Below are 576716 nucleotides of genomic sequence, written 5' to 3'. Positions count from 1 at the left end.
AGGAGGCTTATGTTTCATTTGCATTTATTTTCATTTTTTTGTTTTCAGTCTTTGTTTGTAATGCAATATTCTTTTAAAAGTCTTTATCATTTAAGCCAGATAGTGACAGATATAGTGCTATACTGCCAAATTTGTAATTTCTAAATGAATCAGAGATTTTGATACCATTTAGTAAGCTATTCTTTCCTTAAAAAACAATTTAAATTTCATCAGCTACACATTAATATATTTTCCTTCAAAAACTATCAGCCATTATAAATAAAGCTAAAAATTTCCTCCTTTCTTCCCTACCCCTAACTCCCAATCCTGGTGTTTTATCCCACCTTCTCCCAGGTAAACTCTGGTATCAGTTTTGGTACATGTCTTTCCCAACACAAGCACACACACACACACACACACACACACACACACACACATAAAAACTTTAGAGGCCAGCCTGAGCAAGAGCAAGACCCCATCTCTACTAAAAAATAGAAAAAATTAGCCGGGCATGGTGGCACACACCTGTAGTCCCAGCTACTTGGGAGGCTGAGGCAGTAGGATCACCTGAGCCCAGGAGTTTGAGGTTGCTGTGAGCTAGGCTGATGCCATGGCACTCACTCTAGCCTGGGCAACAAAATGAGACTCTGTCTCAAAAAAACCAAACCAAAACAAAACAACAACTTTAGAATGTTATTCCATGTATATTTACATAAATAATATTATACTAAACAAATCTATCTACCACTTGCTTTTAAAAATTCAACAGTATGTCTTGTAGAGACTCTACTTATATTGTAACAGGGTGAAGGTCTGAAAAAGAACAATAAAATGTTTTACAAGTTGTCTCTTTAAAACCCTCACCCTTTTTTGGAATTAAAACCTGCATTCCCTCTAGAGGCCAGTGATTAAAGGGCCAGAACAATGTTCTTTGCTCTTTGTTTTCTTGCATCTTAAACCACAGGAGATGGCTCAACACAATTGTCTGGACAAGGATCATGAAGAGCATCACTGGAAATAAGGTGCAAGGAAACCACCAATTATAGCTAAACGACGACAGCCCAAAGCCACCACATGTGACACTAGTCATAGTAGACCTGAGCCCAACCTCCAAAAGTCCCCCTTTGAAAAAGCCCTACATTGTTGCTTAAAGACAGGATGACAGTCTTTTGAGACACTAGTCTGCTGCCTTCCTCATTTGCCAGAAAATTAATAAACTTCTCTTTCCTTTTCCTCAAATTACTTGTCCTTGATCTTCATTCTAACTGATTCAGACTTGGGGACAAGTACCAAACTTTTGGTAACAGTATTTTTACCTATGTCCAATTTATGGACATATAGGTTGCTTCTAATTTTTTACATTATAAACAAAGTTGTTACACATACCATTCTCTGGTTTGTTGCCATAGTATTCCTTTGCAATGTTTATGATCGTTTTTATTTCTGTAAGGTTGGTGGTAATGTCCTCTTTGATTCCTGATCTTAATAATTTGAGTCTTCTCTTTTTTTTCTTGGTTAGTCTAGCTGAAGATTTCTCAATTTTGTTGATCTTTTCAAAGAACTAACTTCTGGTTTTGTTGGTTTTCTCTACTGTTCTCTATTCCCTATTTCACTATTCCCCAATCTTCGCTATTTCCTTCCTTCTGCTTGCTCTGGATTTAGTTTGCTCTCCTTTTTCTGGTTTCTTAAAGTGGAAATTTAGGTGATTGATTTGTGATCTTTCTTTTTTGTTAATACAGGCATTTATAGCTATAAATTGGAGGACTGCTTTAGCTACATCTCATAAGTTTTGTTCTTGTTTTCATTCATCTCAAAGTGTTTCCAAATTTCCCTGTAGCCTCTAAGGGTTCAATAACTGAGTCTGTGAAATAAACTTGCCACAGGCAGATTAACAGGACAAAATGTACATATTCGAGAAATGTTGGCAACTCACCTCTCTCAGCGTGAGACCATAGCCCAGAATGGGAGCTGGGGGGCCAGGGAGCCCCTATTGCTCTGTACCCATCCTGGGTGGTGCTCCCAGGCAGGGGCTTCTGGAACCGGGAGCTGCAGAGGGGTAACTGGATGGGCCACAACTGAAATGTCACAGACTCTCCCTGCTGTTACTGAGATTTAATTATTTAACAGACTTTTTTGAATGAGTTTTCTCCATTTGCAGGGTTGTCGAAGCCTCAAGGAGGTTTCTGTCCAGGTCACAAAAAGATCCAGTTATTGAGACAATGACAAATGCCAAGGGAGAAAGCAAATTTTAATGCAACAGATGTCTTGTCAGGAGAATGGGAGAAGCTGCTTCAAAGCCATCTCTCCAACCAACAGAGATCATGTGCTTTTTAAGGAAGGGCCACCGTGCATTGGGACAGGTTGTGGGGGATGATGATTCTTGGCATCAGAAATCTTGCTTAGGGGACTGTGGAATCTCAATTCCTTTGTCCTGTAAAAATTTCACCATTTCTGGGAAACAACTCAAAAAGTTCAAATGGTTAGTTAAAGGAGGAGATTATTAAAAAAAAAACACATAGGGGTCATCAAAATTTGTTTATAGAGCCAGTTACAGTGGCATAATCTTAAGACAATTTTCAGAGATTCTAAATGATTGGTTTTTTTTTTAATAATTTTTACCAGTTACATTGTTTTGCTGGAGACAGACTCCTTATTCTACCATATGGAGACTCAGACTTAAAAATGCTTTGGATTTTGCATTTATTTAAGTTAAAATAAACGAAGCCAGCCATTAAGACTTGCATAAAAAGTAAAAGCAAAAAAAAAAAAATGAAAGAAAGAAATTAAAGGTAAGTATTTAAATAATAGCAAGTCACAGGTGTCAATATATTTCTGATTTTTTATTAATTTTCAAAATGGCTTAAGGTTAAGGTTGAAAAAGAAAAGAGGGAAGCAAAAGAGTAAGACAACTGGCTAAGGGTACTATATAGAGCAGCAATTGTTCTTACATTCTATAAAAGTTTATTGAGAATGAATAACATATCAATGTCATATTTAATAACAGAATGAGAATAGTTTGGCCTCCACTAATTTCCTTTTTTCCTTAGATTTCAGGAAGCTTGTAACTAAACATAATGTCCAATCAAAGTAATCACACTTGCCTAATTAGGGCTAATATAATAACTATCATTTACCACCCCCCTCCCAACACATGCACGTCTCTCGAATTTAATTTTTAATTCTCCACATCAGTTTTACTCTTGTAGATGTATGTTTATTACTACAGTGATAATAGTTCCCATTTACTGAGAGGCATTGTCTTAAGTACTTTGCATCTAGTATCCTATTTAATCTTCATAATAACCCTGTAAAAGCTTAATTTTATAGATGAGGAAACTGAGGCCTAGAATCATTATTTACCTATGATTATAATAAGTGACAGAGCTTGGATTTAGACTCAGTCTAAATCTTAATCACTCTTAAGCATCTTCCATGTTGTCTTTTCTGTTTCTCTTATCTTTTTGTTAATTGGTAGGATTAAACTACAACTAAATATTAGTGGCAGAGCACTTGCTTATCTAGGGAGATGTAGTGTCAGGTTTTAGTCTGCAACTATTGGTTCTTAGCAGCTCATGGCTGAAGAATGACCAGACATGCCAAAGTAAGGTGAGCATGAAAATGAGGTTTTACTGAGGAGAGAAAGATAGGATTATAGGGCAAGAGCAAGATGTAGGTTTACAGAGCATGATACATACACCACAGATGGCAACCGGACACACTGTCACAGCAAAGGGAGAGCAAAAAGAAGGGCACAAAATTGAAAAGCCTTGATTATGGCTTGGGTCTTGTTTTATAGTGCCCAGATTGGGACCTCCCTAGTGGCTCAGATGTCACGGTGGAACCACTTTGATTGAACAATTGGCAGATGCAAGACCTAAGTTTTACTGCACATGCAGATCTCCCATGAGCCTCTCCATTTGAGGAGGGGTGAATTGCAGCAGCACCCACTTTCGTCCCTAGGAGACTTGGAATCCCCTGTTATCTACCTAACAATAGTACTCGCCTGTTTACAATTGATTGACTCACTTAGTCACAGGGTGTCTTTGAGGACTACTCCATGTTCTGGTTATGAATCAGAACAACATTCTCTGTGCACACCTGATTAGAACACCACGGCTTTGCTCTACAGGCCCTTGAAGATACTGATAGCTCACCTACCTTCCATCACCATCTCATTGGTAGTTACAGCCTCGCATAAGACATGCCACCCTGGACCATACTGGAGCTGCCTCCAATGAGTCAAGGCCCTGTCTGAAACTCTCTTTAATACCCCTTGCCAGAGCTAATGAGTCTCACTTGATACTCCGCTCTGTGAAGGACTGCCTCCCACTGCTCTCAAAAGACACTCTTGGAGGCCGGGCGCGGTGGCTCACGCCTGTAATCCTAGCACTCTGGGAGGCCGAGGCGGGCGGATCGCTGGAGGTCAGGAGTTCGAAACCAGCCTGAGCAAGCGTGAGACCCCGTCTCTACTATAAATAGAAAGAAATTAATTGGCCAACTAATACATATAGAAAAAATTAGCCGGGCATGGTGGCGCATGCCTGTAGTCCCAGCTACTTGGGAGGCTGAGGCAGCAGGATTGCTTGAGCCCAGGAGATTGAGGTTGCTGTGAGCTAGGCAGATGCCACGGCACTCACTCTAGCCTGGGCGACAAAGTGAGACTCTGTCTCAAAAAAAAAAAAAAAAAAAAAAAGACACTCTTGGTCTCGTAATAACTGCTGCTTTGTTTTGCATTAACCTTAATTTGCTGATTCTCGGTGTTCTTAATAATTCTGCTATCATTTTCCAAACGATAGGATTTCCAACATTGTCCATACGTTTCTATTCCATCCAGGGACACGAAGTATTCATAACTTGCCAGAACTGTTCTCATTCCTGAGTTAAAAGAGTAAATGAGGCAATGTCTGGAAAGTGATGCATTTTTGAAGGTGGGCAATTTTTTACTTGCACTGTGGTCTTCATGTGATTTTTCAATGATCTCTGTTTTGATAAGTTTAAAGTTGATATTAACTTGTTAAATAAATCCACTTGTGTTTGTTTAGATGTTGGCTATAATTCTTTTTTTTTTTTTTTTTGAGACAGAGTCTCACTTTGTTGCCTAGGCTAGAATGAGTGCCGTGGCATCAGCCTAGCTCACAGCAACCTCAAACTCCTGAGCTCAAGCGATCCTTCTGCCTCAGCCTCCCAAGTGGCTGGGACTACAGGCATGCGCCACCATGCCTGGCTAATTTTTTTTTTCTATATATATTAGTTGGCCAATTAATTTCTTTCTATTTATAGTAGAGACAGGGTCTCGCTCTTGCTCAGGCTGGTTTCGAACTCCTGACCTCGAGCAATCCGCCCGCCTCGGCCTCCCAGAGAGCTAGGATTACAGGCGTGAGCCACCGCGCCCAGCTAGATGTTGGCTATAATTCTTAATTCCTTGTAAGGCTATTAGAGGAAATTTCAAAGTTTGTCAAAGGAGGCATGGAATGACTAAGGGAGCAATGCCAGTTCTCCCTTGAGCAGGTCTCTGAACCTCCCAGGTGACTCCACTGAACAGATCTGCCACCTGCTTCCTGTTGTAGTATTCTGCCATTGACAAACACGTTAGATATGAGAGTTATCTTTGCCAGGTTGGCTGAGGTATTCATGCTCTAGCCACAAGGTCATGGCCATGGCATCTCTGTGGTAGCCCTAGAGGCATGCTTTAAAAGCTCGTGGTTTTTGCACAACAGCACAGACTCTTGGGGCTCATTTCCTTTGATCCCCCTGGAGCAGACACAGTGGCATTACAAGTTTGGGAATCATCAGTTTTCATCTTTTCAAATTGGGAAATAGGCTGAGCCCAAAGGCTTACACTTGTAATTTCAACACTTTGCGAGGATAAGGCGGGAGGATAACTTGAAGCCAGGAGTTTGAGACCAGCCTGTAGTTCCAGCTACTCAGGAGGCTGAGGCAAGAGGACCGCTTGAGCCCAGAAGTCTGAGGTTCCAGTGAGCTATGATTGCACCATTGCACTCCACCCTGGGCAATAGTTTAACCCTGTCTGTAAAGAAATAAAAAATATTATGGCAGCACAATTCACTATTGCAAGATCATGGAAACAACCCAAGTGTTCGTCAATTCATGAGTGGATAATTAAAATTTGGTATATGCTCACAATGGAATACTACTCAATTCTAAGAAATGGCAGTGAGCTAGCACCATTTATGCTATCCTGCATTAAGCTTAAGCCCGTTGTCCAAAGTGAGGTGACACAAAATCAAGAAAAAAGGCTCCACATCTACTCTCCATCAAATTGGTACTGACTGATTAAAACTATGGTTCTCAAATGGTGCTAGTGCCCACCAGGGTTTGGGGGAGGGAGAGATACACCTCTTAGGGTTGTGGTGAGCATTGTGGGGGGGGGGGAATACCTCTAACCCTTCCTAAGGAAAGGCAAAGATATACAATGTAACCCAAAGGTCAAAAAAAGAAAAAAAACAAACTTTTATTGGGTGGTGGGCAGATGGGAGGGGGAGGAGGGGAAGAATTTATACTTACAAAATAGGTGCGATGCGCACCACCTGGGGGTATGACAAGCTTGATGTTTTGATAAGGCGGGGGTTGGGGAGAGGAATGGCAGGGGCAATATATGTAACCCTAACAATAATTGCACCCCCGTAATATGATAAAATAAAAAAATTATCATATAAAAAAAATAAAAAATAAAAACAAACAAACAAAATTGGGAAGTAGAGAAAGACCTACCCTCATAGAATGCAATTGTGATGGAAAACAGAAAAACTTGGGTAGACAAGATCTCAGTGGGGTAGGAAGTGAGGTGAGACAGTAGCATGGGAGAGCAGGTGAGAATGGGAAGAAATGTTTCTTATCAGATGAATACCTCATGATTAGCCATAAAAAAAATCCTATGTTTCTATTCTTTCTATTTAGAAACTTCAGATACTTTTTCAAGTTTTGCACAAACATTCAGATACAAGAGCTGGGTTTGGGGGCCTGTGATGCTAATTTCAGTAGTAGTCTTTTTCTCCCCTCTTCTACCTTTTTCTCTCCTCCTTCTCCTCTTTCTTTATTACTCAATTTCTAAGTAGTAAAGAATGCCACTTGATGGAGTTTCCTGCACTCAACTTTGAATGATGTAATTACCCTTCTATAGAAACTACCCATACTGTTTGGGAAGTTTTCTGCTAGTTCACCCAAATAATAAAATCTAAGTGTTTGAAACATCAATTTCCCACCACTGAAAACATTCCCGATTGTTAAGTTAAACTAATTTGGCCTGAGGATGCCTCTGTGTTTGAGTGCTTCCTTGCCAACTGCAACCTAACTAGTATGTAAACTAACTGAAAGCTTAATTAAGGAGTATACTTTTGTAACAAATACCTGAGTCTCAGCCAATCACAGCAGCCGAGCTTCACCAATCGCAGGAAACCAACAGATCAGACCATGTTCAAATAAGGTAAATACCACTGTAGCCAGTGGAGCTGTCTCTGTATCTCACTTCCGTTTCCTGTCTATAAATGCCGCCTGCCCATGTTGAAGACCAGAGTTCTCTGATCCTAGTTCTGGTTTTGAGGGCTGCCCAATTTGCAAATGATCTTTGCTCAATTAAGCTCTGCAAATTTGTCTAAATGTTTTTTTTTTTTAATGCTATTGGGGAAAGGAAAACATATCTATATACAAGTCAGAGGAAGTCAAAGGACATCCACACACAGGGAAAGTTCAGTTGGAGAAATGATGTCACACAGTTCAGTTCTTCTGAAGAGTCTCTCTTTAAACTTTGGCATAAGATTGATTTTAAAGCAGATCTTGTCAATCCCCATCCATGTGCCCCTGAGGTTCAGTGTGCCCTAGTGATTTCCAACAGCATCTCTGTGCCTAGCTCCCTTCCCAAAACCACACTGAATCTGCTTTCTGAAGTGCGAAGAAATTAACATTCCCCAAGATCAACCCTCCATTGCTAACTGTTGGAGTTGGTGCATAAATACCCCAGCTCCTTTACTGTTCTTGTGGGATGACTCTGAGCTGTGTTTCATACTGATTCCTAAAGTTTCCCTGCAGGACTAAGTTCCAGTTGCCACTATGGTAGCTGACTCAGTAAATGTACTCTCTGTTGGCCGCCTTTCCTTCCCTGTCTCACTTCCCCAATCCTCTGCTGGTGTTCCCTGAATCTCCTAAATAAACTACTCACATTGGAACCTTTGTTTCTGGATCTGCTTCCAGGTAAAGCCAAATAAGATAACTCTGAAACATTTACTGAACCAATATTTATTGAATGCTTATTGCATGCCAGGCACGGTGATGAACCAGATGACACGGGTCTTGTCTTGTTTTAAACTATATGTGATCTTTTCTCCACTTCCTGTTCTTCCTGACATTGAAATCTTTAGCCTATTTCTCCTCCATTATATCCTACACATGAATTCCAGAATCACCACCGTAATACAATTTATATTATAACCCTTTCTAACTTAAAAAACTGCGATGGTTTCTCATGACCAAAATAAAAAATCTGGTGGCAAGCACCCGTAGTCCCAGCTACTTGGGAGGCTGAGTCAGGAATATGGCCTGAGCCCAGGAGTTTGAGGTTGCTGTGAGGTAGGCTGACTCCATGGCACTCTAGCATGGGTGACAGAGAGAGACTCTGTCTCAAAAAAAACACAAAAATTCAAAGTATAAAAGCATGGTATTTGAGGACATCATAATCTCCCCCAACCATTGTTTCCCAGCAGCCTGCAGTCTTGTTTCTCTTCTTTTCCCACATGTCCATCCTATGATCTGGCCTTTCCAGAGCAATGGGATGAGCATAAGGCCAACATATAGCATGTGAGCTTTGGAGCCAGAAGCCTGGAATCTGCCACCCAACATCAAACACCAATGTAACCTTGGACAAGTTATTATACTTCTCTGTGTCTCTGTCAAATGGTATGGCAATACTCTACAGAGTCATTGTGAGCATTAAGTGAGATAATACATGCAAAGCACATAGAATCATAGCTGGGAACTCTGTAAGTGCTATTATTAATATTATTGGTGGTTTCAGATACATCACATATAGAGCATAGCACATGTGTTTGTGTGGTGCCCTGCCTGGACTATATCCTCTTTTTGTTCATTTAACAAATTCCTTCAAAACCCCACTCAGGGATTAACCATTCCATGTAGCTTTCTCAACTCCTCACGCTCAACCCCTTCAGTTTTTCAAGTCTATAGTATTTTGTATGCACATATATTAATGTGCTTGTAAGAATACATTATGGTTAACTGACTGTGTATGTATCTCTCATGTGAACTGTGAGCCCCCTGGGTGGGGATGGTACATCTCCAATACCCAGTACAATGCCCAGAGTAAGGTTGGTACTCAACAAAATTAGTTTAATGTAAAAGTGAACAAGTGGATGAATGTGGGAATGACTGGATTTGCTGCAGGACCTACATCTAGAGCCTACCTGTCTTCCACCTCCTTCTCGAGAACTCCAATACAGTGGGGAACATCTTACCTGATCCTCCAACCGTCTATCTGCTTCGTGCACCCTCATCAGTACTGACCCTCTCCCCCTCAATCTACCATCTTTCTAATACTTCCCTTCCGGGCCAGGAGAACACAAGGGATGTGACTGCTGAAAGATGCTCAGCATTTGAGCAGAGGCAGGTCCCCATGGCAACCGTCCACAAAGAGTGGCAGCATGTGCTACTGTTTCTCTTCAGGCCTTGGCTCCCTGCCTGGCCGTGGCTGGTGGGAGGCGGCAGAGACACTCAGTAGTGTTTATTTCCGCATCAAAGTTTGTGCGGGGATTGCCTTCTCATTGCATGCTGCTGCTGTGCGTTTTACAGCTTGCTTTTCTGTAGGGATTTTGTTTCCTTCAGGACTGTGGTGGTGGAAGGGGGGAGACCTGAGCAGAGTGAACGCATCTTTTCAAACGTTTCTTACATTAGCAGGAGTGTCCTCATGGTCTCCTGTTCTCATTCCATAGGAATGATTTGGGGATTAGTGGGAGTAAACCCTGCTTGGTGCTTAAGAGCTTCTTTGTGAGGAACATGTCAGTATTGTTGAGCCAGAAACAAGCCACAGGTGTGTCACATTGAGACCCTGAATAAAGGATTGGGCTGGACGTGTTCCCGTAGCATTGCGCTTTCAGGACTGCCGTTGTTTACTGGGTCCTTCACCAACATTATGCTTTAAATGCCTTTGCATTTCCTGTAAAAAACAGCTGTGGGGAACCTTCATTAAGAAAGCAAGATTCTGGGGATAAATTCTGAGAACTCATGGCCCAGGAAAAGTTTATTTCTCTTCACGAACCATGACTTATCTTTTTTTCTACTAATAGACAGTGGATGACATATGACTACTAGAAGTCCTGAGCTATTCATTATGTGCTAAATGCTATTTTCCTCAGTCAGCAGGTCTTATTACAATATATTTTTATATATTCCTCTTTTGGCTATTTTGAAGCTTTGATTTATTGATTTATTTTTCTGAGACCTGGTCTTACTCTGTCACCCAGGCTGGAATGCAGGAGCACAATCATAGCTCCCTGCAACCTTGAACTACTGGGCTCAAGCGGTTCTTCCACCTCAGCGTCCCAAGTAGCTGGAACTATAGGTGCCTGCCACCACACCCGGGTAATTTTTTAATTTTTTTTGTAGAGATAGGGGTCTCACTATATTGCTCAGGTTGATCTTGAACTCCTGGGCTCAAGCAATCCTCCTGACTCAGCCTCTCAAAGTGCTGGGATTACAGGCATGGGCCACCATGCCCGGCTGAAGCTGTAATTTTGTTAGAAATTACCATCTATCTTTTTGGTAACGGGAGATGGGACAAGGATGACATATGTGCACCTGGTGTATTGAAGAATCCCGATAATGACATATTTTTTCCATAATTTCCACTGACTTTGCTGGGTTGAGTCCCCCCCTTAACAATATAGCCTTTCCTTTCATTTATAAAATGACTCATTTGGCCTTAAAACTCAGTCTTGTTCATTTGAAACTTCAGTATTATTTCAGATTCAAATGATTCCTTCTTCTCAACCATCCTAACCCCTCCCCACCTCCAATCAAGCAGACTTAGGGGTCTACTGGCCAGGAATGTATGGGGGGAGGGGACAGGAGACATGGTGACTGCCCTGGGCAGAGTTGTACTTCTCTGACCTGGCTCTTATCTCTGAGCTCCAATAGGCCCAGCTGAGTAGGGCTCACCCCAAGCATTTCTCCATGAGTGGTCCCTTTGGAAATTTAGCCACTTTGTCTGGCAGACCTCTAGCTTGAGGCAGAACCCTTTGCCTGTGCTGTGGGGGTCTCAGGCAAGGCCACAGCACAGACTCATCTGCCATCCCTGGCTATCTCTGGGACACTTGAGCATGCACCTGCCCCTCTTCCTTGCCTCCTGGGGGCCAGGAGCAGGGGGTGTGGTGAAGAATGGTGGGTATGAGTATTACCCCCAGCCATGGCAGCGCACAGGCAGGCCTGAGTGTCTGGTGGCCCTGAGGAGAAAACAATGAAAGCCAGCCCCAAACATCGCAGGTAGTTCCCTGAAGCTCTCTCATACTTGGATTTGGAAGTGTGAAAACATGGGGAGGAAGGGGGCCATAAAATAACTTCACATTGCAAATGCTTCACACCTGGCTACCCCCAAAGGTGCCTGTCTTCACATACCTCTTATAGGGACTGGGGTGCCTGGGAGACAGGAGACCATTTTGCTAACCCACCCCTTCTCAGCAGGTCCTGCGGTGGGGAAGTTGGGCCAGGCCACTGCAGGTTCTCTGAAGCATGACTCTGGGCTCCCGTTGCTTTTGTTCTCAGAGATGACCCTTGAGTCACAATTCTGGGAAAACGGAGGGAAAATAGCATATGCTCCATAATCCCATCCTGTGACATTAGCAAATTATTGAAAATTGTTTCCAGTGTCCATATAGGTTTCATGGTACCAGAAAAAAAACTCCAGAAATCTTTTTTTTTTTTTTTGTGGTTGGCCCCTTTTTTTAATAGATGTCAGACTTTGTTTTAAGGAAAGGATCTAAAAAAGCCATGCCATTTCCAGTCTTTCCTCTGCCTTTAGCAGACAGTGGGTTCAGCTCAGGACTTTGCAACATCTATTTCATAGGCTGCAGAGAGAGGCACTCGGGGGCTCCCTTTGTTCTTAGTTGTACTCAGGTGTACAGTTGCTAGACAGCTCTAGGTAGATAAGGTTGAATGAGAAAGCTTCCATGTTCTTTTCAGCCTAAGAGATGGGAGATGTGCTGTGTAGTGAAGTTCAGGAGGAACCTGTTTTCCTGTAATAGATGAAGGGCACCGATTAGGAGCGGTCGGGCAAATCCATATTAAAAAAAAGGACAAGTGGCATAGAAATCTATGGGTGAATAGTTGTCTAATATTCTCTAAATCTAGTTTGGATGTTATAGTTGCTGTGTGGCTGCAGTATTGGTATTAGAGTTGTACTAGGGAGAAGGACGGATAGATGGGGTGGAGTGGGCATGGGAGGGGGAATTTTACATACAAAGTAAGATCATCTGTATTATCAATCACCTGAGGAACACATACATCCTTTAGACCCTGAATCAAGATCAATGTCCCCAGCTAAAAATAATAGCTACCATCTATCAAATATTAATACTCACTATGCACCAGGCGTCATCCTAAATTGTTGTCAAGTATTATCTCACATATCCCTTATGACAACACTTGAGGTGGATCCTATTAATAGTCCTTTTACAGACAGTAAAGCTGAGGCCCAGAGAGGTTAAGTAACTTGTCCAGGGCCACACAGTGAGTAAGCAGTAAAGTATGGATTTGAATGTGAGTGTTTTCCCTTCAGAGCCCGAGTTCTTCACCCCCTGCTATACTATTGCTACCCAAGTGTAGGGAGGATTCTTTGCAAGTGGGGTGCAGTACCCTAAGCTGGGGGGTGAAGTCCACCAGCAGGAAGAGGAGTAGAAACTGTACAGTTCTTACTTTTTTTACTGCCTATTTTTCTCGTCTGGTTTTCTGTAGCATTACTCATACCCTTTTTAGGTGAATTAGAGAGTCCATGAGAATGGGATTTTTGCAGCTGGGTCAGACTGACACAGAGGGATCAGAGTGCCTTGAGGCCACTGTGATGATGGAAAGGTGGGGTTCAAGGTGAGACAACACCAAAGGTGGCCTGGCAAAGGAGGGCGTGGGCAAGGTTGCTTTGCCAACTACAGTTGTTCCCATCTGGACATTCTCTTTCTGTGCCCAAAGCTTGGAGTTTCTGGCTTGATTTTTTTTGGAGAACATAGTATTTTTTTTAAAGAAATTAATAACATCTTCAGAAGAAAGTTAGAAATGAAACAGACCACACACACACACACACACACACACACACACACACACACACACACCTGGGAAAGGCTAAGTCACAAGGAAGAGGCTGGGTTTTGACCAAATAGAAAGAAAATCTAGAAGATAGTCTGCACGATGGGTCCAGAATGCACCTGTAATTTGTCCCGTGTCCTCGTGTGATAGCAGCACCTCCTCACTGGGCATCATTTGGGGGAAATGAATTATCCTACGGTAATGAATGCCACAGCTAGTGAAAATTACCTCTTTCAGTATTGCTTTAAAATATGCACACTTTTCCACAAGAGATTTCTTGGGAATGATAGATCTTAGGAGTGATTATGGTGGCAGTTATACACACTTATACCAGTGTTAAAATTCTCTGAACTATACATCCCCTCCAGTCAATTTTACTGTATAATATTAAAAATGCAATTGTTAAAAAGGGGGGGGTCTGTATTTTTCAAACAGAAATGTTAAAATAAATACTTCCCAGCCTTTCTCAGTGAGATATGCTGCGTATGATTTTGCCTCTTTCGTAGGGTTTGAGACATCCATTTGAGAAGCAGGACAACTGATGTTCCCTTGGGTGGTTTTATAAGGAAACTAATGAACCTTATAGGGAAACTTATAGGTTTTATAGGGAAACCACCTAGAGGTGGTTTTATAGGGAAACTAATGAAGCTTAAGTGCCAGGACCCCTCATTTGTACAGGCCCGTGAATGCTGGCTATAGGCAGAGTTGTAGCATATCCTAGGTGACAAGGGGAAACAAGGCTGAAATGAGCAATTTTTTCCAAGTATGAATCTCTGGAAAACTGCAAAGAGATCTCAGAAGAAAGGAACCTAATGCTCCAGAATTTCAGTAATTTGGTGTGTGTGTGTGTGTTTTCCCATTACAAATTAATATTCGCTTTTGTACCTAATTTTGTATTCATATATTTATATTCTTTTTCTTAAAGAGGATCACTTAAATTGTATAAGCTTCAGCTCCCACAAAACCTGCTCAAGAGTTACAGCAGTACCCTGGACATTTTGTAACCCAACATTTAGTTATTACATTGATTGCATTGAACATCTAGTTATTGCATTGATTTTTTTAAAGATCATTTTCGCCAATATTCCCCCTTTTCCTGTGACAATATGCCTAACTCTAATAGTGCAAATATTTTATTTGTTAATTTCTTTCTTCTGACCTGTTGGGGACTAGAAAATCAGATAGTGAAGGTTTTTCATGCTTAAACTCCGAGTAAGAGTTTAACAAAGTTTCTTGTATTTGAACATAATGCCTAAAATTTTTCTACTCACTTCCCAGCTCCCACCTATAGTCAGGTGGTTGATGTTCCTGCACAAGTTATTACCACGAGTTGAATTTTTATTAAGTAACAAAAGGAAGTAAGGTGTTAGGATTTGATTACTTTTAAAGATACATTCTAAACCTTTAAGCTATGTATTATAACCATCTTGATCTCAAAGAAAGCCCCCAACATTGTACATGCAGGTACATGCAGTAGCCTTCAATCAATATTTGCGGGTTTGGTTTCAGAGGGCTCTGAGAGTGTCTGGCTGTGTCTATTTCAGGCTCTGGCTATAATAAGTGGTGTGAGCTTTAATAAGTCACTTTCTTTCCCCATCACATGGTCTCTAAGCCTCTTCCCAGCTTTGAGACTCTTAGGAGTCCACCTCTGGAATTATAGAGCAGGCCTTTCTTCCAGGGAAGTTCTGAGATGTCACTGCAGCTTGTGGCCAGCAGGGGGCTGTGGCATTTAGTAGCCTTGCAGGATTAAGCCTCCAGGACACAGAATTGACAAGAACAAGCAGAGGGTTGTCCATCCATCCTCAGAGCTCAGTAGTGAGCACTATTCTCCCCAAACCTTGTTCTTCCTCTCTACCTATGCCTGATATAGATTCTAGCAATAAATAATACTTGCCATTGGTATTAACTACTGTATCATTAACATGTTGTAATTAATACTCCTTATTAACAACAATAATTTGTGCTCATAACACTTTAGTCTTTTCCGGTTGCCTGACAGAGTTAACCTCTGCTTACCGACAGAGAGGTAGAGGACTAAAGTGACAAACAACTTCTCCCAATCCAAGCCAGGGAGGGAAGTCATTCCTCCTTTCCATCCATCACCTGATGTAGCTCTAATGGGTACAGCATGACTCACAGGTCTCATGTCCAAGCAGCCTTTGGGCCCATTTCTTCTTCTAGAGCTGATGATTCCAGTGATAAGTACCTAAGAAGTCTTTGCTGTTTGGTTGTACTTTAACTCTGGCCAGCTGAGATCATAGGACATTGGGCACAGGATCAGGGAAAGCCACATACTTCTTAGTCCCTTCCTAAGGGACAGAGGATGAAAGACTGCTGATTAAACCTTTCCTGTCTAAGTGATAATGAGGCAGCAGATTTAGTGGCAAGAGCATGGGTTCCTGGACCTAAGTGGAGATAAGAATAATGCTCACCACTGAGCTCTGAGGATAGGTGGGCACCCTCTGCTTGTTCCTGTCAATTCTGCATCCTGAAGACCTAAGCCTGGGAGGCCACTAAATACCTTGAAATCCAGGGTTTGCCACTAAGTTGTTACATAACCTAGGTTCACCCTGTGGCTTTGCACTTCCCTGTCCTTGCATCGGGAGAAAGGGCTTTTGCAACACCAGGATCCTGCTGGACACACTTGTGTGGGGGTTTTTTGCTTTTTAAATAATTTATTGTCATTGTCATCTATGTAGAACATAAGATTCCAGGCAGCCCACAAAGTAGAGCTTATCCTCATCGCATACCTGAAGGTATGTACGACACTGATGAGAATGTTGTTCATATTGTCATTTACCAAAAAGGAATGATCAACAACATGTCAGACATTGTGTCAGGCATTGTTTTGGTATAAATTCAAGGAGGCCATAGTCTCTGTTCTCCCAGAATTTATAGGGTAGTCGGGAAAGAGGGGTTCCAGGGTGATGTGTGGATACTATAAATATAGGGAGCACAGGGTCCCCTGTCTCATACTAGGGGCCAGAGAAGACTTAAAAAGGTGACGCTCGAGCTAGATCTTGAAGGTTGAGTAAGAGGCAGCCAGATGAAGAAAAGCAAGGGAGCATGTCAGAGGGGTAAGAACACCATAGCCAGACAGAGATACCCTGTTCATTATTGCCAATATGGATGCTTTAAAAGAAACCCAAAAAGCAGTAGGGCCCCCTGCACCAGAGGTCAGGAAATCTGGGTTTATGTCCTGGCACTGCCCACAGCTTTGGTAAATGGGTTCTCCCGCTCACTTCATTGTTCTGAGCCTGTTTTCCCATCAGTCCAACAGGAGGCCAGAGCGGATGTCCTTGACAATGGCCCCAGACCTCATTTTCTATGGGTTTTTGTATTTGGGATTGACCCTGAGAAGCCAAGTGAGAGTTGGGCATTCAGGGACTTTGCAGCTTGGTTGGTCCCCCTGAGGTTACCAGCTAAGTCTTACTGAACACGGCGGGTGAGCTGCATCTAGCACAGCACAGCTGCTCGGTCCATGTTGATGTGAGCGACCTGAACTCAGCACTGCTCCTCCTCTCAAGGAGAGGATGGAAATCACAAGAATCTTTTAGAACCGGAGAAATGTGATGTGTGACGTTGTTGGCCGGGCAGCAAGGTGCTAAGTCATGAAGCAGAGAATGCTGGGTTTTGTGCTTCAAAACTGTTTTGTGGGAAAAGTTGGAAAGCTAACCTGCCTCCTGTATGACCCCTAATATTTTTGATGGATTGGGGTTTCCTGCGTACACCCGGCTTCTGGAGGAGTAAGCCTTAAACCTTGAACTTGGCTTCTGGAATGCCTTGGAATCCGGCTTCTTCTGAGTCATTCAGGTATGATACAGTTTGTATTGGCCTGCTGTGTGAGAGGAAAAAGAAATTTCTGGGCTGGAGTGTGTCAGGGATCAGGGGCAGTGAAGGTGGTTAGGCAGGATTAGTCCTCATCCTTTTTTTTATCCTCAGCAGCCCAGGATTTCCGTAACTGATCGAAGCAAAGAGGGCCTGTAAGATCTTGTACCCTTACTTCCTGGTCTCCCCCTTGCCTCACTTTCTGTAAATAGCTCCTGTCCTTTGTGACTTGGATCCTTTTACTCTTCGTAGATCTGGTTGCTAGCAGCCAGCCTTGGTGTTCTCCCCCAAAAGAAGCCCTTTCTTCATTCCTGCCAGAAATAAGCAGAGAAATCAAAGAAATGGAAATTGGGCCAGAAATGAAGACTCTCGTTCCTTCACCAAATAATAACGTATGGCTAAGGACCTCATCATCTGAAGCTGTTTAACAGAAGGTGGCAAGAGGGGTTTTAAAAACATGAGGAAGTTATAGGCATTGGGGAAATTTGCCTGAGGCTTTATGTTATTTGTTGTTCTTCAAAATTGATTCCCCTCTGGCCTTGTGGGAGCAAATGGAGTTTGTCCAGGAATGTTGAGGAAAAGTTCTACCTAAAATCAGGGACCTTCAGAGAAATACTTATTGGCAAGGTCAATCATGCCTAAGAGGATATTCTCAGAGTAAAATTCAAGAACTTCATATATTCACTGATTCCTAATGTCTCATCGAGGGAAACCAAGGGAAGAGAAGGTAAAGGAGACAAAGGACTGTAATCAGAATGAGAGATGTGTTCTAGGGTTTCTCCTTGGAGTCAAAACCATATTAAATATCACCTTGTTTCCAGTGTAACCTCCTGAGTCCAAAGAAGACATGTTTGAAGTTTGTTTTTCTCTTCTTCAGAATCTGTGAGTTACCTTTAAGCCCACATGAAGACTCTGTGTTTATGATGGCATATGATCCCAGGCTACCAGTTTGGGAAAACCTTTCTACTTATTGCTGATTTAGGCAACAATGAGGATTAATGACATGTTGGGCGGGGTGTTTGCAATGAGATTAAGCTATAGCGAAGCTAATTGTTGCATTGGCTTGAATTGATGAGGGATGGGCCAGCTGTGGGGGAGAAAGTCAAAGCCTGGCCTTCCTGTCCCTCAGGAAACTGCTTTGGGAAAAAAGGGACAAAATGGGTCCCTGCCTTAGGATGATGACTGCATTTGGAAATGTGTATATGGGATTTTGACATTGGGGCAAATACAGCTTTATATAAAGTGGTATCTGCTAATGAGAACCTACAGATACTGTCTTCAGGATCCTTTGGTTGCCTGGAAGGCTCAGCTGAAGAGTAGTATGGGGGGACCCTTGACTAATGGGGTGAAAGCAAGGTCTCCCTTTACTACATTGTCATGCTTCTGTTTCCTACCCCAGCATCTAGAGGCTAAATACAGCTCCACTGCAGTAAGAATCATCAGTTGTGAGAAATAAAAGATTATGTTTATAAAAGTGCATGAGACATAGAGAACATATCTCAGCAGGCATTCAGATTATTTTTGTATCATAATTGGAGCCAACTACCATTTTGTACAAGCCATCAATGAGCTTCACAGCACGCTGGAGCATTTTTGCCTTGGACATTCTGAATGTGATACCAACATCATATTCTTTGTCAGGTGTATCACTGGGATTACCTGGTGGAAGGGGAGAGGCAACCTAGCTGCTGCTCTTCTGTCACGTGTATGACCTGTGCTCTGTTGGTCTCTCTGCCTCTGTGCTATAAATGATATGGTTATGAGAAGCTGCCCCTTAATTTCTATAGTCTCTCTGAATAGGGATTTTCATACATTTCTATGGTTGGATCAGAGGCACCTCTGAGAAGCGAATGTGTCCTCCACATACAATCTGGTCCCACAATATGGCTCTAAATGGTGATTTTCAAACTTCGCTGCATATTATAGTCACCTGGGGAGTTTTTAAAACTCCAGATGCCTGGGGTACACCCCAGACCCATTTAATCCAATTCTCTTGAAGGGGAACACATGCCTTAATATTTTAAAAAAGGTCCTGGGAGGGGTGACTACAACATCAGCCCTCAATAATCTCCAGAAATTTGGTGTTGGGACTGAGGATAAAGCTCTGCACCCCACATGACAGGGCTGGAGAGGAATATATTTGCCTGGAACAAGCAAGAGGAAAGGAAAAGCAGCCTTGCAATTGTGAATGTTGACACTTCCCAGACAACTCGAGGGGCAGCATTGTCCGTGAGAGCCCCTCTCTGTGCTTCACGAATAGCACAAACACGTCTCAGGATGTGGGTCTGAGATACCAGGCTGACATGTCAATCTCAGCTAGATAACTAAGTAGGCATTTTGTGTATAGGACTGCACAAATGAGTATTTCTGCCCACTTGCTTACTAGCTATTCTTGAAAATACTTTTTCAGCGTAAAGTATTGGCCTAGCTTTTTGAACAAAATCTCCCCTTCGTAATTGGAAAAGTGGTTGAGTTGGGTAGCACTAAACACACACGCACACACACACACACACACATACACACCGAGGAACGAATGAGTGTTTAACAAGAGAACTAAAAAAATTATTACAAACTGCTCTGAGCCCAATCCCATACCCCACTGCCCCTCAATTACCACAGATGTATCAGAGGCCATTTTCTTTTTTTTTTTTTTTTTTTTTTTTTTTTTTTTTTGAGACAGAGTCTCACTTTGTTGCCCAGGCTAGAGTGAGTGCCGTGGGTCAGCCTAGCTCACAGCAACCTCAAACTCCTGGGCTCCAGTGATCCTTCTGCCTCAGCCTCCCGAGTAGCTGGGACTACAGGCATGCGCCACCATGCCCGGCTAATTTTATATATATATATCAGTTGGCCAATTAATTTCTTTCTATTTATAGTAGAGACGGGGTCTCGCTCTTGCTCAGGCTGGTTTTGAACTCCTGACCTTGAGCAATCCGCCCGCCTCGGCCTCCCAGAGAGCTAGGATTACAGGCGTGAGCCACAGCGCCCGGCCATTTTCTTTTTTTTTTTTGAGACAGAGTCTCGCTTTGTTGCCCAGGCTAGAGTGAGTGCCGTGGCATCAGCCTAGCTCACAGCAACCTCAAACTCCTGGGCTCAAGCAATCCTCCTGCCTCAGCCTCCCAAGTAGCTGGGACTACAGGCATGTGCCACCATGCCTGACTAATTTTTTTTCTATATATATATATATTAGTTGGCCAATTAATTTCTTTCTATTTATAGTAGAGACAGGGTCTCGCTCTTGTTCAGGCTAGTTTCGAACTCCTGACCTTGAACAATCCGCCTGCCTCGGCCTCCCAGAGAGCTAGGATTACAGGCGTAAGCCACCGCACCCGGCCTCAGAGACCATTTTCAACTGGTGCCGAAAAGCAAAGTAAGACATCGACCCTCCTTCAACATAGCTATTTGCCTTTGAGGCTTAGATTTATTGACTGGGGTACTGGGAAACATAATCTCCCTGGTATCCATTTCCAGTAATAAAAAACACTGGGAACTGAGCTGCCCCCTTGGTAGGGGGTGGAGGGAGGGGTGCAGGAATTGGCAGTGAGTGATGCCTGGTGTTTCTACCTAGAATAGTAGCACTTGAAGAGACTGAGGTCAGCCTTGATAGAGGTTGTAAAAAGTGAGTGAGTACAGGATGGGTAAGAAGTGATGTTTGTACAAGGTTCCTGGACATGTGCAGGAGTTCTTGTTCTATTATATAAGGCAACAGACCAGCATAATAAGGACTCCCTGAAGGATAAATGTATGACCCTCCTGGGGAACCTGGAAATATCTGGGGAAGGGAAACCCTTGGAAAAGAGCAACTGGTAAATTGTGTGAATCTTTGAAAGCACGGCCACTGCAGATTTGCAATAGTACACGGGACTATTTTGTATTCTCATGCACAGTATTTAAAAAGAAAAAAATTGGAAAATCACAGAATGATAAAATTAAAAAGTACAAATTCTCTGAAGTGCCAAGAGAACTACCAAGAGAAAGTCCTTATTAACATCTTTCAAATAGTTCTGTATGTATGTGTGTATATATATATATATATACACACACACACACACATACATACACATACAATTTAGCTAAACATTTTCACAGACTTGAATCCTAAGGTACATGTTGTTTTTCAGCTGACTTGTCCCAACCCGCGCGATCTTCTGTTACACGCAGGGGCGAGGGGGACCGTGCCTGAAAGAGATGGGCGAGAGAAAGGAACAAGACCAAGCAAATGGTTGTCAAGGTCTACTTTACTTGGATTCTTAGTAGGTTTTATATACAGAAACAAGGAAGTAGAAACAGAAAAATAGAGTGGGGGGATGATGAGGCTTGGGTGTGGGCTAATCAGCCCCAATCAGCATCCCAATGGCACCGGAAGCTGTTTGTGATGGATCACTCAACCCCAACCTGGCAGGGGGTCGGAAACAATTGCAGGTAGCATGCCCTGGAGCAAGCACGTCATGGAATGCATTCTTCTCGGAACTATAGCTGGAGGGCTGGGTGCTATTTTCGTCTTAGGCCATTTTCGGGGCGAGGCCCATGCATACGTAGGACAAGTTGTTGGAATGTGGAGGGTCTTAGTCTCCAACACTGACTATCTTTCAGTCAATAATACCCTCTTCAGTAAATGGTGCTGGGGAAACTTGATATGCAGAAGAATAAAACTAGATTCCTATCTCTCGCCATATAAAAAGATCAACTCAAAATGGATTAAAGACTTGAAGGTAAGATCCAAAACTACAAAACTACTAGAAGAAAACATAAGGGAAAACTTGAGGACATTTGTCTAGGCAAAGATTTTATGGCAAAGACTTCCAGTACACAGACAACAAAAACAAAAATAGGCAAATGGGACTACATTAAACTAGAAAGCTCTGCAGAGCAAAGGCAACCACGAAGCAAGTGAAGAGACATCCTGTAGAATGGGAAAAAATATTTGAAAACTATGTATCTGACAAGGGACTAATATCTAAGATATATAAAGAACTTAACGGCCAAAAAAAGAAAAAAAAACCCAAATGACTCCATTAAAGGGTGGGCAAAGTATCTGAACAGACATTTCTCAAAAGACATGCAAATGGCCAACAAGTATATGAAAAAATTCTCAACATCACTAATGATCAGGGAAATGCAAATCGAAACTACAAGGAGATATCATCTCACCCTACTTAGAATGGCTACTATCGAAAAGACAAAAAAGTAACAAATGCTAGTGAGGATGTGAAGAAAAGGAAACTCACACACTGCTGGTGGGAATGTAAGTTAGTACAGCCTGGAGGTTGTGGAAAACAGCATGGAGGTTGGTCAAAAAACTAAAAATAGAATTACCATATGATCCAGCAATCCCACTGCTGAGTATCCAAAGGAAAAGAAATCAATATAGCAAAGGGATATCCTTAACTCCATGTTCATCGCAGCACTATTTACAATAGCCAAGATATGGAACCAACCTAAGTATCCATCAATGGATGAATGGATAAAGAAAATGTGGTACATATACACAATGCAATGCTATTTAGCCATGAAAAAGAATGAAATCCTGTCATTTGCAACAAAGTGGATGGAACTGGAGATCATTATATTAAGTAAAATAAGCCAAGCACAGAAAGACAAATATCACATGTTCTCACTCATATGTGGTAGCTAAAAACATTGATCTCCTGGGGGTAGAGAGTAGAATGATAGTTATCAGAGACTAGGAAGTGTGGGAGGGGAGTATGAAGAAAGGTTGATTAATGGATACAAACAGTTAGATAGAAGGAATAAGTTCTAGTATTCAACAGCACAGTAGAGTCACTGTACTTAACAATAGTTTATTCTATAATTTAAAATAACCAGAAGAGGAGACTTGGAATGTTCCCAACACAAAGAAATGATAAATGCTTGAGGTGATGGATATCCTAATTATCCTGATTTGATCATTACACATTGTATGCATGTATCAATATATTACATGTACCCCATAAATATGTACAATTATGTATTAATAAAAATAAATAATTTTAAAAACACAATTAGTCCTGGGTTTGTTCTGTGTCAGTAAATATGCATCCACAGCATTTTCAGCATCTGCAAAGTGTTCCCTTGTATGTATTACACATGACGTAATTTGACTAGCCACATTTTAGGTGTCTTTTTTTTTTTTTAGACATATACCTTCATTTCTTTTGAGATGCACCAACATGGGGGATTGCTGGGGCTACAAGCTATTAGTTTTTTCTAGATTGACAACAAAGTTGTTTCTAATTTTACTGTTTTCACAAATAATTCTGCAGTAATCCTTGCACTGCTAGAATATAAGCTCTGCAAGAGCCAGCACTTTTCTGTTTGCCTCATAGATGAATTCTAAATGCCTGTGTCTGCTCGGGTTATCATAACAAAATCCATGGACTAGATAGTTTAAACAACAGAGTTTATTTTTGCACAGTTCTGGAGGCTAGCAGTCTGAGATCAGGGTGCCAGCATGGTCAGGTTCTGGTGAGGGCCCTCTTCTTAGCTTGTAGATGGCTGCCTTCTTGCTGTGTCCACGCAAGGCAGAGAGAGAGAGAGAGAGAGAGAGAGAGAGAGAGAGAGAGAGAGAGAGAGAGAGAGAGAGAGAGAGAGAGGGCTCTCTGGTATCTCTTCTTACAAAGGTACTAATCCCCTCGTGAAGACTCCACTCACATGACTTCATCTAACCCTAATTACTTTTCAAAGGCCCCATTTCCAGACACCATCACATTCAGGGTTAGGGATTCAACATATGAATTGTGAGGAAGGGGAAGAAGACACAAACATTCAGTCCCTGTGTGCTTCTGATTAAAGACATGTAATTTTTAGTGTTGATTCATTAACATTGAATTCAGGGCTAGCACCACTATAACTTATGCCTGAATGAAATTTATCTAACAGTATTTTCTCTGTAAGGTGCATCATGACTTGCTAGAGCTTGGGAACACTTGAGCACTACACGTTAGTGCCATTTTAAACAGTAAAATTAGCAACAAAAAGCACAGAAATGCAAAAAATATGGCACTAAATAGACCACGAAAAGATACTTGTTTACAGCATAAGAACTAAAGCAAGAAGGCAGGACATCTCCTTGTCCAGCTTCAACTGGGAATATGTGTGTTTAGTGACTCAAAGTTTTTGCTGCTCTGCTCATGTTCATGAATGACTGTGAAAATGCCACAAGTATTGATCTTGGAATTACAGGTAAATTTTAGTAAGCAGGAGAATTCACAAATAATGAGAATCAACTGTATTTTCATAGGATATATTCAAATTCTAGGACTTTCTGGACAATAGAGTATACACACTTCAAGTACTAATAGATACTGTGAAATTTAGAGCCCACTTCATGAAAAGGTATATTAATTTACTTTACCAACAAATATATGTTACAGTGTTCACTTTCCCAGGTTCTTGTTAACCCCAAACCTAACCTTTAACTTCTATATTTACAGTGCCTAGCATGGTGCCAGGCATGTTGTTGGTGCTTAATAAAGGATTATTGATTAATTAATGTATGGCAAAGAGAATGAGTGGATGAATACTTCACTACTCACTCTTTATTCCCACCTATTTACTTATAGATTTTCTAGCTTTCTCTGAGTTTGACCTTGACAATAGTCTCTGGATCACTTCTTCTTCTTTTTTTTTTTTTTCTTTTTAATCATTAAACCCAAAGCCTTGGAAAAATCTAGATCACTTCTCTGGGTATTTTCTACCCTAAACGTTAATGAGTCCAAACCAATGTGGAAAAGCAAAAGTTCTGAAAAGCAATGATGACTCAAGGGCCCATCTTTTTCTCCAGAAAGGCCAAGAGCTACAAGCAGAAAGTGCAAGTACCTTTACAAAGCTGATAGGCAATTGATTTTTCATTTCAGTAAATTATAAAACATTTTTTAAACCAAAGACAACTCTAATTAACACCAACGAAGATTAAGCATGCATGCAAGTTTTTCACTAACTTTAATGAATTAGTTGGGTCACTGGAACATTACTCAGCACTGGAAGAATAAAGGACAGATATGTGTTTCCCAGCCTGCTGAGCATGACAATGAGGTCTCCACCTCATTTGCAGGGAAAATGTTCGTTAGCTAGTGCCCATAACTGACTGAGATAATGAATCTATGCCCAATTTTCTCCAATTTTATTAATAGATTATTTTACAGACTAATGTAATTATAAATTAGCTATTCAACAGTACACAATGGAATTCATAAACAAATTTGGTTAAAATGCTTTCCTTGATTGCACTGTGTGTATATCATCTTTAAAATAGGGATTTGATTCTTAATTTACACCATCAATTAATGTTTGCACACATTATATCAATCAGTTCCCTTTGCCAGGAAAAGTCCCAATTGTTTATTGGTATGGCTGCATTAGTATTTGCTGAGCATCTCTGATTACTAATCTAAAATCCCTAAGAAAAGAGGGAGAAAAGTTTTTTTAATTTGTGTCTTTATATCAAAACACTAACTTATATTTATGATATAATCAAGGAAAAAGGCAGGTCCAAAATAATATGAATTATACAATGCCATTTTTGTTTATCTAAAAGAGTGTAGAAAAAAATATCCTAAAATCTTTTTTTTTTATTTATTTCTTTTTTTTTTATTTCGGCATATTATGGGGGTACAGATTTTAAGGTTTCAATAAATGCCCATTTCCCCCTCTCCCCCCACAAGTCTGAGTCTCCATCATGACCATCCCCCAGATGGTGCACATCTCACTCATTATGTATGTATATATCCGCCCCCCTCCCCTCTCCCACCTGCCCAATACCCTATTACTGTAGTACCTATGTGACCACTTAGGTGGTGTTCAGTTAATACCAATTTGCTGGTGAGTATATGTGGTGCTTGTTTTTCCATTCTTGGGAAACTTCACTTAATAGTATGGGTTCCAGCTCTAACCAGGAAAATATAAGATGTGCTATATCACCATTGTTTCTTAGAGCTGACTAGTACTCCATGGTATACATATACCACATTTTATTAATCCATTCTTAGATTGATGGGCACTTGGGCTGTTTCCACAGCCTTGCAATTATGAATTGTGCTGCTATAAACATTCGAGTGCAGGTGTCTTTTTTGTAGAGTGTCATTGGATCATTTGGGTAGATGCCCAGCAATGGGATTGCTGGATCAAATGGTAGGTTCACTTGTATCACTTTAAGGTATCTCCATATTGCTTTCCACAGAGGTTGAACTAATTTGCAGTCCCACCAGCAGTGTAGGACTATAGAATTTTTTTATTTCCATCTTGATTTCTTCATTTATGAAGTAATCATTTAGTAGGAGGTTGTTTAATTTCCACGTTTTTGTGTAGAAATGTGAGTTTCTGTTAGGGTTGATTTCTACTTTTATTCCACTGTGATCTGAGAAGGTACATGGTATGATTTCTATTTTTTTAAATTTTTTGAGATTTACTTTGTGTCCTAGGATATGGTCAATCTTAGAGAATGTCCTGTGAGCTGATGAGAAGAACGTATATTCAGTGGATTTTGGGTAGAATGTTCTGTAAATGTCAGTCAGACCCAGTTGTTCCAGGGTTTTGTTTAAGTCTATTATTTCTTGATTAATTTTCTGTTTGGAGGATCTGTCTCGTGCCGTCAGTGGGGTGTTGAAATCCCCGGCGATTATGGAGTTGCTATTAATCCATTTGCTTAGCTCCAGTAAGGTTTGCTTTATGAATCTGGGTGCACCTAAGTTGGGTGCATATATATTTAAAATTGTTATCTCTTCTTATTGAAGTGTGCCCTTCACCATTATATAATGACCCTCTTTGTCTTTCACTACTTTTGTTAGTTTAAAAACTAAATCGTCTGAAATTAGAACTGCCACGCCAGCCTTCTTTTGGCTTCCACTTGCCTGGAATACTGATCTCCACCCTTTTACTTTTAGTCTATATGCATCCTTGCAGGTTAGATGTGTTTCCTGAAGACAGCATATACTTGGCCTGTATTTTCTTATCCATTCAGCCAGCCTATGTCTCTTGAGTGGAGAGTTTAAGCCATTCACATTTATTGAGAGAACTGATAGGTAAGGTAGATTACTGTTCATTCTGTTGGGTTGGATGTTGTTGCTTTGATTTCTGTCTTGAGCCATTGTATTATCTGGCCTTTAATCTTTGGGTTTTGGTTGTTTTTATATTCGTGTGTTTTTATTATGGTGTTCTGTGTGTAGCACTGTTTTGAGTACTTCTTGTAGGGCTGGTCTTGTCTTGGTGAATTCTCTGAGACTTTGCTTGTCTGAGAATGTTTTTATTTCTCCTTCATATATGAAGTTTAGTTTTGCAGGGAATAAGATTCTAGGCTGGGCAGTGTTTTGTTTCAGAAGAGTGAGAATGGGGCCCCAGTCTCTCCTTGCTTGTAAAGTCTCATTAGAGAAGTCTGGTGTTATTCAAATTGGCTTTCCCTTGTATGTCACTTGCTTCTTTCGTCTTACAGCTCTTAGAAGGGTCTCTTTAGTTGATATTTTGGTCAGTCTGATGACTGCATGTCGTGACATCTTCCTGTTTGCATTGAATCTCCCAGGGGTCCTCTGAGCTTCTTGAACTTGTATATCGAGATTTTGAGCAAGGCCTGGGAAATTTTCCTCTATTATATCTTCAGATAGCTCATCCAACCCTTCGGTGTTGTCCTCTTCCCCTTCTGGTAACCCTATGACCTTCACATTAGGTTTATTCACATAATCCCACATCTCCTGTAGGCTTTGCTCTTTTCTCTTGTTTCTCTGCTCTATCTCTGCGATGGTTTTATTTAGTTGGAGGGTGTTATCTTCAATCTCTGAGATTCTTTCTTCTGTTTGATCTACCCTGTTCTTGAGACTTTCCACTGTATTTTGTAGTTCCCTGAATTGATTCTTCATTTCCAGGAGTTCGGTTAAACTTTTCTTCATTGTGTCTATTTCTTTAGTGAACTTTTCTTCTAGGTCCTGGAGGCTTTTTGTGGTTTCTTTGTGCTGGTTATTGAGTTGTTGTTGCAGGTCGGTGAGTGTTCTTATGATCCACATATGAAATTCCTCTTCTGTCATTTTGGTTGCCTGATTTGGGTTGGTGTCCGTTTCTAGGGGGCTGGTGCTCCTCTTTGAGGGCGTGTTTACCATTTGGTTCTTCATATTTCCTGAGTTCCTTCGCTGATTTCTTCCCATGTCAATCAGTTGTTGTTTCTTTCCTTTAGGTTTTTGTTTGGGTATTCACACGCCTTGTTTAGTTTCTGAGCCGTTAGGTGGTGTCTGTGGGTGAGATTCGACCACTCCCTGTATAATGAGTCAGTGGGTGCCATTAAAAGGCTGTGCAGGATGCCATCCCTGTCAGTAGGTGGCACTTGCTTGGAGGAACAGGCTATGCTGTTGTTTTTGTGTCCTGTTGTCAGCTCTTGTTCTGGGCAGAGCTGGGTTGGGTAAGCCTGCCCTCAGGCACCACCAATGTCCTTAGCAGGAGTCAAAGTTCTGTTCTCTGCTTCCAGGGAACGCTGTCAGGGTGGGGCTGGAATGGTCCCGCTCAGCCAGAAAGTCTGTGTGTGGGGGTGGGGCTGTCTGAGACCCGCAGTCTGGAGCGGGCCTCGCTTCTTTCCACCCTCCCCAACTCCGCAGCTACTCCTGGGCCTCTGCCAGCAGGCCAGACCACACGCCATCAGGCCTCCCCAGATTGTGATGCCTGCGGGGAGGTTCCCTGAGCAGGAATGCCACCTGGGCTGGGCGCACGGCCTCCCTTTGGTGGGAGGGTTGCCCTCTAGGATGTTGATCTGCCCCTGAAGGCACACACACCTCAGCAGGCTGTTCACAAATATCCCTTCTGTGCCCCGGGCAATGCTAGACCTCGGTGCATGTCCCACCTCTGGGTCCCAGAGTTCAAACTGTATCCCCACCAGGGAGAGGAGTTCTGGTCCCAATTCACCCACAGGGAGCCCAAGCTGTGTCTGTGGCTCTCAGCCTCTCAGTCAGCACCGTTCTCCTGGGAACACCATGCCAGCAGCACCTGGGAGGGCTGGTGGGTAGGGAGCTCCCAGTCTGAGTTCCCCTTAGTCAGCTGTAGGGTCCCAAAAGGGAAGGTCCTGTTCCCTGGAGGTGCCTCCGACTGGTGGCTGTATTGTCTCTCTGGGCAGCCACAGGTAGGGTTGGCGGAGGGGAGGAGGAGGCAATATGGCACCTGCCACGCGGCTCGGGTCTGTGCACACGGAGGTGCCCCGAGGGATTTGGGAGTCTGGTGCCGTGTCCGCTACAGGCTCACCACTAGCTGGCGGCGGCAGTCTCTGGGCTGGTGTCCGCAGGTCTCTCCACCCGCTGGGGAGCCCACCAGCACTCTGAGATGCAGGGGAGGGGAAAGGTGATTTATCCACCTACCCTTACCGCTGGTCTCCGGGCTGCTCCGGCAGTCTCAGCTTCCAGTTCTCCTCCGCAGCCTCCTCCTGTGGAGTCTCCTGGGGTCTCAGGTACCCCTCCTTCCAGCCCTTGTCTGCAGTATGCTCGCCTTCTTGCTTCTTTTTTCTAATTTCTGCTAGAATCTGTCTTTTGTGCAGAGACACTCTGTCTGGTGGTGTTTCTCGTCTGCCATCTTGATCCCTCCCCCCTAAAATCTTGATCATAGTTATTTCTAGGCAATAGGCTTCCTGGTGACTTGTTTTCTTTCTTTTTGCCTTCCTGTATTTTTGGATATTTTTCTCCAGTTAATATGTATTATTTGAATAACAGTATATAGAGGCTTACCTATATACACACTAAAATATGCTGAAAACACATAAAGCATTATATGGTTGCTAGGAGTCCTGATATTCAATAAACCCTGGAGCAAATGGACTATAAACATCTATCCCATCCCAGACTGGAACTCTGACTGTGACAGATAAATTTAATTATATTTCAAATATAGGCTATAACCTCACAGAAGTGGGTGGGACAGCTGACCTAAGCAACATTTGAGAATGCTCTTTTGATTGGATACTGTAAAACTAAAGACAAAAAGAATTCTGCATAAACACCTTACCCTGGATGGTAAATTTGTTTCTTCAGGGCTTAGGGTTAGCAGTATATCCCGGGGTTGAACAAATACATGTCAGAAAAAGAAAATGCAAGAAGAGAAGGCTGAAATGTCTGTACAGTGCTGGATTAGAGTAGGAGATATCAGTATGAAGTTATGTTTATTTTGACATCCATATATTTTTTATATTTTAGTAAATACACACACAGATAGCTAGATATGGAAATAAATGTACCTATGTGTGCATACATGGCTTAGAGCACACATATATTCCCTTGCTCTGTTAGCTGACAGGGACTAGAAGCAGTAACACCCAACATCAGTAAAAACAGCATCCAGATCTTGGTTTTTCCATGTGACTCTTCAATAAAAAGAACCAGGGCTGTTTGGAAAGAGGGCTGGGACAGACAAAATGAGGTTGGGGCATGCCAAAAAGACATAAGGGCTAACCCTAAACAGCTCCCAATGGTCAAAGCTAGAACAATTTGAACAAGAAAATAAATAACCATTACATTGGATTATAAACTAAAAGCTAAGTATTTCCAAATGCATATGAATAAAAATAAATGAATGGGGGTAGGAGATGGGGGATATCTTCTATGCAGAAAAATTCCAATTAATAAAAGTAGGTACTCTCCTTTCCAAAAATTAAAACATAACTCCCTTCCCCGTGAGTGCTGGCTGGACATAGCAGTGACTCATGTCCAATGTATATAGCACAGAAAAGGGGAAATAGTTACATTGCAGAGGGGAAACCTGACACATAACACCTCAACCAAGTGCCCATGATCAGCATCCCCAGTGATAAGCCGTGTTGATAGCATGTGTACACGGATACAGTGTGATAAGGAGGTGTGTAACCTCTGCAGTTTTCTTCTCCAGAACCCAGTTCCACAGGCTCACCAGGAGAAAACTTGTCAGGCAAACTCAAATCAAGGGGCATTCTACAAAACATCTGTCTCAAAAAAAAAATTACTCCAAATTTTAAAAATATTTTAAATCAATTCTAATATTTCATAGAACAGATATTCTAATTCTTTCTGCTATTCAAAGACATGGTTTGTTAATTACCACTATCTTGTGGTTCACTATTTGGCATCAGTGTGGTTGGTGAGAAGTCAGACTGCTCAGATTTGAGCCCCAGCTTGGCTCCTCATTATACTCAGGTAAAGCATTTAAGTTCTCAGTGTCTCAGTTTCTTCATCTGTTTAATGGGAATATTAATATAGCATAGGGATGTTGTATGTATTAAATGAGATAATATACAAAAAGCATTTTTGTATTTGATAAATGTTAAATAACAGTAGTAGTAGAGATCTTCTAAAACGTCCCAGGAATAATTTAACAAGACAGTTTTCCCTCAAAATTCTTCTACTTATAAGTCAGAAAATGGGCCAAAATGTCAGATAGATAAAAGAAAAGAAAAGAAGCCTGATTATGATTCTTGTGTCCTAGTGAGTACCAGGAAAAAACTAAATTAAATAAAGCAAAAATTCGTTTGACTCTTTTCCTCTTCACAGTTTAAGATAATTTTTCTCTTTAATGTTAAAAAAAGTTTCCTAACTTGTTTCATTTCTTCCATCTTGTTGTTTTATGTTCTTTTGGGGTTAGAAAGACTCAAATACCAGAAAGTCACTTGTGAGATGCCTTGCCCAGGTGGATGCAAGAAATATTTAGGAATAATTATGAAAAAAAATTATTAGTATTACTCAATATTCTTAGTATTGCAAAATGCCAGGTTGTTCCCGTAAGGCTAAATACCTAACCTTTGGATGCTTTACCTTTGGGCCCCATTAGTCATAATCATTACTAACCAGAGTTGTGATTTCGTGGCATCAGCATAGCTCACAGCAACCTCAAAGTCCTGGGCTCAAGCGATCCTCCTGTCTCAACCTCACAAGTAGCTGGGACTACAGGCATGTGCCACCATGCTCGGCTAATTTTTTTCTTTCTATTTTTAGTAGAGACAGGGTCTCGCTCTTGCTCAGGCTGGTCTCCAACTCCTGAGCTCAAGCAATCCTCCCACCTCGGCCTCCCAGAGTGCTAGGATTACAGGTGTGAGCCACCACGTCCTAGGATTTCATTGTTTCTAAAAACCACATATGCCAGTAACTGATTGAAAGAAATACTTCGGGAAAAATTCTGGCTTTTGAATCCCATTGGTAAAAAAAGGAGGAAGATTTTAGAGAATTCCCTTAATTTAGGATGATGTTTCTAAATTTTAGGCTGCATCAGAATCACCTGGAAGGCTTGTTAAAACCCAGATTGCCAGATCCTAACCCCAGAGTTTAAAATTCAGTGGGACTGGGGAGGGACCTGAGAACTATATCTTACTACACTTCTCCAACCACTGATTTAAAAGCACTAATGTATTTTAGGATTTGTTTTACCTAATATGTGAAAAGGCTAAACTCAGAGGTTAAATTCAGCAACCCAAGGGTAGAATCACCTGGTATTATTTTCTCTTTTGCTCTGAGCAGTGACACAGCTTTTTATTTTATCTCAAAGACTTCCTTCCGGTGCAAAAGGTGTTTGGCTGCTTATTTGCTGGGATAGAATAGGCTTCCTCAAATGTTTTCTTTGTGAATAGGAATGCCAAGGGGAGTGTCTCTAGTTCAGTGGTTCTCAAATTTTATTGTGCATGAGAATCACTTAGAGAGCTTATTTAAAAAGCATATTTCTGGGCCCCACCCCAAAGGCTTTGATTTATTAGACAATAATAATAGTAAGCATCTCTCATATACATTTGCAATGAGGCAGGCACTGTTATAAGCACTTTACATGTATGAACTCATTCAATCCTCACAAGAGCCCTATGAGGTAGCTACTATTATTATTCCCATTTCACAGATGAGAAAACCAAAGCTCAGAATGGTTAATAACTAGTTAGCTAGTTATCAACTAATTAGTGGTGGAGCCTGGCTGTACACCCAGGCAGTTGGCTCCAAAGCTTCTCATCCACCACAACTCTACTGCCTCTTGTCTGAGGTGAGGCTCCTTAATCTGAGTTCTCTAAAAGGAGACCCTAAAATGAAGACATAGATGTAAGCAGTTTATTGGAGTGATTGCCCTAGAAGCTCAAACAAAAAAGCAAGAGTGTAAGGCAGGAAAAGTGTGCATTAATGGGCAGGTTGTGGCCTTGAGCAACTGGGGCTCAATCTTGCAAAGGACCCTCTGAGGAACCATGAAAAACATGCCTTAGAGAGGCTGGGTATTTACTCACAAACTCCTTTCCCTTCTCTGTCAAGGGTTGTCTTGCTAGGCATGAGTTTGCTGGCACTTACAAGTTTCTTTGAAGCCAGAGAAAGCCCTCAGGCAGAATAATGGAGAGATTTGTGGACTGTAACCATCTGTCTGCAGGCAAACTATGAAGTGGGTCATAGGGATTTAGGGCAGAGCATCAACGTGAATCTGCATTTTAAAATGCCATCACAGTGGTCCATGGAACATACTTTGAGAAACATTGTTTTAATTTGAGGATGCCTTTGGGCTGCCTTGATGTGGTGGCTCAGGCTGTAACAACAGAGTGCTGAATGATATGAAATTGGATGGTTTCCCCCTTCCCTTTTCATCCCTGGCCCCAAAAACTATACCTCTAAGAACTAGACCAGTAATTCCTTAAGGTCCTGCAGTTAAGTCCTGCCTCCTGTCCTAGAGCAAGACATCACACAACCATCTGGAGATAGCTGGGTCTAAATGATCACAAGAAGTTTCAAGTTCTCTAGAAAAACAAGGAGAGAGGAAAACTTTGTGTTCATATTTTCCTTGCTATCTAAATTTCTCATTTCAAATCTGTATAAACATTCTTCTCTGATTCCCCTACTCTCTCCTGATAAAAATGAACAAAGCCCAGAACCCAAATCATGGAGAGAACAGAGAATGAAACTTAGGAGACATCTAAAAATAATACACTCTATTTAAGGTTTTTGTCTCCCATGGCACTTACTGAATCCTGACAAAACAGCACAACGCTAAGAGAGTAGCAAGAAAGAACCAGAACCAGAAATGTCAGAGCTGAAAGGAAGACCTAGGAAAGCTTCCAATTCAGAGACTGAAAACTCAGATACCTTCATGGGCCAGACATCCATATATATCATGACTGGTTATATAAATGTATGCAAAGCAAATGTGGAAATAGAGTGTGTGCAATAGACAGGAGTGAGGCCTGTGGCTAACTGGAGAATGTGTACTCCAGCTAATCATACTGGGCTGGCCAAAAGCAAAGCAAAATGAAATGAAATAAAAAACTTCAAGGCTCATCTTTGTACTAATTTGCTGAATATTCAATATAGTCTCCCTTTAGCTCAAAGGAGACAGATGTCAGGAGTCACTCAGAGCCTTATACTTTATTGGTATATGCCCATGAAGCCATACTTGTTCTGCATAGTCAGGGTCTGGTCATACCTATTCTTAAATATTTGACTGTTACCACTGAGCTCACATGATTACCAGACCCAAGAACTGAAAACACACTTTCTCTCTTTTCTGTCTTCTGCCCTTAAAACTTACATTTTACAGTCATAATAAGTAAAACTAAATGCACATGAAGTTTTAAAAACAATAAGTTCATAGATAAATGTATTTGTGTAAAATAAGATAATTTTCTGATAAAAGGGACCTTAACTTGGATTAAAAATTCACCAGGAGGGCAAATCTGTCTGCTGGATACCATTAATGGTCTAAACATTTGTTGATCTTTCTTTTGTTGACATTTGCATTCTCAATAGAATACTTGTACCTGCGTTCTCATTAGGAATAGATAAAAATATAACAAAATATATATATATATATACATATATATACAAAAAATATATACAAATAAAAACTCTCTGTCTTAAATTTTTTTAAAAAAAATATACACTTATAAATACAAAGTCTTGCTGTGTTACTCTCAAGGAACTTCTGTAAAAAAAAGCCCCAAAGTTTGGCAACAATCAATAGTTGAACAAACCAATAGATTGTGAATATAAATACCACAGGCATTTACCTCCTGGAGCTGAAAGCAGATGTCAGCTTGAGGAGGTGAGGATATTCCCTGTTTTGCTCACCTCTGTATCACCAGGCACCTAGAGCCATGCCTGTCACAAAGACAGCCGTCTGGAAGATTCACACCCTGAAATATTTTAAAACCAGCTTCTGTGCTGCAGAGGTCCTTCACCTCCGAGTGCTAAGTAATCGGGGAGAAAGAGCTAGGTTTTAGGAAATAGCAGAGTTTGAGGGGACGGGAGTTAGGGTGTTTAGATAAGGGAGAAACAGAAGAGGCGGGCACCCTGAACACGTGTTCAGTGTTCACAGTGAAGAGGCAAGAGAGTAGGGGACAAAAAAGAAGGGTTTGCTCAGATGAGCAGGCAGCACGTGGCAAAGGGGAAAGGAAAAATAAACTAGGGGTTGAAGGAGAGAGAGATGTTTGGCAGGGTCTTGAAAGACACTTTTGCCAGGAGTTCCTAGTATGTCTCTAAGCTTTGCTAGTCCACAGAGCGGTCTATACGAGGAATGCAAAGCATTGAATAGATAACGCATCATTAAGCTTAAGAATACCCTAATAAGGGAGATAGTGTATCACACCCAGAAAACATATTGGAACAGCCAGAGAGAAAGAAAACTGAACAGAGGGTGGCCTTGTGGATTTAGGTTTAAAGGGAGCCCACCCTAGAAGAAGTGCCATATGAGTGATAGCTCTTCTAATCTCCCTACAAAGATGGCCTGGGAATTATCTGTTCCCAGGAACACAGGATCCTCAATGACTGTGTGCATTGTCAGTCTTTTCATTTTCTTTTCTTTTCTTAAAGTAAAGATGCCCATGGAAGTTAGATTAGGCATTAACCTTTTTCTTTCCTTTTCTTTTTTACCTGTATCATAAAAATATTCTGTGATGCTTTGTATCCGTGTAAATTCAGTGAAGGAAAAGCAGGATCTTATGGAAGGCTGAAGAAACTTTTGATCCCATTAGGGCTACTGGGAGATTTGCTGAGCAAAGTCAGAGGTTAATGTCTAACCAGGGCTTAATTTATGATCTGAGTGTACAAACCACTTTCAAGACTATAAGGCTGACTAATGAATTTATTAGGGAGATTAATGCTTATTATCTGCCATTTCAAGCTGTGCTGGTATGTGCTAACTTGATTGTTACACCTGAGAACATGCTGAAACCTCCCGAAGTTCATCTGAACAGTGGGTGTGTTCCCCAAGCTTGGTCCCACAGAGTTTGAAGGGGAGGGTTGAGAGGAGTCAGTCCCCACTCCTTTGATGGCTTCTGCACCTCGCAGCCTGTCACCAGGGCTACCATAGCCCGGGAGGCTAGCACACTCCACTCCATCCATCCTGCTTGGGGCTTGCTTGCGTAGGTGCAGGCAACATACCTGATGTGTGTACATTGTCCCTGGAGGAGAAATTGCCCCCAAACTCTGGCAGCCAAGTGGCCACCTCCCTTATGGAAGATGAGCATATTTTTTCCCCACTGCCACTCACTTTCAGCCCTCTCACCAGCCCTACCTCGTGCACATGAGCAAGTGAACTATGCTGCATATCCAGATAAAAATAAACCTTATGAAGGCAGTATTTAGGAAGGCAGGGGTAGTCATCTAATTCATCCACACCAAGCCCCAGAGTCTTAGCTGAAACAGTCCGGTAGTGTCCTCCTTATCCAAGTACCTCTTTTTCTTTAACTTAAAGTCACAAGAAAACAGCTAAGGGTTTTGTAAAGAAAAACTTAATCTATGTGATGGGGTGATAACCATGTGCATTTATTCTTTACATTTAACCTAGACCAGGTAACTCTTATGGCCCTTTTGATCAACTCAAATGGAATCAGGCCTACTGTTATTATCAAAAAGCACAGTATCTCTCCAGGACCAACTCATGAATTGTGTAAGGACATAAGGGACTTATTCAACCCAAGGGGAGAGAGAGCTGAAAATAGCACATGGGTCTCATACTGCTGTTGCTTTGACTGTGGGTGTGACAATAGAAGACTAATCCCACACGGGCTGAGGGGACACTTGTCCACTATTGCAATGAGACTCTTACTGTTCCAATGGTGCCTTGGCCAACAGCACCCCAACTTGGGATTGATCTAAGGTTAAAATCCTTCTCATTAACCTTCATGTGCTTCATATAGTCCCCAGGGTGAAGCACTACCCCACGGTATTTGGCCTCAGGGGTAGGCTCTGCCAATGCCACCTCTCACACACCCCTTCCGACTTCTCTTTACATTGAACTTCCCTTATGGTGAGTTTTCTTTGAGAGTTTTCTATTGATAGCTGCTATTTGTGGGCCCACCTCAATCCAAGAGAGATTCTCAAAGTGTTGAACCTCAAAAGAATAAGAGCCAGCGGTTCTCAATCCCTCTCATTCAAGATGGCTCCTTTACCCCCACAAACCTTTCCTACCTCTCCCTCAGAGGGCAGCTCTCTAAGAGACGAGAGTCCAGAGAAACAGACATCTTTCCCCTTTCTTTGACCCAAAGAAGGGCTGAAGAGAGACTCTTCTCTGACCATAAAAATTGCTGGCTATTTCCTCTGCCCTCCTGTACTCTCTCCCAGAATAACAGAAAACAGGAATACAGTTTCTGTTCACCAGGCACCCCATCAAGACCAAGTATAGCAATTTCTGATCGCTTTTGCTAAAGAAATATTGTTGAGGGTTAGTGAACAAAGAGTCTTGGCCAAGGGAGTCATTTCTGTTCTGCTGTGGTCTGGATTTTTCTTCTTCCGTGTTCTACTAATTGTCCTCTGTCTGTCTACTCTGTGAGATCCCAATTCTCAGGTCTGCTTCCACACTTACTCAAAGGTCAAATTTTACTCTTTGGCTCTTGTCTTCTTCACAGGGCGGACATGCGTATGTGCTCCACAGATGTGGGCTGCTGTGATGCTCATCATCCCCGGTGGATTTGTCTTCTGTCTGTTTGCAAGATACTGCCTCTCTGCGGTCTAACCTGGGTAGAGGCCCGCAGTCTCTCTCCGTGTGCTGTGTTATGGGTTCCAGGGAGGATGGAATGACCTTTTATTCTGCTGCCTTTGACATGGCGTTATTTCCTGGTTGAGATCTGAGCTAGAGCAGGTTTTCCCTCAGAAAGGCAGAAGCAGGAATACCATAGGGCACTTCCTGTATGACACCACTGCACAGCAACTCCGGATCTTCCAGTTCCAGGTGCATTTGTATTCAAACACCTCATGCACCGTGTCATGTGGTTTTACAAACTTATCTTCATTTTATCACTGGAAATTTAGGCTTTCTTTTCCGATTCTGGGAGGTGAAGAAAGGTCACTCACTCAATTAGCCTCAGGGTCTGGGCAATAAGTTATCTTTCAACACACACAATCTTTCCACATACACATGTGGTTTGCATATTGAACATGCAAGAATGTTTCTCAAGCCCACAAAGAAATGTGCACACTTCCATTTTCCTTGAAATATAATGTTCAGTTTATCTTTTGCTGTCTCACACTTGATAAAGACATAGGCCCAGGCCCGGCGTGGTGGCTCACGCCTGTAATCCTAGCACTCTGGGAGGCTGAGGCAGGTGGGTCGCTCAAGATCAGGAGTTCAAAATCAGCCTGAACAAGACAGAGACCCCGTCTCTACTTAAAATAGAAAGAAATTAATTGGCCAACTAAAAATATATATAGAAAAAATTAGCCGGGCATGGTGGCACATGCCTGTAGTCCCAGCTACTCGGGAGACTGAGGCAGAAGGATCGCTTGAGCCCAGGAGTTTGAGGTTGCAGTGAGCTAGGCTGATGCCACGGCACTCTAGTCTGGGTAACAGAATAAGACTCTGTCTCAAAAAAAAAAAAAAAAAGACATAGGCCCAGATAAATATTTCTCTACTTCAAGATAGCAAGTACAAAAATCAATAGATGAAAACTGGCACTCAGCCCTAAAGTCAAGGAAATAGTAGGATGGGCTGGGAGGAGACTTTAGCACCCTAGGGTAGTCACCAGCCAAATCCAGCTGATCACCATCATATGAAGAATGATCAACATCATTCAAGAGGCCAGTCTGGTCACATATTCTCATGTTTCGTGAAGGTCAGGTAACCCTCATTTTTTGTATGAAATCACCCTTTTTAAAAAAAATTTGGCCCAAATTTTGTAAAAAAAAAACAACTGTGTAATACAAACAAAACATGTCTGCAGGCCAGATCTAGGCTTCAGACTACCAGTTTGGAACCTGCAATGGGAAATAGTAACATCTGGGAAGTACAGAGGTACCCTAGTGTTTTCAAGTAAGCAGTAGGGTGCTGAATTCACTTTGCTATCGTTGTATGAGAGAATAGCTGAAACCTTTCAGCTTCTTCATCTGAGGTACTTCTTTTCCTTGTGGAATAAATCATGCATATTATGCAAACAATGTGTATAGCTTCCATCACCCCATAGCAATAACAGACAGAAAAGAACTGTATTCTCTCATTTTGTCCAGGGAGAAAAAGATTCAGAGAACGTCACTTTCTTGGTTCAATTTAGAAATTCTAATGTGGAAGTATAATATCTGGATTGTGTGCTCACTGGTGCTCTTTTATCCCCTGTGGCTGGGGGGAGTGGGGACAAGAAGTAGAACAGTGCCTACATGATGAAAGAAAATGATGAGGTGAAAATGGAAAGAGGTATTCAATTATACTGATGTTTGCAAATATCCCTGAGGCTGGTATTATGTAGTCAAAACATCTGGATGAGTCACTGAAACTGTCAGCCCTTAGACAATCCCTGGTGTATAAACACCACAAGGGTGCTGCTTCCACTTATAGATGCAACGCCTTTCTCCTCCTTTCTTGATTCTTTTAACCAACAAAGGAATCCAGAATCACTTGATTTAATATTCCTGAACTATAAATAAGGCACCTATGGAGACTTCTCTATCCCTTTCATAACCCCAGAGGGTCAGACCAGTCTTACTGGTCCCCCAAATTAAGTAAAAGCTGTTTGTACTTAGAGCACGTGTGTAATCCTCATGCTATCTAATTATAACTGAATAGATTACACACTGAGAAAGCTGGCTTCTTGTTTGCAATGGCACAGATAATTAGCAATGTTCAAGGTTACATAAAAAATATATGGGAAAAAAATCCTGGGCTGGGCATGGTGGCTCAAGCCTGTAATGCTAGCACTCTGGGAGGCCAAAGCAGGAGGATTGCTTGAGGCCAGGAGTTCAAGACCAGCATAAGCAAGATCAAGACCTTGTCTCCATAAAGAATAGAGAAATTAGCTGGATGTGGTAGTGCGCACCCATAGTCCCAGCTACTCAGGAGGCTGAGGCAGGAGAATTGCTTGACCCCAGGACTTTGAGGTTGCAGTGAGCTATGATGACACCATTGTACTTAGCCTGGGCGACAGAGTGAGACCCTGTCTCAAAAAAAAATCTTCATTAAATAATGAAGAGGGAAATGAATATGGAGTAAGTACAGCCTGAGCTTTAACTTCTGAGGCATAAAAAGGCATAAAAATAATGCTAGTAGGTACAGCAAACTTGGCAAAAAAAAAAAAAAAAAAGCATGTAGTCTGACCATAGGTCTATTCATTTAATTAATAGACATGATTTTTAATTGGACTATCAATTATCTATAGGTAAATGAATATTGGAAAATTACTTGTTCTCTTTAAGTCTCCTAAATTTATATCCTCATAGTCATCTTTGAGTCATCCATAAATATCAAGATATTAGTACCAAGCCCTGCTAATTGTTATCTAGAACTGCCTTGCCAATCTACCCTTTCCTCCTCTGCCACTCAACTAACTTTCTAGCCCACTACTTCTGAAATATTAATTAGAATAAATTTAAATATTCTAAATATTAATTAGAATCCCCAAGCTCCTGGGGATTTTGCTAAAATATGTTTTCTGATGGCAGTCCTGTTGGTCCAGGGACCACATTTTGAGAAGCAAGGCTGTAGTCTGTGCTTTCCAAGCACAATCTCCTCTGCACTCCACTCTCAAGTCTAACCTTGTTGACCCTTTTCTTCCAGTCCTTCTTTTTTTTTTTTTTTTTTTTTTTTTTTTGAGACAGAGTCTCGCTTTGTTGCCTAGGCTAGAGTGAGTGCCATGGCGTCAGCCTAGCTCACAGCAACCTCAAACTCCTGGGCTCAAGCGATCCTTCTGTCTCAGCCTCCCAAGTAGCTGGGACTACAGGCATGAGCCACCATGCCCGGCTAATTTTTTTTTTTTTATATATATATTAGTTGGCCAATTAGTTTCTTTCTATTTATAGTAGAGACGGGGTCTCGCTCTTGCTCAGGCTGGTTTCGAACTCCCGACCTCGAGCAATCCACCCGCCTCAGCCTCCCAGAGAGCTAGGATTACAGGCGTGAGCCACCGCGCCCGGCTCCAGTCCTTCTTGAATACCACTGGCTATAAGATAAATGTTTCCTAAGTACTATCCTAGTACTTTCAATAAGGGATCAGCCTCCCTTGGAAGGGAGAGACTCAAGGACCTCCAAACGTTTAGGAGGGAAGCACTGACTAGTTGACTCTCCTGGAAAAGTCCTGCTAAAAGAGTAAACCCAGCCGACTTCTCCCAAATCTCCCATTCTTTGTGCATTTTTTCTAATCATGCTCTTTGCTGCCAATATCATAGCAGTCCCAACGATTCTCTCTGCTGCCACTTTAAAACTCTCATCTGGGGCTCACGCCTGTAATCCTAGCACTCTGGGAGGCCAAGGCGGGCGGATTGCTCAAGGTTAGGAGTTCGAAACCAGCCTGAGTAAGAGCGAGACCCTGTCTCTACTAAAAATAGAAAGAAATTAATTGGCCAACTAATAATATATAGAAAAAATTAGCCAGGCATGGTGGTGCATGCCTGTAGTCCCAGCTACTCAGGAGCCTGAGGCAGAAGGATTGCTTGAGCCCAGAAGTTCAAGATTGCTGTGAGCTAGGCTGACGCCATGACACTCTAGCCTGGGCAATAGAGTGAGACTCTGTCTCAAAAAAAAAAACCCAAAAAACCTCTCATCTAGGAATGGCCAAAAGCTCTTTTTCTTGGCTACACTTAGCATAAAAAGAACAAAAACGAAGTAGTGATAGAAACTCTTAAGTACATTACGGGCATTAGATTCAAGTATCTGATCTTAAGGCAACACACTCCAGCCCCAAAGCCTGTCATAATTTTCTCAGAACATGATCTGAACCTTTCCAACTCCAATTTCCATTATGATGGACATTATCTTTTTTTTTTTTTTTTTTTTTTTTTGAGACAGAGTCTCACTTTGTTGCCCAGGCTAGAGTGAGTGCCGTGGCGTCAGCCTAGCTCACAGCAACCTCAATCTCCGGGGCTCAGCGATCCTCCTGCCTCAGCCTCCCGAGTAGCTGGGACTACAGGCATGCGCCACCATGCCCGGCTAATTTTTTCTATATATTATTAGTTGGCCAATTAATTTCTTTCTATTTTTAGTAGAGACGGGGTCTCGCTCAGGCTGGTTTCGAACTCCTGACCTTGAGCAATCCGCCCGCCTCGGCCTCCCAAAGTGCTAGGATTACAGGCGTGAGCCACCGCGCCCGTCCTCATTATCTTATTTATAATGTCCTGGAAGCTGTTTCCCCAACAACTAGACCCGGATATAAACTTTCTATGCACCCTATATTCTCCCACAAAGTTCTACTTTGCAGTTGGAGAGTATTATTCCATGGCCAAGGCCAAACAGCAGACAAATAAATAATCTCATTCTTCCTGGCCCAGCTTTGCCTACATGAAAGTATTTTGTGGTCCAGGTGAGATCCGTCTCTCCATATATGGAAAAATGATTTTTGTCCACATATATTAAATAGCCATAACAACTCTTTAAACATAAGACAGCTGTAACCTATATAAAATACAAATTATCAAACACTAATCAGGGCTGACTTATCCACTAGATATAGCAGGCATAGTACCCAAGGCCCATGATACTTTTAGGGGCCCATGAAAATGTTTAAATTTCTTTTAAAATTAGAAGAAAAAATAAATATAAGAAGAAAAATATAATAGTGAATGCAGCCTGGATTTATCGTTATATTTTATATTTATCTCATTTTATTTATCTTTATATCTTCATATTTATCATCTTTATATTTATATAGTCATGAAATGCAATTTTTAATATTTTTTGTGAAAGACAGGGCTCATGAAGGTAAAAGCACCTAGGTAGGGCATGTGAAAGTCATAATGCCATCCTGACTATGATCAGAAGGTCATTCTCCCTCAGAATTGTCCTCAGAACTTATTCAAAGCCCTCTGGATGACTGTCAACGTCTTCCACAACTTGACCTCACCCTACATGTATAGCCTATTCCTCATTTTCCTCTGCTTGGGCCCTCTTGCTAATCAAGCTGGTTCTCCTTCAACTATTATTTGGGGGAGAGACCCAAGTCAAGCTTTCTTTTGTTAATGTGATTTTGTTAATTTCTTTTTCTACATCTGGAAAGGTTTCTACCCTACTAATACAAAACCTACCCATTTTAATCCCACCTTCTTTCATGAGACTTTCCCTAACTACAACCGCCCGCCCTCTAGTTTCTCACCTCCTATAGCACTTTTAATTTACCATACATGCCAGAATACAGGCAAACCTGGATGGGATGCCATCGCCCATTTTCCAATGAGAAACCACCCCACCAAAAGTAAAAGAGATTTGGCCGATTTTAATTTACAAACTTTTAGTGATGTAGATAGAATAGGCAAATGTCTACTTAAATTTAAATTAATTTAAATTTATTAATTTAAATACACAAATGTTCTTAAAATAGCAATTTATACAAAATCATGTCTTGCTTTAGAAATACTGCCTTTTGGTTTTATCTCACATTTCATGAGATAGTTTTATTTAAACTCCTCATTGCAACTTAAGCTCTTAGTCATCACTAGGGCCAAATTTTGAGTCATCAAATGCAGTGTTCGGCTGATATCATCTTCACTTCCAGCAAAGTTCTTTACTTCCAAATAATTTCTTTTTGAAATCCTGTATAGGGTTATTGCTAAAAAATTTATTCAAGCTAGAAGTAGTTATTCACATAATACTGGGACTATTTGCTTATATTTGTGATTTCTTCATGTAATCAATGAATTGCTTTTAAAAAAAAATGATCTTGGATTAAACTATCTTCTTTATAATTGCAGCTGACATTTTCAACTAAGACACCATAGCCTTAAGAATAATTACTACAACCTTGGTAAACCTCTATATTCTTTTTGGAACAATTTCATCGTTTCATGTTTATAAATATCTCAAGCTAGTAGTGACGGAAGGGGTTTCAGTTTGTTCCTCATTATTAGTTTGTTGTTTAAAATAAAATCACTGAGGCAGAGCCTATAATGAGAAAGACTTATAAGGACTAGGATTTCAGGCTACTCATTCTTTTTCTGAAAGACAACTTAGAGGATATGATTTTGCTCTGTATTTGAGCCTATATGTGTGTCCTACCATCTAACTGTTCCTCAGAGTTTGCTATTATTTCAGATGTGTCCATTTTTTCTCTTCCACCTACAAATAGATTGTTTTTATTTTCTAATTTTTATGATGGAAATTTTTAAACATATGCAAAAATAGACACTGGCTTAATGAACCAAATGTACCCATAACCCAGCTTCAACAATAATCAATATATGGCCAATCTTATTTCACCTATACTTTCAGTCAGTTTCCACAACTTGATTATTTCAAAGCAAATTCTAGACATCATTACATTTCTTCTATTACTATCTCAAGAAAATCCCACCATTTTCAAACCTAAAAAAATTAACAATAATTCTTTAATATAATCAAACACCCAGTGTTCACATTTTTGTTTTACATTATTTTTACATTTTCTTTATTTCATTCCATATCAAAATAATGTCCATTCTTTGTGATTGTTTGGTCAGTCTCATTTCTTTTAACCTATAGATGCCTCATCTCTCTCTTTTTTTCTCCTCTTTGCAATTTTTTTTTTTTGGAAGTCACTTGAGTCATCTGATTTGAAGCATTTCCTACATTCTGGATTTTGCTGGCTGCATCCCTGTGGTGTCCTTTAACATATTTTTCTGTGTCTTGTATTTCCTATAAATGTGTAGTCAGATCAGGAGGCTTGATCAGATTTAGCCTCATCTATTATTATTTTTGGCAAGACTATACCATAGGTGGGGCCGTGTATTTTTCCTGGAAGGTAGGTAATGTCTGGCTGTCTCCATCTTTGTGATGTTATCAACTCTTAATGATCATTGCCTAGATTCAGTAATTCAAATGGTGATATTCTAATTCTATTACTCATCCTTATCTAGTGGCTGGAATTTTTCTATAAAGATAAGTTTCCCATATCAACTATCTGGTTGTTTGGCATAGTAAAGGCAGTTTAAAAATTAATACAGTTGTTCCCTAACATTCTTCAAAAGGGTTCAATATTGGTTTAATGGGTTTTTTTTTATAGTGACGTTGTGGATTTAAATATATCTAAGGGTCTTAATTCATAATTGGTGTTCAATTTGCTCCCTCTTTGACCAGTAGGAGCCTATTCAGTATGGCACCCGAGTCTTTCTAACATGACCCTAATAGTCTCTAAGAGCTACCTTGTTTTATGGCATGACAAAATGTGGTAGGCTTATTTTGTATATGGAAATGTACAATGTTCCAGATTGAAATCAGTCCTTTTTCCAAGGAATCACAGTCTTGGGTAATTGGGCTACCCATCATCAATGAGTTAGTCACTATTGCTAGACCTTTTTGGTGGACAGACCTAAGAAATATAAATATCTTTCTTTCTTTCTTTTTTTTTTTGTTTTTGAGACAGGGTCTCACTCTGTCACCTAGGCTAGAGTGTAGTGTGCAGTGGTCCAATCATAGCTCACAGCAACTTCAAACTCCTGGGCTCAAGCAATCTTCCTGCCTCAGCCTCCTGAGTAGCTAGGACTACAGGCATGTGCCATCATAGCTGGCTAATCTTTAAAATAAAATTTTGTATAGATATGGTCTTACTATGTTACCCAGGCTGGTCTCAAACTCCTGACCTTAAGCAATCCATCTGCCTTGGCCTCTTTAAGAGCTAGGATTACAGGCTCGAGTCACTGCACTTGACCAGAAATACAAATTTCTTTTAAATCAACTTTATTGAGGTGTAATTTATATACAATAAAATTCATACATTTTTAGTAGGTAAAGACTTTTGAAAAAATGTAAACCCATGCAAACAGCACTCCAATGAAGATATAGAAAATTTCCATCATTTCAGAAAATGTCCTTGTGCCCCTTGGTAAATCCCTTCCATCAGGTAGTTATGATCTAATTTATATCACTATATGTTGGGTTTGGCTATAGAAGTTCATATAAATGCAGTCATATATTATCTATTCTTTTGTGTCTGACTTTTTTTGTTCAGCATGTTTTTGAGTTTCATCCATGGCATTATGTATATCAATAATTCATTCATTTTCATTGCTGAGTAGTGCCCCCTTATGCAAGTATACTATAATTTGCTTATCCATTCACCTGTTGATGGATATATTTGATTCGTTTCCAGTTCAGGACCATTATAAATAAATAAAACTATGAATATATTCATACAAACCTATTATTGAGCATATCTTTTCATTTCTCTTGGATTAATGCCTAGAATAGAATTGCTAGGTCATATGGTTAGGATACTGTATGTTTAACTTTATAAGAAACTGTCAAATTTTAACTTTATAAGAAACTATCAAATTTCCAAAGTAGTTGTGCTATTTATACACCCAATTAAAATGTATGCATGTTCCAGTTGCTCCACATTCCTGCCAACATTTAGTTTTTCTAGAATTTTTTATTTTAGCTATTATAGTCAGCATGAAGTGAAATCTCATTGTGGTTTTAATTTACATTTTCCTTATAAACACTTTATCATGCTATTTGGTTATATGTATGTTTGTGTCTATGTGTATGAAGTATTTGTTTAAGACTTTTTTTTTTTTTTTTTGAGACAGAGTCTCGCTTTCTTGCCTAGGCTACAGTGAGTGCCATGGCGTCAGCCTAGCTCACAGCAACCTCAAACTCCTGGGCTCAAGCGATCCTCCTGCCTCAGCCTCCCGAGTAGCTGGGACTACAGGCACAAGCCACCATGCCCGGCTGATTTTTATATATATATATATTAGTTGGCCAATTAATTTCTTTCTATTTTTATGGTAGAGACGGGGTCTCGCTCAGGCTGGTTTTGAACTCCTGACCTCGAGCAATCCGCCCGCCTCGGCCTCCCAGAGTGCTAGGATTACAGGCGTGAGCCACCGCGCCCGGCCTTGTTTAAGACTTTTGACCATTGCTTTTAGCAAATTGATGAACTAATTTGTTAATTTATTCGGTAATGTGCCAACATTGTGCTGGGAGTAACAGGGCCTAGAAAAAAGTTAATTTGCATAAATCATCAATTCTATCATTTCCCTCTTTAAAAACTGACCAACTTCTTACCATACTAGAATAAAAACCAGATAATAAATACCTGGAAAAAAAAGAATTTTTTTAAAAATTACAATTATTTTGATTTGACTTGACTATTTTTTAATTGGGTTTTGTCTCTTACAGTTTAGCTGCAAAAGTTCTATATATATTCAAGATACAAATCCTTTGTCAGATATATGCATCGTTAATATTTTCTCCCAGTCTATGGCTTGCTTTTTCCTGTTTTATTTACTCAGTGATCCTTTTGAAGAGTAGAAAGTTTTAATTTCAGTGAAATCAAATTTATTATTTTTTAATGCATAATGCTTTTTGTGTCCTGTTCTGTCTAAAAAATTTTTCCCAATTCCAAGTTCACAAAGACTTTATCCTATGTTTTCTTCTAGAAGTTGTGATTTTACTTTTATGCATTGATATATGATCCATTTTGAATACATTTGTGTGTATGGTATGATGTAAGAGTGGAGGGTCACTTTTTTCCTTCTAGATATTCAGTTCTTCCAGCATCATTTGTTAAAAAAGACTCTGTTTCTTCATTGACTTACATTAGTCTCTTTGTCAAAAATCAATTGACCATAGATTTTTGGGTCTATATTTGGGCTCTCTATTTTGTTTCATTGATCTATTTGTCTTTGCACTATCTTGATAAGGTTCAACAGTAAATCTTGAAATTATGCGGTAGAAGTTCGTTGTATCAGACTCAACCACAGAAGCTGAAACACTTCAAGGTTATATATAATAAATAAGAGATTTGATATGGGAATTTAATTGTATACAATTTTAGTAACTGGTTAAACAATTTCTGTAAGACTATTGTCTTAATGTCAGATACAGGAGCTTGAAGCCCACGGGACAGAGATGATCAGGAAGAGCAGATGGATATAAAGTAGTGGAAAGCCAGAACAAGCTGGAACCCACGAATATGAGCTAGAACCCTGTGTCAGTTCCCACTGCCTCCAACTTTGATGAAGTGTTTGTCCTACAAGAGACACTGGTTTCCTTCATCATGGAGCTGAACACACACCTGGGCAGGGAGTCAGAAAAGCTAAAGGAGGATCCAGGAGAAGATGCAGGTCTGGCTGCTGCCCAAACATATACATCTGCAGATAAATGATAAAGTGCATGAGCTACAAAAATACCTATCCTGGCCTTCTGATATGCCTGCCACTTCTCTTCTATCCTCCAAATCTTACATACAAAAAAGTATCTCCTGAGACCCTGGAAACATACAAGGAAGGGAACTCTGGGAAATTCTAGTTCAGCCCAGCCAAATTGACACATTAGAAAACCACCACATTCAACTTTGTTATCATCCAAAATTATTTTGGCTATTTAGGACCTTTGCATTTTCATATAAATTTTATAATAAACTCATTATTATGTTAAAAAACAAAACTACTATTTTTTCAGTTAAGATTACATTGAGTCCATAGAGTCATTTATGAAACTGGGCTTTCTAACAACATTAAGCCTTCTGATCTATAAACAGTGTGCCTTTTAATTTATTTAGATGTTGCTTAATTTTTCTCAGCAATGTTTAATAGTTTTCAATGTAGGTGACTTTGCACATCTTTCAATAAATTTATTTCTAAGTAATTTATGATTTGATGCTATTGTAAATAGGGTTATATTTTAAAATTCATTTTTCAATTGCTTATTGCTAGCATATAGAAATTCAATTGCCCTTATATACTAAAACCTTGATAAATTCGCTTACTAATTCTAATTTTTTAATAGATTCCTCAGGATTTTCTATGTAGACAATCACATTATCTGTGAATAAAGAGTTTTATTTCTTTTTCAAGCCTATGCCTTTAATTTTTATTTCTTGCTTTATTGATTTAACTAAAACCTCCCGTTCCTGGAAATGGTAAGAATGTTCAACATTTCCTTGTTTCCAATCTTGGAGGGAAAGCATTTACTCTTTCATTATTAGGTGTATTGTTTTATTAAGTATATTGTTAGCTTTTTGTATTTTTTTAATCAATTAGTCTTTTAAAATATGCCATTTATGGGATTTAGGAAGTTGTCTTCAATTTCTAGTTTGCTGAGAGATTTTTATTATGAATAAGTATTGAGGTTTTACTTTCAATAATTTTTCTCCATCTACTAAAATGCTTATATGTTTTTACTCCTTTATTCAATTAATTTCAAAAAAATTATATTGATTGATACTTAGATGTCAACTCAACCTTGCATTCTTGGAACAAACTCCACTTAGTAATGATATGTTATCCTTTTTACATATTGCCTGGATAATTATAGAGCTTGCCCCACGAGCTTCTCTCACTTTCGGGACTCTCATTCTTATACTCCTTGTCTAATGCCTGAAAATAGTGGCCCCATATATTTTGTCCGGTTTTATGAATGTTTATGGTGGGAGAGTTAGCATAATGCAACTTCCTCCATCATACCTAGAAACGAATTCTTTCTTATTTTTACTTACTTTATTTTTGTCTCCTTTTCATCTTCTCGTTCTCTTCAGGTGTTATCCATTGTGCCTATTTATCCTTGTGTTAACTTTAGTCTTCATTTATGAAATAACCTTTTTCTTGTATTTCTAAATCTTTCCCAAGTTACATCACCTTTCTTTCCAAACAGTCCTTTTCTCCAATCACCTCATGTCTGGGTTTTTTCCATTCTCATTTATGCTCTTCTTTTATAGTTTCTATTATGTTTTTACTTTATTTCAGCTCATTTTGAAATATGTTTTCATCTCTTTTGTGTACTTGTCTTTTTGAAACGATTTCATTGTCCATAAGGACATTATTCTGCTCCCTATTCTCTTTTTTCTTTTAATACATTTGTATAAGTTTCCACCATGACTTTTTTCTGTTTGTAATTTTTTAAGGGGTGTTAGAGTGGAGGGGCGGCCAGGATAGCTGTTCTAGCTGCGGGGCTCTAGAACTCTTCTACTATTTTTACAGAGTGCTGAGAAATACTCTTTCTATCTCTCTCTCTGTTTGTATTTGTGTATGACTTCAAACATTCCAGGGCCTGTTCATCTCTGGATTGCTTTCTTCTCTACTCGTATTTGGACCTTTTTCTCCCCATTCCCCCTCTGTCCTGGGCCTGCTCACTTTGCATTATGTTCAGCAGTTTCCCCTCCTCACTGCAAAGCCTTGTCTTGAAAGGCAGCTTCTATTAATATTTGTCAGTTTTGCAAGTTTTCAGGGCCCAGGTGGCTCCAGCACTGTCAGACTCCATTGCTTTGTCATCTCCTCGCAGGCACACTCCAACTGGAGCTTGCAGAACCTCATTCCAGTTTAGTGGCTATTTTCGGATTGATCTGCCACGCTTTCTTGTGAAGTCCTGTTGGTGATTTAGGGGTTTCCTCTTCTCATAGCTGTCAGAAACCCAATCACCTTCCCTCTGTTTCATCCCATGCAGTTTCTTATCACACATGGTTCTTGACACTTTGGGTAGTTTGTCCTCACTCACTAGTGTTTGGGATTTGTGAGGATACCTTGCTATGCAATTTTATTATAGATATTGCCTAGGAGTGTTTGATTTTCATAGCCTAACTGCTTTGTCTGTTCATATGGGAAATTCAGGGAAATTCAAAAGCACTATAGCATTTTGCCATGGGGCCAGGCACAGAGAAGAAAATCTAATACTTGCTGACTGCTGAAAGTTTATGGATTAGTTTTCTACCATTGTGTAACAAATTGCCATAAACTTAGTGGCTTAAAACAACACATATTTATGATATCACAATTCCTGTTGGTGAGAAGTTGGGCCACAGCTGAGCTGGGTTCTCTTTTTCAGAGTCTTCACCACACTATAATCCAAGTGTCAGCCAGGGTTGCAGTCTCAACAGAGGCTCAATTGAGAAAAGATCCACTTCCAGGCTCCCACTTCCTGCTCCCTTGTTGGCAGAATTCATTTGTAGGACACATTCCTTGTCATTGTGTGTAGGACACACAGTTCCTTGCCACCTGGCCCTCTCCATAGGCCCTCTACCATCATGGCAGGTTATTAAAGCTAGCAACAGGGAGGCAGTCTCTGATGCATGCTAGCAAGATTAGCCATATGTATATTGTAACGTAATCACAGGAGTGACATGCCATCAGCATTGTTATGTTCTATTGATCACAAGCAAGTAATAGGTTTCTCTCACACTCAAAAGGAAAGGATTGGAGCTGGGTGCAGTGGCTCATGCCTGTAATTCCAGCTTCTTGAGGCAGAAGAATCCCTGGAGGCCAGGTGAGCTATGATCACGCCACTGCACTCTAGCCTGGATGACAGAGCAAGACCTCATTTCTGAAAAAAAAAAAAAAAAAAAAAAAGGAGAATATTATATAGAGCATGAATATAGGGCATAGGGCCACCCTAGGGTCTGTCCACCACAATTTACATCTGCCTTGAGATCTAATTTACCTTCTTTATTTGTTAAGAGAAAGCTTTCTATTAATAGACCATCAATGGCTCAATTTCATGGCAAATAATCATAAATTTCAATATAATGGTGAAACATACAATTCAAATAGAAAAATCTAACATCAAGAACTTGAAAATCCTATTACAACAAAGTCACCTTTAATGCTCTGATTCCTTGCCCTTCTCTGTGAAATGGGTATGAATGGGTGTCTTATCACTCCCAACCTCACAGGGAAAGAATAAAATGATGCTTTTTAGTGTCTGTAGGAAAAATAAGATTTCATATATATCTTATGCATTTTTAGCCTATTTCGTGTCACCTGTGCTTTTGGAGTACCTCAGAGAACTTGTGTTCAAGAGTGAAATAGTACCAAAAGCAATTTTTTCAATGCTCCAACAAATCATACAGCCCAGACAACCATTTGGGGGAGAATCAAAAGACACATGTGTTTTGGAAACAACTTTTTTTTTTTTTTTGGTGCAAATGATGAAAGAAAAAATCGTATCCCCTATGTAATTGTAAGTCATATCCCCTATGACTATTGTAAGGCTTAATGCTCACAAACACATTGCTTGAATGCAAGGTGGTGTTGTTCATTATTTCTGCTTTTGTTCTAACAATTGAGGGTATTCGTCAGGTTCATCTCTGCTTCCTCAGTTGCTTGTTCTGTCTTCTATCTTCTTGATCTCATCATGTTTCTGTTGTGCAAGAAGGGGGTAGGAAGAAAGTATCTCTTGACGAAAGCAATCATTTTTTGCAATGATATTCTGTACGCTTGGAAGCACACAGCTGTAGGAGTGTGGCTTCTCCTCATCTGCTTCACTGCAGGTGAAACACTAAACAGCTCCTCATTTTATGGATGACATATGGGCATTGTATGCTGGGGTGAAGCTATTTCCTCCTGACCACAGGGAGGGGCTGGGGATAAGGGGACTCAGGAATTCAACATACAATATATGGGCACAAATTGTGTAGAACACCCTGTCCCCTGAGTTCCTGATCCCCTTCCTTGTGAAAACAGCCATAAAAATAACCAGAGTTAACATTTATTGAATTATTATACCAGCAATGATATTCAAAATAGTTAACTGAAATGACACAGGTTATCAACCAATCAGAATGAATACTAGCCATAACAGCACCCGATTCTGATTAGCCCCATGCTCTCACCACCTCAGTTGTTCAATATTTTGACATCTGGCAACTTGGATATTTGAGGACTGCCAGTGTCAACCCTACTTTACTACATGCCAGGCACTGTGCCAGACACTTTAAGCACATCTGCTCTTTGAGTCTTCCCAGTTACTCTGCAAGATGGCTACTCTTATTAGCCCAACTTGAAAGATGGGGAAACTGAGTCTTAACGAGGTTGAACGACTTGTCCAATGTCACACAGCTGAGAGGCAGTAGGGCTAGATTCATAGCCTGAACTGCTGACCCTAGAGTCCAAGCCATTAAGTTCTACATTCTAATAACTCTTGAGGAAGCCACACCCTGCAGCTCTTTCTGCCCTTACTAGAAATGTACACCTTAGGAATATGAAGGCTGAACTTTATCACCCTTGTCTTAGAGACAAGGAAAGTAGCCCTTGGCCAATCCATAAAGGAAAGCAACGCAAACAATTTATTTAAAATGACAGAATGAGGAATAGGCCTCAGGGACCAGGCCTACTCCTGGAGAAATTGTTCTGGAACTGATCCAAGGTCCTTGGAGTACCAGAAAGCCCAAAGTCCAGACCAGCTTTCAAGCCTGAGGGGGCCTTTTTCAGATAATTGTCACAAATCCTAACTCCACCTTCCTCTCTCCCTTAAGAGAATTCCGCCTTGGTCGTGGCTTTTGAAGTGTGTTTATTCAGAGCAAAACAAACAACTGGATTTCAGAGATGAGCCACACTGATCTTATGTGATTGTCTTTCCCGACTATATGACTGGCTATTTGGGTGAATGTTTTTGTTTCTCAGCCAGTAGTGACTTCACGTCATTGCCTGGGAGCCGTTCTTGATAGTGACACATCACCATTACCAGAAATCTTGCTTTTTGGCTGTGGCACACAGGCCTGATGAAATGCACACGCCCAGCGCTCTTCCAATGAGCTGTCCCAGATTGCATGCCATTCCCAGGCATCCCCCTCTTCCTTTTCTTTCCCATTCAGGAACGCGCATAGGAAAGCAAAGAATGAGGGGGCTGTTAGAGGGAAATCCTCTTGGATACCTTTCTTTACCTGTTTGAAACTCAAATTTCCACAGCTATAAAATATAATCGAAATATTTGCATTTGGAGGTAGTGCAGGGTGAGGGAATGAATGAAGGCATTAGAGGTTGGAGCAAATCTTTATCCTAACTCCTCCCCAACACTCATATTCAGAATAGATTCCTGAGTTGCAAAGGATGAGTTGCTAACAATAAAGTGCCAATATTAACATAATAGTAGTAGTATCATTACTACTACCACCATTACTTCTACCAACATCAACAATAATTGTAACAGTGGCTATGCATTGAGTGTTTACTGTGTGCTAGGCACTGTGATAAGTGAGATAAATCTCAGATTTCCTTCATTCCTCAAAACAACCCTGTGAAATTGGACTTTGTGTGGGTATGTTTTACCACTATTCGGATGTGGAGGGAAATTACCAATGGGTCCTGGGAGGAGGAACCAAATCTAGGTGATCCATGTTGAGACCCAGAGTCCACCAGCAGCCCCCCACCCCCAGCCTACAGCCAGCATGAACATTGTCTGCTATTGGCACCAGGAAGCTGCCGGCTCCTAGTCAGTGTCTCCCAGCTGTTGGCTTCCATTCCAGGCAGAAGTGTCACCTGTGCTGAGCAACTGCACCACCCGTCCTGCCCGTTAGTGTCCGGGGAAGACAGCCCATCCTCAGCAGCCAGCTTGAATGCAGTTGCCTGCTGACCAGCCAGCAGAAGTTATGGCCTAAAGAGATATGCAGTGTGCATTTGACATGTTCCATTTGAAGCATAACACTCACGAGCTTACTTTCTTGCCATGGCGGGAGGAGCCGTAGACACTAGGAGGGTTCAGAGAGGTGTGGAGAACTGTGGATGGGCCTGCACATTTTACCTGGAGCCAGGGCAGTGGCAAAATACACCCACATCCACTGATGGGGTTGTCTTGAGACATGAATGAGCCCTGAGATACATGCTATTGAGTACAGTCTCTCTGGGATACCATAAACACTCAATAAATAGCAATCTACTATTAATAAAAATCAACAACATAACAGTAAGGTCAATAGAATGCAAGCATTGGTACTTTATTGGCAGTAAGTAACTTACAGCCAACACTCCTCGTAAACAACCATGACGAAGACCATTTTCACCACACTCTGTTTTAAGAACTCATGCTCCAAAATAGCAAAGGCAACCTGTGACCGTAGAGACTTGGAGTTGATTTTCTGACTGGGGCTACACCTGCTCTTAGACAGCCTTACTGGGTGCTGCCTCAGAAGAGAAAAGTTCCTGTCTCTAGCAACAGCCAGCAAGGGCTACACTGATAAACTGGCCAAACTGGTTACATACGGTCGGCCAGTGATGACCCAATGCAGACATGAAACATCCTATGTCATCGGCACCCAATGTTTACAGTGCCACGTTATGTCTAAATGCTTTTTGCTTTCAAGGTCATTCCAGACTTAATAAAACTATTCAAATCACTAGTGTCTCATGGTTTTTTGGTTTTGTTTTCCTATGTCTAGACCTCTTAATAACACATGGCCATTTTCACTCTGTAGTTATGCTAAATCATGCAGAGACTGAATTCATTTGCTGTGTGATGATCCTGTTTTCTTGCCCTAGGTGTAAACTCTTTGAGTCTCAGAGCTGGAAAAGGCCTGTGAGTTCATTAGTCTGATGCCATCTAATATAACTATGTGCAGTGACGGGAATGTTCTGTGTCTGCACTGGCCGGCACAGCAACCGCTAGATGTAGGTAGCTAGTGAGCCCTTCAAATGTGGCTAATGTGACCAAGAAACTGAATTTTTAATTTTTTAAAATTTTTAATTCATTTAAATTTAAATAGCCATATGTTGCCATTACCATCTATTGGATAGCAAAGATCTAGTTCAATCTCTTCATTTCACAGTTGGGTTCCGGAGAGACCAGTGCCCTGCACAAGATCACTCAGCTAGTTAGAAGCAGCGCAAAGCCTAGAAAACACTGACTGCCAACTCAATGTTTTTGCTAACACATAGTATTTGCACTTATTTTTCTCCAGGTAGAAAAGACTTTCCACATATCCACTTAGGCTGGTGGGGAGGGAGGCTGGGGAGATGGGGAGATGCAAGCTACTTTGCTGTCTTGCAAACATTGTGAGTAGACAGGAAGAATAAGAAACACCCTGTTTGAAACGCCCTGACAGGCAGAGAAGAGTTAAGGAAATGGGAGCTGGGGAGCAGGGTGGTGAAACGTGAGTTTGCTTTATTCCATTCTAATTAAACGCTGACAACATACTCTGGCTTTTATTTTTTTTTTCTGTTATTTTTTAATAGGATGAACCCCTATAGTGAAAAATAAATTAGTTAAATATCGTTGAAGACCCACCATGTAGAAAGCCCAGTGTCAAGCACTATAGGTGGTTTCAAAGAAGCATAAAATAGAGTCCCTCCCTTCAAAGAACGAGTCATCTGGTCGTGAAGAAATGGCATGGAAGCAGAAAAAGGTAAAAAGAATATCAGGCCCTAAATAATCGCCAACTGTCATTGTGGAGAGTGGCCTCCCAGCAGACCCGGGAGACAGAGACGGACGGCTCCCTGCTTCTGAGAACGTACTCTGCCCTTCTGCTTCTTGTGAAAAGTACCTTTCACTTACATTTAGGGACATTGGCAGTGTTTGGTCTTTACCTACAATATGCTCAGGGAAGCAAAGAGCCCACAGCCAGGAAGGGGACATGGGGCAGAAGAATGTGGCCTGGGAAGTCAGAACCCTTACAGGCTGGGCGGCCCTCCTCACACAACTTTGCCTCCTGGGACTTCCTTTTCTCATCTCTGGGTACAGTAACTTCAACTGGACAGGCTTTTATCAGCATTTACCAGCCCACCTATTGAATCACCTGTACCCTATTCCACGTCTAAATGCAGGCTGCGAATCCAACCCTTATTTGAGACTTGACACTCCTTCCTCATCTGGCCATCTGCTCTGTGCTGCTTGTTTGGATATAGAATTTTTACTCTGGTGTTGAGCCTTTGGCTATCTCCTGCCAGGTCAAGCTTGGCTTATTTCTCTGGCTTTTCCTTCCCTCATGAAAGGAAGGTAGATTTGGAGAAGATTAAATGACAAAATGAGTGTGACACAGTACTTGGCACAAAGCAAACATTTAATAGTAATAAGTAGATTAGCTGTTAACATTTTTTAAACTCTCATTACATGCCGGGCATTGTCCTAAGCACTTTATGTGCATTAACTCATCTAAGTGCCCCGAGGAAAGATTCAAGTGCAAGCCATTTATTTTAAGGCACTGCTCCTGGGAAAATGCTGTAAGGGAGCAGGGGGAACAAAAAGCAAACTGGGTGCCATTTCAGGCAAAATCCCACAGAGGGTGGCTTCAGCCTGATCTCGTGGAGGAGCTCTGGGGTGCAGATCTCGCCTCAGGGCTTGCTTGCCAAGCCACACGTTCAGGACCTTGCCAGTTACCGGCTAAAGACTGGGACACGGTAAACACCCAGGCACTCCCAGCTTTCTGACCTTGTGGGATGATAGGATGATGGAAGCAAAAATACAGCGAAGCTGGAGAAGGGGTGCAGAGAAAATGTTAAAGGATGCTGAGATACACGGCCGGAATACTAACAAAGCCTCCCAGTAACCACCACCACAAAATTCATTTCACTAGTAAGTGGAAAATAAAGATTCAAACCTAGGCAGCCCAGCTCCCAAGCCTGCCTGTGCCCTTCAGCTCAGCGCAGTACCAGCCAGCTGTCCTGACCACACCAGGCTCTCTTTTCAGACATGCTGCCTCCATGTCAGTGTGTGTTGCAGACATCTGGAAACACACTAAACTGAACCAAATTGCTCCTTCATGTAGGAGGCCCTTTGTCATCCTGACTCTTCTTGGCCTCCATCACCATAATGCAATCAGGGTGCTTTTCATCCCTAGCAGTCCCTAATTCCTGCAATTTTCCCTTAATGGCTCTCCGGATCTTGTCACTGATTACGGTGCCATTCATGACTCTTCAGTGGGCGCTGGGCTCAGGCAGCAGGTGCAGGCTTCCAAGACCTCAGCTTTCCATTCGAAACAGATTTCATTTTATTTCAACGTTGCAAAAAAAAAAATGCTACTCTCCCTTCGACGTGTTAAATCACCCTGTTTTGGAAAGGCTTTGACTACAATTATTTTTCTCTATAAAAATAATGTCAAGGTATTTCCTGCTGGATGGAACAATTAGAGAAAGGAAAGGTACAGACTTCACATTCTCTCCCAAGTGACTGCGTAAGGTGTGCATCGGCGTTAGGCTGCAGTTGAGGTTCATTTGACTTCTGATTTCACAAATTTTGACCCTGGGGAGGAAAATAGACTATGAACTTCTATGGCATAATGGATGGGATGATGATAAAACTTTATTTACTATATTGATAAAATGTTCCAGGTTAAACGTGTATTACTTTTTACATGTTACTGATTACTTAAAAAAAACAATAAATATGATAAAGCAGTGATGTTGGTAAGGACGTACTCTCTAGAGCCGGGTTTCTCAATCTTGACATCCTTGACATCTTAGGCCAGCTAAGTCTTTGTTGTCTGTGCTGGGAATTCTGGGATGTTTTGGCAACATTCCTGCCTCTACTCACTAGATACCAGTACCAGTACCCCTCAACCCTCCCCAAAATATGTGGTAACCCAAAGTATCCCCAGACATTGCCAAATGTCCTCTGGAAAGCAAAATTACCCCTGGATGAGAACCTCTGCTCAGAGAGGACAATAACAAAGAAGGGACATCCGATGATGGTGTGCCTTCTGGGCTCACACCCACCTTCTCCTTCTCTCTGACAATCTCCCTTCTTGCTTTCTGTTTTGTGGGTATTTTTGAGCTTGACCAGTTTTGTCTCCTTGTAATTTTCAAATGTTTCTGGCGATCTTCCACCTACCATTGTCTCCCAGATGTTCACCCCTATTTCTAGTTCTCAAGTTTTTGTCCAGCGACTGCATTTCTGAGCCCGGGTTGTTCCCATGCCCTCGTATCTGTAGCTTGAGCCTAACTTTTTACAAATATTAGGCGTGAGGAGGAGATACTGAAAGTAGGCCAAAAAAAGAATGTATGTGAACATCTGCACATTTTTAGCACTTCCCTTTAGAAAGTTGGTTTCAACTTCATGATGCTGAAAATATGGGGAAAATGAAGTAAGAGGAATTTAGAGTGACTCATTTTGACATGTCAGAGAGAATTGATGATGGAAAAAGAATCCAGGTTTTCTCAGATCTACTGATGCGACTTTTCATTTAAAAAGAAATATGTTCTGGGCCGAGCGCAGTGGCTCACACCTGTAATCCTAGCACTCTGGGAGGCCGGGGCGGGTGGATCATTTGAGCTCAGGAGTTCAAGACCAGCCTGAGTAAAAGCGAGACCCTGTCTCTTCCAAAAATAGAAAGAAGTTAATTTGGACAGCTAAAAATATACAGAAAAAATTAGCCAGGCATGGTGGCACATGCATATAGTCCCAGCTACTCGGGAGGCTGAGGCAGAAGGATTGCTATAGCCCAGGAGTTTGAGGTTGCTGTGAGCTAGGCTGATGCCATGACACTCTAGCGCTGGCAACAAAGTGAGACTCTGTCTCAAAAAAAAAAAAAGTTCTTTCTAGTCAAAAAAGTTTTAATAAGTCTGATCAAAATATTTATGCCCCCAGTCACACAAGCCTGTTCTTGTATTTTTTCAAAGTTCAGGCCAAGAACAGCAAACTAATTAGACCCATCATTCCACCATGATGGGTTGTCTCCTTACACGTCATTTCCTATCAGGTTTCTAGGGTTGGACTTTACAAAATAGGCTAAGCAAATTCTTGTGCTGCCAAGAACCCAAGCAAAGTTTCTAAGGGGGTCTGAAGAATTTCTAGGTTCCCCTTAAAACCTTCCCTCAAAAGTTGCAAATTCTTCCTTGTGCAATATGAAGAAAATTAACCTCTTGGGTTTGAAGTTAGTGCCCAATACTTGCTACCACCCATGAACAATCCAACTCAATGACTATTCAAAGGGGTCCTAGTGGATCCATCCAGAACTCTGGAATCCACCTCTGTTGGCCTAAAGCCCATCCATCCTTCAAGGTCTAATCCCTTACGTGAAGATCTCCCCTCTTTGAATGCCCATACCATTATGGTCACATTTTTATTGCCCTCCTTTGTACTGTAATCATTTATAATCTGTCTACTTGTTTTTGTCCTTCTTAAACTTCAAGCTTCTTAAGGGAAAATATCTATTTAGCTCATCCTTTTGTGTGTACATGACCTACCTCTCTACAGAATAGGAAGCCAATAAATACTGGTGCAATTGAGTTTAATCTTGGTACAATCTCCCTAGGTCTTGTGTTACCCACTGATTTCAGCTGTCGATGCAAAGAGAAAGGAGAGAAGGAAAAAAGAAAGGACAGAAGGAAGAAAAGAAAGAAAGAAGGAACATGAGGAAGGAGAAATGCTGTTTTTACCCCAACATGTTTAAATATCAGAACTTTTCAGTAGGTGTGAAATGCTCTGTTGAAATCATGATAAGATTGCAATGACCTAGAGCCATGTTTGCCTCCTCTGAAGACAAAGGTCATTAGTAATGAGAACTGAATAAACACCATCCCCACCCCCTATGGCTGTAAAATGTGTAGAGAAAGGAAACTTACTGCAATTTAAGATATAGATAAACCTGTTTCCTTGCTACTGCTTCTCTTTTCCTTGTGAGTCAGAACCCTAATATTGCCTGAGTTTTTCTATGGCTTTAAGATTGCAAAGGGTGGGAAATAATGAAGTGTGGCTTTATCCTTTTGGAAGCACCATGATTTCTCCAGTACGTGAACATCTGTATGTTCTCTCCTCGGGGCAGGAACTTTGATCACGTGACGGCATTTCCTCCAAATATAATATCCATCTGTCCGGATCTGGATTTTCCCTTATCAAATAGATGCTGCAGCATCCTGCAGCTGCTTCTGCTGCTTTCACTGCAGGGCTGTGATAAACCATGGTCCCCACTGGTTCACACTGTGCAAATATAAGGGTTTAGCGGAGGATAGTCAAAATGAAAATCAGTCTTGAAGTGTAGCAAGAGCCATTTCAATAGACTGTAAAAAAGGGTTCCTGGCTGGGCAAGGTGGCTCATGCCTGTAATCCTAGCACTCTGGGAGGCCGAGGTGGGCAGATCACTCCAGGTCATTAGTTCGAAACCAGCCTGAGCAAGAGAGAGACTCCATCTCTACTATAAATAGAAAGAAATTAATTGGCCAACTAAAAAAAAAAAATATATATATATATATATTAGCTGGGCATGGTGGCACATGCATATAGTCCCAGCTACTCGGGAGGCTGAGGCAGGATGATCGCTTGAGCCCAGGAGTTTGAGGTTGCTGTGAGCTAGGCTGATGCCACGGCACTCTAGCCTGGGCAACAGAGTGAGACTCTGTCTCAAAATATAAAGGGTTCCTGACTGAGAAGGTAGCCTGACAACATAGGTTCAAAGACATGTGATCTCATTCCTATGGCCACAAAGCACCTTTTCTAAGACAGTCATATGTTAGATGCCAATGAAGATATGATGGAATCTGATGTCTTTTGGGTACATAGTTGATGTGGTCAAAGCAGGAGGCCCAGCCTAGAGAAATGGATATGACCAGGTCCTAAATTCCTCAAGATATGAGGTCTTCACTGGAGGTTCATACTTCTTAGAGAATAAGTAGGCTTTGGGAATTTAAATTATGTATCAAAGTTTGTACATTTTTCTGAGATAAGAGGCCATCCCCAGAAAGTAAAAATTTAACTGTGGTTGACCAAGGAATTAGACTCTCTAAGCAAAGAGAGAAGGAAAGTGGGGGCTGGTCCAGTGGAGGTAAAAATGTGACAATCAAGGACATTTTGGAAGGTCAGGAAGTTAAAATTCTCAGCCCATTTCAGTCTAATGTATCAGGGCCTTCCAGGAGAGATGGGCCAGGTCACACGTGAAGAGTTAGGAGCAAGTTGTCTGTGTTTATCTCATCCAGGCTCTGATCTTGCAGACTTCTGAAGGGCAGAGATTTTATGATATGGCACAATCAGATATTTTCTGACTCCTGAATATTTAATGATGGGATGCCTTCCAGTTGCTCACTTCCTGTGTTATTTATAGTTCTCATGAACTCAATAGGATGGAAATGCTATATAACCTTTTTCCAGAAACTGCCCTAGAGCAAGCCTAAAATAAAAACTAGGGGAGGTAGAGTGGTAAACACATGAACAGTGGAGATGTAAATAGTAGCTACTTTCACAATTGGTTATGAGAGGCTTCAAGAACATCACTGTCCCTTGATTTGCTGTAGACAATATCAGAAACTCTACCATTATGACATCACTGAACAGTGTTATAGCTTTGCTCCATCCATGGGTCACCAATACTTTAGTGTGAATCAGGATTCCCTTTTTTCCTCAATTGAGGGTATGATGAGAAGGCATGCTTTGTGCTTTCTTTTGAATAAGAGTGAGGAGAGGGATAAATGGATTTAGAAGATGAAAGCAGAATTGGAGGAGTGATTGTGTGGGAAAACAAGAGGTTTCAATAGAGAGCTGGCAGTAGGGCATGCGATGCTTTGGATGATCCTAGAAGCAAACTTCACTAGATTCATAGGTTGGTCCAGGACCAGCTCTATGGACAAAATATAACATTGGTTTCCATATTGGTTCCAGCATTTGATGACACATTATTATGTTTGAGAATAAAGTGTCTGAAACAGTGCAGGTGATATTAAGACTCACTTAAGCAGAGTCCAGAGGTAATTCAGGTTTCAGGGCTGATTAGCCTCTCACTTATTAGCAGCATTAAAATCTCATCCATTAAGCCATTTGTCTGTTCCATTTTATGGTTATATAGGATCTCAGAGAACATTACCTCAAAATGAAGGCCTCAGAAGCAGCTCTCTCTGACCTTCTCCCACCCTTCTGTCCCTGACCTTTCATTCTCCCCTGAGGCAAGTCATAGAAACAAGAACCGCTTTCCCCCAAAGCCAACCATAAAACCTAAAAATATTACTCCCACCTCCCATCTTTCTATGTAAAAAATTGACCATAAACAAATTATCTGACCTTCCTTGTTTGATTGTGGGTCATGAGACCCACATTCCAGAGAGGGTCCTGCCCCATGCCCAGAAGAAAAGAATGCATGCTCAGAGAGGCCAACAAGAATCTAGACAGACAAGCCTTCCTGGATTTCCTCAGTCTATTAGCATTAGATTGTATTCTTTTTGTCCAGTCATATTTCTAAATGGCTGTCCACAATCTGTTCACCCTAAGCATAAAAATGGAGAGTTTCTCCTGTATCTTTGGGTCTTCATTCTGAAAGTTCCCATGTTGCATAAAACTATGATCACATAAACTCATATGCCTTTTCTCATGTTAATCTGCCCCTTGTCAGTGATTTTCAGCACCTTCAGAGGATGAAGAGGAAGATTGCCACCAATCTTTCACGCTTTCTGACTTCCAAATTCAGGAAGAGAGAAGCAGCTGGCTTCGGGGAGCTATTCCACAGGGGCATAGAACGTTCTTTCCCAAAAGCTCCCAGAAAATTATCTTCTCTTGTATCGCTGTCCATAATTTGATCACATGCCAGTTCTTGAACCATTTTCTGCAGCAGAGAAATGCCAAGTGTTGATTGGCATAAACCCAAACCAAGAATCAATCTCTATACCAAAGGGGATGAGATTGGATTAAACTAAATGACCCACCCATGGAACTGAGGGTGGAGTCAATTGCCTTCCATGTCAAAGGACATAGCTGCTACCCAGTGGGAGACAAACAACGAAAGTATCCATTTTACTACTCTTTCACTAGTTTTAGTTTTTGACAAATATAGAAAGTAAAGAAAGAAGAAACCATCATTATTGAGTGTCCTTTATGTCTTACATATGCTAACTCATTCAAGCCTTACAACACATTTTGTGGTAAAAATTATGATTTCTATTTTACCATTAAGAAAACTGAGACATTAGTTAACATACCTTACACTACACACTTACACTTATCTAGTAAGTGATAGAGCTGAAGCAAAAACCTAGGTCTGTCCATATTCAACTATTCTTACCCACTGTTGTCAAATACTGCATTACTAATCTATTGTTTGAGAAATTAATTGATGTTTATGAGATGCAGAACTCAATTCTTTTCAAAAAAACATTTTTTGAATACTCACATTTCACATATGCACTACTCTACTACCGTGTTTCTCCGAGAATAAGACCTACACATAAAATAAGCCCTAGCAGTATTTCTAAGCAGTTGCGCAATACAAGCCCTACCCTGAAAATAAGACCTAGTGATGGGTGTGGCTACGCAGCATATCTGCACAACCCATGCATTTCATTGAGGAGCAGTGAAGAAGACGAGCAGCCCTTCTCATCTGCCCCATGAGAGCTCTGTTGCTCCACATGAGAGATTGGGGCCAATGGTTCTAAAGGAAATAGTGTCGCAAGAAATTCAGGATGCAATTCGGGGTTTGGAGAGTTATGATGATGTTCCAGAAGAAGACAACTTAACTATATTTGAATAAATGTAGATTGTTGTACCGTACTTAAAAAAAATAACACATCCCCTGAAAATAAGCCCTAGGGTGTCTTCTTGAGGAAAAATAAATATAAGACCCTGTCTTGTTTTGGGGGAAATATGGTAAGTCTTCCTTTTCCCTAGGTAAGGTGCACCTAGAAACTAACACTAATTTCCAATCCATAGAAAGGGATAATGATTACGTAGGGAATGGCAAAGCAGAAGAGAAATGTTTATTCATTTATTTAATTATTAAGTTCATTTGGGAAATTTTTATTTTTTGTTTTTTTGGGTTTTTTTGAGATAGTCTCACTCTGTTGTCCCAGCTAGAGTGCTGTGGCACCAGACTAGCTCACAACAACCTCAAACTCCTGGACTCAAGCAATCCTTCTGTTTCAGCCTCCCGAGTAGCTGGGACTACAGGCATGTGCCACCGTGCCCAGCTAATTTTTTTCTGCATATATTTTTAGTTGGGCAATTAATTTCTTTCTATCTTTAGTAGAGATGAGGTCTCGCTCTTGCTCAGGCTGGTTTTGAACTCCTGGCCTTGAGCGATCCGCCCGCCTTGGCCTCCCAGAGTGCTACGATTACAGGCATGAGCCACCACGGCTGGCCAGAAATGCTTATATTAATGCAACAAAAAGTATGAATGAGGACGGTAGTGAATGTAAGACCTAAGGTGTGCATGCTCCATCTAAAGGCATCCAAAACTCCTACAACCCATTCCAAGACTTGGGTCACAGGCTCCAGTGTACAAACTTTAACTTAACAGGAGGTTGAGCATGGTTCCACATCAACTATGCGCTTTCATGGAAAACAAATACAGTTCTCAGTGCTTCCATCAGAGTAACCAATACCTGACATGCATATTGCTATTCAACCATTCCCATCCCACACCCCTGCACCACATTCCCTATCCACCCATGTCACACATCACTAATCAATTGCTGCACTTTTTATCTCTAAATCTGAATATGCACCCATAATCCTTGTGCTTTATTCACCCCTATGTCTTGGCATTTAAAATTGTGCCAAGTACATCAAAGGCATTTGGCAAATACTTAGCAAATAAATAATAATAGTGTGTTTATGTAGCTATTGATATAGAATGTGCCTGGCATAGATCTATACATTTTACTATATATTAACTTTTTTAATCCTCATTATGTTGAAGATATAGATAATATTATTATCCCTCTTTCATATATGAGTAAGCTAAGGAAGAAAGAGGTTTAACAAGTTACCCAGGGTCACCCAATGGTAAGGGTGGAACCAAAATGTAAACTTGAGTTGTCTAGGTTCATGCATGCAATCTTAATATCCTGTTATAATGTATTGCTTCTCACGATACTGCAATCAACAGATGAATCCTTCACAACAGGACACTCCTAGTGACTCTCCTAATCAATCATACCAATCAGTCAATCATACCAATCCACCTGTTTAGCTGAAGAAGAGTTAAAATTTGAGGATTTATTTTGAATCTACTTCTGTTTAATGCATCCCATTTTATATGGCTCAATGCAACCCATTTTGTGTGGCTTAAATGAAAATTGTGATTGCTTAAGGACTATCTCAATGAGAATGGGTTCTTGAAAGCACTTTCCCTCTCATCATATTTCTTGAACAACTAATAGGGATGGAAACTTATGATCTATGTGTCTATGTCACTTGAAAATTAACTACTTCCACTAAAGCATTTTCTTGTTTTGAGGCAAGGTGCTAATATGAGAATCTGTGTTTAATAAAACAATCTGACACTATTTCTAGTTCAGTGCTAATGAAGGAAGGAAGGGAGAGGTAGAAATGATATAAAACAACAGGAATGTTAAAAAACAAAACAAAACATTTATTTCATCTGTTTTGGAACAGGGCATTTCATGGCCCCTGTGGCCCAGGGATCAAATAATTAGTGTAAATGAGATGATGTCAGAATAAATTACAAAGAAATAAGAATAAATTGCCAACATTTGGAATGAACAGTAATTGAGATATGAATTTATTTTGTCATTTCAAAATATTTCTGTCTATAGTGACCCAACCTATAGCTAAAATTAGAAAGACTGACAGTACCAGCTGTTGGCAAGGATGTGGAGCAATTGGAACCTTCCTATGTTTCTGGTAGAAGTAGAAACGGTACAACCACTTGGGAAAACTGAAAGTTTCTTATAAATATAAGGCTACACCTATCCTATGACTGAAATTCTACTTCTAAATGTTATCCAGGAGAAATGAAAACATGTCCACAAAAACCTGTGCGAGCATGTTCACAGCAGTCTTATTCATAATAACCGAGAACTAGAAACAATCCAGCCATCCATTAACAAGTGAAAAGATTAAAAAATTGTAACACACTGATACAACTGAATACCACCACTGAGCAATAAAAAACGAACAGATTAATGATATACACAACAATGTGGATGCATCGCAACAACATTATGCTGAGCAAAAGAAGGTAGACACAAAAGAGTACAGATGGTTGATACCATTATCTGAAGACGGAGAATAAGTGACAGAAATCAAGAATAGTTGACTCTGGGAGGGAAGGAGTTGACTGGGAAACAACATGAGGAAACTTGCTGGGGCACAGAAAGTGTTCTCACCATAATCTTGGTCATGGTTACATAAATGCATATGTTTGTTGAAATTCATCAAACTACAAACTTAAGATTTATGCACTTCACTGTATGTAATTTATATTCCAGTAAAAGATAAAAAATATGAAAATAAAGTGACCTATTACAGCCATATAAAGTAAACTTTTGACCTTACTCAACTTGCTCTTATCTTCTTAATGCAGTCCACTTTAAAATTAATTTATCTTATGGACTAATCACAAATTGCCATCGTTTGGGCTAAAAGTACACTTGATAAAACCGTGCATTTAGGTCCATAGTTCATCTCCCGTTTGCTGAATAATTCCACTCATCTTCTTTTGTTTTAAATCCTAAATATGCTTTCTGTTTTAGTGATGAGAACAGCAATGATTATGGGAAGTCAGTTGATACCTAGTCAATTAGCATTTTAAGTTCCTAAAGGTGTTATTGTTCACTTAGAGGTTAAAATTTTCTGGAAGTTTTGTTTGTTTGTTTGTTTTTTACTTTTTATTTTTGTCAAAGAAGCAGAATATTTTTTTTCCTAGTCACTTAGGAATAAACCTATTAGGCCCATCAATATTCATGTTGCACATATGATTTCCTTTCTCTCTTGCCCTATTGGCTCTCAAATTCTTTAATTAAAAATGAAATGAAAAAGAAAAAAAAAGTTTCAGTCTGTGCCTCAAGCCGTGTCTTCCCAGGGCCTCAGAGACTGATCCTTGGGTTGCTTGATGTAACCAAGTTGGCTCCGTGATGACTGACCTGGTATTTTCCAGCTAAAATTATCCACTGTGCAGCCAGCAGGGTCAGTCACTAAGACACATGAATCACCAGGTCGTCTGAGCCACGGTCTGGTTTTCTTGTTGTTATGAAGATGGAGCCTCAGTTCACTGGAGACTAGTTCCTTAAGAAGAAAGATTGCAAACTGCTCCTTAATTCAGCCATGCATCAAGTCACCCACCTGGAATGGGAAAATTCATGGGTAAATAAAAAGAGCTCTGCATTTTCTACGTTTCCCCATGGAAGGAAGAGGGCCGGGGCCAGGCTTTGGAACTCTTGCCAGCTCAGCTGTATTAATAATTGTGTTCTCCCTTATTTTTTGGCCCTCCCTGCTAATTACAAACAATATTATCAATAGATATTTGGTATTAGATATCAATAGATACCTATCAATAGATATTCAAGTATTGCAAACGCCTTGGTGTTTAGCAGGATATCAAAATTTATTCCATACTTTTGTGAGAAATATGGTTTCACTCTATCAACAGTCAGGTCAGAGTGGGCAGCCCCAAGAATTATGGTTTATATTTTTGGCTTTCGGCAATCCCCTTCTCATTTTCTTTTTGATTCACTGTCTGCTTAACTTCTTTTGCTTTCATATTTTACTAGCCTTGGGTGAGCAATTTTTATTCACATTCCTGAGAAAAGGAGTGTTAGGTAGAGTTCGCCAGAAGCAGATCCAGAGAACAAGATTCATGGTAAAGTACTTTATTAGGATGAACTCCTGGTAAGAAACAATAGGAAAGTGGGGAAGTTGAATGGGGAACAGAAGGAATCCGGTCAAGAGGACAGTATCAGGCACAGTCCCAACAAGGGACTGCTTCACACCTGCAGGCCGGCTCTGGAGAAGGAAGCTGTCTCAAACAGAGATGAGGAAGTAGAAGTATTTATACTCTTGTGCCCATCAATCAAGGGTTAAAGGCTATCTCAGAAATGTATAAATTCCTAGAATCTTCTGGTAGCCTCTTTGACAAAGAGACCCAGATTTGAATTGTTTGTTTGTTTGTCTGTTTTGGGGACAGAGTCTTCCTCTGTTGCCCCCAGTAGAGCCGGGGTATCAGCCTAGCTCACTGCAACCTCAAACTCATGGGCTCAAGCGATCATGGCCTCAGCCTCCGGAGTAGCTGGGACTATAGGTGCATGCCATCATGCCCAGCTAATTTTTCTATTTTTAGTAGAGACAGGGTCTTGTTCTTGCTCAGGCTGGTCTCCAACTCCTGAGCTCAGGCAATCCTCCCGGCTCAGCCTTCCAAAGGGCTAAGATTATAGGATTTTGATTGTTGTGAGTGAAAGCACTCAAAGAGTCTGTGTGCATGAAAAATATGGTGGGTACCCAAAGGAATCCAAGAGGATATGGATAAAACACCAACATCTACCTAGTAACAGGTATCTCTTCTAGGGTCTGTGATGGGACAGACATGGTCCCTTACGAGTTTCTTCTCTTCCTCTGTCCCTTCTTGCTTTCTTTTCCCTTTTTCTTTCCTATTCTCCTCTAAGCAACTTTATGAACAGTGGGCCGATTTTGTTGAATCTTTACAGCAGGCTGATTTTTTGTGTTTCCCTTTTAAACTACCTGGCTAATTTCTCAGATTGTGCCATTGGCAAGGTGCAGTATTTTGAAAACTCTTTTTTCCAATCTTATTTTACTCTTAAAAGAATATCAAATAAAAGTGCTGGGAGGCTCCCTCAGCCTCTTTTTGGTTCCTGTCTTACCATTCAAGTTACACAATGTTTGACCACCTTTCTTTTCCTCTTAATCTATCCCCTTCTATCTTGCCATCATTCACCTTGCTTTTGTTGTGCAAGTAACACAGCAACAAAAATACAACAATAATGGAGACGACAGCAGCTTAAATATATAAGGTTTATGTATCTTTCAGGGAAATATAAAAGGAAACATTTAGTGAAATGGCTGGGTAATACTGGGACGCTGGATCTTTCTTCCCTCTTTTCTTTATGTCATCTCAGTGTGCTGCCTTCCTTCCTCATGTTTATCACTCTGTGGGGACAAGATGGCTGCTGTATTTCAAGGCATCACACCCACGTTCAAAGAAGGAAGGAGAAGAGAAGGAACGGTGCTAATACCATCTACTTCTTATGTTGGAAAAGCAAAAACCTTCCTAGGATTACCCTAGAAGACTTTTCCATATATTCCTTTGACCAGAATTTGACAACTTGGCCTCTCCAACAGCAAGGGAATCTGGGAAAGCAAGTATCTAGTGACAACAGGGTGATAGGGAAAAGTGGAGGGAATGAGTGTTGAGTTAGCCTAGGAGCAGTACCTGTCAGAGGTACCATGGAAATACCTGAATTGGTAGAAACATTTATACTTCCCCCAGTATCTTTGTGGCTCAAGAGAAGTAGGTATTCTAGGTTTTTCATTGGGTTGTGCAAAATTTTATATATATACACACTTTATTCATTTTATATGAATATATAAGATGTATAGTATAGTATGTATTATACATTAATATAAATATACTTATAAATATACATTTATATCTTTGCAGAAGAAATTTAGACTATTGACTGGACATATTAGCTTTTGTTTATTACATTTAATCTAAGCACATGATCAGAATATACTTGAAATCTGGGTAAATAATAAATAAAGCTGCTGAGAAAATGAGAAACCACTTTTTTTCAGCATTGTTTTACTTATTAGTAAGAACATCACATAATATTCAGTGGCTGCTTCCAAAAGTAAGGCAGCTTTTCAATGAAGAAATTTGTTTTCACTTTGGAGCAAGCTTGTGTTTTAGTATTTTCAAACTGTTGAATAAACTACATTTAAATGATAATTCTATCAAAATAATCTCACACTAGTGTCCATTCAAGTCTAATATTCATTTTTCAGTACTGCCATCTTTTTGTCCTTTGAAATTCCTACTTCTGCCAGGATTCCTTACATTTCTTATCCGTGGAGGGCGTCTTGGGGAAGAAAAATAAATATTTCAGCCAGCTAGTTAGGAGGGAGGATGAGGAAGGGTATGGATTTTTAAAAATTCCAAAACATATAAGAGTCCAGTATTGGTCGGGTACAGTGGCTCACACCTGTGATCCTAGCACTCTGGGAGGCTGAGGCAGAAGGATCGCTTGAGCTCAGGAGTTCAAGACCAGCCTGACCAACAGCGAGACCCCATCTCTACTAAAAATAGAAAAAATTAGCTGGGCCTGGTAAAGGGCACCTGTAGTCCTGGCTACTAGAGAAGCTGAGGTAGGAGGACCGCTTGAGCCCAGTTTAAGGTTGCTGAGTTAGGTTGATGCCACAGTCTGGGTGACAGAGTGAGACTCAAAAAAAAAAAAAAAAAAAGAGTCCAGTATTACTCATTATCTGAATTAATGTAATTAAATGCAACTTAATTTGTAGTGTAATTAAAGAGGGTACAAATGACTCTGTTTTTCCAATGCTGACATTTTACTCAGTGCCCTTTCTTCTGGCATCATTGGTCAATGATTTATGGGTTTCCCATGGCTTCCATACCTTGCTTGGCTATCACCAACTGGTTTCTGAGATATGAGTGGTTTACATAGGAAGTGGTGATTCAAAGTCTGAGGCTGCTGGGTTTTGTTCTTATATCTAATGTACTCAGCTAGATTCTGCTCCAGGAGAAGATAACAGTAAGTTACCGGAACAGTGAATTTGTTAGAGGCAGCCAGCTGCATATTGATCTTCAACTTCTAAGGGTGCCCCTGCCAAAACAACATGGTTGCTTAGTTTCCAGAGTCAAGTTATTGACAAAGCCCAAAGGCTTTCTCCCACTAGACAATGAGTATGTAGGGGTATGTGTGAGAGAGAGTGAGACAAAGAGAAGAGACTTTCACTCAAAAGACGAGGGATATGTGCATGAGTGCATGTGTGTGTTAGAGAGAGACAGAGTTAAAGAGAGCAAGAGAGAGGACACCTTGGTTAGAATGGTGGAGGGAGTCCCATTGTCTATTTATTCTCAGGAATTGACAGAGGATATTGGTCTTTCTTCAAAAACCCAGTCCACAGCCTAGGTAAAAGCTTTTCCTAGTAGACCATGGGCTGTTAACGTCCTATCTTTTGGGGAGGTAAAGATAAGAAAATTTAAGGCAAAATTTCACGCTGGAAAAAACCTATTGGTCTTTGGTCTTTTAAGCTTTGGTGGAAGGAGAAAGCAGGCCTGGGACCATGTGTGTTGTAGTGATTATCTTTTGTGGCTCAACCTCAAAATGCCTCTGTTACTTGTTACTTTAGGGCTACTTTGGGGATTGATGGGACAGAAAAAGAGAAGTGTATGGGGAGAATAAGGAACAAAGAGGGACAGATTGCAGAAAACTTTTTGAGAGTAATTGAAGCTTGATAATGTTGGATTTGCTTTGCCTTTTTGTTTTGTTTTGTTTTCATCTCTTGAAGCATTTCATAAATAGATCACATGTTCACAGTGGAGAAGTGGATCCATTATGCAAAATGTCCCAGTTGGAACTTTGCAAGTTCTGAAGGAAAAATATTCTTTTTCAGCTTAATTCCTTCTGGCAAAATTTCATACAAACAGACTGCTGTGTGACTCTTTGGAACTGTTGACTAAACCAAGCTCTAAGGGAAATGAAAGTATCTTTGGTCTCTGCACAACCACTTCTTTATTTTTTTCCTTTTGCCATTTACCAACTTAATGCATCTGTGTTGACAGCTAAAGACTGAAGATTAAATTAGAGGAAGGTTCTCATTGCATTTTAAGATTATATTAAACACTTGAACACGTTGCAATTCTCAAAGGCGGAAATGACTCCTGTAATCTTTCATCAAGATTTATAACCAACATTTCCGTCACTGACAGTATCAAAAAGCCACAGTGGCCAGGGAATGTTCTCAGCCACATTGGCAAGGGGATATGATTATATTCTCCAGTGGAAGTTGTGACTTCCGGTTGCTTTTTTTTACCCCTCATGAAAACAATGATTTCTGGTTACCCCCAGGGGTACTGTGACTTCATGAAACATCACTTCGGAAGCACAGCTCTGTGATTGTTGAAAAGGATGCAGGAGAGATGATGAATTTCTCTTCCTTTGAAAATCAGATTTTTCTCTTCTGGGATCTGGGAGGGGAAATAATATCCTAGGCCAGCACCCATTACTATGCTGGGAGATTTGGGCTTTTCAGAAGTAATGATTAACTGAATTTAAATTTCTGAGCATGTACCTCTGTCTGGCACTGGTTTTTCTTTTTCTTTACAGAACATTTATTTCTCCTCCTTCAACCTGGCATTGTGCATATGGCCATTGAAAACAAAACAATCAATGGTATTTTCCTCGAGGGCTTTTTCCCAAAGAGAAAAATCAACCTCTCTTTTCACTTTTATGTTATCAGCAGAGAAGGAAAGAGATGAGAATACCAGAAGGACTGATAGCATTTCTATCTTTCTCATCCTTGCTTTTTCTCTTCTTGGTGTTAATTTCTGCCTCTTCTGTTTTTATTTTTCTGCTTCATTTATATCTTCTTTTTTTTCTCTTAGTCATGCCTAATCCTGTTTTCTGTCTCTTTACTTTGCTTCCTTCCTTACCTCCTTTTCTCAAGAGGAAATTCTCTCTCCTGGGAGGAGGAAAGTGATAGGCTAGAGAAAGAGCATGTAGTAAAAGCAATGGTATTCTCACATTCCCACTCCTATGTGAGGGATGAAATGTTGAGCTCATAAAAGGAGAGAGTAGAATTGTGCTTATTAGAGATTGGGAGAATAGGGGAAGGGGGCCAGGAGAGGTTGGTTAATGCATACAAAGCGATAGCTTTAAGTAGGAGAAGTTCTAGTGTTCTATAGCACTGAAGTGACTATAGTTAACAAGAATTTATTGCATTCTCAAATGGCTAGAAGAGACGATTTAGAATGTTCCTGACACAAAGAAATGGTAAATGTTTGGAGTGACGTATGTGCTAAAATCACCCTGATTTGATCATTACACATTATATACAGGTATAGAAATGTCACTCTGTACCTCATACCCTCATATATATGTACAATTATTATGTGTCAATCAAAAATAAAATAAAACACTTTGTTCATTAAAAAAAATTGGATTGTTTCAATCCAATTTTCATATTCTGAATATAAATATGTGCTCTAGATATTAATATATCTGAATATAAATATATATTCTGATTATAAATCTTTTATCAGATTACCCTCCTTCTAGTCTGTAGCTCATATTTTCTTTATCTTAACAGTGTCTTTCAAAGAGGAGAAGTTTATAATTATGATGAAGTCCAATTAATCAATTTATTCTTTTATGGATTATGCTTTTGGCATTGTATATAAGAAATTTTTGCCTAAACCAAGGTCATAGAGTTTTCTCTCATATTTTCTTTTAGAATATTAATAGTTTTAGATGATACATTTACATCTCTAACACATTTTTAGCTCACTTTTTATATGGTGCAAAGATGGATTGAAGTTCTTTTTGTTGCACATGAATAGCTAATTGTTCTAACACCATTTGTTGAAAAGACCACTGAATTGCATTTGTGCTTTTGTGAAAAAACAGTTGTCCCATTTGACCCAGCAATCCCACTGCTGGGTATCTACCCAGAGGAAAAGAATTCACTTTATCAAAAAGACACCTGCACTCAGATGTTCATTGCAGCACAATTCATAATCGAAAAGATGTGGAATCAACCTAAATGCCCATCAATTCATGAGTAGACTAAGAAAATATGGTGTATAGATACCATGGAGCTTTAAAAAGGAATGAAATAATGTCTTTAGCAGCAACTTGGATGGAATTAGAGACCATTATCCTAAGTGAAGTATCTCAGGAAAAACAAATACCACATGCACTCTCTAATAGTTGGGAGCTAGTTGATGGTGACACATGGACACAAAGAGATGTAAGGTCATAGGAAGTGAAGAAAGGGTGAGAGAAAAAGAGGAGGGGTAAAAGCCTACCTATCAGGTACAGTGAACACTATTTGGGTGATGGGCACAATAAAAGCCCTGACTTAAACATTATAAAAGGTATCCGTGTAACGAAAACATTTGTACCCCCTTAATATTTTGAAATTTTAAAAAATAGGAAAGAGAACAGTTGTTACTATAAGTATGCATGTCTATTTCTGGATTTGCTTCCATTTCATTGATTTGTCTGTGTCACACCGTTAACACACTATCTTGTTTCCCAGAATATTGTAATAAATATAGAAATCAGGTCAAGAAAACAAAAAAACTAACCAAAAACCAATGGTATTAGCAATGTTGTGATCCTCCAGTTGAACTGGTTGGCTCTATCTCCAACATCTATACAGAACCTGACCACTTACTATCTCCACTGCTGCTGCTGTAGTTGCAACCACCACTATCTCTTGCTTTAATTATTATGTTAGCTTCCGAACTGGTCACCCTCCTTTTACCATTGCCCCATACAATTAACACATCAGCCAGGATAATCCTTTTAAAAGTTAAATCACTACTCCGCTCACAATCCTTCAATGGTTTCCCGTCCTACTCAGAATAAATTCCAAATTCTGTACAATGACCTATACATCTAAAAAATGTAGTCCCCTGCTAATTTCCAAGTCTCAGTTCCTGTCATCCCTGGCTCACTGTGCTTCCCCTACTTCCTTCATATCTCTGGTTGAATATCAACCTCTCCTTGAAACCTTCCTGGGAGAACCTCTCTCAAATCGCACCCCCTTTCATTTTTTGTCCGGTTTATTTAACAGCTATCACCACCTGACTTGTACAATGATTTGCTAATTGATTTATGTCTGTCTCCTCAGACTGGAATGTAAAATAGAGGGATTTGCCTCTGCCCCCGTCATCTAAAACAGTGTCCAGGACATTTATCATAATAAATGTTTGTGGGCTGAGTAAATGAAAGTCATGATATTAGCAAAATATGTGGCTTTGGCCAAGCTCCCTTTCTGTGACATTTGTGTGTTGTGAGGGCCACACTTCGTATGGTAGAAGGCCACACTGGAATGCTCAGGCCTTTACCAGTAGCCAGCTGCTTTGTCCTTAGTGGCAGGTCTGTGAGCCTGCTGGCTGGCGGCTGTCTTATCTTTAGCTCACTGGTCAGAAAGGGCCTGCTCAGTCATGTCCCTGACTTAAGCATTTTCCAGCTGGAACAGCGTGCACTTGCCCTTTCCTTATGTCCCAGTGCCAGGGACTGTACCTGCTGGTTGCAGTTTTAGTTCTTATTCATAGTCATGATTCCGTCCCACCTGAGTACTTTTATGTCTGGTCAACCTTGGGAATTGTCCTCTTGCAAATTGGTCAGGTGGGGGAGGAAAGACAAAGCCTTTCCCAAGACGCCTTGGTGGTCTAACCCATCATTGCTCAGACCTTCACAGCATCTCAGAGTATTGGAGTAGGGAAGAATTTTAAATCTTGGAGTATACTGATATTTAATTTTTTTTTTTTTTAAGAGCAGCAATACCTTTGCTTCAAATAAACTCTCTTCTGGAAACCCAATATGTCAAACAAACCAAAGGGGAGCTTCTCTGTTTGGAATGGAGGCAGGGACCAGAGTCAGCCCCTACCCAGTGGCTTTCCTGAGGAATTTTATAGAGCCAAGGGTTCCCACAGGAAACAGTGTGGAAATCGGAGGTGTTACCCAACACCATTGGCTTATAGATAAGAAAAGCAAGGTTCAGAGAGGCGAAGGAATTTTCCCAAAGTTATAGAGAAAGAAGCAGTCCTAGAATGAAAAGTCCAGTCTCCTAATTCCCAGTTTATACTCCTCTTCCCACCACATACATCACGTTCTGCCAGCAGTCTACTACCCATTAAGCACCTACTGTGTGCTGAGCACCATTTCAGGTATTTTACATTCATTATTTTGTTTATTTATTTGGAAACAGAGTCTTACTCTGTGGCCCAGGTACAGTGCAGGGGCGTCATCATAGCTCACTGCAACCTCAAACTCCTGGGCTCAAGCGACCCTCCTGCCTCAGCCTCCCAAATAGCTGGGACTACAGGTGTGTGCCACGATGCATGGCTAATTTTTATATTTCTAGTAGAGTTGGGGTCTTGCTTTTCCTCTAGCTGGTCTTGGACTCCTGAGCCGAAGCGATCCTCCCACCTCAGTCTCCCAGAGTGTTAGGATTACAGGCATGAGCCACCACACCTGGCCCATTATTTCATTTAATCCTTACATCCACCCTTTGTGGCAGATACTATTTAGTTTCATTTTCCAAAAGAGAGGCTAAGTAAGGGCACACAGGAAATAAGTAGTGGAGCATGGATTTGAAACCCACGCCTGTCTCATTGTAAAGTTTGTATCCATCCTACTATGCCTTACTCAAAACAAAACAAAATACAAAGCCAAAAAAAAACCAAGCTAAGTGTATTAGTAACAAATGGACCTAACAATGTCCATGGCCAAATGGAAATTTTTCTTGCTCAGGTAAGGTCACTGCATAGGTGAATAGGTTGGCAAAGGACATTTTTTCCTTATAGTCATTTAGAGCAGTGGTCTCCAACCTTTTTGGCAACAGGGACCAGTTTCACAGAAGACAATATTTTTCCATGGATGGCTGTTGTGGGCAAGGAGGCAGATCTCAAGCGGTGATGCGAGTGATGGGGAGTGGCGGTAAATACAGTTGAAGTTTCGGTGACTCGGCCACTGCTCACCGCCTTCTGTACGCCTGGTTCCTAAGTTTCATGGAAGATAATTTTTCTACAGAAGGGAGGGGTGGGGGTAGGGGGTGGAATTCAAGTGATGATGTGCAGCACAGGTACTGGCCATGGACCAGGGGTAGGGGACCACGGATTTAGAGGACAAGTTGTCACCAGTCTCTGCCATCATTAACACAACCGCTTCTAATGTCACCTGGGACGTTATTTCTAGACCACCAGGGAAGAAAACAGCATGGAGGAACGCTGCATGGAAAATTTTTATAAGCTAAGCCTGGAAGTGGGAATGTATTACTTGTGTTTTCCATTTGCTATATATAACACAGTTGCTTGGCTGCACCTCACTGTAAAGAGTGCTGGGAAATGTAGTCTCTCGCTTGGAAACCGCTTCTCTTTGAAAACTTTATGCTCTGAAAGGAAGAGCACGAATTTTTGGTGGACATCTAGCAATCTCTGCCTCACCAACCAGGGGCTGGTGCACATATAAAATTCTAGATTTGGTATTATCATTATTATTATTATTTATTTATTTATTTTTGAGACAGAGTCTCACTCTGTTACTCGGGCTAGAGTGCTATGGCATCAGCCTAGCTTACAGCAACCTCAAACTCCTGGGCTCAAGCAATCCTTCTGCCTCAGCCTCCCGAGTAGCTGGGACTACAGGCATGTGCCACCACGCCCGGCTAATTTTTTCTATATATTTTTAGTTGTCCAGCTAATTTCTTTCTATTTTTAGTAGAGACAGGGTCTTGCTCTTGCTCAGAGCTGGTCTCGAACTCCTAGCTCAAATGATCCACCTTCTTTGGCCTTCCAGAGTGTTAGGATTACAGCCACCATGCTGGCTTTAGATTTGGTATTATTAATAGATCTCCTGACATAGCTTTCAAATTCTATAGCTACAATCGTAGCTGTGGTAAATCTTTATTACTTGTTTTTGCATGTCCAACATTCAACCTCCTTTCTTACTTTGGAGAAATCCACCAACGTGCCTATTATTGTAAGACACAGTTTCTCCCACCTTCCTAGATTAAGCGGAAGGGAAGGGGAGACATCCTCTTGCCCCAAGCAGTGAGGATTCAAGAAAGGGAACTAGATGAACTAGATTTTACCAATCGATCAGACGATACCTCCTGGCAATTTGAATTGGCAGAGTGTAATACAAAGACACAGGGACCACTGGTGTTTGTTTGCACAGTTCCAGCAGTGTCAACTGGTGGCCATGTTCTGCGGTTGTGCCCAGCAGTGGGTTGACATTGAGTCAGATAATAAGAATCCTAGATAGATTGTTTCTGTGATGATTTCTGAAGCCCCCTCATCACCAGCCTGTTTCCAAGGTTTTCCTACCTCCTTATCCCAGCCCTGGGCAATCCTGTGAACCACCTCCTGGTACCCTTCCAGGAAATCCTCTTTTTGCTTAAGTTATTCACACTTGGCTTTTCTTACCTACAACCACCAACTTTGACTGATCCAAAGCCTTTCAGAGCACTTTGTCTAAATCTGCCTCCCACAGTCCTACAGCTTGGTTAATTCTAGTATAGCTGGAAACACCATGGTTATCGATAATAACCTGACTCCTTAAGAAGAGCTGGAGCCAGATTTCCAAGCGTGGCCCGTGCTCTGTCTTTCTCTTTTTTAAAAAATGAGTAATAAAGCTTTCATACTTCCTATAAGAAGGAGGGGGCATGGAGAGGAGGAGAGAACCAACCTCCTCTTCAAGCAGAGAACAGAAGGCGTAAAAGGAGTTCTCCAGAGCTCTGCATGGTCATTAGTGCAGAGAGATTTGGCTGGCTGCAACAGTGGGTGTTGAGAGTGTAAAGACTAAAGGGGTGTGTGTGTGTGTGTGTGTGTGTGTGTGTGTGTTGAAGAAGGGAGAAAGGCAGCCTGTACAAGACTCTCCTGAGCAGAGTATAGGAGAAAGAAGTGAATGGCCAATTTGTTGGTCCAGTGGACTTTAAAACCTGAGCATCATGTACTTTCTTTCAGAGACTCAAATCTGTTGACTCTATCTTTCCCTGCAATATTTGAATGAACCTGTGTTGTCAACGAGAGGACCCAGCCTCTGCATTGTCAGGGCATTAACTAATTAATTAATGCAAGTAAACATAATTGATGTGCTTTTGAAAGGGGACATTGGCTTTTGGTATTGATAGAATCCTGATTCGGTATGGATTTATTGATAATCTTTTTTTTTTTTTTTTGAGACAGAGTCTCGCTTTGTTGTCCAGGCTAGAGTGAGTGCCGTGGCATCAGCCTAGCTCACAGCAACCTCAGACTCCTGGGCTTGAGTGATCCTTCTGCCTCAGCCTCCCGAGTAGCTGGGACTACAGGCATGCGCCACCATGCCTGGCTAATTTTTTATATATATATATCAGTTGGCCAATTAATTTCTTTCTATTTATAGTAGAGACGGGGTCTCGCTCTTGCTCAGGCTGGTTTTTGAACTCCTGACCTTGAGCAATCCGCCCGCCTCGGCCTCCCAAGAGCTAGGATTACAGGCGTGAGCCACAGCGCCCGGCCTATTGATAATCTTTTACATAAACAAGTATCTCTGTACTCTAAATCTGTCAAGGCCCCCAAAGCTTGTAGATATAAATAAGGTCATATTTTACTAGCTCATAGTCCTCACCTGTGTCTCCTGCCCTCTACCAAATCCATGCCCTTATTCTCAGGTGATCCATGAGGTGTCCCCCTAAAAGTCATACGTTGAAACCTTGGCCCCCAGTGCTTCAGAAGGTGACTGTATTTGAAGACAGGACATTTAAAGAGGTGAAGTTAAAATGAGACTGTTAGAGTGGGCCCCAACCCAATCTGTCTAGTGTCCTTATAAGAAGAGGAAATTTGGACACACAATGAGACACGAGGGATGTGTGTACACAGAGAAAAAGATAGTGTGAGAACACAAACAGAGGGCAGACATCTACAAGTCAAGGAGAGAGGCCTCAGAATGAAATCAGCCCTGCCAGCACCTTGATCTTGGGCTCCTAGCCTCCAGAACTGTGAGAAGTAAGTTTCTCACAGTTGTTTAGGCCACCCAGTCTGTGGCATTTTGCTATAGCAGCTCTAGCACACCAACACCACCCCTGGCTGTGACTATGATTATGGAAGCCTGTATTACCCATGGGTTTCTAGTACTTTGACATCTGGGCCCTTTTCAGACCCTGCAGAGCAGGGCCAATTCCTAGAGATAGTAAAGGACTCACCCACAAGTACATCTTTGCAAACCAACTACTCCAGAGCCCATACCCCAAACTCCTCCTTTACTGGGCTCTCACTGGGCTCTCACACTCAGGGCCCCAACACCTCAGGGCCAAGTACCAAATTAGAGACAGCACTTATACCCCTTAACCCACTGAAATTTTTCAAACTAGCCAGTCCTAAGCTTGCTTGTCATGCCTCATCCATTCCTTCCTGTGGAACTCACAATAATTGCCCTTGCCCACGTTTCTGCCTTGCTCCCTCTGCCTCCTGCCTGAGTCTGTACTTCCCCGTGAAGCCCTGGATGGAAAGGCATGCCCCCTCTTCTTGGAAACTAAGAGGAACACATTCTCTTTCCAATGGCAATTGTCTCTGGATCTGCTGTCCTCACTGTACTGGAATAATAATAAAATATACATTTGAACACAAAGCTTTTGGTGCAAACCTGCCCCCCAGGCTAGGATGCTGTCTACCAGCTCCCCGAAGCTGAAAACCCTGAAAGGTTGCAAAACAATTCCATATTCCCCTTAGTCTTCCTCTGTAAGAACCATATGGCATTCTTACAGAAATGGGGGGAAGGACTCCAGCTCTATGACACACTATCACCCAGCCCCAAACAGTGGTTAATGTGCTGTGAGCTATAAAACTCCTCGGGAATCTGCTCCTTCTGCTTCTGCAAGAGCTCCTTCTCTCCTCAGAGCCCAAGTGAGGTCTCTGGGCCCCGCCTTGGTAGCAAACTTCTTGCTACTCTCTCCAGCTTCATGCACTAAACTTCCTCTTAGAATGATCCTTCCCCTCATGCAAAGCAGCAACACACAAACTGATTCATGTATGTACTATTTTTAACACGCCCAGATCAGTCTAAATTCCTGTTATGGCCAGCCAAGGCCTATCCACCGCCACCACGGCATCGACTAAGAAGGGAATTAAAGAGGTTTGTGAAGCAGGGTGGAAGGCAGCAATAGACAGCACTGCAAGACACAGTGCCTTGTCCCCAGGCTTTGACTACTTGACTGGGGAAACTCACAATCTCAAGAATGAAGTCATCTCCATGTCTTGCAGGAAGCATAGACAAAGACCATTGACAGAGTTCAGAGAAGGGAGAGATGCCTTCTGGCTAGGGTATCAGGAAAGACATTGTGAGTGATCCAGAGCTTGAGCTGGTACTTGAAAAGTCAGCACAATTTTGATAATGGGATTAATGAGGAATTAAGTCCTCTCCCGCTTGGCAAACACCTGGAGGCAGGATAGAGAGACAGGCACTAAAGCAAAAAGGCAGAAGGACTGATTGACTTCCCTAGACTAGAGAAGTAGGAAAGGGAGGGAGTTAAGGCTGCAGGAGCAATTGGTACCTGACTGGGGAGGCCCTGAGTGTCATGTTAGGAAACATCTGAGGGAGACACAGAAGAAATGGATGACTGGTCTTTGCCCTCAATATGATACTTCTTCCAACAGAGATAAAATTTACAATAGAGAAACACAAGCACGTAAATTTATGAATGGATATTTTTGAGGCCCTAATGTGTATGACATAGAGCAGGGGTCAGCAAACATTTTCTGTAAAGGGCCAGACAGTACATATTTTAGGTTTTGTAGGCCATATGGTCTCTGCCTCAAGCACTCAATTGTTCCATTATACTGAGAAAGCAGCCACAGCCAAAGCACAAATGAATGGGCATGGCTGAGTTCTAGTAAAAGTCTATTTACAAAAACAATAAATGAGCCAGGTTAGACTTGTAGGCCTTAGTTTGCGACCACTGGTATAGAAAATAACCTGTATGTAGTAGTTTGAGTCTCGCAGTCAGGAGCTCTGCTCAAACCTCAGGGAAAATCTGGATTTTAAAGAACGGTTTCTCTAAAGGTGAAATGTCCCAGGGTTCAGAAGCAAATAACATCCAGAAAATATGCCCATGACCAATATGTCCCTAAATTCACACAGAAGACAGGATGTCTTAGCCAAACCTAAGGGACCACCTTCCCCTTAGGAAACCTGAATTTCCACAACAGGCTTAAACTCTGGAGATCTGCAAAGTAAGTATAAGCAGTGCCCTTTGCCCCAGCCTGTTCTTGTCATCTGGAAGGACTGATGATTCATTTGTTGATTTTCAATCCTCTATTGCTTTTCTTTTGTAAGCTTACATTTATGGAGTGTTTTCTGTGTGCCAGGTGGTATGCTGCTGCACAGATCCCCAGGGTTCTCAATTTTTTCCTAACACACACACACACACACACACACACACACACACACACACACACACACACACACTCCTACACCATCCTGGGACCAAGTATAAAAAAAAGCTCATACTAATGTAAAAGAATTTTGTTAATATTTCAAAATTCTACTCCTCTGCTTGTTAATCCTCATTAATCCTATGGAGTAGGCACTATTATTATTATTTCCACTTAACTGAGAAGAAAACTGAGGTTCAAAAAGGCTCACTACTTGCCCAAGTTCATATAGTGAGTAAATGAAGCCAGTGGAAAGCTGGAATTAGAATCAGGTCCATCTGACTCCAAAACCTATGAGGCTAGGCCTTGCCTACTCTATGATTTGTGGCCCTGTCTCAGGAGAGTTATGTCTACCTGGGTAAGGCACTTGGTCAGAGGGAAAAAGAGATTGCTTGCTGTATTGGTCCAGTTTCCTTTAGAAAGGACCAGAAACTAGCTGGCCCAGGGGTCAGCACTGGGGTAGCTTCCAGGAATAAAATGAGTCAGGAGAAGTACCCAGATCTTCCATTAGCAGACAAAATCCACAAAGCAAGTACCAATATTAGAGCCAAAGAAGGGAGCTCTGGGCCAGGTGTGGTGGCTCATGCCTGTAACCCTAGCACTTTCAGAGGCTAAGGTGGGACGATTGCTTAGGCCAGGAGTTTGACACCAGCCTGAGCAAGAGTGAGACCCTGTCTCTACAAAAAAAAAAAAAAAGAAAAAGAAAAATTAGGTGGACATGGTTCACACCTATATTCCCAGCTACTTGGGAGGCTGAGGCAGGAGGATCAATTGAGCCCAGGAGTTTGAGGTCGTAGTGAGTTATGCATTCTAGCCTGGGCCACAGAGCAAAGTCCTGTCTCAAAAAAAAAAAAAAAAAAAAAAGAAAGAGAGAAGAAACAAAGAGAAGGAATCTCTGGTTATTTCCAGAGAAGCCATGCCGGTATCAGATATGAGGGAAATGTGAGGCTAGACGCAGGAAACAAAACACAAGGTCTGAAGCCCCAGAGATCAGAAAGAAGTTAAAGAAGTTAGGGGGTAAAAAAATGAAGAGACAGAAAGAGGCAAAAAATCTTCAAAATATAGACCAAGAACAAGGCTGGGGTGTAGGGAGTTTGAACTGGATTCTGGCTGAAGAGGAGGAAGTAAGACAGCTTAAAACTACAGGCTGTGGCTAGACAGAGGTAATTGGGGACATCTTTATGGAAGAGGGGATGATGGGGTTTGAGCAGGCCCTGCAGGGATTGGCAGGGTTGGATTAGACCAGAAAGCTATTTCAGGAGACTTGAGGAACACATTTGGGTCTATGCCTGATCAGGGAACAGCAAGCTGGTATTGTGGTTACCTACAATTTGACAGGAGGCACTGCTCTGAGACCAACTGTTCCTTCAGTTGGATCTTCTCAGTGGTTTAAGAATTAAACTCTATATCTAATGTTCATATTAAGGGATTGTCTGCATCTCACCGGATGATCCAGAGCTTAAAGTTTTGTTATATTCGAGATTTACAAGGCCGCAGGACAGAGAGACAGAGTCACCAAGGCTGTAATTATTAAAAGGAGTTTTATTGTCTAGCTCAAGCTAGGGTCCGAGCCCCCAGAGTGCCAGCGCAGTGGCCTCTTCTCCGGGCAGGGACCCTCCTTTGTGTGTTAGTCCCCTTTTTATAACTCAGTTGTTTACACACTGGTCACGCATCTGCCCCCACAGTGATTTTTACTTCATCCTGCCCCTGATAGGCTCTAACCTGTTCTAGATCTTAGCTGAGAGACTCGAGTTTCCACATTCTTTGTCTTTTTTCCTCTGCATCCCATAAATGCCTTGAGGTTAGCAAACAAGCAGTAAACAGAAGCTGGAAGGTGTCTATTGTCCTTGTAGCCCAGTATCTTACAGTTTAGGGCAGGTCTTCTACAGATGGATGTCATGACAAAAGTGTTCTCATAGAAACAGCACCCCAATGTGTTACAGCTACAGCTCGTGAACTCTGAGAGATTTTTGTCGGTTTGCACGACTGAAACTCTCTCTGGAAGGTTTATTGCTCTATGTTCTAGATGTATTAAGTGTGTGTATTGCTCAAGCTACGGAGCTGTCATCAAGGAGGTTCTCTCTGAAGGAGCTTGGATATCAACAATAGGCCAATCTAGAAACCCCTGACTTTTAAGAAAGCCAGAGTAACACCAAGTACCTTTCCTCCTTCACACAAAGGATCATGTCACACCTTACTATAAATTGAACAATGAGTTGAGGCTTTGCAGCTGTTTTGCTGAGTTTTGGAATGTACCTCTACACTCCTCTGTACTCACCCACCCTCCCACCCCGGCAAAAGGTTTAATGTCTTAGTAGCTAAAACAAATTCTGAGTTCAGAAAGAAACATCTGGGATACGAGAAGGTGATCATGTGTCTGTGTAATATTAATCTTCCAAAGAGCAGACAAAGTATAGGACAGGAGCTGACTCATCAGGACATAAGGTTTGCCTTAGAATGAAGCCGTTGAAACAATGGCCTGGAGCGAGATCTGCATGAGGGCAGTGGGGGGGGGGGGTGGGACGCTTGAAAACTATTCTCTGCTTGATAATGATCCTGACTCTCCCACAAGCCACTTGGTTGCAGGTCATTCATTGGGAAGGATTGTACTGGTGTGATATTGCGAAATATATACATGGTTTTCCACCCCATTTCCTGGCATACCACACCTAAAATCTTTGGAACCTTCAAAGTGATAAGTGTCTTTTTGTGTGCTAATGAGTTGACAGGGGGCTGGCAGCCCCTGCAGGATGAGGGCTGGTGGACACGGAAAGACCAAGCCCTGATTAGAGGATTGGGACTTTCAGCCCCACCCCTCAACCTCCCAAGTAAACAAGAACTCAACAGCAGGAGGAGAGCGGATGAGTGCACACCCCAGCACCACGGGGACAAAAGCTCCTGCACTTGGGACCCTTCCAGACTTTACCCTGTGTATCTCTTCATCTGGCTGTTTACTTGTCTCCTTTAAGATATCCTCTGTAATAAACAGGTAAATGCGTTTCCCAGAGTTCCGTGAGCTGCTCTAACAAATTAATCAAACCCACACAGGGGGTTGTGAAAACTCCAACGCAAAGCTAGTTGTGACTGGTGGGAGGAGCAGGCAGTCTCGTGTGACACTGAGCCCCTGAGCCCCACAGCCTGTGGTTTCTGAGACTATCTCCCAGCAGATAGCTTCAGGGTTGAATTGAATTAGAGGACACCCAGCTGGTGTCAGCTGCAAAATTGATTGCTTCCTTGGGGTGTGGGGAGAAACCTCCAAACATCTGGTCAGAGAAGTCCCCTGTGTCGACTGTTGTGGTGTGAGAGCAGAGGAAAACCAGTTTTGAGTTTTTCCGGACACAATTGGGGTTCGGCGAAATATAGCAAGGCAAATATCCTTCGTGCTCCCAGTCCTTTCAGAAACCTTTTGAAGTAGGTTCCTGGAGAAGAAAAGTACAAGAATGATTCAGAGAATCTGCAAAGTAAATGCAGATTCTGCACATGCAGAAAGCTATGGAGGTGCCCGCAACAAGTAGGTAGTCTCAGAGGGTTTTAAATCCTCATTAACACATCAGCATATGGACACACTGCTTCCTTGTTCGAGATCTTGAGAGGCCATAGGCCCCAGCTGGGAGAGCACATGGCTGGCCTTAGGGCTGTGTCCGGACCTCCAACCTCATATCCACACCTAGGAGCTGGCCATGGAAGACTTTTCAGCTTCCCACCCTCCCACTCCCCAACACAGAGCCATATAAATGACTCAGGGCTGGTGCAAAGCACATTCTCTTATTGGCAGGGGAAATGTAGCAACACAAAGAGTGCTTTATTTCATTTTGTTTGAGGACAAAAAAACAAAAAGATTATAGCACCCGGCCTTTTTTTTTTTTTTTTTCTAAACAGGAATAGAGCAGATGGGGGACAGGGCACCTACACAATTATTTCATTACTCTTGGATTGTTACCAATGTTTGCTCCTTCTCAGAACAGAAACACCGGAAATTTTAGTGACATCAGACATGTGTATGTGTGAGTGCATGTGCTGAGCAGAGGCTCTGACTGATGGAACATTCTCTCAGCAGCGTCTTTGACTCAGATTCAACTGGCTAGTCCTAGGCACAGTTATAAAGCAAAATAATCAACTACCAGAATGCACGTTTTGGGAGGGCCCTTAGAAATCATAGTTGCTGGCTAGGCACAGTGGCTCACACCTGTAATCCCAGCACTTTGGGAGGCTGAGGTGGGAATATTGCTTGAAGCCAGGAATTTCAGACCAGCCTGGGCAACATAGCAAGACCCCTGGTCTCTACAAAAAAATAAACGCATCAGCCAGGCATGGTGGTGTAGGCCTGTAGTCTCAGCTACTCAGGAGGCTGAGGCAGGAGGATTGCTTGAGGCCAGGAGTTGGAGGTTGCAGTGAGCTATGATGACATCACTACACTCTAGCCTGGATGACAGAGTGAGACTCTGTCAAGAAAGAAAGAAAGAAAGAAAGAAAGAAAGAAAGAAAGAAAGAAAGAAAAGAAAGAAAGAAAGAAAGAAAGAAAGAAAGAAAGAAAGAAAGAAAGAAAGAAAGAAAGAAAGAAAGAAAGAAAGAAAGAAAGAAAGAAAGAAAAGAGAGAGAGAGAGAGGAAGGAAGGAAGGAAGGAAGGAAGGAAGGAAGGAAGGAAGGAAGGAAGGAAGGAAGGAAGGAAGGAAGGAAATCATTATTGCCAATCCCCTTATTTTATAGATAGAAATTAAAGACCAGAGAGAACTTATTTGGATGATCACTTGGCTTGTTGATCAAGATGGGTCATGAACCCAGGAATCCAACAAGATACAGTGGAAAGAACACTGGCCTAGGACCCAGGAGAACTGGGTCCTTATACCGGGTCTGCCACCCACTGGCTAGCTTGTGTAGAAAAGCCATTTAGCTTCTCCGAGTCTCAGTTTCCTCATTTGTAAAAACAGCTACAGCAATTTAATGTATATCTGATTTCTCTCAAAGGGTTATGAGAACAAATGAGTCTGAAAATGCTTTACAAAGCACTCTACAAAAATAAATGGTTGTGTGGATGTGTCTCTGTGTGTCTACACCCAAATGTAGGCTGTGTAGTGCCATGGGAAGAGTGTGGGGAGAAGAGCACTAATTTATTAGGATGTATTTGGTGGTTCTATTGCAAATAATAAATCCCAACTCAAACTTACTTAGGAGAGAGGAAGGGAGGGAGAGAGAGAGACTGATTTTGGCTTATTGATCTTGTACCTGAGAAGTCCAGCAATATATAGATTTCAGACTCAGCTGGATCTAGGGACTCAAATGATGTCATTGGGCCCCCCCTCTCTCCTTATCTCAGTTGTCCTCCTTGATGGCTTCATCCTTAGGCTCTACATAGTGGCTCCTGGTGATTCAGGCCACATCATCCTTCCAATCTCTGGTCCTAGTGGAAAGAGTCATTTCTTGCTTTTTTTCATCCAATTGAAATATAGGCCTGGCTTTGGTCATGTGTTCACCTTGGAACCAATAACTGTCCAAGCAGAGAACATATAGTGATTGACTTATGCCTGGATCAATCAAGTGATCTCTGAAATGAGGAGTGGAGACATCTTCACCCAAACAACAAAGATTGAGGCAGGTGGAGGGAGCGGTTTCCAAACTATAAATGTGGGCACTATTATCAGAAGAAAGAATGGATCTGAACAGGGAAATAGTAACAGAGGAGGCCTAGAGTCAGGCAGGGCTAGGTTCTAGTCTAGTCTCAGGGAGGATTGGGCAAACATCTGAACTTCTATGAGCCTTGGAACCTTCCTCTATAATGTAACAAGAATGATCCTTTCCGCCAAGGGGTGCAATGAAGAATATGTATTTATAGAATAGTATAAACATTGTCGGGAAAACTGAGCACCTGCTGGGAAAGGAAGTAATCTGTAAAAGGAGTGGGGGCTCAATAAGACCATGCTACAAATGTAACAAGATGGAGAAAACCACACTTCCTCCAGTCCACCCAGGAAAAGGGCTATGTGTGGTTGGAAGGGATAGTTTCAAAAACAATTTGGGTTCAGAGTAGGGAATGAGAACTCAAATCTCTAATCTGCCTTTTGGAGAAGGTAGAAGGGTTAATTTACAGGCCTTTTTCTTTGTTGTAGGTATTTGCAAGCTCCCAACAGCAGCTGCACTGTGCTGGACCATAATGGGGAGACGGAGCTTTGTTAACAACCTTCATCCTCCATCTCCCCAAGGAGGCCCCAGCCTCTTCTTGTCACTGTATAGTCACCATATATTTAAAGAATATGGGTTAAAGGGGTGCCAGTGTTTAAAAGTAATTTAATACATGGTCCTTAGCAGATAACTTCATTTTCCTTTTTTTTTTTAAATTTTGCTTAGCCAGGTGTGTGAGGCATGGCTACGAACTCTAAACCACATCGTGTGAGGACTATGTTGAAAGAATTGGAGATGTTTAAAAGCGCGGGAACCACGGGTATACAGAGAGGCTACTGGGACTATTTCAGACGTGTGAAGGCAGACATGTGGAATAGGCATTACATGTTTTGAGCAGCTCCAGAGGCTTGAACTAGCAGCCACTGGGGAATTTAGAGACAAGAATATTTTAGGATAAATGGGAAAGCACTTCTAACATTTGAAGTTGCTAACGATGAAACCATTTGCCCTGATATATGCTAAGTTTCCTCTACTTCAGGTGTGAAATGGGAGTGAAAACAACCGCTTGTCACAAATGCTACCAAGGGGACTCAGGTCTCCTGTGGACATTTTCCCCTGGAAGGTGGTGTAGTGATTCTGTGTATGCCTCATTCATACCCCTCAGACTTTCCATGTCGGTGTGCTCTGGCCAACTTCCACCTTCCAGCGTCTACATCTTGGAGCCTGAGGAATTTTCTGAAACTGTGGAAGGCCACCCTGTCCTCTTGCGTGTGGCAGGTTTGAAAGACTGGGAAATGATTATATCCCCAGGAGCAGTCCTCAAGCAGGGACTTTCAGGATTTGGCATATAAATATCTCAGCCACTTCATGTGGGGTGGGATAATTCTGAAGACATGTTTTGCAACATTTCCCAGAGTTTCCCGGGGGGATTATGCTTAGCTGCCCAGAGAAAACTTGCTCAATAACACACTCGTTTATTGGCTGCCTTCCCTCCCCTTCCCCATCTCACTTTCACTCTCCCTTACTTGTGTCCCTGGGAGCACTTCCCAAATAAGCTACTTGTGCTGGAATCCTTATTTCAGAGTATGCTTTCAGGGGAGTACAAATTAGGAGAAGTATCTTCTAACGCTAGTCATTCATTTAGTCATTGTCTTAGTCTCATGCTGCTATAACAGAATACCACAGATGGGGTAATTTATAAACAATAGAAGTCGGATGGGAGTGGTGGCTCATACCTATAATCCTAGCACTCTGGGAAACCAAAGTGGGAGGATCCTTTGAGGTCAGGAGTTCAGGATCACCCTCAGCCTAAGCAAGAATGAGACCCCGTCTCTACTGAAAATATAGAAAAAAAATTAGCCAGGTGTGGTGGCACATACCTGTAGTCAGTCCTAGCTACTCAGGAGGCTGAAGCAAGAGGATCCCTTGAGCCCAGGAGTTTCAGGTTGCAGTGAGCTATGATCATGCCATTGCACTCTAGCCTGGGTGACAGATTGAGACTCTGGCGTGCGCACACACACACACACACACACACACACACACACACAGAATTAATTAAAAATAAAACAAACAATAAAAGTTTATTTGGCTCATGGTTGCTGAGGTCAGAAAGTCCAAGATAACGAGGATGCATTTGGTGAGGGCCTTCTTGCTATTTCATGGTAGAAGGCATCGCATGGCCAGATTGAGAGCAAGAGACAGCTGAACTTGCATTCGCAACAAACTCACTCCCACTCCTGCAATAATGACATTAATCCATTCAGATGGGTGAGAGCAGAGCCCTCATGATCTAATCACCTCTTCACCTCTTAAAGGTCTCACCTCTCAACCCTATTGCATTGGGATTAAGTTTCCAACATGTGAACTTTGGGGGACATTCAAACCATAGCTGTCATTCAGCAACCAACACCAAGGGTTACTCTGGATGGCAGGTCCTACAGGAGAAGTCAAGGCAGCTAAGACGATGTTCTTGAGTATGAGAACAATCAACATAGAAGGGGAAGATGGAATGCACCATGATGCTTTCTATACCAGACAGGGTAAGAAATGTTGTGAGATGCAGCCGCAGGAGCAGTTAGGAAATTGCCCCAGGAGTCCTTTGACATTTACTTGATTTTCACAAGCAGAGAATATTTTTGGAACAGGAGCTCCTGCAGGCCAGGCCTCCTTGCCTTTTTTGGCCAAGGCCTGCCTGGGAGTCGCATATGCACACCCATCCATGTTCTCAGGAGGCCCTGGTTGATAGTCAGTCTGTCTTTCCTTCACAGCTCTCCGGGCTGATGCAGGGCACATGGGGAAGGCTTTAGCAGTCAGGGTGGGCATATTTCCAAGCCCTCAGCCTGCTGAGCCACCATGGATGTTGACGTCGGCATCAGCAGGCCGAGGTGGCTTCTTTAATTTTGGAGATGAGAAAGATCAAAATCAACCAGTCCTCCCAGTCCCTACACTTTCAAGGCTCAATTTAAAAGCTCACCCCCTCTGTCAACTCCTCCTTGATCATTTGTCCCCAGCCTGTCTCTCCCTCCCTCCTCCAAACTCCTCTGCCATCACTTACGGGTCACTTCCCTCTTCTGGCTCGGAGTTACCACCAACCTTTTCTTGTGTAAATAGGTCTTCTTTGTGGACAGAAACAATAATAACTTTTTATTGAATATGTCTTAAGGCCAAGGAGTACAAAGTTTAGTAGGAGATAAAGATAAGTAAACAGACAGAAAACTTGAGAAAACCTACGTGTCTATCAGGCAGGTTCAAGAAGTTCATACAATGATAGTATAAAATGCTTATGCGACCATTAAAGAGAAAAAGGCAGATCTCTATGGAAGTACATAGAAAGATGTTGATATCAATTAAAAAAAATAGACTCTATTCATGAAAAGACATGGAGGAACTTTAAATGCATATTGCTAAGTGAGAGAAACCTGTCTGAAAGGGATACATACTGTATGATTCCAACTATGTGACATTTTGGAAAAGGCTGAAGTACAGAGACGGTAGAAAGATCAGTGGTTGCCAGGGTCAGAGGGAGGAATGAATAGGGAGGGCACAAAGGATTTCTAGGTCAGGGAAACTGATGCGAAACTGGGCGCTGTGGCCGCTTGCCGCCTCCCTGATGCTCCGCATCCCCTAGGGCCCACGCTGAGTGGGGCCAGGTTGGAGGGCACGCTGCTGGGCCTGCTCCGGCGTCCCGGAGCCGCATGCTGGAAGAATGCTGCAGGGCTCCCCAAGCTAACGCCTGCTATCCGGGCCTGCTCAGGCCGCTGGCTGGGCCATCATGATTGGATACTTTTTGAATCACGCTGTTGCTGATTGGCTGTTAAAGCTTGTTGCTGATTGGCTGTTAAAGCTTGTTGCTGATTGGCTGTTAAAGCTTATTGCTGATTGGCTGTTAAAGCTGGTTGCTCGTTGGCTGTTAAAGCTTGTTGCTCATTGGCTGTTAAAGTTTGTTGCTGATTGGATGCTTTTTGGAGTCCTACCAAGGGTATAAAAGCAGGAGGAGACCAAGGAAGGTGGGAGGTCAGAAGAGAGCCATAATGCTTGCTGTGCTGAGCCTATTGGCTGAATGAAAGCTGTTCTCCAACTCTTCTTGTGCCACTCAGTTCTTTCCCCAGTCAAGAGCTGTAGTACTAGCTGTACACTTGCTGTAACAAGACTACACTGTGTGACACTGTAATGGTGGATACTTGAATGTATTTGGCAAAACCCATGGAATGTACAACACGAAAAAGTGAACCCTGATGTGAACTGTGGACTTTAGTTAATAATGATGTATCAATATTGGTTCATCAATTGTAACGAATATACCACACCAATGCAAGATGTTAGTAATAGGGGAAACCGGGAGTGGGGAGGGGAGTAAGTGGGGCCTCTGCATCATCTTCTCAATTTTCTCTAAACCTAACACTGCTCTAAGAAATAAAGTATATTAATTTCTTTAAATTATAGAACAGTAAGTATAGCATGGTTCCATTTGTATAAAAAATAATTACATATCTGTGTATGTACAGATTTATAGGCTTGGAAACGTGGCAAATAAACTAGAAAAATGGGTACACAATAAACTATTAGCCATTTTTCTAGCAAGGAGGATGGGTAGTGAAGAAAAGACTAATTTTTAATGAACTAGTTCAGATGTAAAAAGGTATACAGAATAATATACTGAGCACTTGTAGACCTCTTCCACCCCCACCAACTGGCTTCTGACCAAAACATGGGCGAAGGGATTCATACTTGCCACTCTATATATTTTCGTTTAATTTTTTTAGATTTCTTTTTTACATAAGCATTTATTAATATTGCAATCTTTTTAAAAATTAGGCAGGGCGTAGTGGCTCACACCTGTAATTCTAGCACTCTAGAAGGCCAAGGCAGGAGGATCACTTGAGGTCAGGAGTTTGAGACCAGCCTAAGCAAGAGCAAGACCCCATCTCTACTAAAAACAGAAAAAATTAGCCAAGTGTAGTGGCATGCACCTGTAGTCCCAGCTACTCAGGAGGCTGAGGCAGGAGATCACCTGAGCCCAGGAATTTGAGTTTACTGTGAGCTAGGCTGACACCACAGCACTCTGGCCCAGGCAACAGAGTGAGGCTGTCTCAGAAAAAAAAAAAAAAATAATGAACAGAAAGGCTAGGAAAGTGATAAACACAAGGTGTTGCATGAGAACAAAAGTGGAAGCAACGAATTAAACTGGAGGTGGGGGGAGTCTGAAGGCTGGCAGAGAGGTGACATCAAAGCAGGGGCAGAATTAGAGGAAGAAAGAAAGGGGAATTAATAAATGCAAACACAAGAGCTGGGAAGGGTCCAGCTTCTTTAGAGAACAGGAAGTGGTTTCAGAAGTTCGTGACAGGAAAGAGGGAAAATGTTCCAAGCCTTAGAATGGAACCTGGAGTGTCTGGTTGTGGTTTGACTGTGAAAGGCATTCTGTATCCCAGTGAGGAGTTTGGTTTTTATGTTATCAGCACAGAGGTTCTAGAAGCAGCATCTAAGATATTCCAAGACCTGCTCGGATTTAGTTTGCAGGGAGCAGCAGCGGGGAGCAAGGACTGGACCGGGAACACGGGACATATCTTCAGTGGGTGGACTCCTGTGAACTTAGATTCAATGGCGTTAAGAAGGCATGTATTTTATTTTATAGTCTTCACGTTTTCTGCCAATTCATATTGGAAAAGTAAAACTAAGTATTAATATTTTCTTCCAAAATGTTGAAACAACACAGAAGTATGCATAAAAACCTGTAACTGCCCCATTTCACCCTTCCTTGCCCCAGCATTCTCCAAAGTTAGGCTCCACTAACCCTGATTATTTCTGGATGCCAAGGTGCAGAGAAGACCACAGCCTTCCCAGCATTCTTATAAAAGGGCATAAACTATCTTCAGGAGGCCACAGTTAAAAGCATATATGTTACCTGGGCATGGCACTAAAATTCCCAAAGTCCCAGTGACTACAACCCTTTCTTTAGAACTGCTTGGATGTGTTTTCTATTTCCTCATTAATGACATGCCATCGATTTTGTGAGTTCCCAGGTGAATGACCTCCTGGCTCTTAGGAAGCCAATTGTCTTTTCTAGGAGACAGTCTGTTTTTGCCTCTTACGATAAAGGGTTACTATTTGCAAGTCTCAGTATCAGCAACAGAGATGCATCTTGATTTTGGGGGTTGTCACAGGTTGGGTTCCCAAGGAAGCAGACTCGGAGACGGAGTTAGTGTGCAGGAGGTTTAGTGGGCAGCACGTTGCAATCCACACCTGTGTAAGGGAAGGAACTGAGGCACAGTTGGGCACAGGGAGAGGTGGAGCTGCCATGCAGGCCACTTGAGGGCCTCAGCCAACCCCATGGGGAGTTCTGAAGATGGAAGGATCCTTCAGAATTGTCCTAAACTGAGACAAAAGGTCAGGGTCTCTCTAATCCCCATCAATCAGTCACTGCGTTTGGGCTGCTCCAGGACAGGGGGTAACATTGGATGAGGCAGCTCTCTGTAGCTTTGGCAATCCTCCAAAGGGGCTGTCAGCTGAGAACATAAGGCCTTCATTCTTGAAGGGTAATCTGACTGATGTATCACAATATCCACCCAAAAGTAACATATCTAAGCTCTTTGTGGTCATCCAGGAAGACAGGGGTCTGGGCTTCCAAGACCCTCCTCTCTTTTCCATCCTGAGCTAATGCAGTGGCAAAGTGCCTTGCAGAAGAATCCCTCAAAAAAAAAACTTAATTAATTTAACAACCGCGTACTGTATTGAGTTTCTACCATGTGGCAGATATTCTTTTGCATTGTTTGTTTGTTTTTTGAGACACAGTCTCACTCTGTTGCCCGGGCTAGAGTGCCATGAGGTCAGCCTAGCTCACAGCAACCTCAAACTCCAGGGCTCAAGCAATCCTCCTGCCTCAGCCTCCTGAGTAGCTGGGACTACAGGCATGTGCCACCATACCCTGCTAATGTTATATATGTATATGTGTGTATATATATATATGTATATATATATATATATATATTTAGGTGTCCAGCTAATTTCTTTCTATTTTTAGTAGAGATGGTTTCATTCTTGCTCAGGCTGGTCTTGAACTCCTGAGCTCAAAGGATCCACCCACGTCAGCCTCCCAGAGTGCTAAGATTACAGGCAGATATTCTTTTGAATGCTAAAGCGTCACAGCAGTGAATACAATAGAACTTTATTTTCCAGTGGTGATGGCCAACAGATCATAAACAAAAGAACTGATTATAAAATACAGTATGTTAGATGGTGATTATTAAGGTCTGAATGTTTGTGTTCCACATGCCCTCCCCCCAACCATTCATATGGTGAAATTCTAACCCCAAAGGTGATGGTAATAAGAGGTGGGGCTTTGGGGAGGTGATTAGGACTGGAGGGTAGAGCTGTCACAAATGAGATCTGTGCCCTTACAAAAGGGACCCCAGAGAGCTCCCTTCCCCCATCCACATGTGAGGGCACAACGAGAAGATGGTTATCTATAAACCAGAAAGCAGCCCCCCCCAAAAAAAGTCCATAATCTGCTGGAGATTTGATCTTGGATTTTCCAGCCATCAGAACTGTAAAAAATAACTTTCTGTTGTTTATAAGCTACCTAGTCTATGGTATTTGTTATAGCCACCCAAATGGACTAAGACAGTGAGGATTATTGTGGAACAGGAAAATAGGCTCGAAGTACTAGTTAGGGAGAAGGTGGAGTGGGGATTTCCAAAAACAGCAAGTGCAAAGGCCCTGAGATGAGAGCGAGCCTGAGGTGTTTAAGGAACGGCAAGTAGGCCAGGGTGGCTGGAGTAGAACAAAAGAGGGAGAGAATACTTGCAGAAGAGCCCCTAGAGGTGAGCAGAGAGGTAGGGAAAGATCATGGTTTCCACAGGGCCTTGGGGGCCATTGCAGGCCTTTAGTTGTTCCTCTGAATAAAATGAGGAGCTTTGGGAGAGTTCTGAGGAGAAACGAGACAAGACTTGACTTACGTTTTAACAGGATCACCGTTGAGACAGACTGTAGGAGAACAATAGTGGAAGCAAGGAGAGAAGAAGGCTGTTGCAAGAGTCCCACTGAGAGATGATGGTGGCTTGGCCCATGGTGGTGGCAGTGTTGCAACGGGACACTAGATGTATTTTGATGATAAAGCCAGCAGCAATTGCATATGAATTCCATCTGAATAATACAAGAAAGAGAGGACTCAAAGATAACTACAATGTTTTGCCTGAGACAACTGGGAAAACCGTATTTTCACTGAGATGAGGAGAACTGCTAGAGGAGAAGATTTGGGGAGCTTAGTTATGGTTTTGCTAAGTTTCAAAAGATATTAAATCATGCTGTATTTCCATTGGTTGGCTGTTCTTCATTAGGTACCTAAACTGTCAGTGCAGGTATTATTTTCTGAAGTGGTATCCATGTCTGCCAAATTAGATCATTTCCCCAGGAATATGCCCTCTTTACACTCTGTACTTGATATATTTGGGATTCTTTGATTAATGTCTGTCTCCCCCACTAATCTGCAAGTTCCATGAGGATAGAATAGTTCATTTCATTCACTATCAAAACCCCAGCTTTTTTTTTTTTTTTTGAAAACGAGTCTCACTCTGTTGCCCAGGCTAGAGTGAGTGCCGTGGCATTGGCCTAGCTCACAGCAATCTCAAACTCCTGGGCTCAAGCAATCTTTTTGCCTCAGCTTCCCAAGTAGCTGGGACTACAGGTGCATGCCACCACGCCTGGCTAATTTTTTCTGTTTTTAGTAGAGATGGCGTCTTGCTCTTGCTCAGGCTGGTCTCAAACTCCTGACCTCAAGCGATCCTCCCGCCTTGGCCTCCCAGAGAGCTAGGATTACAGGCGAGAGCCACCGCGCCTCGCCCAGCCTCTAACAACTATTTGAATGAATAAGTTGAAATCAATGTATGTGGATGAGGAAAGTTGTGTTTCACACTTCTCTCTTATCATTTTTGCAAAAGCTGACAAAATCTGCCTCTGTGAGCAGCCGCACTTCTAATGTCTTTAGCCTTCACACTTTTCCACAAATTATGCTCCTAACCCTATTCTCTGGTGGCAAAGAGCATGGAATTGTTGGATTCAAAATCTGTGTGACCTTGAACAAGTTTATTAGCCTTTCTAAGCCTTAGGGAATAACAATAGCCATTTCATAGGATTATTGTTCAGATTAAATAAGATAATTTATGAAAAATGCTTAGTGCAAAGATTAGGAAATCATAAGTGCTTAATAAACACTAGTTTTCATTACTAATACTGTCATCATTTTCATTATTATTGTTATCCTACCTTAAAAAGCCTCCATGGCTTACTAATGCCTACAGAATGATATCTCAACTCTACAGCAGGCATTTAAGTCAATCTTCTTCTTCTTTTTTATTTTTTTTTTTTTGAGACAGAGTCTCGCTTTGTTGCCCGGGCTAGAGTGCCATGGCATCAGCCTAGCTCACAGCAACCTCAAACTCCTGGGCTCAAGTGTTCCTTCTTCCTAGCCTCCAGAGTAGCTGGGACTACAGGCATGCGCCACCATTTTTCTATATATTTTTTCTATATATTTTTAGTTGGCCAATTAATTTCTTTTTCTTTTTAGTAGAGACAAGGTCTAGCTCTTGCTCAGGCCGGTCTCAAACTCCTGACCTCGAGCTAACATCCCGCCTCGGCCTCCCAGAGTGCTAGGATTACAGGCGTGATCCGCCATGCCCGGCTTAAGCTAATCTTCTTTTGTTTTGTTTTTTGAGACAGGGTCTCTCTCTCTTTCACCCGGGCCAGTGAAGAGGCATGATCATAGCTCACTGCAGCCGCCTGCCTCAGCCTCCTGAGTAGCTGGGACTATAGACTGCACCACCATGACCCTGGCTAAATTTTTAATTTTTATTTTTTTAGAGATGGGGGTCTCACTATGTTGCCCAGGCTTGGCCGCCCAACTTGTTGGGATTACAGGCGTGAGCCACAGTGCCCAGCCTCAAGCATCTTTTATTGAATCTTAATTTCATTGCCTGCATTTCCATTACTGCCCATCTGCCCCACACTACAGCGTCACCAAACTGCTTACTGTTCCCAGTCATGCTTTATCTAAAGCCACTCCTACTTGTAGTGCCTTTCTCTCAAGTTTCTGGCTGTCAGAATAACTACCTATCTTTATGACCCAGCTCAAACTGGAGGCAGTAGAGCACAGTGGTTTTTTTGTTTTCTTTCCCCAGCCCTAGTACTCTAGAAAACAGGGCCCGAGGCAAGGATTAAAGTGTTGGTGCTTCATTTGGGAGGTGCAAACTCAAAGCTGCTGGGACGGGGAAAGGGGAAGTGAGGCAGGAGAGAGAGACATGGAGCAACACAAAGTAATGACTTACTGCATGAAAACAAGTTGTCTTGCAGGTGCCTGTTCAGCACACAGAACTTATCTCACATGGAAGTAGACCACCGGAGAGAGGGAGGTGGGGAAAAGTCTGCTTCCTGTTTCCAGTTTGGTGGAAGTTTGCCCTGCAGGCAGAAACTGCCCTGCACTCCTGGTCGCATCATTTTTTTCCCTTCTCCTATCTGATCCCATGCCAAGCAGCTCAGTGTTCCATCAGAAGCAGTGGGAGAAGCCAGAGTTCTGGAAGGGTGTCTGCTTGGCCCAGCCTCAGGGTACCAGCCAAGGGGGAGGGCCTAGTTGGTCCTCCTGGAATTGAGGAGATGGACAGTGCCAGAGGTTATGAGGAGTCACTCAGCATCTGTGTCCATACAGCAGCTAAGAGTGGGTTCTGGAAAAAGATAGAGAAAAGACCATTTCCTACCACTCTCTGGGTGTGTGACCTTGGGTGATTCACTTTACCCCTCTGTGCCAATTTTCTTTCTTTCTTTCTTTCTTTCTTTCTTTTTTTTTTTTTTTTTGCCTTCTTATTTTGAAATAATTCCAAACTGACAGAAAGTTGCAAAAATATTAATAGTATAAAACCTCCATTATACCTGTAACTCGCTGCTATGGACTGAATTATGTCCCCCTGAGATTCATACATTAAAGCCCTAACCCCCAATTTGATGGTATTTAGGGTGGTGCGTTTGGGAGATAATTCAGTTTAGAAGAGGTCTTGAAGGTTGGGCCCTCATAATGGGATCTGTGCCTTTATAAGAAGAGGCACCCTCCACCCCGGCCACCACGTGAGAATAAGGTGAGAAGTCCGCCGTGGGCAAGCCAGGGAGTTCTTACCAGTTCCTGAGTTCTTACCAGAACCTGACCACACTGACACCTGGATCTCCGACTTCCATCCTCCAGGACTATGAGAAAATAAATTTCTGTTGTTTAAGCCACCTAGTCAGTAGTATTTTGTTACAGCACCCCAAGCTGCTATATATCACCAACTTTTAATATTTTGCTCCATTTGTTTTATCATTCTCTTTCTCTTTATCCGTACACACACACACACACATACAAACATAATTATTACTGTTTTCTGAAATATTTGAGAGTAAGTTTATGATATCATGTCCTTTTATTCCTAAATACCTCAGGGTAAATTTCCTATAAACAAGGACATTCTATTATGTAACTTCGAAATCAAGAACTTTATCATTCATACAATACTATTACCTATCTAATCGATAGTCCATATTGACATTTCACCAACTGTCACAGAAATGTCCTTTGTAGCAAATTCTCTTTGTGTCTGTTCTAATCTGGCTAATGGGAGCAATGCAGTGCCTGGCACATGGTAAAAACTCAGTACTGCTAGCTACTTTTATTATGATTATAATTATTTGATTATGATTATATGATTATGATTATTTCTTTAGCAAAGCCTTTTCCAGTCCCCTTCCCCTCAATTCGGAATCAATCTCTTTTTATTATCTTTTCTTTTTTTTTTTTTTTTTTTGAGACAGAGTCTCGCTTTGTTGCCCAGACTAGAATGAATGACGTGACATCAGCCTAGCTCACAGCAACCTCAAACTCCTGGGCTCAAGCGATCCTCCTGCCTCAGACTCCCAAGTAGCTGGGACTACAGGCATGTGCCACCATGCCCGGCTAATTTTTTATATATATATTAGTTGGCCAATTAATTTCTTTCTATTTATAGTAGAGACGGGGTCTTGCTCTTGCTCAGGCTGGTTTCGAACTTCTGACCTCGAGCAATCAGCCCGCCTCGGCCTCCCAGAGAGCTAGGATTACAGGCGTGAGCCACTGCGCCGGGCCTCTTTTTATTACCTTTTCTTAGCATTGTATTTCTACATTCTTGATTACACTTTTACATAATGGCCTTATTTTACAATCTTCCCCAGACATATAATTGATTTCTCTTTGTTTCCCTCAACAGTACCAAGCATAGCACCTTTTACATAATAAGGCAACATCAATGGAGATAGAACAGAGTTTATGTGGATAAAAGTGGAGGCTCGGCCAGGCATGGTAGCTCACGCCTGTAATCCTAGCACTCTGGGAGGCCAAGGCAGGAGGATCGCTCACGGTCAGGAGTTCGGGACCAGCCAAAGCAAGACCCAGACCCCGCCTCTACCAAAAATAGAAAGAAATTAATTGGCTAACTAAAAATATGTAGAAAAAATTAGCTGGGCATGGTGGCTTATGCCTGTAGTCCTAGCTACGTGGGAGCCTGAGGCAGGAGGATTGCTTGAGCCCAGGAGTTTGAGGTTGCTGTGAGCTAGGCTGACTCCATGGCGCTCTAGCCTGGGCAACAGAGTGAGACTCTGTCCCCCCCCCCCCAAAAAAAAGAGTGTAGTCTCAATGAAGGCTAGTAGAAGGAAGAGGGAATGTATCACAGTATTGCAATAATAGATATATTTCTGCTTTTAAAGAGCATATGCTTCATGACAGGGAAGAGAAATACTCAGGTGAAAAGTTAAAGAAAATAAGAAGAGAACATTATATTAATAGATCTCAAAGCAGCCTCTGAGAAAGAGTGAAAGTAGAAGGAATGAACAGGAGTTCTGAAAGTTCCTAGGAGCAAAAGGATGCTGTGGGAAGGAAAGCAAAGAACTTTCAGAGACTGTCCAAATATGGCCTCTCCAGCAGAAGGGCCTTCACGGAGGCCTGACAAACCAAAGTGCTAGGGGACAAAGCTCTCAAATCGACTTTCCCAAGGCTTGTGAAGCTGAGCAAACAGCTGAAATTCATCATCTAGGCCTCCCTTGCTGAGACTGGGATCTGGCCAAAGGACATGGGCAGAAGTGATGTGAGCCACTCCCAGGCCTGGCCCATAAAAATCTCTCATGTGTCCTGTAGTCACAGTTACTCGTGAGGCTCATGCAAGAGGATTGCTTGAGCCCAGGAATTTGAGTCTAGACTGGGCAACATGGTGAGTCCCCATGCCTTACAAAAAAAAAAAAAAAAAAAAAAAGAACACCTCCCATGTGTGATCTCCCACGATCTCCCATTCTCTCATGACTTTGGAGGCCAAATGCGTACACTATTGCTACACAGGTGGAAGAAACAAGAACTCCTGCATGACTGCGTGGAACATACTCCCCTGCCCCACCCACCAAATGACTGTGACAAGAATGAAAGATAAACTTGTACTGTGTTACACCACTGAAATGTGGAGTTTATTAGTTACAGCAGCTACCATTCCTTATCCTGTCCAGTGCACAGTTAAAACTGAAGGCTGGATTCAGAAGACCTGTGATTATATCCTAGTTCTGCCACTTTTCTATGGGTGAGCCATGGCGAGTCACTTCATGTGGGAATTGCCGTGAGGATTAAATGGAAAAAAGCTTTGTAAACTGTGAACGTGCTATAAATGTTAGATATTATTAGTATTAGTCCATTCTTCCTAAGTTGGCCAAAATAACAGTTTCCAAGAATAGGATACAGGGATTAGTCATTCTTTCCAAACTAACAAAAAGAAGAACATGGTCTGGGATCTCGTAATGCTGATTATTAACTCAAGTGTTGGAAAAGGAGTTCGGGTGGGTCTATGGAAGGCCAATGATTCACTTTAGAACTCCTGGAGTTATTTTTCTGCTTTGCTCTCATGGGGAAACATTTTTATGAATATTTCTTCTTCTTTTTTTTCCTTTTTAGAGATAGGGTTTCACTCTGTTGCCCAGGCTGGATGCAGTGGCCAGATCATAGATTACTGTAACCTCAAACTCCTGGGCACAAAGGATCCTCACACTTTAGCCTTCTGAGTAGCTGGAACTGCAGGTATATGCCACCATGCCCCCACCTAATTTTTTTCATTTTGAGAGGCGGCAAGGTTATAGCAGCTACCGTTATTTTCCCTGCTCACTGTGTTGCCCAGGCTGGTCTCGAACTGTTGGCCTTAAATGATCCTCCCACGTTGGTCTCCCAGAACGCTGGGATTACAGGTGCGAGCCACTGCACTTGGCTAATGTTTCATTATTATTGGCTAATGTTTCATTAGTAGGTACCCCCAACACTGGGATCTCTTAAGAATTCAACTTTCGCTGGGAAAAGGCAACAAGAAGAAAAGAGAGGAGAATTATTTCAAGATGAATTTTACTGCTCATCTTCCTTAGAGTCAAATGTATTCAAAGTATTCTTTTTTTTTTTTTTTTTTGGAGACAGAATCTCACTCTGTTGCCCAGGCTAGAGTGCTGTGGCATCAGCCTAGCTCACAGCAACCTCAAACTCCTGGACTCAAGTGATCCTCCTACCTCAGCCTTCCGAGTACCTTGGACTACAGGTATGCACCACCATGCCCGGCTAATTTTTTCTATATATATTTTAGTTGGCCAATTTATTTCTTTCTATTTTCAGTAGAGATGGGGTCTCGATGTTGCTCAGGGTGGTTTTGAACTCCTGACCTTGAGCGATCCTTCTGTCTCGGCCTCCCAGAGTGCTAGGATTACAGGCGTGAGCCACCTGGCCCAGCCCAAAGTATTCTTTTTGACCACCCACTGGTATGTATTTTTGTATTTCTCACAAATGTTAACAATTCTTTGCTTTATCAAGGAGGTTGAGATAATCCAAATATCATATTCCAACATGAATTACATTTTTTAAAGTAAATGATGGACACAGACAAAAGAGACTTCCAAGACTGAATAATATTTACCTTGTAAGTTCCAACATAGTCCTGAATACTGGAACAGTCCTGGGAGTGGGACAGGCTTTGTGTTGTGTGGTGTGGGGAGTAGGAAGGTATCCCAGCCTCAGTGAGAAACTTCCAAGCACCTAGTGGGAGCCTGTGAGGCAGACCACTGGCAGGATGTGGCCCTTGTTGACAGTTCCTGCTGCAGTCAGATCAAAGGAATGAGGCAGAGTTTGGTCATAAAACCCTGTGGGCCCTTTGTTCCTAGCCTTGGACCCATCCCTCTCCAGAGGAGATTTCTTAAGCTCCCTGTTTCTCCTTTTCTTCTTTTATTATGTCTTCACTTCCCCTTTGTAGTTTCTAGTCCCTCTTGTCCCCAGCCTTCACAAGCTTTTCTTATTCTACACTTTGGGGTAAAGTATAGTTTAGGGAAATGAAGGTTGAAGGTGCATCCTCCTTTCCTCCTCGGTCTTTTCTCTTTTTTTTTTTTTTTTTTTGAGACAGAGTCTCACTTTGTTGCCCAGGCTAGAGTGAGTGCCATGGCATCAGCCTAGCTCACAGCAACCTCAGACTCCTGAGCTCAAGCAATCCTCCTGCCTCAGCCTCACAAGTAGCTGGGACTACAGGCATGCGCCACCATGCCTGGCTAATTTTTTCTATATATATTAGTTGGCCAATTAATTTCTTTCTATTTGTAGTAGAGACGGGGGTCTCGCTCTTGCTCTAGCTGGTTTCGAACTCCTGACCTCGAGCAATCTTCCCGCCTCAGCCTCCCAGAGTGCTAGATTACAGGTGTGAGCCACCACGCCCAGACGATCTTTTCTCTTTGTGTCTATGTTCCCTTTCTCCTTCTTGACCCTTCTGTTTGTGAGATCTGTTATCACTCCTCACTAGTTTTGACCACTGGAATGGGAATTGGAAGAGTTAGGCTCTTGCCCACCATTACATAGATAAGTAAATTGACTCTGCTGGGAGTCAATATCTCTTCTGTAAAAATAAGGAAGGGGTGGACTAGAGTGTCTCTCTATTTCTTAGAGTCTGTGTAAGATCAGATCCTCATCAACAGCTGAAGGAGGAGGCCTTTAAAATTAATACCTTGATAATTTCTAAAGTCCTACACTTAATCAGATGTTCCTTGTATATGCTGGGTGAGATCTGAGTGAATGTCCAGAATTAAGTTGAAATCATGAAATAGGAATAACTTAGTAGTCAGTGCAGATGATTCCGGAGAAATGGCATCAAGCTTTGTTAGGAAGGACTTTGCATTACATATTAGGTTTGGAAGTTTATTCTTTGGGTAATGATGAGTCTTGGAAGTATCTTAGATATGACCAGGTTTGTGTCTTAGGAAGCTCGTTCTGATGGTATTAGGAAGGGTGGTGAGAGCAGAAGGTGGCCACAGGTAAAACCACCAATTGTTCAGGCAAGATATGGGGAGGATCTGAAGAAGGAAGTAGAATGTAGTCGGTAAAAACCCAAAGGAGGGCTGGGCGCGGTGGCTCACGCTTGTAATCCTAGCACTCTGGGAGGCCGAGGCAGGCGGATTGCTCAAGGTCAGGAGTTCAAAACCAGCCTGAGCGAGACCCCGTCTCTACTATAAAAAATAGAAAGAAATTAATTGGCCAACTAATATATATATATATAAATTAGCTGGGCATGGTGGCATGTGCCTGTAGTCCCAGCTACTCGGGAGGCTGAGGCAGTAGGATTGCTTGAGCCCAGGAGTTTGAGGTTGCTGTGAGCTAGGCTGACGCTACGGCACTCACTCTAGCCTGAGCAACAAAGCAAGACTGTCTCAAAAAAAAACAAAAAAAAAAAACCCAAAGGAATCACGTTGATACCTTTGGGAATTTGTTAGCTGATTGGCTGAGGGAGTTCAATAGGGAGAGAAATCTAGGATGACTCTTGCTCATTTGGATGGATAGATTTGTCATGATCATGGCACTATGGCTTTGTCTACCTAGCACATCCCTGAATTTTTTACTAAAAAATATTAAAAATAAAAAAATCGGCTGGGCGTGGTGGCTCATGCCTGTAATCCTAGCACTCTGGGAGGCCGAGGCGGGTGGATTGCTCGAGGTCAGGAGTTGGAAACCAGCCTGAGCAAGAGTGAGACCCTGTCTCTACTGCAAATAGAAAGAAATTAATTGGCCAACTAATATATATAGAAAAAATTAGCCGGGCATAGTGGTTCATCCCTGTAGTCCCAGCTACTTGGGAGGCTGAGGCAGTAGGATTGCTTGAGCCCAGGAGTTTGAGGTTGCTGTGAGCTAGGCTGATGCCACGGCACTCACTCTAGCCTGGGCAACAAAGTGAGACTCTGTCTCAAAATAAATAAATAAATAAATAAATAAATAAAAATAAAAAAAATCACCCCTTTTCTTCTGAAAACTGCTTTGCAATTTACTTCAAGGGAGCTGTCATTGGTTTTCCCATAACTTTGCCCCAACAGCCCTGATGGGTGCAGGAAGATGCCTCACCCATGACCATCACAGAACCCAAACCCACTATCAGCAGGTGATGGATACGGAGAAGGGCAACTTTATGCAAACCAAGCTGATCGGAGCCTTTCTCCAGAATTTCTAACTTGGAACCAAAGTGAGCTTTGGTCAGTCCCTTTTTGGGTATAGAAGTAGCAAGATATAAAATGATGGAGCTGTCAGCCATGTTTTCCATCACATAGAAGGAGTCAGTCTGAAGCAAGAGGAAATGAAGCCAACAGGCAAGGAGAGATGGGGAGGAGAGTCCTGGTAATGTTGGAGGTTCTGGCTCCAGTATTCCTGGACCCATTCACATCCCTGCCCCTCCTACAATTTGGTTGTACAACATTTCCTTGGATTTCATAAGACAATACATTTCCTTTGTTGCTTAAGCTAGTTCAAGTAGAGTTCAGGCACTTGCAGCTATGAGTCTTAACTAATTTGGCAGTCCATTAATTGAGCTGGGGAGAAGTACACAGAAGCAAGTCTGATAGAGAGGGTAATGACCTCAGTTTTGGACATGTTGGCATGAGTTGCTTTGGACATTCACACGAATATTTCCAGGAATCATTTCCTTATGAACCTGAAGCTCAGAAGATAGATCACATTATACAGATCATCAAAAATATATTGAAGCACTCTGGGAGGCCGAAGCGGGAGGATCGATCAAGGTCAGGAGTTCGAAACCAGCCTTAGCAAGAGCAAGACCCTGTCTCTACCATAAATAGAAAGAAATTAATTGGCCAACTAAAAATATATATAGAAAAAATTAGCCGGGCATGGTGGCACATGCCTGTAGTCCCAGCTACTCAGGAGGCTGAGGCAGAAGGATTGCTTGAGCCCAGGAGTTTGAGGTTGCTGTGAGCTAGGCTGCCGCCATGGCACTCTAGCCCAGGCAATACAGTGAGACTCTGTCTCAAAAAAAAAAAAATATATTGAAAATGACAAGTCTAATACAACCTTATAGAATATCACTAGAGGCCTGCAAAATCAACACTGATCCTCTCAGAATGTGATTGTTTAAACCACTACAGCTCTATTCAAAAGAACTAGTATTCAGCTGCTTATCATCCTCATTTAACAATGATGTTATGAAGCATTTTCCTAAGAATGTTGGTGTAATCAACGTGGAGTATTTCTACGGCATTCCCTTGATTTTCTAGTTCAGCAGAATAGCATAGACATAGATGAAAATGAGATTATTCAAACATGACTTGTTCTTGGTGAATGTAGCTCCTAGTGTTGACTCCAAATGAATATTACTATTTTCTAAATAGCCATAAAACAATCAACAATAACTTATTTTTTTGGCTAAATTTTCTATTCTTATCTATATAAATAGACTAAGAAGTAATAGGAATAGGCTGGGCATGGCGGCTCACACCTGTAATCCTAGCGCTTTGCAAGGCTAAGACAGGAGGACTGCTGAAGCTCTGGAATTTGAGGTTGCAGTGAGCTATGATGACGCCACTGCACTATACCTGGGGTGACAGAGCAAGACTCTGTCTCAGGGAAAAACACAAAAGAAGTAATAGGAGTAGAAGTAAGCGAATCTTGAATAACTTCTCCACAAATTATAAAGCATGTGTCTATTAGCCTTGTCAGAGCTATGCATGGGTGCTTTTGTACCTCCCGGCAGAAAGGTCCGGCATTCCATGAACTTAATAGTGCCTATGAATTGGCCCTTTTGTTCTGTTCAGCATGAAAAGTTGCTGCTTCAGAAATGGCAGGTTGATCCTCCATGAGAAAAGTATCTTTTCTGAGCAGCACAACTACTCTTTAGAAGCACAGAAACCTGGGATTCAAATATTGCCTCTAGCACCTACAAGACGTGTGATCTCAGGAGACTTATTTAAACATGCTGAGACACAATTTTCCTCATCTGTACAACAGAAACAATGATTAATTCCTTAGCACATTTGTGAGAATTAAATGAGATAATATATATATTTTCTTGAAATAGGGCATGGCACATAGTTAATTTTCAATAGAATAACTATGGCTTTTTTTTTCTGATATAGATATTTATTTATTTATTTATTTCGGCATATTATGGGGGAACAGATTTTAAGGTTTCAATAAATGCCCCCCCACAAGTCTGAGTCTCCACAATCCCCCAGATTGTGCACATCTCACTCCTTATGTATATATATATACCCGCCCCCCTCCCCCCTCCCACCTGCCCAATATCCTATTACTGTAGTACATATGTGTCCACTTAGGTGCTACTCAGTTAATACCCGTTTGCTGGAGAATATATCTGGTGCTTGTTTTTCCATTCTTGGGATACTTCACTTAGTAGTATGGGTTCCAGCTCTAACCAGGAAAATATAAGATGTGCTATATCACCATTGTTTCTTAGAGCTGAATAGTACTCCATGGTATACATATACCACATTCTATTAATCCATTCTTGGATTGATGGGCACTTGGGCTGTTTCTACAGCCTTGCGATTATGAATTGTGCTGCTATAAACATTCGAGTGCAGGTGTCTTTTTTGTAGAGTGTCATTGAATCATTTGGGTAGATGCCCAGCAATGGGATTGGTGGATCAAGGCTGTTTGTTTTTTTAAAAAAATTTTTTCTGAAACAGAGTCTTGCTCCATGGCCCAGGCTACTTTTTGTATTTTTTGTAGAGACAGGCTCTTGCTATGTTGCTCAGTCTGGTCTTGAGCTCCTGAGCTCAAGGGATCCTCCCACGTTGGCCTCCGAAAGTGCTCAGGTAACAGGCATGAGACAACGCACCTGGCTGCTTATTTATTTTATTATTTATTTTTTTGAGACAGAGTATCACTCTCTTGCCCTGGCCAGAGTGCCATGGTGTCAGCCTAGCTCATAGCAACCTCAAACTCCTGGGCTCAAGTGATCCTTCTGCCTCAGCCTCCCGAGTAGCTGGAACTACAGTCATGCACCACCATGCCCGGCTAATTTTTCTGTATATATTTTTAGTTGGCAATTAATTTCTTTCTATTTATGGTAGAGATGGAGTCTTGCTCTTGCTCAGACTGGTCTCGAACTCCTGACCTTGATCGATACTCCCACCTCGGCCTCCCAGAGTGCTAGGATTACAGGCATGAGCCATCACGCTCAGCCTGCTTATTTGTTTTAATTGATGACATTAATTGTGTCTTTCCCTTTCCCATTTACCCATGCTTATCACTCGCTTCAATTCCTTTGTATATCATTGACTTCTCCTTCTGGCTTCATTTTCAAATTATTTCTCTCATCATGGCTGGGCACAGTTTATCTTCATGAAAAGCTAATACTTATTTCTCTACTAATAAGGGCTATCTGCATGGGTAGTTTGTATAATTTGTGACCACCTTAGGCAACCAGTCAAGCAAGGCCCATGGTCATTTCTGTCTACAGCCCTGGCAAAGTTTATGGACTGGTTCTCCAGTAACTCCAGGGTCAACCAAAACCGCACTATGGATAAATTATGCACGCTTTGTTAAATAAGTGAAAAGAAGTAATTACACACATCTGCTTTACCAATCTCTTACTAGACATCCATTTCTTTCTAGTTAAGATGGCATGATGGCAGTGGGTGGGGCAAAACTGCCCAGTAAATGTAAGGCAAGCGGGGCCTTGTTATTATGCAACATCAGAGCAAAGGCAGAGAAAGGCTTAAAGATCTTGCATTCATCCAAATAATAAGTTTTGGAGCAACCTTCTAAATAGCTCTTGCATTTATCTATACTCTCCAGACCCATTCCCAAGCCCACAACAACGCGGTCCTCACTTCTAGTCCATTCTTTCCTCTGCTGCCAGCATGAGTTTTCTCATTTGCAAATGTGACTATGTCACTTGGCCCCATGGACCATTCAACAGGGCTTCCATCAGACTTGCACAAGGTCTCTCGGGGTCTGGCCATGGCATATCTCTCCACTGGTGTTTCCTGGTCCTCACAGCTTTATGGCCTCTGGGTCAAGCAGACTTTACTGGGGTTTGCAGTTTCTCAAATATTCCATGATATCCTTTGTCCACCAAGCTTTCCCATGGTGGTAGGTATTCACTAATTAGAATCTCCCTCCACTTCTTCAACTTCTTTGCCTTTGTCCTAATCTAAATATCACTTTCTCTGGGAGTCTTTTTCTGACCCAAGCCTGGGATAATTGCCTCTCTAATAAGTAAACTGTGAATCATGGCACGTATTACATTATATGGTAATTGACTTTTTACTTGTCTAGATCAGCCTGCTAAACCAAAGGGTATATGGGGAAAAGATCATGACTGTTTTGCTCGTCACTATGTACTCAATACTACGCATAGTACTTAACACAAGAGTTAGGCCCTCTATAGATCAATGTTGAAACGGTAAGCGAATGAATGAATGTGGCAAAGAATCAGAACTGAGATACCAAGTCATGAAATATTTGGGACATACTTAAAATTTATTTTTGTTTATCTGAAATTCAAATTTAATTGAGAGTCCTGTATTTTATCTGGCAACTTTACTTCTTAATTAAATACCTCCTTCTGTATGTCTGAGAAATCAATGTACTAATTGCAACCCAAATCTTAGATTATTTATTGCCTGAGCATTTCAATACAGTGAATGATCATGTTACTGGAGATGAATAAATTGCTTCTCTCTCTTTTTCCCTCTCTCTTTTAACAATGGGGATAGTGTAAGTTCCTTGCTTGAATTTCAGTGTTTCAATCCTGGGCTTTATGTGACCTAATCTAATGCGCATTCCTTTACATACTCTACTGTTCTGAACACTGGTTCAGTTAAGTTCCTAGGGACAGCTGTGACCCTTAAAATTGCTAAGTCTTCATCTTTTACACATTCCATTCATAGTCTAATTTGCTGACTCTTTTTGGAGTCTCCCTCTTTTAAATTTTACTTTCATTATTGCACAATGAGTAGTGACTGATGTTGAGTAATTAATGAGTAATCTAATTTCCTTTTTAAAAATACAATACATCTCTCTAAATCAGTTTCACCAACAACTTATTAGAGAAACTTTTTAAGAGCAACTTCATTTTCTCAGTGAACTAATAAGGAAACGAATACTGAAAAAGTTAAGTGTTCAAGCATTCATATCAACAAGCAATATCATAACAAGATATTGCTAACAAAGAAGGGAAGCATTTTTAATACACAACTGGTTACACAGTTTAATATCTTTGTTGAGCATCTGCTAGACAATAGAAAAGTTACTAGATCACTAAGAATTTTCTACCTAAATTTCCAGAAAGAAAATTGTTTCAAGCCCCAAATTTTTCATTTATTAAGAACATCTACGTCCACTTAAAGTTTTAGCCTGGGAGCAAATGCAAAAATGAGTGCTTTCCAGAAAGAACAGTCTTATTTGGGGATATTTTATAATTTGGCAAAATAAAAAGTAATTGACAATGCACAATAGTTACAGAAAAAGTTCTGTGAGAACTCAGAAGATATGAGAGAGTTCCCTTGCAGCTGGAGGAACCAGGTAGGACTTTGTTCCTGGTTTTTGTAAAGGAGGTGGTATTGGTCCTGGGCCTTTAGTAGGGATAATTCCAAGAGGGATGAGAATGCACTGCCCTGCAGAAGGATCCCTCCTTTACCTTCAATAGGAGCAACAGTCTATTACTTGAAGTGTACATCCCCTAAAGAAGACCTCAAACAGTGTTTATACAATGGCCATACATCTGAGAATTTCTAAGATGGTGTTGCAAAATGCTGACAAGGCCTCTAGGCATATTTTAAGAGCATAACTAAAGACACGCTGAGAAAACATGGGGTGGAGAGTTATCTGTGTATGCGATAATTATATATAACCATATTTAATATGTTAAAATATGTATTTAAGATGATTCCAAATAATTACCTCTGTGGCTGAATACTGTAGACAGTTTTCTGAAGAACTTTCCCTAAGGTTAATTACAATCAGTCCTTCAGTTGACAGACATGGACACTCCTTAAAGAGCTAGGGGACTTTTCCCAGTTCAGAGCTCAAAGTAGTAGAAACCACTTTGACATAGGATGACTTAGGGGGAAGTCATCCCCATGGGTGTGCGACAGTGCATGAAGGAACAACTCCAGGAGAGGTCTGTGGGGATTTTTGTCTCCTACACCTTGGTTCTGATTCATTTTCTAGGCTCCCGGAGATCTCAGTTATCTGAGCCAAAGGGTGTGGAAGGAAATTGCAAGGTTAAACCCCAAGCCTTCCTCTTAGACTTTTCCAGTGTATGGGATGCTCTCCTAGCAAGTTTGCCTCCCTCATTTTGTTCTCCTGAGTTCAGTGCAATTGGAATATGAATGTGAATGGCAGGGAAGGCCAATAGATGGAAACAGGAAGTAAGTCCACTAACCCTAATCTGTATTCCAAAACCAGAAAGCTCTACAAACTGAATTTTTGTAACTTATTTGGCAGCAAAATCTGACCTCACCTGAACTCATTTGAAAGCACAATCTTACCTGGACTGACATGAGGCTATTTATAATCTTTGGCCAGCTAGCATAAATATTCATATGTTTTACTGCAGAAATCTTAATGTATTTTAGCACGGAGTGCTGTCCCAGAGTCTGCTGGGAATGTAAATAATATACAGTACATACACTGTATTACTTTTCTAAAAATCCAAGATAATTCTGAGTTCTGACATCTGGCCCCAGGGCTTTGGATAAGGCCTTGTGGTCCTACAGTGCAAAGTGTCCCATTGATGGTACATAGGGTGAAGAGCCGAGCTGACTGCACAGAAGAAGGAACTTGGTTAATAGTGTTTCTGGGCCAGGTGCGGTGGCTCGCGCCTGTAATCCTAGCACTCTGGGAGGCCGAGGCGGGTGGATCACTCAGGGTCAGGAGTTTGAAACCTGAACCCTGTCTCTACTAAAAATAGAAAGAAATTAATTGGCCAACTAAAAATATACAGAAAAAATTATCCGCGCATGGTGGTGCATACCTGTAGGCTCAGCTACTCAGGAGGCTGAGGCAGGAGGATTGCTTGAGCCCAGGAGTTTGAGGTTGCTGTGAGCTAGGCTGACACCACTGCACTCTAGCCCGGGCAATGCAGTGAGACTCTGTCTAAAAAAAAAAAAAAAAAAATAGTATTTCTGAATTTTCACTCTTTAGCATACGAAATTAGTATTTTTCTAAATCAGCTGTTTTTTTTTTTAATAGACATTTTGCCAAAGAATTTTTTTTTTTTATTTTTTTAATCAGCTGGTTTTAATATGTGATCTCAGGACACTGGAAATTTGTAAGCTATCTTATGTGGTCTATACTTTTATTGCCGTATATAAAAAATTTATGTATGCTTTATAGTGACAGCAAGAGATTATTGATAACTTATAAAACCCTAGCCAGTTTGTTCTTCTTTCTTACCCACCTCCTCTCTTTATGTGGGATGTGTTGGCAAGTGGGGAAAATAGTAGTTCTGGTATGAAGACTAGAAGGCTCAAGACTCAGGAAGAGAATGGTATCCCAGTTTGAATCTGAAGTTCGGAAAACCTCTCTTACTTGGAGTACGGTCAGCCCTTTTCTTCCATTTAGGCCTCCCAACTGATTCAGTGAGGCCCACCTTAAAAAGGGCAATCTGCTTTACTCAATCTATCAATTTAAATGTTAATCTCATCCCGAAACACTCTCACAGAAACACTTATAATAATGCTCAACAAAATATCTGGATACCCCATGGCCTGAGCAAGCTGATACATGAAATTAACCATCACAGAAGAGGACCACAGGCTTGGGGTTTAATAAACTTGTGGTCACCATATAGGAATTTTTAGTACTATTATCTCTGAATTCATATTTCCTAATAGCAATCCAATGGGACAGTGGAACATGTGCCAGGGTCTTGGAGTCTTGGTTCACCCACGACCCTGCCTCCCACCAACTCCCTGCCTCCTGAGACCAGTTCGTGGCTGCCTGTTCCTCTACCCCAGCCCATGCACACTGCTGTCTTCTTCCCCTGGCATTGATCCTGGGCACAAATGTGGAAGAATCAGGATTGGGCACGTGCACCCTACAGGCCAAGTTACAGCGCAGGGTCCCAGACACCTGGAAGGTCTGTGCCTACACATGAGCATCCTATGCCTGAAGTAATGTGACATTAAATAGCAAATAATAATAACAATATTAAATGTACCCTTACAGATCAAGAAATAGACAATGGAAGAAGGGAAAAAATGGTTTTCCTGATTTTTTGAACTAGGGGCCCTGAATTTCTACTTTTCATGGAGTCCCACAAGTTATGTAGCTGGCACTGGAGAGGCAAAATACTCAATGAAATCTTTAGCTGCTTCTTCCTCACACACACAGAGTGATTTTCTGTTGCTGCTCCTATTTTTGGCAGCATGGATTAAAGTGATGAAGAAGTTCAAGAATCAGTCAATTCAACAGATATTTTAACCTGGAGTCATAACTGACTTTCTCCTCTGCCTCACTTTCCATTTCCAGACTACATACAGTCCTGCCGATGTTTGCCAATAGCTGTCGCAACCACCCTTTCTTATTCCTTTCCACTACTACCAACCTAGTCCAGAAATAGTTTTCCCACTCTTTCCCTTCCCCTTTGCTTTCTCCTTCCTCTCTACTGCCCTCTCCCTCTTCCTTCCTCCTCCTTTTCCTTTGCCATCATCACTACCACCATCATTATAATTATGCCTATTTTGTGTCAGACATTGTTAGGTGTTTCATGTATTATTTAATTTATCCCTCACAACCACCCAGCAAGTACATGAAATTACTCCCCCTTTGCAGATGAAAAACAGTGGCTCAGGATTTGCACATGGCTGTATTGCCAGGAAGTGATAAGGCTGAAAGATGTCCTGTGTATGCTCTGGGTATAGCATACTATTCCACCATAACAGCCTCCTTATTTAAATGGCTCATCTGTTGCCTTCAAAAACAAGTGCAGGCTGGGCGTGGTGGCTCTTACCTGTAATCCTAGTACTCTGGGAGGCCAAAGCGGGCAGATTGCTCGAGGTCAGGAGTTCGAAACCAGCCTGAGCAAGAGCAAGACCCCATCTCTACTATAAATAGAAAGAAATTAATTGGCCAACTAATATATATATATATATACAAAAAATTAGCTGGGCATGATGGCACATGCCTGTAGTCCCAGCTACTTGGGAGGGTGAGGCAGTAGGATCGCTTGAGCCCAGGAGTTTGAGGTTGCTGTAAGCTAGGCTGATGCCACAGCACTCACTCTAGCCTGGGCAATAAAGTGAGACTACGTGTCAAAAAAAAAAAAAAAAAAGTGCAAAATTCTTTGCCCAGCATTCTGGGACCACCACAACACAACTATATGTACATTCTAATCTTATCTTTGATTATACTCACATTAGTCAGGTCTTTTTCAGTTGCAAGTGTCAGACATTGAACATAGCTTAAACACAAAAGGAAATTATTGGCTCCTGTAACTGGAAAGTCTAAGGTGGGAGGAGAGTTTCACTTCAGATGCAGTTGGCTCTAAGAGTTCAAACTCTGGCCTCAGAACTCCCTTTCTTCCCCTCTTAGCTCTTTGTTTTTCTGAGTTGGCTTGGGCAGACTTTTTCTCTGCAGGGATGCCCATTGCAGAGCTAAATTTCCACTGTCTTCATAGCCAGCAATCATGGAAAAGTGAACATAATGTCTTCTCCTCTGACATGCATATTAATGCCCCCAAAGGACTCTGATTGTCAGGTCATGTGCTTACTCCAGAGAAGTTGCATGTTCTGGGCCAGGGGCATAGTGTTCTGATTGACCAGACCGAGTCCCAAGTCCATTCTTGTGAGGTGGAAAGCAGGGGCGTGTTGTTGAGGGAACAATCAGAATCACAAAGAACAGTGGAGGAGCCATTCCTGAAAGCAAGGATGTACATCAGACAAGCAAACCAAAATGTGCCCCTTAAACTTCCCACGTGAAGTCTGTGGGAACACAAAGTCAACTCGGAATGAGGAAGGTATGATTTTCCTGACTCTAGGCTACTGTCAGTCTCTCAACAGAGTCTTGCTAGAGTGCAGTGGTGTGATCATAGCTCACAGCAAACTCAAACTCCAGGGTTCAAGTGATCCTCCTGCCTCAGCCTCCTCAGCAGCTGGGACTACAGGCAAGCACCACCACGTCTGGCTAATTTTTCTATTTTTAGTAGAGATGGGAATCTCACTTTTGCTCAGGCTGGTCCCAAACTCCTAAGCTCAAGTGATCTTCCCTCCTCAGCCTGCCAGGGTTAGAGGTGTGAGCCACCACGCCTGGCTTCGGCTACTGTTAAATCTGCCCACCCTCCCTCCCCCAACTTCGAGCACCGGAATACTTTCTCTTTCCTAATGTTTGTCCCGATTTCAGGACCTCGATTAAGTTTCTCCTCTTCCATGAAGCTATACCCACCTATTCTTACAAAGGGATCTTATCTTTCTCATTATCTGGTCTATATCTACTTATAAGTACTCCCCATGGCTCAAAGATGTGGGCATGAACAAAGAAAAAGCAAATCAGCAGCCTCAGCCCCACGTTTGGATGAGGTTTATCTTCTATAGGCAGTTCAAGCCACCATCTGTTGTGCCGGAAACAAGTTTTCCTGCTGCTTGGAGACTAAGTCCTGATGCTCTATCCTTCAATACAGTCTTGCATCCCCTTGGTGGCACCAGCCTAGGGAGTTGGGGCAGTGACTTTAATACACAAAGTCCTAGCCCATTCCTCTTTGCTTCCAGTGACGGTTTGCTAGCTGGCATCAAGACATCTGCAAGAGGGACCATCTCCTGCAAAGCCAACCCCCTCCCTCTTGGAGATTCCCATAGTGCCTTCTCCTCTGTCACTCATTTGGCACTCAGCACAGACTGTCTTGTCTTGTTGAGTGTCTTTGCATTATTAATATTGGCCAAATTAATACCACCAAAATAATAACTAGTAATTTGTGGCAGCATGTAAGTCCCAGATAAATTATGCAGATAATAATAATTATAGAGGCCAAGAGCATTTATGGAGCACTTAGTAATTGCTCAGCCCTGTGCTAAGCACTGCCTGGGTGGGACACCCCAAAATGTAGAAGATAAGGATTCTTTCCTCAAAGCAAGTGTTATCTTGCTGTAGAGACCAAATTCTCCAGAAATAGAGAGCAAGTTTATGCTGTGTTGCAGGCTATTGACTCTGAGAATGACTGAGCAACAGGATTCAGGCTTATAGCACTCAAGGAACCAGTTCTGATATGATTTGAATGTGCCCGCAAAGTTCATGTTTTGGAAACTTAATCTCCAATGCAACAGTGTTGGGAGGTGGAGCCTAACAAGAGATGATTAGATCATGAGTGGTTTGCTCTTACGAATGAATTAACATTGCTATTACAAGAGTGGGTTAGTTATCAGGAGAGTGGGCTTGTTATAAAAGCTCTCTTGCTCTCTCTTGCTCTCTTGCCCTTCTGCCTTCTGCCATGGGATGACACAGTGAGAAGGCCCTCACCAGAAGCTGGTGCCATGCCCTTAGACTTCCCAACTTCCAGAACCTCAAGCCAAATACATTTCTGTTATTTATAAATTACCCAGTCTGTAGGTAATTACCCCGTGTTTTGTTAGAGCAACACAAAACAGACCAAGACAAACTCCAATCACTCCAACTTCATTTTAAGGCCTGATGCGGACTGGGAATCTACAATGGGAATGAGGACTAAGAATTCATAATAATATAGGCTGTACAGATGCATGGTAATAGTAATAGAGTAGATAAAATAAAGCTTTCGGAAGTCTGAAGGACATGATGTGAACCAACTGAAGATAGGAAATACTCCAGACCAGATTACTTTTTGATTTGTCAATCTGCACTGATAGAATAATCATTGTGTATTTAGCTATAACACAAATACACAGGTATAGCTGTCATAACAAAGGCCTCTTAAATAAGATAGAAGGTTATTTTACCATCACCATCTTAACTGTCCAAAAGTGAGCTATCCAGCATTAATACAGCAGCTCTACCTTACCTTCTTCTGTCTCATTTTGCCATCCTTGACATGCAACTTCCATTTCAAAGTCGAAGACAGTTAGTCCAGGTTCTGCTGTCACTTTCGAATCACAGTCAATGGAAAGAAGAAAAGAAGTGAGTAAGCATGCTCATGCCTTTGAAGGCACAATTCAGAAGTGAAACACATTGCCTCTGCTAATAGCCTATTGGCCCACGCTGGGAGGCCGAGGCAGGAGGATTGTTTGAGCTCAGGAGTTCAAGACCAGCCTGAGCAAGAGCGAAATCCCATCTGTACTAAAACAATAGAAAAAAATTAGCTGGACAACTAAAAAAAAAAAAAATATATATATATATATATATATATATATATATATATATATATATATTAGCAGGGCATGGTGGTGCATGCCTGTAGTCCTAGCTACTTGGGAGGCTGAGGCAGGAGGATCGTTTGAGCTCAGGAGTTTGAGGTTGCTGTGAGCTAGGTTGATGCCATGGCACTCTAGCCCAGGCAACTGAGTGAGATTCTGTCTCAAAAAAAAAAAAAAAAAAAATAGCCTATTGGCCAACAGTTAGTCACATGGCCTTACCTACCTGCAAGTAAGGCTGGAAAATACGGTTCTTGGTTGGGCTGCTGTTTGCTTAGCTAAAACTAAAGGAGTGTTATTACTAAGGAATGGAAAGAATATAGGAGGGAGTATAACTAGCAATAAGTAAGATAGAAATTAAATAAAGATGGGATGGAGAGAAATACTTTATCTACGATCAGTTACTGATACAGAAATGTTAGCAAAATTTTTCAAATTGTTGAATGTAAAAACAGTTCTCTCTTGATCTTTAAGCTCGCTTTCTGTCCCAAGTACCTTAAAGTCCATCTTCCTTTCTTTTAATTCCGTTGTTTCTTCTATCATTCACAAAAGAGTTAATAGACCTAACAGGAATAAGACACTGACAAACATTAGTTCATACACTTGGCAGATTTTCTTGAGGGCCTATTATATGTGAAGCACTGTCCTAGCTGCTTGGATACATCAATGAATAAACCTGATATTCTTGCCTTGTGTGGCTCACATTCTAGTAAGGGGTGGGCAATACACAGTACACAAGACACGTTAGTTCCCATGGCAACAAGGCTAATGATATCCTCAACAAGATGTTGAGGTCCTAGAAGGGCAGGAATGATATTCTCTGGTCTTACAGCCCTATAGTAGCACTCAGGTAGTGAGTGCACCAGACATTTGGTAAAAGAGTCTTACCAATGCAAATAAATGTCTTTCTATAGTCCCTTGGATCAAATTTTCATTGAGAATATAATTTTGGTAACCTTGATACATTTGTTTCACTATCAACTGATCAGTGTATTCAGCTATGATTTTCTTGTGTTAGAAACGCAACATGAAGTAGCTTAGACCAAAAAAAAAAGACAATGCTTTAAGTGGAGAATTGAATGATCTTAGAGACAAATGGAATAAAAACTCAAATGCAGCCAGCACTTTCTCTGTCTTATTTCCCTAGGTGTATGTTTGTTTTTTCCTCTGAAGATTGGCTTCCTTTATAGGGTAAAGGAACACCATACCTCCAAATTTCACACCCTATGTTCTCATATAAGAAACTGTGGGATTGTCTGCAAAGCTTTAATTTGAAAAATTCCAACGCAGCACTTCAATTGGCCAGGCTTGGGTCAAATGTCTGACTCTATACTGATAATCTATGACTAAAGAATTAGGGTAATATCACAGACATGACCCCTGAGTACCTACTTCTTGGGATATCTTGAGCTTAGCATGGGAGCAATTTGATGAGTTGCCATAAGATATGAGAACATTTCATCCATTGCTTCTCTAAGAAGAGGTACCGAAGATAAGTGAGATATGACCAGAATTTTTCTGAAAATTTCTTTGTAGAATTATTTTGAAAAAATGTTAACAACTCTGTCTGCCAGAGTCTGATCCCAGGTGTTCAATTTTTTTGAAAGCATTTTTAGAAGCTGTGTTAGGAATATCAGGCTAGTGAAACATGAAGTCACAATTGAATGTGTGTATTAATTGTTTTGTTTTGCTTTGAAATAGGCCTCAGGTGTCTTTCAAATGTATATGCCCACAAGCAAATGGGTGGTTCAAGAAGGTCTTTCATAATATCCACAGATAATTATCTTTAAAAACAAGAAACTGAAACATTAATGTAAAAAATATTCTGCAAACAATGAAGCCTTTTATTTTAAAATGTCAAGGTCCCAGAAAAACAGCTTCAAGTTTATAATCTTTGTTTTCCATTTGGTGGTGATGTGAGTTATAATTTTTTCTCCCCCAGATGAGGATGTTTTGAATCAAATAATACGTCTTCCTTCCTTTGTGACTATGCCAAGAGTGACAGCAGAGTTCATTTTCATTATCTTAACATTTTTTTCCAAGGATTTGTATAGGTCGACTAACATTTCAAACACCAGGGCAGGGGATCTGTTTTTCTGGGCTTTGTAAGATACTTAATATGGTGATAATACATGGGCATACAAATATCTTGCCATTATACTAAAAATAACAGCCTCCTACTGGGTACAAAAGGCCAAGCTTTGTCTTCTATATTCAAACTAGCTGAAAAATCAGAACTCTTTTCATTTACAATCTCTCTGCTTTCTGAAAGGAAACTGAAATGTCTGTGGTCAAATACTTTCCCTGGGTCAAATCCAAATCCAGGTTGAGTTCTCCATGAGCTCTCCAAACCTCTTGCTGCTGCTGCTGCTTCTCCTTCTTCTTCTTCTCCTTCTCCTTCTCCTTCTCCTTCTCCTCCTTCTCCTTCTCCTTCTCCTTCTCCTTCTCCTTCTCCTCCTTCTCCTTCTCCTTCTCCTTCTCCTTCTCCTTCTCCTTCTTCTTCTTCTTCTTCTTCTTCTTCTTTTAGGGGGGTGGTTACCTTGATTTTTTTTTCAGCCATCTTAAATGGCTTGATTTAGCGTCCATGTTACTAAAACAAAAACTAGCCTTTGAGGTAGCCCAAATTGCCTAATCACTGATTTTCAAACTGGTGTTTTTCGGCACCTGATCCTGGTCTGGCACTGGGACCTCACAGAATGTTCTACATTGGAGAATTCTGGGTGGTCTTGAGGTCCTTTCCCAGGAATAAGTGGTGCCAGGCATAGCAACGATGGGAGGAGCATGAGAAGATGCCCTTTCAAAGCCAAGATGCTTTTTCAGATGCTAGAGCTATTCAGTGATATTGGCAGCCCTACCTGCCTGCCCCATCCTCTCCCCAACCACACTCCCAGGCCAATGAGGAAAAGGGCTAGAGAGCAGCATCAGATGGGTGTTCAAGCCTAGAGCTCTGTCTACACCAGCAGCCCCCTCCATCCTCCAGCTCACAAACAGGCAGTTGTCTATTTTTACTTTGACTAGACTCTACTTCCGTTTACCTCAGTCATATCCTTTATAGATTTATTTCTCTCCCTTCCCCCTCCTTCCTCTTTCCCACTGTTATTTATAAATGTTTACTTGTTTACAGAGAAAGGAACGAACTTTAAAACTAGACTGCTGAGACAATCGCCAACTGAACACTGTCCAGGGGCCCCACTTTTAAACATCACAGTCATTTCTGTCAATCTCTTTTTGGTCGTCAGCCCCTGGATTGAGAAGACCAACAGCAGGAAGGGTGGGTGGTGACTCAAACCCAGAACCCAAAAAAACAAACACCCACTAATGACTCACATGCTGGAACAGGGAGATTTTTGAGACTTTCCTTTGCTAAAAAAAAATGCATATGCAAACAGCATTCCCATCAACAGGAGGCCCAGCTGGCTCCTCCTGCGCTCGGGCTCTGCTGAGGTGGCTGCGAGTCAGGCATGTGTCACTGATCCAGAGATGGAGTTTACTGGGTTAGTAGATGGAAGCGGCTGGGGCTTGAATTTCTTCTTTTCTTTTTGCTAAATGCCGGCTAGAGAAAATCCGATGTTTCCTGTGTGAGTCAGTTTTGAGTGTATCTACTTCTGGGACACTAAGGACATTTTAGTCACCACTCTGCATCCCTCTGCTTGTTTTAATTGTGATTCTAATTAGCAAGCAGGTCACCTGAGCAGAGGTGTGGCCTTTTATTTGAATGTGGATTTTCTGGCTGTGTGGTCCTCGGTTGGCCACTTGGATCTTATTTATAATAATAAAGGAATTTTTTGTAGTGCCTTTTCTTTTGAAAGTTTAAAGGGCTTTACTGAACTTTAAATATAAACTTAGGGCCCTCGGTTTATTTAGATGTAAAAAAATGGGTGATCAAGATGGGGGATCCTTTGTGGCAAAGTGCTTTGAAACCAGGAGATGAAAGAGAACCCGTAAAAAGAAATTAACCTCATTTATTTTTTAAGCAGCATTTTGCATGCGTGTGTGGACAAATGTAATTTGAGGCGGCTTGAATTAAGAGACTCCTCTTCACTCTACTCATAACCCTCCCCGTCTCCAGCTGAATCGAAGGACCTCTTTTTTCTTTTCACTTCTCTATTTCCCAAGCCAGAGCTTGTCTGGTAGGGAAAGAAGATCAGATTCAGACTTGTTAACCCCCTTTCTCTGGGCTCTGACCCTAGGCACCGTACTGCTCCCCCGGCTGGGCTTCCCCCAGGGGGACCCAGTCTCCTTCGTGGAGGAAAGCAAAGTTCAGTACGGAAAGAGAAAAGTGAAGTATGTCGAGGGAGAGACCCATGCTTGGCTTTGCTTCCAGAATTTCTGAGAACTCTCATTACATTCCTGAGTCCATTATTGCATACATGGCAAGGCACTTATGTAAGTGCATTGGGACAGGGCTTATATTTAGCTGGAACACACGGGTACTACCAGGCATACGGCTAAAATATTGAAATACTCCTATAGTGATTTGTAAATAGCCATTGCTCCTGCCTTCACTACTGCTAAATATTTTTATTTTTGTCTCTGGTTTGTGAGCTAGGAGGTCTTTTATTTCTTAGTTTCTTTTTTCTTTTTTTTGAGACAGTCTCACTCTGTAGCCTGGGCTAGAGTGCTGTGGCATCAGCCTAGCTCACAGCAACCTCAAACTCCTGGGCTCAAGCAATCCTACTGCCTCAGCCTCCCAAGTAGCTGGGACTACAGGCATGCGCCACCATGTCTGGCTAATTTTTTCTATATATTTTTAGTTGGCCAATTAATTTCTTTCTATTTTTATTAGAGATGGGGGGTCTCACTCTTGCTCAGGCTGGTTTCTAACTCCTGACCTTGAGCCATCCCCCCACCCTCGGCCTCCCAGAGTGCTAGGATTACAGGCATGAGCCACTGTGCCTGGCTGTTTTTTCTTAGTTTCATACAGTGTTTAGTATGTCCTGTATATACTAATATGCATAGTATTTGAAATGCACATATTAATTGATTGGGGGAGGAAAATGGAAAATTCCTGCTGCTTTTTTAGGCTGTCAGAGTAGTGAGAGACCTGCTTGGAGTTTCCCTACAAACCTATTTGAGTGCTTCTAGGAGAGAATTTAGAACTCGAATTCTCCCATTCACTCTCTCACGGGTTCTGAAACAAGGGAGGCACACACAAAGATCAATGACTGAATGGGGAACCATACCCTTCCATTTAAGAAGAGCCAGCCAGAGGCCTAATAACCTCTGGTAGGCTGTGCTGGAGGCCAGGCCTGGGGCTCAAGTGCTCTCCGCTCCATGCTCTCTTAGAGACCCGGTTGCAGATGCAGAGATGCTGAATTGGGGAGGCCAGTGTTGCTCAGCCCACCCCTTCAAGGCAAGTGGTCTGGAAACAGAAAGCTGGACCATGTCCCCTAGATGCTAGGGGAAGAATGGAGGGGAAAGAGGAAAGAACGGAACCTGGTCTCTGCCTTCAAGGTACACCCCCCAAAATGTGGCCCCCTCAATGTCTCAGATTTTTTGCCAATCAGAACTTCTCTTCTGATGAGGGAAAACGGAGGAAAGGAAGATGAGTCCTGTTGACACAGCCCCTAACATTACCCAGAGGACTCATTCATCTAACTGTACCAGTTGAGCATGGTGTTGAGTTGAAAATACAGGTTGGACCTGGTATGGGGAGGGATACCCAACTTCTCTCCTTTTGAGGTGTGCTTCTTTCTACCTCTCCCTAGGCTCTAAAGAGATTTCAGAAGTGGCAGATAGCCCAGTCCCATAAACTCACACCTTAAGGTTGTGTCTCTCTCCCTTCATTACACATTGGAATCATCTGAGGTTCTTTGAAAAATAGATTCTCATGTGTCAAGGATGTGGCCTGGGCATCAGTATTTTTTAAAGCTTTCCAAATGATGTAGTGGGCAGTCCGGGTTGAGATCCACCCCAGATGGGCTCTGAGAGCGAGAAGCTGACCCATTTCATAGTGAATCTTGCTAGCATCTTTTTCAAGGGGAGCTATTTCATTATCTTCTCTTTGGCCCAAATGAATGTATTTACAACACACACATGGCACATGAGGTCTTTACTCAAATTGTTTCATCAATCTATCTTTCAACAGACTTGCTGGGCCAATAAGGAAAAATATATAATTTGCCCCTGCTGTCCCTATAAAGTCCACATAATTTCAAATGATGTGATATCATCATGCTTTCTTGGACAATATGTTCCTAGATTCTGTGTTCTGCATCATTTTCTTCCTCTTGTGCAAAAAGACTAAAACAAACACCTAATTTTCCGATTCTTCTGTTAAAAACAATAGAAAAAAAATCATGTATTAGCTGTTTATTACAACCAGGTACTCCAATAGGTTATTTTGAGGCATAGTATATCATGTAATCTTTTTTTACAACTTTTACTTTTTATCAAAGTTGTATATGTATATGCATTTAAATGTTAAATGAAGCAATCCTCTACTTTTTTCTTTCTTCATCTCCAATTTCCACTCCCCAAAGACAATCACATTTACCCTTTGAACTGTTGCTTTCACATTTTCACTATATGTTAATTATTTAATATTATTCAAATCATATAGAATGCTGATTACATTTTGTTTCTTGAATAACTCATTTTCTCTAGATTTAATAATTATCTCATTTTTTATTTGCTCAATTTTCTATGTACCGTATATTAACTTATCTTCAAACTCTCTTCCAGAAGAATACATCCTCTATGAATATGTTCAAGTATATCAAATACTCAATCAAGTTCCACTTTTTTTTAAAGGACGATTGGTACTGTTGCCCACTTTGTGTGTGCTCCAATCTGGACTGGTGCTCTAGACTTGACAGAGCTGATATCGTAGGATACTTCTTCATCATCATCTCAGGGATAATCTTTACTTCTGCTATGTTAGATCTCTGGTTTCTTGAATACCATGTATTCCTCTTTCCTGGTTTACTCCCTTGTATTGGTGGAACATATCCTCCGGTAGCGTCCTGAGCAAAGTTGTATGGGAGGAAACTCATTTGAGGCTTTGCATATTCAGAAATGTCTTTATTCTAGCTTCATGCTTGGTGAATAGTTTGGCTGGGTATATAATTCTGAATTGGGACTCATTTTCTTTCAGAATTTGGAAGTATTTGTTTATTATCTTCTAATAATAGAAAAAAATAGAATAGGTTCTAGGGTTTTATTTGGAAATTCACTGCCATTCTGATAACCAACCCCTTGTATTTTTATATTCTAAAAGATTTTAGGATCTTCTCTTGGATCCCACTATTATGAAATTTCATGATTATATGCCTTGGCATAATTTGTTTTCATTTATTGTCCTGGCTCTTGGCTCTCTCAGTCTAGAAAACTAGTGTCCTCTACTTCTGGAAATATTCTCTGTCATCCAGGCTGAAGTGCAGTGTGCAATCATAGTTCACAGCAGCTTCAAACTCCTGGGCTCAAGGGGTCCTCTCACCTCCCACAGGGCTGGGATTACAAGTATGAGTCACCATGCCCAGCCTGGAAATATTCTTGTATTATTTCTTTGATAATTTCCTCCCCTCTATTTTCCATATTCTTTCTTTCTGGAACTTTTATTAATTAGTTATTGGATGTCCATGACTGGTTCTCCCTTTTTATTATGTTTTATTTTCTACTTTTCATCTGTTTATAGTTTATTTCCACTTTCTGGAAGTTTTCCTTAATTTTATCTTTTAATTCTTCTATTGAGTTTTTTCATTTCTACTATAATGTTTTTATTTTCTAAAAACCTGTTTTAATTCTGTTTGCTTTCTCTCTTAAATAGCATCTTATTCCTGTTTTGGGGCTGTAATATATTTTTTTAACCTTTCTAAGAATAATAATATTAATTGGAAATTTTCTTCTTCACGCATAGCCGTTTCCTCCAATTGGCTTTTTATGTCTCCCATGTTATTGTTGTTTTATTTAGTTTTTACATTACAGATTTTCCTTGGATCCTAGTAGCCATTGATTTTTTCATTTATGTTTAATAATGGTAGACTGTAAAGCTGATTCAAAACTCGGAATGTGGGGGCTGAGCTGCTTGGGCTCTGGGTTAGAGAACCCCTGAAGTCAGTGTATTTGGGCCTTTTTTTATTAGGTTGGTCAGATTTCCCCAGAAAATACTCCTTCCATCTTCTGCCCAAAAGAAGATACAGGTCTGACTGCCAGTGCTTCTGGGAGAGAGGACTGGACAGGTGGGTAGGTAATGTCTTACAATACTCTGAATTCCTTCACTTAATCATTTTGTTGTTGTCATGGACCCTGTCTGCTCAACTGTGCCTAGCATTACCCAGATCCAGAAATTCTGTTTTTCCCCTCTCAGGAAATAAACTTTCAGACTTCTGCCAGAGTGAGAGATGGGCAGCTTGCCCAATAACATGGAGTGGGAGAGGGGATATAGGGATATTATTTCTCTAATGTCCTTTAACACTCTCTTTATCTTTCACTCCCAAAGGGTTTCATCAATTCCCAAACCTTTTGATGACTTTTAAGCTAGCTTCCTCCACTGTAGTTTTAAGATATAGCTTTCTTAGGTTTTCAAATTTGATTACCCCTTGTTCATTTCTCTTCTTGTCTCCAAAATTCTGTTACTACAGTTTCCTTCTGTGCTCCATCCATTATAGTGGGGTTATGCCTTATAAATTTACTTTAGGAGGAATGTGGTTTTAGGAGGAATGTGGTCTATTCACCATCTTTACATAGAAGCCATCATATTTAATCTTTGCCATGTATTGAGAGATAAGTAGAATTATTATTACCATTTTAAATATCACAAAATGAATCATTAAGTCACACAGTTAGTATAATAGTCAAACTTAGATCTTCTGAGTCCAAATCCATTGCTCTTTCCATTATCCTATTCCCCTTAGACTTAAAATTTGGAAAAAATAAATAAACAAAATATTGATCATGGTAATTCAGTTACTTAGAACAAAGGAAATCACATGGTGAGAAGAGTATAAGACAAAGAAGAATTAACAAAGTAATTAAAGAGGTAAAAGTTTTATTTTACTCTGAAAACAGAGAATTACAGATCTCTAAAGAATTTCCCTGGGCCAGGCATGGTGGTTCATGCCTATAATCCTAGAACTTTGGGAGGCCAAGGTAGGAGGATCTCTTGAGGCTACAAGTTCAAGATCAACCTAAGAAAGATACAGAGGCCTCATATCCATAAAAAATCAATTAACTGTGTGGTGGTATGAGCCTGTAGTCCCAGTTACGTGGGCTGCTAAGGCAGGAGGTTCACATGAGTCCAGGAGTTTAAGGTTGTAGTGAGCTATGATGATGTCACTGCACTTTAGCCTAGGCAACAAAGCAAGACCCCATCTCAAAAAAACAAACCAAAAAAAAAGAGAGAGAGCGAGAAAGAGAGAATTTCTCTGAATAAAATTTAATCTAGGGTAACCATCTAAAAGAATATATCACCCTATGTTGTGCATCATGTCCTTCAACCCTAGAATTATTAAAATTAGATAGTCATTTCATTCTAAGAAACAAATCTATTCAAGCTAGCTCTCACAAAGGTGAAAAGAAGCCATCTCATGAACATTAAAGAATGGGAAACCTGCACATCTTAGGTTAAAAAATTATTAAATCAGAAAAAAGGCTAAGTTAGAAAATTGGTTTGCTATGTAATTATGCATAATAATTTTTATTATTTATTTATTTAGAGGCAGAGTCTTGCTGTGTTGCCCAGGCTGGAGTGCCATGGCATCAGCCTAGCTCACAGCAACCTCAAACTCCTGGGCTCAAGCAATCCTCCTGCCTCAGCCTCCCAAGTAGCTGGGACTACAGGCATGTGCCACCATGCCCAGCAATTTTTATATATATATATGTAGATTTTTAGTTGTCTAGCTAATTTGTGTTTTTTTTAGTAGAGACGGGGTCTCGCTCTTGCTCAGTCTGGTCTCAAACTCCTGAGCTCAAACGATCCTCTGGCCTCGGTCTCCCTGAGTGCTAGGATTACAGGCATGAGCCTCCACACCTGGCTGGATTTTTAATTTAACAGTTATGAAATATGAACCAAATGTTAGGGCTATATGGGTCTGGTTTCCTGTCTAGAAAACCAACATGAAAATATTTTTCAAAATGTCTTCTTTCTGTGTATGAATAACTTCCTGGAAACTTCTGTGTAGAATTTAGCATAGTTCACTGGCTTGAACCATGTTAGGTTACTAATTTACATTATGTATATTTTGTTTTTATTTTTATATATTTATTTTAATCTGAAAATTATCTGACTTTCTCCAAAAGAAATGTCTTATACATATTTTCTGGATCTGAAAAGTGTTTTTGTAACCATAGCACAAATATTTATTTACTTGCTGATTTTTTTTCATTTCACAACCATGTATATTTTATTTCATTTTTTTCCGAAGGTGGCATAACACTTTATTTCTTCTGAACAAAGAATTACACATCACTGCATGATAAATGGTATAATATTAGCTGCCTAAAAATTATGCCAATGTTAGGGGGTGGAGAAAGGTTATAATTGTTTTTAAATACAAATACCATTTGGCTTTTGAAGAATTCCATGTTGGTTCTATTTGAGCCTTTCCCAATTCACAGTCAACATGTTCTCTTGGTCTGAGAGCTTTTTGTGGCCATTTTACTTTTACTTTTTCACAACCACATCAACAGCAGCCAGAAGGATGAAGAATGAGGGATACATTCTTCAGACAGAATAAAAGACACAATCTTTTATTCCTTTCAAGCTAAGACACTAAAAACAAAACAAAACAAAAACCTAGAGGTCAAACTTTAACTTGCTTTGAAAACAATGTGCAACTTGTTCAGATGCTGGATATAGAAGATAATCAAATTTGTTTATTTGGGGTCTACTTATTGATCATATAGGTTCCTAGACTCTCACCTAGTTTAATTGTTAAGGCACAACTCCAGGCTGGGAGAGGTGGCTCACACCTGTAATCTTAGCACTCTGGGAGGCCAAGGTGGGAGGATTGCTTGAAGCCAGGAGTTTGAGACCAGCCTGACCAAGAGGGAGACCCCGGCTACCAAAAATAGAAAAATTAGCTAGGCACGGTGGTGCATCTGTAGTCTTAGCTACTGGGGAGGGTGAGACAGGAGGATTACTTAAGCCCAGGAGTTTGATGTTGCAGTGAGCTATGATCATATCACTGCATCTAGCTGGGGCAATGGAATGAGACTCTGTCTTTAAAAAGAAGAAACAAAAAAAACAGATAACCCTTCAAAGGAGTCATCGTAGTCCTCAAATGTGTAAGTCTTGTCTGCAACGTCTTCAAAAAACTCTGCTAAAGAGTCCAGAGTTTCCTCTGCTAGTCTTTCATAGGTGGTCTCATCTAGAGAGCCTTGGTCACCCAAAGTTTCCCATTTCCTCAGTATCATCATATCAATACTTTGCTTTTTGACATTCAGAATCTGGTTGAAACAGTGGAGGTTCAAACTCATGGTGGAGTGTGCAGGCCACTCCGGTTCCACTGTGGGCCCAGGCAGCCACAGAGTGAGGCTGGGTGAGGACCTAGGCTGGTCCCAGGGACACCAACCAGAGCAAGAGGCCAGCAGCTGCATGGCACCCATGCTGGAACATCCACCTAAATGGCATTCTTGGTGGCTCTGTTTGACTCCCTTACCAGAGTCACTGATAGAGCTAAGAGGAGCTTGGTGAATATACTGTAATAAATGTGTTTTCTAAAAGTAGATTCTAATTCTTATCCATTTTCAGCAATGATAGTTCCTTGAATGTTTATAAGGTACTAGACCAAATTTTGAGACTTGCCATTTGGTTAGTGTTCCTTGGATGGGTGGAACTCCTACTGGTAAAGTCATATCACTCATTATCAATTGATATTCCATTCTTGTTTGAGAACTAAGTTCATATTAACATATTGAACAACGTATATTTGCACTGCTTTTTTTTTTTTTTTTTTTGAGACAGAGTCTCACTCTGTTGCCCAAACTAGAGTGCCGTGGCATCAGCCTAGCTCACAGCAACCTCAAACTCCTGGGCTCAAGCAATCCTGCTGCCTCAGCCTCCCGAGTAGCTGGGACTACAGGCATGTGCCACCATGCTCGGCTAATTTTTTCTATATATTTTTAGTTGGCCAATTAATTTGTTTCTAGTTTTAGTAGAGACAGGGTCTCGCTCAGGCTGGTTTAGAACTCCTGACCTTGAGCGATCCGCCCGCCTCAGCCTTCCAGCGTGCTAGGAGTACAGGCATGAGCCACCGCGCCCAGCCTTGCTCTGCTTTTTGATTTTTGTCCATGGAAAACCATTTCAGTTGTTTTTAGGCCTGGCTTTCTTCTGGGCTTGGTATTTCAGATTTGATTCCAATCTGTGAATAACTAACCAAAGTTAATGGACTGCTTTGAGCATCGTTTTTAACTACAGAGAAAGAAATTCCATCATGCTTCAGATCGGAAGTCTTGTTGCCAAAAAGTTTCTCAGTGACAGCAATTATGTCTTTGTGATTTATTGGAGAGTTTGGGTGTCCCAGAAAGATATGAGTGGAAAAATGAACACTTTAAGGCAAATGATAAACTGCTTCAGAGACTCATTCAGTCTTTTGAGGTCACTTGTCCTTATAGGAGGGGTGTGTGTGTGTGTGTGTGTGTGTGTGTGTGTGTGTGTTGTCTTATAGAATTAGGAAAACTATAGTTAGTGGTCTATTAGGTTCAATACTGAATAGAAGTTCCTCCCTCTGGTTACAAAATTAAATGGCCAACATTGCAGTGCTCGGGACAGCTTAAACTCACAAACAATTTTCAAGGTCTTTCATGTGAGACATTTTTATTAGTAGGCACTGGGCTTCTGAATGCATCATACAATTGGACTGAGGCCTGGAAAGTCACTCCGATGTGTTTGAACAAACTGTAGCCCATGAATACCATATTTTTTATATTGGAACATTCCTTTCCCTTTTTAAAGGGACCCGGCATCTGTCTTATCCCTTTCTCATATTCTGTAGTAGTTGAAATATAATCCCAACAGCCTTTTCAAAAACTTTACTTTTAGCCTTTTACAAGGCTAGAAAGCAATAAATAAAGGAAATAAATGCTGGATCTACAACTCAAACTGGATTTTAAAAAATTTAGCTTATAGAATCCTCTCTGTCTGATTCTCTCTCTCTCTCAATCTCTCTCTCTCTCTCTCTCACACACACACACCTATACATATACACAGTGTGTATATTGTAAGTGATATTATTTATGGAGCTAATGCTATCAAATGAGCATATTGCAGTCTACTTATTACACAGGTAATATATGAATACACATCTTGTATGCTTTAGTTGATCATATAGTGAGATGAACTATGTTGATATGGGAGGACAGATTCAGGTATAATACAGTTTATCTGATGACTTCAAATTTTTTTCAAAATGACTGCAATTATTCATTCAGCGAACATTTGAATATTTCCTAGATATCCCAGACTGCGTTCTAGGCTCTGGGAATATAAAGATGAAAAATATGAGCTAGTGGCCATGTGGAGGAGACAGAGCATTTAAATTATAGTTCATGAGACAAATGCAGTAAGAAATTTTTGAACAACATGGTAGGAAGCAAGGAGTTAAACAGCCACCCTTCTTGGGAGAGGCTTCAGAAAAGAGAAACATTTCATTTGAAACTTGCAGTGTAAGTAGAACTAGCCTGGCTTAGAAAAGGGTCAAGCACATTCCTCAAACAGGTGCTACAGCATATCCGCAGGGTTCAACCAGATCCGATGTTTAAGATGAGCAAAATATAAATCAGTTGAATTTTTGGAGCTAGATATTTGTATATATGGAGCCATTTTTGGATTTATCTTGGACTCTTCTCTTTCTTGCACACACCATTCCCAAGCTTTTGGCAAAAGCTATTAGTAAACTCTATTACCTCTGTGTTCAAAACATATCCCAAATCAGGCCCCATCTCCATGGCTACTTGGACCAGGCTAGTAGTCCAAGTCACCATCAACTCTTGCATGGACGGCTACAAAAACATCCTAATTGGTTGTATTGGTTTTCTGTTGCTGTGCAATAAATTATAAAAAACTTAATGGCATAAAACCACACATATTTACTATCTGACAGCTTCCAAGGGTCAGGAGCCTGGAAACGGCTTCACCAGATGCCTGGTTCAGAGTCTCACAGTCTGTAATCAAGACATTGGCAGGCTGTATTCTTATCTGGAGGTTTGACTAAGGAAGACTCAAAGTGTCGGTAAAACTCAATTCCTTGTGGTTGTATAACCAGGGGCCCAGCTTCTTACTGCCTCTCGGCTGGGAGCTCCATAGGTCCTAGAGGTCTCCCATAGTTCCTTGACAAGTGGCCCTCCCCATAGGCAGTTCACGATATGGAGGTTTGCTTCTTCAACATAACCAGCAGAACCTCTCACACTTCAGTCTGCTAAGCTGAGGTCTTGTGTAATATAACATAATCATGAGAATGCCATCCCATCATCTGTGCCATATTCTGTTTATATGACAGGCAAGTCACAGGTTCTACCTGTACTCAGAGGAGAGTGCTATACAAGGACATAACTCATAGGTGGTCAGCTTAGGGTGTGCCCACTAGATTGGTCTTCTAACTTCCAGTCATGCTCTCCTACAGGTTGTTGTCCATACAAACCCCAGAGTGGTCCTTTTAAAATGTAAAACTAACAATGTTATTCCCTTGCTCACAACGTTCTAATGGCTTGAAATGAAACCTAAAAGCCTATAAAATCATGGCTATATGATCACTGGCTACTTCGCTTGCAGTCTTTGCTTATTCCTACCCAGTCACGTGGGAATCCTTGCTGTTCTGCAAACATGCCAAGTATACCTCTGTCTGAGGGTCTTTGCAGTTACTATTTTCTCTACTTCAAACACTGTACATAAGTAGCAGATATGTACGACTTGAACTTTCTCTTCATTTAGGTGTCTGCTCAAATGTCACTTCCTCAGAGAGCACTTCTCTTAGCCCTCCAATCTAAGATAGCCCTTCCAGTATGCTCTACACTTTTTCCCTTGCCTTATTATCTTTCTAGCTCTTGTCTTTCTACATATTTTAGAATACGCTTGTTCACATATTTATTAGTTGTCTCTTCCACTAGAACTCAAGCTTCATAAGGGTGGGGACCTGGTCTATCTTATTTACTGTTGTTGTCCTGTGCCTATATAATTGCCTGGCATATAAAAGATACTTAGTAACTTGTGTTAATAAATAATGAAAGGATTTAACACAAAAAACTTTAAAAAATATTTTATTGTCACTGATGATATGTTGAATTTTCCAAGTAAGCAGTGACTAAACCCTAAACCATATCCTCCTGAAATCTTTCTCGGGGTTTGTCTTTTTTGGAATAGTAAAGAATAATCAATATCTCAATAAGATTTAAAGTCATCTGGATATGAGACCAGTCTAGGCAACACAGTGAGACCCTGCTTCTACAAAAAATTAAAAAAAAAAAAATAGCCAGGGGTAGTGGCACATGTCTGTGGTCCCAGCTACTTGGGAGGCTGAGTCAGGAGGACGCCTTGAGCCCAGGAGTTGGAGGTTGTGGTGAGATATGATCATGACACTGCACTCCAGTCTGAGAGAGAGAGCAAGACTATGTTTCGTTAAAAAAAAAAAAGTCACCCAAATAGCCTCAGAGTAGCTGATATTTCTTGGTTGTCAAATGACCAAAATTAGCATTACTCATAGTTGGAAAACCTGATATTAACACAAAAGAAGGCAGGTATGGAGGAAGAGAAGGAAAAATGATACAAAACATATAGAAAACAAATGGCAAAATGGCATATGTAAATCCTACCTTATTATTAATAGTAATCATATTAAATGTATATTATTAATCACTTATTTCATTTAATAAGCAGAGATTGATAGAATGGATTTAAAAATTATTTAATGACATGCTGCTTATATGTAAAACATTTTATATACAAGATACAAATAACTTGAAAGCCAGAGGATAAAAATAAATATACCAAGCAAATAGCAGTCAAAGGCGAGCTAGAGTGGCTATGATAATATCAGACAAAATTGTCCTCAAGACAAGAATTGTGGCCGGGCGCTGTGGCTCACGCCTGTAATCCTAGCTCTTGGGAGGCCGAGGCGGGCGGATTGCTCAAGGCCAGGAGTTCAAAACCAGCCTGAGCAAGAGCGAGACCCTGTCTCTACTATAAATAGAAAGAAATTAATTGGCCAACTGATATATATATATAAAAAATTAGCCGGGCATGGTGGCGCATGCCTGTAGTCCCAGCTACTCGGGAGGCTGAGGCAGGAGGATCGCTTGAGCCCAGGAGTTTGAGGTTGCTGTGAGCTAGGCTGACGCCACGGCACTCACTCTAGCCTGGACAACAAAGTGAGACTCTGTCTCAAAAAAAAAAAAAAAAAAAAAAAAAAAAAAGACAAGAATTGTTACTAGAGATAAAAAAGAAGATTGCTCTTGCTCAGGCTGGTTTTGAACTCCTGACCTCTAGCAATCCGCCCGCCTCGGCCTCCCAGAGAGCTAAAAAAGAAGATTTTTATATCGATTTTATAGTCTAAAACTTAGTATAAAATTGTCAAAGCATCAAGAAGATATAACAATATACTTGTATGCATCTGACATGAAAGTCCTAAAATTCATGAAACAAAAAAAAGTCAGAATTTAAAGTAAAAATGGAAAGTTAATAATTGGAGATGTCAATACTGCACTTTTATTTTATTTTATTTTATTTTATTTTGAGACAGAGTCTCACTCTGTTGCCTGGGCTAGAGTGCCGTGGAGTCAGCCTAGCTCTTTCTGCCTCAGCCTCCCAAGTATCTGGGCCTACAGGTATGTGCCACCATGCTGGCTAATTTTTTCTATATATATATTTTTTAGTTGGCCAATTAATTTCTTTCTATGTTTTTAGTAGAGATGGGGTCTCGCTTTTGCTCAGGCTGGTATCAAACTCCTAACTTTGAGCGATCCTCTCGCCTCGGGCTCCCAAAGTGCTAGGATTACAGGCGTGAGCCACCGCACCTGACCAATACTGCATTTTTTATAATGGATAGAACAACTAGTCAAAAGGTGACCAAGGAAATAGAAGATATGAACAACAGTATAAACCAACTTAACATAAAAGCCATTTATAGAACAACCAACAAAGACAGAATATATATTCTCAAGTGAAAATGGAATATTCTCCAGGACAGTCCATATGTCGGGCCATAAAAGAAGTCTAAAAAAATTTTTAAAGGAGTCAAACCATACAAAGTACATTCTCTGACTACAATAAAATAAAATTATAAATCAATAATAGAAAAAATTTTGGGGAATTCATGCATATTGAAAATTAAACAGCACATTCCTAAATAACTAATGGGTCAAAGAAGAAATCACATGAAAAATTAGAAATACATTGAGGTAAGTGAAAGTGAAAACACAACGTACCATAACTTGGGATACAGCTAAAGTGGTGCTTAGAGGGAAATTATAACTCTAAATGTCTACATTCAAAAAGAGTAAAGATCTCAAATCAAAACCCTACCCTTGTACCTTAAGATAATAGAAAAAGAAGAGCAAACTAAACCTAAAGCAAGCAAACAAAAGGAAGAAAATAATAACAATCACAGCAGAATTAAATAAAATAGAAAATACAAGAAAAATGGAGAAAATCAACAAAACCAGAAGTTGGTTCTTCGAAAAGAATGACAAAATTGACAACATTTAGCTAGACATACAGAGAGAGAGAGAGAGAGAGAGAGAGAAAAGACTTACAAGTACTAAAACCAGGAATAGGTGATAGTACTATGAACCTTACAGAAATAAAAAGGACCACGAAAGAATACTATAAATATTATAGTATACTATAATATTATAAATACTATAAATATAAATAGTTGGCATACTATTGTATGCCAACAAATGAAATGAAACAGACACATTCCTAGAATATGATTCAAACTGATTAAAAAATGAATAGCATCTGAAAAGAACTACAGCAAGTATTTATTTATTTATTTTGAGACAGAGTCTCGCTTTGTTGCCCAGGCTAGAGTGAGAACGGTGGTGTCAGCCTTGCTCACGGCAACCTCAAACTCCTGGGCTCAAGCGATCCTCCTGCCTCAGCCTCCCAAGTAGCTGAACTACAGGCATGCGCCACCATGCCCGGCTAATTTTTTATATACATATTAGTTGGCCAATTAATTTCTTTCTATTTATAGTAGAGACAGGTCTTGCTCTTGCTCAGGCTGGTTTCGAACTCCTGAACTTGAGCAATCCGCCTGCATCAGCCTCCCAGAGTGCTAGGATTACAGGCGTGAGCCACCACACCCAGCCTACAGCAAGTATTAATAGAAAGATTGATTAATAATCAAAAACTCCCATCCAACTAGTATACCATGGAGTACTATTCAGCTCTAAGAAACAATGGTGATATAGCACATCTTATATTTTCCTGGTTAGAGCTGGAACCCATTCTACTAAGTGAAGTATCCCAAGAATGGAAAAACAAGCACCAGATATATTCTCCAGCAAACTGGTATTAACTGAGTAGCACCTAAGTGGACACATAGGTGCTACAGTAATAGGGTATTGGGGAGGTGGGAGGGGGGAGGGGGGCGGGTATATACATACATAAGGAGTGAGATGTGCACCATCTGGGGGATGGTCATGATGGAGACTCAGACTTTTGGGGGGAGGGGGGGAAATGGGCATTTATTGAAACCTTAAAATCTGTACCCCCATAATATGCCAAAATAAAAAAAAAATAATAATCAAAAACTTTTCTACAAATAATAGCGTAGACAAGATGACTTCACTAAAGAATTATATCAAATATTAAAGAGCAATTAACACCAATCCTTCACAAAAATCTTTCAAAAAATATAAGTGAATACTTTCCTATGGATTTTATGAGGTCAGTATTACTCCAATACCACATATTAGCAATACTAGCAAACTCTACATAAAAAGGATTATGGACCATAATTAAGTGAGGTTTATCACAGGAATATAAGGTTGGTTCAACATACAAAATAAATGAATATAATATACCATAGGAATATTAATAGAATAAAAAACAAAACCATATGATAATATCAATAGATGCAAAAAAATTTTGACAAAATCCATACCCTTTCTTAATAAAAAGACTCAACAAAATACACAAGAAAAGTATCTTCCTCGACCTGATAAAGGTCATCAACAAACAATCCACAGCTACCACCATACTTAATGAAAAAGGACTGAATGCTTTCCCCTTAAGATCAAGAACAAGAGAAGGATATCCATTCTTGTCATTTCTATGTAACATTGTCCTAGAGATTCTAACCAAGGTGATTAGGCAAGAAAAAGAGCTAAAAGGCATCCAGATTGGAAAGGAAGGACTAAAATTATCCCTATTTGCATACATACATGAAATATGGAGAGTTCTAGAGAATCCACAAAAAACTGTTAGAGCAAATAAATGAGTTCAGCAAGTTTTGAGGACAAAAAGATCAATATATAAAAATCAACTGTATTTCTATAAGTCATCTGAACATGAAACTAAGAAAGCAATTCTACTTACAGTAGCATAAAAAGAATAAGACACTTAGGAATAAACTAAGTCGTGCAAAACATATACTCTCAAAATTATAAAACATGTTGAAATAAATTTAAGAAGATTTAAATAAATAGAAAGATATTTCATGTTCATGAATCAGAAGATTTAATATTGTTAAAATGGCAATACTTCCTACATTGATCTAAAGATTCAATGTGATCCCTATCAAATTCCCAGCTGGCTTCTTTGCAAATATTGACAAGTTCATCTAAAAATTCACATAGAAATTCAAAAGGGAACCAGAATAGCCAAAACAATCTTGAAAAAGAACAAACTTGGAGGATTCATGTCTTGATTTCAAATGTCACTACAATGTTACAGTAATCAAGACAGTTTGGTACTAACGTAAGAATAGACATATAGGCTAGGTGCAGTGGTTACACATATAATCCTTTTGGGAGGCCGAGGCAGTAGGATTGCTTATGGCCAGGAATTCAAGAGTAGCCTGAACAAGAGCAAAACCCTATCTCTACAAAAAACAGAAAAATTAGCCAGGTGTGGTGGCATGCACCTGTAGGCCTACCTACTGGGTAGGCTGATGCAGGAGTATCGCATAAGCCCAAAAGTTTGAGGTTGCAGTGAGCTATGATAACACCACTGTACTCTGGCCTGGGTGACAGAGTGAGATTCTCTTTCAAAAAAAAAAAAAAAAAAGGAAGAAAGAAAAAAAAAGAATACTAAAAGAATAGACATGTAAATCAATAGAATAGAATTGAGAGTCCAAAAATAAACTCTCACATCAGTGGTCAAATGATCTTTGACAAGGGTGCCAAGAAAATTCAATGGCGAAAGGATAGTCTAGTTCAAATGGTGTTGGGACAACTGGTATCCACAGGCAAAGGAATAAAATTGGACACCTATCTCAGACCATATGAAAAATTAATTTAAAATGGATTACATACCAAAATGTAAGAAATAAATCTATGAAACTCTTAGAGGATGCATAGGTATAAATCTTCATGACACCGGATTAAGCAATGGTTTCTTAGGTAAAACACCTAAAGCATAATCCACCAAAGAAAAAATAGATAAATTGGACTTCATAAAAATTTAAAACTTTTGTACATTATGAAAGTGAAAATACAACCCACAAGATGGGAGAAAATATTTGCAAATTATATGTCTGATAAGGGCTGGAGAGGATCAGAATAAGTTACTCCGGAGTATGCCACTTTGGCATAAGCATTATTCTCAGCTGAAGGCAATTAAGAAACAGCAAACATAGGAGGAGCTCTCTGCCCTCCCTTTTCTGCCTAAAAATAGGGAATAAATGTCCCTTTGTCAAAGTGTCTCTCACATATCAGGAAAAAGAAACTACTCTTATCACTGGAGATGGCACCTACTTAAATCTGCATAATAAACCTTACTATTAATAAAATAAACCTTGTTTTCTATTAGTTTCCCTTTTCTTTTAATTTATCACCCCTAGAAGCCCAAGCCTCTTTTCCTTCATCTTGTCACTTCTCCACAATTTATTTACCTTTGTTAAATGGAAATATAAATGATATATATAGTATTAAGTTTGCAATTCATTTCTGAAAAGTTCCCAGTGCACGTGAAATAAACCTTTTCTCTTATTAATCATCTTTCATCAGTATAATTTGCTACTAAGAAAGTAGAGAAAAAGTGTTTTTCTTCCCTTACAATCTAGTATCCTGAATATACAAAGAACACTTGCAAGTCAACAATACAAAGGCAAATAACCCAATTAAAAAAATAGGTCAAGGTTTTAAGATATATGCTGCCAAAGTGAGCACTGGGTCAAGGTTTTGATTAGATATCTTTCTAAGAAGATATACAAATGGTCAATAAGCATATGAAAAGATGCTCAATATCATTAGTCATTAGAGAAATGCAAATCAAAACCACAGTGACTGAACCACTTCATACCCAGCAGGATGGCTGTAACCAAAGAATTGGACAATAATGAGTGTTGGTGAGGTTGTGCAGGATTTGGAATACTCATAGATTGCTGGTATGGATGTCAAATGGGGCAGCTGCTTTGGAAAACAGTCTGGCAGTTCCTTAAAAGGTTAAACATAGAGTTACCATATGACCCCACAATTCCACTCCTGGGCACATACCCCCCAAACTTGAAAACACACATTCACTCAAAAACGTGTACAGGAATGTTCAGCAACATTATAATAGCCAAAAAGTGGAAACAACTCAAATGTCCATGAAGTGATAAAAAACAAAATTCTGCATGTTTATACAATGGAATATTATTCAGTTATAAAAAGGAACAAAATACTGATACATGCTATAACATGGATTAACCTTAAAAATATTATGATAAATGAAAGAAGGCACACACAAAAGGCCGCATATTATATGATTTTACTTCTATGAAATTTTCAGAATATACAAATCTATAGGGACAAAAAGGAGATTCTTGGTTTGCAGGTGTTCGAGGGAGGAGGGGATGGGTTGTTACTGCAAATGCATATGTGATTTCCTAGAGGTGATGAAAATATTTTTGAATTAATTAGTGCTGATGATTGCATAACCTTGCACATTTGTCAAAACACCTGAACTGTACACTTTAAAAGGGTGAATTTTATGGTATGTAAACTATATCTCTAAAAATCTACAAAATTCATTAAAAAATGAATTGTAAGAAGTCACTCCAGCAAGATTGTCTTTCTGGCTGGAGAAACATGGCTCTTCATAAAGTCTACAGCAAAGGCAGGAAACCTAAACCACAGATAAACGGTCTTATACGCATTCCTCCTTAGCCTTGCTCTGATCATAATGGCTACAGTGCCGCAGAAAATCTTTCCCCCAATTCTCTTTCTTAGTAGGTAGGTTTGCTCTTCATTTTATCCAAATGTCTCTTACTTTTTCTCCAGGAAAAAAGTCTACGGTTCTTTCTTTTCCTCTATTTTCTTTCTCATTCTCTCCTCTGCTTCCTCACCCCCATCTCATTCCTTGGCCATTCGTGTTTTTCTTTCCCTTCTTATGTCTACTCACCCTTCTATCCCTGTCTCCATTTCTCACCCTTGCCTCCCACCTCTTCCTTCTTCCCTTCCTATTTGCTCCTCTCTCTCCTAACTGGCCATAAAGTGGAAATAAAGTATATGTTTGTAAAATTTTGTATTTTTTTGTTTGTTTGTTTTCTTTGCTTAGGTGAAAAAGGAAGTATTTTGATGCTTAAAGTACCTTAAAGGAAAAACAACTCCAAATTAATTACATAGTTGGTACCCATGTTATATGCCTAGTTAGAAATAAATAATTGAGGCAAGATACTCTCAGGAACATTATAAAGTGATTTGTAAATATGAGCAGACACTGGCAAACACTGATAATATCTAGTGTGGTGGTGTTCACTGACAGCTCTTAACTATTATTTGGCTGTTCTATGTGTAGACATGCCTGAGTTAACCGTTTAGGCTACAAAGCGAAAGCCTCCTACACAGACAGTTTCGTTTGACTCACATAATAAACCTGATCATATTATAATCTCCCTTAGGAATGTCCTTTTTGAACTAAAAAAAATACAGTATGGGTCGCAAGTTCTTCTCTTGTGAAGCCATCTTCAGAATGGCCAATTATTCTCTGCTGTTGATCTGGAAGAGTGAGTAAGTACAAAAAGAATACCATTAACCACAAACTTATCTTCTTCGAATGATCTCTGGCTTGAATGTTGAAAGATTCACTGTTTGCTTGTGTGTCGATCAAGAGAAATGATTTTTTTCCCCTTAACTGTCATTTAATAAGAAAAATTTATTTCATGTGTTAACAAAACATTAAGAAAACGAACTGGTTAAGTTTAACTGATCTTTGTGATTGAAATTCTAGTGCCCAAAGTAGTAGTGTCAGAGCAATGAGGTGTCCAGATAATGATCTCAGAAGGCTTCCCAAACAATGTGGCTGTTTCATTAGAGAAGGAAGGGGATAAAAAAAACCGACTCAGTCATTCCTAAGAGGCTGTTTGCCCTGTCTTGTAGCAGACAAATGCTTTACTCTGGGGCCTAATTTGGTATATTGGTACTGTTAGTAAATATTAGAATTATATTTAGATACTAAGTTTTAGACACTCTGAATACAGCTAACTGAATTCTAACCAGTGAAACATGTGCAGAGTGACATTTCTGGGCCAAGGCTTTTAAGAAATAAGCATTTCTCCTTTTTGTTCTATTTCTTCTTTTACTGGCTAGATGCTGATGGCAGTGAGGCTTTGGGGAAGGGAAGCTACATGATAAATTTAACATAACATAAAGAGGCCTGGTATGGAGGACAGCCACCACCACCTGGAAACAACCACCTCTTGTGTGAGCAAGAAATAAACTTTTATTATGTTTCAGTACCATATATTTTGAGGTCTATTTATGACAGTGATTAGTAATACCCTGTGTCCTAATCTGTTAGAGCTGCTATAACAAATTACCACACACTGGGTGGCTTATAAACAACAGAAATTTATTTCTCATAGTTCTGGAGGCTGGGAGTCCAAAATTAAGGTGCCAACCAATTTGGTATCTAGTAAGGGCCTGCTTTTTGGTTCAGAGAATTCAGTAATTTCACTGTAAGCTCACATGGTGCAAGGGTAGGGGGATTATCTCAGGCCTCTTCTACAAAGATGCTCATTTCATTCTTGAGGGCTCTGTCCTCATGACCTTAACATCCCCCCAAAAGGCCCCAACTCCCAATATCATCACCTTGAGGGGGAGGATTTCAACATATATATTTTGGGGGGTACACAAACATTCAGACCATAGCACTGTAACTACTAAGTGGTTGGAGTAGGTAACAATTAAAAAACGGCAATTAAAGGAAGCAGTGCCAACAGTTTTCACAAAAGGCATGGTGAACACCCCTCAGAAACATAACTCTTTTACCTTTTCTCCTTTTTGTTTCTCATTTTTACTTTATCATTGGCTCATTTTCTATTTTTATGTTTTAATTATTTATTTATTGGTAGCATTGTTTTCTTCTTCAAAACTTGTCCCAGACAGTCCCCCACCCCGTACACCAAATTTGACTGAGTTGGAAAAAGTTACCAGGAGAGCTTTGGATAAATTCTCCAAGGATAACAATGAGAATGATACGCAGGTCAATGAGAAGAGGTGTGGTGATTAACAAGGGGGCCTAAAAAATGTCCAGGGTATTTGAACTGTTTCCCTCACTGTGATGGTGAGAAAGAAACAGCTGCCCTTTAGGGACAATGGTGGATTATTTTGAGGTATGGTAAGTTTTGAAACTCTCATTTTACAAAAATAAGTATTGTTTACATTCCATCTACTTTTTCAATTGTCAAAAAGTAGTTGTAGGTGTAGCATGAACAGCTAATTAGATAGCAGGGACCATCATATTTGTAAAGTCTTTTTTCTTGATTCTTGGGGAGTTTGATTTTATGAAATGTTGTAAAGAGTAGCAATTTAAGGACAGTTTAGATAAGGAAGCTGACTCAGAGTGCCTACTTGAAGAAGTTAATCTGATAATTTTTGCAGTTAAAGAAGTAATTTATTTTGAATTGTTTTATTTACTGGGTTATATATAAAAATATATACATTTTTATGAAAAACTCACAATTATTTACCATTACAAAGAGACAATCTTTAAAATACTGAATTATGAGACAAGTTTAAACCCTATTTTATTGTAAGAAGGCTGAGTCAAAAATTCAGGAAACATTTGCTGAGTTCCTTCCACATATCAGGTGCTGTTACACTTGCTTTCTAGGGTATTATTTTTTCATAAAAAGAACAAAGACAGGATAGAAATAATCAAAGAGAGAAATTGGAGTAAAAAGGATAGAGAAAAAAAATAAATCAGCATTTGGGGAAAAGGGAAAACACAGACAAAATCGTAAAAAATAATTAAATAAAACTAAGATATAAAACTAAGATATGAAATTTATATTTATCAGTCATGGACCATAGTGCATTCTGGTTGAAAATAGGCATTAAAATGGCCAAGGTCACTTGGCCCATCAGAATTAGAGTTACGGAGAACACCTGTGAATCATGATTCACAGGCTTGTGCTGTAACCTTCAAAGCACATTAAAATGATTAGAAATGCATTCTATTAAACTATTTACCAGCAGAGGTCATTCAGTCAGAAGAACACTTTCAGAGCACGAAAAAGCAATATGATGCATGTTGATGTTGTGAGTGAAGGAATTTAGGTTTAACACATGTGAGTCCAGGCGTATCTATGAACTGCCAACTTTTATTCATCCTCTGATCAAGACATTATGTATATTTGGCTTTGGAATCCACTATAAGAATTTTTTGGCAGCCTGTTGACCATCTTGGTTTGGGTTCCCCAGGAAGCTGATCCTGAGACGAAGATTCAAGGACTAGTAGTTTATTTGAAAGTTGCAGGAAACATTGGTATGGTAACAGGGTGAATGGTACAAGGATAGGAAATGCAGCCAATCATATGTTTGTTAGGTGGGTAACCCCACTGTGAAACATAGAACACACACTTCAGAATTAACTTAGGGGTGAGGAAACTGGGTTAGCAGTCATCAGTGCTTATTGGTCATTGGTAATGGCTGTTCCTAGGCATATTCATTCTCCTAAACCTCAGGTCTGCTTTGTGCACAGGTAGAGCAGTCTTCTTGGGCTTAGGGAAATGGCCTTGGGGATAGAGACGCAGATACTGTCAGTTGGAAGCTTGCAGGTGAGACCTGAAGGATATGAACAGGAACCTGTCACTGTGGCCTCTGCTATACAGAAAGTCCTAAATATATTTTGCTTGTTATGATATTACAGTCAGTTTTCATCCCCTGAGAACAAACCAACTTGTAGCCAGGGGCAAGAACTCAGATATATGTGCTGTGAAATAAGAGGAAACCATTCTGAGATTAAACATTTGGGCACAGAATAGGTACAGGGGCAAAATTGAGAATTGACAGTAGCTTAACAAGGCACTCAATGCTACAGGAAAAGTCCTGTGTGAGAAAACCCAGAGTCAGTTTCTTCCATTCATTCATTTGGACCACAAGACTTCTGAACTGGAAGATAATAGCAGAGTGGAAAGTTTTCAGGTGGCAGTTACCTTGGTTCCCTGCCAGGTGTATTACTCACTGCTCACAAAGCTCCAGCTGGTATTTACCACCCAACAAAAAGGGGAAAGAAAAGAGAAAAGTTCTTCTGCTAATTTTCACATCACATTGTTCAGACAGTGTGAAAGATGAGACCACATGATGGGGAAGAATGAGAAAATTTTCCCATGGTCCTCGTTTATTTTTATTATAGGACATCAATTATTTCTACCACTTTAGGGAATGTAAGAATCTAGCATGTTTTGATTCTTTAGCTAAATTTTGTTTATTAGCCTCATATCTGAGGAAATAACATTTTAATCAGCTCACTTCCTGAAGGGCTTGTTTCATATCCTTGACTCAGATTACTGTTAAGCAGTCAGGGGACAGCTTTACTCTCCCTCCCACAGAGAGCTGGCTGAAGAGCAATCTTGCAGCTCCCAATAAGTGAAACAAAGACTAGAGCAAGAAATGTCCTGATTGTAAACCTTTTTTTTTTTTTTTTTGAGACAGAGTCTCTGTTGCTCGGGCTAGAGTGCTATGGTGTCAGCCTAGCTCACAGCGAGCTCAAACTCCTGGGCTCAAGCAATCCTACTGCCTCAGCCTCCCAAGTAGCTGGGACTACAATCATGTGCCACCATGCCTGGCTAATTTTTTTCCTATTTTTAGTAGAGACGGGTCTCACTCTTGCTCAGGCTGGTCTTGAACTCCTGACCTCAAGTGATCCTCCCACCTCAGCCTCCCAGAGTGTTGGGATTACAGGAGTGAGCCACCATGCCTGGCCTGACCCTAAACCTTTTATGTTTTTACTAAGAAAATCCCATTAAAAAATTTAACCTGTAAAAAAAACCAGCCAGGATCATATTACAAAAGGAAATGTTTCATTAATTCACTTATTTAACAAATCTTAATGTACTCTATGTACTATGTACAGGGTGCTGTGAGGGGTGCAAACACGAGTAGGCCATGCTCCTTATCCTGATGGACTTTATTGGTGTTCAACATAGAAGGAATGAAAGCAATTAATTATAACCCAACACAAAATAGAATTAGTGTTCTGGTATCCTATGAAAACTAATGGTGCTGATAGCCCTTCTCACATTAAATCTTATAGCTCTTATATTTTATACCATGCTATTTAGTAGTTCTCTGAATTCTGACCTCAATGGTTTCCTAAGGCTTTTCCAACTCAAGTGATCACCTATTTAAGGGCAGGAAGGAGATCTTCAGAGCAGTGTTTCCCAAACTTTAAGTGTACACAAATACCCATGTCTATGATTCTGCATGTCCAACAGACTTCCAGATACTAAGACTGCTGATCCTCTGACTGTCTCATCTGTCCCCCACAGCCTTTGCCATACTGCTTAGCAAATGCCTGAAGGTTCGTGATTGCAAAATTAATTTAATGTATTCACTTTTATTGTACCTGGAAAACTGGGTAGGAAATTCTTAAAATACAGTAAATATTTGGCATGCTCAAAAAGATATAGGGCAAATTGAATGTGTTAGGATACTATTTCCCCAATATTTACCACCTCTTGATGCTACTCTGTGTGCACCAGGACTAAAGATTAAACACTGGCATATACTCTGTGCTTTTCAAAGGGGATGAAATGTGTATTTTCATATTTTGCCTCTGGTCTATCCACAGAATTGCTCAGTTAACATTTCCTCAGGGTTATTGTATTTGCTTTGCAGAGTAAGTTCTTTTGTAAAAAAGGGTGTGGAACTAAGTGTTGGTCATGACTCCAGAACAATTATCAAGCTTCAGAGCTGTGTAACAATTCTAGAACAATAAGTGGTGAGAGCCTGCTGCTAATCTGGCCTTGTCCTTCCAAAGAAGCTCGATCAATGCCGGCTTCAGCCTGCTCTGTTTGATACATCTGGTCCCCATCTAGCAGTCAAGTACTGAAATGAATTCTACACGGCTCAATCTTTGATATCTTGGATCTTTCTTATCCCAGTGTGAGCCCCTCTAGCTCTCTAGTGCCTCCTGTACTTCCCCAGACAAATTTCTGCTTCCTCTCCTTTGACCCTGAAGGCTTTCCTTACTAAACTTTCCCTTCGGTGCTTTTCTTCTTCCCATTGCTACTTGAGTGATCTTACAGCAACAGAAATCTGATCAATCTGTCTTCAGTCCCTTTAAATGGCTCTCCATTGCCCTCAGACAACACTGGAATTCATTAACGTAATAGAGAAATCCCCCACCCCCCACCTGCCAACCCTGAAATGTGTGTTTCCACTTTAGCCCGCCTCTGTTAGTTCCTGGAATGCCCTATGCTCTGTACCCCTGGTTCTTAGAATGCTGTTTTCTCTATCTGCATGTTCCCTCTGGTTTTATTCCTCCTTATGCAGCAGGTGTCCCTTAGCAATTTCTGTGCCTGGGACTCCTTCCTTGATCCCAGGACTGAAGCTACCAGGCTTTGCCTGTACTTCTATCTATGTCCTTATATACTGCAGAGTAATTTTCTATCTTCTTCTCTGCTCTCCTTGTTAGGCAGAAAGGTTCACCAGAGAGGCACTGTCTTTGTCTTGTTCACAGAGTACCCTCAAGTCCTAGCACACAGTAGGTTCTCAATAGAGCTGGCTTCATGAGCACTCAGATGGGGGCTGTGCACTTGGAGTTTAATGCTCGGCAATTGCCTTGTACTTCTTAATGGTTTATTTTCTAATGTGTGTATTGTAAATGAAGTCCAGTGTAACAGTGCAGCGTGCAAGGGGGGTGGGGATGCCAGGATGCTCTCCCTGCAAGTATCCACGTGCCCAAGGGAGCACCACATTGAATAGCAAATAAAAAACATAATGACAGGTTGAGAAGGAGATTGCAGAAGAAAGAAAGACACTTTTTTCCAGACTTCTGAACAAGAGACCGTGCATTTTCATTTTGCACTGGGACCCACAAATTACATAGCCAGCCCTAGCTCTCAATGAGTATTTGTTGAAGACAGAAATCAAAATTCTTTGATGAACCCAATGCACGTTGTTTTTTCGAAGCAGTCACCTAGAGAGATTTCCTAACAGTGTTGCCATTTCCTAAAACATTTTTAGAACTTCTTTTGAGAAAGTGGTGACTTTTAATTTGTTTAACAATTATTTTTTGAACATCTGTCACGTGCCAGGTGTACAACTGTGAACTCTTCAGACAAGACTATAGAAAGTCTATTATTGAAATTACTTTGGGGTGGATTTACCTTTTGAAAGAAGGCAAGTCCTCTGTAGGTCACATGTGGTGGATAAAGTGAACCATAAAGCTAAGTAATATAAAAAATATGACTTGACACTAAAGTCAACTTTATAATAATGGAACCATAAATTGAAAATATTGGGTTTCTTATGTAGGTGAAGATAATTTCCAAATATAAGTTTTAAACCATTTTGAATTTTTTTTTTTTTTATAAAGGAAGAGTATCCCAAGGTGACTACCTTGAAGCAAAAATTACCATTTAAATGTAGAAGTTCTGGAGTAAATACACCTTTTTTAAGGAAAGTTTTTTTGGTCATTTCTATTTTTCTATTTTGTCATTATGATTTTCTTTTTTTTTATTATCTTAAACATTACCTTTTCATCTAATTCCATGCGCAAAAGGAATCGGCAGCTGATCAGAATGTGGTTATAATAGTAATAACCTCTTTCCACAATCAAATTATACTCACAATTTCCAAGATGATTTGTTTGCTGCTCTATTAGAGCTTCCAAATTATGATTCTGTTTGTCATTTTTGTAATCCTTGTGATAATCTATCTATTTTCCAAAGCCTTTTCTATCTAGGCTAGCCATTTATTAAGCTGTGTTACCTTACCTTCTTTGTGCCATAGCGTCCTCTTAGGATTGCAGTGAGGACTAAAAAATTAACATATGCAAAGACCTAGAATACTGCCTGGAATATGGTAAATGCCACATAAGAATTTTATTACAATAATTATTATTATCTGGCTCTATGCATGTAGGTCAGGGACAGGCAAACTTTTTCTCTAAAGGGCCAGATAGTAGCAGGGGTCCTCACACTTTTAAACAGGGGGACCAGTTCACTGTCCCTCAGACCGTTGGAAGGCTAGACTATAGTTTAAAAAAAAACTATGAACAAATTCCTATGCACACTGCACAGGAATTTTTGAAGTAAAAAACAAACGGACAAAAACACCCGCATGTGGCCTGTGGGCCATAGTTTGAGGATGCCTATTAGATATTTTAGGCTTTGTAGGTGTCAGATGATCGCTGTAACAACTACTCAACTCTGCCATTGTAACTCAACTCAACTCAACATAACTCAACTCAACATTGTAACAACAATGTCAGCCTTCAACAATACAAAAGTGAATGGGCATGGCTGTGTTCCAATAAAACTTTATTTTTAAAAATAGGCAGGTGATTGGATCTGGCCCCTGGGCTGTCATTTACTAACCCTGACAAGGCCTTTTTGACTTGGGTTTGAGTGTGGATAACTGGTGAAGGCTTAGTCAGGAGTCAAGAATGTGGAGCAGCAAGGACCTCAGTTATCTGAAGCCCAATATTAACAGCTCACAGTAGTAACACGTGTCTGTAGATAGTATGATCAAGAGTGAGGGCAGAGTTGGCATCCCCACGGACAGTGCAGCTCGGGCTGGTGGAGATAGTGGAGTAGACACTACAACTGGGGAACAGGAAGATCACTCCATGCATGAGAAATTGATTCAGAGAGCATTTTATTAGGCCATTAAACATGAAATGTCCGATTTCGAACCAAAAGTGTAGTTTATTATATTTCAAACAAGAAGCAGTACAATTAATCAACGTTTGCTCCTAAACTATTGACACAGTTTTGCCATCTTAATGATAGCTTTTTTTATGCCAGCAGTGAAGAAGCCTGGAGAGCAAGTGGCTATGAAATCACAAAAGGCATTTTCCACAGCTTGTTAAGAATTGAATATTTTCCCTTGCAAAAAGTGATCCAAAACCTGGAAGAAGTGGTAGTCAGTTGGTGCAAGGTCTGGTGAATATGGTGGATGACAGAGAGTTTCCAAGTCTAGCCTCTGTAATTTGAATAGCATTGTGGGACATGTGGTCGAGTATTGTTTTGCAAGAGGATTGGCCTAGGTCACAAGCCAATCTTTACGTTTGAAAGAATGGAGGATGTGCCTTCATAATAAAAATCAGACAAGAAGTGTCAAAGTGAAATATCAGAGATATCAACTGTCAAACTTAAGTACTTAAGGGGATCGGACATTTCATACTTAATAACCTAATATTGAACACCTCTTCGGTGCCTATGTATGCAGAGGTTTACCATGACTCCTCAGTAGGCTTATGTACCTACACAAATGCCATATTTCAACCAGCTAATATTCTGTAGCTATCTCTAACTTAATCATTTAAAACACCAGAGACAGGTTTTTTGAAGGTTTTGCAGGCCCTAGATTTCTAATACATTATTTGTCCTTATAGTTTTTGGTGAGCCTAAATATTAGGAGAAACTGGAACCCTATCCAGTTATACTGGCCCCTAACCTGCTTGGCAATTCCTTCCTTCAGCACTGGCCTCAAAGGAGCCAGGAAGTTAAGCCCTTTATTTACTTATTTTTTTCATATCAGATCAGCATGCATTATTCTTGCCTAAGTAACAGATAGATAAGTAGATATAGACAGGATATGTTTTCTCTGAAGTTGACGTCTTAAAGCACCTGGCAGTTAGCATGTCCTCTTTTGTAATTCTCATCCAGTTTTGCATGGCCCTTCTCCTTAAGATAACAAAAGTTCCCTGCCTGAGAACAAGGTGTTCTACATTCACATTGTGTTTTCCAGGGGCCAGTTTTTTCTTACAATCCTGAGGATGATCCACACTTAAACTGGGCTTTTATAACAATACAATAAAAGAAATTTTGATTCACTGATTGATTGAGTCTAGAAATGTGTTAATTATTAGTATTTTAGTCTATTTCCTTTCATTTTATTGTTAACTTTTTTTCATGTATTACCTTCAGTTGATCATTTCTAGATAGTTATAATCGACACTATAAAGGAATCTTCTATCCTCTTACATTCAACACAATACTTCACTGTGGATACCCAGATATGTGTGGGGTTTTTCCCATACACCAAGCAGTTCTCCAGTGGACGCTAGCTGGGTGTCCTACAAGTCAATTAAATTCTTTTTTTTTTTTTTTTTTGTTTTTTTGAGACAGAGTCTCGCTTTGTTGCCCAGGCTAGAGTGAGTGCCGAAGCATCAGCCTAGCTCACAGCAACCTCAAACTCCTGGGCTCAAGCGATCCTGCTGTCAGCCTCCCAAGTAGCTGGGACTACAGGCATGCGCCACCATGCCTGGCTAATTTTTTTTTCTATATATATATTAGTTGGCCAATTAATTTCTTTCTATTTTTATAGTAGAGACAGGGTCTCGCTCTTGCTCAGGCTGATTTTGAACTCCTGACCTCGAGCAATCGCAATCCGCCTGCCTTGGCCTCCCAGAGTGCTAGGATTACAGATGTGAGCCACCGTGCCTGGCCTAAAATTCTAACACTAACCAGGGTCAGTACCAATTCCCACAATTCCTCAAGATTGTCCCACATTCAATGCACCAATTGCAAACAGTAGGTTCTCAGGTTACTCTCAACTTCTGTCTCACTTGCTTACAAGCTGGAGGTTCCCACAATCCTCTTCTCAGATCGATTAATTTGCTACAGTGGCTCACAGAACTCAGGGAAACACTTATATTTACTCGTTTATTATGTTAATAAAAGATATGGTAAAGAATATAGACAAGCAGCCAGATCAAGAGAAACATAGGGTGAGGTCTGGAAGGTCCCCTAGCACAGAGCTTCTGTCCCTGTGGAGCTGGAGTGTGCCACCCTTTCGCCATGATTGATTATTAAGTCCATTTCCAGCCCCTCTCCCCTCTCTGGGGAATGAGAGAGGAGGACGGAAGTTTCACGCTTCGAATCATGGCTTGGTCCTACCTATGACCAGTCCCCATCCAGGAGCACAACCAGAGTCACCTCATTAGAACAAAAGTTATTCCTATAACCCAGGAAATTCCAAGGGGTTAGTAGCTCTGTGTCGGGAATTGGGATCAAAGACTAAATATTAGAATAAAATCTAACACCCCTATCACTCAGGGTTTTAGGAGCTCTGTGCCAAGAATTAGGGGCAGGGTCCAAATACATATTTCTTCTTATATCACAATATTACATACTCTATATCAAATTTATATGCAGATATGTGCTAGATACCATATTGATTCTTTGGGGTACAGCAATGAATAGACATCATCTCTGCTTTCATGGAACTTACCGTTTGATGGTGGGGCAGACACTAAATAAGCCATAGAACAGGTAAGGACAGCATGGAATTACAACTAGCAAGAAGAGCTAGAAAGAAAATGTAAGTTTAAAATAATGTCTCTCAAAAAACTAGCTAGTCATAAGACTCATCCAGGGCTTTTGTTAAAATTATGGATTCTCTGGGCCCATCCTAGACCTACTGAATCATAATGTTCAGAGAAATTCATATATTTCACAAGTACCCCGGATGCTACTTATAAGCAAGCACAGTTGGGAAACCTGATCTAATTTAAAACAAAGACAAAAACTTTTAGCTTCCAGCCAGGCAGTAATCTTAGAAGCTTTCATTCTAAAGAAGGATTATTTGGAAGGTCTCTGAAGATTTATTATAATAATTGGCAGAACGCTTCCAATTCAAATTTGTGTTTGCTGATGGCTGATGACCTATGGACTTAAATGCCACCTTTATGAAATCCTCTGTTAGGTTGCTAGGTGATGGACTACTCTACCAACTGGGTTTTGTTGCCTAACATAAGACTTTCTGAAACTCCTGCAGTTTCCTTTCTCCTCATTGAAATATTCCTTTTGTTTTCCTTGCCCAGCAGAGATGCCATTGAGAGTATTTACTCTAACAACTAAACCTTCTTCGTTTGGACCCCCACGGCATACTCAACAGACCTCCTAAAAGGCTCTAGTTTAACCAATTTGCTTTTTGACTTGGCCTCAAATGGAGAAGTGGTCCCTACTAACAGGTTATGATCATCCTCACACTGCAATTAACTGTTTAGTTTTATTTACTATGAATGTGTTTGGCTTTTAAAAAGTGGCATTTAACTTTGAAATATTCCTATTATAATGTGTTATAAAATTTTCCAGTAGTATTTTAGGCTATTTTGTCTTAAAATAATTAAAATAATGTTTATGTTTTTTTCCCGGTATAAAAAGTAATTTATGCATTGTAGAAATTTTCGAAACTCAGAAACCTATGGAAAATAAAATTTAAAAATCACCTGTAATCTTACTACCCAGGAATAACAACTGTTAACACTTTAGTCTATTTTCTTTCAATCATTTTATTGTTAACTTTTTTATATATTACGTTCAGTTGATCATTCATAGATAGTTATAATTGAGATTATATTATACCAAGCTTGAATCTAGATCTTTTAATAAAACTTGATGAAATTTAGAGTGTCTTTTTAATGAATGCATTATATTCCATCATATGGATAAGCAGGCATTTACTTTATCATTTTTTCATTGCTATGATTTTAGCTGGTTTTTAATTTTTTCCTTCACACTTAACATTAGCATAAACTTCTTTTGTATATAATTCTGTATCTATATCTGTGACTCATCTTACAAGACAGACTTAGTATGAAATTACTGTGTTGAAGAAGACCTTTTTTTTTTTTTTCTGAGACAGAGTCTCACTTTGTTGCTCAGGCTAGAGTGAGAACGGTTGTGTCAGCCTAGCTCACAGCAACCTCAAACTCCTGGGTTCAAGCGATCCTCCTGCCTCAGCCTCATGACTAGCTGGCACTATAGACTCTCACCACCAGGCCTGGCTAATTTTTTGTTTCTGTTTTAGTTGCCCAGCTAATTTTTTCTATTGCTCTTGCTCAGGTTGGTCTCGAATTCCTGACCTCAATCAATTCTCTCACTTCGGCCTCCCAGAGTGCTAGGATTACAGATGTGAGCCACCACACCCGGACCAACAGCTCTTTTTTTGAGACTGTTAATACATGTTGCCAAATTTCAGGAAGATTATACCAATTTAGGCCCAGGAAGTGTCTTTAGAGGAAGAAGTTAGAAATTATACATGACTAGATGGATCCATTGGGACCAATAAGCCCTGGGAAATGGATGTGATTTATGGATGTGCCAATAATCTTCATTGTATTCCATGATGTCATATTCTCTGACAACATATATTCATAACTGAATATCATAGGTGGACATGAAAAGAGCCACATCAATCCATCTCTGCTATTGCACTGAAGCCTTGAAGAATAAGTGTTACTGATAGTGAGCACTCATGCCATCTTTGTATATAGGGGACAGTTTATGGGTGAAACCATGGTCTGTAACTCCAATCATACTATAGGCACTATTGTTAATTGGTATTTAAAGGGAAGATACAGCTAGTGAGTCTTTGGCAAATGATAATACGAGAACACATTCCCATTTGCAGGGAATACACTCCCATTGCTCAAATGAAAACATTTTCAAATTCTCAGTGCTTTTTCTGGTTAATTTTCTTTAAGAAAAGACAAAATGTTATGTTTTCATAACATGTGTGGTGCACACCACCGGGGGATTGGACACATCGGGGGGAAGGAGGGGGGGCAGGGGAAATATTTGTAACCCTAACAATATTTGTACCTCCATAATATGATGAAATAAAAGGAAAACAAAAAAGAAAAGACAAAATGCTTTAAACCTTGTAAAATATCTATTTCATCTTTCCCTCCTCACTCTCAACTTTCAATTATGTCTCAAGAAAAATAAATAAAAGAAAAACTGACCACTTCTCAGTTCTAGTTAATCCCAAGCTATAAGGATTCACTTATTATATTTAATGGGGTTATCATGTGGGTTGCCCACTGACATGTGATGAACTTGCTGTTATCACCAAATGAATCAGTTGTTATAAGACAGGAACCATAATTTATTTGAATAGACCAGGGCTTGTGTTGCTTGTGTGTGTGTGTGTGTGTGTGTGTGTGTGTGTATGAGAGAGAGAGAGAGAGAGAAAGTACATGTACTATTTCACATGCAGACACAAAGTACAGATTGTGCCTGTACACTTGGCTTCAAGCAGTAAAGATTACAAAAGGCTCCAGGATGCCTAGAGAGCATTTGGAAGAACCCCCAGGGCTTCAGTTCCCACTTGATTCGATTTCTCTTTTCTCTGTTGGCAATTCACTACCAGCCTGAGTGTAGCAAAGCTACAGAACAGCAAGGATACTCAGACTGGCCCTGGGTGGAAAGGAACTTCCCATCATAGGGAGCTGTCTCTAAAAGAAAACTTTAAGGAGATGGACGGCATGGGTGTGGGATAGGAGAAGGAGCTGTGGGACAAGCAGAAGTTGGACACTGCTTCTAGTGCAGGCAAGAGAGCCTCTCCACTGGATAAGAGAAACTAGAAACTTGGATCCCCAGGGCTTCCTATGGTTAAAGTAGGCAAAGCATCCTTTAGTCTGCCAAATATTTTCTTATCTGTTATCTTATTTGTCCTTTGCAACATTGTTGAAATAAACAGAACAAGTATTATAGCTTTATGATCCTTTATTTGAAACTTTTAGGGTCAGATATTTTTAGATTCCAGAACTTTTCAGATTTTAGATAGGTGATATAATGCCAGTTACGGATGTTACGAAACACTCTCAACAGGGTTGGGGACAGTATCCTGTTATCAGACAGATTAATATTTCTGTAAGGAGATCTACGAATATTCACAATAAGGGAATAAAGATTAGAAACAGCCTCATGTCTGTTTGGTTAGATTTTTACAGTCAAATGAGTTACAAAAAAACATTAGTCTTTCAGAGCTTTAGAATTCTACAACTGAGGAGAAGAGATTGTGGCCTGAATTATTCCCATTTTATAGATGAGGAAATGAAATCCAGAGGTTTTAACTGATTTGCCCAATCTCACGTAGAACCCAAGTCTCCTTTATCTTGCCAATTTTAGGTTATCTTAAAATAGGATAATTATGAATTATTCCAAGATGATCCAAATCAATTCAAGTAATGAATACATGATAGCCCTTTGTTTTGAGCAGTTTGATTCCATGGCAAGAAATCTTTTCCTCTATCTTTTTTCCCTTAGAAGTCTTTTGTATCTTTTTCTGTGCTTCTCAAAATGGGACCTTGGGATTTTAGATTTCGTCTTCAGTTCTTCTCCAAAACTCATTGCAATCCTAGTCATGGATGTGGTCGAAGGGTCAATTTTCATAAAAGGGGTATTTATTGAACTTTAGCTATATACAAAGAATGGTTCTATTTATATAAAATGAACAACAGGGATTTGTCTAATGTTCCCCTGGCTCAAGTACTAAGAGGAACAGACTTCAAAAAGCAACTGAAACATAAGCCACACCCAGGTGTACCTGGGTGTGACGGATATGGACTGTGGCTTTTAGAGAACACTGCCTAAATCAAACCATGTAACAATCTTTAAAAGAAATTTGCTGGCCCATCTTGGAGTGCCAATGTACACCATTTAGTACTCACCACCTGTTACTCAATGGTAGATTACAGCATTTGAGCCTGATGCCTGAGCAAGCTAGATGGTGATCAATGACTTTGAACTGACTTGGAAAAAGTCAGCATTGCAAAAGAAACAATGAACTAAGTGCTAGCCTGTGTAGGGGTCAGTTCCAGAACCCTTCCTAACTCACAGTGTTAGTTGACCATGATAAGTGCTTCCATTCTTCAGTTTTGATAAATGTAGCTACTTCTGAATACATATATGCATAACAGAATTCAGAAACAGACAAATAGTTTTGTATGTATTAGTAAAAAAAACAAAATAATTGAAATGGGCAAATTAAAACCCTAAAAGTATTATTTTACTAAGGATGCTATGACCTAATCTTTCAAATCACAGTGACATAGAACCACTGTATAATCATGAATATATAAAAGTAGGTGAATGGAAAAATGATCCACAAATCCCACATTGTAAAATGTGTATATATATATATATATATATATATATAATACATACATTTTATATATGTTGCTTTTTGTTTTGAATCAGATTTATTGAGGTATTATTTATATACAGTAAAATTCACCAATTTTTGTGTATAGTATTATACTATGGGTTTTGACATGTGCATATATACAGTTGTGTAACTAACATCATGATCAAGAAATAAAACAGTTCCATCACCCCTAAAAGTTCCTTCACTCCCTTTTGTATTTAATACCCAATCCTAGGTCGGGCATGGTGGCTCATACCTCTAATCCTAGCACTTTGCAAGGCTGAGGCAGGAGGATTCTTTGAGGCTAGGAGTTCAAGACCAGCCTGAGCAAGAGTAAGACCCCTGTCTCTATAAAAAACAGAAAAATTAGCCAGGTATGGTGGTGCATACCTGTAGTCCCAGCTACTTAGGAGGTCGAGGTAGGATGACTGCTCCAGGCCAGGAATTTGACATTGCAGTGAGCTATGATGACACCACTGTACTCTAGTCCAGGGACTGAATGTGATCCTGTCTCAAAAGAAAAAGAAAAAAATACCCAATCCCCACTCCTAACCCCTTGGCAACCTGTGATTTGTTTTCTGTCTCTATGGTTTTGCATTTCTTTTTTCTTTTCTTTTTGTTTTTTTCTTTGTTTGGTCCTTTCCTCTCACGGTACATATGGTTTTGCATATCTCAAGAATGTCATACAAATGACATCAGGCAAAATGATTCTTTGGAGTCTGCCTTTTTTCACTTTAGCATAATTAATTTTGGATTCATTTATATTGTCATATCAGTAGTTTTTCTTTTTGTTGGAAAGTAGCATTCCATTGTATGGATATGCCAGACTTTGTTTATGCATTCACTTTCTTCTATCCATAACTTTTATTTATTCATAATTCTCCTTGAAGGACATCTGTGTTATTTTCAGATGGGCCATTATTAATAGTTACTATAAATATTTATATGTAGGGTTTTTTATGTAAATATAAGTTTTATTTTCCTGGGTAAATATCCAGGAATGGGACTATGTTTTTTTCCCTTAACATCTTCCATTCATTTACTGAATTTAATGAGGTTGTATCTATACATGTAAAGTAATGGGGAAGAACTAGTTCAATTGTTTGTGAAAATTAAACCTAAGAAAATACCTTTCTTAAATTATATTGGTAGTTCACGTTAAGGTGACATTTTACATTATTGGGATAATAAAAAGTTTCTATTCTACTTAAGTGACAACTTTGTTGATTAGACAGTATACTGGGAAATATGCTAAAAAGGAAATTTTTGGAATACCAATTTAGGACTCTTACAAATAGGTTATTTCTAAAAATGTGTGGGTAAGGACAAGTCAAATCCCATTGTATAACTCACCAACATTATGCTGAAAAATATGTAACATTTAAATTCAATGTTTGTAAATATGGAAAAATGAAAAAAAACAAAATATGACCTTTGTTTTTACTGTCCATATAATTCTCACTTATTCTCATAATTAAAATATAATATTATGAGGAACAATACAATAAAATAGGTACCGTCATTTTCTCCAATGGTATCCTCTCTTAGAAGTTTCTTAACTTACTTCCAGAGTAAATAGATATCTAGATAGCTAATCTTTTTTTTTTTTTTTTTTTGAGACAAGGTCTGGCTGGGCCTTCTGTCGCCCTGGGTTAGAGTGTAGTGGTGTCATTATAGTTACTGCAACTTCACACTCCTCCTGGGTTCAAACCATCCTCCTGCCTCAGCCTCCCAAGTAGCTAGGACTACAGGCATGCACCACCATTCCTGGCTAATTTTTCTGTTGACCGCTTCTTGCTGAGGCTGGTCTTGAACTCCAGGCCTCAAGCAATCCTCCTTCCTCAGCCTCCCAAAGTGCTAGAGTTACAGGAGTGAGCCACCACACCTGGCCTAATCTTTTGTTAAATTTACAAAAAGAATCATAGTACACCCACTGTGACTCACTTTGCTCTTTTTTTGTAACTTAATAAATTAATAATATATTTTGAAACCCTTCCTTTGTCAGCACATGTATCTAATTCATTCTTTTTAATGGTGAATTGCATCTCATCATTTGGAGTACTGAAACAGATTTAACCAAGCCCTCTTATTGATGAACATATTGAGGATTGCCAGTTTTTTTCCTATCACAAATGTTCCCGTGAACATACTTGAACATACACTTTACTCACAGTTTTTTAGAAGTGAAAACAGACAAAAATGCTTGTAAGCCTGGAAGGGAAAGTGTGCCTATTAAGGAGGAGGTGCCTTGAGTAATGGTGGTGATGATGCACAGACTCTGTGTCATACGTAGCTTGATCTTAGTGGTCTACATTCTTCTCTCTCTCTTTGGATGACTCTTTGAGTAATGATAGCTTCTCGAAGTATCTGGGAGTATACCAGCCTGGATTTTGTTGCTTTAGTGGAGACAAATTTCTTGGATTTATACCTTAGTGCAGAGCTCTGTTTTCAGTTCTAGACCTGTTTATCCATCTCCAGGTAGATGGACCTGAAGACTTCAAATTTAACATGTCCATGAGCATGAGGTCATCTTTGGTTTTTCCTTCTGCAGCTTCTATATCTAATAAATCACTACATTTTATAAATTTTACTCCCAAATTATTTCTTATATCTGACTTACATTTTCCATTCCTTTTGCTATTGCCTTAATCCATGCTTTGTTACCCAGTGCTATAATAGAAATATAATTCAAGCCACATAAGTAATTCTAAATTTTCTAGTAGTTACATTAAAATATGTCAAAAGAAATAGGTGAAATTAATTTTAATGTTTATTTAACCCAATATATCCAAAGTATTATCATTTCAACATATAATCAATAGATGATTATTAATGAGATTACTTTCTTTGTGTGTGTGTGCTAAATCTTTTAAACTTTAGCATATCTCAGTTAAGAGTAACCGGTGGGCACAGTGGCCCACGTCTGTAATCCTAGCACTCTGGGAAACCAAGGCCGAAGATCGCTTGAGGTCAGGTATTCAAGACCAGCCTGAGCGAGGGTAGTGGCATGCGCCTGTAGTCCCAGCTACTTGAGAGGCCGAGGTAGGAAGATGCTTGAGCTCAGGAGTTTGAGGTTGCTGTGAGCTAGGCTGATGCCACAGCACACTAGCCTGGACAACAGAGTGAGATTCTGTCTCAAAAACAACAACAACAACAACAACAACAACAACAACAACAACAACAACAGAAAATACAACAAAACTAACCAGATTTCATGGCATTTCTCTCCTTAATAAACTCTGATGGTGAGTCTGCAATTTTGTCTAAAAAAAAAATCCAATTTCTTTAGCATTCACTCATTCATTCAATATTTTTTGATGCCCATTCTGTGCCAAGCACTCTGGGATGTACTCAGTGACAAGGTAGAAATATGGTCCCTGTGCTTGAAGAGTTTTCATGTTAATGGGAATGAAAGCTCAGGAGTCTGGTATATAAGGCCTTTTCCCTTATATGAACCTGTGCCGACCCTTCTCCCACCTCTTTGTTTCCCAATCAGATTATAATAAGAAACAGTTATTGAGTGTTTCTTATATGTAGGTGGGCTTGATGCTCTCATTTAATATTTATTGCAATCCTATGAGGAGGGGAACACCTACCATTCCCAAAACTGCTTTACAAAGGAGGCTGGCAAGGTGAGGTAACTTGCCTAAAGACACAACTAGCACAGAATGAGCCCTGAGTAGTCTGCCTCCTGCAAGGCCAGGGCTTCACCTGGGGCTATCTCCCCTCCTCTTCAGATCCACGTTGTTGATCTTGCTGTTATCTCTGCCTGTAATGCCCTCCCTTCTCCCCTTCCTATTTATTTGATGAAGAGTTTTTTTCTCTCTACTTTCACACTCAAGACAGAACAGTTCTGTGACCAGATATGTGGGTTTTTCTTCCCCCACACACCAAGCAATCTCTGTTGGACACCAACTGAGCATCCTGTAATTGAATTAGTTTCTGACATTACCTGGAGACAGTGTCAGATCCTACAGGTTGAGGGCTCAGTCCCACAAGACTGCTCCCACTTCCGACATCAATGACAAGTAGTGGTTGTCACATGACACTTCGTACTGCCAAGCTACAAACCGAGGTTCTCACAACCCCCTCCTTAGGTCAGATAATTTGTCAGGACGGCTCACATAACTCAGGGAAACACATTTACCAGTTTATTAGAAAGGATATTACAAAAGGTGAAGATGTACAGTTAGACAAAGAGATGAAAAGGGCAAGGTTTGGGGGTGTGTTGAGCTTTCATGCCTTCTCCAGCCACCTCTACATGTTTAACAATCAAGAAGCTCATCAAATCTTGTCCAAGAATTTTTATGGAGCTTAATCCCAGCCTACTGCTCCCTTCCCATAGGTCGGTAGGTGGAGCCCCCTGTAATCCATTTGGGTCTTTTTGGTGAATGGGTTTTCTAGGGGTCCCACCATAAGTAACTTTATTAGCATAAACTCAGGAGTTTTGAAAGAGGTTATTTTTTAATAACAAAAGACATTGCTATCACTCAGGAAATTCTAAAGGTTTTAGGAGGTCTCTGATAGGAACCTGGGACAAAGACCTAATGTATTTCATATCTTATCACATATACCATCATCATTCATGTATTAGTTTAAATCTTTTGCATTTCTCTGTAGCTTTTACGAATTCCTTCAAATATATCCTCCTCTGACAGTGGGCAGTCCAATCCTCTCCCACCCCCAGCAGAATTCATCCCATTCTCCTTCACTGAGGTTCCCAGGACTGTATTAGAGCTGCATACATTGCATCATTGACATTTGTTTATGTATCAGTGTCTTATATTCTGAAATCCACAATATTGGGGACTAGGTCTGTCTTTGTTTTAATTTTTCTTTATTTTTTGAAAATCTATCTGTATGCATAGGATACAGAAATAAAAAACAATGATTGTTTAACTCATTTTCCTTTTGTCTTTCCTTCAGTGAGGCTGCCCTGGTGCTCTCAAAAACACCATTCCAAGGATTTTAGTTTTCCTTATAGGATCAGATAATTAGAAACATTTAAATTTCAGCAGTGACCAAGAAAAAGCCATAAAGATACACATAATTGTCCAAGAATCCTCTGCTAAAGGCTAAGAATGGTTTCAGGCTTCTCAAAATGATAAAATATTACTAAATTTACAAAATATGCCCTGTCTCATAGAGAATTGTTCTCAGGAAAACTGTTCACTCCTTGGGATGGAGATCTTGCCAGGGTATATCCAAGTCCCTGCTAGGATTACCTACTGTTCCAGAAACCCACGCATGTCTTGAATTTAGGATACAACTAAAACTCATTAATTTTAGGAGCTACCATTTTATTGTTAGTGATGAATTTAGGTTCATATTCACCTTTGTTTAACCAATGTCTCCCTGTGCCACATTTCAAATGAATATTTAAAATACTTAAGGAAACAATTTGCCTCTCAGCACCTTGGAACACTTGATAGTCATGTCCATTTGCATGGAAGCAATTTTGATGCATTATCTTCCTTATTCATTTCATCATCATCTCAGAATGAACTTTGGCTGCAACCGAAGGTGATAAATTTTATAATTCAGACCTTCACTACATTATTCTTCTATCAAGATGAAGTGAGGAGTGGAAAAAGTGCATGGCAACATAGAAGTCACTCAAAAAATATTTGTGGATTGAATAAGCCAGTAGTTCATTTTTTTTCTTTTCACAAGATGGATGAAGAGAAACTCATTGTTTAGCAAAGTCTGCCAAGCATGTATTTTTAAGCCCTTCTTGAAGTTGACTGGTTAGCACATTCATCTCTGATACCAAGGGTCTTGGCTCCTACTTTGGCCTTGTTACTACTTTGGCTACATCCTCAGCTGTCACCCATGATGCTCTTAGGTCTTAAGAATAACAGATATTTTGCCCCACTCATTCATTTATTCATTCATTCATTCAATTAACACATATACTGAGCATTTATAGGGGCCAAGCACTCTTGTAGGTACAGGGAGATAACAGCAAACAAAACATACAAAAAAACAATCACTGCCACATGAAGCTTATATGGAACACACATTAGTCTTTGTGTGTGTAGACAGACAATGAACATAAAAAAATATACAGACTGTTATAAGGGGATGAGTGTTATGTAGGAAAATAAAGTAATGAAAAGGGAATGAAAGGTGTTCTGTATACACTTATTACAGTTTCATGGGAGGGGACTGTATTATAAGAGAGCCCAGAACAAATTCTTCAATATAACATCAAATTAGAGAATGATGGTATGGGCACAAGTGATTGATGCCTTCAACCAGGAGGCTTTATACCCCATTTCCCCTCTTCCTCCATATTCCTCCTTTTCATTTTTATTTCATTTTTTTTTCTCTTTTCTTTACTTTAATGAGGCATTAGGATGGTGGGACAGAAAGAGCAGTTCCACTCACTAGAACCTAAAGTCAGTTATCTCAGTGACCCTCAGCTTCCTCATCTGTAAAATGGGGACACAACACATTTTATAGTATTGTGAGGATTAGAGAACGTTTGCAGAATGTCAGTGTCTAATCGTAGGCCTCTTTATATGGTCAGCTGTTATGAATAGAGACACATCTGCTTTTGTACAAGTGCAGGAACAGCCTAGAGGTGACTCTAGGAAATTTAGGACAAAAGGGGATGAGGGCCCAAGAAAGGAATGAGTCATAGAGAATAGTTAACAAAGAACTATTTACTAATACCCTGTTGGAAATGGACAGAATGTGAGCTTCAGACCTCTGAAATATACAGATGTGTTTCTTTCCATGGCACAGATTTAGCTCTTCTCAGCTAAACCTTTTGTGATCTTTCTTAAACACTCAAGAGAACCCTGTTAACAAAAATGACAGTAAGTGTGGCACGTGCCAGGCACTTTTATGGATAGAAATCCACTTAATGCTTCAGTGACCCTGAGTGGCAGGCATGAACATCATCCCCAATTACAGGTACAGATATTTGAGAGACGCCCTATAGGGCGGACTCAGAAGCGTGGGAACTGTTGTGGTGCCCGGCCAGCGGGGCAATTGCACGACGACACCTGGGCAGCTGTACTCCCTCTTTCAGAGTCCCTGAGTTTGGATTCACGGCTACTGGGCTGAGGGAAAAGAAACTTGCAGGAGTAGTGAAGACCTGTTAATTCCTTTGGAGGTTCTCGTGAGGTGACCTCAGTTCTCTTTAGGGGCTGGAGGAAAGGGGTGGCGTCCCTAGGGGCCAAGGGATGTGGTGACGCCCAACCCCACTTCCGAACGTCAAGGGAGCTTCTGACGCGAAAAACGAATTTGTCTCATCCGGGGTCAATTAAGCTTTTACAAAGAGGGGCGGGGCCTCCTGAGGAGGTGGAGGGTGCGAAACCCTTCGAGCCGCCAATTGGCTGGGAGAAGTGTCCGTCCCGCCTCCCTCCCGCCCCATCTCCGGGTGGCCTCCCGGCGGGGCCGCGGGCGCGGAGGAGCCTGGTGGTGCCAAACTGGCAGGGGGCGTGACCCGAGGGGGCGGTGCGAGGGGCGTGTCGGGGCGGGACCCCGGCGGTGCGCGCGTCACGGCTTGCGGCGCCGCCCCCCGAGCCCCTCCTCCTACGCGGCTGCCTTCTCCCGGCTCGGTCCTCGCGCTCGCTCAGTTCTCGCTCCATGTTCCACGCCGCGGCCTCGCTCCCCCGCGAGAGCCAGGCAGCGGCCGCAGCGCGCACACGCGCGCCCCGCCGTCTCCCGCGCCCGGCGCCCGGCTCTCGCCGCGAGCGCGCATCCCGCGCACCGTCTCACGTTCGATCCCCCTCGCGCGCCGGGGTCTCGGCGGCAGCGGCAGCGGCGGGCAGACCGCGCGGGGAAGCACAGTAGCGGTGGCCACAGGCTGGCCGGCCGGCCATGGAGGCGGATGGGGCCGGCGAGCAGATGAGACCGCTACTCACGCGGGTAACGAGCAGGGTGAGGGCGCCGCGGCGGTGGGGCTCCTTGGCGGGGGAGGGCGCGGAGCGAGGCAGACAAAGGCAGGGGCACGGCGGGCGGGCGTCGCGTCTCTGCCACCTCGTCCCAGGCCCCGCTTCCCTCCGGCTCCCGGCCGCCGGCGCGCCTCGCCATCCCCTTTGTGTGGCTGCCGGGGGCGCGGGGGCGAGGGGGCGGGCGGCGGCGCCGGGGAGGCCCGCGTCGGGGCGGCCGGCTGCGCTGCCCGTCATCCTCGGCTTGGCGCGGCGAGACCCCGGCATCCCGGCAGGGGCCGCCTTGGACCCCGACCGTCATGCCTTCCTTTCTCTCCGCAGCGCTGGCCTGCCCTCTTTCCCGGCGTTCCCCCCAGCCGGGGTCCCGCTTCCACTTGCCTTGGCGCCGGAGTTCAGATTAGCCCCTCGAAAACACGTCTTCTCCTTCTAGGGAGGACCGCGGCTCCACCTGTCTCTAGCCCAGGCAGTGGTGAAGAGCTGGTGTGACTCTTTCCCCTCTTTCCGAGCCTCCCCACCCGGCCCGCGGTGTGCTTTGTTCGGTGAGTTCTCCGGCCGCGTGGGCTAGCCGCCTGCCTTTGCGGCCGGGGCCGCTTTTCGCTGTTGCCTGCCAGGTCTGCTTTCTCTTCTGCCTTGAACCCGAGGAGTGTCCGCAGGCCAGGTGGAAAGGGAAGGGTGTCCTGAGCCTTCGGCTACTCCTTCTCTTCGTCATCCTGACACAGTCGCGTTTCCTGGCTTTGCCTTCAGGCTTGGAGGGCAGTGGGGATGGCCACTTGTAAAGGCCAGTGTTCCCATTTGTGCTGATGGATGAGTGGCCACGCTCAAGAAGCAGACTTCCTGCTTTCATGTAGAGCACATGTGTCCCCACAGTTGTAATTCTCTTCTCCCTTCCTACTTCGTGACTCAAAAGGAGATTGGAGGTGTTACACATTTTCCTACTTCCAGTTTTTACTCTGTGACCAGCAAAGGAGGGAAAGTTGCAGGGAAAATTTTCCAGTCTTTCATAGCTAACAGGGAAAAATGCTTTTCATATGTTTTTATTCAGGAGTTTTCCTTAAAACACCTGCCCCTTCCCCTTTTAAATTTTAAAATTATTGTTAAAGCCATGGGGAGTAGTCATTCATTACTTCAGTGTATTCATTAATACGTTCTCTAAACATAGAAGAAATAAAGTCTCCAGACAGTGAAGTCATTTAGCAGTGGTCACTGGAAAGATCATTCACAGTGATGGTAATGGAATACTGGAAACCCGTTGTAAGGAACCTTCTGTAATTCTTTGTGTGGCCTGTGAATGAGCAGTGTTTTATAGCACCTTCTCTAAGAGTGTGTATCCCGTACACTGTTGTCTGTTCTTAAATTTATTATTTGCAAATTTTCAGTTGAGCAGTAAAGACAATTTGAGTTTTCACAAAGCTGAATAGAACCTGTGATGAGTTCTCAGATATTGCCTACTTAGCTAGCAGAAGAAACAAATAAGGCCAATTGCCCTCCAATTCATTCATTGATTGTAATAACACTGATTTAAAACCTATTCTGTAGTATCCAACAAGACAGATCTAAGTCTACCCTAATAGAAGTTATATTCAAGTGGGGAAGACGATGACAAAGGAATTATTTAACAGTGCTGTTAATGGCATGGTAGGGAGCATCTTGGAAGGGTATACTTCCTAAAGCTTTGGAAAGATAAGTCTTGGCTACAGTAACCATTTACTAATCAATAATGGAATTCAAATACCATAAGGTAGCATACAGTCTAAAAATAGCATGAAAGAATGGAACACTCTATGTTGAAGTAGAGAACATTATGATTTGAAAACTGCAAAGAGGAACTGTTGGCATTGACAAAGTTAAATCTTTGCTCGCCCATTTTTCTCTGATAAATGAGAGCCATAAAAATGAGAGATTATATTTTATCAATCATAACTTTTTTCTAACTCACAGCAGATTGCTTAGCATAACCAAAAAACTAGAATAAAATTAATATTCATAAAATACCATCTTAGGTCTGTAATTATGCAAAAAAATTTGAATAGATTTATGGCAGTTTATATTATTCAGAAACTGGAGTCCATCTGTTTCATAATTGAGGCTCTAAAGTTTCTTCTCCTAAAATTCTGTCATTTCACTTATCATACTATTGGGATAGAGAGAGGAAAGTCATTATCTTACAAAAATGCAAGTTATGTTTTGCTTTGGTATAAAAACTCATTATTGTAGATCTCACTGGGAAGTTATTTTTTGGTCTTACGTTGGTATGGGTTAAATCCTGTTACAAATAGCACCATTTAGAAGGTTCCCAAGTGTTAGCAAGTGATCTTAAAGCATTACAGTGGTAGCAATTCTGTTACCACTGGAATTTTGGGACTGTTTCATGAATTTTGTATATGATTTCATTCATTTATGGATATTTGTTAAGTATCTCCTAGGTACCAGGAACTGGGGATATAGGCAAATAATGTAGATAGAGTCCTGCCTTCACTGAGTTTATTTTGGCATGTGGAGTGAACACAGTGATAGCATTTACATTCTTGCTAATTCCATTTGCCAGTGCCAGTTAAAACATTTCATGAGTCTGTTACAAATATTTTTAAAAAGATCATTAGAATAAATGAAAGATACTAACAACCCAGTATGAATTTAGTGATGATTGACAAGTGAAGTTTTTTTTGTGTGTCTGTAAGTAATCATTCTCTTGGGGAATTGTAATTGATAGCTCTACAGATATGGCACCCCAGATATACTATCAGGATTTCAGTTACCTTTTTGCCTTTTTTTTTTTTTTTTCAGATAGGGTCTTGCTCTGTCATCGGGGCTAGAGTGCAGTGGTGTCATCATAGCTCATTGCAACCTCAAACTTAGCGATCCTCCTTGCCTCCGCCTCCTAAGTAACTATGACTATATTTGCGCATCACCATGCCCTGCTAATTTTTCTATTTTTTGTAGAGATGGATTCTTGCTCTTGCTCAGGCTGGTCTCAAACTGCTGACCTCAAGTGATGCTCCTGCCTTGGCCTCCCAAAGTGCTAGGGTTTCAGGTGTGAGCCACCATCTCCAGCTTTTGCCTTATTGTTGGTAAATTTGGGCAATAATCCATGGAATTACAGTACATAGATAGCAAATCTGTCATCTGTCCAAAGGAAACAGTAAGACAATAAAATTGTATTGAATAATTGTTTTGTCTGGTCATTGAGACTGGTAAGTGCACAGATTTTCTAAGAGAGATTAGGGTATGAAAATTAGAGTATTCTAGACTCTTGTGTAGGTTAAAATCGAAAGCCAAAGTAACCCGATGGTGGAGGAACCTGGCATATTATTTTAGTGGTATGTGGTGTGTTAACCAATCTAGTCTAAAACATAGGTAGTTATAATTGTCAACATCCTGTAATGGGTTGTTTTTCTTCCTCTTTCCCTCCCCCTTTTTACTGTATCTTACCACAAATATGATCTTAAACTGGATAGCATCTGCAACTGACAAAATGGGCCATTTGTATAAAGGTGCATATGGGTGTTTCATAATGTTAATGTTACATGTTAGTCATAGATCCCTGTAGCTTTTCATATATATTATAGTTTCTTCTTGGTGGTTATGGTTTCTTCTGTAGTTATCACTTTTTATGCATACAGTGTTTTCAGTTTTGCAATAAGCATGCATCAGTAATAAAGCTCTCCTAGCTTACAATGAAATTTGTCTCTGTGTTTTTTCATGATCTGTGATTTTGTTTTTAATTATCTTAAGTTATGATCACACATAATTTTTAAATTTGTGTCTGTCTCCTCTACTTTAATCCTTCTAATGAGTTGATAAAAGCACCATTACCAATCACACATACACAGAAGTTCTACAGTTTTATGTCTTTCTGAAGAGCTGTTTAAAGACAATCCTAAATTATAACTTAGTCTGACTTAGGAAGTAAAGAATATAAAAGTTTAATTTGCTCTTCCTTGTCACATTGACTTTTAAAGACATTTAACCTTATGGATTGTCTATAAAATGTGAGAAGTGTTAAATATTCTTTATTTGATATTACATGTAAACACATACTAAAATGCCTTTCAATAAATAAAAGGCAACATTTTAGTAGACACAGGGAAATTAGATTGGCATAGTGAAGTCCAAAAATATCAAGTAAACATTGCTACATTATATCTCCAGCCCTTGCCTTTAATAGGCTAATAAACACAAATTAAAACACCAGTGAGTCTTGCTTGATTCCAAGACAGTGAAGGGATTTCCCTAGTATTTAAATATATTCACATAATCAGTTATATAAATCCAAATATAAAAACAATCTTCAGTAGGTTTTGAGATGGCAATTTTCTGACTTTATGAAAAGTTGAACATTACTAATTAAATCCAGTCATATCTTTAGAAAGGGAAAAACAGTGATAACATTTACTGAATGGGAATTGCCATCAAAATTCAAAAAACTGAATTAACCACATGTCAGTCTTAGTTAAATCAGGACTGTCCAACAAAAATATTCTGTCACTCTTTCATGATCTGAATTCTAGTGTGTGAGACCAATTGTGGTACACATAAAAAAAGTCATGAGATATTTATGTTTTATAATTAAGCCAGTGGCCAATTATTACCAATTAGTAGCTATATTTGAGATAAGCTGTGAAGTCTGCCCTTTCTCCCTTCTTGATCCTGGTGAAAATCATTTTTGTTCCAGGGATGTACTTGGGATTCTCCAAATATTCCATTAGTGTATCCTGTCCCCTGGTGATATCTTTGTTCTTCTTGGCATCTGCATAAGAGAATTCAGCAGCCTGACCTGTCTTCCTCCCAAAGAGACCGTGGAGTTTTGGCCTAGTCTTGTGCTTGTCTCCCTTTTCCACAGTGTGGCACTGGGCACACTTCTGAACAGAAATCTTGCCTTTCTCAACATCACCCATATTTAATTCTCTCTTTAGTTGCTGATTGTACAGAGGTTCCCAGTCAGAAGCCAGATGTTCTACTCTCTCTCTTTTTTTTTTTTTTTTTTTGAAACAGAGTTTCGGTATGTTGTCTAGGCTAGAGTGCCATGGCATCAGCCTAGCTCATAGCAACCTCAATCTCCTGGGCTCAAGTGATCCTCCTGCCTCAGCCTCCCGGGTAGCTGGGCCTACAGGTATGCACCACCATGCCGAGCTAATTTTTTCTATATGTTTTTAGTTGGCCAAATACTTTCTTTCTATTTTTTTAGTAGAGATGGGGTCTCGCTCTTGCTCAGGCTGGTTTCGAACTCCTGACCTTGAGTGATCCGCTGGCCTCAGCCTCTCACAGTGCTAGGATTTAGGCATGAGCCACCACGTCTGGCCTAATTTTCTATTTTTAGTACAGATATTTTTTTTCTCACTCTTGCTCAGCCTGGTCTCGAACTTCTGACTTTAAGTGATCCTCCCGCCTCAGCCTCCCAGAGTGCTAGAATTATGGGCATGAGCCACCCCACCCAGCCTTGCCTCTGTTTTTGGTTAGCAGACAATTTTGCACATTTTTTTTGCATTTTTACAATTTGGGGAAATTCAGGATTATTTGTACTTACAATGATAAACCACCAAGGGGTCTATGGTTGGCATAATGTTACGATAGTGTTTGGCAGTGCTGCAGTTAACAGTCTTCCTGAGGGCAGAGAGCTAACCTATTAGAGTAGGTTAGGTTTCCTAAATTAATGACTCTTTTCTTTCATGGGCTAGACATTTTCATTTTTTTTTTCTACCTCTCCCTCCTTCCCCTACATTTTCAAATTACTACTGTAAGAAGAGAATGGCCTAATCCTTCTTTTCAGTACTTGGTTTACGAAGATAATGTGGTTGTGATATAGATTTGCATTTTATCTGGAGCTGATATAATAGTACAGACAGATCTAGTTTGGGCTGTTTTAAGCAGATTTTCAGATTTCTTCCAGGAAGAATATATTTTTAAATATTTATTTTTTATTAAGCCATAGTTTGGATTTTAATAGGTTTACTTAAGCAGTTTTTAAAAATAATATGAAAGGGTAAAGCACAATCTGTCTTTCATAATAGAAAAGATGCTGTAATGTTTTAAATGTCCTTTTATTCCCTTTTGAGAATGTTATGTGGACTAGTGTCATTTGGTTCTCATTCTGTTCACATCTCAAGCAGTATAGAAATCATCTCCCTCTGTGAGTTCCAGGATCGTATGGTTGCTTTTCTGTGAGATTGCCCAGTTTGGAGAAGTTGAGTTGTTCTCTGATTAGGAACTTTAGAATTGGTTATACCTTTGAAAATAGATTCACACTTGGAAGATACCTATGTTCTATTTCATTATAGAAAGGAGTGTGGAATTGTTTCTCAAAAGAGCATGAAAGAAGGGTCAAGGCAATGCTTAATCTTTTTCTCTCATAATTTGCCATAGCACATCTATAATTAATACTTTGTGGTTTTGTTCTTGGTGCGTGTTCTTTGATATACAGAATGTTTTTAGTTCAATACTATTCTTTACTCTGGAAAAATACTGAATACACAGAAATCCTCTTACCTTAGGAATTTATGTGTTAAACAAAAATAGCATTAAAGCAAATTTATGTATAGTAGCCTCTCTACCCATTGAGTTCCATGGTAGTACTAGAGATGTCTCTGTTAAAAAAAGTCTTCTAAGAAACAAATTTTTGGTAAGGAATAATTTAAATTAGAATATTATTAGACTTTGGTCACTGAGATATGATCTTGACCTAGAAAACATCTTTTTCAAAATTTTAACACTTTTTAAGATTTGCCCTGGGTGGGTCAGGGAGGAAGTTGTGTTAGGGAAGTGCGGGAAGAGGATGTCACAGGGCTGCTATTCTGTGAATTACAGCTGACTCCTTGTTTAGGCAGATGCAAACTTTACCACAAAGCTTGATGAGAGGAGCCTGCTGAGCTCCACTCCTCCCCTGTACACCCTTCCCAAAGGTACTACCCCCAGAACCAGATGTGATAGCCCTGGATGGATCACCTTTCTAATTTATTCCTTTTCTCTCCTAATTGTTTCCCCTACTAAACTATAATTGTGCCTGGGTGTTGTTTTTTTTGATCTACATTTAAAACTCCCAGAATATGTTCTTTCTTTTCTCCTGCATAGTCACATTGCCACATTCCGATTTGCAGCAAAATTATATTTCTAGTAGCTGCTGCTGTCAAATGTGAAATGTATTACATTCTAAAAAATACTTGATGTTAAAATTTCATGTTGTATAATGTGAATTTAAGGAGAATTCTTGCTCCTGTAAGAATCTCATTCATTCATTCATTCATTCATTCATTCATTCATTCATTTATTTATAGTAAGAGACACTTGTGTAAAAATCAGACTACAACCCCTTGTAACAGTTCCCACAGTTATTTAACAGAATTTACTTTGCTTGATATTACTAGTTGTTAAACATGATTCCTTTAAGTATGCTTTGTTTGCTTTGCACCAAGGTATTCCTTTTGATGAATTCTCTGATTTTTTTCATTAGTGTTGCATGAGAAGTGTCCTAGGTTCTATCCTAGCATTTGGAGTATTAATGGTTCCATAGATAATATGGCACTGTCTAGTTACAATTGCTTTTAAAATAGTGATGACCATGTGATCAGTGTATGGGTCCATGAATCTTCAGAAACTATGAAAAATTTTATGCTTGTTATGCATTCTTTCCAGGAGAGGGTCAAATAGCTTTACATTCAGATCTCAAAGGGGTTTATAATTCAAAAACAGCTAAAGAATGTGTTCTGAAAATTAGCCTAGCTTGGTTTGGTGTTTTCCTTAAAAGTTCATAATCTTCTATTTAGTTTAAATAGCTGACAATAATTATTACATCCACTGTATTTAACATTCCATTATGGTTTGTTTTGTGGAATACTAGATCTGTAGGCGATTCTGCCAAACAAGCGTTCTGTAGCCAGATAAGTTTGGGAAATGTCCTAGGACTCTGAAAGGCTAAGGCAGGTGGATGACTCAATGTTAGGAGTTCAAAACCAGCCTGAGCAAGAGCGAGATCCTGTCTCTACTAAAACATAGAAAGAAATTAATTGGCCAACTAAAAATATATACAAAAAATTAGCCAGTGTGGTGGCTCAGGCCTGTAGTCCCAGCTACTTGGAAGGCTGATGCAGGAGGATGGGAAGATAGCTTGAGCCCAGGAGTTTGAGGTTGCTGTAAGCTAGGCTGACACCGAGGCACTCTAGCCCAGACAACAGAGTGAGACTCTGTCTCAAAAAAAAAAATGAAAAAAAAAAAATGTTTGAGAAATGTCACACATGTATTTTGGAGAGTCACAATGCATAACAATATACAAATGATCTGAGAAATGCTGTAATAAATACATAGGAAGAGAATACAGCTATGTGAGTTGGCAGTTCCTGATGGTTCTTATAAAATATGAATAGTATGTCACTAATATGTTGTTATGGGTCTAAGCAAAACCTGTGATATTGATATATAAGCCCTTGTAAGATATAATTTTTCCTCTGTAAATTAGAACTCATTTTGTTACTGTAACAGGAGAGATTTGAAAAATGTATCACTTAAAATTCCTGGGAAGCAACCTAATAGGGCCACTTGTTGTATTAAATTATCATATAGCCACATAGTAGGATATCAGAGCTATAAAAAAATGTACTGATATGGAGAGATCTCTAGGATAAATTGATTTAAAAGTAGCAAGGTGTGGGTTAGAGTATACTGTATGGTACCTTTTCTGTAATGGAGAAATAAGAATATGTGTTTGTATTTACTAGTATTTGTACATATACTGGGAAGATAAACAGGAAATAATAAAAATGGATAGGAGTAGGAGCAAAAGTTCAGTGTATACTTTTCTGTACAGTTTTCATTTTTGAGCCATGTAAATGTATTACCTAGTCAGTAAAATAGAGGATGATTTCTTATATTACTTTATGCCATAGACTGAAATAGCAAGCTATTTCATGAGATGCGTGTGATTGTTAATGTAGTCTAATATATACAAAGTACCTAATTTTTCATGATATAAAGGTACCACGTAAATACCAAAGTTGTTAATACATACCTGTCAGTAAAATAACATATTAAATGGGTAATTATATATTGAGTGTATGAATCCCTGGGAAATTTTCAGTTTGCAAGTTACTAATGTCCTGACGGCCCTCCTCTCGCTTTCAACTTCTTTTTTGTCCGTTGAGGTGTAAAGGAAAGGAAGGCAGTGAGAAGAGACTGGAGACTGGAGTGCTGTTGCTACAAATGAAGGGGCTTAGGTATAGGAAAATCACTGCTTGTGCTTGGTTATATACTTTTTTTTTTTTTTTTTTCGGAGGCAGGGCCTCCCTCTGTTGCCTGTCTAGAAAGCAGTGGCATCATCAACAGTTTACTGCTGCCTCAAACTCCTGGCCTCAAGCCATCCTTCTGTCTCAGCCTCCCCTCAGCTGGGACTACAGGCCTGCACCACCACTCTTAGTTAATTTTTTTCCTATTTTTTCTAGAGATGGGATTTTGCTATGTTACTCAGGCTAGTCTCCAACTCCTGGCATCAAGTGATCCTCCTGCCTTGGCCTCCCAAAGTGCTGTATTACAGGCCTCAGCCACCATGCCTGCCTGGCCTGTTATATACATTTTTTAAACCTAGAGTGTTTCTTTGTGATCTTTGTATTTATGTTCACTTGTGGATCTTTAAGAAAAATTATCCAGATGAATTACATTTGTGAAGATTACTGTAGCACAGTAGTGGGGGCACCATTCATATTGTTTTCTTGTTTTTGCTTCAGAGGCATTTGCCATTTAGCTTGAGTTCCCTATGTATGGTTTCTCTTGGAGTTGTGCAACACAGCACAGCACTACTGTGGGAAGATAGCACTGTAACTGTAGATTCCTAATGCTGTTGGACATAGCCCATGTGCAATGTCTGTCACTTCATTAAAAAAATAGAAATAAGACTAAAGACATGATTTAGACACTTTTTAGAAGCCAATAATTGGGAATAGATAGATGATAGATTTTTTTCCTCTCTTGAAAGTATTTTTATATTTATAATCGAGTATGTTCCTCAGTGTCATTCTGAGACTTTACAGCCCTTCAGATAAAATAATGAAATACCACTGAAGGTTCTACCACAGTCTTCCTCCAATCCTACCACTGGGCTGGGAGGGAGGAGGAATGTCATGTTTCTCACATTGATGCAAATCCTAGTTTAGGATTTATGGTTTTGTCCTTTGCTGTGTTGAAAGCTGGTGACGAACAAGTAATTAACTTTTTAGAGAAAGTCTGCTCTGAGCCATACATTTTATTAGGTATCTGATTTAATCACTTATCATCCCTATATTGTAGATGTGAACTCATGGGCAAAGAGAGTTATTTTCTAAAAAATTCCAGGCCATACAGTTAGTAAGAGGCTAAGCTGAGGTTTGAACTCATGATTAATGCCATGCCACTGCTTGTCCCCTGATCTTCCACTTCTCATTAGTCTGGAGTAATGAAAGATCCCTGTTTGTCAATACCATTTGATATTATACATATTAGATAATTTTACTTATATGATACTTGAAATTTCTGTTTGCCTCAGATAATTCCAAGTTAACTGTAGTTGTTTCCTTCTGTATTTAAAAGCTTTTATTACTATAACTTCTGTGAATTAAGTTGCTAATGTTATAGAAATTAAATATCTGAATTGGCCTCTCTTCCTTTAGATTCCCTGAGGGTTGGGATAGAATTTTTCTGGGTCATCATTAAATTCTTAATTAGGTCTAGTCTAGGGTTGAACAAGTAGAAAGCATTCAGTAAATATTTTTTAAATGAATGAATGTTAGGATAATATTATGAACTCATAAAATTTGAAGTCAGATATACTTCTGTTGTTTAATCAGTCAAGTAATAAATTATATACCTTTTATTTGTGGTGTTAACCATTAAGAAAAAGAATCCTACCTTACTTGAGATAACTGCCAATAGAAGAGAATGTTTTTTGCCTTGGTCCCATTGAGTGGAAATATTGAGAAAATGCAATAAATGCAACGTGGATTGATACCAAAGTAAGAATATTTAACATTTTTTTAAAGCCTGAGATAAAATTTTAGGCAGGTGAGTATTAAGCACAATTAAAATGAACATTTTATGAACATTTGTCTTATTTTCACTCAGTTTTAAATACATTTAAATTGATTGTTGAAAAACTGGGTATTTTATATATTAATTCTCACGTAATTTTTGCTTTATGAAAAGTGGGACTTTTAATGTACATGATTATAAAGGTAATGGTGACAAGAAAAGGGATTTCGGATCCCACACGTCAGCTGTTATATATATCGGTTTGAGATTGTGCTATTTTATTAATTCTTTAGAATTATTACTTACATGATATAAATTTTTTCTCTTCATCTGGTTTTAATTTCATGATTTTAAAGTTTGTGGACCTTTTTCATTCCTAGACTCTGCCTCCCTAACTTGCCAACTCGTGTATAAGTGTTTGTACAGGTGCTGTGACTAGCCAATGCTTTGACTCAGTAGAGTCCTTTCAGTGATATTCTGTACTTATTTTTGTTTTGCTCATAATTATTCTCAAGTAACCTTATTTATAACATGTCCAGGAGGAACTTCCTTCTCCATTTTTGCACATGCCATTAGCAATATCCTCAGATTCAGGTTCTGTTATGAGCCTGTTTGTATCTGGGCAAGTTGGTCTTTTTGTTAGGCATAAGGGATTCATTTGGTCTAAATGTGGCCTTCATTTGGCCTTTCATTTTATTTTATTGAGCTGTTTTACACAGTAAAAGGAAATTTGGTAATAACCACAAGCCGAAACCCTCATTTTCAAAACAAGATAAAATTTGGAGGTGGCTTAACCTGGCTATAACAAGTATGTGTTTGGTTTTCAGACACACCTGGGTTCCTTACCCCTAATGTGCCACCAGGTACCCTTGGGCAGCTAACGCCTTTGAATCTCACTTTTCTTATCTATGAAATTGGAATTCCTGTATTAAACTTATCTCATTGGTCTTTTTCACGATCAGGGAAAAGAATATACTGTGTATACAATGCTATACTGTGTATACAATGTGCCCCTTGGAGATTTGCTACTATTAAATAATAACCTGTGTTCTTATGGAATATCCTACATATCAAAATTCTAAGAGTTAGTGTACAGATTGATTGAGAAATATAATAGAAAATAGAAACTCTTGATTATCCTTAAATCCTAGTATTGAGATATTCTGGAGAGCTCTATGGGCAGGGGTTAGATATTAGTTTGTTGCCTTAACCATAACATTTTTGCTTGCTTGTTTGTTTTTTGAGGCAGGGTCTCTGTCTCCCTGGCTAGAGTGAAGTGGCATCATCATAGGTCACTGCAACTGTAAACTCATGGTCTCAAGCGATCCTCCTGCTTCAGCCTCCAGAGTAGCTGGGACTACAGGCCCGTGGTACCACATCTGGCTAATTTTTCTATTTTTTGTGCAGACAGGGTCTTGCTCTTGCTCAGGCTGGTCTCAAACGCACGAGCCACTGCGCTGGCCTAAGCATCACAGTTTGAACAATATAATTATATTTTGACAAAATGTTTAAAAGCTTAAAGCATAATTTAATTATCTTTCTTTAAATAGTTTAACCATTTTGGCAAAATATTTAAAATATGGTATGTCTCTCTTTTTGAAAATAGAGTACTGATCACTAACTAGACTGTTTTTTAAATCTTGTTTTAACTATTTTATCACTGACTTTCTTTTTTTTTTGAGACAGAGTCTCGCTTTGTTGCCCAGGCTAGAGTGAGTGCCGTGGTGTCAGCCTAGCTCACAGCAACCTCAAACTCCTGGGCTCAAGCAATCCTCCTGCCTCAGCCTCCCAAGTAGCTGGGACTACAGGCATGTGTCACCATGCCCAGCTAATTTTTTTTTCTAGATATATATATATATATATATGTATATGTATTAGTTGGCCAATTAATTTCTTTCTAATTTTATAGTAGATATGGGGTCTTGCTCTTGCTCAGGCTGGTTTCGAACTCCTGACTTCGAGCAATCCGCCTGCCTCGGCCTCCCAGAGTACTAGGATTACAGGCGTGAGCCACCGCGCCCAGCCTATCACTGACTTTCTTATCTGGTATAGATTTGTTATAGATAACAAATGAAATCATATAGTTATTTAATGGGGATGGCAGAGGGGTCCTCAGTTATCTCACCTATATAGCCTCTAAGACACAAATTTTACCCCCTAAGACTGCCTTCTGATTCTTGGCTTGTTGTAGATAGCTGAGATTGTTAGATAGCTTAATTCTATTTTGATGAGATCTGCTGTTAGGCTTTCAAAATTTAATGTGCAGGGTATTTTGAGGCAAAAGTACTTAGCATAGTGCTTGGCAGAGTAGGCATGAGATAGTTCCTCGTTATTCTACTGAGACATGATGACAATAAATTATCCTTATTAAAAGGTTCATAGTTTCATCTTAAATTTGCTATTTATATATTTATTTCTGTTCTGAAATAAGAATTACCATGTATTTTGTTGGTTAAAGTGATAGTTTTCTGAATTTTGTTTTGAGAGTGTGTGTGTATATATGTGCACACACTTTCTTTATATGATTATATATTTAAATCATTCAGGTCATTAGACAACTTAAGGATATTTAGGAGTTTTCAGATTAACTATATAGCACTGAATTTTATTAGATTAAAATACTCAAGCCACCTTTCTATTTTACCACAGTGATTTCTCAAAGAAGTAATTAAAATAGGAATTTTCAGGTAGTTCACCTTGTTTTAAAGAGGTCACATACATACTGTCTTTATTAAGTTAACTACATTTTTGGAAATAGATGTTTTCTTACCTCCGTTTTTAAGCTGCTTCAAATCTCATTTTTTAAAAAACAATTTTGATGGAGATAAGATATAAATAAATAATTATTTTACTGATTAAAAATCAAAACAGTATTTTAATATAATGATCCCATAGCAAAGTGTAGGCCCAGCAGAATTTGAATTCATACTGGAGGTGTGGTGGTGAGAGGTGGGAGATAGGTTGTAAAGGGAGTGGAGGACAGGATTTTTAGATTAAATTTCATCATTTCAAATCACAGCTGAAAAATGGGAATTACATGTTTTATATTATTGCACTCAATTTTTATATGTTAACTTATTTTGCTGTCATCTGCTAATTGCATTGACTTAGCAATACATGCCTTTAATAGGTTAGGAAATGAACATGGACTGGATTAGCCATAGGGATTGTTTTATACTTACAGCCAGTGCTGCTTCTGTTATGGTTGTGAACTTCAAATAGTAGGGGCAGTTTGAGACTGTAATTTGACAGCAGTGAATTTCAGATGATGTGCGGATTGCTGCTTCTCCCCACATCTACAATAAGTACGATTATCTAATTGGAGGAATAAATCCTGTTCACTGAGAAAATTTTTGTAGAAAGGCAAAATTTTTCTACAAAAAGGCGAAATGATAACATTTTCAGCTTTATTTTTCAAGCTGCATCAAGAGGATGGCATATAAATTGTAATAAATGAGTATTGGTAGATAAATTTTGGCTGGGCCTATTGGGTAGGTGGTCACTTGCTGTTTAATGCCTTGAATAACTCCTGTCACAGTTTTTGTTTTAGTTTGTCATCTGAAATAAATTAACTTGACCCACCATTTATAGAATGCAGACTTAGTATGTTTAATCAGAATTTTTTACTTATGTTGTTGATGGTGAATTCAAGCTTTAAATTTGCCCTTTTTCACCTTGTTCTTCACTGTTCAAAGTAGCTAGGGAGCTTAAACCCTGACTATCCTCTGCCTGCGGCCTGTCCAGCTTTTTAAAAGTAGTTATTGTTGAATAAAATTTATGAAGGATGTACCCCAAATATTTATTTCCTGAATCTCTTCCTTACTACAGGTTGAATCTTTTCCAAACTGCACATTGGGACTTATTAGTGATTTGCAAAAACAATTTAGTGGATTATGACAAGTATTAAAAGTATTAAAAGAATTCAACAGAATAGAAAATAAAAAAATACATTACAAATAGTAAGGACTCATATTGTTTTGTAAAACTTTTGTTTTATACATATATGACATGTAAACATATGTGTATACTGGGTTGTGATACAAATGTATTTTTTTCTAGGGGTTTGCTGTTTAAAAATAAGTTGGAAAACTATTGGTATAGATTAACATTGATTACATTCTTTTGGGAATAATACTTTTTATAAATTACAGTTTTAACAAATCTAAGTATTAAGTATTTAGATTACAGTACTTATTTGATTATTTATAAGTTAATGCTACATTAACTTATAAATGTAGCATTATAAGTTAATGCTACATCAAAAGGTTTTTATATTGGAGAATTTAATTCATATTTCATTAACTGTAATAAATTGAGATCTAATAAGAAGGAAGAACTGCCAACAGGTTATCCTCTGTTCAGTTTCAAATCCATCAACTGCTTAAGCTTTTAGGCTCATTGAGCCAAAAAATTGTAATATCTACAGTTAACAAGATTTTGTTTAGTCAGTTTGACTCAGAAATACCTAAAATGTTACAATATTTTTCATGAGATGATCATTTAGAAAGGACTTAAATGGCAAATTCTGTAGAGAAAAATCTTAACCTTTAATGCTGTGGCAATTGAACTAATAATAGTCTGTTAGTATATCTTAGCTGCTTTGAGATTTTATAAGAAGCAGTATGAGACACATGGAATGCTTAATTAGACTGAACTGTACTTCTTATGTTTTATGTTTAGGTTTTATATTCATTAAAGCAGGCTTGAAAGAGGACAAGTATTTTTTTTTTTATAGGATAATCCTTAAAGACTTAGATTTTTCTGGAGAGAGATCTGAAGGAGATTCTATTTGGTTCAATAGTTTATTGATGGAGGAAAGAATGAATCTGATTTTATTTGATAAACTATAATTTATTAATAAAACTCATACTTTCAGATTATGTATCTGAAAGCAAAAAGGCAGAGTATGTTCCTATATTATTCCATTTTTTGTTTTTGTGTATCTTAATGGAAGAAAATTTAATACTAATATTAAATATTCCTTTGGATATTGAAAGAGATTAGAGGTTGATATTGAGTATCTCTTAGAGATGGGACTTAAGACTAAATAGATTATTATAATTTAGTTTTCGAACTTTTTACAAAGAACACACATTATTTTTGTAATACAAATATTTTTAAGTATCTGAAGTTATTGTCTTATAGCCACTGCTCAAAGATTAGTAGAATGATGTTTTCTAAAAGAGTTAAATTATTTTGCAGGGTTAGGACAATATGGTCAGTTTTTCTAAGACTGTCAACTGGATTGTCACTTTACTACCTCAGCAATGGCTTTAATATTGACCTATGTGTTTATTTAACTGTAAAGAGGTTTAATGAAAATTATATAATTGAAGTTTAGGCTCTCGAAGAGTAAATGTTTTTAAGTATTGCTGTCATCTTACCAGAAGTCCTCTAAATTATGGCATTCTGGAACTGTGTCCTTTTAAGAGGTTTTCAATCAAGTCTAATGAGTGTGTTAGGACTTTATGCATCTTTCCGTTTTACATTGTATCTTTCTTCCTTGTCACCTACTAATGTTCACTCCAGATCATGTATTAGAAATGTTGACACCTGGCCAGGCTTGGTGGCTGATGCCTGTAGTCCTAGCAGTTGGGGAGGCTGAGACGGGAGGATCACCTGAGGCCAGGAATTTGAGACCAGCGTAAGCAACATAGCAAGACCCAGACACTGCAAATAATAGAAAGAATTAGCCAGGCATGGTGACACGTGCCATGTGCCTGTAGTCCCAGCTACTTGGGAGGCTGAGGCTTTATGCCAGTGCATTCTAGCCTGAGTAAGAGAGTGAGACGCTGTCTCAAAAAAAAAAAAAAAAAAGTTGACACCTGACTTTCAGGCTGGTTTTCTTAACTACTGAGCTCAAATGATCCTCCTGCTTCAGCTTCCCAGAGTGCTAGGATTACAGGCCTGAGCCATTGCACCTGGCTTTTTTAATTTTTTTATTTTTTTTGTCCACTGCCTCCACTTTCTTTCTTATCCAGGCCTGTATCTTCAACCTCTCTCTTGTTGTATGAGGACATTAATCATAGTGTCTTTCTATATTAAATATTTTAGTAAATCCCTAATCCTTGATAATTCTGTTTGTAGTGGGGCTGTTTAAAACCACTGGAGAAATTAAGTCAGATGGCCTCATAGATTGGTGCATAAATTCATGTTTCCATCTGGTTCCTCAACAAAAACATGGAAATGCTGCTGTGACTTTCTAGTTATCTCCTGTTGTTTTCAGTGGGCCTATTAAATGGTCTCTGCTTTCTTCAGGTTGTATCCTTTCATTCCTCAGTTGCAGTAAATATTTTACTTATTTCAGAGTCATTAGAAGCTATCAGAAGGGAGCTCCATCATTGTTCTGCTATTTACGTGGATAACTCAACTCAGACTTCACACGTCTTAAACAGAACTTATCAATCCTTTTCTTCTTTCTGCATTTCTTATTTCAGTGAATAGAACTGCTATCCATTTGGTTGCTCAGTAGTTAAATGTGAGCATTATTCTTGACTTTTCTTTCTCTTTGTCCAAACACCAAATCCAGTGCATTCAGCGTCTATCTTTTGAATTGGTCTACTTCTCTTTTTACTTCCTTTGACCATCATAGTTCAGGCCTGTATCTTCATTTGCCTGGCATAATGCAGTAGCTTTCTAGCTGGCTTCCAACATGTAATTTTCTGCAGTGTATCCTTGTAGAGGGATCTTTGTACAGCATTGATTATCACTCTTCTGTTTAAAGCCTGTTAACTCTCAGGATGAGCCTGTACTCCTAAGCCCTGAAAGGTCTCAATTTCCCCCTCTCCATCTTTTTCTGTTGCTACTGCTCTTCCCACCTGTTACACATTTCAGCTATACTCAACTTCTTTTATTGGAACATACTAGACTTTTTTCTCATCTCTGAGTCTTGGCACGTTATAGTCCCACTCCTGTCACAGTGCCTGGCTCATGAAAGGCGTTTGATAAATATCTGTTGGATCATTGAATGAATAAGGGAACAAATGAGAGTGCTTTGTAGTAGAAGGATAGGTAAAAAAATTTCTGAAATATATATAAGCATCCAAACGATTCAGGTAGTGATAAAGTATACTTAAAATCTTTTATTCAAATACTTAGTTGATAATGTAAGGGCAACATGGATATTTAGAATAATGCATATATTTTTAGTAAGATGCAAATTTATATGAAAGGAATAGAAATCCATTTATATAGAAGAAGCCTGTGATATAAAAGTTGGTGCTAAATTTTCTTAAATTCAGGTAATGATGATACTTTACAGCATCATTCTTGATTGCTTGCTCTGTCTTCTCCCAGAATTCCTGAGGAGGTGACTTGAATGAGTATGAAACCATTATTATAAATGGAAAGGCAAAAGACAGTGAGTGTATGTCCTATCTGTGATAAAACTAATGTGTTTTTTCCCAGATATTAAAGTTTTTCAAAATAAGGCAAATAAAAGCTGTGTGTGACTTGCTCCAGACATTTCTAGTATGGAATCTTTATTGTATTTTGTTTTTATCATCACATACAGATATCATTAAGCATTTGTTGTTGTATACACACAGAGTTAATAAAATCCTGTGTAAAGAAAATTATATATTCATGGAGCTTGAAGCAAGTTGGGAAATGAAGGTGAATATGTATAGAATAAATTCAGTTTCACTTAAATATAAAATGTGAAAGTAACACAGTATGACCAGGAAAAATGATCGTGTAGTAGGATGGTCCTAATACCTGGTATTTATTGAATGCTTATTTTGTGCTAGGAACTTTTCTAAACTAAACTTGTTACATGCAAATGTTTAAATTTTTTTAGCCTATCAGTTGTAAATACTGTTAACCCCATTCTACAGATGAGGAAACTGAGATCTGTTAAGATTAAATGATCTACCCAGCTAGTGAGTGGAAGAACCAGGATTTAAATTTAGGCTATCTGGCTCTAGAACCTCCTTCCTTCCTTCCTTCCTTCCTTCCTTCCTTCCTTCCTTCCTTCCTTCCTTCCTTCCTTCCTTCCTTCCTTCCTTCCTTCCTCCCTCCCTCCCTCCCTCCCTCCCTCCCTCCCTCCCTCCCTCCCTCCCTCCCTCCCTCGATAATGGTTCTAAGATGCAGTCACTATGTTGCCTAGGCTGGAGTTCTGTGGCTGTAAACACATATGATTATAGGCAGACCGTAGCCCTGAACTCCTGGCCTCTAGCCATCCTCCCATCTCAGCCTCCCGAGTAGCTGGGACTACAGGTGAGTGCCACTGCACCTGGTTTAGAACCTATGTTATTTTATCTTCAGCCAAAAGAAACATTGACAAATTGTATTATGTATGTCTAGGTAGAGTTTTTCAGCATCTAGTCTTAATTTTATGCTAATATAATTTGTGGAGATCATTTCTTGGATTAGGTCAATAATTACAAGCTGTTTCTCAAATATATCTGTTATCTTAATCACTTAATAATTTACACAATGTTGCATTATTTAATCATGGTTTTGCTTTTCAAATTCTACTTTATTTTTTAGTAGAAATAGCTACCTATTTTAAGGTTGCTCTTTATTTTCCAAATGAGATAACCATTCCTTTATTCACTTTACATCTTCCAAAGACTTTGTGAAACCTCTCATGTATTGTAGTTTTCTCTCCTATACTTTGTCAGTTTATCCTTTTAAAAATTATGTTACTATCATGTTAGTGAATAGAGGGTTGGAGAAGAGATAAACACAAATCCATATCTTTGATCTGTTATGATTAACTTGATGACCTCCAAAGTAGTTTTTCTTTACTCCCTTGTCTTCGGTAAGCATAAAGTGAGTTATTGTTGTAAGGAGGTTTCTCTGTTTTTATTCATAGAACAATGTATCTCTTCTTAGAGGACAAATATACAAAATATTGGGAAGATGTTTGGGATTCTCCCAACTTGAGAGAAAGCTAAATAAAATAGGATGATCGTGTATGTTTAAATTGAATTAGTTTAATAAACGTATTAAATAGTTAAAGTTTTAGATTTTATTCTATTGAGCGTGAGGATAATTGCCATGTCGAATAATTTTGATTCAAATATGGGTAGTCTGAAAAACAAATATGATCTTGAATCCTTAAAAAAAACTAGTAAGTATCAAAGAGTAAATGGCAACAGCCATTTGTTGTAATTTGTAAAGACCTACTGGTTTACCTGCATAACAATTAAATTTGGCAATATTTTAGTCTAAATTTTAGAATTCTTACTATTTCAGAATTTACAGTTTTTATCTCAGTAAGTAAAAACAAATTAGGGAATTATGTGAGTGTTCTAGGCAGGGTTCTTTTGGTTGCCTGGAGTCAGAAATTTATTTAAACTCACTATATTTAGAGATACTTGTGTAAATTTATAGAGTTCTCTCTGGAATCCAGGAAAAGCTGAAAACTTTAGAAAGAAGAAAAATGAGTATAGCCTCAGAACAGCCATTTCTAATCTTCGTCTTTCTTATCTCTGGTACATGCTTCTTTCTCAGATCAGCTTGAAGGCACTCTTGTATCTGCATCTGCTTCAGTTTCCTCTAGTTTCTTGCTATCAGGCTGATGCAGACTCTGTAGTCTGGATCCTTCTAAGTAAGGTTAGGACTATGATTTTAATTAAGCAGTTAAGTTAACCAGTTAACTGTGGTGGACCACATACAGGGACATTTCTGGTGTATTCAGTTGGTCCGGATGAGTTAATGTAAAAGTGTTCTGATTTTGACAGCTGCTTTGAAATGTAAACCTTTACAGAAGTAAGGCCTGAGGATTGTTTTGTAATATTTTAAAAGTGTGCATATGTAAAAAGATTTCCAACCCACCTTTATTTATCTAAAAGTGTTTTATTTAAACTAATAGGAACATTTTATAGAGTAAAATTATCCATATGACATGATTGAGATACCTATGCACTTGACAAGTAGCCTTCAGTAAAACTCTCAAATGCAAGTTTAAGATGCGTTTTTGCCTGTAGAGTTCAGTTTTTATAAAGGGATGAAGGCTTTAGTTTATGTTTGCCTTTATGCATGTTCATACTGACTTTTGAGGAAGAACCTGGGAGATTTTTTTTCCTCTGATAAGACCTTAAAAGTACTAGAAAGCAGTAGTTATTTCTAAAGCAGCAGTTCTCAATGGGTGTGAGTGTGGGTGGGGGGGGGGGGGGATTGTTTTTGCCCTGCAAGGGATATTTGGCAATGTCTGGAGATGTTTTTATTTATCACAGCTGGGGGCAGGGGATAGGTATGCTACTGGTATCTATGAGTGGAGTAAAGATTTGTTGCAAAACATTCTCCAGTGCATAGGACAGCCCCCACAACAAAGTGTCCAGTCCACAGTGTCCAGTCTGAGGTTGTGAAAGCTCTTTCTGAAGGATTAGAATCAAGGATCACAGAGTAAAAATTTCAAAAGATTCAAAATAGAGAAGACTTAAGTTTTTGGAGTTAGAGAAGTGACTCCTCACTGGTTTTGAATGACCTAGAGGAAGTGAGAGAAAGCATATTTCTGCTGAAAGCCTGAGTTTAAATATATTTGAATTTACTGTATTAAACCATATTTTGACTTTAGATCAGTTTCAACTATATTTTAATTTTTACCAATCAGATTTTTAAAAATTTCATAGATAAGTTTTTTTTTTTTGTTTGTTTGTTTTTGAGACAGAGTCTCATTTTCTTGCCCCAGCTAGAGTGTAGTGGCGTTGTCATAGCTCACTGCATCCTCAAACTCTTGGGCTCCAGGGATCTCAGCCTCCTGAGTAGTTGGGACTATAGGCACATGCCATCATGCCCAGCTAATTTTTCTGTTTTTTGTAGCTACTGGGTCTCACTCAGGCTGGTCTCTAAATCCTGACCTCAAGTGATTCTTATGCCTCAGCCTCCCAAAGTGCTAGGATTACAGGCGTGAGCCACCACACTTGGCCATGGAGTATTATTTTTAAGAAAAATAGAGGTTGGGCACAGTAGCTCATGCCTGTAATTCCTGCATTTTGGGAAGCTGAGGTGGGTGGATCCTTTGAGGTCAGGAGTTGGAGACCAGCCTGGGTAACATAGCGAGAGATCATGTTTTTAAAATAAAAAAAAAATAAAAAAATAGAGATATATTGCATTTTACCATGATACTTATTTCTGGAAAGTTTTTGATAACACAAAAATTTTTACCCTACCTGTATATTATATTTTATTTGTGAACTATGAACTCAATCATTGTGAGTTTAGTGATTTAATTCTCAACAAATTATAGATATACCTCAAAATTTGATTAAAAACCAAATTCTTGAGATGCTATGGACATTTGAAACAACTTTTAAAAAAATGTTTATACATCTGCTTCATTGTAACAGATTGATTATTTAGTATTACATATAAAATGCCCATATGAAATATATAGCTTCCTTATATTCTAAATTTGGCTAATATATAAATGAAATATTTATTTAATAGTACTTTGTGTTCTTAATATTTAAATTTCTCTGAATGAAGCTAAATGTACAGTTTTGTTAAAGCAACTACTAGATGAGTTTTTTTCAAACTCTTAATTTTTTTCACCTGGAGCAGGCATTCAGCATCATTCTCTTCACTATTAAGCACAGCATGAGAGAAAAATTCCGTGTTTCTAATCATAACCACTAGATGGTGATCTTATACATTGGTGAAGCCCAGTTTTAGTGGTGGCAACTGAAGTGCTTGCCCAAATTAAGCAATGTTAACTCAGCAGTGATATTTACCAGCGTGAAAGGTGTGGACTGGCTCCGTTCCTCACTGTAGCATATGTTTTAAAATGAGACAGATTTCCATTTGTTTTACATGGGTTTTTCCTGTCTCTTTTCTTGGCCATTTACTTCAAATTTATCTGTGGAAATCAAATTAAAATAAAATCTCCATGTTTGTTACAATATTGGTGCTGATTTATTGTATTGTTTTTGCTTCTTATGGTAATAATTTCAATTTTATTAGCTATTACTAATTTGCTAGTAGATTTAAAGTATTTAAAAATAATTAAGTGAACATTTTTGTGATTGACTCATTTATGTTTTACTTACAATTCCCTAAGTAGGGAATATGAGCAAATAAAATTATATGCAGAGCAAATAACATTATATGTAGTTTCATCTACTGGAAGGTATGTGACTTAGTGGAATAAGCATGGGCTTTGAAAAATGATTAGCTATGTTACCTTAAGGAGTTCTTATGAGAATTACACATAATGTTTGTAAGTGGCCCAGTGAAAAGTGCAGTGTCCCTGGAGGGAGGACATGATTTTAAATTCTGTCTTCTCCAAGTTCAAGTTGTGGGGCCCTGGGAAAATTATTTAACTTTTCTGAATCTCATATATTTGGGAGGGTCATGCCTGCTTGTAGAATTGTTTAGGGTAAGACTATATAAAACGTACATGAGAAGTTTTAATAAATGGAATCTGTTATTCTTATTCTCTGATACCATAAAAGCTAGTAATAACCACAGTGTATGTCTATGTGCGGTAGGAAATAAAACTTCTTTTACCCTTCCTTTATTAATGAACATCATTCTTCTCAAAGTTCTATTTCTATAGAGTTTAGAAGAATGTAAAGTAAAAATTTTAAATTAAAGAATTTAAAACATATTTTCTCATAATTAAAATCGTATGCCTAAATGTACCCCGTTTTTTGTCAAAGAGAAACGTGGGTTCTCTGCTTTATGTCAGCAGTATCTACATCTTTAGCAGTTATATTCCTATATCGTATCCTATGCTTAAAAAGTGACTTCCCATCTGTTAAGGAAACTCCATCGGATACTACATAGACTTTCTTAATCACTTGAATTCTTGTACAGTTCTCAATCTAGCTTAAAATTTCTAGATTCCCCCCCCCCCTTTAGCTGATTGAAATTCACAATTAGAGAGTTCTAAGCTGTTTTAGTTCTTTTTCCTAAATTTGATTTTAAACAGTTAATGTGATTATATAATTTCGTGACTGTAAACTGAAAAATGTTAGAACCTTTTCATTGTGCCTACCAATTCAATTTTAGAAAATGGGAATGTGTTGAGGAAAATTTTGAACCATCTTCTGTAGGTAGTTGACCTTGTGAAATGCCTATTAAAAATGTTAATTACTTTGTTATCCAAGTTGTATCTAGTTAAAACAAGAATTGATTGTAATTTTAAAGAATTGACTAAATGTCACTAATATTTCACCTTTAATGACCTATTTTTGATATTAAATATTATATTGAATTATTGGATCTTTAATATCTAGAGAAACATGATTTTTGTTGAAACATAGACCAATCCACGTATCCTTCTATATTTTGTCTATATTCATATAAACATTCTCACAAATAAGTTTTATCTGTTATAAAACGTGAAAATGTGATCATATTAGATATGTAACAACTTGCTTTTTTTCTAAATACTGACATCTATTGAATGGAACTTTGTAGCTCTATCTCATTACTCACGATATCTTTTTAATATTCCATGGTAATCAGCCATTCCCCTGTCTATTTGCTTTCAGGTGTTTTTTTTTTTTTTTTTTGATGGTTTGAACAGTTAAATATTCTTGACTTTGTATTTTGTTGCTTTTTATGTCTGCAGAGTAGATACCCAGAAGTGATATTGCCACACCAAAGGGTATGCTGAAAAAAATTTTAAATGAATTGTCGCTAGCTGATTCTCCAAAAAGTTTTAAGCAATTTACATTCCTAGTAGAAAGTATGAGAATGTTTAGGTCTCCCCACCTTTACTAGCTTTAGATGTGAATTACATTTTTTTTTTTTTTTCTGATCTAACAGGTCTTAAATTCTCTGGGCTAAAGCAGTAGTGAGAGTGTCCATTGGTTATTGGTCATTTGTATTTTCTCTTAAGGGAATTACTTGGTTCATAGTCTTTTTCCATTTTTCTATTCTCTTTTTTCCGTTTAATAAATCAAGCAGTTCCTTCTATATTATAAATATTTAATACCTTGTTTATTATACTGCATCCATTTCCTTGTATTCTACCTTATCTCTTTGTTTATGGTGCTCTTTGCTTTAGAGAAATGTTTAATTTTTTATATAGTAAAAACATCTTTGTCTTTTTCTTTATGGCTTCTAGATTTCTCATCTATAAATTTAAAAAATGTATAATATTTTATAATATTGGAGTGGGTTAATATGAAATATTATAAATTTATAAAGTTACCATTCCAATTATTTTTAATGTACTTAGAATTTATTTATAACCTGTGGTTTGAGTTAATATACATTTCATCAATTTAAACAGCCAAATGAGGCTTTTCATTTAATAAATAAATTACCTTCCTAGACTATATATTTAATCTGTTTCTTGACTCTGTGTTAACTATTTCTGTGTTGGTGCCATAATGTTTTGCATACCATAGTTTTGTAATATATTTGAGCATTTGTTAGGCTAAGTGGCCTCTTACCTTTTCTTTTCTTTTTTTCCTCTCCATGATTTTACTGGAATTTTCAAGGAAACTTCAAAGTCATTTACTCCAGTTAAAAAAAAAAAAACTCTGTAACCCTTTGGGATTCTGATTTATTTTATAATTTTTATATTAACGTTTTAAGCTTTATTATTAGTAGTATTTTGTATTTATAGTCTGGCTACCCAGGAGCATAGTCTGTTTTTCTATGTATTTAGTGTCCTTCAATAAAATTTTACAGGTTTTTAGATTAAATTTATTTCTGCATAGGTTATTATTTTGCCCCCATCATATAGGGTCCCCCCTTACTGCCATCTCTAGTTCATTATTGATAATTTTTAATAAAGCCACTGTGTTTTATTTATCTTGTAACTGGTTGCCTTCAAATGAATGTTTTTATTTGTACTAATCGGTTGGCTCTCATATTGTAGGTACATAGTCATATCATCTGCAAATAAAGATAATTTGATTTTTGTTCTATTTTCTTTATTACATTAGCTCTAGCATACAAATTGATGGATTCTACAGATAGTGGACTCTTACAGCTCCTGTGAGAAGTGAAATCTTTAGTATTTTACACTTTTATATGTTTGCTGTTGTTATCTGATTAATGATTTTATCATTTTTAGATAGGTTCTTTTTATTAATATTCCTCCTATGTCATGTTGGAAAAATCTACTGAAGGTAATGCAGGAATAATAAAAGATCAACAGCACTAGGTTCTTAAAACCCATAGTGCAGCACCTGAGAGAAGATATCCATCCAAAATATACATTAAGTAAAATAAAATGATTTTTGTACATGAAAAGATTTCCTTAATTATCTGCATATTCATTGTAAAGCACATTTCTCAAGGCCTTCCTATATGAAAATGAAGAATGAAATTACTAGTTGAGCATCACACATACAAATTTGGGGAAAATACCCTTGGTAATAAATTAATAGAGGATCTACTTTGATGTTTAAAGGAATCTCTTTTGAGCAATAGGGACTTGGTGACATAGTTTTTGATAGTTTAATCATAATTCTTGGTTCTGAACTTGATAGTATAGGATTTAAGTAATCCTAGTACTTTAGGTGCTTTTAAACATGGGTTTTGAATTTTTAGAATTAGCAAGAGGGCACAGCTTAGAAGGCTTCATTATAAATACTCAGTAGAATGTAAATATAATCAATCTTGATATGAAGATATAAATATAACCCAAACTGAGATGTGGAAGAGATATAAGTAAAAGGGTATGTGTATGTAAGAGAGAAATTTCTATTTTTTCTCTCTCTGGAATACACAGATACTTTCTAAAATTGGTTAACCAAGACATAAAATACATGACTTAAAGTTATAATGGCAACTCTAGCCACTAAAACTGATTATAAGCTAGAAAGAGAATGTGGTTATATCTGGCTCAGTGGAAGTGGAAATGGTAGGAATGCTTATGTGGGAGCACTTCTCTGTAAGACTTAAATTTTTTTAGTATTTAAAGGTTAATTTAAAAATTACTTTAAAATGTACTTTAACTGAAAAAAGCAAGTTATATATAAAACAGTAAGTATATAATATATGCTACCTTTTTTGTAAGAATGTATATACTTACATTTGCATAAAAACTTTTAGAGAAAAGGTTGAAAATGGGGTGAAGAAACCAAAGAAATAAATGAGATTTGGTGTATACCTGCTATTAAGTAAAATTAACCTAAAAATTCTTTAAAGAACCAAATGAAAGCCTGTTGATTAAAATTTCTGAGTTTATTTGAATTAATATCTTTTAATTTTATCAAAGAAAATTGTAAACTAAAACTTACTTTTACCTTTATATTTAATCTGTAAAACTTGTTTTTAAACTTTTATTATCAATATTGGTTTGGTAGTATAGTGGCCATGATAGTGTTATGATAGGAAATGTTGGAGAAATGGATCTTTTGCATTTTGATGAATAACATTTTGTTTTGCAATTTGGGAAATCACAAAGTTTGTAATACACTTAAGTTCTTCTTTTTTTCCCTCTGAGGTCCCTTAACCTTTTCCTCCTCCCTTCCTCCCACCCAAATCTTTATGCTCATGGCTTTTATAATCCAGTGAGGGGTGGGGGAATCTGGAAGATGCGTGCCTGACCAGAGGTCAAGCTCTCAAGTCCTAGTGGGGAATGCCAAGATTTTCTACATCAAGTAAATTTCAAGAGGTCATTGTAGAAATTGGTATTGAGCTTGATTGTTTGCAGATGCTCTTCATTCTGGCTTGATGTATTGAGAATTTTTTAAATTGCTGAATGACATTCTTCTTACTCTTCTATTTGTTTTTTCAGATTTATGTTCATTCACCAAGCATATATCATAGGGTGAAAATTTCAAAAATATTAATTATATGTGTTATTGTAAACGGCTATTAGGGTTTATAATTTTTGGAGAAGTTTAATAAACTTTAGAAACTTTAGTTGTATTTGAAAGATATGGCATGTCTGTCACCTGGTAGCTACAGTCTCTCTCTATAAGGTTGTAAGATAAAGTATTTTTTTTCTGTTTGACATATTCAGTTTCTTATTTTGTTATTTATTTAATGCGTATCATCAGTGAGTTCTGTAGGTTTAGCTGGAAGTAAGACTTTGGTTGAGGGATATAGGTATTTCTATAGAAAATATAATTTAATTGCTCTGTAAAAATATAGAACTTAATGGTACCAGGAAGCAGATCTGTATATTCGAAGAGCATATTTTTAGTTTAATTTAGATTGTGTTTTATATTAATTTAATAAACAATTGATTTTATTTATTCATTTTCAGTTAGACTTTTGTTTTAAACAACTATATTTGGATTTTTAATTTTCTTAAATATTATTAAACAGCTAAAGGAAAAGTATGGACTGAGAAAGACTGGATTTGAATTCTAAACCCACTACTTACTAGCTCTGGGACTTTGATAAGTTAACCTCTCTGAGCTTTAGTCAGAGTTGAGAAGATTAAGTGACATATTTGAAGGTTAAATGTGCTATACATTATAATATAGACGATGGTATTTAGCATAGTTTTGGCACATAATAGATGCTTAAGCAATGTTTGTATTATTTTCTATAAACCCTGAATAACAAATAAAAGTTTTATAATATTGATTCTCTTTCTGTTAAACACATTAAAATATTTATTGATGAAACAACATAAAAATAGAATATAACTCACCCAGAACTCCTCACTCTTATATTTTTTTATAGTACAATAGTTGTGGAAATGCCATCTCTAAACGACTGTGGAAGTCCCTGAGATCCTTTCTGGAGGTCTGCAAGGTCAAAACTATTTCCATAATAATACAAAGACATTATTTGCCTTTTCCACTGTATTGAAATTTATCCTGATTATGCCAAAGCCATAGTGGGTAAAACTGTTGGTGCCTTAGCGTAAAACAGGCATCAAGCAGCACTGGTAGGCAAGTCTCCCGTTTAAAAACCAAAATGAAACAAAACTTTCACTTAAGAATGTCCTTAATGAAACAGTAAAAATTATTTTTTTAAAAATTAAATCTCAGCCTTTGAGTGCGTATTGCTTTGATATTCTGAATGACAAATGGGAAGCATTTATAAAAACACTCTGCTGCATACCCAAATACAGTGGTGGTTTGGAGGAAAAGTACTCACTGATTGATTGCTTGAATTGTGAACTCTACTAGCTGTTTTTTTCATGTAACACCATTTTTACTTGAAAGAACAACTGACAGACTATGATTATTCAGGCTCTGGTGTTTGGCAGGTATTTCCTCAAAAATAAATGAAATGAAGTTGTCACTTTAAGAAAAACAGCTGATAGCTTTTGTTACCAATGATAATAATTCAAGCTCTTAGGCAAAAAATAGAATTTTGGAAAACTTGTGTCTGCCAGCCTGACCTGACACTTTCTCAATACTTGGACTTAACTGATGAGAATGTTGGTGGTATTAACAAATGTGATTTTTAAATTTTTGATATTCTATAATGAAATGTGACATTTGGAAAAGCTGTAACGAGCTTTTCCAGTGAGCAGGTATTTTCCAAAAATGTGAGAGATTCATTCAGACTGCTTGGTTTTCAATGTAAGAATGTACAAAATGCTCATTTGAAATGGTTTCAGATTCCACATCACAAGGAACCGTTAAGGAATTACTACTAGTTGTTGAGTTTGGTGAAGTATCAAAGAGAGGAGTATTTGCAGTTACCTGGAAAGAATATTGAAACTCTCCTCCCTTTCCTAATAGAGTATATGTGTGAACATGGATTTTTAAGTGTACTTCAACCAAAAAGCAAATCACTTCAAATTGACTACTGAAGTAGATGTGAGACTCCAGTTACCTGTTAAATCAGATATTAAAGAAATTTGCAAAAATATAAAACAGAGCCATTCTTTTAACTAAATTTTGTTTTGATTTTGAAAATTGTTATTTTTCATTAACTGTTATGTATGTTAACATGTAATGGCTTTATTATTTTTAAATGATTCTAAATAAATATTTTAAAGTTTTCTCAGTTTTAATCCCAATGTGGTAAATACAGATATAACTCACATAAACAAAGGCCCTTTGAGGTCTTCAGGAATTTTTAAGAATGTAAAGGAATCCTGAGTCCGAAAGTTAGAGGAGTGCTGCTCATTTCCTTTTTCCCTTATAGCTGTTGTCCATATGAATAATTAATTTTTTGTTAAAATGATTGTAAACCACAATGTTATTAATCCTGTTATTAATACAGTTACATGCAATTTGGTATAAATTCAATAATATTAAAAAGGCAAAGCTCTCTTTAGATGGAAACATCTTTGGGTCTTCCTGAAATTAAATGAAAGGGCTAGGTTTAACTGAGCATATTGTTGAAAATTTCTTCTCTGAGATATACATACACTCACATACCCACCCACCTATATTCTTGGAGTATGCTGTCTTTTATACTAACCTTGTAGGAAGGTTTCAGTTAAAAACTAGTTGCTGCATTCTTCTTTTGGTGTCTTCACTTACAACTAAATGTGTGTAATTCTTTCCAAATCTGTTACGCTGTGACCCTGTGTAAATTGTAGTTATTAGCTTGGAAGATTAGGTAACTTAAAAGGCAGTGATTGGCTGTACCATAAAAGTAACTTAGAAGAGTTCATCCCTGCAAAGCACAGTGACCTAAATCAGATGTGTACTCACTGTCCCTGGAATCTTCAAGGGACTTACTGCATTACATTATCAAAAACAAGACATTTCTATATTACTATGGAAAGATTTCGTCCGGAGAAGAAATTACCTGTATGTACCTAGTTAAGATCTTGTATTTTAGTTATAGACAGATTTGAATCTTTCAAAGTTTAATAGTAAGTGAAGCTTGAAGAAATGTCAGGCTTATTAGCACTGGCTTAGAATAGTATCATCCTCTGTGTCCTTGGATATGGAAGTCATCTGTTGAAGAGTAAATCCTCATGTAAAGTTAGAAATGTTTGTATCATCTTTATTCTTCTATAAAATTAGTTGTTTGGTTAGTTAATATTACCTGAAGGAGGCTTTAAAAATTATTTGGTTAAGATATTAGGAAAGAAATCGCTTTATCTTAATGGTTAGGTATGTTTTGAAGCGAAACCAAAATGTTAGATAACTGTGAAATTACTCTACATGGTTAATAGTCATAATTTATGGGAGATGTTACTTTTTGGGCTATAGCCATATATCTGTCTTAAATAATGGAAAAATTAATTGTGATAGGGATCCCTGATGGCTATTTTAGTAGAGTTTGTAAACCTTGGGGTGTCAAAATGCATATTAGACTAGGTTTATGGTATATTTTAAAATATTCTTTTAATAATTCCCAACTCCCCCAATACTAAGCCTTTGCTATGTTAGGTATCTTCTTTGATAATTTGACCAAGAAAAATATGAATTGTGGATTTTGCTTTTTTAGGCAAGATAAATGACTATGAGAGGAGTTAGTAAAATGTGTTGTGATGTTATGAAATCTTTTTCTAACAAAACTAGATTTGATTGATTTTGCTGGGATTCCCATTTGTGAATTGAATTTTGATATTGTCATGTGTTGTGGGCTTTTTTGTTTATAAAGTGGTTTACTAAATTTCAAAATATTGAGTACCTCTCTGTGTTAGAGCTTTAATTGTATTCATAAGGAGTCTTTACATGGATCCAGTATAAATTTTTAGCAGTGTCTTGTCCTTTGCAATATACTGAACATTCACCAAGTATGTATTAGAGAATTTACCAAGGTGCCAGGTACTGCTTGATGCTGGAAAATACAATGGTGAGCAAAACAGACCTGATTCCTCCCTTTTTTGAATTTATTTTTCAGCCTAGGGGACAACTAAGCAATTAGTTACAGAAATAAGTAATTACAAGTTAATACTGTAAAGAAAAAGTACTGTATGTTCTTAGCATGTATTATAGTGACCTTGTTCTGTACTCTAGAGGCTAAAGAACCCATGTAACCAGTACTCTAGATACCTGGCTTTTAAGAAAGAACTAACTTTAGCAGTGTGATCTTAAGCTAGTCACTTAAGTTTTTTGTATATCTTTTTTTCTTAGTCTAAGAAATGAGAAAATTGAACTGGAAAAGTATAGCTGATTCCATAGCTATTAGTCTGTGAGGTCTTACTTATTCATTAAGAATGGAAAAGGTTTTTTCCATTTACCTCTGAATTTCTTATCGTGGGGAATCACAGCTGTAAATTAACTGATAAACTGCACATTTGACTATATTATAGTTTTTATTCACTGACATATCCCCATTATGTGGAATAATGCTCACTATGTAGTATGCACTTAGCAAATATTTGTTGAATGATTGGATGAGTTCCTTAGTTCCTAGTACTTAAGGAAATGAGACTTCTTTCATGATCCTAAGGATTTCTGGGGGAACAGGGGTATTATTCAGGGTAAGAATGGACAGACTGTGTTCTTGAGGAGGTTCTCACTCTCTCCTGTTGGGTTACATTGGAAAATGTAGTAGAACTTTAAAAATACCCAGCAAATGATAATCTCATGCTGACTGATGATAGAGAATCTTCTTTTTTGCTGAAAAACATTGCGTCTTTGTCTTTTCCACCCCTTGTGAGTTGTTCATGCTTTTCTATACACTTTAATTATTAATAGGTAGTTATAAAAACAACTACTTTTTGTGTATATGTGGGTGTGAGTGCTGACTTAGAACATGGAATGAGTGCATCTCTTCATAGAAATAGTGCTGTAAGTATTTATGATTTATAATTTAAAGTAGAACCTTGATGAATCTTGCCATTTGTTCTGTGACTCTTGTACCTTGTAATCAAACGTTTGACAGAGCTAACCCAAATCCACTTAGCTACTAGAGGCTATTACCTGCCAGTTTTAATGCTCACATCTCCTCAAGTTCCTTTGTTCTTTCTTCAGTTTTTTTCATACTCCCCACACTTTGAAATGTTTTCTTCAAATTCAAATTGTCTTTGTTTCCAATCATGGTATTTGAAATAAAAGTTTCTGAAGTTCTTGTTCCAGTGTCTGAATCTATCCAGTTCTTCCTCTTTGTCTGGGGACAAAGCATTTTTCCTAAGGCTGTTTTTTTTTCCTGTGGGAATCACAATTGCCAGAGTTTAATATTTGTTATGTAACTTTCCTATTTACCTTTACTATGTGTTCTCTGCTCGTTTTAGAATAATGAATAGATCAAAAAATGCCAAATGAGTTCTTTAGAAAGTGTATATTGTTGTTTGGCTTTTCATTTCATGAAACAGGCACTGATGATTGCTTCTTTAACTGCATTAGAAATATTTTTAAGATTAGATTAAGTTTTTAAGACTTTTGTCCATAAATTTTGAAGTTTTCTAATATTTAAGTTCAGCTCTTGTTAATGGGTGAGGATAAAGTTGTGGTTTGGGGTTGTTTTGAGGAAAATTATGGTTTCTTTGGGACAACATTATTATTTAAATATACTTTAATATATTTAATATACTTTGATGATTACCCTAGACATTTTAGAGAAAAGATTCTGACATAGAAATAACTGTTAGGACACTCTTTATAGATTTAAGGCTGTTTGTGTTACATACAGTAAAGTTTATAATAACTTACAGTGCTTTCTTGTGATCTGGAATGAACATTTTATTAAGGATTAAAACAATGTAAATGAAGTGGGAATGGTCCCAGGAAAGGCTACTAAAATGATTAAGGGCATAAAAATTTCTTTTGAAGACCTCTTTAAAGAAGTGACTCATCTGACATAATCCAAGAACATGGAGTTCAAATTTGGGTGTGCACCAGAATCATATAGAAAAGTTATTACAAATACAGATGCTTAGATTCTATCTCTGGCATAGGGCAAAGGAAGCCGAATTTTAACAAGTTCTCTTAGTGTGTCTGAATTTATAATATATTGAAAATCTAAAAATCTTGTAACCTAATACATTGTAAGTCCATATGAAAGTTAGTTATAGCATCTTGACATTTTAACCCTGGATATTTATGTATGCATTTCCTAAGAATAATTCTCCTATACACCTCTAATACTATTTTAGGATACATTTTAAATATTCTTTATATCAGTTTTAATTAGGAAATTAATAGTTACTTGTTTCAGTTACTGTTAAGACTTCTCTAATTAACCTAGTTTTAAATCTGAATGGTAGATGAGAAAATATTCTGATAGGAAAATTGAATAGTGTATTCTTATTCAGATTGAATGAAAATGTGGGCATCTTCTATGAGTTTTGCACTTGTACTTGGAACTTTTCACTTGGTATCTTGTCCCACAACTCTTTAAGTTATATACATTGCTGTTTGTAGATGAGAACCAAGATTGATAGGTGAAGTGGCTTTCGAAACCTTTCATACTTAAATCTATCTCTGTATTCACATAGTTAAAATAAAGCAATATAACAAATAATAAATCAAGGAGTGTACCTCTATTGTTATACATAACTTTGTTTTATATAACAGTTTTTTATTATATACTCTTCTAGTATTTCATACAAATTCAAATACTCCTGTTCTGGGGACTTTCTTACACAAAAGGTAGCATACTGTATATGTGGTTCTATCTTGTATGTATTTTATTTAATAATAGGTCTTAGACATTTTTATGCCAATATGTAGAGAGTGTCCTCATTTTTTTCCCCAGTAGCTTATATTCCATTGGGTCACATGCCTTAGTTTACTTAGCTATTTCTCTATTAAGGAACCCTAGGGTTGTTCCCAGTCTTTTCCTATTACAAGTAATGCTGTAGTAAATATTAACCTTATACATGTGTCATTTCATATATAAAGAATTCAATTTTTCTTTATGGTTTTGTAGGGATATTTTAAAATTCTGTTTTCTATGTTATAGTACATTAGTAGCGTGAATAATTAACTTATTTTATAAATAAAAGTGTGAAACCAAGGTTAAGTAATTCCCTTAAGATTAGAGTGGGTCGATCCTGTATTGATAACTTGAATGTTTTTGTGTGTTTGAGTTTTCCTAGTGCCATGGCTTTACTTCTTTTTGGGTAGGCTTTATAAGTAGTGGCGTATATGACTCACGCATCTGAGGTTAAGAACAAAAACATTTTGATGTCAGAGGTTACCCTTTGCTGTTGATATTTTTAGTTTTCCACTATATTCCTAGAGGTAAAAGATGAGAAAGAAAAATCTTTTCTAGATGTAAATTTAAAAATAATTGACATATTAGCAGATTGAAGTTTGAATTTTTTTAAATTACTAAAAGTAAAACATGTTTGTTGTAACAAAAAATTCAATACTATAGGATTGTCTGTCTCTGTGGTCTTCCCCTCTGATGTTCTTCAGAGTGAGACAATGTGAGCAGTTTGATGTTTTGCCTTGTAGATATGTTCATCCATTTTATTTGTATATACTTTAAAAAAAGAACACAAAATTGTACTCTAGGTTAACAAAGTTAACACAAAGTTGTACTCTACTTTAACTTATGCTGTATTAAGAAATATGTCTTAAAGTATTATCCTACAACAATAGAATTTGTATATTTGTTTCGGAAATGCATTGTCCCCATGAAATGCCAACTTTGTTCTCAGGGATTTTCAGGATATAGCTATATGTATACATGTTGGATTACTTATCGTGTGTTAAGATGGCTAGTTTGTATGGCCCACTTAATATTTGCATTTATAGCAGATTCTGCCTTCTTATTGTTTTCCATGCTCTTCCTTATTCATGTTTCACAGTTGTTGAAAAGCTAGGTAATGTTTTTAAGGGAAGGGAGAAATGAAGGTTTACCCCCCCTCCTTTTATTAAAGTGCTAGTGTTATACATTTTTTTAGACTTTGAAAATTTTAACTTTTGTTTGTTATGCAAGTTACACATGAAAGCTTTCTCATTGAAAACCAAAATAATAACAATAAAATAGTATTCTAACTTGACTTTCATTCAAACCCAATTCCCTTTTTAGAAGTGAGAAGCTAACAATTTGGTGCAGATCCTATCAGGCTTTTTCTTGCTTTTTACTTAATATAAATAAATACATATGGAAACATGTAAATATGGAAATAAAATTTTGGTTTAGTCGTGTAAGTATTTTTAACATAAATGTAATCTTATTTTACTTCCTACAATCTGCTTTCTCACTCAACAGTATATCCTTGAGATCCTTTCTTATCAGTACATTTAGATCTACTTCCATGTTTTGAGTCTCTTTTCAAACTGTTTCATAGTACTCTTTACTATGAGATTGCTATCTTACTACTGACCCACATTTTTGTTTGATGTTGTTTTCATTATTAGAAACAATGCCTCAATGAAAATGAAGCTTCAAAGAAGTTGAATGACTTGCTCAAAGCTTCACAGATAGTCCAGGGGGAGCAGGCTGGGTAGACCATGAGAATGTGCCAACGGACATCCTTTTTTTTACATGTCACTTTTTGCACGTGTGGGAGTATTTTTCTATGACAGATATTTAGATGTTAATGAGTATGTGTATTTTAAATAAATATAATAAATAATATAGTAATAAAATAAATATAAAATGAATATAATAAATAATACTGTGAGGTTGCATAAGAAGCTGTTTTTGAGTGTTAGCTGCTTAGTGCTAGTATATCTAAACATGTAAGCATAGCTGAATAGACATAAATTTTTTGTTTGTTTGTTTCAAGGTGAGAGTTAAGTGGATTGTTTTGCTTCATATTCTGGCAATTGTGCAGGCTAAATGAAAGTTTGGAATGTGAGCAGTTAATCCTGTTTTAGAATAGACAGGATGCTACCTCTCAGGATACAACAACCTCTGTGTTTTCTACTTAGGAGAGAGGTTGTCTTCTGTACCTGTGCATGCTCAGGGACTAAATGACATGAAATCATTTGAGGATAGCTAAAGATTTTAGAATATGTCTTGGTCAGTGGATGGTAATTATTATTTATTCTTCTACATTTTTGGTGTTTGGTTTGCTTTCCTACTTAGGTCTTTCCTTATTACTAAGGAAATGAGAATGTTATATGGCAATTTGATTAACTATACATATCATTCATTGCCTGTCTTCTTAGTTCATTATATGAAATTGTCTCTTGCTCTTACTCCTTTAAATATGGAGCCTTAGAAATTCTTTTAACTTCTTTGAGTTTCCTATATTAAGTTGGACACCAGTCATTCAGAGTCATATACAAATATCTCTTGATATCCAAATCTGTTTGATTTTACAGTTTAGATATCTAGTGTTTAGAAAGTAAGTTTGGATATCATAAGATTTGCATTTTCTTAATGTGCTGTGTCTGGTTCTGAGTTTTGGGTAGTAGTTAGTGATAGTTTGGGTAGCAAGAACTTTATCTGAAAATTTAATCAAATTGATTGAGTTCTTGAGTTTAGATAGAAAAAATTTAGACACTGAGAATTTAGATAGTGAGGAAAAATAGTATATGAATTTGCTTTGTATACCTGAAGGAAAAGCTTAGAGTTGCATGGCTAGCACTGGTGAAGGTTGGTGAGGTTGATGGTTTCCTTCATGTGCCAGGAGCAGGTGCAGAGTGAGCTGCAGCTATCTCTGGCTAGAACCTAGGACTAGATTGAAGAGTTTTTGAGGGAAGGGGATTTGTGCATCCGTCTCTATCAGTGGTACAGAATCATGTACCCAATACATTCATAGTAAGTAGGTTATGATTATAATATTCCTTTGAAAGTTATTGGAAATTGAGAAGGAAAGTTAAAGCTAAAATTTTATTTTTTTCAAAATAGTCTATGCAATATTTTATAATAAATATGTTTAGTCTTTTTGTTGAGTTGAAGGGAACAAAATGACAAAGGTGGGATTTTGACAACTGAAAGCTTGAATTTCTCTACAGGTTAAATTTTGGTGTGGATTTTACTTTATGGGGATATAAAAAGTTTTTATAACTTTTGTTGTGATAATTAACTTGTCAGTGTAAGTGGTACTGCATATTGAGTCTACCTATTTTTTTTTTTTTTTTTTTTTTTTGAGACAGAGTCTCACTTTGTTGCCCAGGCTAGAGTGAGTGCCGTGGCATTAGCCTGGCTCACAGCAACCTCAATCTCCAGGGCTCAGTGATCCTACTGCCTCAGCCTCCCGAGTAGCTGGGACTACAGGCATGCGCCACCATGCCCGGCTAATTTTTTTGTATATATATTTTCAGTTGGTCAATTTATTTATTTCTATTTTTGGTAGAGACGAGGTCTCGCTCAGGCTGGTTTCGAACTCCTGACCTTGAGCAATCCGCCCGCCTCGGCCTCCCAAAGTGCTAGGATTACAGGCGTGAGCCACCACGCCCGGCCTAGTCTACCCATTTTTAACAATTTTATGTTTAACCATAATCCAATCCAGTATAGCTGAGTTAAATATTTCTCTTTAATTAGAGGATCTAAGAGCAAAAGTCAAGAAAGAAAACATTCTATATTGACATCTAAGGGTTCCCCTCACATCAGATTTTCTTTAATTTTTGATCCTGGAAGGTCTTTCTGTTAAGTGTATTATTAGTAATTTGCACAGAATACCATTTAAAAAACTTTGTCATCTCTTTTGTCATTTTACTGTGGTTTTTTGAATGGTCTTCTGTGGATTAAAAACAAAAGCCTATAAATATATTCTAAAAATAATGCATTTAGCTATAATAAGAATTCAGTTCTTTAGAGAAGGCAGTCAGTTAATATATTTTTTTGGCCATTATAAATAATATACATAGTAGGTCTTCAGTATGTTTTGATCTCATGAATAAGTGAGAATAATTTGTTTTTAGGGTCCTGATGAAGAAGCTATTGTGGATCTTGGCAAAACCAGCTCAACTGTGAATACCAAGTTTGAAAAAGAAGAACTAGAAAGTAAGTTTGTAACTTATGAAGCTTAGTAGGGTAAATAATGTTAGTTTTCTTCAAGTTTTACCTACTATTTGTTGTGAAATAACATTGTGAAGCGTGCTCAACACTTTTCTGAATACAGTTTAAAAAATAATAGTGTAGTGAACATTTTTGTAACCACCACCTGTATCTAGAAATGGAACGTTTCCCTCTTTTTTGAAGGTATTGGCATGAAATAGAGTTAAGAATGCTTTTCAAACTTCAGTTATGGTTACCATTACTTACCTTGGAAAACTGAAAGCCATAGTTACAAAATTAGTAAATTCTTTTTATTTTTTTTATTTCTAGCAGGCTGAATAATTTGTAAGATAAGCATACTAGAGTGCCAGACTAATAAGCTACAGTTATCATTAGTTGTCATCTAAATGTTCATTTTATAGGTCTGTTACATCATCCTTTTAAAATGCCACAGTAAACTCAGCATAGAATTATGGAGCAAATGAATTATTTGTCTATCTTTCCTCCATAAGTGGGAAGAAGTTCTAACAAATGGTTTATTTTTTTCTTTTTATTTTGAAATAATTTTAGATTTACAGAATATTGTAAAGATAGTACAAAGTGTTCCTGTATATACTTTACCCAGGTTCTTCTAATGTTAACATTTTACATAGCTGTCATACATTTGTAAAAATGAAGAAATTAACATTGGTTAATTACTAATGTAGTTAGAATTTGGTTAATTACTAGTTTACTATTAACTAAACCATAGATTTTATTCATAACTTCCCAATTTTTTCTACTATTGGCCTTTTTGTGTCCCAGGATTCAGATGATCCAATTCAGGATCTGAAAATACATTTAGTGTCCTATTCCTTAGCCTCTTCTAATCTACACCAATTTCTCATTCTTTGTCTTTCATGACTTTGACACTTTTGGATAGTTAGGTAGTTAGATATTTTGTACAATGTTTCTCAGTTTGGGTTTGTCTGGTGTTATCACTTGCATGGACTGAGATTATATATGTTTGGGAAGGATACCACAGAAGTAACGTGACTTTCTCAGAGCATCCGATCTGTGTTCATATAATATCAACATGACTTACATTGATGATGTTAACCTTGAACACTCTGTTAGGGTGGTATTCGTGGCAAATGTTTTGATAGGCTTTTTTTTTTTTTTTTTTTTTTGAGACAGAGTCTCGCTTTGTTGTCCGTGCTAGAGTGAGTGCTGTGGCGTCAGCCTAGCTCACAGCAACCTCAAACTCCTGGGCTCAAGCAATCCTACTGCCTCAGCCTCCCGAGTAGCTGGGACTACAGGCATGTGCCACTATGCCCGGCTAATTTTTTATATATATCAGTTGGCCAATTAGTTTCTTTCTATTTATAGTAGAGACGGGGTCTCGCTCTTGCTCAGGCTGGTTTTGAACTCCTGACCTTGAGCAATCCGCCCGCTGCTAGGATTATAGGCGTGAGCCACTGCGCCGGGCCCTGATAGGCTTTTTGATAGACTAAACGCTTAAGTTAAAATATTCTGTGAGAGCTAGTACCATATTGGACTATTAATCTGTTGCTTTCAAGATGGAGGTTGAAAAAGACACAAATAAAAGTTCTCCTCACATTCTAAGATTTTTTTTTTTTAAACTGACTTTAAAAATTGACTTTAAAAGTCTAGGCTTCACTAGGGCTTCTACAAATAACCTAAGTTATCTAGAAGCTTATGGTTAGATCCTATGATTTACAGGAGCTAGGGAGGTTAAAATTTTTAGCAGTAATTTTACTAGTTCAAGAGTCTAGTAATACATTTATTCCATTACTTACCATTTAAAGTCAGCCCTCAAATACATGTGACCCTGGGATATGAAGGGAAAAGTACTTGACTATACTGTGTTCCTTGACTTCCTTTGTTTACTCCAGAGCTTTTAGATCTGCATACTTCATACATATCTAAGTTTTAGTATCAAGTTTGAGGGAGAGATTAAATTTGTCTCAGAGAGTTTGAGTGATAGGCCTTTGATGGATTAAAGTAAACAAAAGAAAGAGGAGAGAAAAAATTATAACAGAGGACACTGAAGGCAACAATAAAAGCAGAAAAAACAATAAGGCCCAATCTCCTAATCTTTGGATTCTAGTGTGTTCTTATTTATCTAGTCTTTCTAAACTGCAAACTCATAGAATTTATTTTTATCTTATTGTACTGGGGCTTGTTGTTCCAAGGCTCATTAGTACTAATTGGAGTAACAACTTTGTAATTCCCAGTGCACAGTGGTGGGAATTTGACTCTTTAATTTCCACTTTTCTTGGTGTTTAGAAGGAAATAGTTTTACTGGAAGAAAACTGTAAAATCATTGAGTTTTGTTATAGTTTTTAAAAAAATCTAATTGAGATAATTTACATAACATATAATTCACCATTTTAAAGTGTATGATACAATTTTTTTTAAGTATATTCACTATGTTGGGCAGCCATCACCCCTCTGTAATTCTCAAAACATTTCTGTCATCCTCCAAAGAAACCCTGTTTAATTAGTTTTTAAATTTGAAATTTTTTCCTAATAATTGAAATTTAATTTTTAAAGATACTCATTGAGTACTTACCATGTTCTAGGTAGAGTGCTGGGTAATGGGAAATATTTAAACAGATAATTTTAGTTCAGTGTTTTCATAAGTCTAGCCCTCTTTTAATTTAAAAAAGGTGATTATTTACTTTATTGACATGAATATATTGCCAGCTGAAGCAAGATGTTAGAGTGTTTCCTTTTTCAGGCTTAGCTGAGAACATGAGTATCAGACAACTCTAATTTTTTTGCTGTTCTGTTCATGTCTACAAATGACTGTAAAATAGTCATGAGTATTGATTTTGGGTTTAAAACAGGTAAATTTTACTAAGTCAGCAACTTTACAAATATGGACTCCATGAAAACGAGGCTCAACTATACTTTCAAATCTCATCTAAGAGGGAAGATCCTCAGTTTCTTGAAATATTTATTTTCTGGGCATCTTATGGAGTTTGTTAGGAAAAGAATGTGATTAACTATTCATATTTCAGCATATTATTTTTTTGTACATAAGGACAAAAAGCAACTTTATGCCAGATGATTTTTGCGTAGATGCAGATTAGTTGACTTTATTATGGTCCATGTCCTTCTTAACTCAGCTTAGATAGGAACCTCGTTTAAACTATTTAAGAAATCAAGTTTATGCATCTCAATATATGCCGTAATGCTGCTAACTATCTAGTTCCCTGATTCAGTTTCATTTAGTGGGCAAAAGCGGAGACTGCCTTTCATAACTGTTTTGTTGTTAGAATACAAAGTCAGGATAATGCAATATCAGCAGTAGCTTTTTCTAGTCTAAAAGCATACAATAACTTCACTGCTTTTTTAAATCCAATCTGACAGTTTCTACACTTTATTTGTATGATTTATATTTAATGTAGCCTTCACTAATTTGTAACTTGCTATTATGAGGTTTTCAAAACTCTAACAGATTAGTAAATAAGTATTTGCAAATGATTTCAGGTAGACCAAATTCTTCTTCCTCAAAATATCTTTTTAGATATGCAAATTAATGCTTACATAAGTAACCTGTATATCTAGTGTAATTTTGGTGTTTTTTTCTTGAGATAAGAGTCTCACTCTGTTGCCTGCGCTAGAGTGCCTGCCATGGCACCAGCCTAGCTCATTGCAACCTCAAACTCCTGGGCTCCAGCCATCCTCCTGCCTCAGCCTCCCTAGTAGCAGGGACTATGGGTGAGCATCACCACACCCAGCTAATTTTTTTTTTTTTCCTAATTTTAGTAGAGATGGAGTCTCGCTCTTAACTCAGGCTGGTCTTGAACTCCTGAACTCAAGTGATCCTCTTGCCTTGGCCTCCCAGAGTGCTAGGATTACAGGCCCACCATATCTAGTGTAATTATCAGTCAATGGTATTAGACCTTGGCATAACAATCTGTAGTGCTTTTTAAAATAGGAGGAGTTACTCCCACTGTTAATTATGTGAAATTATATATAATTCTTTGTTGTCCAAGTAAACTTTGGTGTACTTTTGTGTATTGTCACTTTTTTCTCCTTTTGGAAAACCAGTAATATGTTTCCAAACCTTTCAATAGGTCATCGAGCTGTATACATTGGTGTTCATGTCCCATTCAGTAAAGAGAGTCGTAGGCGTCATAGGCATCGTGGGCACAAACATCACCACCGGAGAAGAAAAGATAAAGAATCAGATAAAGAAGATGGACGAGAATCTCCTTCCTATGGTAAGGGAAAATAGTAGTTCTCCCATTAGCAGTTTAAACTTCTTTCCTGGAAAGTATCTTGTTTTTTCATCAAATCTTTCCTTTTAAAAATTGTATGTGTGCGGCAATTCAGATACATTGTGTATATTGGGGACTATCAGGTGAAGTAAGAATCTTTTTTGTAAGAAAAATATTTAGTGTATAGGTTAAGTTCTTCTTGGTATAAGTGAAAAAAATAAGGGGTTTTGTTTTCTTCATTTTATTCCAGCCTTGGAATTGTAGTAGTTGAGCCTTGTCACTTAAGCTCAAATTTAGTAGGGTTTTATTTTCTTTTCTGTACCATATATTTTATTACTAATGTATGCAATGAATAGATGTTGGGAATCTTAAGGCTTTTGGAAGGGATTGGAGATATTTTTTTCCCCCTTTTTACACTATAGTTTTTGGCCAGAAGATTTTTAACTACGAGGCTGAATTACTTGGTTTTCTGTGCAAAAGAAAGTGCTCTGATTCAATAGTACTATCTGCATAGACGTACAGGGTTTTTTTGTTTGTTTGTTATTGAAAGCGAAGAAGTATTGAAGTGCCAGTACAAATCAGAAATAGTAGAGGAGAGAGAATGTTATATGATAATAAGCATTGATAGCAGTGATTTAAGTGGCCCCAAGAGTGGGAAAGGAGAGAGCCAAACAAAAGAAACAAACAAACAAACAAACAAACAAAACACTGTGCAGCCTGAGGAGGAGTCTTAGACATTATACTTACTTAGCATATAGAACATCATTAGTTTAAAGCCACCTGTACACCATGGGTCTTGGTGTAGTGTTTTCTAGCAAAGAAAGCTATGTGAGCTGCACCCCTATAGGCACTTGTGTACTATGCTAGAGAAAAGTTTTGTGAAAAGGCAAGGAAAGAAAAAATTACTCTGTATAATACATTTACAACATGAACATAAGAAGAAAATACTGATAGCCTAGTAAAATAAAAAGTGGCAATTCTGTCCTAAACATTACCTTGTCAAGCCCTTGAACATTACCTTGTCAAGCCCTTGACACAGGCTCTTTTATTTAATCATCTCAGGTTTTTGTCTTTTTTAAAGACATGGTCTCGCTCTATTTCCTGTGCTAGATTGCAGTGACATCATCATAGCTCACTGCAACCTCAAACTCCCAGGCTGAAGTGATCCTCACGTGTCAGCCTCTTAAATAGCTAGAACTATAGGCACATGCCTATACTTTTCAAAGTATAGGTATTATTATATTCATTTTATTTTATTTTATTTTATTTTATTTTATTTTATTTTATTTTATTTTATTTTATTTTATTTTGAGACAGAGTCTCACTTTGTTGTCTTGGCTAGAGTGCTGTGGCATCAGCCTAGCTCACAGCAACCTCAAACTCCTGGGCTCAAGTGATCCTTCTGCCTCAGCCTCCCGAGTAGCTGGGACTACCGGCATGCACCACTATGCCTGGCTAGTTTTTTCTATATATTTTTAGTTGTCCAATTAATTTGTTTCTATTTTTAGTAGAGACAGGGTCTCATTCTTGCTCAGGCTGGTCTTGAACTCCTGACCTTGAGCCATCCTCCCGCCTCGGCCTCCTGGAATGCTAGGATTACAGGCGTGAGCCACCACGCCGGCCTATTATATTCATTTTATAAATTAGGAAATTTGAGCTCTGAGAGGCTAAATGATGGGAATTTCTTAAGAACCTCCACTAAGAGGTACTGATGGCCTATTAAATTATTAAGTGGTCATGTAGCCAACAAAAGTCATGTAGGTAGCAAAGGGAAAATGAACAATGGATTTAGAAAGGATCACTAGTGAACTTTTTGGGATGTTATTAAGTAACTTCGATGTATTTTGCTATTTTATATGTTGTTCTCATCCAATTTAGGATATCCTAGGCTCTTCTGTGATTGGATCAGTATGCTTCTGTAATTCATGTTGTATAAAGAGGCACACAATATTTTTGTGGATGGAAATATTGTTTATTAAACTATATATAATCACCTAGGTAGGTGATGGTTGTTTTAAGCTAGCATGTGTGATTAGATGTCTAAGTATAGTGGTTTGAAAAATAAATTATGATGAAAATATTTGACTTATTAATAGAATAACTATCCCTATAAAAATTTATGTCCTTGAGTGGATTTATTTTGGTTTTAATTACCAATTTGTATCATAGAAAGTGCTATGTATGAAGTCCCTTTCCTCCCCTTGTACTAAAAAGAGATTACACAGGATGTTTGCTTCTAGACATTATGGTTTAAGGATTAAATTTTCTCTCTATTATATGTTTAATTGATTTTTATTTTTTGGTTATTTTTTCACTGGTTCTTTTCCCCTCCCTCCAAGCTTTATTGAGTTATAATTAACAAGTAAAAATTGTTTTTACTAATATTTAAGGTGTACAGCATGATAATATGGTGAATGTATACACTGTGAAATGATTACCACAATCAAGTTAATTAACACATCCATCACCTTACATAATTGCTCTTTTTTATGTGTAGTGAGAACACTTAAGTTCTGCTTTTTAACAAATTTCAAGTGTACTATACAGTATTATTAACTATAGTTATCATGTTATACATTAGATCCCTAGAATTTATTCATCTTATAACTGAAATTTTATAACTACCCTGCCATTTCAGATAGCTAGAAAACTGGATAAAATATATAAAACAATAGGCATTGGATAAAAGGCAGCACAGGACTTTGATTTCTGAGAGAGGAGAAGCAAGTAAGATAAATCCCTTGATTGCCTGAGCTTTCTAGAGACTGTTTCTAGGCCACAGCACAGGGGTGGATCCCAAAGAGAACCTCACAGACTCAGAGTTGAGGAGGTACAGATTGGAATTTGGGAAGGCCAGAGCGGCTAGAATTTGAGGTGTAGGGTGCTAGAGGGTAGAGAGCTACACAGAGTTCCAGAGTTCTGAAGAAGGATCCTCTTGAGTCTTTGGCTGAGTCCTGGGATGGGCACGTGAAAGGAAGCTACCTGGGCTTGTGAAATAACTACCAGAAAGTATAATACTTCACGTAACAAATTAACAAAAGATAATAAGGATATAGAAGAACTGAATAACATTACCAACCAGATTTATATTTATGTTTATAGAACACTCCACTCAAGGGACTGCAGAATATACATTCTTTATAAGTGCAAATGAACGTTTACCAAGATAAATCATAGTCTTGGCCATAAAATAAGTCTCAGTAAGTTTAAAAGGAGTAAAACTATGCTCTCTGGTCATAAAGAGAATTAAATTAGAAATGTATCAGGAAAAATCCCTAGGTATTTGGAAATTAAAGAAGATACTTCTCAATAATTATGGGTTAAAGAAGCAGTCACAACAGAAATTAGAAAATTTGAACTCATTGAAAATGAGAACAGTATAGGCAAGTAACTGAGATAGACTTTTACAAAGCGAGGACACAGTTCTGATATGCACAGGTTTTATTTAGCATAGTACTATGTAAAATGAGGACTTTGCCGATGTGATTAGGTTAATGATTTTGAAATGGGGATATTATCCTCCTGGATTACGTAGGTGGAACTGATACAGTCACAGGGGTCTTTAGTAAACGTAGGGAAGATCATACTGGAAAGAGATGTGACAAAAGAGACAAGTGGCTATAGTGGAGTGAGGACAGGGTTATGATCCCAGGAAAGTAGACAGCCTTCAGAAGCTAGAAAGGGAGTGAGTTTTCTCCTAGAGCTAGCAGAAGGAACCAGCCCTGCCAATAAACACCATGATGTTAGCCCTGTAAGACTAACTTTGGACTTCTGGTATCTAGAACTATAAGAGAATAAATTTGTGTTGTTTAAGCCACCAAGTTTATGGTAATTTGTTACAATAAAAATAGGAAACTGATAACCAAGCGGAGATGTAAGGTTGTTTTAAAATTTAAACATTTATCAATGTAAATGAATGTAACCACATTAACAGCATGAAGGAGAAAAGCAATACAATTATCTAAATAGGTAAAAAAAAAAAAAGCTTTTAACAGAATTCAACCCTTATTCATGATAAAACTCTTGACAAACTAGGAACAGAAGGAAACTTCCTCAACCTTATGATAAAGGGCCTCTACAAAACCCCTACAGTCAACATTGCATTTAATGATGAAAGACTGAATGCTTTCTCTCTATGATTTGGAAAAAGGCAGATGTCTTCTCTTATCGGTTTCATACAACATGTATTGGAGCACATGTACTAGCCAGTGTAATAAGGCACAAAAGAAATTAAAGGCATACAGATTGCAATGAAAAAGGAAAATTGTCTTTATTTACAGATGGAGGATCGTATAGGTAGCAAATCCTACGCAGTCTTCAAAACTACAGAGAACAAAGTGTAACAAGGATATAAAATCAATTATATTTCTGGATAGTGGCAGTGAATAATGAGAAATTGGAATTCAAAACATCATTTATGGTAGCACCAAAAATATTATTTAGGGATCAATCTGACTAAAGGTGTATAAGACCTAAATGGTGGAAAGTTCAATTATAATGTTTTTGTTTGTTCTACATATGTCTCAGGGTATTCCTGCAGTATGAAGGGTCGTGTAATATACATACTGGGAAAATTTCAGATTATATTTTTCTTGTGCTTCTTCCTCGATGCTTTATTATTTTTCTCTTTCTGGAGTTCTTTCTGATTGACATTCTCCATATCTCTTATCCTTTTATGTTTTTTACCAGTTGTTTCTACATTATCTGTAATTTCCTAAGATCTCACTATTCTTTGCTAATACCCTCTAATCTGCTTTTTAACCTGTTCTAATATTCCTGTTTGTTGTATCCATAAGTGCCTGGAGGATTATTTACTTAGGTATAAATTTTGAGTGTGAAATCATTTCTCATATTCATGAGAGTTTGATTTTGTTTTTAATTGTTGCTTGTGGTTGTTTATTTGTTTATACAAGGGCCCTAGGGCTTTTGACTGTCCTGGACTGGTATTTATGCTAATTTTCCTATTTGGAGATCCCGTACCACACAAGTAGTTTAATTTCAGATGCCATGAGTGGGTTATTTGTTTCTTGAAGTGACTTGTTTTACCTTCCAAATCCCAGCTGGCAGTCTTATTTCTTCATGAAGTAGGAAAAGTCAGTTTCTATATACTTACAGCTTTGAGTTTTTTCATCATTTTTTAGAATTTGGAGATTCTCTTTTTTTCACAACTTGGAGATTTTCTTTTTTACACTCCTGAACTTAGCTTATATTTTAAATAATCTGTTTTGTCTAATATTTCCATATTTTTTCATGAGGAAAAATTGTTGCCTTTCAGCGTAATGTTCTGTGTTTTGGGATATTGCATATTTTTATTTGTTGTAGATCAGTTAGTTATAAACTTAGTTTGACTTATTTTTAGTATAATTTTTCTTTTTTTCTCTGTAGAGGTAATCTTTCTGTGACTTTTTCCCCCTGGATTGATGGTTCTTGTTTCCTTTCAGAAGTATAGTATTTTTATAATAATTAAAAGAGTTTTGATGAAATATATTTGTTTTATATAGGTAACAAAAAGCATTCCACTTTCAAAACTGTAATTTATCTTTGAATGAATTGAGAAAGATTCTGAGTATATTTAAATTTTTATTTTGTAAAGATACACCATCCCAGAGGGTTCAGTTTATCCTTGGTACTGAAGATGATGATGAAGAACATATTCCCCATGATCTCTTCACGGAAATGGATGAACTATGTTATAGAGATGGAGAAGAATATGAATGGAAAGAAACTGCCAGGTAATATTGCTGAGTCTCATTTTTTAATTGGCTTTATTTGATTTCTTTTTGTAATGAGAATATTACATTGAAATTATGAGATATATCTGGTACTTTAAGCCAGTGAGGAGAGAATTTCCTTGTTGATATGTGGAAGTTCTATCTTTAATAATTCTCTTTATTCTCCAAATTTTTTAAGTAATCCTATACTTTAATATGATATAAAAGGAATTATGTTATTGTAGATTTTAATAAGTCTTTAATTAAACAAATTTAAAAATCAAAATCTTATGTATTGTATGTTTAAAAGGGGAGTAGAGGTAGAAACTACATGAAATTCCTTAGTTTTCTTTAAGGTTTATTATTACAATGGCTACAATAGAAAGAGGAACTATAAAGGAAACTTGTGACTGTAGATACTGCAGACAGTTTTCCCAGTTTGTGAGAATGTTTATAACCAAATTGTGTTTTGGTGGTAGTTTTGTTTCTTTTTAAAAGAACAAGTTTATGTTTATCACATTAAGATAAACAAATGCAATCTTCATTATTTATAAAATGTCTTTATATATCATACATACAGATGGCTGAAATTTGAAGAGGATGTGGAAGATGGTGGTGACCGATGGAGTAAACCTTATGTGGCAACTCTTTCTTTGCACAGTCTTTTTGAGCTAAGGAGTTGCATCCTAAACGGAACAGTCATGTTGGATATGAGAGCAAGCACTCTCGATGAAATAGCAGGTTATAGTAAACTGACTTTTTAAAAAGTATTTAAGATGTTCTAAAATTAGAGATAATTAAATAAAGGAAGTGGAATTTAGACATTCATTTAACAACTCTATGTTGGGCTTCTCTTCTATACAGGCCAATATAAGGAATGGATATATAAGTAAAATAGACTTTTGGTCTTTGATAAGTTTGGAGACTAGAAGGTTAGAGGAAACAGACATAATTGGAGTATCAAGAAGAGAATGAGTGGTGCCATAAGCAAAGATGGAGTCTGTTCTCTGAAAATTCAGAGAAAAGAGTTTTTGTTTCTTTGTTTTTTGGACCAGGTATCTGGGGAAGATCCACAGAGGAAATTAACTGTACAACTTATTGATAGAACAGGGGTGGAAAACCTTTTCATGTTGGGAAGCTGCATTAATTTATCTGTAATCAAATAAGGCCACATTTAAGAAACTTCAATTAGATATACTTAAAAATGTACATTATTTTATAAAATCTAATTACTAAGTACTTAATAATTTGAAAAAAATGAAAACTATTTGTTAAAGTTAACTAACCTTTTAATGACTTTGTTGTGTCTGCTTTTTGTTGGAAAGCGTTTGAATATTTGGTTGCAACATGGAGGTCTACAGTTTCAGTCGATCCTCCAGATGGGTATCAGTCATTGTGATCTTAAGGGTGTCTTGATTTGGGTTAGGTAGAAGAATGTAGATTCACAGTGATGAGTGGTTGAAAAGCAAGAAAGTATTTTTCTGGCACATTTCTGAAGACATGGGTATTCTGCACTTTTCCATATTTCAGTTGGATCTTTCTTAGCATCAGTGACTTTAAAATGTCATCTACTAAGAGCTCGACCCCCATAAACGCTCGCCAACTAGCCTTGTGTGGTAGTGGCAGTGGGAGAAGTTAGCACTAAATCATGAGTGTAGCAGCCGTCAAGTTAGCCCTTATGGCTTACTAATGTTCTAATTGTGCTGGTGAATCTGGGAGGATTATTTCTTTGAAATTTATTTTATTCTTTGGTATTTTAAATGCATTCATTTTAAAATAAAAAATATAAAAGATAAATAAAATATATTCATAAAAATAAAAGGATTTGTTCTGTAGAATTTGGATTCAGTCAAAAGGCCACACTTACGGGCCTAAAAAGCCACATGTAGCTTAGGCTTCAGGTTCTCCACCCCTGATAGAATTTGAACAGATGGGAACAACGAACAGGAGGTACAAAAGAAAAGAAAGTATTTTAAGGAGCATAAAGAGCAGGAAGAAAAGTCTAGAGAAGTATAGGCAGGTATGCATCACAGGAAAGTCAGTTTCATGTGAATATTCAGTTTTCCTCAATAGTAGTAGAAGATGTGTTGGGAAAACAGGTTAGAGATTGGTTGTGACTTACCTTGAATTACTGGGTTAAGAAATTGGATCTTATTTAGTAGGCATTTTGGCAATCTTGATGGTTCTTAAGTTGGGGGGAAAGTATAATCTGAGCTCATTTTCAGGAAGATCGTTCTGGCAACAGAATGTAGGATGGCTTTGGAGTAGGAAGAGGCTAAAAGCAAATAGACCAGCTTTACTCTTTGAATAGTCTAAGCAAGAAGTGATGATAGATATAATAATGAATGATAGATATAATAACGAAAATGAAGGAGAGATTTGAAGGATAATGTGGAAGTAGAAAATGGAAAAGGGCATCTATGACATAGGTTTTTGGCCAATAACTAAATTTGCTCAAAACTGAAATCAAGTTCGGTGGTAATGAATTTGATATTGTGACTATCATTGTACATTGCTCCCATGGAAAAACAAAAAATGTGTAGTATTTGATCTTCAAGAGAACCATGAACTTATTAGAAAATCTCAGGCTAGAAATCCTTCAATTTTACCTGATAGTTAGATTTGACTATATGCTGCAAATATTTAAATTGTCAGAGTCCTTACTTTCTTGTCCTATATGAATAACTAAAAAATTGAGTTAGGGTTGGGAATAGTGAATTTGTGGGTCTTACTTTGGCTTTGCAATTACCGTGTAATGCAGTATAGTAACTTAGTAAATGTATAATCCAGTGTTTTGCTTATTTGGTAAACTGTAGTGTTGTATTAATGTTATAGTTTACTGGTTAGGTTGATCATTCAATTTTTTTTTTTTATAGAGTAATCTTATTATAGTTTTTGAAAATTTGACACTCTTCTCTCATGTTGGGACCACTGTTTTTAAAATATACATATTTTATAAATTAAAAATAGTCCAGCCACTGCAATAATGTATAAAATGGCATTGCCATCAATCTCCCTATTCCCCACACCTCCCTCAAAACCTGATTTATTCCTCCTCCTAGAACTTACTACTCATGATATTTTATCTGTTTATTTGCTCATTGGTTTGTCTACCTCTGGAAGAAAGCAGAAACTTGCTGTGTTTCTTAACTGCTGTATTCCCAACACATAACAGGCACTCAGTAAATAGTTAATGACTAAATGCCTGGGTCCAGATATTCATTTACTGGAACAATTTTGGGGGAAAGTATGAGGTGAAGCACTAAAATACTTTCACATCTTAGAAAGCCAATATTACTGAATATTCAGTTTAATAGAATTTATTGCATCCATATAGGAAAGCACTTTGAACTATAGGATGATTATTACTGTAAATATATATATTTATTAAAATAAGGGTCTCTTTAATTTTTTCATTTTTGTTAGATGGATAATGTTCATATATACATTGGTGCATTGATTCTGTACTATTAAAAGAGAATAACAATATTTTCTAGAGCTGTTTAAGATTGTAATTTTTGTTAAGAGGTTTCACTTACAGTTTATCTCTACATTATAGTAATCTAAGTATTTAATAACAATAACTTATTTTTTTCTTTTGAATAGATATGGTATTGGACAACATGATAGCCTCTGGCCAATTAGATGAGTCCATACGAGAGAATGTCAGAGAAGCTCTTCTGAAGAGACATCATCATCAGAATGAAAAAAGATTCACCAGTCGGATTCCCCTTGTTCGATCTTTTGCAGACATAGGCAAGAAACATTCTGACCCTCACTTGCTTGAAAGGAATGGTGAGATAAGTTGTGGCATCCAATTTTTGCTAACACTTCTTCTGTAACATCATTCCAGTATGTTACGATTAACATTTGGGAATATTTAAACACTGTCACTATGCCTGACCCTCTATTACTTCTCCTTCCTCCTTTTTTGTTTCTATTCAAGGTTTCTTGTTCTGTAACTGATTAATGAAGCATAAATTATGATTTATAATTTCAGTTTAATCATTTTAATTATAAATCTTGGATGTGAACTTTTACATTAGATTTTTCCAGATGATTTTCTTGTCTCCTGAATATACTTTAAGTGTTTTTGGGTTAGTTTGCTGATTTCACTGTTCTTTATGCTATTTGTGAAAGGTTCTTATGACTGTTCCTATCTTACACTAAGGGTGATCTAGTTGGTATCTTCCAAGCCATTAAGAATGGCTCAGACCCAGGTCCATGTATTCCAGCTTTCCACTCTTATGCACAGGCCAGGAGCAGGTTGTGTGGGACATGGGAAGACAATGTTTGTTTTTTGTTTTAGCTCTTTAGCTCTGTCAGTGTCTTACGGCTGGCACACCTGGAGGTTTTGCCTCTCCCTATTTTCTTCTGCCTAAGGTAGAGGAATACATCACTAGGGTTGAGAACTCTGATAAAAACCCCAGGTGCAAAGGACTGGAGTAGTTTATGAGAGCCACTGCCTCCAGCAGTTGCCCCTAGCTGCTACCATTACTCAAAGCTTATGAGGATTATAGCAATGAGGAGGGGGGTATGGGACACAGTGTCTGTTCATCTTTTTTATCCCTGAAATGATAGTATGGCTTTTAAGTGTTCTACCAGCAAATACACATAGGTGACAGGGTTTAATACATCTATAATTGATAGTAATTATCTTTTGTAGCTCAATGTGAGATATTTAATTTGATAATTTGACCATTAAAACTCTTTTTAGTCTATTTAAAATTATACTTGGCATATTTAAGAACTCTTAAGAATAAATGAACATTTCTTATGGATTGAAGTTCAATTTATTTACTTTTTTATTTATTATTTTATTTTTATTATTTTTTTGAGACAGAGTCTCGCTTTGTTGCCTAGGCTAGAGTGAGTGCCGTGGCGTCAGCCTAGCTCACAGTAACCTCAAACTCCTGGGCTCAAGCAATCCTGCTGCCTCACCTCCCGAGTAGCTGGGACTACAGGCATGCATCACCATGCCTGGCTAATTTTTTTCTACATGTATTAGTTGGCCAATTAATTTCTTTCTATTTATAGTAGAGATGGGGTCTTGCTCTTGCTCAGGCTAGTTTCGAACTCCTGACCTCGAGCAATCCGCCTGCCTCGGCCTCCCAGAGTGCTAGGATTACAGGCATGAGCCACTGTGCCTGGCCAGAAGTTCAATTTAAAAGCAAGCCATATGTGGCATATTTTACCTCTCTTTTTCATTTTTTATTTATTGTATGTTCTCTGTTTTGGTGAAATGAGTTCATTTGTGCAAAGGGACTCTATTAAATTTTTATTCTTCATATGCAGTGGTTCCCGATTATTTTCTAGTTGTAATTTGTTTCCTCTTAATCATAGATAATGGCTATTTTAAATGCCATTTTATTATGTTATTTTGTTGAAATATAGTAATTTAACAGGTTTTCTGCATGTGGCTAAATTTTTACTAAATATTTTTTTAATGATTAATTTTTATTTTTAATATTTCTGAAATCTCAAATGTGTAGTTTTGATTACTTAGGCCATATGTAATTAATTGTTGTATTTCTTATGTTTTTCATAAAGAAATGTTATTGTAAGCTACACTTAATAGAAATATCAGGTGCTTAAAAGTGTAAGTATGCATGACCTTTGGAAATATTCTAGACTCACTACGTTATTGCTATTGTTGGTGAAAAATGCTTTATTCTAGTTAAATCAAAGATTATATGTATTTGATTAAATTTATCTTCTATGTTAGAGATAAGCATACTTTAGGGCATTTATTTATATCTTTAGAGAGCTCAAGAATATGTATTCTTTAAAATTGACATTTTTTTCTCCTTTTAAAAACATTTCTATAATTTGTCTTACGTTTTTAAACTTTACTAAGAACACTACCAGTAGATAGTGTCTTATTGACTTACTGTTATAAATATTTAATATCAATCTTAAGTTAGAAATTATTAGGTAATGTTAATATGTACTTGTGAGAGATCGGTAGCTATTTGGTAAAATACAGGACAAATATGTTAAATATATCAGTGTTAAGCTATCAGTGCTGTTAATTTTGGTTTGGGTTCTATTTCTTAGATTTTTTTTTACATTATATATTCTCTTTTGCTATTTAAGCAGCAACTTTGTGTTGATATTGTGCTTTTTAAAAAATGCTACACTAACTATTGGTCATTCTAATTTCTAACAGGGATATTTTGCTCTTTTTCACCCTCATCATTTGTCCACCTGTCTTTAACATTGATTTTTGTTGTTGTTATTGTTGGTTGGTTTTGGTTATACCTTCAGGGAACTAATTACAGTTTAAGCAACTTTTCAGTGACTTTCTAACATTTAAAAACTTGATTGATATGCTAACCCTTACAGCATGAATTTGAAATTTTGGGCCTTTAAAGCTTGCAATTAATGTACAGTATAAATTGATTTTTTTTGTCTCTATCTGCCTTCTTCAGTGAACTTCATCATTTTTCATTTATTTGTTTTATCTCAGGGGAAGGCCTTTCAGCCTCCCGCCACTCTTTGCGAACAGGTCTGTCTGCCTCAAACCTTTCATTGAGAGGAGAATCGCCTTTATCTCTTCTTCTCAGTCATCTTCTTCCTTCTTCAAGAGCTGGAACCCCTGCAGGCTCGAGGTGTACAACCCCAGTACCCACCCCTCAAAACAGTCCTCCTTCCAGCCCTAGTACCAGTCGCCTGGCCTCCAGAAGTTCCCAACAGAGTCAGCTTCAGGCCCCAGAACTACTGGTTTCACCTGCCAGTGATGATATTCCCACAGTAGTAATTCATCCGCCTGAGGAAGACTTAGAAGCACTGAAAGGCCAGGACCAGAAGAATGAGGAAAATGTTGACTTAATTCCAGGCAACTATCCAAAATCCTCCATGTGTGGTGCTTTCTGCCTCTGGTTCACTTGCACTTGGAATGCCTTTCAGCACATAGCTTGAGCAGCATATGTAGATAATGCTTACAATTTATTTTGACTTCTGCATGTTTTTTTTTCTTTATAGTAATATGGTAGAGAACAATAGAATTATTAAAAATTTAAGTTATAAAAAGACTATAAAGAAGACTACACATAATTTAAGCCCTTTCAAAAATTTTCACTAAGATTTTAGAGGTTAAAGCATTCAGATAGTTCAGAAAAGCATAGAAATTTTTTATAATTCCATTTGCCATGAATTTTTTTTTTTAGACTGGTGGCTTTACTTCTTGTGTAGTTAACTCATAAGGTGAATGAGCACATGTACATAAATGAAGTGATGTGCCTTTTTATCTATTTAGTGCTTTTCTCCAAAGAATGTAGTACATTTTAGCCTTTTTTAAAAAGATAGTCATTAGAAAACTTCAATCTTCCCAGAGGCAAAATGAGAAAAAGAACATTCAATCCTGACTGCCTGGAATCATCATTATTTCAAGACTAATATTTATATTTTGGGTTGGAATTTAATTGCTCTTTATTTAATGCTGTATCTGTCTTTAATCCAAATGTACTTTGAGATTTTTAGGACCAGAGTTCCTATAGTTATGGCTAGGATATATTTTTATATATGAATCTGAAAAATTATTTTATAGTGGATAAAAGGTTTATAACTTAATTAAGGGCTATAAATTATGATAATTTGGTTCTTCCTTATATATTGATTAAATGTACATTTATACCCATATCTTTGTACCTAATTCTTATAAAATAAGTATGTTTTAGTGAACTTTTTATTCATATTTTAGCTAACCCTCATTGTGACATATATTAACATTAACTGGTGGTTTTAATCACTGAAGTATCACTCACATTTTCCCAAAGTACTGATAATATCTAACGCTTTAGTAGTAATTATTGACCTATTTAATTTGCATACACATTTTTGTAGATTAGGTGGATATACTCATTTTCATAAAGTTAGAAAAGTTAACTTCCCGTGAGTTATACAACTAGAAAGTGACAGTCTAAATTCTCTGACGACAAATTCTTGTGTTTCCATCATTATATAAAAAAATTATCTCTCTGTTGCCTTTATCCAAACACACCAATTACATTTAATCAAAAATTATTGTAGTTACAAAAAGGGTAAACTGTTAGAAGTACAAATGCAAGTTTTGTGGCTAAATCCTCACAACACTAGTTATAATCATAGTTATATCTACCCTTGTTTTATAGTTGGTTCCAGACACAGTGATAGATGCTTTTCAAACATATTTCTAATTTCTGTGACAATTTGATAACATTGATGTTATCTCTATTTTACAAATGAAGAAAAGTTTAGAGATGTTAGGATCATACTGTAAATGACTAGAGAAGGGATTTGAACTCAGGTCTACTTACAATAAAATCTTCATTTGAGTATTTGTGAATTTTACTAGTTCATGAAAACAATACAGCTTAATAATGAGGTAACTGAACATAAAGTAAGAAAAAAAAGCCCTAGAAATAATTATTCAGAAAAATCAGCACTGTTTTAATTAAAAAGAACTATCAAGACTTACTACTTTTCCTGAAACAAAAATGATTTTAAAGTTGCTTATTTTAGGCCATGTTAAAGTGATAACAGGAGCAGTTAACTATGAATTGAGGAACACAAGTTTTTATTTTTTTTTCCCATGAGTTTTTTTTGCCGTGAGATTTGTCAGCCTTTCTGAAGAGAAGAAATGGAGGGAATTTCTAAAGATAGGAAAAAGCTCATAATTACTGTTTAAGAAGACATCTGTAGAAGATTATGTAATCATTGAGGAAAAATAATAGGGACAGCTCTATATTATTCCCTGTTTAAATTCCTTGGTGCTTACAGCACCTGGTAATTCTAATGGAGTTTCCTTGAAGTATGATACTATCTTAGAGAAGGAAGGTAGCCTCAGCATCACTTTGGAGAGACTACTGCTATAGTTTTTTGTGTTGTCATGGAGCCATTATTTATGCATACCCATGATAAAAAAGAAAGTGGTGTTTCCCCCTAGTCGTTTGTTGGAGGATAATTATATGTAAACGAGGTGAACTTTATTTAGTATTTGTAAATATCTTTTTTCTAAATCAGTGTTTCTCAACCTCAGCACTGTTGACATTTTGGGCTTGATTAATTCTTTGCTGGGTGGTTGGGTAGGAGGAAACAGTCCTGTGCTTTTTAGGATGTTTAGCAGCATACTTGGCCCCTACCCCACTAGCTGCCAGTAGCACCCCTTCCCCCACTTGAGACAACCAAGTAAGTCTCCAGACATTGCCAGATGTCCTGTGGGAGGCATAATCTTCCCTGGTGTGAACCACTGCTCTACTTAGCTCTACTTTCCAACTTTTATTGATAGAAAACTCTGATATCTTTGATTTATCTGTCTCTAGTTTGATTTGTTATTTAAGAAAAAAATGTAAGTACAAAATAATAGATTTAACAGAGTATTATTTTTAAAATCCCATTGTTGATTTTATTTATACACATACTCATATCGATTTTTCTTTTTCTTTTCCTTTTTTTTTTTTTTAAATTGAGACAGGGTCTCAACTTGTTACCCAAGCTAGAATTCAGTGGCATCATCATAGCTCACTTCAAATTCAAACTCCTAGGCTCAAGCTATCCTCCTGCCTCAGCCTCCAGAGTGGCTGGGACTACAGGCATGTGCCACTATGCCCAGCTAATGTTTTTTCTTTTTCTTAGAGCAAAATAATATAGTCCTTCTGAGCTATCTGTGCTAATGACAGAGAGCTTTATTTTTTGGTGATTTACTCATTTAATTCTCATTGCTAGTAATTTATTGTAGGAATTTACTGATTGAGAAAACAGCTTTAATTTAGCTGAGGTTTGAAAGGACTTCACAGAGACCTTAGTGTTATAGAACTCTAACCTTCACTTGGCATGCCAGTTTTGAAACGGGACAGGTTCAAGATGACCAAGTTAGTCAGGTGACTTCAGGTTATGCCCTTCCAGCTTTGTCAGCATTGAGTTCCACATCATTTCTTCTCATTGCTACTGTATCCTTACTTTTCCCTAAAGCCTTCTCTTCATTTCACTCTTCTCCCTCAAATCTGGCAGCTTGGCCTAGTCTGGAAAACTGCATTATGTATTCTTTTGATTATCCCCCCACAGGTTGAATGCATTTAGCTGTTGGAAAGATGTAATGCTCAGTTGTAGTTGCTACCATGGCCTTAATGATACTTTTAATTTTCTTGCATGGAGTTAGTTGGAAGCCACTGAAAAATACTGGTTAACTTTTTTTTCCCCCTTGGGCGAGGAAAGGACTCTCTTCTGTAAGTTTAGGAACAAAGGCCAAAGAAGAGGAATCTCAATAACTTTTCAGTCCTTGGCTAACTGTGAAAAATGAGTTAAGGCTTGGGAAATTGTTTTTATTTCAGAATTGGTTACCTTTTCTAAAGGCTGATCACATGGCTATTTAGATTGCAAATTAAGATTTTTTGGGTTGCATTGACATCCTAGTTTAGGCAATTTAACAGATAAGTGGCTATCACAGCAGTCTTCTGTCATTGTGTTTAAGGAGTCAATCCATTGACTTAGTTTAAATATTCATTAGTTATAGTATGTTCTATTCTACTGAAATGAAAACACTGTTTGATGCATCAAGTATATCCGATGTGCTTAAAATTCTGGAAGTAGATTACCAAATTAACTTCAAACTTTATAGGCTCCAATCACAAAACAGATTTTAACTGAATTTCTTCGGGTCACTAGATTGTTGTTGTGAGTGGCACAGTTAAAAGTAAAATTTATTGTATTTCAGTTCCTTTTCCCTCTATAATATTCAGTGTTCTAGGTATTGTTGGTCTATATTCTTGGACTTGAAAATCTTTGACATTTTAAAAATATGAGATTCATTTAATAGTAGATACCTATGTAATACACTTACATTTTTGAGTTTTGGGCTTTTTGCAGAATCATGGTATTAATGATTGATCATATACTAAATGATGGTTTTATTTAGGTTATTGTCGTGAATTATTGGTGTTGAATGTCACTTGAAGTGAATATACTAACATTTGAACATATATCTATAATTTGTAATCTAAACAACTATTATTTCTAATCCAAATAAGCTAATTTTATGGCTTTGTCTGAATTTTAGTTTGAGTGAGTCACATAGATACAAAGTGGCAGAGAGTGCATATTTTAATAGAGATTCCTTTAATTATAAAACTCTTTATTCTTTGCACTTACATTGTAAAAAAACTTGCTTATTGTATTTTAGAGTTACGTTTCTTAGTAATAATGATACTAGACATTATAGATGTAAATACTACCAAAGAGAAATGAAAATTCATGAGGAACTGTTTTGATTATGGAAGATTATATTAATTCAACCTACATTTAGCTGGTATAGCTCTTAAATTTTTTGAGTTACATTTAGCGTTTACAGAGAATTTGGCTGATGTTAGCATTTAATTGGTATGGTTAGGCATCATTAAGCTTTATGCAATTTACATGTATATAATATATTGAAAGTATATTCCCTAAGTATATTCCCCAGTATATTCATACTGATAATTAGATTAAGGTATTTCTTCCATCCTTTGTGGTTCCACACTGACCCACTTTTTTTCTTTTTGCAAAAGGCCACCATTTCTGTAAATTCCAATTGTATTATTTTAAATATTAAAATGTGATAGCTTCATTATCGCTGCTTCAGATGTCATTCTGGTTTTGCTGGTATGTTACTAACACCTGGCACTTTTTGTTTTTGTTTTTTTTTTTTTCCAATTCCACACATTTGCTTTTATAATCATCACTTTCAGGATATGAGCAGAGTTAGGTTGCAAAGAGAATTTTCTCCTTACTAATTTGGAATTTGTTCTTAAATACAGGTATTTTGGCCTCTCCACAGTCTGCTCCTGGAAACTTAGACAACAGTAAAAGTGGAGAAATTAAAGGTAATGGAGGTGGAGGAAGCAGAGAAAATAGTACTGTTGACTTCAGCAAGGTAATTCTATCATTAGCTATAAATTTCCATAATCATTCTTATTGAGAAAATAAGTAGTAATTTGTGGCTCTCATTGTAGTAATGTTTTAGTAGACTGGTGCTTTCAAATCTGATGCCTGTGAGATGTTAATTTAAGGTCAAAAATTGTGAGAAGGGTTATAGTTAACTTCTGAGTAGTTATTAACTTTATATGCTTGCCAGTTTTAGAAATTATGAAAAAGAATATGTGAATAATATGGTATTTCCATCTATACCTACCCATAGATATGATGAAACTTTAGTACCTTTGGAAGTACAGTCATTTGTTCTGGAGCTACCACCACTAGAAAGATTAATTCTGGGAGTGATGTTACAGCACTAGCGATTCAGTCTTTCCTGGGCTGTAATGTGATCCCAGAATTACTGTCTTATGGTGTTAGTACTTTCTGGAATGCTACTGGGAAACATATCAGTGCTTCCCCATGGGTAGGTAAAGGCACGGATTAAAAACAAAAACCTATATCAACTACGATTCCTTTTATTTTGGTAGATGAGTATTTTGTTGAAATGGGAAAAAACTTTACTAGAGGTTAAATTACAACTGAATTTAAAGTGTACTTTATGAGTACTTCTTAAGAGCAATTGATTCTATGTAGCCATTGTAATATTTTAATATTAATTTGCCATAGGATGATATTCATGATATTTTAATATTTTTGCATCCTCCATAAGACTTATTATTAAATGTGGTTATGTCAAGAAAGATTCAGTTTCCTTAAGTCTTTTACTCTATGATGTAAAGTCTACAAGTCACATTGTACAGTAAAATAGCTTAAATGATTTGCGTTACAGCTTTGCTGAGCTTAATACTCTAAAATTATAGAAAGCTTGCATTAGAGTCATTGGCTATACAGAAAGACTGTTGTACTTTTAATTCTTCTATTCTAACTTGATCATATTTTTACTGGTACTCCTATTTTAGATTAGTGAAAAGTGTTCAGTAACTACATTGCAATTTATCTCTTGTTAATAAATAAATTAATATAATTTATGTTAAAGATCTCCTCTAGACATGGCAGTTGCCGTTTATTTTTGTTCCTCTGTCACAGTTTTACTTTTTTTTACTTGGCCTATCTTTGTGTACACCTGCTTGTCTCCTGTTGGGCAGGAGTCTGCCTCCTGGCACTGTAGTTGTGGCACACTGGGTGTGGGACTCAAGAGGCCCGCTGTAAGTGCTGGTTTTATTTTTAATAGATAGCCCTGTAAGTGGTTGTTTAGTGACTTGTGTGAAACTGCATATAAATGAAGAAGTTCATATACCTTGATATCATGTCTGTAACCTTTCCTTGTAATTATACACAGAAAACCAAATTTCATTATCATATATCTATACCAATAAGGGCTATTAATTTTAGTTTTAAATAAAAATAATGATTTTTGTCCCACTTAATGAAAATACTTGGGGAATGTCCAGAGTTTTCTTTTTTTTTAGGGGACCTATTTTATATTAAGGGACTAATTCATTTCTAAGATTAAATAATAGAAAATCACAAAATGAATTTTTTTAGCACTGTGTATAATTTCATGAACAATTGTTAGTTTGTGAACTATATATTTGTCCTTAATAGTTTTTAATGAATACTGCTATATTCATTGAAAATTGTCTCAAGTTTATGTTTGATAATTTAGATCTCTGAAATAGTAAAGATTCTGACAGTTAAAATAGTAGCATTGATAAAAATGTGTTTTGCTTGCTTTTTTGTATTTGTCCTCTCCATTCTTTATATTTGTGAAAATTTTGGCATTTATACATTCATTAGATCACAAGTTTTGATTAGCAAATGGTAGTCTTAAAAAGCATTTTTTTTCTTTCCTATTTCCCTCAAAATAGTCTTATAAATACCATGCAAACTTTATTTTTAAGTATTATTTGTTTGTTAATAGGTTGACATGAATTTCATGAGAAAAATTCCTACGGGAGCTGAGGCATCCAATGTCTTGGTAGGAGAAGTAGACTTTTTGGAAAGACCTATAATTGCATTTGTGAGATTGGCTCCTGCTGTCCTCCTTACGGGGTTGACTGAGGTCCCTGTTCCTACCAGGTAAAGAGTTAGTTACAGTTAACATTCTCTAATTTCATCTTCATTTTGCAAGGTCTGAGGAAGAAAACCAAAAGAACATTCTCCTAGCATATTCAAAACCTAAAAAACTTTAAGCCACTGTAACAACAAGCGTGTTGTTTTTTGTAATAAAAGCTCATTTTAATTGTTAATATTTAGCCATAGTACCAAATGCTTTGAATCTTAGTGCATGGAAGAGTTTTCTTCTTGGAATTAAAAAATGAAATGAAATAAACATCATCTTTTTAAGAGATACTTTGCTTGTGTACCTTCATAAAATATTTGTTTTTTCTTTAGTATAGCGGTGAGTTAAAAAAAGAAGTTTGGTATCTTAGGAACTTTGATTTAAAGAAACAGTGTATCATTTTAGATGTATTATCTAATATTCTGTGCCGGCAGTGCAATCAGAGAGTATGGAGTCGAATCCTTTCTCTGCCACTTTCCTTTTATGGGGGTGGGGTAAAGTAAAGCTTGACTTAAATTTTCTAAGTTTCATTTGTAAAATGAGGATAATCCTTCGGTGGGTTGATTAAATGTAATAATGCCTTTGAATTAGGCAAAATGCTTTGTTCTGGTCTGCCCCAAATTTTCTGTTTGGTATACATTATAAGTAAAAAATTAAACTGGAGGTAATATCCATAACAATAATTAGTAGTTGTGTTATAAATCAGCAGTCCCTGACCATTTTGGCACTGGGGACCTGTTTCATGGAAGACAGTTTTTCCATGGACTAGGGGTTGGGGGATGGTTTGGGGATGATTCAAGTGCATTACATTTACTATGTACTATTAATTAATAATTAACTAATAATATGTTTATTATTATATTGTAATATATAATGAAATAATTATACAAACCTCTCTGCTAATGATAATCTGTATTTGCAGCACTAGCATCACCGCCCCAGCTCCACCTCAGATCATTGGGCCTTAGATTCTCATAAGGAGTGTGTAACCTGGATCCCTCACGTGTGCAGCTTATAGTATGGTTCACGCTTCTATGAAAATTTGAGAATCTAATGCCACCACTGATCTGACAGGAGGCAGGGCTCAGGCAGTGATGTGAGCGATGGGGAGCGGCTGTAAATACAGATGAAGCTTCGCTCACCTGCCTGCTGCTCACCTCCTGCTGTGTGGTCAGGTTCCTAACAGGCCACGACTGGTATAGGTCCATAGCCCAGGGGTTGGGAATTGCAGTTATAAAGGATAACCAGTTTGTTAGCTGTGGAACTTAATTGTAATTAGACTATAGAAACTTAATTGTAAGTGAGACTAATTTTTTTAAATGTTTTCTTCTTATCATTTTTATAATATAAGTAAATATGAAAGATTAATAAAAGCTTGATGGAAATATTCTTACTTATTTTTAATTTATTTTACTCAGTTGCATTAATGATCCAATGTTCAGATAAGTGAGAAAAGTAATTCCATTGTTCATATGTAAATTCTCATAAAGTAGAAGGATAAATGTGAATATTAATATATTATTGTAGTGTTAACCTAGGATATAGCCAAATAGGAAGCTAAATATTTTTTATTTAGTCACTAGGATAATATGAGGTCTGATGTTAAATTTGGAGTTGTAAATAAAAATCTTTTTTTTCAAAGAGGATTAGTTGACTAAAATCCCGTATTTATAACACTAGAGTTTTTATCCAGAACTATAATTTGAGGGGTTATGGATTTTTTGTGTATACTCTTTACTCTTTTATTTGGCAAATCTTACTTTCAAGCACTTGATGAATTGTTATTCACTTTATTTACTAATTTATGTTTTTTTAACACAGACCAGATTTGTTTAATCCAAAAGGATATAGAAGATGGAAACTTTTAATGTACAACATTTAATATATTAATTACTGTTTACCCTAAGGAAGATGTACAGTGATCTCCTGGTAGAAAGTTAATTATGAATGTCTTTTTTAGTCTTATGATCTGCTTTTGTCTGAGTGGAGTTGTCATCTTTTTTCAGCCATTGGTGTAAAGGAATGGATGAGAAGTCTGAGTGTTATTTCTGTGTTACATCTGAATGATATTTTTTTATGATTGCTTAGATTTGTATATGTTTTTTGTTCATTTTTAAATCTATATGTTTTAATGTTTCCTTAGGTTTTTGTTTCTGTTATTGGGTCCAGCAGGCAAGGCACCACAATACCATGAAATTGGAAGATCAATAGCCACTCTGATGACAGACGAGGTAATTAAAATATGCTAAAATCCCTTTGAAGTAGACACTGATTATGAAGCATATATTATATATTAAATTACAGTTCTCCTTTTAAAGTGAAATTTAAAAAAATTGTCATTTCTGTCCATACTGTTTTTTCTCATATTCAGGCTTTTACTATTTGCCTTTCATAAAGTGGTCAAGACTTTTTGTCAGGATCAGTGGGTTCTAATCTTTTTTTGTTTTAAGCATTTGGAATTATGACTACCTTTCTTAATATTTTGAAATATTTTTCATCTTTCCCATCCATATCAGCATATCACCTCTTTTGAATTTTCTCAGAAAGCTTTTTGCTTATACATTTCTCTCTCCCATTTGGGGACCTTATCTTTGACCTTGGCGTCAGTGACTTCCTATGATATATTTAGATTTAAATGTAAACGTTTTACCATTGTCTTAACAGGTCCTACCTGAGCTAGTCTTTGCATACTTCTCAAAGCTTACATCCTAATACTACTCACCCTTCCTCCCTAGTTTTCCTCCTGCCAAAGTAGTTTCCTTTTTGTTCCTCAGATGTGTTATGCTCATTTCTCTCTCTCTTTTTTTTTTTTTGAGACGGAGTCTCACTCTGTTGCCCAGGCTAGAGTGTCATGGCATCAGCCTACCTTACAGCAAACCTCAAACTCCCGAGCTCAAGTAATCTTCCTGCCTTAGCTTCCCGTGTAGCTGGGACTACAGGCATGCACCACCATGCCCGACTAATTTTTTCTCTATATATTTTTAGTTGTCCAGCTAATTTCTTTCTATCTTTTTAGTAGAGACAGGGACTCGCTCTTGTTCAGGCTGGTCTCGAACTCCTGAGCTCAGTCTGTCAGCCTCAGCCTCCCCGAGTGCTAGGATTACAGAAGTGAGCCACCGTGCCTGGCCTGTTATGCTCATTTCTGCCTGTGGACATTTAGAATTGCTAATGCTTCTGCCTGAGCACTTTTCTCAGCTACCCCAGCCCACCCTACCTTTGTATGGTTTTGTCCTTCATTTTGTTCAGATTTCTCCCACAGTTATTACCTCCTCTCAGAGTACCTTTCCTGACCACTTTGTTCTTCCCCTTTAGCTTCCTTTCTGTACCTTGCTTTATTTTTATCAAAACATATATCATTGCCTACAATTATATATTTATTTAATTACTTGCTTTATTATCTTTCCCTGGAACAAAAGGTTCTTGAGTATAGGGACTTTGCCTTAACTGTCTCCATTGTGTTCTATCCACAGTGCTTAGCATTGTGTCTAACAAGTAGTAGGTGACCAGTATATATTTGTCGTTAAATACATTGTTTGCATATCCATGATTATTTCCTTAGAATAAATGACATTTAAATGTCACAGAAGTAGAATGACATGCCACAGTCTTTTATTCCTTTATGAATTACTGAGTATTTCCCATGCATAATTTCTTTTTTTTAATTGTTTTGTCTTAACACATCATTATTTTCTTTTGTTGATTGTTATTGTTAATTTATCTGATAATACAAATAGTGTGTTACCTTTTATAGTTGTTACCCAGGGTAGGATGAATACCTGCCTGGACTGAGTTTATGTAATTTTCTTTATCATAAATAAGATTTATGGTATCCAAAGTAAATTTATTATGTGTAGAATTTTCTTTCAACTTTAAAATATTTTTGCTCAATATGTTTTTTTTCTTTAGATATTTCATGATGTAGCTTATAAAGCAAAAGACAGAAATGACCTCTTATCTGGAATTGATGAATTTTTAGATCAAGTAACTGTCCTACCTCCAGGAGAGTGGGATCCTTCTATACGTATAGAACCACCAAAAAGTGTTCCTTCTCAGGTAAGAATCCAGAGCTGCTATTCTGTGACTTTTTTTTAATTCAAAAATTTTTGAATAGGTTATCAATTTTTATGATTCAGAAATTAAAACTATATAAAGAGGTATACTCAGAGAAGTTGTATCCCCACCTTGTCCCCTTTACCATCTTGGCCATATATCCATTTCCTGTTGGTAACCATTTGTGATTAGTTTTTTATTTATCCTTCTAGTTTTCATTCAGTACATGGAAATATGAACATGTATTGTAGTCTTATTTTTTCCTCTTACCAAAAGTTAACATACTATATACTGATCTACACCTTGCTTTTTTCATATAACAATATATACTGGAGATTTGTTCATAAGAAATCATGGAAATATTCCTTGCTCTTTTTTTCATAGTTATATTCCATTCATGGTTGTAGCATAGTTTATCCTATTCCTGGGCTCTGGTTGTACTCAGTCTTTTGCTGTTATGAATCATTTCGTGATACTCATATGCCATTTTAGTCTTGTGTAGATATCTGTTGGATAGATTCACAGAAATAGTATTGCTGGCTCAAAGGGGAATTTACCAGAGTTCCTTCTATTGACTTGAACTGTTTGGACTCTCATAATGATATATGAGAGTATCTATTTCCCTACATCCTCATTTAACACAGTATGTTGCCAAACTTTTGGATTTCTGTCAGTCTAAAAGGTAGCTTTATGTTGCTATTTCAAGCAATTTAGTGGGGTTTTAATTTGTATTTCTATAATTAATGAGGTTGAATATTCCTGATTATCTTTTGTTCATTGCCCTCTACCACCTTTTTTTTTAATATTCAAATTGTTCCTTGATCCTTTGGAGTTTATCATGGCATATGTGAGTAGGCAGCCAACTTTTATCTTTTTTCTAAATTGCTGCCTGATTGTCCCAGTTCATTAAAATGTTAAACTTTGCTCCCCTTGATTGGTGATACTGCCTTTGTCATTAACTAAATTTTCATCTGCATAGAGGTCTGTTTCTGGAATTTCTTTTATTTTGCATTGGTCTATCTATTCATAGACCAATTGCATATTCCTTAATTGTTGAGGCTTTGGTATATTTTAATATATGGTAGGTCTAGATTTGTTCTTGCTTTCTTTTTACTCTCATTTTTTTGAGTTTCCTTGACTATCTTCACAGGCTTATTTTTCTATGTAAACCTTAAAATTAACTTTATACTTCCAGAAATAAAATCTGATGGTTTTTAAAAGATTGTGATGACAAATAAATTTCTCAGTGAACTGAGAGAGAATTGATGTCTTTATGACATTTAATCTTTCTAGTCAAGAATGTGGTATGTCTCTCCCCCATTGATTTTTCTGTTTCAAGTCAGTTTTTGTATCCTTAAGGAATGTCAATCAAGTTTTCTTTATCTATAATTTATATGCTTCTTGATATATCTTTGTTTGTTGCTTTTACATGTATATGAAGACTATTTTTTATGTATATGTGTGAACCTTGAACAACACAGGTTTTAACTGTAGGTCCAATTATATGCAGATTTTTTTCAATGAATATATTGGAAAAATATTTGGTGATTCACAAAAACTTGAAAAAACTTTCAGATGAATTGCGTAGCCTAGAAATGATTGTAAAAATTAAGAAAAAGGTATGTAATGAATGCATAAAATATATGTAGATTCTGGTCTATTTTATCATTTATTCTCATAAAAGATACACAAATCTATTATAAAAATATAACTTATCAAAATTTATGCACACAGACACAAGTGATATTACACATGGCACCATTCTCAGAAATGTAAATAAATGTAAACATGTAGTATTAAGTCATAAATGCATAAAATTAACTATAGTGCTTAGTATATTCCTATAATAATTTTGTAGCCACCTCTTGCTGCTGTTGTGGTGAGCTTAGGTGTTTCGAGGATCTGCTTAAAACACCAATCATCTGCTTAAAACACTCTTTTAATCATCTCCACGTGAGCAGTTGGTCACTCCAGTAAATTGCACATCAAAGTAAAAAGTGATCTCTCATGGTTCTTGTGTATTTTTCATTGTGTTTAGTGCAATATCATAAACCTTGAATAACGCTATTGGATCCATATGAAGTGCTGCTATTGATGTTGGAAGTGCTCCCAAGAAGCAGAGAAAAGTCATGAGATTATAGGAAAAAGTTAATTTGCTTAGTAGACTTCATAGATTGAGGTCTGCAGCTGGAGTTGCCTGCCTTGTAAAGATAAATGAATCCAGCCTAAGGACTATTGTGAAAAAGAAAGGGAGACCTTGGTTCGGTGGCTCAGGCCTGTAATCCCAACACTTTGGGAGGCTAAGGTGGAGGATTGCTTGAACCTAGGAGTTTGAGACTAGCATAGGCAACGTAGGGAGACCCTGTGTCAAAAAGAAAAACAAAGAAAAAGGAAATTCATGAATCCATTGTTGTAGCTGTGCCAGCAGGTGTGAAACCTTGTACTTTTTGCAAAGTATTTTTACCTTGTATTGAAAATACAGCTTTTATGGGGGTGCAGGATTGCTGTAAGAGAGGCATACCTATATACTAATATGATTCAAGAAAAAGAAAAGTCATCATATGACAACTTAAAGCAAAAGGAAGATGAAGGATCTGAAACTAGAGAATTTTAATGCTAGCAAAGGATGGTTTGGTAATTTTAGAAAGGAATTTGGCTTAAAATGTGTCAAGATAACAAGAGAAGCAGCTTCTGCTGACCAAAAGGCACCAGATGGGTTCCCAGACCCAGACGCTATTAAGAAAATCATTGAGGAGAAAGGATATCTGCCTGAACAGGCTTTTAATGTAGATGAAAGTGCCCTATTTTGGAAAAAAAAATGCTACAAAGGACATTTATTAGTAAGGAAGAGAAACGAGCACCAGAATTTAAGGCAGGAAGGGATGGGATAACTCCTCTGTTTTGTGCAAATATATCCAGGTTTATGATCAGGATTGCCCTTACCTATAAAGTGCTTGCCCCTTATCCTTGAATGGAATAGGCAAATACAACCTGCCAGTCTTTTGATTGTACAATAAGAAGGCCTAGACAATGAGAACCCTTTATCTGGATTGGTTCCATCTTTGCTTTGTTCCTCAAGTCAGGCAGTACCTTGCCAGTAAGGGACTGCCTCCTAAAGTTCTTTTGATATTGGACAATGCCCTGGCCACTCAAAACCCCATGAGTTTAACACCTAAGGGTATCAAGGTAGTCTGCTTGCCGTGAAATACAACGTCTCTAATTCAGCCTCTGGATCGTGAGGTCATAAGGACTTTTAAGGTTCATTGCATATGATATTCCATGGAAAGGATTGTCAATGCTGTGGAAGAGAACCTCAATATAGAGAACATCATGAAACTCTAGAAAGATTGCACCATTGAAGATGCTGTCATTGTTATAGAAAAAGCCATGAATGCCATCAAGCCTGAAACAATAAATTCCTGCTGGAGAAAACTGCATGACTTCACAGGATTTATGATGGAGCCACTCAAGGAAGTCATGAAAGAGATAGTAGATATGGCTAAAAAAATAGGGGGTGAAGAGTTCAAGATATGGATTTTGGAGAAAATTAAGAGCTAATAGATATACCACACCAGAAGAATTGACAGAGGATGAATTGATGGAGATGGATGCTTCTGAACCAGTGCCACACAGTGAGGAAGAAAACAGAAGCAGTGCCAGAAACAAATTGACTTTAGACAATCTGGCAGAAGGGTTCTGATTGTTAAAGACTGCTTTTGACTTCTTTTAAAACATGGACCCTTCTATGACATGAGCAGTACAACTAAAGCAAATGGTATAAAAAGGATTGGTACCATATAGAAACATTTTTAGAAAAATGAAAAAGCAAAACAGTCAGACACAATGTATTTCTATTAAGTTACACTTAGAGTGTGCCTGCTTCTCCTGCTTCCCCTTCCACCTCCTTCACCTCTTCCACCTCTGTTACCTCTGAGACAGCAAGACCAACCCCTCCTCTTCTTCATCCTCAGCCTACTCAGTGTGAAGATGAGCAGGACGATCTTTAAGATGATCTACTTTCTCTAATGAATAGTAAATATATTTTCTAGGTTGGGCGCTGTGATTCATGCCTGTAATCCCAGCACACTGGGAGGCTGAGGTGGGAGGATCACTTGAGCTCAGGAGTTTGAGACCAGCCTGAGCAAGAATGAGACCCCGTCTCTACTAAACATAGGAAAATTAGCTGGGCATCCTGGTTTGCACTTTTTAGTCCCAACTACTTGGGAGGCTGAGGAAAGGAGATCACTTGAGCCCAAGAGTTTTAGGTTGCTGTGAGCTATGATGCCTCTGCTGCACTCTACCCAGGGCGACAGAGCAAGACTGTCTCAAAAAAAAAAAAAAAAAAAAGTATATTTTATCTCCCATATGATTTTTTTAATAACGTTTTTTCTCTATCATAAGAATTACTGTAAGAATATCATATGTAACATATCAAATATGTGTTAATTGACTTATAGGTAAGGCATTCCAGTCAACAGTAGGCTATTAGTAGTTAAGTTTTGGGGGAGTCAGAAAGTTACATGCAGATTCTCAACTGCATAGGGGTTAGTGCCCCAACCCCCACATTGTTCAAGGGTCAACTATATATTTTTTATCTTGTTACCTTTCTTCTTTTATTATACATAGTAGTTTTTCAGTCATATCGTCCACAATGAGAGATAGCTTTAACCTTCCTTTTCCAAATCTCATACCAAACTTTTCTATAAAATTTTCAAATTTTATACTAAAATCTTAATTACACTAGCACTGGGCTTTAAATGGGCATTTTTTTTTTTTTTATCTCTTACTATAGCCAATGTCTAGTGTTTTTCCCTTTTAAGGAAGATAGTGACATTGGGGCCAAAATATACATTTTATCTTTTTAAGAAAGTACCATAATTTCTGTTTCACCAAAATTTTTAACATAACTGGATGTTGTACTTCATCATATGCCTTTTCAGCATTTCCGGTGATGCTTATATGAGTTTTATTTATCATTTATTATTTGGTAAATCATATTAACAGATTTCTTAATATGGAGCATTCTTCCACTCTTGTGTCAACCCAGCTTGCACTTTAAAGTGCCTGCTGCTCTATTTGTTTTGTTTGCATTACTATTTGTAAGTAGATTGGTCCATAGATTTTTGTGCCATCTTCACATTTGGTGCTGTTAGTTTGCTTGTTTCGTTAAAAAATATGTAGTTTTTCCTTTTTCTGTGTTCTTAACAGTTTAAATGGTATGGAATAATTTCATTTTAAAAGTTTGGAAGAATTCCTTTGTAAAATGTTTTGAGCTTGAATCTTCTGTCATTTTGTTTATTTCTTCTGTGGACATTAGTTTTGTGTAAGCTTTCTATTTTTTCTGTGTTCTCTTTTGATAAATTATATTTTCTTAGACAATAACTCTTTTTCATCTTTCTGGGGTAAGTTTTGGTAAATTATATTTTCCTACAATACCCATTTCATCTAGCTTTTTAATTTATTCATAAAGTTATATAGGAGAGAGTGTGTTGTATATGTATAAAATTCCCTTTGTGAAATTACGGCCTCCTTGTCACATTTATTTTATGTATTAACTAATGGTCTGCTATATTTTTCAAATAGCTTTTATAATTTATTTCAGTTCTTTTTAAAAAATGTGTTTTGTTTTCTATCTTAATGTCTATATTTAGCTGTTTATTTTGTTCCTTTCACTTTCCTTTAGGAAAGATTTTTGTTTTCACATCTTCTGAAATAGATGTTTAATTCATTTTTTTCTTCTTTGATTTTTTATAACATAAGTGCTTAATTTTCTTGAATCATGCTTTAGTTATTTCCCATACATTATAATAACGTAGTACTTTACATTATTTCTGTTTTCTAGGAATTCTATAATTTTGTTTTCTCTTTTCCGTCTTAGATGTAAATTAGTTTTAATTTTGACATTTTCAAATGGTAATCTTTTTTTTATTTTTTTTTTTATTTTTTTATTTTTTTTCTTTATTAAGGCTTTTGAGACTGATTTTTTTTTTATTTTTTTTTATTTTTTATTTTTCAAATGGTAATCTTATATTTATAGACGAATCTTGCTACTCTATAAATATTGAACTTGTGAACCAGGTAGCATAAGTCTATATTTCAACCGGATCCTTTGACACAGGGGCCCTCCTGGGATGACACGATCTGTCTCTCTCCCTCTCCATTTCTGACTCCTTCCTTATCCTTTACTTCTCTCTTTCCCCTATGTGTGTGCTCACACATATTTTTGTAGCCCCTGCAACCTTGTATGATAACAAAAGCTTATTCCTTTGTCTTCAAGTGAAAAGGAGAAGATCTGTATCATCGGAACAACACTCTTGAATTTGTAATAAAATGTAATAGAAAATTGATTTTAATGAGAACTTGTTTAACAACTATTATGCTACTTCTATTGTAAGGGAAATATTTTAGTAAAAGAAAAATAGCATTTACTCTTTTCTTAATTTAAAGTATATTTTTCAATAGTTAACATGAGCAATATTTTAAAAATTTTGGTAGGAGAGATACTTTGTGGACAAGGTAACTTACATTCATAGCTATTGCTGAATAGTAATTTGAAATGGTATATAGGAATATGTTCTATAATATATTGATATTAGAATATGAGATACAAAAAGCTAATCATAAATTTAAAATATTAATAAAAACATTCTAAAAGTGCAGTTTGTTCAAAAAGGAAGTTTGCATCAAGAAGCATTTCTTTCTAGGAGCACTGATAGATAAATATTCAATACAAAATCTGATGTTCCCTCTAATTGAAGATGCCATCATAGTTTTCTTAAAATAGAAATCTGAAAATGTGTTTTTGTGAAATTCAGGAAAAGAGAAAGATTCCTGTGTTTCACAATGGATCCACCCCTGTGCCAGGCGAGGCTCCTAAAGAGGCCGCTCATCATGCTGGGCCTGAGCTACAGAGGACCGGACGGTGGGTACAAATGCTCATATCTTTTGGGGGTAGGGGTTGATTTGATGACAAAGGCATAATTATATTCTTTTTCTTTCCAAGTATTTGGAACCTAATCTTATACAATGTTGTTTTCACATTTAAAAAAAAATGTGTATTATTGTTAAGGAAATTTTATATGCTTTTAAAAATAATTTTAATAGTATGTACCAAGCTATGGGCCATATGTTCAGAATATTGTAGTTATATAGTATGTAGATTCATTTTCATTGGTTATACAGAAGGTTCTTGAAGAAGGTATAGAGTCCTATTAAAATTCTCCCTATCAAGTTAGAGAATTATGGGAACAGAAAGTAATTGTAACTAATGGGTTTTTTTTTATGTGTGTGCATAGATTTAAAACTCTTAAATAAGCATACTATCATGAGACAATGTACAATTGAGATGGAGGAACATGATTAAACCATTGTAGTGATCACTGGAAACCTAGTTAGAAAAATTAACAAGTTAATTTTTGGAATAAAGAATGGAAATATTACCAGGTGTAAATATTGCCTTAAATTATTTTGTAGAAGTAGATAAATGTTATAGTATTTTCATACTATAGCAAAGCATGTGGCTATTGATACTATATTGTCCACTGGTGGTCAATGTAGAACTAAATAATCTTGAATTTTAAATCTTTGTTTAAAAGATTTAAAACAGAGATTTAAGATTCACATCAGGGATTTTGATGACATGCCTGAAGGGTACCATATATATGAAAACTAAATAACTAATATACTGAATGTAGACTTTAGAGAAGCTTAAGTTCACAATTAAGTTCATTGACTAATGAAATGTATTAGTCTCTGTAAATATAATAAAGAAAAAACTCTGACCCTGTGTGAACAGTGCTGTCATTAGCTATTATTGCTTCAGACTTCAAACTGGGATAGGCTTAGTTGCTGAGAAGCACCATGTCAGGCCCCCACTGATCGCACAGTTACCAGAGAGCGTCTTTAAGCCATCTGTTAAGTAATCAATTATTGATTAAATGATGTAGATTCGTTTTTTAGATTATCAGTGGTACCTTTTTTATTGCAAGCTGATTCCTTTTGCTGTCATTATTTATAGAATAACTTCTTCCACTTTTCAACTTTTCAATGTGTGTTTAGGATTTATTTCAGTATTAAAAAAATTAGAATGGTAAAGCTTAAAACATCCAAAGCATTTGAAAGCTTAAGGTTATTTTTGTGTGTGTATTTTCTTGCAGTTGGTATTTGAATGATTATTTATTTTATGAGTCATAAAGCTTTATTGAATTACTGATTCAGTCACCAGTGTTTGTTGAGTACCTGCTATGTGCCCGGCTATGTTCTAGACACTAGAGATATGGCAGTGAACAGGAAAAATCCCTGTCCCTTCTGGAGCTTATATTTTATTGGAATGTTTTGAAGTTAGATGTATCCAAAAGTCTGATTTAAAAAAAAAAGTTGAAATGATATGGCTCTGATGTGCAAATACAGATTGTAATCTACTAATTAAAACCTCTTAGTTTTATTTATAAATATACTTGTTTGACTACATATATAGTAAACTAAATATACTGAGTTTTTAGAGTTGATTTTTTTCCTAGATGGAAATATTTATATGATTGAAGTACTAATTTTAAGTTATTGAAATTATTTAATTTACTACTTATGTATGTAAGCACAGCATACTACATTCATATTAATTTTATATTCATTTTGATTTTAATCGCCTTCCTGGTATTTGTGAGAGCTGCCTTTAAGGTTTATAATGTAGATGATAGTATAATTGCTTATGCACATTTTCATGAATGGGTTGTTAGATTTTATTTATTTTTATTGTACATTTCCTTACACATTCGTGTCCCAAATTACATTTACTCATATAAAATCATTTGCCTGCAGTTTTTTTCAGTAAATAGCCCATAAATATAGATGTTTGTCTCTTTTAACTTAATGAAATATACCTTCCCTCTGTCATCAGTAGATTAGATTAAATGAGTATATCTTCCATAATTTATATCATGATTTAAATTGGATTTTAATTTTTGTTGACAAAACACTAGGCACCAGCAGTTTTGTGTACCCCCATAGTTTTAGTTTGAACTAGCTAGAATCCTCTAGTGTACAGTTTGACGAGTTTCATCTCACCTATTTAGGCTTTTTGGTGGTTTGATACTTGACATCAAAAGGAAAGCACCTTTTTTCTTGAGTGACTTCAAGGATGCATTAAGCCTGCAGTGCCTGGCCTCGATTCTTTTCCTATACTGTGCCTGTATGTCTCCTGTAATCACTTTTGGAGGGCTGCTTGGAGAAGCTACAGAAGGCAGAATAGTGAGTACAAAGATTGGTAGTGGCCAGGCTCTTAGCTCTTCAGAGGCAAGTGTCTGTATGCATTTGTCTCACTATTCATACTGTTATTTGAAGAGTCTACCCACAGCATGATTAACCTGTCCCAAAGCAGACTTCCCCCCAAGGTAATTGCTATGGAAAACATGGGGAAGCCATTTGAACAGAAGATGCACAGTTGAGGTAAAAAAAATTATCTTGGCTTGCTGGATGAATGGTTTTATAATTTGAGTAAAAGGCTTGCATTGTCTTTTGGGCTGGGTGGATTGGGGGGAGACACTAACTGAACTGATTCTGGGTGGGCCATGGGTGGGAGGATTTATCAGTGGTGTTACTTCATCCTGTAAGGTATCAAAGGATTAGTTAGAGCCATATGTTTAATATTAAGTCATCAGTCCTGGCTTGTAGGCCTAGACTAGACTACTTGGAAGAATAGATAATAATGTGCAAATAATGGCTTTTTGAAGTGGCATTTACTTTAAGTTTGCTGTTATTAAATCTGTGAAAATAGCCAAAGCTTTTATTTGGAAAAAATAAAATATAATGAAACCTGCATCCATCCTTTGATATGACTAAAATGGAAGTTTTTGTGTTTTTCTGTTTGTGGTAATACTGTAAAGCTGTGGTGCTTTGTGAAATCTTAAGAGGCAATTTTTTTTGTTTATATGTGTTTTAATGGAATTTAAATTAGATGATTTGTAATTTTTAAGATCTTAAGTGTATTTTACTTAATTATATTTATTCTCAGTAGAAAATTCAATTTTTATAGATAAATGATTAAAAAATGACCAAAGCAGGGGTGGGGGAGGAGTTTAAAAAAATAGCCAAAGCTAAGTAATGACAATTATTCAATTAAAATGGTTCATGAGCTGAACAGGAGATAAATCTGATAACTGAAGTTTTCTTGTGACTCTGAATTTATTTTTGATTGTTTAGATTCTTTTTATCTTATTCTTCAATTATTATATCAGAGGTACATATTTTTAGTAAGTTGCTTTATGTGCTATCACAAATTGTGCATGTAACTCTGCTGGTCCCCATGGAAATGTGTTTTATCTGTCACCATCATGGAAATGCTGCCTCTCTGCTCATGGACTGTCACTGCCTGCTCATCTCATCCTGCTAACGTCTTAGTTCCTTAGGCACTGGAGGAATGTAGACAAATATAAGAAAAGCATGTGTCTCTTGTCTTCAAAGAACCCAACCTAAGTGAAAAAGATATATGTATATATTAGCATGTATATAGTGACTGTGTCATTGTGTGCTTTGCCACATATGAGTCAGATAAAGGAAGGGCTATAGGAGTTGAAGTAATAGTAACAGAGATAGCACAGGGATAATTATGGAGAAAAAGGATATGGAGATGTGTTTGTTTTCAGGTGCTTTATAAAACCTCAAGGAGAAATGGAGATATTAGGAGGTAGAGTTTCAGTATTTATAGAGTCCTAGAGGAAAATGTAAAGATTTTGAAAATTGTTCATATGTAAATGAGGGTTGAAACTGAGACTAGACGAGGTTCACAAAGGAGATAATTTACAGGGAGGGAAGGAGAGAGAAAAAATGGGCAATTAACTAGATTTATGGAATGGAGAAAGGATGAGATGTAGGGATGAGATGGAAGATGAAAATGACCCAGCACATTAGACACAGAGACTTAGAAGAGCAATCAGGATGGTGTAGTTTTGTGAAAACCAAACTAGAAGTTTTGAGAAGGAGGAAAGGTTAGCAAAGAGTGTTTGACAACTTAGTAGAGTAAGAGAGTAGTAGTGTGGTCTAGAGAGGTTTATATAGGTTTGTGAGGGAAAGCTAAGGATAGGGCTTCTGATGAGTAAAATGGAAACTTCTGAATGTACAGATGAGGTAGGCAGGCAGTGTAATGGGGCTGAGATTTCTTTAGGGAAAGATAGGTTTCAGTTTGGCAGTAAACATAAAAACAGTTCAAAAATTTAAAAAAAATAGATCTGGGCAAGAAACATTTTTGCTTCTGGTAAATGTGATAATAGGGGCAGGGGTGAAAGGAAGGTCTTCCTCTGACAGTATCTGCTATTTTAACGCAAGGTTGGGGAAGGGGAACCTTCATTTTGTGCCCGTTCGCTCCTTATGAATATTTTCTTAATTTTGCTATCTCCTTGCTTTTCTTCTCAATTTTTTGCTATCTCTAGATATCAGACGTGTTTTTCCTTTGACTGAAGCTCTGCCTGAATTCATTCCTAAGTGTGCATATTCTAATTGAACTAAGGGTTTTATGATGGCTTAGCAGTATCTTCTAGGACAAACTTGTTTTCCTCATGGGCAAGAAAATAAATTTATCCCATACGGTTAACAAATATATCATTAATATGGGCACTTCTCCTTCATGTTGCCAAAAGACAAATTTGTATTTGAATTTGATTCTGTTTTTATTCTAGTAGTTGAATTATACTTTTACTGAATACTGTCACATTTTGTTGTTTTGATTTTGAAAGATGCTGTTACAGCTGGTGAGAATTGCTACCATTCATCATTAGGTGCATCTATCTGCTAGACACTGTGCTTACTAGGTGTTTTTGCAAACTTGACTTACATTTTTCTAGTTGTCATCACCCCCATTTAAAAACAAGAAAGCTTAGGTTTGAAAAGGCTAAGATACGTCCATGACTCAACACCTAGTAGTAACCAGTCTTCTACTACAAATCTAGTTTTGAAGCCCCGCTCTTTGCCTGCTGCTGCTGTGCTGCCTCTTATTTCAGGAGGGTTGTTTCTTACAAGCTTCTTTTTCTTGCCTTTACTGATTACAGGCTTTTCCTTTCTGAATACTGCATTCCAGTTGACTTGATATTGTGAATGACAAACTATTCTTTCCTTACTTTCTTATCCCTCTCCCTTTTCTAGTGGCATAGCATATCATCACCCTTGCTGTCTAATAACTTAATCAGTTAGAATGTTATGTTGGTGGTGGTACAAAACTAGTGTACTAGCTTTGACTTAAAATTTCTCTTAGTCTTTCAAAGAGATTTTTCTCATCTATTTTGTTAAGTATTTCAGTTTTGATATCAGTTGATTAAGACAATCATTAATTTCTTCAAGTGGAAAATTGCCATTTAGAAATCAGTTTGAGAAAGACTTATTTGAAAGAATCTTTTTTGTAGCACCATATTGAGTATTTATTATTTTGTATTTTTAAAATGAACTATTTTAGACTTGTTTGAGTATTCAAAATAATACATACCTTTTTATAATCACAGACTTAAGAAATAAAACATTTATAGATAAAAGTTGAAGCCCTTTTGTGTGTCTTTTTCATTTATTCTTTCCTTGTTGCATCCAACAGTAAAGGTTGAGTATCTCTTATCTGAAATGCTTGGGACCAGAAAAAGTGTTTTTGGATTTTGGATTTTTAAAAGAATTTTGGAATATTTGCATTGTACAAAGTGACTGAGCATCCCTAATCCAAATCCAAAATGCTCCAGTGAGCATTTCCTTTGAGTGGCATGTCGACACTTAAAAAGTTTCAGAGCTTGAGTTTTCTGATTAGGGACACTCAACCTGTATTGAATTTTGAATTAAGGACAATCACAAAAAATTCACTTTTAATATGTAAAAAGAAAGCAGTTTTTCCTGTGTATTTAAAATGTATTAATAATTTTCCATATTTAAAATTTAAATTTAAGACTCAGTTGTATTGCTTTTTAACTACTTGATTAGTATTTTTGTTTTCCAGATGTCCTACATGTATTATAGTAGGTTAGAGATGTGTTTATGATGTATTGCTTTTATTCATTTCTTTTTCCTTAAACAGAGTGCAATAGAGTCTCTTTTTGGAGCATCATTAACTGGGATTGCCTATTCATTGTTTGCTGGGCAACCTCTAACAATATTGGGGAGCACAGGTCCAGTTCTAGTGTTTGAAAAAATTTTATTTAAATTCTGCAGGTAAGTAATAGTTCTCTCCTCATCACATGTTTGCACGTATGTACAATTATATGCTAAATTGTTTATTAACTTAGAAGCACACTGTATATTTAATAGCTGAAAAAGAGGATCTGATCAATATATGTAGTTTCAGTATTTTTGGGCTATTGTGTGGCTGACCCTACTATCTGGCCCCTAAAACCATTCTTAACCTAGTAACATGGAAATGAGGAAAGTAAGGTTGCCCTTGAGTATAAAAATCAGTAGATTTTGAGTACTGGTAAACAAATCACTTGAAGGACAATAAAAATCCTTTATGCTAGTGAATTTAAACCATAAAAAGGTGTTAATCTGAATTGTTTGTTAGGTGATATGTTGGTTTTATACAAGAGATTTAGAAAGAGGTGGATCTTAAAGGCCCATGCTGACCTTACCAGTCATTCCTATTTAACAGAGGGGCTTGAAGCAATCAAAGTGAAGTGTCAGTTTCCACTGGCAAGATTGTTCTCAGTGTGGAAGTGAATATAGGGTACTGTAGCAATTGGACTTTGAATTCAACATGGCCACTACTATTCTCTTTGTGACATAAATGCAGTTCAAAATTTTAGCGTGAAACAACTTGACGCTATTAAGTGTTTGATTGATTTAACTGTCTTGTTCTGCTTCTTTACTTACCATACCAGCTGATTCCGATTCTAATCTGGCATGGTACATAGACTAATAGTCAATGACCTATAGTATAGACTCTGGTAGTAATTTCTGATTTGAAATTTAAGATAAGAATTTATCATGGGAGAGGAGGTTGTGGTGGGATGGTAATGATGGAGCCATGTTGACACATATGACTTCTGGATCTTCAGAGGGAGTTAGATAAAACTGTTCTTTCTTGTAGACTGTATATCTGTCATTTACTCATAACTGATTTCTAAAGTGAGGTCTAATTTTGAAATATTTATTGTATAATAAATTTTCACTATAAATCTTTTATATAACTATATTAACTAACACATCTATTAATAAGCTAGTCTTCAGTTGAAGCAGAGTTTTCTCTAGTCATTTTGTCATTCTGTAGTTTACTCTCTGTTTTAGAAATTATGTTTTTATGCTATTCTTATTGCTTGTTATGAAAATTTTTATGTACAAATACTATCCAACATACATATGTTGATAATGTTCACATTTTTCTTTTTAAACAGAGATTATCACCTTTCCTATCTGTCTTTAAGAACCAGTATTGGTCTATGGACTTCTTTTTTGTGCATTGTTTTGGTTGCAACCGATGCAAGCAGCCTTGTATGTTACATTACTCGATTTACAGAGGAGGCCTTTGCAGCTCTCATTTGTATTATATTCATCTACGAGGCTTTGGAGAAGCTCTTTCATTTAGGAGAAATATATGCATTTAATATGCACAACAACTTAGATGAATTGACCAGCTATTCGTAAGTGTTTCTGTTTTCCCCTAATTTTAAAATGTGTTTTTGCAGAGATGTTAGAGCCTAAGAAGATGGATTTTTTTTGCAACGTGATAACTCACTGTGTCTAGCTGCAACTACCCAACTAGCCATGTGGTAGTTGGACATGTTTGTTTCAGATGAGATTTTGGCAAGGCAGTCAATGGACATAAATATAGTTGATCAAATTCAGTCATTTTTATTCACTGAAATAACAATCAAGTGTGTATATTTTTAGTCTTTTGTTTGAATTGGATAGGCCAATTTAAATTTGATTATTTGGCAACTAACCTACCATGTATTTGAATCAGGCAGTTATATTGTATCTTAAATTCTTTAAATTCTGGATGTATAGTAAGATATAGGACATATTTTTAAAATTTATAAATTCACATTTTGCATTTTCATTAATATTTTTGAGGCTTGATAACTTTTACTAAAAGTTCTTTTTTTCAGTAGAATTTCAGTATATTAGTCTGCTGTTTAGTGGAATGTTTCCTTGTGAATAGAACAGCATGAAATAGAAATATTTTAAAACTCTAGAATAAAATGGGATTTGAAAAGTAATGCATAGTAGTTACAAAAAGGTAGGCAAATATGTTCAACTGAAATAAAATAGACTATTGAAATTAGATGCATCAAAGTAGATTCCTATATTTGTTGTCTTTAGCAGTCATGCTTGGTTTGGTGTAAATGTGCTACTACATTTGATTAACTTACATGGAGAAATGTGGTTACCAAAAGACTAAAAAGCATACAGGTTTTCTTTTTCTATAGGCCCCAAATACCTGTACTCTCCCCTTTCCTTCCATTTCTCTTCTCCTTCCTTCTTTCCCTGCTACCTTCCCTTCTATCTCCTCAACTTTGATGGACAGCATAGGGAGGGATATGAAAATTCCTATAAGACATTGACCTATTTGAAAATATTAGTGACACTTTGATGCTAAATATATTATGTGCTATCTTCTTTGCCCTTAAATGCTTTCATTAAAAAATTTTTTTTTGTCTTCTCGTTTCCCTGCCCTTTGGTTCTTTGACTTTTATGAAGCATGACTTTTATAGTTAGTGTCAGCCAGTTAGAGCAATGTTTTCTTCTGGGTGATTAAGTAATTACATGTGAACAGCATTCATTCAGCTAACATTCTATGAGCACTTACAGTCACTGTGTTAGGGCTGTTGCCCAATTTATATTATAAATGTATAGTTTATATTTGTAGTGTTACTTTATTATTCACATCATAGCCCCTTTCATGTATGAAGAAATTGAGGCTCTTAGAGGTTTAAAACTTGCCTTAGGGTAAAACAGCTAGTAAATGATAGTGCCTGGATAGACTCCAAAGTCCATCTTCTTGCCTTTTCTCAAACCATTTATATAATCTAATTGGGAATATTTAGGCATTTTTCTCCCTTTTTTAAAGTACACATTTAAAAGTTTCTTTGCTTATGTGTATTTCTAGCTTTTTTAGGCTATCAAAATAGTTCCGGATACGAACTGAACTCTCTGACCTTTTGATGCTCCTAGTACTGTCCTGATGAAAAGCCATGTTTTATTTATTTCTTTAAGAATAAGTCTTAAGATCAATAAAGAGTGAGCATGAGTAGATAGCACTTGTCACAGTACAAAGAATTAACAGTAGTATTACTTATCGGGAGACTGTACATGTGGTGGGGGTGGAGATAGCAGTTACTGCTATGGAGGTTTAATAGATAAGATTTGGTGGAGAGTAATGTTGCTAAACATGGTGGTATCTTCTCAGATTTTTAACACATTGACTGCTATGTGAGTTGTGTTTAATTCAGGCTAGTTTTGAGCCTGGGGCCTCTGGAAGCAGTTGATTTGTGAAAATCTTACTTCTTGTTATTATTATTATTATAATTAATATTAATAATTTTATTCTAAAAATGTGGATTGCATTGCATTTAACTCATGCATAGAAAATAATAAAAAATAATAAATTAGGAAGTATTATTTTGTTTTAATAAAATACCGTGACTCCAAGGAAAACTTTTTTTTCTAATGTGGCAGTCAATGTATGAAAGAAAATAGTGCCCCCCAAAGTGTATATTTTACTAGTTTCATTAAGTAAACATTAATTGGTATTTGTATTAGTTTTATTTTATTTCTGTAACCCAAACCTTATTCCATTCTGTTGTTGTTTCTGATTGATGTATTTTCACTTTCTAGTCTTTATGCTTTGCAACATGGTAAAAAGGGTGAGAATTTAAAAGCTACCACATTTTGTAATTGATTTGGTAAAACGTAAACATGAAATCCAGGATCTTTAAACATTTATCCTACTCTTAATTTCTCAGATGTGTGTGTAGTGAACCTCCTAACCCTAGCAATGAAACTCTAGAGCTCTGGAATAAAGAGAATATAACAGCACACAATATTTCCTGGGGAAATCTCACTGTTTCTGTGAGTATATTATGAAATAAAAGGTTTTTAAAATATGTATTATTCTGATTCTTTTAGCTTTTTCTGATTAGACACACGTTTTTTCCTTGATCAATGAATATATATTATGTTTTCAGAATATAGTGGTGTTACTACCAAATAGTAGTTACCAATTTTTTACGTATCATGCATTAGAAAGTACAGGCTGAAAAGAAGGAAGCTGGTAAAAGAGATAAAGGTGGATATATTTGACTTCCAAGGTATAATTATTAAAAAGATGTGAATATACTTTGGTTTCAAATCCTACTTTGATAAATTCAAAGGCAATGTTTACTGGAACTGTGGTTTTATATTCTGGACATTATACAACATTTTATGTCCGCTTGTCCTGCTTGCTTTTTATCAGTTCATCTCCTCCATGGGCAGCTAATTTAGAGTATCATGAGTAGCTGTGGTTATGTCCTGAATGTCTAAGTGAACCTTGTCTAACTTGTAGAGACTAGTCTGACTCAAGCACTAAAGGAAGATAAAGGGAAAAGGACAAAAACATGTAATGAGCACCTACTGTGTACTGAATACTATTACAGATGCTTTGTATTCTGTTGGGAAATACTGTTCTAGCCCTAGAATTTGGAACACTTCCAAGGTTAGGAAGTAAAGTGATGCTAGCAGTCCAGGTTAAACTCGGTTGCCCTGAGCTTCTCTGGTGCTTTGTAGTATATGTGCTATTGAACTGAGCACTCTGGTGCTTTTTATAATGTATAAACAACTATAGGCCATTCCTTTCTCACTAAAGGTGATAGTTAGCCACTAACTATATAATTTGAAGATATGTGATTTTTTTATCCCATTGGTAATTTAAGTCTGTGTTGTCTAATACAGTATCCATTAGCTACATGTGCCTATTTAAATTTAAATTAAATATGATTAATTAAAAGTTTAGTTTCTCAGTTAAGAAGCTACATGTCAGCACTCAATCAACTCATGTGACTGCTGGCTTCCGTATTAGATGATAAAGATATATGACATTGCTATCACATAGTTTTATTGGACAGTGCTAATTTAAAGCAGTAAAAATCAGTAATCAACTCAGATCCATGCTTTACTAGTTTATAATTTGAAAAGTCATTTTTTGTTATGTAAGAAGTATAGTTAATACATGTGTTCAAATAAAAGTGTTTTGTTAAAAAGAATTTTTTTCATGATGCATAAGATGTTTTGATATTATAGATATAGGTATTTTCAGAGTGTTTTCTTGATATCCAAAAGGGCCATGTGAGGGTTGGTTTTTGTGTGTGTGTTTTTTTTTTATAGGTATAGCTTTTATTTCCATGACCCATCAGTATATGGAAACTGAAAATAATGGAACATCTAACTATTTTTCTTTTGGTACACACCTGACTTAGTTTTGTTAAAATGAGCCTCATTAGAATATAAATAAAAAAAGGACTTTAATGGCATGTGCCTTTCTTAATTTCTAATTGCCTTTCAGTTATTTTTCCTCCATAAAAGAAAACCAAGGCAGTAGATTTCTATAAATGTATTATATTATGCTATATTATTATAACTTGGCAAAATATTTCAGTGATTTGAGATACACATATTTTCAGATTATAACATCCCTGAACTCACGGTGTATTAATGCTATACTATAATTTGGCAATGTCTTTTCTTTCTAAGTGAAACAAAATAATCATGTGTCTTACAATCAGTTGCATGTTAGAGTCAATGAATTTTATTAATAATTTATTGGATATTTAAGAATCCTCTCATCTCTCTCTTTTTTCTTAGGAATGTAAAACATTTCATGGTGTATTTGTAGGATCAGCTTGTGGTCATCATGGCCCTTATATTCCAGATGTGCTCTTTTGGTGTGTCATCTTATTTTTCACAACATTTTTTCTGTCTTCATTCCTCAAGCAATTTAAGACCAAGCGTTATTTTCCTACCAAGGTAACTGGGATCTAATTTTAGAATTCTGGTAATATTTATGTTTTAAATTTTTATTTCCTTGGTTTATTTCAAAATACTAATATATTATCTGAGGTTAATACTTTATGCCAAATAGTTATAAAGAAATTATTTATAGTATAAAATTATTATGTGTCAAAGCTCATAGTAGGAAGATAATGGTATCATGAGAGTTGGTAGATTAGTTGTGAAATGTTTTATCTTTTGGGAAAGAATTAGATATAATTGTATGTAATTGTTAACATTGTCACTAATTAAAAATGCCATTCATACTTTCTAGTGACATATTATGTGTGAAAGACATGAATTACTTAGAAAGGGCACATAGTATTTCTGTGTTTACATTAACATAATCCCTTTAACACAGGTGCGATCAACAATCAGTGATTTTGCCGTATTTCTCACAATAGTAATAATGGTTTCAATTGACTACCTTGTAGGAGTTCCATCTCCTAAACTTCATGTTCCTGAAAAATTTGAGGTAAGGATTAAAACAAGTGGCTATGTTGTTGCTTGGGAATACAAGACAAATTTTTGTTAGTAGTTGCTTTGCAAAACTAGTTTCCTGAGGGCCAGTTGTGATTTAGTACTGACCCTGCCAAAGTCACTAGCTTGCAGGATCTCTAAAGCAGTTTAGGAGTTGATCTTGTAGGTAGATTGATTTCACCTTTTAACTAACTAAGTCTTATACTAAGTATATGACAACATGTTGAATTGGCATTCTGCTTTGCTTATCTATTTCTGCATAACAAATTTCCCCAAAATGTGATGCTGTTGAACAACAGCCCTTTATTTTTTTATAATTCTGTGGCAGTTGGGACTGGGCTTAGCTGGGCAGTGGTTTGGTCTATGGGTTGCAACCATCTAGTGGCTTGATGGGGGCAATATGGCATCATTCACATGTCTGGGGCCTCAGCTCAGATGGTTGAAACAGCTGGGATAGTTGCCTGGCCATCCCCTATCCCCCACCATCACATTCTGTTTTATCCTTAGGAAACCTTATATAGGTTTATATAACACATAATAATCTCATGGTTCAAAGAGGGTTATAGAAGAAACTGTAAGGTGTCTGGAGGTTGAGACTTTGAAATCACAGTGTCACTTTGGCCTTATTTTGTGAGTTAAAGTAAGTCATAAGGTCATCCCATGTTCCAGGGGAAGAGAAATAGACTCCACCTCTAGATAGAAAGAATGACTAAGTCACATGGCAAGGTATACACTAGTAGGGAAGAGAAGAATCCCTGTGGCTATCTTTGCAAATAATTCACTATCCATCCCAAGATTTAATTCAGTTCTTTTCTATCCATTAGCATTTCTTGGAATAGATACTGGCTATGCTGTAGAAATTTTAGTGCAATGGAGGAAGGAAACTTTTCTCTTTACTCTTTTAAATTTTTGACAGCCTACTGATCCAAGCAGGGGCTGGATCATAAGCCCATTGGGAGATAATCCTTGGTGGACCTTATTAATAGCTGCTATTCCTGCTCTGCTTTGTACCATTCTCATCTTTATGGATCAACAAATTACAGCTGTAATCATAAACAGAAAGGAGCACAAATTGAAGGTAATTTTAAAATTTTGCCTCAAACATTGTGATTTTTTTCCAGGTTTTAAAGTGTTTTCAAAATGATTAGAACATTAAAAAATGTAAGATTAAAATTAGTTTCTTCCCTCTTTCTAATTAGTATAGAATTTTAAATGGAAAGAACTCTTTAGACTCACACATATTCATGTTCATTTTACTTTTCAGAAAGGAGCTGGCTATCACCTTGATTTGCTCATGGTTGGTGTAATGTTGGGAGTTTGCTCTGTCATGGGACTTCCATGGTTTGTGGCTGCAACAGTGTTGTCAATAAGTCATGTCAACAGCTTAAAAGTTGAATCTGAATGTTCTGCTCCAGGGGAACAACCCAAGTTCTTGGGAATTCGTGAACAGCGGGTTACAGGGCTAATGATTTTTATTCTCATGGGCCTCTCTGTGTTCATGACTTCAGTACTAAAGGTAAAGTCTTTTTATTGCATTGTTTTAAAGTCTTATTTATAATAACATTTATACTTAGTTGTATGCAAATGAAACATTAAAATATACTTAAAATAGCTAAAATTAGTTTTGTTTTCTACAGTTTGCTTGGGAAATAATATTTGGTAATGTTTTTAGTATTTAGTAAGTTTTAGTAGTAAGTGTATTCATTTTAAAAATACTATAAAAGGGTAATATTAAAGGCTATATAGTTTTGGAAGGAGCTAGTTATGATCTAGAAGGAGAATATATCCAGAGGATTTTGTAGGCATATTAGATGAAGTAATATTGAAGGATGGATGATAATTTGTTTGACTAAAATGTAAAAATAATATTGCTGTTAATGAACTTATTGTATTCTTCCCGATAGACTAAATGTGAAACAAAAGTAGTAAACACTTATTAGAAAAAACATAAAAAACAGCTAATATTATAGTGAAGCATAAAATAAATTATTAAACACTTTTAATCATATCTGGTTTTTATATTACACATCATACTGAATCTAGTAGATTAAAAAAATAACTGACTATAGCAAATGTAGTTCAGAATCTAATCTGATATTTTCTATTAATCATGAAAGAACCCAACTGTGTTTTTCTCCTTGGTGTTTCAGTTATGTTGTAAAAAAATATTAAGTGTCATATATTATTTCTTAATTGGAGTATAATTTTCAGTGTATATGTATACTATGTTTTAACTAAGAAAAAATTGTAGTTGAATACTGAGTTCCTTGCCCTTATTTCATGGACTTTCTACCAGCCAATTAAGTCACCAGATATTTGTTAAAGTACTTGCTCTGCTATTATGCATGAAGGAAACAATAATAAATAGAATACATTACTGTCTACTTCTAAGAACTTAAAGGTCTTTTTGGTGAAACAGGTAAATGGTTAATTACTTAGAAGTGCTTGAGGACAAGAGGAGAAATATTTAGTGCAATCTTATGGGGATGCAGTCACCCATTGAATAAAGTTGCCCTTTGATTTTTAAAGAAGTTTTAAAATTTCTAGAGTATTAACTACATATAAGTAGAAAAATTCAAGTAGAATATTGAATTTTCTATTCTGATGGTTACCATCATTATAACTCTAAATATTTTTATAATTTTATTTTTCAGTTTATTATGTTTAGACTGAATCTCTTAATCTAAAACAGTGGTTCTCAAAGTCATCCTAGTCCAAAGACCTCTGGGAGTCCCTGACACTCTGTCAGGGGTTTGCCATATCCTTCTTTTTCCAAGTGCATAACTGTGTGTGGCAGGATGTGTTCATATACTTCAGCCAGAACAGAATATTGCAGCAGATTGGATGCAGATGTAGATATGATAATTCAATAGTCTTCTGTTAAGCTGGCCACTAAAGAGTTTTAGGAAAATGTAAAACAATGCTGTTCATTCACCTAATTGTATTTTGTTTTGGAAATTGTAGTTTTTCATAAAAATGTGTTTCTTATGTTAATTTATGGGTTTAATGGTATTTTAAAATAGCTATTTAAAATTTCTTTTAATTTCTAATACGGTGAATATCAGTATATATAACCCACATAAACAAAAGTAGTTGGTTGGGGGCGGGGGAGGGGGTCCTCAGTACCTTTTGAAGGGATCCTAAGACCAAAACATTTGAGAGCCTCTGATCAAAGGTTGTGTCTTCCTGATGCTTATGTATTCTCCATCTTCACTCTGCTCCCTTCCATCTCCTACCTTTTGTTGGCTTTTACTTTTATTATTATTGTAAAAGTTAGTAACATTTGCATTCTGTGCTGTTATTATAATTAAGCCTTCTCTGCTGCTTTTGTAAGTTAAATTATAAAAAATGCAAACTCTCTGGGAACATATAATAATATTATTATATGCTATAAATATTTGCTGAGGACTAAGCAGTGTGATCTACCTATAGGGATGCAGAAATAAACCCTATTTCACTCCAACCCAAGCCCCTCTCAAGACCCAATAAGTTTTCCTAATATCTATTAACTTCCTTTACTGTAAAATTTTTTTATTTTTTCTTCCAGTGTCCTTAGAAAAGACATACAAAGTTTGTTAGTAGAGGTATAGTGGATGTGGTTTTCCTCTGTAGTTTTTAAGTCAATTTTCCTTACAGACCTCTCGTTTGGATCAGAGTGCTGATTATCGTGGTTTTTGAGTAAATGGATGGAGCCTATTAATAGCCAGGCTTTCTTGTAGGATGCCTAGGCATGGACCACGTGGGCAGTCTGGGATTCTCATGATGGCCACAGTGGATAAGGACTTTATTTCAGAGGTGGATTTTAGTTACTGTGTTCAGTAAATGCTACTATATGTATAATAGTCCCCGTAGGAGGTGGTGATAGTAATAATGATGGCTAGTGTTTTATGAGTGATCAATTTGTATCAGGTGTTTTTCTGAGTATTTTATATATTTGAGGTCATTTTATATTCATGGCAATCTGATGTAAAAACTGAAGCGCAGAAAGGTTAAGTTTTGATTAAAAAGTTAATTGGCTTTTTAAACCAAATAGTCTGACTGCAACACCCATACTGTGCATAATCCCTTTTTAGGAAGGAACATGTAGAAAATGAGCAATTTTTCAGAGGTTCTTATATATTAGCATTTTTCTTATGTGTAGAAATGTTAGATTGGTCTAATCCTCATGACTGAAGGATCTTTTAATTCTAACCCTATAATTACTCTTGATATGTTTTTGTGTACCTGTTACTCATAAGTTCTAATTGTGATCATTTTACTTACAGTTTATTCCAATGCCTGTTCTGTATGGTGTTTTCCTTTATATGGGAGTTTCCTCATTAAAAGGAATCCAGGCAAGTCTTAAATATCCAATGCTTTTGTAGAAAAACTTAAAAATATTTTAAATTTGCAAAAATTGTTTTTATGATGGTAGCGATTTATTCTCAACTCTTTGATACTTTGGGGGCAGGTTAGTTTTCTAACTGGGGATTTCAAATCCACACTTGCCGAGTGATTATTGCTTACTGCATATTCCAACAACAGTTTTGTGAAATGGATAAGGCTGATCTTATCCTCAATTTGTAAATGAGGAAATTAAAGCTCAAAGAGACCGAGAAGTTTGCTTATAGTTTTATTTGCAATGAGTGAAGAATTCTTTGGTCATTGTTAACTCAGGTTATTTTCTGGTATTAGAAAGAACCTTAGAAGTAATTCAGGTTATTTTCCTTTTATTGTACATATTATAAAACAAGATCAAAGAGATTAAATGACTTGTATATTTGATATAGCAGACAAACTTATCTAAATACTTTAATCCCCCAAATTAAAACATTTTGAATTGTTTTTGATTAAATTAATTGCTATAGTTAAGTGATTGCCTTGATACTTTTTATCCTCTTTTTGGATCCAGAGATTCTTTGCTGAACCATTCTTCTATAGTATCAGAGCATATCAAGAAAGTTATAGTTTAAATTTGAATATACAAAACCCTAAAGTTGAGTATAATTTCTTCATAATAGCAAAATGGTATTTTGTTGAGAACTTTTTTCTATTTTTCATTTTATATAGTTTTTTGACCGTATTAAATTATTCGGAATGCCTGCTAAGCATCAGCCTGATTTGATATACCTCCGTTATGTGCCTCTTTGGAAGGTCCATATTTTCACAGTCATTCAGCTTACTTGTCTGGTTCTTTTGTGGGTGATAAAAGCTTCAGCTGCTGCAGTAGTTTTTCCCATGATGGTAAGTTTTTTCAGACTTACTTTGTCACTGATTAATAACACATTTGTATGTTTTTATACTCTTTCATTAATATTTATAATTGACTTTGAGAAAAGGAATAGTCCATTCTAAGCACCTTAGGTGTTTGAAAATGTGGATTATCTGTTTCTAGATATAAACTAGTTGTTTCCCAGTCTGAATTGTCTTGTCATTTTCTAAATTTTTGTTTTGTTTTTAGTCCTTAGACTATAGAACTGTGTTTTGTCTTTTTCAACAACTTTAGATTTTAGAATGTTCATGAAATAAACATAATAGTCTAATGTAAAAAGCAAAGCAACCAAAACAACATGATTCTTTAATGGAATACTTTAATATGTCTTTTTCAGAAATTGACAGATCTAGAAGTTAAAAGTAATGAAGCCTATAGATGACTTTAAATAAGACAATCAATATAATTCATTAAATTATCATGGAATATTACAGTTTACAAAATGAGAATATTCATCCTTTTGTAAATAACTGTATAGAAATTGGCCACAGAGAAAACCTAAAATAACTGAAAAGCCATAAAAATTTTGCAAGTAATATTCCCTGCTGACAATTAAATTACAAAAAAAAATTGTTAAGCCACTAAAATAATCTTTTTATTTTATTTTATTTTATTTTTTTATTTTTTTGAGACAGAGTCTTGCTTTGTTGCCCAGGCTAGAGTGAGTGCTGTGGCGTCAGCCTAGCTCACAGCAACCTCAAACTCCAAGGCTCAAGCAATCCTGCTGCCTCAGCCTCCCAAGTAGCTGGGACTACAGGCATGTGCCACCATGCCCCGCTAATTTTCTCTCTATAAATTAGTGGGCCAATTAATTTCTTTGTATTTATAGTAGAGACGGGGTCTCACTCTTGCTCAGGCTGGTTTCGAACTCCTGACCTCGAGCAATCCACCCTCCTCAGCCTCCCAGAGTGCTAGGATTACAGGCGTGAGCCACTGTGCCCGGACAGAAGCCACTAAAATAATCTTAAGTATTTAGAAATTAAACAGTGTTGTAAATAACCCCTGGATAGAAAACTGATTTAAAAAACCATATAAAGGTATTAAAAGGTAGAACTATATTTATTTATTTTTAGAGACAGTGTCTCTCTCTGTCACCCAGGCTGAAGTGCAGTGGTTCAGTCATAGCTCACTGTAACCTCAAAAGGGAGAACTTTATAACAATGTCTATCTAAAACTTTGAGCCCAGATATACTCAGAGGAAGATGTGTACATTTCATTGCCTTTCTTACTCAAGAAGACTTAAATACAACAAAATTTTTTATTTGTAAAGATCAATAATGGATAAACCCCTTCCAAACCTGAGTGAAGAGGAAATGAGAAAGTGAAATATATAAGATGAAGAAGAAAAGAAATATAACCACAGATGTGGAAGAGATTCAAGGGATTTTAAGAAAATAGTGCATGTATAGCAATAAATTTGAATATCTAGAGCAGGGGTGAGCAAACTTTTTTCTGCAAAGGGCCAGATGGTAAATATTTTAGGCTTTGTAGGCCATGAGAATATTATGTAGATACTTACATAATAAGAGAGAAAAACAAAATTTCATAATTTCTTATTGATGACATTTTTAAAAATTGTACAGTTTTTTTTAAAAAAAAGAAATACAGGACTACCGAGGAGAAAAATGAAATTGTTTTTTGTTTGGGATAACATTTCACTTAATTGGGGTTCAAGGTCAGTGTTCTTTATCACCAGTTTAATTTCAAATCTTAGTCTAAAAAAGTGATTCTTAGCTCATGGGCTATGGTGGACCAGTTTCGACCTAGGAGCTGTGGTTTGCCAACCCCCGATCTAGAGGAGATGGATTATTTCCATACATTTATTTCTACATTTCCAAATTATTTCTACATTTCCACAATTGTGACCCAAAGGGAAGTATAAAAGCCCAGTCACATATAAAAGACTGGAAAAATGGTTAAAGATCTGCCCTTAAAATGCCTGGGTCAGATTGGTTAACAGCTTAATCTTAAAGAGATAATTATAATACTTCTTGAATTATTCTATACCAAATGAAAAGATGGAAATTTCTGCAGGTTTTCTGATGAAATACTAACAAGATGTTAATACCAAAGCCAAATTTAGTTGTGCAGGAGATCTATGGAGCTCTTTTACTTAGTAATGTAGGTGCAAAAATCTTAAAATGTTAGCAAATAAACAAATTTCTCAGTATTTCTTAGAGTAATGTCATGATTAAATAGATAATGATACTTCATCATCAAAGGAGTTATTAACTCCTTTTTTGTTGAAAATGTGTTTGTTGAAAATGTGATTGTATACCTATTAACCCAAGTGACTTTGCTTAAAAAATAACAAAAAAAGGCTAAGAGCCCTTAATAGAATTAATAAGAATTATGTTAGGATAGGAATATAAGAAAACATGAGAATTAGCAGATAGTCTCTAACTCAGTAATAATACTAAAAATGGGAACAAAATCTCATTCACAATAATGACCCAAAACTATAAAACACTTAAGAATAAAATTTAAAAGAATGACCTATTTAAAGAAAAAGACTTTATAATAGCATTTGTATTTATTAGTTTCCTAGGGCTGCTATAACAAAGTACCACAAACTGGTTGGCTTAAAACAGAAATTTATCATCTCACCCTTCTGGAGACGGTGTGTGGAGGTGTGGGCAGGGCCAGGTTCCTTCTGCACTCTGTAGGGAAAGCCCTGCCTCTTCCAGAGGTTAGAGGCAACCTTTGCCATTCCTTGGCTTGTAGCAGTATAACTCAGGTCTGCCTTTGTCATCACATGGTGTTCTCCTTGTGTGTTTCTGTGTCTTCACATGGACCCCACCCTATTCCGATAGACCTTATGTTAATTAATTACATCTGCAGCAACTCTGTTTCCAAATAAGGTCATATTCTGAGGTAGTGGCGGTTAGGACTTCAGCTTATCTTTAATGGGCTATAAAATTCAACCCATAATTGTATTAGAGGATATAAAGTAAGAGCTGAACAAATATAATCTTCCTTGTTATGAAGACTAATCATCATAAAAATGTCAGTTCTCTGAAAAATAGCATTTAAAGGTAATATAGTTCCAAGTATGAATTTCACTAGAGTTTTATTTGAGTGTATGTGTTGGGGTGGGGAACAGTGTCATCATGAACTGGATAAATAATTTCAGAGTTTATAGAGAAAAATAAATGCCAGACCTACAACAACATGGATGGTAGAAATGTTCTATATTTTGTTGGGGTGTGGATTCCACTAATATATACATTTGTCAAAATCATCCAACTGTACACATGCTATTTTTATAGATTATGTAAAATATATATTAATTAAAAATAAAGAAATAAATACCAGAGAATAACAAGATAAAGGTAATTATAATTAAGAAGGATTCCTGGCTAGAGATGACGTCGTCGGGGGACTTGGCCATCTATTTGACTTTTTCTGTGCTGATACTACACTGTTTTGAAACCAAATATTTAAAAACTGCCTGCAAGTTAGTGTAGCCAACACAATATGAAATTGGCATGGGAATAGACAAATAGATCAGAAGAATAAACTGAGTCCAGAAATTTATCTGAATATGTTGGAATTTTATCACTTGAATACCATAAGTAGGTTAATTCATTAAAGATGGTATTTTATTTCTGTAAAAAAAGTTAGTATATAGTGTTGAAGATTTAACTGTATACTAGAAGGTTATACTCCCTAATACTATTTTCAGAATGAAATCATTAATGAATTCATGATTTAAATGGTAAAATAAGTTGTAGTATAAAATTTATAAGAGTATTTGTATAATCCAGTGACTGGGGATACTTTTCAAAGAAGATAGGAAAACCAAACTATAAAAGAAAGATATTTGACCACATGATAAATGTTTTTTATGTGTTCAAAAAGTATCAGAAACAGAGTGAAATCAGACTGTGAACTGGGAGAAAATATTTGTTACACATAAGGCAGATAAAAGGTTCTGTCCAAATCGTACAGAACTCTTATGAGTTCATAAACAAAAGTCATAAAAACTAATAGAAAAAACAGACAAAGGTTAGAAAATAACAAGTAACAGAAGAGGAAATCCGGACGGCCAGTCAGCATTTGGAAACATGTTCATCCTCAGTAACAGTTGAAGAAGAGCAAATTAAGCAATATGTCTTCTCTCATATGATTGAAAAGTTAAAATCTAGTGCTGGGAATAGGTACTTTAATGCATTGCTTAAGATAGTTTAAAAATTATATATACTTATATATAATTTAAAGTTAAGTAATTAATCTTTTTTACTTTGATGATATTCAGCATACTTAACCTGCTTAATAATTTTATACAAGGATTTTTATAGTACAAAGGATTTATTCAGGAGAAGATTAATAGCTTTATAACTTTATATCTTTTTAAAAAAGAAATAGGTGACTCAGTTCCTTTGAAATGAGATGGTGTATGAATAATTTTTAAGCAAAATATATGAAGCATTGTTCATTATTTATAAGATTTAATAAATAACTTTTCCCTCTTTAAGTGGTATAATTTATAGTATATATTACTTAATATTTCCTCCCTACTTTTTTAAGGTTCTTGCATTGGTTTTTGTACGCAAGATCATGGACTTGTGTTTCACAAAGAGAGAACTTAGTTGGCTTGATGATCTTATGCCAGAAAGTAAGAAAAAGAAAGAAGATGACAAAAAGAAAAAAGAGAAAGAGGTAAAAAGATAAACTTTTAAATTTACAATATTCCCTTGTTTAATATTTTGTATTATATAGCAAGTACTATATAATCACTTTATATAAATGAATTCTTTTCATCTTCATAAGAACCTTGTAAAGTGAAATAGGCATTGTTAATTGTCCCCATTTTACAAATAAGGAAACCGAGGCAGGGAGAGAGGTTAGGTAACTTATTCCAAACATAGATGGTTATCCATTTTACCATCTCCTCCACATCCCCAACACAAGAATACTTTTTAAAAATTACATGTCATGTGTGTATGTAATCAACAATCCAAAGAATTAGAGCTGTTAGCAATATTAAAATACAGGTAACAAAATAATTCTTCATCAGTCTATCATCTAATTTAATCTTAACACATTAAATACATTAATTTTAGTATATGTTTAAATTTTAAAGTATAATAAAGCTATAATCTTTATATGAAATCTTATGTGCCACCATTAGTTTATATGTTGAGATTTAATTTTATTGATTGATTGATTAAGATGGGGTCTCGCTTTGTCACCCAGGCTGGTCTCAAACTCCTGGGCTCAAGTGATCCTTCTACCTCAGCCTTCTCAGTAGCTGGGATTATATGTACAAGCCACCATGCTCAACCTATATTGAGATTTAAACATGAGTATTTTATTCTGAATTTGATTTTTGTTTTGGTTTTTAATAACCAACTTTGTACTATCACTTAATAAGAAGGACAGGTATAGACATTATATAGCATAGATGGTTTTGTTGATTGTAGTGCCTTGCTTAGTTTTTTCCATTCAGGATATTGTTTGAAAATCAAAGGTAAGAAGAAAGGTAGACTTTGTTAAATGTTATGGTCTTGTTTAAATAGTAATAAAACATTACTGGCTTTATGTTTAATTTTCAATAAAAATTATAACTCTTTAATTAGATACCAATTAGAATATTAATTTGAATTGAGCTTCCAAAATTTTTAAGTTAAGATTTTTTTCAAAGTTTTATAAGTAAATATGTATGAGCTCTTAGTGATTTTTCAAATAAGATATAATTTGTTTGCAAAATACGTGGTCAAATTTGTCACTTCTTGTATCAGAATAATGTTTAGTGACACATAACAAAAAACAAAAGTAAAAGTGGCTTTTAAACACAAGAGTTTATTCTTTCATATTAAAAAAAAACTCCTGTAAGCAAGTGATCGAGTATTGTGGCTCCACAAAGTTACCAGGGACTTCTTGTTACTTTTTTCCTGTTCTCAGCATATATTTCCATCCTCAAGCTGACTTCATGGGGTCAGAATGGCTGCCTGGCTGCCACCCTCAGCTATCATGTTATTAGAGACAGCAGGGAGAAGAAAAGGATGGAAGGCAAAATGGGCTTTACCCCATTGTCGTGTTTTAAGGAGTCTTTCTGGAATGTCATCTAATAAGTTCTGCTTGCACAACATGTTGCCAGGAATGCTGAGAAATTTAGTTTAGGGTGTATTTTTTGGTTTGTTAGACCTGGGCACATTGGTACCTCCAAAGAGTTGGATTCCTTTAGTAAGGAAGAAAAGTCTGAATTCTCTCACAATCTCTCCTGTAACTGCCCTATCTACCCTCCTAATTTTTTGGGGGGAGATACAGTCTTGCTCTGTCACCCCAGCTAGAGTACAGTGGTGTCATCACAGCTCACTGCAACCTCAAACTCCTGGGCTCGAGCGATTCTCCTGGCTCAGTTCTCCCAGAGTGCTAAGATTATAGGTGTGAGCCACCACCCTCATTATTAACATGTTATAAGTTTATTCTATGGTTGTCAATCTGCAGTGACCCTCCCCGCAAAGGGACAATTTTCAATGTCTGAGATATTTTGGTTTGTCATAACTGGAGGGGTACTACTGGCTTCCAGTGGGTGGAATCCTGGGATGCTGTGAAATACCTAAATACACTGGACTTCTCCCTGCAACAAAGATTTATTAGCCTCTAAATATCAATATTGCTGATTTTAAGAAATCCTGCCTTATCTGAATGAGGATTTACTCATACTATATTGTGATGAGAGACATGAGATTTCATAAAATTTTATCTCTTATTATATGCCTACATAATAATTGATAATCAGAATTTATATAGTTGCTTTTTTATAGTATTAATGATTTACTTATAAAAATGGAAGTTATACCATTTTAAAATTAATCTTTATAAGTGGTTATTTTCATTTTATGTTACAAGTATGGGTTCATAATTGTAAAACGAATTTCTTAGTCATGGCAGATATATTTAAATAATGTCAGTTTGGGTTTCTAAGTCTTTAAATGTTATATGTTAACTGATCTTTCTGGAAATATTTTGGGAAAAGTAATCTCTTTACATATGTGCTCTAAAGGAAGCTGAACGAATGCTTCAAGATGATGATGATACTGTGCACCTTCCATTTGAAGGAGGAAGTCTCTTGCAAATTCCAGTCAAGGCCCTAAAGTATAGGTGAGCTATAACTTTATTTTGTAAAATATATTTTATACACATGTCATGTGCATGAATAGCCATAAAATGCTTCTTTAAAGTAGTGATTTCTATTTTTAAAAAGATGATAAAATCTACATCTGATAGATATATCAACTAAAGGAGGGCTTCATGCAATTTGAAAAGGAAGTCCCTCACTCATTTCCCACCCAGGTTATAGGTGAGAATGAACAAAAAGCTGGGCTTGGACCAGAGCCATAACCAAACTTCCATGCCAAGCCAGTAAGGTTTACTTGTTTTCCATCACTCGATCTGTCTTAGTAAAGATTTATATATATATATTTAAAAAACCACTGGCCAGTATTCATTATTGCCTATCTTTTCGATAAATGCCATTTAAACTGGGGTGAGATGATATCTCATTGTAGTTTTTTTTTTTTTGAGTCAGAGTCTTACTCTGTTGCCTGTGCTAGAGTGCCATGGCGTCAGCCTAGCTCACAGCAACCTCAAACTCCTGGACTCAAGTGATCCTCCTGTCTCAGCCTCCTGAGTAGTTGGGACTACAGGCATGTGCCACCATGCCTGGCTAATTTTTTCTATATATTTTTAGTTGGCCAATTAATTTCTTTCATATTTTTAGTAGAGATGGGGTCTCACTCTTGCTCAGGCTGGTTTTGAACTCCTGACCTTGAGCCATCCTCCTGCCTTAGCCTCCCAAAGTGCTAGGATTACAGGCGTGAGCCACCGTGCCTGGCCGTTATTGTAGTTTTGATTTGCATTTCTGTGTGTAAGAAATATATACATATTTCTCATATATACATATACATATATACAACATACATACATATATATATTTTATTTTTAATTCTTATGAATGCATAATGGTTATATATGTTTATAGGGTACATATGTTTTGATATGTTTTGATATAGGCATATAATGTGAATTAATCAAATCAGGGTAATTGGGGTATCCATCACGTTGGGCATTTAATGTTTTTTTATGTTATGAACATTCTAGTTTCCCTCTTTTAGTTATTTTAAAGTATACCCTAACTTCTTATTTATTGTCACTGTGTTGTGCTATCAAATATTGTTCATTGTATCTAACTATTTAACTATATTTTTGCACTCATTAACCATCCCCACTTTATCCCCCTCTCCCCACTACCCTTCCCAGCTTCTGGTAACCATCATTTTACTCTCTGTCTCCATGAGATCAATTGTTTTTTAACATTTAGCTTCCACATATGAATGAGAACATAGGAGATTTGTCTTTCTGTGCTTGGCTTGTTTCACTTAACATAATGTTCTCTAACCCCATCCATGTGACAAATGGCAGATTTCACTCTTTTTGTGGCCATATAATATTCCATTGTGTATATGTACCACAATTTCTTTATCCATTCATCTGGTGATGGATACTTCAGTTGATTCCAAATCTTGGCTTTTGTGAATAAAGCTGCAATAAACATGGGAGTGCAGTTATCTTTTCAATATACTGAATTCCTGTCCTTTGGATATAAACCTAGGATTGCTGATAGTCCTATTTTTAGTTTTTTGAGGAACCTCCATACTATTTTCCACAGTGGTTGCACTAATTTACATTACCACCAACAGTTATGAGCATTCCCCTTTCTCCACATCCTTGCCAGTGTTCGTTATTGCCTTTTTGATCAAAGCCATTTTAACTGGGGTGAGATGATATCTCATTGTAGTTTTGATTTGTATTTCCCTGATGACTAATGATGAGCATTTTTTCATGGACTTATTGGCCATTTGTATGTCTTCTTTTGAGAAATGTCTGTTCAGATCTTTTGCCAATTTTTTTAATCAGATTATTTATTATTTTTCTATTGAGTTGTTGGAACTCTTTATATATTCTGGTTATTAATCAATTGCCAGATGAGTACTTGGCAAACATTTCCTCTCATTCTGTTGGTTATCTCTTCACTTTGTTGATTGTTTCCTTTGCTTTGCAGAAACTTTTTAGCTTGATCTGATTCTATTTGTCCAATTTTGTTTTGGTTGCCTGTGCTTTGGGCGTATTCTTCAAGAAGTCATTGCCCGGACCAATGTCCTGAAGTGTTTCCCCAGTGTTTTCTTTTAGTAGTTTCATAGTTTCAGGTCTTAGATTTAAATCTTTAATTCACTTTAATTTTATTTTTGTATATGGTGAGAGATAAGAATCTAATTTCATTCTTCTTCATATGGATATCCTGTTTTCTCAGCACCATTTATTGAAGAGACTGTCCCTTCCCCACTATATGTTCTTGGCACCTTTGTCAAAGATAAGTTCACTATATATGGATATATATCTATGTAGTGGATTTATATTTGGGTTCTCTATTTTGTTTTATTGGTCTATGTCTTCATAAAGTTTCAAATCAGTACATGACTCTAAAAATACATCCATCCTCTCAGTAGTATAGCTCTTTCCTTTTTGCCCTTCATTAGGACTTGGGTCAATATGTGATGGAAAATAAACATTTTCAGTAATCCATATCAATATCCAATCAGATTATCAGTAATCTATTTTCTGATAGTCTTGAATCCCTCTTAGTTTCCATAGGTGTGATTTGACCATTGGATATGATAAGCCCTCATTGGCAGTGAGGGCTTATACTATGGAAAAATTATAAGTTTCATGTATAATTTATCACATGATTTGGGTGATTTATATTTAAGTTTAAGAACTAAAGATATTGAGGGAAATGCAAACTTTTTTTGTTTGTAGCTTTAAGAGGTTAATAATCTATATTTATATACAGATCTGATTCCTATTTCTGTATATCTGTTTCATTTCTGATTAGCTATTTAGAATAGAGAAATATATTTTAGAATGTATGTAGGTTCCTTTCCTGACTAGTTGATGGGAAATGTTTGTTGGTATTTAATTAACTTTTCAACCTTTAAAAAAGTTTTTAAACTATTCTTTATAGTTTTTGCAGAGGTCACATTTGGACTTGAACATGTTGATTAGTTGTGATAAATGAATTAATTCTAATTACTTTTGCTAATAATTTTTGCTATTGGTATTATTTTGTATCATGTTTCATGATTTTCCCTCAAATTTTTATATACTTTAATTGCCAACTATAGAATCTTAGCTAGGTTCTGTAAATGTTTGTTAAATGAGTTAATACATTAACTTAGTTGATGTACTTAAAAAAAAGTATAGAAACAGCCATGATTATATGATTATTAGTAACTATCACCAATTTGCTGAGAGTACTTGACACTTAATTTCCCTTTTTTTTTCTGGGGGTTGGGTGGGGAATGTGGCCTTCAGGAAATCAGAAAGTACATGCGCCCTTTGCCACTTCATTTCTGTCCTGCTTTACCACTTTCTTGGTGTGAATTATACATGGACCTTGACAAATTTAAGTGGAGTCTATATTGTCTGATATTTAACAAAAAGAATGTTTATCTCTGATTTTCCTTTTGTCTTTTAAGTGTTGACATGAGCCATGATTAATGCTTCTATGCTTAAAATTTTAACACCAAGAATGCCAGGAAATGGCTATCTTGCTATTTGCCAGAATTTTATATCTTACATAGCTTTGGATTACTTGCCATGAAGATCAAATGAGATCATATATGAAAGTATTCAGAAACTATATAAAGTCCTGTAAAATATGAAAATAATTTATGTAATTTATATAAGGCAGAGTGTTTCCCATCTAGCTTTATTTTGAGGGAAAACAAAATAAATACCTTCTTCAAAAAAGTGGTTAATTTCTACTAATGGAAAAGCTCTCCTTAGAGGAATATGTTTAGAAGTTAGAAAGTTTTTTAGGAATTCCTTTCTTCAGTTATTTGAAGTTGACAACCAAGTGAATAAAACTTTACTCAGGGGAGGCAGAGTTTTAAGTTGCATGGCTCTGGCATTATGAACTTGGGCATTCAAATTTTATTTTTTAAAAATGGACTTGGTAAAGCAGTCATTCATAGAGATTTTTCAATGACCATGTCACACTTCTTTGCAGTCTTAAATTTTAAACAACATTCAGATTTTAGTGTGAACAGAGCTAGAACTTTCTAAATGACTGCTGTGAAGACCTTTATAAGATAGCTGCCATCACAGTGTAATTTAACATTATTTAATCATTTGTATTTATAGCTTATTTGCATGACTTTTTCTATTGGCGAAGGAAAAGGACTTGCAAATGTATTGCTATTAGCTTTATGATACTTTCATATCACTTGTGACTGACAGATTTGAGCCCCAAATTAATTATTTATCGATATCATCATTACTGGACTTTGAGTCTTGATGTAATTTTTTGTAATATTTCATAGAAACAAAATGGTTACATTTGTCCCTTATTGTAATAAGTGAATAGTATTCTGTTCTTTTGATTTTGATAAATTTAATAAAATAACACTTTGATGCTAAATATGTGAATGCCAGTTTAAATTGATATTTATAAGGCTGTTTTGCGTTATCCATTGAAATATTTTCAGAGAGCTTCAGTTTCATTTTAAAGGGTTACCTTTCTGAGTATTCTTCTTAATGATTTGTAAAAGCTATGTAGAACAAGATTTTTTTAATCATCATCTTAATTGGTTTTTTTTACATACTTTTGCTATTTATTTGATAAGATTAAATTTGTGCCATTTATAAAAGTTTCTAATTGATATGAACCTGTCTTTTTTTATATTTATATGTACATTAATATATCCTATGGTATTTCAGTAGTCTACTTATAGCCAAGATGATCAGAGGGCATCATCATTACTGGAGTACTGCTGACACCCCAAATCAGATTTGAAGCAGTTTGATAAATAAGTCTTGCTAACTTAGTCTAAAACCACTAGGTTTGTTTATACAGAAAGATATAATTCTGCAAAAGGTTTTGATAGCAGAACTCCAAAATTCTGATAACTTGCTAGGCCTTTAAGTGCATGGCAAGGGTTTTCTCAATTAAGTTGATGAAAGCAAATAATTATATAGATGATAAGAATGACAATATTAATGCTTTTGCAAGTACTGAATACTAACCAAAAAGTATATTTGTTCTTCAGTGTTGATCCCTCAGTTGTTAACATATCAGATGAAATGGCCAAAACTGCACAGTGGAAGGCACTTTCCATGAATACTGAGAATGCCAAAGTAACCAGATCTAACACGAGGTAGTTATAACTATTTATGCATTTTCTAATATAGCCAGTTTTTAATTTACTTATGGATAGCTATGTAGTAAAACCATTAAATGTAACTTAATTTTCCTACTTTATATTCTCCTTACTTAAAAAAATTGACTTTCTTTCCTTTCTCTCTTTCTTCTTCCTTTCTTCCTTTCATCCATCATTTTAAGGTATATTGGAATCAGATGTAGGTCATCATTATGTTTTGTTATTTTAAAATGTATAATTGCCTATTTCAAAAAAGAATTTGAGCTATGTTATAATAAAAATAAATTTCATATAGCAGTATGGAATAAATATATAAAACAACAAAAACCATATAAAGAAATATAATTACTAGGGAGTAAATAAATACTATAATGGAACATTACCTCAATCATGGTTTCTGAGGATCTAACAAAAAAAAAAAGGACAATTGTTTTCCTTCTTGTGTTTTTTTTAGTTTTAGCATACTATTTCCTCAGGTGAGGAAAACATTTTCCTTGAAGATATTTGGAAGAAATTTAATCCATTGATACAAAGGACACTCAGTTTTATAATAGACCATGTATTTTACCTACTACATAATCCTTTCCTTCCATTTCTTGTTATGTAACCCTTTTTCTTTCTTTTGCCCTCACTTCAAGGCCTGAGCCCTTAGGGGTTCTATTCTGATAAATATTAGTACTTCTTTAGTTCTCTGGAGATATGAGACTTGTGGGGTACTCAGTGATTTATATTCAATAAATATTTCTTTTGTGTACATTTTGTGACAGAGGCTATGTTCAGTGTCCATATATTCTGCTTGGACATCAGATTAAAACTTTTCCAGGCAGTCAGTCCCATAGCTATTTCTGTTTAGTCTCTGTGTTTCTTAGCTCTTTTATTAATAATTAACTTTTTCTCATTCTTTCCCTACCCTCTTTTAGAACCTTTTTCCTACTTGATCTCTATCATCATATGTTTTTCTTTTCTATCATCTGAGTTATAATTTCTAAGCTAGGCTGTTTCCTTTCTTTACTTCTGTCTTTAATCTTTAAAAGTTCTGAAGTTAAACTCTGTCATTTTGGATCATCTAGTTTAGCCAGAATTTTACTAAATTTTCTTTTTTACTCTTAGGAACTTTTCACATCTTGCCAGCACCTCTGGCCCTGTTGGTCAGTATAATTAGGATAAAAATAAAGGCCTTACAATAATACTAACATATCTTTTATACTCTTGCCTTTCATTTGGGTTGCACTGCAAATCAAAATCACATGGGAAGGAAGAGAATGTCTTGGCAATGATGTTTAATACCAAAAATGTTTTGAGGGACCTTTCCTTCAGTTTGTCTGGAGAAGGCATACTTTTGAAACTTTTTAAAGAAGCTAGATATTCATATTTTATAATTAAATCAATTCATTAAATCCATATACATGGAGTCATTGTGTTTGATACTAACTTGAAGATCCAGAATAGGTGTGTTGGTCTTGTATTTATGAGCCAAATTTGGGGAGAGAAGTTTTGTAAATTTGTTACCTTTTGTAGGAAATCATTTGACACTTACCTATATTAACAGAAATTCATAGATTAGTAGAGCTGTCAGCGAAATAAAAGTCACATACTACAATTCTGTCCATACATGAAATAAAACTAATGAATCCAATGTAGTCATATACTGAGCAGCTTTAATGACCTCTTCTTCAGTTATAAGAAAAATATAAATTTCAATTGCAAACATATGCAATTTTTTTAAAAACAGGTTTTTTGTTTTTTTTTTGAAAGACAGAGTCTCGCTCTGTTCCCCACCTGGAGTGCAGTGGTGTGGTCATAGTTCACTGTAACCTCAAACTCCTGGACTCAAGAAATTCTCCAGTGTCAGGCTCCCAAGTAGGACTACAGGCACACTCCGCCACACCCAGCTAATTGCTAAATTTTTCATAGAGACAGGGTTTCACTATGTTGTCCAACCTCTTGGCCTCAAGTGAGCTTACTACCTCAGCCTCCCAAAATGTTGGAATTACAGGTGTGCGCCACTATGCCCAGCCAAAAAATAGAATTTTTAAAATTTACACTTCCAGTTAAGTTCTCTGATAAAGCAGTAAAATTATAATAGGAAGTCATAAGTTTGTAGTGTTAATAGTCATCTCAAAAGTCTTAATATAGTATTCATTGTTGGCCATCTTTGGAATCTAATATTTGTTTGAAAATTATTTATTCTCATTCTTTGTTTTAAATAGCCCCGAAAAACCTGTGAGTGTGAAAATAAATATTGAAGATGAACCAAGAAAGAAATACCTGGATGCTGAAACTTCATTATAGAATTGAACCAAGAGAACTTATATAGAGAGATATATATAGATATATACATATATAATGTGTATCATGTCACTATATAACAATATTGTAAGTCACGCTGTTTGTGTGACTACTGTTTTTTTTTTTTTTTTTAAGTAGTGTCTGAAGTTTGTTGTGAGCACCATGGAAACTCTGTATATAATGAAATGGTCTCTTAGAAGTGAGGTACATGATTCTTACTATTCAAATATTTATTCTGTTGGAAAATTTTTTTCTATTCTACAATAGAGAAATGTGGAGAAATGCTTTCAGTCTACTTTTCTTAAATCTCTTTGTTTATCAGTTGCAATTCATGTCAACCTTAAGTGATACATACTTTTATATATTTATAGTTTTTACATGAGTTTCTTAAGATTTTTACATATTATTTCACTTTTGTTAGTGCTTTATGGGAAGAACAGGGAGCCTTTATTGCCAGTGCTGTGGGAAAAATGATAGCATGTCATGCTTTTCTCTGTGTGTGTGTGTTTCATTTCTATAGATGTCTATTATGTTTCACAAATGATGGCATTTTTTTGGCCATAGAGGTGAATGTATAACAATGGAAACTTTCTAAATAAGAACTATAGTTTTTAACCTTTATGTTTTAGAAAATTTTTAAAATTTTTAAAGCTCATATCTATATTTCCATTGTGATAAGTAAAATTGCAGGTGATTTTATAGTTGAGCACCCATACCAGTCATAACTTAATGAATTTTAAAAGCTGTAAAATGCCAATTTGCAATAGTTAACTTTTGTTGCCTTTCTAGAATTTTTTTTCTGAATCCTTATACTCTTTTAGAGCCCATAATTCCCATTGTGTTTTCTGCCTTTGCTCTCTTTGTCTTACTGGTTTAGTTTGTATCAGGCTCAAGTTCTTGATTATTTTTCTATTATAAGTGGTATGATTCAATAATCAGGAGTCAGAATTCTCTCAAGTGTGGGTTTATGATCAGTATTACTTTATTAAGAATTACTTGCATTTTCTGTTGTTATTTTATTGTGTAGATTATATTTAATAGATTGTTACCTGTGATTTTATTTTAAAATATTTTATTTATTTTAATTGATATGCTCAAATATTCTATAAACATTTGAAAAGGTAACATATATAGAGTAAATTGTTAATGTAAATAGCTGGTGCTCACTTGCATTTATGTTCATTATCTGAAAGCAGTTAGAATTTAGATCTTTGATATAAAGCACTGCCATATTTGTATTTTAAAAGGAAATTTAGACATTTTATGTTTAGCTCAGATTGATGGCATTCTTCCTGTTTGGTGTTAATATTTGTTAGTTTTTGCTTTTTTGAGATGTATTTTTAACTTCTAGCAAATCTTTTTAGTCATCTTTTAGCTCCACATGAAATAAATAAATGTTCTTGTTAAGCCTGTAGGACTGGATGAATGGGGTTATGAAACTGATTTGGAAAGAAAATAATTTACAATAATCTAATGAGTATTGAGAAGCCATGGAAATATCAGAAATGGTAACATGAATATTAAGGTGAAAATTTTAATGAAATTCTAATGCTCTCTCTAACCATTTATAATTAAACACAAAAGTATGAAGAATTGATCTTTTAGAGGATCATGAGGAATGCCAAAAGCTGATATTTTAGCAATTCTGGTTTTTTAATTCATTCTAAACTACTTACTAATGTAATTTCCTTATCTGAGACCATATCGTGAGGTTCTAATTAAAATGATGGATTCAACTTTTGCCTCAGATGAGAGGTTGGAAATGTAGCTGCTTTTCTTTAGAAAATATAGCTGACATCATTTGGTACTGCCTAAAAAAGAGTTAGACTCTGTTGGCAATTGATAGAGTATTACCCATGGTGCTTATGATTGTTTATGAGCTTCCATTGAAGTGATTCTTTTTTATTCATAGCAGCATAATCATTTCCAAAGACCCCAGTATTTGCTGCTATTTTTTAAACTCCCCTGATGTACCTGAACAAGAGGATTTCCTCACATCATTTCCTTGTGTCTGGACATCAAAGGGTTAACAACTGTACTTATTTTACAGGAAGTGGTTTTAAAATTTAAACTGAAAACTACCTGGGATCATAGTGTCTCTGTGATTTTATTTAATTATGTATAGTAATTATCCAGTGCCAGAAAAACCATAACTTGCAAAATACTTTGCTCTCAAAATGTTTTTACCATGCTTCTAATTGTTAATGGTTTCTGCTTTCTTTTGATTACTTGACTTACAAAATGATCTGATATGACTACTCCATTGAAGAGCAAAGGTAACTCATGTTTAAGTCATTAACTGCTTGTTTTAAGTGGTTATGAGATTTCTTCCACTATTTTTGAAAAATAACAATCATGAATAGCATTCATTTGCAAGACAGTGAAAGATACAATTTACTACATATGTTGATTTTTAAATGTTGCCTTAAATAGGTGTATATAAGCAGTAGTAATTGCTATGTACTGATTTACCTCAAGGTGCAAAATAATTAAAACTGTACATATTCAATTTACAAAATAAATTCAAATAAACAGTCCTGCACTTTCTTAGATGCCTTGATTTCCAGAATGGAGCTTAGTGCTACTGAATACCCTGGCCACTGAGCCACCTCAGGATATTCTTTTCTCTATTCTATTTTATTTATTTATAGATGTCTGTTTACAAAGGCTGTAGTAAATCCTGATGCTGACCATCTGAAATTTAATTTCTTCTGAATGCTGTTTCAATCTAAAATAGCAGCTTTTGAGAAAATAATGAACTGACTTCCTTATGATAAAAGGGTGATTCTATATATTCTTTAATAATATTAGATATGCCGAAGTGAAGCACACCATCTTTCTGAAGAGTGTGTGTGTGTGTGTTTATGTATGTGTGTGTTTATGTATGTGTGTGTATGAGTGTTAGCAATCTTAAATCTCGATTACGTTGTTTAAGAAAGCTTTGGTGTACCAGTGTTCATGTTTGCCAAGTCTTCTGTAAAAATGTGTAGGACAAAATTTGTATGTGCTGACGCATATATAATATTTATAATGCAGATTTGTTTACCACTTAAAATTATAACTTTTGTTTTTCTCTATCCAAAAAAAGCATTTCTGTTTCTTCCACATACTCAAAATTTCTGTATGAGTATAAATAGCTTTCTAACTTTTACCTTTCACAAAGGCAGGTTCAAAATTCTATAAAAAGATAAATGCTCGCTGAAACTGAGGTATAACACCAGAGCTAGCTTTGTTTAAAGGATTATATCATGTACATCAGTTCTGTAAATGGGCTCAACAGTTTAACATGTGAATACTGTTTTAAAGTGCTCAGATTTCAGATGTGTAAGCCATTGATACAACATTGTAATTCAAAATGTTTATATTAAATAACTTAATGTTTTAAATTTATTTATGTAGATCACATCATTGTTATCATATGCAGTGAAAATAAGTGGAATGTCTTTTGGTTTATTCCAACAATTATTTATTTTTTAGAAAGTAAATTTAAAGACTTCAAGGACATTCAAAGTTTAAAATAGTGTTCAGATTGCAATATTTGGCGATTTTAATGTAAAGTCTTTTTCCTAACTTTTCAAAAAGTAAAATGCCAATTTTAGGAAAACATAGTTGGAAATGGAATCTTCTAAAGATCATTTTTAAAATTAAATTTAATTAGCACATACTGACTTCAACAATTGACTTAGAGTAATTGTTAAACCCCAGTTTTGTTTTGTTTTTTTAAATAAGAGTTTTTTTGCACATTGATTGCTTTTTTGTTGTGACTTTTCTTTTGTTGCTTTATTATTCAAGGTTTTTTTTTTTTCCTGGGGGGAGGTTGTCTTCTAATGTTTACTATGTTTAAATAAGCAAAAATTGAATTTTATTGTTCATTTATATAATATTTGATACTTTGGTGTAATTTCACAGTACAATTCCAATTTTTATGACTTTTATAATTACACTGATATTTTGTTTTGTAATAAAATCCAAAGTAAATTAAACATTTAAATTGTAGAACTGTTATTTTTCATTTATATGAAGTACTAGTCTCTACTGAGTCTATAATGTGAATGATCCTGCCTTTCAAATTTGTTTCATAATTGTTAGAGGAAAACTATTTTTTGGAGATGTTATTAAAGTTAATTGAGCAATAAAAGTCTACTTAATTAGTTTTTTGGCTATTGTCTTTGTACTTTGATTATTAGAAGAGCTACATCTCTTTCTCAACTTGAGATGGCGTGGGAAAGGAAAGAAATGAGTGATATCTGTTTCCTACCACTTCATATTCATGTTTTTCAGTAGGAGAGAAAGAGAAGAGGACAGCGAGAAAGAACAGTAAAACAAAATAGTGTATATTCTGCTATGATATTTGATAGTTAAGAAATAGTGAAATTAAAGCCCTCTCAAAAGGCTGTTCCATTTTTTCCCAATTTTAAGACATATCTATTTAGACATTTTGCTATATAATGTATAATGATTTGATTGATAATAGTGAACTCTCACAAGCTCAAGGGATGTTTTTCTTTTTTGATTTTAATGGCTGTTTTTATTATGAATTCTTTCCTTACTAGCAAAGGACGGGGCTTGGATTGTTTCCCATCTGGCATGTATGTAACACTTTCCTCCTGTTTGCTGCACTGAAAAGCTTCTGATATCTCATCATGAATTTGATAACATTTGGAAGTAAGATGGGTAAATGTAGTTATGTTTTTGGAAATTTTATTTGAAAATTTTGTTTACATTTATTTTAGTAAAAATATTTTGTCAATTTATAATTCCAATCTAGAGAACTTTGAGAATTTTTTTAGGAGAGGGAGAAAGAGAAAAGGAAAATAGAGAATTTCTTACTGATTTTTGTTTGATCTGTTTGATTTTGCTAATTGAGGCTTATCTGATCTCTTGACTATCAGTTTTTTTCCATGGTTGACTTGTACATTCCTACCGCAGTTCTTTTAATGAAAACATTTCTGTTGTTTAGAAAACCTTCCTTTCTGCTTCTATGCTACTTCTCCAAAACCAGATTTAAATTCTGCCTTTACTTCAAATTGTTCTCAGCCTTCTCCTTTCCATCTGTAAGATCATTCTCACCTCTCCGTTTAAAGGGTGTATCTGATTAATTATCCCTTTCTCCTAGACCATTAGTCTAGAGGCATTTTAGAAATTTTGGGAAGTGGTTCTGTCTTCTTGTTGAGTCCACCCTGAGTGTCTGTTTCAGTGCACATTTAAGTTACCTTTATTCTTTATGCTGTAGTTGGGACATTGTACTGTTTTACTTTTGAAGTATATAATTTACATTATCTATGCATCGTTCGTTTCAGAATAGTAAAAGGGGTATTAGAAAACAAAAAAGTGTTAGATCTTAACAGTTTTAAGCCCTGCTACATAAGCTGTATAAGCTTGGTGTAAGACTCCTTTGCGGTCTTATATACCTTTATCACACTCCAGAGCACTATATGGACTTAGCATTTGCAGATGACAGTGCACCTCTCTTCTGGAGTCAGTGTTATTCATGCCACTTCAACTTTCTATGCAACTTTTCAGTCATTTTCAGGGAAGGCCCAAACATTAGTTCAAGACTCTGTTTTGCTGAGAATTAGAAAGCTGGGAAGTATGGTTGCTATTCCTGTGAAGATTAGATGTTCAGTGGCCTTACTACTTAATATTTAGAATTATGTATAGAATGCTTTACTTTTTCTACTCAGCATAAGTCTTTCTGCCCCTGTCACCTTTTCTTTTTTTTTTTTTGAGACAGAGTCTCACTTTGTTGCCCAGGCTAGAGTGAGTGCGGTGGCGTCAGCCTAGCTCACAGCAACCTCAAACTCCTGGGCTCAAGCAATCCTCCTGCCTCAGCCTCGCAAGTAGCTGGGACTACAGGAATGTGCCACCATACCCGGCTAATTTTTTCTATATATGTATTAGTTGGCCAATTAATTTCTTTCTATTTATAGTAGAGACGGGGTCTCGGTCTTGCTCAGGCTGGTTTCGAACTGACCTCGAGCAATCCGCCCGCCTCGGCCCCGCAGAGTGCTAGGAATACAGGCGCGCCACAGCGCCCGGCCACCTTTTTGTTTTTTGATTGGTAACATTAATTCTGATGGTTTTATGTTCTCGGAGGTTTAATTAGTTCCACTGTATTTACCTGAGTTTGACTTTCATGTCACTTTTTTACATTTCTGAAATAGGACCTTTTTTAATTAAAAAAAAAATGCTTTCAATTACACAAACCCAAGCTTTGTTATCCTATTGGGCCTACTTATTATTCAAAGTAGAGGAACATTAGGGAAGGGTTCACTGTATTCATTTAAAATCAGGTTTTGGGAGATTTAATCACCAGGTTGACACACAAATGGGCATTTAGTGTGATATTAAGATAGTATTAAGTAGGGTTCTGTGCTAGAAGAAATTGTCATGAGACCATAATTGTGGTTAAGACTGGGCTCTAGACTCCATCACTTACTGGCTCTGCCATGTTGGACTGCTTAGGAAAGTTCTTGTGCCTCCGTTTTACATCTAAATTGTGATTTAAAAAAATGACTATCAGCTGATGTGAAGAGTAAGTGAAATAAAATGAGGAACGAATTTGGATAGTGCCCAGCATAAAATTGAGCACTCAATAAATTTGGTGTTTTTCAATCTTTAAAGCTCCATAATGTCAAATATTTTTTTAAAGCTTTAATGCAATTCACAATTTTTAAACAAGCTTCAGAATTTTACAAAAGGTGAAATGACTTGTCCAAGACAACAAAACGATCTGGTGAGAGGTGTACTATACAGATCTCTGGAATCCCAGGTCACTCGTATTTTTCGCAGCATCATGCAGTACGCTTGAGCAACTGAAAAATGTTTTTATACCATATGAAAACTAGTTAGCATGTTGCGTTGATTTCTTATCAAGTTAAATCTTTGAAAGAGAATTGATTTGATTTTTAGCCCTCTGTAATTCTTGAAGTTAAACACCCCAGGATGAAGCTGTTCTTTCCCGCCAAAATTTGGGCACGCCAAGTCCAGACTTTACGGCTTTTAGGAAACCTGTGGGTAGCTCTATGGCCTTGCGAAGCGGCTGCAGCACAGCTTTAAGGCACCTTCTGCCTCCTTTCTTGCTTGCAGCGGGCTGGACCCAGCCCGTTTTGGTTGCTACAGCAACTGTGTGGCAGGCGTCATCTGTCGCTAGGCGCTGTGCACTTCGCAGCATGGCCGTTCTCTATTGGCCGAGGTGCCCGGGGTTGGAGGAAGAAGCGTCGGCATTGGCTCAGCCAGCGCCGGTTGGTAGCCTGAAGGAGGATTTGACTGAAAAACCGACGGCGCCGCTGGCCGCTGTGCCCCCGAGGTTGACGGGACCAGGAGTGGACAGGAGGGAGGGCGGGACAGGCCGAGACTGGACGGGACTCCCCGATCTGGAGCAGCAGGTGACCGTAGCAGGGGCGATGAGAAGGACGATTTGGAGATTGGCTTGAAGGAGGGACCGTCCCTCCGGCGCGGTGAGTGGTGTGGGAGCCGGGCTGCGCTGTGCCGGCGCGCGGTTTCAGGCAGGGTCTCCGGGGAGACGCCCCCGGCTCCCTGCGGAGCGGTCCTGAAGCCACGGGAGCCAGCTTCGCTCGACGAGAGGCAGCGGCAGAGGATGTGGGCTGCCTTAGGTAGATCAGTCACTGCGTGAGCCAGTCTCCCCAGAACAGATGGGTTTGTATTGGATGGATGGATGGATGGATGGATGGATGGATGGATGGATGGATGGATGGATGGATGGATGGATGGTGGGAAAGTGCCATCACAGATGTCTGATGACGCTTCCATTTCGGTAAAAGTTAAATGGAGCCTGAGTGTGTCCCTTCCAATCTGGTCAGACGCCTTTGGAGGCTAGTTCTTAAATCTCCTCTATGAGCGTCGCTTTTCTGCCTTCCCTTTAAATGGTGCCGCTCTTATTTAGCCCCTCTGCTTTCCTGCTAGCCCTGGTCTGTTGATACCTAGAAAGCCTCCACCTTGAGCCTAGCCTGCTCCTCTAAGCACCAGGCGCCAACATCTAACTGCCAGTTAACTCTACACACGTGCAACCCTAAATGCCATCTTCCCCCACCCACCCTCACCAGACTGTTACTGCCCTTGGATTCCCTGTTTTGGGTGCTATCATCCATTCAGTTATCAAAATTCACACCCCAGGCAACATCCTTGACACTTAACTGCCTTTTCCTCTGCATCTCCAACAATGATCAAGGCTATATACCTTCTTAATAAATGTTGAATCAGTTCCCACATCACCACCTCCATTCTTAGTATTTTATAATTTCCACCAGTCCCATTGCTAGTTTAAATGCCTGGCTTTCCTGATTTTGGTCTGCTTCTGTCTAACCTATCTTCCCCACCACTGTTAGGAGTGATCTTTTTAAAAAGTATATAAGGGCATTTCCCTTTCCTGCTTAAAGTCCTACAAAGATTTTTCATTACCCTAATCTATCCTTATATAGGCCATCTATCAGCAGTTCCATTTTATTTGTTCCCAGAACATGCCACATTGTCTCCTGTGTGTGGTTATCTCACCTGTTGCTCACTGCCTAGGATGGACTCTTTTTCACCCTCCCTATCCCTGCCCTCACTCCCTAATCATTCTTTGTGTGTTGCCTGATTATTTTTCTACTACTTCCTCTAGACTATCTCTTTATGAGAGACTCTCTCTGTGTGAGAGAGGACAGAGGCCATGTTTGTCTTACTATTTTTGTACTTCTAGCAGTTAGCCCAGTACAAGGCATGTAGCAGGTGCTCAACCAATACTTGTTAAATGAATGAATCTCTAAAATGAGAAGTTTTTATTTTTCATGGCATCCTTATTAGTTCCAGAAAAGTAAAAAATAACTTCCAGCCAATAAAGCTTTTGTTTATAAAAGCTGAATGTTTAATTTACAGGTTTTACTTTAATTTCAAGGCCCTTAGTTGGAAGCTGTATTTCAATGCACAGTCTGTATTTCATGCCATAGTCATTATCATGGCAGCTGTGATTATGTGGCATAAGTTTAAAAAGGGAGAGAGAGAAAACAGCATGGTTTACAAGAGCTAAGCTTTGGAGTGGTACATACATGGGTTTTAGCATTTTACCTCTGTGGCCCGTAACAAATTGCTTAGCCTCTAATCAGCTTTATCAATCTTTTGATTCAGTCAAGTGCAATTTCTTGGACACCATCCTGTCATTATACTACATATTTATTGACCATCTAGTAGGTCCAGGGCTCCATGCTAGATAAGGGCAAGGCAAAAGAAAGTACAACCTGTAAAATCCTCACCTGTAAAATGGAATGGTTGTGAATATTACATGAATTAATATGGACACATTTCTTAGAACCATGGTGGGTACATAAGAAGTACCATGCAAATGTTTGCTATTTGTGTTATGTTCTACTTAGGGCAGAGAGATAGGTAAACAGGAAAAATAAAGCAGGATAGAGGGATAGAAAGTGTCAGCTTGGAGATAGAGTCTGTGGCTTTGATTGGGGAATGACCCTTATAGTTTTGAAAAATTTGATCTTTCAGAGAAAAGGAAACTTTAAACATACTAATGTATATGCCTGGCATGTGTCATAAGAAAAAGAATATGAGCACTGAATAAAATACATGATTTTTCATTTGGCAAAATAATCCCTCATACTTATCTATAGGTCAGACTTTCCCTCATCTCAGCTAAAATCTGCAGTAGTAATAATAAAGGTCATCCATGTACTTAAATTCGTGGAGTTGGCATCCACTCACTCAGGGCTTATCTAATCTTATTTTAGGATTAGTTATAATGGACATAGATTCTAGCTTCAAAGCAGTCAGCAGAATCAAAGTGATAAAATGATAATCAATTGGCTCATATCTTGAAAAGAGACTTTGAAAAGCCCTCGTATAAAAACTAAAATAAGAACTAGAAGCAGGACAGATAAGGCACAGCAGCTGTAGCATTGACCTTGAGCCATCAGGAATTTAGTGTATTTTGCAAAACACAGGGAATTTTTAATTAATTTTGAAAGAAGTATGTATAAAGTGATATTTGTTTATTAAAGAGGTAAACATTTATCTAGAATAAAGAGAGGCAAATAGAAAGGTAGATAATGGCACCAATAAATGAGAGTTATTAGCACACAAGATTAATAGGGAGGGCTCTGCCTAACTTAAAATCCCTGCTCTGCCACCTACCAGCTATGTGACCTGGGCAAACGACTTAACCTCTCTAGGCCACATTCCCCTCATTTGTAAAATGGGGACAATAATGGCAGCCACCTATAGATTTGTTAGGAAAATATATTGGGTGATGTATGGAAAGCGCTTAGAACAGTGCTGACACAGGGTGACCACCACATAAACATTTGTTCTTATTGTAATTACTAGATATGAGATCTTGGCCATGTTACTTAACTTTTTAGTGCCTTAGTTTCTTCATCTGTTAAGTTAGAGATACAATACTACTCATAGAGTTGTTTTGAGGATTAAATAAATACCCTAAAGTGCTTATAAGAATAAGCCTTATGAGGTTTAAAAAATGAAAATAAAGACATTTGGGACATTGAAATTAAATTAAAACCTATTTTAAATTTTATGTCAAGGACTCAAAATCAGTGAATGTATACAAATGATTGAAACACAAGCTCTTCAAATGAAGTAATATTACCAATGATATTTACAACAGCTATCATAACAATAACTTATATTTCTATAGTTGTTGACAGATCTAAAGGGGTTTCACTCTATTTAGTCCCAACTACCACCTTGTCATAGGAAAATTGTTATTTCTAATTTTTGGTGGATTAGGAAACTAATAGAGAGGTCCAGGGACATTCCTGAGGTCACTCGGTGGGCAAGTGGAAGCCAGGTCTCCTCTATCACTCTCGCTCCTTTTGACTATATCCCAGTGGTGTGGCCAGAAGAATTCACATTCCCAAACTTGTAAACTCGCATCAGTGAAGACTGTCACATTCATATGGTGTCCATGTGTATGCTACACTTGATATAATGTGAATATTCAGAGTCCTTTAGGAAATTTTATTGTCCTGTTCTTATATACTTGATGTGATACATATTTAACGTGAATGGATTACTGTACATTATTTTCTTTGTGGCTTCCTTTTATTTGTATAGAGATTTTAGTCAAACCAACATTCGGTAATTGCTGGATACTGGTCAGCTGGGGCAAACTTAGCATTTGCTGATGATATGTTTTCATTATCTTTAGTCCCCCTATCTAAATAATGATAGTCCAACTATACTTGGAGCTTCCCAATCACATTTTACTTAGGATTTGTTTTTTTGTTTGTTTTTGTTTTTTGAGGCAGAGTCTCACTCTGTTGCCCTAGCTAGAGTGCTGTGGTGTCAGCCTAGCTCACGGCAACCTCAAACTCCTGGGCTCAAGCAATCCTTCTGCCTCAGCCTCCCGAGTAGCTGGGACTACAGGCATGCGCCACCATGCCTGACTAATTTTTTCTATGTATTTTTAGTTGGCCAATTAATTTCTTTCTATTTTTAGTAGAGATGGAGTCTCACTCTTGCTCAGTCTTGTTTTGAACTCCTGACCTTCAGCAATCCACTTGCCTCTGCCTCCCAGAGTGCTAGGATTACAGGCGTGAGCCACTGTGCCCGGCCTTGGATTTGTTCATTAATGAATTCATTCAGCAGTCATTTACTGAATACATCTTTTGTTGTAATCTAGGAATTATGTGCTAGATCCTGGGGATGAGCCAAAAGGCTGTCTTTCCTGTGCATAACTGGTTTACAGTAAACTAAGGGAGGTGGACATAAGTATTTATTGAATTATTGCCTGAATCTGCCTCTTCATCAAGAGCTGCAAGGTGGTGCTTGGCAGTGCTGTGACCCTGTCTAGGAGTTCAGCTCAAAGAATGGATACTTGAGTTGAGACATGAAGGACAAGCCTTCCAGGCCTTTCCGTACCAATGTAGCCATTGAGGAGAAGCAGCTCTGGGGTGGGGATTCAGGGCAAAGGGTGAGTGGCAGCTGGCTAGGGGGCCAAGGGCACCAATCACATGCAACAATGCCTCACAGGCCTTGGTAAGTCTTGTTTTTATCCTAAGAGAAATGGGAAGCCTATAAAGTCTTAATTGATCAGATTCATACCATAAAAAGAGTGCTGTTGTTGCTGTGTGGAGAACAGATTTTTTGTTGCTGTCAGGGGGAGGGAGAAATTGGAAGTTGGGAGATCATTTAAGAAGTGAGTATGGTAGTTTAGGTCAGTGGCAATGTAAGCTTGGACTAGGGTGTTAGTAGTGAGCATGGAGAGAAGTGAACAGACGAGAATTATATTTAGTAGAAAAATAGATGGGACTTCGTGACCTAGTGTTGGATATGTTGATGAGAAAGAGGAAGGTGTTATTTTTCTGAGATCTGTGTCTAAGTCTCTGTTTCAGACTATTTTATTCAAGACTGTATTGTCATTCTCCTTGCCTAATATAATTATCTCTGGTCTTCCCTGCCACTTCATGTAGTTCATTTGAATTCCATGCATGCTCTAACATTACTTCAGGTAGATTTCTCTTTATTCAAAACAATTGGCCAAAGATTAATAGAGGTGATAATAGACTAAATGAGCTGCATGTAAATGTTTTAAGTTTCTAAGAAGAAAAGCATTGCTTCCAAACTCCTTAGCCATTAGGAGTTCCACAAGCTGGCTGCAGCTTGCTTGTGGAACTTAATTTTTCTCAACATTTTGCCTTCTCCAGATTCTTCAGCTCCAACTCAACGCATCTATTCACTGTCTCCCAAAACCATTTTCAGGATCTTGCCTCCATCTCTTTGTTCTGGCATGTTGTTCACACACCCTCCCCATCCTTCTGACCCTCTTCAAGCCCCTAGTTCAGGAAGCCTTTCTATATAGTTCTTCAACCCACAGTGATCATTCTTTCCCTGATTTCTTTCAATTTGTAATCTCATTTAGAAATTATTATTATTTTTTGCTTTGTGACATTTCTGGTCTTCTTATTTAATCTATTGTATTGGGCTGAACCATTAAAATTTGTCTTTTTTAAAAAAGAGCCATTTTCAGCAGTTTCATATGATTTAGCCTACGTGCTTATGATTTCACACTCACACTGGGTTGTGGGGAGATTCTTTTTGTAGTGCCCAGTATTTTCTTGTGCACAGTCAGAGCATAGTAAATAATAAAATACACTTAAAATATGTTATTAGGTGAAATTTAAATTTATTTTATGGCTCAGAAAGTACTTCTAGTTTTTGTAGTGCCACCAAACATTACAAACATCAATTTGTTTATTCAGTATTCTTTTCACCTGTAGAAGTTATAGAAGCTTGAGTTGAATCTGTACTTACTTTATGACTTATTATAATGATAGTTAACTATTTCTTTGGAAGACATAATTGACCACGTCTTATTCAGTGCTATATCCTCAGTACCTGGCATATGCTAGGGACTCAATAAATATTTCTTGGAGTAATGAATGAATATCATTGTCATCTTTCTCTTTCTCACAAAAACAGGAAATAGAATGCAATCTTATTATGTTTGGGGTCAATGACAAAAGAGAAATTTAACTTTAGTTATTTTTGTTGACTGGTTAATATACATTCTTCATATCATTTGGACCTTCCCCCCTTTTTAATGTCATTACTTAATATGTGGGTCACAGGTTCATTTGCTGTAATATAGGCACATTATAAACTATATTATGAGTAGACCTGGGTGCTTTAGCTGCCACACAAGGCACAAACACAGCAGCATATCACAAATAAGATTGTGCAATGACAGTTGAGGGAATCCATAGAATCTACATTCATATCTGCAGATATTTCCCCTTGTAACAGAAGATATGAGTTTGAATGGGAATAAGTCGTGAAAATAAGGATATTATAGTGGTGGTATCTGTTGTCACATGTTCTGGTTAATTTTGCAGCAGCACTCTTAGATCAACTTGGGTTAGTATTAGCTAGAGGAGTGTCTATCATGATAGTAGGTGGTTAATAACTATTTGGAGGAATACGTGGGAGAGGGTCAGAATACTATTAGAATTTCTATTTTTTAAATCCCCAAATGGTTGTTTAAATATGAAACAGGAAATTGCTCAAGTATAAATTACTTGCACAAGGAAGGTGTCAAGTCTACTGACCTGGAGAAAGGCCATGCTAATAATACTTGCCCTTAACTAGGGACACATTCCTGCCTTGGACACATTCCTGTAGCAACTGTGTCTTTGTTTACTACCATATGATGATTCAAGTATATCACCTACAATATTCCACATGAGTGAACTAGGATGAATGAATGAATGAATGTTTGCAAGTGCCCCAAAGTCCAGGAGATGAAGTTGTGCAAACATCAGTTGGCTAAGGGACAATGTCAATAAGTTCTCTTTAATAAGTTCTCTTTAATAAGTTCTCTCAATAAGTCCATCTATCCTAGAGTTTTCCATTAATAATGATTGAGACCCTGAAGGTGAAGTGAGTTGTGTTCTCCTTCTACTCTTGTAAGGTGCTGTATGGCCTTGGACTCATTTTACCTCTCTGGGCCTTAATTGCCTCATCTGGTAAATGAAGGGAGCTGAATCATGGTCTGCAACTGATGGCCTGTAGATCTGTTTTGTTATCCCGTACAAGTGTTTATCTAGTTTTGTTTCGTTTCATTTTTAATGTGATTTGGAATCTCTTTTGGGGGAGTATGCCTTTTCAGGTAGGATTGAAGCTCCACTGCTCTGTATATGCTATACTACACTGCCCTTATTCATTTACACTCTGTTCCTGTGCCTGGAAAGTGTTAGACCCCTGATATTGCATGTTCTCCAAAGTTCTTTGTTGTCCTGTCTCTGTTATGCCAACTCCACACATATTTCCCACTGAAGAACAATAACAGTATAATATAAGGGATAAAATAAAGACTATAGGTTAGACTAGAGAACCAGACTTCCTTTTTGAGCTGTCATAGGTATAAGTAAGTCATATTTCTTATAGGATTTCCTAAATTTTTCCTCACTTTACTTTGAAAATGTGTGTGTGTGTGTGTGTGTGTGTTTGTCTGTCTTGTCTGTCTGCCTGTCTTATTTTCCAGCAATTTGACTAATTTAAGTTGACACTTTCTGTGCAGGATATATAGTTTTCTAGAGCACGCATAATCTGAAAAGACTAAGCACCATGTATCTATGAAATTAGATGCAAATATTCTTTGTAAAAAGAATTCTCTTTTCTCAAAGCAATTTAATTACATAACCTGCTCAAGTGAACAATGAATTTTAAGTGTTTATTTTGAAATAATTTCAACACATAAAAACTTCAGAACTAGAACAGGGAGTTCTCATATACCCTTCACTTAGCTTCCCCTAATGTTAACATCTTGCATCACCATGGTACAATCATCAAAATTAAGAAATAAACTTTTAAACGATACATTTTATCATGTTTGTCTTATTTATGGCTGCTCAATGTGCACTTTTATCTTGTTTTAACCACTTTTTCAAAGAACCACTATTAGAGGAATTTTAAGAAAAAAAAACATGTACAGTAAAGGAATTGGAAAATGGTTTTTCATTGTGCATTGCAAGTTAGTTATGTGGCTGAAAGCTCTCTAAATTCCTTTAATCTGTCTTCTTGAGCACAGACAGAACTGTAACTTGTCATCTAATGTGGAAGTTTAACCATAATTCATCAAAAGAAATAGAGACTCCTCATTGTCAGTGCAAGGAAGTTCCAACTTCCTTTTGTGGTAGGGTTCATAGCAGTCTATTTTAGTGCTTTTTCCAAATAATAAATTTGTTATAGCCAAAGTGGTGATTAACTTTAGTCATGCTAAACTTTTACTGTTATTACTTTATAAGTACTGGTTTTGGCTAGGCTCGGTGGCTCATGCCTGTAATCCCAGTAATTTGGGAGGCCCAAGCAGGAGGATTTCTTGAGATCAGGATGTTTTAGACTAGCCTGAGCAACATAGCGAGACCCTGTCTCTACAAAAAAAAACCAGAGAAATTAGCTGAGCATTGTGGTGTGTGCCTGTAGTCCAAGCTACTAGGAAGGCTGAGGTAGAAGGATCACTTGAACCCAGGAGTTTGAGGTTGTAGTGAGCTATTGTGACACCACTGCACTCTAGCCAGGGTAACAGAGTGTGACCTTGTCTCAAAAAAAAAAAAAAAGTGCTGATTTTTAAACTATTAGTGAATATAGTAAATAAAGTGGAATATTTGCAAAGACGCAACCTACATGATTAATAGGAAAAAATATATTTGTGGGAGATTTCCCATAATGATTCAAATGACTCTCTGTTTTATATTTAGTAAAGATGAGGCCACTTAAGAACCTTTTGAGCAGGTAAGGCAACCATGGAATGAAAAAGGATTTCCAGGTAGAGGATCTGAAAACCGTATCACGAATGCTCACTACATTATTTAGTTAGTGGGTTTATATTGCACTATTTAGATCAATTACAGTCAATTAGGTAATTTTACCATGGCATGGATTTCATTCTCTGTCATATGTGTTTACCCTGCAATTACCAAGAGATCACAAGCAAATGAGGTGTGTATCTCTGAGGACTTCTTTAGCATTAACCCAAATTTCAAACAATAAAAGATAGGAATTACTTTTGAGAGTTTCTTTTTTAAAATGGGTTAAAAAATTCAGTGGAGTCAGAACTGTGATTATGTCTCTACTTATCTAGGGCTATAAACAACAAACCCATTTGCTATCTCGTGAGATCTGGAAAGTTCTTTTCTCTGCCACCTGAGATAGTATACAGGTCCCATGATGGAGGTGTACAAAGCACAGACACTGAAAATTTCATTTTTTTTTTTTGACACAGGGTCTTGCTCTGTTCCCTAGGCTATAATGTAGTGGTGTATAGTGTAGCTCACTGCAACCTTATACTCCTGGGCTCAAGTGATCCAGCCTCTTGCCCCAGCCTCCCCAGTAGCTGGGACTACAGGTGTCTACCACTATACTCGACTAATATTACATTTTCTTTTTTTTGTTGTTTTTCATAGAGATGGGTCTTAATATGTTGCTCAGATTGGTCTTGAATTCTTGGCCTCAAGCAGTCCTCCTGCCTTGGTCTCGCAAAGTGCTAGGATTTACAGGCATGAGCCACTGTGCCTAGACAAGTTTCTGCTCTTAAAGTAACATGCATTTGTTTTTTATATATAATCTTTCACTACTGTACCCACTCTGTATATTTAAAAACCAAATTAAATTTCAGCTTGCCCATTAGACTAAAAAAAAATGCATGCAGGTACAAGTGTTTGTGTAGCAAGTGTTATAATCTCTTTGGCCTCATTGCATCTGTAAAATAAGTGTTAGAGAATCAGTGATTTTCTATTTTTATTTTTAGCAAAGGGATCCTTTATCCAAATGAAACTGTATACAGAACCCTGGGGAAGTAAGACTGCTTCAGTTTAAGTGGGGAGTCCACATTTAGCTTTATCTAGGGGGCCACGGTTCTCCCTTCCTGGGCTCATCCTTGCCCTCTGCTGGTTGTCGTGGAATTGACAGTCACTGTGTTAGTCCCCTTAGGCTTTGTACTTAGGGCTGAGGTTCTCAATTAAAGAATCATCTAAGGTTGCTGTGGAAGTAATTCTGTTACTTGAAAAGATAGACTTCAGTAATCTAGACCAGTGCTATTCAGGTGGTCTTCACACTGGTATGTCACTGGTCCATGAGGAGATAAGGACAGAAATTGAGAGTAAGAATTTAGAAATATTTACAGCAGGCCGGGCGCTGTGGCTCACGCCTGTAATCCTAGCTCTTGGGAGGCCGAGGCGGGCGGATTGCTCAAGGTCAGGAGTTCAAAACCAGCCTGAGCAAGAGCGAGACCCTGTCTCTACTATAAAAATAGAAAGAAATTAATTGGCCAACTAACATATATATATAAAAAAATTAGCCGGGCATGGTGGCGCATGCCTGTAGTCCCAGCTACCCGGGAGGCTGAGGCAGAAGGATCACTCGAGCCCAGGAGTTTGAGGTTGCTGTGAGCTAGGCTGACGCCACGGCACTCACTCTAGCCTGGGCAACAAAGCGAGACTCTGTCTCAAAAAAAAAAAAAAAAAAAAAGAAATATTTACAGCAATTCGACATCACCATGGCATCCAAGCACATGATCCGTGGACTTGTCTCACTGAACAAGATTTGAACAAAAAGTATCAGTCTCAGATTGTAAATAATAAAAAAAAAAACTTCTTTACCACAGTTTCAGAAGCACCGTGATGAATATTATCTTACATAGAACTGTAACTGTCCTGCTAATGACTAAATAATTTATGAATACATTCAGAATTATTGCAACATTACACATGCTCATCAATTGATCTGATTTAGAAAAGAGCTTTGTGAGATTTGTTGAACTAAAGGAGTAATGACACAGTTTTCTTTAAAAATGATCCCTTACCCATGGATCCATTTATTAGGTCTTGCATTCAATAAATATTTATTATTTGCCTATCTTGTGTCTGGTGAATAAGAGAATCCCAATGCCCCCCGGCCTTACGTGGTGATCAGGCAATTGCAATATTGAATGTATAGGTTCGCAATATGGGGAATATCAGCTTCTCTGGGAGCACTAAGAAGGATCACTGGACTTGGGAAGTCAGAGGAAGCTCTAAGCCTAAAAATAAATAACTATTAAAAAGCAAATAACTGGGCCGGGCGCAGTGGCTCATGCCTGTAATCCTAGCACTCTGGGAGGCAGAGGCAGGCGGATCGCTCAAGGTCAGGAGTTCAAAACCAGCCTGAGCAAGAGTGAGACCCCCATCTCTACTAAAAATAGAAAGAAATTAATTGGCCAACTAAAAATATATATAGAAAAAATTAGCCTGGCATGGTGGCACACACATGCCTGTAGTCCCAGCTACTTGGGAGGTTGAGACAGAAGGATCGCTTGAGCCCAGGAGTTTGAGGTTGCTGTGAGCTAGGCTGATGCCACAGCACTCTAGCCCAGGAAACATAATGAGACTCTGTCTCAAAAAAAAAAGGAAAACAAAAAGCAAATAACTGTTAGACTTTGGTAAAAATAACTTGTCACTCTTTACAGATTATGACACAAATATTTTTTGAGTGCTTATACTGTGCTTGCAATGTGCCATGCATTGTTCTATGTGTGGGGATATATTTTTAGATGAAACAGACACAAGTCTCTGCTGTGTAGGGCTTAGGAGCTACTTCAAGGAAACCAATGAATGGCTAAGAGGATTTCTGGTGTTGATGAGCTCCAGGGGGAAAAAAGCAGGGTGCTGTGGTAAGTATCAGTGCGTGGGTGCGACTATGCTGCAGAGGTTCATCAGAAGAGCCCTCACTTAGCAGGGGACATCTGAACTGAGAACTTCAAGGATACAAAGGAGCCAGCCTGAGAATATGAGAGGGGAACAGCAGGCAGCACCTGCCAAGGCTCTCAGGCAAAAATAAGGTTGGCATATTTGTGCTATTATAATAGAATACCCCAGACTGGGTAATTTATAAAGAATAGTTCTGGAGGTTAGGCTAAGTCCAAGATCAAGGTGCCAGCAAGTTTGGTGTCTGGTTAGTACCTGATCTCTGCTTCCAAGATGGTGTCTTGAATGCTGCATCCTCTGGAGGGGAGGAACACCTTCTTGCATGGCAGAAGAGCGAAAGAGCAAAGAGAGAACCTGCTCCTGAAAGCCCTTTTCTAAAGGCACTAAACCCACCCATGAGGTCAGAGCCTTCATGGCCCACTCACTTCTCAGAGGTTCCCACCTCTTAATACTGCTACAATGGCAATTAAATTTCAAGATGAGTTTTGGAAGGGACAAACATTCAAACTATAGCAGTTGGCATGTTTGTGGGTTCATTGTTTTCCCTAGAAAGCCAGCATGGCTAAAGTGGAGTAAGCAAGAGGGAGAGGGCAGGAGGCAAGCTCAGACAGGTGAAAGTCATGATTAAAAGCCAAGTGCAATAGAAGACCACAGAAAGGTTGTAAGCCACAGAGTGGCCTGATCTGATTTACATTTTGAAATAATCCCTCAGGTTCCTGTGGATGTAGATGCAGTGAGGGGGCTATTAACAGTGATCCAGCCTAGAGAAGATGGCAGCTGGAGTAGGGTGATGGCCGTGGGAGTGGAGAGAAGGGAAAGCTGTCTAGTTTTGCTGGTAGCTTGAATATGGGAGGTAGAGAAAGGAGAGGGATCAAGAATATCACCTGAACTTTTGTGTAGAGAGGGAGGGTGGTGCCAGTTCCTGAGATGGGGAGCTCTAGGGGAATTTGGTACTGGGGAAAGGTTGAGAGTTCCGTGTGGGCATGTTAAATTTGGGATACCCATTAGATACCCAGATGGTGACTTTGTGAATTCAGCAGGTCAGGGGTGGACGTAGAAATTTAGAATTACAAATGATATGTAAAACCATGGAACTACAAGAGATCCCTTAGTAAGAGGGGTTAGATAGAGAAAAGAGAGGGCCAAGGACTGAACCAGCTACTAGGCCAGAAGGACATGCTAGCGTCTGGAGAGGTCAAGCAAAGGGAGGAGGAAATTTAACTCAGTAGTGGAGAGCCCTTGCAGTAGGCTCTGTCTGCTCAGTTTGTGTCCATAGCAAAGATTCTTGTACTCTCTTTATCTCTTCCACACCGAATCAGTGATCCGGATATTGTGGGCACTCTGTCCAGAGCCTCTCTGATCCCTTATGACTCTCTGTGTCCTGGGCATTGGCTTCAGTGTTCTTTTGCTTCTAACCACCATCTCCTGTGTCTCTTTACTTAGAGGACTGCGCCCAAGCTACTAGAGTCTCTGTACCCCCAGGCACTCCTGTTAGGATCGAAGCTACAGGAATATGAGAACCAGGCTCCCTTTTTTCAGATTTAGACAACTTGGAGGCATAATCTCCACTCCAGAGTTGATTCAGTGTAGAATCAGACTGAAGCTACCCTCTGGAGAGCTTTTGCCTTACTTAGCTAGCATCCCTTGCCTGACCTCTATTGGGAACACTTCCTTAATAGGTTATCAGCCTCGGGGCATCTTAAGATGTGAACTGCGCTTCCCACCTCCCTCCATTTTGTATTGTAGACATTAGTATAGTGTAATCTTTATTGTTAATTTAAAAAAGGGTTATAATAAATATTTTAAAGCATTCCCAACTTCTCAAAGTTTTTTTTTCAGAATAGTTGCCATTTTTGCTGCCATTAAGTGGAAAAGGATTTTTTTTTTTTGTTTTTTTTTTTTTTAGAGACGGGGTCTCGCTCAGGCTGGTTTTGAACTCCTGACCTTGAGCAATCCGCCCGCCTCGGCCTCCCAAAGTGCTAGGATTACAGGCGTGAGCCGCCACGCCCGGCCAGGATTTTGTTTTTTATCCTAAAGGCAACTGTCTGTTTCTACTGAGACAATTTATTTACTCTTTAATTAAGTGAAACATTTCCAGAGAGTTGTCTGTATTCACTCTTCCAGCTCACAGAGTACATGTTAATCTCAAACTGATAAAACTATTAGATGATTATTTTCTATTCACACAACCAGCCAATAAAATTATGGAGATTAAGCAAGAAAATAAGAAAGGATGTTTACCAGGGTTTGACAGTTGTAAATGCAATCTCCTTCTAGCACCAGAAGCTTGTGAGCTTTTCCACACATCCTAATGTGTACATCATTGGGGCTTTCAACTCCGACTTCTACAACAGTCTGTAACTATGGTTTGAGCAGGAATTTGAAGACAATGGCAGGCCAGTGTATCTATGTAGAATTTTCTTTCTGTCCTTGAGGGAAAAGTAAAATTAGGTTCTATTTACTTTGACTGGATTTTTATTTTAGAACTTTTGGGGCATTTTAACATTTATACATTAAAAGCACTTGGATCTTTTGCTTTTAAACACTAATTTACAGATCCTCCATTCTTCATACCTCCACCTTCTCTTCCTTCCTCCTTCCCTTCTTCTTCCTTTTTTTAAGAGTAAAACATATGCTAAAATCAAACTTCTATCCCAAGCATCTCATGACACAGGCTTTAAAGTTCATAAGTGGGTTTTTCTTTACTTGTGGTAGAAACTTGTGATAGTTTCTTTTACCTTTATCAGTTTTAAGTCTGAGATTCGGCATGTTCAATGGTATTTGTTGAATGAAGGAATCCATGGTGTTATATCCTAGGTACAATCCTGAAGTATTGATGTTGTGCCTTTTCTTCTTGTGCACCTGTGACAAAAGCCTTGGTCTCCAACTCTTATTTCCAGCTCAACTATTTGCCACCAGTATGACAACTATATTGGGAAAATCATTTTTAATTTCTTAGATAAACTGTCTTTGTGTATTTCATAAAATTAAATTTCACTGGATTCTTTTGCAGTGAAACATCTATTGGCACATTCCTTTTCCCTCTAAATACCTCTAAAACACTTGGATTTTGACCACAGATTTCACAATACATTGAGGCATGCAGTTATGAGGCAATATTGCATGCTTTTTCATGTCTGAACAATACATTGAAGTCAAACTGAAGCACAGTTGGAAAATTTTACATCCAATCAAATTAAACCAATAGTAGATTTAATTTTATATTTGCTGTGTAATTGAAAGTATGGGTATCTTCAATTTTCTTTTTCTATTCTGGAATTTAAAACAATTGAATTATTAATAGGAATTGTTAAAAAAAAAAAAAAAGCAAGCATAAATTGTTCTTTTTCCATTGGTGAACCCATACTTATCTTTCAAATCTGGATGGGAAATAGTATTAAAATTGATCTTAGGAAGGGTGACCATGATGACAAAGCTTAATTCAGAAGATTGAAGTGCCTATTTGCTGTATTTCCAGGTGGGCCAGCCTCACTGGCAGATGGTTGGGTGAGCTCAGAATCTGTGCAAGACTGGCCCAAGTTTTCCAGAAGAGCTTCTGACTGGACTTGACCCATGTAGGGTTTCAGGTAGCAGCTCACAAGCTTTAGGAATTCTGGAAATTCTCCAACATTTTGTAGTTACTCTCAACACTGAGGGTTTATTTGTGAGTGGGTGAGGTTTTCTCTGGGACTCTTAGGGAAATGACTCATGGTGAGGGAGAAATCCTCTAAATTGGGAATCTTGTGGAGAAAGACAAGTGAGATGGCATAAAAGCATCAGTTTAACTTTAAGTATTTGATTTATATATATGTGTATAAGTAAAGTTCTAAAATAAAAATCCAGTCAAAATAAATAGAATCTAATTTTATTTTTCCCTCAAGAACAGAAAGAAAATTCTGCGTAGACACATTGGCCTGCTGTTGGCTTCAAATTCCTGCTCAAACCATAGCTACAGACTGTTTTACAAGAAGGAAATGAAAGCCCCATGTATGTATATATTGTTCTGATATGCAGAACAATACTTGTCGTAGCAATGGGTCAGAATACTTGAAATCAAGGATGACCCAGAAAATATAGGCTCATGGGCTACTATTATTATAAACTATATCCTAAATAAATAGTAAATGGTACTGATATTAACACTTTTATTATTGTATTAGAAATAAATGTTAGTTTTTGCATGTTTAATTAGATGTTATATGTGAATTTTGTCCAGATTAATTGAGAATATTTTGGTTTGCACAACCCAACTGAAGTTTTCCTTCCTATTTGCTTTGAAAGGAATGCGATGTTAATTCTGAGGCATTGATATGTTTTACAATGCCTGATCAAGACAAAAAGGTGAAGACCACAGAGAAGTCAACTGATGAAAAACAGCAAGGAATCACCATCAGGTAATCCCATACTGAATGTTTGCTAATTATTAACTTAGGCAGTGGCTACAGTACATATTTAATGGCTTTTTGAGAAATAGAGAAGACTCGTGACAACTGGTTATAGTGTTTACTAGAATGTTTGATCATTTCTAGATTTCTAAAGGAAATGTTTAGTGTTTACAAGGTTCAGTCTATAAAAGCAGGCCTCCAAGTGGCAATGCCATTGTGGTTAACATGACTTTGTTCACCTGGAGCCTTCTGTGGGTTGACATTGTGTTATTCTTTCTTCTAGGGATTATTCAGATCTTAAAAGACTTCGGTGCCTTTTGAACGTTCAATCAAGCAAACAACAGGTAGTGTTTTCAAAGGATGTTCATGCAATAATAAAAGAGAAATCACATGTTTCTGAAGGGATCCATTTAGCATCTTTATGAGCGACAAGTCTGCTTTTCGTTGTTTTTTCTCAGATCTTTTCCCTTTCTTCATTTGGCTGTTGTTCTCATACCTGGCTCAGGCTCTGCCAAGATTTGGCATCTACAGTCTTCTCATTCTTCTCTGAGACTGGGCTCTGCTTTATCCTGTGCTTATCACCCTGTGTCCTAATTAGCAAAGCTTTTCCTTTTCAGGAAACAGTGTACTCTTTTATTGAATGCCCAACATTTGGCTCTTCAGAGCTTTAGGGAAATTGGTTTTACCAAAGCACTGTTTACCATATTTTCCTCCTTCTCTCCAACCCCTCCCAATCCTGCCCTCTTGCTATAGAATCACTCTTGAGGCTTGCTGCAAATTATACCTCACCAAAAAGAGGGGAGAGGAGTGAGTTCTGGCTATTTTTATATTTTTATTAGACAGAGAAGGAATGGGTACTTCTGCCTGAATTTATCTCCAAACTTTTGTTTTTGGTTTTGCTTCTGTAAGGCTTTGGAAAGTCATGAGATTAGAGTCCATAAATGGAGGTTTGGGGAAAACAAAGCAGTGCTAATAATAATGATAATAGCAGAGATTTATTTAGCACTGTCAACTAGTAAATGGCAGGGATGGGACTTGAACCCTGGTAGTCTGGCTCCAAAGTCTGCTACTTATTTAAGTAAACTAGTTTAATAGCTCATGTGGTTGGTAATTAAGCCATGATGATTTTTGTTATATCAACCAAACCTACCAGAGAACTATAGCATTTTAATCTATTTTTTTTTATACTGGAGAATGACTCTCTTATGATTTGATGGCATATAAACCCTCAATAATGATGGTTCATATTTAAGGAACACTTACTATGTGCCTGATGCTTTACCTACATCATCCTGCTTAACAATTACAGCTCTCACTTTTACAGATGAGCAAACTAGGGGCACAGAAAAATTAAGTGACTTTCCTAAGATTATACAACCTGCTAATGGTAGAGTACAGTTCTGAACCCAAACACCCTGTCTTTGTAATGCGTGCCTCTAACCACTGAGATAACTTTAAAATGACTTGGGAAATTAAAGTTCAAAAACAAGTTGGGCGAACACTGACTCTGAGTAAACATGGCCTTAAAGTATCTTTTCTCCTCTGAGCCCCTTCTTCTGTGTTAGTGCTACAACTCCCCGGGAGCAATTTTCTTTTTGTCTACCTAGTTCAGCAGTCATCCTTACTGTTGTCTCTCTCCATTATACTAAATTAATCTTCCTGGCTGACTGCCCACAAACCTGCATGAATGATTGTCCCAAATCAAGCCCACTTCCTTCAAGAGGTAAGCAAGATGACTCAGCATACAGCGCTGCTTGTATCTTCTGCATTTTTTTTTTTTTTTACTATTTCCTTCTCCCAAATTTCTTTCTTATAAAATCTTACCTATTTCCAAGACCCAAATCTAATGACCCCACCTCCACGTATCTTTCTTTCTCGATGTAATCCCCCTCTTCTCAAGGCTCCTTCTTTTATTGGTATAGCATTATTTTCTCCCCGGCTTTGGAATCTCTTGTCCACATGTCTTATTTCCTGACAAGATCATACATTTCCCAATGTTTAGCAACTTTGACTTTTGCCTCTGGTTCATTGTTTACTCATATACCTGGTGAGTTCTTGGCCAGTTTTTGCTAAATTGAATTGTAACTTGAGAATTGGGTTACCATGTGAATATGTATAACCTCCTGGCCAGGGCAAAAGAGACACCAGTAGCATTTTTTTTTGGTGGCGGGGAGGGGGCTCTAATTTTCCAACTTTGAAGTTCATGTTGACCATATTTAGTGTATCCTTTTTCAATACCACTATGTATTAACACTTGACAGTCTTAAAATTAATTTAATGATTTTCTTCCCTTTAACCAATCTTAGAACCAGCAATCTATTGTCTGACAGTTTCAATATCTTTTTGTAAAATATTTCACATGTACAAAATACATATTTGTAATGCTTGAATTATTCAGAAAGATGGTTTAAGAAAAAATAAAAATAACTGCCCTCAATTGGATGAAAGTCCTGAGGTTCACAAAATTCATGCCTAATTCTGTTTATAATACTTTCATGCACTTGTAATTTTGAAATAATAAATATTATTCTGAGTACCCTATTATCCTTTTGATAAAAAATGTGGAGACATTTATAGGAGAAGGAAGATACTGAATAACTCAAGAATTTATTTATGCCTTGCTTGTTCCAGAAAGAAAGGAGCTTATAAAGATACAGAAAGTATGACAAGTTATTGTAAATTAAAACCAGGGCCAAAAATAAAAGAAAAACAAGGGTTGGGAGCAAAGTAGAGTTAGGGTCAGGCAGAAATGCTCAACAAAATATGCAAGTGGGCCACACTTTTGGCTCTGAAATTTTCAACAGTCGGTTTGAAAAGGGAAGCCTGAAATTAAGACCCACTCACCTGAATTTCTGCTCTAACAAGATGTGGCCTGTTTTTTGCAAATGGGCCAACATGGCCAATTATGGGTTACAGAGGAAGTCTACCTTGTGGGTTTTAGGTGGAGAGTGCAGAGAACTGAATGCCCTTCCTCTGAATCTCTAATGAGCCAGGCTACTTCCCTCATTGTTCCATTGTGTTCCAGTGTTGTACTTTTGCTCTTTGTCCTGATTGTATTTTCTGAGTATTTCTGTATATCTTTCTTCACCGCATTAGAGTCTGCCATTCTGTAGGAAAGTCCCACAGTGTGGGGACAGAATTGGGGACAGAGACACATGGAGGCAGAGAGGTCCCCTTCAACCTAAGCAAGGTTAGAATGATCATAATAACCTAGTAAAACCAAATAATGCAAGAAAAAGGTCTGCTCTAGGGTTGTTGTGGCAAAATTACAAAGCTGATGTAAGATTTCACCTAAGATTTTCACAAATCTTGAAGCAATCTACTTAGAGTAGGAACTCAGATTTTTTTCCCCTATGTGTAGAGCCACAGGAAGTTTAAAATTCATTTGCAATTTAAAAAGAAAGATGGAAGAAATAAAAATATTAGTTCATTAAGGGCCCATTAATTGCCTGGCAATTTAAGAGGTTTTGATAGATGCTATGGAAAGAAAACACAGGAGCTGTGGTGGTTCTTGTGAGACCAGGCATAGGCACTGATAATTAAGATATAGGGCAAGACATGATCCCAGATTAATGGTATGTGCAGTAGGTATATGCATTTTGAGGAGGAAAAGGAGGCTACTTTTAGCTTAAGTGACAGGGAAGGAGATGGTTTTTGATAAATGGGCTAGTTTTCCATCAGTGGAATTGATGGAAAAGGCATTCTAGGTAAAGTGAGTAAAATAATCAAGTATCTGAAGGAAGGAAAATGACAAGTATTTAACGAAAATGGTAAATACACATTTCTATTTGAAGTAGTGATAAATAAAGCTAGAAGACACTGTGTAGTGTATGAAGGCCCATCTATTATTATAATTTTTTATGTGATCCAATAAGAAATAGAGAATGTAGAAATTTCCAAGTGGAAGTGACATGATCACACTTTTTAGGAAGGCCCTGAATGATGCAGCCTTTCCTTCAATCTTATCTCTTTCCTTTCCACTCATATCGTTTGAGCTACACAGATACTTTCCAGTTTCTAGAGCATATGCCATTCTTCTCTGCCTTCCAGTCTGTGTGATGATCTGCCTGGGATACTCTTAACATTCTGCTGTACGACCTGCCCTGTCTCTCCTTTGCTTTCCACCACAACAAAGCCTTGTTTACTAATTTTGCAGCATGTTTCTCATGCTTGTTGTTTACTGTGACACTCCCTTCCTCACTGTGGGACTATAAACTCCTTGAAGTCAGAGGCCATGGCTATTCTTCTTATCATATACCTAATGTCTCACACAATGGTGCATGATGTATCTGCAACAGATGTGCTGAATGGACTAACTCATCCAGAGATGGTTTGCCAGATGAATTAGTTTAGCAAAGAGACTGGGGGTAAAGTGAGCATTCTTTCTACAGTTTCACATTTGAATACCTACTGTATGTCAGGCTCTGTGAGAAGTGCTAAGAACACAATGATACATAGATGTGGGGCTGCCCTCAGAGTAGCTGAATTCAAGGGGAAAAGGCTGATGTGTAAAGTAGACATTGTACTAGACTGTGATAAGTTTTGTAAGAGAAGTAAGCATCATATGGCCACCAGAGAGGGAGTGAATATCTCTACCCAGGAAAGCTTGGGCAGGTGCTCATCGGGAGGCTGTGTGAGCTGATCCCTGACACATGCCCAGGTGTACAGATGTCAGACACACAGTTTCTAAGGAATTGGGGAGCCAGGAGAAAAGGCTTTGGGTTTTGAACCAGATTCTGAACTTACAGTGCTTTTATGTGAAGAGTGCTTGGTTGGTTCAAGATTCCTGCTAAGTTCTTGGTCTTTGCAACTATAGATGCCTAGCCCATTTTATCTACCCAGTCTTCATGAGTTGATTTCCAATACTAGCTGCCTGCTCTGCCCACAAATGCAATGGCTGCAAGCTCCTGCAGTCTTCTGACCATCTCCCTTGTGTGGCCTGGGCTTGCTTTCTCTGTGCTGGCTATCTAATCTCTTACAAACGGTATTCTGGGAGTTGTGCTAATGGCAAGAGCGTTTGAAATCCCTTGGGCCTGGACAAACTGCTTCCTGTTTGCTGTATGTCATGACATTTCGTGTATAACACAGGAAAACTTTCTTGTTTCTGTGACTTCATGTTCAATATCATTTGGGTTATCAGTTCACATTTCGAACTCACCTAATTTGTAATGACAAATTTTATTCGTTTACGAAGTTCATCTGAAGATTAAAAGAGTATTTATGAAGCACTTAGAACTATGCCTGGCATGTAGCAAATGCTTTATAAATAGTAACTAATTTAATTTTCATAATAACTCTGAGTTACATACTATCATTAATATTTCTTTTTTAGTGATGTAGAAACTGATGCACAGAGAGATTAAGTAAATTTTCCAATATTATGCAGCTAGCTAACTGTCAATTTAAACCCAGGGAATCTAGCCAGGGAATTTATTTTCTTAACCACTAAGCATTGCTGCCTCAAGTGCCTATCATATTGTACTGTGGTCATTGTAGACTAGCTGACTGATCTGAGGTAGAAAGGTAGTTTCGCAGAAATGGAAGATTATTAATATTTTGAGAATTCAACTGTGGCTGGCATACAATGATGAAGGATTTTGTTTTTGCTAGCTATCTAACAATGTCCTTATTATAATGACTACCTTCTGGGAAGTCTGGCGTATTCTCTTTGTATAAGGAAATGATGTCTTTATACTGTTTCATACTATCAAATATTTTAATGGAATAAGATAATAAGTACAACACATTATAGCTTTATTTGATAATTATAAAGAATGAAATAATTTACTGAAAAATGAATCTTTTATTTTGTTATATTATGCTTTGCTTAGCTCTTCTATCATAATTTAGTAAATTTTAGAACATTCCTCACTTGTACTTCGGAAAAATTAGAGTATTTGTCCCGTGCTCGACTTTACTGTAGTGCTAGAAACAAATCTCAGGGTTATCTCAACTATAGGTGAATATTGCTAAGTGAAACTGCTTGAATACTGATAACTATATATCATTTATTATATGAATAATTAACTAGTTTATTATATGAATAATTACTATGTGTAAGTGGACACATAGTTGTTACAGTTAAATTTTTACTTATGGTGAATTCTGTAATATATTTGAATGTCTTTTATAAATATGATTGAGTAATCATGATGTTCAGAGTGATTAAAAGTGATAAAACCTTGGCTAGCAGTGTGTATACTTGGTAAATGATGACTCATTCTCAATTTGGACACTCCATTCTATAGCAAAGTATTCTACCTGGATTCAGGAACTATTTAGTCTGGGTGCACATTTGAATCACATGAGAAGCTTCGAAAACTCCTCTTTCCCAAGCCTCCTGTATTCCTAGCACTATTTTAGGTACTGGGGAAATAGCATTGAACAAAAAACCCAGGTAATTTCCTATTTGTGTCCAGGTAACATTATAATCAAGGGAGACTGAAAATCCATAAATAACTGTAAGATATGACAAGTGGTATTACATGCTATGAAGAAAAATAAAGCAGAAAAAGGTAGAGAGAGTAAATGTTTAGGTCAAAGATACTGAAATCTGGGAGAACCCCTACATTTGACATGGCTGGCATCTTAATTATTGGCCTGGGAAAAGGCTTGTCCTCTGCATCCTCTCCTCTCCCTCCTCCCATTTTGTTACTTTCTTTATCCTGTGCTGAATTGTGATCCTCACGTACTCTGTGCTTCTATTTCTGTAGCTTCCAGCCATTAACTTCGATAGTGCCCAAAATAGCATGACGAAGTCTGAGCCCGCCATCAAGGTGGGTGGACACAGAGTTCGAGGTCAGTGGCATGAGTCCACAGAAGCTGTTGAACTTGAAAATTTTAGGTAAGAAATCCAGTATCTCCCTTGCCTTCAGCAAACTATTCTAGTTAGCCCAAAGTTTTATTTATCACAAGAGCTAAAATTGAAAACATGTTTCAAAATTTACCATGGAGATTCTTAATATTTTTACTTAGTGCTTAAAACATTCCGAGAAACAATGTGTAAATAACAAGCTTAGTGGTTACAGGTGGAGCTGACCTGGGAGTTTTAGGACACTATGCTGACATGCATTTGGCATTTGCTCAATGAGGAAGTGGTTCCAGATTATTGACCTGGCTAGGCTAATTCCAATCTTTGTCTTAGCTTTTGGTCTGTCTAGAATAGATCTTGCCAGTAATGAGAAGGCATAAAAGAAGCTGTTGCTGTGAACAGATGTCGTGGTTAAAGAACATGGTTGTCAAAACAACCGAGTCTTTGAGTTGAAGGGATAGCACCTCACCTTTAATGTTGAAAGTGTCAGCCCTTATTTATCTCTGTTGCCATGTAGACCTCCTAGAAGTTGCACATTCTTGGGGGCCACTCCACTTTCAGTATCTAGTTCTCTCAGTTTTATAATGTGCTCAGGTCAGGTGGCACTAATTGCCAGGTAAATAATGAATAGCATGAAATATCAGTATAAATATTTGAGAATGATCGTCTGTTTATTTGGCCTAGATTTTATTTCCCTGTCATTTTATAGCAATGAATTTGATAGTTTAGAAAAGTCACATGATGTGGCATGGGTTCATATTTCAAAAATATATTTTTCAGTGAGGAACACTAAATCATTTAAAAATTGTTATGCATTCAGTTTATCAGTATCCAAGTAAAGAAACCATTGCAGCCCTCACCTGGCTAGGGAGAGGTGGCGCCATCTAATGGCCTCTGAAAGACTGCAAAGGCAGAATGTTTTGGCAACATAAGGTCATAGAACTTGCATTTGAGGTGGTATGTTCATGTAATTCCAGTTTATTTGAAATAGATCTTAAAATTAGTCTAATTATGCACAAAAATATTGTATCATGAAATCTGTATCAATTTGATGCTTTTATTATTCCTAATCTTCTCCAAGTTTTAAAAGTGGAATGTTTTAGGTGTATTTTTAACCTCTTTAGTGAGCTGTAATATCAGCAAACTGAAGCTGAAGCTGGGAATATCTCAAAACTTTGTTGAAAACACACACACACACAAAACATATAAGACAACCAAACAGTCAACACAGCTGAAGGAGTGTAGACTGTGTTTAATAAATCCTTATTATCAAGGAATTATATGTGACAACCAAGCTGGTGTTGATAGCTGGATCAGCTAATAAGGTCAAAGGCATGTGGAAAAGTGAAGGGAGGGAGTTCGTTCCTTCCTGTTGACATAGCTTTCTAAATAATGTGCCCCAATAATTCTTTCTCTCCGTATGCCCTTCTCTTCTCTCCAACTAATTTTAGCTTCTAAATGTCTATAGGGAAAGATGTAATAATATGGGAAATGAAATACATATGCTTGGCTATAATGTGTCTCATTAATTTATAATTGAATTTCTAGTTCCAATTTTTTTTTTTTTTTTTTTTGAGACAGAGTCTCACTTTGTTGCCTAGGCTAGAGTGAGTGTCGTGGCGTCAGCCTAGCTCACAGCAACCTCAAACTGCTGGGCTCAAGCAATCCTTCTGCCACAGCCTTCCCAGTAGCTGGGACTACAGGCATGCGCCACCATGCCCGGCTAATTTTTTTTTGTATATATATTTTTAGTTGGTCAATTAATTTCTTTCTATTTTTAGTAGAGGCTGGGTCTCGCTCAGGCTGGTTTCGAACTCCTGACCTCGAGTAATCCGCCCACCTCGGCCTCCCAGAGTGCTAGGATTACAGGTGTGAGCCATCACGCCTGGCCTATAGTTCCTATTTTAATAATTGATACTTGGCTTTTACACAATGTTAAACACAAGACTCCTTCAATATTTGCCTGAATATAGATGATCTTTATCTGCATCAGTAACTTTGAGGCAGCCTAAATAATTTTTATAACAAAATGCTTTTCTGTTTGTTTCATCTCAGTATAAACTACAAGAATGAGAGAAATTTCAGCAAGCATCCCCAGCATAAACTATTTCAGGAAATCTTTACAGCCTTGGTGAAAAATAGACTCATATGCAGGTAAGATTTTCTTTGGAAAGATGAGAAGACTGTCACTCAAAAATGACATGTTTTGTATATCTTATCTCTAGAACATATTATAATTTGATGCAGTTTACAAAATTGAGTACAATGTGAAGGGTACAATAGAACAAAGACCATTTTAAAGGAGGTAATGAGTAGGCATTATAGATGATCTCATTGAAATCACTCGGATTAGGCACTGAATTTCACTGAATTTTATGACAGATAACGTAAAATGGGAAAACACTCAAGTTATAAAGTTTTCCTTATTTTCTTTATTTTGAGTTTGAATACTCAAGGAGGAGTTTTATCGGGTGGGTCATTATGAAACAGACCTTGGGTAACATCAGGGACAAGATCCTCAGAGTTTCTGCAAGTCAGTGTAATGACTGATTAAATGGGCTGCCCCAGCCTTGACCTTGAGAAAAGAAAGGATGATGAGTATGTAACAACCAATCACAGCCCCATAAAGATGTTTCTTCTTAGGACCAAATCAAATATTTCTTCCCTCGCCCTTGCATCTGTCTTAACATAGGTGGCAGTGTTGGGAGTGTAGAGCAAGGGTTAGTTAGCAAGTCTTTTAGATTCTCTCTCATGAATATCAAGGGTTTTCAGTGAGCAAACTTTGACTGGTGCTGGGTTGCAGTCAGGATTGAATTCTCTGTGCATTCTGGACTGCTTCCTATGAGATCTGGGTATGCTGCTGGCAGATGTGGAGGAGGCTCCAGAACCCTGCCTTCTACTCTTTCCAGGAGGCCCAGACTCTCTTCCCACATGGATCACCTGAAAAGATGCCTGTAAAGAACCTTAAATCTTCCTTATCACTTTGGGACTCAATTGACATATCTGAATTCTGCCCCAGAATGAATGGGAAAAAATTATTCCTCCTCAATAATTTAATGCCTTGATCAAAACAAAACTCTGACTTGGCCTAGCACAATAGTTGATTTTAAGTATAATAGAACAGTATCCCGATGGGTCCTCCATAATGAGACAGCTACTAAATGCATGCCTGAATGGTGGCCTAATTCCTCTGTCTTTTGGATGGGGTCATTTAGTATTGCTCATTTAAGTACTAGACAGTGACTGCCAAGTATATTGGCTTAGTTTAAAACAATACAGGATTGGGACTGCATCTGTCATGCCTTTGTACTTAATTTAAGCAGAGGAGTATTAGACTGGCCCAGATGATACAAGATGCCTAAAATCTTTACCAAGGTTATGTAATAGGGTTATAGTTCAGTTCTTGCTGATACACTCAAAAATTGTTCAAAGATTTCATGAATACTGCATGAAAAGGACCTGCAATTGTTCTTGACTATGTTCCTCTTGAGCTTGAACAGAGTAGAACAATGGTTAGTAGCAGAATAATTATGCATGAGATGGTGTTAGGAAATAAAGTTCTTTAATTTTTTTTTTTTTTATGACAACTAACATGGACTCTTCAAAGGATGTTTAGTAGACCATTTGTTAGGTCAGTACTCTGGGGAAGGCCCTAGATGCAGAAATTGTTAGGGACAATAATTGGGCAAGAGTTGGCATCAACCAGTTGAAAAAGATCTCAAACAGTCTGACATTAAGAGATCTCTTTTTAGGGCCTTTTCAAATTCATAGCGATTAATGGGACATCTTAGATTAGATGGAGCTACTGGCTTTTAACATGAGTAGTCCCTGGAAATCTTTAACCTAGGAAGAGATAATTGTAGATCTCTTTGCTTTCACAGCATGAGAAGGAATTTAGGAATGCTAAACATCAAGAGCATCCTTTTATGTTATCCTGTGGCTGCTGACAGATTGTTATGTTCAGTTCTATTCTAAAAGCAGGGTTGGGTAAAAGATGGCTTAAGTACAAAGGCCTTCCATTATGCCTCACCCCACATAACCTTGCTAAGATGGCCAGCACCACATTTTTTTCCTCTCTCCCCTCTAGCATTAGACTAACAGAAGAATTGCATCTCAGGGCCCTTTTTTGATTATGGCTTCCTATCCCCTTTCTTGGCAAACATCAGATTTAGTATTGGTTAGAAGGCTCAGATTCAATTTAATAAACAAACTGATGAGCATCTACTATGTGCAAGGAAGGGAGAAAACAGATGGTGGGGAAGGAAGAGTGGGGGAAAGTACAAAATGAGCAGACGTGTGGTCTCTTTCTTCCTGGGGACTCAAAGTCTACTCTGATCAGCAAAGCAATTACCCAATATCCCAATGCAAGGGGAAATGTGGTAAATATATACAATTTATAGTAAAACAACTAAAGGCTGCATGAAATCAGGGTGGGGAGCTATTTTGGTCCTTGGCCCAATTCTGGTTGTAGACAAGATTGGGCATATTCAGGGTATTATGCCACTCAATTTCACCCAGATAATATGACTGATTGGATTTTAGTCTTAACTGTGAAGTTTTACCCCTTCCAACCCCTCTCTCAACTTTTGCCCAGTTGATGATGATATTGTTCCTCTTCTATTTAACTCTCCCCAACTGTACTCTTCCCCTAAACCACACTTGCAGATGTCTCCTTTCTGGGTTCTTTTCCTAAGATCAACCTCTAATTGCTCCCTCATTCTCGCAGTGAAATTGCCAGGTGGTGTCCAAACTAGACAAGACTTGTTAATCCAGACTCAGATAAGGTAACACTGCAGATGCCTCGTGGTAAATCTCAAAGGGCAAGGGAACATATCCCTGAACCTGAGGTAACTCCTAGTTACACAATGGTAACTAATCTTGGTGTGTAGTAAGGTATGCAAACAAATTTTGGTCTTCAGCCTTCCTTTCTGTCATGACAACATTTGTCTTTAGTAGAGTCTGATACTAGAAAATAAATTCACCTCTTTTCCATTTCATTTGCCTGAACAAGAAAGTACAAGGGGTGCTTGGTATCCATGGCCAAGTTGTTATGAGGTTGGGTATGGAGGTAAAAGTTGTCACAACATTGACATATTCTCTAATTAATTGACCACTTATAAAATTGACCTCTATTCAAATAACTCTTCTGCATATCTGCTTCTCTGAGTTTCCTCTTTGTTGGCCCATTCCTTGCTGATGTGAAGATACTGTAATATAATGTAAAATATAATTTACTTGTGAAATGAACTTGAAAATCTGGCTAAAGATGTAGGATGTCATGAAGTTATTGAAAGTGATGTTGCTGAACTGGTGGAATTTGACAAATGAGGCTCTGGTGGAATTAGACCATTTGACAACTGAGGAAGAAAGTATTAACAAGAAAGATGACAAGATGCTACTTTAAGGGTATGTTTTGAATAACAGAGATTAGGGCCGGGCGTGGTGGCTCACACCTGTAATCCTAGCACTCTGGGAGGCTGAGGCAGGTGGATGGTTTGAGCTCAGGAGTTCGAAACCAGCCTGAGCAAGAGCGAGACCCCATCTATACTAAAAAATAGAAAGAAATAAGCTGGACAACTAAAAAAAAAAAAAAAAAAAAAACTCTCTCTCTCTATATATAAAATTAGCTGGGCATGCTGGTGCACGCCTGTAGTCCCAGCTACTTGGGAGGCTGAGGCCCAGGAGTTTGAGGTTGCTGTGAGCTAGGCTGATACCACGGCACTCTAGCCCAGGCAACAGAGTGAGACTCTGTCTCAAAAAAAAAATAAAAAGATTAAGAGAGGTCTTTGGAAAAAAAAATGATGAATCCTTTCAATAGATTCACAAAAATGAACCTCTTTATGCTGGAAGTCAAAAGTGAATAAAGAACATTGGATCATGTTATATGCTTCTTTTTTAGAAAAAGTGTACCAAAGATGTTAGCAGAAGTCATTCTTGCTTTGTTCTAGTTACCAGAGCAGTGTTGCAGTTACAACTTAAATTTTGTTAAATTTAAAATAAAATATATCTTAGTTTCATAATTTTTTAAAGCTAATGTTTTAATCTTTCCCCCTGCTTTTTAATATGAAGTTTGGTGTTATTTTAAAGTGGGTACACTTAGGCCTCTTTCTGGTGCTATTATTCTAGAATAACCAGGATATCTCTCTTCTCCTGTCCATAACTTTTGTAGAGGTGAACATGTCTCACGTACTCAGAAAAAAACCCACCTGATTCATTTAATATGATATTATTTGACTAAAAGTTAATTCACTTTTCTGAAAAGAACAAATTGGTATCCTTATTATTTTACCCCCCTTTTCATGAAATATCTGCTAAAAATTCGAAGAATTTTGGAAATAAGTCTGTAGAAAGTATAGATGGGGAATATGCTTACACTATGTACTTCTTGAACTAGGAGAAAACATTGCAATCTTATTAGAAATTCTTATAAAAAGTGTTCTGGGAACTTTATAGAAACTGATAACCAAGAGGATCAATATAGTGATTTGTTTAGCAATGAGGCAATTTGTTGTCCATGTCCACTTCAGGGCCTAGATTATGAAGCAAGTGACTCTTTTTCTTCTGAGCTTCACCTTGTCCTTAGCATCACTGATCCAGACCCGGTCACGGAGGGAGGTGAGATGAGAGGAGCAGAAATTAGGATTAGGATTAGGATGCAGTGAGAATCTTTTCAGTGTTTTGAATAAGTTCTTGAAACAAATGAAGTTAATGGACAGATGCTTTTTCTGTGACTTTATCTCTAATGAGATCTTTATTAGAGATAAAGTCAGAAATAAAATACAGAGGCAACAGGGGCCTTTGTACTCCTCATTGCTGAGGAGAGGAGAAGTCTGTCGCTTGGTAAAGTCTGATAGATAGTTCAGAACCTCCTTAGAGAGAGGGCTGCAAGCCAGCACCGTAAAATGGATACAGACAAAGTTTCATTAAGGCCCCCAAAGTCTCAGGTTCGTGTCTTTATGTACTTAAAATTTAACAACCAGTTCCTTAGCTGGTTCACAAAGTTCTTTGAGATCTCATTCCTTCTCAGCTCATCTCTTGTTCCTGCCCAGTGCATCTTCTGGGCTCATGGAGGCCATTACCCTAAGCTTGACAACCTTAAATGTAGACACGAAGAAAATGAGCCTCAAAAAAAAAAACCAAAAAAAACTAGGATATCATATAGTCCTTAAACAGATAATGATTCCTCTTCTTCCTATCACCCAACTTGCAGCAAATATCTCGCTCTTACACTTTTGTTTCCCATGCAGTGTTATTTAGGATTTATCTCATACTTAAAATGTACACACACACACACACACACACACACACACAATTGGCCTTCAGTATCTGGGGGTTCTGTATCCTTGGATTTAACCATCCACAGATTGAAAATATTTGGGAAAAATGCAAAAACCACAAAAACAAAAACAATATAACAAAAATAATACAACTAAAAACCAATATAGTATAACAGCTATTTACATAGCATTTATGTTGTATTAAGTATTATAAGTAATGTAAAGTACATGGTAGGATGTGTGAAGGTTACATGCAGAAACTATACCATTTTATATAAGGACTTGAGAATCCTCTGGTTTTGGTATCTGGGGGTGGGGGACACTGGAACTAATCTCCCACAGATACTGATAGACAACTATGTATGCAAAAAGGTCATGAAATTATAGAAGTGGAATGAACCCTGAAGAAAATCTAGTTCAGCCTCATTTGATAGATGGAAAAGCTGAGAAGTTAAGGTCCAAGGTCTTGAAGCAAAGTTGAGCCCAAGGTCCTGAGGTGAACTCTTGGCTAGTACTCTTTTCTCTTATGCCTTGCTGACTCCCTGGTTCTTTACTAATCAAGGCACATTTAAAATTTGTTTTCAGGTTTGTACCAGGGAAAAGTATCACAAGTTCTCTATTTACTACTACTTATTACTGCTTCTCGGGAAACTCATCCACTTGGATGTCTATAATAAAAGCATGAAATGAAAATGTTCCCATCTTTCCACAAAAGAACTGATTGTTCTTTGGCCACAGATAACCACCAGAACGAGTTTTAAACCTGGCCAAATCAATAAATGATAGTTTCTTGTCAGTACACAAGCTTCTGAGAGCTAGGCGATAAGTGACAGTTGCATTCCAGAAACCACATTTCCACAGCTAAAAATCAACCATTTGGTTGGGTATGGTGGCTCACACGTGTAATCCCAGCAGTTTGGGAGGCCTACGCAAGACGATCACTTGAGGCTAGGAGTTCGAGACTGGCCAACATAGTGAGACCCCATCTCTATGAAAACCAGAAAAGCTAGTTGGGCATAGTGGTATACACCTGTAGTCTTAGCTGCTTGGGAGACTGAAGCAGGAGGATTGCTTAAGCTCAGAAGTTCAAGATTGCAGTGAGCTATGATTGATCACTGCACTGCACTCCAGCCTGGGCAACAGAGAACACCCTGTCTCTAAAAAAATAAAAAAATAAAGATTAACCAATTCACAATAAACACTCTCGTGAAAGCTCTCTCATCCCTAAATCTCCTTATTAGCTTTGCTCCAAGAGACCGGACCTTTTAAGTACACTCTCCTTGCTGCAAATTCATCTTTGGTTTGACATATTGATTGGTGGGCTCTTCCTTCTTGGAGCAGTTCAAAGTTAACATGCCTAAAACAAGACTTTTGATTTTTCTTACTAAACCTATGAGAAAACTTCAGCTTTAGTCTTCCCCATCTACTAGTCGAAGCTATCATCATCTGTTGCTTGGCTAACTGGACTTCCTGCTTTTGGTACCTGGGTCTCTATATTCTGTTTTCAACACTGAATCCAGAGGATCCTTTCAAAATTTCAGTCAGATAATAGATCATGTTAACCCTCTGCCCAAAGCCTTCCAGTGACTTTCCAGAATAAAAGTTCAAAGTCTCTGTTGCTATTCTAAAAGGCCCTGAAAGTTCTGGCTGCTGCTATCTCTCTGATCTCAACTCCTATCTTCGCTCACTCTGCTCCATCCACATGGGCTTCTTTGCTATTCTTTACACAGAGCACAGTGATCCTGCCTCAGGGACTATATGGTTAACTATTCTGCTCTCCTGACCTAGACATATGGTTCAATCTCTCAGTGCATTAAGATGCTAATCTTATCAGAGAACCCATCTCTGACTATCCTAAAATAGCGAGCAACCCCAGTACCCAATAAATCCTTAACCTTAATTGTTCTTTACCGGTCACCAACTAATATACATTTTTATTTGTGTTCATTGTCAGAAGGTAAGCTTCATGAGCGCAAATGCATGGTTTTGCTCTTTGCCATACTGCTGGGCTTATAACTCTGCCTGCCTGATAGCAAGTGATGAGTAAGTATTTGAAAAGCATTCTGAAATTTTCATCAATTATGTAGAAGAAAGACCTAGACAAAAGTCCTTTCTCCTCAGTATCCTGATTTTAGGGGTCAGCATGATCCACTGGGTGGACTTCAGATTAGGTGCACATTCTGTGCAAGGTTTAGTGGGGGACACAGGGGAAAAGCAAAGACCCATTAAGAATAGTGAAACAAGGCCGGGCGCTGTGGCTCACGCCTGTAATCCTAGCTCTTGGGAGGCCGAGGCGGGCGGATTGCTCAAGGTCAGGAGTTCGAAGCCAGCCTGAGCAAGAGCGAGACCCCGTCTCTACTATAAATAGAAAGAAATTAATTGGCCAACTGATATATATATATAAAATTAGCCGGGCATAGTGGCGCATGCCTGTAGTCCCAGCTACTCGGGAGGCTGAGGCAGAAGGATCACTGGATCCCAGGAGTTTGAGGTTGCTGTGAGCTAGGCTGACGCCACGGCACTCACTCTAGCCTGGACAACAAAGCGAGACTCTGTCTCAAAAAAAAAAAAAAAAAAAAAAAGAATAGTGAAACAAATCACTAAAGATTCCTTAAATAATCATCTATGATGATCTTCTTCAGGCATATTTTTTTTTTAAGTTTTGCATATCTACTTTGATATGAATTTTACTTTTTCAACTATCCAAAAAAATAGGACTCTGTCTTTTGAATTTGAGATGATATTTATTTTAAAACAGGCTTGAATTCCTCTACTTTTAAACCTTGAGTCAAAGGTGGCAGTTTTTTTTGTATTTTGTTTTGTTTCTTTTTGTGTTAATGGAAACAGTATTACAACCTGGAAAGGGCTACTTATTTCTCATGAGAGACAGAAGCATGTTACAAATGAGCGTCTGGGTTGGAGCCTCTGCCATTTGTGTTAGTGTGTGGATTCCGCTTGCTTATCTTGGTAGCTGTAGCTTTATTATACAATACCGCAGCTTTGTGACTGAGTTTTATGTCGAACTCTCACGTCACATAATGAATGGTTTCTTCCACTGTGCATGAAGTTGAAACCCTGACTGTCTTTTCTCTTTTCAAATACGGTGTCTCCAGGGCCATTTTCCCTTCTCTTTTTATATCGATAGCAGAAAAGTAGCACCTGATGGTCACAGCAGAAGGGCAGGTCGTCACGGACAGAGGCCGTGGGAGCTGATCATACTGCCATGTATTAATAGTCCTGTGAAACCAGTGGCATAAGTTCAGTCACAAGAGGGGATAAATATTTGCCTGCTCATGAATTTGCTTCTGCGTAGCTGCTATATTGAGACATAGCCTCCAGGGAAACACTATCTTTGCAGACAAGTTATTCAGGGTTGCCTCAAAGGACCCCCATGCCACTCTGCTGAAGGCTCCCGTTCCCATATTAAGCATATTTGCAGAATCACCTTCTCTTTAGTTATCCCCTTGTGTAGGTGAAGGCAAGGGAGGTAGGGGCACTGGTCTGGGAGTGAGGCACCCAGAGCCCTGTTACTTATGTGCAGCCTTGCGCCAGTCACTCAGCTCCTCCAGGCCATAGTTGCTAGATCAGTAAGATAAAGATACCCATATGTCACTGTTGTTCTCTACTACTCTCTGGTTTCACTAAGTTGTATGTTTCCTAGTCCCCCAGCTATTGGCAAACAGGAGTATATATTGTCTTACAGAGCATGCAATTCCCCTTGAATACCAGAACTCCATCCCGTGTGCCACGTCCTTATGGGGGGTTAAGGGCTGGGAGCCAGGAGGGAACAACTGCTCTTTCTGAGGTCAGTGTGAAGAGAGGAGAAGCCAGAGAACGCAGACACCAGGAATTCTATTTACATTTATAACAGCAGAGGCCAGAATCATGTAGAAATATTAATAGCTTTGGGCTTCAGTCCCCAAATTGCAAAACAAAACAAAACAAAACAAAATACTATTTATTTGTAGCAGAACTTTCAACTTGAGACTTTTCTGGAACTCTTCATTTATTTACATTCCTTTACTAGTAAAAACAAAATGTATTATGGAATTGTTCTTTTTTTTTTATTTTCTTGGGAGGTGGGGAGGAAATAGAAAAAAAAACTTTTCATATTTATTTTAATATGGAAAAACATTGGAAAGGTCATGAACATTCCTCATGAAGATTGTATATAGCTAACAGCAAAAATACCAATCGTACAAATATTTGTAGCATGAATCATTTCTTAAAATGCCACGTGGTTTTTCCTCTTAAATAATTAAAAGTAATCAGCATTCACCATCATTAGGTTGCTAGCAGCTGTTGCAACCTGATCATTATTTCTGAGAGATCTTTGGGATGTAGTATCTTTGCACTGCAGTTCAGGCTACAGGCTATCTTTAGCTAACCCCAGCACCTGAAAGGGAAAGTTGTCATGTGCCCTTTCCCTAGTTATAAAGATTAAAGCTATTCTCTCTGTATTAGGAGCCTTAGTATAACCACAGTTTTATCATTTTTCCCATAAATAATTATTTTGAATTCAAAATGTATTTGAAATCTGCCATATTTTTTCCTAGTATAAGATATTTACCATCTGAAGTCAAGATGAACCATGGTATGGTTACTAGTGTGGCCTTGAATAATTCTGCCTGGCTGGCAGTTCTGGGGTTGATTGAGCCCTGACTCTATTTTCAGAAGAAGCTGGGTTTTGTCCCCATGGCGAAGGGGTCAATGACAAGGTGCTTGGGCCAGAAGAGGGGCTGTGGTATTGATGGCAGCTATGTCAGGCAGCTCCTGCCAGGAGTCCTGGTGATGGCAGGAAGAGTAATTGTTCACGGTGGCTCAGGAAGGCCAGGAGGGGATGATGGTTGTCACCAAAGAGCATAGACTATCCCCGCCCCATCTTCCTACTTATGAGCTAACCTCAGCTTCTGAGCTTATAAAGGCATGTAAGTGGAAGGGTTCTGTGTTTATTGCTGTTCTCCCTTAGATTTTTTTTTTTTTTTTGGTTAAGTTCTTCAAAAGGAAATCCCTTAGATTTTAATCCATGAAGTGAAAGGTACCTAAACTGGAACTCATGTGTGCTTACCTTTACAACACTGGTTTCAATCAGAGAATTGGTCAATCAATACATGTTTGAGTAGCTACTGGGTGCAAGTCCCTGTGATCTCCTTTGATTTGGGCCATTGTCTGGTTCCTTCAACAACACAGATAAATTGGCAGCTATCTTTATTTTAAAGCTCCTTGAAAGAATGCAGCTAAATCCTTCTTTGCTAAGGAAATATAATTTAAAAGCCTCTCAAAATGCACTTGAGTGGGTATGTGGATACTTATATCATTTGATGGCAGTGAAGTGATAAATGGTTCTTTAGAAATCTGCTGATGGTATTTTGAATATTGGACATAGTCATTGTTTAAAGCCAAAATCCAGTTTTTTTTTTCCCCCTCCAAACAGGCCTGGTTTCAGTAGTTGCCTTTGTGCTTGTTGACTTTTAGTAAATATCCTTCAGTTTCTGTCATAATATTACTCCTCCAGTGACTGTGACTTTGATTTCAAAGGGTTCTGCTGAGTCTCAATAGAGAGCTGTAGGATGATGTTGGTGCTTTGCCCAGAACCCTCAGATCCTCGCCCTGTTGGTTTGGGCGCTTTCCTGTCCAACAGCGCCAGCACTGACCTCAGGCTCCTTGAGTCCGCCTTGCCTGGCGGCACAGAGAAGCAGTGTGAGTGCCTGGAAATTTGTGCCCTCGGTTCCTCCTGCACCTTTAAGCCAATGGCAACAGTTTCGTAATGTGAAAGCCCAGTGTCCTTGCCTCCATATGGGACAACTCTGAGCCGCACTGCAGAGCCAGGCTGAGGCCAGGCTTTGCCTGAGATTGTATGCTTGCTTGGATTTCTCCCCTTCCCCTTTCTATTTCCCCTACTCTCTTACTGATCTCTCCTGAGAGCATGTCCTTAATTGTTAATTTGTATACACTAATCTTTTTTTTTTTTTTTTTTTGTATACACTAATCTTCATCTCAGGGTCTGCTTCTGGGGAAACTGATCTAAAAAAAATCGTTTGTCACTGTGTTTCCCAAACTGAGCACCAAAGTGCTCTGGGGCTGCAGAGAACTCCCACGGGCAGCATGGGCTATTTTAAATTTTCAAGGAAAACACAGCACAAACTACTCAAGGTACTTAATGATTTCAACAGCAGATTCTACTACCTTCCTTTACATCATGGCATATCTTTCTGAAGCTGGGTTTTCAGCAGTTGCCGTGACAAAAAGCAAATATCCTATGAAAATCAGGTGGAAGAGGAAACAGAGATGGTGGTGTCCATTCTGATTCCTAGGCTTGAGAAGTTGTTTCATGTCCACAGGCGCACACACCCCATTAATAAATAAGTGTGGCTATGAAAATAACTTTAATGTATGCATATTATGTTTTCACATGGATACTAAGTTATTAAGACATGATTATTATTAAGTGGGACCTAACTAATTTTTGGAACTTTTGGCTATTTCTTTGGATTTGGGGGTACCATGAAACATTACTGAGTCGGCTAAAGTGGCATAAACTAAGTAAGTTTGGGGGGGCTCTGCTTCATAGTGACAAAGATGGTTTAAATGTTTTGAATTAAAATGGATCAAGTGTCCAAGTACCAAATAACAGTCCTCATTGCAAATAAATGAATTGCTTATTCCTTTATGTGTTCTTTATACTCATTCATAGTCTTGTACTGTTCATGAATGGTCACACTGGGGTTTTAGACATGAAGATATTCTTTTGTTTTTTTCTTTCAGAGAGTGGGTTAATCGAGCCCCATCTATTCATTTTCTGAGAGTGTTAATCTGCCTGAGGCTACTAATGAGGGATCCATGTTACCAGGTTGGTTGGAAAAAAAAATTTTTTTTTTACTTGTTATAAAGATGAAATGAAAAATGGGTGGGCTTTTCTTTGAAGCAGTCCATATTAGCTTTGTTTTTCTCTTTCATAACTCAATAGCTTCCATATTTGGGAAGTATCTTATCTACTATTTAAAAAGATTTGAAAGAAGTGCTTTAGTGGGGACAAAAAATCTGTATAGTTCTGCTGTATTACTTATGAGATTAAGTGGATTGAACTTGTGGTCTATGTTTTCATTGCCACCTGTCATTTTAAACCATTCACAGTTCAAGGAGATGTACACTGGGCCAAATCTTCAAGCATGTTCAAAGCCAAACAGCTCACTAGGGCAAAGTCAGCAGTGACAAGTAGGGGCCTTCTATTATGGCTCCAAAGGCAGCCAGTGGGGAAGGCAGGCCCTGCAGCTTTAGTGGCTGCTCCAGAGGTCATCCCTTCTCAACCTCTAGCCTAAGACTGAGTGGGAGGTGAGCAAGGGGCTTCCCACTTCTCTCAGAGTAGGGTATTGAGGTCAAGAATCTTTCCCTTCTCTCTTTAGTTAGTTTGATGTGCTGCTTCTAGTTTAGTGCCCCTCAAACCTTAATGTGCATAGAAATCACCTGGGGATTTTTAAAAATGCAGATTCTGATCCAGTAGTTGTAAACTGAGACCCAAGATTCTTCATCTCTAACTATTAATAGTATCCAGGGGATGCTGTTGCCACTGGTCCACGGCCCCCACTTTGAGTAACAACAACTTAGTGCTTTAGCAGTAAGGCTCTAAAGAAAAGCTTACTTAATATTTTATCTGGACCTAGAAAGTGTTTCCTCCCAGTCTCAGCTGGTAGATAAATAGCTGATTGCGTAAAGCAGCAGCTCTCAAATTTTATTGTCTATCAGAAACACCTGGAGGACTTAATGATTTCTGGGGCCACCCTCATAGTTTCTGATTCATTAGGTTTGGGGCTGAGCCTGAAACCATGCATTTTCAACAAGTTCCCAGGTGAACGTGATGCTGCTAGTCAGGGGACCACTGTTTGAGGGTCATTTCCCCGAAGCTTCAAGATTGTTTATTGATTATTGTTTTTGTTTGTTGATGTTAAATATATAAGGAGGGTTCTTGTTATTCATGCATGCTTCTGTAATTTTCACAGATTATTATTTTTCCTAAGAAGTATCTCCTTTTATGCCCTGTCTTCATAAGCTATAAGGACGCTCAGACCACTCAGATCTTTTATTATTTTGGATTCAATCTTATTGATGATGTCTTGAGTCAATGTGTTTCCTGTAAGTGCCAAGTTTGGAAAAGTAGCCATCTTTTCCAAAACGTGTTTTGGTACCAACCAGCTACAAACCCTGCTCTGAATCGAGTCTTCTGTCATTCATGGTCACTACACATCTTTCCATTAGAAGAATCACCTCCTTCCTCCTATTACACTCTAAACTGGTCTTGTGTTACTATAGTTTGTTTAGTTAACCACACCCCTTTGCATATGCGACTCTGGGCATCCTCTAAACAGCTTTCTGTACTGGTTGCTCACAATTTTCTGCATAGGTAGCAACCTTTTCTTTCCATGACCAACCATATAGAACCTTGTGTTCTATGCATTTCTGAGCTGCTTTTTGCAACTCCATGTGGGTCTTATATAAGGCTGGGCCATATGTTTCATTTTGCTGGGGGCAGTCTCAGAATGTGCTCATTGTTCCCGCTTAATTGTTAATGGCACTCTCCTTTACTCCTTAATGTGTCTTAGTTTGGATGAAAACATCATATGTGTAATGTTCAAGGAGGAAGATCCAGTTTTCAGACTTGTAGGAGTTATCAAAATATTTGCTTTAGAGATGTCCTGTTTGTTTAGAAAACTGATGACAATGGTGCCCTATTCTGCTGGTCTCCCATCTAGAGTACTGCCTTTCTTAATCTAGTTCTTGATGGATTGGAACAGGGTTGATTGTATTGCCCTCTAAAGGAAAGAATTCAGCGACCACTTCGTTTATGAGATTTTATAAACACATTTTATAAAATGTGCATATTAAACTAATATCTCCTGATTGCCAGTCTTTCCACAGAAGGGAATTTTCTCCGAGTCTCTTCCCCCTGGCACCTTCACACAGAAGAGCATGTGCTCAGGCAGTTGTTTAACATCTTGAGTTGCCAAGAATTGTTGGCTGAAGTTACAAAGCTGTGCTGGGGTTTACAATGACTTACGCCAGTGAGTCTCAGCAAGCCTTCGTCATTGCTGTGCATTTCTGTCCCCTCTTGTTGAACTGCAGGGTCCATAGGGGCTGTTCCAAACCATTTCCACTTCTCTCTCCCCAACCCCCTTCTGTCCCCATTGGTCTCATCAAATTACATCATCCTTGTCTATTTTACAGGGAAGACTCGAGCTATCTCAGTGGGAGCTCTCTTATTTTCTGCTCTTTGTTGTTTGAAATATTTGGATTATCCTGCAACTTTACTTCTTTATTATTTCAGAAGTAATATTCCTTCTCCTTGCCAAGGCTTATCCCTCCCCCTGTTCCCTGTTTTAAAGTGTCAGTGGTTCCCTTTCTATTTTCTCTTATCATAAAAATCTCCTTTTCCTGATCCAGTTATTTTTTTTTGAAGTCTTATTCTTACCTTCGTTACTACATTTCTTTAAAGGGTAGGCTCTGTTTCATGAATCCACTTTCTGTCCGTCAGAACTGATGTATTGCATAACTTGCACATTGGATTCTATGCACAAGTTTCTCTCTGGAAGCCATCCAAATAGACCATACTGCGCCACACCTTAGCCCTTCATTCCTTGACCTAGCAGGGGTCCTCAAACTATGGCCTGCGGGCCACATGTGGCCCGCAGAGGACATTTATCTGGCCCACCGGGTGTTTTTGCCACCGCTGCCTGTCCTACTTAGCAGCTGACTCATCCCGTCCCGGGCCCACAGTGCGCATGTGTGGAATGTGCACCACACTCTCCAACGGCCCTCCAACAGTCTGAGGGACAGTGAACTGGCCCCCTGTTTAAAAAGTTTGAGGACCCTTGAAGAGGTTTGCAGACTGGTGGCTTGTAGATTGGAGCTTGCCTGCCAGTACACAGAGCTTCCAGTATATATTTAAAGGTGTCTCCAGCAAGAAAAGACTAGAAGAAATGCCTGAGAAGCCATTTTTGAAGATATAATTGCTGGGAGTTTTTTTTTTTTTTTCAGAATTAAAGACAGATGTAGGTATTGAGATTTCAAGTGTAGTTGGAGTTTCAAGGAGGATAAAGATAAATGTTCACCTGGATTCATTATAGTGAAGCCATAGCACATTGCTTATCAAGGATAAAGAGAAAATCTTAAAAGCTCCCAAACTGCACTTGTATTTGAAACAACAATAAAGAGATAGTTGAATTGAGTAGCCTTCTCTTAGTCCTTACATTCCCCAACCTTTCTTTAGCAGGAGACACCCTTTATCACATTTTCGCTTTGCCTTCACTGACCCTGAGAACCTCTAGCTCTTATTTGGCATTTTTGGAGTAATTTTTACACGCTGCTGCCCTTAATCTTGTCTTCTTAAATGCTAACTTTCCTCAAAGTTTTTCTTCCCTTTATCATCTTCTCCAATATCTTCCTGGCTCTCGGCTTCAACTATCATTTATTTTTGTTCTTTGCTCACAAGTCCATATTTTCAGAGTCAAACTTTCCCCTTTAAGTTCCAAATTTCCAGAGACATATTAGACAGCCACTTCAATGATCCAGTAGTTTGGTGGTTCTCAAAGCATGGTCCATGGAATGCCTGCAGGTCTCTAAGACCCTTACAGGGATTCCACAAGTTCAAAATTACTTTAAAAATATATTGTCAAGGTGTTATATGTCTTTTCACTGTCACTCTCATACAAGTCTGCAGTGGAATTTTCCCTATGCCACACCACATGCCATGGCTCTGGCAGCTGATGGGGCATGTGCTTGTGCATTCTTGTGTTTTTAACATTTCTCACTTTTAATTTCTAACATGGTAAATATAAATCAATAGTTTACAACCCATATAAACAAATCTCTTTGGGGTTCTCAGTAATTTTTGAGAGGGTAAAGGAGTTCTGAGACCAAAAGTTTGAGAACCACTGTTGTAGCACATTACACTCAATAACTTTAGAATGGAGCTCTTCAGTTCTTCCCTTTGTCCTTGAGCCTTCAGAATCAACTGCTGATTCTTTTAATAGTGCTGTATTTCCTCATCTCTATGTTTCCTGTTTACTCCTTTACAAATCTAATATACCAAACCTTTTAAAAGAGTAGTTACTATTATAAACCTGGAAAGATAAGTAAAGGCCAGTCCATAGAGTGGTGTTAAAATTGTGACCAAGGAATAAGCAGTGTGGAGCCACTGATGATTTCTGAATAGAGGAGTTAAAATGGTCATGTTAGTGATTCAATGTTAAAACCTATTGCAGTGTGTTCAGCATTCATTGATTTAGTTAATAAGTGGGCTTAGGATGAGGGTGCCTAAAGGGAAATGATGTTTTTGTCCATGGTGAAAATAGTGGTGGACAAACACTCCCCCTCATTCTCTGGCATTTGGCATAAGGTGTTCCATTTTTTTTTTTTTTTTTTGATATGGGGTCTTACCATATTGCCCAGGCTGTCCTTGACCTTCTGGGATCAAGTGATCCTCCTGCCTCAGCCTCCTGAATAGCTGGGACTATAGACATGAACAATTTTGCTTGGCTTTAATTTTTTAAAAACATATTTTTTATACCAGTATTATATTTTTGGATCTATTTTTTTTTTTTAGAAAAAGGAAAGAAGGGAGTAAGCAGAACAAAGACATTGTTCATATTTTATAGATTAAACTGAAGTTCACATCGACTAGGAAACTTTCTCCAGATTATTAGCTACAGAAGTATAGAATGCAGTTTTCTGATCCTCTGGCTGCTGATGGGGGGAAGATGCTGAGGTCTGGAAGGGCACGCAGGAGGTGTTACCGTAATCTGAGATTCCAGTCATATTTGCTTTTCAGATCACTAGCAAGAACGGTCACGCCTCGGTATATACATATCTTGTAGTCATGGTTTTCTTCAGTTTACACTCTCGGGTTAGTGCAGTCTCATTGGTATAAGGAAAGGAAATACAAGGAACACTGTGTGAGTCGGTGAACAGTCTCCTGGCCTTACTCCACTCTACATAGGAACATGGAGGGAAAGTGTTCATTTCATAAACCAAGGTTAAATTCTCAAGTAGGTAACAATGAAATTCTCTAAGAGTGAGAAAGCCTCCCATTCCTATACTTTATAGCAGCACTTCTCAAACTGTATTCCACATGAGTAATATGTGCTCTGTGAAAAGAAGTGTGCTTTGGTTAGTGATGTTTAGGGAAACCTGCATGCTAGCTTTTCCCCTTGGAGACTCAGTGCACAGTAGCATAGGAAAGGCGCTGAGGGAGAGTGTGTTAAATTCTGTTTAACCTAGCATTTCCCAAACTGATCTGAGCATAAAACTCTTTTTCTTTTCTTTCTTTTTTCATAGAATGCCTAATCCCATTTACTGTCCAAAATAAAATGCCTGTTTCCAGGATGTAGTTTGGAAAACTTTGACTTTCTCCCATGTTGTTAGTATTATTAGACAGATACATTTCTTGTCATGGTTTACTTCTAAAAATAACATTACCATGACCAATCATTTAAACATTATTCTCTCCCCTGATATCTTCCCACTCCAAAGCTCTAAGTTTGAATCTCCTTCATGTGAACGACTCCTAGATTTCAATGTTCTGCCCTCACCAAATTTTCCATGACCCATTGTATTTTTTTTCACCCGACATCCCATTAGCACGTTGGCGTGTGTGAAACTGAGTCTTCTCCTCTAGCCCAGTCTGATTTTCACCCATCTCCCGTGTCTGTTAATTGTGTCATTATCCCTAGTCACCCACGCTCAAATAGGCTGGTGTCTTCTACTTTGCTTCTTTGCTTCCAGTCTGTCTTCATGCTCAGTTGATCGTATCACCTGAATGACTATCACTTTCTCTCCATTCTTAGTCTTACTGCCACCGACTCCCAACTGGGCTCCCAGTTGACAGTCTCTCTCTTGTGCAGTCCATTTTAAGACTAGAGAGAAGTCCTCACAGCTGGCTCTGCCCAGTTCCTTGCTCACGCATTTTCACTGGGTCTCACGGTCTACATGAAAAAGTTCAAATTCAGAGTCACATGTAAGTCCTCCCAAAGTTTGATCCTACCCTAGTTTTCTAATATTTTCCCCAATAATGCCTTTCATAAACTTATGGAGCTGCTTCTCTCAGAGTTACAGAATGTCTTGATGTTTTCTCTATACAATTTCTGTGTGCCTTTAAGCCTACATTCTCTTAGCTTGAAGTTTCCTTTATTTTCCCTATTTCTCATCTCTACTCAGCAAATCCATCTGTCCTTCCAATCCCTGTTGAGAGACCACCCACATGAAGTTTTCCTCAGTCATCTCAGCAGGAAATGAGATGTCCTTCTGGTGCATCATGACGCTTATCTTATTCTTTCTTAAATTCTAGATGTTTGTATAATTACTTTATGCTCGCCTAAAGCTTATCTACATATTTGTGTCCTCTTCAGAGCCTAACTCAGGGCTTTTACCTATCAAGAATGAAAAAAATATCTGTTGTATATATGTAAGTGGTTTTAGATGTTATTTTTATTTTTATATGTATGAAACATTCTACCATAAATAGGGTTGGTGTATGCAATATTCTTGTGTTCTTTAATTATAGCTCTTCTAGAGTGAATAGCATTGATGAGCTTCAAACTGCTAGGTAGTCATAGAACTATTATTAATTGAATTCCAAATGTTCCTTTTTATTGACTTTAGACATGAGTATGTTCGTTGTTTCTAAGTTTACCTCACACAGAGTAAGGTAGTGACCCAGGAGGCCTTCAGTACCTGTGCCTCTTCCCCAACCTGTCCACCTGGTCAGTTTCACGGCAGAACTAGATTGTTCTCTCTCATGTTCACGTACTCGTCCCTGTGCATTTCCCAGAACTGAAATGATGGCTGGTGTTTGTATTTCAAATAACTTCCTTGTGTGCATGTTAAGTAAGGAGAGAGACATCAATACAGCTTTATTAAGTAGATTAGGGCCACCTGAAAACATTTGCCTGCAAATAAATGCCAATGTGGATAACCTAAGAACACCAAGGATTAGTAGAGTTCCAAGCTGGTCCCTTTCACAGCTTCAACCTCTCCCCTCTTCTCTTCTCTAATTAGCACTTTCAGAGCAGCTTCAGAAGTATATCAAAATGTTTACTTATTGGGGATTAGATTTAAAGTCCTATATCAGGAGACACTGTGCAAAGATTACCGTTACATTGTTGAGAATTATGGGGTTAATAAGACAACATAATAATTTTAAGGAGAAGCCCTGTGGTCTATTAGAGCAGTGCTTTTCAAACTGTTCTGTATGTGCTGATAGCCTGGAGATCTTGTTCAAAGTCAGAGTATGAGCAGGTCTGGGGTGGGTGGGAAGTTCTGCATTTCTAATCAACTCCCAGGTGATACTGATCCTGCTGGTCCATGGACCACACTAGGCAAAGACCTCGAGGAGGCTCCTGGGAGATGGTGATGGTGATGCTATTCTCATCCAGGCTCTTCAGTTAGGCAAAATGGTTTACCTTTCTGGGCCTTGGTTTTCCTTATCTGTAACACCAGATAGTTGAATGAAATGAAATCTAACAACTCTTCCCAGCTCTCTAACATTTTCCGATGCCATAGGAGGAAGTAAGAGGAATGAGGAGACAGGCTGCAATTCCGAGCACATATGCATTCTCTTAATCTCAACCCAACTTTCATATTTATTCAGTTTCTCTTAAAGGTAGTATGAATGACAAACACTAAATTTTTCATATTTCTGTTAGAATGTGGACCTTCAAAAACTAATTATTAATCCTATGACTTAGTAGAAAAGTTGCATGTCAAATATACTTCCCCCCCCTCCACCCTCATCTTTGATATGTGTTCTGTTGTTTTTATTTCATTAGGAAATACTCCATAGCTTGGGTGGGATTGGAAACCTTGCTCAGGTAAGATTGCTTTTGTGGTGGCTGATCTTGCCTTTTCATTTAGCGCCATGCTCCGGGCAAGAATTAAATAGATGTGTGACAGAAGATGGCTTTTTTATGTTATGCTGTGCCTGCCTCAGGGAGTAGCAGGCAGGTTGGTAAGTGTGAGCATGAGGCATGATACTCACAGAGCAGGGAGGGACCCATGACGTTTTGCTCCAGCTAATCAGGCTCACTTTACCCAGCCTGATGAAATAAGAAAGTGCTAAAAAGGGTCACATGTCTTGAGTTAATGATTACAAGAAATAAATGTTGGCTGGCAGGCCCACGTTCTCAGCATTGTACATACCATTTGGTGGGAGAAAATATCGATCATAGAGATGTTGAGACCTTTTTGACACACGAAAAGGAATTATTGTGTTCACTAAAATATTAATCCATAAGTGACAAAGTAAGGAATGATCTTGACTTCATTTATTTTGTTGCTTTGCAAACTACTGGGGGAGGGTAAGCAGATGAATATATATATGCCGAGCAACTCAAAGGCTTGCATTTATTAATACAATAAAACAAAATCTATGGCTGTGTTATTGAATTGCAACAGCCCAGTGTGTACAGAAAGAATGATTTTTATAATAAGCCTGCAGCCCTTCAGACTTATTCTGAATTATTAATCAGAGATTTAGTTTATGGCAATGTAACATTAAATCTATTTTGTTTTATTATATTTTTGTTCTTAGGATATTGATTTATGTTTGCTTTTTGTTTTTAATAATTTTTTTGATTGGCTGGAGGTTGGCCTCATTTAATAAAATAATATTTCATAATATTATATTGTAAAGGATCTTCTTATTCACTTTAACTTCCATTATAATGTCAGAAATTATGTATATTTCTCTGAGCCTGTCTTTTTTTTATTATTATTGTATTCAATTATCCACAGTGGGAATTATCAGACTACCCCATACCCATTTTGTTCTGATTATTGCTAAATGTGTGTATGCTAGTTAGATACAATTTTGGATATTATAAAACACGTCAATAAAATATACGTAATATATCATAAAAATTCTAAAATTCAAATTCTAGGATCTGTATATTATGTATCTTATATCTTATATGTGTCTTGTATTTGGATACCAAATTATACCAGAAACCTATTTAGTTACAAGTCATTTCTGAGACTCTCGACACAGGCTTTAGGTCTCTCCCTAGACTTCATGGCATGAAAAAAAAGGCAAAGAATTCAATTCGGAAACCCAACCACCTTTTGCATTTGAGTGAAACAGGCCCAGGAGCACTGAGGATTATTTGGTGAATCTGTTGTGCCACCTACAGGTCATTTTAAGAACTGCACAATCTTGTCCCTCGCTTGCTTGTGTGCATCTTGGTGTTCTCCCTTCTGAATGGCTTGTTGGTTTGATCCTTCCTGCAGTACATGGAGATTGTGGCCAATGAGTACCTCGGCTATGGGGAAGAGCAGCACAGCGTGGACAAGCTGGTCAACATGACGTGTAAGCGTTGTTACTGGGGACACAGCCAACTTGTGGACTTGCTAGAATAAGCAGTATGGTGTTTCCAGCAGGAAAAAGGATACTTTGAATATTTATGAATGTTCCCATACACAGTCAGCATATTGGGAGTGCATGCCAATTGCTAGATGCGGTAGCAAAATGTACCCAGAAGGAAGATTTTTAGGTTACAACGCTTACTGTAAAAAGCGCAATTTATTTAATGGAAGACAGGTTTCCATAAAAGCAAATTTTGGTTAAGATATTTTTGCCTCCTTTGATTTCTATTCAAATGCCAGCGACTATCCAATTTATATTGGATATAAATCGGGTTACTAATACAAAATTGGGTTAATAATAATACCGACCTCATAGAATCTGGAGTAATCAGAGCATAAAACAACAAGAACAACAAATCTCATCCGATGTTGATAATGTGCACACATCAGTCTGTGAGTGTGAGACATTCCCTAGTCACTCAGTCATCTCTCTTGGAGGTTCTATCTAGTTCCACCTTCTGTCCCCTCCAGGTTTGACAACCCACAGACTTCCTGGTGTTGTGGGATGCTAGCCCATTTTCTTTGTGTGGACAGGCTGGCCCCCCACGTATGTTTGCAGAGCAGCACACTGATTCTCAGGTACAGGCAGAGAAGAGTCTATTACAAGCCCTGGCAACAGGGAAGTCTCTCTGAGGACAACTATTTCCCTCAGCCAAGGAAACTTGCAAAATTCATTACACTCACTGGCCCTCCCTCCTCTTTATAAGTTAAAATCTTTATAGAGGGAGGATATTTGAAAAATAGGCCTCACTTTGAACTTGTGATGATGTTAAGGAACTTGTTCAGCTTCAAGTGGAAGAAGAGGTTTGCCTTTTGGGGTATTTCCATGATTCATTACTGTCAAATAAGTACTATTTTAGCTTGAGGGGCATTCTTAGGGTAAAAAAAATAACCCTGACCCTCCTGCTTCCATTGTTCCTTTTGTGTAGCCTGTGTTCCCTTTGCCCTTTCTCTGCTTGCCCATCAATAGTGCCAACCTGAGGTTCTATGAGTACTGCCCCCTTTAATCTCTGGATCCTTCTTTGAGTTATTTCTTTCCTTTATAGATATTTTTCAAAAACTTGCTGCTATCAAAGACCAAAGAGAATGGGTCACCACAAGTGGAGCCCACAAGGTGAGTGGCCCATGAAAGAGTTAATTCTTCTGCTACACATGGCAATGATTCACATGAGGAAGTTCAGAGCCACGTGTAATTATAACTCATAAACCTGCCAGCCTGGCCTGAAATTGTGAATCTCTGCCAACTTTTTTATATTCTTTACCAGCCTAACAAGTTAATAGAGACATAGTGGATAAAAGTTTTCCAGAACTCTTTCTTTTTTTTTTTTTTCCTTTTTCCTATATTGTTTAATACCAACTAAATTTCTTGCTTAATTTAAGTGTTATTTGAAAAGCCCTGGCTATATATAAACTGACGTTAGTTGTGTGTTTGTAAATACATAAATATAAATAAACAAATAAAATGTATGTATATACACACATAAAAAAATTCCAAATGACACAGGGGTTATATTAGTTTAAAGCATATGTAATTGCCATTTTCTGTAGGTCAAAAATAATTGAGTATAGGCAATTTCATATGGTTCAACCTCGTCGTTGATAATTATAAGTATATGGATCAAATATACATTTTAAGATGGATGAATGCAGGTTTAATCAAAACAGACTAAATTTACATTTCTAGCAAAACTGTTTAGATTATGGTCATATAGAACGAAGATTCAATAATCTATTGAGTTCTCATGTCCCAGGGAGCCACTTTCCAGTGTATATGGGAGCTAGATTGCCTGAAATGTGTTAATGCATGCTGCTCTTAGTTTAAGGGATGATTCTAAGTGACATATAAGTCAACATTTTTTTTTTTTTTTTTTTGAGACAGAGTCTCGCTTTGTTGCCCAGGCTAGAGTGAGTGCCGTGGCGTCAGCCTAGCTCACAGCAACCTCAAACTCCTGGGCTCGAGTGATCCTTCTGCCTCAGCCTCCCGGGTAGCTGGGACTACAGGCATGCGCCACCATGCCCGGCTAATTTTTTTTTTATATATATATATATCAGTTGGCCAATTAATTTCTTTCTATTTATAGTAGAGACGGGGTCTCGCTCTTGCTCAGGCTGGTTTTGAACTCCTGACCTTGAGCAATCCGCCCGCCTCGGCCTCCCAAGAGCTAGGATTACAGGCGTGAGCCACAGCGCCCGGCCAACATTTTTAATTTCAATAGCCATCTAAGTCACTGATATTGTTGCTTAGGATTTAAAGACAATTTTGAGTTAGCATTAAGGGGACATGAGAAAAGTGTGAAAATGATGTTTGGGAAGCATGTGTTTGAAGACACAGAAAGAAAAGAAAAAGTGAGAGAAGGAAAGGAGGAAAGAATCAGAGAAATAAGGATAATGATAGCTTTATTTAAAAAAATGGATATCACACAGGAGAAATATCTACCTAATAGAAACTGAAAAATCATTTGAGCAGTCATTGCAGAGGTTGCAGGTCTGGCCCGGAAAATTTGGGATGTGTACTTTTTAGCAGGTTCTGAGTTTTGAAAATATAGACAGAAGATAAGAGAATTTGCATTAATGAAGATTCAGGGAAGGCACCTGACAAGACACGGAAGACCTCCAGCCAAGTCGTTACTTAGAATGATGATCAAGGGCATTGATGGTACCCTATTAACATCAATGAGAAATCTGAGAGGCAAATAGAATACTCTGTAGTATTAACATATATTTTTTAGTTTGGAAAAAAATGAAAGTTTCAACATTCTGTTGAAAAATTGTTCTGCCTCAGTCTGCCTCAGAGTGAGTTCTCAATGGCTGGTTGCTACTAATTTTATAATTTACGTCATTAGTCTCCCCACTTCTCCCTGGGGAGGGATCAGAAGTGCCAGAGCAGAATGCGTGAGCATATGGAAAGAGAGGAAACGGTGAGAACCATGCTGGTTGTGTAACTTGGTCTCTTTTACTTCCTGTCTTGGGCAAAGAAAGGGTACAAGGAGTTACTTACTCTCAAGAGTTCCAAAGTAAGGGGGCGGTGGACACCTGCTTTCTATAAAGAACTGGATATTTTGAATGTTTAATAAAATCTCTTTTCAAGTTAAGCCTCTATATGGCCTACAAAAAATAAAAAAAATAAAATAAAAGTAATTACATAAAGCTTGAGAGGGCATAACATTTTTAATTCTGTAAGTAAAACCATAATATAATAATTTGACTGTATTGACAAAAAATGATGTTTATAAAGACATACTTAATGCCATGGAAAAATTTTAGTGGACAACATTAAGAAAAATACAAGAGCAGCTCTAAAATTGTATGCACAGTTTGTGCTTAATTGTATAGGTGCATACCTTATAAAATACTTAAGAAAAAAAATAGATTAAGCCTCTGATCTTGAGAAGGAAATATTATACCATTCAAGCAGACTGTAATACTTATATAATTTATAAAATAAATTTTATTTTACTTATGTAACATTAAGTAAACTTTATTTTACTTCATTTTCCAGACATTAGTAAATTTACTTGGTGCACGAGATACAAATGTTCTGTTAGGTTCCCTTCTGGCTCTGACTAGTTTAGCAGAAAGGTAAGTAGTGTATTTTAATATACTTTCCAGTTCTGCTACTATTGCAATTTAGGTGGGAAGGATGCAAAATAGATCAGTTACTTTGTCACCTACTCAGTAAAAATATTTTTGTTAAAAATAAGTGTGAAATAACATTTTAAAATTTAAAAATTTAAGTTTGAAAGGCAAATTGCAAAATTTTAATTTTTTTTTTTTCCTGACCGGAAATATTTACCTAGTCTTCATCTCACCCTCAGTTACTTCTACTTTCAAAATTACTGTAATATTTCTTTGGCAGTTGCATCTCCCTGACCTTTGTAATTCATTCTCACCTGTGTATTTGTTAATATCAAAACATTTTCAAACACTGTGGCCTTTAAGAGCTTTAAATATTTCTTTATGCTAATACATGGATCATTGCTTTTTTTTTTTTTTTCTTTTTTTGTAAACTGCATATGATTCCTTTTGTATTTTTGGTCTCTTCTTCTGAGATAATATGAGAGTCAGGATATTAAATTAATGGATGTAATATATACATGGATGTTTTTAGTAGTTACTAATATTTTTCAATTTATAGTCCAGAATGTAGGGAGAAGATAAGTGAACTCAACATTGTAGAAAATCTGTTGATGATTTTACATGAATATGACTTGCTTTCCAAAAGGTAGGATTGCTAACAGGGGAAAAAGACAATGTCTTTTATTTGATACAAATGCTTATTATTATTTCTATCTGTCATGTTATTTACATTGTAACTGAAAATCATTAATCAGGTTGGCATTATTTCTGTTTAAGTTTATATAGAGAAACTAGAACAAAAAGGTGTATCAACTTATCTTTAGTCCTGCATTACTTCTAGATCTGGGCATAGAATCTAATTATATAAATCTTATGATAACATCATTAGTATTTTTGTTTATTCCATTTATTTACATTCTGCCTGTTTAGAAAAAGAAACTCTGACTCTATTTTTAGCAATTTCGGATTGTGTGTGCAATAAATGATTAGATTGCTAAAATCAATTGTGCTTAAGGCAAGTAAAACAAAGATAGCTACTGATGTGTTCTGTGATCTTGATGTGTTTTGTGATCACCTGATATAATAGCTCAAAATAGAATCTAGACTACAATGGATTCATTTTCACTTGAACTGAATGTTGTTCTAAAGTATTACTATATCCAGATAGTTATTAGGTTGTGTTTAAATAGAGTTGCAATCATTTGATATTTACTTAAATAAGTCATGATTTTCTAAAGAAGTAAAATAGATAACACAAATCAAGCAATGAGGCCCTGACATTAAACTTATAATTTTTTTTTTATTTCAGCATATTATGGGGGTACAAACGTTAAGGTTACATACATTGCCCTTGCCTCCCCTCCCCCCTGTAAACTTGTAAATTTTTTTGGATTCGTCTTCAGAGCTGATTTACCCTTCTATAAGAGTTCTTGTAAAAGAGCATTATATAGATAAGTGTTATGTAGATAAGAGTCTATATACTTATAGACTTGGTTATTGAACTCATTCACTCAACAAACAAGGTCCCAGACTCTGCACCAGGAGTTGGAAAACCAAAGATGACTAAGTTATGAGTGTGTAGTTAGGGGAGCAGACAGACAGACAAATCACTGGTTTCATTACAGTGCTGTAAGTGGTGCAGTAGAAAAATGTATAAGGCACCCTGGGAGCATAGATCAGGCACCTCTCAATTAGAGTGAAGGGTTATGCCAGGTTTCCTGGAGGAAAAAGGAGATATCTAGGCAGAGGGAGAGAGCAAGTAAAACCAGAAGGTGCTCCAACACAGAGGCATGGAATTGGGTGTGTTAGAGGAATGTGCATTTTTGGGCACAATTGGAGCAAATGAAGGAAAGTACCTGAAAATTAGAGCAGACAGTTAATGATAAGTTAAAAATGTAGCTAACTTTGATCAGTGCTTTCTATATGCCAAGCTCTGCTCTAAGCATTTTTTTGGTTTAACTCATTTGATCTATACAATAACCCTATTATTTTCTGTATTTTATAGATGAGACAATAAGACACCTTTATCCAGGTCATGATGGTCTCTGTGTGTACTAAATAAAGATGTGGATTTTCTCATGAACATTACGGGGACTCACATAAAGATTTTAAGCATGATCAGATATATTTTTTTGAAAGATTGCTCTGATACCAGTGTGTGTGTGTGTGTGTGTGTGTGTGGATGGGGGTGGAATATATCCACGCATTGAGATCTACTTACAACAGGGAGGGAATGTTGGTGTAAAAAGCTTGTGAAGGTAACAAATACTGTTTACCAAAGAACTTATGCTCCTAATGTCAGAGCAGAAAATTTGGCAGGGAGAGGAACCATGGGAAATTGGTTCAGGGGAAAGGAGTTATAAAGCAATATGGAAATGAAGATATTGGAAAGGAAGATGACAGTAGGCTTTATATCTTGAGCATAATCAAGGACCACAAGGATGAGTGGAGCAGTGGGCTTAGCTAGTTTCCAGACACTCAAGAGAATCAATCCCAGCAGTTGCCCAGGAAATAGGGGACACTAAAGGTTCTTGATTGGCACTGGCAGGGTATAGAAGGAGAAAGAAGTATCTTGATGACTCTCAGTCTACTGGCTTGGAAAATTGAAAAGATTGTGGTGCCATAAGTCAAGATCAGGGATATGAGAGAAAAAATAGATTTGCGGATGAAGATAATGACTTTGAATTTAGAGGTAGTGTGGTGAGTGCTTGTGGTACATACACATGACTTAATTTCTGGAAATTTAGATCAATGGTTGGGCTGAGATAATGATGCCAGGATAGAATGGATGTTTGAAACCATAAGAAGGGATGGTAGTATCCAGGGAGAGTGTTTAGAGTGTGAGACTGTAGGAATAAGGTTGATTCTATGAAACACTTATCATGATGTTTCATGGTTCAGCTGAACCTTATGTCTTTACCATCTTTTTTTATGCACTTTCTACTGGGTATATAGTAACCGAGAGCTTTGCACTTAATTCCTCTGCATTGTAGTGTTTTGACATTTTCTCTGAATGTCTCATTTTTTTGCAACCACATAGTAAGATTCTAAAGACTTGAATAAGGCTTTTCATATTTCTTTTGTCTTTAGCACTATGCAGATCTCATTGTTTGTAATTGATACCTACTTGCTGGTCAGTAGGTTTTTAACCAGACCAATGAGGATGTAACTTTGAACAGTGGTCAGCAAACTATGACCTATAGTCTGAAGTTGGCTTGCTGCTTGTTTTTGTAAATAAAGATTTATTGTAACACTGGCATGCTCTTCTGTTTTTTCTTTTTGTTTGTTTGTTTTTTGATACTGGGTATCACTCTGTCACCCTGGGTGGAATACAGTGGCATCGTCATAGCTCACTGCAACTTGAAATTCCTGGGCTCAAGCGATCCTCCTGTCTTAGCCTCCCGAGCAGCTGGGACTACAGACCTGCTCCACCACACCACACTAATTGTTTCTATTTTTAGTAGACATAGGGTCTTGCTCTTGCCTGGTCTAGGCTGATCTTGAACTCCCGACCTCAAGAGATCCTCTGGCCTTGGCCTCCTAGAGTGTTAGGATTATAGGCGTGAACCACCATGCCTGGCCGCTCATTCATTTTTATGTTTTACCTATAGCTACTTTCATGCTATCTCAGCATAGCTGAGTAGTTGTGACAGAGATTATGTGGTTAGCAAAGCTGAAAACATTTGGTTCTGGTCTGGCCCTTTACAGAAAACCCATGATGACCCAGGACTTAGAAAATGTTAGAGTTATATTCCATGCAGTGATGATAGCTTTAGTGTACATATAAAGTCACTAACTGGCAACGCCGTGATTCTCATCCCCACCCTCCCCATCCCTTTCAGACTAACCGCGGAGTTGCTGCGCCTACTTTGTGCCGAACCCCAGGTGAAAGAGCAGGTGAAGCTCTACGAGGGGATACCTGTTCTCCTCAGTCTGCTCCACTCTGACTACTTGAAGCTGCTCTGGAGCGTTGTCTGGATTCTGGTCCAGGTTTGTGAGGACCCCGAGACCAGTGTGGAAATTCGCATTTGGGGAGGCATCAAGCAGCTTCTTCACATTTTACGAGGGTGAGTCCAAGTGGGCTTTGGCCTACTTTGCCCTCTGCGTCGAAGGCTGGGCCTCTGACAAGACGGCATATTGGGTGTGTGCTCACCTCCCTCCCTCCTGCTGTGTGTTCTTTGGCCCTTCGTGTTTTCCAGAGCCATCTATACTTGTCACAAGCATGCTCTATGTCAATGCCAGGGTCATTCACCTTTTAAATTCCTTGGGGACCCTGACATATTTATCTTTGCATCACTGGCCTCCAGAACAGTGCCAGGAATGTGGAAGGCTGTAAGCCTGCAAATGTAATGTAGGCTGAATGGAAATCCAATAACTTAAAGAAAACTTAAAGAAACTTGTCTTGCCACCTTTTCCTTGAATCAGTGTATGTATTTTGTCATGCCAACAAGTACAATAATTACTAAATTATTGTAATTTAGTAATTTAATAATTTAAATTATTTAGTAATTTAATTTAGTAATTTAATAATTTAATAATTACTAAATAATTACTAATAATTACTTTACTAAAAAGCTTGTGTGTGTATACATATTATCTATCTGTAAAAGGAAAGTCTAATTTTTTTTTTGAGACAGAGTCTCACTTTGTTGCCCAGGCTAGAGTGAGTGCCGTGGCGTCAGCCTAGCTCACAGCAACCTCAAACTCCTGGCTCAAGCAATCCTTCTGCCTCAGCCTCCCAAGTAGCTGGGACTACAGGCATGCGCCACCATGCCCGGCTAATTTTTTCTATATGTATTAGTTGGCCAATTAATTTCTTTCTATTTATAGTAGAGACGGGGTCTCGCTCTTGCTCAGGCTGGTTTCGAACTCCTGACCTCGAGCAATCCGCCCGCCTCGGCCTCCCAGAGAGCTAGGATTACAGGCGTGAGCCACCGCGCCCGGCCCAGGAAAGTCTAATTTTAAGGAACAGATGTATAATCATTATTTAAAATAAGGGATGATATTATTAATTGAGTGGTTGCCATGTTACTGACCCTGGTCCAGTTGCTCTACTTTTCATTCTAATCTTCATTGCAGCCCTCTAAGGTGAATATTATTATTTCTTTTTTAAAAGTAGAATTCCAGTGACATTCTAAGCCATAGGCATGGGAAAGGAATAGTTTTTTTTTAACATAGTTTCCAATTGAAATTCTCTAGAAGTATGTCACAATCTAACTTCTGTATTTTCTTAATTATATATATGAAGTAGCGAACAATAATATCTTTTGGTACCTTGCATGGAAAGATTCTATTACCTAATTTTGTTATAAAGTATAATTCAGCCCTATGGGTACTAAATCAAAGTTAAAAATGAATAGGTATGCTTGAAAGGGATCATGTTTATGATCTGTAGTATATAAATAAAGATCATTATAATAAAGGCAAAGTGACTTATCAATTTTAATATATTATCAAATCAATATTATTAAGACTTTGCACTTGTTATGCTTCTAGGGATATTACAGAACTATGTGTTACCAACTCATTTTCTCTGAGGGAACATTCTGAAACATAAGAACAGACTGCAGAGTTACAAACAGTAGCTTTAATTTTTTCTGTCATTATCTAAACAAAGGCAAAAAAATTTATAGACTGTTGACACAATCTACATGTTTTTATCACCATGATAAGAAAGTCTCGATTAAAGTACAAATTATAAACCTTTCATTAGTGCTGTGATATAATAAGCTAACCCCTTGGTCAAAATAATTACAATTGCCAAAGGTTTTTTTGGGCTTGTAGGATGATGAAAATGGCGGTTATTATTCATTATTGGTCAGTCGTACCTGTTACAATAGCTGTGGGCTGCCCTCTTAGAGAACAGCTATATGGTTAAGCAATGCTTCCAAGATAAAACCTGCCTTTTTCTCACATACAGCTGAATCTAATACAAAGCACTAGTTTCCCTCTTTTGCTCAAGTCATAACTGTGCTTGATAGAAAAGAGTTCTTTCACGTCTAAAGAATCATTTTCTGAGTTTGTTTTTGTGGTACAATGTTAGAAAAATCTTCCCTGGGAAAATGATATGTCAACTCTTATTCTATGTTAAATATGTCTTGTCCTCTGGGAGAGTTTATCGCCCCAGCTGGATAAACAGTATCCTTTCAGAGCCTGTGCCTGTCCCTGGGCTGCCTGAAGCTGGCACTAGGAGTGGATGTTCCCAGGTTGTCTGGTGGTTTGAGTATGAACAGGTGCTATTGTCAGGGCAGTTTCCAGGAAACCCGTTCGTGCACATTCACCTGCAATCCCAAACTCAAAAGACAGTTCTCCCAGGGCTCTATACTCTTGATCAGGTGGAGAGATCTGTAAAATTTGAGTTCGAAGATAATTATGTTGACAGGTAAGATCACCAGTTATGGCTGACCCTAGAGCCAGCTCCATTACCTTTCCCATGTGTCTTGAAGGAAGGACACCAGTGGACCCAGATTATATGAGAGGGAAGTCAGGGAGACTCAATCCACATGATATTTGGGCACACAGAAATCCAGATAGAGCTGCTACCAGAAAAAAATAAATAAATGAAAAAAATATGGTAATCATAGAAAACAAAAGGAAACAAAGCAGACAAAGGACAGATGAAAGATCTATTGTGGAAGACAGTGCACTGAGTAAACAGAAAAACAAATGCTTTATTTTATCAAAGACATTAAGAAGAACATGAATTTTGAAAGGAGATTAAAGATGAAATGATAGGGAAAACAACAACAACAAAAAATAACAACAAAAGGAAGGAGATTGCAGAGCTAGGAAAGAAAATATGGACTGGTAACACCCAGAGAACTGATAAACTCTCTAGAATACCAGAAAAAAACAGGAAGTAGTAAAATGAAGGACAGGCTTGAAAGAATTAAATATAATTCAGAGGGAAAAGGTGAAGGAATGAAAGCAATTGGAAACTCAAAGATAAGGCCAACAGAAGATGGGGTTTCAGCATGTGGATAATTGAGATTCCTGAGGTAGAGAGTAAAATAAAAAAGAGACAAAAAAGTTCAAAGAGAACTTTCCTAAAATAAAGGAAAATAGGAATTTCATGGAAAAAGAAAACTCACAGTAATTAAGACTGAGATGTATTCAAGCGAGTTGATTGCAGTGGAGTAGGGAGTTCAAAAACGACGGTGGCCAAGTGGAGCAGCGAGGTAAGGACAAGGTTTTCAATAAATAGTCTGCAGTCAGTTCAGTGACCATAAGAAGAAAAATGACTTCTACCTCACATCACACACAATCAATTCTAGGTGGATTGGAAAGTGAAATAATACAGACAACTTCATGACATGGGAAAGGCAATGATTTCTTAAACAGGGTACAGAAAGGACTGACCATGAAGGAAAATTGATAAATGGTCTGTGCATTAACTTTTCCTTTCCAGAGACAGAAATTTTGTTTCTGATCGTTCCTCCATTGGAAGCTTGTCGAGTGCAAATGCTGCAGGCCGAATCCAGCAGCTTCATTTATCAGAAGATTTAAGCCCTCAGGAAATACAAGAAAATACTTTCTCTCTTCAAGCAGGTATTTATGTTATATTACTATTTTTAATTATTTGATACTGTATAATTTTTGATGTTGCATTATTATTCCCTCTTATAAAGTTAACATGGTAGTGTCAATTGGGCACAATTTGTAAGTTTATAAAAATGTAAAGTTAAACCCACATGGATGCCACACATTTCTTGGTACTAGTGTTGGATTTGCAGATTAGTGACACAACAAACTTTTCTCTCTCTTCCATGTTCTGAACTCACCGAGAAGTAAGCACAGAAGTCAGAGATAAAGAGACAAAATAAATATTAGCTTTTTTTTTTTTTTTTTTTTTTTGAGACAAGGTCTCACTTTGTTGCCCAGGCTAGAGTGAGTGCCGTGGCGTCAGCCTAGCTCACAGCAACCTCACACTCCTGGGCTCAAGCGATCCTCCTGCCTCAGCCTCCCGAGTAGCTGGGACTACAGGCATGCGCCACCATGCCCGGCTAATTTTTTCTATATATATATTAGTTGGCCAATTAATTTCTTTCTATTTATAGTAGAGACGGGGTCTCGCTCTTGCTCAGGCTGGTTTCGAACTCCTGACCTCGAGCAATCCGCCTGCCTCGGCCTCCCAGAGTGCTGGGATTACAGGCGTGAGCCACTGTGCCCGGCCTAAATATTAGCTTTATTATTGGTGAAGTTGGATTAGAGAGTGCAGCTTGATCTGTGGCCAGAATCATGCTTTCTAGAACTTTCTCAACCTCAGGGTGCCCTACTTCAGGGGAGGTCTGCAGTACCCACACCCATCTCACCAGGTGTGAGGGAGTGCTTTCCTCCTCCTTTGTGAGCTCCAAAGAGAAGGCAGCAGCAGCTATTACCCTGTGTGGGATTTTCACAGGACAGCAGGAGTCGTGATGCATGAATACACTTTTTGGCCAGGCCACCTCGAGCAGTCATTCATGCACAGGGGCAGCAGGCCTTTGGGACAAGTGGAGCTACAGTGCAGTCTGAGTGCTGCCAGGCCAAGCTGGGTGTCCCGGAGCAGACCCCAGGAAGGGAGCGGAAAGATAGGGTGTGGGCCAGCAGGGGGGCAGGGAAATCGTAAGGTGAAGAGCAGACTGGCAGGGAGAGAGGATGAGGGAGTGGGGGTAGGAGAAGGCAGGCTTTCTCTGCTCCTTGCTGTTTCCTCCTGGAGACTGGGGAAGACATTTCTTCAAAGACTATGAAGACAGGGAAATAGGATCCCCTCCTCGAATTGCCATTTCTGCTTACTCTGAAAGGCCTCTCTCTTAATACAAGGGCTCATGTTGGAGATTTACTGTTTGAAGCCTCCCTAGGAAGTATAATCCAGTTGAATCTCAGAGCTCTGAGTATTTCTAGGACCTTCTCAAAGAGAGGGTGAGATCAATGGTGACAGGAGGCAGAAGAGTGGTTACCTACCTGTGCGATTACAAGGGAGTTAATCTCTATAATTAGGAAGAGGCACAAGGGAGTATTGGGAGCCTGGAAATAGTCTATATATTCACCCGGGGTGGGGGTGGATAAAGGGTATATAGATATGTAATATCTCATCGAGCTGTACACTTAAGATGTTTACGTAGCTTATTTAATATCTAAATAAAAATGGAAAAACAAATGAAAAATTAAAAACATAAAGGGTTAAGAGTAGGGTCTGATTTTTGGCTCCACCGGCATTGATGGTCATATGGCCTTGGGCAAGTTCTTTAACCTGACCAAGCTTTGGTTTTGCTCCTGTAAAATGGTAATGATAATCATGGTATCAGAGACAGAAGGTTATTGTGAGAATTACATGAGGATATGCGTAAAAGTCTTTAGCGCAGAGCTGGACCAACAAGCAAGGCAAGGCTCAATAAAAGGGTATCATCCTTTAGGGGTGCTCTGTGCTCCACAGTCTGGTGTACCTCTGGGGGACCAAGCATCTCAGTGCAGGATGCCACCCAAGGCTGCCACGATGCCCAAAAGGAGGCAGGAGTGGTATTGCTCAGGACTTGGGATTTAATGTCTGGCAGACGGGGTCTGGACTCCTGGCCCCTTCCACCTACTGGTTGTGTGGCCTAGTCTATTAACCTCTCCGAACCTCTTTTCTCATCAGTAAAACTGGTAATCATAGTACATACTCTGATTAGAAGGATTAATTTGGATTTAAAGCATTCATTCATTTATCAACCATAGTAATGTATTTATTGAGCACATGCTAAGTGCCAGGCATATGTCAGGCACAGGTGATTATAATGAACCAAACACATGTAGTCCCCGCCTCTTGGTACACAGTAGCTGCTCAATAAACAGCCGCTGTGGGATGAATTCCGTGGAAGGGAGGGTTAGACGCCATTAAAAGTCAGCTTCCCTTCTTTCAGAGCTGGGGCAGAAGGAAAATTAGTGTTTCTTGAGTAGTGACTTTGCTAATAAAATCCCCTGTGGAGTAAGAGTATTTGTGTAGAAGTGTATTTGTAGCGATGAAGTACATTATGTGTTTGATTGTTTCTATTCCAGCCTGCTGTGCTGCCCTCACTGAACTGGTGCTCAACGACACCAACGCCCACCAGGTGGTACAGGTGAGAGCACCCTTCTCCGGCCATTTGATGATTGACTTTATGACGAAGAACACAGGTTTAAGGGTCTTATCACATGATGTCTACATATTTAACTGATAAAATTCCACTTTCTGTTCCTGTCCTTCTTTCTTTAGTCGACTTAGCTTAAAAAGGACCGACATGTGGTTAATTGGTGTTGATGTTTCTTCCCTATATTATGTGCAGACCTTTTCATTTTCTTTATCTTTTTAAAAAAGTTATTCTGAATTGCTTTAATTGTGGGCATATAGAGCATATAGGAGTTAAGGGCAGCAGGCATTACAACTAATAATACATCAAGGTTATTTCACTTAGAGGAGATCGAGACAAGCCAAACAAGATATTTATTGCCAAGAGACTGATTTCACAAAGTATAACCCACCAATTAATCTGCTGTGTATACAGCTCTGTATTTACATGTGTATATGTACACACATAAATATAAATAAATATGCAAACACACACATATGTGTACAACCCTTGTGTGGATTTCTATTGCAAAAGTTACCTTCTTGCTGACTTTTATAGAGGGAACTTTTTGAGGGGGTTAATACGCTGTATCTAACTTTAACTTCAAAATACATAAATACATAAGAATTAGTAAAGTATCAGATCATCAATGATTAATGTCCCTAAGGAAACTCAGCAAATCAGGGGGCAGAGGGGGAAGCAGGGTATTTGGAGTTGGCCCGATTGGGATTCAATTCCTGGCATTGTTACCTGCTGGCTTGGATTATGAAAACATGACTTAAACTCTTGATTTTCTCATGTATAAAACTGGGAAATTATAAACTTATTCACAGCATAGCTAGAAAGATTAGGTGCAGTAAGACAAGTAAAGCTCTTCACAGTTATAATATGAATGCCTTCTGCACAGTAAAGATCAGTAAGTTGTATATTTAATGGATAATAGAAAAGCAATAATAAAAATTAATAATTTGTATTCATTCCTCCATGTATAAATTTGCATTAGAAAAAAATCTAGAAAGATGTTAACTGTGTTTTCATAACTTTCATTTTCTTTTTTAATCTGTTATTCTTGTTTCTTTTATTTTTTTCTTTAAAAATGTTTTTTATAATGATTGATCTATATGTATTCCTAATTACCAAAACTGTGAAGGAGAAATTATATTTTATAGTCCGGTATTGTTTAAAATATAAGGAATAAAGATATTTGGATCCCTTTACTCTGCCCCCTTTTAATCCTTTTAATGTAGATTAAAAGGATGTTTTAATGTAGATTCTTTGTTTTAAAAGTATTTTAATCACTTTAAATTTATATACTTTATTATATCTTGACTCTTTACAGATGGTGGAAATTATAAGATTGTGGTTGTAGTCTTTGGTGTTTAAAAGTATTACATTGACATTTTAAGTATTGTCTTATAATATTTACTTTAAGCTCTAAATTTATACTCACATTTCTTCTTTAATATTAATTTTTGAGTTGTTTAGTTGCTTCTTTATTCTTATGCATCACTATGGCATTGTCACTGGTAACACAGCCCCTTTATTCTTCCAGGAAAATGGTGTATATACCATAGCAAAATTAATTTTACCAAATAAACAAAAGAACGCTGCAAAAACTAATCTATTACAGGTAATAGACATGTCTGTTATTCTTTGATATCAAGTTATTGAAATCTAGGAAAATTTGATAAAAATGACCCAGGCTTTTTACAATTTTGGGATTAGTGCTGGTCTGAATGCTGGCTGCGAGGGAAAAATGTCCGATGAGGGAGACTGGCATGGAATCGAATGACATTAAAACAATATAAAAGACAGTAGTGGTTTGTCTATGTGAAAGAATTAGGGGATTTTATTTACATGTTTCTTTGCTTAGCAATGAATTCTATTTTTTTTTAAATATGCATTGCTTATGTATCAGAATACAACAACAGAGGAAAATTACTTGCCATCTTTAAACATGGACCAAAGTCATTAACATTTCACCTTTAAAAAGGAAAACTAGTAAAACAGATTTTGATGGATAAGAAGGGACTTGCCAAGTGGATAAGGAGATATTGGGTGGGCACCACTGCAGGGCGGAAGGGCATTCCGCATGGAGTGAACCTCATATGCAAAGTGTGGGGACCCTGGAGCTTAAAGTGTGTTTGGGGAAGTGTGGGCTGCTCCGTGGGGCTGGGCTGTGTGGTTGGGAGAGGGAGTGTCCCAGAAGATGATGAGACCTCAGGGTTAAGAAGGGGGCACATTTATGCAGGGTTCTATGGACTTTTTTGCAGCGTGAAACACTGGAGGGACAAAAATCAGATTTAAAGCAAGCCTTGCAGTAGTTGCAGCTCATCTTTTTTCTCTTTTTAAAAAGTCACTTAGAAAAGGAAGTAAGAAACAACCTTTGTCTCCAATCTGATTTCAGAGCTCTCGTCCAGAATGATGGCCAAACCTAGCAGAGACTTTTTGGAGGCGCTGGCAGGCAGGGGATTTTGGAAAGCTACCAATGAGAACCATACAGTCATGGGACTTGATTTCTTTAGCACGCCACAGATGTGTGACACTGTGCTGGAAAACATATCAAGTCAAATCCATCCTGCAGATGCATTTCGTTAAGCCAGTAGAAGGTTTTTAAAATTTCCAATTGGAACAGCTTTTGAGGAGCATGCGTGTTCTCCCTTTCTCATAATCTCCGCTGCTCTCACAGAGCTCCTTCGTGTCCTTTCGTCATCTGCCAGGCCTCCCTGGGCAATTTTGTTTGTGGACCCTCTGTATTCAGATAACAAATTTTATGAAATGATACCAGATTAGACTGAGCAGACCCTGATTGCTCCAGCGGTGGCATATTGTACAGGTACAACTGCAGGCTGGGGCGCTCTTTTTTTTCTCAGCACGCTGCAGAATGTCAGATGTTTATTTTTCTTAGTTAAAGCCTCACAGGCCTCTTTCTGAGTGTTCTAGGGAGTTACTGTCGATTGTTCTATTTGGGGAACGCTTAAGACTCTTTACTCAAGAGACCAATTTGTCAAGTTTGAGTCCAGTGTGCCTGTGGCTATTTTTATATGTCATCATTTCTAGTGTTTATTTGCTCACAGAAACCATATAAATATTGAGGCATACATAGCAGGCTAGAAACAAAATAAACCTTGAGTTTCTGGAAATCTTTGGACGTTTGGTTTTCTCACTATAGGAATTTTATTTCTTGTCTCTGTACTCATTTTGTAACTTTCTAGAAAGAAATTAGTAACAAGTACTGAGTGAGACAAGGCCAAGATCCCTAACAAGTGTTTCTACAACATAAACACTTTTAAAATACAAGAACTACCCCAAGGTGTTGGTGTTTTTTGTTTTTAGTCATAAGCTTTGGCTCCAACTTGGGCCAGCCACTCCCAATAAAGCCACTTTAATATTTACTTCATGACAATTCTGTCTTGAAAATGGTTTAATTTGTTGAGCTACCATTTAAGAATCATAGATTCTTTTATTTTCCAGTGTTATGCGTTCAGAGCTTTGAGATTTCTCTTTAGTATGGAAAGAAACAGACCACTCTTTAAAAGGTATGAGCTTAGAAAAATGTAAGTGATCATTAAATTCAAGAGAGCATTAGATTGAACTGTTTTCACATACTTGATTTAGATGCAGCAGTAAAAGAATGAATCACTGTGCAAATTGTGTGTCTTCAGAGTTCTTAGATTTCACAGATATAACTGAGCTACTGTCGCAATATTTTCATACTGAAAATTAAGACAATGGTGACAAAAGAGCATAAATCACTGTATCAACACAACTCCTCTTAATTACATGTGACAACTGTGGTTTTGTTTTGGTTTGTGTTTTTTTTTTGCAATTAAAGATAGTGACATTTTAAGTGGATGACATCATGTGACATGTGCTTATTTTTGTCCCTTAAGAAATTTGAAAGTTGATCTGGTAATTTTCCCTTAATCGATAGGAAAACAAACTATTTGTCTGGATATCCTTGATAGAATAAGAGGTCATTTAAAGGGGACAAGCCTGGATGCCCAGGGATCCAGAGCCTGTGCTGTCGATTGAGCCTGACTGAACAATCACCATCTTACATAAGTGGGGGTCTGCACACCATTTAGTTGGATGGGTTAGCCAAAATCATAGGCACAAGTGCTCATTAAAATTTTTTTGATAAGGAAGAATAGAAATAAATTCCTGAGTTAATATAGTGTTTTTTTGTTGTTGTTCAGAAAGCTTGGATTTTTGGTCTTTTGGCTAAAATCAAACAGAAACCATGGACCATTTTCTGTTGTTACTTTATTTCCATGGAACACTTAAATTTAGGGGAAAAGAAAGTAAAATTAGTTATGATGCATTATAACCTTTCATTTCAAGAATCTAAACCATTCATTTTAGTGAGCTTAAATATTTTAATAAGCCATTGAAACCAGTACCTTGGAGATGATGCCTAAATCTCTCCATTTGGTTTATTTTTCATTTACCTGTATTTTTTTCCCCCATAAAACATTTAAAAATTCAGTTAGACCTCTGTGGAAAGCAATATGGAGATACCTTAAAGCAATACAAGTAGATCTACCATTTGATCCAGCAATCCCATTACTGGGAATCTACCCAAAAGAACAAAAGACATTCTATAAAAAAGACATCTGCACTCGAATGTTTATAGCAGCACAATTCACAATTTCAAAGATGTGGAAACAACTCAAGTGCCCATGAATACATGAGTGGATTAATAAAATGTGGTATATGTATACCATGGAGTACTATTCAGCTATAAGAAACAATGGTGATATAGCACCTCTTGTGTTTTCCTGGGTAGAGCTGGAACCCATTCTACTAAGTGAAGTATTCCAAGAATGGAAAAATAAACACCACATGTACTCACCAGCAAATTGGTTTCACTGATCAACACCTAAGTGGACATATAGGTGGACACCATCTGGAGGATGGTCATGCTTGAAGCTCTGACTCGAGGGGGTAGGGGGATCCAGGGCAATATACACAACCTTAGCATTTGTATCCCCATAATATGCTGAAATAAAAAGAAGCATTAAAAAATTCAGTTAGTATTTATCTTTCAGGGTTAATATGAAGACTGAATCATATGACATTTATGAAAGTGCTCTGTTCTCGATAAACATCCAGTAAACATTCCCTCCTAATGTTTTTAATATCTACTTTACTTCCCAAAATATCTTACAGATAAAGTCTTTGTAACATCTGTATTGTATCTATTTTTTTTATTGTGGTAAAAAAAATATATAACATGAAATCTAGTATACCTTTTAAAAATTTTAAGTGTACAACACAGTATTATTAACGATAAGCACCGTGCTATACTGTAAATCTCTAGAAGTTTCCCTTCCATTTGTTTTGTCTTACCCCTCAAGACCTGTAGCTACTGTGTATTTTTTCAGGATAAATTGGGGAGTGCTACCCCTCAGTTTGTTGATAAGCTAAGCAAGCTACATTTGTTTCATGTAATTAATCTGTGAGTGAGCTACATCCAAAAGGGGAATAACAGCCAACAACTTCCAAGTTCTACATTAAGTGTGTGTATTTTTTCCTATAGACTTTTCCCCACGGACTTGTTTGAGATCTTCATTGACATAGGACATTATGTCCGTGATATCAGTGCTTATGAAGAATTGGTATCAAAGTTGAATTTATTAGTGGTAAGTCCTGCGTTTTAAATACTTTATCAGGCTGCTATGTGGTCAGGATAGAATTTATCACAGCAACCCATTTCCTTTATATTTTTTGGTTAGGAGGATGAACTGAAGCAAATTGCTGAAAATATTGAAAGCATTAATCAGAACAAAGCTCCTTCGAAATATATAGGCAACTATGCAATTTTGGATCATCTTGGAAGTGGAGCTTTTGGCTGTGTTTACAAGGTGACTTTGCCCTTGGGGAGCAACGTTTCTGATATTCCCAAACAAACCAGGCGTCACACTTGCACATCCATGCTCAATTGAATTAGAACGTTTGTCTTTGAAAAATTGTGAACAAATAGACATAAAAATTAGAATGATTGTTTTTGTTCAACAGATAGAAATAGCTGTACTAATGTCTTATCTCTCAGCTCTAGAAATTGGCCACTGATTTTTTAAGATAAAAGGTGTCATTAATCTCTCACAAAAAATAGTCAAAATAGCTTGTCCCAATACATACAATATTCTAAATTCACAACAGTGTTTCTATATTTACCAAGTGAAATCCTACTGAATATTGCAGACTGACCCAGGAGATACCAATATTTTGAGCTCAGCTTAATGGAAATGTAGCTAGAATTTTAAATGCTCTGTGACTTATTTAGATGACAGTTAACATGTGACCTTGTTAATCTATCTCTTCCTTTTTCTACTTTCACCCCATTCCTTTGTGTGTGTGTGTGTGTGTGTGTGTGTGTGGTTTTCCTTATTTTAGGTTAGGAAGCGTAGTGGTCAAAATCTTTTAGCAATGAAAGAGGTCAATTTGCATAACCCAGCATTTGGAAAGGACAAAAAAGATCGAGACAGCAGTGTGAAGAATATTGTTTCTGAATTAACAATAATTAAAGAACAGGTAAATAATTTTCTTGTTTCTGGATATGTTTTTCTTAAATAAATGTCATCAAAAGACAATAAAGTTCTTGTACTATCCTTGTCCATGCTATTTATGAACTAATTTGTGTGAAATTACTGACATTGAGGCAGTGATATTTTCACTGGCTTTTCTAAGGCTTGCCGTTGAAACATGAAAACACCTTTTGGAGTTTATACCAGGGTCATGGATGCAAAGCAGTTGGATTTATGGCACACAGTGCATCATATCTGAGAAATCCTTTTCATTGTGAGCATATCTGTTCCCTCCTCATTATATTTTAGCATATTTGGTTACTTAGTTACATACATAGAAATATGACTAAGAGTTTCCTGACTTTTGTCAAGTGAAACCAAGCTGTTAGCATTCCTCAAATATGGCTTATTAAATCTAAAATGTAGATTTTTCAAGATGGGTTATTATTTATTGGCATGAGCAGAATACTCTGGCATAATGTAACAGCTCAATTAGTTATCATTATGAAAGTTTGTTTGGGGAGAAAGAATAAACACTTCAAAGGAGAAATGGGATTTCTTTGTGTGAGCCAAGAACACATTGGTTTCTTTTACAGCCTTCCTTATTTGTACATTCATTATGAATACTGTTCATTTATAACTCCTGTGGAGAGCTATCATCTTCACTGCTCTTCATTCGCCACTAGTCAAATTTGCAAAGCATCTGTGCTGGGACATAAAAAATACCATAAATATGATCTTTATTTATCAAAATCTATAGTTCTACTCCAATTTATAAGTTACCATAAATATTATCATTAATAGCTTATTTTAAAGTTGGCTTTCATATACTAATAGATTAAATTTTAAAAAGTTAGCATTTATTCATGTTTAGGATAATTTGGCCTGAACGTGTGCTGTTTCATTCTAGCACAAGGCTAGAACATGGCTTTTGACCTAAGCCAGTCCCATATCTTCATCTGGACCCAAATCTGGATTATACTCTTTGCCAGCGAGTTAGGTCCAGGATATGGTTCTGATGGTTTGCATGGTCCCATATTGTTTAAAATCTGCTAGCCATTACCTAGTTTATGAGGTAGATTACTTGTTTTAGCTCATTTGCTAAGAAAAGAAAGTGTCAGGGTGGGGCCAGATAAGAGGCATCTACTTGGACTTTGAGGTCATTCAAAGTTGTACAGTTGCCAATTAAATTGCCCATCAAACCAATGGGAGGGATAATAACGTTGAGCCCTAAAAGGAGGAGGTCATGGCAGACAGAAGCAACGGAAATGGGACTAGAATGGGAGAGTGTATTTGTTAAGATTGAAACTAACCTGCAATAACAAAGAGGCTCCAAAATATAGGAGCTTAAAAACCAGGCCTCACAGGCTTATTTCTCTTTCATGTAGCAATCCCAAAGTGAGTCAACCAGCTTGGTAGTGTTCTCTGTTGTATGCAATCATTCGGGAACACCAGTTTTTTTCTCTCTTCTTGCTCTGCTGCCTCCCAGGGCATTTGAGTGGTTGAAACTGCCACAGGCACGTTCCCACCCAAAGTGGGAGGGGCACGGAGGGCCACTCCCAGTGTTTAGGGCTCAGACACAGGAGTGCACGGGTTTCCCCTCACACTCCATGGGTGGGAACTTAGTTATAGCCCCACCCCCAGCTGCAAGAGAGGCTGAGAGGTGTGCTCTCTAGCTACCGTGTTTCCCCGAAACTAAGACCTACTCATAAAATAAGCCCTAGCAGGATTTCTAAGCATTTGCGCAACAGAAGGCCTACCCCTAAAATAAGCCCTTAGTGATGGGCGTGGCTATGTGGCGTATCTGCACAACCCATGCATTTCGTCACCCCAGCGGTAAAGAAGATGAGCAGCCTTTCTCATCTGCCCCATGTTGACAGCTACTATCCCAGAGGTGACCAGAAAGGTGCAGGCAGCTCCACCAACAAGGTCGGCTCCCCCTGTCAGGTCCCGGCCATCCTGTGCGTGCTGCAAGCTGAGGCTTTGAGGGGAAAATAACACATCTCCTGAAAATAAGCCCTAGGGTGTCTTCTTGAGGAAAAATAAATATAAGACCCTGTCTTATTTTCGGGGAAACACAGTAGGAAGTTGTGTCCAGCTACTATTGTATGCAGAGGAGGAGTGGGACTGTAAGATTTTGGTGGACAGCTAGCAGTCTCCTTCCAAAAAGTCTCCAAGAAAAACCAAAAAAGATGCAAGCCATTTGTAGATGTGATGGTGACTTTTCTGAGATAAGACAAATTCTAATTTACCCAGAAGCTAAAATTATAAATAAACAACTATAAAAATATTAGTATTCTCATAGAAAATGGTCTTTTTAATTTAAAAAAGTCAAATTTCCATTTATATCTCTAAGTAAACTTATGTCAAAGAGAAATTGCACTAGGCACTTTTAAAAAATGGCAAGGAAGACTTGCATTCAATACTGTTGCAGTGGGGTCAAACTATTGCAATAGAGGAGAGAGATTGAACCCAACTCTAAATTCAAGAAGAACAGTTGAGGATTATAGGCAATGCATGGGGTAAGGGGGGTCAGTGAATGGAAAATTACTAAGAGGGATTTGGTTAGATATCACGGGTGAGGGGATGAGGAAACTTTATTGGATACCGAGGGTTGAGGGATTATCCATAAACTGACTTAGCAGGATTCATGGGAAAACTGAGCAGAGCAGACCAAAGATGAGACCTAGTCAAGAAGAAGACTCAGAGGAGCCCGACTAACATTTGGTTAAGAATGGAGTCCTTGTCGACTGTTATTATAATTTAAACTGAGCTAATGCTTAGCTTATTTTATTTTCATATTAATTATTTTGTAGGGCATAGAAAGACAGAAATAGTGTAACATATAGAAACTATATAAATATTTAGGTGGTAGAGAGAGGTAAGGAGCAATGAATATATGTATTCAACATAACTGACTTCATTTCAGTTTTTTCCTTTATGCAGTCTAAGCGTGATGTCGGGGCAGGAAGTGCTAAGTGAATTCTAAAGCTGCCTTCTAGTTCTAAAATTCTCTATTTTAGTTAAGTTAGGTGATAAAAGCACAGTTTTAATTTTGTTTCATAAGGCTATATAGAAGATTGCTATTTTGAGATTTTGTGAGCAACACATTTTTAAAAATCATATAAATCTCAATTAGATGATATGTTACAATGCTTAGTTTTATAAATATAAATATAATAATTTCTTTGTTGGCTTCAAACATGAAGTACTACTAGTCTATTAAAAAGTTTGTGTTTTGAAGTAGTATAATAAATGCTTGTTATTTATTTTCTTATAGCTTTATCATCCCAATGTTGTACGTTATTACAAAACATTTCTGGAAAGTAAGTATGAGTTTTCCTTATGTTTCTAATTAAGGAAACACATCTCTGTTGCTTACATATTTTTATATTAGAATGTCACAAAGTAAACTTCATTAAATATTTTATTTGTTCCTTTGTTGTGAATATAACAGTGGATGATCTCGAGCATCCCTTTCTCGACCAGTGTAACAGTGATGTAATCGATGACTTGAAGATATAAAAGGCTTATGATCATCTCCATATGAAAGATACTGCATGAACAAACCAGACTACTTACTGCTATTTTCATATACAGAAAAGTACTTAATAGGATCAGGAAAAAATAAAACTAAAGGATGGTGGTTTCTTTAAGAAACAATGGAAAGTGGTTTTTGTTGAATTAGATGACATTTTCCACCCCCAAAATAGATTGGAGCAGGCTAGGTCCTTGTGATTTCTTTTACTTGAAGTTCAAGTAAGTGCCATGAGGTGGCAATGGAGCCTTGATTGATTCTGCAGCCAGACTTTCTGCAAGTATGGAATACTGAATCAAAACTGAGATAAAGCCATACCCAGTCACTTGTTTTAAAAAAAATGGGGCCTTTGACAGAAATAAATGTTTATAAATCTTAATGATCTGCGTCATATATGCCATGTTAAATCTCCACTTGAAGAAAGATTTAAAGGAATAAATACAACAATTTGGGCTTCCTCACTACCTCTTTATCAGTGCTGTTATTTAAGAAAACTTTTTGTGTCCTTTGACATATGATTTTACCCATCTCCCTTCCTCTAGGTGACTCAGAAGAACCCAGTGCTCCTGAGTGTAACTCCTGCAGTAAATCCTCTCCCTTAGCTGTTCGTCTTTTTCTTAGTATAGTTTCCTATAACTTAGTACATATCCCTTCAAAAAAAGTTCAAAAAGTTGGCTTCTGACTTGTGCTGAAGTGACACAACTTGTCTTAATATAAAAAACAAATTTAAAAGTTTTTTACAACCCCGTAACTCCCCAAAAGAATTGGAAGTCGCTTAAAAATACATAAAATATCATAAAATAGGTTAGGAAATTGCTAGAGAGAGAAATAAAAGGTGAGAAAAAAAATAAAGCTAGAGGTGAGATTAGTACATACAATAAATATTTCTTGAACTTATGAAAAATTGGAAACAATATAAATGTCTATCTGTAGAAGAACGATTAAATAAATTATGTTATACTCATGTTGTGTTATACAACCAATAGAAAGAATGGTATGGATCTTATGAAATATAAGGTTGTTTAACAAAAAAGGTACAATTTGCAGAACATGTATAGTATGATTCCATTTTTGTAAATGTTGAGTACATACAAATTTTGTATATATCCAAAAGTCATGAAACACATATCATGTTCAATAATTTTATATTGTTTTTAGAGGAGGAAGTAGAATGTACCTCTTTGTTTCTTGGCATCCAAAGCAGACAAATACAATCAGTCATGAAAGTCCCTGTATCCATAAGATAAAACCAGGAGAAGGCCAGCTTTCTCTGCTCTTGAGAGGCATAACAAATTTCTATCATGGGTGGTATTTTCAGCTGTGTCATTGCAAGATCATGGCATTATTCCCGTGTAAGAACCTGTAAGGTAAATCTATATTTGTGTATACTACAAAACAATGTAGTATAAATGCAATTTTCTAAATGTCTGACCTGATGCGAGGGTAAATTTAGACTATTAAGAGGAAAGACAGGTTTACATATTCCTCAGGAAATCCTCCAGGACTGGACATCATTTGTTTATTCTCTTTGGCAGTTTCCAATTATTCCACATCCTGGCATACATAGAAAATTATATTTGCCAGCATACACTTCTGCTAGGAAGCTGCCTGTAGCCAGAAGAGATTTTGGCTGGGCTCTTATTTCACTAAGACCCCCTCACCTCACCCCTTTCCAGGGCTGAGCGGATTCGTATTTTAGCACATCTCTAATTCTTTAGTGTTGTGCTCTGCGTGCTCATTGGGAAGCTTGGACTCTAATTCATAAGGTTTTTCAAGATGCCCATATTGAATTTAAATTTCTATTACCTTTTTTTTTCATTTTTATATAGATGATAGATTGTACATAGTTATGGAGCTTATAGAAGGAGCCCCACTTGGAGAGCATTTCAGTTCATTGAAGGAAAAACACCATCATTTTACTGAAGAAAGACTATGGAAAATATTTATACAGGTACACTTTTATCTCCATTAAATTTTTATTTAAACAGTAAAGTTCTGGTTTCTTAGAGTCATGTGCAGTATTATCATTGGCTGTATATATATGTTGGGGGTAATAAATTTTTTTTTTTTTATTCATTGTTTCAAGCTGTGTTTAGCTCTTCGGTACTTACACAAGGAGAAGAGGATTGTCCATAGAGATCTGACGCCAAACAACATTATGTTGGGGGATAAGGACAAAGTAACAGTTAGTAAGTATAAAAGTACTAAAATTTCTGAGTATTATTCTGGAGTGGTCATGTCCAATAAAAAAACTTTTGGCACTCATGGGAATGTTCTCTGCTGTCCACTGTGGTAGCTACTAACCACATGTGGCTACTGGGCACTGCAATATAGTTAGAGTGACTGAGGAAGTAAATTTTAAGTTTTATTAAATTTTAATTAATTTAAATATCCCTATATGACTAGTGGCTACCATGTTGGACAGTGACTAGCATAGTTCTTATTAAATGATTGAGTTGTATTTTGCCCATATAAACGAATAAGTTACTCTTAGGATACTTGAGTATTTAGTTCCCAAATCAATGGTTTCTGGAAAGTCTTTGTGACTGCCACATGAGCACATTGTTGTGAACTATTTTACCATAGTCTGTGCCTTATGGGTGACAAATGTATGTATCGAGTGCTATAAAAATTCAGCCATTTGTATACTTTAACATATAGTTTTTATTACAATATAAAAACTGTATGTTTCATCTATAGCAGGTAGGCCTATTGGACAAAATTTTATAAATTAGAAGGTTTGTTTATTCCCCTCATTTGAGTGATTCTCAATCATAACTTAAAATTAACTTTTTTTAGCTTAGGGTGATATATTAGCTTTTTGCCTTCTTCACTCATGAGCACTTGTATTACTCTTGTGGACTTTAATGGTCCACTAACTACAAGTAGGAAGATATCTTTCCAAATCAGTGGTCTTCAAATATTTTTGATCATAATATCCCATTAGTAGAAATTTTGAGAATATACTGCCAATATATGTAGACTTATTTGTAAATTCTATATGTATATTGCTGTACAAAGATTCTATAGTACATAACAAAGTCTACATAAATAAAACATGAAGAGGTGCATTTAAAAGTCAAAATAGAGGTTTTGATATTTTTCCTGTCCCCCATTAGATTGCCATAAGCACCCAGCTTTGGAGATCACTGCCCTAAATGTTATCAATGTGAGAAACATATGACATCCAAAGTCAAGACCCTTAGTTCTACAAGAATCTAATTACTCATGAGGCAGTTCCAAATGTACACATTTACCATAACCACATGTCTTCAGAAAAATGATTAAATTTAGTGTTCAGAGTTTTGTAAGTAGAATATCCTATATTAGCTTAAAACAAAACAAAAGAAAAAAAAACCCTCAAACAGAAACTCTATAGGTAATCTTCAGTGAAAAAATTACTTGGAAAAATTTCCAAGCCAATGCATTGTGAAATATAAAAAAGAGACCAAATTATTATGAATCTTCATCTTGGACATGCATTTGCTTAATAATTTGAAATTAATTGTAGTTTTGTTTACTATAGGCTTTTTGCTTTTTCTCTTTTTATAAATTGGACTTGTGTTTCCTTAAACATTTTTACAATTTATTTACATATAAGTATTTCAATATGTAAGTTAATGTGGATTATTATAAACTATGTGTTTGAATTTCATAGTAAATAGTATATCTATATACATATATATACTATATATATAAAAATACAAAACAATCCTAAATGACTTGATGAGGCTATATTTTCTGAGTGATAGCTAACCCTGCATTTTCTTTTCTTACTAAAACTAGTTATAATCATCTCCTTTGGTTACATTTAAATATACTGAACTTAGTCTTTTATTGCCGTAGCCTCATTTCTTTTTTCTAAACTTATTTTAATTAGCTTTTATATTTATATTTACTTTCTTTAATCAGTATTACACACCAAGATAGTTTACAAAATAAAATAGTGCCTAAAAAGCTTATAGAGAAAAACAAGTTTCCTGCCTCACGCCTTTCCAACCCCTACTTCTGTTCCTCCCAGAACAACCTTTTTTAATTCTTTTAAGCTTATTCTTATGGTATTTGATTTTCTATTGTGATAGTTGAGGATTTAGTTTTCTTATTTCCTCTCCCCATCTGCCATCCTGCCAATACAGTTATAGCACAATTTTAGGTTAAGTCCATCTTCAATGTTTATATTATTATCACTGTGTAATTATTGTTCAATGTTGATTTCCTCTCCTTCCTCATATACCATTTCCCCCCCCCAGGGTTAATAATTGCCTTCTTTTTTGTGTTCCTAATTTTCTACATACCTATTGTTACTATTTTTGAAATCTTCCAAAAGGATTATAAAAGCCCTCTGTGTACTATTTCCACATGATCACACATGACAACTCCCAATTGTGTTTTCCTGGGCTCCCCATTACTGTAGCTGGTTGTTGCAGGGTACACTGGAGAATTTCACTTTAGGTCTGCTGTACAGGTGTTGTTCTGGAACTTTTGTCTTCTCCTCTTCTGATTGTAGTCTATTTTTTACATCCTGTGTCTTTTTTCTTTTTTAACTTCTCTGCTTTGGTAAAGTGTGTCTTCCAGTACTTTCCTAAGAAAAAGTGCTTTGGGAGTTACATTTTTTGAACGCTTGCACGTTACAAATATTTTTATGGAACCCTTATACTTAATTGGTAGTTTGGCTGAATATAGGATTCTCAGGTGAAAACCCTTATCTTCCCAAATTTTGAAGGCATTTCTTCAATCTTCTAGTATTTAGCTTGGTTTGCTGAAGCTAGTGCTTTTCTAATACCCATTTCCTGATACACGAGCATTTTTATCTTTCTGGAAAGTTTTAGTATGTTCCTCTTATCCACTGCTTTGGATGGATCTTGAACTGGAAGAGTACACTAGGTGTACTCTTTAATCTGGGGACGTAAAACTTCAGTTCTAGGAACTTTTCTTGCATTATCTTCTTTGCTACTTCTCTCCCCTCTGCTTTCTCTGTTTTTCTTTCTTGAGTTCTTATTAGTGTTAGATGTTATATGTACTAAGTGATCTCTTAATTTAAAAAATAATTCTCTTAGTTTTTTAACTCTTTGTTTCTTTGTTGTATTTTAGAGTTTTTTTTTCAACTTTATTTTCCAGTTATTCTATTGAATATTTAATTTACATTGTCATATTTTAATTTCCAAAAATTCCATCTTGTTTTTTGTTCCATTTTCATGGAATCCTGCTTTTATGCTTTTTCAGGACAATGTAAACCTTTTTTTCTTCAGCACCCTGAATTGTTTCTGGATGTTTTGTCTGTATGTATGTGTGCATGTCTATGTGTGTGCGTGTGTGTTGTGTATGTGTGTGTGTGTATTCTGCTTAGTTTAATCTCTCTCTCTTGTTGGAGGCTTTTCTCAACTATCTGGTGACCCTGGGCTAGCCTTTAGTAATTATGAGGAAGGCATGAAGAAGGCTATTGGTAGCTCTGTGAGCTACAGTTGAGATTGTTGTCTGGTGGCCTTTATTACTAAAAAATAGAGATTTCCCTTTATAGACTCCCCAAATCAGTGTCTAAACATTTTTTTTCAGAGATTGCTCCTCCAGTCTCTTGCCCGAGGGAATGTGCATCTATCTGTCTGCTATCATTATGGCAGCAGTGCGAACACACCAGGCTCAGGGAACCCCACTCAGTTTGTAGATTTTCACTGAATTCCTGTGAGTTCAGCCTCACTCTGCTTGGTTCTTTGCTGGTTTACTTTCTTTGGAAAATAAATCTGTTTTCTGTTGGTGGTCGAGGATACTCAATTTACTGGCTGTGGGAGGAGACCTGGGGACTTGATCTCAAGTCTATGTTTGGAGCTTTTGCTTCTCTTCTCCGCTGGGTGGCACCTGGGGCTCTGCAGGGTCAATGGCTCCCTTCTGGGCCTTCCTGTTCCCAGACACATGGGTAGGATTTCTGCTCTAGCTAGAGTCTATTTAAAATCCTCCATCTCTCTTTCCATCTGCCAAAAATTTATTGGAATATTTCATCTTCTGTTGTTGCCAAGCCCATTCTCATTGTCCCCGTGGGTTAGTAATGTTTCTAAGACAATCCTTTTCATTTAGCAAGGTTTTGAGAGTTATAGGTGATAAAAGCATACAGTTGATCCACCTTTTAATCCCAAATGGGCAGGCTAGTTACATTATTAAATGTACATGTTAGACTTAACAAAATATTCCATTTCATGTTGATTCTTTAATAAAAAAAATATATATTTCTGCTGGCACTCAAATTGTCTGGGACTCCCTAGGAAAAGTTACTTTGTTTTTAAAGAATAAGCCAATGTTTTATTTTGTTTTTCTCTGTTTTGCCCCTCATTGTAATTTTGCTTAATCTTATTAACATTGCTCAGAGTTCTACTTAAAAGTTAAAAAATTATTTCCAATTTTTAAGACCTTTTAGCTTTAAGTTAAACAGTATTTTCCTGGTTTCAAATAAAGAAGCCAAGATAAATCTAAGAAGAGAATCTTATCCTAGTCCAGTTTCTCTCTACTAAAGCAATTATATGGTCAGGGAGTTGATGTACTACCATTACTTTCAATGAGTATAAAATGATTTTATGGCAAAAAGATAAACCACAGAGATTTGATATCATTCATCATTTAAAAAATATGTTAAATATAATTAGTGCTGAAACATTTGTCAGTGTCTATCACTATTGATATAAATATGGTCATTAGACTCTTATGTTTAAGAGGGATTGTGGCTACATTATTAATACAACTGTAGAATTAATTTGAAATTAATGTATAAAGTTCCCATATTATGGGAGGTTGAAATATAGTTGCAGTTCAAAAGAGCCTGGCTGGCTGCGGTGGATATGAAATCATGTCACCACAGAGGGGCAGCCTTGTCACGTTTTATTTTTCTCTGGTTGTGCTAGAAGGTTTATTTACTTGCAGAAAAGAAGCACAAAATGGCCAAATGATGTTTTAAGATGCACAGGACAAAGTGTATTGAAAATGTGACTAGAAAAAAAAAAAGCTTCAGAAAAACTGAAATTTGCCTCTTCTCATTTTTCTCAGTGTAGGTGAATTAAATATTTTAAGATTGAGGTTGGTTTACAATTATATATAGTAAGCATGCTGGCTGGTGTTTGCTTTCATGAGAAAGCTGTGTAGAAAGTACTAGTTTATTTCAGTATGCATGGTTTTACAAATCTGTCTACAAACATATCTATTTTTACTGTATAAATGGATTTCCATTTGAAGATTGTATCTTTTAACATCTTGTGCTGTGACACACGTCCAGGTCTTGCTCCTGCGTTTATTGGCAGCCTTTGAAGCCACACAAAAGAACAGACCCTGGCTCAGTGGCACACGGGGTAGAGCACAAAGTTTGCCATAAATGCTGTCACCTGCCCAGTAAGATCCATGTTGTGCCATCACATTACAGAATGACTCTGGAGGGAATTTGGCAAAATTAACTTATCCTTGAAACCACCATTTCACATTTCCTGATCTTTTCAAATATCCACATTTTAATGTGGTCCTCCACGTCCCCTTACATCCTCTGATCCCAAATAAAAAGGAAAGGAAAAGAAAAAAAGAAAACTCATTGAATTACATAGATGGATTTCAACATGGGCTTTAGCATGTGACTCAGAATGTCACATGTTCATCCTGCAAACAAACAAGCTGTGCATATTTCTATTTTGCAAATGATATTTGGCTGCTGCTCTGATGGTAATAACGAGGACATACTTGATTCAATGTAGCATTTAACAAAGGCTCGAATGCTCATCCAATGCCATCATATGGCATCTCTTCCCATCGCAGGAAGGGAATAGAAATAAGATGCAAAGCCATGGTTTCTGCCTCCTGAGCTCACAGTCTTATGGGGACGACTTTACAGTATTCACTCAGCAATTATTTCCTGAGCTGCCACATCCTGCAGTGAGCAAGGCAAGCAAGTCAGGCATGGCCATTATCTTCATGAATCTTATATATTACAGGACGATAAAGGCTAGAATGTATGTGCAAAATACTATTATACTAATAAGGATATGTTATGTTATGATATGTTACAGTAACAAGTAACCTGAAAGTCTCAGCAGCTTAAAACAGTGGCAAACTGTAGCTTGTGGGAAAAATTGAGCTGCAGCCTGTTTTTATATGTCCTGTGAGCTAAGAATTAAATGTGTACACACACACACACACACACACACACACATTTTTTTTCAGACGGGGTCTTGCTTTGTTTCCTGGGCTAGAGTACAGTAGCGGCATCATAGCTCACTGCAACATCAAATTTGTGGGCTCAAGCAATCCTCCTGCCTCAGCCTCCCAAGTAGCTGGGACTATAGGCACACCCCAAGATACTTGGCTAATTTTTCTATTTCTTGTAAAGATGGGGTTTTGCCGTGTTTTCCAGGCTAGTCTTGCACTCCTGGCCTCTGGTAATCCTCCCACCTTGGCCTCCCAAAGTGCTAGGATTACAGGCATGAACCACCATGCTGGCCAGGTTTTTATATTTTTAAATGATTGTTAAAGAAAGAAGAAGAGCCTAAGCAAAACCTCTTTCTATAAAAAAAAATAGAAAAATTAGCCATGCACAGGAGTGCACACCTGTAGTCCCAGCTACTCAGGAGGCTGAGGCAGGAGGGTTGTTTAAGCCCAAGAATTTGAGGTTGCAATGAGCTATGATGATGCCACTGCACTATATCCTGGATGATAGAGTGAGATCCCATCTCAAAAAAAAAAAAAAAAAAAAAAGAAAAGAAAAGAAGATTATGACAAGGCTATAGGTGTCCAACAAAGCCTAAAATATTTACTGTCTGGCTCTTTACAGAAAAAAGTTTGCTCACCCTGACTTAAAACAACAAGGTTTCTATCCTGCTAATGCTACATGTTCATTGTAGATCAGCAAGGGAGCTGTGTTCAGAGACCCAGGCTGGCTGGGGCTTCCTCTATACCTGCTTCCATGTTACAGAGAGAATGTGGCAAACCCTTCCTTAGCTCTTAAAACTTCTGCCCCAAAGTGTCACATGTTGCTTCTGCTCAGATTTCATTGGTCAAAGAGTCAGGTTTAACAGGGCGGGGATGTATTCTTCCCTTCAGAGAATACGGGTGAATGATTATGTAGTCTATTACAGCTATCAAGCACAGGGGAGTAGGTAACTAACTCTGTCTTAGTGTCCTCTGGGTGGAGAGTTAAGCAGGAATGGTAAGAGCAGTTAAGGCAGGGAGCACAGCAAATGCAAAGGATTAGAGATGTGAAGGAGTATAGTGTGTCTGGGTGCTAGCAAGATGTTTGATGTGGCAAGAGAATAAGGAGCCTTTGTGGGTGGGGAGCTTTGACATTGTTCTTTGGTCAAAGACTTATTCCCAGAGATTTTTTCCAACTTGAAATTATATGATCAAATCTGGGAGGTAGAAGGATAATTAAAATGGCACATGAGGGGACCTGTTGGGAAAGGACTGGAAATAGATAATTGGTTTAGGACATGTATCAGTGAGGATGTATTTAGCTGCAAAAAGCCAGACCAACAATGTCTTAAGTCATGAGGATATTTAGTTGTCTCATAGTAAGGGGCCTGGCAGTGAGCAGTTCCGGGGTGGGCTGAGCAGCTTAAGCAGGTCAGCCATGATGTAGGCCTTTGTCTCCTTTCTCTCCAGTGTCCTCAGCACATTAGCTTCTTGTCCACACACTGTCATCTCATAGCCACAAGATGGTTGCAGAGATCTAGGCATCATTACCAAATGGACAAAAAAGATAGGAAGCAGGGTGGTTGCTAAGGTAAAAAAGAAAGAAAAAAAAAGAAAAAAGAAATTTCTTTCTTGAATGGCTATCACCTTAAAGAAAGTCTTTCAAAGGAAGTTCTCCATTAGATTTCTCATATCATATCGTATTGGCCCAAACCCCATCATGTGACCACTCTTAGCTGTAAGGGGGACTGCTGAGGTGAGCTTCCAGCCCCTATAGCTGGAGATGAGGGAGGAGAGGAAGTGGGCTAATGGCGTTTGGAGAGCTAGCCCACAGCACTTGCCACCGAGGGCTCTGCAAATAGTCCGGGAAAAGACTTGATGTGGGGTTTGCCAATGGCAGCAGAAGAGGATATGGAGGAGGGACTGGATTCAGCAGTTATTTAAAACCCAGAATTAAAACAATTTGGTGGCCAGTTCATGAGGTGTGAGGTATGAGAGCAGTTGAGAAAGAGTCTTAGTTTGCAAAGATTGTGATGCCACTGGCAGAGAATCGGGCAAGGAGATTTAATGCGTAAGGTTTTGGGATCTTAGTTAAAATCTGGTTATGTCCCTCTCCAGGTTATAATCCTCCAAGTAGCTCCCTATGACATTCAGGGTAAAGTTTAGTTTCCTTAGGGCACCCAAGGCCCTTTTTTTCATGATTTCTCCCTTGCCCTTTGCTCTAGCCTCATGGGACAGAGTGCTCTATCCTGAACAGGCTGTGGTTGTATACCCCCGGGACTTCCAGCATGCCAGTTCCTTTGCCTGGAATGCCTTTCTTCTGTGACTAAAGTCAAATGCCATTCCTCTAGGTGGCATCTTTGACGTCCACATCTGATATGTCCAGTTTCTGAGCTCACTTAGTACACTGGGCTTGGCTCTCTCATAGCACATAGGATGAAGTACTGAGAACTTTGTTTTCCTGCCATCTCCTCTGTGAGGAAAGGGGAAACAATTTCCTTGACTTTGTTTCTCTGACAGCACTTAATAGATATTTATTCAATAAACGGATAGAAGAATGAATGAGCAAATGAATGAAAACACAATGCAGGTAGAAATATTCAGAAGCGAGTTACAAATCAAGAGCAGAGATCAAGGAGATACCTGAGTTTGAGATCTTGATCTGATAGCCAGGATTGCCTGAGGAGTGTTTAACGCAAGAGAAGTTGAAGAGTAATGTGGAAACTGAATGTGCACGTGGGCAAAGCTACGAACAGTTCTCACAGTCACCTCAACAAGCAATAATCCAAAGGAAAGATTTTACTTTCTTAAATGCCACCAAAGTTTGAGAAACCAAATTAGACTTATCTTATATTGCCAGAATCCTTGGTATTTTAATTGTTTTTTTAGAGGATTTAGAGGATTTTAATTGTTATTGGTTGGGCAAACTGCTGCCAAGAAATCTGTCATTATAGGAAAAATAAATAAGTATTGTACTTCTGAGAGGGAACTCAGAGTCCTTATATACACATTACTTATATACTTGTCGAATATCTGGGTCAAATGCATATATAATGATTTTATCTGTGGCTTTTGTAGGTCTTTTCAACTACCTTGTTTTGAACTTGTTTTGTGGCTTACTCTCCATTAACCAGATAGTGTCTAGTTGAGTTTGAGCCGATACAGCTTTGAGTGCTCTTAAAAGACTACAGAATATTGAGTTAGTTGTATTACAAACCCATATAATGTCTGTTGTGGAAAGGATAGCAATGGGATTTTTCTGTCAACAAATGCCCTCAAATATTCTCAAGAAAGTAAGAATATTTTCTGTCAAGTCCATCACTGTTGTCTTATATCAGCATTGGATCTTGTAAAATAAGGAGGAAGTGATGAAGGCAATTCAGTCAAATCCAGGTTCTGAAATATTGTAAAGATTCCTACACCTTTGGTGGGTCATTGTGCAATTGTGAGATGCTGTAATTTTGAGTTGGCTATGAGGAGAAGATAAGAATGACAATTTGACAACATTAGAGCCAAATAGGGTTAGTTACTAACCCTGGGCTGGACAATTGTTATCCTCCTCTGGATATACTCCAATAAACTGGGTGAGCCACTATGGAGACACTACATTTTTATTACCTTAGGGTAAAATTAGAAATAATAACTTCACAATGTAGAGTATATAAGGCCAAATAAAAACACCAAAGACTAAGGATAATAAAATAGAGTCCATTTGAATGTGTTTTTTCGTATGGGCATATTGGGATATGATTCATTTCTATGAGGGCTTTTAAATGTAGGGGGTAGATTGGAAGGAAAACTCTTCTAAGGAAGTACATCCAGGTTGTTACAGGACGAGTGAGAGTCTGGGCTCCTGGCACATTTAAAGTGTGGTCACAGAAATCAAAAGAAATGATCAAATATAAGAGTTGATGAGAGGGCGAATATAAAAGCAAGAGAGAAAAGGCAGGGATTTCAAGCCAAGGAAATGGGGAGATGAGATGCCATCTGCTTTAATGGGATATCCCTGATGACTGTGAACAGCGAGCCCCGAGTTAGGTGGGAAGTGGCAGGTGCTTTAGAGGGCTGGAGGTGAAGCCCCAGACAAAGACTAAGACTTTATGGCCAGGCTGTGAATTTGGGGGTCATTGACACATATGGGGTGAAAGCTCATGAACAGCTGGGTTCCCTGTGGAAAGGGTACCTTACATCTGGACGTAATTCAAAGTGCTTCTTATCTATTGTCATGTTGTTATTGGAGCAATCCCTTGAAAAAGATAAGTTTTACAGGCCATTTTTGAAAAACCAGAGAAACTGAGTGAAATGTCCAATGTCACAGAGACAGTAATGACAGAGCAAGAATCTAGGGACTCAACCAGAGACCACACAACTTTCCCATCTGAAAGCTGCAAGCTGCAGGCTGTAGTGTAAATATGCTACACTTTTTAACATTTTATGTAGTATTTGTTCTATCAAAGGGGAGATTCTTTTCACCCTAATTTTTTTCACAATGTGCTATATTGTTTTTGTTGCCATTTTTGAATACATATTATAGCACATGAATGCTTTTATGATCACAGTTTCTATAATAAAACATTTTCTTTTACTTCAAATATGAACACAAATGAGGGAAGAGTAATAAAAACATTCTTGTTACAACCAAAATCTTCCAAATGGCCAAGCAATATTAATTTTTGCTCTCTTTAAGAATGCTTCTTGACCATCTGTGTTTTTGCAGACATCTGTCCAAGTTTCTGCCATTATCTAAATTAACTGGAGTGAATAAAATCATTGTAACACTTGTTAATTTTTTCCTTTCAAAATCAATGACATTTTTATAAAAATAAGATCATTTTTATATATCATAAGAACTAAAAGTCAAAGTATTATTTTAGGTCATAAATTGGTCAGGGCTTATGTGTACTAAAATTGTAGTGATCTCCCTAAAATACTGAAGTGTTAGATATTATTCCTTCTCTGTAGCAATTGCTTATTTTAGGTCATAAATTGGTCAGGGCTTATGTGTACTAAAATTGTAGTGATCTCCCTAAATTACTGAAGTGTTAGATACTATTCCTTCTCTGTAGCAATTGCTTAATTTTAACTAAATTTCTCCAAAATATAATAAAGGCGAGGAAAGGTTGTAGGAAACCATCTAGCTTGTGAACAGTTAATAATACTTCTTATGATTTAGCCTTCTAATATTTTCTATTTGTCAGTATTACTGGGTTGAGAGGCTAGATAGATATACATATAATTATGCATATATATCTATATAAACATGTGTCAAAAGATATAAACCCATCAATCTACAGTGATAAACAATACAAAGTCTTTGCTCTCATAGATCTTGCATACTAATTAGGAATGGCAGATCCTAAACAAGTAAACAAGTACTAAATAAAAATAAATAAGTAATTTCAGATAATGAAAGATGTTAAAAATTAAATAAATGTCATAGAAGAGTGTTGAAGGAAGAAGAAAATTTTGGGTAGTATGTACTAGAAAGATCACTCTGAAAACTCAGGTCATATATGGTCATATAGGCCTGGAAAGAGTTTGGCTTTTATTCTTAGTACTTTTTATCAGAAGCCTCTATAGAGTGTTAACCTTGTAAGTAGTGATATCTGCTTTAGGTTTTCAAAAGATCCTTTTGGCTCTGGAGTGGAGAATTATATTTTATGGGGAGGTATGGAAACCAGGAGTGTGTTTAGGAGGTACAGTGGTCTCAGTGAGAGGTCATGGTGGCATGGACCAGGGTGATAGCAGCTATATTCATTATCCATTGCTTGGAAATAAATTGCCCCAAAACTTAGTGACTTCAAACAAGAAGCACTTATTTTCTCACAGTTTCAGAGGGTCAGGAATCCAGGAGCAGCTTAGCCATGTGATTCTAACTCAGAGTCTCTCATGAGGCTGTGGTCAGACTGCCAGCCAGGGCTGCAGCATCTGAAGCCTTGGCCAGGCCTGCAGGGTCTGCTTGCAAGGAGGCTCACTCCCATGGCTAGCAGTGAGTTCTGGCTTTTGGCTGGAATGAGTGCTTCATTTCACTTCCACTTTCCCTCTCATTCTCCAGAGCTGCTCTTTTCTTTGTAGCCTCTTCAGCAGAATAACCTGAACTATTTTACATAGTGTCTGGACTCTGAGAGAAATTCAGTAAGAGAGAGCACACTAAAAACAAAAGCCACAGTCTCTCCATAACCTAACTTTGGAAGTAGCATCTCATCACTTCTTCTGTATTCTATTCATTAGCCAAGAGTTACCAAGTCTAGCCCACACACAAGGGAAAGAAAATTACCATTCACTTCTTGAAGGGAGGAATATTAAAGAATTTGTAAACACATTTTCAAAACTACCACTGCAGTGGAGGTAATAAAAAGTGGCCTAATTCAAGATATGTTTTTTTTGGGTAGAAACAATAGGACTTTACTCTGGTGAAGGAAAGTGAGAAATTGTATCAGCCATAGTCCATTCGTGAGACAGAAACCACCCAGTAATTTGAATCGAACAAGTTTAATATAAATGACTTTAAACTAGTAACAGGACCTATTACAAAGTAAAGAAAACAATAAGGAATACAGGAATAGCATATATAGGCATACCTCAGAGATGTTGTGGGCTCAATAAAGGAAATATTAGAATAAAGCAAATCACATGAATTTTTTTGGTTTCCCAGTTCATATACAAGTTATGTATTTACTGTCCTCTTCATTAAGTATGCAATAAAATTATGTCCAAAAACTGTGCATACCTTAATTTAAAAATAATTTATTGCTAAAAAATTCTAGCAATCATGTGAGCTTTCCATGAGTTGTGATGTTCTTACTGGTGGTAGGTCTTGCCACAATGTTCTTGATTGCTGACTGATCAGAACGTTGGTTGCTGAAGATTGGGGGGGGGGGGTGCTGTGGCAATTTTGTAAAATGCAACAACAATGAAGATTACAGCAAGATCAATTAACTCATCCTTTCACAAAAGATTTTTCTGTAGCATGCAATGCTGTTTGCTAGCATTTTAACCACAGTTGAACTTCTTTCAAAATTGGAGTCTAATTCCCTCAAACCCTGCTACTGCTTTATCAACTAAGGTTATGGAATATTCTAAATCCTTTGTTGTCATTTCAACAATGTTCATAGCATCTTCACCAGGAGTAGATTCCATCTGAAGAAACCACTTTTGTGCTTATCTAGAAGAAACAACTCCTTATCCATTCATGTTTTATCATGAGATTGGAGCAATTCAGTGATATCTTCAGGTTCCAATTCTAATTTTAGTTCTCTTGTGATGACATCTGCAGTTACTTTTTCCTCTGAAGTCTTGAGCTCCTCAAAGACATCCATGAGGGTTGGAATCAACTTCCTCCAAACTCCTGTTAATGTTGATATTTTGACCTATTCCCATGAATCATGAATGTTCTTAATGGCATCTAGAATGGTGAATCCTTTTCAGAAGATTTTCAGTTGACTTTGCCCAGACCCATCAGAGGAATCACTATCAGTAGCTATAGCTTTATGAAATATATTTTTCAAATAGTAAGACTTGAAAGTTGGAATAACTCCTTGACCCATGAGCTTACGGGATGGACATTGCTTTAGCAGGCATGAAAACAGCATTAATCTCCTTGCCCATCTCCATCAGAGCTCTTGGGTGACCAGATGCATTGTCACTGAGCGGTACTATTTTGAAAGGAATCTTTTTTTCCTGGGGAATAGTTATTAACAGTTGGCTTAAAATATTCAATAAATCATGCTGTAAACAGATGTGCTGTCATCCAGGCTTTGTTGTTCTATTTACAGAGCACAGGCAGAGTAGATTTAGTATAATTCTTAAGGGCCCTGTGATTTTCATGATGAGCATTGGCTTCAACTTAAAGTCATCAGCTGCATTAACCTCTAACAAGAGACTGAGCCTGTCCTTTGAATCTTTGAAGCCAGACACTGACTTCTCCTCCCTAGCTATGAAAGTCTTAGATGGCCTCTTCTTCTAATAGAAGGCTATCTCATCTACATGGAAAATCTGTTGTTCAGTATAGCCACCTTCATCAATTATCTTAGCTAGATCTTCTGGATTACTTGCTGCAGCTTCTACATTAGCACTTACTGCTTCTCCTTTAACTTTCATGTCTTGGAAATGGCTTCTTTCCTTAAACAACATGAACCGACCTATGCTGGCTTTCAACTTTTCTTCTGCAGCTTCCTCATTTCTCTTAACCCTCATAGAATTGAAGAGCATTACGGCCTTGTTCTGGATTAGGCTTTGGATTAAGGGAATGTGGTGGCAGGTTTGATCCTCTATCTGGACCACTAAAATTTTCACCACATCAGCAATAAAGCTGCTTTGCTCTCATATCATTCATGTGTTCACTGGAGTGGCGTTTTTAATTTCCTTCAAGAACTTTTCCTTTGCATTCACAGCTTGGCTAAATGTTTGGTGGAAGAGGCCTAGCTTTCAGCCCGTCTCAACTTTCCTCACTAGGCTTAATCATTTATGGTTTTCGATTTGAAGTGAGAGAAATGTGACTCTTCTTTTCCCTGGAACATTTAGAGGTCATTGTCGGGTTATTAATTGACCTAATTTCAATATTAGCTCAGGGGGAGGCCTGAGGAGAAAGAGGAAGATGGAAGAATGGCTGGTCGGTGGAGCAGTCAGAAGACACACAGTTATCAACTAAGTTTGCTCTCTTTTTTTTTTTAAATTAATTTTATTTTATTTTATCATATTATAGGGGTACAAATATTGTTAGGGTTACATATGTTGCCCCTGCCATTCCTCCCCCAACCCCTTGCCTTACCAAAACATCAAGCATGTCCTACCCCCAGGTGGTGTGCATTGCGCCTATTTTGTAAGTATAAATTCTTCCCCTCCTCCCCCCTCCCATCTGCCCACCACCCATTAAAAGTTTGTTTGTTTTTTTCTTTTTTTGACCTTTGGGTTACATTGTATATCTTATATGGGCACAGTTCGTGGTGCCTGATGACAATAACAATAGTAACATCGAGATCACTTGTCACAGATCACTATAACAGCTATAATGATAATGATAGTAAAGTTTGAAATATTGTGATAATTATCAAAATATGACACAGAGACACAAAGTGAACACATGCTGTTGGAAAAATGGTGCCCGAGGACTTGCTGGATGCAGAGTTGCCACAAATCTTCAATTTGTAAAAAAAAATGCAATATCTGTGAAGTACAATAAAGCCAATTGCAATAAAACAAGGTGTGCCTGTATAGGTAGCAGCCATTACCTCTAGGGCCAAGGTGAAGTATACAAAGAAGGAGCAAGTTTCACGAGGGCCTCTTTCCTCCAAGGCTGATAGTCAGACTTTGTTGGAGAGGGTGTGATCGTGTCCCACTGATGGCAGAGAATGGTATTGAAACACTGCAGGATAAAGCTGTCAAGTACAAAGTTTCCCCACTCGGATGCCAACAAAACTCTTCAGGTAGCCGTCCCCTGGGGTGTCAGTGGAACATACTGGGAAGCTGCTGGCTGGCTAGAATGCTCATGGAACTTACTGGGAATCTACCTGACGGGGTGTTGTGAAGCAAGCTGAGGTGCGAGCAGAACTTTCTGGTCTATTGTCTGCTGGGGTGCCTACAAGATTTGCTGGGAAGCTGGATGGAGTGCCTGCAGGGGTGGTGAGCACCACTCACCACCATACAGGATGTATATAGGATGTATAGGCATATAGGATGTATAGGCATCCTATACATCCACCATATAGGATGTGTAGGCATCCTATACACCTGCAGTTCCCAACCCTCAGGCCACAGACTAGTGCCAGTAACAGGTCCGTGGCCTGTTATGATCTGGGTGAGTGGCAGGCGAGCTAGTGAAGCTTCACCTGTATTTATAGCCGCTCCCCATAGCTCACATCACTGCCTGGGCTCCACCTCTCTCAGAACAGTGGCAGCATTAGATTCCCATAGGAGCACGAACCCTCCTGTCACTGTGCATGTGAGGGATTTATGTTGCATGCTCCTTATGAGAATCTAATGCCTGATGATCTGAGGTGGAGCTGAGGTGGTGATGCTAGCACTGGGAAGTGGCTGCAAGTATAGACTATGATTAGCAGAGAGGTTTGACTGCACAGAGACTATAATAAACCAATTGCTTGCAGACTCCTATCAAAACCCTGTCAATGAGTGGCAAGTGACAATGTAATAATAATAGAAATAAAGTGCACAATAAATGTAATACGTTTGAATCATCCTGGAACCATTCCCCCCTATTTCCGCCGCCCCCAGTCTATGGAAAATTTGTCTTCCATGAAACTGGTCCCTGGTGCCAAAAAGGTTGGGGACTGCTGCTGTACATCACACAAGTGCTACAGGAACAAAGGAAGAGAGGAAGCATGTCAGAACCAGGAAGAGAAGCTTCTCCTCCTGCAGGTCCCCCTCAGCACCCTCTACTGACAAAGCTTTACATCAAGCCAGGTGGCAAAGGAGAAATATTATCATGGTCCAGCTCCAATATCACAAAGCAGGACAATGAGGGTGCATTTGAAGCTGAGAGGCAATAAAGTTGACAATTAGCACAAGAACTAAGGAAAGTACCTAAGTCAATAATTATGACATTTATTGAGGCAGGGAACCAAGGAGGAGTTGTTTGGGTTGGGATTAAGAATTCCTTTGGGTTTTATATATAATTATTCTATTTTTCAGGGAGAATTTACCTCATAACAATATTGGGTCTTTCAAACCATAAATATTTCTGCATATATTTCATTCCTCTTCATTCTTTCCCATCAATGTTTTATTGTTTTCAGTGTATAGGTGTTGCACATCTTTTGTCAAATTAATCCCTAAGTCAGTCAACCAGCATTCCTTTCTTCCTTCCTTTCATTCTTTGGAGGCTATTCCAAATGGTATGGTTATTTTTATTTTTTTTTAATTTAAAAAAATTCCTTTGGGGTGTGTTAATTTTGAAATGCCTAGGAGACATTTAAGTGAAGATATTGTCTATACGGATGAATATATAAATCTAGTGCTTAGAGAGAGGAAGAGGCTATTTTCAACAAATAGTGCTGAAACAGTTGAAAATCTACATGCAAAAATAAGAACCTTAAACCGTCTTTTGTACCTTATGTAACAATTAACTCAATGTAGAGCATAGACCTACACGTAAAACTAAAATTGTAGACATGGAATCAATCTAATTGCCCATAAATTTATGATTGGATTAGGAAAACATGGTATATGTATACTGTGGAATACTCCACCATGAAGAAGGATGAATTAAGGACTTTTACAACAATTTGGATGAAACTGGGAACCATTATTCTAAGTGAAGTATCTAAAGAATCAAAAAACAAGTACCACATGTATTCACCATTAAATTGGAACTAACCAATGAGCACACATGTGCACGGAAGGAAGTAAAACTCAGTGGAAATCAACCAGGAAAGAGAGGGGGATGGGTGAAAACCTACTTAATGGGTACAATGAGCACTATCTAGATGATGGGCACACTTATAACCCTGATCCCAGCATAAAAAAATTGATACATGTAACCAAAAACATTTGTACCTCCACAATATTTTGAAATTTAAAAAACCTTACATTAATAGAAGAAAACAATGGATATAGTCTTTGTAATCTTTGGCTAGGCAAATATTTCTTAGATATAACATCAAAACTATAATATATAAAACAAAAACATTAATAAATTTGACTTCATCAAAGTTTAAACTTCTGTTATATGAAAAACATTATTAAGAGAATGAAAAGAAAAGCTGTGGACTAGGAGAAAATACTTGCAACTCATATTTCTGACAAATAATTTTTATCCAAAACTCAATAATAAGAAAACAAACAACCTAATGAAAGATAAGTAAAAATTTGAGCAGACACTTCACTGAAAAAGATACCTAGATGGCAAATAATTACATGAAAAATGTTCAGCATCAATAATAATTAGGAAAATGCAAAATGCACATGAAAACTATACTAAGATATCACAACATACCTTTTAGAATGGTTAATTAAACAAAAACTGACAATGTCAAATGCTGGTGGGGATGCAGAGGCAACTGGAACTCTCATATGTTTCTCATGAGAGAAAACACTGGAAAGCATTTTGGCTTTGCATTTCTTAAAAGTCAGATTAAATACATACTTTTGATAATATGATCCAGTAATCCTATTCCAAGGCATTTATCAAATAGAAATTAAAAATTACACTCACACAACGTTTATGCAAATATTGCACTTACTTGAACCTTCAGTACAATGTTGAATAGGAATGGTGAGAGTGGTAGACATCCTTGTCTTGTTTTTGAACTTTAGGGGAAAACATTCAGGTCTTCAGCATTAAGTAGAACGTTAGCTGTAGGTTTTTGGTAGATGCCCTTTATCAGGTTAAGGAATTATCCTTCTAGTCCTAGCTTATTGAAAGGAATAGATGTTGAATTTTGTCAAATGCTTTTTGTATTTCCTTTGAGATGATCATATATAATAGTTTTCTTTCTTTTATGGGTTGATCTTGGTAACTACATTGATGGATTTTTTTTTTTTGTTTTTTTGTTTTTTTTTTTTTTGAGACAGAGTCTCGCTTTGTTGCCCAGGCTAGAGTGAGTGCCGTGGCGTCAGCCTAGCTCACAGCAACCTCAAACTCCTGGGCTCCAGTGATCCTTCTGCCTCAGCCTCCCGGGTAGCTGGGACTACAGGCATGCACCACCATGCCCGGCTAATTTTTTTTATATATATATCAGTTGGCCAATTAATTTCTTTCTATTTATAGTAGAGACGGGGTCTCGCTCTTGCTCAGGCTGGTTTTGAACTCCTGACCTTGAGCAATCCGCCCGCCTCGGCCTCCCAAGAGCTAGGATTACAGGCGTGAGCCACAGCGCCCGGCCTACATTGATGGATTTTTAAATGTTGAATCAGTTGTGTTTCTGGCATAAACCCCACTTGCTCATTGTGTATTATCCTTTTTATATGTCACTGGATTTGATTTACTTATATTTTGTTGATAATTTTTGTGTCTATGATCATGGGAATATTGCTCTGTAGTTTTCTTTTCTTGTAATGTGTTTGTTTAGCTTTGGTGTCAGTAATATTGGCTTTATGAAATGAGTTGGGAAGTGTTTCCTCCTCTTCTATTTTATGGTAGAGTTTGTGCAGAATGGTATATATAGTTCGTAAATTTTTGTTGAACTTGTCATTGAATTGTTCTAGGCCTGATTTTTCTTTGTTGGCAGTATTGTCACCTTTTGACAAAGATTTTGGGCTTTAGAATCAAGTAACCCCAGATTAGTATCTGACTGTTAATTTTTCTGTGTGAGACAGTTGGCAAGTTACTCATTCTCTCTGAGCTTGTTTCCTCATCTACAAAATGGATGGTTGTGAAGATTAAATAATAATATAAATCAATTGCTCAATATTCTCCTTCATATATTTTTTATATATGATGTATACATGGCATTTCCATATATTAAATCATTTAACTGTTACTATTATACTATACTATTTACTACTATATAGGTACTAGACCATTATAATTCTTATTTTACATATCAGAAAGTGATTGCAAAGGGAAGTTAACCTGCCCAGGGTTACTCAGGCTATAATATAATGAAGCCAGGATTTGAATTGAGGCAGTCCAATTCCAGAGTGCTAACTTTTAAGCACTAAGCTATTTAACAATAATACCTATCTTTCAGAGTTGCTATGAGTATTATTAAATGAGGCAATTCATGTAAGTTGCTGAATTTGTGCTAGTTTAGATTGCTGTTTAGTAAATATGTACTATTATTAATAATAGTACACATTTGTGAATTTTTATTATTTTCAAGTGAAACTACCTTGAAATATTTTCAACCTAAAAAGCATTTTTGTATGTATGAATAATCACATACTCCATTAAAGTTCATGGCAATGAAATTCCATAAGCATTTGCTGCACTTTACAAAATGTTACTGTGAACATCAAAGCTTATTAGGAAAAACAGCTTGAAGTCTTGCCTGGGTTAAGCCTGTTTTTTAGTGAAATTCTGATAATTAATCCTCTTGAAATGTTGATGAATCTGTGTGAAGAGGATAGGAAAAGTATCTGTGTTCACTACTTTGACCTAAGTTGTTTGAGTGGTTTAAAAAAAGAGGAGTATGCGAAGGTATTTTTAAAAATACAAGCTAGTGCTAATATTAAGTATAGATATTTGGTGTTCTATGATAAAAATCATAGTCCTTTGCTAATATATAAATATTTTGAGATGATTCTGAACAGCGTATTTACTGTGACTTAGTACAAATAGATGCCAGTTAATTTCAGGGTCAGACCTTCATGGTGGTTACCTTACTCTTCATGGCTTACTTTTCTTTTGGCCCAATGAGGTGATGATTGCCATATGCCAAAATGTTAGATTCATTCTATTTATTTGAATGTTATAAAGGATAGCCTAAAAAGTAGAATCACAGTTCAATAAGTACTTTGTCCTGTGTTTCAGTAAGCAAGATTTATTTTAGGTTTTTTTTTTTTTTAAATGATAAATGTCACTATGTCAAAATATGTACATATGCCATTAGTTAAGACTGGGAGTGAGGTGCAAGATTGGCACATGGGGCACCTTGACAGAGGGTAAGAAAAGAAAAGACTACTGTTGTGAAGTGTAATAGTTATCATGTAGAAAATGAAACGCTAAGAAACAATGCTAATACTGGGAAAACATAATAACATATTGCTTTGTTTTGTGAATTTTAGCTGACTTTGGCCTGGCAAAGCAAAAACAAGAAAACAGTAAACTCACGTCTGTTGTTGGAACAATCCTGTATTCTTGGTAAGGACAATCATTTTATGGCTCTCAAACATATTTAACTGGTATTGTTTTTCATTTTTATTCCCTGCTTGCAAAGGAAAAAGGATTTTAGGGAAGAAAACTTATTTAATAAATTTTTTCTCCCAATTACCTGGATAATACACATGAATAGAATTGTGATCATTATGTGTGTTTAAAACAACCACCACAAAAACAATATTTCATCTAAGGTAGCTCTGCCCATCATGGGAACTACTTTTCTAAATTAAGAATTGAATTGACCCTTAGTATATAGTAGATGTGCAATAGTCATTGAATGAATCTGAGAATGAATAGTTAATAAATGTGCTTCCCAACATGATACTTGGAATATTTCATTGTGCCTACTTATATATATGATGCTTTTCCTCTTTTCTACCTATAAACTTTCCAGGGAAAGGATTTTTGTGTCCTATTACCTATCCTACTATCTTGCAAATAATAGACATTGAATTAATTTTATTGCATGAGTGAATAAATAATGACATGTGTACTTAGACACATATTTGCAAAAAGTGAGTTGCTTCTTGGGTAATGAGTGTTTATATTTTGATAAATTGAGACACTTGTAAGTTCTTTAGCATACTTTGAGGGTTACTTTGCAAGCCATTAATTATTATGAAGTGAGAATCTTCTTTTGCAAATCACATATCATTTGTCTGAATTTGTTGAAATTAGCAAACAGATATGGTAGTCAGTAGGAAAACAGATTTCAGGGAAATATTCTGAAATATGATTCAACAGGTCAAGCAATCAAGACACTTTCAATTTCTTTATAAATCTAGCCTATAGTTGTAAAATTGAGTCCTAGGAATAGAATTAAACATGAATCTTCTTGAGGGATGGTGAAAGTTGTCAGCTCCTGTTTTACAAAGTCCTTTCATACAAGAGTGTTCAGAATAGTGTTTTTAGAGGTTGACTTTTATTTTGCTGGAAATTTCTTATCTTTATTCTTAAAATTAGTTTCATGAGAAGATCCAAAGAGATTGGTGGCCAGGCTAGTAAGTAACTTGAAAACTGCAAGTGTATCTGTATGCTTAAACTTTTAACAATAAAGCTGACCCATCCATTACTTGTTGTTAGAAGAATAATTTTCTTTTGTTTCACTTTATACTTTTTAAATAAATAATAAAAATTTGATCATAAAAGTGTTATATGACCATATATTCCTGAGCAGATTTGATTGCCAATTAAAATTATAGAACAAATAAAATACAAACTTAAATTTTAGTTGGTCATACATGGTAAAAGCAGATTTTTATTCCTAAGACTGTGAATTGAGTTTAGAATTGCTCATGTGGTAGTGTCAACTTTGTGTGTGTATATGTGCATGTATGTGTGTGTGTGTGTGTGTGTGTGTGAGACAGAATCTATGGAGTATGTAGGAAAAAAATCCAAAACATGACAACTTTTTTGCTTTATTAATCCAAATACAAACTCACATTTTCATTTAATTTTTGAATTAACTGAAGAGTTTGTAAAGCTGAACCTACTAATATAGATAAACCATTATTTCATGTAGGCATACCATGATTGTTTTAATAACATGTACAGTATATCTTATTACTATTCATCTTTCTATCAAACCCATATTTTTTAAAAAATTGCTTAAATTTTTTTCTTTCTCTTCCCTTCTCTCATCTCCCCTCTCCCCTAGTTTTTAGAAATGCCCTTTGTGTGATGGGCTTTACTATGAAGTTGAGCTTATAAGCCATCATTCTTCCTAATTTTTGATATCTTCAACTGAGTATGGAGTTAGAAAACTTAGTCCTAAATTATATTATGTTACTTTCTAAGTTTGGGATTCTCCAAAAGCAGAACCTGAGTGAATGTTTATTTGTGAGGTGGTCTTAGGAAACACTGAGAAGCAGCAGGTATGATGCACATTAATAATCAAGCTCATAGAATCTTACCTGAGGTACAGTGTGGAAGATGTTTTAGAGTGGGTTCTAAACACTGGATAAGAGGTGGGGGTGTGTATTTTTTTTTTTAGTGACAAGTGGGAGCCCTCAGCATTTGACAGAGGGCTGGTCTGGGGCTGAGGCCCAGGTGCTTTTGGCCTGCATGGGCTTGGGCTGGGGAGAAGGTCATTGGGCAGAGAGTGGCTGAGCATTGCTTGAGATATGATGCCATAGACTTGCTCAGGAAATATGGGTAGAAGGGGACCTGGCCAGGGTCCTGGGATTCTATAATTTTCTGTAGTTCTATAATGTTTCTGTAGTCATTTGGTGCTTCTCTGAGCCTGTAAGTGTGGGCCCAACATGCCTGTGGCACCTCTGCCCCTTCTCTCCAGGGTCCCCAGAGTTTGATGTCCTCATCTCATTTTGCTCTTTCCTTTGCTTTTACTTCCTCAGATAGTAATTTATTTAATGGAAGAAAGTTTCTTTGTCAACTTGTAGGAAATAGCCTCAAAGCATTTTTTATTCTGTGTTCAGCTGTTAGATAAATGGTTTGTGGGTACATTGCTGGACCAATTGTGCTAGAACAGAAGGTCTGTAAAATCTTTTTTTCTTCATCTGATGTGATTCATTATTAGGCAGGTTTCTGTTATCTTTCTCAAGGAAATCGTCTCAAAATATAGTACTTGTTTCTGTTTTTATCTCTCTGTCTTTTGTACTCCAACTGCATAGAACAATAGACACTGCACACCATTTTCAACTGCATTGCAGATTATATAGTTTGAGACTGTGGGAAATATTTTAGGCCAGTTTTTCATGGAACATATATGGGGTTTAATAAATAAGTATGATGTAATAAAAATGGAAAACTTCAACTATCCCTGGAATGGAAATTATTTGAGACTCTATTGCCTGGTATCATCCCATTCATATTCGGACACTAGATAATTAGGAGAGAAGCTGGTAAAGTTTTTATTAGATGGATCAGAATAAGCCTGTAGGTGAACATGGACAAGTAGAGACAAAAGGAAGCATGCCCAACAACTGACTGTACCTCTTAAGTTCTTAAGAAAAGTATAATGCACTCAAAATTCTGAAAATTTTAAGTGGCTTATAACACTTCAGTGACATCCAGTTGCTCATGCAAAGACCAAGTCCTCAGTATGGCTACAAGCGTACCCTGGTCTCTGCCAAGTTTTCCAGCTTTACCTCAAATCAGGCTTTACTCAAGCAATTCTTAGCTGTTCCATCTGGGCTCCCTCTGGCCACAGGCCTGTTGCGCATGCCCTCCCTTTACTTGGAGTACCTTTTCCCCTTGTCGTCTGCTTAATTCTTACCTATCCTTTAGCTCTCAGATGGAATGTATGAAATAATATAACTGCAAAGAAAAATTGTTTCTTTTTATTGTAACAAATTTGTCATTCCCTATTACTCTCCCCCTTGCTGTTTCTCTTCAGATCTTCAAAACACTCCTCCCTGGAATGTTCTTCCAGATAGCTGCGGAGTTTACTTCCTTGCTTTATTCTGGTCTCTGCTTAAATGTCACTTTTGTGCAGAGGATTTCCCTGATCACCTGCCCAAAATAGCAACCTCCCTTCAGATTCTATCCCTGTATCCTGCTTCATTTTTTCATTGCCCTTGCCTCTACCTGACCTTATATTGTACTTGAATTGGTTTATTATGTGTCTTGCCACTACAACACAAGCTCCATGAGGTAGGACTTTTGTCTTCTTTGTTCACCACTGTTTCCCCAGGGCCTAGAGGAGTTGACTGCCAGAATGTTAATAAATATTTTGAATAATTAAAATGAAGATAAGTCATTCTGCATTTTAATGTGATTAAAAATTAGTGTGCATTTTTAATGAGCTCTAACGTAATACCATATCATTGAACTTTTCTTACTTTTACCCCAATGACCCTAAAGTAAATGCTTTTAATTTGAGATAGGAAGTACCTTGATGGCAGGGTTTGCTTTATTTTGTTTTTTCCATTTATGTATTTTATCATTTTATCTTCTGCAGTTACTAGAACAATGAATAATGAGATCAAGTAGGATGTTATCATTTTTAAAAAATAAAACATGTAATGATTATAAATTATTGAGACAAGTATTCTTCTGTGACTGATAATTTGGCCCTGAAGGAAATTGCAGAAGAGGAGTTTTCAAAAATAAGAGCATAATTGAAAAAAGAACATAGTATTTACAGGCAGGTTAGTAGGTCATTATTAAGAGCACAAGCTCTGGAATCAGACTGTCGGGATTTAAATTCTAGATCTACAGATGAGAGTTTTAAATGATTGAACTTCCTATGGCTCAGTTTCCTCATCTACAACCTGAGGAAAATAATAATTGTGCCCATTTCGTAGGATTTTTATGAGAGTAAATGAGGTGATATGTATCTGGTGCTGGGAACAATCCCTGGCTGGCACATGATAAACAGTCTCTAGATAACGGCGATTTTCATTTGCTGTCAGGCTAAAGTTTGAAAGGATAGTACTCATTTGAGTGTATAGATTATATTGCACCTAAGAATCAGATTTGTTTCTTAATAGTCACAGGAGAGAAGAATTAATTATGCTGTATTTATTTATAGTGCTTGCTTTCTCCCTGTCTCTATATTTGACCCCTAGATGGCTGCTTTGGTTACTGGTAGGGACCAGGGTTTTCTAGCAACCAGGCCAAAGCAGGTGAGAAATATGAAAGGGAAATAAGAAGTTTTTAGCATGCAAAGATAAGAAACCTATGGAAATAGAGCTTTCTATAGTGGTGCTTTGAGCAAGTAGGTGCGGGATACATTTGCTTGTGCTTTAATTACTTCTATTCATGGTTTTTCTGTGGCCAAGAAGGATAAGCTTTACTTGAATAACAACACCCTCCATGCCCTCTTCATGCTTCCCTCATCTCTTGCAGCTCCTTAAACACACACACACACACACACGCACACACACACACACACACGCACACACACACACACCTTAAACACACACACACAGAGTTAGGAATTTTGAGTGAACTCAGGATTTTACCAACTGAACTCTACATACATCTTAAAGGCTCAATAGAATAGTTCACATGGTCTCAAATTTAAACAGAAGCTACCAAATGGAAATCACCAGGGAACATATTAATATATTAATGATTCCCCACCACATGTTGCCTCGCATTATGTTGCTGTCCACATATTTTTATTTATCAAACATTTATACAGAGATTACCAAGTGGTAGGCACTGTTAAGTGCTCTGTAAATATTAAGTCATTCAATCCTTAAGTGTATGACTATCTTAAGTAATCTTAAGGAAGGTTAAATAATCTTACCCAACGTCACACAGCTGGTAAGTAGAGGAGCCTGGATTCAAATCTAGACAACCTGACTCCAGAATGTGTGCTCTTAACCACTCTGCTACACTGCCCCCTAATTGAGTAGTGAATAATTGGTGGCCATGTGTCAAGAGTAATGAATATTGCACTATGATGGATGTTTGCTTCAGGAGTTTTGTGATTTGTTGTTCAGAATGTATAGATTCCAGGTAGCTTTCATCAATACATTTATTATTTGCCAAGTTTACTTTTATTCAATTAAAAATTCTTGTTTTAAAATTTTCCTTATTTTCAAAGTCATTTTCTTATTATTTAAAAAATTATTTTAGATAGCAGATGATAATACCTAGAGATACTTTTCTGGCACATGCTTATAGTCCCAGCTACTTGGGAGGCAGAGTTGGGATGGATCACTGTAACCCAGGAGTTTGAGACCAGCCTAGGCAACATAGCAAAATCCCATTTCTAAGGAGAAAAAAAAAGTTGTGGACCTTCTATAAAAGAAAAAAAAAAAACAATTCCAGCTTAAGAACATTTATAGTTTCATATAATTTTGATATTACAGTGTCTTTGAATCTGCTGACACTATAGGAAACATATGGGTGGAAGAAAACACGTTATAGTATATAGTTAAGATATGCCTAGTTTTCATTTTGCATGTCTCTGGCAATGTGAAACACTTGGTTTAGCCAAAATTCAAAGTCTGGGTATAGATGCATAGTGTCATACACAGTATAGATTTTTCAGAGTCTGATTTGTTCTGAACTCCCCAGCAGCACAAAAAAGCATGAAAGGGAGCTCTGTGATGATCGATTCTGTCAGTGGAAGCCCTTTCTTCTTTTTTGACTAGTAATTCAAAATGACTTATCTTCAGTTTCCACATCTTCTTTCTCTTGCTTCTTTATAGTCTTTATTTTTATAAGTAAACATGAGTCTGTAAACATTGGATTTCTTTCTCCATATTTATTTATTTGTCTAGTTTGTCGTTTTAAACATTTGATACCCAAGTCGTTGTGTATAATATCTCACATTTCCTCTTGGAAAGAGATGTGAGAGAGTATATGTAACGTAATGATGTCTTCTTTTAACATGTTCTTCTGAGGGTGGGGACAATTGGTCAAAAGAATATCCTCATGTATTTATCACAAATTAATTTATTGAATAGTTAAGAAATTAGAAGAATCATCTTGATGATAGGGAGATGTATATTTCAGTTATCCATTGATGTATAACAATCCATCCCAAAATTTAGTTGCTTAAAACAACAGTTTGTGTGGGTTTGCTTGGCGGTTTCTCTTTTGGTTTCCCCTGAGCTCACGTGGATGTATTCAGCTGGATTACTGGCTCGGCTGGAAGGTCCAAGATGGCCTTGGTTATCCAGCAGTTGGTGCTGTTGCTTGGATCTCATCCAGGTGGCCTTTTCATTTACATGACAGTGTTAGAACAGCATTCCAAGAGGGCAAAAGTGGAATCTGCAAGGCCCTTTTTTATTTCAAAATATTAAGGGGGTACAAATGTTTTTGTTGTATCGATAGCTTTTATAATGTTTAAATAAGGGCTATTAGTGTGCCCATCACCTTAATGGTGTTCATTGTACCTTTTAGTAGGTTTTCTCTCCTCCCTTCATCCTTCTCCCACCTTCTTGATTTCTAGTAACTTTTACTTCTCTTTCTGCCCTTTAAGTGCTAGCTTGGATGTCACTCAACATCTCTCATGCCACATTCTATTGGGCAAAGCAAGTCAAGGCCAGCCCAAATTCAAGGGGAAGGGAAATACATTTACTTCTAGATGGAAAGAGTTATATAGAGTTTGTGGCCATATTCAGTAAACCATAATGTAGTACTATAGATCATTTAAAAAGAAGCATAATCTCCTAAGTGGCTTTAGGAGTGAAGACCTGTAAAACAAAGCAATAGTCTATTTTACACTAACAGTTGTCACATTAGCCCCAAATCTCTTCAGAATGATGTTAGCAGCCTAGATCAAATAAAGAGATAAAAATGACACAGTGAGCTAATGTAGGGGAAGTTTAATATAAAAAATGATTAAGGATGCTAAAAGAGTAACTGTAAGATATAGGGAAACTCTGCATGGTCCCCTAGGGCTGAGGGAGAGTACCAAGAAAGGATAAACTTGGAAGGGGTTCAGCCTTCATTGGAAAAGGTGTGGTAGCCCAACAGATAGCAGAAAAGTTCCTGGATGGGCCAGGCTTTTCTGGAGCTTCTGGGCAAGCAGGGAGAAACCCTCTGCAGTGCAGGTGGGGAAACAAGGCATCAGCACCCCATGGCATGGGCATGTAGTGGGAGTCCAGCTGCCACAAGTGCAGAAGACCCTCAGAGTTTAGGACCACAGGGAGAGAAGAGTGGGGGTGAGTCCAGGCACTGCACAAAAGGAGCCCTTCTGTGTTGCAAGGCCTGCAGAAAGTTGGTCACCAGGCTTAGGCTGCAGGGAGGGTTTCAGAGGGAGAATATTTTGGGTCTGTGGCTGAGACAGGCTGTCTTCTAGCTAGTCCCATGCCTATCTATACTGCCTGCCCCTGGCCCATGCCAGAAATTGCAGGAAGCCTCTTCTTCCTGCAGTGTCCCTCTAGCACTATCAACAGAGAAAGCTTAACATCATGCTCACTTTAAAGGAGAAATACTTGAAGAGATTACATGGTTTATTGAAGGGTGCATTAAGAGGTGAGGCAATAAATTAATAACTGACACATTAAGGAACTTCAGGGTTTGGCCCAGTATACTCAAGGACCAGGCAACTAGTAGAATAGGGCTGCACCCTCCTGGGGCATGTTTGATGCCTTTATTTCCTCTGTATAATAGTTCTTTTTATTTCTCTGTGCCACCAGCATTGGTACATCTCCGGAATATCCTTTTGATTTGTGAAAATTAAATCTTTTGTCAGTTCAATTCTGAATAGGCTCAGCATATTTGGGGAAGAGCAGGAGCTATAGTTTGGCTGGGTTGAGATTTATGCCATGATAATGGGAGACTTGGAATTTTCCTCTTGGCATTGTAGAGCCACTGGGTATCTCTCAGCCTGACAGTCACTTAATGGAAGTGCTGTTTTTTTGGGAGATCTGTGGAATGAAAGTGGAGAAAGGGAAGAAAAGAGATGTGTGTTCCTCATTTTACTTGTCCCTCAAGTAGATAATGCAGCATTTACTTGTCAGAAGCAGATGACTTAGTTCTTTCTCACAAAGAGAATTCAATTTAATTTGGAGAGAGAAATACATTCACATACACACACAACACAAACACACACACAGAGCTAAGTATCAGTCATGTGTAGAAGAGTCAAGCATTAGAAATCCTGTAATGCTTCTAACGAACCTCCATTGGGTATATATAGGAAATAGTATATAATAATATATAATACATAATAATATATACTATTGTCCCCAGGACAATACAGAAAGCTGAAGGCAGAGCAGGGACCTGCCAGTGCTGCAAAACTCAGTGTAAAGGCTGAGGGGGTTGAGGTGGGCGCCATACCTTTCTGTATAACAATTATGCCATATTCTATGCACTACATAAGGATTATACAAAGGGACTTACAATTTCCCTCAGATTCAGACATTATGACAGTGTGTGCTTAGAAGTGAGTCTGATTGAGGGATGAAATGGTAACAAGGGATCAGAAGGGAAAAAGAGAAAAGAAAGCAATGTGATGAGGATACACAGAGAAAAGAAACACATGTGCATAAGTCGTAATAAATTTGTTATATTTCCCCCCCCAAAAAAGAAAGAAACAGTGGAGAAGTCATAGGATTTAAACAATGGAGAAATATGAAAGCCAAATTACCATATCAAAGGTAAAGGAATAAGAAAACATGATTTTGCTGGGCAACATTCAACTTGTCCTATTATGAATGAATTACTCCAAATGGCTTTACATTAGTATCACTTTATGTCAATTTATTTCATAGCTTATTTAGCTAATCTTAGTACTTTATACTATGATTAAGTTTTAAAGTTTAGTTTTAATTATTAATTTTTTGATCTGGGCATTTCAGATTGTCTGTAACAACTCTAGATGCCAGAGCACAATGCCAATAAAAGAAAACCTTCCTTTGCAGTGTCAGAAATTGTTTTCTCTAAAATACTATAATATTAGTTAGAAGACCAGTGTTTTGAAATTCAAGCTTCCCTTTGGAGGAGGAGTTCTTTTTTTTTAAAAAAAATACACATTAAAACAAAATAATAAACTGTCAAGCTGTAACAATTTCATGTCCTATAATAAAATGTCAAAATTAAGATTTGAAAATGTCAACTGTGTGTAACTTTGATATACATTGGCAACCCTCAACCATTTAAAAACCTTCATTTTCACAGAAAGGCATACTTCTAGGATCCACACACTTGGGGGTTAAATTTTGAAGATTATATATAAATTAGCTAATTTCATTTTAGTGCTCTAAGTTTCCAAGAAGGCATTTAGTCCCCAATAAAGGATTTGCCTCTAAGTCTGCTCAGCCCCTCCTCACCTTATTTCCTCTGAATTCATTTCTGATTTTCATATCAAAGTCTACTTTATCTATGAGGTTAGTAAACAGTGCCCCAGAACTGTGGCAGTGAGAGAAGTAATAAGATGTCAGTGGACGTGTGTGCCCCTGTGCTCAGTGGGCATTGGTGCTATGTGGCTGTCCCTTCCCTTGGGAGCCAATTGGATGTGGTGCAGACTCAAGACCTGGACTGCCTGGCTTTAATCATAGCTCTCCACCTTCCTTTTGAACTTTGGGCATGCTACTTAATTTTTCTAGGCCTCAATTTCCTCATTCGAAATGGGTGGGGGTGTTTCTATAACATAGGGTCGTTATGAGGATTAAAAAGATGGTTAGATGGATGGACGGATAGGTAAAGTAGTATCTAGTATAGCAGGGATTCAATAAATATTAGCTGTTGTCAGGCTTGGAGCAACAGCTACATTCTCTAAGCACATGGTTTAAATGACTTAGTAAGTCCCATTGCTTTAGAGATCTTGCCTCCTTGGCCATATATGGTGGACCAGTCCTTGTAGACAAAGCATTCATGTCCTTGTAGCCAAAAATTATAAAAGTAGGACTGTTTCTTTGATTCAAGCTGACCCAATTAGAATTCATTCCTGAGAATGTGTTGAGCTGGAGGTCAGTCAAGAGCGGAAGCCTGACAAAAGGCCTAGGAGCGTTTGGTGACTATGTTTGTAGCATGGAGGAGGCCAGTTTGACAGAATCAGGTCAACACTGGGAGAGAATAAGAGAGAGAGAGAGAGAGAGAGAGACAGACAGACAGACAGATACAGAGAGAGAGAGAGAGAGAGAGAGTTCTGGCAATGTCCATGCCCTAGATTCCATTTTCCCAAGACCCAGCTGTAGCTTTTCTGTTCTTGCACTTGGAGAAAGCTATCAATAGATACCCCTATTTGCCTAACCTTGTTGGGTTTCTTTCACTTTTTCTTAGTTTGGGATGCCCTAACAAGCAGACCACGAGACAAGGATTCAAGTGCAGGTGGTGTATTCTGGAGGTGTTCCTGGGAAACATGGGTAGCAGGGTGAGGAAGTGAGACAGGAAAGGGAAATCAGCTGATACAGAATTTCTTGGGCAAGTTACCACTGTGGGCAACTGGATCTGTTAAGGAACTTAGGAATCTGCTTACTCAAATAACTCAGAATTATCCAACCCCAAGAGAGACAGTGGAGTGTTTATACCCCAGCTCTTACCAGTCGCTGATAAAAGGCTGTTCCTGGCTATCAACACTTCAGAGAAGGTTAAGGGATTAAAGAAAATCCTTAGACAAACCTGCGAACAGTTGGAATTCATTCCAGTATGCTCTGAAGAAGTAAGGGTTGGGGTTATCAGTAGGACACCTACAACATCTCCTTCAGCAATGAAAACAGCTCTGACTAGTGCAAAAGAGACATGCTTGCAGGGTGGCCTCGAAGTCTTTGTATGTGTCAAATAGAAGTTGTGTGTATGATCCCTTTTTGTTCTCTGAAAAAAATCTAATTTTTTTCCCCATGCTCTCTGGACATATTCTTCTATGTTGATAGTTGGAAATCATTAAAAGTCCCTGAAGACTGTTTTTAGATTTTCCTCGTAGTTAGATGGAGTCAAGAAAAATTTTTCCCCAGTCTCACCCAGAAAGACTTTCTGCCTTACTGTAGTTTTGAGCTGCCTGCACTGACTTTGCAAATAAGATAGCAATACCAGGCCGATGAGGTAATGGTCATTTAAAAATAGATGTGATAATAATAACTGAAAATCAGAAGCAGAGAGGAATGTTCTCTCTGTGAGGGTCTCTACTAACTTGAATGAAGATTATTAAATGTTTGCTTGGAAGTTGCTCGACTGCTTTTTTTTTTTCAGTCTGTTGTTAAGGAGCAAGAATACACATTTTTATGTGACTTTATATTTAGAGAAAGGCATTTGTATAATTATATATTGTAATTGAGAGATTGTATTATCCTTCTTTGTGAAATCACCATAATTACTTTATTTAATTATGTACTTGAATTTTAAAAGCTGGTGATACTTGGCTTGAATACAAATACAAAATGTGTGATGTCAACCTATAATGCCAGCTGTTTTTTTCCTAAAAAATCATTAGAGACAAGCAAATGGCAGTTGATATATAATGAGACATTTCAAGGCTGTTGGGTGTGAATTCAATTTGTGTTTGGGACTCAAAGTAGGATAATCGTTTGATGGCTGGAGTGTAATCACTGGGTGAACGTAATCCATTTGTTTAATCGCCCAGATTCCTTACTGTATTTACAGTTAATTGGTTCCCATTAAGGTCCTCTTAATAGAGACCATAAAGCAGTAGGATCAGAGAAACCTGAAAAGGAATATTTAGTTTGAGTCCTTTCCTGAAATCAAGACCTACCAAGTGCTCATCTGTTTCATTTTTCACTATCTTCATGACAGGTTAAGGGGGAAAAGACTCCATGAAGGTGATTTATCAATTCTTTTTACTGTTTTGGGCCTTCGAACATTTCTATAGCCAGAAAGCCAAAAGACCAAAAGTGTTCTTGTGTCAATTGAAGTCTTTCTCTTATGACTTGAAATTCTTTGGAGATATTAGTGGCTATGCAAAGCAACTGGTCAGTACCTAACAGTTAATAATTCTTCAAAAAAATTTCTTTAAGCTTTTTCCTCTAAAATTGTTTCGTTATTCATCATAGTTCTTCTAATCTTTTAACAATTCAAACTTCTAGATATTGCATAGGAAAATCTCATAGAAAACTTTGTAATATCTTTGAAAAGTCATGTGAATCCATCTGATGAGGAGGATACAAGTCCCTTTTTAAAAGTGTGATTTCAGTGCTGCGTTTTAAACTTAAATACAGATTTTTTCTTCAGATAAGGGCATATTTACTTCAGGACTGATGAAGTAAAATTCTAAATTCCTCAAAAGATTTTCTAATCATCTTCTTTTTCTCCTTCCCCACAATAACCCTCACCACAAACTCTGGAGCTTCCCTACATTAGTTGGGCTCCAGTCAATTTGGAAAATATTTGAAAATAAATTGGTTGTGGTAACAATATAGTCAAACTGATGAAATTTTTATAAATTACTATTTTTCATAAGTGATTTTTAAAATCTATTGATAATATTTAGAAAGTTTTACATTCTTTCTGGGCACTTAACAGTTTTAGTTATTTAAATTTTTTTTTTCTCTTTTTTAATTCCTGTGTACTTGGTATTTTATTTCTTCGTTCTTTTTAAGCCAACTGTGAATATTTTTCAGTAAAATGGGAGATTGGTTAGTAAGTAACAATGAGTGGTAATATAGTAATGTATTTGTTTAGACCTAGAAGCATATCTGTAATAGTAAGAGAAAAGATAACTTACCAATAGCATAAGACCCTATTAAAAAAAGAAATATCTGAAAATACTGCCAAATCTAGTAGGCATTATGGAATAAAAGTGAATTAGAAATTAAAGGACTATAACAAGTTCATAAGTTGTTGATTAAAGTTTCTTATATTGTTTTCTTATTACAAAAGCAGTATATTCTCAGTATAAAGTAAAGAAAAAAATCTCATTAAGAACATTCATAATCCTACTAACCTAGATGGGAAAAAACTCAAAAAAATATTTGGTGTCCTGGAAAAAGATTCCAAATCTTTTTCTATGTACATACATAGATACTTATATACACAATGATTTTGAGTGCTTTTCTGTAGCTTCAGTTTTAATATCTGTATTATTATCTAGATAAATCATAATCTATTCAACCCAACTCCTTTTTTTGGATATTTAAATTATTTCCAGCTCTTCCCTAATTCATATAACATAGGGCATGTATAATTGGCTAAAAATAAATCAGAAATAAGAAGACAAAATTCTTTGTGCCAAAGTCAACCTTTAGCACACCATCCCCTCCTTACTGCCCAAATAGAAAACCCTGACTATGCTTGTATGTGATAAAGACAGATTTTATTTTTGGCTATAGTATTTTAAACCTTTCTGCTGTGTGCAGTTCAGTGATCTTCTCTAATCTTGAATGTGGGGAAAGCATAGTGTGTTACTGGTGACACAAGTCCTTTCTTTTAATTTCACATATCATAGAGCTGGTTATAAAAGGATGCCTTGGTGATTTGATGCCTCCATTTTCTGATGTGAAACAGCCTGCTCCCATTCAGCTCCTGCCGCTTAGAGCCTGTTGTCCTGTATGAAACCTCTTTATTCAGCTGTTAAGTATTGCCAAGAAGTAGGGGTCATGGTGGAAGAAAGCAGGATGTGCTAATTACCAGGGAGAAAATACCAGCATCTAGCTAACATTATGTGCTGGAATTGTTTTGGACCTCTGAGAAAATAAGGCCAGAGTATTTCTTTATAACAAGAGCTAGCAAGAGGGCCTGGAAGAGAACACAGACTCTGAGCAATGGAGGGGAAAGCGGTCATTCCAAATGCATCCTTTCAAGTCACCATGAAGAAATGAAAAGAATGAGATGTGTAAGAAGTGGAGTTTGGTTTAAAACCTTTGCTTTAATTACCCAAATCACATAGCTAAATAAATTGGGCAACGAAGATTTCAAACTTGGCTTGTCTGACACCACAACCGAAAAAACAAAAAAGATGACAAAAAAAGTTTCTATTTATAGCAAAATCGTTATCAATATGTGGGAAATCCAGGGACTAGAAATATTCATTGGTGATCAATTTCTCATTTTATCAAAGACAATGTTAACTTCTTGACTATTAAGAGTTTCTTCTTGACCATTAAAGTAATAATAGCTAGCTAGAAGTTATTGTGCCCTTATTGTGTCAGTGTCTGAGTTTAAACAAGATCTAACTTCACTCCAACGCCTTTTGACCAAGTAGCTTTTGATCAAATTGTCACACTATTCTACCATTCAAGAGTGTCTTCAGGCTGCTGGTAAAGTAGCCAGGCCTATGCCACTTCTCAGATTGCCAGGTTAGCCTTCCTCCTATTCTGTTTATATACAATTAGAAAAAGATTTTCATTATTCTTTGTTTATGTTCTGGTCATGTGAGTAAAATAATGTTTCCTTGGTTATGGGTATCACCTACCTAGTGATATTTACATTCACATTTTGTGCTATTGAATTAATGACACAAGATCTGTGTTCTGATGAAGTGAGTGTTTATCCTGTATCCCCTCAACTGCCACTTCAGTGGGGAAGAGCAGAACAAATCTGGGGTGGGATACAGGCAGTTGAAGAGGCTGAAGATCAGTGAAATGGGAAATCAACATGTGCCTAAGGCCTTGTCAGGAGGTGGTGTTAGATTATGGGTAAGATTTGGTTTAGGAGGATTTGGCAAGAGAGAGAAGTTTTGACTTCAACCTTTATGCTGATGACCCTGCTCCCTGCTTCACTGAGAAACTAGTCACTGTCAGAAGAGAACTTCTGCTCCCAGAAGAGAGCTCCTGCTCCCATGTCTTCACACATAACCTCACCTGTGTCCCTGAAACCAACCTCTCAGGTGACTCTGCTTCCATGGTCCTAGAGAACACCAACCCTCCTTCTGGGTCTCCATTTCCTCATCCATTTATTCAAGGGCATGGCTTCAGCAATTCTCTCCTCTCTCTTCTGCATCAATTTCTCCACCTCCAACAGCTCATTCCTACCAATTTACTAGCATCCTGTCATTTTTCCTATCTTAAAAAAAAACAACTCATGAAAGAGAGGACTTGGTAGGTACTCAGTAAATACTTGTTCAGTGAATGAAAGTATTTAAGGAAGTAAGGCTTTAGCAGTAATTTAGATGTGGGTTGATTGGACTTGCTGGTAATGAGAATAAAAAAGAAATGGGAGATAGGATATAAACTTTGAAGGAACAATTAAAAATCTTCAGTGACTTATATGCATATGTAACATAGGAGAGGAAATAGCCTGTAATTTTAGGATTTTATATTTGATAAGCAGATCATTTGGTGATACAGCTAATAGGGATATACCTGGCAGAAGTGGTTTGTTCTACTTTTTCAAGTATTTACATTTCTATTTTTTCATATATCTTTTTTTCTAAGAATAAAAACCTTATCATCTTAATATTACATATACTCATTGGCCAGGTTGTGTTCTCTCTTAAGATTTTTAACTAATGGATCATTAACATTGAGCCCAAGTGGAATTTACTTCTGTTCACTTTGAGTTTTAATTACTCTTTGGAGTTAGCTGAAAGCTGGAAAGAGATGACCCAGAGTTATTAGCATTTAGCCCACTTTGCCCAGGTCACCCAAGCATGTTACCGTGATCTTTGTAGCGGCGGTTAGGTCCAATCATGAAATAGCTGGGGGTCACCCCCAGACCCTGAACACTATGGACCGCCTAGACAGACATATGCTTTGTAAGAATTCCCTCAACAGGTAGATTGTTCCTGCCTCCCCCTTTCTCTATCAGACTTTCTTTTTTTTTTTATTTTGAACCATATTTTATTTGGTTTGAAATATTTCTTCATATAGATATAGAACAGACCTTTGTCATATTTTCTGGCTGTTCAGTTGACCTTATGAATACGTTTCCTATATTTGGGGTAATTTTCCATGAATATCCTGTCCTTAAGCAAGTCACCAGAAAAATGTGTTGTCTTGGCCTTCCTTGCAGTTGTAGCACAACCAAATGTCTTGGACTCCATCATCAGATAACATCAGCCAGACTTAGATTTGCAAGTGAGAAATGGGAGAGAGCATGTACTGGGAAGAGTTCAATTTGGGGCAGGGAGCATGAGTGGTGTGGAAGTGGAAGATGGCAGTATCAGGGTCCTGGTTCCACTGTCCAGTGGCAGTGGTGCAGGCCATGCCTGGGCCAATCCAGTCCTGGCTGGAGCAATGTTCCTCATCGTACAGCCTCCAAGGATGACTCTTAGATCCTCCCAGGTACTTCATAAGCCTTCTAATAGCCTTTATAAGTGCTTTTCAGTACAAATGAGCTTTAGTCCTTCTGTGGCACAAGGTGCAATAGTAATGGTTTTTAATGTAGCGCAATAAGGACTAAGAAAAAAGGGGGCATTATGCGCTCACATTTTCCAATTCCCATTTCCCCAAAGTAGGAGAGAAATGCAAAAATAGCCATGGATCTTTATGTATTAATATTTATTATTAATTGTTACAAGTAACATTTTCCGAGCACTGAATATTTCCAGGTACTAGGCTTCTCAGACATTTGTCTTATGTAATACTTTTTGGTGGTCCTGTGAGAAGAGCCATCCTTATTTGGATTTTTAGATGGGAAAAACGATCTTTAAGAACTTGTTGTCTTAGCCTGGATTCCACAGAAAATGGAGTTTACATGTGAGCTCTTTACTGGGGAGGGAAGATGGTAATCTCAGGGCAGGGAGAGCGAGGGAAAAATGAGAAACCAAGAAGGGGAGGAAGGACATCAAACGCAATATAATGTATTATTGAGCTCACCACAGCTTTACAGAGAAACAGCCAGTTACTTGGTCATGTGAGATGTCTCTGGACAGATACCATGGACTTCTGTGCATTAGAAGAGTCTGTTGTATTGAGGAAGGGAAAAGAATTCATCTCCTATCTCTAATTGATCAAAATGTGCCCACAGGCCTTACTTAACCTCTTGAGACTTTTGGATCATGTTGCTCAACCCCACTGGAAGTGTTGTTGGGGCTGGGGCATGCAGCCAGAATCTCTTGTAGAGCAGTTGGCAGAGGCCTGAGTGCAGACACTCCTATGGCTCTCACCATGGCTGCCATGAGGGAATCCATGCTGGAAGCCAGTCCTCACCCTGGGGGACCAGACAGCTGGAAGCCTTTGGAAATGGGGGACTCCATGGGACAGACTGCCAAAGGCCCACCCTAATCCAATATGATTTCATCTTGATCACATCTGTAAAGACCCCCTTTCCAAATGAGGTCACATTCACAGCTATTAGGAATTAGGCCTTCAACATATCTTTTCAGAAGACACAGTTCAACCTACAAGAGCATCTTAGTGAGTAGGGAAGGCATAGGATAAAATTTGCAGAGAAAGGGAAGAAATTAACATCGTTTTGGGGTATTTTGAATTTGAATTGCTTTTGAGACAATAAGCCTATCTTATTCAATTAGCAACTCAAATATGTTTCTGGAGCCTCAGGAGAGAGTTCCTGGCTGGGAAGGAGACATGGGGTCATCAATGTCTGTGTGGAACTTGCTGTGAAATAGACGAGGGCTCAATAAGACCTCGGGGAGCCACAACATTTAAGGGGAAAACACAGAAAGAGGAAGACTTGGAGGAGACTTAGAAGGAGTAGAAAGCCAGGAGATTAGAAAGAAGAAAAACTAGGAAAAAATAGTGTCAGAAAAGACACTAGGTTTCCAAGGAGGAACGCAATGCTTTTCTGAGGTGAAACGCAAGGCTTTTCTAAGTCAGTAGTATCGAGTTCCACAGAAGGCCAAGTATCGAGAACTGTCATTTTCATATGGTGATTTCATATGATTCCATGTAAAGAACTAAAGAATATCCCCTGGCGTTTGCACACGGGCAGCGATTAGTCAGAGAGGTTTTAGGGGAGTGGTATGGGATGAGGCAACACTGTAGGCGGCACCAGCAAAGGTAGAACTACAGCAACAGCCAGTAGAGAAAACCGTGCTATGAAGAAATAGGATGAGGGTGGAGGTTAGAAACTTGAGGATGTTTGTCTTCTGATAGGAAGGAGCCACCGATGGAGAGATAGGCTTAAGGTGTGAGAGGAGCAAGCAAAGACTCAGGAAGCAGCTCCCTCCTTCAAACAAAGCACATTTGTTTCGGCTTCTATATGTGGAGCTTCTACACATTATTTAACATGAAGAGAGAGTTCTAGAAAAATCACTGGAAGCTGTTGAATTAGATGTTCTAGGTCTAAGAAAGATCTATCAATCATTAAATATAGCTCTACACGGAGTAATTTACAGTAATAGCGTGAATGAATACATTCAGATAATCCTGGGTTATTTAAGGTGGTGTTTTGAAAAGGACCTTAATCAATAGGAATAATTATTAAAGCTATAATTATCTGTGTTTCACTTCTTGACTAGCTGTTATAATTTGGATATGTATAAACTTTAGCTTTTAAATTTTGACTTTCATTTGCAAAAGAAAAAAAAAGGAGTTTCTCAGCACTGAACTATTAAAAATATCTGTGGAGATTTTTATACCAGAATGAAATTTAATACTGGTTCAATTTTTAAGGCATATATTACAGTTTAAAAAAGATACATTTTTGTAGCCCTCTGCTTAAGCAAGGGTACTGGTAGTGATGCCTTTTTAAAAAACACTTGTATTGTTTTTATCATTGTAAAAAGAAATGCATCTTGGTTGGAAGAGTTTAAAAAATGTATAAACATATTAAGAAAAAATTGAAATCACATATAATTTAACCACCTAGTGCTAACTGTTATTTCAATATTTTCATTCTTTTGTATTAAAAATATTTCTTAAGTATAACAAATGTCCATTTATGCATACTAGGTTCAATACATTCCAGCTTTATTATCTTAAGAAAAAATACTTTAAAGAAATAATGTTATGGATTCAGTTGAAGGCACCTTCTCATTCTATTTTCCTTTCCTCTCCAGAGGTAGGAGATTATAGCTGAGGCTCCTGGAAAGTGCCTGAGCTGAGGCCTCTGAATGGAGGTGCCTGGGCTAGGATTGCAGACATGCCTACGAGCATGGCTTATTGGGGTTGAGGGAGTGGGGACTGAGTCCTTGTTTGCAATTTCCTTCAGATACTGTAACATGTTTACTGTGCACCAAGTCTAGCATAGAGATAACAGCTTCCCTCTGTCCCCTATGAGGTTTGCCAGGCAAAGCCTTATAACTGTCTAGGGTCCCACCTGAAAGATTGGACATAGGATTTTGGCCTACAGCCATACTCCTAAAAATGGTAATTCTATGTTTAACTTTTTGAGGAACTGCCAAATTGTTTTCCAAAGTGGCTGCACCATTTTGTATTTTTACTAGGAATGTGTGAAGGTTCCAATCTCCTATATCTTTGCCAACAGTTATTATTTAATCTGTCTTTTTGATTGTAGCCTATCCTAGTGGATGTGACATGGTATCTCACTATGGTTTTGATTTGCATTTCCCTATGACTAATGAAGTTGGACAACATTTTTGCCCATTTTTAAATTGGATTATTTGTGTTTTTATTATTGAGTTGTAAGAGTTTCTACTTATTTTGGATAGTAGACACTTATCAGATATAAGATATGCAAATGTGTTCTTCCATTCTGGGAGTTCTCTTTGCATTTTCTTAATAGTATCTTTTGAAGTGCAAAGTTTTTTTTTTTTTTTTTTTTTTTTTTAATTTTGGCATATTATGGGGGTACAGATTTTAAGGTTTCAATAAATGCCCATTTCCCCCCCTCCCCCCAAAAGTCTGAGTCTCCATCATGACCATCCCCCAGATGGTGCACATCACACTCATTATGTATGTAAATACCCGTCCCCCTCCCCCCTCCCACCTCCCCAATACCCTATTACTGTAGCACCCATGTGTCCACTTAGGTGCTAGTCAGTTAATACCAGTTTTCTGGAGAATATATCTGGTGCTTGTTTTTCCATTCTTGGGATACTTCACTTAGTAGTATGGGTTCCAGCTCTAACCAGGAAAATATAAGATGTGCTATATCACCATTGTTTCTTAGAGCTGAATAGTACTCCATGGTATACATATACCACATTTTATTAATCCATTCTTGGATTGATGGGCACTTGGGCTGTTTCCACAGCCTTGCAATTATGAATTGTGCTGCTATAAACATTCGAGTGCAGGTGTCTTTTTTGTAGAGTGTCACTGGATCATTTGGGTAGATGCCCAGCAATGGGATTGCTGGATCAAATGGTAGATTCAGTTGTATCGCTTTAAGGTATCTCCAAATTGCTTTCCACAGAGGTTGAACTAGTTTGCAGTCCCACCAGCAGTGTAGGAGTGTTCCTCTCTCTCCGCAACCACGCCAGCATTTATTGTTTGGAGACTTTTTGATAAAGGCCATTCTCACTGGGGTTAAGTGATATCTCATTGTGGTTTTGATTTGCATTTCCCTGATGATTAGAGATGTTGAGCATTTCTTCATATGTTTGTTGGCCATTCTTCTGTCTTCTTTAGAAAAATTTCTGTTCAAGTCTTTTGCCCACTTTTTAATGGGGTTATTTGATTTTTTCTTCCTAATTTTCGTGAGTTCTAAGTATATTCTAGTTATCAGTCCCTTATCGGATGCATAGGATGCAAAAATTTTCTCCCATTCTGTAGGTTGTCTGTTTACTTTCATGACTATTTCTTTGGCTGTGCAGAAGCTTTGTAGCTTGATCATGTCCCATTTATTTATTTTTGTTGCTGCTGTGATTGCCTTTGGGGACTTCTTCATAAACTCTTTGCCCAGGCCGATGTCTAGGAGAGTGTTTCCAACTTTTTCCTCTAGAGTTCTAATAGTTTCATATCTTAGGTTTAAGTCTGTTATCCAGCGTGAGTTGGTTTTTGTGAGAGGTGAAAGGTGTGGGTCCTGTTTTAGCCTTCTACAGGTGGCTATCCAGTTTTCCCAGCACCATTTATTGAAGAGAGATTCTTTTCCCCAGCGTATGTTTTTGTCTGCTTTGTCAAAGATGAGATGGCTATATGAGGATGGTTTTATATCAGGATTCTCACATCTGTTCCACTGGTCAATATTCCTGTTTTTGTGCCAATACCATATTGTTTTAATTACTACAGCTTTGTAGTATAGTTTGATATCTGGCATATTAATGCCTCCCATTTTGTTTTTGTTGCCTAGAATTGCTCTTGATATTCGGGGTCTTCTTTGGTTCCATACGAAGCGTAAAATTATTTTTTCTATATCTGTGAAGAATGCTGATGGGATTTTAATAGGTATTGCATTGAATCTGTAGATCAGTTTGGGTAGTATAGACATTTTGATGATATTGAGTCTGCCGATCCACGAGCATGGTATGGATTTCCATCTGTTTACATCCTCTGCTATTTCCTTCCTCAGTGTTTCATAGTTCTCCCTGTAGAGGTCTTTTACCTCTTTGGTTAAATATATTCCTAGGTACTTTAATTTCTTTGTTGCCTAGGATATGGTCAATCTTAGAGAATGTCCCGTGAGCTGATGAGAAGAACGTATATTCAGTGGATTTTGGGTAGAATGTTCTGTAGATGTCTGTCAGACCCAATTGTTCTAGAGTTTTGTTTAAGTCCAATATTTCTTTATTAATTTTCTGTTTGGAGGATCTGTCTCGTGCCGTCAGTGGGGTGTTGAAATCTCCGGCGATTATGGAGTTGCTATTAATCCATTTGCTTAGCTCCAGTAAGGTTTGCTTTATGAATCTGGGTGCACCTAAGTTGGGTGCATATATATTTAAAATGGTTATCTCTTCTTGTTGGACTGTGCCCTTCACCATTATATAATGACCCTCTTTGTCTTTTACTACTTTTGTTGGTTTAAAAACTAAATCGTCTGAAATTAGAACTGCCACACCAGCCTTCTTTTGGCTTCTATTTGCTTGGAATATTGATCTCCACCCTTTTATTTTTAGTCTATATGCATCCTTGCAGGTTAGATGTGTTTCCTGAAGACAGCATATACTTGGCCTGTATTTTCTTATCCATTCAGCCAGCCTATGTCTCTTGAGTGGAGAGTTTAAGCCATTCACATTTATTGAGAGAACTGATAGGTAAGGTAGATTACTGTTCATTCTGTTGGGTTGGATGTTGTTGCTATGATTTCTGTCTTGAGCCATTGTAATATCTGGCCTTTAATATCTTTGGGTTTTGGTTGTTTTTATATTCGTGGGTTATTTTTATGATGTTCCGTGCATAACGCTGTTTTAAGTACTTCTTGTAGGGCTGGTCTTGTCTTGGTGAATTCTCTGAGCCTTTGCTTGTCTGAGAATGTTTTTATTTCTCCTTCATATACGAAGCTTAGTTTTGCAGGGAATAATATTCTAGGCTGGGCATTGTTTTGTTTCAAAAGAGTGAGAATGGGGCCCCAGTCTCTCCTTGCTTGTAAAGTCTCATTAGAGAAGTCTGATGTTATTCGAATTGGCTTTCCCTTGTATGTTACTTGCTTCTTTTGTCTTACAGCTCTTAGAAGGGCCTCTTTAGTTGATACTTTGGTCAGTCTGATGACTGCATGTCGTGACGTCTTCCTGTTTGCGTTGAATCTCCCAGGGGTCCTCTGAGCTTCTTGAACTTGTATATCAAGATTTTGAGCAAGGCCTGGGAAATTTTCCTCTATTATATCTTCAAACAGCTTGTCCAACCCTTGAGTGTTGTCTTCTTCCCCTTCCTGTAACCCTATGACCCTCACATTAGGTTTCTTCACATAATCCCACAGCTCTTGTAGGCTTTGCTCTTTTCTCTTGTTTCTCTGCTCTATTTCTGTGACTGATTTATTTAATTGGAGGGTGTTATCTTCAAGCTCTGAGATTCTTTCTTCTGCTTCATCTACCCTGTTCTTGAGACTTTCCACTGTATTTTGTAGTTCCTTGAATTGATTCTTCATTTCCAGGAGTTCGGTTACACTTTTCTTCAATGTGTCTATTTCTTTTCTCATATCCTGGAGATTTTTTGTGGTTTCTTGGTGCTGGTTGTTGAGTTGTTGTTGCAGCTGGGTGAGTGTTCTTATGTTCCACATACGAAATTCCTCTTCTGTCATATTGGTTGCCTGGTTTTGGTCGGTGTCCGTTTCTAGGGGGCTGGTGCTCCTCTTTGGGGGTGTGTTTTCCGTTTGGTTCTTCATATTTCCTGAGTTCTTTCGCTGATTTCTTCCCATGTCGATCAGTTGTTGTTTCTTTCCTTAGGTTATTGTTTGGGTATTCACACACCTTGTTTAGTTTCTGAGGCGTTAGGTGGTGCCTGTGGGTGAAATTGGACCACTCCCTGTATATTGAGTCAGTGGGTGCCGTGGAAAGGCTGTGCAAGATGCCGTCCCTGTCAGTAGGTGGCGTTTGCTTGGAGGAACAGGCTATGGTGTTGATTTTGAGTCCTGTTATCAGCTCTCGTTCTGGGCGGAGCTGGGTTGGGTAAGCCTGCCCTCAGGCCGTTAGCAGGGGTCAAAGTTCTGTTCTCTGCTGTCAGGGCGGGGCTGGAATGGTCCTGCTCAGCCAGAAAGTCTGGGTGTGGGGGTGGGGCTGTCTGAGACCCGCAGTCTGCAGCAGGCCTCGCTTCTTTCCACCCTCCCCAACTCCGCAGCTACTCCTGGGCCTCTGCCAGCAGGCCAGACCACAAGCTACCAGGCCTCCCCGGACTGTGATGCCGGCGGGGAGGTTCCCTGCACAGGAACGCCACCTGGGTTGGGCACACGGCCTCCTCCTGGGAGGAGGGTTGCCCTCTAGGACGCCGATCCGCCCGTGGAGGCACACAGACCTCAGTAGGCTGTTCACGTATAACCCTTCTGTGCCCCGGGCAATGCTAGCCCTCGGTGCAGGGGATCTGGTCTGCAGGTCCGACCTCTGGGTCCCAGAGTTCAAACTGTATTCCCACCAGGGAGAGGATTTCCGGTCCTAATTCACCCACAGGGAGCCCAAGCTGGGTCTATGTCTCTCAGCCTCTGAGTCGGCACCGTTTTCCTGGGAACACGGTGCCAGCAGCACCTGGGAGGGCGGGCGGGGTCCCAAACGGGAAGGTCCCGTTCCCTGGAGGTGCCTCCGGCTGGTGGCTGTATTGTCTCTCTGGGCAGCCGCGGGTAGGGTCGGCGGAGGGGGGGAGGAGGCAATATGGCGCCTGCCGCGCGGCTCGGGTCTGTGCACACGGAGGTGCCCGGAGGAAGTTGGGAACCTGGTGCCACGTCTGCTACAGGCTCACCGTTGGCAGGCGGCGGCAGTCTCTGGGCTGGTGTCCGCAGGTCTCTCCACCCGCTGGGGAGCCCACCAGCAGTCCCGAATGCAGGGGAGGGGAAAAAAGCAGATCCACCTACCCTTGCCGCTGGTCTCCGGGCTGCTCCGGTGGTCTCAGCCTCCAGTTCTCCTCCGCAGCCTCCTCCCGTGGAGTCTCCCGGGGTCTCAGGTACCCCTCCTTCCGGCTCCTGTCCGCTGTATGCTCGTCTTCTTGCTTCTTTCCTCTAGTTTCTGCTAGAATCTGTCTTTTTTGCAGAGACCCTCTGTCTGGCGGTGTTATTCGTCCGCCATCTTGCTCCGCCCCCCCCCAATCTGAAGTGCAAAGGTTTTAATTTTGATAAAGTCCAACTTATTGATTTGGTACTTTGTGCTTAAGTGTCATTCCAAGAAAACATTGCCTAATCCAAAATCACGAAGACGACAATGTTTTCTTTTATGAGTTTCATAGTTTTAACTTTTATATTTAGAGCTCTGACCAATTTAGAGTTAATTTTTATATATGGTATGAGAGAGGGTTCCAACTTCATTCTTTTGCATGTGGACATCCAGTTGTCCCAGTATCATCTGTTGAAATAATTATTCTTTCTCTATTGAATTGTCTTGGCATCATTGTTAAAAATCAATTGACTATAAACATAAGGGTTTATTTCTCAGGGACCATTCAAGGGACTCTTAATTTTATTTTATCAATTTATATGTGTATCTTTATACCAGTCCCACGCAGTGTTGATTACTGTAGCTTTGTAGTCATTTTTGAAATCAGGAAATATGAGTCCTCAACTTTGTTCTTATTTTTCATGTTTGTTTTGGATATTCTGTGTCCCACGTGTTTCAATATAAGTTTTAGGATCAGCATGTCAATTTCTGCAAAAGAGCCAGTTGTGTTGAATCTGTAGATCAAAATGGGAGTGTTCCCATTGTAACAGGCAAAAAAAATGATCCCCTCTCCCCTCCAGGATGTCCACATTCTAGTTTAATCCTTGAAACCTGTGGATATGTTATGTTATATGGCAAAAGGGAATTAAAGTACCAGATGAATTTGAGGTTACTGAGCCCAGTGTAATGACAACTGCCTTTAAACATGGAAAAGGGAGGAAGAAGAGTAGGTGTCAGAGTGATAAACTATGGGAAAGACTTGACTGGCCATTGCTGGCTTTAATGGTGGAAGGGAGACATAAACTAAGGAATGTGGGCAGTCTCTAAAAGCTGGGAAAGGCAAGGAAATGGATTCTCCCCTAGGCCTCCATAAAGAAGTGCCACCCTACCAAAACCTTGATTTTAGGCCATCAAGAACCATTTTAGAACCATCCAGAGCTATAAGATTTGTGTTTTAAGGCACTAAATTTGTGGTTATTTGTGATAGTAACAAGAGGAAACCATTGTGGCCATTTAAACAATAGCAAGTCTTCCAGTTTTTGAACACAAGATGTCTTTCATTTATTGAAGTCCTTTTTTACTTTCTTTCAATGATGTTATACAGTTTTTAGTATATAAGTCATGTACATCTTTTGCTAAATTTATTCCTAAGAATTTTTCTTTTTTTCATGCTATTTTAAACATTTTTTAAAAATGCAATGAAGTTTATTGAGGAAGGGTAGGATAGGTTTACAGAGCAAGAGCAAAATACATGTTTACAGAGCAAGATGCATTCACCACAGATGACAAACAGGCCCCCTGTTGTAACAAAAGGGCCACAAATTGTTTTCTTAATTTAATCTTGGATTGTTCATTGCTAGTGTATAGAAATATTACTGATTTTATATCCTGTTAAGTTACTGACATCATATATTAGCTATAATTTTTTTTGTGAATTTCTTGTAATTTTCTACATAAAAGTTCATGTCATTGGCATATAGAGATAGTTTTACTTCTTTCTCTCCCATCTGGTTACATTTCATTCCCTTCTCCTGCCTAATTGACTTGACTAGCAACTCCAGCACAATGTCTATTAGAAGTAGTAAGAGCAGACTTCCTTGTCTCATTCTTGATCTTAGGAGGTGTAGGGAAAATATAAGTTAAACACAAAATCTCCTACTAACCCAGATAAGTTCTCCACAAAAGTAGAAGAGAATGTAAACAGTTTTATTATTGAATAAGGATTAAATTCTCTTCCTAGATGTAAATTCTCTTCCAGATGTAATTCTCTTCCTAGGCAATCCACTAAACAGATTGCAAAGACAGAAAGAAATTACATCCTTTTATACAGCCAAGCAGATGCAACCCTTGTCGTACATGTTCTCGAGATAAATAACTAGTCTTCAAGTAAGAGGACTTGACAGTACCATTTGTTCAGGCATAGTTCATCCTAAATTCACCTGATAATTGGGGTAGCCATCTGTATTTGCTCATTGCCTTTATCCGAAAGAAAAACAAATTTCTCATATCTTTACAGCAGGAGGTAGGTCTGTAACCTGGAGTCAGGTGCCAGCTGAAGCTCCTAGCCTGCCATGGAAACTGGGAGGTGGATACACTGTTTCCCTTGATGATTGCATTCTAAAAACATGGCTCCCACGGCCTTAAGAAAAAGATTCCAGAGTTTCAACACCGACAGGAGGCTTATTTAGGTTCTGAAAAGATTTGTGCACATCTTAAAGAGGTAGAGAAAGAAGTCCCAATTTTAAGTGTTCTAAGGTACATGCACTAAAAAATTGGGCGTGTGTGGAAAATCTCTTTGCCTTCTCCATAAGGGAACATTCCTTTTTTTCCCCAAGATTCATATTGCTTACCTTCTTGGACAGAAACTTTCACTGAGAATTGTGCAGATGTCTTTTATCAGTTTGAGGGGGTTTCTCTTCCAAGTTTGCTGAGGGCTTTTATCATGAGAGAGAATTGGACTTTGTGAAATGCTTTTCCTGTATATATTGAGATGATCATAAGATTTTTTTCCCTCTTCATTCTGTTAATGTGATGTATTACATTGATTGATTTTCATATTTTGAGCCAACTTTGCATTCCTGGGATAAATCCCACTTGGTCATGGTATATACATGGTATATACATCCCACATGGTATATACAATAGTTCCACCTTATGCACAGTTTTTACTTTCCACTGTTTTAGCCAACTGCAGTATGAAAATATTAAATAGAGAATTCCAAAAATAAACTATTGATAAGTTTTAAATTGTACCCATTCTGAATAGTGTGATCAAATCTTGGACCATCTTGTCCTTCTTGCCTGTAAGGGGAAATCAAACATTTGTCCAGTGTCTCCATGCTATATACTCTACCTGCCCATTAGTCACTTAGTAGTCATCTCAGTTATCAGATTCATTGTCACAGCATCTCAGTGCTTGTGTTCGAGTAACCCTTATTCCACGTATAATGGCCCCAAAGCATAAAAGTAGTGATGCTGGTATATTGTTATAATTCTTCCACTTTATTATTAGTTGTTGCTAATCTCTTACTGTGCCTAATTTATTAATTAAAATTTATCATAGATATGCATGTAGAGGAAAAAATATAGTATATAATTGGTATATATTATAGTATATAATTGCAGTGTATCACTGCAGTTTCAGCCATCTGCTGGGCATCTTGGAACATATAAACAGGATTACTGTAATTCTTTGATATGTTGCTGGGTTCAGTTTGCTAGTATTTATTCAAGATTTTTCTGTCTATATTCATTAGAGATATTGGTCTGTAGTTTTCTTTTCTTGTGATTTTTTTTTGTCTGGTTTTAGTAGCAGGATAATACTAGCCTCATAGAATGAGTTCGGAGGTGTTACCTTTTCTTCTGTTTCTTGGAACAATGTGAAGAATTGGTGTTAATTATTTAAAATGTTTAAACATTTGTTAGAATTCACCAGCAAAGCCATCTGGCCCTGGACTTTTCTTTGTGGAAAGGTTTTTGATTATTAATTCAATCTCTTATGATAATTCTATTCAGATTTTATTTTTCTTTTTCAGTCAGTTTTGGTAGTTTATGTATTTCTAATAGTTTGTCCATTTCATCCAAGTCACCTAATTTGGTAGCATATAATTTTTGATACTGTTTGCTTAAAGTCCTTTTAATTTCTGTAAGGTTGGTAGTAATGTTTCCTCTTTTATTTCTGGTTTTAGTGATTTGAATTTCTCTCTTTTTACTTGGTCAGTCATGCTAAAGGTTGTCAATTTTGTTGATTTTCAGAAGAACCAACTTTTGTTTTCATTGCTTTTCACTATTGTTTTTCTGTTTTCTATTTCATTTATTTCCTCACTAATCTTTATTACTTCTTCCAGCTTGCTTTGGGTTCAGTTTGCTATTCTTTTTCTAGTTTCTTAAGGTAGATTAGGTAATTGATTTAAATCTTTCTTCTTTTTTAATATAGGCATTTATAGCTATAAATTCCTCTGTAAACACTACTTTAGGGATATCCCATAAATTTTGCTATGTTGTATTTTTGTTTCTCCTCATCTCCAAGTATTTTACAATTATATTTTTAATTTCTTCTTTGGTCCATTGGTTATTTAGAAGTATGTTGTTTAATGTTTGCATATAGGTAAATTTCTCAAATTTCCTCCTGTTAATGATTTCTAGTTTAATTCCATTGTGGTCAGAGAGGTACCTCATCTTTATCATTCAAAGATAAGTACCTTATCTTTATCATTCATATCATTCATGAATCTATATCATTCATAATTTATAAAATGCTTTTTATTTCAAAGTTTTTGTTTTTTTCCCTTGTTCAAAGCTTTTTAAATTTAATTTTATCATTTCACAGAATACAGCTTATACAATCACAATTTTTCAGAATAAATTAAGAAATTCTTCATAATCTGATGATTCAGATAATCATTGCATAGCATTTACCATAAAATTATTGGATTAATAAAGCCATAATCATTTATTTGCTCAAATTCTTCAATTTAAACAGGGCTTGGTGAGGATAGCTTCTCTCTGCTCCAAGTAGCATTAATTGGGGCAACTCAACTGGGTGGGAAGAATCCCTTTTAAGAAGGATGGGAGCTCACCTGGGGTTATTAGCTGGATCCTTGGTTTACTTCCATGTATTCTCTTCACAGCTAGACTGGGCTTTGCTTTTTCCAATATGGTGATTGGAATCTGAGAGGGAATGTCCCAAAAGTTAGAATTCCAGAAATATAGGCTTCATGTACAAGCACTTGCCAAGCATCTGTTAGCATCACATTACTAATGTCCCATTGGCTAAAGCCAGTCACATGGCCAACCCCAGAAATAATTTATGAAGGGACTACACAAGGGCATACATATTAGTAAAAGTTCTTTCCTGGCAGGTCACCAAAGTAATAATTTTCCATGCTTGATATACAGTAAAGCTTGTTCAAGTTTTATAAATTCCTTGACTAAATGTGTTTTGTTTTTAGACCACAATACTCAGGTTTATCCAACTATATTAATTGGCATATTATTCAGGTCTTATATATCCTCATTATGTCAATGATGTATTTTTTAAAAATGCAGTGGGCTTTATAATAGTCTTACTTTATTTTTATGCAATTTAGTACAAATATGTTAAGGCTCATGAATCTTTATTTTTAATTGTAACTTTCACCAGTAACAAGTGGCTATCATTGTACTAAATACTTTTTTTGGTTGCTTGTCCCAAATGTTCTTTTTTTTTAATACTAGTATTGTCAATTTTCATTTTCATTATGGTCCTTTGTTATTTTAATTTTTCTTGTTGTTATATTGAATTTGTAATGACCCTGTCTGGAATTATTTGTCTTTTCATTGACTACTAAGGACTCTTTTCTCGGCTAGTGATTCTTTCTTTTTTGTTTCTTTTCTTTCTCAGACAATGACCCTGTTCACAAAGCTTGTTAGTTTATACTTTTAATAAATTTAAGAAAGGAGAGGAAAATTTTAAAGTAATACAAATGTCATTTTAAAATTCTTGAACCTTTAGTGTTGGTACAATCAATTAAAGTGATACTCTCTAAATGTAATAAACAAAACAAAGTACAATCCTTATTTCACTTTTCTTTTTGTCTTTTCCCCTTTCTCTCATTTAAATTGCTAACATCCAAGGAAAGGAGAAGGGTAAAAATTACTTGAGTATATATAAATAAAGGTATCCTATGCCTTATATTTAAAAATATGCTACATTTGGCAATCATTATAACATACTGGACAGGTCACTTTCTATTGTATAAGAAAGGAAACTAAAGCACAAAGAAATTTTCTAGTTTTCGATAGCCCTAAAATGTTGATGTGTCATTCCATTCAGCCACACCAGGTTCATTGCTAAATTGATTTATTCTGTCTGTATAGAGTTGGCATCCAATGGCCTACTCAAAGAGCAGTTAATTCCTAAATGGAACACAATAAATCTGGAACTGATAAAGTGCTTTATTTCCTTTTGTTTTGAAAATCTATAATTATTATATCAAAAGAGAGAAAAAAGGGATAATTGTTATAAGTGTTCAGAGATTAAGATTAATTTTGGTGGTGGTAGCTGAAACTGTGAAAGTTTTCAAGGATAATGCTTTTAAAGAAAGTAAAAGCTGCCTGCCTTGCATTTTAGTGAGGAGTAAGTGAAGGGAAGCAAGGCAGACCACTTAGTTCCTTGCTTACAGGAGGGGGGAAATTAGCAACTTAGTGCAAATTTGGTGGTAAAAGGGTAGTAAACGTGAATCTTCACTCTTTAACTTTTACCCAGACGCCTAGAAGTCATATACTGGATAACTGTTTACTTTTTAAATCTTAATTTTTAGTCAGATTAGTAGAAACGATAACCAATTATGGCAAACCAGAATGTCAGCAAAGCAAAGTACCAAGGAAAACAGCTTCTTGTCATGTCAGAGTGATAGACAACAGGAGCAGTTTACTAAAATGTGACTTAAAATTCCTTCTTCCTTGCTCTCTGAAATCTCTTCCTTCTTTATTCCCTTTATTCTATCTTCATCCCACACACTAGCGTGAGGGTCATTTCTATAAAGATGCTCCATGTGTAGCCTTGGACTCAATATCACATCACGCTATTGTTCTTCAGCCCATCACTGGCCAACAGTCACTGTCAAGCATGTTGGCCCTGGACATCCCACGTTTTTATCCTTCTTCCTCATTTCTCCTTATTGACTTCCCATAAGTATCTGCCATATATAACATAAAAGAATACGTCACTAATTGTGGGAACTCAGAGTTTGGCTTAAGGGAAGATATTCTGGGTGAAGAAAGCTCTTTGGTCTTCCTCAAATAGCACTGAATCTGTGTGTGTGTGTGTGTGTGTGTGTGTGTGTGTGTGTGTGTGTGTTTTGAGACAGAGTCTCGCTTTGTTGCCCAATCTAGAGTGAGTGCCATGACGTCATTCTAGCTCACAACAACCTCAAACTTCTGGTCTCCAGCAATCCTACTGCCTCAGCCTCCCAAGTAGCTGGGACTACAGGCATGCGCCACCATGCCCGGCTAATTTTTTCTATATATGTTAGGTGGCCAATTAATTTATTTCTATTTATAGTAGAGACGGGGTCTTGCTTTTGCTCAGGCTGGTTTCAAACTCCTGACCTTGAGCAATCTGCCCATCTCGGCCTCCCAGAGAGCTAGGATTATAGGCGTGAGCCACCACGCCCAGCCATGTGTGTGTGTTTTATTGATGGCTTTCTTTGTATTGGCTTAGCAAGTGGGAACAGGGAAACAGAATGCAATTGGCCATGAGGAATCTGCCAAAGGCCATGGCCAGAGGTTTTTCATATATTCATAGTGAATATTTCATATATTCTGCTTCAAAGATGAAAAAGAAATGCATTTCTTTTCTTCTTCAGCCACATAAGATTACAGATTTAGTATCTATTCTCCCAGCCTTTTATGAGTAAATACAGTGGTGATTCAGTTTAAGACATATATAATTTTAAAAAGTAACTTTTATAATAAATATGTTAGCTATTTTTTAGAATAAAAACGCCTCATTTTGTTTAAAAATCTTAAAACACAGATTTAATGCTGTACCAAAGTAATACATCATCAACATTGTTTACATGTTCACACATTTTTTTGTGAGTAGAATAAAATTTAATTTTGAAAATATTATTCAACAGTGCTGAAAGTCCTAGCTAGAGCAATCAGGCAAGAGAAGGAAATTAAGGGCATCCAAATGGAGAAAGAAGAGGTCAAACTATTGCTTATTGCTGATGGTATGATCTTATATCTAGAAAACTCCAAATATTCCACCAAGAGACTCCTGGAATTGATAAATAAATTCAGCAAAGTCTTTGGTTATGAAATCAATGTACGCAAATCAGTAGCATTTCTATACACCAATAACAGTCAAGCTGAGAATCAAATCAAAAATTCAATACTTTTTATGATAAGAACAAAGAAAATAAAATACCTAGTAATATATTTAACCAAAGAGGTGAAAGACCACTACAGGGAGAACTACAAAACACTGAGGAAGGAAATCACAGAGGAGATAAACAAATAGAAAAACATAGCATGCTCATGGATCAGCAAAATCAACATTGTTAAAATATCTATACTACCCAAAGTGATTTACTGATTCAGTGCAATCCCTATTAAAATACCAACATCATTTCTCACAGATCTAGAAAAAATAACTCTATGCTTTATATGAAACCAGAAAACACCCCAAATAACCAAAGCAACCAATAAGCAAAAGAAACAAATTGGGAGGCATCACTTTACCAGACATCAAGCTATACTACTAATAAAAATAGCATGGCACTGGCACAAGAACAGAGACAGACCAACGGATCAGAACAGAGAACCCAGATATAAAACAATCCTTATATTGCCATCTGATCTTTGACAAAGCAGACAAAACTATACACGGGGGGAAAGAATATCTATTCAATAAATGGTGCTGTGAAAATTGGATTGCCACATGTAGAGGACTGAAACAGAATCTGCACCTCTCACCACTTACAAAAATTAATTCATGATGGATAAGAGACTTAAACCTAAGGCATGAAACTACAGGAATTCTGGAAGAAGAAGTTGGAAAAATTCTTATTGATATCGGCCTAGGCAAATAATTTATGAAGAAGATGCCAAAGGCATCACAGCAACAATGAAACTAATTAAATGGGACATGATTAAATTAAAAAGCTTCTGCACAGCCAAGGAGAAACAATCAATAGAGTGAATAGACAAGCTATAGAATGGGAGAAAATATTTGCATGCTACGTATTTGATAAAGGACTAATAACCAGAACTCAGGCAAATCAGCAAGAAAAAATCAAACCACCCCATTAAAGGTGGGCAAAATACATGAACAGAAGCTTTTCCAAAGAAGATAGACTATGGCCAATGAACATATGAAAAAACACCCAACATCTCTAATCATCAGGGAAATGCAAATGAAGACCACAATAAGATGTCATCTAATTCCAGTGAGAACGGCTTTTATCAAAAATTCCCAAAATAGCAGATGCTGACATGGATGTACTACCATGTCAGCTCTACCAACAATTTTACCCTTAATAGTAAAAAAGTCCTTGCCTTATCTGACTTTGACTTCAGTAGACTGAAGGTCAAATATTTAGTTGTCCACTCAGAACTTCTCAGAATTCAGGAATATGATAGTCTCTTTTTCAGTACCATGTTTATCTTACTGTCTATTTTTTTTAGCCTATTTATTGTCACAGTCTCTATGAAATGTGGCAGATCTCTCTATGTAATAATAATGCCACTTAGCATTTGCATAACACTTAGTATTCTTCATGGCACATACACATATATTATCTCCCAAACAGATTCTAAATAAATTGTAGTGTCACATAAAATGGCCTGAAATCAATTGTGTCATTTGGGCAATGTCCACTGATCCTATCAGAAAATGACTCATCCTTTTCTAGTTAAAATGACAAACCAATTAAAGACAGATCCACAACCACCCTGATAATCACAGGTCCTGGTTTGCATAATGTGGTGTCAATCTATTCTGCTTTTTACTGTTATGAATTTTATGTACATTATATATAAAATGCTTCCCTAGCTTAAAGAAGCATTAACCTATGAAATAATGTGTTGATTTTAGCTGTAACAGCCTTCTACCACTTATTCATACAAGGTGTATTGATAACTCTTCCAACTAGAGTGTCTTGCTACTCTGGTTCATAAAATGTTACTTAGAGGTCTGAATCGTGTGTAGGGGCAAAGAGAATCGCCTCCTCCCCCCACTATTTTGAAGGATCGATAATTTGAGTCTATAAAACAAACCAATGAAAGATTAACAGGAAAAAAGGAATACAAATTTATGACATGCACGGGAATCACACAAAATATGAAAACTCAAAGAAAGGGCCAGACGATTCAAGTTTCCATACCATCCTGAGGTTACAAAAAGAATGTGGGCTTGGATTGTAGTGAGACAGGTTATGAGAGGGGGGCAGAAGGGAAGGCATGGCTGCTGAAGGTGATCTTGTTATGCAGATAGCTGTGGTTTGAATATTTGACCCCCTGCAAAACTCATACTGAAACTTAATCCCCAATGTGGCAGTATTAGGAGGTGGGATCTTTAAGAGATAATTGGATCATGAGAGAAGAGCCCTTATGATTAATTCATGGATTAATGGATTAATGAGTTATAATGAGAATGAGACTGGAGGCTTTCTAAGAAGAGGAAGAGAGACCTGAGCCAGCACACTGGGCTCCTTCACCGTGTGATGCCCTGTGCCACCTCGGTGGGAACTCTGTAGAGAGGCCCCACCAGCCAGAAGCCTGTCACCAGATGTGGCCCCTTGACTTTGGATTTCTCAGCTTCTAACACTGTAAGAAACAAATTCCTTTTCTTTATAAATTACCCAGTTTCAAGTATTCTGTTATAGGCAACAGAAAAAAAAGACTAAGGCAGATGAATCCTGTGGTAGCAGTTCTTAGAAAGAATAGATGATAGCCTCTTTCTTAGTCTCTGTCCTGTGAGTTCATTTTTCCTAGATTCAAACAGGGAGTGGTGGGGCTCAAAGAAAGCCTGGCTTTTTATTTCACTAATGTAGATTTTCTCTACAGATGAAAATCTTCCTCACAAAAGATAGATTTTCAAGGCTATTCCTGTGGATTGCAGCCTCTCTGACTAGCCATATTGAAATATGCCAAAGAAGTATATTTTTGGGTGAAATATTCTGGTTTTCTTCACATGCTTCTCCCTAAACACAACCCATAGGATGTAGGTGACCCAGTGATAGGGTTTGGCATTTAGAAATCAGCCATGGCCCATTTTTACCATGGGATTAATGAGGCTTTTCTGATAGCTTACACTCCAGCTTGTTTAGTATATTTAACTTAACGTTTACAGACACATTTTCTAAAAAGATTTGTAAAACCTGGGCCTGAATTTAGTATTTCATATTTTCAAATGTGTTTTGTACTTGAAGATGATGCTTATGTTTGAAAGAACTTTTGACTCATTGATTTCATTGGTGTAAAGACGTATTAATACATGGCTTCATGCAACTGAGAGAAATGTCCCAAATGCCCCATATAAATACCTTGCTTTGCTATTTTTGTAAAGTAAGTACGGAAAACCATATGTAGAAGAAAGATGACTTGAGCACTAACAGAGGACCGTACACGAATAATGCTGCAACTAGGATTGCCAAATAAAATATAAGGGACCTAAGGAAATTTGAATTTTGAATAAGCACCAAAGAATTGTTTAGTTTATGTCCCCAATATTGTGTTTTTTAGTATAAATATTTCCCAAGTATTGTATTTTTTTAGTAATTCAGATTTACTTGGTGTCCTCTATTTTTACTGGATGAAGCTGCCAACCCTAGGTGCAACCCAGGGGCAGGCAGGCTCTAAAGTCTATGTTAAAGGGGTGCTAGTTTTTTTCACTGGCATAGTGTATTATCCCAGCACTCGTGAACATGTTGTCTAATTCTCTTTTCTCTCTGTAAGAGGTTTGTATTCAGAAAAGCCTTAGATTTGTTTAGATATCGACTCTTTTTTGACTATCTACTTAAATGGCAGCAGGCATCTATGAGCTGAGAGCATTTCCGTGATGCCAGGCTACAGACCACACATGCTCCCAGGATAAGGCATTTAGAGACTGTTAACATCCAGAATGCTGTTACCCATTGGATAACCCCAGCTGTGGATTTGGCAGACATAAATTAATATGTTCCAAATTTATTTAGTTTCTTCCTCCACATCTGCTCCCTCTGTATCTGTGTTAATGGCACTGATACTGATCTAGTCCTTCAAGCCAGATACTTGGGAACCTGGAGGAGGAGGAGAGGGTCTTCCCCTTTCCTTATCCTCCTGCCCACATCCAATCAGTTCTGAAGTTCTGTGAATTTCCTCTTCTCATTTCTTTAGTTTTACCACATTAGTGGAGGCTAACCCTGGCTTCCTGTCTCTCCTCAGCCTCAATCCCTTCACTCTCCGTAGTGGAGAACACCATAGGGCTGACAAGGGTGCTCTAACTTTTGTGGCTCTAGCGGCACCAGATCATATTTTATCAATGCCATTAAGTACTTACAATAAGTAGGACCTCATAGAAAAAGATCAAGATGTGGATCTCTCTACACTCACGATTCTGCCTGGAGTCTTTTTTGCGAACCTCTGCTTATCTTAGTGAATATCTGAATATCATGTTGCTCACTCTTTCTAGAAAAAATGCACCAGAGACTCTATTTCCCCTGACTTCTCCCAACTTCCCTTATCGTCATTAATTCTTCCTCCCACCAGTGATTGACTTTTGAGCCATTTCTCAGCAACAGTTTACCTGCCTCCAGCAACCATAAATGTCCAGGAACATGCATACTACAAACACTCACATACACATATGCACACACAGACACACATCATGCAGAAATACAGACACACACACATGCATTTTATCCATCCTGTATTGCTAAATGCTGTACAACGAATCATCCCTAGTGCAGCATAATTTGCCTTTCAGTCAATAAATGGCAGTTATTGACATATGGATTTAATTATGTCATCTCAGATCAGATTTTTATCCTCATGAATTCAAATGGGATTTTTGCCTCCTGATTGCACAAATGGTGGATCTTGTGTTTGCAGAGAGATGGTTTATGTTCTTTCAAAATTTATGTTTATGTTTTTTCTCAGATAAGTTAGTTCTCTTTCTCCTTTATTTTAAGGCACTCTAGAGAGATGAAAAGTGTGGTAGCCAACACCTGGGAACTAAATGTACTATTTAATAGATGCAGAATTAATACATTGCAGTGGGATGCAAAAATCCCTTTTCTATCTTTACCTAGTGAAGCAAATATTATTGGATGGATTACTTCAATAAAAGAAACTTGTCTGCAAACATTTAGCCATCACTGTGTCCCAAACTCCTCAAGATTCTTTTATTAGTATCTTCTAACATTTATTAAGGGAACATTTTCTTTTATAATGTCTCCAAATGCTACTTCTAAGATGCTGTGTCATTATATTCTCAATAAGATACTTTCTCAATTATATTTTTCAATATCTCTCAGTCCTAATTTCTTCTCCAATTTCTCATACCTTTTGACTGCTCCAGCCCTAGTATTTCTTTTTGCTCATTAGTGATGAATATAAGCTACTGTGAATGAATATAAGTGATGAATATAAGTTACTGTGAACTTGTACTTGTCAAATATTGTAATTTATCATTTGGAGGGTTCAATTTAACCACGAGTCACTAGTGTGATAATGGTGGACTCACCAAGAATTAAGGACAAATCTGTAGCGGCAGATGCAGTGGAAACTCTGAATCTTGACATCAGAACGTTTCCCTGGGATGCAGAGTAGTCAACCCTGCATCTCTCAGATAAAGGAAAAGCTCCCTGGCACACACACACACACATTTAAAAGGATTGCTTGAAGTGACTAGATTTGAAGTGCAAATGGCAGCAGAAGTGGAGGTAGAAAAATAAATAGAAATGTTTGCCTCAGGAGGTAATGTGGGGGCAAAGACAGGCTTTAAGATCTCTCCCAGGGAACTGACTATCTTCCTGCTTTAGATACTCTGGCCTTTGTCCTACGGGGATACCCAGCTCCTTTGTACATTTCAGAAACAGCCCTTGAATTCAAGAAAGTAAGGGCATTGTTGACATGGGATGGGATCTCAGCTCTAATTTATAGATAGGCAAATTGTTCACAGAGGTCATTGCTTTAACCCTACTTTAATCAGTGATTTGTGACAGAGCCCCTATACGATGGAGCATCTGTGTGCGCCTGAGTAACACGAGAAAGGGAGAGTAGATCTGAGAGGTATCAGCATGTGGTTTCCAAGGAAGTCGTGGGTGTGAATGAATGAAGGAAAAAAGCCACTGAAGTGTCAGTGTCTGGGATCTGGGAGGGAAGAAGAGACCATTCTTTACAATATTGCAACCTGTTGCCCTGAGTCTACTTCAGACCTACTTTACTCTAATCCAAGTCTATTTTCCCATAGCATTAATCACTTTTTACAATGCTACATAATTTACTTTAGAATTATTTTATTCTGTTTTATTTTATATCTTCTGTGCCCCTGTCCTTTACTAGAAGGTAAGCACCATGAGGACAAGTATCTTTGTCTGTTGGTATATTCCAGGCAGAAGAGTGATTGGTACTTCGGAGGTGCTTAGTAATATTTATTGAATGAATGAAAAAAAAATAGCAGTGTTTCAAGAAGTAAGTTTGCTGTAGAATGTTTGTGTCCCTCCAAATTCATATGTTGAAATCCTAACCCCCAATATCATGGTATTAGGAGGTGTGGCCCTTGGTAGCTGATTAGATGATGAGGGCTCGGCTGTCAGGGCCCCCATGAGGGGATTAGTGTCTTTACACAAGAGACATTGAAAAATTGTCTGTTGAGAAAAAAATTGAAAGCTGTCTTCCAAAGAAGCGTTCTAGCTGTCAGGAGGGAAAGCACACCAGAAATAGGAAATGGAAAAGAGATGTGAGGGCATGTGAGTGGAGCACTTGCAGCCTCTGCTTCATGATCTTTTGGAAATACAAAGCAAATCTTCTGAGTTCTCAGTAGATGAGAATATGAGAAATTTGTCTGTGGGGAGCCAGACATTTTTTTTCTGTTGAGAACATTATTTCTTATTAAGGCATTTTTTAATGTGAGCAGTTGATGAGGGGACAACAGGAAATAGTTTTTATACACTTAGGACCAGCAGAGCACTGGAAATCTCAGCCCTAATTCCCCATTATTGGATTATTGAACTCAAAAACAGTAAATGTGAAAAGGCTTACCTGAGAGACCTAGAGATCACTTTCCTCTGCAAGTACATCCTATAAATCTTAAACCAGGAATTCTTCTTTCTCATGAGAACAGTAATTCCTTGATTCTTTTCTCCTCCCACCCTGCAGAGACAGAGTCCTGCTCTGTCACCTGGGCACACACCACCATTCCTGGCTATTTTTTCTTATTTTTTGTAGAGACAAGGTCTTGCTATGTTGCTCAGGCTGGTCTTGAACGCCTGGCCTTAAGTAATCCTCCCGCCTTGGCCTCCTAAAGTGCTGGGATTACAGGCACAGGCCACTGTGCCTGGCCCCTTGGTTAATCTTAACAGTCAATACTAATTTATACCAACCCTGATTGTTTTGATGCCAATTTATAAGTTTCTTTATACCTTAACCCACTGTCAAAGCTAACTATTAATCCTTACTCCACTAATTTATAGGGCTAAGCACAGACCCAAGTACGTATTATAGAACTAAATTATCAAGCTAATTAATTTGGGGGGTGTGTGTTGAGTGCTTTTAGTATATAATAGAAGAAACTACTCTTCATACAAAAAATCAAGGAAACTACATTCCCCTCCACACAAATGAAATAAAATAAAATTTCAAAACCCATAAACTTTCAGAGATTTTATTTAAATGTTTAAATTGTATGACAGTTTCAGAAGAGGTGAATATGGTAGATTTCACGATTTCCTGCAACATATTTAAATATGGTCTTGCCCCTACTTCATATGTTAGAGTCGAATAGCAAAGGGGGAAGACTGTTATCAGTCAATTTTTCACATAATAATGTTACATAACTAATTATCGCAACAAAATCCTGTGGCACTCAACAATAAGCATTTTTTCTCAGAATCACGGTTCTTTGTGTCTGCTGGGCTGGTTCTTCTTCAGGCTGCAGGTTTATGAGTTGTCTAGGTCAGATTGGTTTCTATGTGTCTTATGTTGGGACCAAGCTGTAAGGGTAGAAGCTACCTGGGACACATTCTTCTCTTTGTAGTGGAGAGAAGCTCCTAGAAGGACAAAGGTAAGCATTCAATACCTGTTAAGACTGAGGCTCTGATATGGTGTACTGTCACTTCCACATTCCATTGGTCAAAGCATGAAAACACCATAAAAAGCAAAGGCAGGAGTACATAATGAACACTGCCCAGCAAGACGCTACAACAAGGGTAGCAATGTACGAAAGCTCCAGGGTAGTAAAGAACTAGGACCATCAGTTCCATCTATCACAGAGGAGTTGTTGTTTCTGGCAATAAACACATCCTTGGACACAACTAGGTAATGCTTATATGATGTATTGACTGGAATTGCTTGATTTTGCTTCCTGATTTATCTGAAGCTGGCAGATTTCAAAGATACTTTTTAATATGCTTACTTGAAATAGTGATTAAGAGTTTCAGCTACTTTTAAAAAGTAACTCCAACTATAGGTTGAAAATTAGATCTTCTTTCTGTCCAAATGCTCCTTTCTTTAGTCTCTATTAACATCCTGATTTTACTTCAGCCCTGAGGTCCTGAAGAGTGAGCCGTACGGGGAGAAGGCTGATGTCTGGGCGGCAGGCTGCATCCTTTATCAGATGGCAACTCTGAATCCGCCCTTCTACAGCACCAACATGCTCTCCTTGGCTACAAAAGTAAGTAACATTGGGTGAGAAGGGGCTTCATGTTGCTAAAAACACCGTTTCTTTTCTTCTTAAACATACCTTTGCGATCATTATGTAATTGTCAACTTAAAAGTGGGCATTGTTTTTTTAACTGCATGATCCAACCTATTTTTTGCCTTTCTTCTAGATATATATCACATGCTATGGCATATTTCCCTCTATAATTGTCTTCATTTATTATATAAAATTTATAAAAATAAATATATTACCTTCGGTCTTTCATTTTTAGTTTGCAGTTTGGACTACTCACAATCTAGCATCTTCTATTATCCCACACATCATTTTATTATGAACCTAAGGTTAACTTTAACTCAGCTTGGAGAATATAATTCTGTGTTGAAGAACTGTTTAATTGGTGTTGATTTTTTATTCGGTGGTGATGTTTTATTTCTGACTAAAATTGGCACGTGAAGTTATGTTGCTTAATTAGTAATTCTCACGTTGTGGCCATGTATTACTGTTCAAAGATATCTATGGCCCCTTTACTTCCATCACTCCAGTCTCTTTGTTTTGCAGATAGTGGAGGCGGTATATGAACCAGTGCCAGAAGGTATCTACTCTGAAAAAGTGACAGATACCATCAGCAGGTAATTAGTCTCACAACTTCAAACATATAGGGACAATTAAGAAATACTTTGTATTTCTTAATTATACCTTGTATAAAATTTCACTATTTATGAACAAATATCCACAAAGAAGGAGGGTCCTCAAATAATCCAAACCCAGAAAAAGGTTTGTGCATCATCAGGGGTAGTGACTATTTGGAAACCACTGAAGTGACCATGAGGATGTAGTACATTCATTTGCAATATTATTCAACCACTAGAATGATTATTTGGAAGGCCTTCTATCAACCTATAAAATTCATATGATATGAAGCTAACTAAGACAAACAGAATGCAAAGCTGTCTGTAACAATGACAAAACCCATAAAAATACGCACGGAAATGGAAAAAGTCAGGACAAGAACATATGAAACTGAGAAAAGCCACATTAGATGATAAAATTGAAGTTACCTTTTCACTTCCATTTTTAAATTGGTAATGTGTTTTATAACAATTTTTCAAAGAAAAATCAGAAGCTCCAGCTATCAGTGCAGCAGGAGTTTAATGAAAGCCATTATCCGCATGCATTCCTAAAGTTCTGGCCAGTCCCTCCTGGTCCCATGGCTCCGTCCCTGCTGACCTCTCACCCACGCCCTCACTCTCTCTCCCTCCTACTCCCTCTGCTCCAGCCACACAGAGCTCCCGCTCAATCCTGGCATGCACCCTCCTTCTAGGCCTTTGCCCTTGCTGTCACCTTTTCCTTGACCCTCAGATATATGCAGGGCACCGGCTCTTGCTTCTTCTGGTCTCTGCTGTAATGTCCCCCTATCAAGGAGTCTACTCTGATGACCCACCTCAGCACTGCAGCCCCCTTGCCTGCTTCCTCAAGCTCACAGCGCCCATCTCCCCCGACATACATACATGTGCATACACACTTTTTGTTTATTGTCTGTCTCTTCGCCACCAAAACGTTAGCTCAAGAGCAGGGACTAGGTCAGTTTAGGTCACAGCTGTTTAGTGTCCTGAGCAGCGCCTGGCACAAAGTAGAGCCTTAATAAATATTGGTTGTTTTGATAAGTGACTCTTGTTTATCTGGCTGATTGATACTTCTGGACCATCTTAGGTACTTAAGTTGCCCCAGGATTATTTCTCCATCCCATCAAGCTAAGCCAAATCCTCAGTTTTCTGGATTGTAGAAACCCTGGATCACCCCAGATAGAATTGTTTTCCACCCCCTTTCCTCAGTCTCTTAAAGTGTGTTCTGAAATCCGTCCTAGCACTTAGCTCTGATGGAATATAATAAATTTATTACTGTTTATTATATAAATTTATTATCATAAATTTATTACCTTTCCCTTCGCTTTCTCCTCCCAGCCCATTGTTTGTGCTAATAGCTACTCCTCACCTGTTCATGGGATTACATCTTGAGCCTTTCTTTCTTTGGCATAATACTGACCTGCAGTTTTAGGGGCTTCAGGCTCTGGAGACAGGCCTAGCTGGGGCTGCATCCTGTAAACTGCAGACTCTGATCGAGTGATTTGACCATTATTTCTGCATCTCTGTTTCTTTATCTAGTAAAATGGGATCATAATAGTATCAATCTCATTGGGCTGATGTGATGATTATACAAAGTACCATATGCAAATCCCAAAGCATAGGACTTGGCTAATGGTAAATACTTGAGTAATTTTGGCAATTATCAGTGTTAGTATTATGGGAAATGAGCTGAAACATCTCTCTAAATCATCTGAGTTCCACATATACTGGATCATGCCCTGATGCTAATGAATTCAGACAAATGTCTTTAAACTGCTCATCTTTACAATTTGTTCCTGTTCTCTGTTATTTATTTTTCAGAAAATATTAATGCCTTAAAAATTGATGAAGCTTCCAGAGATGTCAAGACAAAAGTACCATTTTTGCTCATTTAATTTTTCCTTTTCATGGTATTTGAGTGCCACGAAGGGCAAGGGAGGGGTAGTGCAAAGAAAAAAGTACAGAGATACTGCTCTGATTATGTGAATACGGGCAAAGAGAACCATAAGTCTCTACTGGCTTCCCTGGCTGTTGGTACCATTGTTAGCCTCTTGAGGCTAATAGACTAGAAGGAGAGTCAGATAGCAACATTACAGTGTAAAAGTTTAGAGCATCATTAGATTCTGGAACTGACTGAATTCTAATCTCTCATCTTTCACTCAATTTGACTTTCCTGAGCCCAAATTTTCTCATCTGTGATATTTGGATAGCAATAGTAACTATTTCATAGGCTTGCTTTGAAGCTTAAGTAAGATAATGTCTCTGATGCACTTACCCCAGTAGCTAGCACAGAGTAGGCCTGCAATAAAATTGGCTATTGTTATTAATAATGATATTATATTATTTACAGAATTAAGTATGTAAAACAAATTATGATAAATGCAATTAAAAGCAACGAAGGGGGCAATGACAGATTACAGAAGGACCTGGCCTGGCCTGGGCATTTGGGAAGTTTCTCTGAAGAAAAGACACATAATCTGACCTGAACAATCAATAATTCTCAATTAGTAAGCAGAGTGGAGAAAGCATTTCACAGACCAGCATCTGTGAAGGCTTTGCTGAGGAAACAAGCTTGTTAATTTGAGGAACTGAAAGAAAGTGGAGATGTAGCATGTTAAGTAAGGGAGAGAAGAGCCAGCAAATGATTTGGCGCTGGGGAGGGTGACAAAGGCCACGTGGACTAGGTCTTATAGGCTGCATTGAGGGTTCTGAACTTTTATCTTGAGTACTGAGGAGAGGACTGAGGGTTCTTGGCAGGCTGGGACATAGCGAAAATTTATTCTTCAGCAGAGATTATGCTGGCTGATCTATGGGGAACAGACTGGAAGGGAATGCAAATGGGAGGAAGAAGCAGTTTCACTTGCCCCTGGGAGGTGATGGTGGCATCAATGAAGTGGTGGTAGGGGCAGAAAGAAGTGGGACTGTTTCCACTGTAGGCTGGAGTCTGAGTCTGTTCATTAGGGGGTACAATTGTAAGAGGATTCAAAAATACTTCATTTAAACTGGGAAAATGGAATGACATTGGAAATATGAAAAGAATTGGATTTATTTGGTGGAGCTTCTGAAAATGGAGCCAAGAACAAGGTGTAGAAGTTATGGGGAGGCCAAGGGCAGCTCACCATTAGGAAGCGTTTGTCAGAATTAGAGATGTCCACAGTGAACAAGGATGTTTAGGGACACCAGAATACTTCATAGGACAAATGATCACCTATTAGAGAACTTCAGATTAAATGTTTTTGAGGTCACTTTTAAATCCAAATAACAAGATGCCATAATATGTTAGAACTGACAATTTAATTTTATAACTAACTATAAATTAAGATTGCAGGGTGCATTCTATTACAAATTTATTTTCATTTAAAGTTATTCGAGACTCCTCATTGTCTGATTTTACATTCCAAATAAAATTTTATCTTTAGAAAATTGGACATAAAACCAAAATCAATCATGGTTTTTATGCAATTGCATATTTAATTTGCTTTGGATTTTTATCATTACAAAAATTAAGTTACAAAAGATTTAGGGAACAAGTTCAAATTTCCTATTTTCTTCGAGAAATTGATGCAAGGGACACATAAAAGCCAAAAGTGTTCTTAATGGTCATTTATGACTCAGCAAAACATCGGGCTCAGAGCTAATCACTAGTAATTTGATAGAGCCTTTGAAATATAAGGAATTATTGATGGGAAAATGTAGTATAATCATTCCTAAACTAGGTATTGTTTCTAATCACATATATCTTCTTTCTTCTCTTTTACTATCTTCTCATTTTTATTTCCTACATCCTTGTCAAGTAGAGCTCACACAGTCTGCATTTCTAATGTGCAGCATCTTTCCTTTTTTCCTGTTTGCTCATGTGGTGTACAAGCACATTTGTTATTGAAACTTTTCTTTCTTGGCAGCATTTAAATTGCAAGAATAACTTAGCAACCCTGAAGAGTTTGGGGCAGAAAATAAATATATTTTGTTGTTCTGCCCAGTACCAGCATTACTATTTTTACCTACCAGTACACTGTTAACAGAGTATTGTCTGTTTACTTTTTTAAAAGGAAGAACATTTCCTTTTATGCACAAAATATTCCAATTGCCTTATTTTTCTCTATCTGTGCCTGGTTGCATAAGCTGTCTGGTGCTTTGTTTCAGAGGCAGTCATGACCACTAACAGAGGTCTTTCGGTTGGCTCGAAGGACAAATGGATCTTTGTGTTTTTCACCTTACCTTCAACTCTTTGTTTCTTAAAACAGGAATACAATGGAACATTCTATTTTCTATTTCTTTTTCTATTTTCCCCCTCATTCTATCTGGTCTCTCAGAGTGAAGTGGGGACAAAGTAGGTGGGCTGAGAGGAACATCCCGATTTTTTTCTAGAACAAGATTTTATGCCTGTTTGATTAGAGAATCATTGGTAGACAATCTTCAGCCTATATTATGGCTCTAATTTGGTCGCTCTTAAGAATTTTTCTGAAATATCTAAGCAGAGAGTCATTTCGAAGCAATGAGGCTAACCTGGAACTTTTGGGAGGAAATGTTACTGGGAGTCCAAAAATGTGTGGCCAAATATTTTGGGTTATGAGTAGGTATATTCTTTTGTTGTTTGGCTGGGTTTTTTTTTTTTTTTCATTTATTCATTGATAATTTATCCATTTGCTGAGTACCTTCAGGACTCAGATTTTATTTTACATGCTGGGGAGATCAGAGTGAAGGGGACATATCTCCTTCCCCTCAAGAAGTTTCCAATCTAGTGCTATAATAGACCACCGCAATACAATAATTACAAGAGTTTTAAGTACTTACATGCAGACAGGGCAATGGGAACCTGGAAAATGGGACCTGGAAGTCTGTCTGAGGGCAGTCCAAAAAGTCTTCCAAATGGAGACTGTGAAAAGGGTGGGATTTTGGCAAGCACATAAAGGATGGTGGCTGGGAAAGGGCCAATACCATCAGCAAATATAAAAAAGTATTCAAGTAGACAGATTAAAATAAGCAAAGAAATGTAGGCATAGGACAGCCAACTGCTGATTGGAGAGGGACAGGGAGGAGCATAGGGTGTATTGTTAAGGGAGAGGAAAGAGTGGACAGAGGTCAAGGCCAGTTTGAAAAGGACTTTGTGTAGCATTCTGGGAATTTTAATTTTATCCTACTGGGCCATGAGAAGCTTTGAGGAATTTTGAGTAGATGTATAATGTAGCCAGAGTTAGCAATATCATTCTGGTAGCAGGTTATGGTACAATCCTAGGTGGACAAGAAATCAGCATGTCATTTAGGAGACTCAGTAGTCCAAGCAAGTGATGATGTAACAGACCGTTAGCTGTCGGATCAGAGGGGAAGGATATGGGTTCAATAAATATTTAGAAGGGAGAAGCCACAGGACTATGGTGTCTATTAAATGTGGGAGGGAATGGAGGAGAAATAAAAGTGTGGATTTTCTTTTCAATTATTGAGCTTTTTTTACAGTGTGCCATCACTTCACAGAAAATTACCTTACTTAATCACCATATCAGTTTGATGAGGTGGATACTATGATTGTCCCACTTGACAGGTGGGCTATCTGACACTTAGAAGCTATGTACCTTGCTCAAGATCAGAGCTTATAAATAGTGAATGAACTGGGATTTAAAGCCCAGCAATCTGACCCAGGGCCTGCATGCCTAACTGTGATGCTGAACTGCATCTTCCTGCTGGTGTCTTTTTCAGGAAAGGCAAATACAGGACCAGGGACAACCTTGGGCAAGAAGATGACTAAATGTCGGGAGAACAGTTGTTCCAGTTCCCATTCACCATAATATATAACTGTATATTTGTAAAAGTAGCTTACATTGCTCTTTTGATTTTTAAAAAAGAAAGCTCAGCTGATAATTCGGCTGCTAATATTACATTCAGCTTAAACATCTATAGCCTAATAATTTAGAATATCTGCACTAATGAAAGGCTTAGATGCTAGTTTGTTTTTTTTTTCTTTTCTCACATGGCAGTCATAACTAACACTAGGTCAACCAAGTATTTTTAGCAGCTTTAACTCCTTTTGCTAATTAAGTGAAGGTAGATAAAGAACCTGATTCAGTTGGAGAGTGAAATCCAACAACTTCTTTTGTGATTATGAGAAAAAGTAAGACACTTGAATACAAATATTTTGTTGCCACGCATGTACCTATGACCAGTGCAGGGCCCTTGTGCTCAAACAGTCCTGTGCTTGGGGTTTAAGGCTCTGTTTTCAAGGTCTTGAAATTCTTAATAATTTCATATTTGAATCTGTGCTTGCAAATGAAGTCCGATGGGACAAGAAGCATGTCCTGGGGGATTGGAGCCTCAGCCTTTTCATCCCTCCAGCTCTCCACCTCCCCTACATGGATTTTCAGCCATTTGCTTTCTGACACCCTGAGTTCCCTCCTGGCCTCCACCTCTACCTCCAACTCCCTGTTGATGCCCTGTACCTGGCACTGCAGTTGGTAGGCTTGGTATTCTACCTGCCCCTTCCTCCCCTGTGGGGGTGTGGCTGCAGGTGAGGAGAGAGGGTGGAGTAAGTGCCCTATTTTATCTTGGGGCGGAGCAAAGAAGACACTTTCCCAGACTGGGCCAACAGCAACAGAGCACGTTCAGTGGGTAACCAGTGGGGGCTTTCCCCACCCCCAATCAGGTGCATCTTATTAGCATGGAGGTTGTAATCTCCTGGGGGGTCAGCTGTCTATCATCATTTGGGACACTGGGCTGTGGGAACGGGAGATTGACTTCTTCACTCCCCACTGGAGTCCCCCATTTTCATTTTGCACTGGGCACCTCCCAAATTATGTAGCTGCCTTATCTCCACAATCTTCTGCCTTACTCTGTATATAATAAATGCACAGAGTGAACTTTGTTTAACATGGATTTAGCAGATGTATAAGTAGCTGTCATAACCAAAGTACAAGCTCACTGCCTTAGAACATTTTTTTTTTTTGGTTGCATCTGCTATGATTTTCTTTTCTTTTATTTAAGCATATTATGGGCGTACAAATGTTTAGCTTACATATATTGTCTTTGCCCCACCCCAGGCAGAGTTTCAAGCATGTCCATTCCCTAGATGGTGTGTACTATGCCCATTAGGAGTGAATATATTCATCCTCTCCTCCACCCTCTCACCTGCCTGACATCCCATGAATGTTACTGCTATATGTGCACATAAGTGTTGATTAATATCAATTTGATGGTGAGTACATGTGGTGCTTGTTTTTCCATTCTTGGGATACTTCACTTAGTAGAATGGGCTCCAGCTCTATCCAGGATAATATAAGAGTTGCTAGATCACCATTGTTTTTTGTGGCTGAGTAGTACTCCATGGTATACATATACCACATTTTATTAATTCACTCATGTATTAATGGGCACTTGGGATGTTTCCACATCTTTGCCATTGTGAATTGTGCTGCTATAAACATTCGAGTGCAGATGTCTTCTTTATAGAATGTCTTTTTTTCCTTTGGATAGATATCCAGTAATGGGATTGCTGGATCAAATGGTAGTTCTACTTGGATCTCTTTGGGGTATCTCCATATTACTTTCCACAGAGGTTGTACTAGTTTGCAGTATCACCAGCAGTGTATGAATGTTCCTATCTCTCCACACCCACACCAACATTTATTGTTTTAGGACTTTTTGATAAAAGCCATTCTCACTGGAGTTAAGTGATGTGTCATTGTGGTTTTGATTTGCATTTTGATTTGCATTGATGATTAGAGATGTCGAGCATTTTTTCGTATGTTCTTTGGCCATTTGTCTTCTTTTGAAAAGTTTCTGTTGATGTCCTTTGCCCAGAATTTAAAAACAAAAAACATAAAGATAAAGCAATGTCTTAAAACCTACTAAGCAAGACTCTTGTGTATTTTAGTTATGCTCAATAAACTCAATAAGAAAGAATAATTAGCATATTATCACTTAGGGTCTTCTTTTGACTTCTGTTATGAAGAATAATTGTGTGCTAATAATGCTTAAACCTTGCTGGAGACATCAGTATAGGTGAAAGTTGCATTAACTGACTATGGGTTGCTAAATCAAATACAAGATGTGAATATTAGATATTTTCCTCAAAATCCAAACAAGTTAAATTTTATTGAGAAGCATGCATGATTTCAGTGTAGTTAGAGAATTTGAATTTAAAAAAAAAGCATAATATAGTGAATTCCAGAAGTATTTAACCAATGACCTTGATAATTAGTTCCATGTGCATATACAATAGCCTTTTCTATTAGTGTTTAGCTGTGACATGAAGGATGTTCCCTTTAGTATGCTGATTAATATTTTGTACCTCTAAAATCACATAAAATGTTAGCATGCAATGTGTCAAATTAGCTGCTTTAAAAAAATTACCAGTGTTATAGAAAAATAAAAATGGAGGCCACAGTTTAGACATATCACAAGGGCGAGACTGCCTATAATCACATAGTCACAACTCAAGTCATACAATTTACAACTATCGTGTATCCATAAAAATTAAAAATTAAAAAAAACCTTTAATGTGAAGTCTTTGAAATTCTATCTCATCATAAATAAAACACAAAAGTAGGCTTTACATCCTTGTCAGCATGATTCAGTGAAATTAAACCAATCAGTTATAGACAAATCAGCTAACTCTGTTTGCCTTAAAAAGAATAATAATGTAAAAAAGCTGATCATGAAAAAGATCAAAATACTTCCTCCTTTATGTTTTATAAACTGTGCTGTAATTGTTGTAATGTAAGCTTCTCCTCATTCTCAAGGTCTCTTGATTTATGAATTATTCTTTTGTGTGCACAATAAGCCTCTACAATTTTAAAATTTTGATGTGATTTTATTTTTGACACTACAAACATCTTAAACCTCTAAGTAACTGAGTTGTGCTTTATATTTATGATTTCATGCTGTGTAAGACTCTCATTAATCAAGTGCTGTTAATATTGCTAATATACAGGTGGAAAAGGACTAAAAGTTGTGACTCCCAAAACCTTCCCTGTTTTTGGTGCATCAAGGGAGGTCATAAAGGCCCTTATTATTGTGAATCCTCTGTGTTTCACTGGCCGATGACCTAGGAGCGATTTCTGAAAGCAGCCAACCCACACAGAAGAAAATGACCCCATCTGCCCATCCTGAGACCTGAGGAACAGCCTCAAGTTCAGCCTGGAATGCTTGCCTTCCTGCCCAAGTGCAAAGAGAAGAGTACAGCCTCCCTTTTCTTCCCTAACTTTCCAAATCCCTATTGAGAAGTCTTAGACTCAAAGCTATGCTTGAGATCCACCTTATCCTAGGTTCTCTTGAGTGCAAATACTATGCACACTGTGGAGTTTAATTTTTATCCCCTACAACTCATGAGCTGCTTCTGACATTGACTGGAATACTGTAATTAGCGTATCTTCTCTTAGGTGCCTCACTCCTGATGCGGAGGCCCGTCCAGATATTGTAGAAGTCAGTTCGATGATATCCGATGTCATGATGAAGTATTTAGACAACTTATCTACATCCCAGCTGGCCTTAGAGAAGAAGCTGGAACGGGAACGGAGGCGCACCCAAAGGTATTTTATGGAAGCCAACCGGAATACCGTCACATGTCACCAGGAGCTGGCCCTGCTATCTCATGTAAGTACAAGTCTTTCAGTCTCTTCATAATGCACACTAATAGGCTATGTGAAGTTGTTCATGTTTGTTTTAAGGAAAATACATCTAAAGTTAGGAAAATAATTGTTACATGCAATGTTTCAATATTATATAGTTATATATTTACATCCATTTCTATATCTTACAAATAAAATTAAAATAATTCAGTATAACTGACTTTCCAAAATACTAAATGCATAATTTATTGCATGTTGCAAAACCAGAGGTATCCAAAAGTTCTCTTAGTAGTTCTTTAAGTTTAAATTATATGCTTTGTATAATTAGCAGTGAATGCTTTACATTTAATTTCTTTAGCAATCTGATTATATCTTTTGGGAATATGGATGAAAATGTTGTGAGCTAATTCAGAGAAGGAAATAACACTTGAACTAAAATTTTTCTTATCGGTCTGTGTAATTGCTTTCATTGATGTTTGTGGTGGTAATAATGTCGCCATGCTTCAAATCTGAATATGTCTTTTTATTTTTCTTGCCAGTAACCCTTAGATTGTTTTGATATTTAAGTGTCTCTCTGAACATTACTTGAAAAGGGGATGCCAAAGCTACAGATTTCCATATGTGCAAGTGATGATGCCAGTGAATGTCTTGTTGCTATTTCCTATTTTCCTTCTTCTGTGTCTTTGTCATAGTAATTTGTGATGCATGGTTTGCTCATGCTCTGGGCCTCCATCCAGCAGGAATCCAATCAGGGGACCTTCAATCCACTGAATGTTCTTTTCTTCTGTCCTGGGAGTGGATCTCAAGGAAATAGGTTCATAAAGCCCATTCTTGCTCAGGTTACCTGGTCATTAAACTCCTTCCTGAGATCCTAAGCACTTGCTCTTTTTCAGGTGGGAAAATGATATAAGAAATTGGTCTCAAAGAGACAGCTCTGATTTCTTGAAAAATAGCATTTCTGGTGAACTTTCTAAAAAGAAGGAAAACACTACTGTTTTCCTTAAGGTACTTGGAATCCAGAAGTTGGAAATTCAATATGATTTTCTTTTGGGAGGAAACTCTTTCATCCTCATTGCCTTAAATGCTGAGCCCAGCTGTAATTTTGCAGAACAATTCACGATGATTATTTAAGTAACATGTTTATGTTTAGGAGCATATAACTTGGAGTTTAGCTCTCACTGAACACAGTTAAATTTCACACACAGGAAGTTAGAGCTCATTTTGCTTGTTATTTTACTAACTGACTGACTTCATAATAACTAGGCAACCATGAGAAACACCTCATTCTATGTATGTTATGTTGCATTCCAAATATAGTATTCCTAGTAGACTAAAATACAAGAGATTTAGCTGTTCTGTATATCTCAGGTATTTGGGGCCTTCCATTAAGTTCTGCACTGCAAAGCTACTTAGCTAATTTCCAGTTGTATATAAAAGAGTCATTTTATATTAGATTCATGTGGCTGATGTGGGGATGGGTGTTGTTAGTTTACAATCTAACAGCAGAAATCCTCTTATCTTTAGTAAAACACCTTGAAAAGGGCCATTTTATTTATTTATTTTTACTTCTCAGCTTTAAAAAAATTATTTACTATGGAAAATTTCAAACATTTATAGAAGCAAATAGTGCTTTCTGTACCACCCCCAGCTTCAATAATTAGCTACGTGGGACTAATCCTGTGTCATCTCTATCCTCGCCCACTTCCCACTCCCTGCCTTCCCCAGATTGTTTTGAAGCAAATCTCAGATACTATATCATTTCATCCATCAATGTTTCCATGTGTACTTGGAGAGCAATTTGACTATAAAAATCTGGCTGTCAGGCCATGGCCAGGTAAAGGGAGATCTCTAAAGTGAAGGGAGGAATTTTGAGGTTCTAGATCTAGGTTGTATAATCATCTGTAAATTAGGGAGGGAAATATTACCTACTTCAGAAAATAAAATAAATTAATGTGTTCGAATATACTGTGCAATTTTTAAAGTGGCATAAAATTATAAGGTAGCAGAAGAATAGTTTGTTGACAATTTGTCCAACTGGTCACTATCATTAAATCCATGTATGTCAGACACGCAGTTAATACATATTTATCGCACACCTACTGCTAGCCAGCCTCAGTGACCTCAAGGAGCATTCAATCTTTTATGGACCATTGGGGGAGACATCCTTTCTTCAAAGCAAAGTTTATATTCCTGATTTAAATAGTCATAATATAATACCTTCTCCTCTTGAACTATTTTAAGTATTCTGGTAATTTTTCACTTCAAGATTAATCAAATGTTAACTAAAAGGAAAAAAAAATGTATCTTTATTAAAGAACCAAGAAGGAAATATGACTGCATTTCAGCAAAAGACAGCATGCAGTTAATTGGCATTATCCTCACTGGGAACCAATTATTATTTTTAAAAACTTACATCTGTACCACTGCTGGCATAAAAATTATAAGTGTAAAATTTTACTCTTTTTTTCTTAAGCAGTATTATGATTGTTTCATTTCAAATATAGTGGAATGTTCTCCTAGAGCAGTTAATATTAATAATGCCATTACACAATCCAATGATAAATAATAGTCAAAGGAAAAAGAAATTAGTGGTTTCAGTAGAACTGTATGAATTCCCAGAACCAATAAGGATCTCTATTGTGAATTACTAAAATTTTGCAAATTAGCGTGTAAGCAATCAATTGATAAGAAACATTAAAGGCTCCTATCTCATGGGGTAGTATACTATTTACTTTCACATTTTAGCTTATTCTTAATTATGGAAATTTTCATAATAAGCTAGTAAAGACAAGTATTCATATATATTTCAGAAGGACAAAGAAGTCTTCATTATTAAAGTTCTTTCTTGTGTACTGCAGTTTACCCACTATGGAAGTGAAACAAGACCTTCCTTTTGAAAATGTTAATCTTTCTAATTCTTACAATTTAAAATAAGAGATCACAGGAGAGCACAGAGTTGAGAATAAGAATCAAACAGTGTGATGTGGTAAAATTTTTACTTAAATATGTAATAACTAAAAGGATATTATAATACAGAGGATATTGTGGCATTGTAATAGTAAAAATCATGATCACTGTAGAAAATGTGTTGAAGACACAGAATCATTACCCTTTAGGTATTATCATATATGCCAGACAGAAAAATCAGTTACAGACATTTTGAGGAGTATATTGCTTAGGTCTTCAAGAATAGATACAAGGATGAAGATTAAAAAAATTCAGCTTGGAAAAACTTGAAGAATCAATGGAAAGCTCCAATTCCATTCAGATTATTGGCATTTTGTGGATACAGCTTTAGACTTTAACATTTACATGGGTGAATAAAGCATATTTGTATGTGTACAAATGGAGCAGAGTTGAATGTTCCAGAGAGACTGAAGAGTATCATGAGAGAAGCATGTTATTGCAGTGTGAGATTTGCAGAGATTACCACTTTCTTCCAGTGATATTTGACAAGAAGTTTACTGCCCCTGTTTTAAACTGAATGATAATTTCTTATTACTAGTTTAGCAAATTTGTTCAGTTTGGAGAACTGTTTTCCTATTCATAGGCATATCAGGGAATAAAACAAAAGAGAAAAATTAAAAATGCTTATACTGTATAATTAATAATGAAAAGCAATGATTTATTAGATATCTTATGAATGTAAGGCATTATGCTTGGTCTTGTGAAGCTTGTAAAAAATTATAAACAATGGTACCAGTTGTAAAGTAGCTTATAATCTACTTGAGAAGATAAGATAGATATGCATAAGCAGGAGGAAATTTCTAATGATTCTAGACAGTTTGAGTAAATAAATGAGATGTGTAGGTTATAGTTCAGCATGGCTCCCAAAGCCAAGGGAAAATAGGATCTTGATATCTAATTAAGGAAGTTATTCCTGGGTGGAAAATAAAAGTAAAAGTACGGGAACTCCAGGTATAACAGCTTGGCTCACTTAGGCCTAATAATCAAATTTAGAAATAGTGTTGTTTTATGTTTTAATTTAATAGATAATGAAAGGGAAACCAGGAGAAGTTGAGACTTGTCCAAGGCCTTCCAGCTGGTTAGTGACAGCCCCAGGACTGAAAGTGAAATCTGCTGATTTACAATGCATATTTTTAAATATATAGGTTGAAAAGTCTGGGAAAGTAGGCTCATGCTAGATGGTGGAAATTTGTAAAGGTGTTTGGATTCAATCCTGTGGGTTGTTTGAATTAAAACCTTGAATTTCTCCAAGATACCTAAAAACCAAATTGCCAAACTAAGGCTAATTCTTGTTTATTATACATACCTTTTTTAAAAAAAATTTTTTCTTCTGTGGTTTCCACTACATTCCTCTGTCCTGATTTCCATCTTACCTCTCTGAATACTGTTTCTTGGTTTCTCTACCAACTCTGGCCTCTTAACTTTAGTTGTTCTGCTTCTCTTCTTGCTCTTCTCTTGAGTGAGCTCCATCTAGCCCAGTGGTTTTTCAGTTTATATGAATTTAGATAAAAATTGGTTGTATAAGATGGGAACATTATTTTCTATAATTTTATTTTGAACCGCTATTCATACTGATGACAGGAAATGATAGATGTAGTCAGTATCAACTATATCAGTCTCTTTTTGTCTAAAAGTTTCTTTTCCATTTCAAGGGTTCTCCTCTCTATGTCCTCTTCCCAAGATGGCGGCTGGACGCAGGAGGAAGCTTAAGCATCCCGTGTTAATAGGAGTGGGGAAGGGGCTCTTCACGCTGCTTTCCTCTTTTGGCCTCTGCTGGCCTTAGATGATATTAATATAAACCCATCTCTGTGATTCTGGGACACTGACTTCTGTCCTTGTTAAATGTTTATGGCATCTATAACTCATGGCCTCTCTTCTCACCATGCTTTAAGCCCAGTGCATGAACCACGATGCCTCAACTCCCACTTTGGGGTCACTATTCCTGCTTTTCTGAGGCCTGATTGTGACTTCCTTGGCATTCTTCATTTAAGCAGTCTGCTCTGTGGCCCTCAGTGCAGTGATGGCCTCGTGAACATGCCTGCCAACACCAGAACCATCTTCATTCCAACTGAGACACATGGGAGCTTTGGATTCCCATCCATGCCACCCACACACAGCCCGTGCCGAGCTCCCTGGGAGTGGGACACTACTTCAGCTTAAGGAACCTTCAGCTCAGGAAGCTTCTTCATTCTTTCCTACTTTTCTGTCCCTGCCTGCCCCTCAATTATTCATCCAGGAAATACTTACTGAATGCCTAGTAGGTGTCAGGCACTATTCTAGGTACAAGGGATACTATAGTAGGCAAAACAGACAACACCTCTGTTCTCATGGGCCTTATGTTAAATGCCCTTATCAACCACATAGTATACAGTGTTATGATGAAAAAAAAACAGAGCTTCTTTGAAGCTTCTAGTTTTTTTCTGGCTCACCTGGATTTCCTGCCTCAAACCCTCTGTGTATCCCTACCAAACTCCTAACTCTAATCCCAAGGTTCTGCTCTGCTGGAGTGGGTGTAAAGAGGAAAAACAAGGGTATTTGTACCTGCCTGCTCATTTTCTCTTCCTTCTGCCAGGCTCTTCCTTTGAGCTTTAGAAGAACTTTCCAGTTCCCATCCTCTCTGCCAGAAGCTGCCCTTCCATCCATCACATTCCCAGGTGTTCTTCACCCTTATCTTCTCTTAGGTCTATGAGCCTTGGCCTCATGGCCTGGATTCAGTAGTAGAAAAGCTCTGGGAGGAGACATGCATAAAATCTTCTGAGAAGGCAAAATATACTAGGATGTGTTTTACGACATGATTTCCATAGCCATTTGCTGAAGACCCCCTAAAGCTACTATCCCTAAAGCTACCTGTCTGATCTCACCTTCTCCTGTGTGCCAGACCTAAATTTTGAACTGGACATTCACCTCCACGCCTAACAGGTACTCATACTCATCAAGTCCCACAGTGACTGGATTCTCCTTCCTTGACCCAGCAGTGTTCTATCCTCTCCTCACTTTGACATCTTCAGTTTATGCTCCCTGGAATCCTTACATTCATTTTGTTAGCGAGTTGTACCAATTCTGTCTTTGAAATGTTTGATAAATCCATCTTATCCTTTCAATTTTCATTCTTATTATTTTGCATTGGATCATTGCAATATCCAACTTTCTTGCCTCTCGTCTCTTCCTTACCTCTACCAGGGATTCAGACCGTGTACCACTAACACCTCTGCACTGTCTGCCAGGCAGCATTAGGAAATGTGTGTGTTGGGGGTTGGTGAGTGTCATGTCATTGTTGTTTATCACTGTGACTTGGAATGCTGTTGGTATTTAAGGGGCAGCAGCCAGAGATGCTGATTATTATGCCATGTGCAAGACAGTCCTACACAAAATGTGTGCAACAGAACCAGGAAGAGATACATATTAAGATATTTGTTGCAAGGAATTGGCTTACGTGACTATGGGGACTGGCAAGGCAAAATCCATAGGGAGACTCTGCAGGAAGAGCAGGCTGGAAACCTTGGGCATGGGCTGAAGCTGCTGTCCATAGGCTGAATTTCTTCCTCCTCTCAGAGAAGCCTCAGCTCTGCTTTGGAGACCTGCCAAATGATTGAATCAGTTCCACACAGGTTATCTAGGGTCATCTCTCTCGCTTAGCTGTCCGCTACATGCCTACCAAAATTACCTTTCAAAAAATCATATATCTGATCTTGAATGTGTTAAATATCTTAAATATATCCCATGCTTAAGATGAAAAGAAAATGTTCATATAGTTGAGTCCTAGAAATTTTCTCTAAGCTTTTGGTGAATTAAAACAAAGATTTCTATGATAATCTGATATTGTTAAACAGTCGAAATATGGCATATATCAGTGTCATCTTAAATTCCTTCTACTTTGAAGGACAAGGCAGCTGGTAGAACACTTATCAGAAAAGATTATTTTTTAAATTCACAGACCCTTTGTTATGGCATTCTTATTATAGTTTTTTAATAAGATTTGATCTGTACGTTTTCTTAGCAAACTTTGACAGATATTTTATATTTTTCTTACATCCTCAGATGTCTTTAAACTTGACCATTTAACAATTGAGCTGATATGAAAGCATCCAGATTCTAATTTTCTTAGTGCAATTTTTTTTAAAAAGTGCTATTTATTTATCTGAGTTGCTTTATTTTTATTATACCATATGTCATTTACCATTGTTCAGCACACTACTACAGGCAGGCATTTGCAATCCTCTGCTAGGAGATTAAATTAAGCCATGTAGAAAATGATGTATTTTAAAAGGACAATATTTTTGTGAACATCTTTGCTTTTATTGTCTGGTTAATTGTTGACTGAATTTCCCCCAAGGCTGTGAAAATTCAGCAAGTAATGATGCAGGGAATGAAGTATCAGAAAAAATCATGACTTGTTTGGGAAATGTTCTATAGTTGTTATGTTTTAAGAAAATAAAGCAGTGACTTATAGACTTCTATGCAAATATAGACCCAATTCTTGCATCCACGCTACAATCCTTTTTTTTTTTTTTTTGATGACATCTAATTTACATACAGTAAAACATACAAGTTTTAAGTGCTTAGTTCAATGACTTTTGACACATGTGTAACCACCCAAAACAAGAATCAGAACGCTTACCTCACCTCAGAAAGTTCCCTTTGATCTCCTATACAATTCCCTGCCCAAGGACAAAGACTGTTGTGATTTCTGTCACTATAAATTACTTTTGCCTGGTGTTTGACTTTGTATAAACCAAACACATGCACTCTGTAGTATCTGGCTTCTTTCTTGTGACATAATGTATGTGAGATTGTTGTAGTAGTAATTTGTTTACATTGCTAGGTGGTGTTAATTTGTATGAATACACCATAACTTGTTTCTCTGTTCTCCTGTTGATAAACACTTATGTTGTTTCTAGATTTGGAGTTTTATAAGTAAGGATGGCATGAACTTTTTCATGTAAGTCTTATGGTTAAGTTTTCATTTCTCTTAAATACCTAGAAATGGAACTTTAGGGTTATAGATAGTTGTATGTTTAACTGTAAAAAAAACAAAAAACTACCAAATATTTCTCCAAAATGTACTGTTTAACATTTTCAGAATCAGTGTTTGAGAGTTCCAGGTGTTGTCAAAATCCTTGTCAAAATTTGGTATTGTCAGTCTTTTTTATGTTATCCTCTGTAGTGTAATGGGTATCTCTTTGTGGTATTAGTTTGCATTTTCCTGATGATCAATGATGTTGACGACCTTTACATGTGCTTGTTGGCTATTTGTATATCTTTGTGTATATCTTTGTGTGTATGTATTAAATGTCTGTTCAGGTATTTTGCCCATCATTTTAGTGCATTATTTGTGTGCTTTTTGTTGATTTGTAGGAGTTCTTTATGTATTCCAGATATGAGCCTATTTTCAAACATAGGTATTGCAAACATTTTTCACAGTCTGGCTTGCCTATTTATTTTATTAATAGTATTATGATGAGCAGAACATTTTAATTTTGATAGAGACCAATTTTATTCATTTATTTTTTGTGGTTGTTAGAGTTTTTGTATCTTTTAAAAGAAATTGTTGACTACCTCGCAGTTGCAAAAATAGGAATCCTATTTTTTTATGTAAATGTTTTATGACTAAAGCTTTTATGGTTAGACCAATGGTCTATTTTGATTTCATTTAGTGTATAGAATAATGAAGAGACTGATTTTTTTTTTAAATATGGGTATCCAGTTTTTCCAGCATCATTTCTTAAAATGCCTAATCTTTCCTCATTGCTTTTGCTAAGTACTTCATTGAAAATTGCTTGAAAATATATTTGTGGATCTATTTATTTTCTTGTTTTGCTTATGGCTCTTTTAATTTTAATTATTTACGGATACATAACAGTCACACTTATTTAAAACTACATGTGATATTTTGATATAAGCATACAATGGGTAATGATGAAATCAGGGTAATTGTGATATCCATCACTTCAAGCATTTATCATTTTTTGAGTTAGGAATATTCCAATTATGCTCTTTTGAAATATATAATAAATTGTCAACTATAGTCACCCTAATGTGCTACTGAAACTAGATTTTATTCCTTTTATCCAACTGTATATTTGTACCCATTAACGATTCCCTCTTTATCCCTCTTTATCCTCCCCTCCCTAGTAGCTTTCTCAGCCTCTGGTTACCATCATTCTACTCTTTACCTGCATGAGTTCAATTTAGCTCCCACATATGAGTGAGGACATGCGAGTCTTTCTATGCCTGACTTATTTTACTTAAAATAATGTCCTACAGTTCCATCCATGCTATTGGAAGTGACAGAATTTCATTCTTTTTATGTCTGAATACTATTTCATTGTATTTGTACCACTTTTAAAAAATCTATTCATGTATTGATGGACACTTAGGTTGTTTCGTATCTTGGCTATTGTGAGTAGTGCTGCAATAAACATGAGAGCACAGATTTCCCTTTGATATAATGATTTCCTTTCTTTTGGATATATACCCATCAGTGGGATTGCTGGATCATATCATATGTTAATTCTGTTTTTAGTTGTTTGAGGAACCTCCATACTGTTTTCCATAGTGGCTGTACTAATTTACATTCCCATCGAGAGAATATGAGGGTTCCCCTTTCTCATGGATCTATTTTTTATTGATATATAATATTTTACATATTTATGGGGTACATGTGAGTATTTGTTACATGCACATGACGTGTAATGATCAAATCAGGGAATTTGGGGTGTCCATCACCTTGAGTATTTATCATTTTTGTGTGTTGGTAATATTTCAAGCCCTCTCTTCTAGCTAATTTGAAATATATAATATACTGTTGATAACTATAGTCACCCTACTCTGCTGTCAAATGTTGGAGCTTATTTCTTCTATCTAACTTTATGTTTATACCCATGTATGGATCTAATTCTGAGCTCTATTCTGTTCCATTGATCTATATGTCTATACTTAGGCCCATAGCACACTGTTTTGATTATTGTAGCTTTTTAAAAATGTCTTATTTTATTTTACTTGACAAATAAAATTGTATATATTTATTGTGTACAACATGATGTTCTGAAATATATACACATTGTGGAATGGCTAAATTTAGCTAATTAACATATGCATTGCAACACACAGTTATTTTTGTGGTGAGAATATTTCAAATCCACTCTCTTAGCATTTTTCAAGAAGATAATATGTTATTACTAACTATAATTATCAAACTATGCAATAGGTCCTTGAACTTATTTGTCCTATCCAATGGGAACTCTGTATTCTTTAATATTGCAGTTTTTTTAATAAGGCTTCAAATCAGGTTGTATATGTCCTTTAATTTTGTTGTTCTTTGTCAAGTTTGATTTGGCTATGCTAGGTCTATTGTATTTCTTTATTATTTTTAGAATCAGTTTGTCAATTTATTCAAAAAAATCATACTACAATTTTGATTTTTACCCTTTGTTTTCACACAGAGAGGGTTATCACAATGTTCATAAAACTCAATCTTTTATGTCACTTACTCAACAATATTTGTTAAACACTTACTTTTTTCTGACGACTATTGTAGTCTCCTGAAACGACAGTGATCAAAATAGCCAAAGACCCCCTCCTTCATAGTGGGGAAGGCAAATAATAGATAAAAATATATTTAAGTGCTATGGATAAAAATAAAAGAAAGCAAGGTAGTGGAAAGTGATTGTTACATGCAGGGAGATAGGCTGTTTTACATAGGGATGTCAGGGAAAGCCTCTATAAGTATTTGACATTTAAACAGATACCTGAATACAGTTGACTCTTGAACAATGTGGGATTGAACTGAGCGAGTCCACTGAAACATGAAATTTTTTATAATATATAACACACAAAATATGTGTTAATTTGCTGTTTATGTTATTGGTAAGGCTTGCAGTCAAAAGTAAGCTATTAGTAGTTAAGTGCTTGGGGAATTAAAAGTTACACAGAGATACCTTAAAGTGATACAAGTAGATATACCATGTGATCCAACAATCCCATTACTGGGCATCTACCCAAAAGAACAAAAGACACTCTATAAAAAAGACATCTGCACTCGAATGTTTATAGCAGCACAATTCACAATGGCTAAGATGTGGAAACAACCCAAGTGCCCATCGATACATGAGTGGATTAATAAAATGTGCTATATGTATACCATGGAGTACTACTCAGCCACAAAAAACAATGGTGATCTAGCAACTCTTATATTATCCTGGATAGAGCTGGAGCCCATTCTACTAAGTGAAGTATCCCAAGAATGGAAAAATAAGCACCACATGTACTCACCAGCAAATTGGTATTAACTGATCAACACCTAAGTGGACATATAGGAGTAACATTTATCGGGTGTCAGGCAGGTGGGGGGGGAGGAGAGGATGGATATATACATACATAATGAGTGTGATGCATACCATCTGGAGGATGGACATGCTTGAAGCTCTGACTTTGGGGGGAAATGGGGAGAAAGGCAACACACAGAACCTAAACATTTGTCCCCCCATAATATGCTGAAATTAAAAAAAATAATAAAAAGTTACGCATGGATTTTTGACTGCATGGAGGATCAGCACCCCTAAACCTTGTGTTGTTGAAGGGTCAACTGTACATTAAAGGGATGATCCCTGCAAATATCTGAAGGCACAACATTGATGGCAGAAAGAACAGCATGTCCAAAGAACCTGAGGTAGGAGCGTGCCTGCCAAGCTCAGGGAGCAGCAAGGAGGCCTGTGTGGCTGGAGTGCAGTGAAGCAGGGGGAGACAGGAGGGGAGGAGGTTGCCATAGTTGGTGCCATAGACTTGAGTGATGTGAGTTCTAAGCAAGCAAGAGGCTACTATTAGGCTTTAAAAGGAGACAGCTGGCAACTGTGCAGGACGAGACCACTGAGAGCCAAGCATGGAAGCAGGGAGATTGGTTAAGAGGAGATTGTGGTGGACCAAGCAAGAGATGACGTTGACTCTTTTCTTGATTTTTAATTCCTTTGCTACTGGTACTTAATCAGTTTGGTATTTTGACATCATGTGCTAAATGTGCAGTTTAATAAGAACTAGATCTATCCTTATGTAATTCTGTGTTAAAAATAGAACAGTCAGCGGGGTTCTAATTTGTGGGGTTTATTCATGTTGACACCATTCATGTCTAATTTCATACTCTTTAGTGCTTTAATAATTGCTGGATTTCAACTGCATTTTTTGTTTTTGAGAAATACAAATTAGAATGTCTTAAAATGTGCCTACTTGATGGTCCTCTGTTCATTGTTTCTTTTATATGTTAAATAGAATTATCTGATTCTGGACTCATTTGAAATGCTTTTGGAGATATTAGTATACATGTTTAGTTCTATCCTCACGTTAGTCTGCAGTCTTGGAAGAACATGGTGGTCAGTAATGTTGCAAACCACATCTTCTGTATGTGATAATAATAAAAATATTATACATGATCTGAAAGTATCACTTTCAGATCATGACATTGTTCTCCTCTTCTCTATTACTTCTGGAAAACCTGTATTCGCATTAGGAATAATAGAGAACCCATCCATTTCTGACACATTACTAGGTTAGTTATGGGGTGGCAGTGAAGTATTTTCAACTGTGGTAAATTTCATACTGGATTTTTAAACTGAATTGTAATAATAAATTCATTTCCTAATTTATTTAATTTAGTGAAAGTTCATTGATATTTTATATTACCTTTAAGAAGTTCTAATTAAGATAGTATCAAAAAAATAACAGGATTACAACTATATCATGGTAGCAACATTTTTTGTTAAGAAGTTCAAAATAAAACAATAAATAAGATCCAAACTTGAAGAGAATGTTTTCCTTTATTATAAAATTTTTATACATTTAGCTATTTTTAGGGTTCCAAAACACCAGTTCTTTTGGTTTAATTTTAACTGTTGCTCTCCTACTTGATATGGAGAGAAGAGAAGAAAGGAAATGCTTCAGGATGCACAGGTGGAATTAGATAATGGTATCATCCAAGTGGTTTGGGGGCTGAAAGATTTCCATCCGCAATGGGAGGGACCAGGCTCCAGTCTCCTTTCACCAGCCCTCATCTCTGCCATATCTGACGTGACCAAGCCCAGTCTCCCAGAGCCAGGCCTAGAGGAGTTTCTCCTTGCCCTGCTGACGTGGCTATTCGACTCACCTATGGTCTGGTCCACATGGCTCCTTCAGTCATCTGACCACATTGGCTGATTTTTAAAAAAAAAATACCCTGAAATTGAGGGACTAAGTTTATGTAAAATAATGTGCAGCCAATGATCTGTCTTCTGTTTTGAATTTTGTTTGTGCTATCATCCATGAAAAGCATAGAATGTGTTTTGCCGCTGATAAAAGATCACCTCAGCTGGATGCTGGATGAATTTCTGTCAAGCATCTGGTAGCACTAAATTTATGTATTTAAGAGCAAAGTTATTAACTTAACAAATGGAAGAGACTGGGTAAAAATATAGCTAGTGGAATATGAATATTTCAGAATATAAAAGAAGTAGTGCATTTTTTAATAATTATAAAGTAAAGCATCTATAAGATATAGCTGGTATGATGCTTTAATTTATTCCTTGCTTTCGTTCCTTTCTCTCCTTATAAAATTAACATTCTGGTCATTTAAAAAAATTGCACTAGTTTTAATAAAATAGGCTCTTTTAATTCTTTCCCTACCATAGCAGTTAATTTGGGCAGTGTCAGTCTGTTACTGTTAGAATTGCTATTCAACTAAAAATGTATTATGATCTGCTGCACACATAAAAATATTGCATTATAATGAGCAAAACCAAGCTAAACATAATTGTGCCCATACCAGCACTGTGACAGGAAGCGTCTTCTATAATGGTGGTGATTTCCATATCAGGGATAATTTTATTGTCTGATTTGCATTGTATTCTCCTTGCTGTCATATTGATACACAATGTATCCATCCATTCCTAGAGATGCAGATGCCAAAAATGTCTAGTTAACTCCCTCTCCTCCTCCTTGAAAAACTTAAGTAATTAGAAAGTTAAAAAGATGATAGTAGTCAAATTCCATCCCCCAAAGCACCGTCTTTTTTTTTTTCTTTTTCTTTTTAAATTCCTATAATAGCTTAATGTACTTGCTGGAAGTATCTGCTGAGAACAACTTAATGGCTTCAACATTTAGAGCAAAAACATGCAACCATATTCTGCCTTTGGCCATTGCTTGCTGGGTTATAAAGGCACATTGTCATTGCTAGGCAGGTCATCTCTGACAGATGGCTTTACAACTTCTCATAAATGCAAAGGGGAAAAAGGAAGGGAGAAGTTCCACTCCTACTCATGGATGTATCACCAAATAGTCCCTTCAGTTCTTGGACAAACTTCACGATATAGGCTCCTGAGTAAAGGAGCAAGATTAAAAAAAAAAAAAAAAAAAAAAAACCACAGAAGTCACAAAACGCACTCACCCTATAAGGGACTTCTCTTGCTCTTTTGGCACTTTCTCTCTTCTGATCTCAACGCAGAAACTATTTGTTGAGCATTTGCTATGTGCAAGGCCTTGTGCAAAGCACTGATGGATTTAAAAGGGATTAAAATAGCCCCCTGTTCTTGGGGGAGCAATTTGGATAAACTGTTGGGCGGATACTCAAATATTGACAATGAAAAACTATGGAAAGCACAGTAGGGAAAATGTGCTACAGTAGCATACAGTTTATGGTAAGATCAAAAACTGTATCAATTTTTTGATGCAAAAACTTCTACAAGAGATTATTATAGAAATATAAATTTTAAACTAAAATAAACTCTACATTCTACATTATGAAAAAGCATCTCTGTCCAATTGTGAATTCCCTTTATCAGAATTTGTGCAGATACTCAATTACCTATGGGTACATTTTTTGTAGTTGCAAGTGATTGTTGATTTACAACCCATTGGTTCTTGGGTTTTGGTTGCTAGTCAAGCATCCTTAAACTTGGAATTGCCTTTTTCAGGAATCACAGCTTCTCCTACTCTTCATTTGTTCAAAGGAAATGTCTTCCTCTGATGTTTTATTCATGCCTGCTCTTAAGAGAGACAAGGACTTTGCCGAAGCTTTGCTAATTTTAGTCATGTATGGATTACACTGTCTTTTTAAATTTGCATAAATTTATGGGGTACAAGTATGATTTTGTTACGTGCATATATTACATAGTGGTCAATTCAGGGCTTTTAGAGTATGGATCACATGAACAGCTTACATTGTACCCATTGGGTAATTTCTCATCATCCAACCCTCTCCCACCCCCTCACTCTTCCAGGCCTCCATTGTCTATCACTGTACTGTCTATGTCCATGGGTACACATTATTTAGCTCCCACTTAGGAGTAAGAGCATGTGATATTTGTCTTTCTGTGTCTGACTTCTTTTACTTAAGATAATGACCTCCAGCCTGTTACTACTGCAAAAGACATATTTCATTCTTTTTATGGCTGAATAGTATTCCTTTGTATATACACCACATTTTCTTTATCTAGTCATCTGTTGATGGACACTTAGGTTGATTTCATTTCTTCACTAATGTGAATATTGCTGTAATAAACATATGAATGCAAGTATCTTTTTGATATATGGATTTCTTTTTCATTGGGTAGATACCCACTAGTGAGAATGCTGGATAAGATGGTAGTTCTATTTTTAGTTCTTTGAGAAATCTTTATACTGTTTTCCATAGAGGTTGTACTAATTTACTTTGCCCACCAACAGTGTATAAGAGTTCCCTTTTCTCTTCATCCTTGCCAATATCTGGTATTTTTTACCCTTTTAATTATAGCCATTCTGACTAGGGTAAGAGGAGATTTCAGTGTGGCTTTAATTTGCATTTCTCTGATGATTAGTAATGTCAAACATTTGTTCATATACCTGTTGGCCATTTTTATTTCTTCTTTTGAAAAATGTCTATTCATATTCTTTGCCCACTTCTTAATGAGATAATTTTGTTATTGTTATTGAGTGTTTTTAGTTCCTTGCAGATTCTGGGCATTAGTTCTTTGTTGGATGCATAGTTTGCAAATATTTTCTCCCATTCTTCAAGTTGTCTGTTCACTCTGTTGATTGTTTCTTTTGCTGTGCAGAAGTTTTTTAGTTTAAGTTCTATTTGTCTATTTTTGTTTTTGTTGTTTGTACTTTTGATATCTCAGTTATAAATTCTATTCCTAGACCAATGCACAGGAGGATTTTCCCTAGGTTTTTGTAGTATTTTTTATAGTTTCAGGTCTTAAATTTTAGTCTTTAATCCATCTTGAGTGGATTTTTGTATATGGTAAGAGATAAGGTTCAGTTTCATTCTTCTGCATATGGCAATAATCCAATTTTTCCAGCACCATTTATTGAAAAGGGTATCCTTTCCCCAATGTATGTTCATGCTGACTTTGTCAAAGATCAGTTGGCTGTAAGTATGTGGCTTTACTATTCTGTTCCATTGACCTATGTGTCACTATTCACTATTGATCTCTGTGTCTATTTTTATAATAGTACCATACTGTTTTGGTTACTATAGCCTTATAGTATAATTTGAAGTTAGGTAATGTGATGCCTCCAACTTTGTTCTTTTTGCTTTCAATTTCTTTGGCAATTTGGGCTCTTTTTTGGTTCCATATGAATTTTAGAATGTTTTTTTCTGATTCTGTGAAAAATGACATTGATATTTTGATGGGGAGTGCATTGAATCTCTAGATTGCTTTGACAGAGATTGCATTGAATCTCTAGATAGCATCGAATCTCTAGTATAGTCATTTTAACAATATTCATTCTTCTGATCCATGAGTATGGGATATTTTGCCATTTGTTTATATCATCTACAATTTCTTTCATCAGTAGTTTGTATTTTTCCTTATAGAGATCTTTTACCCCCTTGGTTAAATACATTCCTAGGTATTTTATTTTATTTTTTAGCTGTTGTAGATAGGATTGCCTTCTTGATTTTGTTCTTATCTAGAACATTATTGGCATATAGAAATGCTACTGATTTTTGTACATTAATTTTGTATCCTACAACTTTACCAAAATCATTTATAAAATCTGAGAGATTTTTGGTGGAGTTTGTAGGTTTTTCTAGGTATGAGATCATATCACTATAAACAGGGATAATTTAACTTCTTCTTTTATAATTTGGATGCCTTTTATTTCTTTCTCTTGCCTGATTGCTCTGGCTATGACTTCTAGTACTATAACTGAATAAGAGTGGTGAAAGTAGCCCTCCTTGTCTTGTTCCAGATCTTAAAGAAATGTTCTCAACTTTTCTGCATTCAGTTTGATGTTGGCTGTGGGTTTGTCATATTTGGCCCTTATTGTTTTGAGGTATGTTTCTTCAGTGCCTAGTTTGTTGAGTTTTATCATGAAGGGATGTTGAGTTTTATCGATTGCTTTTTTGTGTCTATTGACATAATTATATGCTTTTTCCTTATTTCTGTTCATGTGATCTATCACATTTATTGATTTGCAAATGTTGATCCATCCTTGCATCACTGGAATAAAACCCACTTGATCATGGTTTATTATCTTTTTGATGTGCTGTTGGATTCAGTTTGCTGATATTTAGTTGAGGATTTTTGCATCTACATTTATCAGGAATATTGGTCTAAAGTTTTCTTTTTGTTGTGTCTTTGTATGATTTTGGTATTAGGGTGATACTGACCTTATAGGATTCCAGTATCTTAATTGCATCAATGCAAGAAAAAAAAAAGTTTTCTCAACTCAAAAATTCTCAATCTTTTTTCACCCTAGATAGCATCGACATCTCTTGGATGCAATGTCCTTAGAAGGTTGTAAATGTCAGCTATGGTCTTTAGACTAGGCAGGAGATACTTATTTAGGATTTAAAAAAAGCATAAGAAGGCCCTAAATTAGATGTTTATTTCCATGTATTAATAAATCCCTAATTACTTCAATTGGATGTAGTTAGAGGAAGAATGAGTCTGTGGCTTGGGAAAGAGAAAAGAGGAGGACATGAAAGAAGTTGAGTGGGTTTTACAGTAAGTTTGGAGGCCTTAGAAGGAGGTCCTGAGTTTGGTATCAGGGGCAGGGTGTGGGCAGAACTGAGGCTAGCATTAGAAGTCCCATATATTTGAAACATTTCTGAGCAACAAACGCACAGCTCTGTCATAGAGTTGCCAAAGTGTTTCTCATCTCAGATTCTAAGTTAGCAGACCAAGGTGGGCCTAAGAAGCAGGAATGAACAATTCGCAGTCATAATAGCAGACTTTGAACATTGGATGGAGGACTATTCACAGAAAACTAAAGTTAAAAAGTTCCTTAAGCTGCATTTTAGCTTCAACAGAGCAAGGAACTTGAGGAAACTATGAGGAAAGGAACACTGAAAAGTTTCTCAGGGAAAAGAATTAATAAACAGGAATTGATTTGGACTGTTTGCAGTGCTAAAATGTTTTTGATTTTTTTAATCTTTTCATCTTGTTTAGAGAACATAAACACATGAAAGCTTTCAGAGGTTTACTTCTGACTTTAGTTATCCATAAGGTTTTAGGTTTTCTTCATCTGCAAATTCTACCACCATGGGGTTTTTAAAGACCTACCCCTTGAAGCTGTGGGTGTCATTTTAATTGTAGGAAAAATATCTGAAATAAATAAACACAAACCTGTCTCTCAAATGGGCATCTTTTATCATTGGAGTCTTTTAATCAAGAAAGGGTAATTTGTGACTAACCTGACACAATTCACAGGGGAATTCTTTTCCCTTCAATAATGCAGACTTTTGCCTTTTTTTTTTTTTTTTAATTTAAAGAGGTTAACTCTGAGCCACATGTGTGTGACCAACAGCCCAGAACACATAACCTCAAAACATTCTGAGAAAATGTGCCCCTGTTTTGTTTTGGTTTTCTTGGCACTCTGTTTTATCCTTTCCTCCTTCATGGCCTTTCTGCCTTTGTCTTTTTGTCCACCTGATCTGTAGCTTAGGGTTGTCAGCACTGTTTAGCCCCACAGCCTGAGAAGGTTCTTTACACCTGCTACAAATGGACACAATGAATGTCTTAGGTATTAAGAATTACTTGGGTAAAGAAACAAGGGGTACTTCTCTGTTATATCAATGTCATTCCTTCCCCACTGTTTTTTTTTTTCTTAGAAAAATCAAAGGTTCCAGCATTCAATGGCATTAAGATTTTTTTTTAAATCTTTATTGAGACATAATTTTTGCAGTTCCAATAATACCATTTAGAGAGATGTGGAATCACACATCCAAATGGATGACTTTGTGGTGCTATTATAATAGAAATGCTTCTATCAGTTTTAGAGGATTCCGAGGAGCCCATGGCTAGTTTTTTAGAGTGTTCAAGCCAGGCAACAGTGTGGAGTCCTGATGGTTCGGAAGTCCTCTTCGCTGCAGCTCTTCATCTTGTAGAGGACGTCACCTCTCACTCTCCATCTCCTGGCTTTGTCTGCTACTAATTTCCCTTGAGTTTTGAAGAAAATAAGCCTTATTTATCTACTATACTGCTGACAGGCTTTGATACCAGATATTTTAGAAAAAAAATTAAATTTCTAAAATTTCTGCTAAATTGATACATACTCTATTTCATAGAATTACATCCCCTTTCCCCCACTGGATTTCTAGGCCTTTGCTACTGAGCACTGTTGTCACCTCCATTCTTCTTTGTCCAATGCTACCTTGTAGACCTACTTTTTTTGTGTTTATGAACTGAATAAGTTCCATATCAGGTATATAGTTGGAACTACTGATGCACTTCTGCATAAAATATTTATAATGGTATTTTAGACATTTTAACATAAGTTTTGACAGGCTTTGGGTCCTACAGAAGGAAAGAGAAAGAGACTATTAAAAATTAAATCCTCTTTCCAGGAAACCTTTGAGAAGGCAAGCTTGAGTAGCAGCAGCAGTGGAGCAGCCAGCCTGAAAAGTGAACTTTCAGAAAGTGCAGACCTGCCCCCTGAAGGCTTCCAGGCTCCCAGTGGTAAGGATGAAGACAGGGCCTGTGATGAAATCCTGTCAGATGATAACTTCAACCTGGAAAACATTGAGAAAGGTACTTCTAGTGAAAGGGTGTCAGCATGAATGCACTCTTGACTCCTTTCTGTTTCAAGGTTCATTTGCTTTTTATTGTTTCTATTAATGTGCAGATATATATTCAGAGCTAGATGATGAATTGGACATTTCGGATAACTCCAGCAGCTCCAGTTCAAGCCCTCTGAAAGAATCTACCTTCAGTAAGCTTTATTTATAAGTTTGCTATTTGTGGGATTCTGACAGGTAGTGGTTTGGGAATCATACCTGAGTCAAGCAAGTATCACCATATATATAACCCAGTTGTTTTTTTTCCAGGTGTAATGCTAATTAAGACAGGTGTGTCTATCTCTATGACAGAGCCCAAAGGCCAGACCGCACAGTGGGTTTGCATTTCCTTAGCTATCAAATGCATAGTTTCATTATTTCTACCGGCAAATGCAGGTTCTAACTGGGGAGTTGAGATAACTAATTTGAAGACAGCTAACTAACCATAGGACAAATGCAAGTGACCTTTTATGGGTCTGTTGGTCAGAGGGATTAGAAGCCTATAGAAGAAATTAGTCTTGGTGTGGACTAATTTTTGTACAATTTTATTTACATTAATGTAAAGGGATGTATTAAAATGCTAAAATAAAAGAAAAATTTTGATATTTTAGAACTATAAAAAATGATATATAAATTCAGTCCATGATGTTACTCTTGACTCTTAATTCAAAACAGTAAAGAAAATGGTCATACTGGGGTAGGGGGAAGAAAAAAAAACATAAAAGATAAAATTTAAAGACTGTGATGAAAGATAGAATCAAATGCACTCAACATCTGAAACTGAAAAAAAAGAGTAGTTAAAATAGGAAATGGAGAGAAAAGAATATTCTTTTAAAAGAGTAAGTGGATTAAATATTAAAAACTATAGATAGAAATACTCTGAAATAAATTAAGTGTAAATAATTCTTTCTTCTCAGTGACTAAACTATGAAAATCTCATAAAAGAAAGTTTAAAGTAGTCTAAGAATCAAAGTAGAATGTTAAAGATTTAGCTATGTTCTTTGCCCTTTCCAACTTAATTGATCCATCAAAATAGTGACTAGATAGTCCAGATTTTTTGGGACAATCCCAGTTTCCAACACTCTGTCCTATTTTTCTTGTAAATTCCTGCTTGTTAGATAAAATGTCTTGATTTGAGATTGGGAAAATATGAATATAAAACAGGAAAAAGTATCCGTGTATATAAACATGCACAGCAAATTCTAGAAGAAGTTCATTACTATTTTGAGATGAGTTCAGTGTTGTACATTCCTGGTGACAATGGTGGGAGGTCAGAGGGGAGGTGGAAAGGAGAAATTTGCATGTGGTAATTTATAGCTGCCTTAGGAAGATTATGACATAGATATTTTATTGTGCTTTGTTAGATATTAATAATGGAATTTTTTTGTTTGTTTAGCACATTTTCTTTGAGAAAGAAGCCCTTAAATAAACCTGTCAAAGTAAATAGTAATATGTAACATTATCTTTTAGCTGTTGCTTTCATAAACAAGGTTAACTTTGCACTATGTACAGTTGCTGAGGTGACAGAAATTCAGCATTATTTTTGTTTTGTTTTTGCCATGAATAAACCCACGTTTATTCCTTACATATTGTTTGACCACTTTCACTTTACAAGGGCGGCAGAGTTCTGTTGGGACAGAGACCACATGGCTTGCAAAGCCTGAAATATTTCCTACCAGGCCCTTTACAGAAAACATCTGGTAACCCCTGCCTTAGAGCAACATGTGGGCATTTACAGACCAAGCCATTCACTGAATATATATCTCCTTTTTTTGAATTTTTAAAAATTTATTTTTATTTTAAAAATATTTTTATTGATACCTAATATTTGTACATATTTATGGGGTACATGTGATATTTTGATACAAGCATATAATGTGTAATTATTAAATCAGAGTAATTAGGATATCTAGCACCTCAAATATTTATCATTTTTTTGTGTTGGGAACATTCCTCATCTCCTTTTCTAGCTATTTTGAAATATACAATAAGTTATTATTAACTATAGTTACCTAATGATCTGTCAAACACTGGAACTTATTCTTTCTATCTGTATATTTGTAACCATTAACCAACCTTTCTTCATTGTCCTTTCCTCCTTCCCTTTCAGACTCTGATAACCATTATTCTACCCTCTACCTCCATGAGATCAACTTTTTTAGCTTCCACATATGAGTGAGAACACGAAGTATTTGTCTTTCTGTGCTGGTTTTATTTCATTAAACATAATGCCCTCTAGATCCATCCATGTTGCTGCAAATAACAGGATTTCATTCTTATTATGGCTAAAAAGTATTCCATTGTGTATATACACACTTTTTCTTTCTCCATTCATTTGTTAATGGACACCTAGACCGATTTTGTATCTTGGTTATTGTGAATAGTGCTACAGTAAACATGGGAGTGCAGATATCTTTTTGACATACTTACTCCCTTTCCTTTGAATATATACATAATAGTGGGATTGCTGGATCATATGGTAGTTCTATTTTTTAGTTTTTTGAAGAACTTCCATAATGTTTTCCATAATGGCCATGCTAATTTATATTCCCACCAACAGTGTGTAAGAGTTCCCCTTTCTCCACATCCTTACCAGCATTTGTTGTTCAGCATTGTTTTTTTTTTCAATAAAATAAAGGATTTGCCGAGGAAATAATGTAAAGTTATTTTTATTTTCTTGTTGCAGGCATTTTAAAGAGAAGTTTTAGCGCTTCAGGAGGAGAAAGACAATCCCAAACAAGGTATGTGCAAATTGAGCTCCTAGAAATACTAGACTTTACAGAGCTCAGTTATTGGCGGTTAAATTGAAACCTGATAGACAGAAGTTACCATGAGCCCATGGAAACAGAGGCTGTTAGAGCTCACCCTCCCAGAAGCATTTATAGTTTACCAAATAGCATACTGTAAAGAGTACTAAGCTTGGACCTGAGTCTTAGCCTAGCTCTGTCTTTTTCTAGCTTTGTGACCTCGAGCCCAATGGTTAGCCTCTCTGAGCTCATGAGCAGGCCAGCAGGTAGGGCCCTGGTGTTCCACAAGGTCATCTGGGGCCTTGGTCCTTATGTCTTCTTCATCCACATCCCCAGGGTGTAGGTCTCATCCCCATGGCAAATGTGGCCAGTGTGGCTCACCAGACCACATCCTACATCCCAGCCAGCAACAAGAGGAAAGGGAACGTGGACACACACCCCTTCCTTTAAAGACATGTCCCAAATGTTGTGCTCATCACTTCTGCTCACGTACCATTGGCCAGAACTTCCTCATGTGACCACATCTAGCTACAAGGGAGCATGGAATATGTTTGGGGGATTCTCTTTTAAAAGAAAGGCAAAGATTTTAATTTGGAGACAGCAGTGTCAATGACAGTTGTCACTTGTAGTGAGGACTGAAACAAAACTGTTAGATTCAGCCTTTTGCAAGCAACCTGGTGACTTTCGTGAGAGTCATTTCCCTGGAATTGGGTGGGATTGGAGGGAGCCGAAATCTGACTGTAATGGTCTTAGATGTTCTGGAAGCAGAGATGGGGGCAATTGAAGAACGTGAGGAGTGAGCTGGGAGAGTTAGCTGGCCGGGCAGGATTGATGGTAAAGGACCTCCTAAAATAAGGATGACTTCAAAGCATTTGTAACTGAGAAGAGGAAGCCAATTGAGAAGAGAGATTTGGAAGAAGAGATAATTGATAGTATCTAGTTGCAGAGTAGCCTGGAGCCAGAGGAGTGAGCCTCTGGAAAAGAGGACAGGGCAACCCTTTCTTTGTGTCTGGAAAAAGTAAGGTGAAGATTAAATTAAGCTAGAGAAGTAGGGTATTAAGGAAGATTATATGTGGTGGTTTCTGTGCATTAGATAGTGTTCTAGGCCACTGCTGATGGAACCATCTAGATTTGAGGAGTGTAGTTAGCTAGGAACAACCAATTTAGAGATGGGAAGGGGACTGAACAGAGAGAGGCATAAAGACTGCCAGACAGCTCTGAGGTGAGGACAGCAGTTGAGGCTGGGACCACCATAGGTGGTGATGCCAGTCAGGGGGCTTGAGAGCTGTGTGGTGGCCCCGGCTAGGGGAATAGCAGCATGTATGTGACAAAAGGCTAAGCCTGTGATGTGCTGTACCATTAACAGCTTTGTGTATATAAGCAAAAGAGCCTGACTCTAGTTCACTTACACAACAGGAGGCTTTGGAGACTCGCACAATTAGGAATCTGGAGGATCAAGTTTAGGCATTCCTGGTAGACTCGGAAGGGCACAGATGCTGGGATGAATGAGCTCTCAGCTTATTTATTCCATCCTTGTGTCAGCTTTCTTAGGATTCAGGGTCCTGGGAGAGAGAGTCAGAATGTCTTGCCTTGGATCAGGCACATGTTTACTGCTCTGGCAAGAGCTGAGATCTTTGACTGACAGTTCTTTAGGTCTAGCAGGGGACCTTTGCTGAAGGGAGCAGGTGTGGGTGGTGGGCAGCATAAATGGAACCATGGTCACTGTGTGGGTTTGAGGGTGCTGGAAATTGCATAATGGAAATGAATTTTACAATGAAGAACCCGCTCTGCAAATCCCTAGGAAGTTCAGTTAGATGGCAAGGCAGGGTTCATATAGATAAATCATTTTTTGTTTAGTCAAAGATACATCACTGATAACTTTATCTTCTCCAAGTGAGGGCCAGGAAGGGTTAAGGTGGAGCCTTTTGACTTCCTAATTCTTTTCCACACGTATACAGTAGTTTCATTTAGGCTGCCCAGCACCCACACCTGCACCCTGCAGCAAGGGTCTCCTTATGGACCTGAAGGACTGTCAGTCAAGGATCTCAGCTCCTCCCAGAGCAGTAAACAGGGACCTGATCCAAGCCAGACAATTTGACTCTCTCTCCCAAGACTCTGAATCCTAAGACAGGTGACATAAGAATGGAATAAACAGAAGCTCTGACTCAGTGTGGGAAGGAGGGAGAAGGCAACACATGTAACCTAAACATTTGTACCCCTATAATATGCTGAAATAAAATAAAAAGAATGGAATAAAAATGCTGGTAACAAAAACTCAAGGAAAACCTATCTGGGCAAATGATCTACCAGAAAGGTCTTTGAGTAAAACCTGTAAGACCTCATGGTGTTCTTTAGTAGGCCAAAGTTCAGAGAAACTATGGGCCGAAGTAACAAGGAGGGCAGGGGGAAAAGAAACACTCCAAAACTCTTAAGGAGAATCAAAATAGGTGACTTTTGGAAATGGGGACCTGAGTTAGAAGATCATCCAGGGTATTTCCAGGACTTCATTGTCCCCAACATTCCCCACCTTCTGCTCTCCATTGTAGCCCACTACTGTGTTTCCCTGAAAATAAGACAGGGTCTTATATTTATTTTTCCTCAAGAAGACACCCTAGGGCAGGGGTCCTCAAACTTTTTAAGCAGGGGGCCAGTTAACTGTCCGTCAGACCATTGGAGGGCCGTTGTAGAGTGCGGCGCACATTCCACACATACGCACTGTGGGCCCAGGACCAGTTGGCTGCTAAGCAGGACAGGCAGCAGTGGCAAAAACACCTGCCCGGCAGGCCGCATGTGGCCCGTGGGCTGTAGTTTGAGGACCCCTGCCCTAGGGCTTATTTTCAGGGGATGTGTTATTTTTTTTTAAGTACAGTACAACAATCTACATTTATTCAAATATAGTTAAGTCGTCTTCTTTTGGAGCATCATCATAACTCTCCAAAGCCCGAATTCTATCCTGAATTTCTTGCAAATTCCTTTAGAACCATTGGCCCTAATCTCTCATGTTGAGCAATAGAGCTCTCATGGGGCAGATGAGAAGGGCTGCTCGTCTTCTTTACCACTCCGCAATGAAATGCATGGGTTGTCCAGACATGCTGTGTAGCCACGCCCATCACTAGATCTTATTTTCCGAGTAGGGCTTATATTATGCAAATGCTTAGAAATCCTGCTAGGGCTTATTTTATGGGTAGGTCTTATTTTCGGGGAAACACCATACTTCTGTTTCTACTTCTTCAGTCAAGGAAGCCACATGTAGGAGCCTGGAACTGTGGAAACTCCTGCTTCCTCAGTCCAAAAGGGATCTGGATAGGAGACATGTACCTGGCCCTAGAGTTGGGGTTCTGAACACATGGTCCCAAGGAGTGAATGTGTCCTTATCTCTGGCATCATGGCTTCTAGCTTAACCACAAAAAGAGTTCAATAGACTTTTATGAGCTTATCTGGAAATATATCCACTGCCTTGGATAGTATTTGCATAGGAAAATGATCCAAAATAACTAATATGTGCACTTTGGAAAATAACTACCCTCTTTTAAGGTTTGTGATTATCTGTAGTTTTAAGAACATTGTCAGTCTTTTTTCCTATTATTATATACTTTATTCAATGATATAAAGTAGCTTAAATGTATAGGAAACATACAAAACAAGTATTTTAGTACAAAAATAAACTATGACATATGGGTATACTCCTCGATTAAGAGAATTTTATATTAAAATGGAAATTACCAATCAGATTAATTTAGGAACCTCAGCACTGCCAAATAACTCTACTCTTTTTTTTACTAAAAAGATCCATGGAAAATTGTTTTATTTGCAAGAATCCACTTGATGTCCAACTCTTCAAAGGCAAAAGAAACATATGTACTATATATATCTTAGAGCTTGAGATGGTTTTTAGTCATTAGCTAAACATTTTATAACCAATTGAGTAAACTAGAATCAGCAGAAAGGGGAAGTTCAATCTGAAGCTCACGGAAACAGGGATATTACCGAGTAAGCTTTAATTTGGGGTTATGACCAAGTCAACAGATGGAAAATGGAAAATGGCCTATACATTGATGTTTATGTTTTGGAAAGTGTGTTTTAAGGTGAATAGGACTATAGGACTTGACCTAAAGCAACACATGCAAAGCTGTGCCGTGAATGTGATACACATGGTGTGACATGTCACCAGGAAACATAGGTTGTTTTAAGACAAGCTCTCTTCCCTCAAGGAACTCACAGTGTAATGAGAAGATAAAGGCAGACTTCAGGGAAAATAAATGATAAAAGGCAGCCTTTGATCCATGCCAAGTAAAAAGAGAGAAAATTAATGACTTTCTGACTTCCTTCCAAGTAATCTCTAGAGCTTCTCTGAATTAAAAGGAGACAGATCTAAAATGTATTTATAAATCTTTAAAAGGCATTAAATAAAGCTGAAATTATTTACAATCTAATTTGTTTAGGATTTTCCTGGGTTTTGTGGTTTATTAATGTGAAAATGTGAGCCCATCTTGCAAAATATTTAGAAGCTAAATGAGAAATCTGAATATATAAGAAACTAGCAAAGCTACATGATGGAATAAAAATAAATTGAAAATCAAGCTTGTAGAGCTTATTTGGCTACTCGGTGCCATATATGAAATGATATCCCGGTTACAATGAGACCCTGGACAGCTGTCACCCTTGGGGACCCTCTTGAAAAAGGCAGTTGGTTCCAATGAGAAGAAGCCACAGAGAAATGTATACCTGATCTGAGCACAGCTTCCAAAGTTTAGAATTCAGACTTGGCCCTGGCTAAATAGTACAGACAGAAAGGTTAAGCATAAATTCTCAACATTGGCCACGCCAGATCTCAGGAGCCAGCTTTGAACCCATTGCCTGCTGAAGAACTGAAGTACTTAGGATAGGCTTTCTTTGACAAATGAGCCAGACAAATGAGTAAAACATGGGAGGGTGGGAGGGAGGAGGAGGGGATGGGTATATACAACCACAACAAGTAAGATGTGCAACGTTTGGGGGATGGACATGCTTGAAGCTCTTACTTGTGGGGGGAGGGAAGCATGGGCAATATAAGTAACCTTAACATTTGTACCCCCATAATACGCTAAAATAAAAAATAAATAAATTTTAAAAACCCCAAAACAAAAAACATGAGCAAACAGAATTAGAAAGAACAGCTCCTGCCTCATCCGAGAAGTGTGGAAGTCTCAAGGATGGGGAAAGGAAATACAATATTTGAACTGGAAGGCACTCTGTTGATTCAAGCCATCATCGGGTAGTAAAACTGTTTTTAGGAATATAATTAATGGCAAGACTAAGAGAGGACTGGTCCCCAATTGCTTTGGAATGTCCAACTTCAATCATTTTCAAATTTGATCTAAAATATGCCTTCATTGCTATTTGCTAGGGAAGAATTAAGAATGAGTTTGACTTTTACCAGTTTTATGTGGGTTTTATAGGCTGACCCAGTATATATACACTGATAATTCTAATCCAGCAAGTCATAGCATTTTATTTCAACTTATAAATAAATTACTCTGTATAGCAGAATTTGATAAGTCATATATGGGCTTCTTTATCACATACACTCAGGCCCTAGAGAGTTTGGGTATTGTACTATGCCCATATCAAGAATATTCATTCATTCAGTTGATAGATATTTATTACTGTGTGCCAAGCATGTGCCAGACTATGCCTGATTTACCTTTGCATTTTCCAGGGCACAGTGTATTGCATGTAGCTGCCAATCCACAAATACTTGTTAATTAATAGATGAATGATGGTTACCTCAGTGTAAATTCTGTATCTATCACTGTAAAGGACTGAAATCTTGCCTGCTAGCTTGAACCTATAGCCTTTGCCATAGCCACAGCTTAAGGTCCATGTTTTTTAGGATCCTGTTGCTCAGGCAACAAGATTTCTCCATACCTGCTTGCCTCCTGTTGCCAAGGCAACAAAGTATAGTTGGCAGACTAGGTTAAGATATTGGATGTTTGGTGGTATCAGAGATGCCTGTGGTTCATAAGTTTTTTTTGATAAATCAGTGCATGCATAATCGTATTCCAGAGTATGCAAAGATAATCGCAAATGTCTGTGACCATTCAGCATCATAGATGTGACCAGGAAGACCTTGTACGTTTTGGGGACCTGTGGATCTTGCCTCCTTTTAGCATAAGTCTTGCTTATTTTTACTTGTGGCTATTCCCCCTATCCCTTTTCATAATCTGTGTCTAATTTTGCTTTGATTGAATGCATACTGCTAGATCCCCACTTGCCAAAGTCCTCCTGGCCTATCTGCCAATGTCACACTCCAGCAGTCTCACACATACACACACACACACACACACACACAAATGTTGAAATACATTATCAGTGAGACCACTCTATTCCTTTTCCATGACAGTTCTGAACTTTCCTGGCTTATTGCTCATTTGTTTCTAGCTGTTATTGGTGTATGAGTGGGAAGCCACAGGAGCATTGTACCACTTTCTTGTCATGATACCAGCATCATTCACACTGTAAACAGATAAAAGCCCTTATTGGACATGAGAACTCAACCCTACATGATGTTGCTTATTCACATAGGACATGTTTATGAATGTCACTGCCTGAAAGAGATTTTCAGTTGTAAAATGCTGCTTAGCTCGTATGTTGTGGTTGCAGTAGCCTCAGAAGGCATTATCTTAATATTGTAAGCCAAGCCTCTCATTTCATAAGGTTAATTTTTTTTAACATCAAATAGTATTGGCTACTTTTCACAACTGAATAAAAATTTGTGATACATGTGAAAATACTTCCTTCATTCAGAGATGTAGTTAAAGGAATTCTTATGGGAGATAAAATTCTAGAGCTTCATCTCCTTCCTGGCTAGGATGAATAATTATCCAGATAATTCACCCTTCACTTGAATAATTCAGCAAAAAGTCTATTTTAAAAATTACAAAGCTAATACCTGCATTCTTCACCTTCCTTGTTAGTGGTTTTGGGTGGAAGTTGTAGGCTAATGGTCATTTTCAGCATTACATTTTCTCTTTTGACATATAAATTCCAAACAAAGTCACACCAGATCTGAAGAGAGCTGGAAGTGATGACCTTTTAGAATCCTTTTAATCTTCCATTTTTCTGAAATTCTTCCATCAGCCTGAAGTGCTATTGGCCATTTCAAAACTTCCAGAGAACACAAACTGCAATATGTTAAGCCTCTTCAACAGAAAATATTGCTGGAACATTTTCTTTGTATTAAACTACTTTTGTGTATTTTCCAGCTATACGGGACCATCATTTTCTGTAGCCATAATGCTCTATCGGACATAAACATTCAACATGGTTCAATCTAGAAGCAGCCTTCCTGCAGGCTCTGCATAATTTCAATAATTTTTCCATTTGTGGACCCACCAATTGCATAGTTTAAAGCTCTCACTTCTGGTCACAATGAGTCTGGTCTATTACGGAATTTCAGATGACTGTATTTTCTTGTGGTTAGTTATATAATTTCCAGAAAAAATTAAATTTTTTGTGCTATCATCCCTCTGCAATGTTGTAAATTCTTAGACTGTAGAAACTATTTCTTTTCACCATCCCATCTCCATTGTCCAGTGCAGTGGCTACACATTGTGGGCACTTCATAAATATTTCCTGAATGAGTGAATGAATGTGTGATGGTTCTTTTTAAAGATTACCTACAATTTATTAAAGAGGACTTTATAATTATATAGGAGTAGCAAAGTTGCCAGCAACTCAGCATCATCAGGGTGGGCTATTTCACATGTCTCACTAGCACATATTGTGTAAAACATTTTTTTAATATGTAGAAATGTTTAAAATGTTGCATTCCTCAGGACAATTAAAATAGTCATCTAGTTCACTCAGCATGTGAGTGATTATCAACTTTTTAAGAACATGCATAACCTTCCGGATACAAGTTCTCCACAAGTTACCTTTTTATTCACCTTTTAAGATAGTGGAGTCCAGGAGGTTTTGCAGATTTAGCAGCTAAGTGGTATGATTGTAATGTTATGTGTATGAAAACAATGACCAACACCTTCTAAGGAAGGGCCTGGAACACGCTGTTAAATATGGAGGCCACTGGGCACATGTGACACTGGAACGGTTGAATTTTCGAGGACTGAATTTTTAATTTCATTTAATATTAACTTGAGTGTAAAACAATGTAAAATATCTCATTAGTTTTTACATGGCGAAACGATAAAATTTTGGATATTTTTGATTAAATAAAATAGTAAGAAGAATTTCACTTTTTTTCTCTTTACTTTTTATTGTAATGTAGCTACCAGAAAATTTAAAATTATGTTTGTAGCTTGCATTATATTTCTAGTAGTCAGTGCTGTACTCATCTAGAAGGCTAAGGGGCAGAGAGTTATTGAGAAAGCATTTGCTGGGGTATGGTGTGTGTGCAAGGATAAGAGGAGCCAGAACAGATGCTCTGCTCTGCAGCTCAGCCTGGGGCTGTCCTGCCCACGCACGGGCACTGCTGTGATCATGCCTGGCTTTGAACTTTCTGAGGGCAGGACTGTCCCTTTCTTTCTTTCTTTCTTTTTTTTTTTTTCTTTTTAAGCATGCTGCATTTCCCAGGGATATGGAGAGTGCATATTCTGGCCAAGGCTGCAAGTTCTGCTTATTTTCAAGGAAACTTGTTCTGAGAATGGGACACAAAAAATTATGGGATCAAGGGAGGGCTGGTTTTGTGAGGGTCGAGAGAGTATGGAAAGAGATAGGGTTAGAGAGGGAACTAACTCATAGGTGGATGCAAGGATGATGGTATTATGCTAGTACTTAAGGTGGGTGGTGGGTAAATGAGCGCCAGTTGTGTTACACTTAATAATTTAGGTATGTGTTGCTGCATATATGTTTTTTAAAATTCTATGATTAAAATGAAAGGTTTGGTGCAAGAGAATTATCAGCCATGTTTATTTGTATCTGAATCCCTATATTCACTCCTACTTACCAAATGCCTATCATGTGCCTTATACATAGTAAATGTTTGATATTTTTTTGTTGGATTGCATTAAATGAAAGTATGATTCTTATAAATTGTTATGGCACAGGTGTTTCTTATTTTGTTCCAGAAAACTATTGAGAAATTAGCTCCAAGACACAATAAAAAAACAAGGCTGAAGGTTATTTGTGGATATCCCTGGTGGGGGGTGTAAGGCCACCTCCATAGAAGACATTGAGACAAATAATTTGCAAAATTATCTAGCAATTTACAGTTTTGAAGCAAAGGAGACAAGGAATGATAATAACACTGGAAACCTTAGGAAAAATGTTTTTCTTTTAAATGCAAAAAAAATTTTACAGGAAGAGTTAGGGTTTTTTTTTTTATTTTTTTTAAGACAACAGGAACAAATCATGGAAAATACCATATACAAAATTGTAAATGCTATTTATTTTTAATATGAAAAATACCATATGCAAAATTTTAAATGTTATTTCTTTTTAATAAAAAAAGTCAGTATTTGGATTTTAAGTACAATAAGAAAATCATTCAGGATACTAAGATGTAGGTTCTTAATCATATTTAGAGTTTATAAACAACTGTGGTAGGACAGCATTCTTCCATTTGCCAGTAGAATGTTAGTTCTACTCTGTGTTACAATATATTTGTTTCCCTCATTATTTAAAATCTTGAGAGCATCTTGAGGGAAAATGACCTTTATTTGTGTTAATAATGTAGACCATAGCAGAGTGTACGCTCTCTGTAAATGTTTGTCAAATCCAAGTTGGACAAGTCATTCTGATGGCCTCTAATTCTGTTTTCAGGGACTTTACTGGTGGAATAGGATCAAGACCAAGACCAGGTAACTTAGTGCTGGCAGCAATAAAATCAGACACACCTCCCTGAAATTCAATGTAATTTATGTTACAGTTTCTTATCTTTCCCCCTTTTTATTTCTTCAGCTTTGCTGCCTCTTGACCTGCTTCTGAAAGCGCCACCCCTCATGCTCAGGGCTCACGTTAAGGAAAAAGAGGTCGAGTTAGTGACAGGGTGGCAGTCCCACAGCCTTCCTGCTGTGATTCTTCGAAATCTCAAAGATCATGGTAGTACTTATTAGATCACATTGTTGTTAAGTACACAATGGGTGAACACAGAATTATAGTGATGCCTGAGACGTCTAAATGATGCCTGGGAGGTAATTTTAAGATAAACAGCAAGATAATTCTGTTTTGTTTGTCTATCTTGATTAGTTTGGCAATTTGATAGTACCAAAATGCTTTCTGTGTTCACTTATAGATTGAAATATTATAGGCTGTTTTTCTAAAATTTGCATTTCTGCCTTGGTGGGAATGTTAACCAGTTGAGTGTTGATGCTTAAAGTACATACCTACTAACAAAATGTAGGAACTGTGTGTTACATGGGTATTTCTGTAAACTCTACACCTACGTGATACATATAGAGGGAAGGGAAGTGAATCATATTTTTTCTATTTCCTCTACTCTGACACAGATGATTATTTCTTAGTTATTTCTACTTGTACTTGATTAAATATTATATCACATTTTATATCATAATTGAAAAATTATAATGGTTTGGGGAAGAAAAGAATATGTTTATTACTTTGTTTCTAATTTCTGTTAAAGAGGACCAAAGTCCAATGATAACATTAAAATTATTAGCTAAACCTGGACAATTCAGAAAAAAGTTTAATAATTGTGCTTTTAACATATGTGTTTGTATATGACTCCTGAGCATAAAGTTCTACTTTATTATTTTGGTTAATCTGGAATTTCTGTTTAATGCTATTTTTACTTTAGCTTCCTAAAATTCACAATCTTTTGTAGAGTTAACATGTATAGTGAACATAGGCAATGTAAATTGATTTACTATAATATTAGCCAATGTGTCCATATTTATTAAATGTGCTTTGGAAGAGTCATTGACAGTTTGGGGCCATTGCAATATCAGTATAGATGCAAAAAAAAAAAGATGTTATTAGATTATTAAGACACCCAAAATTATCATGTTGACCATGCTTTGTTCTTGTTATTTTGGCAAAGGTAAGTTCATAACATAATCATGAAATTAAAATGATTGTTGTTGACTGATTTTTATAACAGCAGGAGTGGAACACACACACATATATAAGTGTGACTCACAGTTGTAAGTCATAATAGGAATTCTTTTTCCTAGTATATGGGTTGAGTTAGTTCAGTGTAAGACTTGATTTTATGTCAGTGATATTAATCAGATCTCTGGATTTTAAACAAACTAAATATGGCACAGTTTCTATATATAATAATACTAATATATTCCTTATTCTTATAGTTTATCATACCATCTAATTTTTAAAAATGCACTGATTCATATATTTTTAAAATTAGAATCAGAATACACTAAACATTTTGAGTGTTATCAGAGAATGCTAAATTTTACCCATAAAAGGAGTGGGTAGTGTACTAATATTGTAGAACATATTAATACACAAGAGAAAATTTGGGTTACCACTTCTGGTGAGTTATTCTACTTTAGAGTAAAAAAATTAAATCTTTATTTTTTCCATCATAACACAAAATTGTTTTTCTGTATACTATAAAGTCATACTTTTTAAACTGTTGCAGGTAAATTTGGGCTGTCAGTCACTTTATCAAAATACAAACGATTGGTACCAGCCTCATTCACTTAGGTCACCTCATCTGCAAATCATGCTCCATTCCAGTCCTTACCTTCGTATCTCTAGCTTTGCTAACATTTGTTTTAGCTTTGTTGGATGGAAAGAAAAATGCTGGAACTTATGTGTAACTAACATCTATAGCCCTGTATTGCCCAATGTTCTGGAAAAAATTAGCAGGAAGAGAAAAATTTTGTCAAAATCTGAGTCTGTCCCCAGGAACATATCTAGTATATGAACATTATTTTCCATGTGCTATGGCAGAACACAGGGTTAGAGCCATTATTTTAGAGTGCCAGATGGCTGTATTACGTAATATGATCTTGCCTATATAGTAGTACTGAAATATGGACTTATGGATTCATAGTGTGATGATACAACAGTATTTAACAGCACCTCCAAAATCCTGTAGAACAAGTAACCATGAAACTATTACAAGTTAATGCTGCTAAAATTCCCCTTGTTCTATTTTTTAATACTAATGATTAATAGATTATATCAATAATTTATTTTATGAGTATTATTTGGATTAAATAATAGGTTGCATTTTCATGCCAATAGAAATGAAAATTTAAGAATTTCTAGATTTGGTAAAAATGTTAATCGTAATTAATATGGAATCAATTAATGAATAAACATTTTTAAGATGTTAATTATTTTAACTCTATTTTTCCAACTTTAGTCACTTGTATATTATCATTGCACAAAGTTGGCTCTATCTGAGAACCATATGTACTATTATTTTCCTAATATTTTTCTTTAAATTGACTCACTCTCTCAATTTCAATACTTTTACAAGTGAAGTTTATGTTATTTCTGTAACTGGGAAACTTGTATCACTTGCCACAAATAGATGGTAGTTGTAAAAACAATTACAAATCTAAGAAACACAAAATTAAATTTTAAGTAGATATTGTTGTCTGCATATCCTGAGGTCTATTGTCTTTGTTATGAAAGAACATTAGCTAATATTTGAGAAATGGTGAAGACATACTTGCACCATACTGAAACTTAATCCTTGATATGATCAGCAGACAGAAAAGAAGATTGCAAAAGGAATACCTTTCTGACCAAGCTATTTCATACCTGATCTATTTACTACATAAGCTTAGATTGTATAGGTGCTTCATGCCTTAGGAAACTCAGTTCTTAAAAAATAATATATTGATTTTGCTGTGAATATCATCAAATCCATTAATCAAACAACTGGATATTATCAAGTATTTTGAATGGGGAAAAAAAGGTCTAGGGTCTATCCTATATAAAAAAAAAAGAAGTAATCCTTTCTTCTGGAGGCAGGGGGAATGGTATATATTTATGAAAATTGAATCATACCAAAACATAACACAGGAAATACATTCTTTGTCAAGTACATACTGTAATGTTATGGATGCTTTGTGTGTGACCAATGTAAATTTTTGGGTGTGTGGGCCAAACCTAAATTTTAAAGTACAAATGTAATGTCAACTAAGAATATGGTCTAATTTGACTGAATGAACACTGGCATTTTTCCCTCCCTTGCTGAGTTTTTCATTTAGGCAGCACCTGACACCAAGGCACTGAGCTGATGTATGGAGATACTTATGCTATGCATTTTGGATAGAATTGTCATGACAGGATTTCTGGGCTCTTAATTGTGTTTTCTTATTAGATGACTATGAATCTATTTTTACACTTTCCTTTTGTTCATAAAGGTTAGATCTAAATCAAGCAGTGTTTCATCAAAATATTCTAGAGAGCACAGCTAATATTCTAGTCATCCTTATATGAGAGCAACTTTTAATAGCTTACTTTGAAGTTAATTATTGACATAAGCACTTAAAACTAATTTTCACAATTGCCAAAGTGGTATTGAGTACATACCTTCTCTTTTTTTATTATTGCATAGCAATTTTTTTAGCATATAACAATTTGCTCACCAGATTTTGGTCAAAATTTTATAATACCAGTCTATATCATGTAACCTGGCATATAATTATATGCCTTTCTATATTTTTGTTGGGATTTGGGGTACATTACTTATACTTCCCAACCATATTGTAAGCATCTTCAGTAAAGCTTTTATATAGAGGCATATATATATATATGCATACCTCAGAGATATTGTGGATTTGGTTCCAGACTACAGCAATAAAGAGAATACCACAATTAAGTGAGACACATTAATTTTTTGGTTTCCCAATGTATATAAAAGTTATGTTTGCACTATACTGTCCTCTATTAAGTGTACAATAATATTATGTCTAAAACCCAATATACATAATTTAATTAAAAATACTTTGTTGCTAAAAAGTGCTAATGATTATCTGAGCCTTCAGTGAGTCCCTAATTATTTTGCTGGTGGAGGGTCTTGTCTCAATGTTCATGACTGCTGACTGATCAGAGTGATGGTCACTGAAGACTGGGGGGGCTATGGCCATTTCATAAAATAAGACAATAAAGTCTGCTGCAGTGATTAACTCTTCCTTTCACAAAAGATTTCTCTGTAACATGTGATGCTGTTTCATAGCATTTTAACCACAATAGAACTTCTTCCAAAATTAAGTCAATCCTCCCAAATCTGCCACTCCTTTCTCAACTAAGTTTATGGAATATTCTAAATCCTTTATTGTCATATCACCAATGTTCGCAGCATCTTCACCAGAAGTAGATTCCATCTGAAGAAACCACTTTCTTTGCTCATCTGTAAGAAGCAACTCCTCATCCATTCATGTTTTATCATGAGATTGGAGCAATTCAGTCACATCTTCAGGCTCCACTTCCAAGTCTAGTTCTCCTGCTATTTCTACCATATCTGCAGTTACTTTTTTCACTGAAGTCTTGAACCCTACAAAGATATCCATGAGAGTTGGATTCAATTTCTTCCTAACTCTTGTTAATGTTGACATTTTGACCTCTTCCTCATTGAATTATGAATGTTCTTAATGACATCTAGAATGGTGAATCCTTTCCAGCGGTTTTTAATTGACTTTGCCCACATCCACCAGAGAAATCACTGTCTATTGCAGCTATTCCCTTACAAAATGTATTTCTTAAATAATAATACTTGAAAGTCAAAATGACTCCTTGATCCGGGGGCTGCAGAATGGATGTTGTGCTAGCAGGCATGAAAACAACATTCATCTCCTTGTCCATCTCTATCAGAGCTCTTGGGTGACCAAGTGTATTTCAATGAACAGCGATATATTGAAAGGAATCCTTTTTGTCTGAGCAGTAGCTCTCAATAGTGAGCTTAAAATATTCAGTAAACAGAGGTGCTATCATCCAGGCTCTGTTTTTTTCATTTCTAAAGCACAAGTAAAGTAGATTTATCGTAATTCGTAAGGGCTCTAGGATTTTTGAAATGGCAGATGGACATTGGTTTCAACTTCAGTTCACCAGCTACATTAGCCCCTAACAAGAGACTCAGCCTGTCCTTTGAAGCTTTGAAGCCAGGCATTGACTTCTCCTCCCTCGCTATGGAAGTCCTAGATGGCATCTTTTTCCTAAAGAAGATCATTTTGTCTACAGTGAAATATGTTGTTTAGTGTAGCCACCTTCATCAATTATGCTAGCCAGACCTTCTGGATAAGAAAATATTCTCCTGCTGCAGCATCTACATCAGCATTTGCTGTTTCACCTTGAACTTTTATGTTATGAAGATGGCATCTTTCCTTAAACCTCATGAATCAACTTCTGTTAGTTTCTGATTTTTCCTTTGCAGCTTCCTCATCTCTCTCAGCCTTCATAGAATTAAAGAGAGTTAGGGCCTTGTTCTGGATTAAGCTTTGTCTTAAGAGAATATTATGGCTGATTTGATCTTTTCTCTATACCGCTAAAACTTTCTCCATATCAACAATAAGGCTGTTTCACTCTCTTATCATTCATGTGCTCACTGAAGTAGCACTTTTAATTTCCTTCAAGAATTTTTCCTTTGTATTTCACAATTTGGCTAACTAGCACAAGAGGCACAGCTTTTGACCTATCTTGGATTTTGACATGCCTTCCTCACTAAGTTCAATCACTTGTAATTTAAGATTGAAAATGAGAGAGCTTTAGAGGCCATTATGTGGTTATTAACTGACGTGATTTCAATATTGTTTTGTCTCAGGAGATAAGGAGACCTGAGGAGAGGGAGAGAGAGAGGGAACCGGCTGGTTGGTAGAGCATCATCAGCACACATACAACATTTATCCATTAAGTTTGCCATCTCATATGAGCATGGTTTACATATTAGTAACATCAAAGATCGCTCATCAGAGTCACCATAACAGATATAATAAGAATGAAAAAGTTTGAAATATTACAAAAGTTACCAAAACGTGACACAGAGATAAGAAGTGAACATAGGCTGTTGGAAAAATGATGCTGATAGCCTTGCTGAACTCAGGGTTGCCACAAACCTTCAATTTGTAAAAAATGCAACATCTTTGAAGCTCAGTAAATTAAGGCACAATAAAATGAGGTATACCTGTATATATTTTGAATATGTCCTCTGAGATCAGGCCCTTAAAAACTATTTACTGAGTAACTGATGTAGACCCACCACTCTATGAAGCCTTGTATTCTTTGCTACTGTATTAACAGCAATTGCAAAAGTAATCTGAAATAGTGAGGGAATCAATGATATTTTTATGATAGATTTTTTCATATTATATTTTTTTTTATTTTTTTTTTATTTTGGCATATTATGGGGGTACAGATTTTAAGGTTTCAATAAATGCCCATTTCCCCCCCTCCCCCCAAAAGTCTGAGTCTCCATCATGACCATCCCCCAGATGGTACACATCTCACTCATTATGTTTGTATATACCCGCCCCCTCCCTCCTCCCACCTGCCCAATACCCTATTACTGTAGCACCTATGTGTCCACTTAGGTGCTACTCAGTTAATACCAGTTTGCTGGAGAATATATCTGGTGCTTGTTTTTCCATTCTTGGGATACTTCATTTAGTAGTATGGGTTCCAGCTCTAACCAGGAAAATATAAGGTGTGCTATATCACCATTGTTTCTTAGAGCTGAATAGTACTCCATGGTGTACATATACCACATTTTATTAATCCATTCTTGGATTGATGGGCACTTGGGCTGTTTCCACAGCCTTGCAATTATGAATTGTGCTGCTATAAACATTCGAGTGCAGGTGTCTTTTTTGTAGAGTGTCACTGGATCATTTGGGTAGATGCCCAGCAATGGGATTGCTGGATCAAATGGTAGATTCACTTGTATCGCTTTAAGGTATCTCCATATTGCTTTCCACAGAGGTTGAACTAGTTTGCAGTCCCACCAGCAGTGTAGGAGTGTTCCTCTCTCTCCGCAACCACGCCAGCATTTATTGTTTGGATATTTTTTGATAAAGGCCATTCTCACTGGGGTTAAGTGATATCTCATTGTGGTTTTGATTTGCATTTCCCTGATGATTAGAGATGTTGAGCATTTCTTCATATGTTTGTTGGCCATTCTTCTGTCTTCTTTAGAAAAATTTCTGTTCAAGTCCTTTGCCCACTTTTTAATGGGGTTATTTGATTTTTTCTTCCTAATTTTCGTGAGTTCTAAGTATATTCTAGTTATCAGTCCCTTATCGGATGCATAGGATGCAAAAATTTTCTCCCATTCTGTAGGTTGTCTGTTTACTTTCATGACTATTTCTTTGGCTGTGCAGAAGCTTTGTAGTTTGATCATGTCCCATTTATTTATTTTTGTTGCTGCTGTGATTGCCTTTGGGGACTTCTTCATAAACTCTTTGCCCAGGCCGATGTCTAGGAGAGTGTTTCCAACTTTTTCCTCTAGAGTTCTAATAGTTTCATATCTTAGGTTTAAGTCTGTTATCCAGCGTGAGTTGGTTTTTGTGAGAGGTGAAAGGTGTGGGTCCTGTTTTAGCCTTCTACAGGTGGCTATCCAGTTTTCCCAGCACCATTTATTGAAGAGGGATTCTTTTCCCCAGCGTATGTTTTTGTCTGCTTTGTCAAAGATGAGATGGCTATATGAGGATGGTTTTATATCAGGATTCTCACATCTGTTCCACTGGTCAATATTCCTGTTTTTGTGCCAATACCATATTGTTTTAATTACTACAGCTTTGTAGTATAGTTTGATATCTGGCATATTAATGCCTCCCATTTTCTTTTTGTTGCCTAGAATTGCTCTTGATATTCGGGGTCTTCTTTGGTTCCATACGAAGCGTAAAATTATTTTTTCTATATCTGTGAAGAATGCTGATGGGATTTTAATAGGTATTGCATTGAATCTGTAGATCAGTTTGGGTAGTATAGACATTTTGATGATATTGAGTCTGCCGATCCACGAGCATGGTATGGATTTCCATCTGTTTACATCCTCTGCTATTTCCTTCCTCAGTGTTTCATAGTTCTCCCTGTAGAGGTCTTTTACCTCTTTGGTTAAATATATTCCTAGGTACTTTAATTTCTTTGTTGCTATTGTGAAGGGAATTGAGTCTTTGATTTGGTTCTCAATTAGATTGTTGTTGGCGTATATGAATGCCTCTGATTTCTGTGTATTAATTTTGTATCCTGAGACTTTACTAAATTCATTGATCAGTTCCAGGAGTTTCTTGGCTGAATCCTTGGGGTTTTCTAGATACAATGTCATATCATCAGCAAACAGTGAAAGTTTGATCTCTTCTGCCCCTATTTGGATACCTTTGATTCCATTTTCCTGTCTGATTGCTGTAGCCAAGACTTCTAGCACTATGTTAAACAGAAGTGGAGATAGTGGGCAGCCTTGTCTGGTTCCAGTTCTAAGTGGGAATGATTTCAATCTTTCCCCATTCAGTATGATGTTGGCTATGGGTCTGTCATATATGGCTTGTATCATTTTTAGGTATGTCCCTTCTATGCCTATTTTCTTAAGTGTTCGTATCATGAAAGGGTGTTGAATTTTGTCAAAAGCTTTTTCTGCATCTATTGAAAGGATCATGTGGTCTTTGTTTTTGCTTCTGTTTATGTGGTGAATTGCATTTATAGATTTACGTATGTTGAACCATCCCTGCATCCCTGGGATGAAGCCCACTTGGTCGTGGTGGATTATTTTTTTGATAAGTGTCTGGATTCGGTTAGCTAAGATTTTGTTGAAAATTTTTGCATCTATATTCATTAGGGATATTGGTCTGTAGTTTTCTTTTTTTGTTGCATCCTTTCCTGGTTTTGGTATCAGAGTAATATTCGCTTCATAAAAGGTGTCGGGGAGGTTTCCGTTCTTCTCGATGTTGTGGAATAGTTTCTGCAAGATAGGTACTAGTTCTTCTTTGTAAGTATGGTAAAATTCAGGTGTGAAGCCATCTGGACCGGGACTTTTCTTTTTAGGGAGATTTTTAATTGCTGTTTCTATTTCAGCTGTTGAGATTGGTCTGTTCAGGGAATCTATTTCTTCCTGGTTGAGCCTAGGGAGGCTGTGTGTTTCTAGAAATTTGTCCATTTCCTCCACATTTTTCAGTTTGTGTGCATAAAGATTTTTGTAGTATTCATAAATTGTATCTTGTATCTCTTTGGGATCAGTTGTGATATCTCCTTTTTTATTCCTGATGGAGCTTATTAGAGATTTCTCTTTTCTGCTTTTTGTTAGCTTAGCCAATGGCGTGTCAATCTTGTTTATTTTTTCAAAGAACCAACTTTTTGTTTTATTAATCTCCTGAATAGCTTTCCTGTTTTCAATTTCGTTTAGTTCTGATTTGATCTTGTTGATTTCACTTCTTCTGCTGGGTTTGGGGTTGGTCTGTTCTTCTTTTTCCAGCTCTTTGAGTCGTTTCATTAGATTGTCTATTTGTGATCTTCTTGCCTTTTGGTTATGGGCATTTATGGAGATAAACTTTCCTCTCAGAACTGCTTTAGCTGTGTCCCAGAGGAGTTGATAACTTGTCTCTCCATTGTCGTTTTCTTCATAGAAGTTTTTTATTTCCGTCTTGATTTCTTCATTTACGAAGTAATCATTTAGTAGGAGGTTGTTTAATTTCCACGTTTTTGTGTAGAAATGTGAGTTTCTGTTAGGGTTGATTTCTAGTTTTATTCCACTGTGATCTGAGAAGGTACATGGTATGATTTCTATTTTTTTAAATTTCTTGAGATTTTCTTTGTGTCCTAGGATATGGTCAATCTTAGAGAATGTCCCGTGAGCTGATGAGAAGAACGTATATTCAGTGGATTTTGGGTAGAATGTTCTGTAGATGTCTGTCAGACCCAATTGTTCTAGAGTTTTGTTTAAGTCCATTATTTCTTTATTAATTTTCTGTTTGGAGGATCTGTCTCGTGCCGTCAGTGGGGTGTTGAAATCCCCGGCGATTATGGAGTTGCTATTAATCCATTTGCTTAGCTCCAGTAAGGTTTGCTTTATGAATCTGGGTTCACCTAAGTTGGGTGCATATATATTTAAAATTGTTATCTCTTCTTGTTGGACTGTGCCCTTCACCATTATATAATGACCCTCTTTGTCTTTTACTACTTTTGTTGGTTTAAAAACTAAATCGTCTGAAATTAGAACTGCCACACCAGCCTTCTTTTGGCTTCTATTTGCTTGGAATATTGATCTCCACCCTTTTATTTTTAGTCTATGTGCATCCTTGCAGGTTAAATGTGTTTCCTGAAGACAGCATATACTTGGCCTGTATTTTCTTATCCATTCAGCCAGCCTATGTCTCTTGAGTGGAGAGTTTAAGCCATTCACATTTATTGAGAGAACTGATAGGTAAGGTAGATTACTGATCATTCTGTTGGGTTGGATGTTGTTGCTATGATTTCTGTCTTGAGCCATTGTAATATCTGGCCTTTAATATCTTTGGGTTTTGGTTGTTTTTATATCCGTGGATTATTATTATGATGTTCCGTGCATAACGCTGTTTTAAGTACTTCTTGTAGGGCTGATCTTGTCTTGGTGAATTCTCTGAGCCTTTGCTTGTCTGAGAATGTTTTTATTTCTCCTTCATATATGAAGCTTAGTTTTGCAGGGAATAATATTCTAGGCTGGGCATTGTTTTGTTTCAAAAGAGTGAGAATGGGGCCCCAGTCTCTCCTTGCTTGTAAAGTCTCATTAGAGAAGTCTGATGTTATTCGAATTGGCTTTCCCTTGTATGTCACTTGCTTCTTTTGTCTTACAGCTCTTAGAAGGGCCTCTTTAGTTGATACTTTGGTCAGTCTGATGACTGCATGACGTGACGTCTTCCTGTTTGCATTGAATCTCCCAGGGGTCCTCTGGGCTTCTTGAACTTGTATATCGAGATTTTGAGCAAGGCCTGGGAAATTTTCCTCTATTATATCTTCAAAAAGCTTGTCCAGCCCTTGAGTGTTGTCTTCCTCCCCTTCGGCTAAACCTATGACCCTCACGTTAGGTTTTTTCACATAATCCCACAGCTCTTGTAGGCTTTGGTCTTTTCTCTTGTTTCTCTGCTGTATTTCTGTGACTGATTTATTTAATTGGAAGGTGTTATCTTCAAGCTCTGAGATTCTTTCTTCTGCTTGATCTACCCTGTTCTTGAGACTTTCCACAGTATTTTGTAGTTCTCTGAGTTGATTCTTCATCTCCAGGACTTCGGTTAAAGTTTTCTTCACTGTGTCAATCTCTTTGTTGAACCTTTGTTCCATTTCTTGGAGGTTTTTTGTGTTTTCTTGGTGTTGGTTATTGAGTTGTTGTTGCAGCTGGGTGAGTGTTCTTATGATCCACATACGAAATTCCTTTTCTGTCATATTGGTTGCCTGATTTTGGTCGGTGTCCGTTTCTAGGGGGCTGGTGCTCCTCCTTGGGGGTGTGTTTTCCGTTTGGTTCTTCATATTTCCTGAGTTCTTTCGCTGATTTCTTCCCATGTCGATCAGTTGTTGTTTCTTTCCTTAGGTTATTGTTTGGGTATTCACACACCTTGTTTAGTTTCTGAGGCGTTAGGTGGTGCCTGTGGGTGAAATTGGACCACTCCCTGTATATTGAGTCAGTGGGTGCCGTGGCAAGGCTGTGCAAGATGCTGTCCCTGTCAGTAGGTGGCGTTTGCTTGGAGGAACAGGCTATGGTGTTGATTTTGAGTCCTGTTATCAGCTCTCGTTCTGGGCGGAATGGAGCTGGGTTGGATAAGCCTGCCCTCAGGCCGTTAGCAGGGGTCAAAGTTCTGTTCTCAGCTTCCAGGGAGAGCTGTCAGGGCGGGGCTGGAATGGTCCAGCTCAACCAGAAAGTCTGGGTGTGGGGGTGGGGCTGTCTGAGACCTGCAGTCTGCAGCAGGCCTCGCTTCTTTCCACCCTCCCCAACTCTGCAGCTACTCCTGGGCCTCTGCCAGCAGGCCAGACCACAAGCCACCAGGCCTCCCCGGACTGTGATGCCGGCGGGGAGGTTCCCTGCACAGGAACGCCCCCTGGGTTGGGCGCACGGCCTCCTCCTGGGAGGAGGGTTGTCCTCTAGGGCACCGATCTGCCCCTGGAGGCACACAGCCCTCAGTAGGCTGTTCACGTATAACCCTTCTGTGCCCCGGGCAATGCTAGCCCTCGGTGCAGGGGATCTGGTCTGCAGGTCCGACCTCTGGGTCCCAGAGTTCAAACTGTATTCCCACCAGGGAGAGGATTTCCGGTCCTAATTCACCCACAGGGAGCCCAAGCTGGGTCTATGTCTCTCAGCCTCTGAGTCGGCACCGTTTTCCTGGGAACACGGTGCCAGCAGCACCTGGGAGGGCGGGCGGGGTCCCAAACGGGAAGGTCCCGTTCCCTGGAGGTGCCTCCGGCTGGTGGCTGTATTGTCTCTCTGGGCAGCCGCGGGTAGGGTTGGCGGGGGGAGGAGGAGGCAATATGGCGCCTGCCGCGCGGCTCGGGTCCGTGCACACGGAGGTGCCCGGAGGAAGTTGGGAACCTGGTGCCACGTCTGCTACAGGCTCACCGTTGGCAGGCGGCGGCAGTCTCTGGGCTGATGTCCGCAGGTCTCTCCACCCGCTGGGGAGCCCACCAGCAGTCCCGAATGCAGGGGAGGGGAAACAGCAGATCCACCTACCCTTGCCGCTGGTCTCCGGGCTGCTCCGGTGGTCTCAGCCTCCAGTTCTCCTCCGCAGCCTCCTCCCGTGGAGTCTCCCGGGGTCTCAGGTACCCCTCCTTCCGGCCCTTGTCCGCTGTATGCTCGTCTTCTTGCTTCTTTCCTCTGGTTTCTGCTAGAATCGGTCTTTTCTGCAGAGACCCTCTGTCTGGCGGTGTTATTCGTCCGCCATCTTGCTCCGCCCCTCATATTATATTTTTATTTAAAATTATTTTATTATATTAAACATATATGTGTATGTATTTTTTAGACTTCAGATTGGGGTGGGAGTGGGAGACAACACATTTCCTTTACCAGTGATGATTTGTTTGCTAATTCTTCATGCACTTAGGAAGTGTGTACCAGATCCCAGGAGAATACTGCCTAGAGGTGTAGATTTTTTTTCACAGTCTTTGTAGGAAATGTGTTTTCAAAGAGATACTCATTCTCACAAAAGTTACTGATGGTTCCAATTTAAGACCAAATTCAAGCTGCATATCAGCTGTTCAATGGAAGCTCATATTCCTGTTCTCAGGGTTTCTACCTGGAGGACAGGCTGAAGGAAGGAAGAGTTGCAAGGTACACCACTCTCTGGTAGGAACCAGGTGAGATCAGTATGACTTGGGTGATGTTTATAGCATAGTATGCAAAATAATTGAGTTAATGGAAAAAGGTACGGCTCTCAGATTTCAATTTTCCATTATTGATTTTTCATATATTTTTAAAGAATAGTTTGGATATTTACAAATACCCTTTGAATTGGTTTGTCACACAGACCAATTTGAGTGTTGAGGATGGTGATAGATGAGCCCATAGAAATGAGAAACCTAGACATTAAGGACCTCAGGTTCCTGTGGACTCTTTTGCACATAAACCATACCATTTTATACATATAGACATTTAACCAAATTATTCCTTTATAGAAATGTGAGCACCAACAACTTAGAATCTATCCATGTGTTGGCTACTATTTGGGGAGTAGTTTAATTTTTTAGAACCTCAGAGAGAGTACATTTAACCCATAGGGAGTATTAATCATTAATTCAGTTATTAAGCTTCTATTAAATCCATTTGTTCAAGAAAAATGTTGAAACAACTAAGGTTGTGGCCAAACCATTTTCCAATGGCTGCTGCAGCAGTCCAATCTCCTGAAAGCAGGAGATCTTTCTTCCCTCTGGGTCACCTACCTGCCCTCCACTACAGCTAAGAACGTGTTATTCTTAATTGACATTGCTCAGTATGGATTCAAAAGATGTCTAGGATGTTTTAGATAGTGTGTCAACTATAATTTTTTATTATGGTAACTACACATTATTTCTTGTCATAATTGGAGTGCAAGAGCATAATTCTTAAAGTTATTTTTAGCAAGTGTTTGAGTATTTTTATTTAACCCATTAATGATAGAATTGTGTAGAAGACAAAAGAGCTGATTCCAAGAGCATTTGGAGAATGGGGATTTATATAGTTAGGCAAAGCTGAAATAAGATTGTTACATCAAGCATAAGACTGGCAAAATTTCTATAGGGCAATAAAACTAAATCATTTTTTTGTGATCAAGCTCTTGACCAGGTGTAAAATCATAACAATATATCAATTTCTACAGGTTAATTTCTAACACTATGGGGCTATCAACTGCATGCTTCTTTATTGGTATAGATTGTTAGTTAAATATACTATGACATTACCCAAGAGTATTAGATGAAGATCAAGTAGGGTTATTAGAAAATGCTCTAGCATGCTATCAGAGAATCAAGCAATCACTGTTTTGCCTATTTTTCACATTTGGGTTAAATTTTTCTTGTCCAGGCAATTGAATGGGGGTCTAGTGGGGAGAGGAAGCCCATCTTTTCTTTCTGTTTCATTTAATTGGGTTGGTTAGCCTTTGCATCCATAGTGGTGAACAGCATGGTTTTCACACCACAACATTTTTTCTTGAGAATTTTGGGCTTCATCAGTGGAATTGAATTTCAGGGAAGAAAAATTCCCTTTGCTAGGAATAAAGGGAGTTAGGGGGACTTGATCAGCGATTGTAGCATAGTATAAAAAATAGCTAGATCATTGAAGAAGAGTCATGCTCTATGAACTAGACCAAGTTCATATGCTATTTTTGGCCTACACAGTCAGGAATAAAAATATAACTTTCTGTACTGTCCTAAACCTGAACTTACTATCTATATTAACTGATTTCAGAAAACATAATCAATTGACCTAGAGGTAAATTTCATTCAATATGTTGGTGATTTCTTTATCATATCAAACTTAAAATCTGATATCAGACAAATCGAGGATTGCTCTTCTGTCTCTTCTGATTTCCTGGGTGGAATTTGTTCCAAGGGCTTAGTCAGCATTATAGTACTGGGGCTTTTTGACCGCCTGTGCTGGCATTGATCTAATTATTGGGTGTGGTCATTCTTCCACATGGATGTCCAAAGAAGTGGCACAATACTACCTGACTTCCAGTTCCTAGTCCATGTTTCCACCCATGGCTGTGTCCCCTTGACATGAAAGCAAGTCCTCTGTAGGACAAGGTGTCCTGCTCTGTAAGCTCACTTTTTTGGGACATCAGTAGGATTGGCCTGCTCTTCCTCACCTCTCTGGGCACAGAGACTTGGGAACTCAGCAGAAGCTCTCTGCTCTGACACCCCATAGAGCCATGTCTACTGCCCCCTGACCCCCATGCCATAGTGATGCGGGGAACATCAGCATGACTGTGTCCTCTCGGAGTTCCCTGTGGGACCGAGGCAGCAGCCTCGCCACTCTTGAATCCCCAGACTTAAAGAGAGCTCCACCTTCAACTTTCCCCTCCTTGCTGCCCCCACCCCAGACTCTGCACAAAGTGAGCTGAAATTTGGATCTTTCCTGAGAATTTCTTTTTTGTCTTATCTCCTCGTCCTCCATACTCTGAGAAGCTTTATCTCACCCTGGAGAGGCAGGAAGAAGAGTTTGCTCAACAAAAGTTCTTTCCAATCTTTCTGCCTTCTGCTTAGACTGTGCTTTTTAAAGCCCAGGAACTTACTCTCTCTGTTCCCTGGTTCCTCTCTGCCACCACATCTTGGGCCATGCTCCCCTCACACTCTACTGCTGGACTAGGGGAGGCTCCTGGGGTCAAAAGTAAGTGTGGGAAATAGTAACAGCAGTAAATGCTCCACAGAGCGTCTTTCCACGTGTATTATATAGCCGTTTCTAGGAATTTCAATTTCAAAAATCCTGTGGTTACATTTTATATTCTAAAAAAAATAACTAAAGAGATAGCAGTTTTGAAACTGGAAGAACCCTAACCCTCAAACACGCCAAAAATATTAAGCCTGGCTAGGATGTGAGGCATGTTACATAAATGAGATTCAGTCAGAAGTCAAGAGTGAAGGACTTCAAAGCATCCTTGCTTCTGTGGCCTTTAAACAGTTTGTTTCAGAAGTTTCAAATGAGAGGGAGTTTGCTGCCTGATCACCCAGAAGGTGAAAGGAGCCGATGCTTTGACTCAGCTTCCTGCCATCCTGTGGGAAATTCCAGCAGGGGTCGGGGACAGAGGGGGAACTGGGCCCAGACTGTGGAGTCCCTTTCTAACAACTTCTACCAGACTGATTGCGGAACGTTCTGTTGGTCTATGTGGGAACTATCCCACCCTATGCCCCAGCCTGCCAGCCTTCATCTTCTCTGTCGCTTCCCTCTCTCTTTTGATGGGATATCATTCTCTTAATCACTGAGCCCCAAGCTTCTGCAATCCTCGGCCCCAGCTCCCCACACACAGATAGTTTCCACACGCTGTAGACAGTGTGTATCACCTCAGCCCTCTTTGTTTTTTGTTTTTTTTCCCATTTTCACCATGCTCCCATTTCAGATGAAGAAACCAAGGCCCAAAGAAGTTGTGGCTTGACTAGAACCATGTTCCTGGTACCAGGCAGAGCAAGAAACTTTAAGCCAGGCCTTCTCACTTTAGTTCTAGGCTTCTTGTCATGAGGTCCCCTTTCATGAAATAACAGTCACCCTTGTGCCTTCTCACCACGTGTGGCCCCCGGCTACCTCTTTAGCTGTGCACATACCAAACCTTTTTATTGTTCTGCTCACCAGCTAAACCGGACACTTTGCTGTTCTTCAGATGTGGCCCTCGCTTAGCTGACTCTTCCCTTTGCTGGAACTGTTCCTTCTATTAATACTAGGAAGCCACCACTCCAATACACCTTCCTTCACACCTAGTCTAGGTCCTGCACCTATTGAAGGCCTCCTAATTCTCCATGGTTTGCTCAAATGTGACCTTTGTATCCATCTTTATCCCCTATCCATGGTTCTCTGGGGGAACCTCCCATGAAACCTCTATCAGTGCAAAATCCTTCATCTAACCAGGGACACAGGGATTGATTGCTGAACATTTGTAGATTTGGAAATACAATTAAGGTACTTTATTTCATTGTTACAAAAGTAAAGGAAAGAGGTAAGAGTGAATTTGTCTTTTGACAGGACAGTTGGTCCAATATAGAGAAGCTCGTGTGTTTTGGCCTTATTCATCAAAAAAATATATTTTTACTTCTTTATAGACTGCCTCCCACCCCTCTAACCTTTCTTGTCTCCAGTTGTCAAAAAATTCCTGATTCTTAACAGAGAGAATTCAGAAAACTAGTAAGTTGTTATGATATCTCGGTCAACTGGGAGAATACAGTATATTCTATTTTTCGTTCAATTTGTAGTAATTGACAGCTTCAGGGTGTATACTGTAAATTGTAGTTTCCATAGACTGGACATATAGTGTAAATCAAGTCTGGAAGCACCAGGAATGTGCAACTAAGTTGGCTGTTTTATTATTGTGCTATGAGACAATAGAATATAGTGTACTGTGCAGATTCCAAAGACCTAATGCTTGCGGTTTGTTACATGTATGTGCTTTCCAGAAATATTTATTAGCCCATTAAATGCTCAAAGGGATAGGTAGAACATCTTGTTAAAAGTAGCAACCCTTTCAAGAAAGGAAATAGTATTTCAGGCTGGCAAGGAGTGTAGGTATTATTTTGTATTTGCAGCAACCAGAGGGATTGTCCATCACCACACAGCCTCCTAGGGATGGGTTTAAGAGGAAAACTGGGAGCCCTTTAACTCTTATATAGACTGAGTCAGTGTAGTATTGTTTTAGGGCCCACCTGGTTTCATGTCCCAGCACTTACTTGCTCTGTCATTTTGGTTGGGCATTTTCTTTAATCTCCCTAAGGCTCACTGTCTCAATTGGTTTGGGCTGCTATAAGAAAATACTATAAACTGGGTGGCTTATAAACAACAGAAATTTGTTTCTCAAGTTCTGGGGGCTAGAAGTCCAAGATCAAGGCATTGGAAAGTTCAGTGTCTGGTAAGAACCTGCTTCCTGGTTCACAGATGGCTCTTTCAAGCTGTGTCCTCACATGAGGGAAGTGGTGACCAAGCTCTCGCCAGCCTCTTTTATAAGGTCACTGATCCCATTCACTAGAGCTACGCTCCTGTGACCCAATCACTCCCAAAGGCACTGCCTCCTAATACCATCACTTTGATATTGTTCAATGTATGAATTTGGGGAACACAGAAACATTCAGACCATAGCACTCAGTATCCTCATGTATAAAATTGGGATCCTAACAGCCACCCATTAGAATGGTTGTGTGGATTAGATGAGATTAAATGTGTAAAATGCTTCCCAGTCTCTTGCCCAAGTCCATGCTAAGAAAGCACTGCTCTTTCTGCAGGTCCTCCTACCTAACACTCCAGAGAGGACATATAGCTCTTTAGTGTCATGCCAACCACAGAGTAAGCTAGCAAATACAATTACTTTTGATTTTTGACACTTTTAAGTAAATCACCTCTTATAAGGAATTTTTTAGTTTCCTTCTAAGTTTTAAGACACTAGTCAAATTTACTATTTTAATAGAAGCAATAAAAAAATCCAAAGTATTCCAATATATTAAACTTTGATTTTATTTAAATTTTAAAGGGACCAAATATCGTATGTGTTTTGCAGTAGGAAATACAACACAGATATGAATCATGGGCATATTATGTATGACTGACATTGCACATGAACTATGATCAGTCTCACTGATTTTTTTTAAGGAAAAATTGTTCTAGTAAAAATATTCTAGGACAAAATTGTCAGAATAAATATATGCTGAATTTCTTTGTGAATCATTAGGAAGTATAATATTTTCAGTGAGCTAATCTGAAAGGTTTATTGAGAGAGATTGCTTTAAAACTGGAGAACATGATTTGGCTAACATTTGCCATGAAGCTAGTAGTTATTAATCTTTAAATGAAGAATAAAAATAAAAGAAGATATGTATTTGGATTTTTATCGTTTTTGTTTTCCTAAAATTATTAAAAGCTAAATAAATCTATATTCTGGTGTAGGAAAATATAAAACAAATGTGAGATTCCATCAGGTAGAAAATGAGGAAGAATGGTTCTCATACCTAGGATTAGCTGAATTTGTCCGGGAAAATCAAGAGAGTTTGCAAATGTTACAGGTAGACCTCTCACACATCATTGTCAGTCCCATGTTTTCTTTCTCTTCCCAATCCTAACTCACGACACAGTTTAGTAATCCTGCCAGAGCACCCAGTAATGCTGAACTGGTGGTGGGATCCCAGCATGCCATGATGCACTAGCAGCAGCTACCCAAGAGGCTGTTCTGGCAGTAACTGAGTCTAGGTGGTAAGAGTGGGAAATGCCCTTTAAATAGAAAGAAAGTAACAGATGAGGTGATATGCTTTTAACATATAAAATGCAATAAAAGTGTTAGTATTCAGAGTATGTAAAGAGTATTTATAAATCAATAAGAACAAAGAAACATGGGGTACAAGCAAGGCATTCACCAAAGAAGTACAATAAACTCACTAACCTTTAGGTAAATACAAAATAGAAAAAAAATTAAATTGGCAAAATTGTAAAGCCTAGGGCCTGGCTATTTCACTTCTCCTGTCTACCCTAAAAAAACTCTGCACTTATGCACAGTGAGGTATGCACATGTACTGACTGCAACATCACTTATAATCATGAGAAATTGAAAGCAAATTAAGTGTCCATCAAGACAGAAGTGGCTATGTAAAATACATGCTACATCCAGAACATGCAGTACTATTGCAATATACTCCATAGTTGTAAAGAATAAGCTAGAACTGGGTGTTCTGATAAAAAAAAGATCTTCATGATAGACTGGGGAAAAAAATTGTAAAACAACCTGTGTGATGTGATGTGTCACCATTTGTTTAAAAAGAAAGGAAGGAAGAAAGGAAGGAAGGAAGGAAGGAAGGAAGGAAGGAAGGAAGGAAGGAAGGAAGGAAGGAAGGAAGGAAGGAAGGAAGGGAGGGAGGGAAAGAGGCAGAAAGAAGGACTACTATAGATTTTCTATAACAGAAGCTTTCAAACTCTTAGAAGTGACCATCAATCATAAGCACATTTTATATCTTGACTGAGTGGACCCTTGCAGTGCACTCTGAAATTTTTTGAACTACTTTCAATGCATTCCATTCCATTTTAAAAAATGCTGGTCATGACCCATTAAATTGATTTCAGGTCTTAACTATAGTTTGAAAAATATTGTTTGGGGGCACACACATATGTATACAAATGGATAGAAAAGTGACTGGAAGGCAACACACCACTCTAATATCGGAGGTTACTTCTGGGGAGGTGGCTGTGATGGGTGGTGGCTCCGGGGAGCCTTAAGCCTCATTTGTAACCCTAATGTTTCTGTTTGCTTGCTTGCTTGTTTTATTTTTTAGAGAATAAGCAATTATAACTATTTTCAGAAGCTAGGGATTTACTGGGATTGAGGTGGTAGTGGTCAAACATTCTTAAGAAAAATAAATTTTAAGTTAAATTGCATAGTTGATTAGTCTAGAAGGCAGGCATTCTAGCTAACTCTCTCTGTTTTTGTATTTAGGGCCACAGATGAGCACATTCTTGTGGCAAGGTAGAGTCAAACCTATGTGATATTCCAGTCAAAATGTCATCACAAACCTAAGAACTCTCTGGCATGCTGTGAGATTTTAACTCATTACCTATGAATGTTGCGTCTGTAAATCAAAAACATAAAGTAATTAATATAAAAATGATCAAAACTCAAGCCCTCCATTTTCAGAAAATGCAAAGTTAATGTTTTTGTAGCAACATCAACTTGGCCACGTTGCACAGTGTCTCATTTTTTTTGGCATGAGCCTAGACAAACAAATAGTTACATTTTAAGAATTATTTCTGCAAGGGGCACCACTATAGGAAATATGGCATGTGTATACTTGGCCATCTCTGCAAACTGGAGCAGACAACTGCAGTTCTCTGCTTTCTATTTTAGAACTACATTAATTCTTTCTGATTTGCCTTTACATATTTACCCTAAGGGTGATTTATTATACCTCATCTTAATGATAAAATAATTGATACTTTAAAGGAGTTAGACACAGTGTTCAGGTGAGATAGATCTTTAAATTCCAAACATTTAAAAATGTATTAACTGCAGATGAATTAGAACTAGATTATTTCTTGTGATAATTTCTTAACTAAGATATCCATAAAGAAAATATTATTTCTTTAAATGCTTATCTTTTATTCTTTATTGCATTTTGTGTCATAAATATAAATTTTCATAAGCTTATAATAAAACAACTTGGCTCTTTTAAACAAACACATAAAATTTTCTCTTTAAATGTCTTGAAAACAAAATATTTATGGTAAAATATGCAAGCTTTCTCAGAAAGCACTTATGTAAGAATCATTTTTAAAAAATCTTAGCTATTGCTAAAGCAATGATTATATTCATATTTAATTTCATAGAGGCTCAATGTTGTATGAAGGGAAGAAAAGTGGATCTTTGAGGCTTTTTTATTAAAAAGGGAAATTGGCAAGAGAAGTATTGTTGCAGAAGCATACTTTATCAGGGGTCCTCAAACTATGGCCCACGGGCCATATGTGTCCCGCCGAGGATATTTATCTGGCCCGCCCGGTGTTTTTGCCACCGCTACCTGTCCTGCTTAGCAGCCGACTCATCCTGGTGCCCACAGTGCCTATGTGGAATGTGCACCACACTCTCCAATGGCCCTCCAATGGTCTGAGGGACAGTGAACTGACCCCCTATTTAAAAAGTTTGAGGACCCCTTCAAGTCTAGGTTAAGGGGATGATGGGAAAGAGAAGGAGGAAGAAGAGAAAGGAAGGTGGAAAATACACATCACACATATGAAGTCTCTCTTCATTTTCTCCAGTGTGGTTCTGTGGGTGAAAGGAGGCAGAGGTGGCCTTGTAGAGATTAAAGTCATTCCTTTAAAAAACCTTATATTATTCATTTAAGAATGGACCATTTGTAGCTATAACAGGAAACTGGGGAAGCAACCCCTCTGTAATTTGACATCATGTTAGCCTGAAATTGGGAAGGTGGTATGGCTCTATGATGAGAATTCAGTATAAATTATAAATGTGTCCGATTTAGACCTATAATTTTCATCCAGGTGAAACTTTCAAACCCTTGATTATTACAAATTATAATTTGTAATAATCAAGGGTTTGAAAGTTACTTAATCCTAGCTAAGAGGATTTTGGATTTGTTTGCTTTGTAAGATTGCTTATTTGGTTTACATTTAGTAGTTTTGATAAAATTAGTTTTAAAACATGTTATAGAGTGCATAATGAATTAAAAATTTTAAAGTATGATGTCCTCTTAACTATGCATGGCTGAAGCCTGGCTTTTCAGTGGTCACAGTGTCCAAAGGATCACTGACTCCTGATGGCAGCCTGCTGTAATTGCAGGCAAAATATCCAAGAGCTAAGCAGTCTTTCAAATGTTATGATAGGAAGCATTATTATGTTACATAGAAATCTGAGAAGTAAAGGGAAGATTGTTTATTTCATATCATAAAATATTGAGGTGTTACAGGTTCTCTGTGTACTGTTTCATTGGTAGAGTGAGGTCTTTGCTTTAAAATATTTGTCAGAATTTTACTTCATTTTCCACTACTATCACTTTTGAAAGAGAACTCGACTGACTATAGAATTTATCACCCACAGCATCTGCAGGAATTGCTGTGTCCCAGAGGAAAGTACGTCAGATCAGTGATCCTATTCAGCAGATATTAATTCAGCTGCACAAAATCATCTACATCACACAGGTCAGTGTTCTAGCTTTTTATTTTCATCTTAAATGAAAATTTGGTGCGAATATTGCTGAAGAACTATTTTGTGGGACTGTGATTTTGAGTTAATACTTGTTCTTATTCTCTCAACAACATATATTGGGTGACATTTTGGTTTAGCAGCAGAGCTGGGAATGTAGTAAGGTAAAAAAGCAAATATGTTGTATTTTCCCTATGAATCCTAACCTATTCTCTCACTGTTAGTGCTCAACCAAAAACAAACTTTAACACAAATAGCCCTGCAGTGTGGGGTGAAAGTGGAGACAGAGCAGGACTTCTTTGCCCATAATCAGCTTTACTACAGGAAAAAAAGAGGAAAATAGTGCCCACCCATTAATACTGAGGATATTGGGTTGAAACCAGAACATTTCTGAGACAGAAAATCAAACCACAAAAAGTCCAGAATTGTTAAGACTTCTTTTTTGTAAATCTTGGTGACTCCTAGGCACCAAGGAGACAATCAATGCTAAAAAATGGCCATTAATTATAGACAAAAATCTGTCTAGTGATAAACAACTTAACTGTTCATTTACCAAAGGTAAATGTACAGTTATGTACTGTTAATAAAAAAGAAATTTTTGTAGACAAAGTAGTACAGACATTTGAACATGAAAGTATTATTTTGAAGTTTAACATTGTATGTCTTTTGCAGTTTATTAACTCATTTATTATTTGACATATAATTATTAGATGCCTACTGTGTGCCAGATAATATTCCAGGCACTTAAGATATATCAGTGAACAAAACATATAAATATTCCCTCACCCTAAGATTCAAAAAGCCAATGGGGGGATACTGTCAGTTGCCAATTGTGGCAATTCTGTTTATACCTGCAGGAACTGAAGAGAAATACCACTAGGTCATTGGACCAACTAGGCCCATTGTAAGTCAAACTTGGGCAATACTCCATCTATCACCTGACTAACCCCCTCCTCCCAAAAAACATTTTCATTGTTGTACTGCAGTGACATTATATGATTCTAGGAATTAGTGTCAATTTACAATCAGTGACTAGCATTCCCTGAAAGCCTGGGTATTTCCTTTTCCCCTGTGAACAGTCACTCTAGCAAACGGCTAAAAGTCTCTTTGGGGAAAGCTTAGAGGAGAATTTATAGTGTGTACTTGTAGCAATGCTTCAGGGCCCTTCCTCAAGGGGTTTCATCTTCCCCATTAATCAAGGGGCTTTGGGTCTTTGAATTGACTTATGTCTGGAAACCATATGAGAGGCTTTAACTCTCCACTGTGGCAATGGCAACTCAGGTCAGGTTTTTGTCTAGAAGATCTAGAATTTCTTTTCTGTGAAATAGATCAAGGAATACTCTAGTAGACAGACCAGCTATTTCTTTTCCAGGAACACTCTAGTCAATTAACCACCACCCAAGATCTCTGTGGGCCAAGGCATTCTAACTAACAGTACGTCTCTGCTGCCTTTTACGGTAAATGCCTGCAATTTGTCACTTGTGGTCAATTCCTGTCATTTGGCCTCTGCCAGTTGGTTACATTGGAATCATGCATCCTTCAGTGTCACACCTGGCCTATGAAGGAGAGCAACCAAAAAGCTTTTCAAGGATGCTGGTGCTCCCCTCTGCAAGGTGTTTCTCAATGTCTTAGTGAAAAGACTAGCTCTGGGGGTTCTTGATGAATGTGGCTGGGGAGTGGGTGTGCAGGTCACACATGGTAAATCCACCTCATGTTCCTGTCTCTCTAAGCCTTGAATTCCCCACTCCACATGCCAGAGAAGCTCTGGCATTTCATCATCACTAAACACAGGCCACTGGTGAGTACAAGTCAACCAATCAACTAAGCTACCACCTCTAGCTGCATGAACTAATGTATTAAATCTGGAATCTCTAGTAGGTGCATCCATATCAATGAATCCAGCCTGATCTTGTGCTATATTTCACCCTTCTTGGCCTAACATTCTTGCAATTCACTCCTGAACATATTCTTTGGGTTGCTGATGATATGTAATGGCAAAATCTCAGTTCTTTTGGTGTATAAGCTATTTCCTCCTGGGTCATAGTGTGTAGATTATATTGAATTATGACCCTAGTTATGAATGTGACCCTCATTTTTGTGGGTCTTATGAGCATCCCTGTTTAACACATTTGTCCCAGACAAGGCTGTTATATAGAGTTTTTAAGCGAAGAAAGGCTTGTCTTCTTGGACACAGGTTGACAAGCTATTTCCACTAGCAAGGAAGGCTCAGAGCAACTTGGGTTTCAAGATTGTTAGTTTTATCTAGGTCTAACAAGATACCCCTACTCCAAGTTTTAGGATCCTATTTCTTTTCTAACTTTCACATGAGAAATTTGATGAAGTTTGAATTCAACTGACATTGTAATTTAGCAACCTGCCCAATTAAATTTTGCATTTGATTAATGGCCATATAAGTGCTGTGGAAGCACAAAGCAATGGATTCTTGTAGGGCTGTCATGGATTCTTTTCAGGTCTCAGACCAAGACTTGAGCTGAGAGTTAAAGGACCCAAGTTTGTCATTTTCTTTCTATAAGTGCTCCAGGGTGCTTAGAAGAAACCAGTCTACACCACAGTCCTTATCATCACCACTTAACAATGAAAACAACAGCCATTTGGCACCTGCCAAGGCACCTGCTTCAGTTGGCCTTTCATCAAGGTGATAACCTGATTAATAGTGAGGCCACTGCATGCCATGGATCACTAGCACCCCACGTCCTGTTGGCCACAAACAAACAAACAAGACTTGGCACTGGGATCAGTTTCAAGGACATGATCAAACCAATTCCCACATCCTATCTGTATGAGTTCTTCTCCTGAGACATTCCTAGAACCTAAATCTGTGTTAGCGAAGGTCCAGCCAAAAACCACACAGTAATTTTAACAGGGAAGGCTTAATATAAATAATTGTGAACTATAACAGAGTATTATCTACTAAGGAGGGAGAGAGAAATCTAAGGAACATAGGAAGAGCAGATAGGGAAGTCACAATCTCTGGGGCTGAGGTGGAGCACCCAAGAAAGGAACACTTCCACCCTGGGCTAAGGTCTAAACCTCACTAGAACAGTCAGGAAAAATTGCTAAGGTGCTAAGCTGGAGAGATTTGAGGTTGAAGCGTCCCTCTGGGGGACCAGGGCAAGCCATCCACAGTGAGGTACCATGCTGTGGAACTTGGTGGGATAAGCATTTGAGGGTGTTGTGCTGAGAAGCACCCTCTGTGGGACCAGAGGGTAGGTGCTGCTCCCTGGGACCCTGTGGGGAGCCACCCACAGGGTTGGTGCCACTGGAACTGACTAGGGGTGAGTACCAATCACTGGGGGTCCCACATGTGCTATCTACTGGGAGCTGCTGAAGCAAAGTGAGACAGGAGCACCACTGAAAGCAGAGACAAGTTCTACCCTTTCCCAGTGTCTCAGTAGTGCCCATTTCTGATTATGGCTTAGCATCCTGCCAGCTGGCAAGGGAGAAATGTTTTCAGCATCACAAGAAGGGCAATTAAGGGTGGGCTTAGAGCTGGCAGCACTAATAACTGGCATACTTAGCCTGGGGGAACCAGTCAAGGCACTGCCTTCTTTGGTACCTCCCCACCTCTGAATTCTCACTGCTTTCTCTTTGACTCTCCCTCTGGCCCGGGCAGTCTTTAACCCTTGGGCTGAGTAGCCTGGCTCTTATGTGTCTAGTTTTGTCCAAAATCTGGTATTCTTTTTAGTCACTCTCCTGACAGCTGCCTTTTTGAGGCACAAGATTCTAAAAATTGATTACTTTCCTCTCTATTTTCTGCTGTCAACCTTTCTCTTAGGCAATCACATAGAATTGTCTAGCTGATTAAATTAAAGGGGGTAAAGGGGTACCAGGAAGTATTGTTGGAGGGAGAGAAGTTTGGTTAATCTGCCATATCTGTACTAAGTTAAAATATTATATTCAAAATGCATTTCCATTTAAATACTGATATGGAAATATGAGAAAAGCATTCTTAACTTTAGCGTTATGGAAATAGCGTTAAATAGCTTTTTAGTTACCTCAATTACTAACTATTAAATTGAGAGAAATATTCTTTGAAATTTAAATATAGTTTCCATATGCCTGCCTTGCTAATTTTTATGTAATAAAAAACTTTTTAATGTATGTATTCCATTTCTTTATTGGATTTGAAAGTATTTTAAAGCAAGAATGAAACTAAATATCTTATTATTATGCTCTTAAACTGCCAACATAACAAATGATTTCATATATTTTGGCAGGATGGCATTCCTTGCTACAAGTTCAAATATAATTATCATGATTTTTAAAATGTATTTCAAGAATACTTTAAAGTTTATGGCATTGCCCGTAGTCAAGAATGATTTCCCTCTGAGAAATTTTAACTTAAGGTGCTAAACAAAGTCAATGTCTTTCAGATAAAGAAGAAAAATACACATCTAAACATTATGCTAGTCTATTTATTATAGGTTAAAGAGCAAGATCAGTTTTCCCGGCCTGCTAATTGCAAAGGAAAACTATTGATAGTAAGACTGAATTGACAAAATAAATAAACAAACAGAACCCTTCTTGTTCACATCTTTATTTACTAGCCAAACTCTCACGGACTTATAGTTGGTGGCTGCCCTGAACTGCAGGGCCAGATACCTCCTATTATAACAATCCACAGATGAACTTACAGGGAAAACTTGTTACTTTTGGCTGGCGGTGGCCTTTCTTGTCCAGTTTCCATGGAGACAGATCTGAGAAAATCATCTAAAAGCAACTGTTTTACAAGGCAGGATATTAAAATCCTTATCCTGCCTTCACTGAGTTGACCTCTGTTTTCATGAGAACTAAAATGGTAATCTCAAGACCAGCAAGCAAAGAATGAAATCAGTGGTTCATTTCCATTGCTGGAAACCAAAATCTATCTCTGGGCGTATGAGGTGACTAAACTACATATGCTATCTTTTAGTATGTGTCTTTATGTGTTATTGCTTAGGTAAGACGTGCACAGCCAAATTAAGCATTGAGTTTAACTCTATACTTATGTTTTGATTGTTTTGTTAAGTAAATGCTTTGAAAATCAGCATATAGCAACTTTTAAAAATTAAACATCTATCTCCTAGAGCTGTGCTCCCCAACCCCTGGGCCATGGCCCGGTACTGGTGGCCTGTTAAGAGCCAGACTGCACGTCACTGCCTGAGCTCCACTACCCTCCCCACCCCACCATCCATGGAAAAATCATCTTCCTTGAAACTGGTCCCTGGTGCCAAACAGGTTGGGTCCTGCTGTCATAAAAAGCAGACAGGCAGTTTCAAGATCCTTTGGATTGCCCATCTTCACAATCACAATTATTGCCAAGAAGAAAAAAAACGTGATTAAGGATAGCAATATGCTGTCTGTCCTCAGATGAAAATTATATTACTGACTGTCAGTGGTGAAACATACTGTGTTCTTTTCAGCATTAGTGCTGGATAAAAATAGAACCATCCTTACCCACTCGTCTGGATTTCCTAGTTACTAATGGCAAGGGTGAATGAGATTAAACAAAATAAAATATTTAGGGTAAAGTTGTGTATTTCTCAAATTGACTCACATCTTCAGGGTTTGTAAATTCTAAGAAGGTGTTATATTTTGTGTATTTATTTTCATGAAAATATTTGAACATTTTGTTTTAGCACTTAGGGAAATCTCCTCTTAAGCAGTAATATGCCAAAATAATTTTTTGAAAAATAAGACAAGACACTAATTTAAGTCACTATCAAATGGAGCCTTGTAACTATGAATGGTCATCTCATGTGTTTTTTGAGTTACTAGAGAATGCAGGCAGTTCTTTGGAAAGAATCCATGAAAATTCTGCAAGTTTGAGAAAACTCATATAAAATATCCAGAACAGATTTTACTTTTTCTTTTGTCACTTTATGTGGCATAGTAAAAACAGGCAAATAAGACCAAACTTAGATTTCAGACTTTGAGGAAGTGATTATCTTTTCAAGAATCAGTTCCTTCACTGGTAAAATGGGGGAGCTTGTAGAATACAGTAAGACCAATAGCTTTCTAATACTGCCCTGAACATGCATCTTAAGTTGACTGGTAACTTACTCATATGAGTTTTTATAAAGATTAATTCAGGCTATCAGGAGCAGCAAAAGCAATTCTGATTTAACTAGAGGCTTATCAAGTTAAATGATTAGCAAGAATTTGCAGGGTATCTGAGTCCATAATTTGATACCAGTAGCTGCCAGTACTGGGCCAAGTCCCCTTTGAAGGAACCCGCGAGCCCACTGGTGTCTCACACATTCAGGTTTGTTGCAGCAGAGGAGGCTTACTGTCTTTCCCTCTGACAGCTACGTTGCAATCAGCTGGGCAGCAACGAGGCAGTCCCTGGCCAACACTGTCTTCTTCTGGTTTTTGATTTGGGAAAGTGGCGACTTCTGGTGCATAATAATATGAAATTATTAAACCCGGTGTCTTTTTAGGTACTTTTCTAGTCCCCTCACCACTCCAACCCATCCCCTTGCCAGCAAAGTATGCACATGCATCTCCCATCATTGCCTGTTTCTACTCTAAGTTAAATTAATTTCTCTTTTGCTGTTCTCTCACGCACACATATATCATTTATACTCATTTTCCTTCTCATCCGTCTGCCAAATATTTGCCCCTTAATGCTGGGAAATCTCTCTCTCTGCCCCCTTCTGCTCCCCCTCTCTTCCCTTCCTTCCTTCCTATGCATTTCTTGGTTTCCCCCTTTCATTCCATGTGAAAAGACAACAATAATTATGGCTATTTTCTGGGGGTGAAATGAGGAATCGCATCTGGATCAAGGTAAAGATCAAGGATCAAGAAAGATCAAGGGGCCGGGCGTGGTGGCTCACGCCTGTAATCCTAGCACTTTAGGAGGCCGAGGCGGGCGGATTGCTCAAGGTCTGGAGTTCGAAACCAGCCTGAGTGAGACCCCGTCTCTACCAAAAATAGAAATAAATTAATTGACGAACTAAAAATATATATACAAAAAATTAGCCGGGCATGGTGGCGCATGCCTGTAGTCCCAGCTACTCGGGAGGCTGAGGCAGTAGGATCGCTGAGCCCCGGAGTTTGAGGTTGCTGTGAGCCAGGCTGACGCCACGGCACTCACTCTAGCCTGGGCAACAAAGTGAGACTCTGTCTCAAAAAAAAAAAAAAAAAAAGAAAGATCAAGGATCAAAGAAAGCTATAATATTGACATCAGAAGAGATCAGTAAGACTCAGTGCTGCACCCTCAGTCCTGCAAAACGTTTCAAAGTATACTAAAGGGCTTCAGGATCTCCGCAACAGTCTTATCTCTTCCTTAATTACACCTACTTTGACTCAAGCACTAGGATTAAAGATACATTTTAAAAACATTTTTCAGTTGCACTGTTTTTCCGTTTTATGTGATTATAGTACTTTGTAATAGGCCCTACATCCCATTGTGGTTGGGAGGATGAGCAGTTTGTCTTTGGCTATACAATCAGCTGTCGTGAGCCCTTGTAGACCCTATGCTTGGCTCTACCATTACCCTTTGTCTATCCTCCTCTTCCATCAAACTTGAGTGGAGAGATATACCCTGTATTCATCAGGATAAGGGAAGTTATACTGCACTAACAGATATACGCTAAATCCCTTGGCTTGAGACAGGAGAGGTTTATTTCTCAGTCAAAGTTGGGTTGGTCAAGTGGCCCTGCTCTATCTTGTGGCCATGCCATCAGAATAGGTGGACTCCGTGGTTCTTGTGGTAGGGGAGGACAGAAATGGAGGAAACACACTGGCTTTGGATCGTCTCATCCTCCGAGTGGCACAAGTCATTTTTATTGGCTAAAAGCAGTCACATGGCACAGACTCAAACTTTAAGGGAGCCAGGAGGAAAATGGAGGAAGAGTGAGGTAATAATTGTCTCTGACATATTCTTCTTTCTTTTGCTCTGAGCTTTGATTCTATGCTTAAGTTTGAGAGCTCGTACTACCACATTTTCCTTCCCACTTAACCATCTTTTTTCTTACTGGTTCCTTTTCTCTCCTTTCAAGTTCTCTCCATAATTTAAACAAAACTAAACATTATTTTAACCCTGAGACCCTTGTAATTCAGACTCTTGTAATTCAGATTTCTTTTTTATTATCCTTCTTCCAAACTTCACTTCATCTCTCTGTGCTTTTCAGGACCTTTGATTTTCTTGTATAGATCCAACCTGCAAAGCATTACAAATGAGTTTTTTAAAATCCTAATTTTCATCTAATCACCACATTTCCTAAGGTTCTAAAGTGACATTCTATTAATACTACTCACTTATTAAATCTAGCTCATCCTGGTTCAGCCCTAATATATACTGATCCATTTTCTCTTTCTCTCTTCTGGATAAAATTGCTCTCTAAAATCTGATCTCTCCCCAGAAGAAATTTCAGGAGCATTCACAAGCAGGCATCTGACTATATACTAATGTAAATAAGTGTTTCCCGTTCCAAAATATCAGGTCCTTCAGGGTCAGGGCCATGGCTGGGGTGGTTAGCATGACTCTGGGCATGCCATAAGCACCTAAACATATCATAAAATGCACCCCTCCTTTGTCAAGGCTGTTCTTTACATAATTCAATATATGTGTGCATTAATAAATTAGTTGTTAAATAATAAAAATAATACCAGTAAGTAAAAAACAATAAGATAAATGGAAGCAGCCCTTTGAAAGAAAGCAAAGTCAAATATTTTATTCCTTCTGGGTCTTAGGGTAAAAAACTATAGCATATAGTCATGCTATTTGCAATAAAATTTAAATTCTTATTTAGTCTCGTTGAGTGAATATCATTACATTGACACTTAGTAAATGCAGTGTTAACAATTTGTTTATAATAATTTTCTCATTTTATGCAGCTTCCTCCAGCTTTGCACCACAATTTGAAAAGAAGGGTTATAGAGAGATTCAAGAAGTCCCTCTTCAGCCAGCAGAGTAACCCTTGTAATTTGAAATCTGAAATTAAAAAGGTATGATATTCTATATTTAGGAATTCTTTTGCTAACAAAAACACAAGAGTTATATTTTACATCTTCCTTACTTTGTACTGTAAGCTGTCTATACTCTGTTAAAGGTTATTATCACTGCTTAAGGTATTAAATTGAGGTTATGTCTTTGCCTCTAATTTTCTCACCTTTATTTCTGTGGCCCTTATTATCAGATAACTAACAGAAAGTTCTTTCAGTTTTATTGTGTTTTCCTAAGAGTAGATGTTATTACATATCTTTAATTTGAAATCTGCATAATTTAGCCTTTCTTGGAGGATTGCATTTCAATATTTTATTAGAATAAATTTTATCGAGCCCCTAAATTAGCTTTGCCACTCTGAAGAAGTCATTTAACCAAGAAGTTATGACTTTTTATCACATATGAGGGTTGTTGGAACTATTCCTAACGTTATTTCCATCTTTGCCATTCTACAGTCTCCCAGACTTCTGGTGCTAGCAAATATTTCTATTCATACATACAGAAACAAAGCCACAAAGAGTCTGAAGCAATCAGGCAGAAGGAAAATTGTTTACTTCTGGTTAACAAAACTTGGTGATCCCCTTGTCCAGGTTGATAGCCTTTTTAATACAGCCCATGAAGGTGGCCCTGAGGTCCCCATTCTCCTGTCCCTGAAAAGCCCAAGGTACAAGCAATTTGAGTCCACCTGTGTAAAGATGCTTGGTCCCACTCCAATTTCATATTTTTAAAAAAGTTTCATCATATGTTTAAACTTTGGTATGATCATGCTGCCAGTGACCTTTTCCTTTACATTTTCTATTTAATGAATTCAATTTTAAGTATAAACTTGCTTATTCAGTATTCGGGAGATATGATAGGCTCTTTGATAATAAATGCAAGCAAAATGTTTTGGCTTGGTTGTCTTCTACGAGTTGGGTCTGCACATACATACAAGAAGGGAAATGACTTTGGCTTTGCACAGTTATTGCTCTAGGTCTGCTATCAAATATTTCTCCAAGGAGTTATGGGTTAGGGGAAAGACACAGCTGCAAGTAAACAAAACATAAACCCTACCTCACCAGAGATTAGAGAGCAAGATATTTTTCATGGTTGTGTTGGGAAATAAGGCCAAGAAACAGAGCTAGAGGAGATAAAAGCAGAAGTAGAGAAGACCTCAGATATTTATCTTACAATGTTTATATACTGTATCATGAATACTAATAAATATATTTTTAAAAACAGAAACTCAAATCTCCCATGAAAAGATTACATGTTGCTTAGGGTTTATATTCTTATTAAAACAATATTGAGAGTAATCCAGTTTGTACACAAATTTATTCTAACAGAAATCTTAGTTTTATGAGAAGGAAAGCATCTGCTGCAAACTGTCTGCTACGCAAAGGTGGCTTCAACTCTCCCCTGCTCAGTGATTTTCCATCAGTGCATGCCCTTGAAGTGCATCATGTTCTCTTTTATCATTTAGGTTTTCAGTTTTACATTTCTTCCTCACTGTTTTTCTTTCCTCCTCTGATGGAAAAGAAGATCCGTTTGTTAAATTCTCCCATCCTGCACCTTGTATTCCTTCCTCTGGATGCTGACAGCATCTCTCATTAGAATGCTTCTCTTTTGTTCCTCTTGATCTGGGACAATAAAAACAGATATTGATGGGGTGGTACAGGGTGTTTGGGAAGCACAGGTGAGGGAAGTGAAGGAAGGATAAACTCACCCTTATTTTTAAAGTGGTTAAGATGCAGGTTAAACTCTCCCATGAAAAATGCCAACGTCCTCTTCTCTGCTATTACAAGCTCATGGGGTGGTCTGGGGACATCTGTTGTGGACCCTTAGGTAGGAAGGGGCCATATACATTGTTCTAAGGCCTGAAGGTTGGAGAGGGGGACAGTCAGCTCCAGGGCTCAGCTAGTGATCGACAGAAGCAGGGTTTGTAATCTCTGTTTTTTTTTTTCCTCTTTCTGGTATAATCTTTTGCTAGCAATATTTTTTGTTCTGAAATAGGTTTTTCATCCCCTGTACAGTCACAGAGGAGTGGCCAATTATCCTTTGATTGACAAAGTCACCCCATACCAGGGCCAAGCAGTAAGTGGTGACAGCACACAAAATGCAATTGATTTTCACCTTTCCCTCTGAAGCTTTTCCTGAAATCCATAGACCCCATGTCCCCAGTTTGAAGGAGTCGTTAGGGGATGATTGTACCTACTTATTAATGGCCTAAGACCCAGCAGGACATATACAGGATTCAAAAAATGAGAAAGCCCTTTTCTAAGAAATTAAGCTCCTTATTTATAACTCACCTAAGGTGGTCTTCAGGCCAGTCTACTCAATCTTGTCTAGAATTGTAAGGGGAATAAAGCAATTAAATAATTGCACAGGTATCTTTGGGAACTAGCATTTTCAGCATGGGAGAAAGGAGAAATGGTAGTAAGATAGAAGAGATCAACTCAAATTAGAATTGGAAGTATCAATGTGAATGAGTATGAATTAATGATAAATCTCATCTATTAAAAAATATACACATTTCCTAATACTTTCACTAAAAAAGTCTAGAAACCAATCAGCAGCAGTGAACTCCCTGACCCATAACTCCTTGGAGAAGTAGTTGGTTGCAGACCTAGAGCAGTAACTGTGCAAGTTTAGACTGGAATATCCTGACATAACAGGATATGTGTTCAGATATGTGTAGTTACACAAATAACTTACCATTGTGTTATAGTTGCCTACAGTATTCAGTACAGTAACATTCTATACAGGTTTATAGCTTAGGATCACTAGGCTACACCATATACCCTAGGTGTGTGGTAGGCTATGCCATCTAGGTTTGTATAAGGATACTCTATGATGTTCGCACGATGACAAAATCACCTAATGATGCATTTCTTAGAACATATACCCATTAAGTGATGTATGACTCTATCAAGGAATCAATAACTTCTTTTAGATGGGATAATTATATTGTGGTTCTGTTTTTATAAAAAAAAGGAAATCCGTCTTTTTTAAAGAACCATGCTGAAATATTATGGAGGGCAGTATTTGCTTTCCAATTCCTGAGAGTCCGATGAGGTAGGAAGGGAAGTGAAGGAGATGTAAATGAAGCAAAATTGGCCATGAGTACCTGGAGTTCATTGTATTGTTCTCTATACTTTCATAAATGTTTCAAATTTTTTATAATAAAAAGAGTTGTGGGTTTTTGTTTGTTTGTTTATATTGATTCCAGGCTCCTCCCAGACCAATATCTGGGCATTAGCACTTTGAAAACAGCTCTCCTTGCAAAGTTACCACTTAGAATTGGACAGGTGATATTCTGTCCAAGAACAGCTGGATGAAGGGACTGACTGGGGCTGTATCTTCTGGGGGAAAGGAGTGACTTTCTAGTTTGCACAAAGGCATGGTACGGGCTAGTTGGAGCCCTGGCTCCAAGTGATTCTAGCTTATAGTCAAGGCTGAGGATCAGTGCATCATAAGTTACAAATGTCATTTGGACCAAGGATTGAAAGAAACAAAAGAACCTAGACCCGGGTGGGAAGCATTTGGCTATTTAGGTGTGTGTCTATGCCCAGGAATTCACAAATTTTGCTGCACATTAGAATCACCTGGAGCTTTTAAACATCTTGATGCTCAGACCACACACCACATCAGTCAGTCCTCAGGTATTGGATTACTGGGAATTGGCTCTTCAGGAGTTGGATCCAGGTTTCAGAGTTTTTTTTTTTTTTTTAAATCCCAGGTGATTCTAACATGCAGCCAAAGCTGAGAATTAGTGGCCTGGCAGGATGAGTGTTTCTCAGATTGTATTGTGCATATCAGTCACCTGGGGATCTTGTTAACAGGTAGATTCTGATTGAGTAGGTCTGGGGAAACAGGGTTGAGATTGTGCTTGTCCAACCAACCCCAGGTGATGGCTGCTGCTGCTGATCAGTTCAAGCATCAAGGCTATAGAATATAGCACCTGCCCACTATGAACTTACAGTATATCCAACAGACTTGAGACCTTTTATTAGAAAGACAGGTTTTCTAGTAGGCCAAAATGTTTGTCCAAGATGAAATCACATCCTGGGCTCAAGATTCTGCATTTCTACCCAGATCCCAGATGTTGCTGATACTGCTATTCTGTGGGCCATACTTTGAGTAAGAAGGCCTAGACAAAACCCAGTGACATCTTCCCTGTGTTATGGGGTGGATTACCCAGAATTACTTCCTATAGTCATGGGCCATCCTGCTAGTTCTCTTCACTTCCTATCTCCACTTCAACACAGATCAGCAAGGTCAAGTTTATCTTATCAAATGTCTGACAGGCTTCCTAATTCCTAACTCCAGGTTTCCAGTTCTTTTCCAGGCAGGCAGATTGCTTAGCTCCTCAGACTTTAATTAATGGCTCCTTAGGCATATAATAATCATACCTTATACTTGCCTAGCCCTCCTTAGGGCTCCACGGAGGCATCATAAATCAACACAGCCCACCACTGAACTTTTTGACCAAGTAGAGAAACCCCAATAGCAGGGCTCTCCTGCCCAGCCATGTCAGGCCACTATTCACTCTTCGCCTTGACATACCTTCAGTGTTGAGCCAAAGCTCTGGGTGGATAAGTTCCTGGTTGTAATTAACATAGAACAGTGGTTTTCTATCCTTCTTTTAGTTTTAGAATTTTCTATTAGGAACACAGTTCTTGCTGCAAATGTGAACATCACAGCAACAGGGCTGCTTTTGGCAGAAGTGGGGATGAGGGTGAGGTGTGCATCCCTGGGACTTCAAGAGTATGGTAGAGCTGATGATGGACCGTGCTTCTGTGTGTGCACGTGCACACGCACATGTGTGTATGTTTATGTGTGTGTGTGTGTGTGTAGTAAGAAAACAGTGTGTATAAATACTGGAAGTTTCTATTAACAAAGAGGCCTGAAAAAAAGCTAATAAAAAGCCAATGGAAAGGAGCTGTAGGTTAGAAAAGATGAAAGATTAGTGAATATGTTATGTCTTATAATGGTGTACTTCAGTCAAAGAGAACAAGGAAAATCTAAAGGAAATAATACCAGAGGACTGGCAAGTGCAGTGTGATGTTGAAAATTTTCTCATTTCTGGTACCCAATTTTATTTATGTTTGACTCAATTTCCTTCAAAGTTCTACCTCATCTGATTAGATCCCTAATGTTTTGTGTGGTTGTTCTACAGCAATGTTAACCCTATTTTATGATATAAAAAAGAAGATGTAGTCTGGAAAATGTAATGAAGATTATATGTGTAGTTCCTCATTGTTTTCTTCTATTTAGGTTTTGCTTGAAAACTACTATATTCTCAATTGACCAATTAAGTGCTAAATTTCCTCAATACTTGCTCAAAATCAGTGGGTTTTATTTGGGGGAGTGGATGGTAGTAACAGTGGTACAGTCTGTTCTCCTTAATATATTTACTTGATTTATTTAGTTAGTGTGTATAATCGTTTGTTCTGCAGATCTGTAGATGTTTATTCAGAGCAGGATAGCCCTTTTTTGTCCGTCCAGAAGGAGGGTCTTAATGCATTCTTTCAAATAGCATCTATGCCAAAAACAGAGGTACACCTATAAGCTGAATTCTTATGAGACAAGAGAGGGCGCACACAACACTGGTAGTGGACTGCTGACCCACCTCATAGCCTAATCGAGCCATTGGGGCCACTGCTTTATTAAAGATGTTCTGTTGTATCCTCCATGTTTACATGCACTGGGTGACTATTTACTTTGCCATCTGGCATGTCCAGAATTAGACTCACTACCTTCTCCTCCCTTCCCGTGTCCACATCAGTTTCCTTGTAAGCATCAGTTTTCCTTTTGCTCAGTCTTTAAACCTCACAATTGCTTTCAACCATTCTACTTTATTTCCTATATCCCCCCCCAAGTCATTAATGCCTAGGGAGTCTTTGTAGTGTGTGTGGGGGGTTGACCCTTGATGTTAGATAGCCCTGGGTTCTTGCCCTGGTTCTGTCATTTAATAGTATGCTTCCTGTGCAAATTACTTTCTTCCTCAGTTTCCTTGTCAGTCAAATGGAGCTAATGCCTGCCTTACAGGACACTTGTAGGAACCAAACGGACTATCTAATGTGTCTAGAATATCTAATGTTGTAAGTACTCACCAAATGGCAATAGGTGCTACTGTTGTTATAAGTAAGAATATTCCATCTCCCATATCCATTCCTATGACAAAGGAAGGATAACCAACGGAAGGTTGGTTACCATCTAGTAGTCTAAGCTCTTGGCTCTTCTTTTTCGCATTAGTGTTACAACTTCTTTGTTAATCTCCCTGTTCTCCAATCTATTTTGCCAGACTAATAGTTCTTAAACATGTGTTTTTTATTAGCATTCTGAAAAACCTTAGTAGATTCCAGTTTCCTACCTCATTATCTAAACTCTGGGATCCAGCTTTCCGGGCCTCTGTTGTTTCCAGGAGCCTCCTCATTGTCTGCATTCACTCTGATAGTCCTAACCCCACTCAAACTGTTATACATGTTGCATCTAGGGCTGACTTTCCAAGCAGATCATGTCACATGCACACATCTACCTCACACCCCACGCACATCACGGAGAACTCTTCAGGGGGCTCTTAGTATAAAATGCCCGTCGTATTCACAGTACCATTTGGTGCAGCCTCGCCTATCTCTCTGCCCTTACCTGTGTCTCCCTTGCTCCTTCTTGTCTCCACACCAGCCAAGAAGGCCCTTTCTAAAGTTTGTCCACCATGTTGCTTACTTCATAGTCTTGTACATGCCTTTTTCTCTGCCTATAATGTTCTTCCCACCCCATCCTCTACTCATTCTTACTCATTGTTTCAGCTCTTAATGTAAAGGTCGCTTTCTTGGGGAAGCCTTTCCTGGTTAAGTTAAATCTGTTACCTCCTAAAAAACCACAGACCGATCCTTCAATGCATTTAGCACCGTTACAATTGTACAGGTATTTAGATGGGTATTTCACAGACATATTTCTTCCTAAGTGGGCACCAAGTTCCAAGAGTATAAATTTTAGCCATCCTTGTTTTTTTTTTTTTATTATTATTTGGATCTGTGCTTGGCACGTAATAGTTGATTTTTAAAAAGTACTAAATTAATGAATGGCACTTGTTTTCCTCTCTTCATCCTGAATCCCATAACCCCATAACATGAAATCATGTCACATCCTTTTCATCATTTTGCCATTAACATACAATGCCTGACTTTTACTCCCAAGTTCCACTCACCTTGAATGTCTGTTTTGCTTCCTATGATCGACCCAACTCCATCCTTCAAGGCTCGTCTCCAATGTTTCTTCTATAGAACTTCTGAAAGCCATGCTAGTCTTCATGAATCACCTTTCTTTTTATAAGTTTAGAACCTACCACTTCATTTTACACTTCATGATTTATTACATCACCCTGTTGTTTAACATATATTAGCCCATTTTCCTTAGTCTGATTACAAACAAGTCTTACAGAAGCCAGATCATGTCTGTGTCCCACTCAGACTGTAAAGCATGCTGTCTGATATATAGTAAGGGGCAAAAAATGTTTGCCGAAAGAATATGTGTATCTTGAAACTGAATTGCAAAAAGAAGTTCTGGGCAGTTCCTAATAAAAAGAAATGTATCTGGGATTCAAACACAAAACTAATGAATTTTAGTCCTTGCTTTCACCCATGGGCCCATCTCTCTACTAATTTGCAGTTCTTAAGCTAAAGGAGACTACTAATGTGACAGAAGCAGTGTAAACCTCAAAAACTACCCTTTTTAAGGTTTGAGATCAATGAAAAGGACTTGTCCTTCTCATCTTAAAATGGCAATCTTGATGTCTGAAGGTCACAATTCACATACTTTTCTTTGAGGCTTTAAACATCTTCCTGTCTGTGAAATCTTTAGGATTCCAAGGTATATAATAATTAAGTTGAATAGCTTTTTATAAGTCAGATGAACATGTCAGGCAGCCAAATTACTCCTATGCTAAATAATATGAAAATAATCCCATCTGAAGACATTTGAAAGATACTACCAGGAAATCATTTTCAGTATCATAAGGCATACTAAAAATCTTAGTTGGAGCCACCTTCTAGCTGGGGTATGAGCCATACAGAATGCTTAGGGCTACCTCCATGGCACCCTATAGCAATGATAAGAAAGTTATTGTGTGTCTGACTATCCGATCCTCTGGTATTACAGTATCTTACAATCTTACAATCTTGTCATATTACAGATAGGTTATTAATTTTATCGGTTGTCATTGAAGCAAGGAAAATAAATTTTTAAGAGTGAAAAAGATGGAACCATATTTTTTTCCTAAAGCATAAGTAGGTGTTTGGCAACATGGAAACTGAAAAACACATAAATGATCCAAAATGTATCGATGGAAAAATTAATTTTCACTTGCAAATATAAAATATTTTAAGATATAAATGCATAATGCATGCAGGGAGTTATTAACACATGGATAGCTCCATGAACTTTTATGAATATGTATTCACCCGTATGACAACCACTCACCTCAGTGTATAGAACATTTCTGTCCCTGCAGAAGGCTCCCTTGTTCCCAAATCTTGCCACCTGCCACATGTAATTATCTTGATTTCTACCACCATTTGGTTAGTTTTGTCTGATTATGAAAATGTATATAAATGAAGTCATTATTTTGTTTCTGGATTCTTTGGTTAATATTCATTCATGTTGCCATGAGGATTAATAGTTTGTTCTTTTTTATTGCTTTGCAGCATTCCATTGTATGAGCACACTGTGATATCCATTCTTCTGTCCATAGACACTTAGGGTTTTTCCAGTTTTAGTTATTATGAATAAAAGTGATATGAACATTCTTACACATGTCTTTTGATGAATATATATACTTATATCTCTTATGCAAATCTTTAAGAGTGATATTACTGGGTTATACAGTAAGCATATGTTGTTTAATTGTAGTATGTATTGCCAAACAGTTTTTTCAAGTGATTGAACAATAATGTAGTTTAACTCACGAACAGAGTATATGAATTCAAGGTAACTATTAATGCATAGTACATGTTGCACCATTTGTTTCTGGCTTATTAATATGAAATGACACTTTAAAAGTATATTATGTTAACTTAGGCACTAAAACATGGCCAGCCCAAGTGATGGTTACAATTAAAGTTGAAAGGAGGTTGAAAAACATTTATAGCATAAAATTCCATTTTAAAAATTCAACTTTATAGAAGGGTATTAAACAATTCAAACATTAATATTTATCATTTGGTGAATTACTCTTTCCTTCAGAGTTTTGAGAATTAATGTTTGGAGATTAAAAATGATTAATAGTAATATAGAAAGATGTATTAAGAAACTTGTTTTTCTGGGTCAAACAAGAAGCCATTATTCAAAGCAGATACATGAAAAGGGATAATGATTTGGGCTAAACATATTGTTCTGTTGGATAATTGGAGTTTATTCCTCCTACATCTGATAAAAATAACATTCTGATGTCCCAGGCTCATGCCATTATTTATCTATCCGTTTTGGTTTTTTTTGCTCTCACAAAGCTATGAATTGTACTTTTTTCATGTGACTGGAGAATTCGCCTGCATCCAATTTGTAACTTCTTTTGGAAGAAAGAACATGTTTCTTTATCTATTTACAAGGGATTAAATGCCACCGAGCACTAAACTTTCTGTGCAGAGACATAGGGAAATGAAAACCCCCCTGCAGAGGTCTCCTGTCATTTACTTCTGAGGGTAAAGTAAGATGTGCCTTTGCTTTTTCTGTTTTAGTTATCTCAGGGATCTCCAGAACCTATTGAGCCCAACTTTTTTACAGCAGATTACCATTTATCACATCATTCATCGAGTGGAAACAACCTGTTCCCAAACGACCTGTCAGGTAACGGTCATCAACATGGGTTATCAGGCTTTTGCAAAGACATGTACTGTGTAGATCAATAGCTATTCCTAAATGATTATCTTCAGTTTGAAGGAAAAATAGAGCTTATTTTGAGTATCTATGGCAATAGTTGGAAGGTATATCTGGTAGGAATCTAGAAATTCCCCTAGATTTATCTTGCATAGTTGTGGCAGCTTCCTTGATCATATATTAATACCATAAACAAACAGCAGAATCTGTGTAGGTGAATTGCATTTCCTTTCATTTCTCCTTGCTTATCTGATGATGGTAAATCAAATACCCTAAAGCATTTAGGGAAATAAAAAGCAGAAATGAAAAGCTTAAATAATCAAAATGGAGAAAACTTGAAACTTATCTGAAAAATCTACATCAGACATATTAAACTTTTTCTTTTTTGCAGAAATTTCACATGGGGAGGCAGTATAGCATAACGATGTAAAGGCAGTTTCTGGAAACCTGGATGCCTAGATTCAAATCTTGGTTCAACTATTTAGTAGCTGACCTTGCACAAATTATTTAGCCTCTCTGAACATCAGTTTCCTCCCCTGTAAAATGAGGAGGAAAATAATACCTGCATCCTACAGGCATAGAGAGGATCAGAGTAAACATAAAAAGTACCTGTCCATCAGTAGGGGCTTAGCAAAATTGAACTCTTGTAATAGTTGAACTCTAAGAGGAAACTTCCAAGCTACTTTGAGGTTTCAGAATTCCTAAATAATTTTTGAATCTTTATAAGCTATAGTTATGTAACTTGATGGAATAGATAAAAGTGAAGCTATTACAGTTAAATGGAGACTTGCCATCTCTACAGCTTGGAAAAAATGCTCACTTTTGTGTTTTTTCTTTTGTTGTCTATGCAAATAATTTAATGTATTAATTAGCAAACTTTCCCAAAGTCTTGAACTCCTGGGATAAAGCTAACTCCCATGTAGGCAGAATTTTATTTAAAATAGTCCCCGAGAAATCCATAAGATCAAGATAAAATGTTGTATAAAGTCATTTGCTTTTGAAAACCTCTCCCAAGACAGGTAAGTTTATCTGCAGGCCAAATTTGTAGCAACTCTGAAGAATTGAAGAACCTTGATAAAAATCTCTCAGAAGCTTGAGAGCAAGTTGGCAAACTCCTCCCAGGGCATCTGGATGCCCCACCCCAGAGCTGACCAGGCTTAGCCCATGTCACAGCAGGCTGGGCAAAAGCAAAGACAACAGAGCTTGCCAGCACCATGAGGGACATCTTTAAACTTGGCTTTAAAAATGGGCTGACAGTATTGACATCTTTATGCCTCCCCTCAACCTTCAACCCATTCTCTTTTCACTATCCAAAGTGATAGGGGAACTCCTGGGCCTCCATCAGTGTTGATGGGTTTGAATGAACCCATTGGTTCATTGCTGGCCAACATTGCTTTGAGGGGCATCAGAGTGTGTTAAGATGCTGGTATACCAAATTCAGAGCAACCATCAAAAAGTTTTCTGGCATTAAATGTATTTTATTTCCCTCTAGGCAGCCATATGAAAGGGTCAGGACTTTGTTGTCTATTTCTGCCTCCCTGTATGAATTAGTTTTCTTTCTAGCATGTATTTACTCTTTTTGCCTTATGGATTAGGGAGAATTTCTTAATTAGAAAACTTACCCATCAGGTAGTTTGTGTTCAGAATCATTCCTTACCTGCCCTTAATACACACACACACACACACATACACACTCCTAACTTAATTGGCTAATATATACCATGAGCAATGCCCCTAAATCTTTGTATATTATTTTGCGATGGTCATGCCCAAAGCCAGTTTTTACAGAATGAAAAGCAAAAAGTTTGAATATTCAAAGCCAACAGACTTTGGAATTTGCTTGTAAGTTTCATCTTTATCATTAAGAAATTGACCTGTTTGCACTGTGGCTGAAGCCATAATTGCTTAAATAAAGTCTAAGTAGGAAAATGTGATCCAAATGTCAGACTTTCCATAATTTATCTATTTCAGGTCTACCTACCAGCTTTGATTTGGAGGAAGGACTAACATATGAACAGATGCAGGTAAGGTTTTTGCAATGCCTCTGAATGATTTTATTTTGTTGCTTTTAATTCAATACTATTTTTTTTTCCAATTTTAGACTGTGATTGAAGAAGTCCTAGAGGAAAGTGGCTATTACAATTTTACATCTAACAGGTAAGGTCTAGAGTTTGCTTTCAACTGTGAAAGATGAATTGAGATCATTGGATGTTAGATCTGAGTTTTCTATCCTTGATTCCAGAGGGTTTTTATTTTTTCCTTTCAATTTTTATTTTAAATACTTTTTATGAAATATCTTTGTTTAGATTAGATACATCCATGGGTGGAATATATGTTGCCCATCTTTTGTGTGGACACAGCTATTGAATTTTCTATTGAAACAAAAAGGGTGACTGCTTAGTAGTAATTTACTCCCATATAAAATAATAAACATAATTAAATGTAAAAGCATATCTAGATTGTTTTCTTAAAAATTAACTGTCCCATTCAAGAGGACCTAGAAACTCATATTTCTATCACTTAAATCTGCTCATTATTTGCATAGTATGCTAGGGAAATTAATGCAACTGAACAAAGAATCACTTCAGGTAAATGTAAGATATGTTTGTAGGGAAGAGACTTTGCTATTATCTGTTGCTATGTGCTTACCCTAGATAAGAAACCTCCAATTACTGGGGGTTGTATATTATCTTTTAATGTAACCATTGTTGGTGCTTTAAAAATATACTCTATTTTATCAGTTTCATACAGTTCTGGATTCTTATAATTTTACTTTTGGACATAGTTTTGGCGCAGCAGTTTGAGTACAATTATTGTATTTGAGGCGTGATTCCAGGAAACACTGGTAGGGGAATGAAGAAGTTATTCAATAAAGGTTTCATTATCAAGAGAGTTACCATTGTGAGGAACTGGAGGATAATCCCGTTGGGGAAATATGAGAGCCACCGCAGGACACATAACTGAGTTATCCCACTCAAAGAGTAAAGAGCTGGGGTATTTGCCCTCCAGTCTCCTGTTAGTCATTGTTTAAGGCCTTTCCTGAGGAAGTGTTAATTCCCTGGTATTTCTGGCCTTTCATAAATGTGTACAAAGAAGACTCTAGAGGCCAGAGAAATCTTTAGGAAAAGAAATGCTAGTACTGGCAGTTGAAAATATGGCCAGCCTGTTTTGAAGTGATGTAGATGAGGGGACAGAAGGATTTACAATGACTGCTACAGATGAGTTGTCTCTTGACTTTTCCAAGGATCCCATTTATGGTTGAATCATCAAATTGATTGTAAGCATCCACATATATACTCCATATGGCCCAAGGTTGTTTTAAGAGTCATAGTCCTCTGGAGTATGTTCACCCAAAATGGCCTTTTATGTCTGGAGGAACTGCCTTCCTTTCTAACTATTGAGACTATTTTTTGATCACTATTTAAATTATTTCAGTAATCTTCCCTAGAGATAACTAGTAGCCATGGTAAGAAAAAGAGGGCTCAAGAATATCTTGTTAAGGTCATTATATGGAAATTAGATTCTTTTTTAAGTCTCAGTCTCTAATGTTTTTTTTCTACTTCTTCTTCTTCTCCATTTGAAGGAGTTTTTCTTATGAATCACAAATAAGATTATTTAACTACTTGCTCTTTTGGCTTGATAATATAAATACTACCTTTATAAATTTAGTTCTGTTGTGATTTGTAACTGCAGAGAAATGATGAGTAATTCTCATTTTCTAAAGATATATCATTAATAGAAATTACTATTTCCACAAACACTCTCCTCCCACCATCCCTGGAGAGATTTTTGAATTTCCATTTTCTACTCAGGGCTGAGTATATCCAACCTTTCATGGATAGTATGAATGTTTCTGTTCTTGACTCTCAGCATCTTTCAAGGGCCCTTGGCTTGTACTGGGGCAAAGATCACTCTAGTTGTCTTATCAGTATTTTCTCAGAGACTTGGGATCATGGGCAAGGAATGCCTTCATATTTTTGCAGAAAATCAACTAAATATTAGTGAAAAACTAAGTATGTAAGGAACTTAGGGAAGCTTTTACAAGAGCCCTTATTTTTACTTTCTTAAAAATATTTATTTAAGTCTTCCTTTAGAATTTATGGTTATTCTTTTTCAGTTCTACTGACATTTAAAAAAATATCTAATTCCAGAGACATATTCCTTTAATAAAAGATACTGCATATTTTCTGATTATGATAAACAGATAATAAGATGCCTAATAACAAAGGCAAAAACTTATTCACAGTTATATCTGGAATTGTGAATAGACTATGAAGGTATGATTTGAACAGTCAAGTTGAAGCACCATAAGTTGGATATGACTCATGTCAACTTTTCCTAAAATGCTTGAATTTAAAATGAATCACATTTGAAAATTCATATATCATGGTATTCCCTTTGGTGTCTAATAGCAGTAATAGAATATATCTTTGGAGAAAAAACTCTTTACAACTTACTAGTAAAAATAACTCTTGGTTGTGCCAAAAGCTACTGCTTATTTGTTCACAAGCGTTCCAAATTAAATTCCCGAGAAATACGTCAGGCTTTACTTAGAAGCACTTAATAATCCATGAGCTGAAAATACACATAATTTCAAACACAAATCAGATCGTGCTATCACAGTTTTTCCATGGTCAAAGGATGGAGAATGCTAAATGTCACAGGGCATGTAGAGGTATTCAGAATCAGCATTTATAATTAGTAGAGTGTATTTCCCCCCAATAGGTTTCATAGAACGGCCAATATTATCAAAGATGTTAATAGTCGTTCTCAGAAAAATAAAGTTTCATAACCAAATATATTTGGGAAACTCAGAATGTACAATATTTCATTTTTAGGGAATATTGACACTAATACTATATTAAAGACTCTGAGATCCACTGGAGGAAAGAAATATATTGACCTTGTTTGTTTACCCCAGTGTTTTCCTCATTGTTTACATGGCATACAAGTTGAAAAAAGCTACCATAGCTATATGGTTAAAAATGGGAAACATTGTTTTTATTCCTCCACCAAGGTCTACTCAGATCTGCTGTTGTTCTCATTGTCATCATTATCTTAATTGTTATCACCATCACTGCAAAACATTATTGAATAATCTTGATTAAGCGCCATGCAGAGAGAATTACAGACATAATCCCTGTGCTACTCAAGTTTACAATTTAAGACTGTCAGTTTGAACTTATACACATATCATCCAAACAGCAACTAAAGCATTAAGCCAAGAAAAGTACAATTTCAGCCTAGATTGTAGGGTTTATATTTAGTTAGAGAAGAGACTAGAGAGGTGCCATTTTCAGACAGAAAGTCTCAGGATAAAGCCACTATCTATCTGTTAGCTATCTTTGGGGAAGATTTCTGGAGCTGTTTAAATAAGAGAGGCTGCTTGGACAGCTGGTTAGCAAGAGTGTCTCAGGCACAAAATGCTGCATTAGGAAAAGAAAGTGGTAACAGGAACAGAAATAGCAGCAAGGATTCCTAACCAAAATGGGGGATCTCTCATTCTGGACTTCTGGGAAAAGGAACTAGGATTGGGTTGAAAGGAAGTAAGCCAGGGAAAGAAAGGAAAGAAGGTCAAAAAGGCTTGGCCAGACTCATAACTGTTCCCAAAGCAGGCTCTATTCTTAATCATTTTCAGGGTTATCTGATAAATTATATTTCATATGTATAAACATTTAGTTTCCTTACCAGAAGGATACAACTTAACATGACTTCATTTTATCATTATTGTTTTTTTTTTTTAATTTCGGCATATTATGGGGGTACAGATTTTAAGGTTTCAATAAATGCCCATTTCCCCCCCTCTCCCCACAAGTCTGAGTTTCCAGCATGACCATCCCCCAGATGGTGCACATCTCACTCATTATGTATGTATATACCCGCCCCCCTCCCCCCTCCCACCTGCCCAATACCTTATTACTGTAGTACCTATGTGACCACTTAGGTGCTGTTCAGTTAATACCAGTTTGCTGGTGAGTATATGTGGTGCTTGTTTTTCCATTCTTGGGAAACTTCACTTAATAGTATGGGTTCCAGCTCTAACCAGGAAAATATAAGATGTGCTATGTCACCATTGTTTCTTAGAGCTGAATAGTACTCCATGGTATACATATACCACATTTTATTAATCCATTCTTGGATTGATGGACACTTGGGCTGTTTCCACAGCCTTGCAATTATGAATTGTGCTGCTATAAACATTCGAGTGCAGGTGTCTTTTTTGTAGAGTGTCATTGGGTCTTCATTATTGTTTTGTTTTTTTTTTCTGTTTTTTTTTCCTTTTTTTATTTTTATTTTTTTCATTATTGTTTTTGAAAGTAAAAATGTTTGAGTTCTGTGGATGAATAGATGACAAAAGCATATCATCTTTATGATTATTCTTAGGGGTGCAAATTAATATTTTATTTCTTAATAATAGAATATATGTTTGGTCAACTTGCATTGTTTTATTTCCCAATTGACTGATGAACATGTAAAATAGTTATTTTAATATACTTAGGCATTAGATGTACAGGCTACTTTGAATGAGTGTTTATTTTTGAGTGGTTATCACTTTGTACTGAGTTCATAATTTGAGAAAGGCTCGTCAGCACTAAACTTCAGTACAAAGCAGCTTTCTCAAAATTTCCCCATCCTACTAAAAAGAATCATCTTTTTAATTATTGCTATCTATTTATTTACATGCCTGAACCACAACTTTTGAAATTGAATGTGTGAACTAAAATATTTATAACTATGGAGAACTCCTTTGACTTCTGAATCTTACAGGTATCACTCCTATCCATGGGGGATCAAAAATCACCCAACCAAAAGATGAAAATGCTGCATATTGAATGGACTTGGTTTTCCCATGAAGTTTAAGTTCTGGACTTCAGCCAGTACTGCAAGATGCTCAGGGATTGGGTGCTGCTGAAAGGATGTGGAAGAGAAAAGACCAAGATGCCACAGGGCCTGCAGGACCTGTTTCTGGAGGTTCTGTGCGGAAGCATATGGCAGCTGCAGTGCTTGGGGTCTCCATTGCCAGGACCACATTACACACAGGACGACAGGGCTGTCAATGTGCCCCTGGGAGAAAATGCTGCAAAATTCATCTGTGGGGGGGGGGGAAACCCACTCTTATAGAACTTTCCTCCAAGTTTAAAAGAAAAAAAACTTGTCATATTTTTCAAAGGAACGTTTTATACTCACAATTGCTGAAACTATGTTTAAAGGCATCTAGCCTTCCATGTACAAAAAAATAGTTTTAGATAAAGAAAATTATAGGATCCAGAATTATATATTGGGTGATTCACTGTATCCCCCAGTTTTTATCTTTAAAGAAATTTAAAATATGTGATTGGATTTTTTTTTGTTTGTTTTTAAATGAAAGGATTGGTTCTCTCTTAACCACTTGGCTGCTAGTGGTCTTGAACTGATACAGTGCAGACAGTATTTGTAACCTTGCACAGTCTCTGGGATTAATTGTCAAATTGTCAGATTTAAATTAGACTAATAGAATATATTGATGTACAGTGTGTGTTTGTGTATATATATATATATATGTATGTATATGGGGGAAGGAGGGAGGTTTGATTAGACTAATGCTTTGCTGCTAACCAAACTCATAGTGTTTTTAGAGCACTGTGAAGAGTTCATAGAATCTATGAAAATGATGCAATATTCTTTATCCAAAGTCCCTCCTTACTAAAATTACCTACATTGTTTACAAAATTTTAATTGTTTGGGAATTTGCAATGAAAACGTTATTTAGTAAAATATAAATTCCTTCTTTACTCATTGAGACTGTTCAAAGAAAGGGAAATCAGAATGCCAAACAGTGTCCCATGCCTTTGTAGGGAGAATGTATGATGGAAGTTTGCTAGATTCTGATTGGGCTTAACTCCTCTCTTCAACTGACTTCTTACGTATAACTCTGGTGTAATGTAAAGAAATGCCCTCATTGCCAAATCAGACTGCACTTCTAACTACTTAAAAAACAATTTATTCTATATAATTACTAATCTGGAAGCTGAAATTATGCTTTTTATATACATCTCACTGAGTTGTTATCTTTATTTACATTAATGCATTTTTAGCCTGATTGAATTTAGTTCAATATATGTACAGCGGCTGAAACATAAAATAACTTTATATGTAGTATGAGAATCTATACTATTTTTTAAATTAGTGTGTTTAATATTTAAGTGATATTGAAATTCTCTTTAATCATACACTAATGCTTTTGAAGATTGCCAATGAATCTTTCTTTGTCTTTAAGCCAAATTAATACACTGTAACTTAAAAATAATAGACGCGAGTACAGTAATGAAAAATTTCAATTCAGCGTTCAAACCAATTCCTTTTATATGTAGAATTTATAAGCAAAATCAAAATGCTATGTATTGTTCATTTACCCAGACAAAATTTGTTTTCTGTTCCAACTTAATTTGAACCTGCAGAATCATTCTTTATGTCTCTTAATGTACAGAAGGGGCACATTTCCTTCTCCTGCAAGAAGCACAGGCCTAGAGTGGTACCAATTATAAGTGTATAGAAGCCCATACCTAGAAATAAACCAAGCTCTATGGTCAGAGTTTGAACTATCAAGTTCTTTCTCAAATGGTAACATATAGTAAACAAAGTTTAGAAAAGAGTAGTATTCAGAAGTCACACCTTGGTAAGAAAAGAGAAATAGTTTATTTGAAGGTGTTTTTAAGTGCTTACAGTTGACCTTATTTGACCAGAAAAGGAACAAAATGTTTCTATCTAACTCTTTTAGGCCATGGAAATGACATTTATTATGCCAGGTGCCAGTAAAAGTTAACAAAAATAAGCAAATGTTTGTCTTTTCAATAGAAACTTCAGGCCCATCAAGTCTATGCTGATAGATGTATTGTTTTGCTAAAATAATGGCTGTGCTCTATTTGAATTCTTCCTTAAACTACCACTATCACTGAATCTACATCTTCCTGTGCATGACTACCATCTCTCTAAGGGAAATTTAGGCACTGGCAGGGGCACCATTTTGTATATGGAATCATGTCCCAAGAGTGAAGTTAACTTTTCAAAAGCCCTCACTTTATGACTTTCAAACAAAGACCTCCTCTCCTCATAATAAAACAAGAATAACCATTTTGTTTTGATTCCATAAACTGTCTTCCAGTGCAAAGAACTTGTTACTTGAACTTAATAGGCCTCCTAACCTTTTCTTGATAGATTAACATTTTTTTCTTTCTCTTGTATAATTTTTAATATTTGTTATATGATGAAATCCCTGTGAATTCATTGAATTCATCTAATTCCCAGTGACTGAATATTTGTATGGAGGAGAATATAAATCAGTCTTTTCAGATCATTTTTGAAACACAAATGCTTCAGTTAATTATGTTTTGATCCACCAGCTCTACCTGAATATCTGTTACTTGAAACCTTAATTTGCTTTTGAAAAGCAAAATGTTCCATTCTCAGGGACGTGGCTGCAGCAGGAATAGTTGCTTGTTGTTAACTTTGTCTTCTTCCAGATATGTAACCTCTAAATGGAGACCTTCAGGGAATAGTAACGTGCACACTTAGACCCACTGCTTGTGAATGAATTTCAGAAACCTAGAGAAATGCTGCTTAAGTTTAATAGAAACATTTGAGTAGCATTAGGCAGTGTGCACAGAGTTTGTTTTGGCATTCTGAAGCAGAATGTAATTAAGAAACACAGTTATGAAATTTACTCAGATGATATAATTGATTAGGAGTTCAGGTCTTCCTATAGGTATCACGTATGATTCATTAATACTATGAATTTCGATGTTCAAAACCAAATATAGGACTAGTTGATTATGTGTAATTCCAGCAATGAATCACCACTCTTATTTAAGATGTGCAACGCTACAATATTGGTTAGTCAATTCTATCAGTATTAAAAGGCATAGAACTCACATTCCTCTTTTTGATTTGCTGAATTGCAAAATATATTTATTGCTATTTCTCTATCTCTCTCTCTCTTTTTTTTTTTTTTTTTTTTTTGGAGTGGAGAGGAACCCTGCACAGTAAATATTCTGGGTTCCTTTAGAAATGTCTTCAGCTTTTCTCTGAAGGCAGGAAAAACTTCTTTTTAAGGGACTTTTATTGTTTGAGTTTACTGTTTAATGGTGGTATTCATGAGCGCTGAAATGAACTGGAGAGGCACAAAGGAATCTGGCTGAAACAGCTTTTCAGCACCCTGGAGTTACAGCTCTGAAGGATTGCTAAGCAAGGGAAGCTTAATATTTCTGTATATTGATGTTGACTCCTTGGGTGAAATTCTGTCCAAACATGAAATTCTTCATGTTCAACAACTAAATATGATAATAAGTGTATTTTATGTATATATACACTATTTGACATCTTTCAGATTATAGTAATTATTCTTTGGTGGAAATTGGCATAGTTTTGGATAGATTATTTTTTCCATTGAAATGAGCTGGTAACAGTATCCTTGAACGCTGTTTTTTCATATTGATAGGAAGACACAATGTCTCAGGGAAACAACTTTGTGATAAAGGAATCCTTATGTGTGTCATTACAGTAAATTGCATATTATAAATATGACTGTTATGGTTGATTATAGTCCTGCTGTGATGTTGCTTTGAGATTTGCAAGAGGGACAGGAAAGTTTTTGTGATTTTAATGGGGTGAGTGATGAATAGTGCCAATTTACGTGTATTCTCTGCGTCTGTGGGAAAAGTTGTTTTTAAAAATGAAGATCAGTTGTCCATGCAAAGCTGGAGGCAAAAAGAGAAAAGAAAAAGAAAGAAAAAAAAAAAATGAAGATCACATATACCTTAAAATCACAGCTGCATTCTTGGTATGTGACGTATGCTAGATTTTTTACTACATATATGCAGCAATTAATAATATAAAAAATTTAAAAATACAGTTCATTGCTTTATCCTAAAAGTAAATGAACTCTATTCTTAAGTGAAAGTGGAAAGTTTTTTCTCTAAATGTGAGAAGCTGCCTTTTTGTACTGTGAAGTTTTGCACTGTACTCAGCTACTGTATTTAGAGATAACAGAAGTGTGTTATGGTGAATATGTGACTACTCACATGCTGTCATTTGAAAGTAGCTCAGCTTTGTTTCTCCTGAACAAGGATGGAAGTTTTGTCTTTACGGAAAATTGTCTCTGTCATTTTGACTATCAACAAGTCCAGTTGAATGCTTGGAATTGATATGATGAACTCACACATGAAAAATTAGCTGAAGTTTTTGCAAACATGTGATGAACTGGTCCCATAAAACAAGTGGAGGGGTTTGTGCCAGAAATAACAAGCCAAGAAGAACAAATGCTTTAGGGCCTTAGCACCTTAAATCAGACTATGAAGGTCACACAAAATTACATTCTTAAACCATGATTTAGCTTTGCCATTTGAGTCAGGATTCTGAAAACGAATATAAGGCTGTGAATGGCTATTAAGTTTTAGCTAAAACCTTTGCCTTCCATGTTCTCTGTGTTTACCTCATGTTTCAGTGAATCTTGAAGGAAATGGACCTGGTTTAGGGATACCTCATGCCACCAAGGAACACGTGAAGTATTTGTGTAAACCTGACATTACTTTGAGAGTGGTGAATAAACAAACATAAGTACTCAGAAGGAAAATCCCAACTTGTTAGAGATGAAAGGTAGATCTTTCAAGGAGGTGAGACAATCCCCAATTAAAAACTGTGGTTTGAGAAGCTGGAGGGCAAGAGGAAGGCAAGTGATTGCCCAGGTCCTGGGTCGCCCAGCAGGCCCTTCACTGGGTGGTGAGTGATTGGCAAGAGGTGGCTCCAGAAACTTGAGCGATCCCTGCTACTGAGTCTCCTGGAAGCAGCTAACCAGATCCTTCCCCAGCAGACATCGTTGGGCTTTTCGCTGGGCCCTGCCACCAGCAAGTTGAACACCCAGAATGGTAGCAGAAGACCCCAAAGGCTCTACAGTAACCTATTGGTGGAATCGACAGGACAGGATGCCTAGGAGGCATTCCAAAGACATTAGACTCCTCAAAAAAAGTAGTTTCATCTGCCATTAAGTGAGCGTGGTTCTGCCCCTTGGAGCCATGTTTTCTTTTCCATCTTCATCCATGACCTCAGGCCCATTTCATCTGACAATGTAAATTTTACAAGAAATATATGTGGAACTTAAATGAATAAGTGCAAATTTGAATATCTTTGTATCAGCTAGATTAGAAAAGAAACATTGCAAGGTATTTTAGTTGTTTGCTTGTAAACCGGTTGATAATCAGGCTGTGGAAATATTCCATCATTATAGTCTTCCTAACTGGGAAACAAAAATCACTTAAAAGAAAATCTTTTGAGTGCATTTTGCTTACTGACATTTAGGTGATCAAAACTGAATTATGATGCTTCCTGTGTTCCATTGTTCCAAGTGGTAAGGTTGTGAAAAATCTAAAAGAACAGAGCTGTCTTCAGAAGGAAGAGAAGTCCCTAATCTCATGTTGCCCAGAGCCTCTATTTTCTGGACAGCCTAGGATCCAAGACAAGGGTCTATGCCTGCAGAATGTAAAAATATCCTCAATATGCTTTTTTCCAGGTAATCTCTAACACATAGTATCTTTTTTGGTTCCAGTATCTCCCACCCAGCTGCAAAGTCCTCCATACCCTATTCCTAACCGAGGAACAAACTGTTACAAGGTTTTCTGCACAGAGATGTGTGTTATTAGAAGGAATGTTTCACAATTTGGTTCTGTAATGGTGTGTGATATGGAAGCCAGAGGGAAGTACTTCTCTACACATGATTTCTGTCCTTGTAAAACCTCCGAAACACTTCCTGCATGAGCACACCTAGACTATAAAATGTGGGAGGCCCTGGAGAGAAGAAAAAAGAAATGTCCCTTTAGGAGATTTGTATAAAAGATGCAAGCAGCTTTTCATTTTTGCTCTGTAAAATGCTAAAGAAAATTTTTAAAAATATTTTCAATGTTATGAGAAAATAATTTCTCTTTTGTCAAGAATTTACAGCAAATGGTCATCTCTCTCACCAGCTGCCTCAATTTCTCCTCTTATGCTTTTAAGTTTTTTGATTAAAAAAAAAATCCAAACAGGCATTGATATATGTGTGTAAGTTCAGATCTGTCCCTCAGTTGTAACTGGTGGGTCCCTGTAGCAATTATCTATTGTCACAAATATTGCCTAACAAAGCACCTCAAAACAGTGGTTTAAGATGACAACCATTTATTTTTTCTCATCAATCAATGGGTCAGCTGATCTGGGCCAGGCCCAGCCGATCTCCCCTGGGCTCCCTCACGTGTCTATGGGGACCTGGCAGGTTGGCTGAGGTCTGGTTGGTCTACAATAGAACCAGAGGGGACAAACCAGTCATCTTCCCTGGTCTCTCACATTACTCCAACAACTTAGCTCAGATGTGCTTTTGTCCCGGTAACAAGAGTCAAAGACAGAACACAGACAGACACATATAAATACCCTGACAAATCCATTCCCCTTGGTCGAAGCAGATCACATAGTCAAACCCAGCACTGGCATGGGCAGCTGCACCAGGTTTTTGTTGCCATGTAACAAAATTGCTATAAAAGCTGTTTCAAACCATGCATTATCGCACAATTTCTGTGGGTTGGAACTTTAAACAGGGCCTAGTAGGTCATTTGCTCAGGGTTTCACGGCTAGAGTCAAAAGTGTTGGCTAGGGCTGGGGTCTCATCAGATCCTTGGGATTGTCTTCCAGGCTCATATGACTGTTGGCAGAATTCACTTCCTGTGTTTGGAGAACTGTAGTCCTCCGTAGCTAGATGCCTTAGAGGCCATCCACAGTCCCCTGCCACGTGGCCCTGTCCGTAGGCAGCTGGCAGCTTCAAGGCCCACAGAAGAGTCTCTTTCCAGTCTGCTGAGACACAGTGTTCTAACCAAATCAAGGAGTGACATTCTGTCACCTTTGGCATATTCAAGTGGTTAAATGCAAGCCACAGGTGCAATGTACACCTGGGGGGAGGGTATTATACAAGGGCATGGGTCACTGGAGTCACCTTGGGGGTGCCTCTGCCACAGAGTGCAATTCCAAAGGTCACAGACACAGGTAGACCTGACATATTGGGGCCATAGAGTATCAAATACCACAATATCAAATGACCACAGCCCTGATGGAGGACTCTGCCCAAGGGCTCTGGAGAAGGAGAAATCGTGTGAAGTGAGCTCATGAAAATGACCCCAGACTGCAGGACCTGAATTCCAGAACATTTTCAGTGCCCATCCAGGATTTCATTACATGTATCCAGCAGGCTATTTGAAAACCAAATCCAACCCAGAAAATAAACAGGCGAACCTGAGCCACTGGAATGAGTGGCAGAAATGGGCATCGTTGTTCCACCAGAAGCCAGAGGGACCTTCAGTAGCATCACAGGAAATATCCCCCACATCCTTAAAACTCGGTGTGGTATAATCTGCTATTCTTATTTTAGTCATTTATCAAATGGGAACAAATTGATTATTCTCAGTAATTTTGCTTATATGGCAGAGAACAGGAATTAAGTAAGTGAATTATAGAGTATAACTTGATATAGCTACAAACTACAATCTTAAAAATATCCCTCATACACCATGAATCAAGGAAAATGTCTCCTAAATTTAAAGGTTCTGTCCCTCTTCTCAAGATCGAGCATATAATTTTATATTCATTTTATTCTTTATCTGAAGCTCCCTCTATAATACAGATTTAATTTTCTATCACACTATAAAGACTAAAATGTCAAAAATTTATTTTGTGCATGCACTCGTTTTATCTCTTGAGTTATGCAGTGTTGCCACAGGCATTTTAACCATCTTTGGTAAAAAGTTGGTACAAAAAGTTGTTTATATAACCCAGGGAAATACTTGTAATTCTCGTTGGTATATGGTTACTCATCTTGTGAATTGTTCAAGGATCAAGAAACAAATTACTTAAAGCATAAGATTCTCTACATTTATTTGCACATGACATAATAAGTGAAAATGATTAAGAATTTAGGCTCTTGGATCACATAGACTTGGGTTTGAATGTCAGCTCCATGATTTTCAACTTGTGTGACCTCAGACCAAAGACTTAAGCTTTCTAAGGGTTAATTTCCACATCTGTATCATGAAGATAATGGTAGACTCCATTTAAAAAGGTTATTGGGCCTAGGCTTGATGCAAGAATTAAACACTGCAATAGTGGTAGGTGCTCAACAAGTACCCTGTTAGCCAAGAACAGATTTGTCCAGTGCACCACCCAGGTCCAGCAGACCCTTTGACTATTGCTGTGCACTGACCTCCTGGTACACCTTCCTTCCCAATGGCACACATCTGTGTCTCCCTGATGGGAACTGTCCTCGGGTTGCTAGAACCAGCTTTTTCTGCTGACAATAGAAATGCCTGGAAATTTCTGTCCCCAGAGGCAGCCCTTAATTCATGACAGAGAGATACATGGCAACAAATCCTCCAGCACCCTCATCCCTCACTGGGATGGCTCTGATCACAATGTCCCTGCAGAAGTGAGTCAAAGCCGCCTGCTGTGGGATGGTGCCTGATGAGGTACCCCAGCCTGGCTTCCGTCCCATCCCTGTTCTAGTTGTCCCCTACCGGTTGGTTTTCTTGGCATCACTTCCTAGGGAATCCCTCCCAGGACACATTTCTGGGGAACCTCACTTGAGGCACTGGCAGAACACAAATGGCCAAATCAATATTAGCTTAAAATATTTGTGTCAAGGAGTGTGGATTGGCAACCTCCTAACACTACACATGCCTGTAGAAATGACTCACTGATGGGTGCCACTGTGGTGTGTCCTGAGAGAGCATCCCCACTAAGCAGGAATGAAAGTAGGCATCATGTTCTGGTAGCTGGGACTGCAGCCATGCTCCCTCTTCCTATCCCAGTTGGTGATTACATGTGGCTGTCAGTGGGATGACCAAGCTCAGCAGCATACAGGAAAGATGGATTCACAATGCTCAGCACCTTCCCAGCCTCCTCACTTGGCCTGTGACCATTCCCTACTGTCCTTGGGGAGCAGTGCTACCTCGTTATGTGATTCTATTGTTATAGATCAAGTGGGGCCAGAATTCCAAAACAAGAGGAGATGTCACAGGAAGTGAGGAGACCCCTAAAATAGGGAAGAAATGGTCTTCCCCAGCCTCCATGCACCAGACACAAACAGAACAATATTAGCCTTGGGGAAACCTCCCTGCTGTCTGAAGTAGAAGGAAGTGCTGGCTGACTCTCATTTGGTCTCTAAGAGGTAGAGAATGTTTTACTCTCATACGTCCATCTCCAATTCTCCTTTGAGAATGTTTGTTTCTTTCATATAACCTCAACTGAAGTAATAAGCATCTTGGTACCTGCTAATTTATTTGAAAAATGCTTTTGAATTATGCTTATTAATCCCACTGTGAACTTTTAGGTGATCTTATCACTTCCCTTTCCAGGAAATTAATTCTCATAACAAACATGTAACTTTCAGTATGAAGTACATAACAAATGACTATTAATTCTATCCAAATGCTTATCATCTTTGATCAGTTACACATTAGGAACTATTTTCATTGGAAATATTTTTCAAGACAATGAAAGTTGTCATATCCCATGTTTGTTTATCTCATCACCTGCCTGGTTGGACCTTATCAATAACACCAATAGTATTTTGACGATAGGTGCTCCAGTTTGCAAAGAGTACTCCAGAGTCAGTGATATACAAAGGTAGGGAATGGTAGCATTGGCTGTTACAAATCTGCTTGCCTGTAAAGTGCATATGTGAGAAGAAAGAGCTCTCATACCTGGCTGTGTTATTTGCTCCTGAGACTATTGCCAGTGGACAATTGCCTTTGGCCTCTCCTACTCACTTCACTTGACCTTCTCCCCTCTTTTCCTGCATCCTCTCTCTCTCTTTCTCTCTCTCTCTCTCTCTCTCTCTCACACACACACACACACACACACACACTCTACTCTCTGAGGAGGGCAGTCCTTTCCCTCTTAGTTAATATTTTCATAGATAAATTGAGGTAGCATGAAACTTCACGTTGGCTGCATGTCCAAATAGCTTTCATTCTTTTTTCTTATTTTAGAATTTGGAGTGCATTTCTTCATATGCTATCTCTGTCCACCTCTGTGTCTGATGGGAAAAACTTCTCTGTCTTCCTTTCTCTTCCACTTTCTTATATATTTTCGATATTTTAATGCACATTTCATACTTTAAGGGATATAAAATGTCATGGAAATGTTGTTTCCCGACTTTCCCCTGTAGACTCCGTAACACATTCTCAGAAGTAGTCAGGAGACATCATTTTCTTTTTGTTTTTTCCTGCAGAAACAAGATAGGTGAATGGCTAACTTTGAAACAAAATTCCAGTCTCATCTTTAGCCAGCATTTCTACTTTTAAAAGCTTTACTGAGCTATATGGATTAAAAATCGAACACGCAAACAAGAGGTTGACAAATAATGTTTGAATTGGAAATTCTCTTGTTCACTTAAAGGCTAATCAGATCAATTTGAAGACGTGCTAGATTTATAAGGAACGATATGTTCATGAGGATAATTTCTAAAAATCTCACCTTAGAATCAGCCCTTTCATTCCACTGGAGAGTGAGAGATGTGCTGAGTGGCTACTACCTGTAGACACTGTGTAGGGCACTTTCCATAGGTCACCTCCTTGTTTATTCCTCGTAACAGTCACTGGGAATGGTGATCACCACCACTATTACAGAGATTTTCAAAACCCAAGGTTCAGAGGCGTTAAGAAGTCGAAAGCTAGTGGTTAAGAACAAAAAAAGTCAGAATACTGGAAGAAAACCTAGACTTTGCATGGCTTTAACATCCATGCTTTTTTTTCCCATTTGCACCAAGCAAAAATCCTTAGTTTATATCATAGAGATATACCAAAGTATTAAAATTATGGAATTTTCAAATTCTCTGTGTGTCTTATTTAATGTTGTCATCTTGCCTCTAGGTCCTAGAGGCTACTTTGTATGTATTGCTGATAAATATTTTAAATAGTTGTAGGGCAAAATGCTCAATTAATTGTTTCTGAAAACACAAATGTAGCCTACAGGGCGTTTCAATACTGCTAGAGACTGAGACTTCCCAGAATACTCACCATCCGGCCCATTATTCAAAGTTTTCATTACTACCCAGATTTCCATAAAGCATTTTGATAATTCTGCTCATGTAGCCTCTTGATTTGTAGTAAGAGCTCAAGGAATATTGTTGATTAAGTGGCTCAAGAATCAAGCAGGCATTTTGGCTCTAAAAGTCAATGGACTGAAAAAAAATGGCAAGGGACTAAAGCTTTTCCTTACAGAGACAAAGAGAAAGAGATACACTGGCTGTGTGACCTAAAGGGAATGACTTAACCACTCTGAACCTCCATTTTCTAAGATAATAGTGCTTTTCTTATTGTATTATCATAAGGATTAAAGGTAGTAACTAACATATGGTAAATAATTAGTTCAATGCATGGATTAAGGAAACACTGAATAAATAGGAACGATTAGTTTTATTAAGCTGTAGTTTCCCAAAGGATGAAGAGTTGGACTTGCTGACTTGCTTTGTCTCATTTTTAAAGTGACCCAGCCAGCACTGCCTCCTTTGCTGAGGATGTCCAGCCCAGAAGATGCCTGTTCCACTGTGGCCAGAAGACTGCTGGTACTCCAGCCACCAGTTCAACTCTTAGCTGCAAGAGATAAAATATAAACTGGTGCAAGATGTAAAAGGAAATTTATTGGCTCATATAATCAAAACGATAATTGTCCAGGATTGGACAAGTTTGAGGCACTGCTAATTTAAGCACTCAGAAAATATCACCAGGATTCCCTCTCTTTGTCACTCTCTCATGTTCTCTCTCACTCTCTCTTTTTCTCTTTCACTCATTTCTAGGCTTTGCTCTCCTCTTTCTTGACCTTACTCCAAAGCAAATCCTTTTCCCATAGTAGTTCCCAAGAACCCTAAGATTAAATCCTTCCTGTTCCCAGTCTGTCAGAAAGATGCCCCTCTCAGTTTGACAGAAGTTCCAGAATCAAGTCTCAATAGACCAACTTGGGTAACAGGCTGAACACTTAAGCTGGGATAATGGAATGTCCTGATTGATTGGCCTATGTCATGGTCTCAACCCTGAGCCAATCACTGTGGCCAGGGAATGTGATTGCCCATCCTTGGAGCCAAAGTAGAGCTACCCATGGAACATCGAGACTTAAGACGGGAAAGGAACAACTCTTCAAGGATGATGGTGGGAAAATGATGAATCTGAAGATAATGAGGAGCTAGATTTTTGGCAGATAAAAAAAAAGCGCATGTTTATGAACTTGGTTTAGTCTTAGAAGCATTTGTATCTGACCAGTAGTAGGGACTCCTGGCCAAATTGTTCCTGCTACACTATTCCATCACCTCAGTTTGCTTAGAGGTACTTAAATAAATCATCACTTAAGCAAAAGAGTGTGGCAGAGAAGAAACATAATCAAAGCAGGTCAGGAAGTCTGGGAAACAACTGTCTGCATAGCTCCTGTGTTTCATTTGTCAGAAAGCCCACTGGGTAAGGGGGGACAGAATAGTGACACTGAGCATGTTGCAAGAATATACAAGTTCCCTGTGGTCATTTCTAGCTTTGCTGCAGTAACATCTGTTGGCTCCTTGTTTTTCCATTTTACAACACTCAGCTCAAAAGGGATGTGTCGGTTTCTATGCAGGGATGCTACGCTTGTTTCTTTTCACCACTCTCCTCCATTTGGGTGAAAGCAAGCGCCAGCTTTTCCCCAGACTGTACTCCTCAGCCTGTGCCATCGATTGTTAACCTACAGGTTCAGGCCCTTGAACGTTGGTCCTGTTGTGATTAGGGCAGCCAGCATGTTACTGGCAAGCTCAGAGCCACACAAAACTTCATCCTCCATTTGCAAATGTTGGGATCTTGTGTTACTCCTTCTGGGCTGAGTCAGGTATATCAGGTTGAGCCTGTAGCATCCACATAGCTCCCTCTGTCTGCCTGTCATCTCGCCTTCTTTCAGGGGTTATCTGCCTGACTGTAACCCAGGCCCTGGCTTGGTCCTTAACTCCAATCCATTTGGTTTATCCAAAACAAACTTATCACCTGAAAACTAAAACATAATCTATTATACACCTTGGATAATGGCTTGCCTACATCAAGCCCACATTTTGGACATGAAGTTTGAGCAGCAGCCCTTACTCCCTCAATCCACAGAGGGTCAAATTTTCATGTTCACCCACCCAAATTTTGTCCTGGTTTGCCTCCAAGGTCCCAGAGTGCTGTGGCACCAAGCCTGATTGCATGACCTATGGCACTGGGACAAGTTGAGGGGGCAGGGTAGGAATTCTTGTGTAAACAAAGCAAAACTGGGCTATCCTGACTGGGAGGCTCTAGTGACCTAAGGATGCTTTTTCACTCAATTATTTATTCATATGATCAATACTCATCACTTAGTCCGGTGCTTCTAAAATTTTAATCAGTGCACTAATTTACGTATGGATCTTATCAAAATGCAGGTTCCGATTCAGTAGGGCTGGAATAGGGCCTGAGAGTCTGCATTTTTAACAAGCTCCCAGATGAGGTGCATGCTGATGTTTCATGAACCAGTTTGTGTAGCAAGGACTATGAGAACTCAGTAAATATTTGTTGAATGTTAAATGAATGGAAACCCAAGGAAAGTTTTGAGCAAATGTTTCCATTTAGATAGATAGAAAAGAGAAGTATAGTGCTGGTGGAGTTATTGGTAATTGACAGTTAATGGATCAAACTCTTTAGCATTTGCCAGTTAAGTCTTCCCAGGTGTGGTCCCCCCACTATCCATTCTTATGACCTTTGACCATTTTTTGCTAAGGGAATCAGAGCAAACTTTAACATTTCAATCATCTAACTTTTTAAGCTAGTTCTTTTTGACTCACATCCACAGTTTTCCAACGTACTCTGCATTAGCATGGCTTTGTAGTCATACACACACACTACACACTGCCCAATTACTGGCAGTTTTGCTAATCTCCAACCCTATTGACATCAAAACCTTTTATGGTATTTAATGTCTATGTAGGTTCTCAACAACCCCACAAAAACTCAAAACAGGTGAAAAAGGAGAAAACCAGAATATTGCACTAGAGACAAATTTCCTCCTTTTCCTACTTATTTATTTCTTCCCTCTTACTGTTTCTGGCTTGATTTCTTTGCCAACACAGATTTCTTAGCTGGACAAAGCAGATACTCTTGTACCCTCAGAAAGTTCCTTTTTCGGCTCACAGCAGAATATGTGGTGAGGTTTGTTCTGTCAAGAAGGAGCACAGCGGGTAAAAGGTAAGGTATTTCACGGAGGTCAGTTGGGAGCCCATTCTCCGTTGATAATAGCAATCATGCCTCCTACAGAGCTTATTAGAGATTTCCAAGAGGCCCAGAAAAGAGGCTAGGATCAGGAGAGGGGGATAAAAATGCTTGGTGAAAATGTTAAGCCTGCCATTCCCACCTCAGAACTCTTGCTCTCTACTTAATGAACAATTTGCCCTTAGCTGAAACTCACTGGAAATGATGGAATGCTCTTGCCTTAGTTATCTCCCTGCCTCCCCATAAAACTTCTCTCCTTGCTGTGTTCTTGCCTTAAACCATAGACACCAAAGCCCCAGACTGGAACTGTGGATACCTCTGGTTTCTCAGAAAGGTTGAGCTGAAGGCACATCTTCACAAGTGAAATTTAATAGTCAGGAAACATAACCTTAAACAACTTTGGCTTTGCTCCTAATCCCAACCCCACCATAAATTAAATTTCACCAGTTGTTTCTGAAGTGGGCTCTCTTTGCAACTTAAATCGCAGGAGAGACCGTTATAGTTCCTGTTCAGTTGGCACACCATTTTAATTTAGCTTGAGCTTAGCTGAGGTCATGAAAGGGAAATGCCTGTGTCCATGATCACAATTTAGCAGGCTTAAGGAAGCAACTGATGGTACTCAACAACTTCCTGAATAGGCAGCAGCTGACCACAGAGTTTTTAGCTACCATAACTGTTACAGCATCAATAGACATCCCAGGACAGAAACTACTGTCTGGGAACAGTTAAGGGTACCTCAATGCATAGCTGCTAAATTGTGGATTTTTTAACAGGGCTCAGAGAGAAGCATTCTATGGCTCCACTGTACAGATTCAAAAACTTGTCCTACGTCACAACACTTCAAATTTGTGGAAGAACCACAGGTGGAGGGAAGCCCTCAGGCTGAATTTGGAAGGATATATTGGAAAAGCCATACTGGAATGAGAAATGGCTTGAGTTGAACTTGTTCCATGAATGCACATTAGCTTTTTGCTGTGGCTGGTGACAATGGGGCATTTTCAGCTTCTGAGATGGATGATAGTGGCCAAGAACTAGAAGGTTTAGAAAGTGTCATTGTTACCTATACAGTAGCACAATTTTTTTTTTCTGTGGTGTGATTGCTTTTTTTCTTTTCCAGGCTAAATCACTCTTTTCTATTTTATATTCCCTTTCCCCTAGGAAAAAATAGAATATAAAAATAAGCACAAAGAAGAAAAAAAGTAAAACACAATTCTGCCATTCAGAGCTTTTTCCAGGCTTCTATGTTGTTATTATTCTTTAAAGGGATTACATGCTTTCTAACCTGATTTTTTTCACTTCTGAATATAATGTGGGTATCTTTATATATCAAGGAAACCTTCAACTTCATCACATTTCAGCAAACTATGGTCCAAGGGCCAAATTATGCCCATTGCCTGTTTTAGTAAACAAAGTTTAACTGGAACACAGCCATGCTCATTTATTTATGTATTATCTTTGGCTACTTTTGAGCTACAATGGCAGAGTTGAGCAGTTGCAACAGAGACAAGCTGGCCCCCAAAGGCTAAAACGGTAACTATTGGCCCTTTGCAGAAAAAGTTTCTGACACCTGATCTACATCATTGTGTTTCAATATTTGAGCAACATTTGAATGCATCATCATATCATTGTTTATTTAACTTGTCCCTGTTGAGGGACATTTAAGTTTCTTCCTATTTTAAACAACACTTACATTGTTTCTCATTACATGAAACACTCATGTAATGAGTGAACATCCTTACCTTTGTTTACATCTTTACATTCCATTAGAAAATATTCTGAGGATTAGAATTTACTATGTTAAAGAATTTTTCAATCTTTTTTTTTTTTTTTTCCCCAGACAGGGTCTTGTTCTGTTGCCTCAGCTGGAGTGCAGTGATGTTATCATAGCTCACTGCAACTTCAAACTCCTGGGCTCAAGCAATCCTCCTGGCTCAGTCTTTTAAGTAGCTGGGACTATAGGCACACACCACTACTCACAGCTAATTTTTTCTATTTTTTTATAGAAAATGAGGGTCCCCCTATGTTGCTCAGATTGGTCTCAAACTCCTGACCGTAAATGATCCTCCCTCCTTGACCTCCCAAATTTCTGGGATTACAGGCATGAGCCAAGGCACCCAGTCTCAATCTTTCTCTTTGTTTTTGAAGGAATTTTGGTAACCATTGCCATATTTTTTCTGATGAGTTGGGAATGCATTACGGCAGCTGCCCCTGGGCTGACCCTGTGGTTGCTTCTACAAATGTAGTTGCCTGAGTTTGATTCCCAGAAGAGGCAGGCGGGTGAGAAAGGAGATAGGAGGGCTGTCCAGTCTACTCCACATCTGAGCTCTGCTGCTCTTAGGTCCTGAAACAGGAGCCTGCCCAGGGCATTTGGCCTATTTGCTTACTGATTGAATTGTCAGGATTTGTCGGTGAATTTTCATTAAAATGTAGAGAGGCTGTTGAAGAAATTATTGCATATTGATTGGTATGTGCTTGGGCTATGGAAATAGACAGACCTGGATTTAGTCCAAACTCTGCTACTATTTGCTTTGCTTCCCCACTTTTCTACACCTGACTCTGTTTTTTTCATTATTAAAATGGCTTGTTATAAGGAACAAACGCAGTAATGGATTGAAAAAGTTTATGTAAACTGCAAGTGACCCACCAGTGTCAGGCATTGTTATGACTATCATTGTGAATCACTGTGTGGGTTATACATGAACTGGCCTCATGAGAAACAAGCATAGGCTACAGTTCATGTTCACTTTTTCCAGGACGTCTCCTTTTGTCCCCGATTCATATTCAGGGGCACTGTGATGCATCCTCACCAGGGGCTCCATTCACACAGTAATCTCTGTGAGCTGCTCATGGGGTGTGCTGTGTGTCACTGTGTGGCCTCGTGCTGCTGCTCTGCATACATTCCCTCCTGACCACAATGCCATGGCTTGGACTGGGTTCCAGGACCTGCCTGCTTTTTCTTCCCTTTCTTCTACAGACATTAACCTCAGAAAAGTCACCGTTGTCAGTCTGCTATTTCTTCCTGGGCAGGAAAATCACTCTGTTATGGACAGAGAAGGGAAATAAAAAATACCCGAGAGCTCTCAAGCTTGGCCCTGTTTCCAAGGGGAACACTTTCCTCTTCAACACCCATCTTAAGGGCAGGTGAAGTCAATGCAAAAATAACGTGTGTGACTTCCTAGGACTCCCAATTTGATGGGATGTGATATATCACTGGGTCAAGCTCTTTGCTTGCAGATCTCTAACATTATTGCTGTTGACTCTGTTATACGACTTACTTTGGCCAATGGATATTAACAGGACATGGTGCAGATGGTGGTTTGGCATATACTCGTGTGGTAGAACTTGCTCCTTGAACCTTTGCCATTTCCGTGAGAAAAATATATGTTGACTAGCCTGTCACAACAGGGGTGACAGAGACACGGGGCAAACCTGGCTCAGCTTGAGTGTGGAAGCTGACCCAGCCAAGCCCAACCCAAAGTAGTCAACCCACAGTTGAACTGTAGCCAAACGAGTGAGAATAACTATTGTTGTTTTTTTTTTAGTCTGCTGAATTTTGGTAATACTAATTAACATTGATTGCTGAGGAGTGAGGACTTACTTTAATCAATTCCCTCACAAATGTATACTGAGGGTCTACTCTGAGCTAGGCATGCTGCAGACTCTCTGGAAATAAGGCAAAAAATGACACAGTCTCTTCTTTCAAGTCGGAGGAGAGAAAACATCAGTGATGTCAGCTCCTCAAGGGCCAGACCATGTCCTAGTAGGGGCTAAGATATGACACACAGGCATTCTGAAAATGTATGGGAAAGTAGACTTGGGCGTATGAAGCAGGGAGGGAGAGAGAGAGAGAGAGAGAGAGAGAGAGAGAGAGAGAGAGAGAGAGAGAGAGAGACAGACGAGAGAACACACACATCATCACAGCATATCCTTGATCACACGTCCCTTCAGCTCTCCATCTCTCCCCTACTTACTCTTTTCTGATGGCTCCTGTTGCCTGCAGAGTAAATATCAAGCTCTCCACAGCTGGCTCTCCCTATTTCATTTCTGACTCTTCTATCCCCTTTAAACTATGTACCTTTACTTGACCACCTTGTAATATGGCTGTCTCTCATCCCCTCCTTCTGCCCTTCCCTCTGCCCTTCCCTTCCCTTTGATGCCACTCATCCTTCAAGGCTCAAGTCAAGGGCCACATCGTGCAGCTGATGCTGATAGCAACTCACCCTTTTCCCCTTGGCCCCTTTCTCTGTGCACACCAGCCTGACTTCAACTGCCAGTCGCTGTGCTTTAGAGTGCTCTGTTGTCACAGAGTCCATTCTGCCTGCCCAAGGCTTCCTGCAAGTACAGGAAAATTCACTTAATGTCCCTCTCCCTGGCCTCGGTAGTTCTCACCAAAACCAGCAGTATCGCTTTTGGGCAGAATAACTCCCAGGTGTATGTTGCTCACTGACTGGCTTCCCAGGTTCTCCAGCAGGATTGGTCCCGTTGATAACATGCCCTTTATTTGCGTCCTTCCTTTCCCTGTCCCTCTGCCCATTTTCCTACTGGTTTTTCTTGGGAACCACTTCCCAAATGAATCACTTGCCCTTAAATCCTTATCTTAGGGTCTGTTTTCCCTTTTACCTGCTTTCTGGGAACACCCCAGAAAAAATAATTGCTTCCCTATGTATTTTCCTATAACATTTGTACATACCTCTGGTATATCATTTATTATAATTTATAATAATTATTTGTTTGTGTGTTTGAATTGTTGGGTAATGGAGGTAAAGTTCATGTCATTCTAATCCATGTAGCCACCTTGTCTGGTGTGCACCTGCCTCATAGCAGGCATCTAGTATTTATTAAACACGGGTGTTTTGGATTGACTTCCTCTTCTCTTGCTCTACCCTGGCATGGCTAGGATGCATCAGCAGTTTTCTCCCAACCCTTACTGGCAACAGCACCTTCACTGAGAGCTAGTAATGTTATTCTAAGATTCCTTGGACTTCAACCAGCATAGCAAGAAGGACCTATTGAAGAATTGCTCAGAGGTCCAAAGGTTAACCAAATTTGTAATTACAAAAAGTTCAGCCTAATAGCACTTAGGGAGTTGGGCATATTTGTTAGCATGATTACTAAGCAGGAAGGTTAAGCTAATGAGGTTTGAGCCCATGACCCAGGGAGACAGGAAACTTGGCAGTAAGAGCAAATGTAAGCTCATAGACATTCTGGGTCTCTTGGGTTCCACTCAGAATATAGAATAGAAAAGAGCATCACTCTAACCTTTACAACAAGAATAAAGGCATGCAGAATACAAGGTCCCAACTTTTCTTGAACCCTTCAGATGGCTAAAGTTACAGGGGAACCAACTAATCTACGATCTGGGGACTGGCAGGCACCTGCAGGGTGCTTCCCACTTGACACCAGCAAGAAGAATCCAGGTGGAGTGGTTGACAATTGGCAGAGGCCTAGTATGGGCTGGTGAGGCAGTAGGAAGCTCCTGGGGGTTATAGACATAGGGGGCTTCTCTCCTACAAATCCACTAGGTGCTCACAGGGAGGACTGGGAAGAGTCCTGAGAAAACTTTCACCCTGGTGCTGGCCTAGGGAGATAAACAGCTGTGGCTACAGGAGAGGCACAAAACTCTCTTAGACTCTGCCCCTCATCTCTCCCCTGGAACAGAAACCTTAGCCTGGAGAAGGAAGAAGAGAAATTATTGCCCTGGGGCACTGATGATAACCCATTGCATCTGTGGGAAGGGAACAGGAAAAAAACAAAGCAAAACACTTTACCCCCGTTGAGAGGCAAGAACACAGCATGAGCCTGGAGTATTTGGTAGTGCCCAAAAGTGAGAACATGCTCGAAAAAGGATGAGGATGTGTTAAAAGGGCACAGGAGATAAACTTAACCAACCCCCAGTGGCCAAAGTTGAAACAATCTGAGCAAGAAGATAATTAACAAGAGTAGATAATAAAATGCAGATCCATGAATTTAGAGTGAGATGATAGTAGCTGAATGAATAAATGTGGGAGAAGGGACAGCTTTTGCTCACAGAACAATTCCAATGAATAAATGTGGAAGGAATGAAAGAAATAGAAAATCAGCACTAGAACACCTTAGGAATAATTAATTATTGCAGGCAAGGGAAGATCCACTGATGGATGCTAAAATTCATGGAAGAAGTTTGAGGTGAAACAGGATATTTGCATAGTCTCAAGATATCTACCCCAAGACATTGACCAATTGTAAAATAAAAGAAAGGACATTAGTTGAAAGCCTGGTGAAATGCAAATAAAGTCTTAGTTCAAAGTATTGCATAAATGTTAATATTTTAGTTTTAACAATTGTACTATGGTTATGTAAGGTATTACAAGAGGGGAACCTAGATACATGATATAGAAACTCCACTATTTTTGCAACTTCTTTGTAAGCCTAAGGTGATTTCAAATTAGAAATTTTAAAAAGCATACTAAACATCATGTCTATACTCAGTTCATTACTATCAAAATTTCATTCATTGGAAAAATATTTGGAAGGAAATCTACAAAAACCAGTGTTTGCATTTTGTTGATGGGATCAGAGAAACATAAATAACATTCCTAAAGTTCTTCCAATTAATTATTTCTCTTAACTCTCAAAAACATTTTCTGATTTAGTATGGTTATCTACATTTTACGGATGAGAAAATAGGCTCAGAGAGGTCAAATGTCTTACTGAAGCTTACATAGAAGTCAACAAGAAGATCACCACAAGGAACCCAGATTCACTAACCCCAAGAGCCATGCACAAGGATACTATATTTTTTTCATTTCTTTTTCTTTCTTGTTGTCTCCGTTTTTTTTTTTGTTTGTTTGTTTTTTTTAGATTATGTAGTTATGTTATCTTTTTGGTGGGGAAAAACACAACACAGTATAATGAAAAAGAAATGAAATCTAGTATCTGAAAATAGCAAAACACTGAAATACACCAAATAAGAGGAAAAAAAATCAAGTTCCAATCCTGGAGTGCCATATCTGGATGGCATCACACTGTTTAGTTGCATGTCTTAAAACTCTTGGGAATATTACTGGCCTTGCTGACCAAGGACCTGTTGTGTTTCTCTTGTTTCCTAGGTTTCAATGCTCACTGATGCATTTGTTTCTAAAATATATTAGCGATATACTAAGTAAGAATTCTTAATGTTTTGTTTTGTTTTGTTTTGTTTTGAGAAAGGATGACAGGCCTACAAAACAATATGATGACAGACCCATAAGGAATCTGATGAAAACTGTTACAGTTTTCTCCAGAAAGATGCATATATAAAATGATATAACAATTCAATTTTCTTTTTTAAAAATTTTTTTTTTATTTCAGCATATTATGGGGATACAAATGTTTAGGTTAAATATATTGCCTTTGCCCCACCTCAGTCAGAGCTTCAAGCGTGTCCATCCCCCAGACGGTGCACACTGCACCCATTAGGTGGCTGAGCTCCTAAATGCCTAGAATAATATAACAGCTGTTCAATACTACACATTCTCAGTTGAGGTTTCAAGTCATGCATACAAGACAGGCTATGAAACCTATTCTTCCAGTGTTAGTCAGATCGTTCGTTCACAGAAGTGCTACCCAATACAAATATGTGAGCCACATAGATAATTTCAAGTAGTGGTTTTGTAGTCATAATTCTTTTTTAAATAAAAAGTAAAAAAAAAAAAGAATTTTAATAATATATCATTTGATCCAATTATGCAAAATAGGATCATTTCAACATATAGTCAGTATAAAAATTAAGGAGATTTTTACTTTGGGGTTTTTTTTTGTACTAAGTCTTTAAAATATGGCTTATAGTTTATACTTATAGGACCTCTCAATTTAGATTAGTCACATTTTCAGTCACATTTTCAGAAGCCACGTGTAGTTAGAATTGGTCAGCGCACATAGTCTATGAAAAGGTGAAAATTGAGGAGTCCTGAAGAGGAGTATGTTTTTAAGGGAAAGAGGATTGTTTTCTCCACTCCCCATGGGAATTAGGAGGAGGGTGCTGACCTTCACCTCCAGCCAAATGACAGGGCTGCAAGGGGCCTCCTCCAAGGGCTTGGTGTGCACCCCCCCCACCCCCGAAGTACAGCATAAGGCCTGGTATATAATTTCCACTTGCTAAAGAGAAGTGAAATGAAGAAGAGAAATTGCTGGTGGAGGCACAAAGTCAGACTGCCAAGAGCAAGGCTGTGGGAACTTAGGACGACTGGACCTGCAGGAGGGAGCTGGCTGGAGCTCAGTGTAAAAAACTCTTCCTCTTAAGTATCCATGGTCCAAGAGCCTGGAGATGCCCTTTCAGATGCTGGCGTGGCCCAGAAGCAGGTGGCAGGAGGAGAGGTACTGCCTACCTCAACTGATGACCTCAGAACAGATGCCTCTAAGAACCTGCAGACATGGCCCGAGATAAAGAATGAAAGCTCTTCTGGGACAGGGTTTTATGGCTGTTTTGTTTGCTGATGTATTCAAGTACCTGAAATAGTGCTTAGTAAGCAATAGATAACTTTCATTGTATCATATTTATATGATTGACAATGATTCATATGAGGATGAATTATCTGGTTCTGAAGCCAGATCACAATAGGACCACATAAGACTGTCTTTTCCCTAATCCCTCTCTCCTCGGCCAGCTAGACCTAGGAAGAGAGATAGAAATAGACCCAATCTTCTGAAAGTCCTAAAGAAGGGAGAGAACAGAAGTAGTTTGAATTAGTAGTCTGAATTAGTTTGCTCATCCATAAAATGGGCATAACATTCTCCACCTGGTAAAGTTGTGAGGTCAAACAAGATAACTCGTGTGACAGTAACTCCCACCGTGCCTAGCACATGGTTTACACAATAAACACACATTTTCTACCTTTCTTCTTCTCCTCTTGCATTTTATAGACTGCAAAGCTACCAAGCAAATCCAGCAGATGCAGAGAGACCCAAGGCCATATGTTTAAGGGCAAATCAGGTCCACATCACAGTTGCAATGTCCTGAATGGGCCCTATTCCCTCTTGGAAGGAAGTGATCTCCATGTCCTCCCTCTCTTCAGCTAAAATACTAAAATCCTGCCCCAGGCCTGGACTTATCTCACCTGCAGCTTTTGGTTTCAGATTTCTAATTAGCATCAGTTAAATGACTGTAGTACCAACCCCTTCTCTTCTCTCTTCCTCTGGAAAAGGCTTGCACAGGCCAACAAAAGAGAAAAGCCACTTTCTAGCACTGTACCAGCTGTGACTTACCACTGCCTGAAACTTTGCCCATCCCAAACAGGGGTCTGCAGGTCATAGACACACAAATAACTCTGTACCCTCTTTAAGAACAGGCATGATTTATGCTGCTTTGTGAGTTTTAAGTGAAATGAGATAATGCTTGCAATGTTCTCAGCAAACTGTCTAGCATATAATAAATGCTCTAAAATTTGAGCTTCATTATTTAATGGAATTTCCCAGTCTCTACACCACAGATAGGGTATCCAGTCTGGCTTGAATATTTACTACTTTCCAAGTTGTTCATTCCAGGACGAAAAAAGGGGAGGTCTGATCTGTGCTGAGAGAACATTCACATAAGAGGTGCCACTTAACATATGCATCCACCAAAGATAGTTTATTTTGCATATTTACCACTAAAGTGTCTACTTGCCCATAGTAGTAGGAAGCAGTGTGTCCTACTGTCATCTTCTCTTTCCACTCTACGTACAGGTGTTCATTGAACTCTGGGGGGTTATGTCCAAAGTGGTTCAGCATTTGTTTCAAACAGTAGGCAGAGAAAATTGGGAAGTCTGGTCAGGTTCGAGCAGGCCTGTCTTTTGGCTGTCATTGTTCCTGCCAATGCCCTGTGATCCTGCACGTTGGAGATGTCCCTGCCCACCGCTGGCACGATGGCCTGTCCACCTCATTTCATGGAATAAGCTACAATGGAGGCCCACGCTTGGTTTCCAGCATACAGTCTTGGCACTCACATGCCCAGCTGTTCAGGCCTTGCACCAACAGCCCAGCCACCATGCCAGAGAGGCTGGCCTTGGCCACATGTTCTGCAGGGACCAGATGGTGAAAAGCAGAAAGGGCATTCCTGGCAGAGGAAAGAGCAGGGGCAAAGACAAGGCACTGTGGAAATATGCTTCTTCTGGGGAACTTGCCACAGCACTTTGAGGTACTGGAGTGCTTTGGATTCTCAAGGGCAGGTAGAAGCAGAAAAGAGAGGACAGGTCATGGGAGATTAGAGATATGAGATGGGATGAGACAGTGAAGGTCCTTGACTGTCTGCCAAGTGACTGGAATTGTATCTTGTAGGTGATGTGTTGGCTGCATAAGTTGGCAAGCCTGAGAGTGACAAGAATGAGTTGTGTTAGGGAAAGGGGGAGCTGAACTTGGGAAGGGGCTACCTGGAAGGGGAGCTGCTCTGAGAACAGTAGCATATAACCCGCCTGTGCTCGTTTTCATTCCTAATACTTTGCCATGTCAAAGACGACGGCCACCGGCAATTGTGAGACTGTGCTGTGCTCTCTCTCACACACCGACACACACAGAGATGCACATACATATGCACATTGTGTGCATCAGGGCTCTGTCCTTGGAAACATCTCAGGGTTTGGCTAGGGGTGTGGCAACTTCCTACGCAGCTCCTGGATGGTTTGAGGATCCAATTACTGAGCATTCACTGTGTGCCAAGCATAATGCTAAGTATTTAGGATGCTGTGTTTTCTTCCTCAAGAGAAGCCCCCAGGTGAGAAAAGTTGATGGATTCCTAATCAAATAATTGCAGTACAATGCAAACAGGGCTAAAATCTTGGATGTGTAAATCATTTTGGAGGGAGGAGCCAGCTATGCAGGCAGAAGGTGTGAGGGAATTGCAGGAGGTTGTGAGATCCTGTAAAGTCTTCCCAGAGATGTCTCCCCTTGGAAGCTTCGCTTTGGTCTCACTGAGCTTGTTTTTACCAAATAAATATCCCAAGGAACCTCAGCATAAACTGCCAACTGTTCTTGTGCACAGAGTTTACACGTCCTGCTTAGATAAGTTAGTATTTCTCAATCTTCTAGAAGACATAAAACTTTCTGGGGAATTTGGTAAATATTATTTTGAGAGTGTTTAGAATCCTCCAGGCCTTTGGAGGATGGTGGGTTTTGTTGTACATGTGTGAATTCACAACAGGGTATACAATTGCAAATGCCTACAGGGGCAAGCAGGAAACGTGGGAGGCAAAGTGAGCAGGTGGAGACTGAGGAGAACACAGGTCTCATGTCCTGAGAAGGGAATGAAGGCCGCATGTCTTCTGCTGCTAAGATCCAATAGAATTGCTAAGTCTCTCCTTGGCAAATTTTGGCAATTAATAAAAAAAAAAAAATTAAGATCCTGGGTGGGCTAAATAAAGTGTATTTGCAAAGCCAATCTGCCCTATGGCACCCTTTTATGACCTCTGGTTTCTAGAAACCTGAGAGATATCATGTCACTTACAAGAGTCACTAAGAAATCATAGATGGGCCTACAATCAAGGAGTTAGAGAGAACTCATATCACACTTTAGGCATGGCCTATATTTAAGAAGAAAACTCTTCTGTCAACCCTGCAGTGACAAACTTGGCAAGGAATGTTCCTCTCTAGCTCATAGTCCAGTCCTCTGTTTCTCATAGGGCCCATCAATCAGGTAGTTGGTGGCCAGGTCTCCTAGGCAACAAGGGTACCAATGTCAATGGGACTCCAGCTGTTGGTTGTGCCTTTAATAGTGACAGATGGCTTTCTTTTCCTCTGCATCTCTTGATCTTTTTGGTGATTGTCAATTAGCTTCACAGCTTTTGGTCCTGGAGACAGGAATAAATCAAAGTGAAAGATTTCTGTTGAAGTCCAGCCAAGGACTCTGGAAATCACAGATTCAATTACTGTAAAAAACCATCTGACCCAACTTCTTCATTTTACAGACAAGCAAAATGAGACCTGTGAGGTTAAGTCATTTTCTCACTGGAAGGCAAGGCCTTAGGAGTTCACAAGGATTTTCCAAGGCTGTGGTGTGCTGAGTTCCATAAGGAATTCAGTTGGAAATTTTCGTCTCCATATTGCTCCTTGTATTGGAGCAGAAGGACTCTCAGTCTTTTGGGTCAAATCCTGCCAGCACTTGTGGTAGCTGAAGGAAATTATTATGGATTTGTATTGAAGGAGAGTTGATGCATTTCAGGTTTATAACTGGTATTGTGGACTTGGCCTAAATAGGCCAATGCTATAACCCAACAACGTTGAAGAGGGAAGGTGAGATCTTTCACCACTGGAGGCTCTTAGAACGGGATCTCACACAAGTCTGTTCACCCACCCCAGCACGGTCTATCCCATCTTCAACATCAGCAACTTTCTAGGCATCTGGAAATTTTCCAGGCATCTTCAGGCCTGTGGGGCTGCTGATTGCCCTGGGCCATTGAGAAGGGCCACTTGACTCATGAAGCAATTCAGATACCACTGAGCAAATTAGGGGAGGAATTGAATGATGCCACTTTTGCTGGATGACCACAGGCTCACCACTGGCTGCTGAGTCTGGTTTATGGATGACCTGGGAATGACAGCTCATACGTGGTAGAGCCAATCGTCTGTGACACCCTCCACTGGCAACCAGAGGGTCTCTAGACACTGATGCAGTTCCCAATAGCTTCCTGGTGCTGCCAACTGACCTTTTCCTCCAGGGAGGCTCTTAGGAGCCTTCTGACACTAATCCTACTGCTGGTCACATGGTTCCTTCCAGACTCTCTACTACCTACCTCCTCACCTCCACTGCCCCCAACACAGGTATTTCTTCCTGGTCTGTTCATTGCCAATGCTTTAGGAATGGGATGGGACAGTGAGTTCTTCATCCCTGAATCTGTTATTGATCATACAACATTTTTCTTTTGCTACTCAAAATGCCTGGGTTCTTGCAAAGAAAGCTGTTTCTTTGAAAAGTGATTATCTTCACCAACGACCTCAGAAGCACATTTTGAAATTCAAGGCTGTGCATCTGCCCTTTCTTTCTCAATGCATTTTTGCTGTAACAACTGTACCTGAGGGCAGCATGCAAGAAGAAAGTCCTTGTTGCTGTGTGAAGGGTGGGAACAGGATAGGAGGGGAAAAAATTGCAGAAGAATAATACACAGGTTAATTTAAACGTTTTATCCTCATACACAGAGAATTTAGACCACCTCCTACCCAGCCTTGATGTTTGCAAACTGTCCAGATAATTAAAGAGAAACAGGGGCCTTGTTGCCTAAATTAGCCAGACTCCTCCTCAAATTTTTACTTCATATTAGGTTATTAAATATGAAATGTCCAATTTCAAATAAAAAGTTTAGTATATTATATCTCAAACAAGAAACAGCACGATTAATCCATGTATGTCCCTAAACTATCAACACAGTTTTGCAATCTTAATGGTAGCTTTTTTTTATGCCAGCAGCAAAGAAGCCTAGAGAGCGAGTGGGAATGAAATTGGGAAAGTTGTTTCCCACAGCTTGTTGAGAATTGAATATTTTTCCTCACAAGAAGTGGTCTAAAGCCTGCAAGAAGTGGTCATAGTCAGTTGGTGTGAGGTCTGGTGAATATGGTGAATGACGGAGTTTCCAAGTCCAGCTTCTGTAGTTTGAGATTTTCTTGTAGCTTTTTTTTTTTTTTTTGATGAATATTTGGTTTTGAACTGTGTTTCAGCACTGCATCTTTATCCAACCATTGTGCCTAACACTTGCAATTGTCAAAAAGAATCTGGTGTTGAAATGGTTCTCATTTATGTTGTGACAGCAAAGAAAGGGAAGCTTTGAGATGATTTCTCTTCAATGCTAATTCATGCGAAACCCATCTATCCAACTTCTTTACCTTGCGGATTTGTTTCAAATGGTCCAATATTGTTGGAATAGTAATGCCAATCCTTGCTGCTAATTCACATGAAAGTTGAGGTGGATTTGCTTCCACTACAGGTTTCAGCTCATCATTATCCACCTTGGTCTCAGGTCACCCATGTGGCTCATTTTCCAGATTAAAATCACCAGAATGGAACTTCCAAACTATCAACATACTATTTGTTCATTACCCACATTCTTCCCAAACACTTCATTGATATTTAGAGCTGTCTACACTACACTGGTTTCATGATGTAACTCATTTTTGAAAATAGAATGAATTTTTTGACTTATCCATGGTTTAACAAAAATTGCTCTAAAAAATTGAAAGATAATCACGAGCCAAACCATGCATTTGAAAATATGAGAATGTGCCTTCACAATAAAAATAAAACAAGGAGTGTCAATGTGAAATGTCAGAGATATCAACTGTCAAACTTAGTACTTACAGAAATCGTAATATGTTGCTTCATTCTGATTTGAATATAAATGATTTCACCCAAGAGGGGAATGTGTCGAAATTTTCAATAGGAATACTTTTCTTGGAGAATAGTACTGGTTCTTTGCCCTTGTGTTTTCAGATGTTGCATAAGAGTGGGTTAGTTCAGACATTTCCCTCCCAAGAACAGAGAGAATTTGAGGAGGGCCATCAAGGCTGAGAGAAGCAATGAGAAAAGTGCATATTCAGAAACCAGTAGGGGCTTAAGGTAGAATAGACTGTGAGTTTTCAGGGACGACTCTAGTAATTTAATATCTAATATGTCTTTGAAGGAAATTTTGTGTCTTTAATTTAGATATGAGATAGAGTTTGAGTAATTGTCACCCTCCCTCCAGGGGGAAAAAAAATCCTATAGTGGCCTCATTATTGTTATTATTGTTATTTTAAAACTTTTGTCTCCATCAATCCAGCTGTAGAGGTTTCATCTGTCTCATAGTCCCTTTCTGGCTAGAGGCTGTAAGCAACTCCTAAGGGAATAGCAAGGCCCTTCTAGAACTGTGGCTTCCCCATTTTGCTAGTTTTAAAGTTGACTAGGGCTTTGTATCTAGTCAGCCTCTGACTTCCCTGGCCAGCTCCTGGCTTCCCCAGCTCCCTGCCAAGCTGGCTTTAGGTATTGTCTGCTTACCTGCCGTAATGTCTTAGCCCATGTGCATGTCTGGATCCTAATACTCTGCCTCACTTTTGGCCTGATTATTCAAGAAGGTTAGATTTTTCTCCCTTTGCCACAGCTTTGGCTAGAGTCCCCATGATAAAGGACCAAATGCTGAAATACTCTAGGATTTTGAATTTCTGCTGCCAGATATCCGTGGGCAGTTTCTTTTGGTTTCACTCTCCTTTCCTCTTTCATCAACATAGGAGTTTGACTAAGGCCAAAAGGGGTGGGCTTTGAAGTCAGACTTCCTGGGAATGCAGCCTGGCTCTGCCCCTTGACAGCTGTTTGACTTTGGAAAGGTTATTCAATTTTCCCTGGGCTTCCTTTTCTCTTTCAGAGAATAATAACAGTTGCCATGCAGTGGACACAGTTTGTCACCTACCCAGCATCCATTCCTTTGTTGTTTTTTCCAGCTGAATTCCAATTTTGTGCAAGTTTCCATTCTTCCCCCATAGAGCCATGCACCTCAAAGAAAGAGGGTCTTGCAACTTTTGCTTCAAGAATGGGCATGTATCCCAATGATATCCACTGAGAAGTGAGGGAAAGTATTCTGGTGGGCAGTTCCCTGAGCCTTAAGAGAGAGCCACAAGAGGAGTCCCTTTTCCATCTGAATATTGGGTATGACAACGTGAAGCTGCTGTAGCCATTTTACGACACTCTGATTATGAAGCCAACAGTACGGATGGAATATCATGGGGACAGACTGAAACCTAGTTCTTTGATGACATGAGAAAAGCACCGAGTTGACCCAATTTTCAAGTCTGCCCTACTTCTGGGCTTCCTCTTTTAAGAGAATAGATTTCCTTCCTGGCTAAGTAGGTTTGACTAGAGGATTTTGTTTCTTGTTGCCCTAAGAATCTTAACTTACCAGTAGAGTTATTAGGAATGCCAAATAAGAATAAAACATTTAAAGTACTAGGGACATATTCAGCACACATTACCTGTTATTGTGAATGTTATTTTTATTGCAGCCCCTCATGGGCCCAGCTTTATGGCTGAGCCTATCATCTTGGACCCCAACCAATTTAGTACTGGTATGTGTGTTCTCCATACATCTCTTGCTGCAGAAATCCCAGGATGTCCATTTTCAATCCTTCATGAGCTTACGGTTGCCATGGGAGGGAAGAATATACATACATGACCTCAGAGACACTTGCAAATGGAACAAGGGATACGGGAAGATGGCCTTCCTTTCCTGATTCTGCAGGCACTGGGTAGAATTTATTTTGGGCTCTTGCGCGTGCGCATCTTTACTGCTATTACTCCTTTTAGGATTTCTCCACATGCTCCTCAGTTTCAATTCATTTATAGCTCCTTGGACCCTGATGGATTCCCACTTACTATCTGGTTTCTTGTTTTGTGTTCTCTCTCGGTCTGCTCTCAGCCGGACATGCTCTCTGTTACCTTGGTTCATGGAGCCATCCATAAGGCACTTCGCTTTTCATGCATCAATATTCAGGACTCATCTTCTACCTGTGTTCCCTTTGTATTCTCCCCTCCCTGCACATGACCACAGAGACACATACGGTCTTCTTGTATGATCTGTGAAGTGTACCAAACTGGGGCATCCTCAAATACCCTAATCAGATATTTTGTCATCAAGAACTAAAATGTATATCTCCTTACAATTGCCAAGCATAAATTAATCTGACTAAAAATAACAAATGCATTGAACAATGCTGAAGTACAGTATAAACCATGCATTGCATTTTAAAATGAATATATGACTAATGCTTTCTTAGGCCTAGCCTATTCGTGGCTGGGTTTTGAAGGCTTAAAATTTGTTTATCATTCCAGGTTATCATTGGCATTTTATTTATCCTCTTTAAGAGAATCATAAGGTTAGGAAGACTTTAAGTCACCATGATGCTCAGTTTACCTTTTTGTTTGTTTTGTTTCACAAAATGAATATAAAATTTTATTGTGAACTGAGAAGCCAGGAATTGAGAATTGGGGTAGGCTGAAACAGAAATGAAGAATTTCATGTATCAGCTGTCAGAGCAGGAATAATATTTTAAACTCTATTAGAATTCTATAATTAGGGAGCAGTATTCCTACCTTAAGAATATTGTAATTGGGTGATATCAGCTGGGAGATGGGTTAAGTAAGTAGTTATCATGACTGGATTTAAACTTCTTATTTCTTAAGCTAATTCAATGTTTAATTTTAGAGGCATGAGTCTGCAGTGTTCTCACAATGGGAAAACACACATCCTCAATTTCTTACTAGGTCTAAGAATAGTTCCGTACATGAGTATCATCCTTTATGGTGATCTCACTTGATATCACCTTGAAGTTCAATAACATGCATTATTGCTAAAGAGAGTCACCGCCAGTTGTCTGTCATGGGATATGGCAGGTGACCCAGGGGAAAAAAAAAATGTAAATCTACAGATAATCCTCAAAGTGCACTTAATCAGCAGTTTCACCTTCAGTGTTTTTGCTTAGATGTGAATAAACAGCACACCAGACTATTAGCCTGTTTTTGCTCTCTCTTTCTGGGCTTTCTCTGATGGAAGAGATGACAAGTAGTAAAAAAGTTGCACAGACTTTTATCAAGAGCCGTCAGGGTTTTACACCCATAATCACATTTATGTTTTACTATCAGAGGCACTTACATTTTATTGAAATACGAATCACCTGAAAAAGTTTTCAACAAATTCCAGTGACTGGGCTGCATCCCAGACTGAGACACCAGCATTTTATGTTCTCTCTAGGGATTTCCAGTGTGCAGCCAGGACCAGAACCATTGCTGTACAGTGGTCATTTTTTTCACACTGGAATCTGAGGCCCAGTAACTGTAACCGACATACTCAAGGTAACAGCCAGGAATAAGTTTTGGAGGCAACATTTGAATGCAAATCTGCTAACATCCAAGCTTAATCCTCTTTTGTCTATACGTCCTGCCTCTGGTGTTTGAATAAACAACCCTTGGGAAATTGGAGGGTGTCGCATAAGAACTAATATACTTAAAGTGCTTGCCACACTGTTTGCGTTAACTATTCTATTTCACTTCATTTCGTATGCAGCTGATTTTCTAGAAACTATGCCACGGTGAAAAGGCAGTCATGCCCACTGCTTTGGCTGAGAGCCAGAGGTGGTAGGATGCATGTTCCTGGATCAATGGGTGTTTTCTATGTGCCCCCAGGACCTCTACTGGATATCTGGCTGTGCTGAGGCGTTCCTGCCCGTTGCAGTTTTCGTGTGTGTGTATACACTCCCGGAGACAGTTGATAGCCACCACCATACTGAGGGCGGAAGAGCGAGCTGAGGCCTGCAGGGAGTCGATAGCAGCCCTCCCCCACCTGTTTCTCCTTTCCTGGTCTGCTGGGCTATGGTCATTAGCATTTAGATAAATAAAGGGATTAGGTTCCTGGGTCTGTGCAGCCAATTTCCTCTTGCCATTTTTAAACCTCTGGAGATTGCCTGATGTGACAGAAAACATTTCAAGCGAGACTGAATTTTAAGGAGGAAATGAAGCAGTTGGCTTGTGTGAGAGCAACAGGGTAGAACATGAACTTTATTTGTCCTCCTGGTTATGGTTATTGAATCTCAAGGGAGATGCTATGCCAATTAGGCTCCCTTTTCCACTAAGAATCACCAAAAGCACCGCCTTATTACTGAAGGCAAAGGTAGAGCATGCAGAGGGAGGGAAGAGAGTGGGAAGCCAAGGACCAAGCACCTTAAATACATGTGGCCGATTCTTCCAAGTGAAGTATCACAAGAATGGGAAAACAAACATCACATGCAACCACCATCAAATTGGTAGCTAATCGATCAACACTAATGTGCATATATGGGAAGTAACATTCATAGGGTGTTGGACAGGTAGGAGGGAGGGGCTGAGTAAATCCATACCTAACGGATGGGTGTGTGGTGTGCACTGTCTGGGGGATGGGCAGGCTTGTAGCTCTGACTTGGGCAGGGCAAAGGCAATTTATGTAACCAAAGCATTTGTACCCCCTGTAATACACTGAAAAAAAAAAAAAACATTGTACCCCTCCTCCCAAAACACTGAAAAAAAAATGTGGCTTGCTAACAGTTGGCAGCTGGGAGACTACAGACTGCAGAGGAAAGAGGCTTCCACGCTTTCCAATAGCAGTTTTGCAGGTAGTCTCACAGTGACTTCTTCCCCCTGGTACAGCAGGTAGCATTCATTGCAGGTTGACAGGTGGGGCAGGGATGAAACAGTTGAGGCTGTGAATCTGCTTTGTCACCAAGGCCTTTCAAAAATTCACAGAGCTCAGTTGGTTTCTTTTAACAATCAATTTCCAGGCTGCAGGGGTGGATGCACCTGGCTGCTGATGAGGGCAGCCCCAGTAGGTGCCCTAGCAGAACTGGTGGGTGGGGATTTTCTGCTGGTGTGATTTAACCTGCAGAGCACATCTTGTGCGGGGAGCAGAAGTTCTAAGAAACAACTGTGCCTCCAGGGAGGTAGCTTCTGACAAATCTTAGTCTTTGCCTCATTTCAGTAACTGGTTAGAAGGAGATACTGTGTCTTTAGAGTAGGAAATTGTGCAGGTAGCCTGCCTCCAATGAGAGAAATATGAAAATTTCTCCAAGAGGAAAATAATCCCAAATGTGACCATCACAGATACATGCCTGTGGTTATAGTCCAGGTGTGTCACCCCAGGGATTAGTCTCTCCAATTTTATTGTCTATATGTAAGAGGTGTAAGAGCAAGAACAGTGGTTCTCAAACATTATTTGCATCAAAATCACCAGGTGAACTTGTTAAATATAGATTGCTGGGCTTTATGCTCAGAGTTTCTGATTCAGTAGGTCTGGGGTGGAGCCTGAGAAGCTGCATTTCTAACTAGTTACCTGGTGATAGGATGCTGTGGTCTGGGGACCACATTCATTCATTGTGTGGATATTTATTAAACCACACACCTGGTATTTATCTAGACTGGGGTGGGGAAACTTCTCATGTTGGAAGGACACATTAATTTAGCTGTAATCAAGGCCATATTCAAGAAACTTCAATTAGACATACTTAAAAATGTACATTGTTTTGTAAGATCTAACTATTATGAACTTAATAATTTCAAAAAATGAAACTATTTGTTAATTGTAAAGTTAACTAACCTTTTAATGACTTTTTAATGTCTGCTTTTTATTGGAAAGCATTTGAATATTTGGTTGCAGCATGGAAGACTGCAGTTTCAGTTGATCCTCTAGATGGGCAAAAGTCATTGGTGACCTTAAAAGTGTCTTGATTTGGGTTAGGTAGGAGAATGTAGATTCACAGCAATAAGTGCTTGAAAAGCAAGAAAGCATTTTTTGGGCACGTTACTGAAGGTGTGGGTATTCTACTGCATTTTTCCATATTTCAATTGGATCTTTCTTAGCATCAAAGAGTGACTTTAAAATGTCATCTACTGAGAGCTCAATCAATTCCATCTGTAGTTCTTTAGCAGCCTTGGTGACATCAACTAGGTGAGACTGAAATGCTAATTTGGGTGTGATGTCATGGTTCTCGAAGTCAGTGAATCTTTCATTGTATTCTCCAATTAATAGGTTTATAACAGCTGCGTATATTTCAAATGATTCACATATATGATCCTGCTCATCATTGATCTTCGCTAACTGGGGAAAATGTTCATCTGAAATTTCCTTTTGAAGAAGGAGTGTTTTGAAAAAAAGATAGCTTTTTTTGAAAAACGCTTGCATTTTTTTTGCACATATCATATATAGACTTAGTTTTACCTTGCAAAGAAATATTCAAGTCATTTTAATTTGACATGATATCACACAGAAATGCTGCATTCTTATAGAAATCTTCTTTCAATAATTCACATTGCTGATTCTGTTCTTCATAAAATTTAACTATCTGTTCTCAAAGAGATAAAATTTTGGCTAACATCTGTCCCTGCAATAGCCAACGCACTTTAGAATGATATGGCATATTCAAACTGAATTCCTCATAGTTCAACTTTAGCATGTTACAAAACTGATGATGCCATATTGCATTTGCACAAATATAGTTAACAATATTTATAATTTGTTGCAAAGTGTCACTTAAAATAGTAGCTTTAGCACAGAGATTTTGCTGATGTAAGATACAATGAAAAGAAATGAGAGCATCTGGATCTGTTAATACTTTATCTGTGAATAAACTCTTCGTGTTTTCCTGTCACAGAAGATGCACCATTTGTACATACACTCACTAAATTTACCAAACTCAATCCAACTTCACATTTATCTTGAAAGTTGTTGAAGATATCTATTCTCTGTGTTCTGTTTGCAAGAGTGCCCAAAGCGAGTAACTCTTTGTAGCAAAGAAAATCTTCTGTTATGGCCTGAAGGGAGTATAAAACCTGCACTAAGTCAGTAGTATCAGTTGATTGATCCAAAGTGAGTGAATAATATATATTTTCCTTTTAAAGTATTGCATGAAGTTGTTCTGTTAAGTTAAAGACTACTTCATGCTGCCAATCAGTTATGGGTCTCCTTGAAAGAGGCAGTTGTTTGTACTTTGAAAGGTTTTTGGTTCTAAGCATCCTATAACTTCAACAATGCATTACTTCACAATTTCTACATCCCTGAATGGCTTCACCTTTTCCCTTGAGTATATAAGCTACTTTATAAGTTGCTTCAGTGGCATTAATTTCAGGTCTTATTGTTGCTTGAAAGAATTGTCTTTGCTTTTGCTTTTCATCTTCTAATTTCTGGAATACAATCTTTCGCGCCTCTCCCTTTAATTTAAAATATTTGTGGGCCTTAGGGTTGTTACAATGCTGCTGAGCATTGAATTTCTTTAATGTTGATATTACTGTATCACAAAGCAAGCAAATCATCTTATGTTTAGCAGAAACAAGATAATATTGCAATTCTCAATCCTCATTTAAAAATCTGTTTTCTTCTTTCAGCATTCTCTTGGCCTTCTTTGACATGCCTTCAGAATGTGAACATGGGTTAGTGAAATAGGAAGCCAGTGGAGAGATTGATTAGAGGGGTAACCAGTGTAAAAGGTTTACTTTGGCCCCGTGTTGAGATGATACTGTTGGAAAGTAAGGATGGGAGTGTGGAGATTAGGTAGGCGGCCATGGCAATAACCAAGGTGATGTATTAATATAGCAGTAAACTGGACCAAGGATGGGAGAAGTGGTTGGAAATTAAGATAGATTATAAAGGTACAGCTAATAGGGTTTACTGGTAGAGATTTGATGTGGGATAAGGGAGAAAAAAAGAAGAGTCAAGAATCACTCCAAGGTTGACTTGGTTGTCTGGAAAAATGAGATTGTAATTCGCACACACAAGGAAGACAGGGAGAAGCAAGTTGTGCAGGAAAGGGTTAATGCAGCTGGCCTGAGTTGCTCAAACCCTGAACCTCTAAAGAGAGGCCTGTCTTCAGGACTGGCATTCTGGGAGACAACCTCTGAGCCTTTGGAACATTCTGCCTAATAAGAGTGCTTTTGTATGTCTGAGGACTTGGACCGTGCTGTACCTGTGTGAACAGATATGTTCATTGAAATAATGTGGTTTGTGGTGAATGCCTCTTTTTGCTCTGGGGGGGGGGGGATGGAGTATGAGTAAGTGAGGTCAGTCACGTGTTTTCTGCATGTCTATATGAGTGACACTTAAGAAAATCCCTGAATGCCAAGGCTTACTTGAGCTTCCCTGGTTGGAAGCTTCCGTGAGCTTCTCTGCTCCCCTGCATGTCTTATCATATATCATTGCTGGGTAAGTTAAATGTGTCTCCATAGGGTGCCACTGGGAAGAACTCCTGGAAGCTTGCATCTGCTTTCTCCTGGACTAAGCTCCATGCACCTTTTCCCTTTGCTGATTTTAATCTGTATCCTTTCAATGTAATAAAGCATATCTTGAATATAACAGCTCTTCTGAATCCTGTGAGTGCATCCAGCAAGTCATCAAGTTAGAGGGTGGTTTGGGGACCCACGACACACAATGTACAAGAGCACAGAGAATTTGATTTTGGACACGTTAAGTTTAAGACAGCTATTAGACATCCGAATGGAGATGTCTGCTAAGTAGCTATAGATATGAGTCTCAAGTTCAAGGAAACAATTTGAACTGGCGATATAAATGTTAGAGATGGTTATGGTCCAAAATCTACCGTTCTCTAAAGTCCTCGGTGTTCTTGCTATTTCCTATCATAGGTCTGAGCTAGAATTTAGCAGGCAAGGTTCCTTCCAGAGGTAATGTTCAGTATTTTGGTGTCTTTTTCTACTTCAGGGTGATTGGTTTTAATTTTTTACTTAGGAACATGTTTCCATTAAAGTGAAAAGTATGATAGTATTTAGTTGCTGGGAAGTAAGGAAGTATATAGATGTGGGAGGAAAATGACTGGAAAAAAAACTGAGTCTATCTCAGGATTTGGTGCTCTCCAGCCCTCTGCCTTACAGCCATTCAGTTTTCAGCTGCCTTCTAACATCACTTAGGCTATTGCTTGAGGGATAACAGAAAGCGGTAGGAGAGCTGATCTGATAGCCACCACACTAATAATAATGAAAGACAAACGTGCAGGAGGCATTGTCTGGCTAGGCCCCTCCTCTGTTGTGTTTTAAGCATTTGTGAGCAAAATACCTTTTACATTAAAGGCTGAGAAATCCATTGTGGAAGTGAACAGGTTTTTGATCACTGCTCACAGACATACAACATAGACATCATGATAAGATGAACTCAGTGAGAACAATTGAGTGTGGAGATGGTGGGCTAAGATCACCACATAGCACTGGGTTTTAAACCTGGGTTTCCTATTCACCCTCAGGGTGACCAGCTCTTGTGGTTTTTCCAGCACTGAGAGGTCATAATGTAGGGCGTCCAGTGGCAAAACCAGGAGCGTCCCAGACAAACTGGGGTGAGTTGGTCACCCTAGCTGACCTAGAGAAACATATTCAAATTTTGTCTCTTCATCAGTGAAACGCAGATGATACCTACATCAGAGGGTGGTTATGAGAATTTAAGGAGCTCATTTATTCAAAGGAAGTAACATAGAAGGAGTGTCCAATAGGTATTTGTTCTCTTCTCATTCTTGGAACCTGGCCCCTACATGGTGTGGCAGGAATGGATTTTGCTATTGTGTAGGGTCCTATTAAAGTTTTGGGGTTAAATGTAACTAAATATTGGCTGGAATACTAAATAACCATCTCTAATAATACCTTACATTCTGTGTTGCACTTGGCTGCTTGTAAAAACTCTTTTGCATTCTTCATCACACTTGATCTTAGTAAAGGTCCTTCATTTTACAGACGAGACATGGGAAACTGACATGCCCATGGTTGTAAGAGAAGTAGCCAGGGCTCCAACAGATATTAGATAGGGCTCCAATCAGATATTCTGGTTTCAAGTCCATGGTATTGATACATAGAGTGTTAAAATGATAATTGTTAAGTGACACTTTACATGGCTGTAATAACCACACACATACCCCCCATGAATATATTATTTTTCAATTTAGGACTTTTGTTATCCATCCCCAACCCCTAAAATATCTTTTCAGATAATGTGAAGAATGGAAGAGATATGGCATATGTTGGTGAATTTTATCTTTTCTGAGACCTGTTTTATATCTCTAGTTGCTAAGCTTGAGAAGGCTGTTTTCTGTATAAGACCTATGCAATGCCAACAAACTCTTTTCATTGTTCCAAAAAGCAAGGCTTTTTAATGTGGTATTTCAGAAAGCTAAAAATGACTTCTTAAATTACCTATTGAAAATAGTGAACCTATACAGAACAGTGTGTAAGGAAACTTTTTCTCAAAGGGGCAGATTATAAAAATTTTAGGCTTTATGGGCCATAGAATCTCTATTGCACTTATTCAACTTTGCTATTATAGTGTGAAAGCAACCATAGACCATACATAAATCACTGTGGCTGTGTTCCAATAAACCTTTATTTATAAAAACAGGTGGCTGCCATGGGCCTTCATTAGCTGATCCCTGCTTTATGTTACCCAATCCTTTAAAACACACTCTGAACGTATTTCATAAATCATAAGATATATTCTTGGACTTAAAAAATAGTGGTTTAGACTAAGAAATAATAATATACACCACACTGGTATAGTTACAACTTGGAGCGGTTTGCTTATTTTCTGTTCATTTCTGAGCCCTCTGCCCTTGTCTGTAGTTGTGGGGGTCTCCTGGAGAGTCCAAGACATCACAATAATTTCCTCTGTAGCTATGACTCATCTCTACCTCCCTAGCGTACCCACTGCCATACCTCCCTCTTAGAGAACCTGTGTTACCTGAAGTTCTAGCAGGACAGTCCTATGATTCATGGGACCACAGTGAAATAGACTAGAGGAGAATACTTAACCTAAATGGGACATTAATATTTTCTTTTCATGGACTTTGGAAAATGGATGAGAATCAGTTATTTTTAAGAAGTTGATTTTGAAAGTCAGATTGAAGCAAAGGCAGAGTGAGCCTGCCATCTTGGGATGCATATGAATGAGCGTACAAGTTTTTCTGCACAAAGAGAAGACTGAAGCACACAGGTAAAGCAAACCTGGAGCTAGAGGGATCAGGGAGAGAGAAATGGAGAGAGTAACTACCCGAGGATAGCCTAGCTATACTTTTTGCAATTGGACTCCATGAGATTCTTACAGAGTCTTATAACCAATTCAATTTTTCATGAGTTTCTTTAAAAGGATTTCTGTTCCTTCTATCTTTACAATCCCTAAGACACTGTCAAAATCCTCTTTTTCTTTCTTTTTTCCTTATTTCGTCTCTGCCTTAAATGCCTTCTATGTTGTACTGCCTGTTGGGACTTCTGATATTATATCAACTGCACTAAAAACTTTCAGTAACATTAGAGAAAAAGAAAAATCTCTTCCATGAAATGTAGTATAGACATTGTTTTAACAAAGCATGGGACTATGGAAAGATAAATGACTTTGGAGTAAGATATATCTAGCTTTGAATCCTGGTTCTACTACATACTTTGTGATTATGGGCCACTTATTTAATTTTTTGGAGCCTAACTGTTCTTATTTGTACAATGGATATGTTAGTACATATGTCATAGTATTGGGATGAAGATGAAATGAAATGATGTAGCTAGAGGTCTTGGTACAATACTGACACTGAGTTGGGGCAAAGTAAGTTTGCCAGCAATGGATATTATTTTTTTTTATAGAACCAAAGTGAAAGGCATCAGGAGGCTTTCTTGGTCAAGGAATTGTGGTAGAAATTGGCTTGCAATAGAGGATAAAGCAAATCTTTTCTAATTCTGGGAGAGAAATGGGAAGTGTATGTGTTTGGTGTTGTCAAAAACTAGTGAAGTCCCAAGAGTTGAGGCCAACGATAGGATTTGGGCAAAGTCAGGTGTCACAGATTCACCAGCCCCTGGAGGAAGAGCTTTACTTGTATGAAGGCAAGCAGTTGGTTAAAGTGGCAGCACAAAGATTGCATTTGAGAAACCTCCTTCTTATGGCCATCTGCATACTCACTCTCCCAGCCTTCCTGGTACTCATGACAGTAGGGCTCTCTGCTTCTTCATTCTCCTCTGTTCTCAGAATTTCCTCTTCTTGGCATGTGATCATGTTCTTTCCTTCATTTGAATTTCATTGCCATATTTCCCAGCAGTATTAGAGAGTTTTCCAAATGACCTCTTCAGTCTCTTGAATTGTAGGTTCTCTTCTGCCTCTAATCTTCTGTAGTCCTTTATTCATGTTTCTCTCTATACCTTTCAGCATTGTATGCCCTGCATTATAATTTATGTAATAACGCCACAGACATTATAAACTTATCAGGATTCCCAGACCTTACCTCATTCTGCTAAAGAGACTTAGACTTTGCCTATCTGAATTTTCTAATTTCTAATAAGCTCCCGTCATTGATAGACTACTTCACTGGGCTTTTATAACACAGAAGTTGAAGACGTGAAAGAAATGGGTTTTGACCACATTTTTGGTTTCCTATACAACACCAGTTCCTTTTTTCTTTGATAACAGAACCCAATTTCAGGCAGGTAGCCGGGCTCTTAGTTAAGAGGGGCCCCTCCCCAGTCTCAGAGAATAAATCAGAATTAGCTTTATCTAGTCATGGTGTTCTCAATTCCTTTGCTAATGACTTAGAAACATGTGGCCCATTTCTGGCTAGTGAGAATATAGTGAAGTCGGCTGAGTGGTTCTAGAGAGATTTTATTTTCTGATAAAAGATATATCTATATCTATCTATCTATCTATCTATCTATCTATCTATCTATCTATCCTTCCAATTTTCCTTTTGTACAGTTCGGGTAAGGATGTGTTGCTTGCACCTGCAGATATCCTGCAGTCATGGTAGGAGATTTTGTCAACATACTCAGGAGAACGAGCAGAGCGAGTAGAAAGAGCCTGATTCCTTGATGCTATCATTGAGGTGCTAAGTCAGCCCTGGTATTACCTATTTTTTTTTTCTTTTGTATAGTGAAATAATATATTAGGGTACACTAAGTTTCTATAAAAAATTTTTAGACCCCCTAAATTCAGTAGCTAATGGTCATTTTTTTTTCTTGCTCTTGTAATGGTTCTAGACAAATGTTTAAGTCAGTGGAGATAGTTTTTTTCCACATGGTCATTCAGGGACCCAGGCTTCTTCCATATGTAGCTCTGCCTTCTCCTTTGCATCACACCATTGGAAAGAGAAAGATCATGGGAAATTTTCATAGGAGTTTTTTTTGGGGCTAGGTCAGGAAGTGACATATCACTTCCACTCATATTCCGTTGGAAAGAACTTAACAATTTACAGATGGGAGCGGGGAGGAGGGGATGGGTATATACATACATAATGAGTGCAATGCACATCATCTGGGGGATGGACACGCTTGAAACTCTGACCTTGGGGGGAAGGGGGGAAAGGGAACACACCTAACCTAAACATTTGTACCCCCATAATATGCTGAAATTAAAAAAAAAAAGATTAAAAAAATAAAATTTACAGACAATTCCATCTAACTCCAAGGGAGGCTGGGAGACATACTCTGTGAACCAAAGATGGCAATTTTTTTTTGGTAGAAAGCTGTTGACTTCTGTTAAAAATAATAAGTATCCTTATTATTTAAGCGACTTTGTCATATTTTCTATTACAGTGTAAGCAACCAAACAGATACAGAGCTAGAGGCAAAGAAGAGGGAAGAGTGAAGAGGGCAAGAGGAAGCTGTGTTAGATCTAGGGAAGAAAATTTTATAAATCAGGGTAGAAGAGGGGTGTGAGGGTAAAGTTTAAAGAAAGAAGTCCCAGATCAGCAGTGGCATGCTAGTAAAAGGGAAGATTTAATAAGTTTTTCTATATCCTTTGTCTTTGGATCCTGTTTTTAGCATTTAAGAAACTTCAGTTTTAGGGTTTAAGTCAACTTATTGACTTATTTTGAAATTTATCTTAGTTGCTTTGCTCTGTTTCTTTAATCATGGGATTACCCTGAGGCTGCACCTCATGTGTATTTGGAGTCATAAGCATTATCTGGTCTGCACATCTAATCTGTCCCACCAGGCTGTGTAGGTCTGTGAGGGTGGTGTGGTCAACATGATGGAATTTTGAGAAGACAGATGCAGGGAAAACAGTTATAATATAGCCATAGAGAAGTGACAAAGACCTCAATTGAGATCTTTAAAAATAATCTCCACTGCCTGAATTGGCTTTGAACATATGGACAGAGGGCAATGAACCAGGCTTCCAAAAGCAGGGTACTCTAGCATGCCATATGGTGGGATCCTGGCTCATAATTAAGCCCAAATTCTTTCACATGGAGCAAGAAAATCTGAATAAGTCTCCTTGCCTTCTAAAGTTATCTTGACCACTCTCTTCTTGTGCTATATATTCTATTTAAAAATACTGATTTCATAGTTTGTTTTTTTTTTTTAATCTAGAGAGTACAGTTTTCTCTTTCACTTTTGAAACTTTTGCATACGCACCTCTCTTTGCCTGGAACATCCTCCCCATTCCTTGTTTTTGCTCAGGTTCCTCTAACCCAAACATGCTTGTTTTGTCTGGTTAACCCTGAATTATCTTTTAGGCATAGGATTAGAATGTCACTTTTTCAGAAAAGCCTACTCTGCTCTCCCTAAACTGGGGTAAGTCCCTCTCCTGTAAGCCCTTATAGCACCTTTTAGTTTTTTTTAAGCATAGCTCCTGTTCCATGGTCTGACAAGCCCATGTTGACTTACCTGCCTCCCTAACTATACTGCAAGTTCCATAAGGGCAGGGATGTGTCCTCTTTCTGATCACAGCCCCTAACACAGAGTTGATACCAAGTGAATGCTCTATAAAGACTTGTTAAGTGAATGGATAAATGAATGGGAGGTTGGTATGAGCCTGAGATTATGGCAGAGTGGCTTTGGGTCAGAGGGCTGCCTGGTAAGAATATGGGGAAGGAAAGGAGCAGTGATACAGCCTGGTGCTGGAGGTGGGTTGGGCTTTCTGTAGGACGTCTGTAGCATAATCTGAGTAGCTAAAATCTGCCTTCTGGTCCAGTGACTGTGCTGGGCTTCAACAGGGTTAGCTATGGAGTGAAAAACAGAAAGATCCAAATAATTAAAAATAAGACAAAGTGAAGTTTAAATGCCTTTTATATGAACAGCAACTACAGTGAGCTAATTAGGAAGTTAACAAGACCCTGATCTGAACTAATATCTGGCTTGATTGCATCTGATCATGATTATTGCACACAAGAGATGAATTAAAATTAAACAGTTTCCATGTCAATATGACATGATGAATGGAAGACTGTGAGGCCTTGATTGGATACCATTTATCCTCCTACCAAACACATATCCACCTTCTCCCATAGAGAAGTGATAAAGACCTCAATTGAGATCTTTAAAAATAATCTCCATTACCTGAATTGGCTTTGAACATATGGACAGAGGGCAATGAACCAGGCTTCCAAAAACACAGCTTGTTGGGGGAAACCACAACTTGTTGGGGCATAAGAAAAGAAAGCTGGGCTTGCCACCCACATTGGGGTAACCAGGAGTCGTGGGTGGGAAATGGTCTGACGGATGATGCTCTCAGTATTTAGAGTTAAGCTCATATTAATCAAGATGCCCTACTGCAAGTGGACTGAGTGTATTGCGTGTAACCTAAGAGTTATCTCTGAATCTATCTTTGAGGGCAGGGCCTCCTGGTGCTTGGCAGTCTCCTACAGAGAAGGCACTCAGTATGAGTTTATTGAAAGAAATGAATGAATGAGGGAATGAATAGAGTCCTATATGTTGAGTAGGGGTTAGGAGATGAGGGGGAAGACATGAGCATCTCTTTCATACTTTAGTACCAGGTAATGTAACATAATGCACCTTCTTATTATAATATCTCTGTGACCTTGGTGAGGTGTCCTACTTTCCCTGTGGGCAGCTTCACCTTTCACCAGCTGTGTGACCTTGAGTAAGTTAACTGGATCTCTTTGTACCCAAATCCTCTTCATCAGTACAGTAGAAATTAAAAAACAAAACAAAACATATTTTATAGGGATATTATGAGAATTGAATTAAATAAGGTGTACAAAGCACTTGGTAAATAGTGGACACCCAATTATTGTTCAGTTTCCTTTCTTCAGTATTTCTGTGGTAATTGAATGGTAGATGTAAAAACACTGATTTTAAGGGTACTTTTGCATGCCTAGGTAGGATTATGTTGTCACAGAAATTTTTCTTTAGTCCTTGTGATAAAGTGATCATCTAAAGAATTCCCTGAATCAAAGATATGGGATATTCCATACATGAGATTTCACTGCCCAAGAGCACCAGGATGTGAAGTCCAGCCAGGGTAGCTATTAGGCTGTAATTCAACCAGAAACAGGCTGAGAAGAGAAATTTCTAGGGGAAGGTGGCTCCTATCACTACAACCACTCTCTTTTTTGGGGGCGATGCTGGGTGGTTCAGTCCTCTATGGTGAGAGGCTTTTTCTGGGGAAGAGCCCCACACTCCCAAAATGAAGGTGGAAACGTAGCCATCTGACAGCAGGGGGTTCCAGGTGGATGTCTTTTGATAGCAGTACATTTGCCTCAAGAATTGCTGGAAATTTCACTGCCTTGCAATGTGCCTCTTCCCTAACACAAGGTTGGTATTTTCCTTATGTGAATCTTCTTTATTGTCTGATATCTTTTTCTGCAGTGTCTTCAAATTGCAAAATTGGGAATGACAAAACATGCAAAAATGAATCATAGGTAAGAGTGACGATCGAGAAATGACAAAATGGGCTATAGGTGGGATGCAGTTTTAAAGGGGACATCAACAGTAAAAGGCTTTTTTTGTTTTACCTTTTTCTCTCTTCCTTCCACCCTACTCTCAACTCTTTTCTAAGAATAAAGGCAAAAGGCAATGTGGGGAATGATGTGTAGTCCCTTCACACAGGCCATGTGAGGGATAAAATTGTTAAATCGGACAATTGGGAGGAGAGAAAAGCAATAAAGGGTAAGGACAGGGATGAAAGGGCGAAATGGACACATGTGAGTTTTATTGCTGAAGTCTGAGTTGCATTATCCTGTCTTTGAGTCTGCAATAGGGAGGTGAGGGACAGGGTAAAAATAGAGAGGTGAATGAAACATGGAAAATGGCACACTTCTTAAAATTATAGAACAAGTCATGCCAAGGCTGCAATTCTAAGGCAGGCATGATCACATATTACACTGTCATTATTGGTGTATCTGTTAGTTATTGCTATGTAACAAATCACCCCAAACTTGACATCTTACAACAACAATCATTTATTCTTGTTCATGTGTCTATTGGTCAACTGATCGAGATTGGGCTCAGCCTATGGCTCTGCTTCAAGTTGGGTATATCACTGGGCTTAGTTTTTCGCTATATAGTGGGTTCAGGGCTCTTTCATGTACATTCCTTTTGGGGCCTGGGCTAAGAAGGCAGCGGCCACCTGGAAACTCTTCTTATGTTGATGGCAGAAGTACGAGAATGAAAAAGGAAACGTGGTGCTTTTCAGACCTAGGCTTGGAATTGGCACATTGCTACTCCTGCCCACATGTCATTCCTGGCCATTCCCATGACCAAGGCCAACATGAATAGGGAGGACAGCACGTTGTACTCAAGTGGGGAGAGCTGCCCAGATAGATGACAAAGGGTGTGGATACCAGGAAGGGCAAAAAATGGCCCCATTGATTTAATCCATAATGTACTTTCATTATAGAACTGTCTTGGTAGAAAGACCAGACAGAACTACTGTAACCCTCCACTGGGGCAAGAACTCGAGTTTCATTCCTTTGGCTGATTTGGCATGAAGAACATCTTATTTCAAGAAAGGACAAAGTATAAACTCCTCTACCCTGGATGGGCAAATTGAATTGCTGATTTTTGTTGCTTGGTTTAAATAGATTCACTAAGGAGTCATTATTGGTCACTGTGGGGGAAGGGGTTATTGCCACAAAGTTTGGTAGGCATCTGTAGGGGGCTGACAAAATGTATTTCAGGCCTCCCATGACAGGACTGTTCCAGAAAAGCTAGTGACAAAGGACATTTCCATATAGTGGATTGTATTTCCCCTTTTGTGAATATGAATATGTCCAGGGGAAAATCCTCAACTCCTTGATTAAATTCATTAAAAATTTATTTTTAGAAGTATCTATGTGATTACTTTCTCTGTGTTTGTTTGGGGATTGGAATGTCACCATGTTTTGCCTACCGGAAGTTATAGATTCCTGATGACAGCTTCCCCTTTGACGCTTTCCTGTCTCTAGGGTCTTATCTTTACTAATGTCTGATATTCTGTCTCTTTTTCCCTCTTCTGAGATCATTGACTCTGGTCTTCCAATTAAAAGATAGCCTTAAATTAATTTGAGGTGACCTTACTGTATTATTTTCCATTTCTATGTATTGCCCTTCATTATTTTTATAATTGGTTCACATTTTTATTATAGATGAAAAAGGAGATAAAAGCTACCACAGAAGACAGATGTACAGCTCAATAAATTATTATGAGGTGATCACTCATGAAACCACCACCCACGTCATGAAGGAGAACGTTACCAGTACCCTAGGAAGCTTCTATGTGCCTTGTCCCAATCCTAGGCTCTCTCTCTCCAAAAGTCGGCACTATCTTAACTTCTGAATGAAATTTCTTGGCATTGTTCAAAATGTTCATTCCTTAATACAATCATTTACATTTTCCCATTAAATTTTAAAAAGTATAAATTTCAAATTCTATTTGACCTGTAGAATTTTGCACAGTCTGGATTTTCTGGGTTGCATAATCATAGTGTGGTTCACTATGCCCCTCTGTATTTCCTGCAACTTTGCAGGAATGAAGTTTTATCAGACTCAACTTCACTTCCTTTGACTAGACTCTAGGTGATTTGCTCTTTTATTCAGAGTACATAATGTCTGGTTTATAGTCTCTCTTTTTAGCAGGAATTGATGTCCAATCCATTAATTACTTAGGGGTTATGAAATGGCGATATTCTCCCACTTTATTTGCATTTATTAGTTGAAATTGTTATATAAAGAGGTACTTACTTTCCCTCATCTACTGTTTGGTTACCCAGTGGTACAGTTCACATAGAAGAGGCAGGTGCATGCTTTGTTCTTAATTTGCCAGTTTCTTTTTTTGCTCCCACCCCCACCCCCATTTGCCAATTTCTAAAACAATGAATTTGTTTACTGTCATCTTTTGAAAATGACCAATTTTGATACCATTATTAATTCGTGGATTTAAAATACTTGATGAGTTTGCAATTCTTATCTTTACTGAAGCTCAAACTGTTCCGAATTTGGCCAGTGGGGGACCCATCAGTCCATTTCCACACGGACCTATTGGTTTTTGGTATCTTCCTCTCTGGTGGAAGGCTCCAGGTTCATTCTGTAAATGTCCTTGTCTAGACCACAGTCTGAGTGTTAGGGATGTTTGTTGCTACTTGGCTCATCATTCTTTTCTTCTCCTTTTCAATGGTAAAACCTGGCTATATAATGGTAGAACCTTCTCACTTAGTTTTTTTGTAAGTGTTGTTCATGGTATTTAGTGTCAGTGTCTAGTTGCTCTGTCTATATTTATGTGGTAACTTGGGAGAAACAAAAGCTATATGCTGCCTTTGTCATGGCTATCTTTACATACAATTTTGCTATTTGAAATAGAGAAACGTTAAAGGATATAAAAATGTAATCTGTCATGTTAACTGATGAATAGGAGAGGAAACATGTAGGGAAAAGCTCTTTTCTTTTTCAAGTGTGTACTTTTTTGTTTCCTCAAGGACCTAACTCTATAATAAGATATTCAAGGTTATCTGGATTATGTACTTGATGGTTCTTAAATTCCATTCTTTATTTCTCCTTTTATTTGTAAGTGTCAAACGTGAACTGAAGAGTCATACTTCGTAACAAATGTCACCATTAAGTTTTGCTTATTGTACTTTGAATATTTTCTTAGCTTAATATTTGAATAATCATTCAAACGAGGTGTTACTATTAGCCTCTGCAGTCGCAGAGGAGTGCCTCACAAGTGCCCTTTGATCTTACTCTGGCTTCCACTGGCCCACATTGGAAGCCTAACAGATGGCATAGAGAAGCCTCTTTGTCAGCACTGCAAAGTGAGGATGGCAATGGCTCCCAATGTTTTTACTGCTTCTAGCCATTAGGATGCCAAAAATCATGCTCTGTCCCAAAAAGAGGTGAGTAGATGAAACTTCTGTTCAAATCTGTGTCCCTCTTTGACTGAGCCCCAGAGAACTTCTCTTTGGACTCAGGGTATACAAAGTCTACTTTCATCCACTTCTCTTTAAATGAGCCCTCTTGGCCAAAGGGACCCCAAAATCAATGCAAAGAAACCAGTGGGAGAACACACTTCTATTTATCCATCTCACCCATCTTTTTCTTTCTTCTTCAATTCCCTCTCCTTTTATCATAATTTTCTCTACCTTCTCCCAGTTACACAATCAAAGTTTTCATGCACACAAATGGAGGCAGCAGACATGGGTACTAGGAAGGGAAAGTGGGCACCTTCTGCATTATTAGTAGCCATCCTGCAAGGCCCAATCTATTTAAAATGAGTACTATATAATCCCAAACAAGGCACTGAAAGCCTTTAGTTTTAATGTACCACAGTAGATAGAGTTTTTGTCTGCCCAGCTTTCTTTCCTAACACCCTTCTCTTAGATATTTGAATGAATCCTTCCTCATTCCATTCAGTCATCTTGGTATCATAATCACAGATTTTCTACCACCCTTTGTATGAGTAGACACATGAACTGGATTGGCTAATAAGATCATTGCTTTATTGTAGCTAAAGTGACTGGTACAAGCATGAGCAGGTGACCCAAACAGAGCTAATCAGAGATGTCGCCAGAGTTGGCATAGACACTTTGGGGGAGTGAGTGCTGGGTTTGGAGAATGTTTGTTTGGAGCTCCTGGTGGCATCTTGCCTACTTCATGAAAGGAGTCTGAAAAAATAAAGCCACACAGAGAGAAACAGGGCTGGTAAGATGAAGAGAGATACAAAGTCTGGATCCATCTGGATCTAAAGCTAGATGTGTCCCTGTTCTCCCCAGCTGCTGATTCAAAAGTTAAGACTCAAGGTATGTCCAACTTGAGTTTTTGGGAGAAGCTTATGAAGTTGGTTTTTCTATCTGAGAAAATCAGTCTTAGATAAGAGTGCTTTGGGGAAGGGGAGAGAAAGGCTAGAAAAAAAAATAAAGGCAAAGAATGGTATGGAGAGAAAAAGAGTCATTAGAGTGGGAGTTAGAATGAGGAATTTCCATCTCAAAGCACCATCAACAGGGCAGCAGGAATTCTGAGATAGAACACTTACAACTCTGCTGTGGTAGATTGTGTTATTAGTCCCAACTATTTACCCATCTCTTTATCCATGTGACCTTACAGTGCCCACCCAATATTAGCAAGGAGTGCTTCTTTGCTTCTTGACTTTGGGTCTGGCCATCTGGCTTGCTTTGGTCAAGAGAATGAGATAGAAGTGACAATGTTCAGAGCAAGATTAGGTATCAAGAAGATTTTCTTTTGCTCTTCTGCCTCTGCCATCACCACAAGAACATGTCTGGGCAGCAGCTACTCTCAGAAGAAGGATGAGAGACATGTGGAGCAGTGGTGAGCCAAGCCTAGCTCTGCCAACTCCCAGAAAGCTGCAGAATGAGCAAGGGAGCCCAGCCAGTTTTCAGGTTCATAAAAACACATGGTTGTTGTTCTAAGCCTCTGATTGTTGGGGTAGTTTCTTTGACAGCATTATATTTAACATGCTTCATAACAATGCTGTAACCCATGAGTACTACTCAGCTATAAGAAACAACAGTGGGCCGGGCGCAGTGGCTCACGCCTGTAATCCTAGCACTCTGGGAGGCCGAGGCGGGTAGATTGCTCAAGGTCAGGAGTTCGAAACCAGCCTGAGCAAGAGCGAGACCCTGTCTCTACTATAAATAGAAAGAAATTAATTGGCCAACTAATATATATACAAAAAAAAAAATTAGCCGGGCATGGTAGCCTCCCAGCTACTTGGGAGGCTGAGGCAGAAGGATTGCTTGAGCCCAGGAGTTTGAGGTTGCTGTGAGCTAGGCTGATGCCACGGCACTCACTCTAGCCTGGGCAACAAAGTGAGACTCTGTCTCAAAAAAAAAAAAAAAAAAAAAGAAACAACGGTGATATAGCACCTCTTGAATATTCCTGGATAGAGCTGGAATCCATTCTATTAAGTGAAAGTATCCCAAGAATGGAAAAATAAGCACCACATGTACTCACCAGCAAATTGGTATTAACTGATCGACACATAAGTGGACATATAGGAATAACATTTATCAAGTGTCGGGCATGTGGGCAGGGGAGGGAATGGGTATGTACATATATAATGAGTATGATGTACACCAACTGGGGGATGGACATACTTGAAGCTCTGACTTGATGGAGGAGGAGGGGCAAGGGCAATATACGTAACCTTAACATTTGTACCCCCATGATACGCTGGAAAAAATAAAAAAATAAAAATAATAATAAAAAAACCTCATTATTACGTTATTACAAGTCACCTACTGATAATTTGAAATTTAATCATGTTGGACACTTGTTAGCCTTCTGGAGGCAGGGCAGGGAACTTGGGGATCCTATGTAGAATGGAGCATGAAGGAAAACCTGACTTTCTGCCTAAAGTGGGACTCAATAGATCCAGTGGGGGAATTCACTATGACTAGGGAGAAATTGAGAAATTGGGTGAATCTTATGGATGGAAAAAGGGTGAGGCTATGATCTATAAAAATACTGATGTATCCCAGTCATTTAACTCTGTCTACGGAAGAACCTCAGCATGTCAGATTTGCTTTGTGTGTTGTTACCCTTTACGTAGATAATTGTGGAATCGGATCCTTGTTGGTCACCAGCCTTCGTTTCCTGTAGTAGACACTCTGGCTTCATCCATCTCCTTGCTTTCTGTTGTTGACGTTGGTCTATGTCAGCAAAGGCCTGACGTTCGTAGGGACCTCTAAATGATGGGCCATGTAGAAATGCAACACTTTATTATTCCATAAATGGAAAAGCCAAGTACTCTTTCAGAGTGATTAAACTCAGCAACGAATCTATTATTGAGGTAATTACTTTTTAATTTGCTGAAATGTTAGAGCACAGCTGGCTGTGACACTGGAAAAAAAAATCGACTGCTTGTGGGTATTAGAGGCAGAGGGATTAAACCGAGTATGACAGTGGCAAAATGTTCTGCTCAGTATAACAGACCTGAAGGTATTTGATGTTCTCCTCAGAACTTAGTAGGGTAATCTATCTTTTAATGTACTAAATCCGTGTCACTTCCACAGCTGTACTCCTTGGCGTTCCCCTCAGCTTCTAAGAAAAGTTACGCAGTGGGTTACCTTTTTATATATTTGACTGCAAATCACAAGGGGTGACCTTGAAGGAGTCACTTCCCTACTCTGAGTTCAGTGTTCTCACCTGTAAAAGGAGTCTTTGTGTAAAATTATCTCTGAGGTACTAAAACTCTATCTCTACTGTACTAAAACTATGTGATGCTCAAAAGGTCAGGGGAGGAAGGTACAACTTAAAAAACCCAGATAAGGACTAAGGAACCATTGAGAGCTTGTGTGGAGTTGAACGATGATCAAGAGAATCTCCAGTTAGCATTATTCTGGACAAAGAAATCTTTGAAATCATCATCCCAAACTCGAGTTGCCTACCCTTTCCTGTGTATTGGAGGCTCACACCACTGAAAGGGAGCTCTTAGGGGATGGAAGGAAAGACAGACTAGAAGAGTCTGGAACTTCAAAGAAGTGAGTTAATGGGGGAAATCTCTCTGACCTGTGGACTTCTGCATTGTTCTCCTTGATTATCTTTCTTTAGTTCTGTCTTGACTGGTTTTAAACATGACATAAAAGATATAGCACCTGCCTAGATTTGGATAGACCTGGATGCAAATCTCTGCTGTTGCCTATGAACTATGTCACCTTAAACTATGAGCTATGGGTTTTCTATCTATAATATTGAAAAAATGATGCCCACATCACAGTGTTTTGAGTTTTAGTCAAAACAATATATGAGCACATAGCAAAAGGATTTCAGCTTCAGCTTAGCCTGGGTCCACCGTGGGGTTCAGCATTTGACAAATTTATGGGTTGGCCCAGGAGAAGTATATTTTCAGGGGATCTAAAGGACTTTACAGACAAAAATTTATCTTATGGTAAGAAAGAGACATGCTTGATGAGCTTGATTATTTTGTTTGAGTGTTCACTCTTTCCCAAGGCCTTGGTTAGGCTAGGCCTGGTGCCAAATAACAGCCCCTCTGCTGTGCTCAGATTCTCTTAAGGCTTTATTAATGGAGGTGATTGTCTTTTGCTGTGTCAACTTGTCTAAGCTGGAATGACATTTCCTAAATTGGGCTACAGAGGAATTTTCTTGAGATTTGGAAGGTAGAAGTATGTCCATGTCCAGAGTAATTTTGTTAAGATTTAAAGGTAGGTGTGGGGCCAGGGGCTGATGCAGCTCAGGTACATTGTCACTGATCTGGTGGGTCACATGGTTGATGAGAAGCAGCAGCTGGGTTCACAGCTCTTTCAGTCCTACTGGGCTTTTTCCTTCAGCTTCTTCTAGTCTTGGACCAGATATGTTTTCAGCTCCAGAGAGAAGGGCATCAGCATCTTCTCTTCTTCTCTGGGTCACCTTTTTGTTTTCCGGCATATTATGGGGGTACAGATTTTAAGGTCTCAATAAATGCCCTCCCCCCCCCACAAGTCTGAGTCTCCAGCATGACCATCCCTCAGATGGTGCGCATATCACTTGTTATGTATGTGTATACCCGCCCCCCCTCCCCAATACCCTATTACTGTAGTACCTATGTGTCCACTTAGGTGCTACTCAGTTAATACCAGTTTGCTGGAGAATATATCTGGTGCTTGTTTATCCATTCTTGGGATACTTCACTTAGTAATATGGGTTCAAGCTCTAACCAGGAAAATATAAGATGTGCTATATCACCATTGTTTCTTAGAGCTGAATAGTACTCCATGGTATACATATACCACATTTTATTAATCCATTCTTGGATTGATGGGCACTTGGGCTGTTTCCACAGCCTTGCGATTATGAATTGTGCTGCTATAAACATTCGCGCCCGATCTCGTCTGGGTCACCTTTATCAGTGAGATTATACAAAGTGAGGGACAGACATGTATTCCAGTTCATCCTTGCAGATTTCATTTTGTCCTTGGTCTCTGAGACTGAATTTCATTTTCCCTTCCCAAGTGCCAGTTCTGCAGCCACCAACGACTGCTTAATATGTTTCCAAGACTGTGTAAGGTCTAATTCCTTAAAATCCATAGTTTCTCTGACTTATCCCTGACTAATACAAATAATTAAGCTCATCAAGCATGTGTCCTTCTTAGCATAAGATAAATTTTTGTCTGTAAAGTCCTTTAGATCCCCTGAAAATATACTTCTCCTGGGCCAACCCATAAATTTGTCAAATGCTGAACCCCACGGTGGACCCAGGCTAAGCTGAAGCTGAAATCCTTTTGCTATGTGCTCATATATTGTTTTGACTAAAACTCAAAACACTGTGATGTGGGCATCATTTTTTCAATATTATAGATAGAAAACCCATAGCTCATAGTTTAAGGTGACATAGTTCATAGGCAACAGCAGAGATTTGCATCCAGGTCTATCCAAATCTAGGCAGGTGCTATATCTTTTATGTCATGTTTAAAACCAGTCAAGACAGAACTAAAGAAAGATAATCAAGGAGAACAATGCAGAAGTCCACAGGTCAGAGAGATTTCCCCCATTAACTCACTTCTTTGAAGTTCCAGACTCTTCTACTCTGCCTTTCCTTCCAGCCCCTAAGAGCTCCCTTTCAGTGGTGTGAGCCTCCAATACACAGGAAAGGGCAGGCAACTCGAGTTTGGGATGATGATTTCAAAGATTTCTTTGTCCAGAATAATGCTAACTGGAGATTCTCTTGATCATCGTTCAACTCCACACAAGCTCTCAATGGTTCCTTAGTCCTTATCCAGGTTTTATAAGTTGTATCTTCCTGCCCTGACCTTTTGAGCATCACATAGTTTTAGTACGGCAGGTGATCACAGAGATAATTTTGCACAAAGACTCCTTTTACAGGTGAGAACACTGAACTCAGAGTGGGGAAGTGACTCCTTCAAGGTCACCCCTTGTGATTTGCAGTCAAATACATGAAACAGTGAATTCAGTCAATTTTGTGACAAATTGACAGGCAAGCATCACTGCTAACCAGACTTGAGGAAGAGGGCATTTCTTTCATGCTCACTTTACTTCAGACTGAACACAGAGAGTGTGCTCGAAAGAAGATATGTAAACTTATATACCTAAAAGAACAGGTATCTTTGGTGAAGAAAAAATTACAGGATTTGGAAGTTAATTCCAGAGTAGAATCAAGTGACCATCTTTTCCAGAATTAAAAGATCACCCCAAAGGGAATAAGCACCCCTCCAATTCAGTGAACAGAAATTGCCAAAAAGAGAGGGGCCACGACTTGAGGATAGACCCAGCTAAAGGAACAAATGAAAAGAATTATGGAGATTGATATTATATAACTTTATAATCAAATTTTTGAAAACTGGGATGAAATAGATGGTAGACTAAAGAAAATATGAATGACCAAAGCTGACTTGAGAAGAAACAGAAAATCTAAGTAGACCAGTTATCAAGAACATGGCTAGGAATGCTATAAAGAGCTTTCTACTCAATAAATGCCCATTTAATACTTTTCCATGGGTAAATTCTTCAAGTATCTTAAAGGACAGATTACTCTGACTATATTTAAGCTGTTGCAGAGAGCACAGAAAAATAAGGAAATGCTGTTGGTGCTCCACCTTGATCTCCCTCACTGGTCCCCAGTATCCATTCTTCAGCTGCAGTGAGGGTTGTCTGCTAGTGGCTCACATTTGCACCCTTTTCAGGAGAACTGTCCTTGGGCTCTGGAAGCCACTTCATTCAGATATACTGCAGAGGTTATGTCCCCTTTCCTGGAGAAGGCATTAAATGACTAACTATAGCAAGAGTACATAAACCCAGCCCTTTTGCCCTGAGGTAGGGCAGCTCTGTAGTATCATTTACATGCTAGAGTTCCCTTCACTCAAAAGAAACAGCTACTCTGAGTGACACCTATCATGTGGCAAATCTTTAGGACTAACTCAATATTGGATAGACATGTCTTAGGGATAAATATTTTTGTTATCTGCTTTTTTATGAGTAAAACAAGTTCATTTTAGAAAATACAGACAAGCAAGAAATGCAAGGTTTAATATCTTATGTAATTCTAGCATACTGGAAGATATCATGGTTCTAATTTTGTTATATTTCTTTCCAGACTCTCTAACTTGCTATCTAGCTGTTTATTTACTGAGCTATTGGCCCACTCAAATGTCTGGTGAATGATCTAACATTATATATTATATATCTAACATTATATATCTAACATTATATATTATATGCATGCAGTATATATGGTATGCTAATATATTATGTACTGTATCTTTCTTTTAGAAAAAATATTATATATACTTTTTGTAAATTCCTTTTAAAAATTAACTTAAAATATTACTTCTTCATGCTAATTTATATTGCTCTATAACATTTAATGACTATCTGGTGTCCCATTGTATGGATGGACTACAATTTAGTTGATGAACCTCCTTTTGTTGAATACTTTGATTTTTACAAGGTTTTTTCATTATTAACAATGCTAATGTGCAAACCTTGTGGCTAAATCTTTGCACACATCTTTTTTTTTTTTTTTTAGCATATTATGGGGATACAAATGTTTAAGTTACATATATAGCCCTTGACTCACCAAGTTAGAACTTCAAGTGTGTCCATCCCCCAGATGGTGCACACCACTCATTAGGTGTGAATATACCCATCCCCTTTGCCCATCTCCCATCTGCCCAACACCCAATGAATGTTACTACTATAAGTGCACTTAAGTGTTGATCAGTTAATACCAATTTGATGGTGGTATATGTGGTGCTTGTGTTTCCATTTTTGTGATACTTCACTTAATAGAATGGTCTCCAATTGGTTCTTTAAGGCAGACTCTGAGAAGTAGAAATGCTGAATCAAGGCAATGCACTTTTAAAATAATGTTGTCCTATGTATTTTTGCCAAATTGCTTTCTGGAAAGGTTTTGTCAACTCATATTCCAAATAGCAGGGAAATTTCCTATGTTTTTAAATAATTCCAGTGAAAGGATTTCCATAGTCACTCATGGTAGGCAGAATTTAATGTATATTGCCTGTACAATTTAATCTATTCATTTCCCTATTAATATTCTGCAGAGAAACTAGCATTTCAGCCAGGATAGAGTCATTGGGGCTTAGATCCTCTGAGAACATTGCAGAGTCGTCAGCATTCGGAACTTGACAATAAATCATAATAGTGACAATTAAACTCAAATTTAAGTGACTTTGGCTAAGTGCTTTAATCTCCTTTATTTTATTCACCTCATATTATATTATAATTGGAGGTAATAACAGAATCTATATCATAGAGTTGTGTGAGGATTAAATAAGATAATTTATATAAAGTGTACAGCACAGGACCTGGCACAGGGAAAGTTCATGAAAGTGTTATTATAAGTAAGAAGAAATGTTGAAAAAATCATAGCTAATTTAGAAATAGAACAATTCTAAATACCTACATAGGTTAGGCTTTGAAAAATATTTGCAAAGTTGTGGAAACAACCCAAGTGCCCATCAATTCATGAGTGGATTAATAAAATGTGGTATATGTATACCATGGAGTACTACTCAGCTTTAAGAAACAATGGTGATGTAGCACCTCTGGTATTTTCCTGGATAGAGCTGGAACCCATTCTACTAAGTGAAGTATCTCAAGAATGGAAAAACCAGCACCACATGTACTCACCAGCAAATTGGTATTAACAGATCAACACCTCAGTGGACATATAGGAATAACATTTATCGGGTGCCGGGTGGGTGGGAGGGGGAGAAGGGAATGGGTACATACAAACACAATGAGTGAGATGTGCAAAGTTTGGGGGATGGTCACACTTGAGGCTCTGACTTGAGGGGGGAGGGAGGCATGGGCAATATACGTAACTTTAACACTTGTACCCCCATAATATGCTAAAATAAAAAAAAATATTTGCTGAGCCCAGTTGAATTTTGAGGGGACACCTCAAGTCAATAAATCCTTCTGATGCCTTACTAAATGTAAGACCTAATTCCACAGAAAAGTTGTGAGGAACAGGAACATGACAAGGTATGATTTTGTTTTCAGATGGTATATAATCTGATAAGGGAGATACGGAAAATCCCAAGATAATTACAAGTACTAAGGAAGATTAAAGGAGGATGCAATCCCTTCCATCTCTCGAGATCAGGGAAGGTTTCATGGAGTGGCAAGTGGCTTTTTAATGAGACAGAATTTAATAGTAAAGGTTATATGGAGAGAACCTTCCATAACAGACTCAGTGGGTTGAACAACCGTGTGCTATATGCAGGTGAAGAGTCACCCACTAGACTAGAGTATGAGAATCCCTGGTGAAAGGTAGCTCAGGTCAGGTGTGGGGTGGGGTGATGGAGGGTTTTAAGTGCCTACAGGACAGAGTAACAGAATCTAGGTGGGAATTTAGGGGAGTGATTTGGATGTGAGGTGATGAAAGCCTGAGTGGGGAGGTTTGAATGCTGAGGTAGAGTTTGCAGGATTTGGAGACCAATGGAATGGGGAGTTTTCTAAAACTCTGGGGCCCAGTTTCATTCCTGCGGCTGTCTGTCTTAACTGCTAGCTGCTACAGCCAATTTGTGTTATTCCCTTGGGGTCAACATTTTCCTTCCCCTTCCTCCTTTCCTCTCTTCCTTCCTTTCCTTTTTTTTTTTTTTCTGTTCATTTTTTCTCTCAGCTGAGTCAGAGGTCAAAGGAAGGGCAATAAGTATGATTCAAAGTACTCTTCAAACATGGTGTGAACCTGATGTTCTTTAATTAAAGTAATGCTGAGGCTGATGTAATGGGAGACCAACAGTGGGGTAACTGCTCTCTTGCCTTTTGTTGTTGTTGGTTTTAATAAGATTTTTTTTTTTTTAAAAAAAAAACTTTTCATTTTGGAATAATTTTAGATTCACAGAAAAGTTACAGTGATAGGACAGAGAATTCCTGTATACCCCACATTCAGTTTTACTATTGCTAACATCTTAAATTACCATGATATATTAATCAAAACTAAGAAATCAACATTGGATATTACTATTAACTGAACTGCAGACTTTATATTGATTTCACTAGTTTTTCCATTAACCTCCTCTTTTTTTTTCAGGGTCTAATGGAGGGTACCCCACTGCATTTAGCTGTCATGTCCCCCGAGTCTCCATTGGTCTGTGACAGTCTCTGAGGCTTTCCTTGTTCTTCTTTACCTTTAATAGTCTTGAGGAGCATTGGCCAGGCATCCTGTAGTAGAATGCCCCCAGTCTGGATGTGTCTGATGTTTTCCTCATGATTAGACTGGGGTTATGGGTTTTTGGGAAGAAGAACACATAAGTAAAGTACTTTCTAGTCAAATGCTATTGGCAGGTAGATGACATCTGTTACAGTTCAGAAAATCAAAATTTAAACTTACCTACTGTGTGACTCAATGTACGATGTTCTTGTTCAATGTCATGGGTTCATTGTTTTGTTCTTCTTCATTCTATTGAGAGAATGGTGGATTTGTAGAAAAAAATGCAATGCGTGTTTGCGGTATTGCAGCTGAAGATGTAGGAGTTTTGGGTTTGTGAGTAATCGGTGTTGTGGCAGACACTGTCGCTACCTCCACCAGGTCCCATTGTCCTGCTGCTGCACCTGTCTGTGGCTAGTGCTAGTGCTGTAGCTGACGGCTTCACCTGTGACTTCCTCCGGACAATTGTCCTTGGTCGAGTGAACCACCTCAGTACGAGATGCTTGGGAAGTCAATACCCCCGTTCCGAGCCCCTAAAAGTGGCCAATAACCAACTCCCAGCCTTACGTGATGCTATATTTGACCTTGTCTATAGCCCACCCCTGGCTGGGGGTAAGAGGCAGTCAGGCTAAGGCGTGACATTGTCAGAGACCCTTTCTCAAATCCCTTTCCCTAATCTGCTTCTCTGACTGTCATACAGTTCCTCAATTAATCTTTTGCAGCTAAACTTCCTCAATTAATCATTTGCAGCTAAACAAATCTCTCAGATTCTGCTTAGGGAAACTGACTTAGGGCAGAAACATATTCCTGAAAATAAGTGTCAGCCTCTGAGAGTGCTCTCTCTACCCAACACTCCACCACCTAGAAAGAATTTGATTAAATTTTAATTTAATTCTTAATCATTAAAGGTTACTCATTTCAGATCCTGATTGTTTCCCTACAGTTGGAACTGTAACACTGAATACATTGCCCCAGGATTCTGAAAAGGATTAACATTAGTAGAGTGCTTACTATTATTTGGATAGGCCATTAAACAATTCCTCTCAGTGTAACAAATTGTGCATTGCTGTGACACTGTGGGGAGAACCAGACGGCTTCTTTAAATAGTTTCCTTTTTGTATACAGAGTCACCAATAAGTCTGGTTGCTATGGTTACACCAACTGCCCTGGGAGTATCAGAGGCAAAATTTTTCTTATAGTCCCATACATGGAGCCCATGACGTGTCCCTTCAGAAAGTTCTGGCTCCTGGAAATTGCCCACCTTCGTGTTATTCTCTCTAAAGTTTCTGTCTTTGCAGCCTTGGGCTTACCTAGGGAACTGGCAACTTAACATCCCTCGGGAAAATAATTCGAAGCCTTTGTAGAATTTAGATAATACACCCAAGTTAGGTTGCTTACAGTCAGGATTGTAAATGTATGTTCTAAATGCATGCTAATAAAGAATCAAAGTAGAATTTGGAGGTGAGGGAGGCTATGAAGTGAGAAGTGACTTTAAGAATTCAAACCGGGTGCGGTGGCTCACACCTGTAATCCTAGCACTCTGGGAGGCTGAGGCGGGCGGATCGCTCAAGGTCAGGAGTTCGAAACCAGCCTGAGCAAGAGCGAGACTGCATCTCTACTATAAATAGAAACAAATTAATTGGCCAACTAACATATATATATATGTATAAAATTAGCCGGGCATGGTGGCATATGCCTGTAGTCCCAGCTACTCAGGAGGCTGAGGCAGAAGGATCGCTTGAGCCCATGAGTTTGAGGTTGCTGTGAGCTAGGCTGACGCTATAGCACTCACTCTAGCCTGGGCAACAAAGCGAGACTCTGTCTCAAAAAAAAAAAAAAAAAGAATTCAAGCCGAGGTCACTGTGATTTTTTTTCCTTTATGAAAGACTAGCTGGGTTTTTAAAAGTTTGGTTGTTTTTAAATCCTATGGAACAGTGTGTTTTCAGAAAAAAAAGTGAAAACAGTTACTGGGCCAAAGGATTTATTGTTTTAAAGATGGAGGTACCATGTTGAGGGTTGAAATTTGATAGCGTTTTGGGCCAGGGAAGGAACACACAGAGGTAGATACTAGTTGTAGGTGATGTTGTTGCTCTTGCATTAGTTGTGGGTTCATACATGTTATATAATACAAAAAGTAATTACTTAAATTTAATACATAAAGAAGGTCCATGAATAGATCAATGAAGATCTTGTTTTATGAATGATGATTAAATTTAAACTAATTCTTCTCAACTGTAAAGGAGGGAGTGAAGAGGAAAGGAAGGGAAGGGGGGAGAGAGAGAGAGAAAGGGAGAATATGAATGCAGCCATTGTGTCACAGAGGTATTAAAGCTTATATATACTTATTAATTTATTCAGTGTTGTTTTACTTAAGACAAACAAGCAAGACAGCTAGAGAGACTGTGCAGAGAGGGATAACAAAATAAAAAGATAGACATAACATAAATAAAATATAACATAAAACAAAAATACTTATTTCAAGTCACTCGTTTTTTTTTCATGTCCACATATAATCATTTTGAGAACTCGTGATACACCAAAAGTTGAGACATGATTCTTTTTAAATTCTCAGCTCTACTGCTTCATGGTTGTGACCTTGAACACATTCCTTAAACTCTCCCTGACTTATTTGCTTCATTTGAAAATGAAAACTACAATCCCTGTCATGCTGGCTGGTGGTAATAAATTAAGGTGACAGTCTACAGCCATACAAGCCTGAATGTGCCCAATCTCATCTAATCTCAGAAGGGCCTGGTTAGTACTTGGATGGGAGAAATTAGGGTAACATGCACAGAGCCTGGGGCACCTGCTGAGCAAGTAGTAGGAGTCATTGTTTTTAGTGCATTATTGCAACAAAATGTCCAGCCTGACTTTCCAGATGCCCCAGAATTGGAAAGCTAACAAAAGACTGAGGATAAAGAGATATAAAATAATATGGAAAGGGGTGCTAGGCTCATAATACAAATGAATCTGAAAAGAATTGGAGGCCTGACATTCCTTCTAGAGTTTATTAATTGTGGGCCACACTGGTTCTGCTAACCTTCTGCATTCTCCAGTACCCCTTCTCTGGTCAAGGACATTCAATCCATCACTGATTCAGTAGATATCTCGGGAGCACATATTCCCTGACAGGTACTGTATTAGATGTCTAAGATCCAGCAGTGAATAGATCAGACACAAATATGATAAAAAACTAGGATATGAGCAAAATAATTTCTTAGATTTTAGGTAGATCTTTGGATTAGTGGCAACATAGTTTTTCTCTGTGGAATAGGGGAGGGGTACTTTGCTTTCTCCCAAGAGAGAGGGCATTAAGAGTCTATTTCATGCTAGCTGTCAAGACCTCACTCCCTTGTTGAACATTGGGGAGTGCTACAGATTTTCTCTTCAAATTGCTTCACAGTCTGCATTCCTTTGATTTCTACCCTGCCACATAGCACAACAACATAAGGTGAATCTCTCTTGCATGCAAAATATTTGTGAACATACCTTATTTCCTTCTGTATAACTTATTCCTTTCTCAAGCTAAATAACACCCCCAAACTCCCCTTTTTCCAGGCTAGACATTCATTTTGCTTATGGAAGCTAGTTTCAGTACCTTTCTCATTCTGCTTGTTTTAATTTGAATGACTTTCTTGAAATATACTACTGGAAAGATCTAAAAAAAAAAAAAAAAAAGATTAAGATGCCTGCTAAAAAGGAAGTGGATTAGAAGTCTGATTAAGCTAAGTGAATAAACTCAGCTCAGCTGTCTCAGCTTATCTTAGTTTATAGTAACTGAAAGTGATCACAAAATTATGAAATCTGCCTGGAATGTTGTTACAGGATTGGAAAAATATATCCCATGGTCCAATAAACCAATTATATTGTCATCATCGTTGTAATAGTCCTTGTTATTATCATCATCATCATTATCAACATCATTAAATTTAGGGGAGGGGCACCTCTTGCCAAATGGATGGCAATGTGAGGTTCAGCAAGCCAAAGCAAAGCTGTTGCTTGGGAAATATGAGTTTTGCAGTTGTGCATGAAGATGGCTCTTCCAGCTCAGGCCTGCTTTCTAGTATCTAGCTTCCTAAGTAGAGTTCTCGGGTCACTGCAGCAATCCTCAGGGGCAATCAGGGTCCATATTTCAGGCCCTTTTGAAAACACATCTGCAAGGATTTAGCTGAAGGACTAGTGCCTTCCATGGAGCTGGTATAGCTTCTCTTTTCTGGCAGGAACACAGATGGCTAAACAAATATCAATTCCATTTTTTTTTCCATGAAAAAGGGATTAGGAATATACACAAAATGACTTTCTTCTCAAAACAAAGTATGCTTGGGTCTTGTCCCTGTCTCCCCCAGGGATTCTTGGGCTATTGGGAGATGAAACTGTGGACACGATGGTCATGCCTGGGCCGGCATTCAGAAGGTGCCTCCTCAGCAGCCTGGCTGGGTCCACGTGAACCTCCTTGTTGGGTTCCTCAGAGATGGCATCCTCGGAAGACTCAGAGATGGGTGTGAGAGATGAACACGTTTGTGTGGGGTACCACCTCCATGGAGTATCATGGAGACCACCTACTTGCTGAGGAATACTCAGTTCAGTTACTACATCTAACTTTTCTGCATTCTTCGAGCATCTTAAGCAGAAAAGAAAATCTTACCACAGCCCAAACTTTGCCATGTTCACTGGAGAGTTTTGACTAGACTCTGGGATTGTACACCAAGTTAAAAATAATTTGGATGGCCTCCCAAAATAACAAAAATGAGGGAAAAAAGCCAGAGAATCTCAAAGTAAATTTCTCTGCTATTTGCCTGCACGAAAGGAACAGGGTTCTCTGTAGCCAACATCGTTTCTCCTAGCCCCCTGTTTTCCTTGCCCTACAGCTAATAAACATGTCGCTAATTTCTATCTGTCCCTACTGGATTTTCTTTTATTTTTACCCTTGCTGAGTCCTCAAGCCTCAACTGGGATGTGTTTATTAAGTGGTAGAGTTGGTGTGTACAAATACACACACAAACAAATACACAAACACACAATTATAAATACTCTCACCCCAGCAAGTATTTAAAAAACATAAAGTAATTTTCTGGAATCTTACTGCTCAAATCCAACCCTACAGAGGGGTGATACTATCAATTCTGCATAAAAACCATGTATTAAGTGAAGACCAGCTGCCTGAACAATTAAAACTTAATAAAATCTCTCATTTTAAAGCCTCTATGCCAGGATTTTTCAAACGTTTTGGTCTCAGAACCCCTTTACATTTATAAAAATTGTTGAGTAGCCTCAAGAGCTTTTGTTGATGTGAACGACAGCTCTCGCTATCATATTAGAAATAAAAACAGAAAAAAAATTTAAAATATTTATTATCAGTTAATTTTAAAAATAACAATAATAAGCTCATTATATGTTAATATAAATAACATATTTTTTATGGAAAAAGACCCTTATTTTCCAAAACTAAGAAAATATACTGAGAAGAGTATCATTGTGTTATATTTTATAAATCTCCTTAATATTTGACTTAATAGGAAACAGCTGGTTCAAACATCTGCTTCTGTATTCAATCTGTTAGGATATATTGTTTTGGTTGAAGTATATGAAAAAAAAAATCTAGCCTCATGGAAATATGTAAAGTGGCAAAGACAGGGACCTTGTGGAATGTGTAAAATCATCTTAGTGACCCTAAGAGATGCTCAGACTCTGCTTGGAGAACCACTGCTCTGTCCAACACCCAGGAACATGGAAGGCTCTGACTTAGAATGCAGAGGACTCACTTCTTCGAAACAATGAAGTGCTCCCTGGGCCCCTCCATGCAGCAGGCCACACACAGCAGGGGATACTGAGGAAGAGTAAAAGGCTGGCTCTACATGTAAGGTGCTTAAAAATTAGCACTGGGAGCACTTGATAAATGGCGGGAATTAATATTTTAAAAATCAATGATAATAAGACTAATACTTATGAAGCAATAATAATAACAAGCCTTTAACTAACAATATGCCAGGGTATATTGTTAATTGTATTATTAACAAATTTAATCTTCATAACAACTCTATAAGGTAGTATATTAGTTTCCCAAGGTTGAGCTTAATGAAGTACCACAAACTGAGTGGGTTAAAACAATAGAAATTTCTGGCTGAGTGTGGTGGGCTCACACCTGTAATCCTAGCACTGTGGGAAGCTGAGACGGGAGGATCGCTTGAGCTCAGGAGTCTGAGACCAGCCTGAGCAAGAGTGAGACCCCGTCTCTATTTAAAAATAGAAAAATTAGCTGGGTGTCGTGGTGGGCGCCTGTAGCCCCAGGAGGCTGAGGTGGGAGGATCACTCAAGCCGAGGAGGAGTTTGAGGTTGCAGTAGGCTACAATGATGCCACTGCACTCAACCCAGGGTGACAGAGTGAGACTCTGTCTCAACAAACAAACAAACACAATAGAAATTTTTTACAATTTTGGAGGCTTGATGTCCAAAATCAGGGGGTTAGCAGGGCCATGCTGTCTCTGAAGCTCTAGGAGAGAATCTGTTCCATACTTTTCTCTTAGCTTCTGTTGTTGCTGACAATCCTTGGAATTCCTTGGCTTGTAGATTCATGACTCCAGTCTCTGCCTCCTGTGTCAAATGGTGTTCTCTTTGTATGTCTCTTTACTTCTTATATGCATAGCAATCATATAATCTCATCTTAACTAATTATATCCTCAATGACCTTGTTTTCAAATAGTGTCATATTCTTAGGTTCTGGGAAGGATATGAATTTTGAGGATACATTATTGAATCTGGTATAGGTACATACTATTTTATTTTCATTTTGTACATAAATAACTAAACCAAGCACAGAGAGATTAAGCAACCCGCCCAAGGTTACACAGCTAGTAAGTGGCAGAGCTGGGATTCAAACCCAGGCAACCAGCCTCCAGAATCCATGTTCTTAGCCAACATGCTATATTGCGTTATTTAAGGAGAACAATTAAATGCTTAAGCTACTGATATGTTATAGGACAGTGTATAAACATATTTTTAAGGATGAATGCTTTTTTCAAATAAAATCTGATACAGAAGCCCATTATTGTTAAACTGATAACTATAGAGTTGCTCTAGTTGAATTTGTTGCAGTGGAGCCCTGAGAACTTCTGAATGCTGAGGGGCATGTCTTAAAAACCATTGTATTAGTTTCCTATTGCTGCTATAACAAATGACAACAAACTTAGTGGCTTAAAATAACACAAAATTTATTATCTTGCAGTTCTTCAGGTCAGAAGAAGTCCAAAATATGTTCCATTGAGCTAAAATCAAGGTGTTGGCAGGCTATGGAGGAGTATCTGTTCATTTGCCTTCTCCAATGTCTAGAGGCTGCCTGCATTCCTTAGTGCCTGGCCTCCTACTCCATCTTTAAAACCAGCAGTGTGGTATCTTCAGTTCTCTCTTTGACTCTGACTCTTCTACCTCCCTCTTCCAACTTTTAAAGCTCCTTTTGATTATATGGGGCCCTTTTAGATGATCCAAAACGATCCAAACATTCTCCCATCTCAAAGTCCCTTTTGCCAAGTAAGGTACCATATTTATAGATTAAAGGGATTAGGACATGGATATATTTGGGGCTATTCTCCTGACCACCACAACCACCAGCAAGGTAAGCAGAGAAGGGAACAATCAGGAGGTCTGGAGTATATTGGCAGGACCTCACTGTGCAAAGGAGGGCTTGAGTTAGGTCTCACAGGTGGAGGATTTTCATGATATTGAGAGGATCCCAGGCAGGCAGGGCAGCATGAACAAAGGCACAGCAGTTACAGTGAGCCTGGCAGGAACACTTTGGGCAGTAGGGAGATGGGGCTATCAGAAGAAAAGAAGTGTGAGTTGGAACATGGTGGGAACTAAAGCTGTGGCAAAGCTGGGATCAATTTGTTCCTCAATGAGCAATGAGGCAACTTAGAGGGCAGTGCCTTTTTTTTTATCGCAAGCAACATTTCAGTATAATTGAGGATGGTCTTTGCTGGAAATCAGGAATAGATTAGCTAACTTTCTAAGATTCTGTAGCACAGCTTCTTTTTTTCGGGTTAGCATGTTTCTGTCTTTGCTGATTACTTTAACGCATATTTTTGATTATTTGCTATTATTTGTTCAAATTGAATTTTAGCCTTATAGCAGACACTGTCAGTACCCCTGACATACCGGCTACCTGAGTTACTCAGCAACGTAAGCTCCAGTTGCTCACAGTGGTAACTTGACTGATATTGAACCCTGTGCTGGCTCCTTCCCATCCCTGTCTCACTTCCCCACTCCCTACAGGTGTTTGTTGGGATCACCTCCCAGGTAAACTACCCACATTTGAATCACAAGGGGACATGAATTGTGTCTTTGGGGGACCCTAAACTAAAACTGGCTTTCATCAACCCCTGATTCAACCTCTCTAAAGCTTCAAAGAAATCAAGGAGGAAAGTGTTTACTAGAAAAAAGTAAGAGAAGAAACAGGTGCAAAGAAGAAGGGGTAAAAAATGTGATAGAAGGGAATATATCATATAAAAGGCTTCTAATTAGTAGTATCCCAGAAAATAAATCTTAGTCCATTGTCAGGACCAGAGTGTGGCATGGGAAATATGGTCTGTGGAATCCCTGGGAAGAGAACCAATCAAAACGGGGACCTTGCAGTGGACATGTTTGCAGCCCCAATAAGCTTATAGTCCAAGTATTAGCAAGATGCTCAGTTGAGCCCTGACTTGCCCATGATTTGGAGAGTTCATCACTATTCTGGAAGGACATGGTTCCAGAAAGGCCAATTTCCTATGAAACTAATCACCTGGAGAAGTCCTTGAGAAAGATCCAACATAAGTGCCCCCCTAAGGTACAGGGAAAGCACTGTTTTCCCTCTCAGGAATTTTGGTTGGTATTGCACTGGCAAATGCAGAATTGTCAGTTTCTTTCACCCCAAGGAAGAATCCTCTGGACTTAGGCTTATTCCTCACATACCTCTCATTTTATTTGTTGAAGATCAAGCAACCTATTATCAAGCAATGTATTCCTGTTTGAACAATAATTCAAAATTGTCATTTGAATTTGTTGAGGTCACTTTTAAATAAACATTCAGGGTCCAGAAAAGAATGTCAATTTCTTCATCAGACTTTGATCATAATTCTTATTTCTGTTACCCTCTGCTTTTAGGAAGAATGGATTAAAATGAACTGAAGGAAAGCTGGGAACTTTTTGCAAACTCTCATGACCTACACTGAACTTAAAAAAGTGAAGGGAGAGAAAGGTTTGAAAAGGTAGAGAGAATAGGGTGGGTTGGTGCTGGGAAGGAGGATGAATACCACTGATGGTAGGCTGACGCCTTTCTAGAGGGCTTTGCTTTTCACTCTGATGAATGTAAACCTTTTTTAAGTGGGACCCACTGAATAATTTTGAACATGGGACTGATGTAGTCAATATGGTAAATGGAGGCTCTTGAAAGGTTTTCTTTTGCTTCTATAATTTCTTTGTCATTTAGCAAAATCATACAGGATATATTAGGTTGAACCACGTGAAATTAGCTTTGAGCACTTTTGTAAGTTAAGTAGTCAAATATTGGCAATTTCATGTGATTTCACCTGCTATATTCTAAGCAAAGTAACTTCTTCCTATTCATTGGCAGCTGCGAGCCCTACCAGCTGGAAGTTGGACAACACCCAGGGGAGGAGCCCCCAGGACAATGAATACCATCCCTTTCTTGCCCCCTGCCTGGTGGAGTCAGCTTTCAGGCCAACATCAGAGGATCCCTGCTGAGCCTGCTCCTCTTTCTAAAGCTGGTTTCTCAGAAGGAGGAAATGTCAGCATGTGGTGCTATCTTCTTCAACTTCCCAGGAAGAGGAAGGACAGCTGGCATCTTCAAAGGACTGCTGCTATCCTGTGGAGTCTCCTAGAGTTACCAGCCTTCCCCTGGTGATCAGACAACCAGATGGCCTGTGGTGAGCCCTTGTGAGAAGAGAAAGGGACAGATGTGGCAAGCTCTTTATAAAAGTGTGAGAAGAAGGGGAGGTAGGAGGATAGATGGAAAGAGACAAAGAGGGAGAAGGAGAAAGCATAAGAGGAGAGAGGTGGAGAGGAGAATGTGAGAGGGGATTAGAATTGAAGCTTAGAAACAGAAAACCAGTTATCTAGATGTGTGCCTCCAGGCAAATCTTACATGGGGAAAATGAGGGGTTCTGAATTCTCCAAATCTCAAACAAGAAATATAATCTGTTAAAAAATTTACTTATTTTTTGTTCTGTGCATTTATTTTTATAAAAAGAATCCTAAAGATGTGTAAAACTTCACATCCTAAAGATGTGCAAATTGGATCGAAAAGAATAAAATTGTATTTAATCAATTGTTGAACAATATTTAGAGAGATCATTGCACTTTTGGATAACAGTTTTGGCTCTCCATGTAGACAGCTGTATAGCTGTATGCCTGTTTTCTCCCTTTCTGGCCTAAATCACTGTAATCAGCAAAATGATTCGGTCATGTAGGTTAGTTGTTGAAGTCATGTAGGTTAGGGTTTAGGAAGAAGCTAGGTGGGCAGAACTGTGACCTCCCACCCTATCTCTCTCGGACCATCACAGTGCTGGAAACTTTGTCCCTTATTTATGTCCATCTCTCTCTTTGGTGAAGCTGGAGCCCTTTTGACGAAGCCCTCTCTGTTCTGTCCACAGTTCACCTAAGAAAGATCTCCAGACTTCTCCATGTTGCTAAGAGCCTCTACCAAATTGTTTATTTAAGAGTCCACGAGCCATTATCTTGTCTCCTTCAGTGAGGACTAGTCATAATTGATGGAAAATAAGTGTGTCTGCTAATAAAAGGCATTTTCTTTCTTTTTTTTTTTTTTCCTCTGAGAGCAACTTGGTAGATATGGTCTGATTCAGTACTTGAATGTAATGGCCTGAAAATAAGACTTTAGACAAAAATAAATGAGATTGATGAAAATACATCATCGGTGCACAAAATCCAAGGCATCTGGTAGAATTCTATTACCCATTTTTCCACTTGGGGAGAAAGATTAGTTTCTTATGCTTTCTCTGAGTGCAGCAGAGGGAAGGTTGTGGTTTTGGTTGAGAAAGCACTCTTATTATCCACCCCTATTTTTAGACTTTCTAGACGTCTATCTTATTGACTTGAGTTTATAATTTAGGCCTGTAACCTTTAGAAAAAATGAGCCTTCCCCCTTGAAATTTCTCATGCATGATTTTAGCCCACAGGAGATTTTTTTTTTTGAAAGTTTAGCAAAATCTGCCCTATCATCAGAGTTTTAGAACTATTCAAAGAGAAAAGAGTGATATTTTATTCATAATATCCTGGCACGCTCCCTAGATTCCTATTCTCTAAAATCATGGGATCATTAAGGATCCATGGTACATACATAAACAAGCCAGAGAAGTTCTGAGTTTTGCCCACTTAACATTCATTTATCAGACATATATTACTTGCTGTTTATTTTCTGTTTAGAGGTCATATTTGGAGCATATGGTGGAGGTCAGGGGTACTCATGTGAGACATTACAGAGATGGCTCTTTGGAACAAGCTGGAGTAGCTACAGTAGATACTGCTGGCTCCATAAAGTGGGTGAATCCCTCCCATTTCTGCTCTAGATGGTGCATAATAAGGGCTTGCTATGGTCTGAATGTTTGTGCTCCCCCAAAATATGTACGTTATGACAATTACCAATGTGGTAGTATTAAGAGGTGGGGCCTTTGGGAGGGGATTGGATCATGAGGGCTCCACCCTCACTAATGGGACTAGTGCACTTATGAAAAAGGCCCCAGAAAACTTGTTTGTTCCTTCCACCACGTGAGGGCCCATAGAAGATGCCATCTACGGGAAACAGGCCCTCATCTGACACTGAAGCTGTTGATGCCTTGATCTTAGACTTCCTGTTCTCCAGAACTGTGAGCAATACATTGCTGTTGTTAATAAATTACCCAGTCTATGGTATTTTGTCATAGGGACCAGAAAACTGCACCCTTTTCCAGAGAGTCATCCTCTACCATGAGACCTGTTATTTCCAGGAGATGCTTGAAAGGTATGCCTTCCTCCCCAAGGCTGGCCACAGCTGATAACTGACTGAAATGGGGTCAAGCCTGACTGACCCCATTGTGTCAAGGTGAGAGAACTCCATGGTGCTCCACTCATCCCCCAGAGCTTCTTGTGAGCTCAGTCTGGGATGGGATTTCATTCTTGCTCAGCTTCACCTGCCCTATCCTGCTTCTCTTACTTTCTTATGGTTGGTTTTCATCTGGGTCCACTAAATCACTTGCACAAGAATCCCCATCTTTGGTTCTGCTTCTAGGCAACATAATCTAAGACAGTAATATGTATTTTGTTAATTTTCGCTTTGTTCTTAATGTGATACATATTTGTTGTTCAAAATAAGAAAATCCAAATAGATAAAAGGACAAAATAAATAATTCTGGACTCCAGAGTGACCATTGCTGACCTTGGCCAATATCCTTTCTTTCAGAAATGTTTATGTAGTAACGCTTGCATTGATGCCCCTGAATGGACTATATCTCCCATATTTATGCACTTGTTTGGTCCTTTCCCATATTGCCTCTTGCTTTGGTCATGTGTTTTATTTCTATCAATGGGATCCTAGCAAGCATTATGCAAGTAGACGCTTGGCAAAAGCTTTCATATCAGGGCTCATATTGACTTTATTTTCTGTATTATTGATGCTCTGGCATTTGGGGCCTTGCTTTTGGAAAGAATGCCCCTCCTGGGGCTAGCTAATTTCTAGAGATATCAAATGACTCCTATGTGACAGTACCTTTGATATACAAACCAACCAACCCATAGCCCTCATACCTCTAATCACCTCATTTACCTAACTTTCACATGCCAAGCCAATATTCCCTCTTCCCTCAATCACCCCAGAGCCAGGTACCAGACAACTAGGGACCACCTCTATAGTCCAGAGCCCTCTGAAATTATTCAAATTTTCCAATTCAGCAGGCCTGCCCTGCCTTGCCCATTCCTTCCCACAAAAACTCCAGCAAAGGCTCTGGGCTATGCTATTCCTTCTTTCTCTTCTGCCTCCTGACTGGCCTTTGTGCTTCCCCATGTGGCCATGCGTGGCATGTTTCTAGGGATCTGTGAGTATGAACTTCCTTGATGACAGTCATTTCCTTACCTGTGTGTCTTACCATATCTGATTAAAACAAATCTTGAGTACATTGTTAGAACAGAGCTTATTTTTTCGGAACACTCCCTCTTTATAGCCAGTCACCATGCATAAAGAATTTCAGATGACACTACTGAATCATGAGTGAGACCCTAGAGCATGAGAAGCCACAGTGTAGGTTCTATCCAGCCGAGCTCATAGCTGAATGCAGCTGCATGGGCAATCTCAGTTGTACTGCATGAGGCAGAGCTGCACATCAGAGCCTAGTCAATCCACAGGATCATGAGAAATAATGTCATTCTTGTTTTAAGCCTCTGAGTATTGGAGTGGTTTGTTATGCAGCAGAAGATTAGTGAAAGAATGTACTATGGCAGTGACCTTATGGTCCTGGGCCTACTTTTCATCTCACATGTGTGCATATCTCCCTCCCTGCTATCCTACCACCCTAGAGAAGGAAAGCTGCTAATTTGATTGATACAATCTTATGTCATTCATGGGGCCATGTTTCCTAGTGGGCCAGGGAGGTCACTGTAATTAATTCCCAGGTGGTTTACTTTCATTGGCTCTCCTCATTCTGTGTGGTGAGATCAATAAGCCTAGCCAGGTTTGACTTTCTTCTCTCTCTCCCTCTGTGCATGCATGTTCCTGCTTTAGGCTGCGGTAGGAAGGCAGAGGCCCTACGTAGGCTCCCAGTTTATCTTTAACTGAAAAGTCTTTATGGACATCTCCGACACTGACCCAACTCAAAAACTGGCACTCTGTTTACTGTTTGGGTTTGTTCCTTGCATTCCTCTTCTTTAGGAAAGCTACAACAAATAGGAAAACTTGGCAGGGCAAAAGCCAGGCATTTCTGAGTTTTCTGCCCACAAATACTTAATATCATCAAAACCCATACACATTTTTACCTTTTACACTTTG

At 38.1% G+C, this 576716-nt stretch overlaps 2 protein-coding genes and 1 pseudogene across 9 annotated transcripts; 2 read left to right on the top strand and 1 right to left on the bottom strand.

Annotated features, from left to right (window-relative positions):
• The first annotated feature begins 164186 nt into the window (after window positions 1-164186).
• SLC4A7 (solute carrier family 4 member 7) lies at window positions 164187-271721 on the top strand. 7 transcript variants are annotated; one of them, XM_020280664.2, is made up of 26 exons: window positions 164189-164566; window positions 203067-203148; window positions 207231-207377; window positions 212968-213106; window positions 213666-213826; window positions 216692-216880; window positions 219555-219923; window positions 224857-224972; window positions 226896-227053; window positions 229180-229267; window positions 230943-231089; window positions 237902-238008; window positions 240158-240332; window positions 244126-244259; window positions 245435-245680; window positions 248006-248111; window positions 249882-250043; window positions 250429-250542; window positions 251464-251625; window positions 251812-252063; window positions 254813-254881; window positions 255597-255770; window positions 260329-260460; window positions 262811-262908; window positions 267915-268022; window positions 270236-271721. In XM_020280664.2, the coding sequence occupies exons 1-26, from the start codon at window positions 164507-164509 to the stop codon at window positions 270315-270317; spliced, it is 3777 nt and encodes a 1258-aa protein (XP_020136253.1). In that variant the 5' UTR covers window positions 164189-164506; the 3' UTR covers window positions 270318-271721. The 7 variants fall into 7 exon arrangements, with proteins under 7 accessions (XP_012641836.1, XP_020136253.1, XP_075861960.1 ...); XM_012786394.2 differs by lacking the exon at window positions 219555-219923 and adding an exon at window positions 226120-226179 and having other exon boundaries at window positions 164192-164566; XM_076005838.1 differs by lacking the exon at window positions 219555-219923 and adding an exon at window positions 226120-226179 and having other exon boundaries at window positions 164193-164554.
• Window positions 169170-169472, bottom strand: LOC105883532 (cytochrome c, somatic pseudogene; annotated as a pseudogene).
• A 5913-nt stretch (window positions 271722-277634) lies between the features above and the next one.
• NEK10 (NIMA related kinase 10) lies at window positions 277635-506619 on the top strand. 2 transcript variants are annotated; one of them, XM_076005874.1, is made up of 39 exons: window positions 277690-277774; window positions 293409-293509; window positions 293804-293916; window positions 294191-294251; window positions 300621-300751; window positions 302774-302872; window positions 314761-314845; window positions 322812-322853; window positions 324268-324346; window positions 325449-325516; window positions 327902-327981; window positions 328538-328624; window positions 331821-332045; window positions 335387-335526; window positions 337993-338054; window positions 339595-339672; window positions 341517-341581; window positions 343585-343687; window positions 343781-343909; window positions 344442-344579; window positions 347853-347898; window positions 349940-350061; window positions 350197-350299; window positions 370944-371019; window positions 412127-412256; window positions 412803-412873; window positions 422236-422449; window positions 442184-442367; window positions 442462-442548; window positions 445080-445134; window positions 454900-454937; window positions 455038-455178; window positions 475608-475637; window positions 477720-477820; window positions 486666-486776; window positions 496491-496599; window positions 498601-498653; window positions 498731-498786; window positions 503398-506619. In XM_076005874.1, exons 3-39 carry the CDS (start codon window positions 293843-293845, stop codon window positions 503444-503446), a joined length of 3522 nt encoding a protein of 1173 aa, XP_075861989.1. In that variant the 5' UTR covers window positions 277690-277774; window positions 293409-293509; window positions 293804-293842; the 3' UTR covers window positions 503447-506619. The 2 variants fall into 2 exon arrangements, with proteins under 2 accessions (XP_075861985.1, XP_075861989.1); XM_076005870.1 differs by lacking the exons at window positions 293409-293509; window positions 475608-475637; window positions 477720-477820; ... (3 more) ...; window positions 498731-498786; window positions 503398-506619 and having other exon boundaries at window positions 277635-277774; window positions 454900-455062.
• The last annotated feature ends 70097 nt before the right edge of the window (window positions 506620-576716 follow it).

The sequence above is a fragment of the Microcebus murinus genome, chromosome 1, assembly GCF_040939455.1.
Source record: "Microcebus murinus isolate Inina chromosome 1, M.murinus_Inina_mat1.0, whole genome shotgun sequence".
Classification (NCBI taxonomy): domain Eukaryota; kingdom Metazoa; phylum Chordata; class Mammalia; order Primates; family Cheirogaleidae; genus Microcebus; species Microcebus murinus.
This window is presented reverse-complemented; position numbering and strand designations above follow the sequence as displayed.

What these genes read in the sequence shown, in the direction of transcription:
- NEK10 (XM_076005874.1), top strand. Translation starts at nt 293,843, where the DNA reads ATGCCTGATCAAGACAAAAAGGTGAAGACCACAGAGAAGTCAACTGAT. An exon ending in AGGATCAAGACCAAGACCAG is followed by an intron (nt 454,938 to 455,037) that starts GTAACTTAGTGC and finishes TTATTTCTTCAG; the next exon opens with CTTTGCTGCCTCTTGACCTG. An exon ending in AAATCATCTACATCACACAG is followed by an intron (nt 477,821 to 486,665) that starts GTCAGTGTTCTA and finishes CATTTTATGCAG; the next exon opens with CTTCCTCCAGCTTTGCACCA.
- SLC4A7 (XM_020280664.2), top strand. Translation starts at nt 164,507, where the DNA reads ATGGAGGCGGATGGGGCCGGCGAGCAGATGAGACCGCTACTCACGCGG. An exon ending in GAAAGGAGCACAAATTGAAG is followed by an intron (nt 251,626 to 251,811) that starts GTAATTTTAAAA and finishes TTTACTTTTCAG; the next exon opens with AAAGGAGCTGGCTATCACCT. An exon ending in CAGTAGTTTTTCCCATGATG is followed by an intron (nt 255,771 to 260,328) that starts GTAAGTTTTTTC and finishes TACTTTTTTAAG; the next exon opens with GTTCTTGCATTGGTTTTTGT.